Here is a 515,198-nt window from a genome sequence, read left to right as displayed (position 1 = left end):
AAGGAGGTGTGTGGAGAGCATTTTAAACACTCAGACGCATGCTTGCATAGTACATCCTTCTCTCTCACACCTCAGTCATCTGACAGGCCGGGTCATCAGACATCATCGCCATAATCCAATCATCATTTGTACCATCCAATCACATCGTGTTCCAATGTCATAACGGCAACAAACCAACCCACCAGACCCCTTCATGCTCCCCGCCGCCGCCGGGAGCTTGAATTATGCAACGACCCCAGTAGAATGTTGTTCTGATGTGTGAACTAATTTCCTACACTGTATGACTTTTGAACTCTTACGATGCGTGCCTGTGTTCCACCTAGACCCTGTGTGCACATGTGTTTGTGTGTGTGCGCGTGCATGTTTTGTGTGCATGTCCCTTTCTGTAACTGAGTGTGCGTGTCGTGCATCTGTCCTTATCTGTTTGTTAAGCGTGGAGTACATCCAGATGTATGTTCAGTATATACCTATGTTCAGTGTTTGTTATTATGTGAGTGAATGTGTGTGTGTGTGTGTGTGTGTGTGTGTTTGAGACTGTGCATTTGGGTCTGTTTAGTGTACATATATACAAACGTATGCGTGTGTCTCCCCGAGTGCATGTGCGTGTGTGTGTGTGACAAAGACAGCGAGCACGTGCAGTTGTTGAAAATGGGTGAGTGTGTGTGTGTGTGGACGAATGTGTGTGCATGTCAGGGTGTTTCAAACATGGGGCTGTGTCACCTCGCTCTATGCCCAACCCCTATGGCTCCCACCATCCCCTGTAGCGCCTTATAGTGGCAGCCTGCCAGTAGGAACAATGCAGCCAGTAGTGGAGGAGGGAAGGTGAACAGAGGAACTAGGCTCTTCTTGTCAGTTTTCATTTTCCTCCTGAGACGTGTTTGTTTACTATCTGAAAAATCTATAAACAAAATCTTTAAAGACAAAAAAGACGAAAAAATGTTCATAGGGCCCCATGACCGCGGCTCTCTCTACTCTCTCCTGCTTATGTTATTACTTAACAATTATCAATGATTATTATGATTAATATGATTATTATTATTATGATTAGTATTCTTATTCTTATTATTAATCCAATTACTGCGATGAATGACTTCATGTTATCCTTGCTAGTTTAGGTCATTTCTGAAACTGGAAACAAAATAAAAATCTTGCTGTAAATGTTTGTTTTTTCTTTTTCATAAAACTGTTGTGTTTGAATTATTTGTACTTTTGAATGTTGGGACAATAAAATGAGGTGTTAAGAGCTTGGATGTTTCTTGTCGTGATGGATGGGACATGAACAAATATTCCACTCTTCACACACTGCACACAATAATGAACGTGTTTCTGATAAGCCTGAGAAGTTGTTTGCTTCTCTTTATCTACCTCTCTTTTGTAATGCTGTCAAAAACATAAACATGAACGTTCTGATGGCTGAAAAGCACTGAGGGTTTCAGCGAGAGTATAAAATAAGGAGTGATGACAGATGAAACAGGTGCAACAGAAAACTGGTTGGAAAATGCACAAAGACAGGAGGTAAAATCACAATAGACACAAGAGCAGCAGTTTCAAAATAAAACAGGGGGTCCACTCAGACACAACAGTAGACTACATGGATACCAATAATCCTACTACTGACCTTAACCTGAATAAGACATCACTATGATTATGGTGTTTACATGAGTCCCTAGCAGAATATTCCAGTGTTTCATGAAGAGTTTATTAAATATATGGGGGGGGGGGGGGGTTGCACATGCACAGTCCATAGACAGGTACACAGACCAAAGATGGAAGATAAGTTCTTGTGTAACAGAGAACTGCATCATAATATATACAAGTTAAGATATCTCACGTTATTTTACTTAAGAGTTTTTTATACGGTAGCGTGCAGCAGTCAACATAATCAAATGAAAACACTGCATTCCATTAATTTTACCCTTTCAGTGTTACAGAACTTAGTATAATAATGACTCATTAATTCCGTATGTCGCAAAATACTGTAAAACTCTGATAAGATGTTTTAATGCGATTAGAACTTTGTATGTCTAGACTGACTAAGATAGCAATACTACAAGTTTTACTGTTCTTTTTCTAATTCTGTGTATGACTTTAATCAGGTCAAGGTAATAAGAGAATACTGTTGACTAATGTTATTCAGAGTATTGTCAGGTTCATACCAGAATTTACACTTTCCACTATGATTGTGTCAGTAGTGTTATTAAAGAAAAGCTATCTTCTATATTCAGTTTACACTGCAGGGGCGTAAATTGTAGATTTACTAATAAGTCAATTCAGTTGACAGAAAATTGGCAGTTATTTTAGCAAGAGATCAATAGTTTGAGTCATTTATCAGGGACGACCTGGAGGATCTGACTGTTCCAGCTCCTCAAACATGATGACTCACTGCTTCCACACTTTTTTAATCATTGAAATGTGATTAATTGGAGTTTTGAAGAAACAATTTGAAGTTTTCATCTTGGCCTCTGAGATCTGTTATTTTAGTCGTGATGTGATGATCAAGATAATGAAATCACATGTTTAAAAAAACTAAAAAGAAAGTAGTCTTCAGTTGCCTTGTTTGTACATCTGTCTCTGAATATGAAGCAATGATCTCACACTCATAATACAAAATAACAGGTTTAATCTGCAGTCGTCATCACACTGACATGCAGTGTTGATCTCATTCAACGTTCTGAACGGGACGGAAGAGACGAATGTATCTAGGTCATCTTCGGCAAAACATCGCAAACCTTTGTGGCAAAACACTGCCTCTCACTGAATATCTGTGTTTCATGCATGCTTTTATCTGGTCTCTGGTCTCTACGCTTCACAATGAAAAGTCAGTCAAACCACAAAAAAAAGAAAAAAGAAAGTCCAAGATCCTAGAAGAGGGAGAAATGCCCCTGCACATCAGTAACTACTGTACTCAGTAATGTCCAGTGGTGTGAGCCCAGCTTTACGCCGTCGCAGTCAAAATCCCACCAGAGAGAATTACAGCAGTTATGGAGGAGATGATAGCTGTTAGACTGTGATATGTCCAGCCACTCTTGTCTTTCCTCTTCCATTGTTAGCAACTTAATGACCCTCCACTATCATCAAGGCCAAAGTGGATAGGGGGGGTGGGGGGGGTCTGAGTCAGACTGTGCTTTCAAGTCCCTCTTGCACAGTTTCCCTGGAGGTTTAAAGTCGTAGCTTGTTCGATAAACACTTTAATGTGATGATGTTAATGGAGTCACAGCACTTTAGTGCAAACAAAAAAACAGCACGACTAAAAACATGTGACGCAAACACGATGTTTGAAATCCAAGAAGACGCAGAAGAGCTCTCTTCGCAGGGAGCTGTTGTGTTTAATGTGGCTCCGTTCTCACCATATTCTCTCACCAGGTGCAACCATATGATACTCCCTCTCAGTTTCTATATAAACCACTTCTCATCTGCCTGGGTGAGAGCTGATCACACTCGCTCCATGGTGTGAATGTCAGCATCCCGCCGCGCTGTGATGTAGAAGGCAGCTCTGCCAAACGACGAGCACGAGCCTCACAGTCGGAAGCGTATGATTTCATAAGGAGCTGCTTGTCTTTGACAAATCTTCCTTAGTCAAATGGGTGCAGCAGGGGAGCCGTAGTTGCCCTCCAGCCCTTCACGGAGCACACAATGACATTAATGGGATACCTCTCCTCACCTCTTTGTCCCCTTCTATGACACCGCCTGATCAAAACACACTCAGCCCTACTGCGTGTTATTCATTAACGGAGTTGCACTCAGAGAGGCCGTGCGGTCCACTTCAATTTCTGTTTTGGCACCAACCCACCGATCACACTGACTGGAGCTGTCTGCTCATTTCTAATGTCTGTTTTCTGTGATATTTTGTCAAATGTAATGTGCACTGTTTGTCTGAGTTAGTCTTTGAAACCAAATTCCTGCATCATCAAAGAGTAACTTCTAATAAGTGATCACGCCTTCAGAGATCATGCATCAAGACGACAGCTACTTGTTCTCCCCTATCCACAAGTTCCTTAGACAGTTATGAGAATGTAATGAAGCCTTGTTTTGGAATTACATTGGGGGTAGTCGCAACTACACATTTTTTAATGTGAGGTCTCCCCTCTGGTGTGAGGTGTACTGGATATAATCACAAATACATGCTGGAAAATCTATAATAGCTCTTATAGATCTCTTAATGCCCCTCATAAACGTTGAGTGTACTAATTGTAAGTCGCTTTGGACAAAAGCGTCAGCCAAATGACATGTAATGTTATTTCCTTTAACTTTGCTTAACTAAAGGACAATGCAGTTTGGTCAAGTTTTTTTTGACTGGGTATCTTCTCTTCCTGTTTGTATGTTCTTTTTTCGGGTACTCCCACTTTCTCCCTCTGTTCACAGACATAGATTTATTGGAGCCTCTAAATTGACAGAAGATGTGTATATATATATATATGTATTTAAAATATATAATTTGCAGAATGAAAAGTTCCAAACACGTTCCCCCTGCAGTTGATTATAAGTCAATACTCAGGGTTCCCTTATTCCAAACAGGAAAACTGTTGGTTGCCTGTTTAAGAGGTTTCTACTCTGCAGGTCACTTGATGCTGGGCTCGGATGCCAAACAAATGAGTTAGAATCATTTGTATCTCTCAGCTTAACAGGTTTCTTTGTGCCAAGTTTGTGAATAGTGCTGCTACTCCCTCGGAGCAGTGTGACATTCACAAGGGCCTAATAAAGGGCTGGATCTCATTCAGGAAGTTTCGGTCCCCGAGGGCCCAGCTTGCAATCTGCTCCCCTGCGAAGTCTCTTAATTCCAACGCAATATTTCCAGCACCATGGGATCACATTGACTTGGGGGCAGAGTTTTCTTGTACACACAAGCTGTCGCCATGTTGAGACGTATGTCATGGCATCATAGCAGTGCACAACTCAGCAGTCTGATGCTATATTGAGATGCACGGCTATGGCTGACCACAGTGGGAACCAAAGACATGATTTAACAATGCAAACCAATATGAGAAGAGTTGGAACACAAAGCTTCCAAACAGTGTCCAGTTTCTTATAACTAATTTCGAGAATGATAGTTAGTAGAGCGCATACCTCCGCCAAAGCCCAATGGTTCCCTCGACTTCAATCAAGCCACATCAAAAATTCACAGATTTCGTTTTTTTTTTTTATAAAGATCCGTGAATTATTCCCGATGAAAAGGTTTAAAAATAAAATCTGAAAAACCTTAACCCATAATAAAGAAATGGACCTGCAAGTTTCTTTGAAATGCATTCAGTAGTTCTTGCATAATTCTGCTGACAAATAAACAAACCTTCCAACAAATGCGAAAACATTACCTCCTTAGTGGGGGTAAATATTCTTATGTAAAGGTTTTCTATACATAAGCCTCAGCTGTTCATACCCGAAGAGAGTGTCTCGACCCGGGAAATGTTCTCGACTTTAGCACCATACAGAAGCTGCAGCAGGGGGGCCTGGCCAAGCTTTACGCTAGGATCGAGTGTTAGTGTCAAGGCAGAGAAGGCTCCTTCCTTCTGTAAAGCATCATAAAGAGGTGAGGAAAAAATTCAAGATTTATTAAAAGTACTCGGTGAGGCTCTTGAGCTTTCGATCATTCTGATATATTGAGTGGAAACTGGCTTGCTGGTCAAAATATTTTTAAGTTCAAGTTCCAGTCCAAGATGAAGCGCAGAAACTAAAGTCAGTGTACACATCACACATAACTATTTTATCCCTGTGATTTGTAAATATTAAGCTGCAAGACGAATGCAAATCTTAGGTCAGGGTGCTTGAAAACAAGGAAGCAAATACCAATGAATACCCATGGAACAAACAAAGCTATTATTTTAAGCCAGCCTTAATTGCTCTCCTGATTTGCATTCACAAAACGGTAACATCAAATTAACTAAGCTGTTTTATACATTATGCAAAAGAGACAAACAGGACAGGACTTCAGCTGCTGATGACTGGACCAGCAGATGCTGTGTAAATAATGTACGTGGTCTCGCGGGAACATCCAAGTCTGACTCAGTTGGTTTGATGCACCAACCTCCTCACATAAAGTGAACCCTGTCACGGCAAAGACTGAACCATAATGTCCATTTAACCAAAGGACCGATTGATAGGAAAGCATCATTTCTAAAAAGAAATGGGTATCACACAGTCAATGTTTATTCCCCCAGATTATTTTTACCCTGCACATGAATAAACACGCCCTATACATTGACTGTGTATAAGATGAACAACACATCTCCACCACCTCTGGAACTGCCGAACTGAGGTCCCGCCGATACACAAGTTCGACCAATCGAAAGTCAGTCTAAGCTGGCGATCATGACGTTTAAAAAATGTATTTAAACCAAACTATCTGAAAAAATTATAATAATTTAGACAGGTTAGTGATCAGAATTTGACTTTTTACCGTAGCCCATGTCCCATCTGCTAACATGGAGGAGGCTGGATTTATTACCTACAATGTAACCACCCAGCAGCCTTGGCTTAAATTTTGGGGAGCCGTCCTGTCATCGATCCAGTCTGTTACAAACACGAGAACACCTCACATCTATTGGTATTGATCTTTGTTAGTTTTGTGTTCAGAGAGCATTTCAGTTGGTGCTTTCCTGGCACTGCATTCATATTTCAGCTCTCCTTCCGTTGTGTTGTTTTATTTACACACAACAGCACATGATAGAAAAATTCCCTGTTTGCTCGCCACACTCCAAAAGTTGAGTCAGGGAACCAGCTCACAGTATCAGAAAAGCCCCCCCGCTGCCTGAGGCTGGCGGGGATTAGATGTCTTTCTCAAGGGCACTTCGTCTGGGTAGAGTCTCCTCTGCGTGAGGGCGTTCTCCAGTCACAGCAGGGTTTCCCAATAAAGCAAACATACAGGAAAGACACTAGGAGTAGTAATGGCATCCTCAGCCCTTTTTTTCTGCTCAGCTCTCCTTATCCCAGTAACTAGACACCACCACATCTCACTAGGGACCATGGCTACAGTGATTCCTTTTTGATTGGCCGTAGCAAAGGCTCATGTGGATGTTAAGACCCTGAATTCAGCAAACCCAGCATCCTTTCAACGACAAGCAGCTTTCATAGTTTAGATGTCTGAGGAGCGAAATGTTCAACAGTTTCCAGATCAGTAATGATGATTGCACTTGCTAGCAGTGTGCAAATACAAAGGTGTTGGTCGGGGGGAGTTTGTTGATTGTTCTGGAAAATGCAGCGTCGTTTCTGCTGTAACGATAATGGCTGTGATAAAAGTGGCGATGGCAGCGGCTTCAAAGATTAGATGATGACACATTGGCCACTTTTCTGAGGCAAGAGGAGCCATATTGTCTTCAGCGGAGACGGTGATTGGCAAAAAGGGCTAAATTACACTTAATAGCAGGCTTACTGACTGGAAGCAGACAGAGGAGCATAAAGAGCAAGAGTGCAATACGAAGGAACAACTGGGCACAAATTATGTTTTGATATATGCATATTTCCCTGAAAGCAGGCAGTGTAGCAAATAGTCCGTGTGTTGGCTCAAGCCACCGCTCCTTTAAAGGCTTAGTTGCCCCTTCGGAGCAATTCATAAATAATTCAGATATAATTAACGATAGTTTATTGCTGTTACCATTGCTGCTGCTGTTCCAATCAGCTTAAGAAAACTTGTAAAGCTTCAGTTCAACAAGCATTCAAATCGTTTTTTACTGTCAAAAAAAGAAAAGTTCTGTAGCAGGTTAAGGTTAAAAAAACAGAAAATTTAGTTTTTAAAAACCCATCGTTTTTCCAATCATTAATTTTATGAAAGTGTCATCACCATTCATAGAAAATTCTGTGGAGCTAAGTCAGGAATGCTCAGACAACATCAAACCCCTAGGCTTCCCCCGACTATTTGTGATATGAGCAGCCTTCATTATTGCAGAGAGGCCGCTCCTCAGCCGGAGTGTACTCCTGTGTAGTAGGCCCCCTTCCTGTCTTCTTCACTTCATTTTTTTTCCTTTCGGCTCCAGCAATGTCACAGCCATATTCACTGAGCTTTAGTGAACCAATATTCTCCTACAACAGAGACTGATAGAAGCACTAAAACCATGTCCTTCTGGATATGAAAGTAAGTGTATACTTACAGTTTTATGTATTACTGACATAGCTGAAAGAATAAGGCTAAAGATGTAATACACACCATTAGAATACATCTAGGCAACACGTTCATAGTGGAATACACATTTACCCATTGTGTGATATTTTGCCAGTTCTTCCTGCATTGGCAGCTGCTTAGCCTGGATTAACGTCCCCACACTTGTCTGATATTATAGCTCGCTCCTCGTCCCCAGCCAGATACTGTGTGTACACAGTATATACAGATATATGTATTTGCCCCTCATGAGTTGAGCCGGATTTAAAAATAGGTTGATCTGAGCCTTTTACAGACTTTTCAGTATCTGTGTTTCTGTTTGCAGTAGGGATGTCACGAGAACCGATACCTCGGTACCAAGTTGATGCCAAAATTCAAAAAATGTCATGGTATTCTTTTTTTTACAGTACTGCAGGTTCCTAACAACACCCAACCGCTGCTGCCACTGCTTCGGCATCAGGGCAGGCGCACATTGCATGTCCGGTGTCCCTGTACCGTATTAACCTGCTGCTGTCCTCCCTCCTCGCTCCCCGCTGACAAATACAGAGCAGTTTCATTAGAGATCAAGCCGCATTTACATTTCTTTGTCATAAATGTTTGATAGATGGAGTTCGGAAATCTACTTCCCAATACCGTTACCTGCCCCAGAAGATATTCATCAGTAGGGCTCAACTCACGACTACACACGTCTGCTTTTGTGCAGTCTCCCTCTGACCAATTCACCAGTGTCTGCCTGGATGTTTGGTTTTGGCAGTGGTAATGGTGCGCGCTCCTATGGCAGGCACAGTGGTGTTATTTGTTGCTACCACGCTGATGGCTGTGATGATGGTGGCGGTGACAGTGAGAGCAGTATTGGCTAGCACAAGCAGCAGGCACCAGATCCCCTCCTGTTTGTTCAGAGAGACACGCAGCAAAGCTTCACTGTGTTCAACCCAAGGCTGCAAACACCCAGTAAAACCAAAACACTGGCACTGAGTAGAGCACATTACATTCACGCCATTTTCCAAATTCATGCACGTCTGCCTGAGTGTTTGTCCGTGCATCTGTCTTGCTGTCAGGCCGTGTGTTTGTTTAATGCCAGCCTCTTTGAGTGTCATTATTATGTGCTTACTTATTTGAAGGCTTTTGTAAATACGCAATGTCCCTGGTTGGCTTTTTTGGTGTTATCACAGAGATATCTGTATGAATAAAGACCACAAACTCTTTGTGTATTCACATGCATACATGTAGTTCAGTGCATGCATTGACATTTTGCATGCCTTCCTGACTGTGTGTCTGTGTGTTCAGGCTTGTGCGAGCCCACATACGTGAGAGTGGGCGATTTCAGCTCTGCAAGCCCAGCACCCAACCATCTGTCACAAAGGGGCCACCGCGTTTTGAAGCCAATCATCTTCTTCCAACAGCTTCTAGGATTCTCGCTCTGCTTTCCAACGATGGTCCGGCGCGCCAAATACACATTCACACACATACAAAGACAACGTCTGCCACATGCTCCTATCAGCAGGCACACAAATATACATACACGCAGACACACAGACACACACACACAAACTTAACAATCAAACAGACGATAGCCTTGAAAACTGATAAGGCCTTTTTTTCCTCATTGGAGAAAATTAGGTTTGCATCACAGATCCAAATCGTCACTTGTTCGGTCGTTCACAGTCAGTCTGATTGGTCACTGCTGTTAGCTAAGTTTAGAGCAGAGCTAACAGGATTTATACTGTTTGTATTCCATGTAACTGTATTTATCAACATCAGAAATCTGTCTGCTAATACCTCTGACGTCCACTAATTGCCACATTATGGTGCTTATCTATACTGCTGCTGTCTTTAGGCAGAACCATGGTAGCCATTTCCATTTGCTTCCAGTCTGTATCCTTTATAAACTAACCAGCTGCTGGCTGTAGTCAAATAGGACGGAGGAATCAATCTCCTCATCACTCTGGGTGTTTTATTATCTGTCGCTTTGGCCATCAGTTAGTTTTATGAGTTAGACTGTAACACCTTTTGAAACAAATCTGTGATTCTGGCCAAAAGTCTTAACTTTCTGAGTGGTTGAAACTCAATGACCTTAGAAAAAAAGGCTCAATAGGAGAGATAATCATGAGTGGTAAAAACTCAAGTCTTATCTAAATTCTTTTGGGGGCAATCAAGTCGGCCATGTTTATTCAAGATTTCAAGATTTTTTTTATTGTCAAATGCACAACAATAACATTAAGCAGTCGCTGGCAATGAAATGCTTGAGTCACAGGCTCTCTTCTAGCAATGCTCAAGTTATTACAACCCAAAAAAATAAAATAGAAATAGTATAAAATAGAATAAAATACAATATTATTCTATTTGATATACAATATCGGCTGTATCTTTACAGGTGTTTCAGGCGGCTGTGGCTGAGGGGTAGAGTGGTCGTCCTCCAACCTGAAGGTTGGCGGTTCCATCCCCCGTCTGACCCATCTGCATGCCGAAGTGTCCTTGGGCAAGATGCTAAACCCTGAATGGCCCCCCATAGAATAACAAAGTTCTGTGAATAGATGCACTGTATGAATGTGTGTGTGAATGGGTTAATGTAGAACTGTACTGTAAAGCGCTCTGTGTGGTCATCAAGACTACAAGAGACTATAAAACTGCTATATAAATACAAAACCATTTACCATTTATATACAGCCGATGATGAGATCACCACTCATACAGCTACCAACACAGATACGAGTCTGATTCTGTATGAACCACTGCAGATACTATATTTCCTTGAGATGATTGTTTATTTGCCATGCATGCAATGTTGGCTCTACTCAGAGCACTGGCTCAAACACAGACCAATGCAATGTTTCCATAATTTGTCATTCAGGGAAAATGTTTTTGAAAGGTTTATCGAGTTCTGACTGATTGGGATTTCTTTTTATTTGTCTTGGCTAGTAGAAACAATAGACTGAACTTTTCAGAAGCTTGTGTGTTTTTTAAAATATCCTCTTGTGCACCTTTCCACAGATGCCGTCTGAACCAGCAAAGATATTTGCGTTTTGGGACAACTGAGAATTGTGTCATGATCGACTATCGGCTTCTCACCGTGATAGCCGAACCATTTATAAAAAATGGGTTCTGATCATTTGGTTAGCAGCATCAGAGCAGCTCAGACTTGGAGGGCCTTCGCTCCATGAAGCCCTCATGTGCTGCTACGCTCAGCATCCATTCCCTTCTGCAGCCTCAACCTCTCAGTTTTGTCGATCCTCCCCGCACAATCTTCATCATTTCCCCCTCATAGTAACCACAGCGTCCTATTGAATAATGTATCCCTCTCTCCACAGAGCCTTAAGATGTTGACAGAAAAATGTGAATATTACACGCTGTGTCTCTAAAGTCCTGAATATCCTAACATGACTTCTAGAGGCTAGACCTGCACATGCTGTCAGAGCCACAACACTTTACCTTCTTCTAGGTGGGGAGGAAACACAGGGAAATGAATTCATAAAGTTTTCAGACCCCCCTCACGCGTTTCATATTTTGTTATAATCCAGTCTTTTACGTTTTGGCTCAGCAACCATCAGTCAATACCGCATGACAAGATGGAAAGGAAAAGCAGAAATTATTATTCAGACCCTTTCCTAAGACACTTGAAATTGATCAGGTATCTCCAATGTCTTCTGATCATATTTTAGATGTTCCCACGTCTTGCGTTATTTATTTTCGAGCATCTTCTACACATTTATTTGATAGTCACAGCAAGGGAAAGACAGGAAATGACGAGAGAGAGCATAGGGGAGTTACAGTAAATTGTCTGGCCCTGCAGAGTTGAACCAGGGACCTGCTGCTCAAGGCGCATGCATCCAGATGGTATACGCTCGGGTCATCCATCAAGTGCATATTTCTCTTAAGGGAGAACTGCTTGCTTTCCCGGTGAGCGGGCAGGTTACTCGTGTCACTGTTTCTATCACAAGGACACTGAATAGCACAGAATGAGACACAGTATAGAAGTGACATGACACCATGAACCGGGTGATGCTCAAAATCACATTATAGATCAAATGTACTCAAAGTAATGGTGTGCCCACTGGTATTTCCACTAAGGCAATTCAATTTCAAATTAAAATTGGTTATTCCCGACATCCCTACAGCAGATACAATTATACCATACGTCATTTATAAATGGAAAAAAACGCCTAAAGAAAAAGCCCCAAACTCAAGAAACTGCCAAAGTTGTTTTATACGTAACAGGAGCTTTACTGAGGCAGAAGTAAATATATGTGCCAGCTCAAGGGGCCTTTGGGCTGGTCACTCCAAGATTCCATTTTTGGAAAAAGTTTTTTGAGTTAACAATGACATTGATCTTTTAGATCTAATTGTTCAAGTGAATTTCTTTAAATTCCCTCAAAACTAAAGATTTTCTTCCCGAGTATGGGACAGACAGATATGTAGAGAGATGGAGGGACAACTTGAAAACATAATGCCACTAACCCGTGGCCGGCTTGTGATTTTCACATTACTTGAAACATGATATTTTGAATAATAATGACTCCAGCAGGGAGTTCACTAAGCTACTAAATGTGCAACACCGATGGACCCTTGAACAGCAAATGAAGCCCTCAACCTGAAGTGTTCCTGAAGTTTAATAACAGATGAGCAACTGAATGAAAGGGTTCGGTCCATTGAAAGAAGTGAAGTGTTTCCAAATGTCTGAAAATCCTGGCATTGCTCTGAACTGACTGATGAATGAAAATGCTTGATGAAAAGGAAAATGAGCAACGGCATTAGTCCTTGAAGGAAAGTGATGGAGATACCAAAGGAGTTATACTAAGCAATAAATAAGACAGTATTTCAGGTTGATAGTGATACGTGTGTAATCTTAATATTGTGTGAAATGTATTGCACCATTATTCTCTGTCTGATATCACTTGATTTCATAATCTGTCCAATTTTAACCTGAGACTGTTGATCAATAAACACCTAAATATGATTTTACATTTCAGAGCTTTGAATTGGTTAGTAAAATATTAGCATAGCTGAGAGAACTGGTGAGCAAATATATGTAAACCAGACGCAAGTTGCAAAAAACAACTTTTCTTAGTATAAACTTCGGTATATTTTCTAAGTGAAATGGTCCAATGCTCAGACTGTGGCCTGCCAAGCAATAACAGAGGGAAAGTTTTATGTTCATCCTTCACTCTGTTCTCAACATGCAGGAAATTGGGGGAGGGTGAATTTTCTTCGCATGGTTTATGCCCACTGCTTCACTTAAAGGACAAGGAAGATGCGACTAAATACAAAACTAATTTGAGTGGTCACAGTGCTGCGATCTGCAGGGCATGAGAGCTCACTGAACAGTGTGATGAGCATCAACCTCCCCTGAGATTTGAAGGTCCAGACACTTTACAATCTACAGAGGCGTACTAAAGCTAATCCAGTGAACTCTGGTGGAACCCTCTCATCTCCTCTACTGTGTCATCGTAAAAAAAGTTTCCAAATCGCTTTTGTGGAAATGGACTATTTCTCTTCTGACTATTTTACATGAAGAAGAGAACTTTCATACTTTATCAGATCTTCTAGTGAAATAAAATTCTTAAAAGCCGTTTCCAGAAAACACAATGTCACGGAGGCAGCAGCTGTAACCTGTAAAATGTTTGAATTTGATTTTTAACCCAGCCACACCCACTGACTTTAAATGGCAAAGCAAGTGACATGCACAGTGATATGTGTTGGACAATATAGCAACATATGAGATCGGTGAAAGACACCATAGTTGCGTCTCAATTCAGGGGCTGCATCCTTCGGAGGCTGCATTTGAAGAGCGATGTCGTAGTAACGGTGCAAGTAACTGGCTGTGCCATTTCAAAGGCTCCTGCAAATGCAGCCGACAAATGCGTCCTTCCTTTCTACACCAACAATGGATCCAACAGGTGGATCGCCCTTTGGTGAACCCATCCCAGAATCGATTGTGTGCTGGTGATGAGGCCAATGAGCTTCTTGCCTGGGTCTTACCAATGCATGCATCTTCAGAATTATTAGTGCAGCATTAAAGACATTATCCCTCACTGGTTTCCCAGCCAGCTTGGGTTGACCAATAATTCAAGATACATTTTCAGCGCATTCATATCCACTGATGTTATGAACAGACTGTCTTACTTAACCAAATTCAGTTTCCAAATTAACAACCACAAATTGGAATGGCAAACTACCAACATGATCTGATTAACATGTGGAGAATCCTGTCTGATGTAATAACAGTGCTGTTCATTGTATTACACATTCATTTCATTACTCTCTATGTAATTTGAAATTTGTAATGACCCTAGTGGAAATGCATATTAATCACCTTACAAAGTTCAACAAGGAACTATGAAGGCTCACATCCAGGGCTTTAAACCAAAAACTATCAGGTTTTGTGTCATTGAGTTTCTTTCAAAATATTTATCAACGTCAATGACATTTTTTTTAACAATGTCACATTCCCGGTGTTCCTTTCCTCACACACACTGTGCATATCCCTTTGTTTGAATGGCTGTAGCAGGTCTCCAACGCTGGAGATTGAGTATATCGGGAAAACAACAACATACAGGTCAGGCCCGAATTAAGAATTCAGAGGCCCCAGGGCTCAAAATCCCTCTCCGCTCTCCACACACACGCAATACAGGGTTTTAAATCAGGTTCTCAGCAGAGGCTACAATCTGCTGGAAACACCTGTAGCTTATGCAGGATTTATACTGACAGGCTAAAGCCTCTGTTCGCAACCTGAAGGACAACATCAACACCTGTAGCTCCATTCTGTCATACACGGGTTTAACACCACATGATTGCAACAATACTTTCCTGGACCAGCGGGATCAATAAAATAGCCTACAGTGTGCAGCAGAATAACATACACCTTTTCATACTGGGGGAATGGTGTGTGGACAAATACGGGGCGGGAAAAGATATGAGAACCATTACTCTTAAGTAATTAGGGGATATTAAGGGATATATAAAACTCAAAATCACAAAAAGTCCAAACTTGGTTAGCTCATGTCTCACTTTATAGTGATGACAGACACATGTCGGTTCTGGGGATTCATCATATATCCAAATCAGCAGGAAAGATGTATGTTTTAAAGGTCTAACAGGATATAAACAGACAGGTATCATGCTATCATGGGAGTACTCTCATAATAGTAGATGTACTCTTTGGTTAAGAAATAAGCTGAATGGAATAAAGACTGGGCAAAAGCTCCTGCTTGTTATTTAAACTTTTTTTTCATGGAAGAAAAACTTGACAATAACCATTTGAACCACGAAATAACACTTCACTCTAAAGTAAAGTCAGACCCTGGAGCTGTTAAACCTACCAGTTCTCTGCTGTCCTCGTGGGGAGGGGCTGTGAGCAGGTGGTAGCTTCACCCTCCTCTTCCTTCAGATCAGATTCACACTAAACTAAGAAAAGTCGAAGCAGGTGGATCGTTTTCTGAATTTCCCTCTGATGATATTTTCTTTCTTGCGGCTCCAGCGTGTTTTAAGATTTCACCTCTGAACTCACCCCCTGACCTGAGCTCACCTGACGTCACCTCCCCTGTCATCACCGTGATTGATGCTGCGTTCACGTGCTGTGGAATAATTTGAATGATCAGTCTATAACTGGGGCGATTCACCTGAACGCCTCCTCAAGTCAGAACAACAACTGTGAAAGTCTATGAAAATGTGACAAGGTGTTGGTTCAAAGGCTCTGAACACATTTGGTTCATGGGGTCCAATTGATGAAGGAGTGACACACCAATTATAAAATGTTCGTTATCTGCAAATAGAATAACTCATCTGCTCATATCTCAATACACACGTGTGCACTCAATTAAAACTTTTTTGTATTTTGATTATTATTTTCTAATCAAATAAGTGAGGCCACAGAGACAGAGGCTAGAGCGCCACCTGGAGGTCAGAGTCCAGATGGATAAACCAATATTGATGAAGATTATGTACATTTTGTTTTTCTGTATATTAATGAGCCTTAATGTCTCAAAGTGAAGTGTTGAAACAACCATTACACCAATGGCAGGATGATACCACCCTATCAGATTGTATTTTTACATGGCTCTTGTCCATCAGTGACTTGAGGGTGCAAAACTTTTCAAACGTTACTTTAAGTTTTGTATGTTAAAATCAAACTCAGAGAACAGCATCTATTTTAATCTTTTAGAAATAATTAAAAAACTATTTCACTATTCAATCTTTATTTTTTGGTGTTTTGTACAAATGATAATCAATTAAACATGGTAATATTTCTCCATTATAAATTCATGTTTTACTTACGTTTCTGCTGTTCATACTTGACATATGTAAAACAGTTCCCCCCTGGTGGCATGTTTGACAATTAGCGCTCATCACTTTTCACTCTGAGAGTTCAATGCCCGTCCGCTCCTTTTACAGCGGGTCAGTGTGAATACAACTGAGTGGTGCACTTCACTGATGGAGAACACTAAAGTCTTTGACCCTCCTGATTGCCCTGTGTGTCCACTAACAGTATAATGGGCTAAGAGTGCTGAACTGCTCATCTGGTGTAAGTGTCGGCCATTAAAAGTTAGAGGGACCATATCGAAGTCAATATGATCAATGAGAGACTTAATAGCCACTCAGAATTTAGAATCATTCACAACATGGCTCTCGGGTATATGTAGTGGTAATTGATTTTCATAAATTGTAGTAGAGCAAAAAAAAAAAGAATGTGCAGGATAAACTGTAGGTAGCATTCTGCTCTGATAATCCATCAAATGTGAGCAGGTCATGTTTTTGCATGAAGGCGATATGCATCTTACAAGTTCAGCAAAACACTGCAAACAGTCTGCAGATTCACAGAGATCCAGACAGATAGGATTTGTTTTATGTAAAAAAACAAAAGAAAAGACAAAACAACAGCTCCTCTTCGGCTTTGTCAATACACATCTACTCAGCAACAAAGTTCCTCCGCCCTAATGCGAAGAAATGGACGCGCCGCCATTGTCAGGAGTCAGCTCTTCTGTCTGCTCCCAGCATGGTCAAATTCCTTAAACGCATTTTAGCAAACACAAGGCTTCCTCAGCAGTCCGCTTGGATCGCACCGCGGCTCAGCTCCTGCCCTCTGAGTTGTGCTGCCATATTGAACCGGTATCTGATTCACTGACCTTCTCGCTGCCTCATGCCTTGCTAATGTAATCTAGTTCTGCTGCTGCGGCTGCTGCTGCTGCTGGCTCATGTCTCTGTGCCTGCAGCTTCCTTTCATTCTCTCGCTTTGTGTTTTTCTTCTCACGCATGTAAGCACAGCCGGGCACACGCTCTCACACACTGACACACACTCACTCACACACACACTAACATACACACACACACACACACACACACACAGTTGGTGATATTCAGCTGTTCTCAGATTGCCTGATGTGCCTCTCTTTTGTTTTGTTGTTTTAACCTTAAATCTCTCTCTCACACACACACACACACACACACACCCCACTATGGTGAGTTACTGTTGGAAATATTCCTGGACTAGTGGCAAGCAGGGCAAAAATGATCAGTTGATAGACAGAATAATTATCAACACATTTGGCCGGTGCTAGAACCTGAGGAGTAAAGACCTGTATGTTGTTGCTTCTTTTTATTATAAACAGATAAGTTTCTCTTGTGTTGCATTGGAAAATAACACAAATATGCTGCTTCTAACAGAGGGGTAGCTGTTTGTCTGCTTTGTATATAATTGTAAACTGAACACCTGGATTGAGGAATTTTTTGGAGGATTATTTTGGGCTCTAGGAAACTGATGACAAGCAGCCGAAAAATAATGAATTGATTGATCATAACATTTTATGAAAAACAAAAATAACTGTTTAAACACTGGTTATCCTTGGTACAAAAATTAAACAAACCGTTACTTTCTTCTTACACAAACAACTTTCATTCCTATAAAAATATAGAAAATAATCTCCAAATATATTGCACCTACCTGCACTTACCTGATTTACCTGCTTGTGCTGTTACCAGATCCTTGTCTGAACCCTGACTCCACAAAGAGCTGTTCACCTGTTTATTTAAAGTTCAGGGAGGCTTGACTCAGTATGCAGAACCCTGAACTGAAGAATCAGTTGCCGTGAAGGTGCTGTTGTCATAATCAATAACATAACTTCTGTTGACTCGTCCAAGCCGGTACTGCCACACCAAATGTGACACTATACTTTTTTTAAGGCTGAATCTCTCTCTGTCCTGCTCCTTCTCATTCCTGATTCATTGTGCTGTTCGGAAAATACGAATCACCGTTTTCCTCCAGCTATCCTGCAGGCCAGTCCATTTCAGGCTACCATAGACTGTAATGGGGCCAAAAAGCAGAGGTCCAAACCGTGGAGGCCAGAGAGTGTTTGCTGCCCGACCACAAAGCACCAAGCCAAGACTCCTTGGAGAGCCATGCTTAAGGTGAAGGAGCGAGAGAAGAGAGAGCGGGCTCGCTAATGATGATGGAGTCGAGGTCCATGAGAAGGAAGTAAAAGACGCCCAAGCTTTTATTTGCCATATACAGTGTAAGACCATGTCAGTTTCAAAACATCACATTGGAAAGGTGCTCGCACAATCAGACACACAATAATTCACATGCCCATCATTTGATAGTGTCATAAATTACACGCTCTCATACAAAATATATAGGCACGGGCGCAGACGCACTCTCACGTGCACTCTCACAGCGCGCACACTCACACACCTAAGCAGGTGGAACTTTACATGCATGGCCGCGCTTCCCTAAGCTGTGGCCACGGTTGCTAGGCTACGGGTGATTCCAGCCTTTGGTGGGGACCTGACATTAGGGAGAGCAAATTGACCACAGGAGGCTTTAATGTGCCGTGAAACAGCGGCTGGAGTGTGTGTGCATACATCGTCCTATAGGTAACTTCTGCAGGCGTTACATAGACTTGCATTCTTTTTCTAAAGACTTACCCCAACACAAACTATAAGCAGTGATGTAAAAGATCTGCTTTTTACCAATTAGGGGCTCGGCTTTTGTCCCCAATGTAAAAACGGAGCCCTGTCCCTACTTAACCTGTAGTCAGTCTGAAATGTGTCCCTGAAGGTTGCCTAACAACACACACACACACACACACACACACACACATTAGTAGTACTGTATTGCAACATTTGCTCTCCCCAAGGGAAAAGATTTCAGATATATCATCACACCTAAGTTTGTATTTCTACACACCTGCACAACCAGACATACACACACACCCATGCACACACTAACTGTTACCTAACAGGCTTCCTCTTTGGCTGGTAGTGTGACCACATTAGGACACACTAAAGTATATTATTACTAAAGAATTTCCTGTACGTTTGTTAGTGTGTGTGTGTGTGTGTGTGTGTTTGTGCATGTGGGTTAAGGAAATTATCCGTGTTTGTTTAGCTGCCAGCATAGATAAGATGTGGATCAAACAATTCAGTAAAACCTTTTGAAATACAGCCCCCCCTAGAATTCAAAGTGTCTACCAGTGAGCAGAATACATTACACAACACTGGAATTAGCTATTCTGATGTTGTGCAAAGTGTCTAGGATCACCTCACTCCTCTTAATATGACTCTAATTAAAATTGATGAAATGTCATAAAAGTTGCCGGGGTCTATCTTGCTCCGCACAGACACATCACTCTGATAATCTCTTTAACGTATTCTCGCTCAAACTCTTAAATTTGCTGCAATTACCCCATGTTTGACCATTTTCTCGATGGCTGCATTATCCACAAGTCTCTTAAAGGAACCTGTAATGCTGTCTGATTTAATTGCCAATGCGGATGATTCTACTTTATGAGCAATATCCCATTCACACTGCTGAACCAGTGTATCAATCCTAATGCATCTATTACAGTCTGCCTTTGACATTAGGATTAGTCACTTTGTTGTTTTTCTTCCAGGTCTGGAACAGTATTCTTCTATTCTCAATTAGAATAGAAGAATATTGACATGATTATCTTCTGTCACCGCACATTAATCACCACTAATCTCTGTGACTGTGATATTTAATGTATTCATGTGTCCCTTTTGGATTTTCTCACCTTGTGTTTTGAGGAGCAGATGGTATCAAGCCACTTTAAATAATTAGCCCTGAGAGGATGTCGCAGTTGGTCCGTTGATGCAAAAAGCCCTAATATACATAAACTATGAAAAAAATTGGCACTTGTGTCTGTGGATTGGCTGTGACAAAACACTCGAAAAGTGAAAGTCGGCATGTCGGCTGTGGCACGCCGTTGTCGTCTCCCCCCAGTGTTGAGGACGGTCATTGTTTGGTTACATACAGATTCAATTAACATCAGTTTATCTTCCTTAACTGCATCCATTTTCTTTTCACACACTTGACAGCCACTATCGAAAACACCCATGGTGCCCTTTCACCTGCCAAATGATAGCTGGACTAACAACCCCACCAAGTGGTCAGGTGTGTGATATCAATATCCAGACTATATCTGCTTGTGCCTCATTTAATCTCCAAATAAATCTGCAACAAACATAATATATACAGCATGAAATATCTGTGATTAATGACGTGTATAATGGCCAGGGAACTGGAAATAGAAAGAAAAAGTAATGGGTAGTTAACAACAGAAAGTTTTGGCACTGAAACTGACTCATCTCATCCTATCTCTAGTGAGTCAGTAACTCTTGTTAAAGACGAAACCATAATAATAATAATAATAATAATAATAATAATAGATAATATAAAAAGATATTCTGTTATGGTGGATTTAAAAACAAAACTTACTTTACACCTTACAGATCTCTAACAAAGTTTGTGAACTCACCTGAAAGTACCACAGCGACAGTGAGTATGACAAAAACACCATGTTTCAGGTCCTTGGGGGAAAAGAGGAAGATTTTCACCTGAATCACATTCCCATTTTAATCTCTTGCATCTTCTCTCACAAAGAGTAATAGAGTTTGATGTGTTCCCATGAATTATTCATTCAGGTGGTTGTTCTGTTCACTTATATTTTGTGATTTACTTTAGATGCTCATCTTACGATGGATCCTAACTCCCAGCAGACTGGAGCACAGCCGCACTGTCTTTGGAAGCATCCAGGTGATTTACTGTACCAGCACAGAACTGAGGGCTCTGTCAGTGGCATTATGGAGGCAAAGAGGAGGTAAATTATTGGTTGCACTGCATCACAGAATGATTAATGACACGGCGCACACATGAGGAGTAATGCACATATCCAGAAACGGTGTGTATGAGTGACACATGATCGTCACATTATGTTGTTTTGCAAAATGTGCTTTAAACATGTGAAGTTTAAAGCTGCAGGCCCTTTTATGATTATTTATGTTAAATAACAGAAGTACATCAAGGTTTTACAACAGTACTTACCAAATATGAAATTATGTTTTACAAAAAAAGCTGCTGAGCTCATTCTAGCTCTACACCAGGGTTACGGTCAGAAAGTCCAAAAGATCTTCTTTCCAAACCACTGTTCCTTGACCCACGATGGAGGAGGTCACACAGTCAAGGTTAGATGTGAAGGAGAAAATGCAGGAAGGGAGATCAGATTCCACTGACACTTAGTGTTTTGAAGTGCTTCCGGGTCATTTTACTAAGGAAGGAACCTTCCTAAGTAAATTGGAGTATTTAAACCCACCCCAGATGGAACTGGTATTACCTGACCATGGCCTACCGAGCTTTACTCACCACAACTCCGTTCAAAATCAATGACAAATGACTGTTGATAAGCTGACACACAAATGTTCTTAAAAGTTGTATTTCCGTTCTCTGTAGACGAGCGGTCCACAGCACAGCAGCAGAAATAACCTTGTACTGAATTTTAGTCCTTTGAGTGGCTGAAGCCTCTGAAGTGCCAGAGCCTTCATTTCTCAAATTGCATCTAATGGCATATTTTCACTGGACCCTTGTTGCCTGGCAAACATCCACCCTTCAGTTTGTACTGAAGGTATTTTGCTGAGAAGCTGCTGTTCCCAAAGCCCAGATCGTGACAATTTTGAGATAATCAGCAGTTACCTTTTGCAGACTTCCGAAAAATCTTGCTTCAGTCAGTGCCACAGAACGAAGTGTACAACTGTCCAAGCTGAGGAGTGCACAAGAATAAAAAGGTGAATTCGAAAGTGAAAAACTATACAGACTTTAAAGTGCCTAATATTTGGCCTAATATTTTGCGAAATATTAGTGCCTAATATTTCGCAAAGATTTATGGTTTACCATTTTGAGCCAAACTAGGTGGTTGGTGGGGATGTGTGTGATGCAGGCACTTTGCAGAAATAGAACCAAAGGTAGTCAAACAAAGGAGAGTGTCTTAGTAAAGTATCAGAATAGAGTATAGCTCACACTTTGCTGCAGTCTTGGGCCGATGTAACTTAGCAGACCTTTTATGTGCCCGAACAAAATAGCAATCTGACAAAGCAAAGGTCAAATCTAAAAAGCATCATATGGGAACTTTAAGAAGTTGTTTCAGGACCTTTTGGAGGAAGCTGCCTAAAATCCATCATCTCTTCTCTTTCTTGTTAGCAAGTCCCCGCTCTCTCTTCTCTCAAGACTTTTCATGAAGCACAAAGATCAATCCAACATTATCCACTCTTTAGAATCAAAAAAGGACACTTTCAAATTTTTCTGTCAAAAAACAGTTCTAGATTTCCACAGTATTGTACAACATGAATAAATAAATTCATATTAAACGGCCAGTGATGACATTGTGTACCACAGCACAACATGGTTTACACACAACAAAGAAACACGGTCATGTTAAATGCTACAGTCTATTCCCACTGTACCCCCAGATGAAAATAATTGGTCTAACAATAAACCACACTGACATTATGGCTCATGCTAGTGCTAATGTGAAATGGCCACTGAGGCAGATGAGGAAGATATAAGTTCTGCAGCAGCTCACCTTGAACGGTGCAGCTCCACTCAGCAACTCAGACACAAGAGCAATCGGACCAATCACGGAGAGCGACAGAACACAACAGTGGGATGACGTGGTGTAAACGGCGGTTTATGAAAAGACGAGAACGTACAACAGAAAAGATGTCACAAGCTGTGAGATGAGGCAAAACAAGAACACAGTCGCCAAACAAGCTGCACATGTCACAGGAGTGGATGTTTACTTCAATTTTGAAGTCGGTCAACGTGCTTCAGAGAGGCTCAAATTGTAGGTTTAGTATGGATTTGAGACATGTCTGGAGTCTCTGCACTTTACAGGTATGCTTGATTTATGCCTTAATCAGTCAACTACTGTAAAAAACAGAAGCGGTCATTAAGAAAAATTTATTTGACGTGTACTTTGAATTAGTTTGGTCATTGCCCAATCCGCTAACATCGGGGAGACGCGGTTTATGAGCAGTCAGCCACCAGGGGGCAGTTTACACGCTTCTCTGTTGGGCAGCTGTCTTATCTTACATCCTCATGTACAGTCAGTGGTCTATGCTGATCGCAGATTAACACAGGAGCAGCTACATTGACATGATACAGGAAGAGCTGAGATATCAAATCAATCATTAGTTTAAACCACCACAACCAAACCATCACACAATGACGCATTAATCCCACTGTTTGCCTCCCGGCGATGTCACTGGACGCCCAGTGTGCAGGCTGCTGTGGAGATGCTGCAGGTTCCTGACCCACCTCCTGTGACACAGCGAGTTCAGTCCACCTCCTCTGGCACGCTTCTCCTCGGCTGGTTCCTCCATCTGAACGAGACCGGCATCTTTGTGACCTTATCACGGGCGCAGAGGAGAAACAGTTTGTGTTTGTATTTTGACCATATGGCCCCATTAGTACGGTAACGACCCCGCAGTCCCTCCAGGACACACACTCATTTCTGAATTTCTGTGTGCGTACGTGTGTGTGTATAATGACCTTGGGACCCTGCAACACATTTAACACTGCCCCCGGTGGCTACTTATACACAGCTGAAGCCGCTGCATGTGCCATTTGGACTGCGAGCGCTTCTTGGGTTTGCATAGCTCACACCACATGCACACACACACACACAGATTTACTACTGTGTATAACAGTAATTGTTTGCAAAAATAACGGATAGTTAGCTCGGGTAGCAAAAGCCACCACGGAGGAGCAAAGAGAAGAGCGCCCCCTGCCAAAGCACAAGGTTAAAACATGCTCTAATACTGTTCTCTAATTGAGTGACATGCTCTTTCACAGGAACACCACAGACATATCCAATTATCACTGAGAATTTCACAAAATGAAAGTGGAAATAGACGATTTTCGCATCAATTTATCATTACGGAGTAAATTATGACTGCACAATGAATTGACCATAAAATAATAACACTATCAGCATATAGACTGATTGCCTATAAGCCTGGCGCTCACTATGGCAGTTCTGTCGGCCAGCGGAAATGAAATCTCATGGTGAAAATTAAGGCTTGATTTGGAGCACAAAGGAAGTGGGTCCGCCACTGCAAAACCAAAACAGGAAAAGGACGGTACTTTGAGTTTAATCAGTGGCCGAGGTGAAGGAAATATTGAACAGAGGAACAACTGGAGAAACTGTGGAAACTAACCTGCAAAAACAGTGAGCGCCATTGTTGGAGGAAGAAAAAAGGGAGAGAAAGAAAATGTATATATATTAAATAGTTCTTGTAGGGGCTGAACATTGAATATTTAGAAAAAATGTATCATATTGTATAGTATTGTGAAAATATATGGTTATGTGTCGTATACTACCATGAGGTTATACCCAGTGATATCTAGAAACATACACCAATACCATTTTAAACTCATATTTATATTATATACTATACCTGCCTTATATCAGTCTAATTATGCATATATATTGAATATATTGCAATATGTCCTTATGTATAATGCAAAAATAAAGTTAACATTCTCTCAAGCCAGCCTCACGTGCCACTGCACTTTACTCAATTACATTTCTCTGCTAATATGATTCTGTCTGAAGTGAAGTATTTTCCTCATTTAGTCTGTATTCCATCTAGATTTTATTTTATACTTTCACATGTTTCTTGTTTACCTCATTTTGTCGTCCAGCTGCTTTGACAAGTGAATTTCCCTGATGTGGGATCCATAAAATGAATAATGTTAAATGTTATTAAATTATCTTATTATTACTTTCTTTTTTCATTACTGTGATGAAAAATATTTTAAAAGAGAGAGTTCCACAAACAATCACACACAAGCATCAGCTATTATTTCATCGAGCAATTCACACGTTTGCTGACTTGATTAATTTCCTTTTCTCAATCTTTCATTCAGTAAAATTCCACATTAAACAGGATTTCAGTGCTTTGGAGGTAAATAGTTGACCAGCTGGTCTGTGTTTTTGATCTTCATTTCATCTTTCATACTCCATCTTTCTGTCTCTCTCCATCAAACCCTTCTGGGTACCAATTAGGACTCAAAGCTGCTGCAGCCTGTGTGCGCATAGGTGTGTGTGTGTGTGTTTCTGTGTGCGTTCCGCTGCGATGTGTGTGATAACGCCAGAGAAGACAACAAGCTATAGGCTACCTGTCAACAGCTACTTCAATGCTCACCATCTGCTCGCACTGTAAAATGCTCTTTATTTATCCCCCACACACAAACAAAAACTATACCCTGCACAAGAAAAAGGAACGAAAGAGCACAGAGCTGATTAAAACAATGTTATAATCGCCTAGTGATCATCACTGTGCATGTGTGTGTGTGTGTGTGTGTGTGTGTGTTTGTGTGTGAGAGAGAGAGAGAGAGGTGTCGAGGTAAGCTGAGATACTGATGTACATAATGAAAATGATAAACTGGAGTCCATCTTGTGGTAATCCTGCTAAACACCTGCGCTATAGATATAATATTATTATTATTATTACTAATAGTAATAATAGTAGTATTCCACCTCTAGCATTTCAATTACCATAATTACTCTATATATGGAATTCCAACCACATTGTGCCATGTGCTCCATCCTTTTGCTCTCTTGTGTTGTACTTTCTATTAGTTTGGTCTATGTCCCATCCACAAACATGGAGGTGGCAGAGTTGATGGCTGCGTCCAGCCACCAGAGGGAGATTGAGGCTCCTGGGCTTCACTTTTGGGGAGTATGAAACCAATTTTCAACAATAGTTTATAGGTTGTATTGACTTCTGAGATCTTCTGCCATCCCTGTACTTCTCAATGAATTATTATTCGGCAACAGCACACATTAATCAACACTGACACTTTGAAATGTGAGCCCAGATTACTCAACAGCTAATTTAGTTTCCAAAAATACTGTAATCAATAATCAATTGTCCGGCCGAGCAATTTTTTTTTTTTAATTAGAAATTGATCAAATGAACAATAACCTTGAATATTAATTCATCCTGCCCAAAGTGTAATTGTAGGAAGGTCAAGTGTGCGTATTTGCCTTTTATTTTCCAGCTGAATTTAGAATAATGTGTCCAAAGCTAAATGTAGAAAAATATGCACCAAACAAACTAAACTATAATTTTCTACTGGGGCTAAGCATTAATTGTATCCCTCATGCATACTCCCACACACACACACATTTTCTACCCCCCCCCCCCCCTGCTCTCTTTCTGTATAATGTCATGCAGACATACATTGCCGCGAGCCTTCAGGCCATGGGGATTCAATACAGCCTATATTTATAGAGGGGGCGATCTGTTCAAACATATGTTCCCCTTAACAAAGTCATCAATGTCAAAGCCTGCTCTCTGGGGCTCCGCTAATGCTGCATTTAGCTTTGCATGCATAACATTAAAGTCAGCTGGACAGAAAGTCTCCGAGTCGGAGTGAGAGCTAATAAGCTACTGGGTCGACCTTCCCGGGTCCCAACAATTACTACAGGTAGAGGTGAAATGGGAGAAGTAGGAGAACATCTATTTGTGCCGATGTGGGGATCGAGACAGAAGGAAACAATGGTAACTTGGACACAAAATATCTCTTCATCATTTATGTTGATTTTATTTTGATAATAAACTGGTTTATCAGATGTAGTTATGGGAAATGTGCAAAGAGCAGTTGTCTCATTCCAGAACCATTTTTATGTACAGTTTTTGTCCTTAGGTAGTGTGGCCAAGTTAAAGCAAAAAATATTCAGGTATAGGTCATTGAACTGGTAGAATGAAATATATATAATTTATAGTATAGACTTTATAGCTGGTTTACGGTAAAGCCAGCAGTCAGAGCCCTGAAATTACCTGGAAAGAGGAGAAACTCATGGCACCGTGAGAAGAAGAGCATCGACACCGCGGCGCCGCTCAAGGCAGAGGAGTTGGAAAAACTCCTAATCCTCGTAAAAAAAAACTGGGAAACTCTCTGAAGTCCGACAAGGTGCAGGGGGAATTTTCCCAGATGGCTCAGAAGAGGGGGGATATTGCTGAAAAGGGCAGGATCAAGGCTGCCCTGAGCCATACTGAACAGCAAGTGAGCAGAGGGGCCTTTAACATTAGTTCCTCCTGAACATTGAGGGGTCCTGGCCTGGAAACACCGTCTGCAGGTCCAACCACCAACCCCACATAACTTCTGTTGCAGAAAGGTCCAGTATAAATCAGATAAGATGGCAGACAGCTACTAAACCCCTGCATATATTTTCCTTACAGAGCACTTGAAGGTGTCTTCTTTTTGCCTGATGTTTTTATTAGACAACACCAGGGAAGCCGCACCACGCTGAGCTGAATCATCACAACCCTGTCACAGCCCTGACAAGGAGGGAGGAATACAGAAAAAAAGAAATGAAGAAAAGATGCAAAAGAGGACGAGGGTGTCCAAGACCAACTGTGATTCAGTTTCCTGGATGAAACGGAGGCTGTTACTGCCGGCTCCGTCTGTAATCCAGCATCCGAACTGATCAAATTCTTTCACTTTCACTCATCGTCTGGATTACACATATACTCAGATGTCCTGATACTTCCAGGACATAAAATACCTTCAAATACTTAATTGTAAGAGGCACTACAGGAATCAAAAGAACAACAGAAGAATATTCACAATTGTAAGTGTTGCAGGAAGTGGTTTCAAAGTGGATCAGCCATCACAGTGGATTTTAAATAATAATAGTCAAATAAATACAAAGAATTTGTGAATTCATTTTTTATAAAAGGAAGCTTTAAATATCTTTAAATGACAGGTTAAGATGATGGAGGAAATCTGTACTTTAGCTGCACAGTTATTTACCAGCACACACACACACCTTGTTCCCTGCTAATAGAGCTCTGACTCTTCTGACTTTCACTTTTAGTTCAAGCACTTTAGTGAAATTATTTATATTTCCCCATGGGAGGACTCCTCTGTTAAATACCTGATGCTTTTCACTCCGTCTAAACCGTTGCTCCATCTTTGGTCCCTTAATACAGCTTCCTTCGCCTTTGCATGAAAAAGTACGAGGTAAATTATTCCTGCTCCCTTTTGCAGTCAGCGCCCGCTGCTTCGACTACAGAGTGCGGACACAGGCTGCGACTGCAAAGGATTTAGAGAAAGTTTGGGGCTTTTACATCCTCCTTCATCTTTCTCCGAGGCCACGCCGAGACATAATATGAAACCTCACGACTTTGAAAGCTCTGTATATCAACATGACATCTACAGCCCACAGGCCTTGCTCAAACTTATGGAACAGCATCCCAACACTTGATGACCAGATTCTCTCCAAGGACTCTTTCGCTCCAGCTCTCGCTCTTTATTCCGAGCCGTGGTTCAGCTACACACGGCACAATCACGCTGAGCGGGGGCCACTTTCTGCCTCACGTGCCCCATGGCGGCGCTATGCATTATGTACGCATCGCTCTGTGGATAATGGGCTCAAAAATGCCCCCTGCCTGACCTTGTTATTGGAAACCCTCTCACAATGAATAATGACAGGCATCAGGGTGCCAAATGTCCCGTGCAGGACATTGTAGGCATTTTTCTGTTAACAGGAGGGGAAGAACATCTGTTTGGCTGCTGAAAGCAACGCTGATTCATCTGTCTCACAAACACACCTCGTCGTAAAGTCACAGTCAGACATCTCAGAGATGCACCGAGGGGGTTGAGTTTAATTCAATGTCAAGTTCCATAACCGCCGGCACAAACGGGTGATCCAATCAGAAATAATCAGAAATAACAGCAAAGATGTGATGCTAAGAGACAGGAGGACAAGATCTTGTTGGTCTCATGCTGCTCGAATGATGACTGCATCTTTAATCGTGATTTGGCTCTGAAGCAGAAAGCTGCTCCATGACGACTCTGAAGGACACTCAGCCTGATGCAAATTCACCACCAGGAGGAAAAATTGCAGCCATTTCATTTCAATGCCTCAACATTCAAAACTTAAAACTCGCTGAAGGTTTTCTGTGCCGCTCGGTGGAGAGGGTGCATGTGACCTTTAACAGAGGAACATCAGACGCTGCTTTCAGACAAGCACTGAAATAATGAAACACACATTTTCCTGAAGTTTTCCGGAGGGGCCCGTACTTTGTATAAATACGATAAGCAGTATTTTGCACGCTGAGACTACATACAAAGCCAATGCAATGCCTTAAATAAATATTAATTTTTGTCATTCGCCTATCTTGCTCAAGTTTAAGTATTTGAACTCAAATACTTGAGTGATGCAATGTCGAGAAACCAATCAGTGTTGAAAAGTACTTAGCGTTTGACCCCAGATGTCCCTTGCTCTGGACATTTTCCAATATTGATTTTGCCAGCCCCTTGGTAACATGTACAGAAAATGTCTAAGTGAACCGATGTGAGAATGTTGGTCTGAGCATGTCGATGACATGTCTAAGACATATTGAATGCAAAAGTTAAACAAACTAAAACAATCCAAACATCTTTGGATGAACCAGAGGGGTCTACATGCAGAGGACGCCGACAAAGACGTCAACTTGGAAATACAACGAGATCCAGGAAGTTCTGGAGACAAGGGCCCTGAAATGTATGCAGGGGTTAGTAGCTGTCTGCCATCTTATCTGATTTCTACTGGACCTTTCTGCACCAGTAGTTGTGTTGGTGGTTGGAGCTGCAGACGGTGTTTCCAGGCCAGGACCCTCAATTTTCAGGAGGAACTAGTGTTGAAGGCCCCTCTGCTCACTTGCTGTGATGCAGTGGTGCAAGCTCTACCCAGGCACCACTCCTTGCCTGACTGTTCCGAGTTTTTCCTCTGGTAATGAACTCGTCTGACCCACTGACAAACTCCTGCTGCACTCTTCATATGAGAAAGGAAAACTCCGGAACAAATGTCGACTCCCAGTTTTCCTGATATTTGGTGTCAGAAAGCAGCTAGCTGGTCTTTGCTTAACCGGCCTCTTTGTGTCGTCTTGAAGGGGCCGTGAGGATTAATATCAGCCTCTCGTCTGTAACCTCCTCTGCTCTCTTCATTTTGTTTACCCTGCTGCCTGACAGGTCAGGTCATATCACATGCGTGTGTGAGAGAGCGAGGGGCTAAGTCGACTGTACAGGCTGCATGTTAACAGACTCCGTCTCCTGACACCTCCTCAGTGAAAGTCCTCCTCACAAGCCTCGTTTTGAATGAAAGGGTTTAATACGAGTCAAAAGTGTGAGAGGATTTCATTTCGTATTCCTGAATAAATCTGCGGGGGAAGGATTGTGAAGGGAGGAACTGACATGTGAATGGAGAGGAGGAAGTGTGCGCCTGGAGGAAGGAGACAGTAGGAGAGAGAGTGGGAGCAGAGAAAGCGACAGAGGGAGTGTGAAGGTGCAAGTAAGCACAGGTCGTTCGGAGTAGCCTTCTCTGTTTCAAAAGAACCATCTCCTCCATCTGACAGGTAATGATAGTTCTGCTTTCATTTCCCTCTCACCAGAGAAATAACTTTCTCTTCCTCTTTCTTTTCTTTTCAACCAGCGTTCACTACAATGGAAACCAGTAATGTTATTAATGAGAGAGAGAAACAGAACTCTTCAAGTTAACTCCAAAAAGTAGAAAACTGTTTAAAATAATACATTTAACCATATAATATTAGTAAAATATTAATAGTAAAAATTGTCCTGACTGTAGATATTAACAGGCCAGAGGACGTTATATTTGAGCTTCTTCCTGGTTGTCGGGTGCCCCCAGTGACAATTCACCATTTAGAAACTAAGTCAACATCTTAGTTCAAAGCCCAAATCCCTTGTATACTATTTTTCTAGCTTTCTTTGTTGATTTAGGTCCTTAGGAACCAACATCTCTATCATTCTGTGCTAAACATCACTTGGTCCAGCAGCATGTTTGTGAAACTTGAAACTAAACTGGGTTATCAACTTAGAATCGGTTCAATGATACAGGCCGACCTCTGGAAGAGTCTTTTCAAGCAACCTCTCAGACTTTCTAACAGAATCTTTGTGGACTCCTCTTTTGACTTAGAGAAAAACAACTCCTGCCTCCCAGCAGGGGATGGACAGTCCTGTAGTTGAATGTCATATCCCACTATACTGTTGTTTGAACAGAGGATAGGCTTTGTTATGTATGACTGGAGAAAATGTCATGTGTGTAACTGTACATTAAATCTGTGGAAAGCCATAGGATGTTAAATGAATTTGAATTTGAGTAATATGACAAAGTTTCATAACCATGTTCCTGATTATCACAACGGTAGATTAAGTCTTGTTGGAGTGAAAACATGGATACACTGTTGGCTGCAATCGTTGCAGGTATCGTTCTGAGGCCAATCAACCGCAGTGATGCCGTGTTAACCTCTTAAGAGGCGGGTGAGATTCACCTAAAACGCCTGTCTGAGGAATGCCCAAATTAAATTGAAAGCTGTTCTTGAACCATTGGCTGCGCTGACATTATGCAACAGCTATTCTTTGATGTAATAGTGTGTTTTGGACTGATTATGTTACTGGATTGGATCGTCTGGACCTTTGGCAATGTACCAACACCGTTTTTGTTGGAATGTTATCGATCTGTGGATTAATATGAAGCTTCTTAGGTGAGTCGCGTCAACTTTCTGATCGTATTTTTTTCTACTTCCGGTCTGACTGAGACGTTGATTGTACCGGCTGTGGTGATCGGATATTGAAATGGTTTACATCAGTGGAATCAGAAGAGTCTTAGCGTACGAACGATATGTTGCATTAGTACCTAGCTGTACGACGCAGTTCTGTAAATAACAATGTTTGACACTGACCGGTAAAACAGCGCACTGGACGGCACCCCCGGGGGGGTGTTTGTGATGAGGTTAAAAAGCAAACGTCACACATAAGTGAAAGTATCAGTGGCGAACCTTCGCCTCACATTAATGTCCAATCTCTTTCAAGGAGGTTAATAAATAACATTCGGTTCCTTCCCTAAAAACAAGCCTCCATCTCTTTATATATATATATTCAAGAAGCTTTGAAAATATGAGGAATTCTAAGCAGAGTATTTGTTACAGCCGGGGATCGAGACAGTGGGACTACACAGTTATGAAGTGTTGCTTTAAATTCCCATTTACTGTATTTGCAAGGTGTCAATCATTGGAGCTCACAGTGAAAAGAGCTTCTGAAAGTGGCTAATATGTCTTTATGTCAAATTGCTGAGCTGCAGTACAGAGATACTTGGCCTAAAACGATGGCTCTTTATTCTCAAACCACAGAGATGAAGCTCAGCTAATGAATCTCTGGAGGTCGCCGTACTTGTGAGAGATATTTCTATGAAGGGCTGCGGCGGCCTCTCTTGCTCATTTAATCCCAGCAAACCCTTTGACGACAGACACGGAGAAGATGATCAGCAGCAAATTGGAAGTCCTGCATAACTACTTTGTGTTCTTCTTTTAGTCTCTATCTCTTTCAGTCTTAAAGTCATGATGCTCCATTTCTCTTCTTTGTCTGCGTTTCCGTCTGCCTCCCCTCCTCAGGCCCAGATGCCTCTGTCCAGGAACAGGCTGTTTATGAGCATCCCCACTGGAAGCCCACTGATAAATGTCACTGTCTGCAGCGAAATTAAACATTTTGTGAGAGTCCTTGGAAAGGGCTCAGGGAGAGAACAGTGAGCTAGCGTATCCTCGGGTTCTCTGCTTTCTTGTTGTCCTTTCAAGACGTTTTAATTAAGACGGGCTTCAACAGAACGCCGGAGTCCACCAGTGCTGGCTTGCATTTCCTCCTCCTCCTCCTCCTCCTCCTCCTCCTCTCCCTCCTCCTCCTCCTCCTCCTGAGCTTTGCCACGTTCAAGGAGAGAGCGTGAAGGAGAGCTGCGACCTGCCCGCTTCCTGCTCTAGAACAAAACTGGTTAATGATGCTCTGTTAGTTATTTCGGCTTCGTGCTTTTCCCCCCATTCATCCCGAGAAATAGCTTTGTGTTGAGTGTCTCTCACCCACGCCCTTTCATTTACCGTATTTGCATCACAAAAGAATAAAACACATTTTCATCGCCGGCTCCTTTTAGAAAAAAATCGTCTACAGATCTGAGTGTTAGTCTAATGGTCTGGGAACGTTCCCTTGCAGATGCATCCCAGCAGCCGTGGCAGCCATTTAACGGCTCAGTCTACACCGAGCTTTTTATGGCGGCGAATCTTAAAGAGACCCCCTTTTCCCAGAATCACTGCACAGCGAGGTGTGGTGGAGAGGCAGGATGAGAGCTCATGGGCGTTTTAGGGGACAGGTGTTTTATGTCCATGTGCACGAGCGTGAGGAGTGTGTGCGTGGACGTGGCTGTTTGTGTGCGTCTCGCTGGTCTGTTGAAGGCCTGACAGAGGTAATCACTCAGTGAGATGGAGGGACGAGGCAGCTTTAAGCGCACACTCGGTTTTAGGCTTCACTGCATAACCAAATAACGCTCTGTGTGTCGCAGAGGCTAATAAGGCGTATTCCTTTTACCGAGCAGCTCAAGGGGAAAATAGCCTTCCTGCTTTGAAAAAAAACCTACATTTTTAAGAGAAATGGACTTTCTCTTTTTTTTCTTTCTAAGCTGACAAATAAATTGCATGCAATTTTAATGGTTTTTCTTCCATTGCGTGCTGTTGCGAGTGGAATTGACACATTTCACTGCCCCTGCAATGTCTTCATATGGGTATTTATCAGCCCCAGTGACTCCTGGCTGTGTTAATAATCCCACAGCACTGGTGTAATGGATTCAGCCAAACCCCTGCTTTATCCCAGGTATCCTTCCTTTCTCCTGCTAAATCCAAAGATTATTAATGAAAATACCTTTTTTTTCTCTTATACTTGTTCTGTCAAATTAGCTCTTTTAGCATCCTGGCCCTTTGGAGGAATTACAAGACTTATTTGGGTTTTGCTGAGTGAGGGATAACCCCCAGTTCACTGTGGGGTTTTTAGACTTTTTTTTTTTGGACTGAAGCTCAATCTATCTCCCTTCTTTTTCTTCTTTAGTCTATTCCACCAAGCTTAAGGTCTCAAATATTCACAGATAGATCCGATGACTAAAAGCAGTAAAATTCATCATATGGCTAAAGAACGATTTATATCATTATTGCATGTTTAAACCATAGACTGTGGTTTAAACCTACAATTTATTCAGTGAGAAAGAATTCTGGCATATACATTATATTGCAGCATTTCCCACAGTATTCATTCAATCTATGGCGGGAGCGGGGGTGCACATGCACGCCCTCGAATGCCACTCGTACACACAACCGATTCTGAGTGACAGGTACACAAACTAAAGAGTGAAAGAGAAGTTCACGCGAGAGAGAGAGAACTGCATTATAGCCAGCTGCAGTTGAAGGTATAATTCGACTTTCTGTGTGGACCGTAACAACTTGGACGATAGCAAGCACGTTGCCAATTATGCTGCAAACAGCTGCACAATACAGCAATGGAGCATAACGCCAAGTTAGAGAGATCTCGTGTTATTATGAAATGTGTAAAAAAAATTTTGGTTCATTATGAAACCGTTGCAGGACAAATTCGAAGATGGTGGGCCACCAGAGTCTAGATAACGTTGTATTGTATAATGTACTGCAGGTCGTGGACAGCAATGTGTAATGTTTCAAACAGAGAGATGTGTTTGACATAACAGAAGAGTTAAGGATATTTCTTCTTATAGCAAAAGTTCATTATTCATAATCAGTAATATCAACATACCTTCTTCTGTTTTGACATTTTTATCATCTATTTTTGTGTATAATTTATTTATTTTATTTTGATATTTTTCCCCCTTTCTGTTGTTGCTCCTTTACTGGTCTAACCTGTGTCTTTCTGCCTAGTTCCATTGTTTCTAAATCAACTTTCTATAAAACACTAAACTCTCCAAACTTTCTTCTCACATTGTCATATTATTACTTTAACTTTACTTTATATTGGATTCTCATGGTTCTCCAGATACTGTAAACAGGGCAATCTGTCTGTCTCCTTCTTTGTCTGTCCATATATCTTCCCACTCACTTTCACATAAACTTGCTCGTTTTTTCTCGGTCCCCTTCTATCTTTTCCTCCGTCCTATCTATCCATCAATGCATTCATTTATCTCTGTATTGCGGTTTCTGATGACTAGCATCCAGCACAATGCCTTGCTCAGGCAGGCAAGGTCCATGGATGCGTGATGGAGTGCTCTGCTCAGCAACCTGGCAGCGACGTGAACAAATTGATTTTCTGACAGATTAAAAAAGATTAAACCAACCATAAAAACAAGCAGGAAAGTGCTTAATGGACCATATGTGCACAATAAGCTTTCATATGTATTCTTTTCCGGCTTCTCCTCGGGCCATTCATCTTCTTTACACTGACAGGTCTCAGGCCATGCTAACGTGACTGTCACGACTGTTGGACTGTGTCCTTCATAATATTTTGTTTTTAAAAAAAAAGGCATATTCTCCAAAACCAACGTTACACAGAGCCGCAGGTGAATTCATATCTCATGTGTCTTTTTCCACCCTGAGATTACAGGGGAATTTCTGTACCCGTTTTAAATGAATCAATCAATATGCTGCTCCTGTAAAGCGCAACCAAGCTGCTGTGCCAGTTCTTTCATACACAAAGATATCTCCTTAGTTACTGTATGCAGGTTTTAACTAACAAATCTTTAACACAGCCTCTTCCTACTGAACCACCAACGTCCCTGACAGAATCAGCGGAGCGCCACCTCCTTTGGAGGGCGAGCACCATTGTAAGCTCAGCTATGATACACAGTGGGTTACTTTCTTTTCAAAACAACATCAAAAGACTGTTTGAGCTTCAGATACATTGACAATAAATGGTTGCTGAACAATTTACCCCATGGTGCTTCCTAGGCCTGATTTTGTACTGAACAAATCAACGTCTACTGACTCTGAACCATAGACTGTGACATGTCAGTTCTCCAAAAGTGAAGCCAAATCATCTTGATCGCCCCCTTGTGCCTTGCTGCAATATGAACCTGCCTCCCCCATGTAAGTGGATCGGACACAGACCAAACTATAAAAACATATATGTTGAATATGATCTCAAACATGTTTTGTCATGTTTTTGACAAAGTTTTTTTTTTGTATAGTTATTTGATGCTTTACAAATGGGATGAAACCTCATGATTTACAGACTAACTCTGATTGGTCAAGTGTGTGCATGGGGAGGACCTTGATACTGCAGCTCCACACCCTGCACACTATTGTGAGGACGCTGATGATGATTTAAAAAAACAAGATGTCAGCTCCCATATCCAGATCTCTAAATCTAAATCTAGATTTAGTACAATGAGAGCTGGTGGAGACACGTCGTTCTTCTCTAAATACAGTCTATGGTCTGATTGTACTGTGCCCCTCGATAGAACACAATCCCCAGTCAGCGCCATACTTACTGAAGTGCATTGAGTCCACACAGACACACACACAGACACACACAAACACAACCCTTCCTTACAGTGCTATAAAATAAATGCGCTCTCTTAAATGTTTTTGCAGTTAGGAAGCACTCAGTTTGTCAGTAGCTTAACATGTTAAATTACTTTTAACGGCTCTGATTACATTGCAAAAGGCGGGATCATCCATTCATTGATAGAACCTTTACAGGTCTCCAGCATGTCACAGGGCTAACACACCAAGACAAACAACCATTCACAGCTAAAAGCGACTCAGAGTCTCCAGTTCACCTAGTGCAGCTTGAAGTGCATGTGTTTGTGCTGTCATTGAACACCCACACAGACACAAGGAGAACGTGCAGGCCCAACCCTGAGAGGCCCCGGCCGTCTGCTTCAGACCCAGAACTTTCTTGCTGTTAGGCAACAGCTCTAACCGCTGCACCACCGAGCTGCCCAATACAGGATCATGTCGCATGTTACATGAAAGATTATTATTAATCTTGCTCTCTTGGTGAGGCTGGATATGGTTGTAATGCAGTGATATAGGTGAACATTTAATCATATTTTAGGATGTGAAAACCATAAATATGTCATAAAACCCTGTAACTCAAAAGGCTTTGATAAAGTTTAACAAAGTAGTCGAGTCATGTTTGGGTTCACTTCCTGTCAGCAAATGCAAGCTAACGTTAATATTTGGCTGCGGCTCTGAGTATGACCTGTCTCTGAAAATGTAATTAACCAGTATTTAGCCAGGCCCAGAGTCACAGTCCCTGATTGGGTTCAGAGTGAGTTTAGAGAAGTCAGAGGGATTCTGGAGTTCGGCTTGAATAATGGTCACTTTGGGGGTCAGATGAAAAATAAAAGGCAGACTTTTCCTTTTCAAAACAAATGTCTTCAAATTCCCCAGTTTCCTTTGTCGCTGCTAGTTAAATGCATCAGACTCAGAGACAGCACGCGGATTATAGCTAAGTTTTCCTCCTGAATGGAAAATGATGCTTCATATTCGGTGATCTCTTCAAGCTCTGAGCCGATCTGGACAGAACGAACACAAATATCAGCAGGAAGTTTGAAAGCTCACAATTCCTGTATTATTATCTGAGGCGGTTTAGCGTCTGGATTTACTCTGGAAAAACTCTGGATGAACAGCTCTCTTGTCTCTCGGCCATTTTCTGTAATTGGACCATCAAACATCAGCACTGCAACAACAACAGAGGCAGACACATGAAGCACACTTTCTTTGACAAAGTAAGCTGAGTGGCACAGTGTGTGACTGTTGGCCTCAGAGCTGAGGCTGATGAGCACTTTGGGAGGAACTGTCTCCTCCCATGTTATGTCTCCGAGAGACTTTCCAGTAAATGCACAAAGACAAACAGGATGAAAGCGGAAAGGGAACATTGTTTTTTTCTGGTCATTATACAGCTTCTTTTGAGCAAAAGCCAAAACCTCAACATCATGTATCTGTACCCAGACGATATACACTGGGTTTCTTGCTAACACTTGTGTTGCGTGATTAGCTTGAGCAGAAAGTATGAACATTCAGCAGCTCTACAGTTAAACAGCAACAAATCATCCTTTCTATAATTAATTCCTGTGAGATGACAGTGCTCTTTATCTGAACACTCATTCACTGAGAGGTGATCATATTGCCACAGATGATCTGAAAAAAGTTTGACAAGTTTTTATTTTGTTATAATATAAAGGGAGAGTAGAAAAGCGCTCCATCGAACAGGGTAAACTCTGTGTTGTTCGATTTTCTGCCCGATGCCTAAAACTTTCCTAAAGTTTTTGTGTAGAAAGCATTATAATGTTGATTACCTTAAAACTTCAACTCTGACTCAATACAATATTCCCAAGTGAGTTTGTGTAGTCAAATGCAAAAAAACAAAGGCAAAATAATTGCTAACAATTAGAATCAACATTACAATATTAACAAATTCTCAATTTTGCCTAGTGGTCATGTGGCACCCAGACTGGTGTAACTGCTGTACTGGAGGTTTGGATTATTCCTGAGGAGACCTCTATTTAATCAAATGCTCTAACCACAAATTATTTGTGTGAAAGAAATGAATAAGACATTGTTTTCAATGCCCTGAACATGAGAGGGAGTACTTGTAAGAGTAGTCGATGTAAGAAAATATTTTGAACTTTAACATATAAAATAGGAGTGATGTATGAAAATTATCCAATTTTTTTAAATACTATTTTTGTTTTATGACCGAAAGGACGAGATCGCGGGTACAAGCGGCCGAGATGAGTTTTCTCAGAAGGGTGGCTGGCGTCTCCCTTAGGGATAGGGTGAGAAGCTCAGCCATCCGTGAGGAACTCGGATTAGAGCCGCTGCTCCTTTACTTAGAAAGGAGTCAGCTGAGGTGGTTCGGGCATCTGGTAAGGATGCCCACTGGGCGCCTTCCTTGGGAGGTGTTTCAGGCACGTCCAGTGGGGAGGAGACCTCGGGGAAGACCCAGGACTAGGTGGAGAGATTATATCTCAACACTGGCCTGGGAACGCCTCGGGATCCCCCCGTCAGAGTTGGTCAATGTGGCCCGGGAAAGGGAAGTCTGGGGCCCCCTGCTTGGGCTGCTCCCCCCGCGACCCGATCCCGGATAAGCGGATGAAAATGAGATGAGATGATGAGAGAGATTTTTGTTTTATCATGAAAATATAAATTTTGCTCTTCTAACTGTATCTGTAGTCCACCTAGGCTTCGCTGGGTCGTAGGGTTTAAATCATTACATCTCATCTACAGTAGCTTTCACATATAATGAGATGATTGTCCACACCTTCAGCTTGGAGCGGCTCTGCAGACTGGACAGGAGGCACAACTGATTCGAAGTTATGAGAGTAGAGACATGGCCTGCAGCCTCAGGATGATCTTTCAGCCAGTCTTCCTCTCAGCCTTTTTTTGGCTTTTCACAGTCTTTTGCTTTTCTACCCCGCCACCTCCCACTCCCGTCCTCTCTCTCTCTCTCTCTCTCTCTCTCTCTCTCTCTCTCTCTCTCTCTCTCTCTCTCTCTCCCTCTCCTTTCTGGGACCTTCTTCCTGACACAACCCCCGGCGGCTTCAGCCGGCGGAGCGGCCCGCCTGAAACTCTTCTCGATTCAGTCGCATCTCCAGAGATCACTCCCTGGAACGCTGCAATCGGCTATTACATATAAGCTAAGTGACTTACAGGCAAATCCTCTCTACCCCCAAAACTGCCAGAGCTTACTGCCAAACCAGTGGGGGGTGGGGGGGAGAGAGAGAGAGCGAGATGGTGTATTTCTCGGCCCTGGGAACTGCTGCCTCCTTTTTTTTCTTTTGCTTCTTTCTCTTTCCCTAGTCAGTCCTCAACACCCCCCCCCCTCCCCCCTCACTCCCAATAACACACACATGCACGCACAGTTGACAGAGGACATTACATTGACTTAGGTTGATTTCCCAGGGACTTACTCTAACCTCGATTACAGTACCTGCCTAACCTTAACCCTAACCAAGCACATAACATGTCTTCACCTTAACATTTAATGATTTATATTAGGGGGACTTTTTTTCTGTCCCTATAAGGAAGACAAGATCCCATAATGTGTAAACATACACACACACACACACACACACACTTTACACAATGCAGGAAAAAGCAGTTTGTCAGAACCACTTCATCTCTTCACTCAAACAAGGAATGTAAACCCATCATAAAAGGCAGGTGTGTGTGTGTGTGTGTATATATGCGTGTGTGCAGTGGCGACTACCGGCCTGTTTTAAAATCTGGCTCCCCTACAGACACCAAATCTGCATTTGCTGCTTCTGCTCCTGTGTTTTTCTGCATCTCCCTCCAATTCTCACCAGTTCTGGGCAAGCAGCTAAAAGTGCAACATTTAAGTATGAAGTTGTTTTTGAGCTACATCAGATTTGTTTTGTGCGTGTGTGTGTTTTTGTGTGTGTGTCTTTCCTGTGGAGATATACTGGAATAAGAACACACAGATTCACAAGGATGAAACTATCAATGACAAATCTTTCACTTGTTTACACACAGAAAAATGGACATGGCCAACACACACAGATAGTGTAGGTACACAAATATGAAAAACCTCTAGAGACATCCGAAAAGGAGCACACGCGCACACACACACACACACACACACACACAGACACTCACATATATTCCCATAAATTTATGCAGACATTTTTGTATTAACACCCCCACCATATGCACAAAACGTAACCTGTGAGAGCACACAAACACACATACACACACACACACACACACGCACACACACACGCCCACACCGTGTCAGTGATCCCACAGCATCTTTGGCTGGGCGACAGTGTCACCACAGTGTGTGAGCGCCACACTCTGTCACTCTGCTTCGCTGGCAACCAGCCTATCAGAACGCAGCAGCCCACACTTCCTGGTGTGATGGAATTGAGCCTGTTCCTCTCCTCTTTTTTTTGTGCTTGCTTCCAAACCATCCAGCAGTTATACTGGAGTCAGGCATATCTTCTCCGACAGAAGATGCTAATATTCCTCAACACCTCGGTGGCTATTGACTCAGATGGATTAAAAGTCATTAGTGCATGTGGGCTTTTGTGCGCTTTAAAGTGTTAATTAAAGTGTTAGGTAAATAGAATCCATATCATCTGCAGTACATGGAGCTAGAACAATTTCAAACACTCTGTCATTCAGTCTCTTATTTTGTATTGTACGTTGTATTTTGTATTTTATCAACTGATATGACACATTTGACTGGGAGTTCCAAATCATTTGTATATACAGACCATGGACTAAAGATGGATGACATGTCGCAAAAATCATCTCGGTCGCCCCCTGGTGGCTGACTGCAGTACAGGTCATAAACCCTGCCTCTTCAATGTAAGTAGATGGAACACCAAGCACAGTAAGAGTCAAAGTGGATGTTAAAAAATGTTTTCTCAAAGACAGTTTCTAGCAACTAGCCAATAGTGAGGCCGAAGGATCTAGATTGCCCCCTGGTGGATGGATGCAGTAATGGTCATAAACACAATTGATTGGGACCTGCGCCTAAAAACATTCTTACCACACTTTTTTATCGTATACGTAAATATTTTTTTCTGAACCATATGCTGGATATTGTAGCTTAATTTGTGGACGGGACAAAGTGGAGACACGTCATCCATCTTTATAAACAATCTGTGATTCAGACCAGAAATCTGTCGTTGATGATGTGGAAGAGAATTCCAATAAAACAATAGGTTGCAGTTTAATGCCTGAAGTTCAATCTGCCCAGTATCAGCTGTTTGTCCAGATGTGGGACAAAGAGTACAGTAAACCACTGTGGATAGTAACATCAGCACTGCCAAATAATATAAAACACAATTTCTCTCTGATGATTTCATTAATTTCTTAGTGCTGGAGATGAAATTGAATTAAGTTCCCGGGATCCAGATAAAAGACAGGTGCTGGATTTTACTGTAAGTGGTCCCTGAAGGTAACAAGGCCATTACCAGCTCATTCTGCTGGGACAAAATACTGTTTACCTCCGTCCTGGTTTGGCCCACAAGTCCCAAAAAACTAGAAGGAACGCTGATGTCTTTGTCCTTCACTCTTAGATTTGATCACTCCCGGGTGTTTCCAGCTTGTCTTGGAGCTGCACTGAAGACAGGGAGCAGTGTAGTTGTGAAGCCACTGAGGGATCGTTTTCTCTTAACTGCAGTAGTAGCTTCTAAAATAACGATCCTATCTTTAATGATCTGACCGAATGAAAACATTTAGCGTGTGAGTGCAACAGGCTCCACTATGTACTCCTACAGGGGGCTTTCAGAAACTTCAGAAAGTGTTGCTCTGAACAGTTGCAACCCTGTCAACATGCATGGACATGAATGAACGTTCACAAAGCATTTGACATTTCACACGTGGAACCATTTCGTTTTTCCATCCATATTGGATTGAGGTTTTGTGGTTTAGGGCGAGGCTGCTTTAAAAATGTAAAAGGTGAGATGAGAACGACACCTCAACTCCGATTATATCTAAACTACAACAGTTATATTTTTAAGGATATCTTCCCCTCCCCTTTTTAAAATATATCTCTGTCAAAATGAGAACATGGAAACGACTACGAACGCATGCCGGGTCAGTAGGTGGTGATAAAGTCTTCATCAATGATCTGTCAAAAACCAGAGAAGAACATTGTGAGCATGCTCAGCTCAGGTCCAAGTAATACTGGGCGAGGCCGGCGGCAGTAAATGCCGGTAGAGTGATGCAGTGATGCTAAAAAAACGGTTTAAGTCGCCATGGTCGTTCTTGAGTCTGTTTATTACACAAAGTAACAGTGGGCTTTCACAAAGTAAACTGCGACATCGTCGTTTTCCAACGCTCCGTTTTTTCATGTACACACATGGTGACACAGAAATTTTGAAAATCAAGACTTTGAAAGGCTAAACCATGCAGAGCATTGAGCATTGAAACTGTAGGAGGAGTTACATAAATACCGATAATGGATGTAATCTGGGGTTTTCTACAGATGGTTTGGAAGTTTTTATTCAAAAGGGAAAGAAATCCAGAAAGGGTATGTGACAGTTTCAGCTCACACACTAAATGGCAGACATATACTGTACACACACACACACACACACACATACAAACATAGTTACAGGCATGCATTCCCAATCACCGACACTGTCAGATGCACATAGGCACAAACAGACACACACACACACCAGGCGATCGGCAGTCATGCCTTTCTGTAGGATTCTCCTCTGGGTGCTGCATCCAAGGTGAGTGCAATGGCTGGCAGCTCCTGAGGAGTTGGTAGGAAGAGATAGCTGAGCGAAGCTATTAAAATACGGGCAGGAATTTCCCTTATCTCTCCCACCGAGGCAGCTCGCGCCGCTTTGTGCTATTATGGAGATAAAATGCACAGAGGCTTGGAATGAAGGAGGGAAGGAGGGAGAATGGGGAGGGGAGCGTGGGGGTTGGGGGAGGCCGGGGAGGGAAGGCGCAAGAACGTCAGATTTATGGAGCTAGGGAAGCTTAAGGTTATTAAATCGGAAGATTACTCGACTGCGAAATTGTTGAAGTTTTTACGAGAAGTTGAGGGATTTAGGCCGGTATTAAACAGCAAAGCATTAGGAGGCCGGCAATATGCATTATTCACAATTTATTTTTACCCCTTTTCTTCTTTTCTGCTCACCCTTTTCTTCATCCCTCCCCGTCTTTCTTCTCCCTTCTTTCATCAAGCTCACTGACAATATCGAGCTCCTCCTAAATTCTTATTCAGAGGAGCATCTGTACCTCCCGTTTCTCCCCACCACAAGGCAGTGGTGTGTAGATGGGAGGAAGGGAAAGGAAAAAGAGAAAGAAGGGGATGCAGCTAGAAATAGAGAGAGAGAAGGGGGAGACAGTGATGCTCTGCCTGAGGGAATCGGCTTGTGTTTCAGTTCTTCTCACATCGTCAGGCAGTAGAAACTTCTACCGAGGACATTCATCACTGCCAACGTTTTGGAGATGAGGTGTGAGGGAGAGGTGCCGGTGGAAGCAGCCGAGGTGTGAATGGTGTCAGCTGAACTTCACCCACTCCTACATGTTTGCAAAGACTGAGGAGTCAGTAATGCATTGAGCGGCCCAGGCAAATTGCTTTCATGGTGATGTGAACATTAACTGTTGTAACACTGGGTGTATCTCTGGGGCCGGCAAACAGCAACACTCCTCCAACTATTTGCCGTGAAGGGCAGTGCCAAACGGAACTCTGTTGGAAATATTCATCAGAAATGGAGAGAAAAGGGAGGAAGACTCCTACACTCTCACAACGTAATACATCTTAATACGTCTGGTTTTGTTTGGTGTTTACTGTTCACTCTTATAAATGATCGCATTAACCCGAGTCCTTGGTTTGCAAAACAAAACAGTTTTGACTGAAGGGATCGTCTATATTCTGAATGATGAAATACAAGGTGATTTCCCCCCCCCAGAATGGATGGATTGAGTTTTGCATTAGGACACTGCAATTTGTTTGTGAATCACTTTTTGTGGTCCTGACAGTGTTTGTTTATGTGTGTGCGTGTGTGTGTGTGTGTGTCCCTCGTGTTCTTCCTGAGAAGAGAAAGAAACCTTGTCTTTGTCAGATGGGGAGTTACACTTACACTTAAACAACACACACACAAACAAACACATCAAACAAGGGTGAGAAACACACACACGCAGGATTGCAAAGCTTGCTTATTAGGACATTGCATTCTGATCGAACCAACCAAAAATGTATCGCTAACCTTGACCAGGACCAATATGTGGCTGATCTTAACCTAACCACATTTCACATCGTACTCCTATCCATAACCAGGTCCTTAGAAATAAAGTTTAGTCCCATAGTACCTGGCTTTGGTCCCCACGAGGTCTAATGGTTCTGACAAGATGAGCACTTAAATTTGAAAAAGTCAGCAAGACAGAACAAAAACGACAAAAACACCCACATAAGACCACAGTTATTCCTTGTTGTCTATCATCATGTGCTCGCTTCAGGTTCACCTCTCTCTCACTATTTGTCTCATTCAGATCAGGCTTGTTGTTTCTCAGAAACAAAATAAAACATTTATCTCAGAACAAACTCTTCATAGCAAACCCGTACACAGACATGGAAGAGCACCTTCCCTCTTGCAACATGCTATCCATGACATTTAAACATATTCAATATTCACTTGCACTTAAATCAACATAAATATGATCTATCCACGGTTCAGCAGAGAGATCTTCAATGGTTGTGGAAGGTAGCTTTTCATGTGTGTAAGAGTATATGTGTATCGTTGATGCCAGTAAACACACATGTGGCCAGGCTCTTTGATACACCAGGAGGCCTTGAGGGTATTTAACTTTTTTTTTAATACTTGTATTCTGCAGCACATATTCTCATCCTCCTCTTCTCTTCACATAATTTGCACAATTTCCCTTCATCCTCCGCTGACTGCCATGACTTGGGGAGAATCTACAAACCCCCAACTGTGATCTGAGGGATGGGGAAGGTTTTCATGAGCCGGCCAGCATTTGTCTGCATTTATGAATGTGTTTGCACATGTGCAGGGATGCACGTGTGAGTATGCCGGTGGAACTCTTTCATGGGTGTGTGTTTCTGTCAGTGTTTTTGCACACAGTCCTTCTTGTTTTCCGCACTCATTGTCTTGTCTGGTGAAGCTGATTTCCTCTTCCCCCAAATACCGGTGAGACAGAAGCATAATATGGCTAAATATGGTTGTCTACGTCTATCTTTAATGGAGGACTCCCCCGCTCTTTGTCGACACTCAGAAGGAGAGCCAGCTATCTCCTGCTTGACTAGATAATTCTCTTCTGTGGCGTAGCGGATAGAAACTTCATTAACCTCACTGCCACACAGCCCAATCCTGGAGATGTGCATGTGTAATGTGGCTGAAAGCCGCCTCTTAACGCTGTAAACACTAACCTGCTAAACGTCAGTATAAGTTACACACTCCAGCTAAATCATAAAGAGCTGGTCTACCAGCTTGTGTTTCATGGGACGTGGATACATGCAACAGTTATGCAATAAATCCTATATTTCATAACAGATAGCGGCACAGTGGTCCAGTGGTTAGCACCATTACCTCATAGCACAAAGCTTCTGGGGTTGAACACAGGTTTCTTCAGGTACTTCGGCTTCCTCGCACAGTCTTGAACAAGCAAGTCAACTCCACCTTCAAATGATAAGTGGTAGAGGTGAATGGATGATCAGCAACAATGCATTCAGATTATATCTTGACACGTCCACAACATCTTGCAACCCTGGGGTTGTCTTTCTCTGATCAGTTCAGATGATTCTGTCATGCTGCTCTCAGACCTGCTCTGAAATCTGGACATTCTCCTGGAATCAGGAAGAGTCTGTGGGTGAGAACGCAAATGTTCGAGTCAGTTGCTCCTGACATTCTTCTGAGTTTTTCTTGCCAGCATCCTGGCAAAATGTCCGGAGAATGCCCCAGTGGGCCCATGTGAGAATGCAGCAGGATAAAGTCTGAAGGGGTGAGTGGGTGTATGACGACATTTCTAATAGGTGTCATTCACCCTGAAGAGGGTGTCATTCTGGAAAGACCATGATATTTTAGAGCTGTGATAAGAAACAACACCGGCATTGATGTGCTTTAAAAAATGACATGATTTCCACTGTGCTATTTAAACATCATGTCCTGCCACCTGCATGTTCTACCTAGGCTCCACCCCCCTCGTGTGAACGCTGCATTTTCTTGTTACTGTGAACCCATCTGACCCTGACAATCTCCTGCTGTGTTCTTCACATGTGTGAAAGACAAAGTTCGAGCATATCCAGGCAATTGGGTCCGGAGATTTTCTGGATTCATGTCTAAGAATTGGCTTAAATCTGTTATAAACTGTTTTTTGGCCACTTGGGGACAGCATAAACAAACTGATCTGGCATGCAGTATATCACAACTTGTTAGAGGAACATTACAATTCATTATTCACCATGGGAATACAAATTCAATATATCCCATTTAACCCCTGTTTTTGGTCTCCAACTACTGAAATAAATATGTGGCTTTATAAATGCTAACCGCTCCACTAGCTAGTCGCCAACTTTGCCTGTTGGCAGTTATAGCATATAGAGTTTTGTAATGTTTATATACTGAAAAAGACTAGTGTTTGAGGGCCATGAGACTGAATGATCATTGTTTGGTCCAAAAACATTCAGCTAAAAATGCTCAAATGCTCCAGTGAGCTGGACAATCGATGTTAGGTGATCATGCTGCAAAAAATTGGGCTTGTTTCGCAGATACAATATTTGTTGCAATCAAAACATCTTACACAAAAAAATACATGTACACATAGAATTCCCAATTTAGCAGTTTTCCTTCAGGCTGTAAAGTCTCCGGAGGCAAACTGAGCCACTCCGTCCTGCAGCCACTCCGCCCTCCCTCTCCCTGCAGCCCGCGGAGAGGCCTCCTCCTGAGACACTACTCTCACACTGCCTGGGGGCGGGGGCACATATGGAAGTGACGCACCTGGAGTATCCGCACAGACGAAGACCAAAGTTGACGAGACAAACACGGTTAAAACAAGAGTAAGTACATTCAAAATCACGAGCTTCCCCAGTGTTTGTGAGTGCTTTGGTAATTATTGGAAGATGAATCGAATGATTTTAAGTTGAATAATGAATTGCGGGGGGACACACAGTCAGGAACTGCCATCAGTGATGGCATCCAGTGTAAACTCTGGGCTGGGCAGCTGCCTGCATGTTGTTTATTTCCTCCATTATCTGCCTCCAGCACACTCGCTCGCACCAGCCAACAGGCTCCTTCTGTTCCTTTATCACGCACACTGATATTCACACATAGGACTGCAAAAGGGAGTAAATGAGCACACATGTGCACGCTCACACACACACACACACACACACACACACACACCAACCACAAACACACTGAAGATGAAATGAACAGCAAGAGAGGGAAAAAATAAGAGAGAGACAGTGGAGATTGCAGCTTAACCTCTTGGCTCCACTGTAAAGCAGCACTCACTCTCTGGAGCCTTGCTGATAGCCATCTGTCTGGCAAGCAGAGACAGCTTCACCTTCCCCAACACATCAGCATGCTCACAAACACTTTATCCCACAAACACAAGGGCAGGCACTCACACACAACAAGCAGACACTCAGAGGTGCTACGCAGACAATGGAAGAACATTTAAAAAGAGCAATTTTGAGTGTGACTTTGTTGCTTTAGTTTTCATTTATCCAAGAGAAATGAATTCTTTATCAGCTAAATGAATTCTCTGGCCCCTTAAATTCAAACTGCGTGGCCCTTAGTCCCAGCAGAAAGCTTTTCTTAATTTATTAAAACTTTTTTAGATATGCAGCGTGTGGAGCCGCTGCACTGATTAACATCTACTTAAAGTGGGAATGGGACATTCATTGACAAAGAATGAGCTATCAATTGGGGATCCTGAAGAGAATCCAAAACACTTTAGATTTTGGCTATAAATCTGTAGCTCAGTCGATAGCTCTCTCTCTCCCTCTCTCGGTGATGGCTGAGCTAAAGAAAACCTTTGCCGTGCCAACATCCCCCCACCCCCCACCCCTTTATTTCTCCTCCTGCTATCCTGCACTTTTAAAACATAAATTCCTTGAAATCCTCCCACTTCTCCACCTCCGCGGCCCCCTCTCCGCTCCTCGGTATCCTCTCCACCCCTCGATCCATCTCTGTCCTCCTGATCAATAATCAATCTGCAGGGGCCGAGGCCAAGGGCCCCGCGCCATCTGTCTCCATCGGCAAACCTGAGAGAGAGAGAGAGAAGGAAAGAGAGGGAAGAGGAAAGACATGGAGTTCAATCCATCTCCATCCCTGGTCAGGTCCAGTCTGCCGGTATAGATCATAATTTGGAGAGGTGTAATTGCTGTTCAGAGACTGGAGGTGGACACTGGAGGGGGGAGAAGGGGGGAGGAAAGCGAGTGTCAATAATGTTTCTACAGTCCAGTCTCCCCCTGTGCTCCACCTCCCCACTCTGCCTGCCCCAGTTTCTCTCTTTCATCCCGCCCTCTCCGTCTTTGTCTTCTCCCGCTGTCCTCACTTTTCTCAATTCAATTTAAAAAGATCCACGGACCAAAACAACAGCGCTCTCCTTTTACTGTTTGTTTGTCTGTTTATGTGTGTGCAGTTCTGTAGTGTGCACGTATAAAGTTGTCCTCATCCTGTAGGGCGAGCACCAGCATCGCCCCCCCCCCCCCCCCCCCTCAGCGTCTGAGATGCACCTGACATCGGTTCGAGTCTTTCTGCATCAGAGGAGAAGGTCACCACTTTGATTACAGTCTCACCTGGAAACACCTGCTGCGGAAAAATAAATCTTGGATCCACAAACGAGTCGTCAAATACACTTCACAACGTTGCCAAGACCCCGAGGAGATTAGACTTCCTAATTTGATCACACAGATACCTCCACGTAAAGCCATGTGATAGCAGCTGTGAAGCCCTTCCAGCAGTATACAGTCCTCTTCTCATCATGATTGTTTTAACCCGGCATAAAATTCTTTCTATGTAATTTTCTTTGATCGACATTAGTATGTATGAAGAAGAAAATCCATACATTTTGTTTTCATTTTTTGCAGGATATCAAGTTTCCTCATTTGTAACTCTAGGAGATTTTCACCGAGCCAGAAAAGGTGTTTTTCTGTGATAAATGTCATGATTCATTTAGATGAATGAGCCCAAGCTCCCTTCCACACTAACTTTGTTTGGTCTGGGTCTTTGGACTTTTCAATTCAGTCTGAACCAAATAAACAGGTGTGAAAAGGTGCCTCGGCCCACAGTCCAGAGCAAAGCACCAAAATTGAGTCTGACCAAAGGAGGCGGTCTCACTGAACCGTGGTTGGTTCTGTCTGCAGCGTGAAAACAGTTTACAGTGGTAACTAAATTAACAAAGTGAACTGCTTCATTTTCTCAATTCAAAAGGAAAAATTGCTTTTTTCCCCCAATGGTAAAGGTAGATGATGATGACAGGACATTTCAGACAAAGGTCATAAGTCGGCTCCGTAAATTACAACGTGAAACCACACGACTCGGATTTCCAGGAGTGACAGGGAAACTGCAGCCCTGCCAACAGCTCTGAGGCTGCACAACAACTCATTAACATACTCAGAATTACAATGCTGAAAACGTATGTGAATATGTAACTTCTGCTGCTATAGGGGTCTCTCACTCCAAACGTTAAGAAAAGGACCTGGTTAAATAACATTGAGAAGCAGCGTTGGATCATGGGAGACCTAACCACCACTGCTGACCGGGTTAGAGACGGGTAAAGCCACAGGTTAAGCATATGACCTAATTTAAAAAGGTGACAGAAATCAAACCTTTACATTTCCTTGAATAAAACTGGAGATTTCTCGGGGTTTCTTTGTAAATATTTTGGATGTAACAAAATATATATAACATAGGTCTAGTTGTTTTTAAACATTTTGATGAATTGTTGGATATTATATCTTCAAGCAGGTACTTTGCTGGACACATTCAACATTTTTAGCATGTTAGCATTCTATCATTAGCACCAAACACAGTACAGCTGAGGCCGTCTCATCAGTTTTCATGGTTTAGGTTAAAAATCACATTATTGGACAAAGAGATTTTGACCAGATGATGGCACAAGAGGAAAAGTGAAGGGATCATCCAAAGTTATTACAGTTCACATGAATGTGTGCACCAGAGTCGTCCACCCTGTATGTAGAGACATCTCATTCGATTTCATCGGAATTAAAAACCGTTGTAGTTCCTGTTTTGCCCACTTGAGGGATGTGTAAACAACATAATTCAAACCACAGCTCGACGATCAGTTCATTAGTAACTGACACAGGGTGATAAATACTAAACTTGCGTAAAAGCCTCTCCTGTGGTCCTAGTTATCTGGATGAAGCGTTTAAAATGTGTGTGTCTGTATTCGATTTCCCTTGAAGTGCATCATCATGTGTCTAAAGCCGGGGTCGGCAGTATAAATCAATGTAAATCCCCAGTGCGGGCTTCAAGGTCCAGTCAGGTTCTGCAGGTCTGACACTAAGTGGGTGTTACAGGTAAAACACGATGCATGCAATCGCTCCTTGGTCCCCGCTGAGCTGTACAACATGAATTCTTTCACCTGCTCGAGAGAAAAGGCTCCCCATGTTCTCCAGCACGCTGCGCTAACAACGCAGTTAACCTGCCCCACCTTCCATCCTGAATTAAAAACAGCAGTAAGAAAGGATGTGCTAATTTGAGACTCATCAGCGTGGCTCCTTGCACGGAGAAGACATTTACAGTTTTTTTTTTTTTTATTTGACTCCTGAACAGTATAATCAGCTGAAACTAGAAACTGATGCACGACTCAAATACAGGGGGATTTAAGAATGTGTGTGTGCGAGTGTCGCGAATATTTGTTTGCGTCTTATGACACACCCTGCTTTGCAGAGCAGAAATTTGTCTGACACTCTCCCAACAAACACACACACACACTCTCACTCACACACAGATGCGTGGGCACTGGCTGAGCTCCTGTGAGTCAGAGTTACTGGTCTGTGAAGGATAACCCAAAGGGGAAACAAAGAGCCAATGAAACTTTAATGAGCCGGTCACGTATCAGCTGAAGCCGGCTGCAGCTGCACCGCTGCACCACAAACTTCTCTCCCCGGTGAAACCCAACCGGTGAACAAAGTCGAAACCTCTCAACCGAGATCACAGAGAGAAAGGCACCTGATGATGAAGATGCATTCGGCTTGTCCTCTTCAGGTTCCGTCTTGGTAACTGCTCTCGCGAGATTTAGCAATTGTTGTGTGAAAGCCAAGGACGCCTGAATAACAATATTTACTTCACAGGCAGGCGTTCTGAGGCTGCGGAGTTCGGAACTAATGTCATTGTTTCGGTCGCCTTCTTAATCCTCACGTTGGTGCAGTTCGCCTGAAAAAATCAGCACCAGAAAGTTTCGACACATGCGTTTAATTATAATCTATATAAGCTTTTTAAATGTATGTCTATTTCATGCCTTTATTACATTCCTTTATTACGTGCTGCGTGAATTTGTATTTAACAGCTAAGAGGGATTTCCCGCTGATTATTTTAAAAGGCTTAACATTTTCACATGTGACCTTTAACGTTTAATTCCAACCATTCCAGACCTTTCCCTTCATGTATAGTATACATACAGAGCGCTTTGTGATGTGCTTATGAATTCCGAACACACGTTAAAATGATGCCTGCCTCTCCCAAAGCCCCCGTCCTCGCTGTTCCTCATCAATGCTTTCTGCTGAAACGTACGATTTGCAATATGCAGCTAATGAGCTGTTGAAGGCTGAGAATGAATCTCATTCTAACCATAATTGTGTAAGGTTTCCAGAAGGGTGTGTGTGTATGTGTGTGTGTGTGTGAGTGTGTGTATGTGCCTAGTGCCTGACTGTGAGTGTTCCAATCTGTGTGTCCAAGTGCAGTTTTCCAAGTGTGTGTATGTGTGCGACTCTTGTCAATGAGAGGCCATATGAGAAATAATTCATACTTGGGCTCACACACAGCCTCATAATCTCTCATTCATGCACTATCATACTTTCACACGCACGTCACTATAGTGCACACACTACTTTACCCTCTGTGTGAGAGAGAGGGTAGGATAAAAAGGAAGTGAGCTTGACCAAACAGGAAGACAGGAAGTTTAAATTCTCATTCCTTGATTGGCTTACAGTCTGCACCCGCTGGGAGTGCTGCTAGTTAAATTAGCATTTAAATCAAGCAGCAGCACTTTTGAGGAGGACTTTACAGCTTTGTTAGAACGGCAGGGGGATAACTATGGTAATTCTACTTGTTTACCTTCTTTTTCAAGGTCAGTCATTTGTTTGTAGTAAATGGTAATGAGTGCGTTTAGAGACAGAGAGAAGTAAGTATGATGGTAGAGCGTAAAGTAGTGTTTTTGTACGAGTATACCGGCGTGTGTGTGAGATTCTGATGCAGTGTGTGAGATCAGGTATGAATTATCTCTCAAGGGGGCCTCTGATATGTGCCAGTGACAACAGAAGGCATCTTTAATGTTCAATCTCCACTTCATGACTTGAAAGAAAGAAAGAAAACGAAAGGAAAGACGGAACTGAGTGAAAGGTAAAGAAGTGGAAAAGCACTCGAGGAGGAAGGCGATGTTGAGGAGGAGATTTCACCAGGAACCGAGCCAGAGAGGGACGAGCGCTTCTCACACAGACCTACTTCTGTCAGTCAGTCGCATGTTGCTGAAGAATCAGCACAGAGCTGCTGAGAAACATATCGGCACACAAACACACACACACACACACCTCCGTCATACCTGCACAACTCAACAATAAACAACAAATAAAGGAAGACAGAAAAACTTGTCAAAATTGTCAGCTGTGAGTGAAGGAGTGAAAATCAAACAACAATAGCCAAGGAAAATATTTTACAGCTTTACACTTTAACGACAAAGTGAATGTGTGTGTGGGTGTGTGTGTGTGTGCCTGTCTATGTGTGTGTTTGTGTGTAGAGGTTTTTGAGCTCATCATGCATAACAGGATAGACATACTACATCCCCTGTAGGATTTTGTCCATGCACGCGCTCGCACACACACACACACACACACACACGCGTGCACACATAAAAAATACAGTATGTTCTCAAAACATGCAAATAGAACTCTCAGACAACCCAATGCACAAACACACACGCACACACACACACACACACACACACACACACACACACACCTCCATATTCCAACACACCTTATCTGCCCTGGCAGTGTTGACTGACACTCTCCACTTGAGGAGATTAAGTGAGCTCATGCTGTGTCGGCACAGCTTGAAGCCCATTTATCCTTAAAACTCATACGAAGTGTCTCTGTGAGTTCCGTGTGCCAAGGACGTCCACGCACACACCACGTGCACGTTCCCAATTTTACCGTACACACCTGCTACTTTATTGTCACATGCAGTCGCTGGAGAAAATATTAAAAACTAGGCAGTTGCAATTCTGCTGTTTACATGGTCACTCGTAATTTCCGGGACCACTGGGACTGTGAAACTGGGTTTAAAAAAAAAAGAGAAGAAAACCCCAGTTGTTGATTTGCCCATTTCCTTTGCTCTTAAAAACGTTTTGTAGGTATGTGTTTTTTATCCAGCATCAGCTTTGTGCTGTTTAATTGCCACGCAGAGAGACGCAGCCTGTGGTGTTTGTGGTTTCAACAGCAGCAGATTTAACCAAGACTCTATAAATACACACAGGCCATCTGGGTACTTGCCGGGTACAGATAATTCGCTGGCAACTGCTGCTGCGCTCTCGTAATGCCTCCTAATATTAGTATACTTTGAACCAGTGTTGCTCCACTTTTATGTTTATCTGAGGACAAAATGTTGCCCGGGCTGGAATGCTACCTGGGCAGAGATAACAACTTTCTGGGGTTCACAGTTGGCCATTTAGTTTTTGGGAGATTTGATAACCTGCCAACAGGAGCGGACCTAAAAGGTGTGGCCAGAGGGGCACTGGCCCCAGCTGAAATCTGAAATGAAGAAATATGAGCTTCTTTAAAGTTCACAATGTGCTTGAGTAAGGATTGACTTGATGTGCACCCTACTGAAGGAAGTTGGCTATACAACGGGCCCCTCTGTGTAAATTTCCGGAAACACCCGAATTAGAAAAGCTCTAGATTGGCCACTTATTTGTGAATTTCCAGGATCAATAATCAGTTAGGTTTGGATTTATTAAATGCTCTTGTGATTCTGCTCGATCTTGAGTCAAGAAGAGTTTCTGAAATCTTCCTAATTTCAGTTTGTGCATAATCTTAAATATCAATGTGTTAATTCCACTCATACAGTGCGACTAGCTGCTGCACACAAAGTGCAATTTACTGTTCAGTGTCTTGTTCAAGGACACTGCAGAATGCCGACTGGAGGAACCGGGGATCGAACCACTGACCCTGTGGTTAGTGAACAACCCGCAATAACTGCTGAGCCACAGCCGCTCATGTGTTGGCTCATTTTGCTGGCTTGGTTTCTGAGTATCTGGGCAAATGACAAATGAAGCTGCCTTTTCTATTGTGCTGTGTGCTCCGTGTATGATGAGAACATGAAGGCAACTGGGTCACAACAGCAAATTGTTTGCAGCAAAGTCCCTAAACTAGTTAATCCAACAATAGAACAGGCTGATATACAGCAGGACCACCAGATTTCACTGGGAATAACAGCAACTAAATTCAGCCAGTTTGAGCTAATAATCAGCTCCAGTGAGCAGAAGGGCCGGTGTCATTCATTACAAGTCGCTGCTGGGCTGAACATATTCTGCTACCTGGGATTTTTTTCCCAGTTGCCAACAGTGTTCTGGTTTCTTCAGACCCGTGGACAGGTTTTCCTTCCTCTTCTGCATCACTGAAACATCCCCGTGGAGAGGAACGTTGCATCATGTCCCTTCAAGACTTAAGAATATGTTCATCTAACAACATGAACACACGTTTTTTAAATGCAATTAGAATTGACTTGATGAGATGTCATTGTTGTCTTTTCCAGTTTGAATACCCTGTGTTAGTACATGCTCTTGACATAAAGGTAAGTCAGCCTCAGCTGTCAATAATGAATAGGTTTCAGCCAGCATCAAATAATTAAAACCAAAGTTAAAGTAAAAATGAAACACTTGAACAAACATCAGTGAGATAAGAATGACCTGAAAGGACTGGAACCAACCTTGAGAAAAATGAGGGGGGTAAAGTGCACTCCCAGGCCAGGATGATGAAGGGACCCTTCCAAGGACAGATGGGAATGAGATTCCCGAATCAATACCATCCAAGGGTGTTTTGTTATTAATGCATACAGAGGGAATCCAATGACCGATACTCTTCAGACTCAAGACCCTTCACACATTCACCCTTCTTCCCCAGTCCCACTTTTTGACAGTGAGGAACATCTTACTTCTCAGATGAAAACTGCCAAACACCCATAAGCTTGACACAGTATTATCTGAAATGTCAGGGATCTAGTATAGATCTTGTATTTTGATTTAAACTAGAAAAACCCAACGGTCATAGACTCTTTACCTGCATGTGGTGCATGATACTCAAAATACAATGTTATGGCAAAACAGCAGGTAAAGTATTGAAAGTAACTGACCAAAACTTTGATTTTAAAGCTGCTCTCAAACATACACAGAGCTTAGCACAATTTCCTGAGATTCTCCAGAAGTGAGGGTGCAACTGTCCTGAAAATTCCCAACGACTGGGCGAGCTGATGACGTTTCAAACAAGTTTTATAACAAGATGAAACCGGATGTAATGTTCACGTAGAAGACTCAGATGATGATGGTGACTTGGAAACGCAGTAAGACTCGAGATCTTTTGGCGATAAGGGCAGACGCTGGTGTTGATGTGCTGCAAACAAAAAAGACATGCAGAGTTGTCCTTCCTCCTGCAAGCTTGACCCAGGCGCTACCCAACACCTGAAGGGAATTGTTCCTGTTGATGTGAACGCATCTGACGCAGACAATCTCCAGCTGCCCTCTTCCCATGTTTATGTTGAACCGCAGAAGATGTCAGGATCCAATATTCTGCACATTTTCCAGAGTTCATGTTCGAAACAGCTTAGGAGCAGGCTGCATTTGAAGGTTAAGGATAGACCTCTGAAAAAATAATGATGTATTCTCAAGATAAGGATGAGAAAATGTTGGTGCAGATACAAACTGCTCTTTTTTATAATTGAGACAACACAGCAGTAAAATGCACGAGACTTGTGTGTTTCCCTGTGACTTTACTGAGCTCTAAGAGACAAGACTCTCAGTCCGGAATGTGCTCAATTGTTTTCGTCTGCGCGTTTGTTTTGTTTTGCTGTTATCTATTTGTTATTCTGACAGTAAACCAAACAGCGCCTCTGAAAATGAAAATGGGTTTTATGTATGGAGTAATAACCTAAATGGATTTCTCTCTCTCGCTCTCTCTCTCTCTCTCTCTGTCTGCAGCGCTCTGGGAGCCTGTGGCTATTTATCTGCCTGTGTCTAATTATTCATTAGTGAACACAGAGAAAAGGAGCATGGAAAACATAGTTGTGCATTCACTGTAGCAGAGCAGCGTTCCTACTGCTGCCTCCTCCTCCTCCTCCATATTCCCCCAGACTCTGTTTCTTCTGTTTCAACTTCATTTCAAACACAGAGGTCACAGAGGTCAAGGACCGAACATCTGTTATCGTGCTGCATGTTTTGGATTCAATGTGACCATATACATAAACACACACACACACACAATGGTAAAGGGTTTTGTATTTATATAGGGCTTTTCTAGTCTTGATGACCACTCAAAGCGTGGTCCAGTGGCAGTTTTGGGCACGAGCGAATCGGGCAGCTGCCCGGGGCGGCACCTTCCCATGTCATGTGGGGGGCAGCACGAGCACCTAAAAAAATGTATAAAATCTTCTGGCCCGCGAAGCGGTTTTCTATTATCTATCATTTCACTGTGTGGGGAATTGACAAATTGGCGCCCGCTGCTTGATGCTGTGTGAGAAGGAACGGGGAAGGGGAGGGGGCGCGGGGGACAGTCCACCGCTGGGTCTCCCAAACGGAACGGACAAGGGGGGGAACGGGGGATCCACTGTGTTGAGCAGTGATTCTCAAACTGTGTGGCGCACCCGCGGAGGCATAAACTAATATTATAGCCGAACCAATGTTTTAACGTCTGCATCTCTTTAACGGCGGAGCAGTAAACAAATCGCTCTTTCGCTGTAGACAGGGGTCTGCAACCTGAGGCTCAGCTCCTCAGCAGCGGCTCCCTGAACACTGTTGTGCAGGTAGCACACACACACAGTCCCCGGGGCTCCGCCTCCCGCCCCGCTCACTCTCTCAGAGACACACATTGTAATTGAGAAATGTAAGTTTCTCTTTCACTTATATTGTTATAATTATGGAAAAAAAAATAAGATTTATTTTTCGTTGGGGGGGGGGTACTCGGAGGAGGTGTCGCCCGGGGCGCAATTCCATGTAGAACCGCCTCTGGCGTGGTCATCCATTTAGGGTTCAGCATCTTGCCAAAGGACACTACGGTCGAACTAGGGTTAGGTTTACTGACGACCCTCAGGATGGAGGACGACTATCTACCCCAGATGCAGCAGTATAATGAGGGTGCAGCAGGATATTCGTGTTCACGTTTGGCAGCTGACGCTCTGACTCGCTGCACTGCACACAAATGGCCAGCAGAGGGCACCACAGTATAACAAGTTAAATCCAATATGAGGTGTGTTGTGAACACGTTGCTGAGGCTCTTCACTCAAATAAAGAGGGAAACACCTGAAAACAAGTGGTACATGTTTAACGCAGTTCATCTTACAACCATTAATTCATAATAAACTTTATCGTTATGTAGCCATATATAAATAACCCTTTTTAACAATGGATTATATTTGACTGTTAAAATCTAAATCAAATATGTTTGCTTACAGAGTATACAAACATCCCATTTGCTCTAACTTGATTTGAAGCATTGGTTGTACTTATATTATTACTGTGTATATATATGATGCATTGTTATCTAATTCACTATTAACTAGTATTGGGTTATGTGTAGTGTGTTTTAAAGTGTCTATATATATCTTAATCTGATTTTAAATCTTGTTACTTTCAAATATTCGTGTGTTTATAATATATTGTAATAATTGTTATAGGTCACACAATTTAAATCAGTTTATCAAAATGTTTTGAAAACATTTACAAACATAAAACACATCATTATGTCATACCTTAAATTCATTAAAATTAAGCAGGGACCCACGCCGTCCTTATTGTCATGATGATAATTACTAAAACAGGAAAAGACCACTTAACTAAATTTCACGGACACAATAGTGGTAATATGGTAAATGTTCCGGCGCATTACTTACAAGTATTATTCTTATGACTGGAGATTACAGCGTCCAGTCATGGCGACGCTGACACTGTATCACCCACACAGACACACACAGCTGTACACTGGCTCAATGGAACGAATTGCGGTTAATGTTTGCGGAACGTTTTCTGGGTGATCTCCATTAACATTAAAGTGACTTACAGCAAATTTACCGCATCAAACAATTTGCGTCCACACCTAAGCTACACTTCCACACACACACACAGGACCGGAAGTGGGGAGACGGGGGAGAGAAAGAGAGAGAGAGAGAGGGAGAGGGGGAGAGCGGTGTCCCTTAATAGACTTAAACGAGTCCCCGCAGCCTATAGGCATCGCCGTTCTGTCAGGTAAATTAAAACATCAGCCGAACAGGGAAAATAACACTGCTAAAAGTATAACACTTTATTAAGAATTGACCCCGTTACACATATGTAATGATATACAAACACAAATATATCTATATGTACTTTTATGTGTTATAGTTGGACAATCAGTGATACTGACCATGTTCCCTCTTGTATCTAAACACCAGCTCCTCTAAACGGCCCCTGACACCGGGGCCGTGGTGTACGTGCCAGACCCGACGGAACTACATGCTGCCGGCCACGTCCTCCAGACTCTCTCTGGGGCCGCCGAGAGGCCGGAGCCACGGCGTCGAGGGGGGGCCGCCCCTTCAGCAGGGACAGCTTCGTCTGAGTCCCTCACAGAGACATTAAGCAGTTTCTGGCATGCAATGCTAATGCTCACGAATTAAAAAACAAAAAAATGACATTTGAATAAAATAGTATAAAATAAAATATCAAAATTTAAAATAGAAAATAAAATATATATTTTAATATATATATATATATATATACAGCTGAAGAAAAAAACAGAAGTGCAATTATGTGCAATGATGCAAATATGCCACGCCGCTTGTTTAGTGGAGTTATTGCAGTTCGGAGGAGTTTAAAAGGCCTGGGGGATGAAGCAGTCTCTGAGCCTGGTGGTGTGGGCCCGGATGCTGCGGCACCGTCGGCCATATGGCAGCAGGCAAATTTTTTTATTGCTGGGATGAAAGGGATCTTTAATAATCCGGTTGCTCTTCTTCCTGCACCGCTGGGTGTAGAGGTCCTCCATGGATGGTAGCGCCGTCCTGGTGATGTGCTGGGCAGAATTCACTACCCTCTGTAAAGCCTTACGGTTCAGGGCGGTGCAGTTGCCATACCAGGCGGTGATGCAGCCAGTCAGGATGCGCTCTATGGTGCACCTGTAGAAGTTGCAGAGAATCCTGTCATCTATGTGGAGCTTCCGCCTGCGGAGGAAGAAGAGCCGCTGTCTGGCCGTCTTCCTGATGGAGTCTGTGTGATGGGTCCAGGTGAGGTCATCACTGATGTGGACCCCGAGGAACCTGAAGCTGCTCCACCGTGGTCCCGTTGATGGAGAGGGGGGCTTGTTCCTCTCCTTGTCTCTTCCTGTTCACTGCTCTTCGAGGAGCTTTCTGTCCCGGACTCACTCTTCTGTTCTTTCTTCTGCCATCTGAACCACTTCTTTGGCAAGGACAGGGATTTTTTTATCTGAAAACAAACAGGCATCATATTGACACACAAGGTGAGTGCATCATATTTAAGACCTAACCTGATTAAAAAAGCTTCATTTAAAAATTACATTTGAGACTTTTAAAATAACTCGTTGACTCCTTGAATATAAACACACAACTTCTGTGACTAACATCGATCAGATGAAGTTTGATGGATGAAGAGAATCATATCTTTTCTCGTATGGTGTGAGTTTGTAGTTCAGGAAACTAAGCACAAACCTTTTTTGAAGTTCCTCTTATCCACTTTGCAAATCTGATCCCCGTTTTCCTGCATTTCAACAGAAACGTTGTGTTTTAAAACCTCATCATCCCATTTTAAACACTTTTGATGTTATCATTTTCAAGACATGTGACTGATTGTGTACGTACATTGTGATACACTGAAATACTTGCAGGAAAGGTGAAATGCATGATGGGAGAAGTAGTTTTTTTGTAAGTGTTCCTCAAACCTACTAGAATTGATTTATCCAGTGGTTAATTTCCTCCTCAGGCAGGACACTGAAGCCCAAATTGCCATGAGAGTGGGATGTATGAGTGATGGTGGTCGAGGAGACTAGAAAATCTCTAAGTAACAAAGTGTGTTTTGTATTTTTACATGAGTTTGCAGGTCCTCGGAGCAGCACTGTTGTCTGGCGTAGATTTCTTGGGTGGGGTGGTGCTCCTTGCCCTCGGCGCTGGCTGGGGAGTCTTGGACTGTCTGCCTGCAGGTACAGACAACAGAGTCACTGACAGGAAAACAAGCTTTTACAGATTAGACTGAGAGTGTTGGATATACACAGTCAAAACCAATTACACTTTATCACAATGAAACTAATATTTCATTTCAAATCAGTCATATAGGGCATGAGTGGAGATATAAAGTCCAGTGAGGTGTGGTTTAAATTGGTCTGTTAGCAGAATAAGAATTAAAAGAGGATTTCTGGGGACGCAGTATGAGGAAATACCTTGAACCGCGTTTCTGGATAGAGCCCGAGTCTCTGGAGGAGCTTCTCTCTTCATTCTCGCGCTCTTCTCGTTCAAGCTGCGGTCGAGCTCCCCCCGACATCGTCCGTATCCAGGCATCTCCTTCGCAGCTTGGTCCTGCCCTGAATGCACTTTGGCCATGATGGAAGTGAACTCCCTGTTCTTCACACCACTTTGATTCTGAGAAGAAGCAGAAGGAAGACAGTCTGGAAAAAGAGTTTCTTCATAGCTTATATGTCTTTTCATAGATCATTTCCACGCAGCCGTGTGTCCGTCTGTCTCATTAAATAACTATTTTGTTCTCCTATATTGGGACTTTATCCTCTTACTCATAGGGTGTAGTCCCTATATGAAACAGAATCACGGACAAAAAAAAAAAAACTGTGTGGAGAGAGGAGGCGTTAATAGTGAGAACATACGGGCTTGACCCCCAGGTCCTCCAGGCTCTTTGAGACGGCCCGCTTGAGCTTTCGTCTCATCTTCTTCTTGGTGCTGGGCCTCCTCTTCCGAGCATTGACCGTCACGCTCGGACTCTGTTCCGGCTCAGAGGCGCTGCTCGAGTCTGTAAAAGAAACCTCACTCGGTCAGTCTTGTGTTTACAATCACACATGTTGGCCGTCATACAGTAAATTCTGAAACTCTAAATCTCAGGCGTTAACAGAGAGGGGTCAGGGACGTGGTAGCAGTCCAGCTGTTAAACTGCATTAAATCCATCATGCAGGGAAGCACATGCTCAGCCTGTCTGGGTGTGACCATGTTTGAATGTTCTCATTTTAGTTTTAGGATTTACTCACCAAGACCAACCCTCTTTGGTTGTGGCTCTGGTGCTTGTGCTCTGACCACCACTGGAAAACACAATGAGATGAATGCATTAGGATCATATGAGCCGTTTCTGTTCTGAAGAAGACACGTGAGATGGATCCATACCTGGTACTTTAACTTTATTGTTTTTAACCTGCTCCCTCAGAGCCTCAATGGATTGCTGCATCTCCTGCCTCTGTTCCATATCCTGCTTCATCTGAGCCTCAATGGAAAGCTGCATCTCCTGCCTCTGTTCCATCTCCTGCTTCCTCTGAGCCTCAATGGATTGCTGCATCTCCTGCCTCTGTTCCATCTCCTGCTTCATCTGAGCCTCAATGGAAAGCTGCATCTCCTGCCTCTGTTCCATCTCCTGCTTCCTCTGAGCCTCAATGGAAAGTTGCATCTCCTGCAGCCTCTGTTCCATCTCCTGCTTCCTCAGAGTCTCAATGGAAAGCTGCATCTCCTGCAGCCTCGGTTCCATCTCCTGCTTCCTCTGAGCCTCAATGGAAAGTTGCATCTCCTGCCTCTGTTCCATCTCCTGCTTCCTCAGAGCCTCAATGGAAAGCTGCATCTCCTGCAGCCTCAGTTCCATTTCCTGCTTCAACTGTTCCATTTCCTGCTTTAGCTGCTGGCTTCGCTCCTGCTCTGCAGACACAGACGACCGAACTCTGCTCAGCTCGTCCAGCAGCTGGAGAACATGAAGAGGATGTGTTTTACAACAGGGCCGTTCTTAGACTGCTTGTTTAATATTTCACATGCGCCAACTCTGACAGAAACTTACCTTATTCATTTCAGACTTGTGGTGGTCCTTGGTCTGTTGCAGCTTGGATTGCCACAATTCTTCCTGGAGAGAAATATTTTAAGCATTTTGTGTTATCACATCACTTCACTCATTTCTAGGTTGTAAAATATCAGCTCCCTGCGCCACTGACCTGCTTCTTCAGCTGCTGCTCAAGGTTCAGCAGGAGTTTTGCCTGTGACTGAGCAGAGTCGGCTTGGATTCGCTCAAAGCGAACCATCTCCTCAGCCTTGAGTTGTTCTCGCTCGCTCTCAAGTCGCTTCTCCTGGAATTGCACAAAAAAACAGTGAAATCACAAGTGCCTGTTATAAGAGTGGAGGCTTCAACAAGATTTCCAGAGAGAACTATTTCCCCAAATCAGTTTTCAAAATCTGATCAACCTCACTTCAAATCAGTTGGCAACTATCGCTGTACATTTTCTGCCAGGAGTCGACAAGCAGCTTCAACTAACATGCAAAATAATTCACTTAATTTGAATAACAGCAGACAGCGTTCACACGAATTTTGTTTGAAAATTTTAAATCAGAGAGAGCGAATGAATGCATCAAGTTTTCCTTAATCGCTCGTTACTACCACGTAACAACAAATCTGTTCGTACGAGGTTCTCCGATGTTCTGCTTTTCTTACCTGAGCTGTTTTGAGCTGCAGGTTCTGCTGCAGCTGAACGTTCATCTCCTTCAATCCGCTGATCTCCGTTTTAAGAATATCGATCTGCGGTTTAATTTCACGATCCGACTGCAGCTCTGGAGGAAAGAATAAGAGTCATATCACTTGTATTAATTAAAAGCTCATCTACAGGTAAAATACAAGACTCTGTTCTGAACCCTTTTCCAAACTGGCGTCCCGCGGGTCGCCCCTCAGTGGCCACGAGATGATGGTGCTCAAATCAATCCAAAACAAACACCATCATAGCTACAACATTCAGTCTTTTAGAAGCAGAAAAACAAGGGCTCCGTCTTCTACCTCCTCATGTTGAGGTAGAAGACGCAACGTTACGTGTATCTGACTTTACTTCTGTCCCTCTCTCTCTCTCTCTCTCTCTCTCTCTCTCTCTCTCTCTCTCTCTCTCTCTCTCTCTCTCTTTGTGTCAGGTGGACTTACGGCTCTCATGGTCCTCAGGATGACGGCGTTGGATGTGACTCTGGAGGAATTGTGGCGTAAGGAAGCCCTTCTTACAAACTTTACACTAAAAGAAAGAAAGAAAGAAAGAGAGAACGTTATTGATTACATTGTACAAGGCAACTCCCATTACTGAGGAAACAGGTCAGTGTAGATCAGTTATTGAGCCTCCTCTGTAAGCTGAGCTGGTAGCGCTCCTAGCAGCTTACCTTATGGCTACAGAGGAGCAGCTGGGACTGCAGGTCGCTCACGACCTTCCCCTTCAGCATAAGTTCTTCGTTCAGAGCCTTCACCTTCTCCTCCTGTTGGCTCTGCTGCTCCAGCAGCTGCTTCTGCTCCATGCGCGCCGCCTCCAGCCTCTCCTCCGCTGCATGCTGGTTGAGGCTGAGGACTTCCTGGCAGTGGAGCAGCCACTCCACGGAGAGCTGCCCCAGCTGCAGGAGCTTGAGCAGACCCGGGTCCACAGGGCTCCGGCACTCCTGGCACCGCTCCCCATCCAGGCTGCACAACGTCACTTCGTTGATGTGAGCCTGCAGAGTGTCTATGTCCAGCTGGCTTTTCACAAGGTTTATGTCCACCTTGTTAATCTGCCGCCAGTCCACCTTCTCCCCGCGATGGCGGAATTTGAAGGGGGGGACAGTGGAGGTGCCACTGGAGGGAGTCATCCCCGCTGCGGGTACAGAGGTGTGGCTGAGCGGGTTGTTCAGGAGGGATTGGATCCCCGCTGATGAGTTGGTCCCTTGTTTCATTGTGTAGTGGTAGTACATTTCGTGTCACTTGTGCCGTGTCACTTGTGTAGGGGTAGTAGTACAACCGTTGTGAAATGGCTGCAACAAACAGAATGACGATAACATGTCATCTATTTCACTACATAACATGGCATCTATTTAATCGAAGGAGCCTATGATGATATAGAATATTATTAAAGGCATATACTGGCAGGAAATGAATACGGGTCCAATGATGTGCTCTAGAAGGGAAGTGATACAAAGACGAAGGTAACAAAGGAAACTGTTAAAGTATCATTATAGAGAACGCTCTTCTCATTGTTTTACGGTAGCAGTATTGCCCGTTTTAGGTGTTACGGTTTCTGTGTTTATGACGTATGTTGTCAGTTCCCTTGTTACCTGTGCATGAGATGGATGAATAGAGCCGGTGCACATGAGAATAAAATACTTAAACAGACGCTACGCTCATACTTTTTACGCCAAGTTACACTGCGCGAGTCAATATAACTTAACAGAAACATTAAAATAAGATTTGTGATGTTCAGATACAAGTGAATTGCTGAATACTGAGTGAAGACATTCATTCACTGCAAAGATATCAACATCATAATCTTCTCCTGAAGATGTATAGCTGGTGAATTAGATCCTTTTTATTTTGAAGTGTCTACACTGTAAATGCAAACATGGTATTTAATCAAAAATAGTAAATTGACTTAAATCAGTTTTATCAAAATGCTATTAACACTAGCTTTTAGTAAGTTATTTGTAATTTGTGGTTGGAAAATCTGACCAGCTCAGTCTGCTTGAGCTGGATTGATTTAGAAAAAGTACGTTTTTGATAATTGTGCTTATTTTCTGTGTTGGAATGTAGCTAAGTACATTTACTCAATACTGCACTTAAGTACAAAGTACTTTAAGTACTTGAGTTTTTTTTCACATTAATTTCTACTTTTACTCCACTACATTTCAGAGGGAAACATTAAATGTTTTACGTCACTGCATATGTAATGATATACGTGATATATAATAATAATCATAAGAGCCATTTTCCTCTATTGAGTATGCTACTTTTTACTTTTTATATTTATTTAATATTTATTTTGCAGTCATATGTTTTTACTTAATTGAAATTTTCACTCCAGGACATGTACTTGTTTTGTAACAGAATAATTTCACGGAGTAGTATTAGTACTTTTGCTTTGTTATGGTTTTGAAAACTTCGCCCGCTTTTTATTTTTTTTTCGACCTATCGGCATGCGCAAATCCGTCCTCTCTACCATTGACGGTACATGCCCGCAACGGACGACGTGTACCTGAGCTGTACTGAGCTGGACCGTATTGAGCTGCAACGGCACTCGTGCTTTATCGCGTACTGACTCACGATGAGAGAATGATTCCGGCGGTTTGTGAGTTTCCATGAACAGGAGGGCATTCACATGGCAGAACATCAGAGCAAGTCTTGATGTATAATTTTAGTTTAAGCTAGGCTGCTAAGTTTGGTACTATGCTAACTTAGCTAAATTTAGCCACCAACAATAACAGTCTGTGCTTGTCAAAGACAGGTGTGTGACTGGGGATATCACCGCAGTCAACTAACTTAATTTTATTTCATTTAACCCTGCTCACTTAACACTAGTTAATATTTATAGCTGTGCCGTTTCCATGGTTACCACGTGTAGCGCGCTCACTGTCAGTCGCTCAGTCTGATTCCACGAGGGAACGCAGTGAGAGCCCACAGATCAGACTTGGTACAGACAAAAGTGTCTCCCTATCTGAAAAGATCTTAACACCCAGTTTATCATAGGCAAACTATTTGCTGGCATACTCAGTGGCCTAAGTTATTCTTTATGTACATTATAATACAGTCTTTGTGGGTAATAGGCCGATAATACAGTTTTTACTTGTACTGCACTCAAGATGTTTGTGAGTTGTGGTGAGCTTTGGTTGTGTTTAATTGTTGTATTCTTTTTAACTGTCCCCTTACAGGCTCAGGCAGATAGTGGTCAATCCACAGTTCCCTTGATGTCTAGCCACATAAGTGAGTTGTTTATCATTTACCTTTTGTACTGGAGTGTTCGTTCTTGTCTTAAAGAAGTTCAATGATTAAAAGCTTGACAATTAGATACATTTTTTGCAAGGATTTTTTTTCTATAGCTCTGGTATTTCAAATCTGATACTGCATGTTAGTGTTTTTTTCTTTCTATTTTGCTGGCCTTAATGCTAAACTTATCTTTTCTTCCCTTTCAGATTTTTAAGAAGACAAAAAAACTTCCTATGCAGTGGACGTGTAAGTACTGCACATTCATCTCACAAATGATGGACCAATCATTCCCACTACGCAGACAAGAAATTGTAAAAAAGGAGCCGGCTGTACACAACATGGTTGAACGATGGCCAGCACTCTTCATAGAGAGACAGGTAAGATATTTTTGTTCTCAACCAATAAAATAATGCCAGTCAAAAAGAAATGTAAGGTGTGTGGCTAGAACTCCAAACACACTTGTTGGAATGTTAACACCTCTGCCGTCTCTCCATCTCTCTACTTTTTAAGGTGTTTGCCGAGTTTAATAGAATCGGCAGTAAGAATCTTGAGGGAGACTTCTTTGAGGCTCTGGACCAGTACACCCTGCGGTTCATCGAAATTTTCAGAACAAAAAAGGGAACTGTTGGCCGGAAACTCAGTGAGCTGATGCAGCACATGAGCTGGATGGTAAGTAGGTTCATTTTGCTTTTGATCTGTATGATAGTTTATCAATCAAGTTCTAAATGAGATGATCCAGACCAACCTGTTCTATTTTCTGTCTGACCTGTGCTTGTGCCAAATAACTCTGTTAACTGGTCTTTTCTCTCTCTCTGTATCATTAGACATCAGACGTGACAGTACTTCGCTCTGTTGTCCTCAAAGGCATTCCGACTTTACTTGGTGACGACTCCAGTGAATTCTTCAAGACATGCTCTGTAAGTACTTGCACATAAGTAAAAGTTTGGTGTGCATTAATATAAAACTATACCTGTGCTGACAGAAGATGTAATCCTATCTGCACAATATACAACATACATTTTGTACTCCACAGCTAATATGAGAGGTATTTAAATAGCCTGTACATAAAAATGTACATTAATTCATTTTAAATCTAAGGAGCAGAAGTCTAGGTTGAAAGGTCGGTGTCACTGTTCAAGAATATATGGACCTTGTGGACCATAGCTTCAGTTTAACCATACCAAATTTATTTTGTTGGACAATCCATGTGAACACATATTTAAAACCATATTCTCTAACAAATGCTTTCAACACTAAAAATTTATGTTTTAGAAAAGCATAAATTGCCAATACTGAAGAATGTGTGTTTGTGTGTGTGTGTGTGTGTGTGTGTAGGATACAGCAAGAGACGAGGCCCTAGAATGCATCACTGTTGGTGTGCTGACAGTTGTCAGTGAAGATAGTCCTCACGAGGGTCTAAGTTCAGTGGACCTCCAGCCCATCTCCACTGCCATCATTCTGGAGGGAGGTATCGTCATGGATCGTATTAAAAACTTGCCTCAGGCAGTTTGTCTGTTATTTGGGCTTACATTTGCTTTGCATTTGGATTACCCAAAATGCATGGCAAATACACTCAACTTCATTCAGACTGTGATGCTTGGACTGGGAAAGAAAAACCTCCCACCGAAACTGTTAACTCTGAAGAACAGTCTCCTGGATTAGACTAGTAAAGAGCCATCAGCTGTCAGCAATTTGCAAGTTATAATAATGTTCTCATGTTATCAGATAATGTTTGATGCTTTCATGCAACTGAGCTGGCTTGATTACAATCTAAATAAAAAAAAAAAATCCATTCAAGTCTGTACCATGTGATGCTGGTATGCTAATAGTGGAAATAGTGCCAAGTTGTGTTACAAAGAGTTGTTGTTAGATAATGTAGTCAACAGTGAACCTAGCAAGGTTGACCTGTTTAAATTTGTGTTTTGGGAAAAGTTTTAATACTTGTTATGTAGTAAAATACAAACCCCAAGGAGTGATGTTTTTAACCTTGTTTAAACAGGTGTTTACCTGTTTAATATTGTGAGACTGTTACATGCAAAATTAGTTCACAAAAATGTGGGTTTATTTTTGACTCGTCCATGTCATGGTGCACAGTCCGATCAAACCACAAGTTTGTTGTTTAGCTGCTGTTTTGTATTTGAATGTACAAGAAAGTGATACTTGGGAACAGAACACTTGAGGCTGAATAATAGATGTAATGCACATTGTTATTACAGTAGCTTAACATAGATCACACTATGAGCAATTTTACAATTAGCTTTAATATACATTGAATATGACAAGAGGATGGAGAACAGTAATTTTATTGATTACTGTAAGGTTATTACATGAGTAATAAAACTTTTATATTGGAGAATTGGAATCAAAAGTAATAACAGTATCAAATGTTTATTGTTCAGCCTAGATCTGTAAATGATGCAATTTATTTTTATTTTTAATAAATGTTGTAATGCAGCTGAATCAACCCAGTGAGTGTTCTTTTAAAGTATATTTTTGTGGTGTTTTTGCCTTTATTAGGTAACAACAGCTAAAAATAGATAAGAAATAGGGGTGAGAGAGAGAAAAAGGACAAAGACCCATTCAAGGTAATTAGTTTGTTTAATTTAAGTGAACTTGAAAAATTAGTGAGTAGTAAGTTGTAGGTATTTAGTAATTCTAAGTGGGGTTAAATTTGTATCAAGCAGTCCACACAAAATGAAAAAATTAACTTAACACTAAGCATGGTTATTAAGTTACATGAACTTAATTTTTTTGTTTCTGTTTTACTACTTGATTTAGTACTGCACACTTAAAATAAACAAGCTTTTGTAACTCACTCATCTTAAGATTACTTTGCTTAATTTTTTTGAGGCAACGAGTTTGCATACTTTTTTTAAGTAAGGTCAACTAATTAGACTTTACAGTGTAGAATAGAATAGTTTAGAGCATTATAGGATATAACAAGATATAATAGGATAGGTTAGAGCATTATAGAATAGAATAAGATAGAATGGGATAGAATAGAGTATTATAGAATAGAATAGCACAATATAGAATAGGATAGTTTAGATCATTATAGAATTTAACAAGATAGAATGAGAAAGAAAAGAGTATTATAGAATAGCACACGGTAGAATAGGATAGTTTTGAGCATTATAGAATAGAACTATATAGAATAGAGTATTATAGGATAGAACAAGATAGAATAGGATATTCTATAATGCTCTTAACTATCTAATTCTATCTTGTTATATTCTATTCTATTCTATGTAGTAAATGCCGTAATCTATCCAAGATCGATTAGGATAAAACAGAATAGAATAGAATAGAATTGAATTGATTATAGAAAAGAGTATAAAAGAATAAAATAAGTTGAACTGTTAGATGAGTATTATAAAATAGAGTAGAATAGAATAGAATTGAACAAAATAGAATAGAATAGATTAAAAAACAGAAAATAATAGGCTAGCATCTATTCTGTCCTATCCTATTCTATTCATGTATATTCTGTCACATTGGACCATAATGCATCTCTCTCTGTCCAGGGTGATCAACATTCAACCAATTTGACTCCAGGGAGTCAAATTGTATCTGAGTGTGGCAGTGAAACGTACCAAACAGTAGAATTTATCGATTATTGTCTCAATCCATTGTCAATAAAACACCCATCACATATTAAAGATACATATCACTCAACAGACATTGTTAAAAACCAACAAATCCCTCCAAATTCATTATTCTTCACAATGGATGTAGAAAGCTTTTATACCAATATTGATACCAAAGCCGGACTATTGGCTGTGAAAAACAAAATTAAGTAATATCCTAATATAAAAATGCTGGATCCGGCACTATTACAATTATTGGAAATCATCTCACATTGAGTTTAATGGACAATTTAATGTACAAATCAAAGGGGCGGCGATGGGTACAAAATTTGTACCTGCCTGTGGCAACATTTTCACGGTAGATTGGAAAGAAAAAGCCCGTGCAAATTGCCCCAATAGCCACTTCATTATTATAAATATTTAGATGACATGTGGGGGATTTGGGCGCACTCCAAGGAGGAGTTTGATGAATTTGTTAATATAATGAACACACAATGCTACCATCACTCTTAAGTACTCTTTAAACCAGTGATTTTCAACCTTTTTTGAGCAGCGGCACATTTTTTACATTTGCAAAATCCTGGGGCACACCACCAACCAAAATGACACAAAATGACACTCTATGGCCTAACACAGTACATATAATACATATAGTTAGTTACATAGTTTATAAATGTATTAAAAAGCACTATTTTAAATTATTTCAGACCTTTATCACTCTGATCTTTTAATGAGCACAAATTTAATCAGCTTTATAAAATAATCTTTGATTTAATGAAACTTTATTTAACAGAGACATATTATGCCCATTTTACCACAGTTGATATGGCTCCTTGGGGTCTTAATGAAATGTCTGTAACATTTTTTGGTCAAAATACCACAAGGATCATTTAAAACAGGACCTTTTTACCCTGTCTAAAACAGACCTCCTCAGATTGACCTGTTTTGAGTGCCAATAGTTACTCCAGCCGTCTCCAGCCGTTTACCCGTGCTTCATTGAATTTCTTCACTTTGACATTCAGAGCACTGGATAGAAATCACATCGCGGGAACACCCACCGTGGGCCTCCGCGATACTTTGTTTTGATTAAACAGTCGGATTCCCCTGGTCCGCACCATTTCTAACGTTCACACGGACGCGGAAGCGCCGCTGTTATCAGCCTGCAGTAAAAACGGCATTTCTTTTTTTTTTTCAAGCATATACTTACTTTTTGCTCCAAAATTAACTGCAACAGCATCCCAACATGTTCCGAGGATCATACAACTCACTGTACTTCTCCACTTCAATTATTATTTTAATGTCATCCATGTTCAGCCTATGTGGAGAATACGTAGCCCCCTCTCTCTCTCTTTTTATCTGTATCACTGCTTGTGTGGCTGTAGTGCATGGGCAGAGGGGGACATTTAATAATGTGGTCGGTAAAAATGGTAAAATTAAAACTCCAGGACAACAGAGGGTGAATACAAAGTATGGGATGCATATTTGATAATTTATATCATATAAAATATGTCGCCAATATCGTTTAAAATCATTTTTCAGTGTGTTTCCTGGTGAGATACGCTCGCGTCAAGCGATGTGAACCCGGCGTCAGTCAACTGTTGGGCGCCAGCCGAGGCATATTGCCGGAGGGGGCCCCCCGCGCGAACGGAGGGTTGCCCCAGCGGGCGCCATAGCTGAGGTGATCCGCGAGAAGGGACCGATACGCGGTCCCCTCCAACCGGTCCCCGCCTTCCGCACCGGCGACAGACACCGCCCCGCGGCCCCAGAGAAAGAAAGCCCCCACACCAGCGACGGCGTGAGGCGCCCCGGACAAGGACCTCCCCCCCGAGGCGTGCAGCACACCGAGCCTCCGGTGGCCTGGAGAGGAGGGCGACACTACATGTTAGATAATTTCCCACGGCACACCTGATGATCTCTCACGCGGCACACTGGTTGAAAATCACTGCTTTACACGACCAGTCTGTGGACTTTCTGGACACCACGGTATTCAAGGGACCGACATTCACACAATCGCATAAATTGGACATCAAGGTTTATTTTAAGGACACTGATACACGCAATTCAATTTCACAGCGGCATTCAAAATACTGTTTAATTCTCTACGAAATAGGGGAATTTCAAGATCATTTTTAAGATACTCTAAAGAACAAAAAACACAAACAGATGGAGAAATGATTCCTCTTATTACAACATTCTCCACTATGAGTGGAGTAATGAACAACAAACTTAGGAACAATATTCAAACAATGACACAAGATCAAGGATTACTGGACAGATTCCAAGTAATTTCGGGTTTACAGGATGAATACGAACTTAAAAGAGCTGCTAGTTAAGGCAACACTCACACTAATGGATCACGAGAAAAACAATGTTATTACAAGTGTTTTGTAAACTTAAACTCTTAAGAGACACACACACCAAGATCAATTTAATAATTTCACAGCATTTCACACACCAGACGTCCAATTGCGTATTGTACATAATATTCTGTGACAATGCGGAAAACCGTTTGTAGGAGAAACAAAAAATTCAATAGCCACAAGAATGTTACAACACAGGTATAAATTTAGACACAAGAAAATCACAAATACTCCTCTAGTCAAACATTTCATATTACATGGAACACAATTACATAGAGTAGCAGGCCTCCAATTCAATTTGTTATTGACCGATATAGAAAGAAGGAAAATGGAGAGAAGATGGAAGAATCATTTGGCCTGAATGTTAAAATAAATTCAACATTTTGTGAATATTTCATGACTTCTAAACAGCATGGGGCATTTAATTAGAATGAAGATAATATTCAGCACCCAAGAGACCCAATTCATAGAGTGTACAGTGGGTTTAGAATCCTGGACTTGGACTAGGGCCCTAATCCTAACCATTTTCTACCCGAGCCTAAACCTAAAACTACTCTATTATTGCCTAAACCTGACTCACACACTCTCTCTTCCTAAACCTAAACTTAGAATGGCCTATTGCCCTTATCCTAACCCTTTTAACCCATGTCTAAACCCAAGTCTCCTCTACTATTGCCTAAACCTAGCCCATGTTCTCTCTGCTTAAAACGTAACCATGGATCCTGGCCCTAACCCTATCCACTATGGACCTTTGCCTAAACCCAAACCTAAAACCTTCTACCTTCAGAATAACAGTGTTAATCTAAGTCCAGATATTCTATACAACATATTATCCAAAGTATACTAATCAAAAAGAATAAATAGACACATATTTATTGATTTACTCACAAGAACAAGAAAGAAACTCACAAATCACAAAGACTATTGGAAAAAAAGACAATTCGTGGATGTTACGAAGTAGTAATAACAACATGATGATCACAAAAAGAATACATGGATGTAGACAACTCAAATAAATAACATGTAATTTGATATTTGAGTTAAAACAATCAGTTTATCGATACGAAATTTGTTTAAAGTCACAAGTCACAATTTTATTTTAAATAGAATATAAATAAATAAATATATCACTTAAGTCCATAAAATATAATACATTTATAGATACACGGTATCATGAATGATAATATATATAAATACGTTTATTTTTATTCACAGTTATAGAATTCAAGGATCACAGTGGAATAGACAAGGGGGAGGAGTCTGTGAGAGGCAGCCTATAAACAGAGGAGCCCTCGGTCACCACACTCACTCTTGCTCTGAACATTGTAGTTGAAGGACCTCACAGCTCAGACAGAAATATTTTGCTTTGTCACAAGCCAATAAGACCTTAAGAAGAGCCTAGAGGTTTGAAATCGTCAAAATCGTGTTTTTTTTTGTCAGTTATTGCGTATTTGATTTAATTTAATGCAAAAAAAAACATGGTTCCAAGCTGCATTCTGTGCTTTCTCAAGGATTCTCCTCACATCTCTCGAGTTTGTTACTGTCATGCAGGCCGCGCCATTAGTTGTGATACCGACACACATGTCCCAGCTTATACATGCTACTCCATTTTGACGAACACAGACACATGGGAACGATTTGCCGCCGTAGAAAGCCCTCGGAGAGCGTTTCTGCGAGCCTAGGTATAGCCCTTGGCTGTGATTGGTCCGCTAACTACGTAATTTCCCGGAATCTCACATTTCCGGACTGAATACTTCCTGTTTCATTCCCTATATCACAATACCCAAACACGACCACGATTCTGTGATCAATGTGACAAGTGTGTTAAGCCAGCAGAGTTGTACGGCTGATGGCGGCTGGTTAGAGCAGCGGTCCCTAACCCTTTTTGCGCTACGGACCGATCTTTAAGGTGTGGCTACAGAGCCTCACTACGTAGACCCTCTGGTACGGCCTTTGGTGACATCGTTAGATTTTTTTTATTTAACAAATTGTTAATACGCGGCCTTAAATAAATTATTGCGTGGTAAGTTACCAGCAAGACGGAGACGAAAGGATACCAAAGCTCCGTCACACATACGCTGCGATTCTGCGCGCTTTGGAGAGTTTTTTGTTATTTAAAAATGTTAGAGGCAGTAATTTGGTTTGGTTGTTGGAAGCTGGGGGGGAAGCTAGCTGCCTCTGTTTAGCTATAAACCCTCGGTGACTTCAGAGACTCAGAGGAAACAATCAGCAATAATCAAAAAAATTATGTTGTGTTTCTTTTTTATTTCAACTGGCGCATGTGAGGACATCCCTGTGAGAAGAGCCTTCGCACTTTCTGCAGAGTCACTGAGAGAATGGAAACAAAAGAAGGACCAGTTCTTAAGGAAACCACTTTGTTTTAATCAGTAAAAACACAAAACCAAAGCAGACACTGTCCAAAGAAAAGCTAAATGTCATAATGAGACGAGGAAAATGTGGCTCACAATGAAAGTAATAACAGCTTCACAAATCTCAGCCATGGAGGAAAAGCGTCAAATCAAAGAACATTAGCATTTTGTAAGATCTAAAGATCCATCCAGTTTCTTCTTCTTCTGACCCCCAGGTCCTCCAGGCTCTTTGAGACGGCCCGCTTGAGCTTTCGTCTCATCTTCTTCTTGGTGCTGGGCTTCCTCTTCCGAGCATTGACCATCACGCTCGGACTCTGTTCCGGCTCAGAGGCGCTGCTCGAGTCTGTAAAAGAAACCTCACTCGGTCAGTCTTGTGTTTACAATGACACATGTTGGCCGTCAGACAGTAAATTCTGAAACTCTAAATCTAAGGCGTTAGCAGAGAGGGGTCAGGGACGTGGTAGCAGTCCAGCTGTTAAACTGCATTAAATCCATCATGCAGGGAAGCACATGCTCAGCCTGTCTGGGTGTGACCATGTTTGAATGTTCTCATTTTAGTTTTAGGATTTACTCACCAAGACCAACCCTCTTTGGTTGTGGCTCTGGTGCTGGTGAGCTGACCACCACTGGAAAACACAATGAGATGAATGCATTAGGATCATATGAGCCGTTTCTGTTCTGAAGAAGACACGTGAGATGGATCCATACCTGGTACTTTCACTTTATTTTTTTTAACCTAATCCCTCAGAGCCTCAATGGAATGCTGCATCTCCTGCCTCTGTTCCATCTCCTGCTTCCTCTGAGCCTCAATGGAAAGCTGCATCTCCTGCAGCCTCTGTTCCATCTCCTGCTTCCTCTGAGCCTCAATGGAAAGCTGCATCTCCTGCCTCTGTTCCATCTCCTGCTTCCTCTGAGCCTCAATGGAGAGTTGCATCTCCTGCCTCTGTTCCATCTCCTGCTTCCTCTGAGCCTCAATGGAAAGCTGCATCTCCTGCAGCCTCCGTTCCATTTCCTGCTTCAACTGTTCCATTTCCTGCTTTAGCTGCTGGCTTCGCTCCTGCTCTGCAGACACAGACGACCGAACTCTGCTCAGCTCGTCCAGCAGCTGGAGAACATGAAGAGGATGTGTTTTACAACAGGGCCGTTCTTAGACTGCTTGTTTAATATTTCACATGCGCCAACTCTGACAGAAACTTACCTTATTCATTTCAGACTCGTGGTGGTCCTTGGTCTGTTGCAGCTTGGATTTCCACAATTCTTCCTGGAGAGAAATATTTTAGGCATTTTGTGTTATCACATCACTTCACTCATTTCTAGGTTGTAAAATATCAGCTCCCTGCGCCACTGACCTGCTTCTTCAGCTGCTGCTCAAGGTTCAGGAGGAGTTGTGCCTGTGACTGAGCAGAGTCGGCTTGGATTCGCTCAAAGCGAACCATCTCCTCAGCCTTGAGTTTTTCTCGCTCGCTCTCAAGTCGCTTCTCCGGGAATTACACAAAAAAACAGTGAAATCAAAAGTGCCTGTTATAAGAGTGGAGGCTTCAACAAGATTTCCAGAGAGAACTATTTCCCCAAATCAGTTTTTCAAAATCTTATCAACCTCACTTCAAATCAGTTGGCAACTATCTCTGTACATTTTCTGCCAGGAGTCAACAAGCAACTTCAACTAACATGCAAAATAATTCACTTAATTTGAATAACAGCAGAAAGTGTTCACATGAATTGTGCTTGAAAATTTAAAATCAGAGAAAGTTAATGAATGCATCAAGTTTTTCTTAATCGCTCGTTACTACCACGTAACAGCAAATCTGTTCGTACGAGGTTCTCCGATGTTCTTCTTTTCTTACCTGAGCTGTTTTGAGCTGCAGGTTCTGCTGCAGCTGAACGTTCATCTCCTTCAATCCGCTGATCTCCATCTTAAGAATATCGATCTGCGATTTCATTTCACGATCCGACTGCAGCTCTGGAGGAAAGAATAAGAGTCATATCACTTGCATTCATTTACATTTCTTTGACATCACTGAGCAAGGTGTTGTTACTTGCTGCTATGACTAACTCATCTACCCATACTAACAGAATCACCTTCTCATTCGCAGATTTTCTGCTGTAGACATAATGATCAGCATCATTTTGCACAAAACCATTCACTGTAAGGTGATCATGTAGTAACATATTCCAGTATTGCCTGGACTGTTTTAAACCATACAATGACTTGTTGAGTTTACACACTAAGTGTTCCCCTGTTTTTGACTTGATCTCAAAACCTTCCGGTTGCTCCATATATACCTCACAGTCCATTGGAGCATGGAGGTAAGCAGTTTTCACATCCATTTGGTGTAGGGTGAGATCCTACTGTACAGCGACCTGCATTAATGATCGTACAGAGGGCATGTTGGCTGTTGGTGAAAATATCTCTTTATAGTCGATCCCTTCCACTTAACCATATCGCTTTGCGACATATCTGGCTTTACAGTCTCAGATCCATCTGGGCTCTCTTTCACTGCAGTGACCTCCCACTGCTTATTTGCCTCTTGGCAGTGGGGTCAGAGTAGAGTTCATCTCCTCTTTCATCACGTCAGCCCACATTTTTGACTTCTTAGAGTCCATTGCCTCTTTATGTGTTTTAGGTACATTATAAGGCAATAATAGAAAATAATCTACTGTGGTAGAAAATTAACTAGACATGGTTGACAAACTATTTTGTATTTAGATAGTAAGGGATTGAAGCCTTGTCAAGAGACTTTTATGACTTGTATTAACATACACCAAATGTTTAAGACTTGAGCTGTTATATGGTAGGAACTGTTTATGACGTGAATACAGTGAGACCTTTTGCGACTTAATTACCCTTTGGCACAAAAAGGAAGAACAAGGAGCTTGCTATTGAGAAAACTGCTCTAAAGAAGGAGGCGACTGAAAATGCTAAACTGAGCAGCCAGGCAGCAGAACAATCTTTTCTGGCTGCAACTAACATTGGTCTGAAAAAACAGGAGAACTCAGCTCTGGCAAATGAAAACACAGCTCTGAAGCAATAGGCGGAAGAAAAACGCAGCTCTGGCTGCAGTGAAAAGTAATCTAGAGAAGCAGCTGACTGATGAAAACTCAGCTCTGGCAAAATAAAACACAGCTCTGAAGCAGCAGGCGGCACAAAAGGCTACTTTGGTTGCAGAAAACACTGCTCTAAAGAAACTGACTGCTAAGATTGCAGTTGTAAAGGAGCATGTGGCAGAGAAAGCTGCTCTGAAAAAACAGGCTGCAGAAAGCGTTGCTCTAGCTCCAGTAAACGTGCTCTGAAGAGGCGGCTGAATGCTGAAAACACTACTCTGAAGAAGCACATGGACTCTACTGCCTCACATCTGTATCAGGCCAGAAGTGACTGTGTCAACATGATGATGTCTGTTAACACAGCAAGAGCCAGAGGAAGAGTTGTAGAGGGAGCTTGAAGATTTGAAGATATGAAGACAACAATAAAAGTGAAGCTTAAACATCTCCTTGACAACTGATCTTCATCTCCAGAACTGCCATACCTGTCTATTGACATATACCACTGTACAATACACAAACCATGTCCTATGTGCGCACTCTGTTTAAGCGCCTTTTTTTCCAGTGTAACCTGCTGTGTAGCATTAGAGGCCCATACATGTTCAATTGCTCGACACTGCGTTTTCCTGACCTGTGACCTCTGAATAAACTTGTTTAATTTCAACTTGAGAATGACGACATGTCCCTCACATCCTTTTAAATGATTTACACAAGAATGAATATATTAATAAACAAAAATAATATTTAAACGAGGACTAGGAGATTTGACATGCTCCCGAAAATCCGTAAGGATGCAGAAATATGGACTGTACCATTTGAAGTGACTCCAGGGAGTCCAATTGTATCTGAGTGTGGAAGTGAAACGTACCAAACAGTAGAATTTATCGATTATTGTCTCAATCCATTGTCAATAAAACACCCATCACATATTAAAGATAAACATCACTTAACAGACATTGTTAAAAACTAACAAATCCCTCCAAATTCATTATTCTTCACAATGGATATAGACAGCTTATATACGAATATTATAATTATTGGAAATCATCTCACATTGAGTTTAATAGACAATTTTATGTACAAATCAAAACACCGGCAGTCAAAATACTGTTTAATTCTCTACGAAATAGGGGATTTTCAAGATCATTTTTAAGACACTATAAAGAACAAAAAACACAAACATATGGAGAAATGATTCCTCTTATTACAACATTCTCTACTATGAGTGGAGTAATGAACAACAAACTTAAGAACAATTTTCAAACAATGACACAAGATCAAGGATTACTGGACAGATTCCAAATAATTTTGGTTCAAAGGATGAATACAAACTTAAAAGAGCTGCTAGTTAAGGCAACACTCACACTAATGGATTACGAGAAAAACAATGTTATTGCAAGTGTTTTGTAAACTTAAACTCTTGAGAGACACACACACACCAAGATCAATTTAATAATTTCACAGCATTTCACACACCAGACGTCCAATTGCGTATTGTACATAATATTCTGTGACAATGCGGAAAACCGTTTGTAGGAGAAACAAAAAATTCAATAGCCACAAGAATGTTACAACACAGGTATACATTTAGACACAAGAAAATCACAAATACTCCTCTAGTCAAACATTTAATATTACATGGAACACAATCACATAGAGTAGCAGGCCTCCAATTCAATTTGTCATGGACCGATATAGAAAGAAGGAAAATGGAGAGAAGATGGAAGAACCATTTGGCCTGAATGTTAAAATAAATTCAACATTTTGTGAATATTTCATGACTTCTAAACAGCATGGGGCATTTAATTAGAATGAAGATAATATTCAGCAACCAAGATACCCAATTCATAGAGTGTACAGTGGGTTTAGAATCTGGACTTGGACTAGGCCCTAATCCTAACCATTTTCTACCCGAGCCTAAACCTAAAACGACTCTATTATTGCCTAAACCTGACTCACACCCTCTCTCTTCCTAAACCTAAACTTAGAATCTTGCCCTAACCCTAACCACTATGGACCCTTGCCTAAACCTAACCTCCAAAATTAACTAAATAAGACTTGCAGTGGCCTATTGCCCTAATCCTAACCCTTTTAACCCATGTCTAAACCCAAATCTCCTCTACTATTGCCTAAACCTAGCCCATGTTCTCTCTGCTTAAAACCTAACCATAGATCCTGGCCCTAACCCTAAACACTATAGACCTTTGCCTGAACCTTAACCTAAAACCTTCTAACTTCAGAATAACAGTGTTAATCTAAATCCAGATATTCTGTACAACATATTCTCCAAACTAATACTAATACTAATACTAATCAAAAAGAATAAATAGACACATAATTATTTATTTACTCACAAGAACAAGAAAGAAACTCACAAATCACAAAGACTATTGGAAAAAAAGACAATTCGTGGATGTTACGAAGTAGTAATAACAACATGATGGATCACAAAAAGTATACATGGATGTAGACAACTAAAATAAATAACATGTTACTTGATATTTGAGTTAAAACAATCAGTTTATCGATACGAAATTTGTTTAAAGTCACAAGTCACAATTTTATTTTAAATAGAATATAAATAAATAAATATATCACTTAAGTCCAATCAAATATAAAACATTTATAGATACACGGTATCATGAATGATAATATATATAAATACGTTTATTTTTATTCACAATTATAGAATTCAAGGATCACAGTGGAATAGACAAGGGGGAGGAGTCTGTGAGAGGCAGCCTATAAACAGAGGAGCCCTCGGTCACCACACTCACTCTTGCTCTGAACATTGTAGTTGAAGGACCTCACAGCTCAGACAGAAATATTTTGCTTTGTCACAAGCCAATAAGACCTTTAGAAGAGCCAAGAAGTTTGAAACCCCGTCAGGAGGCAACACAGTGACATGTTTTTTTTTTTTTTCATTTTTTTTTTGTCAGTTATTGCGTATTTGATTTAATTTCATGCAAAAAAAACATGGTTCCAAGCTGCATTCTGTGTATTTTCTCAAGTATTCTCCTCACATCTCTTGAGTTTGTTCCTGTCATGCAGGGAGCACCATTAGTTGTGATACCGACACACATGTCCCTGGCTTATACATGCTACTCCATTTTGACGAACACAGACACATGGGAACGATTTGCCGCCGTAGAAAGCCCTCGGAGAGCGTTTCTGCGAGCCTAGGTATAGCCCTTGGCTGTGATTGGTCCACTAACTACGTAATTTTCCGGAATCTCACATTTCCGGACTGAATACTTCCTGTTTCATTCCCTATATCACAATACCCAAACACGACCACGATTCTGTGATTAATGTGACAAGTGTGTTAAGCCAGCGGAGTTGTACAGCTGATGGCGGCTGGTTAGAGCAGCGGTCCCTAACCCTTTTTGGGCTACGGACCGGTCTTTAAGGTGTGGCTACAGAGCCTCACTACATAGACCCTCAGGTACGGCCTTTGGTGACATCGTTAGATTTTTTTATTATTTAACGAATTTGTTAATACGCTGCCTCAAATTAATTATTGCGTGGTAAGTTACCAGCAAGACGGAGACGAAAAGGATACCAATGTCCGTGCTGCAGAGTAAGCAGTACAGTTATCAGTTTGATATGACGGGGGCCAGCTGTCCTCCTGGGCCTCTTCGATCTCCACAGCCGGGGGGCTTCTCTCAAAGCGGGCGTAAAAAGTGTTCAGATCCTCTGGGAGAGATGCAGACACATCATCAGCACTTCTGGTCTTAGCTTCGTAGTCTGTGATGGTTCTCAGTCCGGCACACATGCTCCTAGTATTGGAGCCCTTGTAATGGGACTCCACTTTGTCCCTGTACAGTCTCTTAGCACTGCTAATAGCACTCCGTAGCGCGTACCTGGACGTCCTGTAGTCCTCCAGATCACCTGAGATGTAGGCAACAGTCCGTGCCTTGAGTTTAGCATGGACGTCACCATTAATCCAGGGCTTGTGTTTGGAAATGGTCGTACAGAAATCCTGGGTACGACGTCATCGATTAATTTGCTGATGTAGAAAATGACCGCGTCCGTGTACGTGTTGATGTCAGGACTTCCTGAGGGACTCAGACATACCTGAAGGACTTTACATGAACAGTTTGACCGTCTTGGAGATTTTATGACTGGTTCTGTGAACGAGACGAGGAGATCAAATCCTCATCAGACCACAAACAGCAGTGATGAGAGCAGGTCTTCAGTCGGGTGGAGTTTGTTAATGTCCCACAGAAGCTGCTGCAGCTCCTCATGCTCAGCTACCAGCTGATTACTCATATTCACCACAGTTATAAGTGTATTTTCCCTGAATGTCAAAGTTTTCCTCGTGTTGAAATATATTCAGAAGAAGAAGAAACTGGATGGATTTTTTTTTAAATCGTACAAAATGTTAATGTTCTTTGAATTGACGCTTTTCCTCCATGGCTGAGATTTGTGAAGCTGTTGTTACTTTCATTGTGAGCCACATTTTCCTTGTCTCATTATGACTGTTAGCTTTACTTTGGACAGTTTCTGCTTTGGTTTTGTGTTTTTAATGATTAAAACAAAGTCGTTTCCTTAAGAATGGGTCCTCGTGGTGGTCCTTGGTCTGTTGCAGCTTAGATTGACACAATTCTTCCTGGAGAGAAATATTTTAAGCATTTTGTGTTATCACATCACTTCACTCATTTCTAGGTTGCATCAAGTTTTCCTTAATCGCTCGTTACTACGTAACAACAAATCTGTTCGTACGAGGTTCTCCGATGTTCTGCTTTTCTTACCTGAGCTGTTTTGAGCTGCAGGTTCTGCTGCAGCTGAACGTTCCTCTCCTTCAATCCGCTGATCTCCGTCTTATGAATATCGATCTGCGATTTCATTTCACGATCCGACTGCAGCTCTGGAGGAAAGAATAAGAGTCATATCACTTGCATTAATTAAAAGCTCATCTACAGGTAAAAGACAAGACTCTGTTCTGAACCCTTTTCCAAACTGGCGTCCTGCGGGTCGCCCCTCAGTGGCCACGAGAGATCGTTGTTTGCTTGATCCTGTTTAAATCCATCTTAAATAAGAACTTTAACAGCTAAAACTTTTATTATTGTTGCACCAGAAAGCGAAGACGTCTTTTACCTCATTACACTCAAGATCACATCATTACGCTACATGCAGTGGAAGACGTAGCAACAACAGGTGGTGGCACCGAGAGAATTTCCCTCATCTGCCCACAAGGGATTGTTGTTTACATGATGGTGCTCAAATCAATCCAAAACAAACACCATCATAGCTACAACATTCAGTCTTTTAGAAGCAGAAAAACAAGGGCTCCGTCTTCTACCTCCTCATGTTGAGGTAGAAGACGCAACGTTACGTGTATCTGACTTTACTTATGTCTCTCTCTCTCTCTCTTTCTCTCTGTGTCAGGTGGACTTACGGCTCTCATGGTCCTCAGGATGACGGCGTTGCATGTGACTTTGGAGGAATTGTGGCGTAAGGAAGCCCTTCTTACAAATTTTACACTAAAAGAAAGAAATAGAACGTTATTGATTACATTGTATAAGGCAACTCCCATTACTGAGGAAACGGGTCAGTGTAGATCAGTAATTGAGCCTCTGTTAGCTGAGCTGGTAGCGCTCCTGGCAGCTTACCTTATGGCTACAGAGGAGCAGCTGGGACTGCAGGTCGCTCACGACCTTCCCCTTCAGCATAAGTTATTCGTTCAGAGCCTTCACCTTCTCCTCCTGCTGGCTCTGCTGCTCCAGGAGCTGCTTCTGCTCCATGCGCGCGGCATAATAATATCATTCTTAATGTTATTATTATTATTATTATTATAGATGTCAGTCACAAAATAGCCGTAACGCATGTGCCATTTGTTGGACAAGACTGCCATCTGGCGGTGATGTCTGAGTTACACACAACAAAGCTACAGTGCAATGCATAGTTTCACGTGGTGTGAGCGGGTGCGGAAGAGACATGCAAGAGGAAGAGGAGGAAACGGAAACAGGAAATAAACACGCTCAGGAGGAAAAACGTGACTTAAAAACTCATGCAGGTAAGAAGGTAATCACCGAGGCGGGAAGTACGGTAGAACCGGAAGTAAAGACAACATAACACATGAGAAAGGAAATTACTAAATAAAACAGGAAACAAGATCAAATCCAGAAATAATCTAAACTATTATAAATCCGTTTTTGTGCATTAGTCTGAATTATTTTCCACCCAATTCAACTGTATTTAATCTGGACCCTGAATCATAAATGTTTTATATATTTACACTAGAAGAATCTGATTGCTGTCTATATTATAATCTATTCAGCCTAATGGTCCTGTCAACATACACAGAGGGACCTGGGAGTCCAACGAACTTCATATTATTCATATTATAAACCTTCAACAGATCTTACAAGAAAAATATAAACAGAGGGGAGGAACTGCAAACACGCATTGTTGTGTGCTCACTCCATATGTATACTGCATGTGTATTCAATTCAAAACGAAAGCAGTTATCCCAAAAAGAATATAAAGATTTTAAAAATCTAATACAAGCAATATAACTAATGAGAAATCGTGTTTCCAACAGCAGGCCTTAACTTAGTTTCTACTGCGTAACGCCAGTGGAAAGCAAACTCTGACGTTTACCTTGTGACGTCACATCTTCCGCACAACAAATCAGCATTAAACAATTAACTGAATCTGGTCTTCGTGGTAACACTGAGAGGTACTGGCAAATGTTGACCTGCAGGCGGCGTCATTGCTCTGTGGAGAGACTCAGCAGTTTTATGGCATCAGAGGATTTCCTGAGAGGATGAAGAATGTGTCTGCACAGGTTCAACATGGTGGATCGTTTGTTCAAGTCCCCTCAGATATTATAAATTAATATTAACACAATAATGTTATTTTGAAATGTAATTGATTGAGGATTCACATTAAAGGATTTCTGTCTCCTCTCTGTAAAAACTGTTTATGTTTTTCTCCATTATAACCTTTTCTAACATCTGGATGTTTACAGACCGTTCAGATTTTCACTGTTAAGATTATTATTCTTACCATTAGTTCTATATTCGTTATAAAAAATTAGCCTCATTTTAAATTCCCTCACCAATCTAATTGTCTTCTCTACCTCACATGCTTTACTGACTTCTTTTGTTTTTTTTACAGGATTGTCATTGCAATTATAGTAATTGTATTTTATTTGTACATTTAACCACTTAATAAATAGGTTAGTTTATCTAATGGGACAATTAAGAGTTAATCTATTGCATATAATGTCAGAAACTGATGTACAAACCAGAAATGGTGCGCCCATCAGAGGGATGTGTTCTGCTGCATAGTGTAGACCTTTATACCCTTACACTAAAAGGTAAATATTCTTCACGCCTGTCACTGTGTATCTGTAAATCAGGTTTATGTAACTTGAGGGGGGGGAAGGAAAACAGAATTTGTCCCTGTGCCTGTCCAGCCTTAAAAAGACATTTTGAAAGAACAATTAAGTCCATTCCGGAGTCAAATCCCACGAGGACCGTTCTTTTATGAAAGGTTTTAGAGCCAAGACAAACACACTTTGTGAAATCTGTGTAATGTGCTGCCTCACTGCAGCTTCATGTCATACATGTGTGTGTGCGTGCGTGCATAGGCCTACAAGTTGATTTAGACTTTATTACAAAAAATTATAATATATCAGTACATTTTCTTTAAGTATATTTTGTCTATGGATTGTTTAGCTTCTATCTATCTATCTTTCTATATATCTATCTACCTGTCCATCTATCTATCTATCTATCTATCTGTCTATCTGTCTATCTATCTGTCTATCATGTCTATCGATCTATCTTCCAGCAGAAGGCCTCACTGGTTAGATTTGATGTGTTCATGTGTAAAAACCTGTCTAAGCTTCAAATATCTGACCCATCTGGAGGATTTTTAAATGTGTGTGATATTTACTTAATTCAATTCCAGCATTTAATAATTATAGGCTTGAAGTTTTTCTTTAAAATAACATTTATTTCCAGCATATTCATACAATGTGACAGCACAGTTTGTAACTTCTGAAGAGGAACTGACTCCATCCAGCACGTTGTCACAAAATATCAGAGCTGACTAGAACAGAGAAATGAAAAGTCAAATATAGCATATAGCATTTCATATTATCAAAGGCAATATATAATACAGGCAATTGGAAACGAACTAAAACAACAGAAGAAGGTGGGATAAGTGAAATAATACAAAAGGAAAAAGGGATGGCATTTACAAAACATTAGTTCAACTTTTACAGGGTTAACATCCGTAAACTACGTGTTTTAATAACTTAATTTGTCCCATTTATTTAGTCGATGAGTGTCAGAGGAATGCATATTTTCATTTTAATTTGGTGTGCTTTAAAAAAATTCTAATAATAATATCAATAATAGCAACTCTAATAAAATATTTATTGGTTACCTCAATTTATTTTCCTGCAGAACTGACAAATAAATCAGTGATAATAAAAGCATGTAAGTGGTTTCAGCCTTTTGTGCGTCTTGGTTTACTTTACATTTAATTCCCAGTTTTCATGATTTGTTTTGGAATGTATAGAATATCCTTTGCAGTTTCACATTAATTTGTATTGATGGCACAATGAGGCTTATAAATGGGGACTGTCATCCTATCTTTTAAAGTGTAACACATAAAATTATTTTTGAAGATTACACATGAGTGAATTTAGATTCTCCCCCGCTGACTACAGGTCAGATAATCCCATCATGTACAGTTTGCCTGCAGCCAAACACACATCACAAGATTTTTTTTTCGCCAGAACATTCAACACTTGTGGCTGCAAATACAATGGATCGTGTCTGTGTGGTCAGGCCGCCCGCCTCACTGTTTGTCCGGCGTGTTGTTGACCAAGGGCCCGTACAGGCCGCTGGCGTAGGCCTGCTCCTTGTGCAACATTGTCCTGTCCCTGATCAGGTCGCTGAATGCGTAGTCCATCGGGGGTCTGAAGCCCAGAGTGGGCATCAGGCCGGTGGTGGAGTAGGGCGTCATGAAAGCCAGTCCGCGACTGTGCGCAGAGTAGGCCAACCGCAGCGGGTTCAGTCCCAGGTGGGTACCCAGAGAATAAGTGCTGGGGTCGGCGCCGAAGTGCGGGGCGTTGGGCTGGAGAGGGGAGAACGCGGAGCGGTTACTCAGCGTCATGGCGCCGGGTAACAAGGGCCTCGTCGGGGCGGCTGTGGATGCGGAGGACGGCGGCGGCTGCGCGCTTTGGAGCATCCTCTCGGCCGTCCACGTCTCCTCGGGCCCGACCTTGTTGGATCCCTGGGCGCCGCTGTTGTTGAGGATCTGCTCTATGGCCTGCACCACGTCTTTGCCGCAGCCCTGCAGCACGAGCTCCAGGACGCTGCGCTTGTGGCTGGGGAACACCCGGGTCAGGATGTCGATGGCGTTCATGTGCCGTGAGGCCGCGGAGGAAGGGGAGGGCTCCTGCTCGTCCTTGTCGGTCTCGGAGCCGGAATCGGAGCCCAGAGAACTCACGGACCCTGGAGTCTCCCCTCCGTCCTTTAGAGGCTTGGACACGGGTGAGCCGATGAAAGACTCGCTGTCTCCGTTCTCCGAACCTGAGCCTCCGTGCCGGCCGTCTGGAGACGAGATGCCCGGGGCCGAGTCGCTCTCGGTGGATGCTGGTTTGCCCAGGGACTGCTGAGGGGTGGCGGAGCCGGAGTGATGGCTCTTTGCAAACAGCTCATACTTCTGGATACTGGAGTCTGATGACACAAATCACAGCTGATTAGATGAATGTTACCACAACATTACATACAACACTGTTAGATGAGCGCGTTTAACCTGACTGTAATATACCTCTGACAGGTTCATGTAAACGGAGCATAATATAGACACCTTTTATTATTGAAATAAATAACTAAGTTCAACTTCATTACTTTCGCCGCTCTCTTGCGCACGTGTTACTGAACATACAGACAACTGGCCTCTTCTTGTGTATCTACACCTGCTGCCCTCACCTGAGTCTCTCTCGCTGCTGACAGAACCGTACACCTCGTAGTTGGGCCGCGGTGGGATGATGCCATTGGCGGCGGCCAGGGCGAGTCCCTCCGCGGTGCCATAGAGCAGCTGCAGCTCCCGGGCCTCGTTCTCCTCCTGCGCCTGCTGCCGCCGCAGTGCCACCTGCGCCGCCATCACCCGCTGTCTCTCGGCGATCAGCGTGCACTTGGCGCACATGCAGTCCTTCCAGCGGCAGTAGCGCTTGTGGCCCTTCAGCGCGGACACGACGCCGTGGTTCCTGCAGCGGGCGCACTTCGGGGTGCGCGGGTACTTGTCCGAGGTGCGCAGGATCAGCTGAGGGCCGCGCATCATGCTGCTGGCCATGGACACCGGGATGGAGCCTGCCGCGGCCGCTGCTGCCGCCGCCGCCGCCAGTCCCGGGTGGACCTGCGAGGCAGAGGAGACTGAGGGATGCTCCGGTCTCAGATCCATGCCCGTGTTCCTCACTGGTGTTAAACAAACTATGACAAACAGAACTAGGTGGCTCTGAACTTTGTGCGTAAATGAAACGGATGTTGAGACGATCACATCTGCTCTGGGCTTCTCAACATCTGCGGGCAACAGGTGAAGTCAACGATCCTCGTCTATAGAGAGATTAACCGCGCAAGGCGAATATATAAATATAAATCTATCAGCGAAAGTCTGGCGGACACTGAGAGTCAGTGGCAGAAACAGACTTTAAATCCGTGAAGCGCAGGAGCGAAGAGCAGCGACCGTTCCTCCCCGTGCTCAGCTCAGAGTGTCCGGGAGGAGCCGAGCTTGTTACTCGCTGCAGCCTGAGACACTAACTTCCTCCAGAGATCGTCAGTGGATACAGATCCCTCTCTCCCCCTCTCTATTGTTGCTCCTACGTTTTCATTAGACAAATTTGACAACAATGTGGCGTCTGTCATTGGCCAAAGGGGGAAGGAGCACTCTGATTGGCCTGCCTCTTTTTCTTTTTTTTTTCAACTGTGTCCACCTGAGTTCTTTTTCCAAATATCAAGTGTTGAGAATCTGAAGGGAGTTTCCCGGAAAGCTCTAATCGATGCAGTGTATTTCCAGAATAGACAAAGTTTAAATAGATTTGAAACAATAGCATATTATATTAATTCAATTTATGGAGGTAAGTCCGATTCATCGTAGACTTGCATGTTGCCGTGCAGGACATTAAAAGGCCATAAAATGAACAGAAACCTGCATCATTTCTCAGTATTATTCTTCAGAAACAGTCTGTATCATTGTCAGGACATGACATCGTGTTAATTACAGACTCATGTTTCCCCCCAAAATAAAGATGGTGCGTGACTGTAGTGACGTCAGCCGGGCGGGTAAGTAGCCTCATTTATTTGATTGATTCGAGAAGAAGTTCATTTTACTCTGTGGGATAAACGGTCTATATTTGCAGCAGGTTATTTTCGGCACAAAGATAGCGATGATGTTAAATGGTTCACATGGAGCGATACAGGAAAACAAGTGGAGATTAAATGTTTAGATTTCTAAACAATTTATGGTGTCGTCTGGGAATTTATTGGATATTTTAATATATGTTATTTGATGTCGTATGTTTCATGCAGCCTGTTACAAAGCACAATATATTTTATCAGACATCGTTACACTTTGAAAACGAAATGAAAGAACGAAATCCTCTTGGTCGTTGTTCGGAGCCAAACTATGAACACCATTTCTTATGTGTCTTTATTTGATATTTTTTCAACTGTATTTATTTCTTGTCACATCAAGCTAAAAACTGCGATACACAAATATCAAATGATTTCAAATTATGATTATTTACTTTTTATTTCGATCGTTTCGGTGCTGAAAAAAAATTATTTTAATGATCTTAATTATTTTCCTCTCATCAGTCCAACGCTCCGCGTCGCTTTACGAGAAAATATGTTGATGCGCTTTTGTGCGTAATTATAAACGGCACGCTTACTTATTCAATTGATCACAGTTTTAAAATAATTTCAGAAATAGTAATCCTTATTGTGAAGTTTGTATTATTTCTATTTAGAAGAACATTTAGAAATTATAATTCTTATTTCAACGTGTTTTCTTTATCGAGCTTTAACCAAAGGCTACATAACCAATAGATAGATATATGGAATAAATAGAACATTTGAATTAAGCAATTAAATTACAAATATTAATAAAATTAATACAAATATGTTTTAAGATAGGCACAGTTTGATTAATTAAACAGACTGTAATTAATCACCTTTAACAGAATATGAATAATAATATAGATATAATAATCATATTTATATGTAGCCTACTGAAGACAATTATAGGACGTATTTGGGCTCCAGTTTCTTCTTCATTCTAAATTTGACCTTTATTTGTTAATAATTTTATTAGACATAGAGGAACCACAGGATTTAATGGTTAGTATCCGCAGTAAATCCTCTCAGTAAACTGAACTGATCGGAGGTGACTCGTCGCTCCATCGCCTCTGTAATAAACTGACTGAACAATGACAGTAATTAGAAAGTCCACACAGAAATACAAAAGGGCAGCGCGCGCTCACACCACCTGCTTCCTCACCTGTTCCCCGCGCCCACGATTCCTGCACATATTTGAATTCAGATTAAAAAGTTATACGTGTTTTTTTTCTTTTTTTTCTCCTTGAATCAACAATTGTCAGCGCCTCCCTGGCGGACCACAACAATATGGGCATAAATAAAAAGAACCAGGCGACCACTCCGACTTGAGGCTGATGTTGGAGAGAGAAATGGTTGAGAGTGTGTGTGTGTGTGTGTGTGTGTGTGTGTGTGTGTGTGTGTGTGCACGCGCGCGTGTGCGTGCGTGTGATGCAGCCCTGCCTCTCTCCCCTCCCAGCCTCATTGTTTACTTTCTGAATCACTGTAAGCAAATGCCATCTGTTTCCCTCGCCGCTGTCATCTGCACCTTAATTACCTAGCCAACAGGCTAATAGAGACGATATTAAAACTACATCTTTTTGACATTCAAAGTAATTATCTGCGCGGGCGACGCATGGAGAATTTGCTCGCGTCGCTGCTTCGGTAAAGTGATAGTAGCGAATAAAAAAAGTGCGGAGAAAAGGCCCCGTGCGCTGCACGGCAGAGATTAGGGCCCAGGCTGTCACCTGCAGCACGGATGGCTTTAAAAATAAACCAGCCTGCTTCTCTTCATTAGTTTGGTTTCTTATTGTGTTGGCCAAGATAACACAGGGGAAGAAGAAGTGGAAGAGGAGGTCGAGGAGGAGGAGAGGAGAACAATTGGATGATCCAAGTTTCCCCTTTACGCACGGTTACGCACAGTTTCCACTGTTTATAGGAGTGGATATTAAGTGACGGTTACTTTGATTGAACGCGTTTATCGAGCTACATTAGTCCACAGAGAGCCGATGAGGCTGATTAATATTATCACAAGTGAGTTTGATTGAAATCAACACCAGCTCTAGCGAAATTAGTTACACCGATTTCCTCCAAGGCGCGTAAACGTCTATGTTCTGGGTTATATTATCCCATTTAGCTGGGGGCCATAACGGAAAGTCCGTTTTATTTTCAAAGATATGCATTATGATAGGGATTAAATTCACTATTATTCCTCCTGGTCCAATTAAAAATGCCCCCCGCGCAATTAAAAGTGACTGTGCAGCACTTAGAAAAACCCCAGCATTCTTTTAACCACTTCATTAGGCCTATGCATGAAAAAAAAACCATGCGATGCTTTCATTTCTTTGAGGAAGGCTACAGACGAGTGGGTTTTTAACACCCTTTTAAGATCACAACAAAGGCCATGCTTGACCCAACATATGTAGCAGCATGTTTCCGCTGCCCCCTGCACCCCAGCGCGGCTTTCTAGCGGCCTCTCCCACCGCCGCTGCCCCGCCTGCAGCCCGGCTGGGCCCGGATCCCCTCCCGCGCTCTCCCGCTGCAGCGGCCGGGCTGAGTCCCACAGAGGCAGAGGTTAGAGTAGCAGTTAGACAAGGGCCCGCGGAGAAAAGAGACGCACGGGGAGTGCTTTTTTCCACAGAAGTATTTACACGCTTGACGGGCGCACCGAGTGTAGGCCCGGGCTTATGGACAAGAGGCTGTTAACCTGCCACTTCACACCAGCTCCACTGCGCCGGGGACGTGGATCAGGCTTAGCGCATTCCTTTATAGGACAGAGTCAGGGGAGCGGAGAGGGCTGGACACACGTTCCAAACAATGCAGGACAAGTTTAGAGCCTGATTTTTTTTACACCCATACAACAATGACATGTAAATTCATAAATACAAGGATTAGATGAGGACATCTGGGGATTGTGTGGCTCTCTAATATCGGTATTAGCCCCAAAAACCCACTCCGGTGGGGCTCTAATTTTAAACACATGGTCAGAGACTTATTAAGACATCAAAGTTTGACTAAGATGTCACAGACCAGCTGATGACCCACACTGATGGTTTATAAGTCAACAAAATATTTCAGATATTTCTGTTATAGTGTGCATTGTAAAGGGGACCTCACTAAAAGTATCTCAATATTAATTAACGTTTGAATAATTTTTGAATAATTTTTTTGTATATAAATGCCAAGAACCCAAAGATGTTCAGTCAACACATATTTTCCCATCCTGCATGTTTCTTTACCTTCAAAAACTTGTTTGATCTTTTTTAGAGTGATAAAAACCTACATTTTATTAAGAAGCACAGTTATCAAGTGGGTTTTTCTTCATCCTTTCATTTTAAATAATTTTTTTTTTAGTGATAACACATTAAAGGGCTCGTGGCTTTGTAGAAGAAAAATAACATTTTGATTTGTGGGGTTACTTTTTATAAAGACACCACTGTTAAGCATGGAAATATAGCAGTGATAGTAAAAACAAATCAGCACAATTACCTTAAAAAAGACTTTAATGTTGGTCCCACATGTTTAGTTTAGCTCACTTCACTCCTTTGAGAGGCATCCAAAGACAAAACACTTATACATGAAGCATGAAGAGAGCAGGAAGATTAAATCTGCTTTTACTATATTTACATAATGCTACTGAAGTTGTATTAGCACACATAAGTATTCGCAGCAAAATGTATGTTTCAAGCATCGAGTAAAAGTACTATAATAAAAATGTCGTTTCTTGGTTGAAACTGAGCGAACTTTAAATGTTATTGTCCAATCTGATCTATAATAATCTATCATTTTATATAAAATCCATCACAACAAGCTGTCGAATGCAGCGGAGTAACAAGCACAATGTTTCATAGTAGCAGCATAAACGGGATCAGTCAAGTCAAGTGTATAAGTCAGATGAGAGTGCACTTGTAGAGTACTTCACTTAATTACATACCAGCACTGAAGAATAAACGAAAGTGTGACTGCTGAGCTTGCAGCCACACACACACACACACACACACACACACACACACACACACAGACACACAAAGACAAACATACATATGGGCTAAATTTGAGCAGGGCAGGCTGAGGAGGGCCCTGTGCTGAAGAGGTACTTGATCTGAAGAGCCTGAGAGAGTCGCTCCCTCAAGCATCAGCCTGCTAGAATAACACTGATTTGTTAATGGGGGGGGGGGGATAACCCTGCCGTGGCGTATGAATATTTCAAAGATGTGAAGGGTCCCTCTCTGCCAGAGCTGTTGGCCAGCACCACTCAGGCAAGCTCTCTCTCTCTCTCTGTCTCTCTCTGTCTCTCTCTCTCACTCTCTGTCTCACACACACACACACACACACACACACACAATCCGCCGTTTCTGTGCCCCCGAGGTAGTTTGGCAGGGATTATCTTTGTTTAATGAATGGGCTACAAGTATTCATCAACACGGCGAGATTATTGGTCTCTCTCCCGTCTGCAAGGCCCATATATAACTCCAATGTGTGTGTGTGTGTGTGTGTGTGTGTGTGTGTGTGTGTGTGTGAGAGAGACGGACACACACACACACACACACACAAACTGCTGCAGCCAATTAAAATGCACTCTCCCCTGCTCTATCCCTCCACATCTGCCTCCTTTTCTCCACCGACGAATGGCTCAGAAAAGAAGGAAGCTCATGAATAGGCGCTCATTGAGATCACAGATGGAGTATGGCTTTCTCTTTGCAAGAAATTTGAGAAACACCATTGTCCCCAATCAAAACTCAATGTGTTGGCCTACAATGGGGCCTGCTTTGAGCCGCGCCGCTTCAATTGGCCTTGTTTTTGAAACTTGAAGTGTTGGGCACAAAGGCCCGGTCCTCCTAGATGTCACCACCGCCTCGCTTCAGTGTGACTGCTCAGAAAGAAGAAGAAGAAGAAAAAAACACAATTAATATGAAGCTGTAATTACTCCCCTCCCAGCCACTGCAGCCATTCAGGATCCCACTGGCCCATTTATTGCTTTATCCCATGCGGCTGATAATCCGAATACCTCAGCTTTTTATTATGAAGGCCTCTGTGGTGTTTAAAGGAGACAGGACTATAAATAAACTGAGCAACAAGCCGGCACTGATAACGCTGTAATATCCAAGAGTCCTGAACGCACCACATCAGTCCTGAATTAGAAAGGAGTCTTCTTTCGGTTCTATTTGTTTTAATAGGTCTGTTAATTAATACTTGTGTTTTGTAACCTGGAGATCACCCATTTAATTAAAGGTAATGTAAGATTGAATTAACAGGCTGTATAAACAATTAGCCTTTAATTGTATATTAAATAAATTATTATATTTTCACACTCAAAAAGTGACAAATTTAAATAGCACCTTTCTTATAAACAAAACTCTTACTATAAACTGGGTCAGTTAATCAATAGGTTAACCTATTTATTTATTTTTATTTTATGGCTACAATAACATTTGAAATGGTCTAATGAAATATTTTATGATAAACATAATTTTATTTTTGACATCGCTACCTTTATTTTATTCTTATTATTCTCTATCTTACATCACTTCTATACAGTCACATTTAAATACAAAATTATATGGTTGTTATGGGACAGTTAGTAAGAGCGCCCCCTGGTGCAGTCAACGCCACTACAACCTGTTATGAAATTACTCAATATATTTATATAACCAATGCATCTTCTAATAAAATGACATGATAAAAACTTTTAATTACTGTACAACCAAATCATTACTTGTATCAACCGGAATAGACTTCTTTTACTGATGTGTTGAACGCCTGAAAAGGAAAGACTACTTAATGGCAGCATTTCGCCGTTTTATCAAAAAACTAATCAAGACCTTTTTTACCTATTTTTTTGTCATTGAAAAAATAGTAAAAACCTTTTTGTCGTGGCTTGTTTTTGAATGAACACAGGGAGCAGACGGCATAAGGAAGAATCCACAGGTCTGTTGTGTAGGAGGTTACATCAGTGATGACATCTCTTGTGAAAAATAGTTAAAACTGCACAATAAACATAATGAGACGCCTGGCTCTGCTTTAACTTGCATGTTTATAAGTTTATATAAAAAAAAGACTATAGAACAAGTTTATAAAAGCAAGTAATCAGCTCAGATCCATAATATTTCACTCTGGTTGAGTGCCTATATTTATTCCCCTGGATTAACAGTTGATTTATAAAATTATAGACCATTATATTTCCTAAAGCCGCGGATTAACTGCAATTTCATTTATCATTGCAGCCTATTCAGCTGTTTGCATGAAAACATCTCTCATGAATTAGGTGAAAAATCAGTGAAAAAAGGCCCCGGAGCAACACTTCTTATCCTTTTAAGAATTTTAGAGCTATTTCAAAGACAGATTTATTTCTATAATCAGATTTGTAACATGGTTGCAAGGACTATGTGTTTTGTTTTTCCTGATAAGAATCAAAGTCTTCTCCGTGTCCATTGTGTGGTTAACAAACAGTAGTGTGAATGCAGGGAGACAGAGAGGCAGAGGTGACCCTCCCTTTGTGCACATCCAACAGTTTAAGCTGCATAGATTCTGTTTCTTTGGGCAGGGCCGGCGTCTGAGAAAGTAAACTCGGGGTGACCCTGTGGGTTAGGCCGGTCTGGGAGACGGGCTGAGACTGAGCTGGGATCCAGGGAGCCAGCCGCAGCTTCGAGATCTCGGTGGGTCCCACTTCAAAAGGAGGGAGGAGAGATCGCTTGTGTCAGGAATTTAGTTCCCCCCCCCTCCCTCACCGAGCCGGCTGCATTCTTGACCCCAGAGGAGCTGGTTAAACACCACGGACGCTTTGCCTCTTTTGTCGCCGGAGAATCAAGACAGCAACCTGATGCTGCCACCAGTGAATCTGTGGCCGGCAGAGTAAGCTCATTACCACACGAGACACCTTCTCGTCCCCCCCCCCAACCATCACTCCTGGGTCAGAGTCAAAGGGAGCTGCTGAACAGGCTGATTAAGACATCCCACCAAAGTTCAACTGACACGTCACAGCACGGCTGATGATACTGATGTTCAAACACACTGATAAATACACTGATGAACACACATCAGCTGTAGAGATATTCTAAGTTATTCTTTGTTGGAGTGTGCGGTGTAGAAGGAATATAAATAACAATATCTCATAGTAGACTCGTTTCTCAAATATTTTTCGTTTGTTCATTATTTATTCTTCAAAGGTCCAAAGCAGTTTTCACACACGCACACAAACACAAGTTGCAGGTTCAGTATCTCGCCCAAGGTCATTTCACTCAATCACACTGAACAAGGCAGACTGGGATCGAACCGTTGACCCTCTGGTTAGTGGAGGATCCGCTCTACCTCCTGAGCCACAACAGCCCACAGTCTTACATGAGAAAGAAAAGCAGCAAAACATCACATGTGAGCAGGTGCATCCAGAGATTATCTGGCTTTTTTATTCTGGGTATGACTTTTTTACAATAACCTGATTGTCAAAATAGTTGCTGATTAACTTAACTTAACTTAACTGTAACTAACTGTGGACAAACTGACTGACTAATGGTTGCAGCTCATAATTGCTCAGGCAGCGAGGAACATCCCTATGTCTCATTGGCACTTCCGAAGAAAACATGCCTGTGCACATTGAATAAAAAAATTAAAAAGCTGCCGTGATAGAAACTGTAATGTCACAGTTGAGTGGAGCTGCACAGGGGCAGGAGGAAGCCGACGCACTCTGACAGACGAGCGGAGGTGCACCTGTCTGTCTCTTTGCATAAACACACACCTGGTTCTTTACGCTCACTGAGCCCCTGCCCCGACCTCTCCCTCGCCCCGAGCTGCAGGTGCCGTTTTCAGACCCGTGCAGATACCAGACGTCTACATAACACAAATATCATTCTTGGATTTTTAACATTTGACCTTCAGAGCTACGACAAAGGTCAACATCATTCTCAAAGGAAGTATTTCTTACTTACCCAGTTATCTGACTGCGACTGGTCATATTCAAACACTCCTCACTGACTTTTAAAATGAGTCCAAACTAAAGAGTCAAGAGAAACATGCACATAGATGAGGATTAGACTGAAGTTCTTTCCTCACCAAAACGGAAACAGACTCACTGGGTTTCCACAGTTCTCAGCTTGTCCACTCCTCTGGTTTGGGTCTTTGGGACAGAAAGGGTCTTCAGACTGTAAAAATGTAAGATATAAGCAAATACAAGGCCTTGTCCAGCTTCAGTCTTTTTCTCAGAATCATACACTCCACTCTTCATCGTAAGGGCCCTTATTACAGCTCCCTTCTGGGTCATGGCCCCCGGCCTTCACCATTTGAAAGACCGCCAGGTTAAAGGCCTGAATCGGATCTCCGGAGGCCCACAGCGCCCCCGGATCCTATCATCAGCATCAACATCTTTCTGTTCTGTTTGACAGATGTTTGCAAATATTCTCTGTGAGCCAATGAACAGTGAAATTTCACTTAAGGACATTTGAACTTTCTGTTACCTGCAGCTCACACGTCCGCTAGCTGCTCAGCCGAGGCCACGTGCACAGTGACTCATGAGGCTGATCTCTCACAAGGCTGCTGCACAACCGACATCCTGGACTGGGTCAGTGGCAGGGAACTTTGATGAGAATAAGCCGACGCAGGCCTCTCATAGACCTCTTGGTATCTGTGTTTGTATTTGAATATATGCACCAATATGAAAATTCTTATCATACAGAATAATAAATGCAGGGAAGATGTGCATTTTTGTTCATAGTTAGCTTAAACATTTTTTTTCCCAATCATACTTTTTGTATTTGCTTGTATGTTATTATTTAGAGCCATTTTAGGTTTATGGTTACACAGTGTGATAATCACAATTTTTTTTTTTTAGTATAAGTCGAATTTTATGGTTGATATATCTGTATCTTTTACTCCTTAATATCAGTTCCATACCAGCCTGGCTCTACATTTAAACATTTTGATGAAAATGTATTTTTCTCTTCACTGAGGTTCTTTCAAAAACCTTCACTGCCACGTTTAGGTTTGATTTCTCTTGAACCTTTCAATTGAACACATTTTAAATAAGTAGTGACAAATGTCAATGATTGAAAAATCTCGATGTTCTTGTCGGAAGCTTTTGTCGAGTCTTGTTTATCGTGTCGACATCTGACTACCTGAATAGTTTTGACTCAAGAAGGTGTGTCACGCCATGTTTCTTTCTCAACCTTTCCCTCGGTGCCTTCAGCAACTTCTCTCCTGTCTGGTCAGACCTGGGGAAGTGTGGCTGGCTGAGCGTGTTAGGTCGACTCATTCCTCGCGTGAGAAACAAGACAGCAACTTCAGGAACCGACAAAAGTACACACTCGCACACCAGGAATCTTGTGTAACACACTCGCACAGGCAGCCCCAGTTGGTAAAAGTGTAACTTACGTAAGCAGATGGTTCAGAATGAACTTTGGAGGCATATATACACACAGTAAGATTCACCAGGTGATCGTCTGTTCAACCCAAAAGGATTAAGTTGAATCCTGCTTAATTCCCATTAGAAAACATCAGACTTAGTTTCCCTCCACTAATTTAGACTTGATTAATCTAATTCAGCTTAAAAAGAAGATTTAAACCACTAGGAACTCAACAGGGTTTTCACGTTTGTGGTTTTGTCAAATGTTTTGTTCACTATTAGTGTGACATACACCTATTTAAGAGATCACAGATTTACAGTAATATTGCAGACACACTGAATAATTTCACTGTATTAAATGTTTGTGATTAATTATAAATCAAAAATATTTTCTGACATTAACTTTGTTCTGTAAGTAGATATTTTTGGATCACAGCGGCGAGCAATGTTGGTAAACAACTTTCATCAGTACATTATCTAGATTTTAATTTTATTTATTACAAATAACTTAACAACAGCGGTCATCCTTAAAGTAAACTTCTGAAATGTCAAATCAGTATTTAGGATGTCAGCATTATTCCTATTTTAGGAAATTCCCCAACAACATGATAACCATTGTAAGGAAACTTTATACCTTTGTTGAGTGAACATTCCAATGTTACGATTTCCAGCATTGACACTGTGTCCCTGAACGCAGCAGCAGACACTTAAAAGAAGATGGGAGAATTCAGACCTCAAACTCTGACGGTCTCGTTCATAAATACTTTAAGTGTTTATGAAATCATTACATTTGCAGTACTTGTTTTTTAAAATGACTCGGCGACATCTCTTTCAAACAGCACCTTGACACAACAGCAGCTAAAGGAAACTTCTGTCTGTCATCCTCCTTCAAACTGACGAGTTCACGTTTAACACGAGACGCCAAGTATTTCACTGAGAAGTCTGGAACTCAAAGTATTACATGCATCTTCTCGCCTCCTGCCAGGTCCACTGTCAACGCAAAAAGAAATAAATGAAATCTATTTTCATAATAATCAGGGCAATGTCCGAGTCCCCTCTCGTCCCATCACACTGCGTCTGGGTCGGCCCGGTCGGTCCAGGCCCGCTGCACGTGACCCCGCCTGCCTGTTAGTCGTAAATTGATGAGGGAGTAGCAGTTGGTTGTGGCGCGTCGCTCTGCTGGGGTTCTCAAACTTTGCCTTTAGCCGACAGAGGAGCCCTGCTACAGATGGAGGGCTAAGCCTGCGTAAACTCTCCCCGATGAAGGCACGAAATTAGCTGCGGTGAGGCTGATATTACCAGGTGGCACGGGAGTGAGAATATTCAATCATTTGTATGTATGCAAAAGGTCTGCCATGGCAACAGAGATGAGACGAGGCTCAGATAAACTTCGATATGTTTAAAAAAACTGAAACTGGCCCATCGGAGCAGGACTGACACTGTGTGAGGAATCCATCAACGGTCATCAGATGAGGGTGTCTCTCCAGCTAGAGTTTCATGATATATTGATTTAAAAGTTGATTATTTACTCTGGACTCCCTATTATAAAGATGTATATGTCTTTCATAACCAACCTTTACAAATGAGAATCTAAGTCAAACAGATTCCACCTTAAAATCCTTGGATTCAAAGACCTTTGTGCGATTGTCGTAACATCTTTAAAACAGATTTGCGGGTGAGACAAGTGGATGTTCATATTCATATATTTTATATAATGTATATCAAACTAAAACTAATACAGCATCAAACTTAAAAAGGATCAAGAGGAAAAAAAAAAAAGAAAAGAAAAAAACCCTGAAAACTGAGCAATCCATTGGCTTGTGGAGCAGTGGATATTAAAACAAGGGGTAGGGGACACTTGGGGGCAGAGCAGAGGCCACATCAGGACTCCGGCGGTGGACATCAGGTGGCGGGGGGGGTGCAAGGGAAAGGAAAGGATGGGGCCAAAGGAGAAGGAGTTGGGTAGGGGGGGGGGGAGAAGGGGGTCAGTACAGGTGGAGATGAGATTTCTGCAGGGCAACATCTTTTCTTGCTGTTATTTCACTTTTTTAATACTTTTTTATTTTATTTTTTAAATTTCAAACACAAAAACCATGTTCTAAAAAAAGCAGCCTTGGTGCGTTGAATGTGTAAAACAAAGGGGGGGCCAAGTCCTTGTTTTTTTTTAGGGGGGCGGGGCGGGGGGGTTTCTTGTGTCTCTCAACAATGTTATTTTACTGTGTATGTGTGTGTGTGTGTGTGTGTGTGTGTGTGTGTGTGTGTGTGTGTGTGTTGTGAGAGAAAAGCATGACTGCAGTCTGGAAGATGAATTTGTGTAGTGTGTCAAAGGAGTTTGGGGGGCGGGGGGAGGGAGTGAGAGAGAGAGAGAGAGAGAGAGAGAGAAAAGAGAGAAAAAGAGAGAGAGAGAGAGATGTGGGGAGGGGGGGGGGTTATGGTGAATATTTGGCTGTGTGCTTGTGATGCTTTCTATGCTCCTCTGTGCAACACGTGTACACCAGGTTATCACGACCAGGCCGAGGGCAGGGAGGCTTACTTGCACTTGTGTGTCACTGGATGTGCATGCCAGTGTATTTGTGTATGTGTCATCATTGTGTAATAGTGTGTGTGTGTGTGTGTGTATGTGTGTGTACTGTAGGCCGAGACTGGGGGGAGAGAGGGTGGGGGTCATGCTCGGTGACTACTGTGTGTCCAGCCAGTTCATCAGTCAGTCAATGAGTGGGTCCTCTCAGTGGGCAGAGGGACAGTTCCTATTCTTTAGCCTCAAGGAAGAGCGTCTCCTGTGGAAACAACTTGGCCTCCAGCAGAGTTGAGCCCGGCTCCAGTTGGGTGATCTGAGAGGAGACAAAAGTAAAGTACAGACACAACGTTAGACCGTCACAGAAGATGTGGTTTGAGGGTCCAACCGCAACGGATGGTTATTTTCATTATCGATGAGTCTGACATGTTATTTTACTGTCAATTTCAAAACTCTTTTAGTTCAACCAACACACAAAGATCTAACGCATAACGATATTAAGCAGAGAATTATTATATTCTCACATTTGAGAAGATGCAACCAGTAAATGTTTTGAATGCAGAGAGCACATACCTTCGCCGGGCACATCAACACCATATTGCATATTGAGATACATGTTCAGCAAACGGCTCTCATTACAAGTTACATTCTCTGATACAGTGGTAAGGAGTATTACTATAGTATTTACTGTATTCAGTAACTGAATAAGCATCATATACAGGAAAAACTTCTCATAGGTAAAAGCTTTTTACACATGCCTGAATTTGACAAAGAAGACATTGACAAAGAAGACTTCCTATCACCCGATGATAAAGAGACTGAATAAAACATCCCTGAATCCACAGATTTATTTGGATCTGCTCCAAAATATAATGGGTCCATCCTGCTAGTGGATCGATTTAAAAACTATAGTTGAAGCAGCAGCGACTCTGGTAGACAACAGGTTATGGAAGATTTCACAAGAAAAAACAAACGTTACAGAGTCAGCTGAATCATATTTTTCTGAACTTTTTCAATTACATTTACAGATTTATTCCTGTTAGTGTGAACAAGGGACGGAAAAACCAGACGGTGTAAGAGAGTGTGTATTATTCTAACATTGTTTTTAAAATCAACATATAGGCAGTAATCTGAGCAGCTGGAGCTTCGTTTCCCTTAGAGGAACAGCAGCTCCGTTTTCATGAAGAGGCTCCGATCCAGAACAAACTGATGAAGGATACATGACAGGAGAGAGTTTGTGTGTGAGTGTGTGCTACAAAAACTCTTCAGTGTGTGCGTGTGTGTGTGTGTGTGTGTGTGTGTGAGAGAGAGAGAGAGAGAGAGAGATATTTCCGAGGACTAATAGTGACTGATTTCATCTGTGACACAGGTCAAACAGAAACATGGCTGATTGTGCAGAGGAGAGAACCATTGATCTGTTTTCAACACTCGGAACAGCAGCGATTGTCTAAGAGCAGAGGAATAATTCAGTACCACCCACAACGGAGCTGATTGAGTTAACCGACACGAAGGAGGTCTGACCTGCGGTTTTCTTCTTTTTTTATAAAACAGGACAATCTGACTCGCTCCCTGACACCAGCCACCCCTGTGGGCCTCTTAGCTTATGTGAGCTAATCACCGGCAGGGTTGTGTTACATCGGGCCAATCTAACACCTGGGCTGAATGGGCGAGGTGGTGTGACACCGAGATGTGTCCAGGGCTTATCTGGTGACTGCTGCGTCAACCCCTCTGATTAGGGATCCTATTCTAACCTCATGGTGGGATAATTAACCAGCTCGCTGTACCTGACATAGAAGGTCGGAGGGCAAGCTGGGCACACTAAAGGTCGACCTCACAACAAGCGCAGTGAGAAGTCTGAACTCTGAACATGAAGCAAAACAACAGCTTCACTTATATTCTCCTTTTGTGTCTTATCAGTCTTTTTGGTGTCAGAACAATCGGGTATGAAAAAAGTGTAAATCTCGCTCGATACCCAAGACCTCTAATTTAGTTATTAGTTTAACTTGAGCTTCCACAGCAACATTTAAGAAATGTCATCTGAACTTTGAACAAACAATAAATGGTAATAATAGTCCATGTTAGCTCCAGAAAAACTGTTATTTAGGAGAAAAGTGTGATACCAGCAAACGTTTAAAATAATCAAAACAATCAACAAATAGAAGCTTGTGTTAGGGTGAAACAAGAGGGGGTTCAAAGACTGTGAGACAAGGGTGACAAAAAAAAAAATTGAATAAAGGAAAGGTGCGGAGGATATATCAGCATCCGGCAAACTATCCATCTCCCAAGGGTGTTTGGAAATGTCACCGCGCGTGCACTTTGAGTACACGTCTTCTCCTGATCCTCATTTCAACGTGTCATTTAGACTCTTGACTTCCCAGCGGGGTCCTGGGGAGCCCCGTGCTGGCAGGGAGGGGCTGCCTCATCAACCTCATGCCCATCACCTAGTCAACTGCCTCATAGCACAGCAGGGAGCGAGACGCCATGAAGAGAGGCAAAATGGTGCGTGTGTGTTTTGATGAGTGTGTGTGTGTGTGTGTGTGTGTGTTTGCTGCAAACATATTCCATCCTGACGGAGGGGAAAACGACCAACGGGGCTGCTGGGTTCCTTTTCCCACCTCAGGAGCAGCGCGTCGCAAATGGCTGCCATGCTAATGAACCCGACAGGCTGTTATGACACCACAGCATCAGGTAGGCGTAAATGAGGCTTTGGGGTGGAGCAGGTGTGTGTATGTGGACGACATATAAGCGTGCGTGTGCTGTGCTGAAATTGGGACGAGAGATTATGCTCGCCGTGCACCAGGGAGAGACGACGGAGGGAGAGCAGCATCTGACTCTGAAGAAGAAAGTAGGGAAACAAGATGCCACACTGACACAGGAGACGGGCGCCATCGGTGATTGTTTACATTGTTATCCAATTAACAGACCATAAGCATGGAGGCATCTGTCAACAAACAAAGCTGTTGTTTTTCCTCTGCTCTGCCTAAGCCATATTCTCTCCTCCTGTGCATAACAGCCATGCATACATACATACATACATACATAAGACAGACACAATCTAGCTCTCTGCTTGCAGTTTGTCTTTAACCTTGAGTCAATATAATTTCCATCAGCCAATTTAAATCAAATCAATCAGCAGAATTAGGGAAGTGTCTAACTGATTTAGAAGATGAAATTCATTTCAAGAGATTTTCATCTGACGAAATAGCATTTGTGGAAAAATGAAAGGTTTGCTGGTTAATTAAAAACACATAAATGAACAGAAAAAAACAAAAAAACTCGGCCTTATTTATGTCGACACCGCGTCACGACACACATTGTCTTACGCCACTTAAAAAATTGTATGGTGGAGACTTATTATAGAGTGAGCACTTGACGAGAGGTAAAACTTCCCTTTAACAGGAAGAAACCTCGAGCAGAACCCAACTCGGGGTCGGCCTCCATCTTGAGAGGAGAGAGAAAACGATGAGGAGAGGCAGTAATTTTAAAATTGGAATGAATAAAAAAAGACAGATGGCAGTTCTCAGCAATCTTAAATAATTTATCTTTTTCTATTTATGAAAAATTGTACGACATAAAATAATCAGCCTTGTGTGTTTGGCGTTATTAAATTTCATCACGGTTAAAAAAACACACCATTAGCACTTAAGGTGAAGTTTGAGAATTAATACCACAATTGTAAAGCCACTTGATTCAAATGAATAAAACACACTGATATAACAGAGGAGGCGACACTAAGCAACGCTCGGCCGTGAAAGAAAAGAAAGGGAAAATAAACACAGGGCCCTCGAGATGTCCGCTTCCAATATAATCAAACGTGCAGCTGAAATAACGCATTTTTAATGAAGCCATTACAGGCCCTACTATGTTAATTAAAACCAAATAACTTGTCTGTTTTAAACTAGTGTTGTCAAGTGTTTATTTGGCCAATTACAAAAGCAGTGGGAGATCATTATCTGCTGCCAGGAGCGTTGACAGCACGTAGCGCCGGGGCGTGAACAGAACAGAAAAGAACAGAGCCGAATACGGTACTTCAAAGACAGAAAGGCACCGCACAGCTTTGAGGAGAGGAGGTGGGGGGGCGGAGGGAGGGAAGGAATGGGAAAAAACAGAAAAATGGGGAATGGAGAGGAAAAGTAAATGAGAGAGCAAGTGAAGTGAGAGAAACTAAAGAGAGGGTAGTTTATGCTTAAATATATTTAAATGTGGTGTAAGTGGAGAAAAAATGAGGATGCACAAAGACTGTGCAACAAAAAGAAAGTATAAGTGGAAGGGACGGGTACTGTGTAAGCAGGGAGGTGCAGAGGCAGCAAGAGACGGAAAGAGGAGGGAAAAAGGAGACAGAGGGAGGGAAAGCTGCAGGGAAGAGGGCTGAGGGTGAGGAGGGGGCTGGGACCCTCAGGGGAAAACTCAAACAAGCAGCTTTTAACATTGAAAGATTCAAAGCTCTGAATATGTCATTTAAAAAAGCATTGCTTTGATTGATCATCTGTGAAAAGTCCAGTCTTGAGGGAAAGTTTCACATTTCTAACTCTAACTTGAGTAAGTTGCTTCAGAACTGGTTTCACAAAACCCTGCTTGTACCCTGCTAGGTGTTCAAATTCAACACTTCAGCAGAGTAGATTGTAAAAAAAAGCCTCCTGGTGTCAAACTGTGCACATACAAAGAAATCCGACCAACAAAAAAAACTCTTTTGCTGGATGCTGGATCAACAAGACATCACAAAATGTTAGAAAAGATACGCACATTTGATGCTGCCATTTAACAATAACATTTTCACTGACTGCTTTTCTCTTGATAAGGATTCTAGATTTGTCACTTTACATCCCCCTGATAGAAGATCCATGGTGTTACAGACTCTCCCCATAGAACAGACAATTGGACAGAGACACCTCAAATATTTAGGGTATATTTAAGCTATTTAGCCAGAACCTGTTATGGAATACCAACTATTGATGTGACATGAATTTGCAATTTTTGTATGACATCTACAATGTAATCTTTGTTACTGGAACATTACAGGATTTGTTCAACATGGATGGTGGGTATGTAAGTTGGTGACTCAATAAATCATTAATTGGATCTTTAGGTGTGTGGATCTTTACACATTTATGCAGCAAAAATAATCAAAAAACGTTTTTGAGTGCAGGGAGGATTTAAACCGAGTGAGACACTGGTCTGTGTAGGTGGCCTAAGACGAATCCAGCTTCAGAGATGAAGTGTGGGGTCACACATCTTTCTGATGGAGTGGGTTTATCATTAGAACTGTCCTCCGGAGCCTCTGAAAGAAACTGCTTTCAAAATAAACTACCTTCCTTCTTCCTGTGAAAACTACTTGTCAGATAGTGGGAGAAGAAAAGCAAAACACGCCAGTGCAACAGATGTAAAATCTATTTCGGCTTCTTCTGTGCCACTGTTTATTTTTGTTGCATCTCAGGTTTTGTCTAAGAATCAATTTTGCATCTCGCTCGTGGAGCTGGAAGAAGGATTAAGTGAAGGTGAAATAGAGTACAGTATCACTGTAAAGGGAAAATAATATGCCGGGTTGACAGTGTTTGGGTGTCTACGAGCAGCCGGGCAGGAAGAGCCCATTGCCGATTATTATAACGGCAGTCTAAACATTTTCACCGCGAGCTGAAGGAAGAAGAAGACCCTCAGGCCTTTGAGCGGTGGTTTGAGCGTGACACGTTTCAGAGAGAAAGGAGGACATTCTTCAATGAAAAGCTGAAAACTGAAACACTAGACGCCCCCCCCCCCCCCCTCAAAGTCGCTGACAATCATAGAAACGGAGAAAGGGTTAGTTCCCTGAGCACGGCTAAGCCTAGTACAAATGATGCCAGTGTAAGGCCTGCTGTAGTGCTGAAGAGATAAGCCACTGATACCAAATGTTGAGGAAACGACGGAGTCCAAATTTTAGAGACTAATCGACACTTTTTGGCTAAACTATAGGAAGATGGGGAAAGGCACAAATCACAAATAGGAGAACTGCTTCTGATATTTTACCTTTAATGAGAATTAACTCATGTTTCCAGATGTACAGATTCACAATGCATCCTTTTTTTCCTGGTTAATAATGTTGTAGTTTTAGACCAGAGTATTTTAATAAACTTCGTATGATGTTCTCAGGCTGGATTGTGAAGATCCACTGATCTGTGTTCCTGTTGAACCAGAAGGAATGAAATAAAGCGGGCTGACGAGGAGGGAAATCACAAAAGAAAGAGTGACACTCCACAAAGCCACAGAAAACTCGAAAAGGGAAAGAAGGTTTCAACAGTTGTGCAGTATTACAAATGCAATAGTGGTCTATCCTCTATCCTCTGATCCTGGCAGAGCAACAGTGAGAGCGTCTGGACGGGATGGAGGCTTTCTATGCTCCCTCTCTTTTAATTACAACACAGAGCTGGGGGATTAGACAGGGGCCTGTGTTCATAGCCTCATACTGGCACTTCCATTGAGCTGCTTCACTTCTCTCTTCCCCCCAAATCTCTCGCCTTTCTGTTTTCTGGAATTATCTCCCATCATCTTCTTTTTTAATATCTTCTCCACTTGTCTTCTCTATCCCTTTCTCTTTCAGACTGTTTCTCTGATTAAATCTTATCTTTGTTTAAGCTTCTGTCTTCTCTGTTCTCTTTTCCACAATAGTTCTGAAGTCGCCATCCTTCTTCCCTCTCCTCTCCTCCTCTAATCCTCCCATCCTGTTTTTGCTGGAATTTCATCTGCGATGCAGACACAATCTTTATCTCTGTCTCCAACACATGTTTACTCTTGATTATAAAGAGACAACTGTGAATCCTTTAAGTGACAAAGTTGTGAGCGGGGCATTTGTTTGCTTGAAAATATTTGTGCATGTGTTGAAGTGTGTGATTGTGACGAAATGAAGAGTGTGAGCTACGTGTTAATGTGTGTGTTAGTTTGAGGTGTTTGTGCCCCAGCGGTCTCTACAGACTGCGATGGCACAGTGCCTGGGCAAGCCTACACACACACACACCACTATACAACCACCAGCACCCACTCCTCCACATGCACTCTTATCTTGATTAATGGAAATCCCATTTTTGTTTCCAGCAGCATGGCTAATTAAACTGCTAGTTAAAACAGTGCTCATTAGGTCGTTACCACCGAGCGCGCCGACCAACCCTCAAATGACGGGCTGTAGCTGAGTGAGTGCTGCTGCGCGTCAGCTGAAGAGCCACAGAGAATACTACTGTCAGTGCTGACAACTGTATCCTCACACAGTCACAGTGTACTGTATTCACCACGGACTGATTCCTAATTAATATTCACTGAATATTACGTGTGCGCAGGTGGATGGATCAAAAGGCAGCTTAACTTGCCCCATCACAGGTACGAGTAAACAAAGGCAGTGATCCTCAGGGGCTGCTGTAGCGCACGAACACGGCAAACAAGACTGATGAAAAGGCAAGAAAAACTCAATCGCCAAATCAACACGACATATCGTCTTAACTGTTGTCTCTGCTTGTCTCCACTCACAGCTGCCACCCGAGTTGCAGCACAGGCCCATTTACAGCTACAGGCCAATTACAGCTGTGGATCTCTCCAGCAGAGAGTTTATAACCTGCCGCTGCTCCTCTCTGCCAAGGATGAGGTATAGAGCTTGTGTGTGGGGGCACAAAATTAACAACTGGAAAATTCAACTGCCATCTTGGTTAAAAAAAACTAATAAAAAAAACTCTTTGTACAATAAAAAAATATTTGTTGGTCTTTGCAGCCGTTTCACTGCTGGTATGAATGTATATGAGCATAAGAGGCTGATTTTAGGGCCCGTGTGCATCTGATACTCCACTTACATTTCTACGAGGGAAGGTGGTGAGGAGCTTGAACTCATCGAAGGGAAACCCCTTGGACGCGACGAAGTCAAAAAGGACCTGGAGCCGACAGCTGCCCAGGAAACGCCTTTCCAGAAACTCGCCGCTTGGTGTGCGAATTCGCAGTTTGCTGATTTGCTCTCCAGACTCATCGATGGGCTCTGGCGGTAGCGTCTTCTCCAATGACAAGCGGATTGCCTGGAAGAAAGGGTGGGACACATCCAGTATAGTGGTCAGTACAGCAGATTGATAATTTTGGATACTCATTACTGTTAATAACATAATTATTATCTCACTCGAGTTGGCCAGATTTCTATTATGTTCATCACAAGAAATCTGTTGAAATTCCTCCAACTGTCGGAGTGGTGTTTTTTCACTTCACAACATGATCCATATTCTACTCACTGCATAGTAACAATACACAACAGAACAAATGCTCTATACATAGAGCCTCTCATTGTTGACTGAATGTTTACATACAGGTGCCGGTGAGGTGCAGCTGTCATCACTGGAGCTGCAGTACTTTTTGTTAAAGCCTATTTGCGATACAAAAGTTCTTAATAGTTTTTTAATCTTTTGTTCACAGGAGACTATGAATAATAATGTGATATATACCTTAAATTAATAACATTTAGATTAATCGAATTAATAAATGATAATTAGTTTTAGGGTTAGGGTTTTTAATGTAGACTTTTTATTAATTGAGTAATAGAAATTAAATGGAATAAATGATAATCAAACCAATAATATTAGTGAGACATTGATGAATACAAGAACAAATTCCAACTTAATAAATACATTATTCTAATTCAGCTTTACACAACAGCACCTCTCTACAACCCATTTCTCTGTGTTGGTTTTACATCACATTTGTTCCCTATAATAGACACATTAGAATAAAACTAAATGGATTAGTGCAGGAGGGGAGAGAAGCCAGGAAGCTTATACACAGTCCTGCAAGAAAAAAAAAATCAAGAGATTTCGTGAAGTGAAGCCCTGTCTCTCTCTCTTGTTTATAGAAAATTTAAACCAAAGACTCGACGGTTACACTGGCAGCGATGAAGATGATGACACACTATCCAAATAAGTACGAATGAGAAGCCAACGAGTTGCTCCCAGAGTTTGATTGCAGCACTGTTGCCTCACGTTAATTAAAGCAACTTCGTGTCCAGAGAATATTATTAAATTAGTTGTCCTGTGTCTCACCCTGTTCCCTGAAGCCTGGTGTCACCCAGAAGGTTGCCAAGTAGCATTTCAATACGTTAAAAACAGCCAAGTGTGCTCCTCGCTCTCTTTCTCATGCTGCCTTATACTGCTGCTCAGTGAGGGGGAATCTGAGACTGAGCCTGCTGATTATCTCAGATACATTCTAGTCTTGTATCATAAGAGCTAATACATTATCTTACGGACCCTAAAATTGGTTATAGTGTTTACAACCAATCATGAGGGTGGTTTACGTGGCACAAAGACAACCATCAACTGTCATCCAACACAGAAAAGCTAATCAGCTCTCCTGTGTTCTGAAAATCCGAGCCTCAGCGACTCCCCAGAGCCTTTCCTCCTCGCTCTGCTCCTGCCCCTCGCCTCCTCCTCCCCCCATCTTGTTGTTCCTGTTTGGCCAGCCTGGGAGCATATGCTGTGACAACACGCCCCGGCTTTATTTACACACCATAATGCAATTATATTTCATAAGAGTGTACAACAGTAGCTCATTAGCAGCTTCGGGTGTTGGGGTGGGCAGGGTAGGGCGCGTGCCACTCCGCCATCAGCTCCCTCAGGTGTAAGAGCTGATGCTGACTTGAGTTAAAGGCACCCCCAGGGACAAAGTCATGCGCACACACACACACACACACACACAAACACACACACACACACACACATAACAGGAAGGAGTGTGTGTGGTGGTGGACCTATAAATGCAGACGGACTGTTAACCACAGACGCCAGCATATACACCCACACAAGTGAGAGGTAGCGTCCCTAAAGAAACAACAGGACACACGTCTTGTTGAGCCCTGGGGCCCGGCTGCTCCGCGCAAACAATCAGATGCATCTATCCGTCCATTTATATGCCTCTCCGGCTCCACGCCACTAACCACAGAAAGCAAACAGATGATAGGGACAGGTTGGGGGGAGGAGGTGCACCTGACAGTCACACAACTGTATGCTAAGACCCCCCTGAAGGAGGTAAATAGTAAAGTCAACCCACACAGGTACATGAAACACACGCGCACCCCACCCACCGCCGCTCATTCCCTCTAGCATAGTTTTCTCTCTGGTGGCAACTAGTGTTTGGTTTTCTGTAGTTTTCTTTTCTTTTTTTTTTCATATTCACTACCAGCTTACTACCTCGAAGGGAAACTATAAACAACAAATAAGTATTATGATAGGTTCAAAGAAGAAGCATTGTGTTGAAGTTTTCAGATTCAGTCCAACAACAATTGGGATTGGATACTTAAAAACATTAAATTAAAGCAACAAAATGTCTGTGGCCTTTAAATGGATCTGTCTGCTCATCACAAGTGAATCTGTCCAAAATAAAAAAAAGTATGTAATATAAAAGATGGATTAAAAAGGCAGTAACCTTTTAAATGTTTTGATGGAAGAGCTGCAGTTTAATCTCATATAATAATATCACACATTATCAGGTTTCTACCTCGTGCAAATAAAGATAAATAGATTCAAGCAGTAAATATTGTAATTTTTTTGGGATTCCTATATGGATTATATTATTTTGCAATTAAATGCCTTTATTGTGATGCACCAAAATGTATATCAAAAACAATAATCCAAACAGAAATACTTTCCTTTGATTTTCTGTCTGTCTATCTATGAACCTGTGGAGATACTTGTGTACACAGGTAAAGTTGTATTCACGTCCTGTTTCAAGTTTAAAAAAATTCAGTTGCTATTGTGACATATTAATGAATATCCCAGCAGATGACACCATAAAAACGATGGTTCTTGTGCAGAGAAAACTGATATAAGTAGGCCATGGTGGCCTTTCTTCAGTGGAATAAACCAGCCTGCACATAGTTTGGTTAATGGACAACAGTGATATAATTAAGACAGACCCTGGTCCGAGACTCTTTTGTTGTTGTTTAACGAAAAAGAGACAAATCACCTGAGTGAGCCGGGTCACCCAATACCTCTCAGTGCCCGAGGCTCTGTGCTGTTGAGTAAACAACCATCAGCCAGGACTACACTGTATTACTATAGACTGTATAACAACAATGGTGCTGTCCACACAGACGATTATTGTTTTCCTGCATGCGTGACAGTGTGTCAGTCTGTGTGTGTGTGTGTGTGTGTGTGTGTGTGTGTCTGTATTCACCCCCTCTTCCCACACAATAGTTGTTTTCCAGTTAATGTGTGTGTTTGCTTGGGTTGTGCACGTTGTGTACATGAACTGCCTCAGTCTTTTGTTTGGCTAGGTTTCAATATGCGAATACGTGCTATACCAATGTACAGCAGTTAAATAGAACAATAACTGTGTGTATGTCAGGTGACACTGGCAGGGATGGGCCTCACTGTAATTAGGATATTTCATTCTTGTTCGATGGCTGTGAGCCTGTTCATCCACTCTGCACACGCTCCACTGACTGGCAGGCTGCACCAAAACCATGATCTAATTGACTCATTATTGTGAAGTGACAGCAAGGCAGATAAATAATGACAGAACGATGGCACATCCACTGTGCGCTGGCAAAAATTAATCAGCCTGAGCCACTGATCACGATGTAAAATTGATTTGACAAATTTGAAAACTGTGAGTGTGATGTGTGTGGCTGTGTTCTCACCTCCTTCTCATCCTCCTCCTCCTTTCTCATCTGTTCCAGACGAACTTGCTCAGCCTCTTCTCGTTCTTGGGCTTCTCTCTAAAAATAACGACAGAACCAGAATCAGAATGAAAGCTAAAACGAGCAGCTTTGTAGATACACAAATAATGGTCTTAGATTTTGAATCAATATGATTTTGGCACTCAATGGCATTAAAACCAGAAGTAATGCCAGAATGGCGCACTAACCTCTGCCAAAGCCAAACAGTTCCCTTATGATGCACTTTTACATTCGCTAGACATGCAGGATATTTCATTAATATCTATGAATTCTGTGAGAAATGAATGGAAATTCCACTAAACCTCGTTGTTGGAGGCAACAAGAGCTAACTCAGAGCCTGATATAACCTAAAATTACAGGAAAAGTATATTTTTTTGTTAAACCCCAAAGTTCTTGTTGAACTTAGATTGTGTACATATGCCATTAAATATAATGCATCTAACTCAAGAGCACAGAAATACTGTCAACTTTTGGTTTTACTTGAAAATTTGCATTGCCGGGTGCTGAAAGAGATGTTGGGAAACGAAGATATTATTTAAAAACAGTAATCCGGACAGATATCATCTTTGTTATTTTTTAAAGTACCTTCTTGCGGTCTGCCTCTAAAGACAGTTGGTAGGCCTCATCCTGCTCCCTCTTCACCATCTCCCTCGCCTCGCGCTCGTCCTGAGTGGAGGGAGGAGAAAAAAAAGAAAGTGGGTCCATTAACTAACAAAATAATAAAGGATATACATTGGTACAAAACATCTAAGCTGAGGTGATGGGTGTGGGAGCCAAAAAGAACCAGCAAAGGAAAATGCAGCATGGAGCGTGTGGTTACGTACAAACACCAGGTATGAAAGAGTAGCACCAGAGGGGAATTCATTGTGACCGGGCGGTCATTTACCAGACCACAAGCCTCTTTTATGTTTCCTCATCTCAGTTTCACCGTCCCTTTCTCTCTCATTCACTCTGCCTCTCTCTTCCTGTTTGTACAGAGGGACGGGGACAGGCGGCCTTTCTCTCTCTACCTGCTGTGGCTACAAAGTGTTTTATAAAGACTGGGGACCAAATACAAGTGGCCATTGTGCTAACAGTGCAGAGCCATTACTTTTCTATTTTCTGAGGGCCCATGCTGTGTGCCACTCCGGATATGGCAAAGGAAGCTTATTGTGATGATCAGTGGACTAGTGTGCGGCTAAGCAGTGGCTAAGCAAAAGAACAGTGTGTATTGTTGCATTCAAAAGTAAAAATGCAAAGGATACATTTGGGCTTTTGGTCTGCATAATGGACGAACATTGAAAGGAAACTGTAAAAGAATGGTGGACATGGACAAAAGGATCAAAAGTGGTGCCCTTCAATGGACTGGCCCAGAGTCACGCAAACAAGCTGCACAGAAACTTATATATTACTCTTTTTTCCCTGATGAAAAATCCTTTTCTGCACCAGAGGTATGCAGCATATTATAAATCTACCATGTAGCTTCTCAATAGACAGCAGATCATGCATGTAAAAAAAAACACAGATTTTCCACTTCTGTATCTCGGCAACTGATAGAGGTGCTGAGACGTACGCTCATCATGTCATACAGGTAAGCTGTAATTTCAGAGGGTCAGAAGTAAGAAATTAATTTAAGGTTTGTTCACAAACAACAAAATAGTGTTCAGAGTTGTGTTTAAATTTAGGAATCAATGGTTTTCAGGGTTGACCATCCTGGCATTCAGTCAGTAAGGTCACAAGCTCTGGGCTGCATGTGACATCGGCACAGGGGTCAGTGCGTACTTCAGTGGACATGGATGGAAGTACTTCAAAGGGACCAACTATGAATTCGAATTCAGAGCTATTATTACCTGAAGCGGATTTTATATGTTAATATTTCATTTTGGGCACAACTATCGCTCAGTGTCTCGCTATCACTTTACTGTGGACTGTGCATGCTCCCTGATGCAGGTTAATGTATGTTTGGTGCCCTTGACTGAGGTGCTAGCCTCAACACCACAACATGTCTCATTCACACTATTTTCCTAAAACCAGCTGTTCCCAAAAAGGGACATGGGGCAGTTTAGGCAATTCTTCACGTGAAATGAAAGTCAAATATCCTGGGAATGGCCCTAGACGCTGACAGATACAAACCATAAAACCTGCTGTGAGTAGTCAGTAGGTGAGTTAGTACTAAGCTATAACACAGACAACCATTGGAATGACTGGCGAGTCAGTGACGGTTGGTTGAAGACACAATGTGGCCGTCCAGCTGCTCCGTTTCCAGACAGACACAAAAGTCAGTGTCAAAGTGGAATGTCTGGGTTGGGTGGGCGTCTGCGTTTTGTGTCTGACTTCCCCTTTGAAGAGGTGGTGGAGGTGGAAGAAAGGAGAAGAGAAAGAAGAGAGAGGGAAGGGAGCATGGAAAGGAAGGAAATTCTCCAACTTTCGAGAGTTGTTACTCATTGTAACAACTCACGATGGGATTATTGCAGTGTCAATGTTGAGTTTAATAATCATGAATCCCTTTGAACTTTATGCTTTCATTGTCATTTCTTGGTCCTTATCCCACTTTATTCCACAGGGACTCAAATGATATCCAGTCTCAAATCTGAACCTACAGCCAGCTTCATGACTCACACAGCCTGACCCGAAACATGCACATAACCATACCCTAAATACTTCTCGTTTCTTCCTGTCATTACTGATCATTTCATGTTACAAGAGCAGTGAATCCAAAACAATGCTAGAGAACTGTAGCAATAATAACAACACTGAGACAAAAACTGTCACTCAATGGTGAGTAACCAACTGAGGATGTTTAACCCCCAAGGTGTGTGAGTGTATGAGTGACTAAGATTAATTACTTAGTAGTGTTCCCATAACTGAGATGCTATGACTCTCAAATCAGTATTGTTTAAGAGCTCATTTGGTTGACTGATTGTAAAGTGCCTAATACGGTGTGACATCTGTCATCTACAGATACAGTGGTGATACAGTGGTCATACAGAGGTCATACAGAGGTCAAAGAGGACATGGTGACCTCTTTGAATCTTATTCTGAGGAGGCTGTTTATTATACACCAAGTTAAATCCCTAAATCTTTGACCTACAGTTAATTAATTTATAACAAAAAAGAGAACATTGTTGTATTATGTGAACACAGATAGAAAACCTGCCTGTACAAAAGTACTTATTGTTTCGTAAACCCTCTTGTGTGTTGTGCTGTGTAAACACATGGGTAAGGGGTTTAGGTGAAAGACTTTGACAGTGTTGAGAGCTGTCTGTGATTCTGGCACACATTCATGTCCATGTCATGAAACAACATCACCACCCTTCGCTCAGTATTTTTGGGAGGATGTATCCTTCAGTGGTGTTTGTCCACTTTCTGTTGGAGTCAAAGAGGCAGTCGACAGACATAGAGCAGACCTGTGTTACCTTTTCACAGCAGTGAATAGGAAACTTGTACCTTTTCAAAATCAAAGACTGTAGTACACACAGTGAACTACAGATAAATGCAAAAGAGGTGGAGTGATTAAGTACTTTGCTTGTCATTACACGTGTGACCCAGTCTAACAATGTAGTCTGATCTGTTCCAACATGTTGTTTTATTACTTAAGCAGGATGTTAAGGACTGGCTCAACTGACTGCAGCTTCAGTCATCAAGCTGAGGATATATTGAGTTGTTACTACATGTCTTCTTGTGTCCAAAGCTAGACCTATCCTAAACCAAAGGAATAAATTACATACTTTTTAAGAGATCCTATTTAAAAGTCAATCAAAACAAATGTCTACATCTTGAAGAATCACATTTGTATTTGGCTGCTGTCAACAATTTCCAGATTGAGTTCAGACTTCACCTCATCTTTGATGTCCTCTTGCTGTTGTGCTGTGAAGATCTCCATGGCTCCCATCAACCTCATCATCAGCTCGTCCACTGTCGTATTACCTAACGATAACAAATTATCATCACAATCTACAGAGTGTAATTTTATCTTTTTGTTCCAATAATTACAGACAAATATATCTACACATATTGACAGACTTTTTATAAAGTAGGAATTACCTTGAATAACATTTAGAACTTCATTGGACGTTCGTTTTCCCATTACTACCAGGAGCAGGGGGAACTGGTCTGTCTTGTATGTCCGTATAGTTTGTGTCACCACACTTCCAAAGTGCCTCGTGCACATGGTGAGTAGTCTGGAAGAATAAGAAATCCAGTTATAATGTAAAAAAAAAAATTCTGTTGTAGAAGCGAACATATATTTGACAGCTTGCAATTAAAAAAAAATACAGAAAATAAAAGACATTCATACAAATATGTAAACACACTTCAAAGACACATTCATATTTTTTGGGACGACGTATGGAAATGATCGTCATCTTTTCAGCAGAAAAGAGAAATATACACAACTTGTGGCGTTGGACTTATAAACCAATATCTCCTTCTTATCGTATTCCATCAGAGTGACATGCTAGCTCAATTTGAACCTCAGATGAATTAGTATTCCTCACCAGACACCCAGAATTGATAGGGCAAGAGAGGATTTCTTATTCCATTACAAAGACAGAACTTTTTAAATTAACATTTCAGAGAGGGAAAAGGGTAGCAGGCAGCCGGGGCACTGCCAAGCTCCCTGTAAATGTCATAATATTAATGAATTGCTATAGACTGAATGCAAATATAGATTAGCTTTTTCTCACGCCTTTTAATAAGATCTACTTTAATAACTGGCTGGTAAAATAGAGAGGTAATGGAATGGATGGAGGGACAGCAGGTCAGAGGAAGAAGATAGATGGAAGGGATGCTATCTGAGAGAGGGGGTGGTGTAACTCATTAAAACACGTGGCCAAAACCGCAGCAGCTACTTTCAGACTTTTCAAACTGTGAAATTGCGTATTTGAGCTCATTGTGGTACTTTTTTAAGTTATAATTACACTGGTAGAGACGAAAATAGGTGGATGGTAGACTGAAAGATTGTGAAAACAGGGGAAAGGTCTGCACCTGAACAGAATTTAAGATGCTGTAGGAATATGATTCAAACTTCTCCGAATGTTGAACACTGAATGACCCACGTTTCAATGAAAAACTTGGGTACCCTAAATCCTACCGATCATTCTGTCCTGACATTTGTCCCCGTTCAGACCTTGACCGAGGCCGACCATAACAATAGCCCACTGGGAAACTCTAACCTGTAATGAAAGGCCAGGGAACAATGGGTGCCAACTTAAAGGGTAACCCGATCCTAAATCTCCCATCAAGCACAAACCGACCCGCTTTAGTTTCAAACTCAAAATAAAGGAAGTCACTCCACCATAGTAAAAAAATCATCACAACATTAAAAACTCAGCCTGAATCTTTTACATATCTGCCGTCAATCAAGTGGTATCAGTTTATGAAACCCTTGTGAATCTGCCTTTAGAACAAGTAGGGACACAACACACTGAGAGCAGGAGGAAGTCAAGCTATTCAAGGAACTGAGGTGAAGAGTTCATCACAGTCTCATCCAGCCAAGACTTAACACGGTAAAGAATGTAGCCTTGTCCGTACCAGACCTGTGGCCTTTTAAAAACCTTCAGGGGGTAACTGCATGTAGAGTAAACACCTGCGTGGAACTTGCAACTAATGTGAGTTAAAGACTCCGCTCCGCTGGTAAATGTGATTGACAGCTTCTAATTTGTCACCCATCCCATCTCCCAACCACTCGCTGCACATCCAGACAGCAAAAACAGTTAATGTTTCCCTGTCACATAACATTTCTTCACATCAAGGCCGTGTGAGAAGATGTGAGTGGACTGGTTAGACCTGACAGCTGCTTGACTGAGCAGCTGATGAGTCCAACCACTACAGTAGCACTGCAGGGAATTTTTTCAGCAGCCACCTGTATGGGAGGGAGTATGGGAACTGGATGCTTTGAAAACGCACTGTGTCTTATACAGTTTGTTTAAGAGCAAACGCGGACGTCTTTGGATTTGAAAATAAAAAATATAGTTCTCTAAAACCAGTTAAGAGGTTAAAACACAAACTGACCCCTTATGAATAACATGTATACGTGCATTACAGTGCAGTTGGTCAGTAGAGCGAGGATACCCAAGCGAGACAGGCCGGGTTCAGACAAAATATCTGAAATTATATTCTGGTTTGGTTATCAGGCTACATGATTTTTTACAGTGCACTTGCCTGAAACTGGGTAAAACATCAGGTTTAGACCTGATGTTGGGTTCAGGGGGAGCTTGGTCAATTTACTGTTGAGCTCAGTAGGGTTTGGACAGAAATTTGCAGTCAGGGCAGCAGTCTATTTTACAGGTGTTCATGTTAGTTATACATAAATCCACTTTTTAGTGCTGTTAGAGACGTTGGCACTAAATAAGCATTAACAGAAGAATGACACCCTTATAAAATGATCCACTTTCAGGGCATTTATCTGATGATTTCAATATTTGCCATGTGCCACGACAGCACAATGCTTTTTCAAACTATCAGATTAATTTCCCATGGATGACAATTACACTGAAATCCAATCAGTGGAACTGTATTTATGCATAATTAATCATTTAACTGGAAGGCCTGAGAAAATACCAACGAAAAGCAACAGGCACATTCCAATATCAGCAGGTTCGTCAAACACACTCAGGATACCTCTCTAACAGCCTGTGTGATTGCTGCCAATCACCAGTCACTTTGGATCAACCAGAGAGCGTGAGAATGCGGCGAGGCAGTGTTGTGTGTGAGTGAGTGAGCGTGCACATGTGCATGCATGCGTTAGCGACGAAGCTGTGACTAGCTGTGTGCAATGAAAAGCTCCAGATGTTGCCTGCCTTTTAATGTGCAATAAAAAGGCTCAGCTGGGGCAAAAAGCAAAGGAGGCTAATGGGAGAGAAGGGAGAGTGGAATGAGGGAAAGAGGGAATTTCCTTAAAAGAAATAATAGAGGAGGTGAGGTCAAGGTGCGAGTCCTTTCTTAAATGGCTCCTACCCGAGGGCAGGCTTAAATCTGGAGGTTCTGGGGAGAGGGAAGGAGGGAAAGAGGAGGGAAAACAAAGAAAAATTGACAAGGGGATGGGGAGAGTGAAAAGATGTAGCATAAAGATGAGAGGAAGTAGGAGAGGACTTAGTTTGTCAGGGGCACAATGTAATGAGTAAACCCAATCAAGCACTCAGCAGGTCCACATTTACCACCACTGCCCACAACTTGTACCTGCAGGGGATCTAGTTGTCTATCACAAAGCGCAGACCACAATTATTTTTAACTTAATAAAGAATATTTCCCCCAAAAAATTGCAAATCCAATGAAAGATATTAATGCCAATAATAGAATCTGTGTGATTAAACGGTGTTGCACAGAACTGTCAGGCCGATGGAGGCACAATGACTTTTGAGAATAAATTGCGTGATAGAGATGTTTGGATGCCAGGGGAGTTCTTCATCTCCCACTGACCCTCTTTTCAGACAGCTTAGTCAAGATTGCCCAATCAGGGGCCTCACCATGCAAACACAACGCCTTTTGTTAGCATGCAACCTCGGAGCCTCAGAAAGAGAATAAAGCTGAAGCGAGAGAAAGAGAAGACAGAGATGCAGGGTGTGAGCGATAGAGTGAGAAGTGAATGCCAGCAATTAAGGACATGTCTACTTTAATGCGAATAGCTGTGAAAACGCTGTTTGTATGTCAAACGGGCTTTAGTTCAAAATGGCAATTTTATGTTATTTTCTAATAGCGTCCCATACAGCGATATGACATGGAAGAAGATTTAATTTACAGTCTTTTGACTTTAAGGTCCACTGACTTTCAATTTAAAAGACAATATGGAGCAGCAGGTATTAATGAACACATCAACAATGACACGGACAAGAGACAGTAACAAGTTCCAAACAGCTTTCTTCACAGGGCTTCCTGGTGGTTTGCAGAAGCTTCTGCACACACTCGAAGCAGCTCTCCTGCTGAAAACATTTAATATCCTCTTTAATATCCTCTTTATTAGATACACCTCAGTATTTATGCAAACAGTCCGCTCCTCCACACAGCGAGTCACATATAAATAAAACATAAGGATTAAGAATGTAGTCCGGGCTTAGACGTTCAGTTATTGCTCCAGTAAACTTTACAGCTGGGTAAATGCAATACTTAATACAGGTGCCATGATTTCTGAGAGGGACTGAGAATTAATTCAGTCTTTAAAGGGCCCTTCAATTACTTTAAATAACCTGGGTCTGAGAGTTTTTGCCTCTTTTCTAATTTCTCAACAAAACTGGATGTGGAACGTCCAGGTTTGCTCTTAAACAAACTGTATAAGACACAGTGTGTTATCAAAGCATCCGGTTCCCATACTCTCTCCCATACAGGTGACTGCTGAAAAAATTCCCTGCAGTGCTACTGTACTAGTTGGACTCATCAGCTGCTCAGTCAAGCATCTGTCAGGTCTAACCAGTCCACAATTCACATTGAGTAAATGAGGTAGTTTAAGGTGCTGTTACAAATTATAATATTACTACTATTAGTACTACTACTACTAATAATAATAATAATAATAGCAATAACTTTATATAGCAGCTTTACAGAGTTGGAAAAAAAATAGGGGGGCATGGAGGGATTACCTTATTTATCAATTAGTATATCAAGATTACCTATATTTTTTTTTATTAAGTTTGTTATAAAGGTGTTCCTAATACTGTGTCCAGCCCATGTAGAAAAAAAACGAATTACTGCCTTAATTTATTCCACAGGCTCCAATAATGAGTAAAGGCAGTAAGATACACAGAGATCAGGGGGGGAAATACATCATCATGCCAAGAGTGATACATTTTGCAACTCAATGACCAGCAGGTTACCTGATGAAAACACCCCATCCCTCTGACTAGCTTCAGTACAGTACCTGGCTTTGTTAGCTTCTTTAGTGACATCCCATGCCCATGTGATGAAGTTCTGGCTCAGGTATGAAACAATGGAGTCAGCGCACATCATTTGGGAGCAGAAGACATTGCTGAGAACACTGTCGTCATTGTGGAGGTAGATGGCCAGCAGCTTTCTCTATGGAGGAGAACAGAAAATATATAAAAGGAAAGTTATGAGCATTATGTACAATTGATTTTCTAGGGACACTTTTCAAGCCAGGGAAAATAAAGGTCATCGCAACAGATTCATTTTTATCAGGAGGTGACTTACTGTGCAAGTTATAGAATGAATTGTTGGCTGTTAACTAATTTTTTTGAGCAATCTCCCAGAAGATTACAAGTTTGAGGACGAGCTAGAGCACAAGCATGATGGAAAATTCTGAATCATGCAATCTTTGCCTGAAATGAAAACACCCACTCCTCTGATGATCGGTCTCAATCTCTCTGCAGAGACCAGTGTCTCATCACTGGAGAGATATTTCCACAATTTATGACTATAAAATGACACGAACAACCACCGGGTGCAGAGCCAACATGACTTCTTAAGACCACAGCAGGGCCACAACTGGCAAAAAAAGCAAATACCACACAAAATCAAATGCGGAGAGGTGTAAATAAAACTTCTCTTGGAGGCGACCAAGATATGGAGAAAACAAAACAGACAAATCACTCTATTTATTTTACACCAAATGCCAGCAGCCTGTTCAGGTTAGTAGCTGCAGGGCCAGACAATATTGACGAAGCTCCAAATCCAAGGATATTGACACCATCATATAAGCCGGGCAGATTCTCCCTACTGACAATCTAATTAAAAAACAAACACACCCACAAACATAAAAGGTTCCAGGGGACAATGTTGGAAATAATGCTCTCTAAATTACATGTCACTTCGCTTACTATAGAAGAACAAATAAAATAAATAATAAACTCTCAGTATCTGCTTGGATCATTTTTCCAACATGGCTGTGACGGTGGGAGTCAAGGGATCTGTTTCTCAGGAGCAGTAATCTAGGCTACACGGGCCAAAAAGCAAAAAATCTACACAGGGCGTAAAACGTGGAGAGAAATGAAAGACGAAGTTGTGCTATACTGTGGCCTGTGTAGAATAGGAATGGGAGAACACTGCTGTGTTTGCTCAACGATTAGTGCTTTAGAATAATCTCCAGGGCTACTAGAGAGAAGGACCAGGGGACTCATTCATTGGGCCGATTCAACAGCCTGAAAAGATTAAACACTCATGCTGAGAAGACAAGCAAATTCAGTCTTGAGAGAGGAATGAGGGTGAGGGGAGGGAGAGTTTTACTACATGAAAAAAAAAAAAAAACACACAGACGTCCTGATACATATGCACAGATGCTCAAACTTCACTGTCTGCTTCGCACGAGTGGAGGACTCACACTCACACACATGCATGCTCAATTAGAGCAAGTGTAAAGACTAATCAAAGTGGGCATTTTGGCCAACTGAACCCCTTCATCTTAGTTAAACTATCCATTCCCCTCTATTCCCTCTCCACTTTCAAGTTGGCTCTTTTGTCTTGCCTGTCGTAGCAGGGAGGAGAAAATCCCTCAGTTCAGCTAAATTACTAGGTCCAACCTGAGCGAGATAGTGACCCCATAGTCCTTCCTCACACCTGTTCACATGAATCTGAGCCTGCTTTGTGTGCATGAAAGAGAATAGAGATTTCACAGAGCAGAACTGTGTGCATGTAGCGAGGCTTCAGCAATCAATCTTTTTTTACACAGGAGAGACAGTTTGAGTAAGTTTTCAATGTTAATTTTCATAAATCCTTTCTGTAAAATATTGATGGATCAATGCAGGCCGAAAAACAATGCTTTAAAATGACAGTTATCATGTTTGCTCTTTTACAATAAAATGTACAGCTATAAACAGGTTTTTTTAAACTGAAAAAGACAATTGAATAATGTATTTTTGCCAGTAGAGGATTTTGTCTTTTGAGTAGATCTTGAATAATTAATAGATCTTGATAACAAAATCAGGCATATTTAGGGGGCTGATATGTATGAGTAGATTTAACTGACGGGGCCTGGGCCTTTTGGGCCTTGGCGGAGGTATACACTCTACTGAGTGCCCTTCTTGTGTTTCAATTACTTAACTATGTAATTTGTGGGACTTAGAAAGGGAAATATGCATGTTTTTTCCTGACTGTGTCCTAGTTTATGGTGTCAATTTCAATCACATGTATAATTTATTTAACAGAGTCAAAAATTACCATTGAATAAGATACAGGTATAAGCAATTACAAACAGAGTGAAAGAAGAACAGAGAGGTGCAGATAGTGGTTGTTCTACAGATGGCAGGCTCAGTCTAGAAAAACAAATACGTAAAAATGAAGAGCTCATATGACTGATCTAATGACCTTAATCACATGGTGGGAAAAACACATTTAGATTGACCACAAGCCACACAGGATATTATCCACGTGCTGTGGAAAACACATTAACTCTTTATGACAGAAATAGCATATTTTTCTAATTGTGATTAAACAAATCAAATTAAGTGTCAGCTTGAAATTACATTCTAAAGGTAAGTAGGAGTCTTTTGGCTATGCAAGCTTCTGATCACCCACTGATTGGTCGGTGAGGTTTTCTGCATTTTTCACTTCCACTCTACACTCATTTCATTCAAAGTCCATCTATTTATGCATGAGTCGAAATCTTTATGCCATTTGCCATTTGATATGATGGTGCTCTTTTCTGCACGGCTATTTCTGGGTTTTAAAGCAGACACTTGGCGGTGATAAATCCCTGAACTCTCCTCTCAAGCAAGGCTATGAATTTTGATGTGGCTTTGTGTGTGGCAGACAGGAGAGCAGAGTCGAGAGTGGAGGAGAGTGGGGTTAGAGTGATTAACCACTGCGTTGATGGGGATTTAGTGAGGATCGTGGCTAGTGATGGGTGGCCTATCTCTCTGTACACTCTGACTAACCACTGATCCCCAAGGGGGTTCAGCTCAGCTCAGCTCGGCAGCCCAAAGCATTTTCATTAAGGATGGATTGAGTCAATCTCAACAGTCCTAACACACCTTCAGAAACACTTCATCAAATTTAGTGTTGTGCTTAGTGATTAGCCTCTCCCAGGCTTTGAGAGAGTGAGACTGATTCCTCTGTTTATAAACCCACTGAGAAACCCCCTTCAGTGAAATCTGCCCTATTCCAATATCCCCTTAATGAAGTGGACCTTTTCTACGACGAGGACACAAAAACTAGATCTCTTTTTCGAATGGAGCCAAAGAGCAAAGGATGCGATGACTCGATTGACAGAAGGGGGGGAGCAGTGCTCATATGCTACTGTGTAATGAAACCGTCAAAAGGGGCATGTTTTGGCCTGTCATCTAGGATGCTCATGATAAAACAAGACAAACACAGAACAGCTCAAATAGCTTCTGTTTTCACGCAAAACTCTTTGCACATATTCAGCTTCCCTAAAGCCACGCTAACCACGGCACAGTTGGCAGGCTAAATGTAGCTCGCCCAGAATAAAAACTAAATACAGTGAAAATGAATACTATTTCGCCCCTGCGCCGTTTGGAGCTCAGTTGTACAGCACTGAGTGTGTGAACACAGGGGAGACCTCAGCCATATTGTGCTGGCTTAGACGAGGAGATCAGCTGGGAAGTAGGCGAGGCGCCAGGCACCACTTTAGATTTTTTTTCCATCTCTGTTTATTTCACACACTCCACATGCCTTGCTCTCGGGCTGCAACCTCTCCTGCTCTTTCTCCTCTCTTCACGTCTTCCTTTAGCTTTAACTTTTTTAACACTCCTCTCCTTCCCAACTGTGTTATCTGCACTGTGCCTCTACTGTCATCCGGCTCTGTGAGCTGGGTGATCTGAGCCCCCCTCACATCTTGTGGTGTCCTCACAGTCTTATAAGGCTGTAATCCACACAAGCTGTCAATTGATACAAGCATCCCTAAAAGGACAAAAGCTGAAAAACGAGGTGACATCTGTCAGTGTGAAAAATTGATGAAATTATATAAATGTCTTCTCTGCACAGCAAAACATGTAGAGAAGACAAATAATAGTAAACACTGACTGAAAAGTATTTATAATTTGGATTAAATAAATTGACAGTGCCAACACACCATAAATGCAACTTATTACAACTTCCTCTTGTTCTAAATTCTAAACGACAGACAGAAGAAGAATAATATCCTGCTCAGTCTGTTTCTTCTCAGTGCTGTCTTAAACTGCTATAAAAACAACGACTAGACAAAATGACATCAGTGTTAAAGTAAAAGCCAACACTGGTAAGGTAAGTATCGTTTAACTCACCCATTGTCAGAACTAGATAGTTTTATACATAAGGGTAACATGATAAGTATGATTTTATCAACCATTACAGTGTCTCTGTAAATTATTTCTTTCCATTAGGCCCATTAGCTTACTTACATCTCTGGCTTTGCCGTAGAAGGCCTCTTGAGACGCTGCCTCCAAAGACCCAATGAAGAACATTGGGTGGGTCTCTCCATACCTTAAAACACACAACAAAAGAACAGTCCATAAAAACATATTGTTACGTTCCAGCATGTCACTCAAAGTCCACTGGGTCAATATGAGAAGTATGTGACGCTTGGCTCACCTTGAGGAAAATTCGGCAGTAAAGTGCAGTAAGGCATCAGCTTCATTCTCACTGTTCTCTGGCACTGTAATGACCACAAAATACTGCATGGTCAAGTTTTGAATGTGCAGTCACTGGAGCAAGAAAAGGTCCCATTTTATACACTTCTCTATCACTTTCCCAGTTTTGATGGACATGAGAAGAATTATTTGGGTTTTAAGTACAAGAAGTCAACTAAATATAGTTTTAAAATCTCTTCTCTCACGCTTCTCACTGAAGGTAAAGTGATTAATTCCACCCTATGACTGCAGCTTGGTAAAACTCACAGGTAAATGAACATTGTCATTCAGCTCTGAAATTAGCTTATGTCAAATCTGGCTTCCTGGAAGAAGGAGTCCTGCCATCTCATCTTAAGGCACAGTTTCTGAAAACATGTACATTTGTATAAGGATTGATTGATACTTTCCAGTATATATATAGCAACTAGAACCATTTGATAATCAATTTTTTTGGGGAAATATCAAGTTCTCTTTGTAGTGTATGGGACCTTTAAGAGCTTAAACCTATCATCATTATGCTGCTCCACTGTACGTACTCATGGGTGTTTTCCGACAGGTTGAGGAGCCCATTCCAAACATCTCTGAATCGTCCACACCAAACTCTGACGCATCCTCAAAATCATCCCCTTCACTGTCACTGATCATGTGGACATCTGCGCACTGTAAAGAGAATTTATTAGTTAACTTCACGATAGAGGTAATTAACAGAAGCACTTGTGTTTACCATGCTGTATTAGTCAGCATGTATACACAGAGCCTGGGGGGGGGAAGTAATGCACATATCCCTGTATATACCTCTTCTGTGGGCTCTTGGGTATTTGCTGTGGAGGATCTGCGACAGACACTGAGGTGATGGCAGGGATAGCTGATTCCAGAGACAGCTAGCGTCATCTAAAAACAGGAAACATAATGATAGAGTCATATTTAGAGTCAAGTAAATCAGTTAATGATCCTAGAAATGTATGTGAATGGCCGAGTAGGCTACTAAAAGTTGGGATCAAATTGAACTCTGTGATACTTGTTCATCAAGGGATGGATTGATGATAAATGCAAATCGTGACTGGACCATACCAAAGACTGAATGTAGGACTTTATTACCTATGTATTAGGGCTGGGCGATACGATTTGAAATTAATAACAGGATTATTTCAAGATATTACCTCCATTACGATTAATGTCCCGATCGTAAACAGACAGCCCCCCCCCACACCGAGGCCCTTCACTCAGTGCTATTCTACAAGTGCCTCTGTTCCTCTGCTCTTTTCTAATCACTCACATGTAGAACTGATCTTTATAAAAACCTGCTGAATTCATATTTATGTGTGGCATCATAATCTGTGGGATGAACTTCTCTCCTGTCTGCAGGAGTGTGTGTGAGCACAAAGCAAACGTCAGTACTGTTCAAGTCCAAATAACTTCTGCTTAGGTTTGGTGTTTATTGTATAACTGTAAAGTGAGTGCAGATCAGAGGGGGAGTGAGGAGGGAGGACATGTAGTACGGTAATACAGCTCGGTACAGGGTACCCGGGCCGCTTCTGCAAAATTAACATAGAGTTAATCCAAGAGTTTGTGGAAAGTATTAATGAATTAAACGACATTAGCAATATTAGGTTGGTTATAGGTTAATCAATTTCAGTTGCCATACATTTTCGGTTAATTGCTCAGCCCAGCCCTAGCATGTATCATGACATATTTCATGACTTTTGAACAAAGACCTGCTTGTCGCTCTAATAAGGGGAGACCTTGATGAGGTATCTGTACACCTGCAGTATAGCCAACAGCGTGATGGTGGTTTGCAGAGAACACCTGACTAATGAGCTCCCGAAATCTGTAGCCAGGGCTGAAAATGTCAGCATTCAGCAGGGACTCATTACAGTTCATGACTCCAAGCTCAGATCTCGAGGGACATCAACAGTACATGCAAGGCTGTTGCAGGACGTAGTGTGAAATGGAGATACCTCACTTTTAAAGAGCGCTGTACCGAATTTTAGATCGATTCCTAACATATAATATATGCAGAGCCACTTTAAAACACCAAAACTTAGGGTTATTTTACTCAACACACCTTGTTAATTCCTTCAACAGTGACTTGTAAAAGCAGGACTGGTTAAATTATAACCAAGACTTTAAGCCTGAATACACTGATACTTGTCACAGTAACACAACAATATATGAATTCACATTTTAATTGTCAGGAGCAGAGCAGAAAGGCCAGATGCAGATACTTTTCTGGGAGAGTGAACTTCTAAACTACAGGACAGAGGCCGGGCAGCCATGCAGGCAGGGTGTGATAAGGGGCAGCGAAGCTGCTCGTCCCCTGCAGAGGTCCTGTGATCTGTTCTATTGTCAGGTGCCACGGAACACAAAGAGCAGCTGGACGCAGTTGAATTGGGAGACGATTACATGCAACGCCAATTGAGTCTGAAAAGAGCTACACAGTGTGCAGGGAGTTTCTCTCTCTGTAGAGCAGTCCCTCATGCTGGCCTCTGGAACAGCAGAGAATAGTGTAACCACTCGACCTTGTCAGCAACATGGACTCACTTGTGGGTGCCGCTGTGTACCTGCCACTGATAAGAAGTAAAGTATCTGACAAAGTACTGTGTCTACGATTTTTTACCTTTTCACACCATCTCATCCTTGAAGCAATAGAAAGTAAGTCAGTTGCCGCCATGAGACCAAAATATTTGGACAAAAAAAAAAAATTGTGACTAAGACGAAGGCTGTCTGATCTATTTTTCTACTACCAGAGGTTTTGTTCAAATGAGTATACCATAGTATTTAAACAAAACAATGGAGTATTATAATGTATCAGGTGATTCATTTGCTGGAATTTTTTGTCAGGCTCCCGAAAAATAAAAATATATAAATATATAGATATGATGGAGGAGTTTATGCAACATTAGAATCCCAGATTACCATGTTCATTATCCCTGATATGACCTATGTTAATTCACATTAGTGCCAGGATAACCAACCTTAGCCCGAGGGGACCTATTGGGAACCAACAGGTTGGGTCGAATGTGACAAAAATTTGGTAATTAAAAAAATGCCTATTGGATTCGGGGCAGGCTCAGTAAGTTTTTTCTCTCAGTCTCTGTCTTAATTCTCATACATGGTATAGCCAAAAATGTTATTGTTTACAGGGGTTTATTTAATAAACTGTGTAAGTGATTGCCAGGAGAGGAACAAACATTTTATAAATTAAAAAAATTGTTAAGTAGGTATATAACGAAACTGGTTATAATACTGACCATAATGTCTTAAATTCCCATAAGCTCAGTAACCAAGAGGACACATGAGAAAGGCAGTATCTCCCCTGAAGGTTGGAGAATGAATAATATCCTGATGAGTACTCCTCTTCCATGTTGTCTTAAGCAAAGGAAATTCCTAAAAACACAGTGGCTAGACTGATGTGCAATGTGGAAATTAAACAAACCAAGAGTGACATCACCTCTAAAGGATCTGACAGCATCTCACAACTTACTCATTGTAAAGGTTAAATGTGTTGGGAATAAAAACAGACTAAGAAAACACAACTCTTGTTTCTCACTGAATTAAAACCATTCCTATAGGCCAGGAACCGTCAGTTACACCAGACACAATGACATAGGTGTGCACACTGATAATAGAAGAGAGATAGTGTTTCTTGTATATTACCAATTAGTAGCAGAGGTGCTTTTGACCATGAGAATTATGCAAGTGTCACGGCGAGGGCAGCTCAGTGTCCCAGGGACACCTATGAATAACACTTAACTCCAAACTCAACTCTAACGAATTTAGTGCTCTGGTCCCACGGTATTCATTTCTCTCTTTTCTCTCCATTATAAAGTAATGGAGCAACAACTACATAAGAGTATTGGGACCACTTTAAGGGGGAAAATCTGATATTTCTAGAATAAAGTCATAATACTACGAGAATTAAGTCATAATAAAGTCAGGACTTTAAAAAGATTGTGTTAGAAACTGTCTCTAATCCGAGGAAAAAAACACAGAATTTGTGGAGGAGAAAATGTTTGGTAGTAGTCAATGGTTACATCTGCGTGATATGCAAAGGCGTTTTGAGATTGGTTCAACATTTTGGATCCAGGAGTGGAACTCTGGTGCGCACAAGTTCTCTGTTGCTGCTTATTTCCTAAAAATGTAAAAAAAATGTCTCTAAGTATAAGGACTTCTTTCAAATACATTTTTGACTTTATTCTCGTAAAATAATGAATTATTTCTCATAAAATTATTACATTATTTATGAAATATGACTTTCTTCTCGATAACGACTTTCTTATACAATTTAAATAAAAAAAACTTTAATCTTAAAATATTTAATATGGATCTAATACTAAATTTTATTAACTGAAGTTTTTCGACAAGAGGAAAACAAACATCTGGGACTTAATCAAAGTTAAGGTACCTGAGGATATGATGGGATCCAGCTCTGAAAGAGAAAGCCTGGATAGAGTCGGGGTACTGAGCCGGAAAAAGATTAACTGAGCCTGAAGCATGTGAAGGAATGGCCCTAAATAAATTCTGCCTATTCCCCGATCGAGTGGCAATCAAACGTGAGGGTCTTAACAGCGGCTGCAGAGAGGATCCCCATAAACCCTTTACCCCCCCACTCCTCACAATGAGTGGCTTTCATTTGAGGGTCTAATAAGTGTATAAATAAAGTTGATAGCTTCCCCTGTCAAAGACGGCGTGGAGGGTTTGGGCTGACATGGATTCAAGGAGGGGAGGTGAAAGGAAAAAAATGAGTTGAGTGCCTCTCAATCCTCTTCCTCGCTTTGACCCGACGGCTTCTCCCGATGTTGAGGTACACACGTGCAGCTTGGTGGCTCAGTGGTAAAACGTGGAAACAAGGCTAAAGCGCCGCAGGGCACGGGGTAAAGGGGGGTAGGGGAGGGAGTGAGGTTAACCCCCTAAGTGACCCTCTCCCCCATCTCCACACAAAGGGACTGGCTCTTCTTTTTTGGATTCTTTTAATTAACACTTGCATTGAGGCTCGAAGCATTCAGAGGCCGATACAGGGAAAGAATTCTCTCTCGCTTAACCCCCCCTCCCTTCTTTGCCTCTCTCCCCTTCAACCCTTTCTTCCCCTTCTCTACCTTTCTTTTCCTCCCATTCCCTCCCTTCATTCTCTCTGTGTTTCAGTTTTTTCTTTTCTTTTCTAGTGTAGGCAGTGTTTGGATTAGGTGTCTGGCTGTGAGTGTGAGATAATTACTACTGACAGCTGCACTGACGGCAATCACAACCACACTACCACCTTAGCCCACTTTCTCTTTGATGGAGCAGGAGAAGAACAGTGAGAAGAGAGAGGCCAAAAAGGAGGCAGAGAGCAGCCCACCCTAAACACCTGTTGGTCACCTTGTCCAAGCTGAGCCTAGCTGAAGATGAAACTCTCCTTATTAGTATGTAGGGAAGGTTTTCAAGAACATGTCCTAAATTGGTACCAGTTACTTATTGGTTGGTACTGAAATATTGATTAAATTCTGAGCAAATAGTGTTGCTATTAGTATTTATGTTATGTTCTTGATTTTGCTATGCGGCCTGCCATTACAAAATAATTACCGCCGCTACTCAAGGATTATGGGAGATGCACATTTGGCCCAGATGCCTTGTACCATGCAGGAGTATCCTGTTGGAGCGTCCTTCCTCACCGCTCTCCCGTTGGCCCGCGATCACTTTGCACTTCAGCAATACACACCAATACTAATCAGAGATTGTTAGGACCCATACCCAGGCACTTGAGTATAAAGGTCTATGTGTTTGTTAGTAAAGCGTGTGCAGTCTCTGCTGTTTTCTTAGAGTCATTGAGCTATACCTGATATTGCCATTATGCTAATTTTCTGTTATATAATGTGAATAGTCTTTTCTTTATATTTATTACGGGAAGCCTACATAATCACAGTTTATTTTGGTATATTAAAATACTTTTAAGGTGTGTGTGTGCTGAAGTGAATGGGATTTATTTTTTTGTTTTTGTTATTTGCTGTGGTATCCAAATGGTTATCGAGAATCATGGATATGTCATGTTATCGGTATTGAGTACAATTTGGAAATCGTGACATCCCTAAACCCAGCAAGATGGGGGCTTCACATAAAGAATAAATAACTTAGAAAATTAGATAGATAGACTAACTCAGTGCAGCCTGAATGTCACCTGAAGGCAGCCAGTTACACGAGGGAGAGGGGGGGGGGCTCTGCCTGAGCTTACAGCTGAGCCCTGTTGCTAAGGAAACAACCAAGCCGCCCTCAATAAACCCTCGGTTGCATAGGCCCCTCTCAGGTAGAGGAGTATTCCATTAATGCCAGATGGGAAGCAGAGGGAGGTGCTGGCCTACAAGGCAAGGCACCTCTCCGAGGATCCACAGCATTAATACATTAGCAAACACCATGAAACACTGCATAAATGTCAGCAATTACTGGCCAGAGGGAAGGAAGGGTGGTGGAGGTGGGCTCGGAGATGAGAGGGGGTGTAATAAGGATGTCCCACCGGCTGTCAATCACTCCAACAGGTGTGGAGGACAGACTGCCAATCAAAACAACTCCAATGAGTTGAGGCCTTCCGAGAAATTCTCCTTTGCTTTGTTTAGGCAAAGGAGCAAAAGGAGGAGCAGAGGAGAAAAGAAGAGACTCAGTCAATACAGGCAGTTGACGTCTTAGGACGGCGGCCTCTCAAACAGATTCTGCCACGACCTCTGTCATCATCTTCAGCACAGCTATGAAGAGCTTTATCACAGACACAACAGTCTGGTGGAACATGGAGGCAGAACTACATCATATTTTTTTTTTTAAACCATGCCAGAGTAATTGTCGGTTCACCTCATCGATGGGAATTACTTCCATTAAATTGTGGCAAAAGCCACCATGTTTAATTTTTTATCACAAAACAAATAAGCACAAAAAAAACATATACAAGTGCTAGTTATTTCCGACACTGTGATTCTTTATTATCGTAAAATTAGGATTTTTTTTTAAATAAAAATGTCACTTTATCCTCTCAACATTATGACTTTATTTTCAATTAAATTACAATTATATTCTTTTTGTCATTTATAATTAAATTACCACTATTTTTGTAATAGTACTTGAATTTTAATAAAATGATGACTATATTCTTGCAATATTACGAGTTTATTTGTTATTAAATTACCACTTTATTCTTGTATTATAATAACTTCATATTTAATTAATTATGACTTTATTCTTGTCATATTAATACTTTATTTTTCATTAAATGACAACTTTATTCTCCTTATATTGTTTCTTTAAATTACAACTTTAACCATAATACAATGACTTTATTTCCCATTAAATTACATCTCTGTTTCTGTAATATTACATTATACTCAAAATAAATCAAGAAAAAATCTTTAATATGGCCCTTTTGTGTTTTCACAGAGAACTGGCAAGACTGTTGTGATGCAGAAACAACAAAGCAAGCAACCAAAAATATAGTGAGTCACCACATGATTCTCTACACTGCTAAATAGTGCAAACTAATAACCTGTAATTAATCTGAGAGGAACACTGGAATTACAGCACCTACAAATGTGCTCAAGAAAAATCCTAATTGCTAACAAATGAGTCACAGATGTAATTTCATGTGTCAGGTCAGCCTTGGGTAAATGTTCCACCAGCATCACACATAATGAAAAGAAAAAGATGAAACTGGGACAATGCATACTCTTTAGAATCCACAACGTAGAAGTTCATGGGAATTAAAAATGTGTTGTAACAGAGGTAACTGATTGTTGTAGTTCATGTTTTTACAGTGTTGTGACTCATCTTCACTACATAAACACTAAGGAAATTATATTTGACCAAGGTCAACAAATCTACCAGGCGAGAAATGAGCAACAGCTCCCATCGCCTCCTGCTTTAATTACACTTCCTTTTACATTGCTTAGTGCAACACCACTTACAATAGCACGGTGCTCTGAATAAACTGTTGTGTCGCTTACTGCTATTTGAGCATTATCCATCCTGATCCAATTTCAACTCTCCATAAGGCCTTGAATAATTCAGAGCACAATAAACAATGAAAACCACTGAGTGGACTGTATAAGGGAGGGGGATGCAACACATGGCTGCTTGTTTCCCTGAAAGGTGAGAATGTCTTTAAAACACACTCGTTTCCAGAACGCTCTAATAACGCAGGACATGATTTAACCAACGATTAAACAACTGAAATAACCTAAAAAAAACTAAAACAACTGACGGAAGAGTCTAAAATGGTTTGGGTCTTCTCATCCTACTTAGAAGCAACCAATCATGTCATAGATCTGAACATGCATCCAAAAAAATTCTTAAATACTCAGTTAAGAGGTATGAACCATTATTCCCAACTGTTAAAATAGCCAAAAACTCGGTGTGAACAATAAGACAAGCACATTCACAAACACACAAATGAAAATATACACACACAAATTAAAATGAAAGCGGACAAACACAGTTATATCACACACTCAAAGGCAAAACAAAGTTAAGTAGTAATCGATTCCACTGCAAGGGGGCTAGTGTGCAGGGCTAAGCGTAATCTGGGGCCTCTGGCTGCCATGTTTATTGGCCCAAACCTCAGGAGATGAGACAGGGCTAATGAGCTAGACACTAATACTGGCTCCCTACCCGCCTGCTAGGCCGGCCAAGCCCTTGGCTTTCTCTGCTAATACCTTTAGACGTTTCAATAAGAGAGCGGTGGCTAGAGCAGAGGCCATTATTACACTTCTGTCCCTGTGCTTTTTAATATCTCCTCATCCAGGAAACACAGGTCCTGCAGATGTGTGTTAGCCAGGTGCTGACTGGGCCTGTGATGCCACAATGAGCTGCAATCTATTCATGATATCCATAGCTACCTATGGGGACGGACTGAGATTCACTGATGACAAGGACACAAAAATACAAAGATATCGACCAGAACTATTGATATTATTCAAAGCTTTTTAGTGGTTAGCTTACATGTTTGTACAAAAGCAATACACCACAATAGTCTATCGCCACCTATAAATATATCAAATAATGTAATGTAAGTAAGTATTTATTCCATCGGGAAAATATACATCTACTGAGCACTTATTATGAACACTAAATAATATCTTTAGCCTCCCATTACTCCGAAAACGAACTCAGCTCTTCATGGCAAAGATTCCAGTCTATACTGATGCATTGCATCACTTCAGCAGATTTGTCAGCTGCACATTCATGATGCAAACCTCTCATTCTACCACATCCCAAATGTCTTCGACTGGACTCAGATTTGGTGTCTGCGTTGGGGGGCCATTTAAATTCACTCAACTGCTTTTCATGTTCATGAAACCAGTTCGAGACGACTGTTACTTTGTGACACAGTAAATAATTGTCCTGGAAGTGACCATTAGAAAATGGTCAATTTGGGTCATAAAAGGAGGCACATGCTAACAAAAAATCATAGGTTGTTGCATTTAAACTTTGAATTATTAGTTATTAAGGGGGTCAAAGTGTGTGGGGTCATGACGCCACCACCATTAGTCTGGACTTTTGGTAGACAGCAGGATCGGTGCATGAATTCATACTGGTGATGCTCTGCCACCTGCAGTCTCAGCAGAAATACAGATTAATTAAACCAGGCTACATCACAGGTTCATCAGTGATGATGAACCTGTGACCACAGCAGCTTCAGATTTCTGTTCTTAACATTGCCTGTTAGCCTGAACCAGTCAGGTCATTCTCCTTTGACCGCTGTTGCTGTGAAACTTGTGTCTGTTTAATCAAAACTGGGCCTTTACTTAAATAACAGATGACACATAGAATAGACTGGATAAATACGGATAAACTGTGTATAGAAAATGGGTCATCATTAATAACCACATTATGCACTGCCACTTAAAATATAAATAGAAACACTGTGGTCTAGTCGTTAAGCCAAGTCTGACTTAATTTACACCTCCCATTAACATGTGTCTCACTAGATATTTTTTTAACCTTATTACATTTACACCTGGGTTAATATGTGTCTCCAGTGTCTACATTGAGATCAGAGTGTTCCGTCTAGCTCATGTCACATCTTCTCATTTGCAAGAGAGGAGGAAAAAAAATGGGTGCTTTTACACCTGTAATTTCAAGTGGTCAAGCTTTAACAGACTGCAAGCTAATCACCCAAAATCCATTTTAATTCCAGGTATGAAATTGGTATCTGGAATAGGACGTGTATTATAACACTTGGAAAAAAGAAACAAAGTCAATACTCCAACCAAACAGCAATCACATAGATCTAAAAGGAAAACGTTAGCTATGGGTTAACAGAAGAATGTGTGCACAACAGCTCCTCAATGTAGCATGATAAACCATCCTCTACAATTAGCATGGGAACACATATGCTGTCAAAGAAGGGGCGAGACAAAGGGGGTCAGAGGTTCCTCAAGGTTCTGTATGAGGGCCACTTCTGATCAGCTTGACTGTGGGCAGAGTGAATAGTTGGGAAGAGCGACCCTGGGATGGGAGAGGTCAGCGGGACTCAATGATGTGAGCTTTAATGTCCACAGATAGAGGACACAGGATGGGAACCGTCTTTGACATCTTAATTAGCTTCAACATCTTACTCTCATGCTTCTGACAGATGGTTTTGGCATGGATTACAAAGACACAGACAGAGTGTCAAACTGTTTCCACTGCTCTTTGAAATTATCATCAAAATAATGTACGTAGACCGTCATTTGTACTGTACTAAGTATCTCTAATATCAGTGAGAGCAACATACCGACTTTACTGGTCCTAGTCAAAATTTTTGAATGTTTTTTTATGTTTGTGTGTCTCTTACAGAGTCATCAGTTGCTGATGCAGGCCATCCCTCCCATTGTTGATGCCGGACTGGGATGTTTGTCAAGTCTGAAATGTTCCTCTTCACCTGCAAACAACGAAAAAGTATAACAGTGTAGTCAGCATACATGAATAAGATAAGCACCACATCAGAAGGAAAAGGTAAAAAAGAAAGAAAAAAAAACATCAACTCAGACTCTGACGTCATTCTTTACTGTCCATAAAAGAAACTGTCTTTCTATCATTATAATTAAAAAATATTTCATCTAAATCAAAGTACTCTACATTCAGACGCATGTAGAAAAACTGGGATGGAGGCAAAGAACTAAGGAGGAGATGAGTCAAAAGGAGAGTGGAGGAGAAAAAAAAGACAGCCATTGTTATCAGCATTCTTCAGATGCCACTGCTAATGCCCAGCAACAACAGCCCCACGCTCTGAAATGAACAGTATTTCTCTTCTCCCATTGAAGTGTGGACGCTGTATCTGCATCATTTAATAACATTCCTTGCTTTTAAACAGTTAGCAGCCAGCAGCGCCTGTCCCCTTGAGCGCTGTGTTACACCGTCCAGTTGGTTGTTGGTTTAAAGCCCAAACGCCAGCCTGATGTGCGCCAGCTGAAGCTGATCAAAGCCCCGTCGGCGTCTGAGCGCTGGCGGCCATGGATTGTGTGCATTTGTTCGGCAGGATTTTGCCATTTGGGCCCGCAGGGCTGGACATGGATGCTGAGAAAACTATCTATTGTTGAACAAAGATCCCTCCGCACACGGACCAAATCCTGTCTTTGTAAAAAGCACTGAGGAGAGATGGATCCTTGGGCATATGCAGGGCTGCTGATCATGGAGGTGGAAACTTAAAGAATGCTACAAACACAAAGTCAAACCCAATGTCAGGAAAGCGGCAGCAAAACACTGAACTATGAAGACTGCCGGAGCAGACTTTGCTCTGGCACTTGCACCTTGACACTCTTCTATTAAGTCTATTTGTACGTGCATATCTAGTGATGTGGGTGTAAGAGAGTACAGAAGAAATATTTCAATTTTAATCTGAATTCATCAGTTTATCGAGGCAACAGAACATTTTCTGTCCAAGTTATAAATCTTTCAAAGAAAGTAGATGCCCACTTTTCTGGTTTTGTTCTGGGACTGGAGAAGCCAAAGCAATCTGAAGTACAAACAAGTTGGGAAAAAAATAAAAGAACACTAATAAATGAGTGGCACAGTCCATCCTTTGTCTTTCTATCTCAAATCCCACACTGCTCAGTACCTATCCTTATGAAGAGAAGCTATGACCATGATAGCAGTCTGGGGTCAGAGCGGGTGGCCAGTGTTATTACAGAGTGTAATATCTATGTTTGACCAGCCGGACTACAGGGATTTGAGTGACCGGCTGGCCGGCCGATGAATAGAGGGGAAAAGGGAGGAAAGGAGAGGCATAAACACTAGTAATGAAGAGGCTGCTGTCAAAGGTTAAAGCAGCATCAGAGAAACAACAAACTAACGCCAACCACAGGGAGAGTTGAGGTAAGAGGTGGAGGAGGAGGCTGGGTAGGAGGAGGAGAGGAGATGGACAGCAAAACACACCTGGCAGAAGTTAACCTGATCTCACCACAGAAAGAAAACACAGCTACACAGCAGCGCCTGCCACCTGAAACTACACCACAGAAATTTACACTGGTCTGCTCGTCATATGAAAACGATGGTGCTGCCATGAAAATGACGCAACCATATCAGAGAAAAACAGGGTATGACATTTATAGCTGCTAAATAACAGGATAACATGCCTTGCTCTAGCACCTCCAGGTAGCCAAAGTATTTTTTGTAGTCCCCAACTACACTTCAATGCATGTGTTATCCACAGCATCCATCTCAGAGGAAGCAATACTGTCTAATGCTGCCCCCTGTCTGCCGAAACAGTCATTTCATTGGTTACATACACAGCAACAAATTTAAACAGTTATATTAAAACCTTGACTCCAAGTAATTCATTTTTACATCGAAAATTCCGATTTACAATTACCGGTTAAAACTTGTTTGAGCTGAGTCATGTTATAATGTGTATAAATGATACTCGGTAGTTAAAAAAGTAGAACATGATCCGGAAGGTAAAAGACTCCAGTGAAAAGCATCCATCAACCTGACTTGTACATAAAGATACTCAAATGTAAAGGGGAACATCTTTACCACAGCAGAGGACAATTTAAATAAATGTCTTCATGACAAATAACAGTTCTGCTTGCTTGTCTGCTGCTGTACATTTTGAGATGAGGCTGAGGTGTAGAAGCCAGTATTATTCACAACATTAACTACACTGGCTGTGAAGCTGAGCTCCTGGCAATGCACCTCACAGCAAAATTAATGATCCAATCATTGTAAATGCCAATTGCCTGTAATCCCTGGCTGGAAGCAAATCAAAGAGAAGGAAAGGTTTCCATTAAACAGTCACAAGCGCTCTCTCTCTCCCTCTCTTTCTTCATCTCCCCTAGGCACCAGATGCCTTTCTTTCATTGCTTTTTCGATCCAGCCCTCTATTTTTCAGCTCTGCGTCTCTGTCTGCATTTGGTTCCTATGAGTTTCCCAGCTGCAGGGCAGGGATGGGGGCCCAGGACCAGCCTTGGGGGGGAGTAGAGGAGGGAAATCCCTAGGACAACTGGTCTGGTCACGGACAGCTCAGGACCCAGAAGCCATCCCTATTCTACCCTCTACTTCCCTGGCAAACATTTGCTCTCCAGCTTAGCTCAGCAGCTAGCCAGAAACTTATCCCTGCACTCTTGTCTGGTAATGCCAATCAGAGTCTACGCATCTCTGCGTACCAGAGATGGGAGAAGAAAAGGTTGAGAAGGGACACTGGGAGAGAGATGGAGAATGGAGGGATAGAAAGGGAGGGGCAAGGGCAGTTCCCTGAGAGCCACAAGGCAAAGCCAGAGCCTTTGGGGAAGACAAACAAGAAGACAGGACTCTATCCCTATTGATATGCACAAGCAGGGACCATCGGCAAGTCTTCATCTAAGACAAAAGGGAGAATGGGGAGAAAAAGGCGCTGTGTAGTGGAGTCCATATGTGTCTGTGAGTGGACACAGTATGAGGAGAAAGGGGAGTTGGTCACGCTGAATATGCTGCTACTTCTTTGTTGCATTCTCAAGTCTTCCACTGATGACATAAATACACAACTCTACCTCCTATGTGTGTCTTATTCTAGCTTGTATCTCAGATTTTTAAAGCCCAACTCCAACATCACAAAGGTCGCCCAAATGACTTGCACATGTAGCATCTCTTTCCGCCCTTGCATTTCCGAAAACATAATAAGCCTGTTCCAGAGCTAAAGAGTAAATATATAAAGAGCATGATCAACATGGGGCAAACAGAATCCAGATCTATGCAGGTTAAAGTTCTGGGCCTCATTTTCACTGCAGGGGGCTTGAGATGCCTAAAGACAAGCATGCGTAAGGAAAAGACCACAACATGGAGGCCTGTTTAAGCCCATATTGTCCCTTCTCTATCCCCAATGTCCTCTTACAGCACCCCCACCAAGCCAACAGTCCTTTGCCTCCTTTCTGCGTCCACAGTCCCCCCCTCCCACACTGCAGGGTCCCCTCCCCAGTGTTTGTAATCCCAGCAGAAACACTTAAGGTTCACAGTGGGTGCTCATCAAAACCATCTGCCTGAGAAGAGAGTGGGAGAGAGGATGGAGGGAGGAGAAGAAGCAAAGAGCGAGGGAGGAGAAGTAAAAAACCAGGGGAGGCAAACTGCCTCCTCTGGTTCAGATGTTGGTTGTATTAATCTGCTTAATTATCACAATTACAAGCCCGGCTAGTAGCCTGATTATTATTATCAGTGTAATCTTCACTTTCACTTACACTGAGTCGGACACCTCTCAATGCTGCATGGGAGTTAGTAAACTCAATGTAAAATGTATACACCAAAATTAGCATGTATAAACAGTTTTTTTCAAATGAGGGTAAACCCACAAAAAAAAGGCAATCAACTCCTTTCCCATTGCCAGCAGAGGAGTTTTTCTCATGCGTAATGTTCTACGTCACCAACATGATGAAAACTGAGGCACTCTCTCACCTCGCTGTCTAGCCAATTTAGTACATTCACCGGGATTTATCACCTCTATATCAGTGCCGATCAGAGCCAATAAAAACCTGTGTCTGCTGCAAAGTAATTTAACCTTGTAGTAAATTCTGTTTTTAATCCATTCCCATTCCTGACAAAAGCGGGATGTTAATGGGCATAACTTCATTAACACTGAAAGAATTTCAACCTGATATTTACAATTGCATATACGGTATTAGGTGAAAATTATGACTACTTCATTTACATGTGAGTTAAAATCAAGAGTGGCTATGATCAGTCTTTGGGGAGCTTATTTCCTGTCACCTGTGACAGAAGGCTACCTGCAGTGAATAATAAATGATGCCTGGTCAGGTCTGCCTCAGCCTGGGGGGGTGGGGGCTCAACTCACATGAGCACAAACATATACACATTCTTACCTATCTACCTTTTATGGTCTTCATTCTTAAATACATTTCCAGCTGTGTTAGCACTAACCACCGGACGGAGAGGTGTACTGGCTTCACACTGGGTCAACTACAAGCAACTATAAATATTTCATACGCTGCCAAATCTACTGTTTAGTTTCAGATGAGGGAAATGAATGGACTGTCTCTTTCCATTGCTCCTGCATGCCTAGATCAAACAATGTTCAGTCATTTAAGCTGCCTCCTAGACTGCTGAGACTGCTGAGAGAGAGCGAGAGAAAGACGCAGTGTAGGGGGAATGGGGAGAAAAAGAGGGGGTTGTACCAGACCGCAGCTGTGAGAGTAATTATGTGCTCGGAAATGTGATCATTTGTGATGAATAATGAATCGATGGCTGAGATAGACTAGCAATGCTTGGCGAATGGAATGAAAGCTGTGGTATGAGAAACCAGAATGAGGTACAATAATATTATGTATGTGAGAGTCTGTGGGTGAGTTACTGAGAGCTTTCATGAGTGTGTGTGTGTGTGTCGTTGTAACTGATTTTCTGATGTCCTGTGTGGTATGTGTCTGTGTGAGTGCTGTTGTCATACTTCCTGTATGGTTCTGGAGCCGGGGAAGTTGAGGCTGTAGTCCCTCTGGGCCTCGCTGTGGCTGATGACCAGCAGAAAGTTCTGGTTTAACGAGTCTTCGAGAGCACTGGATGAGGAGAAAGAAATATAAAATGGTGAGAAACAGGGATGAACGTGATAAAACAAATAAAACAATAAAAAAGTTATTCAGGAAAAGGGGCATGTTAAAGAGGAGAGGCAGAAGTATGGCACAACAGAAAGAAAGGAAGGCGGCAAAGAAAAACAAACATTATTACTAAGAGCGACTGAGTCGAGTAAAGGGCAAGCTGAAACTTGTCAACTAGTGGCAGCCTTCTGGCCCACAGGGAGGTGGGTGCCTTCTCAGGGGGCTTGTCGCCCACTTCAGTGGTTATGTCTTAACAAGCCTGGCCAGAGCTGCGCTCAGCACAGCAGGCTACCACAGCTATGACCACCTGCACAGTAAACACAGGGAGGGCCAGTAATCTGCCTTACTGAGATAACAAACAAAGATTTAACCGTAAAAAACCCATAAAGGAATAACACAATTCATCACATAAGCATAGTTTGATTGGGTTGTTGATCTTTACCAGTTACTCCTCAGGAACTTAGTCAAATTTCTGGTGCTAGATTGTTTTGGGAAACACTTTTCAGTTGTTCCTGGAATGTGGACAATGCTGCAATTAATTCAGCTATTTTCATTCTGAAGCAAATTATAGAGATGCTGATTATTGGATCAGATACAGACGTCATGTACACCGTCATTTTCTGCAAACTGCTTTCACCTGTACATAGATATAAGCATTCTAGATATGTCTGCATTATTCCTTGTGAAATTTAAAAAATATCGATGAACCCCCTATGTTAAAGAAAGTGAAAGAATAACTTGGATGCACCCCTGTGAATGAATCCACTCCGAAAGTTAATGTTTTCTTCTTTAGCTTATACCCCAACCCTCTACCATATTACAAAAAAACTGGGTCAGTGCTTTTGCATAATCCCGTTGATAGACAGACAACAGAAAACAAAACCTCCTTGGTGGAGGTGATGTAGCCGATGTGGCACACCATAGCAGCCTGAATGAAAAAGTGGATGACTAAACAAAATCTTATCAGTCTGTTAAATCAAAACAAATGTTTCCTAATGGTAATATTTCCTATATTTAATTTGAACTCAAAGTATAAGCAACATGCCACACTGGTGGGCCGAGAAAGCACACACTTGCAAGCAATGGTCTGAGATGTCAGCCATCTCACAGTGGAGGCCATGTACACCGTTTGTGATCCTTGCTCCCAAATGGTGGAACGAGTTCCCCAATGACATCAGGACAGCAGAAAGTCCACACATCTTCCGCCGAAGACTAATGACACATCTCTTCTGACTATAAAATGGTTAAGAAGACTACACCATGGTTAAGAAGATGTCTTATAACCATCGTCAACTCTTGTGGTTTGGCTTTTTTTCGAAGCAAATTGTACTTATTTGATTCTTGATGTTGATGGTTTGTACCCTCAAAGTTGAATGCCCTTATTGTAAATCGCTTTGCATAAAAGCCTAAAAAAACAACTAGAAAAAGACCTCACTGCGGAGACCTGACCTGTCCATGAGGCCTACTCAGTACCATACCGCAGTGACAGAGACACTGTCTGTGAATGATGCAAACGTAGACACTTTGTGTGCTTCACGTAGAGAGGAGGAGGTGGGGGAATCCACTTTTGGAAGCTTCATTTACAATAAGCTGTGAGGTTAAGTAGCGTTTTGAGCAAACGCTGGGTCTGTGAGGCTGAATATCAATGGGAGGCTTAAGGGCCGAAGCAGCCACTTAATCAGGGCTCAGAACCCAAGGAGAGACGGAAGAGTTGAGAGAAAGAGAGGGATGGGGGAATTAATATGTAGCGCACACATTAATTATGCAATCACACCCTTAATCTGTGCAGATCTGGACGAGCTTATGTTAACAGAAGCTCAAATTTACTGTAATGACAGCATATTTACATTGACTAAAACTGCGAAATCAATATGTAAATGTAATGTTTGTTGTAGCTAACTGGGGAAGATTGGAAATGTGTGGAGTGCAGGATGGATGCATATGTAATAGGGCTGAGCAGAAGGATGAGAGAAGTGTTTGTGCATGCTTGTGTGAGAGCGAGAGAAAGAGGGAGAGAGAGAAAATGGAAGGGGTAGGGACACATAAATAAGGATCTAGCTAATATCATGATTATGTTTGGACACAGTCCCGAGCTACTGCTGGCAGGCAGCTCGACTCCTAAATAGACAGGGATAGAGGGTAAACTGAATGGAAGTGTTACTCTGTCCTTCCAAGCATAGAGGGACCATCTTATCAGTCAGTTCTGGCAGACCGACGGGCCATTTGCTTTGTGTGTGGAAAGGTATCTGCAAGAGATTGACTTTTAAAAATTGAAAAAATATCTTATTGCGCTTTATGGTACAAATATAGTAACTCATAACATCAAATGAATTCAGAAAAATCTGCCATACACAGTGAGTCATTTCCCATCTGTCTGATGAGGCCTGCTAGTTGACATATAAACAAAGCACCCCATGTTTCCAGTGTAATATCCCTGTCTGGACTGATGCTGTCAAAGCTGCTGTCTTCTGATAAAAGCAGGCCCCTGAAGCAGTGCAGGGTTGACATGTGTATATCTCAGTGTTTGCCTCTGCCTTCAGAGGTCTCTTTCTCACTCAGCACGCACACACTGTGACATCAAGGTCGGCCTGTGACATCTCTGGAGGTACTTGACATGGCATAAGGGTGCTGGGAGGGAAATGTCATTTAACTTTATGGGCGGAGGAAATGGAGCGTTTTGCAGGGGGAGAAGAGCAGGCTAAACAGATTGGTTTCATTCTGAGGTAAGCCTATCGCCTAAGCAGCAAGTCCCCATGGCACAGAGCAGACTCTTATTAAACTAGCACTGCCAGACACAGGGACTCATGTGCACACACAATGCGACGTGCCTGTAAAACAAAAATACCCACACACATTCTCGGCAGTCTAACACACACACACCCATGTATACTTATTGCCATAATGCAAGTTTTAACTGCAGACACATAAACACACACAGGAGAGGACATTCTAACTTATCCCATTGAATCGTCTACATACAGACGAGGTCATGAAGCACACACACACCTTACCTCCTCCCCATTTTGCATCCACAACAGAGCAGGAGGATGCGAAACCGCTCGGCTCGGTTTTGGTCAGCCATCTCGTCCCAAAGTTAATCAGCATGATAACCCTGACATACTTCCCATCAGGGTTGCTTTAGCTAACCAGTTAGCATGCTCCCTGAAGCATCTGTGTGTCTGCTATTGCACAGCTGACACATAGAGGGAGAGAGGTGCAGGAGGGACAGGAGGCCCCGATAAAAAACACAGCAAACCTAACGAATCCTTTTTGCAAATTTGAATTTGAAATTTCTTTGGGAGAGTTCAAATTAAAATAACCTTTCATTGGCAAACATGCTTGCCGAGAGCCGAAGCGAAGAATAAACGAGGAAGGGAACCGATTCCATTGAAATATTCATCAGGCCATCATCATTTATGCAAGAGATTAGCTCCTCCTCAACACCCTCTTGTATTCACAAACAGACATCAACATAGCCACAGAGAAAAAACCTTCTTCAGACCGGGCTTTAACACCGCAGTCCTATAACTGCAAGTCACATCGCTAACTAAATAACTACGTGAGATGGATCGGTGCTCGGAGGAAAATATCCCAAAGCTCTGAGATTTATTTCTTATCAAACAAGAAAACTAGGAGAGGTTTAATCAGCAGGATCATAATGACAGAGCAGCACTATTTAATCAGTCGGTTTGGTTTAGGTGTGTGTGTGTGCTGCAAGAGCCAAGCTCCACAAAGTAATTGCCAGGGATATTACCATTTATGGCACATTTGCATTTTTACTCAGCAACAATTTGAACCAGATAAACATTGTGAAATAAAAAAAGTTATTTGGATCATGGTTGTTTCACGATACAGCTACAAACTTGAAATTAAGGTTGAGAAGAAAGGGATCGTTTCATTGGACCCAATTCAAAATTAAAGATGGGACTTTTGGTAAATTGTTGGACAAGAGCAGCAGTGACCAAAGCTTTTTTACTGAGAAAAATAAAAAGTATATCCACATGTTCCTTCCATGTTATATGTTAATCTTGGTGTCATAATACAGAATGACAGTCATGTTCCAGTCATTTAACATCTAAAAACGAAAAACCCTATAATCTCTGAATTGTTAAATAAAACTGAGTTACAATCAATACAGCATCATTCAGACTGTCTATTGATCCTGCCCCTGCTATGGGTAGTATCAATGTACAAGTTGGACATTTACAAATTCTACAAAAAAAAAAAAGGGTTATAGTACAAAGAAGTGTTTTCGAGAAGACTATTTGTGAGAAAAAAACATTTAAGTTCATTTGGTGACATAAATTACTACTTTTACTATTATGGCTGTAATATTACGCAAGATAATTTGGTTCATCAGTATGTAGAGGTTCCAGATCACATGTGATTAACTTCATCATAACAAAGTTGATATGGTGTTGATAATGTGTACTTCCCAACCTGCGAACTTTAGGTTGTGGCCTTTACTGGCACTGAGCTCTACCTACTGCAACAAATTAGCACACACTGCATGTTCATAGCATGTACTGTGGATATACGGTGTGACCACAGTTTATTTTTTCTGCAGGCTAACAGCTTGTCTGGTCCCGCTACAGGGGATTTTCCCCCCTCATGTTCTGTGATATGTCACCTATCGTCTCCCGGTATGACAGCAGGGTGACCGCGAACACACACACACTCATACACAAATGCATGAGCGTACACACTGGAGCCGACCCACTCCATTCAGCCTCGACTGAAAATAGCCGACACAAAATAATGAGCTCCTGACACCCAAAATTATATCGATAACACTTGGCAATGGTGCTGCTAAAAAGACAGCAGTTAGCGGGGGAGTGAACACACAAGGACAAGATGAGGAGAGGCAGAGGAGTGGGAGCGAGGGAGGAGGGATGACTGGGGAGATGTGGGCCATTAGCTGCCAACACAATATAACTACCACTTAGCATGACTAGCGGACGAAGCGGCAAACTGCCAAATGACTTCTTTTGCAAGTGCGCTGTTGACATGCGGATGCTTGCTTGGCTGCGAACACAAGGAAATATGAGGAGAGCTACAGTGTACTGATTATTGATTACAAACAAACGTGGACCATTGAGACTATAAACAACTCTCACTAAAAAAGGCCATGGATCTGAGAGAGGTAAAACTGAAAATAGTCCTTAAAAAAAACCATCTAATTAATTTGGATAAGAGGCTAATTTATTAACCTTAAATGATTATTAGCTAAACTGACAATCCTCAAATTATTTTCTAACAAATATTATGAAACAGCCTTTTACATTGCTAAACAGAAGCAGGTTTTAAAAATGAAAGATTGTTTCTTTTATTTAGGATTTTAATTGACAACTGTCACTTTAATAATCATGTTGCTGCCAAATAACTACAGACATCCCTAATGTCCGGAATTTTAAAAGGCTGATCATAATGATCACACTTTACTTGAACAGTAGGCAGAAGGCTGTAGTTAGCCTCTTATTCTCTAAACTTTCTCATGAAATATTAGTTTATTTACCTCAGCTGTTTAACAACCCTGTTTGTGATTAAAAATAAAAAATAATGAATAAAATAAAATAATATGATATTATTCAGGCCGATCAGTTATGAGAGGCATAGGATTCTTGAATGAATCATTCCCTTAATAACTACAGAGGTGGAAACGTACATCCTCCCTTGTCTTCCTCAAACACACACACACACTCGTCAAATTGGACAATAAAAATGTCTTCTCACAAATATAAAATAGCTCAGGCCCTGAAGTATGACCACTCTCATATTTATTTCTACTCTTCCAATTCCATTATCTTCAAATTAAAAATAAAAAGGTTTGTGGTCAGCCAACAATAGGCCGGTGAAATGAAGGGAGAAATATGACTTTCTTTGGATGTTTTCCTGACACAGATGAAAGGACACTCACACATTCAGCTGCCACCTATGATTGTATTACCGCTCTGACTCGACATTGAGCTGCCTGACATTTCACTAGAAAAGGTTGCTAATACTGCCCCTCATTCACCGAGATGAACAGAACAACCTTTGGATGGCAAACACTGGCTTAATAACGCTTTCTCAGAAAACCTCTGCTGTCACTGGGTACTATCAATAATGTGACAGATGGTGGGTTTTAACAGAAAAGCACAAATAATAATGGATATGATGTGGCTATTATGCATAGAAAGAAATAAAGAAGAAGAATATGCAAAAGAACCTTCAGCAAGCAACAATGCTGGGCTTAATGATACAAAGATGGGAGAGAAAATTATTATTTACACAACACACAGAGATTGAGCCGGCAGACTCCTCTCAAAATGTCACAATGGATGTGAGCAAATGAATGTGCAGCGGCAGGTCAAATGTCTCTTAATATATCAATGAAGATTACATTTGCTGGTTGGATTCCCTAGGCAACTTCTGCATAACTGGATATAGATCGCCACCTGGTGTTCGCTAGTGCATACTACACTTATGTCCATGCCAGTAATATTTAGTAGTGAAGGTACGTGCAGAAAGGGGAAAAAGGTTTACTGTGAGATTACACATAAAAAAAGGGAAGAAAGAAAGCAGCTTTCAGACATGCAATGAACTCCAGATTTCATCTGGGTATATCCTTAAACTATCCGGAGGGGCTGAATGTGAGAACGCAAATGTCAGAGTCACTACACATTTTGTCTGAATGTGTCCATGAGAGACATACAGCAGGATATCGTAGTTACTGTGAGCAAGTGAATGCGTTGATGATGTTTCTGACACGGGACAGACACCAAACTGGGGGGAGTACAAATACCTCAAGATGAAAAAAAGGAGCCATACATAGAGAAGATACCAGAGAAGATGTCAATTTATAATACAAAGAGAGCTTTTGGTGATACAGTTCGATGCCAGTGTCGATGTGCAAACGAAAACGTCCGCAGCTGAGTTTTTAAGTTGAGACCTGCCTCCTGCATGCTGAGCCATCCCTCGCCTGAATGTTTATGAGATTTTTATTTAGTTGTGAACGTGTCTGACTGAAGAATCTCCTGCTGTGTGTTCTTCATATATGAAAGGCAATCTCTGGTGAAGTCCAGACCCCATTGTGCGGACATTCTCCAGAGTATGTGTCTTAAAGAGAGTGCTGGGCTGAGTACCTGTTTTTGCTGGTGCTGGCAGTAGGGGCGATGTCTGGGGTGAGGACATAGAGGCTGTTGTTCTTGGGCAGGTGTAAACTCCTCATCACCGTCTGTTCACACACAAACATATAAACATCTTCAAAAAGGTGAAGTTTAATGGAAATATTGACAGCTGCGAAAGTAATAATTTGTTAGAAAGATCTGTGTTCAAGACATCTGAATGGAAACTATATTTTATTACCCAATGTTACGAGTGCTTCTTACTCTGCATTACTTGGGCAGAATTGGGGAATTTGTTTTCAGGAAGATCAAATTGTTTAACTGGATTGTAGGATGGTAGTTTACAGGCCTGTGGGCAAGACAGCCTCGTATACCGAGCAAAGCCAGATAAAATCATGCATCCTGTGGTGCCATGTTCAGATTCGTCAAAGACTTAGTTCTACATCTCCGAGTAGGAACAAACAGCGTAACATGTTAACTGTGCACAGGCGGGGCACATTGTAGTTTGCAAATGTTAGGATAAATGCAGGTAAAATTTGAAATGTTAAAATAATCACATTTCTTTCGATTAGTCAAACTGCAAAAGAGAGAATATAAAAACTTTAAAAAAAAAGTTTAGCTAAGATCAACAATGATGTTTTTCTTTTCTTCGTGGTCCACTGCTTTATGTTTGGTGAGGAAGATTATTAAGGGCTTTTAACTCACACTATCAGATACATCTCCACTCTTCCATCCCTTCAGCTGCATTTTTGACACTGGAACCCCAAGCTCTGTCTCGAGGATTTTTTTGATTTCTCCTGTAAAGTTATGCAGAGGAAAACGTCAATTTCAGCTTGACATCTAATCAGAAAAGGCAGTGTATTATGATGAGTGTTACACATAGTTTGTCGGTCAGTGTGAATGTGTGCATTGCTCACCGACTGTGCTGCCTTCCTCCAGTACCAAGTCTACGGTGCGCTGCCGGTACTCCACCTTGAAGTTGAGCATCCGGGGCTGACGCTCTACCATGTGTCGCGAGGAGGAGTTGTAAGGGCAAAAAGCTGAAGCAGAGGACGACGGGGGAGAGGAGGAAGAGGACGAAGATGAGGGGGGAGGAGCTGCGCCTCCTGCTGCTGCTGCTGCTGTTGATGCTGTTGCAGCATCAGCTGCTTCTGATTGACTAGGAGGTCCAAACATGCTGGCCTGGCTTGACTCGCTGGAAAAGTTACTGTCACACAAGGAAATAAAAAAAGATTTGAAAGATGATTGAGCTTTCAGTATTTGTAAAATACCTCAAAATAAGCAAAGAAAGGACAGAGGAAAGCAAGAAAAAGCAACTGACACATAAAGGATGTTCTCATTAACCAGACAGAAATCAGAGTCTTTCCCTTTCCGGTAAATAATGTATTTTCTGGTCTTGAAAAATTCAATTTTCTTCTTACTAAAGAAGGACTGGAAGGGAGACGGAAATGTACTTTAGACAAGAGCATTGGCCTCCAACTGGCCCGAGCTCAGGTCACATCATCAGTCTGTTTATTGTGCAACCCCAGCTCACTCCTACCAGTGCCAGCCACTTCAAAAATGTGCCGGCTACTGGTTCCACTGCCAGCTATCCTCCATTCACAGCAATGTTTGCCTCTACGGAAAGACCAGCAATATTCTCATGGCCCAATAGCCCGGGCCATACTAAAGCACATGCATGCGCACACACGCACACAAGTGTGTACACAAAATAAAGTGGTTTAACAGAACATCTACAGTTTGAGTGGGCTAAGATCAGCTCCCTGCATTCATGAGTGTCAACTAACCGTTGGAGGGGAGAGCTGGGCACAAAGCCTCTTAAAGAAACCGTTTCTATTCAGACAGATACTGTGTTCTACTCCATAGTTGGCAGAAAGTTTCATTGTAGTTGCAGTGTTTATTATCTTGTTCCTCTCTTAAACAGCAGGATGGAAACCAGGGCAGTTGCAATAACCTCCAACTCAGTACTATCTAATTTAGTGTTATTAGCTGGCTATGTTTACACAAAAATGTTATTTCATCATGGAAGTGGGTGATTGACAATGTGTTCAAATAATTTTCGACCTATTCAAGTAATGCACAAGGTATACCCACTGTTAGGAAAGAGTTAAAACAGACACTGAACCTGCAGGCTCACATCTGCTGGTCAACACTGAGGTGAGGAGTTCAATTTCCAACTTTTAACTGCAAAAACTATCAGGCTTTGGTCTCAAGTTTTCTGTGTCCTTTGAATGTTTCTACGTCTTTCACATGTCGTGTCCCCACTCCCTCTCTTCCTATTTCTACTTGGTAGTCTCCCATACTTTTGTTCATTTGACAACCTAAAGAACCTAACTGGGCTGAAAAGTCATAAATAACCTGAATTATCAGAGACAGCATTCGTTCAGTGTTGTACGGTAAAATGACGCATGTCCTCTGTTTTATTGTAAACATTTGATAACATGGTTATTACCTTTGTAGGATCCCATTCTCCTGTGGTATCACTCCATTGATGGCTGCCTGTAATACAAATTGAATTAATATACATCACATTTTAATACAATTCAGTTTTAGTTGCATTGCATCAATGACCAGCTCTTTGCTACTGAGACTAGCCAACTCTGCTCTGTACAGTTCAACAAAACACTGTTAATAAATAAAAAATAAAACAATATTAATTTTTGTGTATACAAAGACATATCTCAATAAACTGTTTATCAACATTTCTGTTGAAACATAATTCAAAAGTATTTATGTTTAAGGTTAATGCCAACAACTTATACATCATGTGCTATAAACAAGACAAGGCATATGTCCTACATTTGCCACATACTGCTTCATACAAAAATAATGGTGCGATATAACATAACACAATTACAAAACTAGGGCTAGGTTGTATCACTGACGGGCCCGAGCACACGCATTTTGAAGCCTGTTGCGGTTAATGGAGAGAGCGTTCAATGACCAACCGCACGTCTCTGCGTTGCATGCGTTTTGCGCACAGCGGCAAGGATAAACGCTTCACTTCCTGTGTTCGTCACGCAATGCTGATCCTTGCCTGCTAATTGCTCATTAAGGTCCACACTATCAATTGCACATCACATGGTGAAAATGGTAAGATTTAGATGTAAATCAAATAATAGTTGAAAACAAAGCTTATGTCATGATGCCCAGTAGGTGGCGCCATCACTATTATTGTTTTTAATAAAGGTGCCTCTACATGGTGGCTTATTCCCTATAATATTCCCAGTTGACCTATAACCTAGCAAAATTCATGAATGTTATTTCGTTTGATTCTGTTAGATTCTGTTAGTCAAACTGACAAAGTGTGTGCTATTACAGGATTGGGAACCTGATCGGGGAAAAAAGTAGAAAGAAGTTTTTGTAGGAATAAAATAATTTTTTCTTTCACTCACTGACTATTCTTCACAGTTTGTGCTTCGCTCTTATCTTGTCACATTTTACTTTTGTATGGAGTGAACTAGCAATTTAATGGCAAAACAAAAAAATTAGGGTCTCACATTAACACTGAAAGTGTTCATACTCTGTAACTAATGAGATACTGGATTAATATCTTAAAAAAGACATTATTGTGATTTTGCAAGAATTGTTCAGAAAAGTTCAAGAAACATTAAGGTCAAAATTAAGTAATTTTAGTTGGGACCTCTAAATGGAGCTCGCAGTCATTATCTTTAGCCCCATTTGTTGACGTGGTGTGTGATGGTGGTTATCAGGACAAAACAGAGTCCAGTGTCCTGTACAGGAGTCTTGTGACTGTAGACTTCATGTATCGATTTTGTGGTTGTGTGTATTAAAAATTGCTTTCATGGTTTCTATCCCATTGCTTCAATTGACTATCAATGTTAAGTATTATATGTACATTTAAAAAAGGAAAAAGATCAGACATCTTCATGAATAACATTCTCACATATAACATCAGGGGTGTACACAATCAAATAATGATGGTTGAATTTTATTTAGCTTCCTCAGTTTCTGGGTATTGGTATCATACATGCTACCCCGCTGTCACAGCTAAATGGGGAGAGTGAATATCACAAAGAGACTATTGTTTTTATCTGTAACAGTTCTTGTTCTTTTCTTACTGAGAAAAAATTTGAACATTTGAGTATAAAACCCTCACTTTAAACATGTAAGAAGTTAAGAGTTGTTTCTTAACCAGATAAAAATACAACAATAATTCACACCAAAGACGACAATTGTGTTCATTGAGACTGCTAATAATAAAAGCTAGAATAGCATAGTGTGTACTGAAATGTATGTAGCCATATTGTGGCAAACAAATGACTTGACAGAGGAGTATATTATACTGCTGAAGGGTTATCAGAAGTTCTTCTGTTTCTGTTACTTATGCTTTGCATATTTTTACCTTGTGGCCATCCCACCTAGAATAAAAAAAATGTTTCCCAATCAGCATTAATTGATAAAGAGCTAAAGTGATAAATGTTACAATCAATGAATGTGTCTATTGTTTTACACCCTACCATTCCACTCCCCACCCACACCCAGCATACACTCGCACACAGAGCAGCAGATTTGTTTTGTCAATGTTTACAAAAACTACAAGCTACTGCAAAGGAACTGCAAGTCATCAGATTTACAGGTGCAGTGAGTCCAGGCCACACCATCTGTCCTGCCACTGCTTGGACTGCTGCTGATGCTGCTGCTGCTGCTGCTGCTGCTGCTCCCTCTTTGGGCTGCTGCCAGCATCCGTCTAATTATAGACTGACCTCTTACAGTATGCTCTTTGCTGAAACGGGCTGCTTGTTTTACAGACTCATCAGGACGTCATACAAACTTGGCGGGACTCATACTTTCTCATAGTCTATCAAATTCTACATGAACTCAGGACGCCTCTTACTCTCACAGTGACTGCAGTGCTGCCTGTTTCATAAAACACACCAGGTAAAATGAAGAAATTATTATGCCAGTACAAAAAAAATACAGTGTATGTTATTGAATGTCCAGTGCCCTCTTGAACTTGCACTCGAGCTGGGCTAAGCCTTACTAAGATGTTAAAGAGCAAGGTCAAAGCCTCCAGATAACAAACTTACCACTAAATCCCAGTTATTAAGCTCTAACAGAGTGATAGCCTCTGCAATGTTGTCGATTCCAGTGCATGCCTGTGAGAGGAAGACAAGAAATTAAACTCAATTACTACAGAAAAGGGCACTGTATGAGATTTTGATCTACATTAAAAGATACATTTCACCACAAAAGAATAAAACCAAAAGTAACATTTCAACATTTATCACTATGCTACTACCCATAACAATGGGGGAAAATAGGGCAAAGGATCCAAAGCCAATGGCATCATGTCCTTTTTTGAACTGGTCCCTTTGTTAGAGTAACTGACACTGAATGAAAACATGTGATCCCAGGTACCAAAACCAGCATGAGAATAAATTGAACATTTATTGGGCATTGACAACAGTGTCGAAAAACTGTTATTCCATATAAATGAAACAAGTTGAAATGTTGCGCAGAGCAGCTGAGCTCCATCTCCTGCAATCTGGATCCCAACTTGTTAGGGCAATACTTAGTGGCACTGGTTCCAAAGCAGATTAATGAATTTAGAAAGGATAATTTCTTTATTCATGAAATCACTTGAGAGGCTTGGCAATAACACTAAGGGGCAGGTTCAGGAGGTGATGATGCCACTGCTTTGCTAATATTATTAGATGGACTGTGGGTAGTTTTCCAGGGAGAACACAGAGTGGTTGAGTCTCTGGTAATTTTTAGAGACTTGCTCCTGTTCCACTGGTTTTTTCCTGAGCTGCTGAGGGCAACAGACAAACAACCAAGATAATTATTGTGTGTTACAGGTCGAAAGAATCAGCGCTGTTGCTGTCTTTAATCTGTTGCAATCTCTTCTTTGTAAAACAGAGCAGTATCATACTCATGTTGCCTTTGAGCAAATATGTGATTACAAAAAAAACAGGACCATTTTGTAGATTGTATATCACCTTTTACGTTGTTATCTTTAAAGTGATGATGACTTTAACTGTCTATTAAATGGAAACATTAAAATGGCACCCATTTCTTTCAACACAGGTATATTGATCTGTATTTATGATCAACCTCTTTATCTGTGTCTTGCTTATTTGTTTCTTTGTTGTGTCCTCTACTACTACATGCTGGATGTTTTCAGGTGTTTTATAGGCGGCTAAAGCAAAAAATAACTAACTAGGTGGCTCACCTAACAAATTAAAGGCCATGTAATGGAACTTTAGTCACTGTGATGGTTTAGGAGAAATCTCCTTTAGATTTAATTAAGTTTTGGCTGTGTGCTTTGATCCACTTCATGGGGCATAACTGTGGCACATTGCTAAACCAGACGTCCACTTCTAGACAAAATACTTTCATCACACAGTATCTGATCTCATGTGTCTGCAACACAATCGCAAAGACATGACACTCACTGCAGATGTAGTGAGCATGATAAGGTCAACCATTACAACAATTCAAAGTAGTATCCTGATGAATGAGACAATACAGTGCACGCCGCTCACAATATTATAAAGGCTGTTTATATCCTTCAGGAATTTAGCCCAAAATGTTTCCAATGAGTTGTAAATAGAGTTCTGAATCTAAATTTGAGCCCTATGAACTGACCATGCAGAGTGTAATTCAGTGGAGGTTTTAAAGGGCCAGTGTGGAAGATTTAGTTGAAAGGGATCCATTGTCAGAAATTGAATATCAAATAATCCTTGTAATGTTTTCACTAGTGTGTTTCATCTAAATTGTACAAATTGTTGTTTTCTTTACCCTAGAATTGGCCCTTTATATTTAGATACCTAATATTTACACTGGGAGCTGGCCCTCACGAAGGCCGCCATTTTTGTTTACAGTAGTCTACACTGGACAAGCAAAACACCGTTTGAGTTTTTAAGACAACTGAAGGCTACCATGGGTTCTTCTTCATGTTTGAAGGGGGAGGGTGAGGTGAGTTGTTTACAGCTGCAACTTCACCACTAGATTCTACACAATGAAGCTTAAAAGATCTAATTTAACAACAAATGTATTGTGGCCTGTCGACACGGGAATAGATTTCACATCAACACTCATTCTAAGACCCAGAGCAACTATGCAGGACTTTACTGCCGTTGATGGTGTCCTGGATTTCCCCCCACTATCAAAACACACTTTGGTGCATGCACGTCGGGGTTAAAAACGTGTTATCATGGAGCGACACCGTTTGTGACGGGGATTGAAAAACAACAACAACAGACGAATTGTAAACAAGTTGACAGTTAACATGAGCGCAGTGGATCCCGTTAACATCACCGTTATCTGAGGAGCGAGCACACGTGGAAACCCAGCTGCAACACACAGATCATGCCTTTGTTTACACCGACAGCTGAGGAGTAGCGTTACCCAGCGAGCGAGCTTTCATCTAATGACTGCTCTGAGACTCAGTTAGCAAGCTGTCAGTGAGTTAGCTCGGGAAGCTAGCTCGGCTCAGCTCTGCTGTTTACGGCTGCGGTCAGCTCTCGTGGACGGTTGTTGACACCGTCTCGGGCTTCGTCCACAGCAGCGGACACATTCACCAACCGCTGAACACGACATGCGGGACACACAAAGCAGACACACCTGAAAGTCGGCCAGAATCATCTCTCTGTCCATGTTGCTCTCGCCGCTCTCGGAGGCCATGGCAATGACTGGCTAAAAGCAATTCTTCTCCCACTGGCTCTCGTCGCTCTCTCGCCTCACCGAGGGACACTGAATACGGATATAACTCTTTGGCTCAGACGTGGCTACGACTGAGGAGTTGGCGAACCAGAGGGGTTGAACTTTGTCGGGATTTAACAGCTTCAGGCGGACAATAATGCGTGAAGTAACGCAGCACTGCTCAGTTATCTCGTATCATTATTGTTAGTCCATCGCTTTACGGCTGTCGTAAAGCGGCCGCAGATGTTGAAAACTGGAGGCGACGAGGACCTGAGACTCGGTTGATCCTCGCCGCAGATAGGACACTTGTGGGAAAACTACAGGCGATGGTGTGGCAACTCTGGCCTGGGTAAAATGGATGTGAGCCTAAAGGGGCACCCAAAAACCCCTGAACAAATATGGGCCCTTTTGGCAAACATGGGGTGCTCTAGGTAAAGTGTAATCTGGAAGTGAAGCTAAAGTGGCCCTTGTGGTAAATGGTGAATATGGCCCAAATAGAAGAAAAAAAACTAATTTGGGCCAACATTGGTTGACATGTAGTATTGCTGTGGCTTACTTCTGGCTTAAGTCTGGCAAACAGGAGCTGAGGGCACAAGTGCCATCACGCCACGCACTATGTGTTCAGTGAGGGCCTAATCTGGGCCATATCAATGTTGCTTATATGGCTGCAGCATTACAAACATGGACAACTCTTTATAATGCTGCTAACACGAAAACATGTCACAAGAAAACTCGTTTCACTCAGTACTTACCCTAACAATGGTTTAAGATTAAGATTAAGATGCATTTATTACTCCCAAACACATGCACAGGCACACTCATGCAGGTAGGGAAATTGAATCTCTGCTTTTGACCCATCTGGTGCAGGACACACAGAGCAGTGAGCGACCATGTATGGCGCTCGATGAGAGCAGATGTTGGGGGAGTAAGGTGCCTTGCTCAGGGGGCACTAGACAGGGTAGGGAGATTCTTGGATTTTTGGACAGATCAATCCAGGTTCGTCTTTTGTTGTCTCTCCGTGGAGTCGAACCAGAAACGAACCAGAGACCTTCTCTGCCCTTAGTCCAAGTTTCTGCCACTAGACCACCGCCGCTCTAGTTCTCTATTCAGATAGTTTGAAGATTCAACATGCCGTGAATATTGAGCACAAAAATAGAGACCCTATGGCTTACAGAATAATAACTATAGTATACCAGTAGCAAAACTGGCATTTTTCTTAATCAGGGAGCCATGCAGGGGGCACAATTTACGAAGAGAGGCAAATTATATATCCTACATCTATGCACAATTCCTGATTCAGTAAGGTGCACATTTGTCATTTCTTGTTAATGGTTACAAAGCGCTTGATTCAGTCACAAACAGTTCATACACAAGTTGTGCATAGTTGTCAGGGGCATTTTGGTTCAGTTGTTTTGCCCAAGGACACTTCAGAATGCAGACTGGAGGAGGAGACCATCTTGTTAGTAGACGACCTTCTTAGCATCCTGCCTTTAGAGATAAGATAAGATAAGATAATCCTTCATTCGCCCACAATGGGTAAATTTGCTGTGTTGCAGCAGTAAAAAAAGAACAGTCAAAATATAGACTTATGTAAAAGTAAAACCTATGTAAACATGTAATGTAAACGCAAGGAAATGTAAAAAGATGTATAGAATATAACTTAAACATACACAGAGTATATATATATATATAAAGTATGAGCAGAGGATAAGATAAGATAATTCTGTATTGATCATGCAGGAATTTCACTTGTTGCAGCAGCAGATATTCAGAACGAGGTAGACAAGGGCGTAAGCAAATGCAATACACAAAAAATACAGAGAATATGCACATCATATACACCTTTCACTATGGAAATATTGTTAATAGAGAAATATTCTTGAGTACAGCGCAGTGGCGTACAATTATTGAATGAGGATGTAATCTTTATGTTTGCATAATGGAGTTATTAATGTTGATATATTAAACTGCTATAAGTATTATGTCAGTGTGTAGTATATGCAGTGTAACAGGATTGCACATTAGCTATTGAATTGCACATTGAAAATAAGTTCAACCTGACTGGGTTGATAGCACTATCCCTGAGTGGGAGCAGAGCTGGTTGTACAGTGAGACAGCTACAGGAAGGAACTACAGGCCTTGCATGCATGGGGACTGTAGGAAGACACGAGAAGAGCACGCAAACTCCACACAGGCCTTGAACCAAAAACTTCTTCATCGTGTTCAGTTTTTATTGGCAGCAAACCAGCTTAGAGGTGCATAACCGCCACCAGCTGAACCTGAGTGTGGAACAAGAGATCAGGTAGAAACATAACAAAATGTATATCCTTTCAGCCAAATCCGTGTACCCGTGAATTTAATAATCTCATGGTAAATCTTGCCTGCGTTTTTTTCTAAAACACCAGACAATGAAAAGTCATGGTGTTTTTCCCTCCGTAGAGACTTTCCAGTTGGGTGCTTGCCAATTCTATACAATGTTCAGACCTGTATGTCAGTCAAATGAATGATGACACCTTTTCCTCCCATCGTTTACAGTCCATATTTTGAAGAGAAGCTCCACCTGCTCCCCACTCCTGCCCTGCCAAACAATAAAGTACTGTTCCTATAGTTTCAAAGAAATGGGTGTGATTTTCTGCCGTCTTGAAAAATGAATTACTTGGTTACTTTTACTACAGAGAGTGTAAATCCCCATTTACTTGCCGTTTTTTCTACTGCTATTGTAGCTTGCATTTTCTTATTTATATATGATACATTACGACCTCTTATCCACAGAGCCCCGTCGCCCGGATACAAAGATTTTGTCCTTCACCTACTCTTATTGGTATTTTTCGTGCCAAGTAAGACACAATTATATGGTCTACCATCAATTACAAAAGATTACATGTAATAAATAGCCCTTCTTTCCAGAGTATGTCATATGCCTTTTCCACAAGACAGCTGTCACTACCTCCTTGTTGGTCTGTGCTTTTCTAACATGTGATTCTTTGCACAATTCAGAGTCTATTGTATTACGGGCCCTATAGAACCCATACTCCCCCCAGCAGCCTCCGCTCCTGATGCCAACCTACTGTCTCCATCACACTAAGCAGCAAACCTGGAGTGGCAGAACCTTCTCCATAGCTTCCACCTTTCTCTGGAGCCCCCCTTCCCCAAACACATCCGAGAATGCAGAGAACTGTCCACTTTCAAATCACTAATTACATTTTTTTTCATTTACATTTTTTCATTTAGCTGACGCTTTTATCCAAAGCGACTTACAATAAGTGCATTCAAACCCGAGGGTACATACCAAGGACGACAAGAATCAAGAAAATACAATTTCGGAAGATGTGTAGACTTTCTGATGTCCGGATGTCAATGGGGAGCTCATTCCACCATTTAGGAGCCAGGACGAAAACAGTCGTGTTTTTGATGATTGTTTAGCTCGCAGTGAGGGAGCAACGAGCTGATTGGCTGAAGCAGAGCGGAGTGAACGGGGTGGGGTGTAACGTTTGACCATGTCCTGGATGTAGACTGGACCGGATCCGTTCACAGCATGGTACGCAAGTACTAGTGTTTTGAACCGGATGCGAGCAGCCACTGGTAACCAGTGAAGGGAGCGGAGGAGAGGAGTAGTGTGAGTGAATTTAGGTTGGTTAAAAACCAGTCAAGCTGCTGCATTCTGGATGAGCTGCAAAGGTCGGATGGCAGTAGCAGGTAGACCTGCCAGGAGCGAGTTACAGTAATCTAGACGTGAGATGACCAAAGCCTGGACCAGAACCTGCACCGCCTTCTGAGTGAGAAGGGGGCGTATTCTCCTGATGTTGTACAGCATGAATCTACAGGACCGTGTTGTTGCAGAAATGTTGGCAGTAAGGGAGAGTTGGCTGTCGAGTGTTACGCCCAGGTTCCTAGCCGTCTGAGTGGGGGTTAACACAGAGTTGTCAAAGTTAATAGTCAGGTCGTGGATGGGAGAGTCTTTCCCTGGAAGGAAAAGAAGTTCAGTTTTGTCAAGGTTAATCTTCAGGTGGTGTTGAGACATCCACTGAGAGATGTCGGTCAGACAGGCAGTGATTCGTGCTGCTACCTGTGTTTCTGATCGGGGAAAAGACAGGATTAGTTGGGTGTCATCGGCATAGCTATGGTAGGAAAAGCCGTGCGAGTGAATGACAGAGCCGAGGGAGTTGGTGTACAAAGAGAAGAGGAGAGGACCTAGGACAGAACCTTGAGGGACCCCAGTAGTGAGGGGACAAGGTTCAGACACAGACCCTCTCCAAGTTACCCTATAAGTGCGTTCATTGAGGTAGGAAGAGAGCAGGGAGAGAGCAGAGCCTGAGACACCGAGGTCCTGAAGGGAGGAAATAAGGATCTGGTGGTTCACTGTGTCGAATCCAGCAGAGAGGTCTAGAAGGATGAGGACAGAGGAGAGAGAGGCTGCTCTAGCAGTGTGAAGCTGCTGAGAGACAGCAAGGAGGGCAGTCTCAGTTGAGTGACCTGCCTTGAAACCAGACTGGTGAGGGTCAAGAAGATTATTGTGGTTAAGATAGGAGGAAAGTTGATTAAAGATAGCACGCTCAAGAATTTTGGAAACAAAGGGAAGGAGAGAGACAGGTCTGTAGTTATTTACTTCAGACGGGTCCAGGGTGGGTTTCTTCAGGAGAGGATTTACTCTTGCCTCCTTCAGAGAATTAGGAAAACAGCCAGTTGACAGGGAAGTGTTGATTAGATGGGTAAGAAAAGGAAGAAGGTCAGGGGCAATAGACTGGAGAATGTGAGAAGGGATGGGGTCAAGGGGGCAGGTGGTCGGGCGGGCGGAGGTTACCAAGGTCAGAACTTGATTGGGAGACAGGGGGGTGAAAGAGGAGAGCGAAGGGGATGAAGATGAAGTTGTTGGAAGTGTGGTTATAGAAGGAGGATCAGAAAATGAAGAGCGTATGTCATCTATCTTTTTGGTAAAGTAGTTGACAAAGTGGCTAATTAAAACTCAGAGCTAGCGATCTATGTTGTGTTCTTATAGTTGTTGTGTTTTTTGTTGTATAAAGGGACTTCTTGTATCTTAAAGTGCTTTAAAGGACCCATCGTATGCCCATTTTACCACAGTTGATATGGTTCCTTGGGGTCTTAATGAATGTCTGTAGCATATTTAGGTCAAAATACCACAAGGGTCTTTTAAAACAGCAACCTTTTTACCCTGTCTAAAACAGCCCTCCTCAATTGACCTGTTTTGAGTGCCCCTCCCCCCTCTCCCCCTCACACCTCCTTCAAGAGATACAAGCGCCCAGGTTTTTAGCTATCTATTACCTCTGTAGAAATATGGCTACTGGAGACGAAGATACAATCTTGCAACCATATAGTTTTGAACAAAAGTCAGGTGGGCCGAAGCCTGGCTGCGTGAGCCCCAGCGCAGCCCCGCAGTGGGAGCAGTGGGAGCTGGAGATGGCACAGCAGCAGCATCCTTCCACACTGTTGAGTCAACGTTTAGAGGTGTCCTGGGGTCTCCGCCCTCGACGATCGGCATGTTTATGCGGCAACTTAGATGTCTGAGGGGTAGCAGCAGCGAGCTGTCTCCCCGGGGAGAGGGTGGAGCGCGTTAGCTAGCGTTAGTTTGCGAGCTTACGCTAGCCGGGGAGCCGGGCCATCTCTCCCCGGAGCCGCTGAGATGATGGTGGGGGGTGGTCCAAGGCTATAGACTCCCTACATGGGCATGGTTGGAACATGACGCATTTTTCGGTCGTAATCCCTTTCTACGCCATCTAGCGTATCGTTTCTGACATAGAGGAACCACAACAAATCTCGGGAGTTGTTTTTTTCCACAGTTTTAGGGACGGTAGACATGCCAGATACCCAAATTAACATGCAGAAGCGCTACAAAACTGGTATTTTCATAATATGTCACCTTTAAATGTTTCTCATTTTTATTTTGCTCCACTATTGTTGTACTTTTTAAACTTTTCTTTGCATGAGAATTGTTGCTCATATAATTTCCAGCAACTGCCTTAATGTAATTTTTGTGCATAATTAATGACATTGATCATAACATATTGGGAGTTCCTTGCACGTCTACACCATGTTATCGGTAGATAAGATAATGATTGAATGAATGCAGTGGATGCTTTGCTATAAGCGAAATAAACACACAAGGGGATTCAATGGATTTGAAGTATAATGGGAACATTACATTCTATAGTATAGATAGAGAGTACTCAGAAAATAACTTTCTTCTTCATCCAAGGTTTCAGTCGTTTATTGTCACAGCAAAGCACACAGCTCTGGTTGTCTAAGTGGCTATATCATAGTGTTTAAAACTCATGAACATCACATTTAAGCATAGATCAAATAAGCTTGTGTGGATGTATTTTATCAATATATATTACAAATAAAACAGCCACCCATCAGCCAACTGACCACTTCTCCTCTCAACCAACCCTTCACCAGTCCTGACATGCAGCCTCCCAGTGCTATGTTGAATCAGGGTATGTTGTTGTGACATCTTTAGATAACAAACACATCCAGATCCAGAGTTGTGTATGATGTATTTTTTGTAAGGTGTTATACAAGTTATTAATACATAGGTCAGAGTAACAAACCTAGGAAATCTTCCATAAAGATGATCGATGTTTGTGAACTTTGTTTCCACAATTTTCATGACAGTACATTACATTATGTAATTGAAATATTTGTTTTTAGAGTTGTGGTATTAAATTGTAGTATTATACATAGACTACTTGAATGTTGCGATGACGATATGAATTTCGTTAAATAAACAATTGCTTTGGTTTCACTGCTAAATTAGACCCCACACAGTGAGTAGCCTATGCAGACACTGGCATTTGTATTTTTTGATTTTGAGATGATCAGTGTTGATATTCTGGTGTCAATTCAAACTAATCAATGTTTAAACTGCAGAAAATCTGAGACGTCAGCTGAAATTTTATGTTCTAAAGCCAAATAAGGTTTGCTGCCATGTAGTGGTTATTTCTTCCAACCAGCTGACTAGTAGATAGGTTTGAAGTCAAGCAGAAGAGATGAAATGTTGCTGGTTAAAATTACAATAATCAGGTCATTTACATCAACCAGATTACTGTGTGTTTTCAGGTAATGAGTTTGCCCACCAGAGGGAGCAAGTGTTAGCCTGAGATGCAACAAACACCGTTTAGGTTGTTGAAATCCTTCCCCTCCAAAAAGCATTGCTTACTGTAGTGTTCTTTCACACACTCAATATGCTTACACCTGTTATTGAACTGGATCAAAATTATTTGTTCACACGGTCAAAGCTATGTATTTGTTGTATCTCGCCCCCAATTTGCAGCTGGGATAGTAGAGAAAATACAGAATGTTTCCCACAAGGCAGATGTCAAAATGTGGAAATGAGTATACGCGCAGAGGAGCACGTGTTCGAGAAGTGGCTCTCGAACCTTTTCTCTCATGCCTCACTTCGGAGATCGAATAATTTTCATGCCCTACCCGCCCCCCTGCCCCAACAAAATGATGAGAAAATGGGCCAAGTTTAACTTGTATATTTACCTAACATACACATGAACATTTAATCCACATTACTTCCAGGAATTTCTGATGTACAAATAAAAAACCTTTTTCAAACAACTTGTTGTGAAATTTGTCACTTTTTTCCAAAAAATAGTGCCATAACTTTGCTTAAATTTAACGCAATTGAAGTACTTTTGTTGAATTGTATCACTACATTCCTCCCTCAGTCTGTACTTTTTCAATAGAGAAAAAATAAATTCAATTATAATCACTTTGTTACTAAGATGATAAAGTTCACTTGACATCTATTGCACTTCTGTCCCCCCTGGGAGAGGGATTTAGAGTGGAGTAATTTTGTCTTTAAAATACTCAGAATACTTTCTGTACGAATCGAAAAACAGTTCACGAGTATGCGTCAATTAACAAAATGCAGTGAATGAACAGAAGAGAAATCAATATTTGGTGTGACCACCCTTTGCCTTCAAAACAGCATAAATTCGTCTAGGTAGACTTGCACACAGTTTTTGAAGGAACTCGGTTGGTAGGTTGTTCCAAACATCTTGGACATTAACCACAGATGTTCTGTGGATGTAGGCTTCCTCAAATTCATATGTCTCTTCATGTAATCCCAGACAGACTTGATGATGTTGAGATCAGGGCTCTGTGAGGGCCATCCCATCACTTCCAGGACTTCTTGTTCCTCTTTGCGCTGAAGATAGTTCTTAATGACATTGGCTGTATGTTTGGGGTCGTTGTCCTGCTGCAGAATACATTTGGTGCCAATCATAAGCCTCCCTGATGGTATTGCATGATGGATAAGTATCTGCCTGTATTTCTCAGCTTTGAGGATACCTTTAATCCTGACCAAATATCCAACTCCATTTGCAGAAATGCAGCCCAAAACTTGCAAGGAACCTCCATGCTTCACTGTTGCCTGCAGACACTGATTATTGTACCGCTCTCCAGCCCTTCGGTGAACAAACTCCTTTCTTTTACAGCCAAATATTTAAACTTTTGACTCATCAGTCCAGAGCACCTGCTGCCATTTGTCTGATCCCCAGGTCCTATGTTTTCATGCATAGTTGAGTCGCTTGGCCTTGTTTCCATGTCGGAGGTATGGCTTTTGGGCTGCAACTCTTCCATGAAGACCACTTCTGATCAGACTTCTCCGGACAGTAGTTGGTTGTACATGGGTCCCACTGGTCTATGCCAGTTCTGAGTTGATGGCACTGCTGGACATCTTCTGATTTCGTAGGGAAATAAGCTTGATGTATTTTTCATCTGCTGAACTAAGTTTCCTTGGCCGACCACTGCGTATATGATTCTCAATGTTGCCCGTTTCTTTGTTGTTCTCCTTAAAAGAGCTTGAACAGCACATCTGGAAACCCCAGTCTGCTTTGAAATCTTTGTGTGGGAGATACCTTGCTGATGCAGTATAACGACTTTGTGTCTTGGTGCTGTGCTCAGTCTTGCCAGAGTGTATGACCTGTGACATCAAACTGTCTTTCACAACCTCACATTTGAAGCAGAGTTTGGCTGTTCCTCACCCAGTTTGAAGCCTCCTACACAGCTGTTCTTCCTTTTTGTGGGGTTCACCAGAGCTTTGTGTTAATTATATAGCCCAAACCTGAATGCTCTACTATACCAAATTGTGAGAAAATGGAAAATCCAGAAAAAGTAATTTCTATATTTTAAATACAAAATACATGTATTGTATTTTGTTACATTTTCTGGCACCAGTATTTTGAATACTATTTTGATACATTTATTTGAGGGGTATTTTGTACGGAGCCCCAAAGGGGACACGGGAAAAAAAAAAAGCTGGGTAAAAAAAAAAAAAGCGGACAGAGTTTTGCGAGATCTCGCAAAACTTGTGCGAGATCCCGAGAAACTTTTTGCGAGATCCCGAGATAGTTTTGAGATCCCGAGAAACTTTTGCGAGATGGCATAGATATATATAAAGTCTAGATGTCTCGGCCAACGGAGTCGAATGTCCGCACATGGCGGCCATCTTGCCACAGGCAGCTCGCCCATCCATAACATTGTGTTGTAGTGGTACGTACTTTTTAAATAACCACAACTTGCTAAATTCTCAACCGATTTTTTTTTCACCCAGTTCTTTTTTTTTTCACCCAGCTTTTTTTTTTAAACCAGCTTTTTTTTTTTCACCCAGCCTTTTTTTTTTTACCCAGCTCTTTTTTTTCAACCAGCTCTTTTTTTCACCCAGCTCTTTTTTTTCAACCAGCTTTTTTTTTCACCCAGTTCTTTTTTTTTTCACCCAGCTTTTTTTTTTAAACCAGCTTTTTTTTTTTACCCAGCTCTTTTTTTTCAACCAGCTTTTTTTTTCACCCAGCTCTTTTTTTCCACCCAGCTCTTTTTTTTCAACCAACTTTTTTTTTCACCCAGCTCTTTTTTTTTTAAACCAGCTTTTTTTCTTTTTTTTTTACCCAGCTTTTTTTTTTTCGTGCTATTAAAAAGCATTGGCTTCTGTCAGTTGCTTCATTCAGCAACAATGACCGACCAGTGTCTGACTGACGAGCTCTGCGATGCTTGTGCCGTTGGAAATCTACCCAAAGTTTTTTCTTTGCTGCAAAGTGGAGCAGAAGTCAATGGATTAAATACATTTAACAAAACTGCTCTCCAGGTGGGTACAGACTTCCATCACGCTGCATCTAGTTTGACTTCTTTAATTTACTTGTCATATGTTTCCAGGAGACTTTGATAATTGATACGTATAAGATTGATAATTAATCACCGAATCTGTGAAATAGAGGAAATTGAACAATGTGGCCTATCTGGTCTAAGCGAGACATATAGCTAACACAAGAACAAAAGGAACTAGCCGTTTGGTTTTGTTTGTTTAGAGCAGATTCAAGCAATAAGATCTTTCTTTTATTTTCCTTTCTCAAGTGAATCTGCAGGCAACAGCATATATTATACACTTCATCCTGAGAAAGTTGCTAAATAGTAATGTTAAAAATAATAGAAAATAATAGTAATAGTTTTTTTATATGGTGCCACTCATAACATACATTATCTTATAAAACCTAAAAAAATGATATTCCTAGACTATAATGTGTTGCTGTATAGTTGAGACTATGAATTAGATTTGATTGTGTGAACTGCTGAAACCATTTGCTGCTGGAATCTTTTTGCTGAATTTTAGACATATTTATATATTTTTTGTTTTAAGAAGTATTTAGCCCTTGCCATATGCAGTATGTCTATCATCTCTATACAGTTAAAACAGAAAATTTCAAAGAAAAGTCACAGCAGATTTTCGCTTGTCAACTGTGATGTCAACAGTATGTAATCAGGGCTATTACAGAGCACATGAAGGTGAACAGTATGTACAAACAAATCTGTACATTGCAGAAATACAAATACAAAGTTATAAGAAAAAAGTAAAGAGAAAATTCTATCACATGATCAGAGTCCAGGCCTGAACTTCTCATATGGAACAAAAAACTGTATTTTAAGTATTTCATTTTCTTGTTCCAACATTTGAACAATAGTTCTTAATCTTAATCTCATAAAGCAAAGTAGAAAGACTCTTATTAATGTTGAGGAATTTTCTAGTTTATTCATCCTGATTTATTAATTGATGTGTTGCTGTATAGCTGGGACTATTATGAGTTAGCTCTGTGACAGACTATTTCTTCTTGATTATCTCTCTCTCTTTCTCTCTCTCTCTCTATCTCAGGTGGTGAAGCTGAGCAGCACCGCCGTGGTCCAAACTCTTATCGATGGGGGGGCGAGCCCTGACGTGCGCGACCCGGACAGCGGTCGCACCGTGACCCATGACGCTGCGCGTGAAGGGTCTCTGTATACCGTGCGCGTGCTGATGCGTGCAGAGGCGAACGTGAACCTCGTGGACGACCAGGGCAACCTGCCGCTGCACCTGGCCTCCAGGGGGGGCCATCTGCAGGTGGTGCAGCTGCTGATCCCACGCACCGCGTACCCCCGCGCGACAAACGGCCTGGGATACACCGCCGCGCAGCTCGCGCACTTCCACCGCAGGGTGGACACCGCCAAATACATCGACAAGTATCTGAGCGCAAGTGAGTCGACCTGATATCAGAACATTTTGATTTCAAGATGTCTTGAAGGTGGCACTGGTACATTGAGAAGTGCTGGGAAATAATCTGGGTCAGCTAACTCCTTGGATTAAATCAGAAGTGACAAGTCAGGGGGTTGTGTTAGACTCTGAGTTTCAAGTTTCAAGTACCCCATTAAAAACGTAACCAAAACTGAATTTTCCAACTTATGACCATATAAGGTATCCGAATTGAAGGCAACCAATCAGAAACAGGTACAGTACAAAGCAAACACTATTTAAAAGCAATTCGGGGATCACAAAGCAGCAGACCACATATTCAATAAGATCAGAACTATAGGAGAGAGCTCACCTATAAAAATGTGTCTTTAAGGGAGATTTATTATTTATATATACATATTATTGTTTAAATATAAATATATCACATTTAACTCATATGTTTCACCTCAGATAATAATTCCTTTCTTCGTTTTTTTGCTTTTTCAACAAGAGAGACACTTTTAGAATAAAATTAATATTTATTTTAGTGTGTTGTTTTTTCACTTATCTCTCTGTATCAGGAGCCTTATGTCAAAGTACTCTGCCATAAAACATGTACAGCGATGTCCCACTGCACGATAATAAAGCGAGTGGAGATGGTGGTGAGGAGCTTTAGGTGATTTTAAACGAGCAGCTTTTGGTGCGTAAAGACACGTTTACGCAGTCGCGGCCTCGTCGGTGTCACCGTGCGCAAAGCTGTGAACGTATTTATTGGTTGTCTATTGGATAATGATCAATCATCTGATCGGTTTCGTTACTCAGTCGGTGGTGTTTATTTATTAGAGATAACGAGACAAAATTAACACACGCGCGAACTATAAAAAGGCCCCAATGTATTTTACCGGCTTCACTCGCTTTATTATCGTGCAGTGGGCTTCATTATACATTTGTTTTATTTGTGTATATTTGCTCAGCTGCTCAGTGATCCTCGAATTGCTCTTAAATAGTTTCTTAGTGTTTGCTCTGTACTGTCACTATAACTGTTACATTTTCATTTTCTTTCATATTTAAAATCATCTTCCTTTTTTATTTTACTTCGATGGATCCCTGTGCCATAATAAGATAAGCACTATTGTATCGCTTCTGATGTTGTTTCATATTGTCCGTCTATAATTGCTTTTATTTAGTTTCATTATTATTACTTAAGATAAATAAGACAAATTCTCATTCTTTGTTTTCTCTTTAACAGACTAAATGATGAAGACACCCACTTCAATAGGCTGAAACCATCTTATGATTCTACTACTTTGCTCTTTCCTTTTCCTTTTACTTGGACTTTAACATTATATTATATTTTATTCAAAAAATACCCCCAGTTAATTGATGATATAATACTTGTAACTTAAACCCTGTGTTAATCTGGCACATACCTTCTAGTGCAAGTACAAAGCTAAATTCTACACAAGGTATTGGTCCTTTTTTGTTAAAAATTTCAGGGTCACTGGTGTATTGGAATTCACTATATTGGAATGTGGCAAACAATACCTTATATCCTCTGAGATGCTTGTAAATGAGGATCACCTCATCTCAATATGGAACAGTCCAGGTAAACTGTTTGGCTGATCTTTTGTTTATAATTTTTGTAATTCTTCTTTTTAATTTTTGCTTCTCTCGCGTGTTAGAAACGTTATCAACATCCCCACACACTTGCAGTAAAATCCTGTGGAGGATCTCCTGCTGTTTTCTCACATCGACTACTCTGGACTATTGCGGACTTTATGGGGCCAGACTGAGAAAGTCCGCACAAAGTCTGGAGGCTCTAACTCGGACATTTACAGTCCCTGTGGAGAATGACCGGTGGATCTCATGGAGTTCAGTGGATGTCTGAAAGTAGCTAATGTCGAATTTTGAGATTTCCATGACACTGTGAAAGAGGCATTCATTCAACCCTAACTGTACCTTTTAAGGACAGAGCCTCCTTCTGCTTACCCTGAATGAGAAAGATCGAAGAAGAAATGTGTAATGAACGAACTCCCTTCTCTCTGCTCGCTCTCTTTGTATGAAATCTGCTATAAAAAATATACAATAAAAGACAGCAATGAATCAATGTGTGTTTGTGTGTGTGTGTGTGTGTGTGTGTGTGTGTGTGTGTGTGTGTTCTAAAAAAGATGAGAAGTTCTCATTGAGACCAGGGTAACGTTGACATCTAGTGGTGAAGTTGTAAGTTGCAGCTGAATACAGCTTTGTGGATTCGGCCCTCATTTCTCCTCTTTCTGCACCGTCATTAACAGCCATGGCGTTTTGACAGCCAGCAGGGGGATCTCCTCCATTTTGTTCATTTTGTTCAAACATGCCCCTAGAAGCAAGGATTATGTTTTAATGTGTGAGGACCTTATCTCTTCCGTTTTCGAAATTATAGTGCAATGCCCCTATAGAGGCCAGGTAAAATACCTATTGAAAGCTCAGTGAAATAAAAGGCCATTTTTTTAGTGCCTGGCCCTTGGTTCTTCATGACATTATTTCTGGACATAAGTTTTTTCCTTGGATCTTTTGGCATTTATTCCCTTCCATGAGCAGCAGTGGTTTAAGGGGACACCAGTAGCGCTCCTGCCTGTGTAGGAAGAAGGCCAACCGGATAATCAAAGACCCCTTTCACCCCAGCCGTAAACTGTTCTGCCTGCTGCCGTCTGGGCGACGGTACCTTTTAAACTCCTCCACTCTGTCATCTTAGCATATTTGCACTACTGTTTTTTCTTTAGGTGTATATATATATATATATATTATATGTATAAAATAAATTGTAAATTTTAAAGTCGATATATTTTTGCTTGTAATATTCTGAGCATTGCTATAAGAGAGCATGTGACCCAAGCAATTAATTGGCAGCGACTGCTTAACGTAATGGTTGTGGATATGACAAAACTCTTGAATCTTGAATCTTGAATGTTCTAAAACCACAAATCATTCTAAGAACGGTGTAGTCTTAAAACTCCTTCCCCAGATAAAACTTTTAAAAGCATTTTTTATCAGGCTAGTTCAAAAACCAAATAAATAAACCAATAAATACAGTTTTTGAGAAATTAATCCTTAAATATCACTTATTGATAGTATAACTATTGTACACGTTTTTATCACGTAACAATGAAGCAATACAATCTAAATTCTTTCACAGAGAAATTGATAACACCTACTATTAGGTATTGTCTCTTGCAATGTATATTTATTATTTGCCTGTAGTACATAGCATATGCATATTTATGCTTACAAAAGCATCCATAACACTCACACCCAATAAAAATAAGAGCAAACCTTGCTCTTCAATCCTGTAAATAAACGACAAAACAAACAAAAAAGAGTGGTCACTTACCCTCCCTGTGTGGGTAGTGGATCTTTTCAATCAATAAGTCTCTGGTTCAAAGTCACAGCCAAAGTAGTGTACAAATTACAGGGAATCGCTTTATGTATCTGTGAAGACGTCACTTTGGGGTTTGTCTTCCCTAGGAGAAGTTGGGAAACTTTTTCTTTTACTTTTTTGAGGAACTATGGAAGATATAGAAACTATCACAGAGACAGGATTTAACTAGTTTTATCACCACAATCCAATCACTTGCTCAGCTTCGATTAGATCCAGGTCATCCACCAGTGGGACCACAGGACTGTTGCAGGTGAAAGAAGTGGGCAGCGGCTAACCTCCTGATGAAGAGAGCCAGGTGATAGGAGACAGAAACCCAATCCAAACACCACGATACACTGACAATTTATTAGTTTTGTGACAATGAAAGACACGTCCTACGTTTTTTTCCACATCACACGTACAATGACTTCCAGAACGACTGCAGCATCTGCAGCCTTGACTGACTGTATCATATGACCCCCACCCCTTGTTTTCTTGAAGTTAACAGGACTCTGCTTCACGTTTTAGCAGCTGATAGGCCATGAGACTCCACCTCACTGATGGCGAACAAAGTACAACATAAAAAGTTAAGTAGATTAAAGTACTGTGCAAAAACTAAGGTGCTGAATTATCACCTCATACAAAGGCCAGAAAGCCATGTACGGACATAGACCCACACATACGTACACATACAACCTTCACTAAAAGGCATGTTTTCAAACTCTTTTTTCTATCATGCCTGCAAAGTAGGGGGCACTCAAATTATTAAACATGACCTGCATAATTCAAAAGTCTCACTGACTGAGGAAAATAAAACAGAACGGTTGTCATTTCTTTGTGCTTTCATCAACTGAGTGACCCAAGGCAACAGATGTAAAATGTGAAATGTAGCGAGGAGATAGTTTAGATTGAGACATCGAATTCATGTGAAGAAAATGAAGACATAACAGCATGAAGCCATCATTTATATATATAAATATGCGTGTGTAAAGACATATGTGATGATCGTAACCTTGTGTAAATAAGTTCTTTACTTGTCCTTAAAATTACAAGACTAGGACAGTATAGGGGGAATCGCTATTAGAAGTAATTTAGTAGTTTGGTTATTGTTACCGGTAATAAATTACACTCCTGGTTCACAGAGTCGAATCAATGCTAATGAAGATGTAGGTCAAACAAATCACATTCTTCACTTTGACATAATTACTGAATGCGTATGGTCAACTCCTGTCACAAATTCTGATTAAGAAGTGCAAATATCTCTGATGTCTATTAATGGTTCGTTAACTGATCTACTCGTGCTTTAACCAATAATCTGAGATCTCCCCGTCACACAGAGAGTCACAGGAAGTGGAAAGCTTGATGGCATTAGTTCTTCGTCACATTAATGGCTAAAGCACGTGACTGTATTTTCCTCTGCCATGTCTGTGTTGTTAATAAACACTGGTTCAACTAAGCCCTTATGCTGACTGACCAAACAAACACAAGACACTGGACAATCGACAGAACCACCGACCTATCTTAATTTCTCGTGAGAGCTCTGTACAGACGGACAGCTAGAGGCCTCTGCAGAGTCCATCAGATGTTCTTACGCTGATAGAAGTCTTTGCATAATGCATCTTCAGCTGTGTTGCGTTTCTCCTTGACTTCTTTTTTTTCAATTGTCCACTTTTAATTTCTCGTCTACTCCTTCCCCTCGATCCAGCCCCGTCCTGCTTGTCCAGAACATCATTACTCTGTTCATTCCTCCAATCCTTTCTCAAATGCAGTCCTGTCCAGCAGGCCAAGTGAGGAACTTGTGTTTGTGCAGGTACGTACACAAACACATATACAGACACACACGCAAGCACACACAAATGCGTGCTTATGTGTGCACACGCTCAAACATTAGAGATCACAATAAATCTTTTACAGTCACAGCTTTGATACTGCCACCTTACTAATCCAGGATACAGTGTGTGCATACTGTATGTGTGTGTCCAGTTTGGTCCACAGGCATCTGTGGGCATATGTGCGTGTGTGTGTGTGTGTGTGTGTGTGCGTGTCAGTTGGTCTCATAGGAGGAAAGCAGCGCGGCGTCCACAGGCTCCATGCAGGAGGGGCAGGTGAAGGACCTCATCAGCCAGTCGTCTATACAATCCATGTGGTAGATGTGCATGCAGGGCAGGAACCGGATTGGGTCTCCGTACACAAAGTCCATCATACAGATGACGCACCTGCAGAGGAAACAATGACAATGACTACTTCCTTTAAATTTGCAATCTTCTTTGATTGGAATGGCAATGCAGAAACCAAAACGAAGAGAACAATAAAATACTGTTTTAACTTGTGAAAATGTCTGGTTTGGACATTTGAAAGTCTCTGACTTTTACATATGAAGAATGCAGCAGGAGATTGTCCTAATCAGATGTGTTCACAACAACAGGTAAATGTCCGGAATGTCCGGCATGGGAATCCTGCTGCAGAGAGCACAGTGTTTTTGTTTACAGCACATTAAAGATGGTGGGAGAAGAAGCTACTGACCCTGCCGTAGTGTTTATTATTGCATTAATAACATACAAGCATTTGGACATATCTATTAAATCTACCAAAGAGTCCAAAGCAATATACAGGGAGAAAAGAAGAGGTACAAAGCAGCTACACTCTTTGGAAATATCTGGACATTTTACTCTGGGCCTGGCAGGAAATGTTCCTGGAAAATTAGCAAGACTTGGAAATTTGCATTCTCGGATACAGCCCCTTCTGAAATATTAAGAAAAAAATATATTTTGATCTTTCACATGACACTTCATTTTATTTGATTGACTTGGAAAACACTAGTTACAATGTTTTTGCCTGTTAAAATGTGCCTATTGGGGCATGACATAGTGTATAGACATAGCCGGATGGGGTTGATGGGTCCTATTGACAAAGAGAGCAACATTCTGTGTTATCACTGGGATGCTGTCACATCGTCATAGGGATTACTCAATAAAGAATGAACGTGATTTGAATGAAACGTATTCAGAAACAACACCAGGCATTAGCATTTCGATCCTGATTCCATACATTCTACCTAAAGCATTTTAAAAGGCCTGCAGAACCCCTGCTTATACACAGATCCCTTTGATGGAGTAGTATTTCTCTTGATGGTGCCACCATGTTGCTCTGAACAAAGATAACTTCCTCTGCCTCTTCTGACAAGTTTCTACTCACTCTCTGATCTTCTTCTCTGAGCCGTCCCGCCCCAGGTCATACACGCCCTTCGGGAGGTGCTGTATGAGCCCGATACGCTGAGCGATGCGGACCTGCTCCTCCTCCGTCAGCTGAGTGGCCAGTCTGGCTTGACTGGGTGTTGGGTGATAGACGGGTACATGGATCTGCTCCTACAGAAAATGAGACAGGGCCACATTAAAAAAAAAAAAGAAAGACAAATTTGAATATATCTATGCTAAGGAACAGAAGAGTGAAAGTAGGTTGAGAGGGGAGGGTTGGAAGAAATACAAATAAATCATAAGTCAGGATCAAGTACAATGGCTTCACAGTTTTTATGGCCTCAAATTCAGATAATGAACATTCAGATTAAATATTTTGTCTTTTAAAGAACCCATGGAAACTCTGTATGAAGGGAATAAATGACAATATGGAAGTTTCAGGCTGGCCTGCAACAAACTACAAAGCAGCCAAAGCCAACTGTCAGTTTTTGTACATGTCTGTCTCAATGTCTTATCCACCCATCTGTCTGTCCCTCGGTCTGTCTGCCTGTATATTTGCCCGTCCGTCTCTCTCTCTGTCCATCGGTCTGTCTGTATGTCGAAACTTTGGTCAACAGGCAGGACAGGTCATTTTCTACTTCTACATAAGTGCATCCATCTTTATATCTGTGGACAACCATGGTCTCCAAGTGTCTTCCTCCCCTGTAAAAAGCATTTCACTATTCACTCAACTCCTTCAATTTGTGGTATATGTCTCGTGTCCGTTCTCATATATTCCCTACAATGAATGTATGCGCACCAGTTTCTCTTCTTCATTTTCTCTTCGTCAACCACATACTTCTGCCTCTGACTCTTTCCTCTCGTCCTCCTCCAATGTGCCAGACCTTTATGTCACGCAACTGAAGGATCCCACAGCCAGGTCATGTATCAGTCCACTCTAGTCTAATGCTGTTAAGCGAGCTCTCTCGTTAACCACCTGTATACCGACACTGTAGCCACGACCTTTGGACACAAAGTGCCACAAACCTGAATAAAGCTGCAGATCAGAGGGATGAAACCAAAATAAAGAGCCATCAGAGAATGTGCTTACTCATTGCCTGCACAAAGGTCTACAACCAAAGTGTCTTCTTTTAAAAGCAGTATAAAGACACGTCTTACTCACAAGCTTTTTTAATTAGCACGTGTTTAAACAGAACCACCCCCCAATTGATTCATTTCTGAATCAATAGTTTTGTCACTTTCCTTTTTAAAAACTGTAATATATTTTTTATCATTCAATGACTTGTATTACGGAAGTATGAATTCTTGAACAAGCTTGAAGGTTTGTGTAAAAATACAATGTCACTTTTGCTGATTATTTGTTACTACAACAAATATGTTTCTGTTGACTGTTAAGAGTCCTCCAACCGAACTGAAGTGACGGTGACAAAAGATTATAATAGGAACTCATGTCATGATAAATCCACTGTTGAAAACAATTGTTTGAATTCCTCTTTGGCTCTCCTAATAGCCATCACTGCCGTGTTCTTCAGAGATATGATATATTATTTATGCATTATTAGCCATAATGGGCACTGAAACCTTTTTTTTTATTTCTTCATAGAAAAAATGCAGTACAACAATTACAATGTTAGCTGGCGATAAGCCTCACAGCATTTTAAGCCATGAGTCAGCGTAACTTTAGCAGCTGAGGCAGTCCTCTCCTGCCCTGACAGACACTCCCATTTCCCATGTCAAAAAGAGAAGGCAGCCACGCAGCGGGAATAAAAGCTACAGAAAGGGCCTGAGAGGGGGCAGCTGCTGTACAATGTGTGTGTTTGCATTTGTGTTTTAGGATGGTCAACTACACAGTGTTCAGCAGTGTCATTGTTGTCATATGCCTCTCCTTTCTTTTACAGCTAGTGTGCCAACTGGCCTGTCACAACTGTTCCATCATGTGACCTCAGACCGTCCAGGAGCACGAGAGAGATAGAGAGCGAGACAGAGAGAGACGGCAGGGGTGAGAGGGCAACTAGGGAAGGGGAGACGGAGGGTGCAGGGCAGAGCGAGCCAAATTACAGAGCTTGGTTTCCTTTGCCAAGCATGCTGTAGGTTGCTCCTGGGCCGGGCACACAGCAGCAGGACCTGTCAGCGAGCCAGGCCAGCGCTGCTCATAGTGAGGGGGGAGGGAGGCAGGAGTGAGTGCAGAAAGAAAGACAAGTAATGTGGAGAGTATTTACCCTCTGTCTTCCATCATCCATCCCTAAAGAAGATTCTAGATTCTCCCTGCAGCAAGAGGCCTGATATTAGGCGTGACATGTGAGAGATGGACCGACGGGTTAGAGTAGGGGTCCAAATCAAAAGAGGTTTTACTCCTGAACCTGACTCTTGTTATATATAAAAAAAAAATATATATATATAAACCGCGGCCTTGTTTGAAATTTTAGACTTTGAATTAGGCATAATGGCGCCAGCCCAGGGCGGCCGTCTGGGTCCTATGTGTTGCTATCATGTGTAGGTTGCTGGGTAAAGAGAAGCACGCAGATGGAGACCCACAGAATCTGAGTCTTCCAAGCAGAGTTGACAGAAAAGTATGCGTTTATTCATCCTGCAGTGAGCTCAACAAGAACGGTGTGTGCTCATATGCTCTGCTGCGGTTGTCAAAAGTGGCAATTCCAGTTTGAGCAATGAGCACTTCCTGTTTTAAAGACAAATGCCCCTTTCATTAGTGACAATGCCAGTATGTAAACTGAAGGAGCTGAAAGGTTTTGTCTGAGGGGAAGCCCACAGTCTCTGACTTTGAAAACTCCTGCTGTATCGAATACATGCTATAAGACAGCATAGTGGGAAGTAGGAAGTTGTAGTATTGTTAAAGGGGCTCAAACAAAGCCTTTCCCAGGAGCCACATAAAAACCATGGAGGATGAACATAATACCCCTTCTAGGTGGAATAAAGAAAAGGTAAAAATATAGTTCAGTTTTGCGTCCGTCACATCACAAAGTTGTGAACACGCTCACTTGCATGCGCTGAATCCCCCACAGAATCACCTGCTGTTTTACACATGGGCTCACACAGACGCAAGTTTTTACTTCGGGGCTTGCAGGAAAAAACTCAGAAAAGCGTCCACAACTAATGACTCTGTCATTGTCGATTCCACATACTGTCCCTCCAGATAATTTCTTTTTCCAGAGTTCAAGATCTGAAAGCATCTATAGTGACCAAACCCACCCTGACTTCTGATCACATGGGGCCAGAATGGCAGCTATCGGAAAATGAGAAGTTGACTGTGAGAACCATTCGTGAAGAGGATAAAGGAATTTAGGTCCAAGCCTCTGTGGTCAGCCAAAGCCCACAGACTGTGTCACTTACTCAGTACAATGGCTTGCATGTCAGCAAACAGACAGACAGACACACACACAGTGGGTCCATTCTCCTCTCATGTCTTTGTTGCACCTTCAAGTGTAGTTTTGAAGAGAATTTCCTCGTATCTTTAAAACTTTATGAAGATGTCTTATTGGCCTTCTATTTTTTTTTATGGATGTTTTTACTCTCACAGCAACCGAGCAAAAAGAGAAAAAGCTTGTGTGTCACATCTTTTCTCACATTTTTCCTCTTTTGCTCTTCCAAATGTCCACTCCAGGTTAGAAAGCTAATTAGAAACCAACACAAAACTAAACCTGCTTTCCCTGTTTCTTCTGACTAAGTTAGCTGAGCTCAAAGCAAACCGCTGACTGCGAGCCTTCTCATCTCGACTCTCCGCTCTCCACCTCTTTGTGTACCATGAACTTTATATAAAGATGGACGATATTATGGGTCTTGAGGGAGATTGGGCTTTGACTTTGACCAGAGAAGTAGATGCTACTTTAGCATGTTGACACAGAAGTAACGGCAACAGTCAGAAAGTGTATTAAGGACAGACCATGTAGCTGACAGCAGAATAGAGACCTTTGAGCCAAACGGAATGTGATCAGAAAACTTAGCAGGGAGACTGGGGCATTAAAAGTCCTACCAGAGTGCATAATATGCACAAGAGGGCTCTCATACCCACTCACACACAGTCAAACACACGTAAAAGCTCCCTCCCATAGCCCGGTCCCACAGCGATGACTCAGCACTCCTCTCACCAGCTGCTTTCAAAATCCCCACACAACGTGCTGTTTGCAACACATAACACACACGTCTGCACACACACACAGGGGAAAAGGCCACATAAGCCTTCACAATACTGCCTCCCTTTGAAAACATTTTGACGACACATTACATGGCGATGGTCCACTAGCCTAAATGGTCGGCTCAGTGGTCTGCTCTCATCCACTTCGTTTTCAGCATCAATTCATCCAGTCCTCCATTAATCCTGGACTATACAAATTAAACAAAGTTCATTTTGTAACACAAAATGACAGGTAAATGATCCAGTTTAAGGCAACTTTACAATCGGGTAGTCATGTTCGATATGCGTTTGAATTTTAAAGTATTAGAATATATGGTGGTCACAATAAAAACGGCCATAAAGGCAGTTAGAAATGTGACTATTTGTTGCTCATGTGGACTAGGAAGAATGAACTTGATCAAAATATTGTTTTAGAATAAACAGTCTGTTTATGTGAAGAGTTTCCATATACTTCCCTGTCTGTCCATCATAGGACTTGGCCTTGAGCCCTGCAGATGCCAGTCCACGCACTGCCTCATTTCAGCCAGGAAATTATTCATCACTACCATTGTGCAGCCCTGGGCCAGACAGTGGACACACCCATCTGCAGGGGCTGGAATTCACACTCCTGGAATTCACTGCTGACTCTGGATTCTCAGGGAACCTGGTCTGATCAGAAACGACCTGACAAACTCAGGATGAGTAAGTCTCATGATGAGTTGTCAGAAGAGTGACAAACTGCAAGTTGGATACAACTTTGACCTGTTTGATGTAGTTTTAAACACGAACATCAAAATTTACTTAAATATAAATAACTAGAGACTAAATAACTAATGCAGGAACATTTTTTTTCTGTACTTAATAATTAAATTTAGATGTTCGGGTTAAAATGTAGTCAGTGTTAGTGGTGTTACATGGTGCTCAGGAAAACAGAGATAACCACTCCATTTTTTATAGACTCTATAACTATCACCAATCACTGGTACCACCCACGTTATTAAATCCAAATAAATAAATTTGGTACTAAATACTTAAGTCAGATGCTACAATTATAAACTGAAGAGTCAGCAGCGGAGCAAAGTCACATCGGAGAGTCCTCTGACAAGACAGGGAGGAGGATTTGGTGTCAAATGAAGAGTAAAACGTTTAATTGGCAGGATTTCAGATATAACCTGAATGCCAAAATGTAACCTGATAACAAAAACATCTTTAATGTATTTTGTTTTGATGTCTTCTGGAGCCTAGTTTTGAACTCTGGGAAGCTCAAACCCCTGTCTGAACACCAAATGTACCTTTGGGTACTAAGAAGGAAACCTTGAGCCTTAAATATTAATAAGACACTGTAAACTTTGTGTGATGATGATTACTTTCACAAGAAAAGACGCTGTGTGTCCAAAGTTATTACCTAGTGGGAAAATTTCTATACTGTGGAATCTGTGGCGCTTAAGGTTGAAATTAAATCAAAACTGGCAAGTTCGCACAAGGAAACCACGTTATATGCGGAAATGCATGCACGCCTCCAGTCACAACTTGTTGAGACAGACTTAAAGTCTCATTCACTGCTCCCCAATGTACTCTCTCATACAATTTGTCAGTGGTGTGATTAGTTGCATGTTTTTTCCAATCGGCCTGGAGCACTGGAGCCGGTTTAGCTGTTACATAAATTACAGTTCGGAATAATAGTTACACAATGAGTCAATTGCTTGCAACTCATCTGGACCAACTCCCCCGAGGCTACAGGATCTAACTCATGATCTATCGTCTTTCTTTCCTTAGAATCACAACAGAAACCTGCTAATAGCCCACGTTAACACCTGATTCATGAGCCATATATCAAATTCAGCACTTCCAATACAATTCTACTTGAGTAAATAATGTCAGGTTTATATGGTATTATTATAATATAATAGTATTTTTCCAACATAGATGTTTTTTTTTTAAAATACAATGAATGGCTAGGAGAATGGATTAGAAAATTCTTATTTTCATTTGCTACCAGACAATTTGACAAAATAACAAATCCACCCTTTCCTGTGTTTTTGGCTGTTATAACAAAATTGTTACATATTGCCATTTTTCTTCTGTTTTCATTTCCAGAAAATTAAGTCGAGCTGGAGCTTTTTATCGTCTTTGTTTTGGATTTCACTGGTATGGAAAGAGACTATGCAGTGTTTGTGTTGTTTATTACACCATCTCTGCACTGTGAGACCAGAGCTGGCGGCTTTGACCTAATTACTGTTGTAGTGCTGCACACCAGACATGACACACTTGCATCAACCCGGACACGGATGCATGTCAAGGACTTCTTGCTATGTTCAGTCTTAGATGTTATCTTTTACTGACTCATGATGCAAGTCTTCTGTGAAAAACACAGCTTCGATAATAAATAAAAACATGGATTATGACCTTGACCCTGTCTTGCCTTGTTAATGTTTCTCAATTTTTTTTTTAATCTGTTTCTCTAAAAGAAAAAAACTTAAGTTTCAACTGATAAGCTGTAGCAAAAGTTTACACCATAAAAACCAACTGGGACATGGAAATTGTATAAAAACTAAAGATCAGATCATATAAAAAACATTTTCATGTTGATCAGTATCTAGACACAACACTGTTATAGATTCTCCTTCGATTTAGGATTGTAAGTACTACAAATTCATTGTCGGCAGTTGCCTTTTCAGGGACAGCGCTGATAATAATATCACAAAGACTGTAATGGCACTCAGTCAAGTGGCTTATGACTGTCCCCTCAGCAAATCAAGATGCAACAAATTTCACACACTCATTGATATCGGTTCGCTAAATGTACCTGAATTATTTCATCGACGGCCATGAATAATTCTTAGGGAAATCAGTGCAAATGCTGAAAAATACCATATCTCCCAATGCCAAGGAATGCAAACAAATAAATACTGGATCCGCAGGACCGCCACACTGAAGTTTAAAGGGCTCTTCCCAGACTCATACACAACAGGTTTTGTGACAAGCCTTTGAGTAGTTTTAGTGTAATCTTGCTCACAGACAAACAAATACACCAACTGCCAGAGGACAGTGGTGTAAACATAACCTCCATAGCAGAGGGGATGAAGAAAGACCGCAATGAAATGTGAGATCTACAAATGGGAAACCAATTATCTGTATTTATGATCTTTCAATATTCTATGAGTATTAAAATCAAGTATGGTTTCAGAATTATCAAAATCAAATGATGACAAGAAGCACCTTTCAACGTTATGCTTCTATCTCTGATGTTAAGAGTTTACGAGGCTTGGTCCGAGTATAAGTATGTAGTTCTTCTGTAATGACAGCTCTTATGCTGCACTGACCTGAGATCGCCTTCAGTTTGCCATTCGTTTAAAAGCACCTATCTTAAATCTACAGATAAGACATGGCTTAACCTAGTAAAAAGCCAACTCTGTGCCAAGGCCTTACATAACACATAGCTTCCGCCTCTTACCATAGAAAAACAGACAGGAGGAATGATAACACCCCACATCATATTTGCAGCTACAACATGACCTGGTGTGTTTGTGGATGATCTAATTCGGGAAATAAGGACACTAGACAAACAAGGCAGCTGCAGGTGTACCTCGAGGAGATCAGGGAAGGGAAGCAGCAGTATAAGTTGTTTTCAAAAAAACTCCAAACACTCCCCTCTCTAATAGAGAAGGGGGGGGGGGGGCGTCTCAAATCCATTGGGATTACAGATCATGCTGTTAAAGTGAACCACCGGCCATAACAGAGAGTCCCTGTGTCTTAGTTCAGCTCCACTGAACGGGAGCCAAAATAGCATGGCTCAGTGCAGAGCTGGAAATACAGCAAGCCGTAATACTGTCACTTTAAGTAGACGTATAAATGATAATAATAATAACTTCAGGGAAATGGCAGGCACAGTCAGGACCTGGGGATAAAACAAAAGAGGATTAGTGTCCAGGCCGGGACAGGGTCAGGGTCAGTGGGCAGGGTGATGCTGGATCTGGGAACAGCTGATGGCGCCTCACATACTGCTGAGACCAACAGATTCCTGGATAATGCACCTGCCAAAATAAAAGACTGCCACACTGGGTCGCACGGGACTTCAGGTGTTTAATAGATAGTTTCAGATCATGAGACAAACACATTGGCCTGATGGGTTTACAAGTTACCTGATATGGGGGCGGCGGCTCCTGGTCGGGGTCAGCACCGTCTGCGTAGCTGGCCCGGTCCGACTGAGACTCATGTAGCAAAGAAATATCATCCGAGGTCGGAGATTTCAGACAGTTTCCCATCTCCTTCCTCTTCGGTCAAACTCTTCTCTCTTTCCTTCCCTGTCGCTTACACTAACAGGCGGTTTCTGGAGGCTAATGTCGGCGGAGGAGGTGTTGTTGTCTAGTTTTCGTCTCCCATACACAGCTGACGAAGCTCCGCTCCCCAGACGACGGGAGGGCTGCTCGGTCTCAATAACAACAAAACATCCCTCAGCTATCGAGCTAGCCACACAAAGAGCTAGCCCGCTAACGCAAGCTAGCACTGGCAGGGGAGCATTGGGCTCTCGGTTAGCTTAAAAACTAAATACTGAAAAAACGACTAGTGCAGCGACCTCAGGGGAGTTAACACCCGCGGAGGCAGCGGAGCGGAGGAGCTGTCCGTGTCGCTGTGTGCACGGAGCGGAGCGCGGAGGTCTCGGCTGAAGCTGTCAGACACTTTCCAGCTCGCAGCTGCTGCCCGACAACGACAAAAGGTGGTGACGTAGCCAGGCGAAGCACGGCCCCCCGTCGGGCGAATGCACCAATCGGGTCCCACTACATCAGAGGAGCTCTCGGCCTCAGCCAATCGGATTCGCGATCACATTGTCCTTCGCTAAAAACATAAACACAGAGTTCAAATCTATGAATCCGAGGCTTTATTTGCGAGTTCGACTCATTATTTGTCATTTTTTAAACTAGCGGCGTGATCAGCGACTCTTTCTCTTGCTGATGAACTTATCATGATGTGCCCACTCCTCTGTGTTTCCTCTGGCTGCAATCGCCTTGCATGTCATCAGAAGGAGCTGACTTCCTTTCCTATGAATTAGATCACAGAGGTTTTGCAGGCTCATGCAGGCGCGGTCCCTCTTGATCTGTACATTTTAAATCTAAACAGTGCACATTGTGTTTTTGTTTGTGGTGCACACATGACCCAAATCAAAACAGATAACACAGAGTGAGATGTGCTTTTTAGTTGCTCACCAACATTTCATGTTAAATTACAATAGAAACATTCAGTATGTACAGGAATGTCATTCTGCTCAGTGGCAGCTGAGCCCAGTGGATTATGCTGATCGTCAGCTTCCTTTTTCCCACTCAACTAAGATTGTTTCTTACAGCAACACAAGTAAAACCAAAGACAGGAAAAGGACTCAAAAGCTTGATTATTAGTAGAAAATACACTATGTTATTTGAAGATTAAAGAGATCAACTGAATACATTTCCTCCACCTCCACGTCTACCTCCTAAAAATATTGAAACTTACTCCTAGTCAGAGTCTTGAATCCCAAACCTTGCACTGATCATGAATAAATCAGACATGGTGAGTTACTGGGTTTTTCTCGCCCTTCAAATAACCTCAGCACCAGCACATTCAGATGTCATCTGTCTTTGTTTTATCATTTAAATCATTACAAGTATTTGTTCCTAAACAGATTATTATTATTATTATTATTTGACAGAGAACTGTGGTTGTGATGTCCAAGTCTTTCAATTGGTGGTTCTGGCCCAGCATGGCAGATACATGAGCAGCGGAGGGGGTTCACAAAGCAGGACAACTGTGGTCATTGCCATTCAGAGCTTCTTCACCCACTGAAGGGATGCTACAGGCAGACAAGCACGCAGTCCCTCGTCACTCGGGGTGAATGGCCCGTTTGTTCGAGCTCAAGTGCTGTTGGAATCTGTCCCACACACCAGGAGGAGAAAAGGAGGGAGTCTGCCTTTTTAAAAGACACATTCATCTGTCCTCTTAAAACAGGACAATTTTTGTAAACGATGCCATATACAGTGTATAAATGTAAAGAACAACTCTCCGCTTCAAGTCTGATAGGCATTGTTTTACAACTATGGAGAGATTGTACAGCCTGCTGATTTACAAAGCTTTTTGCAAGAACCATTACATGTGATTGTAAATACAACAGGATTGTAGAGTTGATCAATTCTTCAAAATGAGTCTAAAAGTCCCACATTAAAAGAATCCCACATTAAAATTTTCTTTAACTTAGTTTCGAGGAAAAAGGAGGAAACTTGGAATAAACAATACAATTTCCATTTGCTGTGAGAAACACAAAGAACCTAAGAATATGTAGTGTGAATGAAGGTCATCAAAAATCGGAACCCTGACAACAAACATTTATCAAATGTACAAAACAGTCTCGTAGTTTCCACGGAATATTTGGCGAGTAACATAATATGATAACTGGTGTCAACAAATAATGATGTGTCATCTCCCATCTAGTCAGGTCAATTGATCAATAATCACTCATTTACATTAAATTAAAAAAGTAGGATTTCTTTGGAGCAGCCAAATGGTGCTGCTGTCCAGTTGGAGTTAGTGTCAGTAATTTAAAGTGGGCTCTCTGTTAATCTGGCTCCATTAGGGTCCACACCAACATCACCCTGAATTTGGCACATTCTTATCCAGGGGTACGAGTGGAGGCCCTCTGCAGCACGTACTACACAAATACAGCCTTGTTTTCTACCCTAGAGCACTCCTGATGGTTGGCCACAGTGCTGGACTAATAAGCCTGCTGGAAGCAATGTTTCTTAAATATAGGCACATTTCTCAACTTGTTTCTATTTAAAATCAGACGAGGAAATTAGTTTCATCATAATATACAGAGCTCTGGAAGAGAGCACATCAAACTCAACTAAACCAGTTAGGGCCACACAGAGCTGCAGTCGCCCCTGAGGGTGGCACACACAAGAAAACATAAGCATGTCCTCCTGATGAAAAACACAAATGGCCTGCCTAGATGGGCAGGGGTATGTGTCGCATTGTGGGACTGCAGAGACAGAGAGTTGCTCTTGTGTGCCCTCATCTGTCTGTTATGGACTGGAGGGAACGTTGATGCCGTTTTCCGCGGCCCCCTTGGCCTTGTGCAGAGCGGCCTGAATACGGAAGTGTGTCCGAGATTCCATCGAGTAGTTTTTGTAATTTTGCCTGAAACAGAGCAAGAAGAGTCAATGACAAGTTTTGTGAGAAATAAAGTGATGATGTAAGATGTATTGAAAACCACGAACAGGATTGGGTGTGGCATGTTAATGACTTGAATATGTGTGTTAAAAGACTTACTTTGCTGCTTCTAGCAGTTTGATTGCTTCATCTGTTCTGCCTTGCTCCAGTAACAGCAGGCCGTGCTCCAGCAGGGCATTGGGAACAAGGTAGTGGTCATATTTGATCTGAGTCTCACTGCAAACAATGTCAAAACTCAGTGGTTACATTATGTGTGGCTCATAAAATCAGGGTCAACGATTCAGCTCCTGTGCTTCACGTTAATCACAACAGAAGTGCCGTTACTAATCAGAGGATGCACAGTGACTATGATCACGCTAATTGGAAGTGGCACCTTGCAGAAACTGGAGCATATGTGTGTTTCTGGTTGGATTATGTTTCTACATATTGTCTGTAAATGTCTGTGTATGAAATTGAGAGACGCGTACTTGCAAAGGACCAGGGTAAAGTAGTGTTCGGCCTCCTCCTGGTGCCCCAGGTGTTTGAGACACAAACCCCTCAGTAGGCTGAGCAGACACTGATCGTCCATGGAGAACTCACTCCCTGACAAACACACAACAGGACAGTGAGGAGATAACAACAGTTGTGGAAAAAGCAGCTACAATGAATGAAATCCACCTTAGCATATTAGTGTTAAAGAAGAGAAAATGATAAATGACTATGACATTTTTATTTGTTAGAGAGATCTTTGAGAATGTGGTAAATCATTCTGCATACTTTGGCTGTTCTCGAGTTGAGCTTGTGCCTCATCCAGTGTTTTCAGCATGCCCTCCGTCAGGTCTTTGTGTTTTCCAATGACCGTGTAGCCATTCCATATGTACATCATCTCCTACACAACACAAAAATACATAAAAATCCGGATAAATATAAGAATTGATTATTATATTATTGCTGACTTTCTAGGCCTTTTCTGGACTCACACCTATGTACACTTGAGAGCTTTTGACACCTTATGCCCCCGGTTGTAACCTGAGGTCCATCGGGAAGGCCACTCCACAGTGGCCGGCTGAGGACCAGAGGTGATTGGGCCTTTTCTGTCAGGACTACCACTCTGTGTACAATCTGCCTGAGGACATCCGTCTGACAAACTCCTTATCCTTCTAAAAATGTCTCTTACAGACGCATTCCTATAGGTGTGTTTTTTCTTAGGTCTGATCTAACCATGTATTTATAAATATTTTATAATGTCTTATTTTAGCTAGTTTGTACTCTTTTCTCATCTGTAACAATGTTTTATATCTGTACTTGTGCTCTATTACTGTGTGATCTTTATATCGGTTTGCTCGTTTAACTTGTAAAGCATGTGGTTACTGTGTTTTGAAAGGTTTATTATTATTATTATTTAAAAAAACAATGTTATTATAGAAATAGTGTACATTTATATATATATTTTATATCATATAACTTCCCACAGTACTTTAACCTATTGGTCACAATGACAGCAACTCAAACTGTGGCAGAATGATAAGGTCAGAAAGCTGTGCCTCTCAGCACCAATCCAATAGATTGTTGGTGGTTCGATCCCCGGTCCCCCCCGGCCCACATGCTGAGTCCCAGATGCTGCTCCTGACAGCTGTGCCGTCCATATGTATAGAATAAATAAGCATGTGAATAAATCTTTGAATGTGACCTGTACTGCCAAGCACTTCGAAAGCTATATAAACCCCGTCCATTGCCATGTAAAAACTGTGGAATTTTTTTTTAAAGCAGGCATCACCCAGTACTGACCAATGGAGGGGCAGGGAGAGGAATGGGATTATCTACGAGGTAGCGACGGGCTTTCCTGATCGCAAACTTCTCCGTTGGCAAAGACTTGCCGGCTATTTTCTGCTTTAGTTCTGGAACTTGCCTGAAAAATAAAACAATATACAATTAAATTCCCACACATGACTAACTGAAAACAAGAGATAACACGTGACACATTATGTCTGTTCGCATCTTCACTTTATATCGTCAAATTCTGATTTACTAGAGGTCTTGTGCAGCAATTCACCATCAATTAAAAAGCTTGCTTGGCACCAGCATAAGACATGTGAAAATCCATTATTAGATTATTTCTTTCATACAAAATAGGCTTTTTTTCTCATTTTTATATGAACTCATGTTACTTCCAAAAGACAAAATTATCTTCCTACAAGAAGCGATGTTGACATTATAGAAATGTAACCCTCACAATGAATCATCTCTGTTTGCTTATGGATTCTGTGACCAGCTCCAGGCGTGTCTTAGCTCTCAGTTCGTACCTGAACAGAGTCAACGCAGTTTCCCCGAAGGTTAGACAATCATCCTCCGTCATCATGCTAAGGTAGGCTGCTTTCATATACGCATAGGTAGCCTTAGGAATGGAAAAAAAGGTGATTACTACTGCAAAGCTGTCTTTCCTTTTCAAATGAGATGAACAGAGAAAGATAAAACAACAACTGTGTGGAATTTGGTGTCAGAGCCAGAACCCAAATTCACTCTCATTATTGAGTTTCATGATGCAAGTTATTTTCGGTCACTAGAAGCTGAAATATAATTTATTTATCATTAACAGACATTTAACAGAATCCTCCTTGAGTGCTGTTGTTGCCAGTTTAGACAGAGAGGGACTAACTTACAGAAAAGGGGCCAAACTGGAAATACTGTATAGCTGCTTTCAGGCATGCACTGAAACCCAGATAATGGTCGGAGGGACTATATGTGAGAAAACATATATCCGAGTGACAGGCTCCGGACTTTCTCCAGATATTTTCCCTGCCAGCCCCCTAGTAAAAACTTCAGATAAGAGCTGGAAATCAGGTTGTTGCTCTTATTTTGTGAGGGGCTGACAAAAGGAAACCAAAATCAGTCATTACTAACTCAGCATTAGCCTGAACATCTACCGTCGCCCACCTTAGACCACGAGTTCTCCTTGCTGAGCAGGTCAGCGTAGAAGTAAGCCATCTTCCAGTTCCTCTTGTACGTGTAGCACCACATCAGCTCCCAGTAGCACATGTGGTGAAACTGCTTCCACTGCTGCTGAGCCTCACAGCACTCCTGGAAACGGTCAACAGCCTGGAAACACACATGAAACCGTCTGGATAATGATTCACTGTTCATATGGTGACACAATGAATAATCATAGATTTTTGCACACGACTTAGCGTAATACCACCTGTGTTATAAATGAATGAATGTAAGTTCTGTCTGTGTTTGTGTGGGTCTTCTACGATTCCCTCCCACACTCCAACGACATGCAGGTTTGGGTTGAGTTTATTGGAGACTCTAAATTGACAGTAGTTTTGAATGTAAGAGTGACTGGGTGTTTGTCTCTGTATGGTGGCCCTGTGATTTGCTGCCAACCTGTCGCCCCATAGCAGCTGGGATTGGCTCCATCTCCCTGTGACCCCCAAAGGATAAACAATATAGATGACGGGGGTATCCATAAGTGATGATTGACAACCTAAACTCAGGGTTTATAAACCAATATGTTGATGAAATAAATGCAGATGTACATTATTAGAATGTAGTCTTTTTAATTTGGTAATAACACTATATGCCCATCTAACAAATCTTGTGATGACTTGGTTGTGATTCTTGAAAAGTATCGATGCAAAAATATCAATACATCCCTTTTTACAAAATATCGCATTGGTATCGTCAAACTAACACCACTTGGTTTTACTTTGTATCGGATAGTAACGGAAATCTGTGATATGGCAAATCACTAATAAAGATTCACACACATTACACTTGGTTTTAAACAACTGGTTTGTTGTAAAGCCATTTCGTTCTACTAAAAGTAGTTAAATTGTTTTACAGAACCCTACTTTCAAATTTAAATAAAAAAAAAAAAATGAACTGCCCACAGATATAAGATACTCTGACAACGTTCTAATAACATGAAGTATAAAAACAATCAGTTTTCACAGGAAGGATTCATGACGGTGGTGATGTGTGTGTATGTGTTGGTGGACTCACAGCATCCAGGTTCCCCTTGATCTCTTCTATTCGGCCAGCGAAGAACAAGAAGATGGATCCCTGTGAGAAAGAAGGTCAACAATGCGTTGAGAAACATGATACTTCAAATCATGTGGTAAGGTAAAAAAAACAACTCTCTAACAAACCGTGGGATATTTTTTGAGATATGGCTGTAGCAGTTTCTCAGCATCTTCAACATCTCCTTCTCCAGTTCCTGCACGAGAAACACAGAACTGTGGTTAGCCGCAGCTGTGTATGTGTGTGTGGGCCTGTGTGTGTACATGTGTGTGTGTCACTGCTCACCAAGTATGAAGCTCATGAAGGTGTGATAACAGAGCAGCAGCATGTTACAGAGGAAGGACCTGAATGTGCTCTCAGCGCAGCCGTCCTGAAGCTCCTGCAGACCGAACTCCTGCATGAATACAAACACACACACACACACATTGTTCTATGCAGCCTAAGCAAGATATTTAAGTTCTCCATGTCGAGATCATGTCAGACGACCTCTTGAGACTGTACAAATCAAAAACCTACTGTCTGTATATGATGTCTGATTTCGTGACTATAAAATAAATCTGTTGGGGAAATAATTTCTCACATTTATATCAGGTTTCTCAGCTTATTTTGTAAAGCGATTGCACAAACTAAATGTGTCAAAATCTTGAATCGTACTTAGGGCTGCAAAGGGGCGGAACATATCCGGAAAACTTTCCATGGGAATATTCAGCTCTGGAATTTAAAAAAATAATATATACGTAAATTAAACGCTGAGCAATAAAAACATCATTCAAAACTCTATTTTAAAGATGTATGGAATGTATTACACGCTGCACGTTGAATTTCAACCCTGCACTGTGTATTTCTCCATCACTTTTGCAGATAATTCCCAGCATCCTGCACACTACAGCGGGGCTATTGAGGCCTGCTTTAGTGTGCAGGACTAGTCAGGTAAGTTTCTATGAAATTACTGGGGGAAATATATTAACCTGCTGATTGAGGATGGTTCATCTGTTCATCTAGCCTCTTTATATTCATTTATCCATCAATTGTAAAATATTTCTAAAGACGATTCCAATTGTTTGGCTAACTATTTATATCTCTGGCATTGCTTTTTTCTCATCTTATTCTACAGAACAATTCCACGTGCACTGTCTCATGTGTGGAGACATTTCACCCCAGCCAATGTAGAAGGAAAGGCTGTTTACATTTGTAAATACTGTGCAAAGACCTATGTTAAGAATGACACAGATCCAGAAGCATATAGTCAAGAGCCCAAAGTTTCCTCAGGGCTCAAATCAGCCTATGACAAAACAAATGTTTATGTTTATGTCTGTATATGACAAGGTAAATAAAGACACCGGTCTCTGTCTCTCATCCTTCTACAGAACCCACCTTGTTACCAGAGACACCCACAAACTCCAGTAGCTTCAGTGTCCGAGCGGGCAACATGGAAATCATCTGCAGGGAGAGGAAGTGACAGTTTAGCTGCAGGCAAACAGGATCCTTTCTTTATCATTACAACACCAAGTGTTTCTAAAAAAATTTACGTTGAATTTCCTGTATGTACTGTACAAAGGCTATGGGTTGTAATGTAGAGGAACAGAGGAAATAAGTAGAAGAGGCCCATAATATGGCAATAATCAAAAAATGTATCATTAAGTGCCACATAAAAAGAAGCTCAAACCACACTTCTATCTATCTATCTATCTATCTATCTATCTATCTATCTATCTATCTATCTATCTATCTATCTATCTATCTATCTATCTATCTATCTATCTATCTATCTATCCATCTTTTGCTCTGGATGTGTTTCTGTTTAATTATGAGCAGCTTTAACATCACACAAAAATGCAATGCAAACAATTCGCTTTCAAAACACACTGGTACATTATTCCATTAATCCGTCAGTGACCCATAAAGCTTTCTACTTACTAGATTAAAGGCTCCCACTCCCAGTTTAACACCACCCTCAAAATGGCTGTGGTTGTCACCATGGGTGTAGCCAGCGGACTGGAGGACTGTGTGAAGCTCTCTGTAAGGTAGAGGTGAAGAAAGGGAGAAAAGTGTTTAGCGACGTATCCGCGAAGATAGAAATTTGGATTAGAAAATGTGAATAAAAAATCTGGAGTTTAGTTTCTCACTTGTAAGTCTGGTAGCTGTTCCTCACTTTGATCCCTCCTTTAATGAAACTGATCATGTTTTCATCCTGTAGAACAGGGGGAGGGGGGGGGGAGAGACAGTGAGTTGCATGGTGGCTGTTTTCAGTGCAGTGGTGGTTGGTCTGTGTCAAGAGCTTTTCCTGACCTGTAGGAAAGTGAGTGCTGCCCTCTGCAGGAGACACTCGGCGTAGCACACTTCCGCATGGAGTTCCTCTGAGGTGAAAATGACAAGTTACCCACGTGAAGCACAATGGAAATGGCGGCATTAAGGTTGTAACTGATTGCAGCACATTTCCTTTACTGACCTTCCGTAAAGGTTTTGGAGAAGCTCGACTTCTTGCGTTGCCTGAAAGCACAAAACAGAAAACCATCAGCGAGTGTCAGTGGCTCTGAAAAAGTCTTAAGGATTCTCAGCAGTGACGCTCTGCTCTCGTTTCCTGGGCACATCAGTGACTCAGCCTTTTTCCAGGGAAGACAGGATGCTGAGCTGCTGTAGGATGAAGTTCCCATAAGGTGCTGAGTCTGCTGACTGGGCATTAACAGTCACAACATTGAAAATAAAACTGCAGAGAAAGAGTCGAGTGCAGGTTTTGTCCCGTCGGAGCTTATTAGATCTCCTGTGGGTCCAGACTCTCACAGTGGCACAAAGACAAACTGTGACAGGCAGGTGTGACATTCTGTAGGTCAGCAGCTGTGTCTGTGTCTCTTCTGTGCTTTTGTATGCTTGCTGTGTTCTAGTTTTTTTTGTGTTATCTGTCCCTGATTGCATTTGAATATGAAACTTGTCCTATTTTATTTGCTGTTCATCTTGACTGGCAGAAGAGATGTTGCATCTCAATGGGATCTTCCTGGTTAAATAAAGGATCAACGGTTTGATTTTATGAATGCATGTTCAAAAGATAAAGCAGATCAATCACCTTTTATCACCTAAAAGAAACTGTACTTTGTGATTGCTTTATTAAAGCTCGTCCACAGCTTTTACAAGACAAACCTCTCGTCTGCAGCTAATGAATGAACTGATACTGAGAGGACCTGTACATCTGGACATTATTTCACTGTGGTGCTGAAGGGAAGTCTCACCGCTGACAGATAGCCTGGGCCTCCTTCATGGTGTTTCCTGCTGTCAGGATGTGTTGGGGGTCAAAGGTCATCATGGCCTGCATCTCTAGGATCGTGGCGTAGGTCAGAGCGTGGTACATGCTGTCTTTGGTTCTGCGACAAATGATAAAGCACAATATTTATATTTCAAAAATTCAGTAAAGGAAACAGGGTGTGATAGATTTTAAAACACACACTGATTCAGAAAGATGCTCCGACGTTGTTATGAGAGAAATGATGACGACGGGAGAAGAACATCTGGTGAAACAAGGAAGTGTTTTGTATATATATTTTCATATTAACGTTGCACAAACACACCCTAGCAAAAACCTTGTAGGTGTAAACCTACTTGGCAATAAACTCAGATACTGATTCTGATTTAAGATTCACACAGTAGAAGTCATTTAACCAGAGATCGAGAGATGGAACAACATGATCATAAAGTGTAGTAGACGTAAACATCACATGAGAAATAAACAGGTGCTGAACTAAAGATAGTGTTAAGAAATAAACATAAATGCAGAGGCGGGATGTAATAGAGTACATTAACTTCTTATCTGTGCTTAAGTACATTTTTTATTTTACTTAAGTCGATGTACTTTCAGGTAGTCCTGTCTGTACATTCTGTACATTCTACTGCATTACAGTTTAACATTGCATTGAGTTACACCTCCAACTATTTGGAAGAGGCCACAGCTGAGACTCAGCCATTCATTTATATGCAGCATTCTTTATTAATATTAGTGTGTATTATTGTTATTGTTAAAGAAAATATACAGCAGATACAGTTAATGATGTATTTAGAACATAACATTAGATCATTGCTTTACGTACAGATAAAGTAGACCAATACATCAGTGATTAAGCTGCTCTCTGCAAGTAGTTTTACTTAAGTATTTCATAGAAAAGTTAATGTACTTTTATGTTTATTTGTACTTTAACTGAAGTATCGTGAGTATTGTCTGACATGTCGAGCCAAGTGCTCTCCAGAAAGACGGAACAACGTGGGCACAGAACATGATAAGTTTTATTTTCTTATAATCAACCTACTAATGAAAGCACTAAAGCCACGCCACTGCAGAGATAACAGCTAAAGCTATTTATACCTATGGTTGTCATGTGTGTCACGTCACACCCTTTGCTTAACAAGAGCCGGGTACAAAGTGATTGAGTAAAAGTGTGTCTGATGACAGCCGCATTTTTCCACTAGTTGTACTTGCTGTTCCAGTTAGAGGAGCTGTCGCTCCAGTTCTAAACCATTATGAGATCTAATCACTTAAATACCATCGTGTCAAACTCTAAAATTACAAAAAACGTTGGCATTGATTTACAATGGACGACATAAACTGCCTTGTTGGCGTAAAAGCAGATTTTGTATATTTTATATTGAGCTGTTTACTGTACACACCCTCCAGTACAAGACAGAGTAATTTTAGCATGAACATAAAGGTGGAGGTGTGTGGAGAGGAATGTAGTTTGTCGGCATAGCTGTCATTTCTTTGTTCTTCGCCACACATGACTCATGTGACCAGCTCTCTCATGGAAACAAACCCTTCTACAACCCACAAAGACACGACACCAAATCTAAATCATGATGTAGTTATTATAAAAGATTTTTAAATTGAATATGTGCATTATAGATGTGCACGTGACTTTTAGACAAATGCAATCAATCCAGTATGATTGAGGAATCAAGTTATTTTTTTTCTGGCAGACAGGGTTTGAACTCTAAACCTAATATAACTGATATAATTCCACCAGGCGATTATTATGCATCTGCGTTTGTTGGATGAGGATTATGCAAAAACAGCTCAACCGAGTTCCATGAAAGTTTGTTGCGGGCTTGGCATGAGCCGAAGAAGAACCCAATGCATTTTGGTGGGGCTACAGCTCAGGGGGCAGATCCAGTTTTTGCAGAAACAATGTGAGAAGGAGTCTTGATGAAAGAAATCAGGCATGTTTAGGGGACTGATATTTATAAACGGGTTCTACTGAATTAAAATGTGGTTTCATAAGGAGACTGTTGGCCCTTGGCAGTGACAGGCTGGTTAGCAAGATTCACTTCAGTAACAACCAGGAAGCAACAGACGACAGTCCGAGAAGACAGAGGTACAGATTCGCCGACTGCTGTGATGTCAATTGAAACGCTCGTAGATGTTCTGAACTTGGTTGGGAATTCCAAATATTCCGCGGCAGCATTCAGATGTGTTTGATCACACGTCTCCCTCATGTTTTCACCACAATGAAAACTCGCACATAATTTATAACTATATATTATTGGCGCTATCACCAGAATCAGAATCAGAATCAGAATTCTTTTTATTGCCTTGTATATTTTCACATACAGGAAATTGCCTTGGTGTGGTTGGTGCACTTTACAAACAACAATATAAAAACAACAATATAGAGCAATATAAACATCAATATAAAAAACAACAATATCGAAAAAATAATATATACAGTAAATGTGTTGTGTGCGGTTTTAAGGTGCAAAGATTGGTGGTAGTGCCAATAATGTAGTGTTATAAATTATGTGCGAGGGTGGGGGGGGGGGGGTCAGCAGCACCAATCTCTGCACCTTAGAACCGCACATGCCCATAACTCTCCTACTGTATATATTGTTGTTCTATATTGTTGTTTTTATATTGTTGTTTGTACAGTGCACCAACCACACCAAGGCAATTTCCTGTGTGTGCAAATATACATGGCAATAAAAAGAATTCTGATTCTGATGAGGAGGAACAGTGTTGGGTTTTCCCAGAAACATGTCTGTGCACGCCTTGTGTTCAGTTCTGCACGTGTTAGTAACAATAAGGGTGCGCAACAATGGCAGGAACAATAAACCAAACAAATAATTATATCCTTGTGGTTTTGATTGTAATAAATGACACAGAATTAAAGTAAAAGAAGCAGCTCCATTTTGAAATCAGATAAAAAATTGAAAAAAAAGTGTTGGAAAATTGAACCTTTGAGTGTTTGCGTATCACGTCATATTATTTGACCAAGAATCTGCTCAGTTCCTGTATCTTAGGTCATACAGCTATTCATCTAGCAAACACCTCCAGTGCCCACTCCCTGCTGCGGCTGTGTGTAATACCTCCAGAAAGCGTGATTGAAGAATAAGATTGCGCTGTCTTGGCTGTACTTTGTCTGGTGACATGTTTAAACAGAGAGCTGGCAAATAAAGCTAAGCTGGCTGTTGGACCCCTCAGGATTTGAGAGAAAAAGAAACACCTAAAACCACTTAACTGGTTACTTAGCAGACATGTTTCTACAATGTTGGAGAGGAGGAGAAATGCAATTATGTGAATCCTATAATTCCGCAGAAGTTTAAAGAGACAAGTCAGGTAATAGATTTATTTATCGCTGGCTGATACTCATGCACGCACAGTTTCTCAGTCTACAGATCATCTAGTCAGAAATATCAAAGTGCGTCAGCAGCTTGTAAAACAGAAATGAAGCATGACAAGGCCAGTTGAAAACAAGCATTTAAAACTGCGACACATCCCTCAAAGAATGTCCCTACAAGAGAGCACAGCACCCCTGGTGTATTTCCAATGCTCAATTGCCATAAGAGTCTGACATGCTGTACTCTCTGGGTCACAGTTTCACCTCAGCTTCTTCTTCTTATCAATAACCTGACAACGTTACACGGTTCTGAAAGTGTAGACTAATAATTCAGTGTTAAATCAGTGGAAAACTGAAAGATGTTCCCAGCGCCACACCTCCTGTGGGAAAAATGTACATTGCCTGTCTCTTCCTGCAGTCACACTGCTCAGGTGAGGCTAGACTAACGCATTAACCCTGCATTAGCTGACCCTGGCTTCATTCAAGTGCCTGCTGGGATATGCATCAGTTGTCTTTGACATAAATAAGAAACAGAGAACATAAAACGAAAACGAGTGAAGTTGATACTCCAGGTCATCAGCTGCAAAGTATGAGCTAAGACAATAATAATATATCTGGACAGATATCCTAGATAGACATGCCTTTTGTTTGAATTCGCACCAATTTTTGACCGTGTCCCACAGAATGTATCAAATCCAAACATCTGGACTCATAACAGCTACAAATATGTACAGAATAGCAACTACTGTCTGTTCAAGTGCAGACAGAAACCAGGACCCACTGCACTGACAGAGCAGCTGGAGGGAAAGGTACATTTGGATGGATGGATGGATTGATGGATGAATGGGAATGTAGGTGGGTGGATTGATAGAAGAATTGACGGACAATGCAAAAACATAGTTCCTCCGGCTACTGGCATCGCAGGCATTGAGGCTTAAACTAAGACATTATAATAATAACAGGACATAAATACAATGACATACTGTGGTAGTCATCAATTTGAAAAAGTTATGAAATAAAAAAGTCTCTCCTCTAGCCAAGTAATCCTAGGATTCCTTGCGCTTCGTTGGCAAACAGTTTTTTTAACTGACTCAACTCGACTGACCAGTTAATGTTAAAAAAAACAGTTTAGTAAACTTAGTAAGTTTAGCATGTCGCTACGATAACATTAACAATCACTGCGGCCTCCAGCAAAGCCATAGTCTGCCACTGACAACAGTACCAGGGTTGTGGAGCTGACGCAGCGGAATGGAATTCAGCCATCATTGATTTGAATGTTGTGTGTGTGTGTGAATGCAGCTTCCTGCTGAAACTCCTCTCACATCCATTGTGTTTGTGCATAGAGGCCCAGTTCGATCGGAGCTCCACCCCAGGTAAGACACAGCAGCTGACAAGACATTAGAGCAGACAGTTCAGTTCGGGTTTCTTTACCTGCTTCGGAGCCGGGTCTGCGCCTCCTCAAACTCATTTCTGAGAAACAGGTCCAAGGCGGCCGTACAGTCCTCCAGAGCCAGAGACAGGTCCGACTTCGAGCCCCTGCAGAACCAAAACAAACAGGACATGGATGAGGAGGGTGGAACCTGGCGAAGGTGTTGGCCGATTAGTTTAGCATGAGCTCATTTCTGATCTTAGACATTATGATGCATCTGTCTTATCACCTCTGCCAGGGGGGCTAGGTTTTGTCTGGGTTGGCTTATTTTTCAGCAGGATTGTGCAAAATTGTATTTTTCTAGGAAGGGTAGAGCCCGACCCAGGGAATAACCTGATGAGTATTTGCTTTGGATCTAGATCAGGAGGTGGAGGCCAAGAATTTGAATGATATTGGGTGTCTTTCAGCATTTCATAGATCTTAATCAGACATATTTAGATCCAGAAACCCCCCAGATCTAGTGAATTTAGATGTGGCTTCATAAGGGGACTGTTGGGCCATGGTGCAAGTATGTGCTCTACTGAGTGCCATTCTAGTTATAATCAATAGAGAGAAGATACTCATGTATTAGAAAAACATATTCAACTGGGTTTTCTCTCGTGTTAAAAGCCTCAGTACTGAGCCCAAATCTCTTTATTCAGCTTTGCTCTGTTTCTACTGTAGTGACCCTGTTCTCATTGGCAGCCTCCAAACACTGACCCTCAACAGAGGGAAGGAATCTTCATTTCCAACTCACTTAATGTATTTAGTCTTTATTAAATCCTCTCCAATCCGCTGCTACTTCCCTGGAGAGGCAGAGTGGGTCAGACAGGGACCTCTGCTCCCGATAGTGTTTTGCTCTCAGTGTTGTTGCTGCTTGCATTACACTGCATGTTTTCAGCCTCGTTTTCTGTACTTACACAACCATAGACTTCTCTAAAAAACACATTTATTAAAAGGTGAAGAACAGATGCTGCTGCTGATATGAATAATGTGCACCGTCTTTATGTAAGCTGCTGATAATTGATGATAAGTGGAAGCAGTATTCTGACTTCCTTCCACGGTGCACAGGACCCTCACGTGACAAAGTGTATAGTGTGGCCAAACCGAGCACAAGACATGACTGAGAATTATGCACTGTTCCCCCGTCACAAGGCTAACGCACTGCTCCTGACACTGGGTCTAAATGTGTTGTTTTTATTCTTCGTTTCAGGCTGCAAATACCAGAACTAGCGTAAATGGTCAATCTGAGTCGCTGACTGCTGACAGCACTAATGTTCTTCAGCATTACGCCGACATACTTCTTTGATATGAATAATGACTGATCTGTGATGTACTAATGCTTCATTTTCATACATTCATTCTTCGCTATTTATGTTATTATTCAAATGGAACCATTGCATCTTGTTGTTGTAACGTTGTTGTTCACGTCTTCAAAGATGTGTTTCTGTGCGAAGGGAAGCAGGTTTCTATTTGGTTTCATGCTGAAAGTCGAGTGTAGTGTTCCAGGGAACAAGCATGACAAATCCGTTAACTTTACGATGTTGGCCCCAAAACATCAGATTAATAATCAGGAATATGAGCAAACACAACTTCAGCTAATGTATGTAACAGCAGTGACTAAACCACATCATTGACATTAACTTCCTGCCAGAGAGGAGCTATCAAATCTCATACGCCATCAGCTTGGCTGTCTGCCACCATAAAGGAGCACACACTCGCTGCCGAGCTCTGCTTAATGACATGCAGGTGACTGCTGTGTTCACAATATGACTGGCAACAAGCTGAGCTTCCTGACTACAGCACAGCAACAAGCTGTCAGAGCAACATGTGTGTTCGGTGTACGTCTGTCTTTAGCTGAACAAACAGTGTACTGACCATTTCCCCTCCAAAGAATTAATAGTAATTTTATGATAGTAAATTTGATTCACCATAGCTGTTTTGTAATTGACTGCCTACAGACAATAAAAACGGCATAAATAACATGACCTATAATAATGGCAGGAGGAAATAAAGGTAACACAGAGTAAATCATTGATTTTAAGGATGATGCTGTAGAGTTACATGTCTTCCCCCAATGGCCACTGGCTTAATCCAACCAGAACTTCCTCTGTTTCCTCTCTGTGAAGGTGCAGCCTTCTGCCACGTTAACCTCAAATAACAAGTTTACTAAGAAAAGACAAACAGCCATGTGCGTTTGGTCTTTGGATACTCAACCCATATTTATCATTGAACGCATTCATGCTCTGCACCGATGAGTTCATACCAAGGACCAACCGTCTTCTTGTGTCACCACATTTAAATTCACTAGATCCAGATTTTCATTTGCAACTGAACTGTATTGGACACACACTCATACATATCAGTTTCCTTAACATTTCGGATTTTGGATTTTGTTTTTTGTAAATCAAGATCAATTGATTATTCTCTGAGAAATCAAGGAAACATTTTGATAAACAAAAAAAAAATGGTGTAATAAACCAATCCTGGATCCGTCTCTTGTGTGGATCTGGAACAACGTTGGGTTCTTCTCTGACCCACACCACATCCCTCCAATACGTTTCAAGATAATCCTTTTAAATAAACACCCTATAACGCCATGTAGCAGTAAGTGAAAAAATAAAATCCTCGCTTTTCTGATTCGCTCCAAATTAGAATGAGGTCTTCCTCGCTTCCTGCTCCACCCCTCCACAAGATTCCATTGAAAGCAATCCTGCTTACAGACTAACAAACAAAAGTAAAAACAAATGTGAAACCTTGAATCTAACTCTTATCTTAACCAAAGCTTTACTGTAACCACAAGCTTACAACCAACCAAGTCGTGACCTCACACAAGTCAATTTTCAGTCCTATTTAAAAGATCATTGCCGCAGGAGTCTAATCACTTCTTACATTGAGCAAACAAGTACAACCTAATACATAATAAATTACTCTAACCTTCTCTAATGATGTCGTTTTGGAGCTCGTCCAACAAAGACCAACTTGTGCATATTACCTAGAGAAATATCTGAGATGGTGTTCAAATTACGTATACTCAGAAGGGAGCAATAATCAGACTGGTAAATTCATAGTAGTAACTACAGTATGCTGACGTGGTCTTTCTTTGAGCTGACAACCAACTAAACTGGTCCCGTCTGACAAGATTTACTGACACCTTCAAAACAATTGAAGGCCTGAAGACAGGGGACATTGTCATTTGCATCCAGGCAATAATACAACACTATGAAAGAGAGATGAGGCATGACCACCGGGACAATGAGGAGAGTCTGTGAGGGTTCGGACGGTTTGCCACTCATTGTCCCCATAATTTAATTCAATTTTCCGTCAGCGAGTCTGAAATTCTGGGTTTATTTCTCCAGAGAGTGACTTGCACAGGGTAAATCATTATCAGGCAAATGCACATGAGCACACACACACACACACACACACACACACATACACACACACACACACACACACACACACACAGATAACACCACTTAGCACCCACACACGCACTATTCATAAACACACCCCTGCATGCGTTCACACAAGCCTACGTGCAAGCACAGCACACACACACGGAGAGAGAGAGAGAGTGTGTTCCAGAGTGACGATGCATTAGTTGATCGACGCTGTTATTATTATGGCCCAAGCAAGTTCATCCACATGCCTGAGTGTCACAGCTGCAGACACAGACACACACACGCACACACACACACAGTCCCTTTACATCATTGGACCCTGACAGAAACAAACAGAGGATCTTAGGGAGGCTGACAAAACACACGTCATCCCAAAACGCAGCAGTAACAAAGTGTCTTACCCGTTCGAGAGAGTCTCATCCTCTTCTGACATTTTCATCCGGCAAAGTGTGTGTTTGTCTGTGTGTGTCTGTGTGTGTGTGCGCACAAGAAAAAATGTCAAACTGAATGTGAGCGCAGGGCCTTCGCAGCAGAGAAGGGTAACGGTCTGTGTGTGTGTCTCTCTCTGTGGCAGCAGCAACAAGGGCAGAAAGCAGGCGTGAGAGAGAGAGAGAGAGAGAGAGAGGAGGAGAGAAAGAGGAAATAGTGAGAGACTGGACAGAATGAAGGAGAGAAAGCGAGAGAGGGGGGAGGAGGAGGAGGAGGAAGGGCACAGTAGCAAAAGCAGCCCTTAATAAGACTGGGATGACTACCACACATGGGAGGAGAATACACAGGCTATCTGTGCTGCAGCTAACACACACACACACAAACACACACACAAACACACACCTCTTCCGATCATCACCCTCGCGCTACACACACTGCAGCCTCTGCTCTCATTGGTTCACACTAAATCTGAGGAGGGGCTACATGTCCACAACTCATATTTGGGGATTTTTTGTTTAACGAGAAACTACCAAAAAAAAAAAAAAAAGGGAGTAAGGGAAAAAACGAAAAGCTGAAAGATATGTAACTCGTTGTCGTGTGATAATTACGAGACCGTCCTTCGTTTCTGACACAACGACCACCACGTGCTTCTCTTCTGCTTAAGGTGAATCCCGGAGAAAGCAGATGGAGAGGAGAAGAGAGAGAGCTGCTGTGTGGAGGGGATCACAGGTGGTCCGGTCTGCTCCAGTGGCAGAGACAGAGCCCTGCAGCGAGCAGAGGGAGCAGAGGCAGAACACATAGACACAGCCGAGCAGAAACTGTGGATACAACCAGAACTGATCTGAAAGCATGAATGAATTATGAAGTCAGAGCCAGTGTGGCTGTCCTAGGTAACACTCAGTCAGCCCTCTGCATTCGGCTGTGTGTGTGTTCGCAGCACGCACACTTGAAAACAGAGGTTTCAGTTCAGCTGCAGATCAGAATGACCTCAAGCGAAACTCCTCGTCAGAAAAGTGCTCGAAGGGATAATTCCCTATAGCCCCTCACCCTAAGCTTAACCATCACAACTAAATGCCTAACCCTAACCCTTGTTCTAACCTTAACCCTACAAACCATCTCTAAACCCTGAGACAAGCCTTTGAAATTGAGAGGCCCAGCCAAAATGTCCCAACAATGAAGCAAATTTGCCCCCCCATAACTACAGATAGACATGTGCACACACACACACTCGATTAGTGACACTGCTAGCCTCTGGAAAACATAAAGCTCACACTCATGTGACCGTGTCTAAGTGCTTGTCTCGTCCTTTTCTCCCCCATGGTATTCCATGGACACACAATTGTAACCACAGAAACATGAGGGGAAATCCATCCGTCTCTACACAAAAAAACATGCGGTCGTTGCCTCCATCTCTCACGTGCAGGAGGAGATGTTTCAGGTGGAGATAACTAGAGCTGATATGTGGCCGTCCTCATGGCAGGAAATTCGATTAAGCGACCAAACAAACTCGGGCGGCACGATCATTCAGAATTCTGACGTTGGCTTCTTTCTTCTAAACTTAATCTAATAATATGTAAATCTCTGAAGCTTCCATGTCGAGCGAAACCCTTCAGCAGTGCCCTCAGTTCACACTCACATAATACCATGTTCAGTTTGTAGTGGGGGACAAATTAAATAGGTTCAAATACTGAAATGTCTTAAATGCAGCTTATTGAGGATTTTTTGTTCTGAAGTACAGATGCTAGATATACAGCAGCAACTCTAACCTCTATTTAGTTTTTCCTGCCTCAGATCAAAACAGTCACAACTAGAGTAGATTAAGACCAATATGGATTTAACTGATATTAATAATTGGAACTCCTGATACCGATATACTGTATAAGCTGATGTACTTATTTAGGAAATAAATTGATGATGATTCCTAAAATTTCCCATTCGAACCCTTTTGATAAAGAAAGTGTAGAGGCTTAATATTTTACTGTTTGACCACCAAATGTGTATAAAAATAACTATAATAAATAAAAAAACAATCATACGACCAAATAAATATTGAATTTGAGTTAGGAAAAACATTTTTTTAAATAAAGTTTGAATATAAATGCCCATATTCTCTTTTATTCTTTAGAAGTTGTCTTATCGGCAAATGTCAACGTCGTCGGCGACATGTCTGTGATAGGCTCACATCCGACGGATTTCATTGGCTAACAGATAAATTGGTCGAACTCTGCCAATGAATTCTCTACATGCCTTGAAACCCAATGCAACGGCAGACAATTGAACGAGAGACAGTTTGGGGTTCACGGTTGCTGAGAAACGAGTTGACAGAGAGAGAGAGTCGGGAGATGATTACATGCTGTGTGAATTATTCATGAGGTGAACCACAGGGAGAAGCTGCGTTGAGGTGCGGTGACCTTCTCGTGACCTTTAGCTCAACGTGTCACTAATATGTCAAGTAAAGTTCACACCGACTCACAGAGGAGCTGGATTACACAACGACGAGGGAACAGACGTATCGTGACAAGATTATTTAGAAGAATTGATGGAGGAGTTTTTACTTTGCGATCAGTGGGATTTCGTACGAGGGATGTTCAACATCTTGTCCTATATTCTAAATCACTCCTACCCATCAGAGGGATTTGCAGGTTCCGGAGCATCTCTGTTGTTCGGCAGCTGTAACCTGAAACAGAGGAACACAAAACCATCGAGGCTGTTAAGAGAAAAGAGGGAGATCTCCAGGGGTGAAATCCATCTGAAAGGAGAGCTTTTGTTTAAGCAACACGATAGTGAGAGCCATAGAAACTCAGACTGTACGTGAACACTCCCAGGCTACTTCCTTCTCAGCATTGATTATTGACGATCTGTCTCCAGATAAGACCTGAAACATTCTGATGGTTGTGGTGGCTTTGAAAAATGGGGTCATCATTTAAACTTTACCTATGATTAGATCTGTTTTATTTATTTACTTCAATGACGGCTCCTCCAGTGGTTTACAGCCACTTACCTGAAGTCTGTGAGGATGGGATCCAGGTCTGGACTGTTGATGACGGACAACCTGATAATAAATAAAATTCAGTGAGCATAACAAATTTAAAGACTTCACAAGTGTTATTATTGTCACGTTATATAATCTGTAATTGAATACGACAGGGTTGCAGTTTTCTTTGTGACACAGTTGACTGTTCCCGACTGCAAAGAAAGAAAGAATGAATGTGTGTGTGTGTGTGTGTGTAATGTGAACATACTGGTTCAGGGAGTCTGGGCTGTCCGGGATGTCCTGTGCCTTCTGAGTATCCCTGTGAAGAGGTCAGAGGTCAATTTAGAGAGAATGTATGAATGGATCTCATGATGGTGAGAAGAGGAGGAGGACGTTAGCTGGGACACCTGAAGTCTGGTCTGAAGATTCAAGGAGGACTCAAAGGGCCTGGTACAGATACTACTACTACTACTACTACACTGCTACTACCAGTACAGACAACGATACAAATAAGTGGAGGCTAATAATAAAGATACAATGTGATAGGATATGATGGAATATGATATGATAAGTTAAGATACGATACAACACAATATGATTAGATCTGTTAATCCTACATTGGCCCTGATATATGAAGATGTGCTATGTTACAGCAGCAAAGGGGAGAGTAAATGTCTTGTATGAAACTAATATTGCAAAGATATAAAAGTGTCATTGCACAATTGAATTAGGTAAAAACCCAATAAAGATTATTAGTATATTTTCTACATAATATTATTTCATAACAAGTCCAACTTGAGTTCCTATTTTCATGACACATGACTTTGAGCACTGACCTGTATTTTGACTCAGAAGTTGGAGACTTCCCTTCTATTGTTAGTTTTTTATAAGGAGTTATTAATTAGGTGTGTGATATGCAGGGCTACATTATCACAGTCACATTCTTCATGTTTGTTCACCAGTTGCATGTCATCAGTAACAGTTCAAGTTAAGATGACTTGAGAGGCTGAAGCGTGCGCTTTGCTTTTCTCTATAAATGTCATGACTTGGAACTGAGGACTGGAAGCAGACTGGAATCAGACTCCATTCTTCCCGGACTGTGACTTGAACTGTGGAGACTCGAGACTCAACTCGGACTCGAAGCAAGAGTGAATGAGGCATTGAACTTTAAAGTGGAGTCTATATCGTCCAAAACGCTGCAGTTCAAATTGTGATGTCTAATGACGCCATTGAACAATTAAAGAGACAACAACATCAACCTGATAGATTAAAACCAGACAGACAGGAAGAACATCATTTTCAAAAGACCCTGATTTTCTTATGGTGAGGCTTTTATACTTTGTAATTACACATATTAGATTCTGAGGCTGTATAAAATAATGAAAACTTAACAATAGATTATCTAAGCTCAGCGGCTGATGCCACATCACTGTATTCCTGCTTTACCACACTGGGACTGTAATGTTGTCTAACAGGCTTCACACAACAACAGCACGCGTCATGGAAGCACTTACATGAAAACACAATCCTGAACTCACACAGGTGAGAAGCTGCACAGGTGAGAACAGAAACTGAGGCCTGTCACACACGACTTCTACCTTCTGATAGATGAAAGTAAAACGTTGACATGTGTTGTTTCAGTGACATGGACGGACGCATCTGATCCGTGGACACCACAGAAACAGGAATCAACTCCACAGGTCAGGTTTCAGACACGGAACCTGCCCAGTGTGTGTGTGTGTGTGTTTGTGTGTCCTGGACACGTTGTGCTCTACACATCAGCACAAGTCTCCTCCACCCCCTCACTGCTGAAATCAAACATGTACTGACAGGGACTCACGTCTTTCCGTCATGTTTCTTCCCGCTGCGTCTCCAGTTGGTGATAAAACTCATTCCACCGCGGTGCAACAGCTGAGTATCCCGGACAGAGGAGGCCTACACCCGGACAGAGGAGGCCTACACAGCGGGCATGGATGGAAGCACTGACCGGAGGAGGAGGAGGTCCTACTGATACTGGTGAAGGAGGAAGAGGAAGAGGAGCTGCTGCTGGTGCTGTAAAGGTGAGTCGTTCTGATCATCAGGGTTCAATGAGCCTCCTATTTAAATGCAGGGAATGAAGCGGCAGGCTCCAAGGTCCTAACACCCTCCATGTTCTCACAACTCATAGACATTAGTTACACGTGTCTTGAAAACAAAACAAGTAAATCAAAACATTGAACACGTAAATAATAATGACAATAACAATCCCTCAAATTATGTATTTATTAGTTTTTGTATTAGTTGATAGTTTTCTTTAAAGGTTGTATTGTGTCTTTCTTTTTCTAAGCAGGAAATATCAGTGAACAGATGAAAGGATTTGACATGTTCATGACATCTGGGCAAATTCCATTCACTGATGAAGATCATGTGACAGGACTGAAAGCGCCAGCAGCCACTCAATGGACAGACTCGTGGTAGAAGACATTACCTCAGCTGCTGCCTCCAAGGTCAAGAATACGCTTCCACTTATTTCAACCAATTTTGGAAAAGTCAAGGGATAATAGTGGGCCAGGGGCATTACCTGTATTCCGGGTGACTTTCCACTGATTACAAATGATTTGTTTTTGCATGCAAATATATCATTATGATATATAGACTGAATATGATATAATTATTATATAATAATGATATGATCTCCAAACACTGTCAACACGTGATCGTCAACATTATAATTTGAATTGTTCTACACAAGGAGCACTTGTTTTGTTGGTAAGTATTTCAACTTTAAGAGTCGAGCGATTAACACTGTATTACACTTCCGTGTGGAGGGACTTTCAACGGACAGATTTCCCAAAAATAAGTAAAGAACTGAACCCTGCATTACCCACAATGCATCTCAACTGGACCTTCCCTGGGAAAAGTACATAGTATGTAAATGTAAGAAAAGCAAGAAATATGATCAAATTATTTTCTCTGACGAGAACGCCAACGTTGATGTGTAAAATCAGTGAAGTCCTCTTTTGAATTAAGTTTAAAGTCAATTCTACAGTTAAAAGCACATTTGAAATGACAGTGTTTTCATAATGTGGCATCATTAGTGTTAGAACATCATCCACCATCGTCTTTTGAAAATAAAAGTACAAATGTAAAACAATAATCACACACAAACTGCAAAACTATATGTTTTTATATTTATTCTGTTTCAATTAAATGCATTATATATTCTGGTCAAACTCCCAATGATTATTATTACACGTTAGAAAATACAAAATAAAATACAATGTGGATCAGCCTAGAAACATCAGTGGTTCTTAATTTGTAAAATTCAAGGAGCCTGTACAAACGACTGTCATGTGTCTGGAGGTGTTTAAATGCGAGAGAATTAAACAATCAGATGTGTTAAGCCGAGGCTACGATAAGCAGAGACGAGAGGCAGCTCTGGTTCTCCTGTATAAACGTAGATTCCAATATGAGAGGCCGCAGGGCTGCATCAACCAGACACTGAACTGGTTACACACAAATAAGAGGAAACAACATGATGCTGATCACAAAAAAAGTAAACAGACAATTAAGAGATGTTCAAAGTGTTAAGCTCTGTTTGGTCGAAAAATAAGCAAAGAAAAGAAACAAAATCATCATGCGCTCAGTCGAGCTTTCCCTTGTCAGAAACCCTCACAGTTTAATGATTAGTGTGAAGTCACAGGGTTTATTTTCTGGGAGAAACATTCAATTTAACCAGAAAGATGAGGGAAAGGAGGAAGAAGACGAGGACGTAGCATCTCTGACTGACCACCTGCTATGGCGCTCTTATCCATAGACTGTCAAAAGTCTATTGTCAAAACATCTTTGTCGCCCTCTGGTGGCTGGCCGCGGTATTAGTCATGAACCCTGCCTCCTCCCAAACAGTGAAAATCACATAAAATAAATGTCATTTTAGGTGTATCACAGAGATGTTTGTCCAAGTGTTTCTCCATTGGTCCAGTGTATGGATATCGCGGCTCCACCAGATTGACACACACACACACAGAGAAGTGCTCCACAACAAAAGACAGACTTTGACTGACTTTGTGTAAGGCTGTGATTCCTCTCAGATAGGAAGCGTTTCCTGGAAAACTAATCCGTAGAAACATGCTCATGAGAGAAACACCAGCAGAGGCACATCAAGATTTCTAACATGGAGATTTACCACTTGAAGATTTTTGATACACAAGCTACTCAACCAGCATCCACGCTGCTGGGCCTTCATTGAGTAAAGACATGGGGAGGCTGCTCTGTGCCTGACCCTGACCCCTGACCCTGCAGCTGGTTCTCTGTGCAGATGATTCAGGATTAACACTGCTATTAACACCATTCATTTAGTGTGAGAGTAGAGGGAGCAGGTGAAGGAAGTATTGACCCAATCTATTCCAAACAAATCATTCCCATTTTTCTGTTAATGTCCAAACTCTGCTATTTAGATAATGTCCAAACTCTGCTATTTAGATAATGTCCAGAGCTGAAAGTTTCAAACTTGATAAAGGGAAACCATTCATCAGGACCCCTAATAACAGTTTTTGAAAAATGCATTTCATCGTTGTAGTGTGCCTTGAAAATGAATGAACATGTAGTTAATATGAAATAGATGAAACTTCACTCCAACTTTAGTTTCTCCCAGAAAATAAACTTCCTGTAACACAGACAGAACAGACGCAGGGCAAAAGCTTTGCACTTCTTCCATTCAAAAGACATAAGAGCTGTAATGGATTTGTTCATTTGTATTTTTAGTATCAATTTGTTTTTCACATATCAGAGGATGAATAACTTCCAGTTAAACACGTAGAAATGTTGTCATTAATAATAATAAAAAAAAGAAGACCTAACAGGCCCTCTGCCATCGTTACTCTACTCACACTGGAGGTTATTAAAGATAAATGCCAAGAGTGTTACAGCTGCTCCAAAACCTCCCATTTCACAACCACAAAATTTAGCATTTTGTCATGTCCACCATTCACTTATATTTGAAATCCTCAACACAGTTTGAGAGGCTATAGATCGCTGCGAGTTATTAAAGGGTAGTGAGTTTACTTAGTGGATAAAGATGTCTTTTGACGAGGCTGTTTCAGTCTGATCTTTAAATAAATTACATTCTGCAGAGTTAATGTGGCCGTTTTGTCGCCGAGTGATGAGGTCAACAGAGTGTGACGATCCTAACACCTGACAATATTCACTGCATTTCATTTAAAACCATCCACACGCGTCGCTTGTCCTTGGTCGTCTCCTCCCGACGACAACCACAGAGGCCGACAGGATGGAGAGAGAGACAGGATACTGCGATGCCAGTGCACAGTGAACAGTCTCAAGGGGGGAGTGGGAGAGAGAGGGGGGGGGGGGGGAGGCTGAGGCTGCTGAATGATGCAGAGATGGATTCATTCAGAAAGAAACTCTCCTCATGGGGTCAGCGGGTGTTGCTGAATCAGTCCTATACAGTCCCCACTTTTGCTTTGGTGCTTTCTGGGCTGGGCCAGGCTGTGCTGTGCCGTGCCGTGCCGGGCCAGGAGGATGGGAAGGGAGGAGAGAGGAAAGGGAGGGAGGGAAGAAAGAAGGGAAGAGAGAAGGGAAGAGAGGAGCTTCTCAGGAGAGTTCAGACTTGCTGAGAGCGATGGCGAGCTCCAGGTCCTCTTGTTCCTGCTGGGTGAGCCTTGCAAGTCGCTCCTTTTCCTCCCGTTCGCTCTCGCGCTTTGCCCACTCTATCATGTCTTCCTCTGTTGGATACTGCTCCGTGCACACAGGGACACACACAGAGAGAGAGAGAAGGAAAGAACGCAGAGATGCAAAGAAAGAAGACGCACAAACACAAACAAATGTACGTAGTTAACAAATTCTTAATGATGAAAATCGCTCTTAGAGCCTGTTGAGAACACACAACTCTTAATAACAACACACAATCATAACACATCATCATGAGCTCCATAGGGAATATCTAAGGTGCTGTTGTTGTGTTAAGTCATGTACGTTTAACTAGCAAGTGAAAACTACCGTAAATATAGGGAACAGTTTTCTGTCATTAAGGGAACAATGATGTAGAGTGCAACAGACTCTGTATTTCTTAAGCTTAGGATTTTTAATATTCGATTTATATCTCCTTTTTTAATTAAATCTTTAAATAAAAATGTAGCCTATTACAACAATTATGATTCACCAGTGCAACCATCATCCTGTGGTAGTGGTATGTTCTACAGATCTACAATTAACCTCTCAGAGCTCAAACTAAATAACCAGAAACAAAACCTTGTAATTTATGTCCTGAAGTTTATTTGTATTGTATTTGTAATTATTTGCCAGAAACTCCTGACAGAGAAGCCCCCCCCCCCCCCCCCCCCCCCCATCCTGACACATCAGTGAAAGGCTTAAATCTCTGCGTTGGTGTGGCTCACAGTGAAAGGCATCCTCAACGCTATTATAATTGTAATTTATAACAAGTTCTGGCTTTTGGCCAAAATATTTCTATTGACTTTACTGAAATTGTAAAGTGGCCATAGCAGATTTTGTGGGATTTAATAAACAGTCATTTCAGTTTCACATCCTCAAAGAGTTTGAACACTTTGAAAAACCCACTGACAGAGCTCTCCTTTTGAAATATGACATGTGTATGTGCCACTGCAGGAGAAACAATGCTGGGATTAACACTAGTTCAGAGTTTATTTACAAGTAAGTAAGTCATGGCAGTGACCAGCCCCATGACTGAATCTTTAAAAAGCTAAATCTATTTGAGGCAAAGTAACCAAGAAAATAAGTAAAAAAAGAATGACATTAAAGAGTTGGCAGTCGACCCCCGGGCCTCCGTCCATACAAAGTATTTAGAGACATGTGACAAAAGCACGAGATCTGGTGCCTTCACTGAAGATAATTCAGTCATGTGACTGATATCATATCCTTCTTAAATGGTTCACGATAGCTACAAGAGGGAGCTCACACTATTGTGGGAACACAACAGACACATTATACGCAATGAACGGCAGACAGAGGCATGGCAGGTCATCCAGTGTGTATTCGACCATGCAGGAGGAAACAATGACAACATCGCGATAGCCAATGATTTCAGGGCGCAGAAGGCAGAACATGCATGATGACGACTAAAGAGACACGTGATGGATTTTGTGGACAACATGCAGTTGCGAGAAAATGTGATGAAATCAGACATTAATGATGCATTCAGCAAGAAACGTGATGCATTGTGTTCCTTAAAGAAAAACAAAAAAAGCCTGCATGTTTGTTATCTCTTTTTTTTCCTCTTTGCTGTCAATGACTGAACCGATTTGACAGGATTCAGACAAACTGTCAATACCTTTAAAACTCTAAAATTAAATTATATTAAGACAAATTGTAGATCATTGGAACATTCTTTTAGGGTTCCTGCAGGTTTTAAGTCCTTAAAGAATGAAACATGAAGGATTGTCAGAGCCTGAGAATATTTTACACTACCCCTCCGATTGAAAATGTTTGGGTAGTGTAGTAGCCGAGTAGAGAATCACTCTGGAAACGGCATATTATCTGGCAAACTAAAGAAAGTGACAGTATCCACATTTCCCACGGCAGAGCCAGGTGTACCGGGAAATATTCTGCCTGGGGAGTTTGTAAACGACAGCTGTCAGTTCTACGTTGGTCTGGTTTTTTGTTTTACTAAAGTGTGTAAATATCTGTATTGTTGAGAAAGAACAACAACTCACAGACATCGTAAACTAAAACCGTGCATACTGCCAAAAAAAAATTGTTTAAAAAATACTATATATACACTACAGTACATGTAAATTGCAGACATGAAAGTTGTTTGCTATGAATCTATGACGATTAATAACATGTGTCATTGTCAAAGCTGCAGAGATGAAAGTGAAGGTGGGCAGCTTGAAATGTGGGAGATTCTTTAAATTCAAAGCAGGCTTTGTAAAAGTGTCAGCGATGGTCTAAGTTATGGCCACGATTTCATAATGAACAAACTGAAAATAAGAAACTTCGGTCCATCAAAGCTCAAGCATTTGCAGAAAGTGATGTCAGGGATGCACATAGAAGCCAGAGATGATGCCCTTGATTCAACTGTTTATTTAACTTGTTTGACAGAGGTGTAAAGACTCTGACACTCGCACACTCACTCACACACACACACACACACACATAGAGAATACAGGCGATCTGTTTCTCCACAACACACTGATAACCAGACAAGGGCTGAGCGAACTGGTAAATGAAGGGATGAACAGAGGGATGATAAGAGGGGTGCTATCGAGGAGCGGCAGGGTGGGTGAACAAGAGGCAGCCGATCAAACACACAGTTGGTGCATGCAGGTCAGAGCTCAACAGGAACATGCTGGTGAGGTCATGTTAAAGAAGAAGCGCAAAAATCAACACCGTCTTAACATTGGTCGTCCATCCCAGATCCACAGTGTGACTGGGAATCTCTGTGCAGTATTTAAAACAGCTACCGTTATATTCCTTTTATATTTTAAATGCACAACTTTGAATGAGTGCACAACAACAGTAAACTTTTGTCTCCTACTTCCTCTGGATTACAAGGTAGTGTTATAGCCTTGGTTGAGGTTTGCGCTCCTCTAGCTTGTCAATGAGTTTGTGAAATGATGACAGCTTCACAAAACTTCAACTTTAAAGCTGAAACAGTCTCTGAATCTCTCGAGGGCTGGAGAGAGATTTCCTCTTTGGCCACTCATTCGTACCAGATGCATCGTGACATAAGTGTTCACATACTTCCTGTGTACCACGTGCGTACTACGCATGTTGAGTATTCCACTAGAGGTCACATCACAGATATAGAACCTCCAGATATGAATTCTGTAAATAAAAGACACGGCGGGGAGAGAAGAAACACTGGAGGTGGTTAGCCTATGGTTACTTCTGAGATCATGGCAGCAGCGATCACAACGTCAATGCAGACAATGGTGAGTACACTGCCACTATCACTGCGTATTTCATCTTGCCGATGTATCTATATGCAATATCAGAGGACGTGCACGGCTAATGTGTGGTCACAGGATACGCGAGGAAATGAAATGTTAAAATGTCAGTGTCAAAAGCTGCACGAAAAGACAAACTTTTCAATCGGTTAATATTTTTGGGAAAAACCCTTTTCACATGCACAGGATTGAGTGTAAGTCTGCTGAGTTGGGATGGTGAATAAAAGCCAAATACAAGCAGCCTCTCATCTCTCCATTCACTGTCAACCAGTACAAGGGACTTGGTATGATTATGTGTAGAATTAAATTACACCACAACGTGTCTGTAACTACAGATAAGTTACAGAGTTTATATATTTATCTTTCTATAATTACTATGCTGACATTTCTTTACATTTCTTCATAAATTAAGACAGCCCAACCTGATGGGCTTAAATTAAGTGCAACCCAAATAAAAATCAATAACAAAAAATAACTTCACGTATAAAGAGTTATTACAAGGCCAGGAAATATATCATTCATTATAAAGAGTTACTATATACAACAGCAGTAGTCAGTATGCAATAAAACAAACTCAAAAGTAGAAGTTTTAATAGTTTGTGTCAACTTTGTTTCGGAAAAATTAAGTAATCAAATAAACAGATTCATGAAACTGCGCTACTATATGAAACCTTACTTCGGCTCAATAGTTCACTTCTTCAGGACGTTTGAGTGGCAGTGGATGGAGGGATTTCTAAAGCTGGCCTGATTTGCTTGGTGGTTGTTACCTTACTGAACAACTTGATGTGATGTGTTAGCAGGAAAACAAAGAGAAGAGGGGATGTCTACTGAGAGTCAGGCGGAGGTGAGGGAGAGGGCGAGAGGGAGGTGCTCACTTTGTCAAAGCTGGCAAATCGGTCAGCTTCCCGTACGTGGTGACGAGGAGGGGAGGAGGGGGCGAAGGGGTCGGCTAAAGGATCCTTGGCAGGCAGGGAGGGCGAGGAGGAAGAGGAGGAGAAGTCCCCTGAAGGCTGTGGGAGGAAGTGCCCTCGTCGATGGAAGGAGTCAGAGGAGTCTGTTCTGGAGATGGAGGATTTCTTACCTGGACAAGTGAGATACAGTCGGTCAGATGTACACAGGAAGCTTTTATTTCTAATAACCATCACACACTATTAATATAGCCCCCATATGTCCGAGAGCAACACAGCTCCAAGACTTGTGCAGGGTGAAATAAACCAGTGCTGACCTGGAGGTGGAGGGGGAGGTCTCGTTGGCGTACCCGTTTTCGGGGGCAGAGCAGGGGGCACGTCGGGGCTGGCAGACGGACTGTCTTCCTCGAACAGGTTCTTGTTGTTGATGCCGAACTGGTCGCCCCCGTTTGACTGAAACAGGTGAACACAGAATCAAACCGATACTTTCCAAATCAGACACATTACATGAAGATTTGACACTGTAGGCTGGAAGTGGAATTACAGCAGTGGTCATCATACGGTGTCATTTGGATGAGATGTTCACAAAACATTAAAGTAACATCACTGCATATTTACAGAGGATTTGTGGTTTAGAAATGTAATGCAAAACTAATCTGATATGACGGTTTTAAAATTTAAAGAATACCGCATTTTGTGGAATTCAGTCACACTCTGGAAGCATTTTCCTTTTAAATATTAAACATGACATGCTGCTGCACATTGTCTTAATTGTCCTAAATGAACGGTGAGTTGAGAGGCACAAATATCCATCATCTCCCAGCTGTTTCCTCCAAAAAACCACAACACACTCACCAACATTCTTCCAGCTTGAGTCAATTCACATTTACTTTTATAAGTTAATTTCTATTTGCACTGATGGCCTGACTGGCACTTGCTATTCACTGTGTTTCACCATATACTGAGTCATTTCTGCATGATGTACATGCAGCAGAGGTCATGATCTGAATATTACCTTCGTCAAGGCACTGAAATCTGCAAAGCCCCCTCCGAACGACTCATTACCAAACACAGCAGCAAACGGATCTGAAACCAATGAGATTGAGTTCATGAAACTGAGACACACAGAAACAGTTGATACTGTTATGTTGTATAATATAACAAAATCTATTTTTATTTTGAAGAGCTGCAGTTTCCTCTAGTCACCACAGGGTGGTACCATACCACACATCATACCTGCATCTACGGTGGAGCTCACTGTTGTACCACCTGGAGCGAAAGGGTCATTGGCTGCTGCAGTGTCCTTCTAGAAACAGAGCATTAAAAAAAAAATGTCATTGACAGAAATAAAATAATACTACTGCGACTCACATTTCCTTCTCATTACAGTCACATTTAGGAGAAACAAGAAACACACACGTGTTATTTGTCTTGTTTTACAGTCTATACTGACCAGATATCACTAACTAATTCAAACCTCTTTTTAATTTGTTCCTTTTTCATTCTTTCTTTGTTCGGGAGATTTGAAACAACAGCTTAAGAAGTTGAAGGCAAATCCATACAATATCAAACAGACAGGTTAAACCATACTCTGTTATTTTACTACATCTGCAATAATAATATGTATACCTGGACAACTTGAAACTCAATGATGTACCAGTGTGTAGGATTTAGTGGCAGTGAAGTTAAAAATTGAAACAAAAGAATAACTATCCCTGAAAATTATGATTATACAATAATGAAAACATATTTTTATTCCATAAATCCAACTAAATCCAAACCCTACACATTCAGCCAACATTCTGCTTTTCATTCAGAAGTTTTACACATTATAAATTGCTAGGATTTATTGGCATAAATCAAATGTGTTTAATTCAGTCATGAAAATAAAAATATAACTGTATAACTGCTGAGATCATAATATTGGACTGTTAACAGCCATGTTTAAAACAAACCTTTATGGCATTGCAAGAATGCGTCATTCGCCAATGACCTCCTAATGTGAGAGCACTGAGAGCAGGTTTTACAGAACTACTCACCACTGCCAGATCACAGCTGACTGGCGAGTAGCTGAACGGATCGGTCTCTACGTCCTGAGAACCAAATGGATCTGCCTCTGTGGTGGCATTGACTTTGCCACCGAACGGGTCAGACTCAGCCATGTTGTTCTCTGTGGTGGTGAAAGTTCCCTTGGATGCTGACGCTAGATTGGTCGGTTTGGAGGTGAAGGGGTCGGAGCCTGCTGCAGGAGCGGGTGCTGCATTGTTCAGCTTGGCGGCAAACAGGTTTGGCTCTGGCGCATCAGTGGTGGCACAGAACGGGTCAACTGGGGCTGAGAAAGGGTCTTCTGAGGAGAAGGGGGCGCTGGAGGTCTGTGTGAAGAAAGTGTCTGCAGCAAAGGGGTCGGTCCCTTTGAATGGATCCCCTCCAAATGGATCTGATGAAACCAAATAGCGACAGATACAGAATGTTTAAATACTTAAAAACATTATTGTATGTTCATCTCCTTCCAGATGGGGTTAGATTTAGAGAATGTACCTGCAACATCTGCTTTTCCAAATGGATCATCTTTAAATGGATCATCTATGAAGGAAGAAACATTGAAATCTATTTGAAGGGGTTGTTCTTTACCAGTTAACGTTTAAGCCGTTACATACAGCTAATACGTTTGTTGGGACTTACGGTCAGTAAAGGGGTCTGAATGAAAGAAGTCCATCTCAGGCAAGGTTGGTGGGCTGGTCTGTGGTGGCATGGGGCCTACTGGTAACGAGGAGGAGGTGGTGGTGGTTGTGGTGACTTCAGGCGTCTCTGCTTGCTCCTCTTTGTTCTCTTGTTCTGATGATGCCACCTGCTGAACAGGAACAGTGCTCTGATGATTATGTTGCACACCACAGTGCATGACGTGAAGGTTGCATCCACGCTGCATGTATGAATTTATGTGTTTTTAAAAACCTGTGAAGGATCAGGTCGGATCCCCTTGCAACCATAATGTGTTTTTGAGGGAACTAAAACATACTGACTACAATTTGCAAAAGTCCTTGGTCAAATGACCATTCACAGAAACTCTGGAATGTAAGAACTGACATTTAAACTTCAGTGAGTCAGGGTCTCTACCTTTGGTGAGCTCTCATTAGATGATTTGTCTTCATCATCTACAACATCTGTTGAAACTTCGTGGGTACCGAATTCCTGGACGCGGAAAAAGAGAGGACAGCAAAAACAAATACAATTTTAAATATTGAAGTCCACCAGTTGAGGAACTGGTGTTTTCATAATAATGATGTCAACACAGTGTACAACTGTACTAAAAAGTTGCACTGATTTCTTTCCATTTGTTTAATGACTGATAGCTGAAGCAGACATGTATTATTACCCTGACAGTGTTCAGAGGCTTGGGGAAGGTTGACAGACTATTGTACATATCAGAAGGGGCGAGACTAGCATAAAGATCATCCAACGCATCAGATCTTGGTTTTTCCTCCTCTGGATTAATTGGATTTTCATCTTCCTTGTCCTGCATCTCCTCTTCTTCATTCTCATTTGCGTCTATCTCTTTTTGATCGGAATGGTCTTTCTGAGGACTGAAGAAAGCAGTTGGTTCTTCGAACTTCAGCTCTCTAGGCTGGTCCTCCTGAAAGAGGTCCTGTTGGAAGGGGTCCCCCTGGTGCAGCTCTGCTGCAGTACCTGCTGATCCATTGACCATGACAGGAGAGCTGTCCTCCAGGGCTCTCTTCCAGCTGAGCTGGGCAGTCACTGACCTTTCCTCCACTTGAAGGTTGTTCAGTTTCTGTTGAACCTTATGAGCAGAGAGATGGAGGGATTCATAGAAAAATGAAACAAAAATAAAACCTTCTGTGGAGAAGGGAATATTCATGAGCATGACACATGCACACAACACAAACCAACCTGTGCAACTTGTTTGAATGAGTCTCGCACAGACTCTTGGAGAGGTGTGAGCTGCTCCTGTGCAGCCTGGACTTTCTCCTGCAGCTTCCGACTCTCCTCCTGCAGAGCAAGCAGCTCCTCTCGGGCCTGGACAAGCTCCTCCTCATACTGACATATCATCTGTTCCTGCTCCTCATGCTCCGACTGCAGCGATGTGATCTATTATACATGTAACCATCATGAACTCTCTTTGCCAGTTATCAGCCATTTCTTTAATGACATAGCTATCCTGTATTGACTTAAGTGAGTGCGCCATCGCAAACAAAGCCAACAACACTTACCAGATGTGTCTCCTGGGTGGTCTGTTGGCGGATGTGAGCCAGCTGCTCCTCCAGGGATCCCTTCTGTTGGTCCAGCTCGTCCAACGTATCTTGGACCTTTTGACGCTGAGACTGGAGCCGCTGCAGCTCCTCACTCTCCCTCCCCACTTCTTCTTGTAAGTCCTGTTCCGGTAAAAGCAAAGAAAACATAATCAGAATCAGAATCAGAATCAGAATTCTTTTTATTGCCTTGTATATTTTCACATACAGGAAATTGCCTTGGTGTGGTTGGTGCACTTTACAAACAACAATATAAAAACAACAATATAGAGCAATATAAACATCAATATAAAAAACAACAATATCGAAAAAATAATATATACAGTAAATGTGTTGTGTGCGGTTTTAAGGTGCAAAGATTGGTGGTAGTGCCAATAATGTAGTGTTATAAATTATGTGCGAGGGTGGGGGGGGGGGGGGGTCAGCAGAGTCAGTGTGATGGGGGGGGCTTGTTTGTGAGCCCCACTGCCATGGGGAAAAAGCTGTTCAGGTGACGCGAGGTTTTAGTCCTGACGGCCCGGAACCTTTTCCCAGATGGAAGTCTCTGGAACAGGTGGTGACCGGGATGGGAAGGATCAGCGATGATCTTGCCTGCTCTCTTTCTGGTCCTGGAGTGGAACAGGTCTAGGAGAGCCGGCAGGTCACAGCCGATGACCTTCTCAGCTGACCGAATGATCCGCTGCAGTCTGCCCTTGTCCTTGGCAGTGGAGGCAGCAAACCAAACGGTGATGGATGAGGTGAGGATGGACTCAATGATGGCTGTGTAGAACTCAACCATCACTTTCCGCGGCATGCTGAATTTCCTCAGTTGCCGCAGGAAGAACATCCTCTGCTGGGCCTTCTTGGTGATGGAGGTGATGTTCTCCGTCCACCTCAGGTCCTGTGCTATGATCGTCCCCAGGAATCTGAATGACTCCACTGTTTTAACTGGGGAGTCGCACATGGTGAGGGGGGCGGTTTGGGCTGGGCTCCTCCTGAAGTCTGCCACCATCTCTACAGTTTTTGAAGCGTTCAGCTCCAGGTGGTTCTGGCTGCACCAGGAAGCCAGGCTGTTAACTTCCTCTCTGTAGGCGGCCTCGTCCCCATTGGAAATTAATCCAATAAGGGTGGTGTCGTCGGCAAACTTCAGGAGTTTGACAGAGGGATGGCTGGAGGTGCAGTTGTTGGTGTAGAGGGAGAAGAGGAGAGGAGAGAGCACACAACCTTGAGGGGCTCCAGTGCTGATGGTCCGGGTGTCAGAGACAAGCTTCCCCAGCCTCACGCGCTGCTTCCTGTCGGTCAGGAAGTTGGTGATCCACCTGCAGGTGGGGTCAGGCACGCTCAGCTGGGTCAGCTTGTCCCGGAGAAGAGCTGGAGAGATGGTGTTGAATGCGGAGCTGAAGTCCACAAACAAGATCCTGGCGTAGGTGCTGGGGGAGTCGAGGTGCTGGAGGATGAAGTGGAGTCCCATGTTGACTGCATCGTCTACGGACCTGTTGGCTCTGTAGGCAAACTGCAGCGGGTCGAGGAGGTGGTTGGTTATAGTTTTGAGGTGGGTCAGCACGAGTCGCTCGAAGGTCTTCATTACTACAGAGGTCAGGGCGACTGGTCTGTAGTCATTAAGGCCTGTGATCCTCTGCTTCTTGGGAACGGGGATGATGGTGGATGTTTTCAGGCAGGCGGGTACAACACATTCAGCCAGTGAGGTGTTGAAAATGTCCGTGAACAATGGAGAAAGCTGATCCGCACAGTGCCTCAGTGTAGAGGGGGAGACAGCGTCTGGTCCAGCTGCCTTGCGGGGGTTCAGTTTCTTCAGGAGCTTATTTACATCTCTCTCCTGAATTGAGAGAGGTGTGAAGGGGGGGATGGAGGTGATGGGGCAGTCTGGGGCCATTTTGTGGGGGGGGCTAGTGTCTTTGTCCAGGCTGGGGAGAAGAGGTGTGATAGATGCGGGGGGGGTTTGAGAGGGTCTATCGAATCTACAATAAAAGTCATTCAGATCGTTGGCAAGTCTCAAGTCTTCCACAGAGTGGGGGGATTTGGTCTTGCAGCCGGTGATCACCCGAAGGCCTTTCCAGACTGACGAGGAGTCGTGTGCTGCAAACTGTTGTTCCAGCTTCTTTGAATACAGTCGTTTGGCCTCCTTAATCTCCTTGCCAAACGAGTATTTAATTAGTCTGAACCTATCCATGTCCCCACTCTTGAAGGCCACCTCTTTCTCCAAACGAAGCTGTTTGAGTTTTGCTGTGAACCAGGGCTTGTCGTTGTTATAACACACCCTGGTGCGTGTTGGAATACATCGGTCTTCACAGAAGCTGATGTAGGACGTCACAGCATCTGTATATTCGTCCAGGCTGTAAGTGGCAGTTCTAAAAATGTCCCAGTCTGTGTTTTCAAGGCAGTCACGCAGCTCCTCCACAGCTTCTCTGCTGCTCCAGTTCTTTGATCTCAGCACAGCAGGTTTAGAAATCTTGAGTTTCTGTCTGTAAGCCGGGATCAGGTGAATGAGAGCGTGGTCGGACAGACCCAGGGCAGCGCGGGAGACTGCATGATAAGCCTTGCTGATGGTGCTGTAGCAGTGATCCAGGGTGTTCTCCCCCCTGGTCGGGCATTTAATTAACTGTTTATATTTTGGGAGCTCCTGAGATAAGTTCCCCTTATTAAAGTCCCCAAGGACAATAACGGGGGAATATGTGTTCTCTCTCCTTCTCTCCACTCCCAGTATCTGCTCAGCGAGTTGTCGTTGAGCCTCGCGCACGTCAGCTTGCGGGGGGATGTAGACTCCAGCCAGGATGAAAGAGGTGAATTCCCGGGGAGAGTAGAACGGTCTGCAGGTGATGAAAAAAGTTTCCAGGTCCGGAGAACAGGACTGTAAAATGACTTTCACGTCGCTGCACCAGCCCTGGTTTATATAAAAACAAATCCCTCCGCCTTTTGCCTTGCGTGAGAGGATCGGGTCGCGGTCCGCGCGTAACAGCTGAAAGCCGGTCAGCTGTGCGGCGGAGTCCGGTGTGGCTTCGGTCAGCCACGATTCAGTAAAACAGAATACAGAAGAGAGGGAGAAGTCTCTATTTGTCCGGATGAGAAGGCGCAGTTCGTCCATCTTATTGCACAGCGAGCGGACATTAGAGAGGAGAATGCACGGGAGTGATGAGCGAAATCCTCTCTCCCTGAAGCGCACCAGAGCCCCAGCGCGCTTTCCTCTCCGTCTCCGTCTCAGTCTCGCTGCGTGGCCGAGGAGCACCGCACCTTTGACCAGTAAATCAACTAAATCCACGGAAGATGCGAGAAAGTTGGGACATAAATCAGATGGTGTTGTGTCCCTGATGTTAAGAAGCTCGTCCATCGTGAAAGTAATCCGAGTTGGGTCGCAATTAACAGAATTAAATACTAAAAACAAACACAGAAGTGCGCACCAACACACCGTGGCAGCCGTTCGTGGCGCCATCATGTTAAATCAGACAAACAGAAAAAAGCAAAAGAGAAAATTCAAGACCATGCTTAAGGATTTGGCTTTGGTTCCAGGTGAAATTGTAAAAGGCACTGATGAATTCAGTAATGTATCAGAGTGGCTTTACTGAGAGCTAATGTAAGCCAGATGATTAACTAATAACTAATGTGATACCACATTGTTACAAAGCTAAACTTCATACAGAAGCAATGGCTTAAAAGTTTGAATTCAGTTTGAATAGTGTACAAAATATTTACAGTAAGGGCAAGGAAGGACCTGTCCTGAGAAATGCATCAGTTTGACTCCACCATGAATTAACCAGTAGATCTGACTACACTTTGCAATGAAGGTCCACACAGATGTAAAGGGGTGTGGGAGAGTCTGTGTGTGGAAGATATGAGGTTAGAGTTGGATCCTGAAAAGATGGATGACATTGGACTGAACAATGATGGCCATTGCGTCCTGTCACGCACAAAATCTCCCAGAAATCCACTGTAAGTGAGAGGCAAATGTAACAATAAACATTATATATTCATAGAAAAAAATACTCAAGCTAATGTTAATTTCTATCTGAGATCTATGATATAAGTTATATTAGACTGAGCATGTGTATAAGAACAGAATAAGGGTGATCCATCAGGGACATGATTATACCCAAAATTGAAAGTTTACTCCTTATCTACCATTACCTGCCGATGGAGGGATGTGGAAGTTAATGCAGCAGAAACTGTTACGTGCCCCTTGGGCGAGAGAATAGAGGCGCAAGCTTTGCGCTGTGTGGGCGTGAACGCAGGGCCGGGCTGAGGATACCAGCGGACATTTAGGGTAACAACATGGTGTAGATTACACCGTTTGATGTCGAATTTGAATGTCGGGGCTTACAGACACTTGGATGACACCACAGGAGCAGTTTTTCTGCTGTTTTTCTTTTACGTCCAAGAAGGTCCCCAGTTACTTCTACTGGATTTGGCTGCAATGCCGTTTACCCCTGGAAATCCTACTGTGTCAAACAGAATATATCTTCTATTCGACTTTTAATTGATCAGTGTTCATTGTTGGAAATACTGCAGATAAGTCAAAATATCTTCTGGACCTAAAAGAACTACAAAAGGCCCCGCTGTGTGGAGGAACTGACAGACTGACAAAAGAAATCTGGTCCTGTTCATAAATCATCAATAATATCTAATTTCCAGGGGTAAAGTTAAAAAACATCATATATACATAGCCAAAATTGATTGAGGCTACCCTGCAGTGCAGCTAAGGAAATTCAGCTAAATCAGCAAGACACTTAGACACACACATCGAATTCCCATAAGCAGAGCAGTCTGACTCCTCCCAAAATAGACTCCATTTATCAGGCTCAGACGAGTCAGACACACCAACACAAGAACAGCCTCTCTGTCTCTGAGAAACAGTAACTGTGTTTCTGAGCAAGTGTCTAGGAATGCTGGCTACATGTATTATTGATCTCCACCTCCTGTGTATTCAAAATGTTTGTCCTATCCAATATATTCATCACAACAAAACTGATCAATTGCTTTAGCGCCTACAGACTGTCTGATGTTTATTTTTGTTTCAGGAAACGAGAGCAGGGGTGTTCCTATCAAACATTTGTGAGAAGGAGAGACGGTTATAGTCTTTATCTTAAACATACAGCCATGCAATCAAATGTATCTGTCTGTAAAAAACCTCTCTCTCTCTGTGTCCACCGGGTTGGGAACAGAAACAAACTCATAGACAGTGTAAGTGGTCACTCCTTACCTGCACTTCAGTGCTGCGCTGTCTGATGGCCTCCTCTTTCTCCTTGATCTCCTCTTCCACAGTGCACTTCTCTCTGGGGGTCCAGCACAACAGACAGGAGTATTTAGCCACCAAGGACAGAGTCGGGAGACCCATCCCACCCAGCCCCATCCAGCTCTCTGCTGAGCCTTCTTCACACTGCCCCTGAACCACCATCACCTCTTCTCCCTGAACAACCATGATGTCCTGAACTCCTGATTCCACTGTACGGACAGCCACAGCAGGTGTGTGTGTGTGTGTGTGTGTGTGTGAGATAGACGCAATGTGAAGAGAGCCTGCGTGTTGAGACTAGGCTGCTGTACAGCACTGTGAGCGCTTTAAGGGTGGGTGTTGGAAAAACTGAGAATTTGCCTGCTCAGTCACATGTGTGGGAGATGCGAAGTAAGAAGCAGGTGGCTGCCTGGAGGATGGATATAGGAAAGAGTGATGATGAGCCAAAAATACCACACTGATGGTTCCTGCTGCCTGTGCGCTCATCCTCTCTACCACACTGTTTCATCCACTCAGCCAGAGACAGAGCAAAGCCGTCTGACAAAAAGCACCAACCCCAAAATGTTCTTCCAAACAACAAAAATATAAACACTAAAGCATAATAAATGTACAACAGCATAAACTTTAGAGGTACAGCACCAAAAACATTGAGGAAATCATTACAAATACCTCATGACAGACATTAGGATTTATTTGTGATTTTCAGTAAAACTGAATGTAAGTGGGAAACACTAACACTAAATCTTTTTTTTTTTCATTTTGTAAAGAGAGAGACTCTTATTGTTCTCTATCGACTTTATCGACCGATCCCTTGAAATCTGTACTACAGTCTATATATCTATCTATCAATGTGATGTTAATGGTTTTGTGCATATAGCAGAATGCTAGGATATATAAAACATATATTTTGTATTTCTGTTCTGAAAAACAGTATCTGTCCAATGACCATTTTAGTATTTTCTTTCTTTAAAAACAATAAATACCACTTTCATTCTATGGCAAAAGATAACAAATAGATCAGCCTTAAAACTCCTTTCCAATCCACTTCAATGCTGAATATAAATAACAATAAAAAGCTTCAAATATCTATTTTAAGATTCTCTTGCTCTCCTCTCACATCAAAATGCATGATTCCCTTTGTAACATAACATCCTCCTCGGACAAATCTACAGTCAATCACTCCTGAGCCCTTCTTACCCATCTTCATCCTCACCAACCTCCTCAGCTCGAGCAGAGGGTTGCTGCCCCAGTTTGAAGCAATAACAAAAGTGCATCATCTTTCTTCTTGATCTATTCACTGTGTCTACTCTCTTAGTATCATTAGTTTCAACTTCTATCAGTGTCTCTCATCTCTGATTTCTACCTCAGAACAGCTGTCATCTGGCATGTGTGAGTGTGTGAGTGTGTATGTGTGTGAGAAAGTGTGTCAGAGATGTACAGACATCTGTGTGTGTATAACTGTAAGTAGAGGGGGGAGTTTGAAAGATATATTCTCACTTCTCACTTGTATCTTTCAGGAATAGGGAAGTTACATTTTGTTTAGTTATCAACATCAAATCCATAAAAACAAAAGGTGACAGTGAGATTACAATTGAAATATATGCAACATATATTGACAATTATTATTACTCTTATGTTATGTAAATTAGAAAACCAGATTAAACTCTAACCATCTTCCTCATCATATAGGTGGGACGAGCAGTCGGTATAAATCATTCATTGTGTTTGAATATATTGAATTTATCAGGGCATTTCAACCAAAGAGTCTCTATATATTGATTAATACTCCATATTAATGCAGCTACGTTAAAGATAATAGTTAAATGTGAGTGTGATGTCAGTTTTTCAGTTGACCACTGGATGTCAGCTTTTTTCCAATAGCTCATCAGCAACCCCCTATCTATACGCAAAGCCATTACAAATAAATAATCAGTTGGGGAAAACTCTGCCTCATGTTCGTCAGTATGGGATACAGGGATACAGGGATACAGCGATCACTTGCTGTAAGAGCTTTCATGAGGGAGTCCTGGGTTTTTATAAAAAACATTGATACATGATACAAATTTTAGATATACACAGAGATATTTTTGAGAATAGATACAAAAAATAGTCCTTACTAGCCAAAATGTCTTATAGTCTCTTAGGTAGGATGATCAGATCAATTTATCATAAGTTTAAGTGGAAATTTCAGACAAAAACAGGCCTTTCGTCACCACCAATGCTGTAACCTCCACCAATATGGTTTCAGCAACAATGTGTGTACTGTTTCCAGTTTACTATGATTATGATAATAAAATATTACCGTTGTAGTTCAACAATCTCGTTACTGAGAGAGTCAAGCTCCTTGATGGCTGAGAAGTCGGCTGCCAAGTTAAGCATGTTGTTCTGGAGAGAAAGGAAGTGAGAGGAAATCAAGAGGTAGAATAAACTCACTACTACAGATAAATGGTGAACTACCTCTAACATACGCTAAGAATGAACTCTCAACAGATACGGAAAGTATAGACATGATTTATCACACAAAGCAGAACAGCAAAATCACTTATAATGATAACAAAATTCTCCATACTAAGGACATTTACATTGTGTGTGAAATAAAAGAAAGTCACGGCACAGACTAAAGAACAAAAGCACTACACTGATTGTTACCATTACTAAAACTACATGTGAAGCCACAAAAGGAGACACAGCTGGCAGAAACCGGATGTACAGTGGCTTAAGGGATGTGATAGTGGGTAGATGCAAATTTTTCTACATTTCATAAACATGAATAAAACAAACCCAAAGCTTTTTTAAAACTACAGACAAGTCAGTGCAGTCCTTAATACTTGAAACAGCCACCTCTGCTCTTGTCAGCTTTCCCATGAGCATAAATATTTAGACATTTAATAATGATTAGCTCAGGGACAAATACTCATGTACCACATTATCTACATTTGTGTTTAAAAGCCCCCAAAAAGAAACAGCTTTGGAGAATATTTTTAAACATCAACAAACAACCAGAGGCCTCCTGTTAAAAGTAATGAGATGCACAGAGTCAGTAAACTAACACACACTCACTCAGGATTGTCCCACCGCACATGTGAAAGGGGCAAAATGTAAAAAATGTGAAGAGCAACAAAGCATCAAACAGAGAGGAAAAGAAAGACACACAGCTGCAAGCTATAAAACAAAACAAAACACAACAGGAAAAGGGAGAAATTAAGATGTCAGAAAAACATCCACCAAGTTAGAAGTCAATCTGATGAGCAGAAATTTGAAATACAGGCAAACAGATTCTTCAATTTCTAGTTAGATTGATAATATAAATAATATGTCTGTCACGATAATCTATAGTAAATAGTATAAAAGAAAGAAATAGACAGCAGTGTTTGTTGTTCTTAAGAATAGGAAATTAATGCAAAATTATTTTAGATTTTGTACAGCAATTTCATATATGAATGATTTTTTATCAGTTTACAACATATCAATTCGATTTTCTAGCATCGTATTAAATGTTAACAATTGAATTCTTGAATATAAATACGTACATTATAATATATATACAATATTAAGTAATATCACGTTACAGTGTTAAGACAATCAGTGATTTGTAAATGTAATAACCTGACCATGACTCTCTCTTAAATCACTATTATCACTTTATCATCATGACTGTCGTCACTACTACTGCGTTTTTTTTAGTTTTGGTCTAATGAGTATCATCAATTCTACTTTCAGAATAAAAAATGTAATTCAGGAAATACACCAGTTTTCTGTATCATCAGGAGCATCATCATGTTTATCGGGGAAAAGGATCGACCCATCCTCAACTTTCACGAACTGAAACGCTCAGAGCGACTCACCTGTTTGATGTTTTGTCTGTCAGAGGGAGGGATCATCTCTGGGGTCAGGCTCTGCGGAGGGTCCAGTCCCTTCGTCAGCTTCTGATTGATGAGATGGAGCGCCAGGGCAAACTGCTCTCGAGTCAGTTTCCCGATGTCTCCAATGTCACAAACCTCCCTGTTAACAACGCACATAGGTTACATAAGAGAATAACGATAAACCCCTCAGGCAAAGAGTGCTTTTGATAGCTTGGCTGATCATCATGTCCTGCAGTTATGGAAGTCAATACACAGGACGGTCACAACAGGACAGCAGCTAATCAGTCGTGTGAGGATAAAAATCTATTTGATGGGAAATTCTACTGGTCGCATCGGACAACACACACTGTGGTGCTATAAAAAACTGCAGCTATTTTTTATCTATCACTTAGTACTGTGTAGTTGTAGATTAAAAATCTGTATTTGAGCCGTACATTATTTTTAGATCATTGATCTCAGGCTTTGGGATCAAAAGCGGCACAGATCATGTACCAACATCCCCCAATGACAGGATTGTTAGTGATAAAGTTTTAAATCCATGGATGGATTATAAAGACTTTATAGATTAAATAATTATACTATACTACAGAATACAGTTAATCAAAAGAGACCAAGTCACAATGTTATAAGTAAATAAGCAAAAAAAGCCACACGGTGTCTTACAGATCAGTCAGTCATAGGCAGGGGATTGTACAGGGAGCTTTACAATCATTTCTTACCAGATACGTGCAAGTGTGGCGGAGGGCAGCCCAGTCTTCAGAAAGATATCTCTGACCTCAGGTCCAGACACAAGCCCGTCCATGTCCCCGTCTGTCTTGTTGAAGTGCTCATCGTATTTGGCTTTGTCTGCTGGAGACACCACCCACTGCAAAGTCCACATGACCCACTTAACTACCACTTTCTTTACTTCATTACTACAGGTAGGATTTAATACAACCTATGACATTGGCATATTAACTCAAACTAAAAATGGACTTACCTTCACACCCTCTCTCACCTGGTTCTTTTGAAAAACACACTGAACTAGCCAGTTTGAAATCATTTCAAATGGTTGATGTTGCAGCTAACTTGGCTACGCTAAGGTAGTGAAAAGTTTTTTTTCAGGTACTGCATGCACAGGAGAGATGGGTCCTGTACTCACAGAAGCAGCTGCTGGTGCTGGTGCTGGGACAGGAGCTGGGACAGGAGCTGGGACAGGAGCTGGGGTGGGTTTAGGAGGGGGGGGTATGGTCTTAGAGCCAGCGTGGGAGGAGCGACTTTCTTTGGCAGAGGGGGGCGAGGGTAACAGGGGCATCACAGGAGGCACCAAGGGTTTTTTCCTCTTGGAGGGTGGAACCAGGGGAGGTGGTAGGGACATGGGAACAGGCTCCCCCTCCAACGCTCTGTACACCAAATACATGGCCTGGGATAGGGCAACAAAATGCAGTGATAAAAGTAAAACAATCCTGTGAATTATCAATCTTTACACTTCATCCACATGTCTTACATTTTTTTTATCTAGATCCATTGAAGCAATTTTCACAGCCTTAATGAGATTCCAAGATTGTACTTACAATTTAAGAAACAGATATTTACACCATCAGAAAATAGATGAAGAGACTTCCAGATGCACCATTATTCAAATTGTATAGACAAAACAAAACAACTTATTGTGCTATAACTTGTGGTTTCTTTTCTACTCATATTATGAACTCATATCTTACCACAGAAAATTCATCTTTGTCCAACATGCCATCTCTGTCGATGTCACTGAGCTCCCATACCTTCGACACAGAGATACATTATTTATAAGAATCATAGCAACGCTGTGATATATTATATACAGCAACACAGATCCCCTAAAGCCCCGATTCCAAACCGACTCTCACTTCCTCTCTGATTTGCGAGTTCACCGCCCTTTTTTCGCATTGTGTTGTTTGTCCTCATTTAGACTCTTACATGTGAAAAATGTAACAGTCCATGCATTTTTTGATTTTCCTATTGAGTTTTGCCACTTTTAGAATGATAAAAACATATTATTATGCTATTTCAAAATAGTTCTGTTAAAGGATCATACCCTGCCGAGGATGTCCACTGGAAGTTTGGAGTTTAGCAGGACAGGCTTAACCTTGTCTCCTGTTAGGATGCCACCTGCTGGACCTAGACTCTCAAAGATGGAATCAAACTTCATCTTCTCTTCAGGCTGAAAAGAAAAACAAACAAACCCCACAGATGTAGAACGATTAGAGGGTGAGGAATAACACTAATAAAAACATGAAAAGATGCGTTTGTTGAAGAACAAGAGGTATCCACAAAGTTCAACAAACAAGAGGGAGATTCAGCCCGGGTCAGCTGTGAAAATAAATAATTTTGCCTCATTTACAGTGTGTGTGTGTGGGGGGGGGGGGGGTGCACTTGTGTGAATGTTTCTCAAATAGCACTCTAACCCTTAAAATCCCACCAGAATTTCTGGTAACTTTTTATGAACCAACAATACTAACACTGAATGACTGTTAAAATCTGAGTTATATTTCAGCATTTGTTTGACATTTTACATAACCACAATTGTATAGACCCCTATGTGATAATTACACTGAATTAACTCTGTATTGTTGTGGTTGTCTCTTATGAGAAAAGAAAAACACATCTAGGCAAATTACAATTGAACTATACATTTTCCAGACTTTGCCTTTCTCATAGGAAGAACCCACTAGAAGATGGTCTGGTTATAGCATTCCTGACAAAAGGAAAATGTCCAGAACATTCAGGTGAGTCACTGGCGCCAAATAATGAATAAATTCTGCTGCAGAAATCATGTGTTGTTGTTTACAGCACATCAGTATAACTTTTGTTGGGTGTTGTTTTTTCAGTTGTGTGTGGTAGAAATGTCATGTCATCAACTTGCTCTTTGTGACTTTTACAGACATTTTCCAGCTAAACTTTCACTGGCTCTGTCTAAGACTTTTGCCTTCTCGCATACAGCCACTCCCTAAAATTTCAGGGAAATATCCGGAGTTCAGTGAAGGTCGGAAGGCAGCTGAAGACAAACAGATTACAAACTTGTTTGTGCTTTACCTTGACAACCCAGGGTGTGTCACCAGGCGCTCCTCCCGCTAACTGCGGGCTGCTATTGTCATGCTGTTGAACGACAAACCTCAGTTAACCTTAGTTTGTGGTAAACATGTACAATGTTAAGTTGAAGCATTAACAGCATGGACAGAGACTGTGCTGAGGTCTATAGGCGCAAACTTACAAATTTGGGGGGAGGAACAGCCACATTAAGGCTCTTGAGTGCCACCTCCAGGCCATTTTGAGCACAGGCTACCAACCGCAAAGCTACAAAGAATTGCTGAGGGGAAAACAAGTACAGTGTATGACATGAACCTGGTGATCAGAAACAGAGCATGTGTATAAAAAAAAGCATGTTATTGTCCACAGGGCAGTCCTTACCTGTTTGCTCAGAGAGCCTTTACGTTCAGAGTCTGCCAAATCCCAGATCTATGGAGACACACATATTGACATCAAAATATAAATACATGGCAGAGACAACAGAGAGAAATGTTTCCTCTCTTGATAATGCAAAAGTTTCACCTTCCCCAGGACCAGGTCAGCCAAGCCCGACCTTTTCAGGAACAGAGCTGCATCTGCTGCCGTCACCCGCCCACTGCCAGTTGGATCAACCTTGACACAATCACATAAGTTAACACACAAACCCAAAATATAAACACACACAAGAACACAGAGTCAAGAGGTTACTCCATCTCAGAACATCAGTGAGTCAGCTGTGTCAAAGGTTGCACATCATTGCACAGACTGACGAAAGAAGTGTTTGGATTGGTGAGTGATGTAAAGGGAGAGAGGCTGTGAATCAATACTGATAATAAACCAAAGCCATTTCTCCAGCAGTGTTAGTACCCTTTCATGGCCTCACTGTGAGCTCCCCTGACACATCGGGCAAAGTGAAGCATTATTAATTCATAGAGGTACTTCCTTTACTGGACACAGAGCCGGGAACTGATATTAGAGAAGAGGGATCACTCTACACAGCAATAGTACATTTAGGTAAAGCTGGTGTTATAGTTTAAAGTAGAGATGTTTCAATACCAGTGAGAACGCAAATGTATGTACTGGTCCAATACCATGTCATTAAAGCCAGATACCAGATAAATACTGAGCTGAATCCCAAAGTCTGGTTATTGGAATCGGGAGAGGGAAAAGGGAAAATCCAGTCCAATAAGCACAATATGGTGGGAGGTAAAAAAAATCTAATCATCTTGAAGTGACTATTTCACACAACAAAAACAGGCTCACTAGTTAAGGATATACTGTAAACTACAACTGAAAATCTATTAATGGTCTCAGGTAAATAAACAATTATTTTTAATTTGTAGAGACATATATTTACATACCTGTCGATAGTATTTGTCATAAATGGGATTTCCACTGGAGAGCTGTTGAGGAAGAGAAAAAATCCACATCAAAAACAGTTGGATTGAAATGATTGGACAATTTTAAACAAATATATATACATTTCACTTTGTTAAAACTAAAAACACAGTTGACGCTGCCTGCTAAGGTTTGTGCATGAAAGTGATAAACTCCCTCTACTTACACTCAAATAACTTGTGACAGGACAAATTTAGAATTAATAAGGTATTTCTCAGATCTGAAGATTCAGTAAAGACAAAATAATCAGCAAGTGTTTGCTGGCGACAGTGAGTGTTTTGTCCACTGGCCCAAGGAGGCTGGCAAAAACAAGCAAGCACAAAGATTATAACCAATATGTTAAAATTCTGAATCAATTTAATGAACAAATGCAAAGACAGAAACAGCTGAACTCTCCAAATGTCTGCTGGCTAGAAATAAACACAGCGATTGATAACTGCTCAGACAGGTGGAACAAATGAAACACTGGATTCAGCTCAGTGTGGCAAAAAAAAAGCTCTGAAAAGAACGGTTTCACCTTCAACAGAAAAACAGCGTCTTACTTTTTCCCAGAACAGAATTATCTTACCCTAACCCTACAGTGCAGGTATGTTATTTTTATAATCATCTATTAATCATTAGGTCTACCTGTGAATGGAAAGCAGAAAAAGCTAATTGAAGGTGGAATCAGGATGTACATGTATCTTTCATTGAGGTTTGATAAATCATATAAATCATTTTCAAATCAAAAATTGAAAAAGTTGGTTTTAAATCTTGCGTTAATCAAAGTTCTATTTAGATAGATCCACCAATGACTGTATCAAAGACATTGCTCTTCATCTGGACATTATATAGGCTACATCTTTCCAAGGCTACAGATGATACTGATCATCACAGGCAACAGCTAATCTGATTCTTTTAGTCTCAGGCAAAATGTCTTCATAAGCTTCTTTATCTTTGCAAATATAATCAAGAGAAAGATTAACCATCGGAAAACAAATTCATTATTTACTTCCCATGACTGACACAGATGTGTTGTCTGCTTTAAATTTACACTGCTCTTCCTCTAGATCTCTCTGATCTCACGTCAACAGTTTCTTCATCTGAACAACCAACTTGTTTTTTCAACTCTATTCCAATGTGGCTGTTTTACATTTAATTAACACTTCCATATTAGAGCTAACTAATTTATCTTTACTAACAGGCTCTGTATCACAGGGTTTTAAGGTTGCAGTAATTAAACCTCTGCTTAAAAAAAAACTCGTGACCCAGATGTTCTAGCCAACTATCGACCTCTCTCAAACCTCCCCTTTGTTTCAGAAATCCTGGAAAAAGCTTTACCAAACAAATTATACAATTATTTGCTTAATTAATTAAACCATAGAATGATTTTAAGTTTTCCAATGAGGATTTAGAGAGCTTCATTGCACAGACTCAGCACCAATGAGCGTTACTAACCATCTTATCTATCTACTGATGTCCTCAGGAAATCCACTTTTATCTTTACCTGTCCTGCTAGATCTTAGCACGGCATTTTACACCATCAGTCACAAGACTTTATTTTAAAACCTGTCTGAAAGTGATCGAATATACAACTGTTTCTCGTCTATCTTTCTCACCCTTCCCTCCCCCCATTTCTCTTTAACAGATGGCCGCCTGGTTTTGCTTGGGATTTCGTCCTGTTCAAAGGGAGGTTTTTTTTTCTCTGTGGCAACTTTTGGGTTTCTCTCTATAATGCTGTAATGGCTGAACTTGCAATAATGTATATATGATTGTGGATGTTTGCTCTTGTCATAATCTTCCTCAACACCTCCCCCCTTTCCTGTATAAGTACAAATGTCTACTGCTTGACTGAACAGGAAAAGACTCAGCATTTCCTGTTTCGGACAGCTGAAACTGACAACTGATGGTTTTGCCTTTAAGCATCAGTGGCGGCGAAGGAAGAAAGGAGTTGACCCAGTGAATCTACTGGGGAGTGGCCTTTTAACAGTAAAAGCTGAATCTGAATTCCTCTAGAGACATGCAAATATATGTACTGTAAAATGAAAAAAAGCAAGAAGAGTGTAAAGATCTGGTTGTGGGTGTCTGCCATTACAGCCTTGGAAGAACAAGACGACTCACAAGACAAATACAGCCTGTGATCTGTCAGCTCCGTCAACTGCCAATTTACAGGGAGATAACTGTGAGCAGACACTTATCTCTCTCTGACCAGTGCAACTCTTTTTCTCTGCGAGACACAATAGTGTGCCTGGAACTGTTGGAAGCTGTAACACTGTGCTCATTGTACTGGTGACCCTTTAATTGAGCACTGGAAAAGAAAAACACCCATCAACCATTCCCCTGCAATAGCCCATATAAAACTGAAGCACATAGGGACATACATTACAGAGCAGGAGGTGTCAGGCCTGTCTAGTTTGCTCAGGAAACTTCACTACCTATTCCAGCCATGGCAATTAATACTGATGGATCATTCCCCATTAAATCATCACACTTTGGAGTCACAGATCTTAGTAAAATTTGGCATCATAATTTAAAGAAACTTGTGGAAGTGAAATTGTACATGTTTATGGTCACAATTAAGTGCGATATGGGCGAGCCAATGTTAAACTTTTCGGGGGGTGCGATTAGACGGATGCAGGTATTTCCACATATACATATAAAGCCGCTTCCAAACATGAACACCAGAGAATGTTTGCTGGATAGGTACTGGTGTTTTTCCGCAGATAGTCTTTAGCACATGATAAAACACAGCAGGAGATTCTCCGGTCCAAGGCGTTCACATCATCACAGAAATCTCCAGAAATCTATCTTTGTCTGTCATCTACTATATGGCTGCCCTTTTTCATCCTATATTTGGATTTTTTTTTGTTTTGTCAGTTCTACGTTTGCTGCGTCTTTGGAACGTCATCAACTCACTCCGAGACTCCGCAGCATCTAACACGGACATTTGTGTTCTCACAAACAGCCCCTCCAGATAATGTCAGGAGATGATCTGTCTGGAGTTCATTTAAACGTCATAACTTAGAAACCTCAGAAACAGTTGACTGTGCTTAATTTAAGCATTGGCCCTACAAGGTCCAAGAGGGTTTGAAACACTAGGCAGGGGGGAATAAGCCACTTATTAGAACCAGAATTCATATGTTTCATCAATGAAAAGTCATATTACTTTGTTTGCACAGTTAAGTGTGAAGTTGTCGTTAATGTCACTGCCAACACCAACCAGTGGGTCAGTGTGAGGATGATCAGGTGGGAATACTGACAGCAACTAGAACAAGGACGGTTGTCAATGTCGCAACTTTTTGAGCTCATGTTAGAGAGGTGGAGCTGTCAGTGCTGCTGGTGGCAGACAGCTCCTGTCTGTTGTCTGGAGGCTGCAGTGGCTCAGGTAACAAGTCACACACGGTAACCTACTTATTAGATGTGGTGCCCATTTACTCTGCAAAACAAAACACATCGTCTGTGGGTTTCAATGCAGCAGCACTGGCATTTAGTGACAGTAGATGCTGCCACTAGCTGCTCAAGTTCACTTCCCCTAACTGGTTGCAAAACAGCTGTCAACAGCATTTTTTGTTTTCTTTATTCCCTTGGTGCCATGGAACCCTAACTCCCACAGCAGCTAACATGCTAACAGTTAAACGTTCACCTCACAAAGGTCACAGGCAAGACACTGACCCAGTCCTGGAGCCTGTTTACCTCTGGTTACAGCCTCTCACACACTGGTTCCTCAGTGTAAACACATAGCAAGAGGAGGACAGTCGCAGCCTAGGCCACAGCGTGAATGTGTGGAACTTGCTTAGTTGTTTTTAGAGGAAAAACAATGTTAGCGTTAAGGTTGAACCGGCAGAAACATGACAGCAGAGCCACAACATAGCCACACATGGGTTCCTCTCGTATCAACACCTCTCCTACCAACAACAATTAGCCTGCAGCCAAACGAGGAAGCACAAACCGTAGCTACACACTGTGAGAGACGAGAAGGAACCAATGTGACGCTTAAATGTCTAACTCAAGTCTGATATAGCGACTCGAAAACAGCCCAGCACTGCACACTAACTAGCTGGTGGCTAGCATGCTAGCTTACTAGCTACGCCCTTACGCAGTCCCCAAAGAGATTAGGCAGAAACTTTTCCCAGTCACAGCAGGACCACACGAAACCCGAAAAAGAGCCACCGGGGTCGGGGAGAGCGCGCATTATCTGCCCGGCCCGGTTCCGCTAACACCGCAGGAATGTCCCCGGGCAGGGCAGACATGGCTCGGAGAAGGTTTTGCGCTCGTAATGTTTGAGTTGTGAGACTGTGTTACCTGAGTAAGAGACAGAGAGGCAGCCATAGTGTTTCTGTTTCCCACCGCTTTCACCCTGCGCCGCTGCCACACTCACACAGAGAGAGGCCGCTGCAAAACACGGAACTGGACCCGCACCTCCGGCCTCAGGCCCGAACTCAGAGCCGGGAGCCAGCGAGAGGAGGGTTTAATCATCCAGAGTCATGGGGGATCCACTTCACTAACATGCTGTTGCTTTCTCGCCTTTATAATAATATAATATAATATAGTTGGAAAAAAGACAATGTGAAATAAATTCAAAAAATGCCTATATTTAAATGTATTTGATTTCAACCAAAACATCCTCAAAAATTCAATACAAAATTGTTTAAATGTTAAATAAATACATAATGTTTTTAAGTCTTAGTTAAAACTGTACTTTTTCCAGTATCCAGTGTATCTCTGAATACACTTCAGGTGCCAGGTTATTGTTTATTTATCTCTATTATTATTATTACCATTACTATCTATGTACGTATCTGTATTTTAACCATCAGTGTTCTTGCTGTGCAGCACTGTGTACTTTGTGTTGAAAAGTGCTCAATAAATAAAGTTTTTATAATCATTATTAGAAGTTGTATTATTTTAACTATTAAAACCCCCAGCTCCTTTTCTTTTCATGCTTGGATGATGACGTACCTTAGAGTTTAGTCTGTTCAAGTCCACGAAGCTAAGAACCGGTGACAGAGGCTTAGTACTCTCTCTTCAATAAACCCGAGAAACATCTTACAGTGATATTCTGTAAGAGGCAGTGGCCTGGGTTGTTGGGGAGTGTCTGTTGTTGTTGTTTTTTGTTGCTTTCCTTTCTTTTTAGTGATTTTTAAGATGTATGTTAAGTATCTATCTATATTTTGTGTGCATATGTGTTTGCATTTCCAAATATATTATAGTTTTGAATGACACATTTGAATTTGCAAAGTAGCTGGTGACTTCAGCTGTCCGATCAATGTAGTGGAATAAAATAGTATGTTCCTACTCAAAGGTGGCAGAGTACAAGTAAAACATATTTATATAAATTACAGTATAGGTAGAGTATATAATGCAGAAAAATGCCACCAAAACAATTAACTACAATTATTGCCTCTGACAGTTGACCATCGTAATCAAACCAGTTCATCTGTGTCAAACTAGTCATTTGAAGAAATGTTCCGAAAGGTATTCTTGAGATATTGCGTAAACAAGAATGGGACACACTCACAACCCCAAACTTGCCTATGTTCAAGTAAAGGTTCAACAGGCCTCTAACATCCATGCACCGTTTGGCCCTCAAATTCAACTGAGACGTTTATATATGATACAGAATAACATTTTAATAATAATTTATTAAAGACATGAAACAAAGAAGCACATCTGCTTATTTTCTTCCAGTTGTTTTTATTGGACAGTTCACCTTCCTATCATTTTAGTTTTTTACACAGCAACATGAAAACCTTCCCACTTCAGTTACTACCATTAGTACAAAATGTATCTTTTACAAAAGGATAATTTCTCAGACTGTTTGTGACAGTGTGTATGTGTGTGTGTGTGTGAGTTGGGGAACAGCAGTGCAGAGATAGCGACATCAGAAATGAGGAACCAGGCTGTGTGCGATAACAATGAGTAAACCTAAAGAGAGTGTGTACCAAGTGAGCGGAAGCTTTGCTGCTACTGGAATGCTCTTAATGTAGATCAGAGTTTAAGAATAGTTGATTTAAATATTATCACAGTATGTGCAATGAAGTGACAAAAAAATTTAAAGGATTTTATCATGAAGCACCCCATGTTACCATCCTATGAACAAGTATATATCGGAAAAGTTGTCAAACATCTGGTGTTGGTTTTTATGTCCCGAACCCTTGTTTGAAACAGTAGGTTTTAAATAAGCACAGACTGTATAACCTGCACCATGAAGTCTAACCCTGTTGACTCCTGTGAGATCTGGATAAAGGAAGAGGCAGACGAACAGGCGTGACGACAAAAGATTAACAAAAACAAGTGACACAGATTAATGAGACAAAACACATGAGGTAAACAAAACATGTACATGGTACCATCCATATAGCAAATATAGCTTTTCATATCACCACAACATTAAACTTCATTAAAACCCAAATTTTTGCAGAAACAGAAATTACAATGGACATGTTTCTGCTGTGAAACAAATTCCCGGTCCTGACAGACATCTTCATTCTTTTCTATTACTATTCCTCATTTAATAACAATAATAATAGTAGTAGCACAAGGAAACAGGGAACAGAACTGTCATTTTCACACATTCCCTTGCTTTGTAAACAAACAATTGAGCAAACCCCTTCCCACCCAACCCCAACCTACGGTATCAGTCACGAGGGTCGATCATCTCAGTCACCAGCCGCGTTCTGATTGGCTTACTGACTCACACAGTCAGGTTCTTTTCTCAGCAGTTTATAACTCATCCTTGAGTTTAGAGTCTGTGCCATCATCCTCCTCTTCCTCCTCTTCCTCCTGCTCTTCCCCCTCCTCCTCTTCTTCCTCCTCCTCCTCTTCATCCTCATCTTTCTCTTCTTCCTCCTCCTCCTCTTCCTTTGCCTCTTCTGTCTTCTTCATGTCGTCCTCCTCACGATTCTTTCTGTCCTCCTCCTCTTGGCTTTCCTTCATCTTCTTTTCTGCATCCTGGAGTACACAAAGAAGCAGTTTAAAATAAATAATTATTTAATGTGTCAACTTTCTTTATGCATTCACCTCAAGGCACTGAACTTAAAAAGTTAGTACACACATACAAACTAAAGCTATATGGGCAGCACATATGGCTACATGCAGTTGAAAAACTAGTAAAAGATGTATGATTTTTGACTTGCCTTGGTTTTTCCCCATGTGTCGTTGCCTACTTCCTCTGCCAGGTTTGGGTCATTGGTGATCAGGAAGTTGTCGAAGATCGTACCAGACTTGACCTTCATAAAATAAAAAACAAATGTTACTTTCAGGTAGTTCAGGCAACTTAAAAATATAGATACATGATTAAACCAAAAGTCCTATGCTAGTTTGTTGTTCTTAATCTCTTACCTGCCACAAGTCCAGTCCAATCACACCAATGCTGTCATATTTATAGATCTCAGAATCGGCTGTGTATTCCGGGTTGTCAATCTCAGGATGGATCCACTTGCCCTTGTAGGCAGGATTGCTGATTTCTCTGGGCTTCCATTCTCCCTATGGACAGCACACAGACAGGGAGGAACCTGTCATTATATTGACTATCGATGATTCCTCTTCAGAGGGATTACATTTCTTGGTTTGCTTCTCTTTAATATATTTATTCCTCTATTGAATGCATGAATCTGTAGCTCAAATGTGGGGTTGATTCCAAAATATTTGTTTCTAAATATCTAATTCTATTTTTATTCTAGTTATTTCTCTCTTATTTTTCCCTCACACTATTTTTTAAGGAATACTTGGACATTTCCAATTGTAGTTATTTTTTCATTTAATGTAAAAAAAAATGCAAAAAAAAACAAACAAAATGTTTCCATTTTCTGTCACAGAGGGGCCCACACTTGGGATTTGGCGCCCTCTATTGGCGCTGCTTTAGGCCACAGAAGTTGAGCATTACCAGTCTCAACTTCCTACTGATGAGTTGTCAGACCTTGATGGAGACCTATAGAGTCGATACGCATTGGTCTGTATATTTGCCTACATGCTCAAGGAATAAACTAATTCTACCATCTCATAAAGCGTACTGGGATCTCATTTTCTCTCAGAGCGCAACACAGGACCAAAAAAAAACTATGATTCTATTAAAAAAAAACATTATTTTACTAACATATATTTGATTGTATTTCATTTGCATGTGTCACGTGGAGTGACCATGTCTGCAGATAAAGTTAGTGAGGGAACAATTCAACTTTTGTTATTGCATTTTCTGTATGTATTGTTACATTTTATAACAATACTATTACAATTAAGTTTTGCTGATATTTAAAACACAGGTGGTGTCCATAATCACATTTATAGTAGTAGTAGTGTTACATAAATCCAATTTTCCGATCAGTCTAATGAAGATGAACGATTTTAGGGAATCTTTGAAGGCACCATATAGAACATATGTTGTAGTAGGTGTATTCATTATTTGCTGCTCACCTTGTAATCAGGGTTAGTGACCATAGGTGGCTCCCATTCTCCATCCATCTCTTCGTCCCAGTCATCGGGCTTCTTTGCATCAGGATCAGGGATGTTCTCAGGTTGGTCCCAGTCCTAAAAAATGAAATGGTTTTATTCAAAGTAAATTACAAGCGAAGGACAACACTACAGCTTCAGTAGGAATGTGGAAAGTACTGTTAAATCTGTTAGATAAGAAAGAGTGTAGGAAATCAGCTTAAGTTTGCACCCAGTGCTAGTTAGGTGTGTTAAGGTGTTAAGTGTTTGGACAGGATGTGATCTCAAAAGAGTTGGGATGACTCCAGAAAGCCGTTTAAACAAAATTATATTTGTTATAAGGGTCTTTGTTTCATAGAAATAAACTGAATTCTGTTCTGTCAAGATTAAAATTAAAGGGTTAGAAGTAGAAGAAAAAATTGCATAAGGATGAAAAATGTATGAAAAAAAAAGACAAAGAGATCCTTGAATGGCGCAAAAATTACTGACCTCTGTTTTCTTGTCTTCAGGGTCGGGAATCTGCTCCCTGTCGTCCCAGTCCTCTGGCTTTTTGGCCTCTGGGTCCTTAACTTTTTTAGGGGGCAGGAAGTCCCAATCTTCCTCCAGATTGCCAGACTCAACCTTCTTATTGTCGATTTTGACTTCGTAGGTGTTGTCAGGGTTGACGATCAACGTGTACAAGTGGCTGTACTCATCATCCTGCAGGGCAGAAGGGAAAAGTTAGCAGCTATTGGGATTGTGTCTTAGTGATTAGCATTTAATGTGTTAGCAATGCAAAAAAACTCCCACTTTTGACATGTCTTTGCTTTATTTGGATGAAGCATCATGCATGATAAATAGTAATCACTTTTGCCTTGTCCCAGTTAAATATTGACACAAAATCATTTACTGAGGTCTCACCTTGCATCGGATGTCCTTGTTGATCAAATGGTTCTTGCCTTGGTAGTTGAAGATAACATGAACCTTCTTTGTTCCAGGGCCACAAATATCAGGACCTAAAGAAAACCGACAAATAAAAGTGAAAATGTCAAATCTGCTACTTTAGTTAGGAGCCGAAACTAAGCAGAGATAAATTCAATCATATAATCAATACAGACATGTGTTTAAATTATGACTTGTGTGGGTAAAATATATCAAGAGCCGTAAAACTGATGAAACAAAATGAGATCTTCCAAACCTATCAAGGTGTCTGCTCTTACAGATAGGTTATACTGTTCACTGAGGAATAATCATATTATACAGAGTCTAACAGAGGGAAGTGTCCAAACCTACCAAACATGATGTTGTAGACAGAGTCCCCATGCATGGCCTCCTGGTTGAGGGAGGAGGGGAACAGTTTAATGTAGCCTCCACCGCAGTCAATGCTCTGCTCATGTTTAACCGTGAACTGGATGACCAGAGACTGGCCCTTGTTGCTGAAGTCATCAAAACGGGTTGACACGGCGTAGAAGCGGGCGTCCTGACTCGTCTGCAGACCTGCAGCAGAAACAGTGTCACTGCAATGTGTCCGTCGTGAGTAAAAGTCCAACATACGGCACGATACATCCATGTTGTTTCCGTAGAAGTGTACGGGTTAGTTTGAATTTGTGAATTTAAACTAGCCGATTCACAAGCTGCACAAAAAGAGAGACAGTCTGGGATGACGTCATGTAGAGACAGCTACTGGTGCTGCTCTAGAGAGAGTGAGGAATGGAACCACCCTCAAACTCACTGACTACACCCCCTGGAGATTTCACTGGGACATGGGCTCATTTTCCGAATCACAGCTAGAAGCCCTACATGCACAATAGACACATTCGCACAGAACATCTCAAACGATAACGACATGTGAGCCTACAGACTGAATAAACTACAGCACCAAAAACTGTCCATTGAGTCATTCCTTTTATTTTGCGCAGATGTCTGACTCAGTAAATGTACATTGCCTGTAGTGTCACTGGAATAGCATTATCATGTGCAGCATAGTGGTCCAGTGGTTAGCACCGGTAGTTGACCAGGACCTTTCTGTGTGGAGTTTTGTATGTTCTCCATAAAAAGTAATTGGAGACTGTACATTGAGCGTCGGTGTGAATATGAGGATGAATGTTTGTTTGTCTGTCGGCCCTGGGTTACGCGACCTGTCCAGTACCCGCCTCTCGCCCAATGTCAATGACATACATCACGAGATGTAATGTCACCTCCGTGTTGTTCATGCTAATCGTGCTAATGTTGTTAGTGCTAATCAGATCTGACCATGGGCGGGGCCAGGGGAAGCTTTTTTATTTGAAGTACACAATATACTTGACAAAGGAACAATTTTCTAAATATATACCAGCTACAGAGGTAACAGTCAATAAATCTGATCCAGAAATTGTGGATGTAATTGGAGATATAATTGGCCCCTCTGTTTAAATTGTGGCCCCTATTTGGCCCCAGATTTAGAAAAGTCCTAGATCCGCAACCGGTTGTGACAAGATTTAACATTCTTTACATGGGCTTTGGCCTAATGATAAATAAAATACTTAATGGCACCTAAGATTTAAACATGTTGATTGTCTTACACGTGATCCGACCTGTAGCTTAAGGTTATCATTATCACCTTTATCTTTCTCTGCATCTCCATAGAACTTTCCTGCCGTCAGGACAAACGCGCCGTAGTCTGACTTGTGCTTGGATTCCACCCAGCGACTCGTCCAAGAATCTGCACAGACAAGTTTAGGGTCAGGTTTAAGAAAAAAAAAGACTCACAAGTAGCTGCACATCCTCCACTGATGGTGCATCGGTGCAGGTGCTATGGGGATGTGCATGGATTGTGGGGCTGATTTCACAATCCACAACGTGTTGGGACAATGAAAGTGGTGGCGATAGAAAGGAGGAGGACTGCTGGGTGAAGGAGGGTGAATGAATGAATGACTGACCAGGGCAGAGATGAGGAGGAGGGGGATGGGGGAGGAGAGAAGTGAGCGTGTGATGATGGCTGGGGAGGACGGGAGGGAGGGAGAGGGGTCAAAGATGAACGGCAGTGATGTAGATTCGAGATGTAAGAAAATAAGAAATTAGGGAAGCAATGCATCATTAAAAAAAATACAGGTGAAATCCTTGACATAACATTTAAATCAATCATTCATTCAGTGAGGCCAACACAGGAGGGGTCCGCAGGTTCACCACGCACTCACGACAGTAACGTGTCACATATTCATTTAAAACAAAGCACGGGTGAAAGATAGACCATTTTCTTCAGGGTCAAAGATCTCACCTCCATCTTCAAATTGCTCTCGGAGATACACAGAGGACTCGGCCAGGACGGACGCGGCCGAAACGGACAGCAGCAGCAGCAGCGACAGGGCGGTCATACTGACGAGCTGACACCCCGACGAATACAAACAAGCTACAAACCTCAGCTACGAACACCAAGCGAGTGCGTGTGGCGTGTGAGCGGCGAGTGTGTCGCGGCTCCGCTCCGTCAGACAGTGATGCAGCAGCGGGGAGAAGAAGCGCAGGGATCGGCAGCCGCTCGCCTCTCGCTTCGGAACAGATGTCTGCACCTGATTGGACGTCGCCTCCCAGCCTCAACCAGGAAACGCGGAGGCTCGCGGCCAATGGGAGGAGACCACGCGTTTGCTTGACACACACCCAGGGAAGTGATGATGATGCGCTGCGTGACAATCAGGAGAATAGACATCACACAATAAACACGAATATACCACAATAACACGTTAAATGTGAGTCTTTAAAATGAATATGGAGTCAAAGTCCTTCACCGTTAATTGCCCAATCGGGACTAGATTTAACTGGATGAACTAAATACTGTGTAAAACAGAAACATTAATCCCATTCAGGGCACACAATTTACACTCAGATGTTATAGCATCCTCTTATTGATTTATTTGTATTGTTTAGGTGTATTTAGTTAATTAGGGCCCGAGCACTGTAAGGCACTGACAGACACTGAGGCCCTATTGAAATTGTAGGGATTATTATTATTTTTATTATTATTATTCAGGCAAATGAATTGGCTTTTTGAGGGCTTTAACAATGCTCAAATTCTTGACAAAAAATGCAGCAAATTAGAAAGTGGTGAAAATGTACATATTCTGGAGGAATTTTCAAAGGGCGTGGCAAAATGGCTCAACGGTGCCTACCGATTGGCAGGACTTCAACCACCTTATGTAAATTCACATAAATAAGTTAAAAATATATATATATAAAAAAAAAATATAAAAATGAATTCAAATAAATTAAATGAATCATTCTTTAATTTTGTTTTATATATATGTTTGCAACAGGCTGCATTTCTGAGTAACTACACAGGAGTTCCTCAGGGCAGTCGTCTCAGCCCCCATCTTTTCTCATTACCAATTTAATGATCTATGGTCATCTTGTTTTTGCAGGTTTATAACATGCCCTTTAGGACAGCTATGTGATAGCAATTTAACTGTTAACTGGTTAACGTCTCTGCGGCTCATCAGCCTGGTCTCCCTGATGCACACGGTAGAGAACAAATACCTCTGCTTAAGACATCATTTGTTTCCAGAAAAAAACATTATTCCTTTACTTAGATATCCTTTCCTGATGCCAGCTCTGCAGTGGATGAGCACTTAAATACACCTGTTGGGCAGCAGTTATCAATTATTTTTATCGTTGACTAATTTCCGGATTAATGTCCTTTTTTTTTATTGCAGAGAACCCTTTCCTAGTGCCCAAGCTGTCATGTCACAGTCAGAATGTAAGTTATTCTATTGACTTTCAATGAAAACAGCAAATAGTCACATTTGAGAACTTGAAATCCATTAATTAAAATAACAAGTCATCAATCAATAATAATCAATTACTAAAATTGTAGCAAACATTGTTCATCTGTTGATTAGCGTATACGTTTTGTGCCAACCTTGGCATGAGGCATGAAGATAGCAGGCACCATGAAGAAGAATAAGAACAACAAATGAATCACATTAATCCATTAACTAAATGAAGAAACAGTTTTGTTGGCTTACTCTTGTTTATTTTCTTAAAACAATTTCCATGATCATTTCTCTCCATGTTCTTCTCTTGATCTGAACCTTTGAGTTTTAGATTCAAATCTCTAAAACAGATCAACTCACACCAGTGTGTGTGTATAGACAGTCAATAAATAAACTATGCCACAAGGTGAAATTCTGCGTATCAAGCATTGTTGATGACAATAATAAAAGATGTATCAGGTTCAGATAAACCTCCGTAAAATGACTCAGATAAAAAGTAAATTAACGATATGTCTGAATTTAGAAAGCTTATATTGAAATGGTCGTATCAACCACTCTAAACATTTCAAGTAACATTTCCATCACCCCTGTTACACACTGTTCACAAAGCCACATAATGTTCCTGACAAGCCAAATTAAAGGCTTATTGAGACATTAAGTGTGCATTGAAAAAACTCCACAAAAATCATCATATGCAGTAAAATGTAAAAAAATGGCACATAATAAATCTGTGCTGAAACAAGTGTAACTTCTGACATGCAAATACTAACACGTGACGTATGACCTTTATAAACATTGAAAAAACAATTCAGGACAGCAGACATGAGAAATGTGAAATCCAGGATGACATACACTGCACAACCACTGATACCGTGTTCTACACTTTTTCATCTCAACACTGTGAGGACTGAAACCATGCAGGTGGAGAAGAGCAGCCACACTGAACATGATATCCGTCTCAGTCTGGCATGAACACGTCTCCTGCGACGCCACAGACGTCCGCAAGGTGAGCCTCGCCGATTTTTTCTATTAGTGCTGTACCTGCTCTGATGTCTGGCCTCTTCTGAGACACCTTGACAGACACATGTATCTGAGTGTGTGTGTGTGTGTGCATGTGTGTGTAGGGAGGAGGGGAGGTCTCTCTCTCTGTCTGTCTCTCCTTCTAGGGGAGAAAGAAGTTGATCCTCTGGGGTATGGACTTGCATCCCTGGGCTGAGAACAGTCTCTCCTCTTTAGGGAGATATAGCATTGCCTTGGCCACCTCGTCCAGCGTAGCTTCGTCTGTCTCCAGACCTCGGGCTGCGTAGGCGTCCCGTGCACAGAGCTTCACGTGGCGGTACTCCAGAGGCATGAAGGGCACGTAGAAGTCGATCAGGTGGCCGGACATCATCTCGCTCTGTGCAAACCCACCTAAAAGAGAACCGCACAGAAGAAACTTATCACAAAGCTCCACCAATCCATATTTTGTATTAGGTAGAATTGACTAATGCTAAAGCATAACTACTAACACTGATCCCACAAAGAAACATCACCCCTGTGTGCAGCTCTTTGCAGCTTCCAGCTATTTGTTTTGGTCCAGCACAACAGTTGAGTGAATTTAATTCTAACTCCCTCCCCCATCGCTCATGTCATAGAGAAATGCAGCTTACAGAGCTGAAGTAAAAAAACTGCTGCTCACCTTGAGATTCCATCGTTTCAGTTCGTAGTCGATGCTCCAGGTCTTCCATACCAATGTCTTCTCGATTTTGACCTGAGTGCCAGAAGTCCAGTGCTACATCATTGATCGTTGCCCCACCAATATTACTGTAGAAAGAACAGAAACAGCAAAAAACATGAAGGGGAGGGGAGTTTAGTATGTAATTTATTACTACTGTTGGTTTATTTGTTTGTTTATCAGCCAGATTATTCAATTACTACTTAGCATTTTTCGAAAAAAACTTAGTAGAAGGATGGCAAAGAGGTGAGTCCAGTTTTTTTTCTGTTATTTCACTGGGGAATTGGGAGAGAGAATGGGGAAGACACACAGCAAAGGGCCTGGTCAGAACCAATCTCGCAGCTGCTGCAGGAGGAAAGGTTGCTTGATATATTTTCACAAATTGGATCTTGATAAAAAAAATCTGCAACATTTGGGGAACTGCTGTCTATGAGTGTGTGAAAGTTGGTTCAGTTTGAATGGATTTAAGGGGGAATACTTGGCCCAGGCAGGTTTTCCTCTGAAAGCTAGCACTTACTTCAGGGAACTCTAGTTAACAAATAAATAATACAAATTCAATATGAGTGTTACCATTAGAGTTGTAATGATCCTGAGCCTCTCCTTAATCATATCACTAAAGTGAAAAATGGATTTCTGTGTTTGATTTAAAAGATTATCCATCAGCATAAATTAGACATGAGTAATGAAAATATGAAAAGTCTATAAAGAGAGCGAATTGAGACAGAGGAGGAAACATCCTTCAGCACAGATGAGCTCTCATAATATCTGGGCCAGAGGCAGGATACACTGTGGGTGTCTGTCCCAGCTTCAACAGCAGTAAAGGACCAACCTGAGGAAGAGGAAGATGGCTCTGCGGTAGGTAACCCCATCCACGTTGTCATAGTGATCCATGTAGGGCTTGATGGCATCGATGAGGCCTGGGTGAAGCTTCTCAGCCTCGTCGAAGATGAACAGGGTCTGAGCGCAACGCAGCACCATGTCCCTGATGGCTTCTCGAAGCTGTCCCTGAATACAAAGAGAACGACAAAACTACGGCATGAAGCTCTCCAACATCTCTAAACATTACCAAAGAACATGAAGACAAAAGAGATTTTGAATTTGTGTGTTTTTAGTTCATTTATGGGGGAAATTTTATTTCAAACACTACATTTTTAATTAAAGCTGCTATAGTCGCCAGATCATCTAAAAAATAATAATTAATGCTAAATAAAATTCTGGTGAAAGGTTTAACAAAAAAAAAGCAAAACAGGATTTTAATTATAAAAATCTGACTGTCTTTGCATTCTGCTACTTAACGTAAGAATTATGTTCCGTTGCATTTCCCTGATTAGGGACAAAACTACAACACTGGTTTTAATTTTTTATCATTTATGATGGAGACTTTCTCGAGAATTCAGAGTTCATATTTACAAATTTGGCCAATTCTGATAAAAGTGTGGCAACATCATTTTGAACTCTAATGCAGCGATTGTGTAAGAATGTGTCTGGATGGGACCGTTTTTGGCACCGATGACCTGGTTGGGTAAAATGCCAGGGTCCAAAATAGTAGTTAGAACACGTAGGATCAATGTCTGATTACGGTGGCTATTTTTCATACGCTGAATTACAAAACTTAAACTAAACATTAAACTAAGTGAGCGGGCTTCCAGCATGTTCCTGGCACAGAAGTGGGGCTCTGTATGTCTCACCTTGTACGTGTCCACCAGTCTGGCGTGTGGGAAGTGGAACGGGGCAATGAACAGTCGGACACACTCACTCTTCACCCCGTCACGATACAGGTTATCAGCAATGATCCGGGCCACGAAGTTCTTGCCTGTGCCAGACCAGCCATGGAAGGAGAGGGTGAGCGGCTTGTTGGACTCTGGGTTGTTGATAAAACCCTGGATGGCTTTCAGGACCACGGACTGAGCCAGGTGCTGCCCGTGGAGCTTCGTCTGAAGGTCCCATGCCAGACCTGCGCCATGTGTGCACAAAAAGATAAGAGGAAGCTTCTGACTGACAGTGACGGGGGAAAAGAAATCTAAGCAATGGAGCAGTGTTCAGACAATAATTTTCAGACAAAAATCAGGGCTGAAGTTTCTGATGGGTTGCTGCTGGAGAATTAGATTTAAATGTACTACTACTACTACTTTCTCCAGTTGTTTCATTTTTGGACATTTGTATTCTTTTATTGCAGTGACACTGTGACCCAAGAGTACTCAGCAGTCATTACTACATTATTACACGTGCACTCTGTAATCTTTACAACACAATTAAGAGAGTATTCAATACCCATTGGTTAGATGTCAACCGACTTAAATTTCGAACCTCATCTTGATCCCAACTACACTCGTTTTGATCCCAACGACACAAGTCTAGTGAGTGTATCCTGTGTGGTTGTTACTCTATAGCACAGACAGACAGACAGACAGTTGTTGAACTTGTTGTTTAACATATTTGAAATTAATAATATTTAAGAGCAGTCTAGATCCGGTCCTGGCTGCAGAGAGCACTACCTGTAATGTTGTTGGTTATCCTGCAGTCTCCAGAATCACAGCACTGGCCCAGGCTACAGTACCACTGGTGCAGCAGGCTGGTGTAGTCCTGAGGAAAACCTGCCCACAGGTCCCGGCTGGGAACTGTTCACACAAACAGAACAACACAATATATCAGCTTTTACTCCTGACGAGCTGATGGAGTCCGACGAGCAGAAATACTGTCGTTATGTGGCAGCTACAGATACGCTCCTGCCTCCCCTGTGCCTGTGTCCTACCCGTAGGTCCTACCTTGCTGTGTAGCATCTTCCTGGTTGGGCTGACACTCCCCCTCCCAGATGTTACAGTAAATGTAATTGAAGTAGTAGCTGGACACGTTGGAGATGCTGTCGAGGTGGAAGAAGTGGGCCTGTGCGGACAGAGCCCCGAGCAGAGGCAGCAGCCACCGCACCAACATCGGGGAAGAGGCAGGTCGCACCGGAAGCCTCCTCGGTGTCTCCGCTCGTCATCAGCGGGGATGTGTTGGTCTGCAGGCGGCCTCATGCAGCCTGATCTGATAGGGGGGGGGCTGCTTCCTCCTCCCCCAGCTGGACCAGGGAGCGGGGGAGGGGCGCTCGCTTAATCAATGTGTGCGGCGCTTGCGGGCGGGAGCTCTCCAAACATATAAAACAGCACTTTACCACCCGCCCTCACGGGTTTATTGAAGTGTAATGCGCATGTTCGGCAGGAAGGCAACTTGCCTGAATGGTTCTGTTTTAGAGAGTAGAGCTCAAACAGCCTGGTTCCGGAAGTAAAAATCCCATTCTGATTGAATAGTGTGGTACGGTGGCCGAGAGAGCGTAACACACTGCAAATTAACAAAACAGATGTCGAAAAAACGACTTCATTAATTTGTTGAGGCTGCAAAGGAAAGTCCCAAAGCACGTAAATATAGAAAAGCGTGGCAAGTAACGAAAACGACAACGGAAATGTTTCCAGGGGGCCCAAAAAAGTGATGAACCTGAATGTAGTTCGGTGATGTGTGAAGTTATTGAAGTGTGCTACTCTTCATTGGTGATGGGACTTCACAAAGAATAATCATATACATTATTTGATAACAACTAGAAATATTGTCTTATTTAGGATATAGATTTATATCGTTAGCATTAATCTATTGCCATTTGCCCCGCCCATTTCTGGTATCCCCCCCTTGTCAATGTGATTTGACAAGACACAATGTCAAGATACACCTGACTAAGAGAAATCACAAACTAAATGTGGCTATAACGGTATAAGGAAGGAACAAGAAGGGAGCACTTAGGTGAAAGCAAATTAAGTATAATTCAGAAATATTTTTAAGAAAACTGAAATAAAACACAGAACATTTGGAGGGGTAGTATGGTTCTCAGCAAGATCAAGCTCTTCTATTAAGTTGGCTGAAGTTTCCAGATGTGGAAAATCCCCACATCAGACAAATTCTTTATTTCAGATGTATTAATTCACAATCAAGCTGTTAAAACGTTAATAAGCGGACATTTAAAAAAAGAACACATCAATTAAAAAGAGCAGACAAAACACAAATTAAGATCTTGAGAAACCAGTTTGGTCTCCTCAGTCTAGTCTTTAGTTCATAAGCCTCTTTTAAACTGTCGATTTTATAAGAGGCAAGTTCTATCCTCTTTCGCATGAACCGGTGTTGTCCAACACTGTCTTCTCTCTCTCTCATCCTCTTGAGCAGGATTGGGCCCGTTTGCCCAATTGCACCTTTTCGAGTGGTTGCAAGAAGTTCCCTCCCTCTGACCGTGGCTTGGGAGTCTTTTGGCCTGTGAATTGGATAAGGAAATGATTTAACTCTTTATCTTAAAGCAGTTTTTTAATATTTATTTAAATGCACATTCTGATCTGCACATAGCTGCAGATCCATATGGGACGGCTCTGTTCTTCCCTCTGCTTCACCCCTTCTAATCCTGAGGACATCACACAGGGGTATACAATGCCAAAGACTATATCATTCACATTACTTCTGTGCACTTGTCAAATAAACACTGTAACAGTATACAATGATCAAGACATGGCATAATGCCTGTCTCTCATCCTCCTGCACCTGTTTGGGCCTGTTGTCCCACTTGTGCCTCTTTGATAGGCTGCCCGTCGTTCATTCCTTCTGACCTTGGGAGTGTTGTTTTCTGAAATGTGGATAAGAAAATAATTTAACTCTTGATCTTGAAGCAGTTATTGGACATTTCTAAAAATTCACATTCTAAAATGCACTTGGCTCCAGAACTATAGTTAATGAGAGTTGTATCATTTTTGCCCAATTGAACTCTTCACAAAAAAACTGAATATTTACCAAAATATTGAGTTTGGGTTATGAAGACGTTGTGCTGTTATAAATTCATCCAGGCTGGTGATCTCAAACTAGAATTGAACCTATTGACTGAAATGAAGAATTGTTTAATCAGATAGATGCTCAAAAAGCAGTGGATGGCACAGGGGAAAGAAACACAGACTGAATGAAAGACTCCATAATTAGTGAGATAGTGGACCCAGCTAAATGGTTGTAAACTAGTATGATACCATAAATCTGCCTTCCATCCAATATCTTGGCCAGAACGCATGTGGTAGGAGGTTTCCTTCATGCTGTGGATCTCTAATTGCATATTCAATTCAAGGCTTGTTTATAAAACACAAAACTAAAGCTGTCATGAAGTGAGGATTTTGCCCAGCAACCATCAGAGGAGGAGCGAAACAGAGCAGCTCCTGGTCACTTCCTGATTCCAGTACCAAGAGGGTGGACTACGCCTGCGCACCATCGAGAAAGAACCAAGTCTCGACTCCCCTTCATTATTGACCAATCAAATGATACCTACTGTTAAAAAATATTAGGAAAACGCCGTCTGTTCATGCTTTGGCTGCCAAATGCTTTGCTGTAACTTTTCATACCTTTTCATTTATTTTTAATAAATACTTGATTGAACTGAACCGAGACCGGCTCTTCTCATATTTAGGATAAAAGAACACAATACCTAGGTGTTAAAACTGCCCCTGGACACAACTTTCAACCTCTATTGGTCACTGTGTACCCCATCACCCATGAGAAGTGTTAAGAGTGAGTGTTCACATGTGTCCTCAGTTGTTACAGAAGGATTGTGTCAAGCTGTACGGTTCTATAGATAACAGATCTGATGGATACATTTGTTTAAATTTAATTTCGCTTGTCTATCTTGCTCCCTGAGAATCTAACAGTACAGTGAAATCATATGTGTTATCTTTTATCAGAAGAGACATCACATCTTCATTTCTTTGATGTGAAAAAAAGGTTGAGAGCCACTTCTTTAAGCTGCTGCTAGATCAAATGAAAATTAGGTGAGCTCATCATTGCGAGCTCGTAAAACACATCATATCAAAACACCATGAGTACATGTTGTTCCCTTCCTGGCCTACATGTCCCTGCTCTAATCATAGCAGGTTGGCCTTAATCTCATTGACAGTTTGCATGGCCAAGTTGAATCCTTGTTGAAAACATTAGACTTGTCTCTGAAGTGTACCTGTGACCTCATACAATGCAGTGAAATCAAGGAATCATTCAGGAAAACACATTTATCAAATATATATTGACTTGTGCTGTTGAGAAGTCTGATTTCCTTTCATAGAGACCTCTAGGTGAAGCTATGTTTAGCGTTGAAATGTATTCCCAGAAGAACAATTTGGGAGTGTCTGAATGACCTGATAAACTGGAAGTGTTGCTTTATCTGAAAGCAGCATTGTTGTTTGTGAAGTTGCATCTGTGGACTTACTTCGGAGTATCATGGAGCGACCGCTGTCTGTGCTTGTAGCTCTTGTCCTGGTGTCATTCTGCGAAGGCTGGGACGCTCCAGCATTTTGTCATGGCCAAACATGTCCCGAGTACCAATTGGTTCAAAAAACCCAGGTAGGTTTTGGAGCTGTTCACACACATCATCAGAATGCTTATTTTCTTTTCATTTCTGGAGTACGTATTGAAAAACACTTTATGCTTCTGTTTTGCACAGGATTTCGAGGAGCGCCGATATGTTGCCACAAACTGGATTACCACCACAATCAAGACAAACGACAGTTTTGGTGTAATGGCTGCCAACTCGAAGCTGACAAATTACTGCAAGAAACACAACCATCCAGGCCAAGGTTTGATACAAATGTTTTCACTCACACTATGGTTTTGTGTTGTTAAATGCCCATTTGAATATCCAATAGTCCAGTTAGTCTGCTGCGATGAAAGTAAAACAACGCTTTTATATTGAATGCTCCTGTCAGTATTTAAAAGTCACTTCTACAACCATAAAGGTTTTGCAACTGTTGACAAGATGACACTTTTTGTTTTGGGTAGTGTAGAAAATCTGTTTGCCTTCTTCAAGGTTTTTAGAGTTGTGTTTGTCACTTGTAGATGTTCAGATCCATGTAGACACCTGGCCTCGACTGGTCACCATTAATCAGGAGGGTTCCCTGTCCTGGTTTATTCCTCCTGGTACCATGCCTGACATCACTGATGAATCCATCAGACTGGAAACAAGACCCGAGGCCACTGTCTACGTCAGGTGAGCAGAGGCTACATTTATCTATCAACTCACTACTTTCTGCTTTGAGGGGATTTCACTCATTTTAAATTATTCCAGAGAACCCACTCCCAGCCATCTACCCACCCCAGACACCAATGCTACCCCACAGAAACCAGACTGTGGTTGTAAGAAAACTAACAAAAACAAACAAACCTCAAAGTAAATGAATAGATGTAAATAAAAAAGAGAGTTCAATTGAGAGCAATGGTGTGTGGGTGGGGCCAGTGTGTTGCATCAGGCACCAATGTCAGAAAATGAAAAGTGTCATTACAAAATTGACTTAGTTAAATAACTTTCGTTGAGCCTGTATTACGTACCGAGTTTGACATCCCAGGAGATATTACTGTCATCTGTTTTCACCGAACACAGGGGACAGAAGGAATGTACACAGGCCTAAGCCTTGAAGTGTGTCGATGTAATCTCAAACTAACAATGATTCTAATGCCCTGTCATTGTTGTCCTGTCATTCAAAAGGGTGTTTGGCGGAACTCCAGGACTTAAGATCGGTAATGATACTGCAAAGGAGCTGCGTGATGCCTTGACCAAAGCGGAGAAAACATATAATCTCCTTACTTTCTCTGGGGCTGCCTATGATCCATACATCACTGTTGTCCACCACAATGAGATCTGGATCTATGCTGTCTGATGACCACATGCATCATCAACTGAACCCAGTAAACTATACATCATATAATAACATGTGTTCTCCAATCTTATCTTCTAAATAAATCTACTCCACTCTGAAGTTAAATGCCAAACAAAATTTATTTTTCTTCTCTACACTGTCAAGAGTTTGCTGTACTGTAAGGTCTTCAGATCGTATATTGTTATTTGGTACTATAGAAGTCCAATTTAATTTAAACGAAGTTTCACAGGTATGTAATGGTAAATTCTACAGACCACAGAATTCTTCTGTTGGATGACAAAAAAATGTATTCAGGAATATTGTAGTATTTACGTACAGCCACCTTTTGTTAAAAAGTGACGATATTTATTGTCTGCTAATGCTTATTTCTCGAAAACCTTTGGTGTTGATAATATCTCTATTCATATACCATTGGCTTTTCACAATAAACTGTTGACAAGTGTGTCTTTGCTGCCAAGTGTTGTTATTCTCACAGGCTCATTTCTTTCTCCCTGTTGAATAGGTCAATGCAAGTTGAGTTTGCACAACTCGCAGTATCTTCCTCCTCACTGGTTAGACTTGTTTGTGCAAAACCACTAAACAGCGTTGAGGGCAACAGCCAGATTGTGTTTGACACTGTAAAGAATGACACCCTTTTTACTAACGAGATAAAGTTTGGGCTTTGGTCGAGATCTGAATAGCCAAATCTAACTGATTCACATGTGTTTCAGACAGACATAACTCTTGAAAAACTGTGCTTCTGTAATTTTGTAAATATTTTTTCTGCATTGATAACGCCCCCAGAGAGCCAGATAATATTCAAAAACACAGAAAGGTTAAATTAACGTAACAATTCACCTTCAAGAATGAATATCCTGAGACATTTCACCTCAAACACATTCATTATATGTAATTTCACTGGGCTGCAGTATCAATATTTTGCCACTGTGAGGCGCTATGGACGCAGGCTTGTGTCATCACTGTTTGTGAAGAAGTGTCTGTCTACCTGATGTGCAGGTGCTAAGACTATAATCAAAGCCACGGGCTAAACAGTTCAAGTGTTTTCTCTCCAGGTGCAACGCAGAAGAAGCTGCCATCATTAAATCAACAACAACAGCAGGCCAATAAAATCCCAGTTCCCCCTGTTTTCTTCCTCTTTACTCCTCCCTTGTCCTTGGGAAGATGTGGGAATCTCTTTTTTACCGACTTATCCGGGAGGAGAGGTGTATCTCTCCTCAGGCACGAGCACAGACAGACCCCTAGTGGTGCTCAAGCACTGGCCCTTTTGCCCTGGATGAGAAAAGTGCCCTTCTGCTGGAGCCCAATTTTTTCTTCATTCATCAATATTTAAGAATAAAAATTACTCTCTCTGTCATCAATTGATGATTGCTGGTTGTACATCAAATTGTCCTTGAAGGATATTAAAGATTTTCTTTTATGGACAAATTGGTTAATCACAATCTGCACAAACCAAGCTAGAGCAGCAGAGGAACCCAGCAGCCAGCAGGGGGCAGCCTCAGGACATCACAGCAGACTGTGATTCTTGTAAGGCGTCTGAAGACAAGGTTGGAAAAGTACAGGGTTATTCTTTAACGATAGGTTTTTAAAGTATGTTAAATAATCCAGTATCTAAAAGCCAAAAATATAAAAGTAACTTTTAAATAAGGCTCTCAAATATATGTAGTAAAGTAGAAAATATTTTCTCTGAAGTTTAAGTGATATCTTGTCTCGCTGTCTGGCCGGTAACCAGCCGTCCGGACCGCCCCGTGAATAAGGAGGAGGAGATATTTCTTTACTTGGAATGCGGCCACTTCATTTCTCGAATATACAGCAGGAGCGACACTCGCATCACCTCTAGGTGGTCCGTCACTTCTCTTTATAAACACACTTTTAGCGTCTTTTCCCACAATACCCTGGTGCACTACGTCACACACTACAAACTTCCATAAAGGGGCAAGCCCTACCTGCAACACAACAGCTCTCCGTCTCATATACAGATAGCAAGAGAAAGCAGAAAGGGATTTTTACACACTGTCTGATAAAGATTCCGACAGTAAAGGCAAGGGGTAGTGATGGATAAGGTTTTCTTTAACAAGTTAAGTCTTTCATTCTCACTTTCCACCTTAAAACTATGACATGAACTGAACTATGATCTAGTTCATGAGAGGTTTGAACTTGCACAACAATGCCCTCAGCATCAGACAAACAGGTAATGACGGTGTTTGTGCAATCCCCCGACGTTGTTTGGTGATAAATGAACCACAACATCAGCGCCGCTGAAAAAGCCTGATTTCAAAGCCTTGTCCAGCTGTTTACTGACGTTTGTCATGTTGAATGAAGAGAGAAAGGGAGAGATACAGACAGACAGACAGACAGGCAGGCAGACTGCCTTAAATGCTCTCAAAGCCACAAATGGAGGTTGTCATACATGATTTTTAGATCAAAACGTAAGAAAACGTGTTTGCTTCGCAGAAATGTCACCATGAGATTTATCCGGGCTAACATGTTGGTTTTATCCATTTTCTTTTCTTTACATCCCTGTTGCCTCGCTCCATTTGGGCTAATGTTCATTTTGAGAGGACATTTCTGGAAGGAGAAAATCATTCAAACTTTTCTAACCTGCTCCTACGGCTGATTTCATATGCTCTAACCAATAAAAAAGATATTTGTTGGTTTCGGCAAAGTCTTGGGATTCTCAGTGTGTTTTTATTTTACCGATAGGACTTCTTTTTTTTGTAAAATCCTTGTTGTTCAAGGGCTTTGCTAGAGTGTAGCTTTCTCTTTTCCAGTGTGTTTAGCCAGGAAAGATTCCTTCGATGTCTCAGATGTTGCGATTCAAGCAGCAGCACATTTTTAGAAGGGGAAGAGGTATTGAGGATGACTACAGAGTGGGCCACTGAAATTCTCAAAACTGCCTTTATGGTAGTTCTCTCTACAGTTGTTTTTCCTGGATAACATTTGTTAAGCTGACACACCCACACATACATACAATCTTCTTCAGAAAATGTCTGTTCATCAATAATATGCGATTTTGTGTTTTTCTGGCCATGTCAAATTTTAATAAATGAAAGCTGAAACCTGATATTATGAGGAACGAGATCTTCAAAACGTTGAATCAAAAATACACATCACTAAAGCCATGCTAATCACCTACAATCAAAACAACCGGTTTATATTGTGTGAACCCGGTGATACTATATCTAAAGGCTTGTTTCCACTCAACTACTGTAGATAACAGCAATAGGATGCAGGCCACAGTATGGGATGGGGGGGGGGGGGGGGGGAATGCACAAGTAACACAAACTCTAATTATATATTTAATGAAATAAACCCCAAGCTTAAACCTTGCCAAAGTAACATTTCCTCCTGAGGCAGTTTCCCTTATGGTCTGTATGGTTCATTCTACGAAACAGTTTCCTCCAGAGCCTCATTTATCCATGTATTTGGAGTGATTTATTTGCCCTTACGTGAATTGTCCGTTCTTTGCTTTTCATCGGGATTCTTTTATTTGAATCTTTGTCAACCAACGGCCCTGTGCACCTTGACGTCGGTAGCCACCCGCATAAAGACCAAGGGTGGGCGAAATGAAACACTACTCATCGAAATGACAAACACCGAATGAAAGTAAAAACTGCCTTTATGGTGGTTCTCAGTTATTTTTCCTGGACCACATTTGTTTAGCTGACACACCCACACATACAATCTTCTTCAGAAAATGTTTGTTCATCAATATAGGATTTTGTGTGTGTACAAATTTGTAAGGTCTTTTCCAGCTAAACAATGAACTTATCAGGAAGAGTAGATACGATTGGACCACGGCTCAGTCCTAATGAGGCCAAACTTAATGTGATTTGCTTGTCAAGGATGAATATCAGATGTGATTTGTCAGCTTAAGGTAGGATTATATAAGGCTGTCCATTATGAATAGAAGTCAAGGTAATAAGCATAGCTGTGTGTGCATGCCTATCTAGTTATGTCCCATCTTGGTCCACACAGTCAATGGGTCGTTTGAGTGTTAGAAGTACATTTAGGTTAGGCACTTAGTTGTAATGGTTATAGAAATCATGACTACCCTCAGAACTCAAGCATTTGTTTAGGAAATGTTTTTAATTGATAATTTCCAGCATAAAAACCAGTTTCTTTTTTCAAATCTGGAACTTGTTGCACATGAAAATTAATGAGAAAAACAAGGCCCAGTCAGAAGAGCTTAAGTTGCAACTTTTTAAAAACTAAGCACAGTTACCATATCACCCCTAATAGCTTAACTAAGAGTCTAAATAAATTCTAATTTATGCAAATACCACAAATGTAATTTTGGACATGTCTGAACCCTCTTTCCTGTATGTCAGCTGAGGGTTTGCATAATCTCTAAAAACTAAAGTAACCTAGGTAAAAATGAGTCTTATTCACACTTGTGAATTTGATCAGGAATGTAATTTTATCATGTATTTATGGCACAAGCATTTTTTCTAGTCACTGACCAGCTCTGTAGTTGAGTCTTACACTTACATTTGCTTCCCAAAAAAAAAATGACATCAAGTTTGAGTTTATTGCAACATTTTTTATTGCGAAAATATATCTAGATTTTCAATTGTCTTCAGGTCAAACTCCAGTTTCCAAAATACCACAGAATCTGAAAAAGAGAATCATTGTTTTAATATTCAGAATAATAAAGTATATTTGTCATCAAGACTATGTATCTCTAGCAGGCTTGTACTTACCTTCAGAGTAAAACATCAGGCTGGCTGAGGGCCAGAGTAGATTAGATCTGCTTTCTGTGGAAAGAAATGAGTCTTTTAAAATAAAACCAGGTATCAACCAACAAAGAGTTTGTTTTAGACCACAACCTCAGAGAAATATGGAACGGTAAGGTATAATCAAGAGATATCATTTGGCAGAATCTTGTCATCAAAGGTAGTGGTCCATTTAAGCAAATATTCATTGAGAATATTTTTGAGCAAACCAACATTGGCACTTAGACTTTGAAATGCTTACCAAGGTCAGCCCAAGAGATCCAGCCATTTCCTGGAGAAGAGACAGAAATATCCTTATTACATGTCAGTGATTGTTCTATTAAGCTTCAAGTTTGCAGGTTACTCAGCAACAATGTTGTCCACATTACATGTTCAGGTCAGACATTTGTTAAAGACATCACTGAACCAGCAAAAGCCAGTTAACGAGTGTCTGAAGTCTCACCTCAAGTCCACCTAGTCTTGGCCGTTCAGCCGGACCTCAGATCAGATCCTGCAGACGACAGAAGAGCATAAGATGAGTATGCACAACATACATTGGGTAACGCCATCTACATTGACCAAATCAGATAGAGCTAATATCACAAGACTCCATGGTTTCAAGTCAGGCTGTGTCTAATCATCACAAGGTCAGACTGCCGGGATCATGAGTTTCACAAAAAACAACCAGGATCCCAAATAATAAACTAGAGCAGCTCACTCAGACCCAGATGAAGTGGAGTTCAACCAGCAAGTGGAGCTGGTGTCAGTTGTAAAACTTTTTACTCAAATTCATGCTTTTTCCAATTTTACTTTTATTTCCACTCAAGATAAGTTCACAATTGGAATAAGTATCCAATTAAATCCTGCAGTTCTAGCCTCACTACAAGCCTTTTATTTTAAATAAACTGAAACATGTCTAGTCTAAAGAGCATGATTGAGACCAGCTCCACTGGGACTGAGTTTGTACAGTTCTTATCATACTCACATTGAGTTTGAGACTGTGCACCAAACAGCCCAGGATCCCATTAGATCTGTAAAGTTAAAACAGCTTCAATTAGGATGATGCAGAAACTAGCAAAGTTAGCTTGTGCAAAAAGTATCAGATCAGAAATGACTTAATTCTTCAACTGGATCAGTGACCTGATTCACATTCATCAGGTCTGAACATTAGCAACATTTGATTTGAATGCGACACTTACCAACAAGGCTGGAAATGTAGTCGGCAGAGCAGTCACATGTCTGAGGAGAACAGAGGGGATGTTAGAGTGCATAATAAGCTGTTTGGGCTAGATGACCATTACAGGTGACACATCAGATAGGAGCGAAAGACAATTGCAAAATTCTTCGTCACTGATCAATCTGCTGAACTATGGGATCATCATTGTGTCGGACTTCATTAAAGGATAAAACTTCAGACTCACCATAGCATTCTGTAGCCAGACAGGTTTCTGAAAATAAACAGGAAATTCAATTAAAACCAAATCCCATTTTAGGAGACATTGGGGTCATAGAAGCCGACACACATCAGATAGGAGCGAAAGACAATTGCAAAATTCTTCGTCACTGATCAATCTGCTGAACTATGGGATCATCATTGTATCGTACCTGTTACAAAACTAAACGGTAAAATCTTAAACTCACCAGTAGCTCATCCATGAGCGTTCAGACCAGATGCGCAAACACGAGACAATCTGCAAGGCAAACACCAGAAGTTGAATAAACATGAAAACTGCAAACAAAAAGCGCCTCCTAAATGAGCACTGCATCAGAAAACAGTTCTCTTTCACCCTTTATCAGAGAGATTCCCAATGTTTAATTACAATCATCATTAACAGTTTGAGCGCATATGTCAAAATAAAAAAGTCTGGTTCTTTACCTCATTGAATGCCGTGAATGAAGAGTGAATTCAGTCAGTGTGATCACACCTGCAGAAACAAGACATACGTGAGCCACGAAAGAATCTCAGGACGTCAGAGGCGGCCTTATCTGTGCCTCAGATAATAAAAATGGTGGTTGCTAGTATCATCATCGTTTGATCAAGAGTAGCAAATAAATGTCATCAGCAGCACAGGGATCACATTCAGACCAATGCTTCTCTGGAGGTGTGGCCAGGGGGGCGCCAAGTCTGCACTTTTCAGATGGTGAGGGCAGTTACGAAAACGTGGCTCTAAAATCAAATACTCAAGTTGAGTTATTACCCTGGTTCAACTTTATTGAATCCGGGATTCAATGAAGTTATAAAATACAGCTGTCAGACTTAACAACTGAGGCCTTGTCTTAAAGCCTGGTGAAATGTTCAATATCTAAATAAAGACTTGCAACCACCTCAAGAGAAACAGAAGCCATCGACATTAAGAAAACGTGAGCTTTACCTCATCATCCACAGCTTCTTCACACCTCTGAATCAAACTCCCACCTGCGGACAAACACTAGAGTGAGCATTGGCCACGTGCCACCGAGAGCATGGTGATCAGCGGAAACGGAAGTCTCAGTCTAAAGCTGCTCAGAAATCACTTCTGTCCACTACTCTTAAAATTGAAATCATCAACGACTTCCACTTTGGATTGGTAGAATTTTAAAAAAGTATAATTACCAGGGATGCATTGGACGGGTCCAAACACCTGGAGACCCATGTTGGAGCCTAAGGAAAGAAGAGCACGTTACTGGAAGGGATCCAGGTCGCCATGTTGAGTAACTGGGACTAATATTTTTTTGTCACTAATATAAACTCAGCTTTTACTTACCACGTGCTGTTCAGCTTCATTTTGATTTGACGTTGATGACGAGTCTGTAAAAAGACGGAAAAACAGATTAAGCACGAAACTGATTCAAATAGATGCAGCCATCTTCTGACTGAAACATGTCCACACCCTAAAGTCTGGCAGCGCAGGAGCGCTGCAGTGAAATCGGCCTCTTTGTGTCTCGGTGTCCCACGCGGTCAGAAAGTTGGCGTTTCCTCACAGTAGTCAGATGTCCCTACCAACATTTGTTTCATCACACTGCGATGAGACTAGGCCGAGCTGAGCCGATTTCAACCCGCGCTAAGCAACACGTGGCAGAGGCCTGCTGCGGCTATACAGGCTAACTGTGATAGCATGAGCGCCTCGCAGGTTAAACCCGTCAGTGCACAGAGCTTAGGCTCAGCAGAGGACGTACACATGAAGACATACCAATGTGGCGACATTAAAATCTAATAGACAAGAGACACGCAGAACGGAGTCAAGTAGCAGAGGAAACATACCAGTTGAAGAGAGCGAGCCGGAGAATGAGACTGGGCAGAGAGTGCGCGGCGCCTTTATAGCAGAGGACGCACTGCATGATGGGAAAAATAGTCCGAGGACTAGCGCCCCCGCTGGACCGATACGGGAAAGTCTACATTCCGAATGATGACGTTCATCACCCCATTGAGAGAAAATAATACACAATAGAATAAAATCCGGAGCATTTATTGCTTATCCTATTGGGGGACTTAAAACGAGATAAGTCCATAATCTATTATGCTTATTCTTTGAGGGGGGGTTAAAATCTTAAAATAACGTTAAATAAAATTCGAAACATCACTTACATTTTGTGAGACAGGTCAGTTTTGGATCATATTGGACGACACATATGCTAAATACAAATATTTTAAGCTGATGCCCAACAGTCTTATACATAACTAACAATACAATATTGTGTTTCAAAGGGTTTGGTATGTGATAATAATTTTGATAATAAGTCACAAAGTGCTTTTCAAGGGCAGCGAAATAAAAAAGGGAGTTATCACAAATATTATAAAACATTATTGCTGTTCTCAGGCAGATGCTTGCAGAGGTTCGGAGCCTTCACAGCAAACGCTCTGTCCCCTTCAGTGATCATTTTGGATTATGTAGATTGTGTTGTTGTGTTGAAGTTTACTGAGGTAGATTCATAATATAAAATAAGTACCTCACTGTAAGAAACCATGCAGCCCAACATCATCAGTGAAACTGTTGGATCACACACAGTCTGATCCAACAGTTTCAACCCAAATAGAACATTAAAGCTTCCTGAATGTGGATTTATTGTGAAGTTGTTGTCATAGGCTGGATTCGTTTTACCTTGGTATACCTAACAAAATGCCAACTGAGGGAATGACAGGTTTGTGATGAAGTGGTTATTGAGCAGAAATGCAATTTTTAGTTTTTACCTTGTTCATTCTCACATCACTGCATGTCAGTGGGAGTAATTCCATGTGTAGTGTCTCATCTTCTCCATGATTAGCTGTGGCAGATGTGCCACTGGATCAATGCTGTTCATTTGTGTCCACTGACACCACAGACTGTCATCATGCTGGGCAGCCACCTCCACCCTTACCCCCACCATTCTGCATTGGACTGAGATGGAAATTGTGCAAACTTAACATATATTCAATGTTACACTGCACTATACCACATACTTTAAAAACGTAATATTGCATTTGTCCTACATTATACACAAGGATCTAAATGCTGTGTTTGTTAGTCTTATATACTTCTATTATATTGCCTCTGCCAAGGAGGTCATGTTTTCACCCTTGTCTGTTTGTTTGTTGCTTTGTTTGTGTTGTTTGTCAACAAGCAAGATTGCAGAAAAACAACTGAACATATTCCCATGAAACTTGGTGGGACGATGTGGTTAAGTCATGAAGGAACTCATTCGATTTTGGTGCAGATCCGGAGGCTGATCCAGGATTTTGTACTGTCTTTGACATTGTGAGATCTGACGTTTTGTAACATTATCCCAGGAAATAATTTATGGATCTTGATGAAATTAATCGGGCACATTTAGGGAAATTATACATACATGTGCGATTGAAAGAATAACAAACAACTTCTGCACTTCTGAGACGGAACCTTCACTATCTGAGGTTCCATGTTAGAGAGCAGCTCCGCCTCACTGCTCATTTCTCTAATAAACGACTTTATTATGAGACACGTCTGAGGAATGAACGAAACAGATACAATATTTAACACATTTATTCTTTTTAAAACACAAGATTTCATTGTTTTTTATTCACACGAAACAATCCAGTTGAATTTAAAGCTTCATGAATTGTCCAGTTTTTTTCTCCTCATATAAAAGAGTTTCTGATGAACGGCGTCGTCTCCCTCCTCGCGCTGCTGGACAGAGACGAGACCGTCCGGCTGCTGCTGCTGCTCCTCGACTCGGACAAAGTCAGAATGCTGGACCTCAACGATAGGGCGGACTCTGACCCCGCCCCCGCCCCCTACAACCCCCCCCCCCCTTCAGACTTAATACTTCGGCCTATCTTCGTCGACTGTCCTGATTTGTCTGTGTCTAGACTTGGACCTGCGTTCTGATCTTGAGGAGAAGGCCGACACGTCTATTCTATTCTAGTCTATTTTACAATACTCATCTAACAGTTCAACTTATCTTATTCTTTTATACTCTATAATACTCTATTCTATTCTATCCTAATCTGTCTTGGATAGATCACGGCATCTACTACCCCAACATAGAATAGAACAAGATAGAATATTTTTTAATTACTCTATTCTATCTTGTTCTATTCTATAATGCTCAAAACTATCCTATTCTACCGTGTGCTATACTATAATACTCTATATTCTATCCCTTTCTATCTTGTTCTGTTCTGTATTGCACAGAACTATCCTATTCTATCTTGTTCTTTTCTATAATATTCTTTTCTATCCCATTCTATCTTGTTAAATTCTATAACGATCTAAACTATCCTATTCTATATTGTGCTATTCTATTATATAATACTCTATTCTATCCCATTCTATCTTGTTCTATTCTATAATACTCTATTCTATCCTATTCTATCTTGTTATATCCTATAATGCTCTAAACTATTCTATTGTAGACACTTCAAAATAAAAAGAGTCTAATTCACCTGCTACACATCTTCAGGAGAAGATTATGATGTTGATATCTTTGCAGTGAATGAATTTCCTCATTCAGTATTCAGCAATTCCCTTGTTTCTGAACATCACAGATCTTATTTTAATGTTTCTGTTAAGTTATCTTGACTCGCGCAGTGTAACTTGGCGTAAAAAGTATGAGCGTAGCGTCTGTTTAAGTATTTTATTCTCATGTGCACCTTTCATCCATCTCATGCACAGGTAACAAGGGAACTGACAACATACGTCATAAACACAGGAACCGTAACACCTCTAATAAAACGGGCAATACTGCTACCGTAAAACAATGAGAAGAGCGTTCTCTATAATGATACTTTAACAGTTTCCTTTGTTACCTTCGTCTTTGTATCACTTCCCTTCTAGAGCACATCATTGGACCCGTATTCATTTCCTGCCAGTATATGCCTTTAATAATATTCTATATCATCATAGGCTCCTTCGATTAAATAGATGACATGTTATGTAGTGAAATAGATGACATGTTATCGTCATTCTGTTTGTTGCAGCCATTTCACAACGGTTGTACTACTACCCCTACACAAGTGACACGGCACAAGTGACACGAAATGTACTACCACTACAAAATGAAACAAGGGACCAACTCATCAGCGGGGATCCAATCCCTCCTGAACAACCCGCTCAGCCACTCCTCTGTACCCGCAGCGGGGATGACTCCCTCCAGTGGCACCTCCACTGTCCCCCCCTTCAAATTCCGCCATCGCGGGGAGAAGGTGGACTGGCGGCAGATTAACAAGGTGGACATAAACCTTGTGAAAAGCCAGCTGGACATAGACACTCTGCAGGCTCACATCAACGAAGTGACGTTGTGCAGCCTGGATGGGGAGCGGTGCCAGGAGTGCCGGAGCCCTGTGGACCCGGGTCTGCTCAAGCTCCTGCAGCTGGGGCAGCTCTCCGTGGAGTGGCTGCTCCACTGCCAGGAAGTCCTCAGCCTCAACCAGCATGCAGCGGAGGAGAGGCTGGAGGCGGCGCGCATGGAGCAGAAGCAGCTGCTGGAGCAGCAGAGCAAGCAGGAGGAGAAGGTGAAGGCTCTGAACGAAGAACTTATGCTGAAGGGGAAGGTCGTGAGCGACCTGCAGTCCCAGCTGCTCCTCTGTAGCCATAAGGTAAGCTGCCAGGAGCGCTACCAGCTCAGCTTACAGAGGAGGCTCAATAACTGATCTACACTGACCTGTTTCCTCAGTAATGGGAGTTGCCTTATACAATGTAATCAATAACGTTCTCTCTTTCTTTCTTTCTTTCTTTTAGTGTAAAGTTTGTAAGAAGGGCTTCCTTACGCCACAATTCCTCCAGAGTCACATCCAACGCCGTCATCCTGAGGACCATGAGAGCCGTAAGTCCACCTGACACAAAGAGAGAGAGAGAGAGAGAGAGAGAGAGAGAGAGAGAGAGAGAGAGAGAGAGAGAGAGAGAGAGAGAGAGAGGGACAGAAGTAAAGTCAGATACACGTAACGTTGCGTCTTCTACCTCAACATGAGGAGGTAGAAGACGGAGCCCTTGTTTTTCTGCTTCTAAAAGACTGAATGTTGTAGCTATGATGGTGTTTGTTTTGGATTGATTTGAGCACCATCATCTCGTGGCCACTGAGGGGCGACCCGCGGGACGCCAGTTTGGAAAAGGGTTCAGAACAGAGTCTTGTATTTTACCTGTAGATGAGCTTTTAATTAATACAAGTGATATGACTCTTATTCTTTCCTCCAGAGCTGCAGTCGGATCGTGAAATTAAACCGCAGATCGATATTCTTAAAACGGAGATCAGCGGATTGAAGGAGATGAACGTTCAGCTGCAGCAGAACCTGCAGCTCAAAACAGCTCAGGTAAGAAAAGCAGAACATCGGAGAACCTCGTACGAACAGATTTGTTGTTACGTGGTAGTAACGAGCGATTAAGGAAAACTTGATGCATTCATTCGCTCTCTCTGATTTAAAATTTTCAAACAAAATTCGTGTGAACGCTGTCTGCTGTTATTCAAATTAAGTGAATTATTTTGCATGTTAGTTGAAGCTGCTTGTCGACTCCTGGCAGAAAATGTACAGCGATAGTTGCCAACTGATTTGAAGTGAGGTTGATCAGATTTTGAAAACTGATTTGGGGAAATAGTTCTCTCTGGAAATCTTGTTGAAGCCTCCACTCTTATAACAGGCACTTGTGATTTCACTGTTTTTTTGTGCAATTCCAGGAGAAGCGACTTGAGAGCGAGCGAGAACAACTCAAGGCTGAGGAGATGGTTCGCTTTGAGCGAATCCAAGCCGACTCTGCTCAGTCTCAGGCACAACTCCTCCTGAACCTTGAGCAGCAGCTGAAGAAGCAGGTCAGTGGCGCAGGGAGCTGATATTTTACAACCTAGAAATGAGTGAAGTGATGTGATAACACAAAATGCTTAAAATATTTCTCTCCAGGAAGAATTGTGGCAATCCAAGCTGCAAAAGACCAAGGACAACCACGAGTCTGAAATGAATAAGGTAAGTTTCTGTCAGAGTTGGCGCATGTGAAATATTAAACAAGCAGTCTAAGAACGGCCCTGTTGTAAAACACATCCTCTTCATGTTCTCCAGCTGCTGGACGAGCTGAGCAGAGTTCGGTCGTCTGTGTCTGCAGAGCAGGAGCGAAGCCAGCAGCTAAAGCAGGAAATGGAACAGATGAAGCAGGAAATGGAACGGAGGCTGCAGGAGATGCAGCTTTCCATTGAGGCTCTGAGGAAGCAGGAGATGGAACAGAGGCAGGAGATGCAACTTTCCATTGAGGCTCAGAGGAAGCAGGAGATGGAACCGAGGCTGCAGGAGATGCAGCTTTCCATTGAGACTCTGAGGAAGCAGGAGATGGAACAGAGGCAGGAGATGCAACTTTCCATTGAGGCTCAGAGGAAGCAGGAGATGGAACAGAGGCAGGAGATGCAACTTTCCATTGAGGCTCAGAGGAAGCAGGAGATGGAACAGAGGCAGGAGATGCAGCATTCCATTGAGGCTCTGAGGGAGCAGGTTAAAAACAATAAAGTTAAAGTACCAGGTATGGATCCATCTCACGTGTCTTCTTCAGAACAGAAACGGCTCATATGATCCTAATGCATTCATCTCATTGTGTTTTCCAGTGGTGGTCAGAGCACCAGCACCAGAGCCACAAGCAACGAGGGTTGGTCTTGGTGAGTAAATCCTAAAACTAAAATGAGAACGTTAAAACATGGTCACACCCAGACAGGCTGAGCATGTGCTTACCTGCATGATGGATTTAATGCAGTTTAACAGCTGGACTGCTACCACGTCCCTGACCCCTCTCTGCTAACGCCTTAGATTTAGAGTTTCAGAATTTACTGTATGACGGCCAACATGTGTGATTGTAAACACAAGACTGACCGAGTGAGGTTTCTTTTACAGACTCGAGCAGCGCCTCTGAGCCGGAACAGAGTCCGAGCGTGACGGTCAATGCTCGGAAGAGGAAGCCCAGCACCAAGAAGAAGATGAGACGAAAGCTCAAGCGGGCCGTCTCAAAGAGCCTGGAGGACCTGGGGGTCAAGCCCGTATGTTCTCACTATTAACGCCTCCTCTCTCCACACAGTTTTTTTTTTTTGTCCATGATTCTGTTTCATATAGGGACTACACCCTATGAGTAAGAGGATAAAGTCACAATATAGGAGAACAAAATAGTTATTTAATGAGACAGACCGACACACGGCTGCATGGAAATGATCTATGAAAAGACATATAAGCTATGAAGAAACTCTTTTTCCAGACTGTCTTCCTTCTGCTTCTTCTCAGAATCAAAGTGGTGTGAAGAACAGGGAGTTCACTTCCATCATGGCCAAAGTGCATTCAGGGCAGGACCAAGCTGCGAAGGAGATGCCTGGATACGGACGATGTCGATGGGAGCTCGACCGCAGCTTGAACGAGAAGAGCGCGAGAATGAAGAGAGAAGCTCCTCCAGAGACTCGGGCTCTATCCAGAAACGCGGTTCAAGGTATTTCCTCATACTGCGTCCCCAGAAATCCTCTTTTAATTCTTATTCTGCTAACAGACCAATTTAAACCACACCTCACTGGACTTTATATCTCCACTCATGCCCTATATGACTGATTTGAAATGAAATATTAGTTTCATTGTGATAAAGTGTAATTGGTTTTGACTGTGTATATCCAACACTCTCAGTCTAATCTGTAAAAGCTTGTTTTCCTGTCAGTGACTCTGTTGTCTGTACCTGCAGGCAGACAGTCCAAGACTCCCCAGCCAGCGCAGAGGGCAAGGAGCCCCACCCCACCCAAGAAATCTACGCCAGACAGCAGTGCTGCTCCGAGGACCTGCAAACTCATGTAAAAATACAAAACACACTGTGTTACTTTGAGATTTTCTAGTCTCCTCGACCACCATCACTCATACATCCCACTCTCATGGCAATTTGGGCTTCAGTGTCCTGCCTGAGGAGGAATTTAACTCAATTCTAGTAGGTTTGAGGAACACTTACAAAAAAACGACTTCTCCCATCATGCATTCCACCTTTCCTGCAAGTATTTCAGTGTATCACAATGTACGTACACAATCAGTTACATGTCTTGAAAATGATAACATCAAACGTGTTTAAAATGGGATGATGATGGTTTAAAACACAACGTTTCTGTTGAAATGCAGGAAAACGGGGATCAGATTTGCAAAGTGGATAAGAGGAACTTCAAAAAAGGTTTGTGCTTTGTTTCCTGAACTACAAACTCACACCATACGTGAAAAGATATGATTCTCTTCATCCATCAAACTTCATCTGATCGATGTTAGTCACAGAAGTTGTGTGTTTATATTCAAGGAGTCAACAAGTTATTTTAAAAGTCTCAAATGTAATTTTTAAATGAAGCGTTTTTAATCAGGTTAGGTCTTAAATATGATGCACTCACCTTGTATGTCAATATGATGCCTGTTTGTTTTTAGATAAAAAAATCACTGTCCTTGCCAAAGAAGTGGTTCAGATGGCAGAAGAAAGAACAGAAGAGTGAGTCCGGAACAGAAAGCTCCTCGAAGAGCAGTATGTCCTCCCTCGGTCACTTAAGCGACTGCGAGGAAACAATCAGCAATGATCCCAGTCCAATCTCCAGCCGCTCGAGTGTGGACTGAGTTCACCTGATCAGGTGACGCTCCAACCAGCAGCGACGCAAAGACCTCGGTCGCCTCCTCTGACGTCTACAGCTGATGCCAGAACAGCCAAATGAGACGAGGAAAATGTGGCTCACAATGAAAGTAACAACAGCTTCACAAATCTCAGCCATGGAGGAAAAGCGTCAAATGTACGATTTAAAAAAAGATTTAACATTTTGTACGATTTAAAAAAAGATCCATCCAGTTTCTTCTTCTTCTGAATTTGTCAACACAAGAAAAACTTTGACATTCGGGGAAAATACACGTATAACTGTGGTGAATATGAGTAATCAGCTGGTAGCTGAGCATGAGGAGCTGCAGCAGCTTCTGTCTGACAATAACAGAGAGCAGGTCTGTGATGAGACCTGCTCTCATCACAGCTGTTTGTGGTCTGATGAGGATTTGATCTCCTCGTCTCGTTCAGAGAACCAGTCAGAGAATCTCCCAGAATGTCAAACTGTTCATGTAAAGTCCTTCAGGTCTGTCTGAGTCCCTCAGGAAGTCCTGACATCAACACGTACACGGACGCGGTCATTTTCTACATCAGCAAATGCATCGATGACGTCGTACCCAGGATTTCTGTACGACCATTCCCAAACCAGAAGCCCTGGATTAATGGTGACGTCCATGCTAAACTCAAAGCACGGACTGTAGCCTACATCTCAGGTGATCTAGAGGACTACAGGACGTCCAGGTACGCGCTACATAGTGCTATTAGCAATGCTAAGAGACTGTACAGGGACAAAGTGGAGTCCCATTACAAGGGCTCCAATACTAGGAGCATGTGTGCCGGACTGAGAACCATCACAGACTACGAAGCTAAGACCAGAAGTGCTGATGATGTGTCTGCATCTCTCCCTACAGGTCAAATAGGTCGACTGCAGATGTCATCTCCCTCACCCTCCACACTGCCCTCCCCCACCTGGACCAGAGGGACACATATATGAGAATGATGTTCATCGACTACAGTTCATCATTCAATACCATTGTGCCCCTGAAGCTCGTCACCAAGCTCAGAGACCATTGGCTCAACTTCGCCCTCCATGAGTGGATCCTGAACTTCCTGACGGGCAGACCACAGGTGGTGCGGATCGGCAACACCACATCCTCCACCCTGACTCTCAACACCGGTGCCCCCCAGGGCTGCGTGCTCAGTCCTCTGAGAAGATGAGAAGGCCTACAGTGAGGAGGTCAGGGCCCGGACATCAGGACAACAACCTCCATCTCAACGTCAGCAAAACGAAGGAGCTGATCGTGGACTACAGGAAGAGACAAGGAGACTTCTTTTACCTGTATTAGGACCTGGGTTGCAGTGATATATGAATTTCCCCAACATGGTCAATAAAGTATTATTTTCTTACCCCAGAAATGCCCTTTTATATTGATATACTTTATATTTACATCAGGGGGGATCCTCTCTATGGAGGCCGCCATGTTTCTTGTAGTAGCCCAGACTGGAAAAAGTAAACACCCTTTGAGATTTTATGAAAACTGAAGGTTACCAAAGGTTCTCTGTCATGTTTGGAAGGGGAAGTGGAGGAGACGGGTATTCAGCTGCAACATGCAAATTCACCACTAGATGGCACTAAATTTCACACTGCAACTTCAACTCATTTTACCTTAAACTGAAGTTATATACGGACATGAACATCTGTAAAAAAAGTCTTCCTCACTTAACATGAACTCGCTTTTAGGAAGAACCAAGACAAAGTCACACAGCAGTAAACTCATGGAGATTTAATATTATGCATCAATAAACAGGAGGATCTGATACAATCAATGGTTATGATCAGAAGGAAATAAAAAATACATTTTTCTTGATTACTCTCTATCAGGCGACAATGAGTGAAACTGAAATGTATGGCAAGGCCTCGATTCAATATAATTTACTAAGACAAGAAAAATGGAAGAGAAAATAAACTAAATTTAAGCTTCGTGTTGAGCTTGGACTGGGTTGTTTCAAAAAGCATTTTAGTCAGACTTAAAGGATTCAATTCGAGTGCAGCAAACACAAGTATTTCCCTCCCCAATTTGTATGTCACTGGATACAAATAACGCATAAGGAATGTCATTTTCAACTGCTACTACAGATTAATTGAATTTAGTTACTATTGACGTGATCAGTTTATTAAAAGTTATGACCAAATATCTTGGAGAAACAACACAACGGTTCTAGGGGGTCGTTGCTGCAGCATTAAAAGATGTTCTCAGGCATTTTCAGGTGAATTCTGTCTCTTTTTTCAATTTCTGTATCTCATACAAATATGACAGCATTTAGATCCAGCTTGAAATAAGAGAATGAATGATGAATGGTCCGAGGTGAACAACAGGGGGGAGTAGCGCCCTCTACGTTGTTCTCATGTTGAAAAACCATGGACAAAAAAAACCACAAGATGACAAGGAGACTGAACCAGCAGAATGCAGAACCTCAGGTTCCTCTCTGTATCCCTCTCCTCAGCCTTCGACGACACAGGAGCGGTCAACAAGGTGATCCACTGTGGAGTCAGCGGGTTCGGAGAGGACACAGGGACACGTGATGTGCACAACAGAAAGGGAGACGTCACAGACTAAGTCCAACTGTTACGTCCTCATCACAGACAAGCAATCCAGAAAGACAAAAATATGTAAACAAACAATCGTTCGTAAATGCCTTCAGGTAGCATGGAAACATCTGCTTTTTTGGGGGATCGTTTGTTCTCGTCAACCTTTTCTCCAAATTGTTTTTTTTTGGCATAACAGATGTACAAATGTGTCCAGTGACAGGCAGCGGAAAGTATTTCTATATTGCATATATTCCATTTATCTGTGCTGTGCGTTACGCAGGGCTTTGCTTCTGGGTAACACTCGAGACACAGAACTCAGAGGAGGACCAAATATGTGCAGAGTCAACTTTTAAATGGGAACAGAAGAAAAACAATGGAATGATTCCTAAAGATGTAAAGCCATCAAGTTTATATCCTCAAATATTTTACACTATTGCCAAAAAGAAAAAGAGACGGAAAAAAAAGAGCATCGAAAATAAAAAAGAATATATATTTATATATCCATCATATGTATATCATATCTATATATAAACAACAGTTATAACTATTTGCAGGCAAGCAGAGAATTTCTCCCCTGCCCCTTTAAGATGAATCCGTTCCACCGTACTAAGGCTGTCAGACTCTCAGAGGGGGCAGCAGCTTTATTTGTCCTCAGTCACCAGATTCCCTGAGATGTAGAGAGCTGTTGTATTTGATTTGAACACCAACCACCCCCCCCCCCCCACCCCCCTGTACCCACCCCCTCCCAACAAAAACCATGTGTGTGGAGCAGACGATGGGTGTGGTCATGAAGCTGACAGGCAGAGTGGAGAAAAGCGGAGACGCTCCTGTCCCGTCCCTGTGCACCGACAGGCCTCGTGATGGTGGGTCTCGAGGGCGTTGAAAGCTGAGTTTGCCCAAAATAAGGAGAAGAAGATTCACTAATTTTCAGGTTACATCTTCGTTGCTTTCCCGCTCGAATTCATTCACTTCCATATTGTTGTTTTACAGTCAGACGCAAAGCTGTGTACATAATCAATCATCAGTCATTCCAAGGCTTGGATAAGAAGTGTTTTTTGCAAAAGAGTTCTTATGAAGACTCTGCTGTGTGTGCATTTCTTGATGCATACGTTTGTGTGTTTGTGTCAGAGTGTGCGTCGTCTCCTCATTGCCTGTGAGAGACTAATCTCTTTAAGAGAGGCTCGTCGTAGACCCAGACCTCGCCGTCCTCGTGGAATAGCTGCAGAGAAACACAAGCAGTAACAATTACTGACCCCAGAAAATCCCAAAACTTAAAAAGGTCAATATTACAATGTTCTCTTTCTACCAGGGATATAGAGCAGTTGGATTTGTGTGTACTTAAATTATGGAGAAAGCTTTATGCTATAGTTTAATACATTTTATGGTTAACCCGAAAAACAACAAGCCTAAGTTGCATTTCTTTATTAGAGGGCTTTGATAACGACATCTTAGGAATAATTTTTAAATACATGTATAAATCTCTATCGGAAATGTAATATTTGACACCAGAAAACCTACACCAGTGGGGCTCTGCTTAAAAGTTATTCAAATATTAAGATTAACAATCACTTGATGTTCAAATAAATAGTGATTGTTAAGGGTAAAAGATGTTAACATCACAATATGTCCGGAGTGCATTGTCTGGTATTGAACTGTATCAGAGTTCTTTTATGAAGCTGAAAAACAAATTCCACCAGACTCACTCTCGTCTCCCACTGCTGCTCGTTCTCCTTCCTCTCTCGTGCTTCAGATCGCTGTTTCTCCTCCAACCGGTGTTTGGCGTCTGTCGCTGAATCGATGTCTCTCAGCCTCAGGTTCAGCGTCACATCTCTCCACAATCTGATGCATCAAAGGGTTAAAAGTCAAACACACAAACCCACAGTTGGCTTCTCAGTAAAGCAATTTGTTGGAAAACAGTTTCACGTCCCACCTTCTGGACTCGTAATCAAGCTGGTCTTCCAGCTTTCTCACTTTCTTCTTGATGATACCTATCCTCCTCGTGTCGATGAACACTGTGTTCTCCTAGAAACACAAAAAGCAGCGTATGTAATATAATGTATTATAATGTAATGTATTTACTCACTTTGCAACTTTTTCATTTAGTAGTAATTTCTCTATGCAATGAATACTGATTTTACTAGATTATTTTTCTAGTATGATCCACAATCTCCACTACTTAAAGGGAAATAGGAAATTGGAAGTAAAAGTAAAGGACTCACTCCATTCGCCCACTTGGCGTACATCACTCCATTCCACTCCCCTTCAATGGAGCAGTAAGACTTCTTATCATTAGGTGCACTGCAAGAGACAAAATAAATAAAAGAATCTAAGTATATTTACTCAAATCTATTCCTGGTCTATAAGACCTAACGTGTTGTGCAACTATTTCCATCTTACAAAATCTCAGCAGTGATCCTGTGCTTCTTCCCTCCGTAGAAGGGTTTGGTGTGGAACATTATGTTTGCACTGTAGCCCGACTTGGAGCAGGAGATGTTGCACTCTCCGCCCAGCTCCACCCACGGCACGGTCAGGATCGACCTGGACACACAGGTTCTCGTCAGTGAAGCAGACGGTAATGATCACACAGTTATGATGAGGGAAGCCACAACACACACACACACACACCTGCCGTATCCATTGGGGAAGTTGAGGATGTAATGTTCATCATGCTCCAAACATGACACACAGCCTGAAAAACAGAAAACAATCATTACAAATCCACAAAGTTCTATCAGAGTGTGTCAAAGGTGTGTTGTGGTGTGTGGGACAGTCGTATTGAATACCTTGGCCGATGTTGTGGACACCTATGGACATGCCTAAGAACTTTGACTTAGTCCAGATGTGAGCGTTGAACTGGATCTTCTTATTTAAACACTCTGCGTAAAATGCAGAAACTAAAGAGAGATGAGAAGAAACACTGATGAGTGTGGACAAAAAGAGAAAACATCTCAGTGACAATCCAACAAGCAAGTATCTAAACAAATATCAGGACAGAAATCCTAATACAAAACATGGTCACTGGGATATGTTTGCTGTACCAGTTTTCTGGATTCTAAATCTGAATGATAAATGAGCTAATAGAAAGAATGGCTGTGGGTAACTTTGAAGATAAAAAGTCAGTGTTCAGCTGGATTTCCTTGACCAGACATGTGCAGAGGTTTGGGCAGTGCAGAGTAATCTCTCACAGGAAGGTGGGGCACTCACTGGGGGGGTGGTGAGAGACCTGCTCTGCCACAAAACACACGCTGTTGGATGAAGACCAGGGAACTGGACCCTCTGCTATTGTCTCCTGAAGGGTGGTGTAGAGTAAAAGATTAAAAAACAGATGAATCACTAATTGCTTTTTCCATGTTACAGCTGTACACAATATGAAAAACATATTTTTATGATTATGATTTGTATTTTATCTATAAAATGTGTGGTACCACTTGAAGCAATTAGAGCATCAATAACAAGGCAGCCAGATCTAATGCAAAATGAACATTTTGTTAAATGTCTTGGTAGGTGTTTCTTAGTAGTTCTTGAAATTTGAATTAAGATTACATATACACAATATTAAGGGAGAAATACTTCATTCTCTAAACATCAAAAAATAACTTAGTACCTCCACATTGAAAAATAGATGTTGATTGCCTTATTAATGTGAAATCTAGGACACATAACCTGTAGGTTTATTTGAATAACCACAGATCAAATGTATTATCTCACTGCTTCATGCAGGATCACAAGGTTATGTTGTGGTGTTTCCTACAGATGCATGAGGTCTCACCGTGGGTGGGGGTGGCTCCTCTGCCTCTGTGGGCAGATCCCAGTGGCAGTAGAAAACTTCTCCCAGGATTGGATTGTAAGGTTTCTTGGCCACTGAGCCCTTCCTCCCTGCATGGAAGGCAGACAGGTACCATTTGACCACCTGGACCATGCGGTCCCGAGGCTCCTCCTGCTCAGCGATACTAGTGGAAGACAAATGAAAGACACAGCTCTCAATCTGAAATGAATCTGATTAAAACGATGACTTGAGCAGAACAGAGAAGTTGTTGGAATGGTACGTACCTTACAAATAAGTCGGGATGTGCAAAGAAGTCTGCATACATTTCTAACAAAGATCTCCTCTCTAGGATGAAGGTTGGCAGGACCACCTGTGAAATATAATGAAGATGAACAACTGTTGTGGTTGTTGAAAGGAAAGAGTTCACACAGATGATGTTAGTGAGTAAAAGGAGGATTGACTGCACTGCAGTGGTAGAAAGGCATAAAGAGCAAAGAGACACTCGTACTTCAGTTCACTGCTCTGATCTCTCTACCTTTGTGAGGTCCATGCCCAAACGAACTTGTGACAGCAGATGCATGATGACGCTCTTGTGCTCCTCCACGGACTCGCCCTCTCCGTCATCATCACGGTCGTCATGGCTATCAAACGCATCTGAGGACAACAGCAGAGGACACGTCTTACATGGCTGAAACAACATCAATCACGTCCATTATACCTGTGTCTCTTGCGAGTGGTTCCCTTTTTACCTGCTTCTGTGGTTCCATTGGACATGGACGAGTTGAGGGACTCAGTGGTGTCTGGTCGTTTCAACGCTGTGTCTTTATTAGAGAGGGGCAGGGCGGCTGCAGGCCCTGAGGGACTGAGGGCGAGAGGAGGAGATAGCAGGAGCGGAAAGGAGGCAGGAAGCCGGAGAGATGAGGAGATAAAAGAAGGAGTAGGATTTCACTGACAGTTCTGTGCTGCAGAGTTGCGTTTTGCCAGCTGAGCTGCCAAACACTAAAGTAAACTAAAGGGTTTATTTCAAACTCTGAAGCAAAGGTTCCCTGTGTGCAGTGAAGGCTGCTTGGAGGTGCGGTGGTGCTGCTGTACTCACTCTTTGCAGTGTTTGGGGGAAGTGGTGCTCTGGTAAAACTCGTCAGCGTCGTAGAATTCATCCTCGCTGGAGGAATAGGAGAAATCTGGCACAGAGTGCGAGGGCAGGGGGATGAGACCCGGGGAGGCGCCGCCACTGCTGGGGCCTGATGGACCACTCCCTGACAGAGGAGGGAAACATATCAAGTGTCATCATAAGTCTTCTGCTGCAGTATTTTAAAATAAGGTTGTTTGTTTATTCATACAGAAAAAAGTGCTCTTCTTTAACCGGGGCCCAGTCCTGAACACCATGTACAGTAACCCGTCTTTAACACAGTGAAGACTTACACTGCAGAGCGTATTGACAGCGCTCTCCAGCACACAGGCTGCCTCCTTAATGCACAGCCCAGCGTTTTAATACTGCTGCCTCAGCACAGAAGACAAATAGGCAGGAGCCCCTTGCTTTTGTACTTGGCCTTTTCAATTGACTTTATGTTCATGGACACTCTGGGCTCGAGAAGAACAGTAACAGTGATATAGTATTTCTGCTCTTGTTCATGTGGTGGACTTCTTATTCCATTAGCTTCCTGTAGCTCGTAGAGAGGATCTAAAAAGGAGAAATAGCACCCTGACAAGGACTTGATCCGTTTTCTGTCTAAGTATCCTCCTTCCTGTTGAAACTCTAGTTTTTTGTAAGTACAGAATGAGAAACACAGCCAATAACTACACAAAAAACAGGCATCCGACTTCACACAAGATCCATCCGCTATTAAAGATTATGTGATATGACCTAAAACTGCACAAAATGTACTTAACGGGCATTTAGAATTTTCTTTTTATTATTCTGGTCAGCAGCAAGGAAAACATAATCCTTGTGATGTCACTTTTAGGACAACATAGATTAAAACTCTATAATAAAACCATACCAGGACAAATGAGAAAATTCGATCTGCTAATGAAGATCATGTAAAATAGCTTAAAACACCAGAACAGCTAGTGAATAGATTTATTAAATATTATATTATTAATATTCTATCTCATGGTTTAATGAATCTCAAGCTGTATCTGTGTATCGGCCCTGGAACTCATTTAAATAAGTGACGTTGTCCATCGCGAGGACAACACGTTCACGGTGACGACAACCGATTCTCCAGGTCAGTCGTCTGTGCACCGAGTCGAGCTTTAACGAACTTTGAGAAAACAGGTCTCAGACCAGCAGCTTCAGGGTTCTGTGGACTGAGTTCAGTCGCAGGTCATTTCTTGCTGTGACTCAATTAGTGCAGGTCACTTTTACAGTTTCATGCGAGCAGCATCACCACAGGCCAAACAAATAGCCAATTCCAAACCAGCATGTGTAGAACAGGCACTGCACTAGTTTACCAAACATGCAATGGATGGATGAACGAATGAATACTTGGGGGGGGGGGGGGGGCCCTGTACTAAAGCACAAAACCAGGAAAATGACTAGTTCCTACAGTTGATCATTTTAGTTAAGATCAGTGGAAGTAATAACTCACAGTGAATGACCATTATAACAACTAATACTTTTTCCGAGTAGTGCTTTAGTAGAACTGGCTGCTCGAGTGAAGTGAACTTTCACCTGTGCTGTCGGGAGTTGGGGTTTGCAGACTGCCCATCACCGTGACAACGGGACCAACAGGTAACGTGGAAGGTCGTTGCTCTGATTTACACACCTGAGAAGCGTCTTTGGCAAAAAAGAGAAAGCGGATGAGTTTTTTGAGGCTGAAGCCAAACCACATTAAAAGCAGCAGCTCGTCAAGAGCAGTTCCAAGAGGCTGGCGAAATAACCCGAGACGCTGTAGACACAGGCTTCAGTCCTGAGAGGGATTTTAAAGTTTGTTATCAGACTGAAACCAGACTGGCCTAGTTTGAAGTTTTCATTTTAACAGCAATTGTCAAAAGTCGGAGAACAAAATAACCAAAATCTTTAGAAAGATTGTCCTTAATTGAAGATTTTGTATAACCATAATTTAGTCATGCAACTGAGCACTTGTAATCTTGTGATCAGGAACTTATCTTATATAATTTCACCTTCAAACAATTAAAGCATATTTAGAACATTTATCAAAAACCTGGATAATATTGATATTGTCAGAGTAGAACTCAATTCAGGTTTCATTCCACTGTCTCTACTCTCACTGTGAAATATTTGAATTTCAAATGTTGTTAAGGGACAACAACAAAATAAAAAAATGAAAAAAAGATTTTATAAGCAAGCACTTTATAAACTTGTGACAAAATGACCTGTGTCCAACTGAGTGGGAACATCAGCTTGAGGAGGTTAAACATGCAAACACCAGGGGGAGCCGTTTTCCCCTTTGAGTAAGTTACACAACATTAATAACCTCTGAGTGAAACTGGGTGTGTGTAGTGTATCAAACGTGATAACACATCAGACCCAGGAACCCACATGAGTGTAAGAGATGGTGAGGAGGTGGACGACAGGTACCTGTTGGTAGTGTGTTCTGTGTTGGCATCGTGCTGTTGACTACAGGGTTGTCAAGAGGTGGCTGGAAGATCCCATCCACTGGGTTGATGGTGCTCTGGAGGAAATTAAAATGACATCGCCATCAACAACAGAAACTGCATCCATCAGTTGTGACATCAGACACAAGAATAACACTGCCTGCTTACCAATCTAAAATGACACAAACTGCATATCCAGAGACGACCGAACGCGCCTGCATGTCGCTAACATGTAGAACTAAATATACAATCCACAGGGGAATTGTTTCCTTTCACATCCAAGGCAGAGGTCAATATAAGCTCTCAGCCAAAAACTGGACATCAAGTTCACAGCTGTATTGGTTATAGATCAGCTTAATGCTATATGTACGCAACGAGAGCAGTGAGATATATATGTGCCACCCACCGCTGGCCGATCAATTTCCTTTCACTCCATTTCCTGGAAAGCTGTAACCGGGGTTTCATTCATCTAATCAATGTGAAACTAAAAACAATGTCAGAAAGCCAGACACCAGCCGAACCCTTAAACAATAACTAGCAGCACCTCCTGAACTCGGATCAACCTTCCAGTCTAAAGAGGAGTTAATTAACTCCATTGGGCAGCAACCGAAATGTGTATCATGTCTATCACTCCTGATTTCCCTGTGGTTAAACCCAGCGGGGACACTCTTACCCTCGTCAGTGCAACATTAACACTGTGTCCGACGTATGTGACCCCCAGACACACAAAGCAGCCTGATGACTTTGTGTAATGGGGTCACTGGCCCCACTGACCCAACAGTGACAGGATCACCAAAAACAACACAAGCGAACAGAGTGAAACCCTATCGACTGTCATGTCCCAACAACTTCCCCCCGGGGCTTCTGGTTGCACTGGATCTAGTCGATGTGATGTGATATCTTGTTATTCAAACTTGATTTTCGCTTTTCCACTGACAGAACCATGTGAAACTAGAATGTCTCTATGAGTCACCTGATGAAACCACCTTTATATTCACTAGAGCCCAGTAGTTTGTTTGGATCTGCACCAAACAAATATTTTTCCCTTAAACGTGTGGAATTTTGTTCAAGATCCATGAATTATTATCTGAGAAATCCAGGATTAATGCTGAAAAACGCCCAATCTCACAACGTCAAGACAGTGACATCCTCTTTCTCCCTGCATCGGACCCTTCATCCTAAACTGCACCTAAATACAAGACCTTCTCTATTGTGTCATTCACAAACCCTTCCACAAAATTCAATGGAATAGTTTTAGCGTCACCCTGCTAACTAACAATCAAATGCAGATGGGAAAAAAACAACTTCCTCTGTCAGAGGCAATCAACAGGAACAGGTACAGTGAATCACTTCGTCCGTCCATTGACATGAGGCTGTGAGGCTGAGGAGGAGTAGAAGTAGCAGAGGATAATATTAAGTTTGTATTAGTGTACCAGGACGTGAACAACAAGCCACGACAGGCCTCAACAACTGCAGTATACAGGACTGAGCGTGTTGCATGAAGCATGCCGACCGCAGTGAAAGGAGAAGATTGTTTTTCTGAATTTGTGTCCAGATAATTACCACCAAAAACCTCAATGGTTCCCAGAAAGAATCTCTCTCATCTCCCTGCCTCTTTTCCTTCCTTTCCACCTCCCTTTGCACTGCCCTATGCTTCCTGTCTCCATGTGACTCCATGAGGCAAGAGCTACTAATTATAGCCAATCAGAGAATTATTGGTCTGTCAGGGTGGGACCAGCCTGTGGCTTTGCAAGGCAGCCATAAAACAAAAGCAGGTGGAAGGAAAGAGTTACGGTTAAAAACGACTTTAAAACATAGTGTGTGATATTTTTTGTTTTTTGTTGTGTGTGGATAGAACATTAATAAACCAGGTTGGGTTCCCACGCTTGCCTTGAAAAAAAATTCCATGCTCCCTCCTGATTTTCCAGGTAACATATTAAGTGATGATCTATAGGCCCCTGAAGCTTTCCGCCCCCACCCGCGCCCCCTCCCCTCACAAACACAACCCCCTAGGACACCTGACTACTTACTTGATTTAAAAGATGTGCCAGTCAAGTCTACATTTTAAATGCTTAGAGATTATGTCTTATTGATAATATCAATGCATGAAATAATGCAACAAGCTGTATATGAACAACAATTTATTGAACGGGAACTTTGAGACACATGAGCACTGGGATTGTTATATGTTCTCTCTTCCACTCCTATCTCATCCTGTCCTCTTCTCTCCACACCTCCCCTCTCGTGTCCGCTCCTGTCTTCTCTTCCTACTCTTCTCAACTCCTCTGCCTTTTCCTCTGTCATCCTCTACTCTCGTATCCTCCTCTCTTCTTCTCCTCTTTCATCTTCCCTCTTCTCTTCCTCATCCTGAATCTGCAGCTTGTCATTGTCACTCACTCCTGTAATGCATCACACATTCGAGATTATGAGTCTTACGTAGACAGGGTAGTATGCCTACACTTACTCTGTAAAAGCTTTTGTAAATCAAACTAATAAACCTAAAAGGGAAAACATAAGGCTGGTTCTCCTTCGTTCCTCAGTACAGCAACCTCACCAGTAAGCTTAGCTTAACAGTATAGATGTATAGAATCAGTCTGCTCATGATCAATGATTTTTCAAAAATGTCTCATTGGTGTTTAGCTAGCAATGCAAACTAGCCAACACTAGCTAGGTAGTTAGCAAGCTGAATGTTGGCTAGCAAGATTGCACTGCGTGTTCTTGCTAACCATCATTAATGAATCCAAATTCAAAACAAACTCCCCTAAACGTGGTGAATAACAAGGTTTTAGGAAAAGTCAATGAGTGAAATACATATGGGGATCAAACATAGTTCTAGTATTTTAAAAGCAAGGTAAAAATTACCTCAACAATTCTAGTGTAATCTGCTAGCTAGCAGGTTGCAGCTAGCTAGCTAGCAAGATTGCACTGCTTACTAATTAACGTTGATAAACCCAGGTTTACCACACAGTTAAAACACAGCTACTTACATTTGAGGATAAACTTGCATAAGAAGTTTCACTGTAGATGTCAAGGCTCCGTGTTGGCTGGTAAATAAATGTATTTGACCCTTCTATTGAGATTGCGGGTAATGTTTCTCGGTTATGTTCCCCAAGTCCACAAATCCAAAACTATACTTTTAAAGTCTATATCACCAGGTTGCCTGATCAAATTCCAACAGCCAATAAACCAGATAGGATGCCAAGAGCATGTTCTACAACATGGGATCATCCATTTCTATCTACAGTAAAAGCTGTTCACCTGTAAATGTTTTTTATAAACTCATCGCAATTCTCTGCTCAATAGTTTAATTTTATTACTATTTTACACATCATCCAATACAATTTTCCAGGAAAACTGTTTCAATTTCAATGTAAGTGTTCACTTTTGCTCAGTTTCCATGACTTTTCCAAACCTCTAAAATGACAAAAAAAATTCCATGGTAGCTCTACCGGCAGGGCGAACCTTTAACCAATCACAGGCCATAAATTATTTTGACAGATAAATACTGAACAGGCTTCTGGCTTTCTGCACCAATTTCTCTGGCCGTTCAGAACACAGCAGCGCCTGACGAGGTCAATCCAGTATTTCAAACAAAGGTCAACAGAGCCTTTATCCTTTTCCTCCACATTGCAGGGGCGCAGGCCACGTGACAGACACTTAGATGTTATAAAGCACAAAGCTTATGGCATAAAAAACCAAACATGTGCAGTTAGATGTGTAGACAGAGCTTATATATATATATATGCGGAGCTATTTTTACTGTGTAATGCTGTACTTAATGACTGTGAGATTAAGTCAGCTATAAGAGCAGTGCAGGTCAACAAGCTGGATTGCCCCTGTGGGATTCTTGCTTCAACGATCAGACAAGAGGTGGTACATGTGTTAGTACATTATCAACAACCCATACACATTTCTGTAGCTCACGTTTTCCAAAGCATGAAGGAACATTGATTTTTCCAGTTTCCAGGAAGCTACTAGGTTCTGCACATTGTTTTTGTTGTTATATGTATACAAGTGGCCTTCAGTTGCATGGAAGTAGTTGTGAGCAAAGATCGTTTGGGACCAAAATGATCTCTTCGAGAATTGACAGCTGAAAATACTGCATTTATGAGCTCCTCTCTTTAAAGTTGTTTTCAGACATGATCTCCAGAAAATGGTTGCCTTTCACAGCTAAAGAACGCAGCAGGAGATTGCCTGGGTCAGATTTATCGTAACAACAGGAACATCTACAGAGCATTTGGATGAGGGGTGGCGTCTGGGTAGAAGCGTGCAGGAGGAAGGACAGGATGTATAAATCCTGCTGCGGAAATCATGTGTCTTTGTTTACAGCACATCCATAATGACGTTGGCCCTTATCACCCAAAGCTCTCAAATCTCATCGTCTTTCCAAGTTGACGTCTTCTGTGTCTTGGCTCCTCTTTTTCAGCCCCAGATCGTTTGTATTCTTTTTTGGTGTTTTTCCAGTTTTGTGGCTGAATGTGCCCATGTGACCGCGAGCTAGGGGGCGGGTTCTTGATGTCTCTAACACATGACAGACATTCTCCAGAGGTTTTACTAGGGGCTGACAGAAAATGTTTCACAGAATGTCCGGAGCATTCCAGTATTTGCATTCTCACACAGGCCCTCCAGATAATATCAGGAGACTATATGGCGTTCATCGCATGTGTGCAAGCAGCTCAACAGTGAGTAACATGCAAAGATAGACATGTGTGACAGGGTTATTACACATTTAAAGGTTCAGTCTGTAAGATATAGGATATAGGTTATAGGGATCTAGGGGTAGAAATTTTATATAAAATAATCCTAGTGATGTTTCCACTAGTGTGTTTCATCTAAGTTGTATGAAGTGCTGTACTCTTAATCCTAGAATTGGTCCTTTATATTTAATTACTTTATATTTACAGGGAGCTGGTCCTCTCTTCAGAGACTGCCATGTTTTTTTTTACATTTATACAGACTAGACAAACTATAACCTGAAGGCTGCCACAGGTTCACTTACCTATCAACATTTACTGTGATATATTTTCCAACTAATAAAAAAAATAGCTACCTGGAAAATTAGTAATAGGTCTGAACACCTTAATGCTTTTGGAAAACAATCAACAGTAAATAAACTTGTTGTAGATGAAACATGCAAAAACTGATGACCTCTGACATGAAGACAGAACGACTGCAGAGCGAGTTAAGTGTTCTCTGGAAAGCTTTCCAGTCATTAGTGCACAGTAGATCAATAAATGCATCTTAATCTTAATCAATAAGCAGGCAGTGTGGATTCCATAAATCAATGGTGAATTACTGGGTGGCGTGAAGTGCAACAATCTCTCATATAGAGGCAAACACACATGTGTAGTCCATGTACACATACATATTGTGCATTTTCTCTCAAAAAGTTTCCACACAGACACATACACATATGTACACAATGTTTATCTTGATGAAGGAAAGAATAGTTCCCAACCATCGCAAAAAGAATTTAAAATCCCAGATGAAATCAGGAAATTAGGAGAGGTGGCAAACGTGAGGGAAAAGAGATTGAGATAAAGCTTATCTCCAAATTAGAGAACATGCACTACAGAGAGATCTGATTCATCTGATGTTCTACAGTGGAAAGTTGATTAAGGCAGAAAAGAAGGTTAGCAGTTTGCTTGATTTATGTTTTTGTCATGGACAGAGGACGTCAAACTTACTATAAGTCCGTTTGCGTGTTGCTGTTCGTTACTTTGGTCCTTAAAATTTTGAAAAAACAATGTTAGACTACTGCTGTAGGACGAGTCATTTCATAAAGCATCCTGAGCATCTGTTGGGTCCAGAGCAGTGACAGCAATCCCCTCTTATCACATGGTGCGTCATCAAATTCACCAACTTGCCACATGCAGTAATCCTTTCATCACATGGTAAAATCCTCTGTCGTTTCCTTCAGTATAAGTAAGAGTGGGATTTCTCATTAATTCTTATCTATAAGGTAAACTCCACACAAGACTACGATCTCTGAGCTTCTGCACATTGAAATAAATGATATCAAGTTTCAGTTAAAGGAGGTTTATATATTGATAGTATCCTTTTCACAGCAGATATTTTGACATGTTATGGTTAGGAGGAAAAGCTAGTTTTACTCATAACATTAACAATGGATCTGTTAAAGTGTCCCGATAAGAAAGAGTGTCAGTGCACAGTGAGTCAGCATGTTCAACACCAGGACCCTGAAGGAATGGATTTCAGCAATTGTTCAATTTAATTTTTACAGATCCTTTCTTCTGCGATTGGTCAAAAAGTCTGCTGTGAAAACGGCCTGAAGAGAAAGATCTGTGTGGGAGCAATGGCCCTTTTAACAGTGCCCATGATTTGAGACTGATACATTTGATGTCAAACAAAAATCCCATTTAATAATAAGAAATATGTTATCACCATTACTTTAATTGTTTTGGATTTACCTGAAACTCCTAAAGTGTTTATTGGACTCAAACACTTCACCCACCCGTCCATCGGCATAGTGGTGAGTAAAATAAAGAGGGAATTTTCCTCTTCAACTCAAGACGCATTTAATAGCAAAGTGTCTAATTACTTTTGAACCTCTAAAAATCAGGCACCTTATATCTCCCACAGTGCTTTCTATTTGGTTGTAAACCTACTAAAACTAACCACTTTATTGTTTATCCATTATTTTATTTTAAATTGAATTAGTTGAAGCTCAGAACATAAAAAAAAGGTAACTGTCCAGTGTCCAAATACTTCCACTCTCGTCAGTAAGCGTTTCCTCGACTCTTGTTCCGGAGAAAATTGTTCATAGTTTTACCAACAGCTAAAAGTCTCACCTAACAACCACATGAAGCAGAAATTATTGCTCCATTTCCTTTCAGAAGGGCTGAATGGAACATATGATGAAACAAATACTGCACTACACCCTCCTCAACCACTGGCCCAGACAGAAACCGTAAGCAGGGAACTATCCCACAAACACACACACACACACATAAAGTAACAGTGCAAGCTACTGTGGTCTAACAAACAATGATAACAGTGAGGTGGCAGACCGAGCTGCAGCGTATTGTATTTACCTTTGCGATTTGCAGCAGTACAATGCAGTGCTTGATGGACTCTACCATACTCTGAAAGAGAAAAACTGAATTTATTAACCAAGTGCTCAGACAAAACTGAACGATGGGATTAAACATGTGTTAAAGTTCTGACTTACACAAGTAGTCTCTTTCAAATTTTCAATTTTCTGTAAAAAAAAAAAAGAGAAAGAAAGATAAGAGGGTAGTAAAATAAACAGCAGCGTAAAAACAAATACCAGAAAAAGAGGTGCTGGTTCAGCCAGTTTAACAGCAAATAAACGATTTGAGTAAAACATCAACGTGATAATCCATAACTAGACGAAGCAACACTTCAGTTCATTTTTGTCCTATGAGACAATTTCCCACAGTGAAGAGACTGGTTACAATGAAAAGCCAAAGCAATAAGAAACAGAGCTCATGTCAGAGAGGAAGTGAATCACATTGCTCCTTGTAAAAAAACACACCTTGGCTACCAATACATTCCTGAAACTGAACCGCTTCCTTCAACAGAACTGAAAAGACTCTCTGAAAGGACCTAAACAGCTGAAAAACAAGAATTGCAACTGTTGGGTTTATCCCATTGACAGTAAATAAAGATGGACCAATTGTCTACTTCCTCATAATATTCAGAAATGAAGCTGAAGTATTACGGATGTATCCCATCTCGCACATTTGGAGTCACATCAACAATCAGGAGATTGAGTTGCAGTATCGAGGTCCTGCGATGATAATAATAATAATAATGATAACTTCATTCCCACACTGCAGCCAGTCATCAGGTTGCTTTGGCTTCACTTTTAGGGAACTATGGTATTAAGTATTACATTTACAGAATGCTGATTCTAACAACGATTCCTAACTGGCATATCCTAATTATTTTCAATACAGTACCATTTTAATAATGTGTTATTATTGCTAGCTGTGTCAGAGCTGAAACTAGAAACTGATTGAAAGAGAGTTGTGCATCAACTCAAATTAATCATTTCATTGTGTGGTCGAGCTTCTCAAATGTGGTGATTTGCTGCTCTTCTCAGTTTAATATAATTGTAAATTAAATATCTTTGGGTTTATTGGTTGATCCGACAACATTTTTCATTTTTTGGTCCAGGTAGATTTTTATGAGCATTTTTCATTTTGTATTGACAACATAATGAATTCAGTCCGTCTGTTCAGGACAAATTTTGGTGGAGAAGAATATTTTGAATGATTTTATTTTTTAGGGGGTCTTTAGTCGTTAAACTGACAAACTACACATATCAAAGTGTGTATTTGTATGCTATGATCGCCATCATATTTTCTTTCCAGGTCTGTGTGTCAGCACGGGACCCTGCTGTGAGCCACTGCTCTAATGACAGCGAGAACATGGACGGGAAAGCTAGGGCACAAGGACAGAGCAGCTCTTCTGGTACTCACTCTGCATGATTCATCCTCTTTGCAGTCCTTGATCTTCTCATCAAACAGCTGTGTGAGAGAGGAAAAAAGAGGAATGGAATATGAGCTGAGACGGGTCTATGGTGAAATGAGCACCGGGATTATGAGAAGGTTAATGTGTACGGAGGACATGGCTTCAGCTAATGTGGGGAAGCAGCGAGCTCTTCTCATCAAGAAAGGGCACTCACTCCTTTACATTTTCTGCCTGAGACGACATTCTGCTGCTTCTTTTAATACATGGTTTTGTGCTTTATCACAGTACTACCACAAATCTTACCGAACAAGTCAATGTGAGTGGTGGAAGACCTATATATTTGACATCTTTATGAAGATGTAAATCATCACAAATGAAATGAGAAAGATTGACAGGTGTTTCCACATGGAGTCCTACCTTTAACTGGTCAATCAGAATCTGCAGGTAGGCATCAGCTTCAGCGAGCTTCTTATCAAAGTCTTGAACACTCGGAACGAATCCTGTCTCGGCCTCCTGAGGACGAAGAGACAAACACAGTTGGGAATCAGCGCAACGATAAACATATCCAAGTCAAACAACATGTTGGTATTTTCATATTAACACATATACTATATTTACATGTAATCAATAGATTAATTAATAGAATCCATCCATTGATCAAAAAAAGGCTTGGGTCTGTCACCGCCTGGTCAGGTACGGTTTGTAACTGTTTGTAAAGGTTGGACAGAAACATCAAGAGTTCAGAGAGTTTTCCAGCAATGTACTGTACTGTTGTAGATATGGATACTATTGTTTGAAGCCTTGTTGCCATGAAAGGCCAGCAGGTCTATCTGCCGCTGACTGGAGGCCAGCGAATGTCAGTATTCAACCAAAGCTATATCAGGAAACCTATGGCTGGAATTGACTTGGCTAATGACAGAGAAGTGTGCGTGTGAATGGGTTGAGGCTCACTCAGATACATAGTTTGTTAATTATGTCCCCTTAATAGGCCACATACTCCAACCACACACACTCACACATGGGCCCAGACTATTTCATTACAATATATCCATTAAAAGGTAATTACTCTACTATTGGTAGAGAAGATGTGACCCAGCATCTGCCTATGTGTCTGAGCTCACTCGAGCACCCGGAACAATCTGGTCGGCTGTGAAACAAAAGCAAAAGCAGGAAAATGAAAACGCAAACGCACACAATAAAAGACTTCCTTCAAAAAACAGCCCATATGTAAACCTGTAAAGAGAAAGGACACTCTGGACCAGTGACAACACAATAAAAACTCGATGCCAAACCAGTCAGATGACAAATGTCTTGCAGCAGCGTTAACTGCTGCACAGCTGTAAGTCTGACATGGAAAAATCCGACAGATTAGAATCAAACAGATGTGTTGGTCATAAATCTTTATCTAACCATGTCTGATGCTACCGCTATCGCTGCTTCGGACTTGCTTCGGCACACAGTCCTGTTGTGGTCTGACTTTGAGGGGGCTTTTCCTCCTGCTAAAGACGACCTCACAGGAACGTGAAGAAAAGCCATTAACCGCCAAACTGCTGTTCACAGCTGTCCCAGCCTGAGATCTGTTAAAGTTTAAACTGGAAAAACCTGCTAGCTTTCTAGAGAACAAAGTCTGAGTTAAGTCAGCGCCTGTGAAGTCTGATGGTAACTGGCCAGACTTCCTCAAAGGTTCAAAGGTGATTTCATCACCAGCGTGACCGAGGGAGTAGCTGTCCACATGAGGGCCTGAGCAAAAATCTAAACTGAAAACAATGGATGTGTCAGCAAATTGGGTGTCTGGCTCTTACTCATATTACACTGGAAAAACACTGATATCTTTCTCGGGAAAAAATACATTATGATCACTTTTACCCAAACGAAAGCAACACAGAGCAACACAGGCCCCTTTGAAAATACAGGAAGTAGGTGTTTAAAACACAACTATGCAACAGAACATCTATCTCCTTTAAATTTAAGTGGTACAGTGAATATTAACAACCATCAGGACAACCGCTTCAACATAACAATATTTACAAAGTAGTACACCAGCACCAAAAAAAAGTAAATGTGCAGAAACTCAACTCAACAAAGAACTAAATCAAAACATGCTTATATATTAACTATGTTCAAGCCTATGCAACTGGCATAGGCTTGAACATGGTTAAAAAAGAACAATAAAAGCAGGAATTTTAAGCTGACATCGTGAAAACAAAACTGAGTCCCCGTAATTACCAAGCGCCTCATGTTTTGTCAACATACTTACTGGAGGCGAAGAGTTTGTACAAGCAGAGCCGATAAGTTTAGAAGCCAAAAACCGGAGGCAGGTTTTATAAACAGCCAGCGTACCACCAGGTCAAACTATTCACTGCTCCGCTATTCCTGAAATATTCCCAGACGTCTCCTCTCCCACTCATTCCCGCTGACCGGACTGTGGATCCCTGTGCGTGTGCATTGAGTGTGCGACATAGTGGGAATAATTCAGAGCTGTGTGTGACCCCTCCCACATGAACACTCATAAACCCACACACCCACCCACCCAGCCCAGACTCAACAAACAAAACTGCTCCTGCACCTCCCCCCCCCTCCCCCCTCCATTTCTATTTGTCTTTCCATGCACACAGTGACCCACTTCAACATGCTGTTGCCCCGGCAGGAAGCGCAGTGCAGCCGTTTAACTCCTTGCTATGGTGCAGTGGTGTTGGTGTGTTACTTACTGGGTGCCTCCCTCCAATGGACATGCTGGGTTAAAATCTTGTGCATCTCTCCCACTGGGCCATTTAGCCTAACAAAAGATGGTCCCTCTTTCTCTACTTCTTCTCTTTTTCCTCCCTGTACGGCAACAAAACCATCAGCTTTGGTAAAAAGTTCATATTCTCTCTTCCTACCCCCACTGAGAAAGAGAAAACAGTCTCCTCCTTCTTGTTCCCCCACTGCAGTCTGCCAAGGTAAAGCACAGCAGCCTTCAGACTGCGCTAGGAGGGCAGCCAGTCTGGCTTCAATATATCCTTCGGCAGCAGGAGTGTTTGGTATGAGGCAGAGAGAGCAGTGGTAATCCAGGACCCTCCCCTGGCAGGAAAGGCACACTTCCTCTCATGCAGGCAGAGGAGAAAACACACAAAGCAGCAGCAATTGCTCAGAGGGACAAGCACTAACAGCCCAAACCGATTGGCTGTAGCAGTGAACGATGTTTGGTTGATCCAACAAGCAGTTCGCAGATTGGCCACTGCTGGGTCACATGTCGTCTGACGAAGGATATGTGTGTGTGAGAAAGCAGGCACACGTAGCACATCAGAAGGATTTGCCCCAGAGGGAGGGACACCAGAAAAAGGAAAGAAGGAGGGAGGGTGGGAAGGGAGAGCAAACAAAAAGGCTGGTCATGAGGGGGAAATGGAGGAGATGGGTGGGAACTCCAAATAGGTAATGATGATAAGGAAAAAATTAAAAAAAGACAGGTTTTGAGAAGGTAGGCAGGGAAAAAAGTTGGACATGGAAACAGCTGGAGGGCAGACAAGAGAACTAACTGAGTCACTCAATACTACCACATTCAATAAACATCCCACAATGACAAAACAAAGACAAACATCAGTGTGACAAAACTTTCGCCAGCAAATCAGCAGTTCAATGATCTTTCTTATAAACTAAAAATCATCACTCCTTTATCAGACTTGCTGGTTTCGGACAAGCACTGAGCTCCAGAGGATCTTCAGACGTTATCCAGGGGCTGTATGTGAGAACCCAAATGTTGGAGTGAGAACCTGCAGACTTTCTTGTAAAATCTCTACAGAGTGTCTGAATGAGCCGATGTGAGAACATGGCAGGAGATCCGAACAAACATACGTTCCAAAAAAAACAACACAATTTCTAGATATCTCTGCAAACAATAGAGACAATCTCAAGTGTCTGTTGGTCAGAAAATCATTCCCCATCATATGATATCATGATAAGTGATGTCTTGAAGAGGTCGCAATGACATCAGTAAATTACGTTATGCGTAGTTCATAGGGTTAGCATTATGCATTTTTCCAGTTACCTCTGTATCCTGTAAGACCCAATCTACAGCTTCACTATGAAGTCAGGAAGTTATGTAATATAGTATCATAATGCATGAACTTTAGCAACCAAAAAAACCAAACAAAATCAACATATTATTTCACCAATCAGTCATCCTCATATGGTATAAATGATGTTAACCCTCTGATGCTTTTCATTTCTATTAACAATGACATGACTCATCAATGGCTCACCTTCCCTGATCCGAAGACAAAGAAAAATCAGGTACAAGCATGAGACCCAGCTTCAAGGTGCTGAAAACACTTTAGAAGCAGATCGCCCGGATGTCATCATATGAAAGATGCGATCACAGTAAATGATTCACAGGGTTTTCAAATGAATGGAATCGGAGGTTCAATAAAAATCCCTCAATTAAAAGCTTTTGATATCCAGGTAACATTTACCTTCACTTCAGAGTTTCCCAGTCGTCAGGCTTCACAATATCTATTTCAGTATCCTCTTCTGGTAACTCAAACAAGAACATGTTGGCTTAGAATAAATAGAAACCACACCTACGTTGGCTGATCGCGCCCCACAGCTAAATGACTTACTTGTAAATACACTCAATGGATTGGACTTACAGACTCATATGCATAAACACATACACTTACACAAAAACATGATAATAAAGCTACTTACTCGTAGTTGGTGTGTGTGACGAAGGATAGTTCCCTCTAAGGCGTGGATCCACTTCTCCCGCTCATCTGCATCTCGGGCTAGGAGCAGAGACAAACCAAATAGATTAGTTTTCACACAGACACCATCTGGAGCCTTTACATAAGTTTTACACGCCATTGACTCCACGATACAACAGTGAAATGAGATTAGCACTGGTCCGTCAGACATGGAAACAGTGGATTCTTCTATGAGATGTTGGCTTTTGATAAAAAAAAAACTAGAATTCTGCTCAATAGTGATGGATCATTAATGATTGTGTTTATAGTTTAATAAACAATAAAATAACCATAATCTTTATTTGGAAAAATGTAGCTTTAAAGAATGACTTTGATATTTTGGGTTAATTGCTTATTTTTTGCTGAGAGTCAGGTGACCAGACTGACATCACTCTTATGTCTTTGTCTATTATGTCTTATCCTAGTTGTGGCTTCATATTTATGATACAGTGAATTATCAACCTTCTCATGCAACACAGACAGCAAATAAGTGAGAGGCCCAAAATGTTGAATGTAAATGTATTCCTTTAAATTTATGAATAAAGTTTTTAATGCTGCAATGTGGCAATTTTTTAACTTGGCTTGTGTCCATGAACAAATCTAAATAAAGTAAATTAGTACAAAGCAACTTTCACATAAACATGAAGAATAACCCATAAGTAATGAATAGAATGATAGTAATACTCCTGAGATTAATAAGACTATTGCAAAATAATATAATTGAAACTAATAACAAGATAACTAAAAACATTAATAATAGTAGTAGCAGTCGGTGTTCAGCAAGATCATGGGGGCGATGGATGGGTTGAAATCACAGATTTAGACAGAGAAAGCACAAAACTATGCGAGAGAGTGAGAACAAGCTAACTTACTAACATGCATTAATAGGACATGAATGACGAAAAATGGAGAGACAGAAGAAGAACATCTTGAGAAGTCCAGCATATAAAGCCTACAGCAAGAGGAAGGTTCAGGTCAAGACTCAGACAACCATAACTACGGTCCTTATCAAAAAGGAAAGTACTAAGCCTGAGGTAGAGAGGGTGTCTGCCAACCTGGACACAAAGAGGAAGGATAAACTAGAACCACATGGAAACCTGCAATCAGGCAACACAGTGTTCGAGTGGGTTATGAGTTCTTTACGATATGATGGTGTAGAACCATCTATGGTTTAGGATGTGAGGAGGATTTTAAATTCAATTCTAGACTATACATGACAGGAAACCAACACGTCTTCTCTCCTACATCCTGTCAGTGCTCCAGCATTTTGAATCAACAACAGAATCTTTAGAGACTTTATTTGGCGGTCTGATAATAATTCTTGTCAGGAAGTCACAAGGCGAGGTAAAGTAAATTTTATATATTAAATTATAAAATGAATACCTGGCTCTTTAATACCTACAGACTTGACCACTGTTGATAGAGTCCTCTCTGTCCATCCACTTAAAAAAAAGTTAATTTCAGCTCTATATAGCATGGTTTTGGATCTTGGGCGTGCCTCCACAGATAGGCTTAGAACAGCATGAGAGGAAGACTTGGGTCTCTCTCTATCAGAGGACACTTGGACTTCCATACTTAAACTGGTTAGCTCGACCTCCCTCTGTGCACGTCACAGTTTAATTCAGTTCAAAGTGGTGCACAGGGCTCATATCTCCAAAGCATAACTATCATCTATGTATCCTGATATTAGCCCACATTGTATCAAATGTGGTTTTGCTGAAGGTTCACTCATCCACATGTACTGGTCGTGTTCGAGCCTTACCAACTACTGGAGAGAAATTGTCCATAGACTCTCTCGGGTGTTAGGCATCAGATTGGAAACAAGCCTGTTGATTGTTCTTTTTGGGCTCATGGAGGCGGAGGTCAAGTTGTCCATAGAAAAACAACGTACTATATTCTTTGTCTCCCTGCTAGCTAGGCGACTGATCCTGCTCAGGTGGAGGGATGCCTCCTCCCCCACTCATGCACAATGGCTAGAAGAAATCATGTCCTGCTTAAAATTGGAGAAGGTTAGATACTCGCTTAAGCAATCAAGTGGGAGATTTCCGAAGGCGTGGGGTCCTTTTCTTAATGCATTCCAGTCTTTGTGAAAACCTGGCCATTAGGTGCAGCTTAACAGCACTATGTACTCTTTGCTTATGCTTATTTTTAGCGCAGGCGCTAGATGTGACAATGTGCTCATATTATTGTAGTGTATTGGCAGTGACTGGACAGGGATTATTTTTCATTTGAAGATTCTATTTGAGATATTCTTTCTTTTCTGTATAACGTTGCATTTTTTTTTTTTCTGTTTCATTTTTTCTGTTCTTACCTTGTGTTTTTTTTTCCTGAAGTTATATTGCCCAATTCATGTCTGTCTGGACACATTGGTGTTGATCGTTGCACTCATGTTTACCTCCTGTCTCTGTAATGTCCATTCAGCATTGCACTTACATATACTGAAAATCCTTCAATAAACAGATTTTGATTTAAAAATTATAAAAATAATTCAGAAAAAGACAAGGCAGCAACTAACCATACTTTTTAAGTAATCTATTACAGGTAGTATTTGATTTATTACACAAACTGAACAAGCACTCAAATTTTTGGTGAGTGAACAAAGTACCAAAGAGACAAAACTCTACAGAGATTTTTTTGGGGACAAGGCTGTGACAGCATAGATGGTGATTGCTTGACATATATTCAAGCCCTCCCTCCAATAAGCCGCTGAATGGAAAATACATTAAGCGGAAAGAATGTGTATGAATGGAAGAAATTTCAACCTTTGGAAAGAGCGTATGATTTTAAACTTAATGAAATTGAGCAGGGCAAGGCTGCAGCCTCAAAGCAATGACAGAGAACAAACACACTGCCAGTGACATTAAACAGTGACTCATTATATGCCCCAGAATGTGCAGTACAAAATTGTGCCAATGGCGAAAATGGACACAATATTTTGTCCTGTTCCACGAAATGGAAAAGAAAGTAAACTATATTTTCAAGCATTAAAAGGTTTCCAGTTCACGTGACAAGTGACTCTACATCTGCTTTACTGTGCATGAAGAGGGAGGCAACCACAGACAAAAAAACCATAGCTCTAAAAGCTGTGAAAAAAGAACTTAATAAGATATATGCCCCTGTATCACCTGCCAAACTATATCCTGTGAAGGAGTCATTTTTCATTGAGCTGGAAACAAGAGTGTGCAGCAGATGAATGGCTGTGCTAGCCGAGAGGCTGAGCACTGCCACGGCAGAAAAGCTTTTAAAGACATTAAAAGGTGGCCGATGTTCAGGCCAATCCACTCAGACAGCGCCTCACTGCCCTCTCACGTTCCCCTTCAGCCAGACTCTCCACAGGAACAGATTACTGTTGCTAATGTTGCTTAGCTCGGTTAATGCCAGAAGAGAGGTGATGGTTGCGGGGCCAACCATCACCTCTGTAACTGTATGAACAGATCTTTGTCCTCGTCTGTGGCTAAAATATACCACACAGTTTACTATCCCAGGTAGGTGTGAGTCAGTGGGCAGATCACATGGGAGGACAGAGCGTCTGTGGCTGTCATCTGACAAGAACCTCAAGTGTGAAACTGCATCTTAACATTCAAACAACTAGTACGTTAACCTGGAACATTACCCTCATACATACATACATGTATTTTTTTATTTCTGTATTAGGGTATTTGGCCCATCCCTTCCTGGATTACCAGACATCCCTAATTAAACACAAACGTCTTCTTCTAGGGCAACATTGAGAAAACATATGGGGGAAAAAGGAGAAGACACATCTCTTTCTCCAGATAACTTGTTTATAAATTTCCTATTACAGCTTACTCTGTCTTTGTGCAACATTAATACAAAATTAATATCTTTTATAATATCTTACAAAACAGAGCATTGTGCAGTTCACCATAAAAAAAGAAAACCAAAACACGTTATTTACGTCATCATTTTGACAGACTGTTGGACAAATTCACCACTACTATAATGACTATAAGTTATAATAATAATATATTTTATTGGTAAGCACCTTTTTAAAAATAAAGAGCATTCAAGAGGATAGGACCACCTACCCTTGATTTGGCATCAATAATGTGGCGCCTGAAGGGGAGAGTGAAGAGGAGATACTTGCACTAGTAGTAGTGCTTGTCTTGAAGGGGGGGGGGGGGGGGGGGGGGATGTATAGAAGTAGTCCTGCTATCCAATGATAGACATATATAAAAGACCCTGGAGCAATAGAGAATGTTAGTTGTATCTAGAATACTCTGTCTTTCAATCATTTTCTTTGTGGACAGATAAGAAATGGAGATTAGTCCTTTATTGTGAAAGGGGTTAAAGGGTTGTTATATGCTGTTTAGCAGCTATTATGAAATTTAATGGGAAGGAGGGACAAAAAAAAGGGACAAAAGTCCAAAAGTCACTAAGTAAAAACCATTTCATTTACTACTGCACAAAGCTGACGTTAACAACAAATGACGCTGTTTCAACGCTGTCAGAGTGCAACAGTCTCACAGGCCAACTTTTAAGTGTCCTACCTACGGGCGGGACATTTACATTACATGTAATTTGTCCAAAGCGACTTACAATTCTTACACTCAACATTTATGAGGGGCCATTTAGGTATTTAGGTTCATCTTGCCAAGGACACTTCGGCATGCAGATGGGGAAGAGTGGGATTTGAACCGGCAACCTTCTTGTTGAAGAACCACCACTCTACCACCTAGGCCACACCGCAATGACAATAATATTCAGGCTACATTAATAAACCAACAGAATGATAGCCTATTAGATAGCTATGCTGCATTTCTATGCGCCTTGATGCCCCTTAGTGGCTGGCAGCAATAAAGGTCATAAACCCTGCCTCCTCCATGTTGTTGGATCGGACATTGACCAAGCAAAAAAGTCAAAGTAGAAGTCAAATACATATTTCTCGGTTTAAGTCATTTAGGTAGTTATTATCACACTGATTTAGCTTGGTTTTAACCTAATTGATGCTATAAAAACTGGGTAAAACTTCAGGATTAACAGCTGAGACGACTCAGGATTGGTGGAGCGTGTGTATTGGGGAGACCATGATACAGCACAGACTCTGACTTCAATGTCATCGGTGCAGGATGGCTGCATTCATATCTGGGATACTTTGACTTTTTCTGTGTTTTCTATCATGTGTGACGAATTTGTAAAACAACAGATGAGGAACTGGTACCGAAAAAGTGTTTTCTGTATACCTTGTGCGGAAACAGTGGGAAAATCTATTCATCCACTCCAAAGGGAAGCATCTGAAGAAACAAGCGTTTAACTCAGCTTAGGACGACTCATCTGTATCTCACAAGTCCCTGAAACATGAACAGGTCTCACCGACTGATGCATTAGAGCAGTAGAAAAATCCAATAAATCTAGCAAAGATGTCCAAAGCTGTGAATAACTTCGCAATTGATACAATGATCAATGATGCATGTTTTAGATACAGAGTATGAAATGGCTGTGTTTTTAATGCAGTATATACAACTATACTGCCAACATATTGCTGTCTTCATCTTATATCCATATGTAATTTCAGTGTCGGTCCAGTATGCTGATACTCCGTCGACCATGAATGCCTGACATCTGGCAGACTGTATTGGAGGTCAGATTGATTAAGGGAACTAAGAATAAATAAATAAGTTAATTAAGTAGTTATAGTCCCCTAGACTGCAGAACCCATTATAAAATTCAAGTAAACAAAAAAGAGATCCCAACAGTACAGTTACCACCCACAGACAAATGCTGTGTCCAGATAAAGTAACAAATAAACCTAAAAGCACCAGTGGTGTTTTCCTCGAGGAATCCATCTCTGAGTTTTCCCATTACGACACTCAGCCTCTCCCCATGGTGATGCTCCTACCTTCTCCAAAAGGCTTCTCTGTCAATTATTCATTCCTTCCCTCTTGTTCTTGCAATCGTCAGACAAGCTGATGAAATATTGCAATACATGGTCCGGTGGGAGGTCCGAAGGTCTAATGCTCTGAACAACTACCTATCAATACTGTGACCTTGTAGTTAGCCAAGAACATTTTAATATGAATATAATCTGAGGTCAATGAAGTCATGATGCATTGGTGGAAAAGGTAAGTATCTGTTAAAACCTTTTTCCATTCAAACTCTGTTTTATCTCCAACTCTGTGGCAAAAAAGGAAAATGAACACATCTTAATACTTTGGAGGTGGGATCTGCACCTGACAACGTTTTTATAAATATACAGGTGCGGATTTCAGCCCCTAGTAGAGCAGAGTTATTCAGAGGTAAGGAAGAACCCTGGAGCGAGGAGACTAGGAAGAAGGCATGGGGGGGGGGTCTTTGATCCTGGACTGTCAAAATGACAAAGAAGGAGAAGACAAGAGATTGATAGCTACTGTAGATAAGAGGGGTGAGTGAGAGGGCTCTCAAACAACTCTGATGCACTGCCGGGGGAAGAGGGTCTGATAAATAATGAATGCTTCTCTAAATAGAAAGACAGCACAGAGCTGCACTCCAGGCGAGCCAATTGGGCAGTCAACTCAGAATTACACATCAACATGTCCTGTCAAGAAGATCATTTTTGTTATACCATAACACAAGCACACTTTGATAATTGTGTGTATCAGCAGATGTTTTGGTCCTGTAAACTTAAAACACTGGTAAATTATCAGTTCATTCACTGTGACTTTTTTCTTTAACCCCTCTTAGTCTTGGCAGTGATGCTCAACCAGTCCCACAATAGAAATCTTGAACATGCCCCAGCCCACAGCAGCGAAGAGTTTTTTATACCATAATAAGGCGTAGGCACAGTACTATGCTGCGAGTTCTCATTGATCTGGAGAGGAAGGATACCTATTGGCACTAATATAAAAAAATATGTATGTGGGACCAGACTATCAAACAGCTGTTCTATTATTACAACAGATTATTTTCTTTTTTTCTGTGGTCATTGTTGCATTATGGGTTATTTGTAGCCGCAATGTTGCTGGTCCCGTAAGTCTGTTTATAGTAAGTCTTTAGTTAATCAGCAGCAGTTTCTGAAGGCTGCTCCAACATATTCTGCTGTGACAGGACATAAATTCACAAAGAGTTGACATGACTTAACGTCTTACGACGTCTATACTGCAGAAATAAACCAGGAAGAAAATCTGTCAAACTGCCAAGAATTAAATAACAGAAAATGAGCTTGAATGGACTGAAGTCTGAAGAATGCAGGATTGAGATATAGAGAGAAATCTATTCACTACAGTAACTCGTGAGCAGTTTACTCACGCCAAACCAAACCAAACTTCTGACTAGCAGGCAAACACAGTTGCATTGTCGGATGGGAGTTATGGAAGGATGAGAAAATTGCCGTTCAAATTCATTCACTCGAAGGCCTGTTTTACCATGACTTTTGTGCTTGTGTAAACAGACACATTCAGACGTTGCCGTGAATGGGACACTGACTGCATAACATGCTTAGATCAGGATCCTTTTACAACAACAGAGAAATGTCCTCCTGCCCAACATCCTGTGAGTCTCTTGATGTCCAAGCTATCTGCTGATGTATCCAGAATCTCATGCTCAGTATACAGTAAGTGTTAATGTGTTGCCCGTTTGTCCTTGGGGAATATCTGAAGAGCAGATGTGTCTGGATATGCTGCTTGAACTGATAAAAAAATAGCACTTAGCAATTATGTGTCTTTGGGTAAAAAGAAATGATGTGTTTTCTAATTTTATTGGGTAATAGTTTGGACAGCTGTTTTTTTGTCTTTGGTGTCTGTGTTGCCTCATTAGGAAACATCCTGCCAGCAATTAATTCCCTCTTGACAGATTTAAATAATGCTTTCAAATTTGGACTCTGATCAGAATAGCATTAGCATACACTGCTGATGTTATCCTGCTCTCTCTCTCACGTAGAAGTCTCTCAGAATCAGCTAATTTAGATAACATTCAACCAGCGCACCATCAGCAAAATACAGGTACAAACTACGACCTTATTGAGGGGAAAAAAAGACATAATTGTTTAGCTAAAGCACTTGTAAAGCAGGACAAACAGTCAGAGCACATAACCTTTTCTAAAATAATACACAGTCTGTACAAACATATGACTAATATGGGAGACTGATCACACTCTTCCCTCTGTGATACTTCCCGGCTGCCTGAAGGATACTAAACTGTTTGCATTCGCACAGCTCTGAACTGTCCTTGAACCTCCATCACAAACCAATTCAGCAGAATGTTACGAAGTATTCTGTTCCATCCTAACTGTACATCCCAGAAGACAAACAAACACAACGCCTCGATCCTTTCGTTCTGCACTGGCATGCATGCGGACCATGAGACGTGCATGGTTTTCTCCTTACCCTTGCGTTTGTAGAACCACAGCATACAGCTTCGGAACACAGACATGGAAGAGGGCATGGAGGAAGTGGTAGGGGAGGGGGGCACATGGACTGTGGCTGGTGACCCTCAAGAAGAAGGTGAAGGGTGCTGGTGGTGATTTGTGAGAGGGTTTGGTGAGGTCAAGACGGATACAAATGGATAGATGGGAGGACAGAGATGGAGGAGATTTGTTAAAGACCTGGTGGCGTGATAGAGCAAAAAAAAGATGTCTGTGGGACACTGGACTGGACAGCTCCCTGACAGAAAGAGGGGAAGGGTCGGCAGGACGGGACGAGGGGGGGACACAGATCCTGTAGCTGGGAGTCAATCCTGTCCCTATGGAGCGACTGGTTGTTAGAGTGAGCGGTGTCGGCAGCGCACCAAAGGGCGAACAGCGGCAGCAACAAGAAGAGACCCGAGCTTAGCTTCCAGCTCAGCAGTATTCCCTTATTACTCCCAGAGGCTCAGCTGCACACAAGCAGCAATCTTCTTCCTCAGCCACAGTCAAGCGTAGGGGGGGGAAAGCCTTACTTGCTTGTTGTGTTCCAGAGGAATCTGTCAAGCTTGCAGTTGAGCGGATCTTGTTTATCTAACGAAAAATATGCATCAGTCCAACTTCATGGCGCTTGGAGAGGTTCCACAGGAGGGGAGAAAAGACCTGACTGCGCGTGGCATACTTTGACATTGTGTGGATGCCTGTGTGCATGTGTTTCCTGGCATTGGAGCAGACCAATCCAAGTCTTTAAAAGGCGGGGAGGGAGAGAGGCATGAGAGAGAGAGAGAAAGTGAGAGAGCAAATGGACAGCAGGGATGGACGGGGAGAGATCACAGAGAGCGAAAGCTAGTGATGGAAAGAAAACAGTAGAGAGAGGGGAGAGGCAAAAAAGAAAAGAGAAAATTTAAAGCAGGATAGCTCACCTTGGAAATGGAAAGTCTTCTGGTCCACAGTGATGGTGAATGTGCTGTCGTCCTCGTCATCGATGCCGATCACAGCTCCCTGGGCAAATAGTGAGAGAGAGGGAGGGAGAGACAGAGACAGAGACAGTGGGACACGTCATTCTCTACTTTCCATTTCTTTCCTCATACCCTTCATATGTTCCTGCAGCCCCCTTGATCGGATTTTGTTTGTGAAATACCCTTGATGCATCTCAGCACCGCACTCTCTCCTTTAAAAACTCCATCTCTTTCTGCCTCACCTCTTTCTCATTACCACTGTTCCTTTCACACACACAGCACATGCACGTGAACCTTGTGGAGTATGGCAGAGAAGGGAGGGGAGGTGGAGGTGGGATATTGGAGAGCGAAGGAGGAGAAAGGCAGGGCAGGGTGGAGAGAGACAGACACAGGGGACAGGCAGCGAGCAGCCAACTGGATCCATGGCCTGCTGACTAGCTAGGGCATTAGCTCCTAGCAACAGAAACAGGGCGTGTGACCCAAGAGCTCCCTTATAAAAACAAACCAATGAATAATTATACAAATTATAAATTATATAAAGATGTTATTACATCTTATTGGTTTGGAGAATAGATTTCTGACACAATCATAACAAGCTGGATGTTGTCTCTGCTGTTCTAAAGAAAGTCCAAAAGAATAGAGGGTTACCTCAAGCCAACAAGAGCTCTGATGTTGGTATCTTGTGATGTGTTGTTGAGGCTCAACTAATTAATAACACATCATAACCTCAGAAATTAACTAGTGTGTTATAACTTATCTTACAAGAGAGCCCATTCTATTAGAGACAAGCTAGTTTAAAGTTAAGAGAGGGAAAATGAATGAGTAACCAAATTATAATTAACGTGTGAGATGAGACCCAAAACACTAACCTTATAAAGAATTGTTAAAGGCAAATAAATGGGTTGGGTTCAATTTACTGGATTCCATTTCTAAGCTAATGTTAGCTGGTGTGAAACAATTGTTTGCAATGTAAGAGAGGCACTAAGACAAGGGACTCAGGAGTGAGAACCAATCTCACGTCCTTGGATTTTCCCCCCAAAATATATTCTGACTTCTTAGACACAGGCTACTAGAGGCACCCGGGAAAACTGGAGAAGGTCTAACAAAAAGATATTTTGATCTGACGGAAAACCGTGCCATCCTGATGCCATTCAGTGTTTAAACTATTAATACGACCAACTGTTTTCCTTACTGTGCCTGAAAGGACCTCAAAGATGTTTATTTTCACTGACTACAAAGCATGGCCTCATAAATTACATGAAAGGTCATCATTTCCTGACAGAGGGTCAACAAAAAACTGTTGTCATGTAATGACTGATGACAGAGCTTAGACATTTGAGAAGGGACATGAGTTAAATCATTTGACTCAGTGAAAAACCTCAGTTACGTTGTGGCATGTGGAAATGAATCCAAGGACAAACAGCATGACATTACATTAGAGGTTATGGCTTACTGTTATTTCTAACAAGACCAAGCATGCCTGTTATAAGCAGGGCCACAGAGCCTGTTGGGAAACTACTTCGTTGGAAACTGACAATCAGAGTGTTTGGCACGACATGTGACACATGTATCAGGGTTGACTACAAGTCTCTTCTCAAAAAACTGACCATGAAAATGAGAATCCTTTAAATTGGCAAAAGGTTTTTGTAAGTTTAACAATTTATTATTCTTAATTTTCCATGATGCATCTCATCACTTTACTTGAATGTAGTCTTATGTATCACAATAATCCATCCCTTACTGAAACCTCTGACCTCTGGCTGTTAACGCTGGATCCTCTATTCAGGTAGTTTCAGTAGCTACTTCCTCTCTGCAGTGAGAACAGGTGGAGAACAACAATGCATTTAGGCCTGAAACAGGTTTGGTGGTAGAAAATGTGGCTTTCACCTCTGCTTCTGTTAAAACTCATGAGAAACTCTTGTCATGCACCATAATCACAAATAATATCTTAGTGTTTGTGTTAAGATACCAATAACATGCATGTAAATAGGAAGAGGGTGGTTGTGTTAAGACTCTTTCATGGTTTAACACATCAAAACACATGCATGTACCCTGTCTAATTGTGGCCATTGAGAGATCATGAATAGAGGCACTCACATATTCATAAGAAGGGCTGCATCAATGATGTCAAAAAACCACCCACATTTAGAAAAAGATTATATGGTGTACAAATACACTCTTAAAAGGAAACTACAGTTGAGTCAAAGTGTCTACATTCCTTTTCACTTCAACTTGAATGTTAAATGACATTCACTACTGAGTGACATCTACTGACTGAAAGAGTAGAGAGGAACAAGAGAGGCTCCACAGTGTTCAAAGCAGAAGGAAGAAAAACACACTGAAGCTGCCCTCAGGCGTGCACTGAACTCTGCTACTCCGTATTTTATCTGGAGAAACAAAAGGAAAACAAATATCTCTGTGTCATACACGTAGAGGACACAGACGAAGGTGTCTACAGAGGTTGTGGTGATAAGAGCCGACGCCTGTGTGTTGTCGAGAAAATTACGTGATCTACGCAGTGGAGTTAATAGATCACTTCCTACCTCTGTCTGCTGCACCCGGCTGCTCCACCTCTCGCCTGAATAATGCAGAGGATTTGCTGCTGTTGTGAACCTCTGTGTTGTGCATGTGTTAGAGGCTAACTCTTGGTAAACTCCGTACCCAATTCTCTGGACTTTACCCACAGGTCATGTCTGAAAAGGCTTAAACTCACCTCACAACTGCCTCAATAAGGAAAGAGTGATGACATTCTGACTGTGTTACAGTCTACTAACAATTGATAACAACAGAAGAGAGGAGTTTAGAATTTCAGCTTTGATTTCCTGGTATTTACACCCAGATGCGTCAGAGACATTGCACTTTTTGTACCCAACTAAAACACTAAATCTTTGTCTCATTCAGTTTTTGAATTCAAATCCAACTATCTTTAGTGTACAGCAGTAACACAGGAGTTGGCCTTGCTGTTTTGATTAGAGTTATTTGTGGGATTGTGTAAGAAAAGAGGTCAAGCCACACGGGTCTTCCACTGCTCCTACACTTTAGATCCAGCCATGTGGTGAATCTTTTAAGGACAAAACAACAGCTTTGATTGAGTAATCAAAGCTTCTTCTTTCAGTTATAATGTCAGAGCAGTTGATGAAAAAACTAACACGCATTAGCAATCTGATCTGACGCGTAGGACGAGTGCTGCCCCCTAGTGGATATTACTCAGTACTGAAAACATATTGCAAAGACAACTGCACTGGTAATCCTAAACCAGTGAAGCAAAGGAGCTGCAGGAAGCTGTTCAAATAAGACAGGTGCAAAGTTTATGTCTTCCAGAAAATATACTGGAGGTTGCACCACAGTGGTTTTAGTTCACAGGGGTTTCACTGAGAAAGCCAATCTTGACAGAAGGTCAAACATGGGGGCTGTTGAAACCACACGCAGGACTACGACTGTTTGAAACATGGGAGCTCTTCTAATTAACTAGCAATGCGGAAAAAGCAACAAAGCTCAGCATGCAGAGTATTCGTCTCATGAATCAAAGTCAAGGGGTCAGGGCGGCATTGAGCCTGAGAATCTTACCCTGAGTCGCACACAGCCTCTTCTGGATCCTCGCATCATCTTGTCCTTTGACTGTAAACACACACCAGAACAGATAAGGATTAAAGGTCAGTACACATTATTAACTTATACTGGATGGTGCACACAGGAAATTATTTTAACAGGCATTTTTGGCTGAAGATGTTTTGACATAGCACAGTAGTTTCCATTGAGCTGCTTCGGTCTGAAAGTGCCGGTGTTGTGTCTCACCTTCCCTTAAACTGCCTCAGGTGGAAACTTGAAAGAGACAGAGCCATCGTTCTTTTTCTACTGTGACAAGTCAACATGTCTGCATTAGAAATGTGTCACAAACGCACTGAGCACATCTGTGGAAAGATGTTGCTCTCGCTAAGACCAGCTCCATATTATGTACAAGGCTGCAATATATCCACTGTACAGATAGTTTCGATTCGAACCAACTATATTCTTTAAGTCTCCCACTTTTAGTTGGAACATATAAAAGTTACGACGGAATACTCCTCCCTCTTGACTTGTGCTTGTATTTGAATGTAATTGTAAAATAAATGTTATGGAAGAAGATTGTTAGTGTTCACATTCACAATATCCAATAACGGAATATGACCTCTGATTTTCTTTATTTAAATCTCAAACTCGCCCATAACAGGTAAGTTATGTTTAATTCTAAGGAGCTCTCTTAAAATAAGATAAGATAAGATAAGGTAAGGTATTTATTCCATGTTGGGGATATTCACTTTTTAAACGTATGTACATAGTAATATATACATAACATACACATTTCTCTATAGAATAAAATATAATTTTCTGGGAAACATTCTTGAATAAAGTGTTGTGACCCTTTACTCAAATTACTCAGCAAACCTTTGGCGAATTGAACTGTATATAAACAACATGTTTTCAATATAAAGTCTTCAACAGAGAAGCTGCAAACAATGACCATGATTCCAATATTTGCTCATCTACAAAATATAGTTGGTCATTTTCTGTCAATACTTTTAACAACTTGTAGTTTCAGATGTAAATGAGAGTCTGTATCAAACTGTTTACAGATTCTGCTTCAACTTGACAATCGACACATCCCTGTGAGTGTTGAGCTACAGTTAGATTATCTCATCTGACATTCAAACCGGGTGTTACTTCAGTTAGGGCTCAGGCTTCTAGCTGGAGTAGTTGTTCACAGTTTGAGACAATAGAGTCACTGAGCAACTCCTGATCACATCACGTGTCAACTAACGATTAGTAAATGTCCTGACGAGTCAGTAAGTCAGCTTCTTTGTTTACTTCTGGTGACAGTGACAGCTTGTTGTCCGCAGTGAGCCAAACACCAAGCTAACACGGGCTTCCTGCTGCGGTGTTTCGTTAGCTCCTCGGCTAACAGTCCAGCTAGTGTTCACTTGTCACCACCTCACCGGGGACGAGAGTTTCCTCGCCGACCTTAAGAATCACAACCCTTTTCACCTTAACGCGGAGAAACATTCACAACGACGTTTGAACGCGTTAGCTCATCTCTGCTTTTAGCTTCGCGGTGCTAGCTTCATCACGCGGAAGTAGGGCGAAGACGGCGAGCGTTGATTGGCCGCTTATTGCGAGAGGAGCGACGCTATTGGTCGAACGTGGGGTCTATCAGAGGGGAGACCCTCCTCTGTGAGCCAGCTGAGACTCCTGACAAACACAAGGCCCCGCTCCCGACGGGCAGCGGCACGTTTAACCGCCTGCAGCCCGGGGAGCGGACCTCTCCGGCGGGCACGAACCCCGGGGAGCGACGTACCGTGTAGTAGGATAGCAAACCGGCGTTGTAGTCCAGCACGAACCAGCGGTACTGCCAGCCTTTCATGACGTTAGTCCACTTGCTTAGCGGCCCCTCCATGATGGACGCCATCTTTACAACAGGCTACGGCCGGGGAGGAGTCGGATATGGTGTCAGTGGGCCGGCGTCACGGCCGCGAAGCTGCCGAGGGAGAGGATGGTGCTGGTGATGAAGAGGACTCTGAGTGGAAAAGACTATCATCAGTGTTTCCATCAGTTAAACATCATCACCTCAGTTTAACACGAGGGGAAATCCCCGCTTTCAGAGTTCCACTGGAATAATAATGTAGTAAAATAAAATATACTCCCCAGTCTTATACTATGATACAAATCAATACTCTTCAGTGATGCATAAACAAGCTTTACTTTCATGTTATAGCTTGTCAGGATGTGAAGTTTATAGTTCATGTAGTTCATGAGAACTGTTTCTCTATAGATTTTAAGATCTTTGACTTATAATGTTATGACATGGCGCCTTAAAATGGAACAGAATTTAAAACATTTTTATACCAGTTCATTCATTTAATAGCATCACATTTAAATATTCATGAAAAAGTACTTCACCTATATATAGGTAGAGTACTTGTGAAAATGCACTACTTAAATTTACCAACATGTATGAGCTACAGTCAGCAACCCCATCCATTATGAAGTGGCATGTATTTTCAAACATATTGTAAGTTGAGGGTTTGCATAAAAATGTTAAAATCACTCAAGACTGCTTTAACTATGTAGCTTTAAGACACCTCAAGAAGTACATTTTTTTTGTGTGAATTAGTTGAATGCAGAAAAATGTATTTGATAATTCCATTAATTAGGGCCAGAGGACTGACAGACAGTGAGGCCCTATCGAAATTTTAAGGATTATTATTATTATTTTTCAGGCAAATGAATTGGCTTTGAGAGGGGAAAATGTACGTATTCTGGAGGAATTCTCAAGGGGCGTGGCAAAATGGCTCAACGGTGCCTCCGGAGACCCTTAGAACTCGTTCACATGACCGATCTTCAAAAAAATTGATGCACAGGTGTATCATGACCAGATATATAAACAAGTCTAGATTCGCAATAACAAAAACGTCACAGGAAGCCTGCTATATTGCATTTAGTGGCAATTTTGGCCATATTCCACATTCTTACTTATTATTATTTTTTGTTTGTTTTCTTAAAATCATCTTAACTTCCTTTTTAGTAAGTTTTTTAAAAATTGTTAATGAATCCATGTTTTTCTTTCTCCTTCTCTTTCCATTAATTTAAAAGCAGCTTAAATGAATCCCATTAGAGGCCAGTCACCTTCTGACCATACGGCACAGTGACTCCTATTCTCTGAACCACACACAGCCTCTCCTCTTCTCTACCTCTCCTTTGTCTCTAGACAACATTTCTCCTCTACTATGCTGGCTCCCAGTTCATTTTCGGTCTTTATTAAAAAAATTCTGTTAGGTTTTTAAAGCTCTGAAGAGTTTTTTTCGGATTAAAAATATTAGGCTTTTCATTGATTCATGCAGCCTACATATTAAATCTCATTTGATATTTGTTTCCGATAACTTTTTACAATGTCCATATGTATGATTTCAAAGACAGCGCTCATAAATGTAAGACTTGTAAGCGTTGTGCCGACTCCTCACACATAACTAACCCTACAAATTGTGAGGCCAAAGAGGATAATGTGCAACAGTCTAAACACAAATTAAAATCCTGAATATTCATCTGAAATAAATAAAACAGTAAAAGGCATCTCAACAACATACATCGAAACAGTATTTATCAATATCTTTATTATTTACAATAGGCTTAACACTGATAAGCAGAACTTCACAGTAATATAACGTGAGCTTTAAATAAAAAAAAAAAACACAAAATATACTTTTGTACAATAAAAAAGTTAATGTTAACATCTCTGCCATTTTTTTCATCCCTGTTTAGATTCACATATTCCATTATGGTGTGTGTGTATATGTGTGTGTGTGGATTTACATTGCACTTGTACAACTGAAGAAGTGGCCTTTGGTATAATGATGTGTAGACACATTCTCCAGAGCTGCTCACCAGAACAGGGAGACAGAAGGAAAAAACAACAGATATACAGGATAAATGCAGGCATCGTAAAGAAAGACAATGCATGAGACTGGCAATGAGAATGTGGTCAGTTCAAAAAATTTAACAGCATCGGTTCAGATAACAGATATGAGGGGGGAATCCATTGGCTCCCAATCAATTTATTGACACTGTAATCATTGATTGAATCTTTACATGTTTATTAAAAAAAACACAACCCAAAAAATCTAAATAAAAAAAAACACATCCAGGCTGGAAATGTGTCTGAGTCGAAATGGTCACATATTTTTTTTATTTCACTTTTTCACGAGGCTTTGATGAGGAAACGTGTTTCACAGAGATGCACTGAAACCAGTACAAACCTAACAGGCAAACAGGCCAGAGTGGTGCAAGGCAATTAAGGAAAGCATTTCTGTGAAATTAAGAGGATAATAAAGCAATAGGCTCAAGCGACCAAACGGGTGTTATAGTTTGAAAGACCTGTAACTGAATAAGTGTCCAAATACAAAAAATCTGAAGAGTAGAAAATGCACCTTTTGGTTTCATTTTGCATCTGATCTTTAACCTCTGAATTACAGAAACACATCCTGTAGTGACAACAACCACAATCCCATGGCAAAATGAAAGACAGCACATGAATGTTTTAATGATGGACTTCAACATTCCCATCCTTGATTTCTTGCAGTGACAGTGTAACTGTTCATATTTGTTCATACAAAAGGCACAAGAATCATGAAAATAAATGATGGCCATGGCGTTTGAAATGCACAGTGAGTAGACGTTAATTACACTTCTCAAAGCTTTCTGTTTGGCAAGAAATTAGGCATTTTACAGACACACATTAAAGTGAAATGATGTTATGAAATGCACCACGAAAAAGAGGACCAGTTTTACTTGGAAAAGCATCATTAACAGACGTTATGGACCTGCAGTGTTTATAGATTAGTTGAAATATTCAGATGCAATGTGTCGATAAACCAATGTGTCTTATCCAGTGTAAATTAAGATGTGAGCCTAAGAAAAAGGTAAAGAAAGATAATATGTGAGTTGTGTGTGTTCTGTACACAGTTTTGTTTGTGCTCAAAAAAACAGAGCAGCTGATTTTGGACTTTAATGATTTTGTGTCACCCAAAAATTAGACATACAGGCCAATAAAAGGTGTCAAATAATAAATAAAGAAATGACACCATAAGAGTTTAAAGAGTTGTGCAGATGGACATTCGGCCGGGTTCAAAACTGAAGAATAATACATTCATAAAGCAGGTATTCAGATCTTGGTGAATGGGCCTCCATACATCTCTACAGTCAAAAAAACATTGCTCTTTTTGCTGTGACCCCCACATAAACCATTTCGTTTCCTGGATATGAAATAAATCAAATATTTACACTCTTTTTTTTCTTTTCTCAAAATAGGTCTGTGCTTTTAATTAAAAAAACAGAATAATTTAAAATTCAAGTTCATACATAACATTCGAAAAATCATCTTTTCCTCTTTTAAACCAAAATAATGTACAAATCGTTCATGTGCTGAAGACATACTGCAGTTTGTTTGTTGAGAGATCAGTACTGTGTGACTCGTGTAGAGCAGGTCTCGGAGTTTGCTTAGTGTTGATTACTTTGAAGTATTTGAGGCACTGAGGCCATGACAAGGCTACAGGGAATCCAGCACTGTCCATACGCAGAAGGACACTTATAGAAACACTGTCCCAGTTAACCCTGCTCATGTGCTACCCTGTGCTCGCCCTCTCCTCACTCCACACTTTTAATGCTTCATAATACATGAAGAGAAATGTAGTGCTCAACGACAACTGGACCAAAATATTGAAATGCTTTAGGGGATCTGCCCCCGTTTATGTGGCACTGTGTTAACGTGTGGACATCGGTCACGTCACTGAAGCGAAGACAAATGCTGTGCGTACGATAGGACACCCCACATTCATTCGTTAATGTGTCAGTCTTGTGGAAAAAAAAAACAACAAAATCTTTTCTGTTCTCGTTAGATTTGATAATGTACCAAACCATAAACTTAGTGTTTTTATTTGAGCCTACTTAGCTAGATGCTTGTAAAATGAACACGCTGCTGTAAGTGATCCCTTCAATAGCTTTCAATGGTCTCACTTTCCGGGAATGTCACCGTCTAAACACCTGATCATTCTCTAAAGATTATTCTCGAAAACAAGACTTTATTCAAATATCTAAAACAAGCGATTCTGGAGAGATTTGTCTTCTCCTCTTTTGTCACAATTGTCCAACTCCTGAAAAATACTGACTGTCAGGTGCAATCTCTGAAATAAAACCTAAATATAAAATAAAAAAAGCCACATCTGCACACAAACACAAATGACAAGTTGAGACCCCGAATGGCTTTAAAAATGGCTTATGGTCACTACATTTCCCAGACACTGTGCAGAGGCCTCATGATTCACATATTTGTGAAACGCCGCTTAAGCTTCTCAGGGAAAAGCAGTTGTCTAGTGTTCTCAGTGAGGCCGGAAACAACCGCCATCGTTCCCGCTCGGTAATGTGACAGACAGAGACAAGCAGAGGGAGCGTTCACCTACTCTCCGGGCTGGCTACACACAGCTGATACACTCGACATTCATTTAACAAAGAGGCCGTTATTATCGCGGCCGCGTGGAGACCCGCGGCAAAACATTTGCGACGTAAAACCACATTTAGTTCAGTATAAACATTCTCAATATGTACAGGTCAGAGCAAAGTTAGTGTCCACACTGGCATTTTTGATGAAACTGTCGTTTGTAAACATTGAAGATTACACTGTCGAGATTTCTCTGAGGTACTTTAGAGATTCATCTCATTTTGTCCCTCGATAAGCTGTCGATAGAACCAGAAACATAAAAAGGCAATATATGCGATCTGTCGGGTAGTTGGGGTTTGACGTTTACGGTTGGTGTTGTCACAGTGGCTACCTCTGCACTACGTCACTAATCTCTTTAATACAGCCGTGCAGGTTGTCCAGTACAGTGTTGGGCCCCACGCTGCCCAGTCCCCCTCCTGAAGACGAGGCCCTCAGCTCCTGCAGGCTGAGCTCGAGCTTCCCCACCGCCTCTCGGAAGGCAAATTTGTTCCTCATCTGAGGGATGCAGTCCACGTAACCTGAGCAGTAGTCCAGCAGCTGGTGGCCGGCGTCCAACACCTGGCTGCTGGAGGGGCTTTCGGAGCTGGCGTGGAGGGCGCTGCTCAGGCCCTCGGCGCACACCAGCAGGGCCTCGCGGCTGGCCCGTTCCAGGGGCACCCTGTCCACCTGCTGCCTGTGTCGCCGCAGGGCCACTTTGGAACCGGCTGTGTGTGAGGATGAAGCGGTGGGGGCGGCTCCGTTGGCCATTTTGGTGGGAGTCGTGTTGGTGGTTGCAGGAGATGATGAGGAAAAGGAGGAGGAAGATGCAGGCGGCACTTGTGGCGGTGGCACAGACGGTCGCCCTGACCTGTGACCTTTTAACGTGTCTCCATTCACTTCCACGGGTGCACCTCCTACCTGCTCCTCTCCGTCTCCGCTGTAGGAGTGTTGCAGGCTCCGTACAGTGGGAGGTGGAGGAGGAGCACACTTGGGTTTTACAAGTCGCGGCCTGTCCCGGTCTGCTTGGTGCTCAGACAGCAGTTTGAAGCGGTTCCCCTGAGAGTCGAGACCGACCAGGTGCACGTCAGCCGGGCTGTGCTTCAGTGTAGGGGAGATCAGGACTGGAACTTTGTGGTTGTGAGTCGGTGCGCCTGCTGCAACTGGGGAAGCACTGGAACTAGAACTCTTTGAGGGAGATGACCAACTCTGCTGCCTGTCCAGTCCCGCCCCACTCTCCTCTCTACCCTCTCTGACCCGGGAGAGACTGTCTGATTCCCCAACCTCCCCCCCTACTCCCGGTGCCCTCACCCCTACAGCAGTGCCCCGGGGCAGGAGCTTGGCTTTGGGCCTTTCCCTGATTTGTGCGGTCCCCTCATCCATCCTCCGCAGCAGAGTTTCTGAGGGCCGCGCAGCCCCGTTCTCTGGCTGGGAGGTTGTGGAGGCAGTTCTCTCCAGAGGGGGCTTAGCACTGCGGTTCCTGGGCAAAGTCAGAGCCATGCGCTCCAGGTCTGGCAGCCCAGCTGACATGGAGGAGGTAGAATTGGACCTAGGGAAGGGTTTAGGCCCTCCAACTATACTCCCCGCCTCCTCTGAAGAGGTTGTCTTTCCTGTCCGTAGCCCCAGGGTCTTTTTGATGAGTCTAGGGGTAAAAAAACCAGCCAACCCACTCCAACTGCTCCCGCTCGTCACCTGTGCAAGGCTAGAGGGTTTCTGTCCGAACGCTGCCCCACAGCAGCGCGACTGAGTCTGGGTGGGTTCCCCGTGGGAGTGGGAAGGAGAGGCGGAGAAGCCTCCTAAACTGTCTGACTGGGGCAGAGGAGGAGGAGCGCAGAAATCAGCAGTGGGCTCATATTTCTTGTGAGGCTGCGTCTCCATTTCCCGGAAAGAACTGCTCCTCTTGGGCGGCGTCGGAAGGTTCTGGTGGAGCTGGGAGGATGGCGAAGATGAAGAGGAGGAGGAAGATTTCTTTTTGATGAAGGAGCTGAAGAAGCCTGTCTTGCGGTCTCGTGTAAATGTGCCCATATCCTGTGTGTCCTCTAGAAGGCTGCCGGGAGACTTGTCTCGTGGCTGCTGTTTTCTGGGCAGAGCTGGGGAGCCACCGGATCGGCTGTCACCTCCCAGCAATGAAGCCCAACCTGGGAAGACAAGAGGGACGCGGATTAATGAAACAAAGCTTTCAAGGGTTGCTTATTATCTTACAAAACACAATTTAAAAACAGATATTGTTCTGCATTGCCACATGTCTGTACATTCTATCACAGATGCATGTTCCCTTTCTCTCTAAAAGATGTTCTCTCCTCCTGGGGGACTTATAAGGAAGGAAAAGAGATTTCAGCAAAATGGAATGGAAAGTTTTCCATCCATGCCACTCACGCTCGTGCAAACACGATTCAACGATTTACAAGTTGCTCTTGTAAAAGATGGGATGACAAATACACCTCTGGGACCTGACGATAACAAAGGGTAAAGAGAAACTGCCCAATCCCGGATACGAGAAAAGCTGCTGTGCTACTTTGCGCAAGTATAATTGATTTTCACAGCCTTTAAATAAATAAATAGATGCTGCTGCATCAATTCGACCACAGACAGTAAATTCGAGTAAATGGAAAAAGAGCAGTTGGTTGTTTTTTTGTACAAATGTTGTGTGAAGTGAAAAAGGTTAACAAAACTGTGTTAATAAGAACACATTTTTATCAGTAGCATGGGCATTAAAAATATAAGTGTATACAATCAAATATTTAGAATGCATTGTGGTAAATGGTAATGGCTGCATTTCTATAGCACTCTATCCAAAGAGGCTTAAATCACCTTAACTCTCTCTAATACACACACACACACACACACAGAGAGAAGTGTTCAGGGTCCTAATCTGACCATTGGGTGCAAACTATGGAAACCTCTACGTGTGTAAAGCCGGAGCTGGAACCCCCAACCCTGACATTAGTTTACAACCTGCTCCACAACCACCTGATCATACAGGAAAAATCTAAAATAATATATAGGCTGTGGTTTTAATCTTTCATTTTCATGTATAATTCAGGATCACTGGTGCAGAAAGTGTTTCTCTATTTCTGTTTTGTGACAACTCATGTTTTATGCCTTTGTGAAAGGTCCTGAATGTGTAAAGTTTTACTGGATTTGTTTTTTTATAACGTTGCTGTTCCTTTTATTCGTGAATGCTTGTGTTTTTTGGACAAAAACATACAAAATAAACTAAATGGCCACAATGACAACAAACAGGACACAGACAAAGTGTAACGTCTTCTTTACATAAACATACACACACCAAGATCCCTCCGCAAACCCACTAATGAACAACGTTTTATTTTCAACATTAATTAAATAGGTTAGTAACAACTCAAACAAAACAAGACAAACAAAGGAAAATGTAATTATAATTTAATATTAGGGTTAGAAAATATTAATACATAAGGATTAATTCCTTAGATTTGATTTACATTACAGTAATGGCAATGTTATTCATATCATATATAGTAAGAGTGTCTATCTCTGGTAATTTACCCCAGTGCTTTGAAACATTGGCATAGATGGGAAAACTTTCTTTTCTTTTAATAGGAAAAAAGGATTTTTTTCAAAATTGTATTAAACTTTTATATTTTAGTGTTCAGTTATATTTGAGTGTTACTTTTATGTTTCAAAACTTTCAGTTGGTGTTGGATGACATGAAGATGAGTGCTTAGATTTCATGGATGAAGTACGTGATGAACCTTGAACTTCAAATCAGAAAACAGATTAGTGCTGGGAACTCTGTCAGGCTCTACTTGAAAAATCGTTTCTTAGTTGTTGAGGAAAATGACGGCTCTCCTCTTCAGGCGTCTGGCTCGGCGTCGCTGCATTCGACCCTCTGCATCGGAGTCCTCTTGCATACCTGCAGAATCATAATGTTTTGCATCTGACTGGTGGGTAGTAAGGCGGGGATGCCTGGTTGTACCTGAGTGGCTGTGTGTGCCTTGGTCGCTGCGCCCATCCAGTCCACCCTCAATGTTTTCCTTGTTTTCTGTATGCTTGTGGAGTGTGCGAGATTTGGAAGGTAACAAGGGCATGTCGTGACTGAATGAGTGCAGTGGTCCGCAGTGACCAGAGGAGGCCGTCTTACAGAGCTCCTCCGCCACCTCTGTAATGCACAAAGAAGAAAATACTGGGTTCAGAGGCAGCGTTGACTTCAATCAACACAGTGCATCTTCTGTGCCGATGCTGAACAAATACAACAAAATGAAAAGTGTTAACATTCATCGTGCTTTGTGAGGGAAACCCTCCTTTTAATATTAATTAGAGCTGTGAATATAAAAAATGTCAACCATCCTATCAAAAGAAGGGCTAAGAAGCTCAAATAATTTCTGTTTGATTTAAAAAGAAAATAAAAAAGTTTTATTCAACCATACAATGGCTAAGAATCCCGAATTATGTTTAGGATGAAGATTATATTAATGTTCCATATGGAATAGCAAAGACAACTGCTAATGAACTGCTGAGTTGCAGAACCATTGTTTTCTTTATTTATGAATATAAAAAGAAAATATGTTAAATGTATATATCCATCATTTGTCATAAAATTTTTGTTTTCACAAAAATATACAGAGAAAATCGGTAGTGTGATTAATCATGATTAATCCATAGAAACCTGTGATTAATTTGATTAAAAATTGTAATCTTTTCACAGCCCTAATATTAATTCATGCCTACTTTGAAAAAGCAGTAGTCTACATAAGATCCAATTTGCATGCTCAGCCTAATAACTGCACTCTGAGAGTCGGATTTCAACATTTCTAACCCTAACCAACTATTACACTTAATTTGAACTGAGATCAAGCTACATGTGATTGTACCTTCAGAGATGCTGGAGTCATGGAACATTGTTTCAAAGGCTTGGTGAATCTCGGCAAACGAAGGTCTGTCTAATGGGCTCCACTGCCAGCCTGGTGGAAAGACACACAAAAGGCACATTACTACAAGGAATCGCAGTATTTGTCAAATACATGAGACTTAAAATGGGTTTTTAAGTGATTCAATTGTACATACCAGAGATATTGTGAAATAAATCAGAGTATATATGGCTATAAACATGTTGGCCTGCTGTCAGTCCATGTCTTCCCAGTGCAGTGTGAGAACTGGGTGAATATGTCAAATGAAGGCTAGACTGCTACTACTTACATGCTCTCATGAGTTCATAGACTTTGGGTGGACATCCCTCAGGCTGCTCCATGCGGTATCCTTTCTCCAGGAGGTCATAGACCTGAGAAAGGTCGATGCCAGGGTATGGAGACATGCCATATGTGGCAATTTCCCACAGCAGCACCCCAAATGCTGTAAGGACGAAAGTTTCAGAAGATCAAACATCAGGACAATGGAAATTAAGTACAGGGTAGAAAATAATCCAGACTCAGTATGACTGCATGCACATGTGCTGCTCACCCCAGACGTCAGACTTGATGGAGAAGGTGTTGTAAGCGAGGCTTTCGGGTGCAGTCCATTTGATGGGGAATTTGGCCCCAGCGTGGGCAGTGTATGTGTCGCCAGTCATCAACCGGCTTAAGCCGAAGTCTGCAACCTTCACGACATGATTCTCACCGACCAGGCAGTTCCTCGCAGCAAGATCCCTAAGGGGTGAGGGGAGAGGGAGATGCAGGAAAATGAGGAAGAGAGAGAGAGAAAAAATTAGTTTTACATGTGTTGAAAAATGCAAGAAGTGAGAACAAACACACAGCGCCGTACTCTAAATATCCCCTTACCTGTGTATGAAGTTCTTCTTCTCCAGGTATTCCATGGCAGAGGAGATCTGTGTGGCCATGTAGAGCAGCACAACAGCATTCACCTCCTCTTTATCACACTCTCTCAAGTAGTCCAGCAGGTTGCCATGTGGCATGTACTCAGTTACGATGTAAAACGGGGGCTCCAGGGTACACACACCTATAAAGAATACAGATGCCACCAAAAAAAATTTTAACATAAGTGCGTCAAAGCCAGCAACGGTGTTTATTCAGGAGGCAAGAAAGTAGGTTTCATAGTGGCACATGAAATTAAAAAAAGGTTTAACAGTAGAATATTTTCATTAATACTGACCTAGTAGCTGAACGAGGTTTGGATGTTTAACCTCCTTCATGACTGCTGCCTCTTTTAGAAATTCTTCCACCTCCATGGTGTCCTCCTGTTATTTTGGAAACAGAAAGAGAGACAAAGAAAAGAATGAGGCTTTTTACAGACATGTTGTAAAAGTTAGAATGGTTTTTACATCGTGTCTTCAGTGATAATGACATGTAATACCAAAACCTGCCTGCAGGTGGTGATCTAAAACCATTGTCATGCCCATGCCACAGTGCTGTGCAAATATCCTAGGATAACGATCGGATATTTTACAACTCATCTTTCTACAGTAGCTTTCAGAGAAATCTACCGACCAACCTTGAGCGTCTTGACAGCCACCGTGAGGCTGTACTTCTTCCACACTCCCACGTACACTTCCCCATACTGGCCCCCTCCCAGCTTGTGCTTCATGGTGATGTCTGTGCGCTCCATTTCCCACTTGTCATGGATGGGTGACACACCGTACACTGTGGGCTTGTTGCATTTGGGTGCTGGGTAGTGCAATGTGGTGACCAGGCCGTCGGCTACAGTGGAGTGGTGGTGGACCAGCTCGGCCAGGGTGGCGAAACGGCTCTCGGATGTCACATACACCTGAGGAGGAGGAACATGCATGAAGGTGGACAATGACACAACCAAAGGTAAACCCTGGTGAAGTCCATACACAAAACTTAAGCCACCAAATTTTAAGTGGGCCCCAATTGTTCATGTGCCTGTTTACCTTTCCATCGGAGGAGGTGTTGATGCGGTAGTGGTAGACTCTCCCTTCGTAGCGCAGAGATATGGACAGCTGCCCGGGGCTGCTCTCGCTTTCCCGGACCAGAAAACTCCCGTTGATGAGGGATGAGAGCAGGTACTCTGCGGCGCTGCGAGACACGGGCCCGTGGTACCAGCTGTGCTTCTCCAGACTGTTGACTGGTGTGATGTAGTTGGAGGGCACCCAACCCTGGCCATTCTTTGAGCGCACTTCGCTCCACTCTCCATTCTGGTTGTAGCCGAGCACGCGCAGCTTCTCACCTGGAAATGGGAGGGAGTGGCAGAAACGGCCTGATGGTTACTGAGTGTCTCGATAAACAGCGAAGCCAAAGCACAAACTCGTAAAAGTTAAATATTTGAATAATCAATGAAAACTCAGCAGGTTCTGGTTAGAAGACTCTGTTTGTTTTATGTTTAATAACAACATGGGAACTTTTTAATGAGGTCACCGGAATGTTCAAAATACCTTAACACTCACTGAATGTGATAGATTTAAGAGGAGCCACGTATACAAACAGGCTCCTTGTTGAAACTACATGAGAGGTATGGAACAATGATAGGGTTGGGTGAACTGCGGATCAGTCATAGAAGGCTCAGCAAAACCAGGCATGTAACGACTTGGTCGGAGCTGTCTCTGACGTCAGTGCGCGAGAGATGAGGGAGTGGAGAGGCTGATGTGTTGGGAGACTGGAGAAGGGAGGGAGCCGTTGGTACAACAAACAACACAGAAGGTACTGGTAAGACTGGTAGCGTGATGAGTCCTGAAGGTAGGACGGGGGATTAGATGGAGGAAAAAGGGTGTGAGAGGATAAGGAGGGCTGACAGTGGCGGACTGGGATTGATCATCTGCCAGTGGAGGCATCACTGTAGTTCTACCGCTCATCCTCTAGACTGCCTTTTATTCCTGGATGTAAACAGTAGAAATAAACTATTCATATAACAATACTAGCACTCAGTGGAGTGCGTACCTCTGCCAAGGTCTCCTTATGAAGGAACATTGAAATACACTATATCTGGATTTTTATTTAAATCTGTACCATATTGCAAAGACTCATAAATATCAATCTCCTAAACATGAAGTATTCTATAAGAAATCAATGAAGAAGTTGATACTGCCTATATCACAATGTTAAAGAAATTGACCACATCCTTCCACTACGTTTCATGGCAATCTACCCAATAGTTTTTGCATTATTCTGCTTACCAACAAGCAAAAAAAGCAGATGAAAATGTAATCACCTTGCCAGATGATGCTTCATTGTTTCAGCGGGACGCCTGATTCAAACCAGACAACCCTGCAATTTTGAAAATGGAGCCCCCCTAAGTCAGCAGCCACGCTGTGATGTTTTGTTGAAGTGAATGAGAGGGCTGTTCACTACATTGCTGAAGTCGATCTGAGCGTGGCCTCATGAGTCAGTCGCTTTATGCCCTAAACTGTGAAAAATGGTATCAACAAAGATTGCGTAGCAGACAGACGCTAATAAGTCCAATACAGTAGAGTTAACATTAACATTAACAAGTACAGACCGCCAGTCTGCTCTGTAAGATGAACATGGCCAGCCAACATGTGACCACTAACCAAAGCTGCAGGTTGAGCTATTAGAGCTAAAGAGGCTACGCCAGCAAATCCACAGAGCGACATTAAACAGAGCCGGTTGTCCACATCCAGCCCACCAATCCACCAGTCTCCTCTGTGTCTGTCTCCTGTGTCTCTAGGTTTTGTGGGAGTGGAAACAGTGACTGCCTCCCTCTCTCACACACCATGTGTGCCTGAAGCTGGGTTCTGCTCAGGCCTAGCCTGGTTTGGCCTAGTTAGGTTTGGCCTGGCACGGAGAGGAGACAGTGATCAGCCCCAGACGAGAGCCGGCTAAATCCTTCTCTGTGATCAGCCTCTTTCTGCTGTGCACATCCTCCACCTGTTATTATTACAGTTGAACGAATTCCATATTAACGCAGCACTGGAGGCTGGGGTTGTTTCCATGCGACACAGAAAGGAAAAGTGGAGTGAAGCCTGTGTGAGTGCACATGTGGAGAGGAATCTTAGATTCACTCCATGAGTCAGGGTCTAAACTTCATTTCCATCCCGGGCAGTGACTGGGCTGTAAAGCCCTAAAACGATGGGTAATTAACACACTGCCACGTTTAATGTTTTAGATCAGTTCGGGACACAAGCCTGAAGCTTCTGGATCATACCATGAGGATATTTTAAGCTCAGGGGAAAAGCTTGTTAACTGCTGCTGGTTAAGAGAGGAAGTTTGAACAAAGAGCGTTTGTGACAGATAGGAGAATAAAGATTAGGAAAATGGTGAAATGACTTACACATCGTTGAAGAATTAAAGCTTTTTAGTCATGCTATCTGCATGTTTGTCAGATAACAAGCTCCTGTTACAAGCTTTAATATTAACTTTAATCTATGCTGTAGTTTATAGTAACACACTTGGCTCACAGGTGGTGAAAAAATAATTAAAATATAGTTTGCTTGTGTTTATGTGTGCCTGCTGCTGTCATGAAAAGTTATATTTACCGTTACTATGAGGTGAGCTCGAGTGACACACAACATTCCTATGTCATAACTACACTTCACAACACAAAAACTGTTTCTGGGAGTCGCTGACCTGTCAATCATCAGCCTTGCCCTGAGGATAATACCGATGACTCTTTGCTTCACGTGAGGGAATCACTCTGCTCTGTTGCTACATATGTCAACAGTGGTGTTGCTTAAGGATGATATGGAAAAAGATCTCTCCCTGGATTAACACCACATTCCTAGACAATAACCTCAAGTGATGATGCATGGAATCAGCAGACTTGAACACAGGTCTTTCAAGGCTTGTGTCATCACACTGACACGACAGGATAAATCTTGTTTTGAGGCAGCTGATGAATTAAAGATTTGTGGTCAATAAAATTATTCTCCTGTCCTGTGTCATTGTTTACCTTTGGTTATGCTGAGCGTGTTGTCTCCACTGGCGACGAAGTCATAAAGTGCAACGAAGAGGTTGGGGTCGCTCTCGGCCGCTCCCAGTAGGTTCTCCTTGGAGCTCCAGCGCACCGCCTCCGTCAGTGCCGCAGAGTCCAGACCGAACGGCCGGTGGAGGGCTTCTGGAGGGAGAGGGGGACAAAGGGTCGGAGAGAAAGGAGATACATTATTAGACTTGTAAACAAGCAACATGGTTCACACAGGTCAAGAGGGACTGTCTTGTTGCTGTTCTATCTCTCCATCCCATGCCCTCCCTGGGCATGTTTCAGGGCGGCCCAGTGACAAGGCTGATACCTTCCAAACAAATGGTACAGATTTAAACCCAGGTGTCCATTTTACAGGTTGTCTACCTGTCTGTCCAGGCCAAGTCTCTTGCTTGAACCCAGTATGCCGATGACGGTTGCTCAGAGCTGTCCATTCCTCCTCGAAACTGTTGCTTGCCTGCAGGCACCTCAGAAGCATAACTTTAACCAGTCCACTCACTGCAGAACACTGTTATCACTGACTAAACAAACCTGCCGTGTCTCGTCCCGGCTAGGTAAGATCTGAGGTGGGAGTGCTGTTTTACACCAGTATATACAGAGAGCAGGAGGGAGGAGCAACTTGGATAGGAAAGATTCTCCAACTACACAGGATGCAGGGATCGCCATAGCTGCGTAACACACGCCCCCGCAAACACACAATTACGAACATGTACATGCGTAGCTAATGTGTACAACACTCGACAGCTGCTGCCAAAGTCACTGCATGCCTGGACAGCTGGTGAGCGAGTGGGAGAGGAGGGTGGGGAAACGGAGGGACGGGGAGTGGAGAAGAAGTGACTTTTAAAACACAAAAGCTGTTGCCCGTAATTGTTTTTTCCCTTGTTTAACATAGAGCAACTTTATACATAAATACAAACCAAAACAACAAACCCTACATTTAAAAAGTATTTCGTTTTTCTGGCACCAGCGATGCTTATTTAACTCTGTTGTTTTGGAGAATGTTGTTTATAGTACGGTTGTATAGGGTTGTATTTTACAGTGTAATGTTTATATTTTGACCATGTGAACATATTTTAAAATACAAGGAGGTAATACAAACTCCTAAATGACCATAAACAAGGGTGATGTGGCAATATGATTTGGATCATATGGATATGGCAATAAACTACATTACTATAGAACATTATTTCTGTATAATGGTGGGGTCTTGAATCATCTGGGCCTCTTTTTATCTTTGTCAAAATGCAACTTAAAAGTTTATATAAAAGAAAAACACTGAGAAAAAAATCCCATGGGTATGTTTTGTATTTTAAAGAGAAACGGACAACAAATTCATTGACGATTATGGTCATTTCAGTTTTATGCATCTGCCACAGACTCATAACTGTTTCTTTCCCCTGCAGCATTTCTTTGGACTGTCGGACCAGATACGATTATCACCAACTTGGTCAGACTTTGGTAAAAGTGGAAAAGAAACCAACACATATTTCCTTTTTTAAGAACTAGTCCAATACAATGCTGAATTGCATCAAAATAAAACAATTATGTAATATAGATGTAAACACATTCTGTTTTTTGATTCACAGCTGTAATGCATTCCTCAATATAGGAAAATATTTAGCCTAATATGGTAAATGGTGGGCATTCAGAGCTTTTACTCATCTTGATGAACACAGAAAGCGCTTTACAGTACAGTTTTGCTTTTCACTCATTCATATAGTGCATCTGCGGGCAGCACACATCACTCACACACTGCCAGCACAGCCATCAGGGGTTTTGTGTGGTTCAGTATCTTGCCCAAAGACACTTCAGCCAGTGAAATAGGGGTGACAGGGATCAAACCGCTGACTCCTGCTCTACCGCCTGAGCCACAGCCACCCGCATCCATATAGATATAAATATGTCATAGGTCTAGTAATAAAAGAGACAATCAAACTAACAAGAAAACAGCATAAAACTCAACAGAACAAAAGCTGGTGTGAAATGTCAATTTATGGTGAGATAATGGGCGAACAATCACAACTCGACAAGTTAACAATACTCGATTTTTGATTTGAGAATTCAGAATGACACCTTGATTAACTACTAAATTAGCATGAGGCCACAATAAGCAAGTTTCATTCATTGATGCAGGATTTTCAATCTAACTTCTGACACACTGACATTATGTAGATAAACAAATTTGTCCCTTTAGAAGTTTCAATTGGGACAATCAAATTCAAAGAATTTAGTAAGAACAGTTTGCCACTGCAGTAATCTTGCAAAGTTGGCAGAAATTCATTCAGAAATTAAACCTTTTCCATTGTTACTCTGCACCATGTGGCCAGCACATGCCACACACACACAGGAGCAGAGCGATTTTCCAAGCTGTTTGATCGACCCACTGAAATATAGGATTAAATAAATACAACGATCTTTCTCATATCCCATAATAAGTAGCTCTATAATATCAATAGCGCCATCTGTGCCCCAAAATCTACACACAAGGCTTGCTCACCTTTGTTTTGGACCAGCATGCATTGTAGCGCAGCACTGGCCGTGACCTGGCTCAGCCACAGTTCCCAGTACATCTTCCGGTCTGTTACCGGTCCTAGTATCCAAAGAAACACAGAGGTTTTCTTGATTCCACTGTGTTGATTCCGAACAACAGTTTTAAAGCTTTCGACTTAAGACGATGGAGGCTTGAAAGAACAAGAATTCATTCTCCTGGCAAAGAATACGAAGCCTAAGCTCGTCCTCTAAACCATCACCTTCACTGTGGAACTACAAATGCTGAATGAGAGGCAGTCTGAGAGAGACTGAGACCCCCCGGACAATACATTTACCCACGCCGTCCTTGAATCAAACCCACCTAACTTCAGAAGTTACAGTGTTAAACTGCAGACTCCACTACTCGCTTTGATGTGGCCAAGAGGAGTCAAGATTTCCAAGGTCCTTCTGGAGAGCACACACATGACTGATATTCGCTGTGGTTTAACGCAGTGTACGGGATGGCAAAACATGGCAGAGAGTGGGAGAGAGAAAGGCGTGTGGATAAGTTGGATGGGGGGGGGGGGGGGGGCATATGGATACAGAGGTTGGGGGTAGGGCAGGGTGTAGGGTATGGAGGAAAGTTGAGCTGAATTTGACGTGTGTGCACGGCAGATGGCCTGTCTTGTTCCCCAGGGGGAGGAGAGGTCCTATTGCCCCCCACACTGTGAGTGTGTGAGCCTGTGTGTAAATGTGCATGACTGCAACTGGCGTAGCCCGGCTGAGCCAACTGTCCGAGCTGCTCCTCTTACATACGTGGCCACATATCTCATCACAGCTCCTCAAGAATGTTTTTAATGAAAGAGTGATTTTATGGCATGCATGTCTGCCAAAGGTCTCAATTCGATTAATCTCAATTTCAGACTGAAACAAACTGGAAGACGCAAAAAGAAACTCAATCACTTATTATTCAAGCTTTTTATGGATCAAATTAAATAACGTTATTACATTAAATGGTTTTAGTAGCATGATCAACTTTCATTGAGTGGATATTTCTTAAATCTCTAATTTCAGGCCAACTGCAAGAGGCTGGTCTCCTCTGCCAAGCTAAAACGCAGAAGTGTTTGATTGAGGGAGCAGTTGGCCTGCGTGGGGTTTGTCGTGTGCCCGTCCGGGTGCCTCAGAGTGTGTGTGTTGTCAAGTGTAGCACATGTGCACTGTGAAGAAACTATGGCTTTTGTGTGAGGCTGAGCACAGAGGGTATTTGCAAGTCGGAGGGGCATGCCAAGCCTGCTACCCCTAAGACAGCTGGGACAGGGGTGACCCTGGACCCAGAGCACACTTGACGTGTAGACACTCCGATCCACATCACATGCATGCACACACACATTAATGGGGACACCATCTCCTTGGCTGCCCCTGCACCTCTTTGTGTCTCCATGTATCGCCATGTTTCCGTAAAGCTTTCACTCAACAAACCAACAACTTTGTGCCAAACAAATAAACAATAACATAATTTACACGCCCGATTCAAACACAATACAGTTCATATCTGAAGCCCACGACCAGCGAGGTAAGGGTTTATTTTTAGCCGCTGGAGAACAAAACATAGCAACATGACATCCAGAAATAACAGAGCACATAGTGATGGTGGTGCGGAGATAGACGGCTTGCTGCTTGCAGGAAGCCCAAACAAAAACCTGAGACAATGACTCAGATGAGACACAGATATACAAGACATTACATAAGCTAATAGGACAGGCCTGATCGGATCCTGTGACGACATTGTACAGAAAGGTGAAGACAGAAATCAGGGGACTGGAGACAGAGAGACTGGTTAACAGTAATCTAGTGTATGTTGTAATATAGTAACAGAATACAACTCTCTTCTAATAGTCACTGAATCACACTGAGCCACAATGATTTAAGAACAACTGTCTCATAGGTATAATAATGGACGTACTGTTTGTGCTATCATCACAGTAAACATTTTAACATATAAAACATGTAAATATGCAGCCAGGTACTGATAGAAATGTTCAGGGAAACGCAAGGACTGAAGTCAACAGAGTTTAGTTTAAACAGTGCCAAATCCCTGCATGTTGGGCGGCTTTGAAATCTCTATAAGATTCATCGCAATCCTTCCGTGCCTCTCACTTTAAAAAGAAAAACACACATTAAACATGTTGACGTGGAAAAACATAGGAGAAACTTTAGGAAGAGCAACAAACAAGAGAGCACCTCTGTCATTCATTCAATGACGCACATTAAGGCTGCTCGATTATGTAAAAAAAAAAATCATAATCACGATTATTTTGGACAATATCAAAATCATGATTATTTAAACGCTTATTAATATGTGCCCTTATTCTGAAGTCTATGCTTTATTTTTTTAATCACTTCCGGTTCCGGTAAACACCAAGGACGGCTTTGTGTCTTATTCCTCCGTGAAACCAGGAGATCGGTGCCTGGTTATTCAAACCCTTAATGATGGCAACCCTAACACTCTATGACTGACGTCGAGAAATGTTCGACGTCAGACATACTCCCGCTGTTTTATTCGCCGCCGATCACCACACACACACAACTCGCCACCTTCACTTTACCGCTGTTTGAGAGTGAGAGCCAGTCAGCTGTGCCACTGAATGCTTTGGGGGAAGGACTGAATTGCGCATGCGCGTCTCTTTCGAAAAAATGCCAAATTATCGTTTCAACTCGATTATAGTAGTTTGGAGTTCGTTTGACCCCATAATCGTAATCGCAATTAAATTTCGATTAACCGAGAAGCAGTAATGCACATCCAACAGAAGATCAGAATATAATGGTAGCAGCTTTCTAACTGTCTCCGATTTCTCTGTTTTATGTCTATGAAGTATTTTTACATCAGCCAAGAATGTTATGTTTTGGCCCGTGTTCATAGATTTGTTTGTCGGCAAGATTACACAAGAAGTACTGAGATGAAGCCCAAGAAAGAAAGGGCAGGTCTAGGATTTTTTTATCAGGCAATAATATTTTGATATGAATGATATTACGCCACTGATACTTGTAAGGTGTGTGCAATTTGTTGCAGATCCATGGACTAACATGTGGGTTAATAAGGGTGTGTAGAGCTTACGAGTGGGATTCTAGTTAGGTGTTGTACTATTGGTAAACAAGACACTTAAATACATCCAATAGTGTTGTAGGCCATTGTGATGGACAATATTCATAGCTGTCACATGTTTCGCAGACAATATATTTAAAGAAGAAAATAAACTACAGATTAATCTCTAATGAAAATAATAATTTATAGATTCAATATTTTTAGGAAAAATTAATCAATAGTGGATGATGGTTTTTGTCACTAACTCTGTTTTTAAGCAATCCATCTCTAGTTTGAGAAGCAGTCCAGAGAGAATCCTCAGCTGGAGAGGAGACATGAGTCAGTTGTTGTTCAAGAGGACAGGACAAAAGACAACAGCCTCATTAATGCCACATCACAAGGGCGTGTGTGTGTGTGTGTGTTCAGGAAGATATGAGGACTTGAAATGTATTGTCTGAAAACACAGCTCTTCTGTTTACTGATATCAGTCTGAAGCATAAATAAGCTCATCAGCCGTGTTATTCAACACAGCGGGGTCCAAACGCCTGAGAGCATCTTCCCATTCGCTTGCACCGGAAAGTGGTCTCAGACGTTTGTACACCACTCACTGCATTCTTCACTACAAAATACATGAATGCACTTGCCTCATGCCCACGGTTTCCTCATGTCCACACAGGCACGTCTGCCTCAAGCAGACCCCCCAGACACAAATCCTGGTGAGGCAAACACCTCAGAGTGAGTAATTCCACAAACACAAATGCTGGAAACGCCTGTGAATGTTCTCCATTCATCTCTGTCCATACAACCATGGTGTCTGCTGTCTACACGGAAATGCACCAATTAGGGAGTGGACAGACATCGGTCTGGGCCTAAGGGCCAGCAGATCATCTTGGAATGGAGAAGAATGGAGCCTTAACCCACAACTCACCCTGCCTTGCCCCTCTCAGGACTTGTTATGAGTTAATAATGGGCTCTAAGTGCTTCCCTATAGGTGTGCTGGCAAAAAAATAAATAAGCTAAGTGCTTCTTTATGTGACAGCGGAGAGGATTCGCAGCAGTCGTCTGTTTCACACATTAGGCAAATATATATTTTTTATATATTCAAAACACAGAATTAGCCTGAAGTCACTCGGGCTCTCTGGCCTGTTCAGAACAGAGAAGAGATAATCATTTAGTCCCTGTTATATAAAATTCGAATAGCAAAAAAACAGGCCTTTGGAATTGTTAAGCATTTTGACTTCAGCCAACATTGGTCCATCCCAGCCAAACAGAAAGTTTAATAGAAGTCAATAGAAGTCATAAAGGCACAATAAATAGACAGAATGGAAATGTTAAGTGGACATGACTGCAGTTGATCAGGGCTGCAAATGTATGTTGCATGTGCTACAAAACAAACTGTCCCTGTAGCACGTGTGTGTGAGGACATGTGTGATATGAGGGTCAATATAATTGCTCATGTATGAGGTGATTTGATGATGCATTGCTAATCTACTAGGTATTTGTAGTCTGGCAAGTGAGTAAAAACCAAGTCCCCTCCTGCAGAGAATTCATGCATCGAACTCTAGAATCCAACAGTTCAGTAATCCCTTGCGTGCACCCACACTCACAATTGATCATTTAAAATAAAGGGTATAGTATAGTGCATTACTGCAACAGGCTTGCAATGCACTATACCTGTGATAGGTTTCAGAGATGGTGCTCGTACGCTGTGGCAAATGCTACAAAATCATCCATCTCCGTAGCACCAGTGCTATGTGCAAAACAAAAGTTAACATTCGGCCCTGTAGATGTTAGCCCCGCTGTCCTCACTGCAGAGTTGCCCAAGCTCGTTACAAACATGTGCTGCGTGTGGATGATGTAAAACGTCTGGTGTGTGTTTATGTGCCCCGCAGGTAAAGGGGGCGTGTCAACCGCAGCAAATCTCTCCAAAGCCTGCAAAGCACACTCTCCTTGTTGCCGCCTCCTGGTGTTTCTCCTCTCTGTCTAATGAGGGTTTACAGTAGAAGCCAGAGTTATTTGGTGTCTGAACAGCTAATCTGTGTGTGGTGCGGTTAAGCTGTGTTAGTTGTAGGTTTAAGCCACTTTACAATGACTCAGTTTAATGAACAGACTGGAGTCCAGGGGGAAGATTTGAATTTCACTGTGCTCTTAATCGGAGAGCTGGGAGGCCCTGGGTTGCAAACACCAACCTCGAGGAGTAACTGTTTACTATGTACACACAACAGATTTGTATTATAAGGTTTATCGGCTCATCTAACACAAAACTGTCTCAAAATTCTCACTTGACTATCTACACTATTCGAATTTTTATCATTATATTCAATGATAACATGTCAGTGCGGCAACAGGGACGCACGGTTTTTGAAGGAACAGAGGGTGAAATGTAAGGAGCAATCCCTTCTTCAAACAAATCACTAAAGGTCTTATCAAAGCAACAACTTCTCTCTATTCTCAGAATAATCACACACATCACATGGCATATTTGAGTACAGCAGTGCCACAGGGCGCCCAGATTAAAGTTTCTGACTGACTGGTCAGCTGGTGGGCGATTACACTGACAGCAGAAGACGTGCTGAATAATCCTCTGAAAGAGTTGCACCACATTACAACCTCGCCGACAAGGATGTAAAGAAAAGAAAGAGAGCGAGTGTGTGTGTGTGCTTACAGTAAGTGTGTGGGTGAATATGTTAGTGCGCATTTCTAGCCAAGTCTCTACCCTGCAACCCGGTAGATAAGCAGCAGTGATAATGCCAGCAACAGAGGACTGCTCCTGGAAGCAAATCAATTCTTCACAGGCTTGGCACAGCGACTGGCCCCCTTTTCCTTCCCCCATATCTCATCTTTTTCTCTGCTGCACCATTGCAGCGAAAGAGTGAAAACTCTGGATTTAACCATGGGCCACTGCAACAAATTGGCATGAGCTCTGCACAAAGCTGAAAACATTTGGTGTTTTGCAGCGGACAGATTCAAGGGATGGTTTCGCCATCTGTACAGCAAATCACTCAGTGTTCAGATTAATCCTCGCCCTTTAATAATATAAGCTGCAAGAGAACTAAAGCCAATGACTAAACTCTAGGACTGTGGTTTTGGGAGCTACACGAGGATGACTGGTAGCAGATGCAAAGGCTCAAGGCAGGGACTGAACATTGGAACGCACAAACAGACAATACGACTCTTAAAGTTTGGTGACATTACATCTTTATAAATCTTTGTATTGTGTATTGTATATAATAACATAAGCTCACGTGCAGTTGTGATGCATTTTAAGGGATATTTACATTTTAAATATCATTCAGTTTTTGAAGGTTGAAATAGGAATGAGGCTGATCACAACAGCCCGGGCTCAACAGAGACAAATCAAGAAGAGCTGGTCGACTGCAGGGATGACCAGGGCAGTCTTGGGATGAAGACGAATGCACAGATAAACATGAAACATAAAACATACAACTATTAGAGTGCACAATGGTACATGCAGTCCTCAGTCAGAAGACCATGATTGTGTTTAAACGCTTCATGCTTCTAAAACACAGCTACCGGATCACACTTACTGTCACTTCTGAACCAATCAGCCAAACTCATCAGTTTTCTCCCAATTTCGCCCCAGTTTCACCCAGAGAAGGTGTGGCCATGGCTCCTCCTAGTGGTTAATGGTAGCTACAAGGACTAACTGACTAGATTTCAATCCACAAATAAGCTTTACTCCAGGCTACTGTATTTCAAAAAGCCTCTTTTGAAATCTCACTCATAGCCATAGAAGTGTCTGAAACTTGATTTCCCCAGATAGATACAGCAGAAGCTGCAGTGTGACTTATCCCGGTCGTCTGGGTATTAGCGCATAGAGTCCATAGAAAAGTGGATTTGCTGCTAATCTAATTTCACCCACGATACAAATCAGCTTAGGTCCTTGAAAGGATCCAGGCAACTCTTCTCTCCTATGGGCAGCTTTAACAGCGCTCAATTTGGGTGAAGCTTGCTCTGCATTCACAGCCCTGCTGCCAAGAAATGCTCCAATCCACTCGTCTGCCCCAATTTCTATGATCTGGATAGCATAAAAATAGATAAACCAATCGCTTTGTTGATTTTCTTTTCATGAGGAACTTTCAGAAGTGTTGTTGCTGCTTATTCGCACAGTCAGTACAGCAAACAGGTTAACCCACAAGCACGATAAAGAATAATCTTAAAGTGACAAATCCTGTCAAAATAAAAACCTATTTAAGAGTCTGTTCTCTCAACAGATTCACATCTCTGTGTCAGTCCAACAGCAGAGGACTCTTCTCCTGCAGTGTCTGTATCAATTCAACCCACAGCAGGGACGGAAATCTCTGAACTCCTGACGGGGCTATAAAGGGTAGAAACCATCAATATGTTGCAGCCACCCATTCACCAATTCTGCACTCCGACCAATACGCACAGAGCTGGCTGTCTGCACGGCTCCCTTTGATTCAGCACAGTGGCGGTCTGCGCTTGTTAAGGTCAGGACTTTGTCGCTGGCCTGTCTGTCTGGTCGGATGCTGCTCAGAGACAGGGGTGCTTAATTAATGATGAGCTAAAGAGAGCTGCTGCACACCTGAGCAGGGGCACATTCTGCTGACTCGCCTTGTGAGACCAAGAGCAGCCCCCGACAGGAATCTATAGAAGTCGGGAAAACACACCAACACTGAGGCGACATGAAGGAGAGGGATGCTCTACTCAGTGGTTTCACATATACGGACAGAATCTGTGGAAAGTCAGGTAGCAACACACATACGTGGTTTCAACACACAGACATGCATTCCTCAAAGCCACCTTTTTATTTCTGGAGGTTCTTTCCTATATGTGCGAGCATTATTTCTTCTTTTCACGGTCAGATTTTCGAATGCTTTGCCTCCAGCACCTGCTTGTGTGCAAATTTGCTCTACTCTAGCTCAAAACCAAAACTCAGCTTTACTGTCTTCGCTCAGATTTCTGCGCTCGCTCTTGACATTTTTGGGAAACAAGCCTGTCAAAACTCCCTAACTAGTAGAATACCAAGTACCATGTTGAGCTATGAAATCCTCACTGCCTTATAGTATTAGCTTCATTTCTTAGTGTACCCTTGGTTGCTGTTTATCCAGGTCCATGGAATCACTTGCCAGCCTGGATCACTCATCTGTCAATTGTACTGTTCTGATGTAAAGTTTCTATGATGCTGGATTAATAAAACCACTGTAACGTGTTGATCTCTTATAGATTTCAACAGGAATAGTATTGTTATCATGCAGCCTTTGAAAAAACAATCAATATGAACATTAAATCTCATTACCACAACCCACTGGTTAGCTTACAACTACACATCTGTTATTGAACTTCCTTTTTCTGCTCTGACAATTCAACTTCCTTGAAAGGGATCAATATCTTCTTATCTCAATTCTTGGTCAAGATCTGTCGACGTAACGTCATTGTCAAATAAACACAAAACAAATCTAGAAACTTCATCAAGTGGTCGATTCAGTTTGGTCAGAAATGACAACTGTTATGTGATTATAAATTCATGGAGCTGCTTGCTTCATTTCTTGTCAGTAACTGGGATTTGTTGACATTTTACAAACGGAAAGATTCTGTAGCCCTAATGAACATCAACTTCTTTCTTGACAATCTCAACAGCCTCCATACAAAGCACAAGGACGAAATTTTACCCACAATGACACGGAAGACAATGCTGCGTCATTATCACTTTCACTGACTGACTAACAGAAAAAAGGTCCTTTGATCGCCAGTGGAGGAGCAAGTGCACAGTCCCAAGCTTCCTCACTTAGGAGTCTTTGTTCTATTATTGTGTACTTTGAGGAGGCGAAGTCTTTCTGCAGAGCGGCTATGTGACTGCATCCTGGCTGCTATAAAAAGGCCACTCCAGGCCTGACATCGGGGAGAACCGAGCAGCGCCGACAGTGAGAGGTGTTGCACTTAGTGGGTCCGTCTGTCTATCTTGTGTATATACTTCCAACTGGGGCGGCTTGCTTTTCATATGTGACGGCCAGGAATTCAAAAAGGCTTTCCATTCCCAAAAAGCTTGCACCTCGCTGCCATGCAGTGAGGAGGTTGGGTCTTGGACATCTGCGGAAACTAAGCAAGCTGCGTCAGTAGTTTTACATTCTAAACAACACATGAGAAGTGCTGCGTAAACGGTCCGTCCACTGGAGGAGCGACACGAGTGAGGAACCAGGCGGACTGAAGGTAGACAGACGTCGAGTACAACACTGGGCATACACCCAGGGAGAGCACAATCAAGCCGAGTATTTTCATAAATCTTGACATCTTGTCATCTTCATTACTTATTAAAGCTCAGATCAGCCTCTGTGAGAAGGCGCCTGAGGGGAGAAGGCTGGGAGGGAGGAGGAAGGCCATTTAGGGCACGGAGGAGTTACCGCTGGGCTGTTTCTCCACAGCTCAAAGGAGAGAGTTAGTGTAGATCTGCATTGTTCTCCGTGACTCACAGATAACAATACCAATGCACAGATATGGTCCTGAGGCAGGAACATGGTGGCTGCAGGGGTGACTGCTACCAGCTCTCTTCTCTGTGTCCATCTTTCATACAAGCCGCATTGTGCCCGCAGCGCATGAACTCACTGATCGTGTGAGATGCTGGTATGTTAAATTATGATCACACGCATGTAGCTTTAAACTCCGATCAGGGTCGAGTTAAATAATTCACACAGGCTTACCACGGGATCAAACGGTGCAATGTGCTGCTTGGCTGCGTTGGAACAGCGGAGATGATGAGACAGGGGATGTAAGCGAGCATGTGAAAGCCACTAGGTATTGTAATGTGAGCCGGTGGTGGCTGCCACAGCGAGTTAATGGAGTGGAATTGCTGCAAAACCTCCGGAGGCAAGAATCACTCTTTACCAGTCCAAGTGAAGCACAGAGAAGGGCAACTTAACCAAGTGACCTGCAGCAGTGAATCCTACACACCGGGACCACATGATATTTCCTCTTCCTCCAAAAAACACTCTCTCCTCTTGATTTTGGTGAACACGCTCCAACATAACGATATAGTGATCAAGAGAGAAATCCCTTCACTGAATAAACTGCCCCATGTCTGCACACAGACAACAGAGGAATAAACCCTCACTCAGAGAGAAAGAGGGAGACATGGATGCGATGGAAAGCTAATGTTCATTGGCATGGCTATTTCCGCTAACGCGTCGTTGTCAAACTAGCATGGACTCGGCTAGCAATCGCCAGTCAGCAGCGAACACATCAAACTTCACTCCTCTATATTCTCCCCTGTTAATAGCGTGTTTCTCCATTTACCTGAATGCAGCGTGAATATGTTGATCCCCGGATCGGGCACGTTGACTGCAGCAGTCCTGCCCGGGGGTGTCCCGGTGCTACTGCCGGGTTCCCGGGGTCTCCTCCCGGCGCCGCTCCCCCGGATCCCCTTCCCTTGGTGCGGTTGGGACGCGTGGGGCTGTGGCGGCTGGAGTGCGGTCGATGTGCCCTCACCGACGCGGCCTACCTGCTGTCCCATCCTGGTAGACTTTTGTACGGACGTTTGGGACGAAGCGAGCGAACCCCCCCTGCCGCACCTCTGGCTTACATTCCCCCCCGAGCTGCAGCGGCCTGGCCGGAATAGTCTTCCTCAATCCCCTCCCTGCTGTTCTTCACCGTTAGCTAGCGTTGACTAGCCCGTGTTAGCTAGCCAGTTAGCCACCGTTAGCAGCTATCAGTGAAACCCACCCACCCTGCCTTTAACAATAAAACCGCGGCCCAGGCCCGTGACAGCAATTGGTCCCACTCCGGCTATCCGGGCGGTATCCGAGTAGAAACCGACGGTAACCGAGGCGCGGGATTCGGTCAAATGTGGAGCTTTTTCAGAATCGCCTTGTCCGGCAGCTGCGCGCCCCCTCTGACGCCGCCATCTTTACCGCAGAACAGAAGATGTGTTGCACAAGGCGGGGGGTTCACACACATCCCCTGTCACCGTGATCCTCCTCCTGCTGCCGCTGCTCTCCTGCACCGACTCTGACCCGGTCCCAACCCGCACCTAACCTGCACCCAACCCGGTCCCAACAAGCCCGAGCACCGGGCCTGACTTCTGGAGAAATTAACATCGCCACCAACTTCTGTCAAGCAAACACTTTGTTGTGATTGTCATGATTGTGATGATACAATAAGGAAAACTACTATGTTCTGACCAACTATATCTAAGATGACATGGCCTATATACATGTGTTTTCATTATAAACTTTCACAGGGAAGCATGAAATACCTGATTAGAAACAGACCCTTCTCTGCAAATGGTAAAATGGCCCGATACTCATATGGGCGAACGTCTGTCCATATAGATTATGAGCAAGCTATTGCTAGAGAATAAAATCCTTGTGATTCGTAAATTTTATAACGATTTAACAGATCTTGGTTCACAGTATACATCTATATATATATATATATATATATATCAGCTGAGGGGCTCAACAGTTCATGTTTTCTGAGTTTAAGCATCTCAATTTCAACACTTTGTTACTGGTGCCCTTTCACATTCATTCATCATCAAAGAGGAGGAGGCGAAGTGAACATAAAGTTCGTAATTTGTTTTTATTCTTCATAGTTCTCATACTTTGATGTGTTTTTAGGCCATATGACTGACATCCAAAAATAGAACAACATACTGATTCATAAAATTGTCACCTGACACAATAAGATAGTCAAGGCCAGAATAAAAAGAATGATCCCAATCAACACGAATATGACAGTAAGCTCACAAAAATAGATAAACAGCATCTTGGCGTCTTTCACTACTAATTAACAATAATAACCGTATGAATAAAATCTTCAAACCATAAAGAAAGATTAAAGGTCAAACTCAGCACTAAGTACCACAGGACATTCCAATATCTCAACTAGTATCAGTACATGATATAAATAAGTTGCTGGTATTCGTGTTTGTTAATAATTAATTTTATAAAGAACTAAATGGAAGTTTCTCTTGCAGAATGAGCCGAGGAAACGTCACAAATAAAAGCTTTTAATACAGTGCCACCTTGTGGCCATAGCGTGTTTAGAAGTGCTTAGTTTCCTAGATGGTTTTACGTTGCATTGTGCATCTCATTATTCACATGAATAAATACATTGAAATATGTAAAAATTTGCAATATCAACTGTGCAATGGTTGGATTCCTTAAAATAATGCACATGTATATAAACTATTTAGGACAAGAACAAAAAGCACACTGAGCAAAAACAAATCCTTTTTAGTTTGACATGAAAATTACTGTCCTGGAAAACACATAATTGTCTTATTTTATTTACTAAGTATTTGACAAAACAAACTGTAGCCCTTTATATCACCAGTATCTCAGTGTTGTAATATTCTAGCAGCCAGCTGCACCAGATTTACAATGGGAGGCATTATGTGGTGATATCCACTTGCAGTTGGAATTACTGTACATAATTCACATATCATCGGCCATTAACAAAATACATTTTCATTTAGGTCAATGGGGGAACCTGACAGTAGGTGCATATTCAAACCAGGTGGATTCAGTAATAAGGAAAACATTCAGCAGTCACAGAGTACCTTAAGTCCACACATTACAACGGTCATCTTTTCTAAACAGCTTCTTCTTCAAACCAGTGTTAAAGGATAAAAAAATCGTATGGGCAGTGAATATAAATAATAATAAATATTTTTCCAAACAGCATACTGAATGCACTTTGCTTTCATTACTGCATATGTAAACAGCGTTTGTAGCGTGTAATGTTTGTTTTCAGCTGCTATGTCATTGTGTCAATGTGGCAATCACTATTTCTATTGGCACAGTGTTTCACAGTCAATAGTACCTTAAAATAAGAGTTCACATGAGGTTCTATGTGAACTTGTAATTGTTTTGTGGGGTTGCCTTTGAAAGACATAAAACAGACTAAGGCATCAGTGTAACTTAGCTGCTGGAGTAAAGAACATTTTGGCAGATACTTATTGGTCCTCTTCCCTGCAACCATTCACAGACTCAGTTGTGACCTTAGTGCAATAAAACAAAACAATATTTTATGAAAGAAACCGGAAGTCTGGTAAAATATATACAGATCAGCGATAGTCCTCTGCAGTAATTCAAACACAGGTCACAGTCGGTCAGATTCCACCATCAAGCCTCTCTGACAGCTCCAGGAGCGAGGCTTCAGTAACTCAAGGAACGAAGGCTGAAACACCAAAATATAAAAAGCTGAAGATATATAAACTAAAACTTTCAGATGAATTCAACTGTATCCATAAAGAAAAATAACATCAGGACAACATATCGACTGTTTGGTCAGAACAAGGTTAATGCTGAAGTTGTTACCTCTTGCAGGGGGCAGTAGAGCTGGGCATACCACTCATGGGAGTACAGGCAGATGATGACACCCTGACCCAAGAAGAGGGATGTCCACATGATTATGTTCCAGATGGGACCTTTCCTTTGGTCGTGCAGAATGAAGTTGAACATCACTGTGAGAGGATGAAGAAGGGAGTTGAGGGCGGAAGCATTATGAACAGATAAATGATGTGAGTGTCATGATAATACAGGAAAATTATATTATTAGATACAGCCTTCAAGCAATTTTGGGGTTAAATTAAGCGTACAGACAACTACTTGGGTCACATATCTTTAAGGCTCCTCAAAAATATATGTGTGATAACATTGAGGTGTGTAGTGGCTTTTTGTTCTTACTTCCAAAGCACATAAAAAGGCAGAAGAGCACGGGATAAAAAAAGCCAAAGCAGATTGCAAGAATGTACTCGTGGACCACTGCAGACACTGTAAACACAAACAGCATGGCTGCTGCTCTGAAACGCTTCCGAGACATCTGGAATGACAACAGCAGACAAGTCAAGTCAAAACACCACTGGCAAACAGCTTTCATTTAATCCATGCATTTTTTTTTAATCAGCATTGTGTTAATTAGACTACATTTAACATAGGCCTCCATGCATGAATCAGTCAATTTGCAAGTAATAAGGTCACTAATTCCCCCTTCTGCTCCTGAGATACAGTGTTTAATAATGGCTGGGAAACATGTTTTGCATATCATTGTGATGCAACAATGAAGTTAACCTTTGTCCTCTTGGATATTAAATGCAATCACTTCATAATTTAAATCTAACTCGACATTTGTGTTAGATTGTGTCATAAATAGTATTTAAGATAAGCGTCAAAATATAAATGAAAACCGCAAATAAAAAAACAACAATAAAGATAAAGACATTTGCATACTGCTGCGGTAAAGATAGAAAAAATGAAAAACACATACCCACAGGAAGTCCCTGTACACATAGAAGTACAGCCAGTCATGGACCACAACATTCCAGGTGCGATAGTAATTGGCAAAAGAGGTTGAATTCCACCAATCCTATTATGAATCAAATTTAACTGAGTCAAACATTAAGTGCAACATTATTAAAAATGTATAAGGTTTACACATCAATCTAAATTTTGCAGAAGAAAAAACGCACCTTGTAAAACATCCTATCAGCAAAACAAAGCATCTCAGCAAATGCGTTGAGCCAACAGTGGAGGAAGGCAAAGAATCCCAGGAAGAGAACCAACACTCCTGTGAAGAAGGAAACAGACGATTCACAAATGATATTGTATTGTTACAGCAAAAATAGTTAATGCAAGGATCCACAAATCAGCAGCTGATTTACCTGGGAGGATGGAGTTGAAGACACAGAGGACCATGGCCTTCAGGTCAAACAGCTGTAGACTGATGCTGCGAAACTGAGGGATGCACAGCCGCACAAATACGTAATAGGCGTAAAACAGGCTACCAAGTACCTGTGGGGTAGGAACGGTTGGAATCAAAAAGAAAATGAGCCATTTTTGTTTGCTTGTAATTTTGAGCAAAGTCAGCAGTGAAATGTAAAAGAAGATTGTACCTGAAGTAACTTTGTGGCCACGTAGCCCCATCTGATCCCTGGGTTCCTGCATTACGTTAAAAACAAGGTTTGATCAGTTCTCAAGAGGACATTTAAAACGCAATCTGTCAGATAAAGAGTCTGTTTACCTGGGGTACTTGTCTCTGTAGATGAGTGTGGGTGCAAACAGGAAGTAGATATACTGTAAAACCTCAGGGCCCACTGGGCTGGGAGCTATAGATGACAGGAGAAACTGTGTGTCAACATAAGATCATAAGAAAAATGGAACACAGAAACAAACTTTATGAATTGTATGAGCTGTACATGGATACACAGGAGAGAAAGAAGATTAAAAACCTTTAGTTGTGAGAACTTTACGTACTGGTTTTGTCTTTCTTCCAGGCCAGAACTCTTGGTACATTCTCCCTGATGAAGGAGTGTACTTTCATCATCAGACGCACCTGGAATTACACAAATAATAAAAATGATTGAATGAAAATAACTGACCACATATTTGATTTAAGATGGAAGGGTGAATTAATATAATTCATTTGAAGGTAATGACATAATCCAAGTAATATGGTATAATACAACAGTCCAGTCGTGACACACTGATCAAGCTACAGTCATTCATACTGGTCATGTACCTGTTCCAGGATGATGATGAAGCAGGAGGCCGGTGGCATACTGTTGATCACCACCACATATGTGGGGAGGAATCCCAGACCCAGAGCTTGGTAGAGCAGGAATACAGAGCCAAACAGCAAAGTGTACAACCTGGGGTTAGACCCGGACTGGCTCTGTGACCACAGGTGGAACAGGGTGAAGGGAACCACCAACACAGACAGGAACATGCAGATCCACGTAAACACCACCAGAGGGAACTGTCCAAAAGCATAGACCAGCAGGTCAAAGTCCAACACAAGTCTGAGGCAGAGAAGAAAATGTAGACATGAGAAACTTTATGGTTCATGACAGATGATCTAAATTCAGTTATATTTGTGAGGCACCATATCACAACATACATTATATCAATACATTTTACACAGTTAGGCTGAGACAATAATATTTTTCAATTATCAAAATTATACATTGAAATTCAACAGCTCCCACAATGAGCAAGGAACACTTCCTTTAACAGGAATAAATTATATACATTTCAAAAGTTCAAAAGTTATATACATTTTAGGAAATACATAAAAGTAAATGTAGCAGTCTTATATTACCTTCCTTCATCAAGGAAATCCACCACAAGTGTACTGAGGATAAAGAGAATGAGCAGGGCAATAAACATGTGGTAGATGGTCCTGATGTGGTTCACCTCAAACAGCTCACTACAGGAGAACAAACAAAAGACAATTGACACGCACTCTTTAAGTTCTGCTAAAACTGTTCACCATATCGAAGACATATTTAAATGTACCTCTGTATTGTTTAAAAAATATTTGTATGCCTTTAACATCCAGTTAGTTTCAGCTTACTCTAGGAGGGACCTGCGATCCACAAACTCTTTCCCCTGGCCATGAGGAGGCCGGAAATGCCTGAAAGAAAACGGAGTGAATTCAGGTACCAGCAGCTTCATTGTTTTCGTAGGAAGAAGAGTAAGTGTATGTCCATGAGAGAAGGGGACAGTTTGGGGCTGCAACACCCTATTGGAAGCAACCTAAAGCAACGTTTGATCTGATAGAGAAGGTGTAGGTCAATACCCGAGTTTGTTACGCTCCTTGTCCAACATTGGCGATGAGAAGGCCGCAGACACAGGTGCAGGCTCCAGACTGGCTGACTCTTCAATGAGACTGTCCATTAAGTCATTGACCTGATTGTCAAACTGACGCATCAGGGCACTCTTGAGGAACTGCACAACAAAGAGAAGAGATTTTTTTTTCCATTCACAGCATTTGGGTGGAAGCAAATGTTTTGATTCTTGAGTATACAAACTTGGCTTTACATTGTGAAGCTCCACTGTTTTAATTACCAAAAAACCCACAAAACTGCTAAAGAAACTACAGGTATTGTGTAATCCACTGCAAAACATTTATGCAGTAAACACAAGTCCTTCTGAATACATACAATATAGTTTCAATAATTAATATTTTCCCAACTCCCATATAAACCCTTAATATTAAGAGTATATTTGTAGAGCTATTGAATGCATTATGAATTTGTCAAGGGTCAACACCAAGCCAAAGTTCTATAAGCCAAATGCAGTTCTGTGTTCATTATGACTGTTTAAAAATAAATCATAAACCTACAGTAGGTGTCACAGACTGCTTGAATTACATAGAATAATAATGTTGTGATATCATGTTTGATTAGCCCAAATGCAAACTCAGCTTTTTTATCCTGGATTACAGATTTACCAACCTCTGCTTTTCTTTTCAGTTGTAGCTTTTTGCTGATCACCCGTTCCACTTCAATTTCCCCTGAAATCAAAAAAGAGAACTGTGGCATCACAGGAGGGCAGGTGGTAGAGGGGAAGTATGTGCCTCTCCGGGAGTGGCTACCACGTCAGAAGATGGCTGTCTGGAGCACTACATCTCCCAGAATGCACCACTCGTGGAGGTGCCATGGCCTCAGCCCTCTCATTAAAGCTTGAGCTCAGGTGTGGGAGAGCGAGAGCACTAAGGACTGGAGACACACCAGAAGCAGCCTGTATGAGACGTGGCAGAAACTAAGTTGGGAAGGATCCACCTGAGGAGGAAGTTTATGGAACCTAAGTTTTCCTTTTGATGAACCCTTATGTTTTGTTTCTTGGAAGACTTTTATTTGTTAACTAAATAAACCGGATTCTTTGTTTAAAAGCTTATTTGCCTGCTCTGTCCTTCTATGACGCACTGCCCTACACCCTGCTTGGTGGTGCAACCTCTGGTGATACCACAGAACACAAAATATAACTGTCAACATGCTGCTTTGTCCCCTCCCATTATCAAAAATAGAGCTCTACACAAAAGGCACACTGAAAACAGAGTTGCCAGGTCACCTCGCCCAGCAGGACTTTGAATTGGTAAATGCAAACATCAATTCAAGCCAATTCAAATATGTTATTAAATGACCAGGAGAGAATATACAGGTGGCTATTTCAGGAGATGTAACACAAAATGCAATCTCTCCGTTTTTTGCTAGTAGACTTTAATAGTAGATGTCTGTAGGTTTTAGTCATCGTATTGTGTATAAGTGAAACCGTTGGAAATAGCAGAAGTCCACTAACATTAGATCCAATGTTGCAATATCCAAATGGAGACACACCAAATTCATTCTGTACAGATTGCAACCTAGCCTCTATATGGCTGAGTTTGAATGCTTATGATTAAAGTTATGCAACTCATCTGCTTTGATAGCCATCTGTTGTCAAACAAGTTTGCTCAGCTACTGACATCAGTCACAGGAACAACAATAAGCGACAACTCCACCCTGTAACAAAGCCAGGAGGACAATAAATTATACTTTATTTGGCAAATTTCCAAATTCTTCACCTAGATACATCAATAAGGATTTTGATGAGTTCATAGCTTCTCATCTGCGTAGTAGTGAGCAGGAGTTCAGCAGCAAGCAGCCTCAGTCACTCTCTACCCTGGTTAACCAAACTAAATGTACCATAGGTCAAAAACATCTCCTAAGATGAAGATATCATCACATGACAAGGTTTCAGTAAGTAACAAATCCAGGGGAATTTACTGACATTTGGAAAAAGGGAGGACAGGATTGAGTCAACACGCACAGTTCATCTTACATGTCACTGTCTTCTTACTGACAAGGGAGAGCTTCTCACCATTGCTTGTGATGAGGGTCTCGCCGTTCCCTGGCCGGTGGTCTTCAGGACTACACTCCCCGTCCAAAGAGCTGGCCAAGTCAGAGAGGGGGGGCGTCGAGGGGATGGGTCGCAGGCGGGACCTGAGGACGGCGTCATTGCCACTCTCCATCCTGAAGAAGGATTGAATTCAAGATGAAGAAATAAACAGTCGTAACCACCAAAATAAAGATAAAAATAAAGCTTTTATGTCTCAACAAGCTTTATGTCTCAACAAGCTTTATGTCTCAACAATGGCTGTACAATACAAAAATCATCTCAACATAAATGACAGCAACTGGAATTTATTTGTATATTTACTGTATAAATCCTAAATCACAGGCACAATTTGATTTGAGAAGGACAGTTTCGTAATTTCGCTGTACTTGCACAATGATAAGACAGGTCTTGAATCTTGAACAGTCCAGTATTCTAATGGATTGAGTGAGGGGGTTTAACATATAAGTGATCAACCTCAGATATGTAAAAGAATTGGCTGTTTATCAAGTATTTGTCATTCTCTGAGCATGGAGAGTGTAAAACCACAACTTTCAATCAGGAGCGACAAATCTAATAATAACAAGGCATACTGTATATCACAATAAATATTGTTATTGGCCGATGTGAAGATTCCTATTGTAATAATAATGGGTCACATCACAGAGCCCCGAGGGAAACTTAACAAATCAGTGTTCAAACCCCCCCAGGTAGATGGGAAACGCTCAGGATTTGACTAAGTGACAGAGCAACCAAATGAGAATCAAATCAGCCTCACCTGACACAGACACACGGCTAACAGCTGAGCTAGCTGCGGTGGAGCTAACTCCAGGAGTCAGTGGGATGAGGAGATTCAGAAGGAGCTAACACGACAGCTAACGACGAACCCCTATCATCACTGTCGCGTCAAAAGCTGGGACCCCGTCACTCAGGACCGCTAGCGAGCTAATAGCCTGTTGACGTGCGTGTTGAGCCCCGGACGGAGCCGCGGGTCGCCCGGTGATAAAAGCTCCAGGTTACTCACTTGACTTCAGGGCCCGGCTCTTCCAGGGGACCTCAGGCCGAGCAGAGTCCACACTCAGCCGAGGAAAGTCCTGTGATGACAGCGACCTGTGGCGCTGCTCACCTTCCCCATGGTAAACACAGCGAGCAGGCGAGGAGCCCCACGGCCGCCGCTGATTGGCCCAAAGTCTCTCCTCCTTTCCACGTCACCGCATTGGCCACGCCGGTCATCAGATCAGCGATCGGTGAGATTCATGAGTGAAGAGAAACACTCTCACTTCCTACTTTCTCTTGACTGTAAGACTGAGATCTGGACAGTGTTGTGCAAGTTCACATTTCTCATGAACTAGTTTAAAGTTCAGTTCACGCAAGTAAACATGAATAGTTCACGTTCATAGTTCACCATTTTAATTCTGAACTAGATCATAGTTCAGTTCATGTCATAGTTTTAAGGTGGAAAGTGAGAATGAAAGACTTAACTTGTTAAAGAAAACCGTATCCATCACTACCCCTTGCCTTTACTGTCGGAATCTTTATCAGACAGTGTGTAAAAATCCCTCTCTGCTTTCTCTTGCCATCTATATATGAGACTGAGAGCTGTTGCGTTGCAGGTAGGGCTTGCCCCTTTAAGGAAAGTTTGTAGTGTGTGACATAGTGCACCTTGGTATTGTGGGAAAAGATACTAAAAGTGTGTGTATAACGAGAAGTGACGGACCACCTAGAGGTGATTCGAGTGTTGCTCCTGCTGTATATCCGAGGAATAAAGTGGCCTCATTCCAAGTGGGGAGAGCGTGGCCTAGGCCCTAGGGGATAGAGCGGGTGTTCTTCAACAAGAAGGTTGCCGGTTCGAATCCCACTCTTTCCCATCTGCATGCCTAAGTGTCCTTGGCAAGATACTGAACCCCTAAAATGGCCCCTCATAAATGCTGAGTGTTCTAAAAATGTAAGTCGCTTTGGACAAAAGCGTCAGCTAAATGACATGTAATGTAATGTAAAGTAAAGAAACAACTCCTCCTCCTTATTCACGGAGCGGTCCGGACAGCTGTTTACCCTAACCCAACATTTAATTTCCTGTTGTGTTTCTGATAATTATTAATGTTGATGACATTTCCTTGACAAATGGCTGGAGGTTTTATTACCTCTGCTAAGGAGGTTATGTTTTCATGATTTGTCAGTCAGCAGGTTTATGTAATAATGGACCAATAACCACACAACTTGGTAGAAAGAAGCTGCATGGATCAGAGATGAACCTAACCCCCCCAATAGTGTTTGTAGTGTGAAGCTAATGAGGTGTTTTATAAAGATGTGATCAAAAAACGTCAGACCAAGTGAATCCACTTTATTTCAGCATGAACAGAAAAAAAAGAAGGGAGTTTCATTTCACCTCACAACAGTTCCTCATAACAGCATGATGCATACAAAGAGAAGTATAAAAACCTACTCATTTTGGCCGCATAGTAGGGACATTTGCTGATGTCACCACCCGTGGCTCCATGGACAGGCAAGCCAGCATCTAAAACATCCTCCTGGATGGCTCCCTGTGTGAACAGTCAGCCGGTAGCTTGCACAGAATTTATGCTCTCGCCTCAGGTGTGTCCCTGACGTACACGCTGCGGTGATAGAATGCGGTTAGAGTCAAAGATGAATCAATAAAAGATTAAATTATCAGGTGCACAACTCAGAAAGCACCGCAAAGTAGAGGAGGAGAAGAAAGAACAATATAGAGGTAAGAATCACCCTGATTGTGGACATCTGTTTACAGTCCAGATTCCCGATGTCCAGAGACAGTTAAAAGTCAGTGGGATAGTAAAATTATAAAGTGAGAGCCGTGTATATGGATGTAAAAGGAAGGTGAACAGGATGACAGCTGTTGAAAACTGATCACACGTGGGCCACTTTTTTCTTCACTTCTTTGCCTGAAGTGTCCCAAATCCATATGCATACAGTACCTACCAGGGCGGGTGTGGCTCAGGGGGGAGAGTGGTCATTCTCTGTGTAAGGGGTTGCAGTTCGATCCCAGTCTTCCCCATCTGCATGCCGAAGTGTCCTTGGGCAAGATACTGAATTAACCTTCATAAGAAAAGTGCTGCCCATAGATGCGCTGTATGAATGTGTGTGTGATGGGTGAAGGGCAATAAACTGCACTTTGAGTGATCTATATAGATACACACCCCTCTAGTTAGCACTTCTGACCTCCTTACATGCGTCATGTGAGTCATGTTTAACATGAGTGATGGAATGTAAGATGAGATGTGCCCTGTTTGGTCATGAGTAGTTCAGGTGTCCTACACTGGAGACTCAGACATGTCTGTGTATGAAGTTAAAAGGAAGAACATGCCATCATTTTCTGACTTAATTTTGACTTCTTCATGACATCACTTATCAAATGAATCATATGAGGGGGATTCAGTTCTCCCAATGAGGTTGGTCAACACATTACACATAACTAAAATATGTTCATAAATGTTACACCAGTAAAATGGTCCTAATGAAGGCAATGTGATCTGAAATGTTTTTAAATGAGTCTGATGTAGTCAACAGTGAACTCTGTGTTTCTAAATGAGACACTGTGCTGTTTCAGTAAAGCATGATGGCTTTCAAATTAAAACCGGTCTCATGAGATGAATGTGGAAAATACAACACTTAGACACTGGGACCATAGTTTTATAATAACGGTTCTAGCTTACTACATACAGTTACTGACAGCCTTTGCTTCAGGACTGTCTTATATATGATCAAGGGGGAAAAAATAACCATGATTGAATACGTGAGGGTTTGAGGTCTCCACGTGTTTTTGGTAGGAGACTGTGATATCATCCTTTGATGATTTGCTATAGTCTCTTGGAGAGGACCCTGTGACTCGGGCTATTTCAGCCCAATGGCTGCAGGCTTTTTCTGTCACAACCAGGATTCTCTGTTTGCTGGTCATGGAAAATCAATATAACCCCTTAATGTTCAAAACGTTCCAATGCTCATGGAAATTCCAAAGGAGATGTCCCCCCACTTTGTGTGGTCTCTGGAAATGTCAGAACTTGATAATCTGGTCAGTGGCAGGCTTAACAAACTTGGGGATTAGTTCAGGGCTTATACAAACGACTCAGTTTTATTCCAAATTCTAAATTATACTTTTATTTTGATAGTACTGCACATCAATCCCCTGCAGGGAGGATTAGAAACAGAATTTTATCCAAACATTAACATTTGAGAGCAATTTATAAAATGCGTATATGATGAATTAAATAAATATACACAAAATACAGTAAATTTGTAAATTATTCCTATGAACATTATTCATGTCAAATATGTAGATACATAGGGTATATAGCTGCTTTCTATATGAAAATTATATTTACAATGTTTAATTACACAAACCAATAAACACACACATCATTAATTGGTCACAGGAAGCAGAGAGGTCCCATGATCACAGTTATCTCAGGGGCGTGGGCAGTCGGTTCCGTCATCGCTATACCCAGATCTCTGAGAGGAAGCAACTCCATATCTCCTCGATGCAGCTCAGTGCTCCCCTGAACCCTCACAACCACGTGCTCCTGCAAAATAACCAGGACAGCAGAATAGACATTACGAGAACTGACAAAGTTTGTCCCATCAGAAATTATATTATGTCCAGGGATGAAATCTTTTATGGGTCAGACAATAGCAAACAGGGAACTATTTTTCACGTAGCCTCAAACATCTGCTCACGATTGAAAATGTATCGATCAAATCAAATAATCACATCTCTGTAGCTTTATTGCTGAGGTGATATATTCGGTAACATTTGTTGCCAATGCAGGAAGAATATGCAATGTCAGAAATGTTTTCATTAATTTGCATTAGTCTTACTGAAAATAACGGGTTTGATCTACAGTCCAAAGCCAATATTTCTATGTCTTTTCTGGCAATGCTGTCTGCACATTGTCGTATCACTACAGAGCTACTTACAATAAAACATTTTTTACAATAATAAGGACCCTGCTAAACTGTTATAAAGTGTGTTTTGGAGAATGACAAAACAGTTTAGTCTTACCTCACAGTCTTTACTGCTCCCTCTAATTAAGTGAGAATCTATTTCTTTGCCGGAATCTCCCAGGATGTTGATACTCCAATTTGTTGAATTAGTTGCAGTGGCAGCACAGGAGGGTTCCACTTCCCAGCTGACAGTCATGTGCTGGAAAGATGCATGGCTGTGTAACCGCAGAAACCTAAGCTGGACAACATCCACACCAGCATACTCAAACTAATGGAGACAGAAATTATTAATTTTTACGGTGGAGGGAATAACTCAGTTATTGTTAGTTGTAATACATTCTCCTCATTCAGTCCATAAATGAGTTAGACTTACCTTGTTTCCATCATGTTGTTGACTAAACCACTGGAGGGATCTTCTTGATTTCTGCTTTTCTGGCTCCCACCTGAGCTTAATCTACACAACAGAACATTATTACAGGACAAGCATCACCTTATTTATAACACAAGAAAATTGTTATTCCCTTTCTTCACAAAATTATTTTTTAATTGTCCCCAAAACCCACAAATATTGGATACAGAGATAGATTTTTGAACTTCACATGACATAGTTTTCTGACTTCCTTGTACTTCATCATTATATTACCTCTTGAATGTTATCATATGATAGGTAATTATTTTCTGATTAATATAAGATTTAGATTTGAGATGTTTTTCCAGTCTTATTCACAGATGTATCTTTTAAAATCGACTATTGGAGTATATTGTTGTTGACCCTGACCAGTGCTCCAAAAGTTAAACATCAGGAGATTCCCTCCTAAGTAACATTCCCACCAAATCTAGTGAAAATCCCTGCTGTTGTTGTCGAGTCATCTTGTCAACACACACACTCACACACATGCACACAGACACATGTATTCACACACACGCACACACAGTCCCGGTTGAAGACAATTCCCTGCTTGTGCTACGCCAGTGCAGACATGGTAATGGGAAAAGGAATGTTTTAAAAGTTCTTCTAACTGTGCTCTGACCTCCCTAAATAAAGTGAGGCCACTCTCCTCACAGCAGCCAACCCTCTCATGGTTTAAACCATGTGAGAATGAGAGTACCTGTGACTGTAAAGGGTCTATACAGGTTGTTCCCCCTGCTGTGAAGTTACAGGAAACCTTCACAGCATCACAGACACAGCCCTGGTTGGGGTCCATGTAAAAGTAACCTGAAAGATAATCAAGTCTAGTGTTTGTCCATCATTCAGGAGAATGTATTTTACAACATAAAGTCAATGACTGATTTACAACATTATGAGTCTATTGACAGATGCTCACCATCAGTCAGATGTGGGTGTATGAGTCCCAGCTCATGGCAGGTGGTGCCGGGGTCGTCCTGTGTTCCCAAGGGCCAAATGAATGATTCCTCTGCCTCATCACTTCGAGGCAATCTCGTGTTCACCAGCCTGGGCCTCTATAAGATTTCATCATTAACCAGAATCATGATGCCAATCCTTGAATATGACTAAATGCAAAGCAAAATTAAGACAGACAGGTTGTACCAACTTTTTCTTGTCCTCCCTTTTCATTCAGGTGTTTGGGTGTTTGTCTGGAGCTTGTCAGCTTTGATCTTGTACTCGTTGTTGTTTTGGGCTCATTTCTTTGACCTGGGCTTGGCTTTGATCGTCCTCTTTGTGTCAAGCCATGTTTGCCTGGAGCTCCTGGTTTCCCCTGTGAAAGACATGAGTATGACTCCAAGACCATGGCGTGAAGCTACTGGCCATTACACAGTATTCAATGCTGCTAAGCTTCAACTTCCTATGAGACGTTTTTTTCAGTGTGTTGCTGCAACACTAAGTTTGTTAATCAGGCTAGACATTTTTTCATCAGTTTAATTTTTTTTTGCATGTGCAAAATGTCTTACTGGAGGTCCAGGCTTTCCTGTCAGTCCCTTAGGTCCTCTCCTGCCTTGGAGACCTTTCACTCCCTGTAAAGATCCAAACACAGTCATTCTGTCTTGCATCAAGAGGAGAGGAGACTACAATTATCCATAAACCAAGATCTTGATTCATTTTATATAAGCCTTGGAAAACACATTGAGGAATAAGACCCTCATTTACAATGGTGCCAAGGGTACAATGAAGTGTTAATACATTGAAAGAAAAAAAAACCAAAACATAAGAATGAAATAAATAAATATGCATTTATATACAGTAATACAAGGAAAAAGGTCGTAAACTATCATTTTTGATGATTCAATAAAATACTATGGTTAAAATACTATGGTTAAGTCAACTAACAGTTACAATCACTGCAGGAGAAGTCAGTTCACACAAACGCTCACCTTTTTTCCATGCTTGCCCTTTAAAAGACAAATATAAATGTCTTTAGTTACCAATTTGAGTAAACAATATTTTTAAATAGCAGAGTAATATCAAAACAACATACAAGAAGTCCATGGAAGCCTCTTAGCCCAGGTGGACCACGAGGACCGGTGCTTCCCTGTGAAAATGATGATTGATCAATAATTTGCTATTCCTATAGAAAGAAGAAATAAAAGAAAGTGCGAAATAGAAAGTAAAATATAACTTACCTGTTTTCCTTTACGACCTATTTGTCCTTTGTTCCCCTGCAAACCGGGATTCCCCTGAGATAAAAATGATATATGTGATCAACATTAATTGATGTTTGTGCTGTTAAATTACTTTGTATGAAAATCATTTCAACCAACCTTCAGCCCCAGGGGACCAATCGGTCCAAATATCCCTGTTTCTCCTGGGAGACCCTGTACATGAAGAACAGACGACCAAAGACAAATTGTTCTCTGAAAAGACGTGTGATTCTGAGACAATGCATTATTTTTTGTGTCACGTTTTATCTATGAATGATGTTGCACATATCTATTAGGATACATTTTATTGTGGGTTGAGGACCTTTTACCTTGGTACCAATTCTTCTAGATTCCCCCTTCTCTCCTGTCAGTCCTTGAATACCCTGTATCCACACACAGATGATGCAGATGTTGACATGAACAGGAATATGATGCTATGTTTATGAATTTAATAATATACTGAAAAAATGTATAAACCTTTGGCCCAATTGGTCCAGGAGGTCCACGTGGTCCTTTTTGTCCAGTTTTACCCTGAGTGATGCAATAAGACACATTGAGACACAATAAGACACATTTCACAGTGAATTGTGTTAAACTGTCTGATAAGAAGCCAAATCTCTAACTATATTTAAGGCGAACATTATATAGTGATAATATATATCTGACTTTTAAATTAATGACGTAATATTGTACCTTAAACCCTCCTGCTCCAGTGTTTCCCCTGATCCCAAGAGGCCCCGGGTTGCCCTGAAATATTATACGTATGTAATACCACAAAATAGACATGTAAACCACAGTAGAACTGATATTTATGAATGAGACGCCACATTTTTTAAAAGTACCATCTTGCCGGACCAGCCGGGTGCTCCAGGAGCTCCTCTGAAACCAACGCCCCCCTTTGGTGTGAGCACAGGAGAGATTTATTTTTAGTAAAATGGTTGAACAACAATGATAAATTGCAGCATGGTACATTTTTCCTACCGTATATCCTTCATTACCCTCAACCCCCAGTAACCCGTCCAGTCCACTCAAGCCCTGACAACAAAATCACAAAACAAGAAACCAGTTATCATCGACACATTCCTCTCTTTAACTTTTTAATGTGTTCAAATATCTAATATCTATAATAATCTGTATATGTCCCAATGTAAAATATATATGTTTTAGGTTTATTGTCCTTTTAATGTTAAAGGTTCAGTGTGTAGAATTTAGTGACAATTAGTGGTGAAGTTGCATGTTGCAGCTGAAGACCCCTCATCTCACCCTCCCCTTCCAAACATTAAAGTGAACATGTGGTAGCCTTCAGTTGAAAAACCTGACAGCCTCCGTAGAGAGAGCCAGCTCCCGATGTAAATATAAAGTATTTAGATATACAGGTCCCATTCTAGGGTAAAGAAAACAACAATTTGTACAATTTAGATGAAACACCCAAGAGAAAACATCACTAGGATTATAATACATCCAATTTCTGCCAATAGATCCATTTCACCTAAATCTTACACATTGAACCTTTAATACTTGAGATGAGCTGTGGTTTACCAGTAATGGATTGTCAGTATATTTAAAGGTATTTATTGAACAGTATCTGTCAGAAGGGATACTTGCTGGTTTTCCAGGTGTTCCAGCAGGTCCTGTTCTCCCCGGGTCTCCATGAGCTCCCTAAAAACCAGACTTCATTAGAACGTCCAAGATTTGACTTTGACAAGATAATTGTATAAATAATCATAAAACTCACAGTTTTCCCAGGGGTCCCTTTATTCCCTTTCCTTCCAGGTTGGGGCCTTTTTCCCTTTAAAAAGACAATAATAGGTAATAAAAATCAGATTTCAGCTGATCATGAGTATCAAAAACTTCAAACATAATGAAGGTGAATACTCAATTATGATGACTTAATTTTAATAGGACAAATACACTGGCTTCCTTTTACCTTTGGCCCTTGATTTCCTTTAGCTCCTGGAATTCCACGAGGACCAGCAGGTCCAGGTCGACCTTTCGCACCAGCAGAGCCGAGGAAACCGATCTTCCCCAGTTCCCCCTAAAAAAATACAGCGACGTACTTAAAATTGTGAGCAAAACTTGCACGTTTAGCAACTTTGATTTGTAAATCCATTTCTTAAGAGTTCAAATAATCAATCTCACAGCAATGCCTCGTGCTCCAGGTTCTCCTTTTGCACCGATTTCACCTCCTATGCCCTGGGAAATAAAGAGGGTTATATAAACACACTGTGTCACTGTGGTAACATCTTCATACAGACCATTATATATGCTTGACCTGATTAATGATGCCTGAAGGGAAACAGAAAATAAAATCCCACCATGTCTCCTGTGACGCCTGGAAGACCGAGTTTGCCCTTTTCACCGTGACTGCCCTGAATTTAACCAGTACACATCAGAGACAGAATTAAATCTCAATAAACCCCTTTAACAGATCAGTGAGAGAGTCAGAATGAATGAATGGTACATTACACCTTTATCCCAGGGCCTCCAGTTTTGCCATCAAAGCCCCTGTTGCCTGGTAAACCCTGAAAAACACAGGAATTAGCCATAACATTGAAACAACAGGTGAACAATTTCAATGTTGTCAGCTGATCTTTGTTTTTTTTATGGATAAATACAATAAAATAGTCATGGTCAAGATCAAGTTAAGTTACATTTGTTTTGTATGTGACAGATCACCAACCTTGAAGGGCTTATAACATAAAAAAAAACTGTTTCCTACAAAGAGGCCACAAATTTCAAGGTGGAGATTTCCAATGATTGAAAACATGTAAATTCAATTTTAAGTCAAACATACTGCTGTTGATGGTCCAATTTGTCCATGGGGACCCATACTCCCAGGAGGGCCCTGAAGGAGAATAAATAAACCTTCAGTGTTTTTTCCAGCTATGTAATAGTCAAACATGTTCACACGTATCTTATACATCACATAAACATCAAATTACCCTGACAGAGACTTTACAGAATTTAACATAATTGTAAGTTCAACAGTGGTACTAACAGCTGGTCCCTGGAGCCCCTTCTGGCCTTTGCGTCCTGTCATCCCAGTGTTGCCCCCCAGGCCAAACCGTCCAGGCATGCCTGATGGGCCTTTCAGGCCTGGATCACCCTGCAATAGCATAGTTAATCAGGACTTTCATTAACATCAATCCTTAGCTAATGTTCTCTGTCATTGTTCTTGTATGACTGACCTTGAGACCCAGAACCCCCTGTTTTCCTCTGACTCCCTGCACTCCCATGTATCCCTACAAAAAAATGTACAGACATTATAGCAGATAGCATTGTCATGAGTAGATTCCCTTGTAAAATACAAATCAAAAGTATTTTTATTTAAATATGACTCACCTGTTTTCCTGGCATACCCTTGGTTCCATTTAGCCCTTGATTGCCAGTGTCCCCATTAGCTCCCTTCGGCCCTTTATCTCCAAGAGGTCCAGTGTCCCCCTTATCACCCTGTAAGGTATGTTAAATAACATCCAATTATTCAGAGCTTCTATGATCTCAAATTGTCTAACTTTTGTTATTTAGAATCACACATTGACTCACAGATATTCCTTTTTGTCCAATTGAGCCCTCTGGTCCCCTCAGTCCAACTGGGCCCTTAACACAAGAACAGCATTGTTATGGACATCTTCTCCTACAGTCAAATCAACAGATGCATAATCCTGTTTTTAAATCTTGGATTTGAATGACTTTGCATCAAGTTAGTTAGTTAAAAAAAGGAAAGGTAAAAAATCAAAGCTGTGAGCAACTCAGTCTAATCAATATACCTCCTCACCATCGAGACCAGCAACTCCCTCTTGCCCCAAAGCCCCTGTAGATCCCTGAAGATACAACATGGAGAGAAAGAATCCTTAAACAGCTTCACTCCAAATTACCTGCGCATCAAAGAGACAAAAGTGCTGTGTAGAGGAGAAACTTAACCTTCTCTCCTTTGAAACCAGCCAATCCAGTTGGTCCTTGGGATCCATCTTTACCCTGAATACAAAGAGAATAAAGGAACGATTGGCCCCAAAAAATTCACAATGACACCGATGGGGTTGAAGTGCTGGCGTAATCTATGACAACGCATCATCACTGTGAAACCAGAAGTGACGAGAAAACCCAAGAGGAGACACAAGAGGTTTGCTGTTAGTCAATAAATCAGCTAAATTCAAAACTGGTGTTCAAAGAAACAAAATGTCAAGGCTGACACTGGACTTGACCCATGGTAGAGCACGCTGACTCATTGACATGGTCTTCTGTGACAGATGACTGTAATGCAGCCATTATTGATGGTTTCAGTGTGCGCGCACCCTGTGAACCCCAAGGGTTAAGTCTTGACGTAGGCAGTCGAGGTGGAGTTGACCATAACAAATTAGTGCATAATCTTTTTTGGTTAGTATCAATCTTTGATTTTTGTTTGCTTTCAGCCTGAAGCATTGATCAGGCTTTTAAGTCTTCTGGTAGTTAAGTAGCTGGTGACCACGAGCACTGAGTCCATTTTAATTTATTTTTACTTAATACGACAGTGAACTGGGATATGTAACACCAAATCTACCAAACAGTCAGAAAATAAAGGTACACATTGACAAGAGCACAAAATTAAACTTACTGAGTAACCTGTAACTCCTTGAGGACCCACAGGACCTTGTGGTCCTTGGTCACCTGGGAGGCCACGGGGCCCAACCTCACCCCACGGTCCTATGTTGCCCTGAATACCCTGGAGGGGTAAAAACATGCAAAAACTAAAATAAGAAAGAACGACAATAGATGGACTAAACATAGTCTGACCAACTGAAGAATGCAAAGGCATGACGTAATGGAAGTTATTGGTCTATAAAGACATCTCAACATCTGTCTCGCCTGAAACAACATTTTAAACCTTAAAATATGCAATCATGTGATCTGTGTTGGATTAGCTTGGAAATAATAGGACAGGCAGTAAGCACATCTACTGTAGGAGAGGACTTTCACCCAATGTCCATACAAAATGTATTAAGAGACTCGCAGGTCATAGTAGGACAGCATGTCATAATTCACAGAGGGAAACTTAAGGACACAGTAAAGGACTGGTTGGATGGAAATGCTTGGAAGGAATGAATCACTGAAATTAACTTACAGGAGCTCCTCTGTATCCTCGTGGTCCAGACATGCCCATCTCACCCTGAAGGACAGGGAGATACTGTTAGTAATTGAGCTCAGAGAAAGAAATTCCAGAGTACTTACACTTAAAAGTAAGTAAAATGATGGTGTAGAGTGGCATGGATATTGTTATGGCAGTTGATTACAGAAAATAATAATGACTACTACTACTTCCTCTACAACTACTACTGTTAATAATAATAATTTGAAATATAACATACTGGGGGGCCTGGTTTTCCGTTTGGTCCTTCCTCGCCTCTCTTACCCTTCATAACAAGGTTAACATATTAAATTGAAACATAAAATCGACATCACGTAAACGTACACAGACTTAACACAAGGTTTTGAAATGACTCGTACCTTTAATCCTTCATCCGCTGGATGTCCACTGAGGCCTACTTTACCTTTAACACCCTAAAGGAAACCAACAGATCTCAACATCATTAGGACACCGGTTTAGATATCATAGGAATCCATGTAATGAATGTTGGTAACTTACTCTGTCTCCTGGTTTTCCTGGTGTTCCCTCCAATCCACTACTGCCAGCTTCACCCTTTGAATGGCACAGGCAATTTAAAGGTGTTAACATTCTCTCAATCACATCATATCCTAGAACTCTTACCTTCCCTGAAACTACTCTTACTTTGTCTAAATCTGTTTGTCTCTCGTTAAATCAGTTTAAGAGCTGTAAAACTTAAGGATGGTAAATAACTCACACTCTTTCCTACATGTCCTTGGAGGCCAGGTGCTCCCGTCTTTCCAGGTGATCCCTGTGGCAGATGTTTATCAGACAGTAGATATACAATTTGTGTGAAAATTGACTTGTGTCATTTATGATAATAGAGTTAAAAGCTCACCTTTGGGCCTGGTGTTCCTGGGTCGCCAATCATTCCATTTGCCCCAATGAGGCCCTGATAGAAAGATGTATTGTTTTGATTATAATCACATATCTTGACTTTTTTACTCATCTGTGTAAAAGAACATAACATCTTTTCATGAAATTGGAAAAATCAAATCAAATAAAACATTGGTTTGTGTGGTGATAAGTCTTTGGAAAAAGTTAGAAACATTAGTATTAACTTATTGTTTTAGTTTGGCCTTACCAGGACTCCATGAGGTCCATCCTGTCCTCTGTTTCCCAAATGACCTTGAAAACCCTAAGATGGGACAGAGATCATGTGAAGGTGATCATTTGACAGTCTTTTATTTAGTGGTAGTGGATGAAATATAAACAAGTAAATTCCCAAATTCTTCCAAACTACGCTGGACAGAAAAGTCACATGGTAACGTGGTTCTAATTGTAGATATTTTAAAATGTTCTCTACTGTGTGTAAATATGAGGGTTCAAGTGTGATCACCTTCTGGCCTTTAAGTCCAGGATCCCCTGTGAATCCAGGCCTTCCCTACACAAACAGTTTACACACAAACAAACAGAGTGTTTTATTAACGTTTTATAAGAAGTTTTAGTAGTTTGTCTGCTTTTCACAAATTGACGCATAAAAGTCAACAATCTACAAATGTAATCATGCAAATACAGTGTATATAATATATATATATAACTATAATAATATCTGAACACAGCAGTCACATAAGCTCAGTACAAGAAGTGTAATCACATAGGAACCTTAATACCAGGTTCTCCTTCACGTCCTCTCTCCCCAGATTTTCCCATCTCTCCCTGAAAATTGACACTGGGTTTAGAACGAGCAGCATCCAGAATTTATATTTTACTTGTTTATTCTATGTTTCATTCTTCAGCGATATAAATAACACTAGCATACTCACAATGGGACCAGGTACTCCTGAAAATCCTGCTTGGCTTTTTCGACCCTCCAGTAGGAAAAGTGATAATAATAATTGATTAGGATTTAACATTAGGTGAAAAAAACATTAATCCGAGTATTTTTTATATTAGACCAAAATTAAATCTCTCCTGATGTGAGTACAATGTACTTTTAATTTAACCTGACTCGTTCAGTATCCACACTTGTACCCACCTTGTCACCTCGAGGCCCAGCGGCTCCTTGAATACCAGTTGGCCCTCGATCTCCCTACATAAACATACACACACACAAAATTACACAAAATACTCAAAAGAAAAAGACATGATTCCAACAGTTTTCTCAAACCCACCTTTGGACCATCTTTTCCCTGCTTTCCTTGCTCCCCCATGATGCCATCAAACCCCTATAATAATAGAAGCATATGCAAAATAAAACGTGGGAATTTCAGTTGCTGTTCAGTAGCATCTTGTGAAAAATATTTGTCCATTAAGTTTATTTCACTCACGCTCGAACCAGGAGGTCCTGATGGCCCTGTTGGTCCTTCAAGTCCCTCTAACCCCAATGGGCCTCGACGGCCCTTTGAGCCCTGTTTACCTGGAGGCCCTGGAGGCCCCTGTACACAAACATAACAAGACAATGTTCACTGTTCTGATCAAAGAACAGATTAAAATCATCTGAACTGATTGACACGAAGGATCAAACTCACTATGTCTCCCTGAAACCCTGAATCGCCCTTGTCTCCTCGCTTGGATTTATTCCCCTGTTAGAGAAACAGTAACAGTATAATGACATAGAAAGTTAAGATAATTAAATACTGTCATAGATAACATCTTTATAAATAATTTTTATGGATGGAGTCAATATTGAAATTGCTTTAAGTAATCTTACAGGATCACCTGAGGGTCCAGGCTTTCCTGGATTCCCATTGGCTGCCTGTAATGAGAAAATTAAATCTAAATACATATCTGTGGTAGTGAGTGTCACCTCTGTAGAGGATTTGGACTCATAGCCTTACATTAAGTCCAGGTGGTCCAGGTTCTCCTATATCTCCTTCATCTCCCAGATCACCCTGGTCAAAATGAACAGAAGACAGAGGAGACTCTCATGCAATAATTATAACTGCAATCCAATGTTGCATGATCTTTTATTCTCATGTTTTAAATGTGTACTCACAGGGTCTCCTTTAGGACCCACTGGTCCAGCTGGTCCTGGATTCCCCTAAGAGAAGAAAATATAACATTTATTTTGTAATATTGTCACGTAATAAAAATTATCTAATTCAAGTGTGGCTGCTGTGTTTTTGTATGATGAGTGAGGTATGCATATATAAGGACACACATATAATAAAATACCTGTAGCTCAAGAAACAGGAGTAAATCTGCAGTGACTCTAAATACACATCACAACACCACAACATTTCTGACCAAATGCGCTCATTGTACCTGAGGACCACGAACACCTGGAAATCCAACTGTGCCCTCAGGACCTGGTTCTCCCTGAAGCAAACCGTGTACACACAGATTAGACTTGTATTTAGGTATTAAGATAATGTGATTATTATTATTCATTGTCCGTGAATCTGCATGTGCACCTGTGGTCCAGCTGCTCCTCTGACACCCAATGCACCGTGATGACCCTGATAACATAAAACGTATTGTATTTCACAAATATTGTTTAATGACTCACTCCACAACTTGATGCGCTGGCTGTTTACTTACCGGAGGTCCTTTCACTCCTAAAACACCTTTCAGTCCTCCGGAGCCAATTTTGCCCTGAGGAGCAGACAAATGAATTGCTGCTGTCCTTACTTCAACAGTGGCTATTTGTTTAATTCCAAATTAATTATAGTATTATCTCTATATTATGTTATTTAACTCACAGGTGGGCCTGGCGGTCCACTGAATCCTTGAGCTCCAATCGCTCCCTGGAAACAATAAAAAGCAAAGACGGCTGTGATCAAGATCTATCATATTTACAGAGTTATTTTAATTTAGAAGCGATGGATAACTGTCACCCAGTGAGCTGCATTGACACTTACTAGAGTTCCTGATGGTCCTGGAAAACCAGGAGGACCCCTGGCTCCGGGCATTCCCTGTAAACAACAAATGTAAAGACATTTCTGATGCTGCATTGCTGAGGGAAAAGTTCTCATTGATTTGAAGTCAGACTACTTGAAAATGATTTTAAAGCAATCAAAATGACCATAATTAAAAAGTAAAGTCACTTACTATGTAGCCAGGGAGCCCCACAAAGCCTCTAACTCCATCATTTCCCTGTGAGACAGAAAAAATACAATAACGTAGTTCAGCCATCTTCCCCTCGTAAAGACTGGGTGTGTATTGTATCCTGAATCTTACCTTGTCTCCGGTTCGTCCTCTGTCTCCTTGTGGTCCAGCTTCTCCTTCATAACCCTACAGGCAGAAATTTTATCACAGACATAAGAAATTATAAGGTAGCTGCAGAAAATAGAACTTAGACATTTAGACAAAGAGACCGACACACATGCACTTGGGCCTCTATAATTGAAATCCCCATAACATTAGAAGTCCAGGCCACTCTTACCCACTCACCCAGCTCCCCTTTACTGCCATCCTCTCCTCTGTAGCCCATGGGACCCTGGTAGGACAGGCACACAATATATTTATCAAGCTGCAACAACTGCGCCAAGTGACATTCCAAACAATACAAATATGTTTCCAAATGGATTTACCTGTTCTCCAGGTAGGCCTGGAGGGCCCGGGTCAGCGCCTACTCCTGGGGTCCCCTCTCTTCCGGGTCGGCCCTGGGGCCCCGGCAGACCCCTTGGCCCTGGACTACCCTGCGGTTCAATACAACATGGAAAGTGAAGAAGTCAACACATTTTGCTCAGAAAATATCGTTGTCGACTCTGATGAGATGCAAATAAAGTAGAGATACCTACCATTGTCCCTTGAGCTCCCCTTGGTCCTTGTTTCCCAGTAATTCCAGGCGGCCCCTAGAATATAGAATCAGACACTGGAGTCTTTTTACCATCATTTATATTTAATATTGTCATGGCCCGAAAAAGTTTACCCCTACAGCTGTTTAACCTCTTCCTCTCACGTTCCAATTACTTACAATTGGTCCGGCATCTCCAGGAGGTCCAGGAGGCCCCATACGCCCTTTAACTTTCTAAAATACAAAAACCACAATGTTTGATATTTTAATCACAATACAACTTCATAGTTTACATTCAAAAATGTGTCACTCACTGTAAATAAGGTAACAATGTACGTAACAACTTTATTAATTCAGTAATGACAAAACACGGATCAATAGTTGCTTCAACACCATTTTTTCTTTAACACAAAAACCTACTGGCCAGGAGGACACCAGCTTTTTGTAGATCTTCTTTTTCTACGAAGGAGCAACATAAAAAATATTACAGCACAGACCTTCAATTCAAATAATGTAATTTGAGAATAAATACATTTATACGGAATAACACATGTAATGTATCTCTAAATCTGCAACAATCACGTTCTTAAACCTTTATTTAGTTGGCAGGTTTTTTAATGTAAAAAATTTGATTTATACATCAGAGGCAATGGTTGTCCAACAACTACCAACAATGCTTTTGACTTTAATCGCCTTTAATACTTACTCATATAATATTAGCATGTAACGTGTTGCAGATGGACAGATTCCCTAAATGTTTATCAGAAAACTAGCCAAACATTAGCGAACACTTCCTACTCCATTAACCCATGCATATTTTTGTCCATTGCTGTATTTTCAGTCAGTTGCAGTGGCTTTAAACTCTCATAATGTTTTTTAACATCAATATTCATACTCTCAACATAAATTCAAGTACCGAAGCAGCACAGATGGTTCATGGCCAACAACCATTAGATTCACAACCGTTTACCTTGAAAGCCACCCATCCTTCCTCAGAGGTTTTGAATACAACAATGGCCGGCATCCCTGGAGGACCAATGGGGCCTCTGTATCCTGTCCGCCCAGTCCTGCCCATAACACCTTGATATCCCTGAAGGGAAGGGAGATGAGATAATCTGTATGATTTGCAAATCAGACATTGGAATCACAGAGTTCACAGGTTTGATCAGCTCTGCCCAAAACAGGAATATCTCATCTCAGTTAGACGCAAAGTGAAAAGGTACACAAAGACGTGCTGAGCGATGTTTCAACAAGAATCTCACAAACACAACCCTGACAGTATAAACTGATTCTCAGGTCTGTTAGAAGAAAATAAGCCGAGCCTTACATGTTACACAACAGGCATTGCATTTGAGATGGTTTGATTTGCGTTCAGTAAAGCAGGTCAGGACAATAGGATGAGTCATAGTTTATATGTGTTTTGTATACAAATAATTAATTGATTAGTGGATAGAGGTTATATACGGGTTGTGCAGAGTCAGAATTCAAAGATATGTTTAATGTTTTATAGTTGGATGGAATTTAGGATGTGCTCTTAATTTGTTGTGAATGCGAAGCCTTATTTATGTACAGTTAAAGTTACTGATGACAAAGTAACATGGAGGTTGATGAAGGTTTTCTTAAGTCTTGGAATAAGAGACTGACTTGTGGCGTGGTGTGGAGTTTAGCCGAAGTTTGACAGTTTTTTTCGAGGTTCCTACTGAACTTAACATTACACTGCTTGTTAAATCCATGTGGAAACTGGTTTAACTGGCCCATTTGCTTTGTATCAAAAAACTGTAAAAACTTACCAACATATCTAACAGACATGAGACAGAGGGAGCAAATCCTTTTAATGACTGTATATTTCTTATTGGCTGCCTGGCAAATGTTTGATTTACATCTACTTTTTAAAATACTAACGTTCTGATTTCTAGAAGCTTTTATATTTAAACTTTCTTTACCAGCTAAGGCTCAAAGAGGCTAATGGCTGCAACTGGCAGAGTTGTGCAGTTTGTTGTTGTTGATGTTTGTGAGCAGTACTTTCCCTACACACTGAGCCATTTGTTTCATTGTGCAAAATAACTAAATAAAGTCTAGATTTGCATATATACTTTGTCTCCTTTAGGTCCTGATGGCCCTGTTAGTCCAGGTGGTCCCTGTAGTCCCTGAGGAAAGAGGAACATAGAACAATTAGGCAACAGCCCACCTGTCAGAAATGGCAAAATAAATAAACAAATGAATAAACCAACAAAAAAATAATTATACTAATGAACAGAAATATTCCATATAACATATTGACAAAAGCAGAATGAGATATTGCAAAACATCAACAGCCCTGGTTTAACATGATCTCCTGGACAGAGGTTAATTATGTCTTGATTCTGGTGAGTTTAGCACTTTTCTTTGATTATGTTTAATAAAAGTACAAGGGTTTGTAAATGCTTGTTATTAAAACACTGTGCATGGTTTTTGGTCTGAGATAATGTGGAAATGGTGTATTTCATGGGAGAGTTAAACCTCAATCCCTCCCTTTTACCACAAGCACACACGCACACACACACACACACACACACACACACACACACACACACACACACACACACACACACACACACACACACACACACACACACACACACACACACACACACACACCCACACACATCTTTTGAATTGACTATGTCACCATCTTGGTAATCAACAAGGCTCCACTCAAACTTAATTTCATACCAATTCGTGACAGAAAATTAGATTAGAATATTTCCCTTATTTATGAAATGTCATCTGTGGTTTGTTCATTTACTTATAACATCATTGATCATCATTAATACTCACATTTATAAGCTTGCCCTGTAATGACACAAAATGTCTTCCAATCAATTAATTCCAGGTCTTAATAAACATTTACGCAGATACAGGTAAATATAAACAATGTCTTACCCTTTGACCTCTGACCCAAGGTTTTAGTCCTGCCCCGTGATGTCTGACTGAGGATGCAGGCTGCCGATTGGCTGCTTTAACATTCTGCTCTGGTGACTCAGTCTCTGATTGGACTATGAAGTCTTCATGGGGGAGCTTGGAGATCGACTCAAGTAAAGTTTGATTATTTTCCTCAAAGATGCCGGTGTCATTATCATGAATTGCTTTTTCCATCTCTGCTTCTCTTTCCTCCTCCTCCTCCTCCTCCTCCTCCATCACTAAATCTGTCTCTTCTTCATCTCTGCCGCTCCCCTCTTCTCCACTTGGAAGTCGTTTTGGTGGTGATGTAGCCGAAACGCTACCTCCCTCAGCTGTGATGTTACTCAGTGCTGCTGAGCTTTGTTGTGTCGGACCTGAAAGTGTCAGATTTGGAGCCTGCACTTTCTGAGGAGCAGCAAAGTCTTGTGTCACCTCTCCCTCCGCTGATGTGTCCTCTTCTGCTGCCACAACCTTCAGGGAGGGATGAGTGACTGCAGAAGCTGGAGGTGTAATCATTGCTGGTGAAGTATCCTGTTTGGCCTCCTCTGTTCCTCCGTCAGGTGAAGCGTCCACACTGGAAGCATCAAACCCTGATTCTGTGGTGGAGCCTGAGATCAGAGTGATGAGAAACTCATGAGTCCCATCAGAGAAACGTCTCTCTGCAGCTTCTGTCGCTCCCCCTGCCGATGGTGAAGTGTCACCTTGAGCTGTTGGGTTCTCAGGTTGGATGTTTGGACTTGAAATAGACGTCTCCACTCGCTGCCCCACAGATGCATCATTACTTGTGAAGCCCTCTGTTGCTTCACCCGATGGCTGATGAACTTGAGCAGTGTGAGCTGTGTGGTTGGAAGCGACTGTCAAACTCCCTTCTGTTCTCTGTGTCTCCTTCAGTGTCCCTGATACTTGTGATGTCTGTGGCTCCTTAGCTCCAGCTAGAACTGTCTCCTCTCCCACAGTCTTTGGTCTCTCTCCTTTGGTTGTGCCTGTAGTCTGAGTTTCTGCACCAGTCTGAGCAGTGTGTGTCTTCAGAGCGGAGGTGCTGCTCTCTGGATTCAGTCTTCCTGTCAGCACAGGGAGTCCGGCCTTCACAGCTGTGTCCTGAGGGGAACCGTCTGGTCTGGATGATTCTCTGAGGCCAGGATGAGAAGTCACCTCATCTGCTGCTGTAACCTCCTGGGAGAGATTTAAATGAGAATTTAAACCTCATCATGTTCAGTCTCCTGCTAAGCTTTTTCTATTTTATAATATTTGGTGAGAATAACATAAGTGGAGCAAGATCTCCTTTAAACTTTTAACAGGTAAAGGATTTGTTATTGTCATATTCCTTACGTACATTATAAAGGATCTCAAAAATAGATTAATTAATTCTACGACATACAGTCAGTTAATTGACAGAAATAATGGCAAAATAATTTAAAAAAACTGCACACAATAACGAAAACAATCAAACTATCTAACATGCAGTATAATATAATATAATATGACATAAATTATGATATAAGATGGTATAATATTTAAATATAATGCAAATTTCTTAATGCGAATAAGAATAAGAATCAGAATCAGAATTAGAATCGATCGTTATGTTTGCAGGAACTTGTCAGGTTGTTAAATTAATACATTCAATCAAAAAAGAACAAAAATGTTTTCAGGACAAACATTTTGTGAGTGGAACCCTGCACTTTAGACCAGTGTATGCTAGTTGTGTGTTATTTGTACCTGTGTGTCAGTCAGTGTTGAACAAGTGTTGTTGTAATGTTGACAGTCCTGCTCGGCTGCTGCAGGATCTCCCAGGACAAAGCTCATCTGCTGGATGGTTCCCTGAACATCACAAACACAAAAACACCAGTTGTAGCTTCAGTGAATTTTATTTTTCAGTGTGTGATGATGACTGATACAGTGTCTGTTCTGCCGCAAGACCACAAGAGGACACTAGAGTCAAAATATTGCAGAGGCAATTTGAAAGTTGCAAAACATTTCGGCAATTTTCTACAGAAAACTACAATTTGTGAAACATCTAAATGTAATCTGCCGTAATTAGGATAACTAATAAGGCTTGTTTTTGGTCTAACTGTAATGACATGATACTACAATGGAAAACTGTTTTTTAAAATCCCTTTTCATCCAGAGAAAGTGGAGGGAAAAGACCTGGAAGGAGGAAATTAAGAAAATCGGGCAGAGTTCTGTCCCTTTACTTTTATAATTGTACAAGGACATGTCATGAAAGATGAACTTACAATCTAAACAAGTAAATAATAAACGAATAAAACAGCAAATAACTTCTTAAATAGTTCTGCTGGCAGCGAAATTGTGCAAAAAGACTCAAAGACTGGGCCTTTAAACCGGTTGTATAAGTCAGTTGTAACAAGAAAACTCAATATGAGGCACTCAGTACGCAGCCAGGTCTGCACACTGCTTTAAGAGGTGTGAGTTTTATTGTCAGGCCTCTCACTGTAACATCGAGCAGCCAAACCTGCAGAGGTACTGTGGTGAAATACTTCTTTCTGCTGTGCCACCATTGTGATCTAATGCTGAACACATTAAAAAGATAGTGAAATTTCCTGCACATATTCCATGAGGGTTTACAGGTCGAAGGAAACCTCTTTGCCCGCGTCTCTCATCCTCTCACATGTAAGAATCCATTTAAACCTTCAACAAATATATTTGAGCTATGACGTAGGCTAGTGATCAACCATGTATAAAACACATGAAGACAACAGGGATGCCTCCATTCACAGGAAAACCTCTTAAACCACTGAAGGAATAAAGCTGGTTGAACACATTAGAGTTAAGTGTAATTTCCAGTGTAATGAGACAATCTCTCTTCATTGTATTTTAACTTTTTACTCTATAACAGACAGTCTAAGGAGCAGACAATAGACAATTCCATGAAATTGCGGAAGAAATATTAAAAAATTTAAATAAGATCAGAAACTCTAGTCAGTGTTTAAAATTTGAAGCAATTTTAAAATCTTTTCCTAATATTTAAATACAATTCTTTGAGTTCTTTCAGTGATCATGAAATAAATCCAACGTTTTTAACATCTATCCGCTAACAACATTTTAACAGACCCATATGATAGAAGCAGACTTACGCAGCTCAGTAGCAGCAGCAGCAGCACATCAGCCCCCTGCATGGTTTCTGACAAAGACAAACTGTGGTCTGCTCTGACTGTTGGTGTCTGTAAGTCCTCACACACTCCTGCAGGGGCTGCACTTGAAAAAACACACACACCCCTCCAGCTCTGTGGAGGATTCACGCCTGTGCTGGAAAGACCACACAGCTCCAGCCGAGAGGGACGATCAACTCAACAGACAAACAAAGACTCTCACCCACTCACTTATACCGTACACATGTGGCTTTGCTTCCTAATCCTCAGTGGATCCCATCAGACACTGTGGTGTGGTGTGCTGGGCCTGTTTCCTGTAAATCCTGACACTGATGTGTGCCCGAGATGAGCAGGGAGATTTTGCTGACCTCTCAGTTTTTATGAATGTTTTCATTCCAATTTAATCAACAAAAAGAAACCAAATGTGAGCTCAAGGTTTACAAGTAAGACTCTTTTTAACTTGACTCACATTTATGCCTTCTGGAGCTTGATATATGACATATTGCACTGGAATCGCTACTTTCAACTAATCATATTGTTGAAGGAGATCCAACGATATTCTCCTTAGAATCTTAGAATAATTGAATTTTAATCTCTTATATTACAATAGATGCTCGATAAACATATACCTCAATAGACGTCATCAAATGTGATTTATTTTACCATTATGACTCCATTCTGCCCAAGTTGCCTTTGAACTTCACATTGATCCCTGCACCTCCACCTCTGTTGTCAGGGGTCGGGAGGGGAGGACTGTGGCCCAGGTGAGGAATGTGACACTGGGATCAGAAGAGCGAGGCAGGGGCGGCTGCCCGATGACGGTTGGTGTAGGATGAGGTTGGTGCTTACCGTAAACGGTGTGTGGTGAGGACTGGGAGCTCCTCCCAGCAGCGTCAGGCCCAAAGTGCTGATCCGCGGTCCCAAGCCGTGACGCCAGGAGGTGCTCTCCTGCCGACTGCAGTCCAGGTACAAGCTGAGTGTGGATAGAGAGAAGGCCAGGGAGAGCCTGTGCCACAGGCCGTCCCACAGAGCAGCAGCAGGAAACCTTTCAGACATGTGTGGGAGAATTTTACACACATTTAAGCAAAAGCTGGTGTGCTACTTCAGATAGTTATTCTGCCTTCATTGGAAAGTTCAGTTTGACAACTTGTTTCTGGCTAAAGTCTATATTGATCATATTCTCCGACTAATTACATTTAGTCAACAAATTAATATCTTTTTCACCTCGTGGAGGCTGTGCGTTTTTATCTGCGTTTGTTTGTCTGTTATCCGGATTACGCTACAACTACAGGATGTATCACAATGAACCTTGGTGGGAGGATGCAGAATGGGTCATGGAAGAACCATAGACTGGGAAGAACCTATTAAATGTTAATGCAGATCTGTGTGGGTGCCTGGATGCAGCGATTTTCTTTTTCCATTTTCTTTTTCATCATTGAGACCTATAAGGCGTAAGCATGGATTTGAATAATTATCTTTTTTATGAGGAATGTTATCTCAACTCAGTCACAAAATGTATTTTGTAATTTTGGCCTGCGTTCATTGTAAACAGTTTGCTCAATCTTTCTGTGTACATAGTAAACGTGCCTGATCTCAATACACATGTGCAGTATGGCGGCTGTGGCAGAACTTCTAGTTTCAACTGCAGTGATTCAATATAACTCAAAGTAAATCCTGCTGCTCACCTACAGGAGATGACAATGTGACATTTATACTTCAATAAAAATAAAACACTGTTTCCTGTCATAGCCTCGGAAAACTTGTTTTAACTGATTAGTGTTTGTAACACGGAAAAATCCATCATTACTTATTAAGAGTTAATTATTCAAAAACTGCTAATCTGCTGTGGATCTCATTCCATTGGTGGGGACCATTTTAAGCACAAACCTACAGAGTGAGGACATTTTTGGAAAGTGAGGACATTTTGACCGGTACTCTCTTTTTCAATGTACTGTTTGAGGATAAAGACTTAGTTGTAGGGTTTGGGTTAGAATTTGGTTTAGGTAAGGGTTAGGCATTTAGTTTTGATGATTAAGGTTAGGGTAAGGAGCCAACGAGTGTGTGTGTGTGTGTGTGTGTGTGTTTGTTGTTTCTCACTCATAGTGTTGTTGCCAAACACTGACGACAGTGAGGAGTCGTGGGCCAAGCCTCAGCTGGAAAAGCTCCTCCCCCTCCTGGCCTAAAACAACCAATAGCGTCCTCTGCTCTGACCAGCGTTGACCCAGACGCAGACGCATCAGCACACTCAGCTCATCTGGAAACCTGTCATGTAAACGTTAGCGCGCTCACACACAGATGTATACATGCACTCATTCATGTGCCACAAGGACACACACATTCATTATAACCTAATCGGTCACTGGACATGGACAGTTGTGAGACGTGTGTATGGGACAGTATGGAGCTTAGGTTGTGGTGTCACAGAGAGACTGTCCTCACTGAGAGACGCTTCACATGTTAATGTAAACTCTATCACAAAGCTGCCAGATTCAGGCGGCATCTGCAGCCTGTGCGTAAACAGTCAAGGTCAAGTTTAACACCGGGCGCTTGAACTCCATCCTTTCAACCTGCACATCATGGAAATAAAATCCCCTCTGGACAAACAGCCCCCCTCGAAGTCTTACACTCCGCTGGTCAGTTTTCGACAGTATGTCAGTGTGACTGAGCTCCAACACATAAGCCTTTATTTCAAGATGTCTGTGTTTTGCAAAATGGAAATATCACATTTAGAATTAGTGTTTAACATAAGACGACCTTGAAGTAATACATTGTGAACTGCTCTTGGTAAAAAGCTTTTCTTATCTGCACTCGCTGGTATTAGTTAGTTCACAATTGTTGATTCTTACACGGGTCCAAAGACTGAAGCCGTTGGCAGGACGAGTGTGGAATACTGTCCAATCTGATAGGCTGGACATCCTCCCCCATCGTCTGTTGCTGAGACATTGTAATGAGAGGCCGACTGCATGTCCAGAAGCTGCAGCAGATCAACTTCAGAAAGACACAGTTTAAAATCAAAAACCAGACAGCTGTGGAGAGACTTTGATTTCTTTTTAGACAACTTGATCATCAACATAGAGTTTAACGTTCAGATTCTCACATGAAATTTAGAGGGTGTAAACATGAAGGAACATTTTAAAGATCACTATTCAAAAGATTTTGCTGGTGTACATCAACGTAACAAAACAACATCCCAACACACCTCTTCTGACTCAGTCACTCAGCAGAAAAGTGGAAAACAACATTTCTATCTCAAGTGGGTGGGTGTATTGTGTTAATGTGGTGTAAACAGCTGGATTAACCCCAAATTTCCTTTGTAAGAGCTTTCTATCCAACTCTAAGTCAGTGTACCTTTCCCCGCTGCTGATTCCATGATCCCTCTGCTCCTCCCATGATCCTTTGCCTCAGGATGAAGGTAACGCAGCAGCGGCGTGCCCTCTCCCTGTGGTCGCCTGTTAGGACTCACCACACACAGACAAGCTTGAACCCACAGCGCCGAGAGCAAAGGGGAGCTCTGCATCGTGTCCTCAGGACAAATGATGCTGGAAGAACATCTCTGCTGCTTTTACACATGGACCGGAGGGCCGGGCCTGACCGGCATCTCACTACGTCCTGATCTCTCAACAACAAACCAGATCTCTCACCTAGGTCTCTGCTCAGCTCCCAGTCCAAGGACTCTTTCCCACTGGGCTATTTTAGGATTATTTGAACATCCACAAACATGGAAAAACACTTGTTTCCGAGGGAGATTTACAAAAATATTGTAAATAGCTTGGTCTCTTCTTCTTTTCATCCTGTCTTTCATGCATATTTGGGCAATTTCAACCTTGAATCCCAGATAGTATTAATTGTGTGGGCATACACATGTTCCACTAGAATGAAATATAAATGCTAGGTCTGAGTGCTCCCTTTCCAAGATGTATAATATTTATGTATGTACTAGTTTGCAAGAAACAGCACAACATAAAGTATATTTACAGTTTAAAGTTAAATTTCTAAATTATTATTTTTACAATGCATTGTGTTACATGTTCAGATCATTTTCTATATTTGTATATGTGATCTACAATGATGCAGCAGCAGCATCACTGGTGAAGACGAAACGGCTCAAGTAGCTCTAGTAGGTTTAAGTAGAGAAGTTAAGGTTGTGCTTTTACTTAAGTAAAATGTTATTCATACACTACTGCACAAGTGTGTTGGTATCCCTCCCTGACTTAAAGGACTTAAAATCATTGATGTTGCTATTAAGCTTATGGACAGATAAGTCAGCAGCACTTTTGCCAAAACTATTTTGATTTTAATAATTACACTAAGTTATATTTGGGAGCTTGGCTCTGTTTTGGAACATCCCTACCCTTCCATGAGCCTTCATGGAGAGTGAGGCCAGGAGAGCAGATGCTAAAAGACCCAGGCACAGAACAGAACAGACATCGATGACGATGATATTTATATTGATTGAGTCAGCATGAAAAGGAGGCACTGGGGTGGAAGCAGGAGGAGCAGGCAGCCAAAGCAACTAAAATAAAGCGCACAACATGAGCAATTGAAAGCAAAGAAGTATCGATGTACTACACCAATAAACTTGTAATATCAAATGCAGTAAAATCAGCCGCAGGAGAGAAAAGACAAGTGATCTCTCTTTAATGGTCCTTTGAACAGATATGTAAACACTTATTTTTCCTAGAGTCATAGTCATTCTTTGAAATTAAATAAAAACAGTGCGATAAATTAAACATTGATTTATTTTTGTACAGTTTATTCATTCATTATTTACCAGAAAGCATCTCTATCTAGGAAATCCAGGCTTGATGGGGAAACTCTTTGGGCGAGCGTCCCCAGGCACAGAATAGGCTGTTCTGTACAATCGAGTTCAAGTCCTATAGGCTGCGAACTACAGGCGTAAGCCTTAACCCCAACCTGTTTACTGAACCTGGAAACTGTATAAATCCACCCACACTTGAACAGAGGTTTATCCTCTAATATTACGTCTTATTAGTCCAGGAGTATCTGTTTCAGGCTTCAGCAGGTCGGTGTGATCTATTCTGACCCGTCCACATGTGTCCTGTGTTCACATTTCAGAAAACATGTCAAACTCAACATTTCATTACAACTCAACAGCACATGATATAAATATACATTTTACTCAGGGGCAACAACAAATGTGAGAAAGTGTTTGAGGATAATGACAGTGAATGCTGGGAATGAGGAAGCATTTCTCTGCCGGATGTTTCTGAATCACTAAATTAGCCTAAATAAATCCTATTGAACATAATGGATACACAAAAAACAACAACACACCTCTCACACATCTTCCATTATCAAATCACCATGATCATGCATGTTGCAATTTACTATAACACTGGAGCACAGGAAAATACCATTATGCTTGTTTCTACTAACCAAAACATAGACTCCAATGTGACAGAAACAGAGTGGCAGTTAACAAAGACACAAACAGTACTGTGCCTGTGATTCCTCTTTTCCAGTTCCTTGAAATCATTTGCATCACATGTAGAAAAGACATTTCATTTCTCACTGTTTTCATCGTCACGTGACAGAAACACTTCTGAAGAGGTTGAGTCCTCGGCTCTGTATGTACAGGAAGTAAATGGCTTTAGTCACATCTCCACAAAACATCGACAGGGGTAATCCAGCACATTGATCATTTGTGTTTTTTGTCCTACAGGGCCAGAGCTATTATAGTCCGTGATCCCATCAGATGTGTTTGAAATCTCGACTGGTCCTTGTGACGGCGTTATCCTTGAATATCATGCTAATTGATGTATAGTTCATTTTAGGTCCAAGAAAAACATCTTCAGGTTTCAGATGAGAATATGTTACGAAACCACAGTTACAGTATCCTGAGACAAAGCATCTCTTATTCTTTTCTTTTTCACGCCACAGAGCCAACACATAAACTGCCAATGAATGAACACTCCACAGACATGACAGCTCCCTAGAAGTGAAGCCAAAGCATCTTTGGCTGCAGTGTGGGTCATAAATCCCGCCTCCTCCCTGTTAGCAGTTGGGACCAAATTAAAAAGTCACATCAAATAAAGTTTAGAGATGGTCATTTTAGGTAGTTTTTGTCACATCGATGCAAGTTTGAAGGTTCACCTTTCTGGTAAGTTTGGTTTTGATTAGTTATTTGATATATAAATATAAAAACAGGATGAAGCATGATTGACAGCTGAGGCTGACTCTTGATTGGTCGAGAATGTACCTCAATAAGCAGCTTCACGCCACAATCACTCGTACGCAAACTCCCAATTATGTCAAAGGTGCAAGATGGCGGCACATGTGTCCGGGATATCTTCATGTTTGTACAAGAAATATGGGCTACAGTCTGTAGCTGTGTCTCAATTCAGAGGCTGCATCCCACGGAGGCTGCGTTTGAAGACCGATTGAGTCACAGCGCATCGACCAGGCTGTCGCGTTTTGAAGAGTCCTCCTAATGCGTCGTCCATTCCAGAGAAATTAATCCTCAACCATTCGGATCCTCAGGTCAACCTATCCCAGGATTCATTGCACCTCAGTGACAAACCTTTTTCCGAAGAGGTAATGGCGCAGGCAAGAGAAGTCTGATGCTTGAATATCAGGCCTCAGCTCAACCTAACAGCTGACGGTACACATGTTAGAAAAACAAGAGGCATTAAAACATTCTCGTTATGTCCAACAGCAGCTCTGTTGCTAGGTGACAGCAGGACAAGCTGGAGACGCCGATGTCAGAAATCCTCTGTGGACAAGACCGTCTCATTTCGGGTCTTCACGGTCTGTGTGGCCCTTGAATTGGGACACAGCTCCAGTTGCACTCACTTACTCTCTTACTGTTTCACATAAGGACTAAAAAAAGCACTTGACCTTCATTTAAAAGGTCTGCAAATCGATTTCCTGTTTTGACTCCTCATGGATTAATGACGATGTATAATGCCCACAAACCATGTGGATGTAGGTTTTGTAAACATGAACTGGTGGGAATGGCCGCTTATTATCCGGCAACTATTTGGCTGAACCTTGTTTCATTGCTACAGTTACAACTATGCACAGCAAAGACTGACAGCTACCTTCTCAAATGACCTGGACTTATGAACCGAGACCTAAAATACATTCAATGTATTACATTTTTACATGCTATGTTCACCTACAAAAATTCAGTTAAATCCGATTCTACAAGAGTGTCTTTGTTGTCTTTGTTGACATGTACAAGAGCATTGGACACCTCAGATCAACATCTCACCACATTTGATCAAACTATCAAAACACTAACCCGTGTGGGAAGTTCTCGGCCACACATGGGTTTGCCTGCAGCGAGCTACTCGTGTTAGCGGAGGTCTCTGCTATTCTTTTGATTTGGCAATCTTTTATGTTCTCTTCTGAGAGCGCACACACACACACACACACACACACAAACATAGCCTCCCTGCAACTACAAGAGACACACGGGGAAGGACACGTTGCACACAGACACCCAAGTATCCAGATAAAGAGCGGTGGCGTTCAGTCCTGCCCATTATGCTACTGAGAATACAAGGTCTCAGAGCCACAGACGAGCTACAACCGTGTAGCTCTGAGGCGCCCGGTCGCCCCGCGCCTTCTCTTCGTCTTAGCAGCGGTCATCCTCGTCCGTGTCACTTAGCAACTCGCTGGCTCCAGCCGGACTCGTATTGCCCAAGGGCTTGCGGAAATGCCCGTTAGGAACCTGCCACGAGTGTCTAAGCTGAGGGGCGGAGCTTATAGCGTTGGCCCGTCCCAGGCTGGTTGCCATGGCAGTCTCAAAGGTAAGGGTATGCTGCCTGTCGCCCGCCTCGCCACCGCCGAGGTCCGCATGGTACGGGAGGTAGGGCTCTGAGATGTAGCGGTGAGGAGATGGGTGATTCTGTGCTAACACCTGACCTCCGGATGACCCCTGATTCGCAGCGGGGGGCCCGGCCTCCTTGTCGGCCTTCCACGAGGGCTCTGCGGAGCCAACAGGGGCGTCCTGGGCCTGGGTCTGTCCCTCAGAGGGGTTTGCTGGTGAGGGAGAGGTCTGTGCTTGGCAAACCAGAGGAGAATAGGAGATGTAAGGCCGCGGGCGAGAGGGCGTCTGGGGCAGCTGCCGTCGATTACGTGGAGTGCTGGACTCTGAGGCTGAGTGGGCAGGGCTGTCTGAGGTGTTGACCTATAAATAATACAAACACAAAAGGGAGGAGGTCACTCTTACATCCTTCAACTGTATTCAAAGACAACAAAGACTGTTAGTGGTGTGGAGGTCGATCATTTAACACCCCTGAACATCCACCTGTCTCTGTGCGCGTCCTTCGCTGGGTGAGCGGGACCGTCTCCTCTCACACGAGGCGTCCTGGCTCCGCTCCTCAGAGTTGCAGCGGGACACGTCCGGGGACAGTAGGTGGCGCCGTTCCTTAGATCTCCCTCTCTCATGACTACTTGCTTCTCTGTGATTGACTCTTGCACCTAGTTGAGACAAAACATTTGGAAAGAGAATGAAACAACATCTACTTTGAGGTCAAAATGGAGAGAAATACCTTTTTTTTCCTTCATCATTTAAATGACAGGTAAAATTATGCAATTGAGGAAAACTGTTGGAATTACACTAAGTCCTATACTTGAATCATCAGTAAAAACTAATATTCATTGAGCATTTATCAGTTAGTAAGAGATTAAATTGATCAAACCAGTAAATGGTTTAACTATTGGTCAATACTTGATGACATTTACCAATTTAAAATGTGCAATTTCCATTTAAAACTGGGCACAGCCATTTAAAATTGCACAATATAAATAAATGCATATATTTTTTTATTTCAGTGTGTGACTCTATCTGTAATGTAACTGCAATCATTTGTTACTCAAAGCAGCTGAATTATTGCACAATATGTTGAGTTTTGTATAAAGGTATTTAGCTAATTCCCGTATTCTTTTCCAAGTTTATGTTTTTTCAGTGATCAAGCTTTTCTCTTCAGGATGAAACACGACTATGAATATGAATCAGACTGTGGGAAGTGAAGTGATACGTGTCAGGTGACCTCTGTAGCTCCTCTGTCGGGGTCGGTACGTGTCGTCAGGACTGACTCTCTCCAGAGAGTGTTGTTCCTGCCACAGTCCGTTCACACACTGGTCTCCGATGGTGGAGAAGGAGCGCTTCATCAGCTTACTGTCTGCTGACAAGCCAGGCTACACACGCTCCCACACACACAGACACACAGACACACACACAAACAAACAACCACAGGAGGAATCCGTTAGGCAACCATGAAATACAGATCACATCATGTGCCGAGGAACTTCAACAAACTACATAGGATGAAAACAAATAGTTTCAATCCAGTGTAGTAAGGCAGCAAGTTCTCTACCTTCTAATTCTTAAAGTACTGAATACTGGTTTAAATGAAGGTAATTATTACCTGCGGATCGACAGCCAGTCTGGGCATGGAGGACGCTCGGATCGATGCTGTTCGCTGAGGTGATTTAACAACTGTTGGGTCCTGCCTGGCCTGCTGTATCACTTGGTTATACTCCACTACGTCCTGCACCTACAATAATACCACAGAGAGGAGGACTGAGTGGGATTTATTCACATCGTATACCTAGACTCTGGAATCAAACCATGGACACAGCTCTAGTGCGAAAAAAGCCTTTAAAAAAAACAACATATTTGGGCATTTTGTAGTCGGAACCTGAAACTGGGGCCACTGGAGAGGATTTAAGCCTCAGTACATTGGGCTTCCCAAATATATAAAAAACTTTTGTCTAAAAAGACAACTTACTTGTATCATGGAGTTTTTTTTACTCAATTAATATTATTTGTAATTTAGTGTATGAGTTTAGGGTTGACCAACTGGCATCAAGGTACCAAGGGTGACTTGGTAATGGGTAATCTCTGGAAACATTTCGTTAAATTGTTACCAGTGTGTTTAAATGGTGGTGGTGGTGATGATGTGGATGCAGGTAAGGGAGGTAGGGTGAACGGTAGTCATCTTCGCCCTCCTCCCCCTCCTTCTCGTCCCGAGAACGAGACAGCGGCTGCAGGAACATCTCGTGGGGGGACATGGGGCTGAGCGTCACAAAACCTCCTCTGCTGAAAGGACACAAAGACTCAGGGCAACTGCGGCAGACACATACAGATAAATCTTTATCTCCACAAACCAGTACTGTGTGAAGAGAGTAAAATGTGAGTATTTACAGAGCAGATCCGGCACCATGTTGGAGAAATGAAAGGGATTTGGCATTGCATAGGATTTCTTGAGGCAGAGAGGAAGCATCCATACGCTGGAACATAGGAGCGTGTTTCTGTGGGGACACAATGCTTTTGTTTAAGTTAAAACTCTGTGTTTAGTGGTAGCAATATATTCTGCAGTCTCAGGCTTTCAATTAGTTTAAATGTCTTAATAGTGGCCAAGATAAATAATCAGAAACTCCATCAGTGGATGCTTTGTGGAAATTAAACAACCCCAAATTGATCGCAAGGAAAATAAATAAAGCAAGAAAAGTAACACAAGGGACCTGCTCCTCCAGTTGCTGTCGGAGCTTCTTGGCCTTGCTCTGCTTGTAGTAGTCCATGATCATCATGGCAGCATAGATCTTCCCTATGGTCATGTCACTGGCTGAGGAGGAGAAAGTAAAAGCAATCAGACCACTTAACAGCAGCATGTGAGTTGTCTTGTGAGGTTGCAGGTGTAACGCTGACGTCACCTTTGTGAATGGGAACCAGCAGGTCCAGCGACTTCTGAGCGAGATGAGGCCAGATGACGCTGATCTCCTTCTGCAGGTCCAGGTCCATCTGGTTTCTGTCCTCTCCACCTGGAAACGCACAGCAGAGACAATGGGGAACAAAATGCCTCATAGTTTAAGCTCATTTCATTTCGGGTCACAGTGGATGTGTGTGTGGATATTCGGTCTAACCTCTGGCTATCTTGACTTCCAGCGCGGTGCGGATGAGGGCCATGAGGGTGGAGGTGAAGTGGACGGACATGTCATCGTCCACAGGCATGTTCATTAGGACGAGTCTCTGATGGCAGCAGAGGAAGAGTAAAAGTCAGTCCCAACCCAGGACAACAACAAACTATAAAGAAAGAATAATAGATCTGAAATAATAGAAATCCCAGAACGGCTGTGGTGGCTCATGATACTTTTTTGGATCAGCTGCCACGACCGAATCCCTTTCAAATTAGATTTAAACAGATTTTTACAATTGGCAAAGGTCAGACCCAGACATTTAAATCAGTTTTATCATTGTGAGCGTTTTTCAACATTTTCATTGATTTCTCCAAGAATTATTCATGGTTCTTGATATCTGACTAATACATAAGAGCGTGTGACATTTGGTGCAGATCCAAGAACAAATCGTGATCTAGTGAATTCAAATGAGGTGTTATAAGAGGACCGTTGGGCCTTGACAGAGGTATGAACTCTACTTAGTTCCATTCTTGTTCCTTCATGATTTCAAAGCAACTAGCTTGAAAAAAAAGAAGAGCATGTGAGCCACCATGGTCTTTCCGGGCATCTGTACAAATTTGACAAGAGCAGTTCCATTTCACCCACAATTTCACAAAGCTGTACAACTTAAACCAAACTACCCCAATAGATACATGAGTACAGGGAGGGCAGGCGTGTCATTATTTCCTGTGTCTTCTGTTTAGATGGAAGACAAATATTCTCAGCAAATACCCAACAAAGGAATCTTTACGCATGTCCTCTCCTGTCCTCCTGCTCAGAATCTGCAGATAATGTAAGTTTTTATAAAAAAGGACAGACTCACACAAAACACTGTGCACTAAGAGCATGGCGTTCTTCTGTGATGGAACATGCTTGCAAGCTCACAAACTCACGCAAACAACACACACATGTGGCAGGAGGCACATGCAAACAGATACATGTCAGAAAAGGAGAAGTATGAGGGACGTGAGAAAATCCGGCAATCTCCTACAAGTGACAAGAACTGAGCAATTAGATGGTCTGCGCTCTCGTTAAACTACACTGTCGGAAAAATAAAGTCCACCGAGACTCTGTCATCAGGTCACAGCAAACAGAAAGCGATGACTTATTTCTGTGCCAAGATGCAAAGCAAAACAAGCCAACTCATTACTGCAGCGATATACATGTATATCGGATAAACTGACAAATACTGGAGCTGGAACATCATGTGATCAACAGAAAAAAGGCTTTGCCTTTCCAACATAAGACACAGACAGTGTTTTTCCTCATCGGTTAACACATGAAGTGCCTGTTACTCTCCAGCGTTTAGTCTACCTTATATGCCACCTTGGAGGGGCATTTCTTGCCCAGGCCTAGAGGTGGCGACATGTGGGTCAACATCTCATACATGTCTGTGTAATGGATTCGACCACTGGGGGCGCCAGGTAGCCATGAAGATGGGGGATGAGAGAGGGAAGAGAGAAGGAGGGGAGGAGAGGAAGGGAGAGGGGTGATGTTGGAGGTGGAGCAGAAATTGAATAACGGTGGAGGAGTCACGCAGGAAGGGGGTGGGAGGGTAAAAGAGAGGAAGAAGAAGAATGGAGGAGATACAAAAGAAAGGATTATTCCAAGGCAGCACACAGGAGGAGAGAGCAAACGTAGGAGAAACAAAACAGGTTCTATTCTTTCTATGCCGCCAACCGCACATAGAAATCTGGGAAAGGAGAAGACCTCGGACAGGATGAGCCAAGGAATGACAGCCTGGATCTGGTACGACTGTCTAATACTCACGTTCTGTAGTGCTATAGGAGTTCCCGAGGGTTATAACACATTTTAAAACCAGATCCAAAAGATAGAAAGAGACCGGCTTCCATCAAGTTCATCCAAAATCCAAGCTTTAATCATTCAAAAAGTATGTTTTTTTCATAATTCTGGATGAATGAGGGAAACCCTGTGCCTTAGTATCCTGAGGCTGGAGTCATCCTTTGACCTGAGTAACAAACTCCTAAGGATTTATTACTTCCTGAGGTAACGGTTAGTGAAGGGAAGGAGAGCAAGGACAGGAGGGAGTGGTTCTTGACGTTGGGGGGGAACCAAACCTTGCACGCCACCCTGTGGGGGCAGTTCTTTCCAAAGCCCAGGGGAGGTGAGATAGTGCGTACAACTTTGTACATCTCCTTATAGTGCATCCTACCACTGGAAAGAACATACATGTCTTTAGTTGTTTGTCATTGGAGCCTCTTAGTTCACAAGAAGAGTGAAGTGACCTAAACGGAGTCAGTTCTCCGGTGTAAAGATCATAACACATAAAGGCAGCAGTTTTAAGAAATCTTATCATAAACAATATTAATCAAACTTGTTTCACTCTTTGGTGCACACATGAAAATGATTCATAACAAAAATGAAATTTTAAGCTCACGCTGACATTTTCAAACTTTTACTCAGGGCTGGCAGGAAAAGTTCCAGAAAATGTCCGGTGCCCATGGCTGATATTTGCATTCTCATAATCAACCCTTCCAAAAAATGGCATATTTCAGTGGATGTCTGAAAACAGCCTGAGAGCAACTTCTCCAATTATTAGAAAAGATGTTCTAGCCTGTGTCAGCACTGTGATATACTCCTGTCTAGCGAAGATATGCATTTATTCATATCGACAATATACAGTCGCCATAACTTTATTTACAGGGATAAAGTCTTTCTTAATTGTACCACAGTATCCATTTGACATGAGCATACGGTGTATGAACCATGTGTATCACTACTTATAAAGGACCTATTGGCTCTTTGTCTAGTGTCAGTGAGATAAATTCATGTTTTTCAGTGTCCTTGGTGAATAAAGCTACAACAAGTTTGTCCAGGTTTTTTAAGTGACGGTTTCTGTCAAGTTCAGTGCGTTGCCTCCTGTATCAACTACAGCGTGTCTGTATCATATTAGAACTTGACATATGAAAATTGTGCGTGCTCAGACTGCCCTGTTGTTGGAAACACTGACCAGGCAGCACGATCATACTCCCCCCAGATCCTGACGAACTCATCCAGGTGGTGAGGGCCCAGGATGGACGAGTCTCTGGTCAGATACTCAAAGTTATCCATGATCACAGCCACAAAGAGGTTCAGCATCTGGACAGAAGACAAACAGCAGTGGCAAAGAGGCCTTGATGTTTATATGAACATATAATCAAGAAAATGTAAGTGCAGTTCAGCATCCCTTGACAGATGGTTTGGCGCCAGGTGAAAACATTTGCTAAAACATAAGTTATCCTTATTTGAAGTAAAAAATTTAATAGTATTCACTTTTAGTGCCTTTCTTACCAGGAAGGAACTGAAGAAGATAAAGGAGACAAAGTAGAAGTAGGCAAAGTCAGAGCCGCAGCCGCCCTCCTGCTCTGACGTGAGAGAAGGGTCCGTCTCGCACTGCTGCCCCCCCAGACACGACAACATGATCTCCTGCCATGATTCCCCTGTGGCACTCCTGCACACACACACACACACACACACACACACACACAAAGATGCACAACATGAGGAGTTTGAGTCGTCCAGTTCTCCAGTGTATCCACAGTTACGTCTGGTTTGGCAGGAGCAATCAAAGCACGAGGACTCGCACCTCCAGCTCAGAGTCCGTTTTAAGAACCAGCTCTGAACCTGAGATGTGGTTGTGTAGTTAGACACACACATGTACACTACACACTGTATGTCACAATTCTGATCAGATTTAATGTCACTGTTGCTTTTTTATTTTGAGCTCTACTGCAGCCAAAACTGATGGGGTGCGATCTTATGTAAAGGTTTTTTATCCTTCATGTCATATGAGAACAAAATTACACCTTCAATGTGGGAAAATAAACACAATATCAACACTTCATCATAACAATAACTGATCATTCTACCTTTATTTGCTTTAAGGGTAAATGGTAGACTGCAGCATGTATCTCCTCTCGACACTGAGTCGCCCCTTGGGGACTGGGAGAGCAAAGTCTTTCTAATGTAACCTAGCAACGCGATTCAGACAAGATTAAAAAAACGTGTTACTTAGTGAACCAAGTGTAACTAATCAAGAGGAGCACTGGATCACAGCCGGGTCTCAATTTAACACTAAGATACTAACTTGTCGAAAGCACTGAAACAGAGCCGCTGGATTAGGAGGAGAATTCAGTGTGTAGAGTTTCCGACGGGGACAGATGCCACAGTTTCCTACCTGAAGAGCAGCATCAGAGCACAACTGAAGGACTTGAAGTTGTTGTGCTGGTTGATGTGAGTCTCCTCGTTCAGCTTAATGTTCCCAAACACCTGATGCACATAAACACACATTGCAAAACCATTGGAAGCCTACAGAATTTAAGATGGAATTTTCACCATGAAACAAGGTAACTTGTGATGCTTAAGGAGGGAGGATTTTATTCTAGAGTGTGGTCTTCCAGGTTGAGAGTAAGAGTTTTTTCATGTTTAGATTTTGTGATTTCACCTGAATCCCTGTGGTTGCACTCAAATTGCTGCTGTTGGTGTTTAGACTTGCTCTGCTTGTGTTCAAAATGTGCACTCATATATTTAGTAACTTGGCTAAAATTCCAGCATTGAGCTCTTCTTCCACTGCTCACGCTGCTTCTGTGCGCATGTGTAAAACTGCGCTGCTTCTCATGCCAAATTTTGTGTTGAAAAATGACAAAGAAAAAATGTCTGAGTGCAAGCAGTTTGAGCACAAGCAGAGCAAATCTAGGCACAAGTACAAGGGCCTTTGCAGTGCAATTGCAGGGTTTGGAGTGAAAGCAGTTAGACATGCTCTCAACCCGAAAGACCACACTCTTGAATAGAGACAGGAAAAGATAACCCAAAATAAAGCAAGGTGAACACCATCTCTGCAGAGAGACAGAGACTGATCGTGTCTCCTTCTTTACTCCCTCTGACCTGCATGCCAATTATGGCGTAGATGAAGAAGAGCATGGCGATGAGCAGGCAGACGTAGGGCAGGGCTTTGAAGGACTGGACGAAGGTCCACAGAAGAATCCGAATGGTGTAGCCTTGTCTCAGCAGCTTGATCAGACGAGCAGCTCGGAACAGCTTGAGGAAACTCATGTTGAACGTGTCAATAGACTGGTAAAAGGACAAAAACACAGTCAATGTATATATTTAAAGATAAGGTAAAACTGTGCTGGGAAGTGAACAGAATATTAATCGGAATTTCACCCAATGTTCCAGTCTGTCGATGTATTACTTATTACCTGCAGGTCCACCACAATCTCAGTGATGCTGCCCAAGACGGTGATAAAGTCAAAGATGTTCCACGTGTCTCGAAAGTAGTTCTGTAGAAATATGAAGGAGACACTTGGAGTCATTTCCTAAGAGGAACTTTAAGTCACATTCACGTTGCATTTCCGCCTTTTTGCTCTCACCAGAAAGCCGAAAGCCATGATCTTGAGGACACACTCGACAGAGAAGAGAACAGTGAAGGCTGTGTTCAGGTGCTTCAGCACGGCCTCGTACGCCGGCGGTGCAGAGTAATACTGGAAAGAGAAAGGGGACAGAAATGAAACCACAGGAAATTTGTGCTACAAATGAGATAAAAATGGAACTTCCCTAAACAGTTCACTGCAGCTCCGCCTCATGATAACAGGCTGATACCAGTGAGAACCTCAGCCCTGCACCCAGCAGATCTCCGGGTTGATGGAAGATTCCTCCAGACCCATAAATCCTGCCTCAGTCTCTGCACCTCTCATCAGTCGCACTATAAAAGGAGTCATTCCTCTGGGGGCGGCAGCCACCGTTAATGAGGTCATGCTAAATAGCAGCCCCTGGACATTATAGATCAATATTTAATACAGGCTGAGTCACCCTGTGTCTTTCTGTCCGTCTGTCTTAACGAGCAGCGCAGCCCGAGAAAAGGCAAGTTCGGGGAATAAATTGTGAAGCGTGAGCTGTGGAAAAAACCTGAAAACATCAACCGATCCAAAAGCAAACATCACATTGTGTTGAGGTGGTGCTTCCAAAACAAGGACACTTCAGGGTCTGCAACGTGAGGAGTGACACATCTGGGCTTATTTTAAACCCAAAGTGTTAACAGTCGCAGGTTCATAACAGAAGATGTTGCCGAGAAGCGACACAAGGTGAGTTATTTCCTCTTAGCAAACAGGGATGTGTGAAAAAAGTATGTGTCATGTTCAGGAGTGGGGGCAGACAGAGAACATCTTATTAGAGTTCAGTTATTTAGGTCTTTGCTTCATCTTCCTCACCTTCATCATCAGCACAATGGTGTTGAGAGCGATCATGGCCAGGACAGTGTACTCAAAGGAGGGGGACACCACAAAATGCCAGAGACGGTACTGGAACGTGTGACGGTTCTGCGGCATATAACGGGTCAGGGGCTTGGCACTGATTGCAAAGTCTATGCACGCCCTCTGAAATACAGGAGAGAGAGAGAGAGAGAGAGAATGAAAGAGAAATAAATAGAAGACATGGCAGCTATCCTGGACAGGAAGAATCTTTCCTCACCTCGTTCTTCTCCAGGCTGCACTCCTCCATCATCTTATCCCCCTGCTCCTGGAAGGTGATGATGATGAGAGCCACGAAGATGTTGACGAAGAAGAAAGGGAAGACGACAAAGTAAATGACGTAGAAGATTGACATCTCCATCCTGTTGCCGTGGCTTGGCCCTCTGTCCTCCTCGGTCACGTCCACTGAATGCTGCAGGACCCTGAGAGACACAGAGACACCAGGGCAACAGTCAAATGTTTACCAGTTTATCAGTCAGTTATTAGTAAATAACATTCTAAATAATAATTGTAAATCAATTTGACTGAAATTACACCAGACTCATTCATTTCCCATAATGTACTTTGATGAAGAATAAAAAAGTATAATCTAATTACTAAAATAAAACTATTAAATAAAGGTTTAAACTGTTTTTTTTCTTTCTTTCATGTAAAAACAAAAGATGTGCTCTGACAGCTATCACATGGTTGAAAGTATCTGTGCATGTATATGTATATATAAATAACTTGACTCACTGAGGCCATCCCTCCCCAGTGGAAACAGTGAAGAGGGTGAGCAGAGCCCAGATGACGTTGTCGTAGTGAAACTCGTGTCTCTTCCAGTCTCTTCTCTTCACCTCCTTCTTGTCCTTCCCATAGTCGATGTAGTAACCCCTGCAGCAGCACACAGCAGAGGTGTATCAGACTATAAACACATTACAAGTGCAGATTATTTATAGAGAGCCTAAAATGGTTTATTCTATTTATTCTCCAAAAACAAATACAGTTAAACAATATCAACCCAAAAAAGAATGAATTGATTAAATTAATAAAGAAAGAAAGACAGCAATAGTTAGGGAAATTAGAAGTAAGTGAGGGAGAGGAAATGAATAAAGAACAAATTGAAGAAAGTAAGTATAACATCTTTTTTAATTAAATGTGAACAAAAAATAAAGAAAGGTAAATACAGGAAGTGACAAACATAAAAATGAAGACAGATGGAAGTAAATAAACGACAAAGTAGGGAGGAAGTACTGAAAGAAGTAAAGGAGTATTACTGGCAGTCCTTCTCCGTGTCCTTCGAACTGTCAGTACAGTAGAAAAACTTCCCTTTAAAGAGCTGCACAGCGATGACGGCAAAGATGAACATAAAGAGTTTGTAGACAATGAGAATGTTGAAGACGTTCTTCAGAGACGTCACCACGCAGTCAAAGACCGCCTGGAGGAGGAAGAGAAATGGGATAAGAGGAAATAAAAGGTGCAGGGCTTCAGATATTTCATTTTCACATCTTTTCCACATAAAACTTTCAAGATCAGCAGTGATCCATGTTTTCATTCATTTTATCAAATTTATGTTATCCTCCAGTCGGGACTTTGCTTGGTGTTTTTATAATCCAATTTTCAGACAACCAGGCGGTAAAATTAAGATCATTTGCCGACAATATATGTTGAAGAATAGTAAAAATGGAAACTGGCTGCTGGCGTGTAGCCTGTAGCTTTGAGTAATTCTCTCCAGTCATATATAAAGAATATGCAAGTTTTAGTTTATGGATATAGAACACGTAAAAGCATGAAATTGAAATTTGACATGTACATTTGTTTTATATATTTCTGAGCGATTGGTATTAGTCTTCCACCTCCATATCAAATCCCACTTTCACTTCTAAGCCTCTCCTCTCCTTTCTAACTACCAAATTTCTTTAGCTTCTTTATATTTGCTCACCTCCCCGCTCTCTTCCCTCTCTCTCCTCTGCCCTCTCTCTGCCCTCTCTCTCATCTCCCCTCTCTCTTCCCTCTCTCTCCTCTGCCCTCTCCTCTCCCTGTACACAGTCCACGTGTGACGTAAGGCCCCTGATAACACATCTTCATGGTCTAATGATCCCAGCTTGTTACCTCATGGTTTATCACCTTGTCTGACTACTTGTCCTGTCCCTGCTCTGAAGGAGGTCATAGGGTTGGTTCCTGTCGGTGTGTGTGTATGTGTGTGTGAGTGTGGACACTGTGGTAAGAAGGACCACCAATATGTTAACATATACACTTGAGGCCTGCTCATTTTATAAATCAAAATACATTATCAGAGAAGAAAGACTGATTTGGGTACTATACAAATACTAGTATATACTGTACATATGCATTCAGGTGCACTTGGTAACACCTGTTTGACATTTGTATTGCTTTGATCGCCTAGAGTAGTATTTCTGAAAATCTTTTTATCAAGTAGCTCATAATGGTAAATGCTGTCAGAATGATACAAACAACACAAATAGAGATGGGACATGTCTGACCTTGAGCTTGGGAAGTCTCTTGATGGTCTTCAGTGGTCTGAGGACACGCAACACTCGCAGAGATTTGATGGTTTTAATGTCCCGTCCTTTGTTATTTCTAGGCGGCACAACAGAGAGTGTATCACACATAGGAGCCCTTTAAGTTTTTAAAAACTCCCGTGCAGAACTGTGTTTATTCATTATTTTTATATTAAGTTTAATCTGACTTATTCTACACAAGCGATGCTCGGAATATTGCAGGTTTACAGATGCTAAAATCTCTAAGCGGCGGCTTTTACCCCAACACATTGCTGCTCGTCAGTCCAACAGGGGGCGCCATCCACAGATGAAGGAACAACAGAAGAGAGGAACACATATATCAACAGTTAGAAACAGAATGGAAGAGGAGACTACACCTGATTTAAAGACAATTTGATGATTACAGATATGATGAGTGATTGTGAGTAGTTAAAATAAGCCATGTGACTGACGTGAGGGCGAACGCCACCAGTGCTCCCACCACAACGATGAAGTCCAGGATGTTCCACAGATCTCTGAAGTAGGAGCCGTCATGGAGGATCAGACCCTGGTCGATCATCTGAGGACCACACAACAGTATGCAATGGTTTCATGGAACTTTAAATTCTGATCTTTTTAGGTGTTTCTGGTTAAAGTAATAGCTACACAAATCATTACTTATTGTGTCATATTTGAAAATATGTCTATCAAAAACAATCTTTGATGGACAAATGATTTTCATTTTCATGGGGTTTTTCACTTTGGTAAAGGAGCCAACATCTACACACAAAAGGAACTTTGAGTCCCTGAGAGAGTTTCTGTTGCTCCATAGCTTTTTACAATCATCTCATTAAATGACATCATTGGCGCACCATCTTTACACAGTAACTCACCTTAATTATCATTTCAAATGTGAAGACTCCAGTAAAAACATAATCAAAATAACGCAGGACCTGCAAAATGAAAGAGACAGAGAAACAGTCAAAGAGAAAAATTTGAAAATAAAATAATTTGTAGATTTAACAGAAAAAATAGAAATCAGTTATCCAGCAAAACTAGAATCGTCCCCTTAAGCGCAAGTGAATGTTTGTGCCAAATTTCAAGACATTTCTAAAATGTTGCAGTCAAAAGACCAAAGATGGGTTTTGTGAGGTCACGGAGACCTTGACCTTTGACAAGCAAAATCTAATCGGTTCATGGGTTGACCTGAGCGTTTGTTACAATTTGGAATTTCTACTGGTTGATATCATGAAGTCTGAGTCGTTACTTCAGACTCTCAGCTTGAGGTTTAGTAAGAAACACTTGTATAATAATACAACACAAGATAATTAACATCCAATAAACAAGCAGGCTCAGAGTGCCTCACACCTCATTCACCTCACTCATCACCGATCTAATTGCCTCCCAACAACTCACTTTTGGCAACCTTTTCCAAAGCAATTTAAGGAATGTTTTTTGGAATAATTTTATTTTTTTCTTTGTGGCACTTTCTTTGGATGTTTAGCACTGATGAAAACAGAAATGAGGCCAGAGGCACAGATAAAGTGTGATTGAAATCAATCCCAGGAGTTAGTATTGATTTGGTTGATGGTCGTCGCTGAACCAGCAGAAATATTCCAGCTCATATTAGGTTATTAATGTAACAGCTGTCCCTGTGTCAGACACTTACTAAACAGATAAATGAGAGCATATACCTTATTCCAGTCAGAGGAGGTAGCCACAGGGTCCTCAGCAGCCAGAGCTATACTACTGGCAGCTATAACCAGCAGGATGGACATTTCAAAGTACCTGAGGTTCACCACGTAGTGACATGCTCGACGCACCCTGGGGGAGCAGATGGCAGAGTGAGGTCAGGTACCACATGAGACTGTGCAGGCTAAGGCTGGCTGAAAGTTAATGGCAGCAGGAATAAACAGCATGGAGAGGGTGCAGCAAATATAAACTAAATAGACAAAACTCTGAACACCACGTTTGAATTGCCATCGCTCTACATCACAACAATGTTCTCTTGAAACGATTATCCCTTAGGACGCTGCACTGCTGTGAGGATGTCTGTGAAAAGTCTGCTCCATTAAGACAAACTGTAAAACACAGTTTCCTGTGAGAGGCGGGAGTGAAAAGCCACTTACGGGTTGTCAGGTTTGAAGATGAACATGCTGTTTGGCGTCACAGTGTTGACAGGATTTGTGGCCTCGGCCTCCTCCTTCTCTGACTTACAGATTTCAGGATCCTTGCTGTTCACTAGAGGGGGCCAGGAGAAGTCATATTATACATAGTTCGGTTCTGGGATATACTGTGAACTGCATCAGTGGACAAAATGGGGACCGGCTCAGATGGTGATGTGACTCACTGCTTCTCAAAGAGCTTGAACTCTGGGTGTTACAATTTCAAACTAAGTGCGATAGATATAAAGTCAACAAGACCCTGATGTATTCCTTTTGTTCAGATTCTTTCAGTAACAACATTTTTGTCAAATGTGACATTTCTTCAAAAAGCGAATGTGTTTTTGCCAGGTTGAGAATGAAACATGGCTGACAGCTCAGAAAGAATTATGTTCATCCACAGATATGTGAGATGTGGGAAAGGCTTGGATTGAGGATCCCTCCAATTAAATGAATCCTGTCCCATGTAAGAGTAAGAGAGTCGAGCCTGCACCATGTTGGGAACCTGAGAAAAAGTTGTGCAAGGGTGAAAAATATATTTGCATATATCTACGGGTCTGGGCACAGGTCAAATTTAACTAGACGTGGATAGGATGCAGTGTAGTATGTTTTTCATCTGGAGATATAAGAAATTTAAATGATTGTTCTGTTTTTTTAACATCTTAATCAGATTATATGAAGCCTGCAAGGATATGTTTTATTTTGAAAACCTATGTCACCACCTCTGACCCCTTTACTTCCACTCAAATAACTGTCAGTACTGACATCAAAATTGCTCATACATCAAAATGACGATGATGACAAAAAAAGCCGACGGTGAAGAGCTTAAAAAGAGATAAAAAGTAATAGATGTTTGTCACTAAGGAAACAACCTGTCAGTTACAGGTGCAGCAGCAATTTACATATTCATATTCAACGAGGTGTCATGTTAGCAGGTCCGAATTCCACTTATCCTAGGTGACAGGGCTGCAGTGAAGAAAAGGCAGTAATGTCACAAATCCCTTACTAATGTTACCAGAAAGCAACTGAAATCCCCCAACTGCACCAGCACCTGTGATTGTAGAGAGCTCCATACATGAAGTTGCATTGGGCATCTCGAGGACGACACTGGAGCTGAGCTGAGATTTGTCCTCATCCTGCTCCGCCTCCTTCTCTTCTTTGTCGTCCTCTGGTTTGGCCGGGGGGGAAGGGTCTGATTGCTGGAGGAGCATGTCTTGCTTCTGAGGACACGGGTCACTGGTGTTGCTCTGCTGGTCATCTGGTGGGTTTATGTCTCCTTCTTCCCCTTCAACCTTTCTGCAAATACAGAAAAAAATAACGTTGGTTTCATAAAGCAACATACAATAAAGTACGGTTGTAGGGTGATGAATCTAGAGGCTTGAAAAGAAGAGAAAGATTGTGTGTTTGTTTTCAGGTCACATCACAAAAAGTCACTGGTAATAAACATAGAAAAATGATGTCCAGGTATTAATCTGACTCAGAAACCTTTCTGTATCTTATCCTTCACTCTACTTGAAATCATATCCGTTTCTCTTGACCTTATTTGATCTGATTATTAAGGATGAAACTTCCTGCTAAACCATAGATTCTCTATAAAGATGGACGACAAGGCAGCTCCCCAAAAGTAGAGACAAACCATATTGTGCGCCACCTGGTGTCTGGCTACGGTACAGGTCACAAACCGCCACCATGTTTACTGATCAGGCAAATTAAAGTTAAAGAAGCCTATACATGTCAAATACTTTTCTCTCTCAAGGTCATTAAGGTAGTTGATATCACTCGGATGATTGGTTACGTGTTGATTTTCACAGCCAGTTTGGTTTTAATTAGTTATTTCTATACAAAAGGAGGAAGTGGAGACGTGTCGTCCATTTTATTTACAGCCTATTTGCCAAACAAACATGTTTGTCATGTCTCACCTGCTCTCCTCAGGTTCGGAGACCACCTCCTCCTTTTTGGTTTCCACCTCCTTCTCCTCTACTTTCCCGGGGTTTCTCTTTCTCTCTCTGCTGACCGAGCGACTTGCCAAATGGCGTTCGTTCTCGGGCGACGACACCTGACTTTTGGCTCCACTCTTACGGTCACAGTGATGCGCCGCCCTCCTGGCTCTGATCCCACTAAGACCTCCCATCTCAGGAGTCAGCATGTCAATGTTTTCTGGTGGTCTGAACTTCTTCACTGCCCTGTGCTGGCGATCACCATTCAGTCTGGGGCTCCTGCGCTCGCTGATGCTGTTGTGACCCTGATTAACACCCAGTGTTTTACTCTCAGAGACGGTCTCTGATTCTGAAGGCTCTTGTATGGTCAAAGACACAGAGGACTCAGGCAGAGGCTCATTTGTGGGGTCCAGTGACTCAGGGCCAGTAATAGGGGCTTCAGATATGTCACCAGAGAGAACGGCGCCCAGAGGCTTATCCTCAGACATGGGGGAATCCTGGTTCTTTGCTGGGGATCCCAAGAGATCTGCCGGGCGTTTCAAACTCCCAGACGGCGTGTTCTGCATGGCCTTGCGGTGCAGCGACAGTGGGTGTCCTGGCTGGGCCTGGGCTGAGGCCGGAGGCCCGTCCTTCTCCTCGCTGGGGTTGCTGAACAGGATCTCTCGGCTGGACATCTGCCGGTGTCTCCGCAGCTGGCTGGTCCTCTGCTCCCAAACTGACATGGTCATCCTTTTTCTCCTCTCTCCCCTGGACATGAAAGAGTTAGAGGGATTGAGTGGTGGGGGTGGGCGGCCCTCCCTGATGCTGCCCTGCGCCTCCTCCAGGGAGCAGGAGTAGGTGGGGCGGCTGCGGTGGATTGCTCTTTTCCTGTACAGGTAGGGCCGCCTCCTACGGCTTCCGCTGAGAAGAGAAAGACAAGACATGACGTCAGATGCAGATCATTTATTACATTCAGTGTCAAGTTTCGTATACTCGGTTGATTAAGACTTTATTCATCCAGATTTGAAATTAGTTTGTTTGGTGTCAGACTTAAAATTCTACAATAAAAAGTTGTAATTAAATTATCAATCAAAACACTTGCATTAAAAACTTCACATCACAGTACAGAGCAGGTGCTTTGGTCTGACGTTTGAGTGGTTTATCAACAACAGTAAAAAAAAAAGAAGAAGCATATTCATCTTAATATGAAGTAATTTACTGGATCAATGGGGATGTTGGGTGATACATTAACACAGCCTGGGACTGTTTTGTGACTTTTATAACAACAAAAGTATGAAGCAGGATGAAATCAGTGGAAAAGATATAAGAAATGTGTAGATGTGAGAGTTGGGAGGTACAGGACAGAGCGTGAACAGAGCATGACGACACAGGATGAGTCGGGGACATTTGACCCCATTTACGAGGGCAGACAGTGTTACTTACTGGAGTCGAGGACTCTTGTGTGGTCCGTGTTATCAATGAGCGATTGGTTGAAAACAAGACATTAGTGCTTTTGTGGGCAGAGACAAAACAGGGCCAGGAGACACACACAGCAAACGGTCCTCAGAGATCGTAACCTGGCCTTACACACAAAGACCACGTCACGAGAACGACTACGCGCAATGTTTATGGCATTTACTAGATGTTCTCCATTTGTTATTCATCGCTGAAGGCTAGAGCTGCTCTTTTAGAAGGCTACACGCACACATTAAATATTAATTTTATACTTAACTACAACATGATACATTCGGTTTGCAACTGAAATACTGAAAAGTGGACTTTCTTTGCCTCGGTGTGTGTCTCCATTGGAGCCAAGCGGCACATTAACAAACAAGATGGTAACAGTGTTAGAAACAGTTAAAAAACATTCATAAACATAACAGTCAGTACGACATGGATAGAAGACATCATTAAAAGACAGTCAGGGTAACAGTATGGGTAGAAAACATTGAGATGGGTGGGGGGGTAAGAGAACATGTTTAAATACCCTTTGTACAAAAGCCATCACATTGGGATGCAGCTCTGAACACCACTGCCACCTCACTCACACACTTGCATTCCTTCAGGACATGCTCGTCAAGCCAAGGTCAGGAAATCCATGTGCGCAGCTTCAGAAAATAATGTGCTAAAATATTCAAAATGCTCAAGAGCTTTTGAGGCGAGCGATCGAAGACTTCACAGCGGAAGAAAAACTGCACACACACTGAAAACACCATCCAGATATAACAGTTTTCGTATGATTTGATCCATTCTCCATGAGCATGTGTGCAACTTCGGTTTTTCTTCCCGTTATCATGCTGACCAGATACATGCAATCCCTGGGTGAAATGATCATCAGCCCCCGACATGCAGCATCTGTCTCTCTCTCTCTCTCCGTCTCTTTTTTTTTTACTGAGCAAATGCTGTCATGCAAGTTGCTTCAAGGTCACCAGGGCAGGTACTTGTGGGGTTTCACAGCTGACATCAGAGTTGAGACCAGGAGCCCTTAAAGTTCACAGTGTCCTCTCTGAATACAGATGCCGGCCCAGACGACCCTGAGGTATTCCAGTCTCCTCCATGGGCTCTGACAAGGGCCTGACCCCTCAGCTCGCTCAACTGACACTGAACCACTGCTACACTTTCACTTTCTGCCCTGGTTCTTCTCCTGGTTCGGCCTGAGCCTTCAGTTCATTTATGTGCAGGAAGTTTCGAGAAAATAGCAACAAAGGCCTTGAGGATTGAGGGCAGGAGGAAAGGTTAGGAAGGAAGGGAGGGAGGGAGGGAGGGAGAAAGTAAGAAACGAAGGAACGAACAAAAATAAAGATCTAGGGTAATAAAAACAGAAAGAAAGAAAGAGAGGAACAAGAGAGAGACATAATGTCTCTGTGTGACAAATTGTTAACTTCTGAGATCTTCCACATGCACATGCAACAAAGTGCTTGTTTTCTTGAACCAGACGTCCCCACTCGTGTGCATGCACATGCACGTCCAGCAGCTATAGCGATGCACTGAGTAATGAAGCAATCCACCGGGCAGGAAGCCGGACACTGAGAAAACAAGGTCACGTTACCTGAGGAATCAAACCTTCCACAAGTGAGACCACAGATCAGAGCCTGCACACTTAGTCTTACTTCTCCTATACAGCCGTGACATCCACTTTACTGTTTTACTGTAACGGACACACCGCGCTAATTTGGACACTGAGTAACCCTGTCTCCATGACAACACTACAGGCACCTCCCACCCCTGGTACGGAACCGGTAACCATGGAGACATAGACTTCAATTAGGGGAAGATTGCAGCGCTGCGAGCAGGCAGAGGTTTGACAGGAGGCCTTTCAGTCTATCAATAAGTCTCCGGCGGGACAGACACAAATACTGATTAAGCTTCAAGTGACGTGTTACGTGACGAGCCTTAGCCTTCCTCTACAACTGCTCTGCGTTATTATTAACCCTAACCTACTGCACCAAATGATAGGACTGGTCATTTGCCGGAGGACACAGCAGCCCGTGCACAGTGTTGCACCGGGGGTCGGACCCATAGAGGCTCTCTCTGGAGGGAGCGAGGGCGAGGAGAGGTGCAGGTCAGGCAGGGAGAGCGGTTTCTTACTTACTCTGAGGACATAAAGGAGGACAACGGCCCGACCTCCTTGGCTTTCTGGAGAGCGTGCTTCTGGTTGAACGCTCTCTCTGCTTCCTCTTCATCCTGATCAAGAGAGGAAAAGGCGGCTGAGCGACTTAAGCATCTGCGAGTTTAAATAATTAAACAGAAGCGAAGTGAAAAGTAGGAGAGAGCAGAACTGGACTCGACAGAGTGAAGAGATTATCATCCAGCAGAAAGCTAAATGTTCCATCAAGAATCAAAGCAGATATCAGAGCAGTCTTACTCTTTACAGTTAGATCTCTGTTTAGTACCTTGGTGAGTTCTTGTGCATTGGCAAGATTATCCACAGCGATGGCCAAGAAGACATTCAGCAGAGTGTCTGGTCACAGCTGAGTTAAGGACTGACACCGACTCCTTGTTAAGAGACTGATAACTGTACTCGCCTGGGATTCAACCATCCAGTCAGTCTGTGTGATCCAATCCAGACAATGGACCACACGTCACCTCTCACATGCAGACTGTATGCTCTGTTACTTGAACTGGTGCAAGGGAAGGAAGAGGGAAAATGTGCGTGTCTTAAAAATGTAGCAAAAAAAAGTTTCATAAAATAAAAATAGAGTGATAAATTATGAAGTGATTTGATTAATGTAAAGCTGATTTGATTAAAACAGTCAAACTCAGTCTTACATTCATCATTCACACAGCAAGGAAAGGAAAGTGGCCTCGAGGGTGGAAGTAACAGAAAAGAATTGGAAGTGGGAGTGACAATCCCCCCCCGAATTAATAATGGGAATTAATAAATGTGTGTGAATTGAACAAAAAGAGTCACATTGTATTTATCTTATGTCTGGAGTTGGTGATTGAAACCTGGACTAAAAGATGAGAAACGAATACGACTGAATTCAACAGGTGTCCAGAAATGTAACTAGTGTACGACACACATGTAAGCAGGGTTTTGGTGACATGTTAGCCAGAGGACGTTGGTAAGGGAATGGCAAATCATTTAGATGCTCTGAGTTGAGTTTTCCAGGTGATGCTTCAACTGTAAAGTGAATAAACCCTTCCACATCTGTCAGAGGAGTCACGAAGGATACAGTTTCCAAACAAAGTGAGCACAATAAAGTAGATGGAGGACCACATGCCAGACTTCACTCCTCCTTGAGAGCGAATACCGTTGTACATAACCTCGTTCCAGTCCTCTCCAGTCAGGATCTGAGAAAACACACACACACAGTCACACAGGATATCGTCCACAGACGTTGTGCTTCGCAAGCATCAACGATGTAAATAATAACAAATGAGCTTGCATTGTGATTTGCTGTAGTCAAGGTGTGTGAGGCAGAGAGCAGTAAATCGTCACATTTCCAGACCTGAAAGACGGTCATGATGGCGGCGGGAAAGGTGTCAAAGTTCGTCGGGGTGTAGTCCTCAAAGATGAACCTTCGAAACAAGATGTGACACATATGGTCTTCAAAAAGCACAGTCAGAGAAAAATCAATCTTCCTCCTCTTTGACTGGCTGGCTGATGGTGAAGCAGTTGGATTTTTTTTCTAAACTCTGTATTCTGGAGGCCAGTTAATGCCAAGCTTATCTAATTCAGCCGGCCTTTATTGAAATGACAGCATGTGGGAAACAGCCTTGGACACGAGGGAAATAACTCTATAATGAGAACAACTGTGAACAGGACAATCTGTTCGCTTCTCACTTCTGTGTCTGTTCAATACAGAGAAATCAACTGAACCAAGTGGCTACATCAGACCTCAATCTACCTCGGGCAACGTGCCTCTTAACACATGATACCCAGCTACATGCACTAGTGTTTTGCACAGATCGATAACACCCATGAAATGCTGCAGTGGAAGTGTGAGTTGTAATTGGGGGCATTTGTCTGTTCGTCACAACGATGACTCGGGCAGTTTTAATCCAATTTGGATTAGGTGGCAAATTGTTTAAGGGGAAGGGTCAGGACCTGTAACTGCAGCCAGCCACAGTTGGTGGTGATGGAGTGACGTCACATTTGGGGAGCCATCTGTTGTCAGCATTTATATACACTTCATTACATGACAAAAATATAAATAAATGATGCTCCTCGGCTCCTGTGATCACATATATTTTTTCAATTTAACAAGGCAACCCTCTTTAAATCGACAGATTATAACAGTTTGATAATTTTGTCAATCAATAAAGGGTAGCAGCTATTGAATATTTAAGACTTCATCAGCGCGGTTGTTGTGTCTCTCTGAGTGCTTTTCTAGCTGCTGATGACTTTTTACTGTTACCTGCCACCGAAGAGCTGCATGCCCAGGAGCGCAAATACAAGGATGAAGAGGAAGAGAAGAAAAATGAGGGAGATGATGGACTTCATGGAGTTCATCAGAGAGACCACCAGGTTTCTCAGAGACGCCCAATACCTTGACAGCAACAAAAGGCCTTGTTAGTGGGGAAAAAGACAACAAAGTGCATAATTCTAGTACTGAAATTAATTAGTATATAAGTGAGCTCCAACACTAAAGTAAGAGTTTTACTTTGTAAGATCTTACAATACAAAGACGGTGGAAGTGACTAACTTGGTGATCTTGAAGATCCTCAGCAGACGGAGAGCACGCAGGACACTGATGCCGAATGAAGTTCCAGGCCTGAAGAAACCCCAGAGCACCTCAAAGATGCTGCCAACAATTACCTGAACAAATAAACATTCTTAAGGAACTGCAGCTTTAATAAAAAACACATCAATAAACTGATGTATAGGGACAATTATGACATGATGACAAGAGAGGAGAGACAGAGCGTGACACACAAATGATGCAGAAAGAAGGAGATATATGGTGTGAGAGAGGATGCTGCATCAAAAATAAACACAAGCAGTTGAATTTTGGGAGAAATAAATATGAGGAGAGGGAGACAGAGTACTGACGCTGCAGTCAAAGCGATTAAAGGAGGAGTGGAAGTAGAGACGTGGTCCCAGGCTGTACATCTTCAAGAACATCTCAGTCAGGAACAGAGCTAGGAACAGGAACTCTGCATAGTCTGGAACAGAGACAGTCATTACTATTCTGAAACTGACTTATTGCAAAAACGTGACAAAAATTTGAATTTTAGATTCCTGCAGCCGCCTAAATGAAGTGTGACTCACAGAGGAAGGTGGACAGCCAGAGAGGCTGGTTGTGGTGAACTATAGCCACACAAAGTGTGTTGAGGGCCACTAGGCCAAGCACCGTCCAATAGAAAGTTTGTGTCTTCACCACGCGGCGGATGGAGATGCGAAGGAGACGCTCCTTCCGCCGAAAATAGGCTGTCGGACCTCGCTTGACGCTCCTGATACTCGGCCTGGCCATGGGGACGCCTGGGGGGAAACAAGAGTCAGAGAGAGACAGTACTTGTACAACATGTTCCCACTCGAATCCAGAGCCCTGAGTCTGAGCTAAACATCCTCATCAAGTATGCACCAAGTATGCACTGCAGTATGTACACAATATATGCCCATATTTACGAGCCTGTCCAGACTCCCACTCACCCACAGAGGAGATGTCACCATATTGCTCTTCCCCTGGTTGCCCTCGATGCCCCACATCCATGCCTCTCCTCTTGATGGTGGTGGCTCTCTTCAGCACTGCTGACAAAGCATGATGAGAATTAAAAAGTTCTACACGCTGCACAGACAGTAATGCATTCTATGAAAGTAGAGGGAGCAGACTGTCAGGGCAGTGACACAAGGCCGACGTCTGGGCAACACCATTGTAGCAGTTTTTCCTTGATGATGTCATTTTGAATCACTGATTTGATTTTAGAAGACAAGAAAGATCTGCACACCACAATCTTTAAAAAAATCTACAAGGTAACCTGAAGGGCCTGAAGAAGGACCTGTTCCTGAAACGTTACCTGGGAGGTCAGTAAAAACTTAGGGGAGCATTAAATAGTGCGCGGACATTTCTTGTCTTCAGGTTTTCATCGCTTCTGTCCAGCACTGTGTCCTTATCAAGTTTGGAAGTGAGCACTTTCGTATACTCGCTGTACATCAACATGGCCCAATCAGCACTTTGTATGACCACCCCTTCATTATAAAGACATCAATAAATAGACAATATGACAAAGCAGTGAAAAGGAGCATCGGCATGACAAGCTCATGCCTGTGAAGCTTCAGCTGAAAGGCAAAGCTAAGCTCATTATGAAGGAGATAAAAACGATGATTTAATGTTTGTGTAATGATCCAAACAACTGAATGGAAACCTTCAGCTTCTATTTTGAGATCTCCATCAAGGCAAACCATGCTCTGAGGCGATTTGACGGTCCATGCATCTTCAAGTGCTACAGCCACACAATGTCGGGGGGGACACGCCGTGCAGTGCACACATGCCGAGCCGAGTGGGATGAGTGTTCACGGATGTGGTTATGGTTACCTTTAAGCCTACACCACTAACACCTTCCCGCCACCTTGTGCCGAATCTACTTGAGGTCAATATTTGCTTGAGGACTTTTATTTAAATAAGCCGCTGTTCAAACATATATATACGCACAAACACACACACACATATTGCCACCATTTCACACATACATGAGTGTTTACAAAAGGCAGGGATGATCCTGTCAACACACACAAACACGCACACAGAGGTTGCTAAGGCAACTACAGTGTGGCAACGCTATCAGAGCCTCTGCATTCATTTCCATCCCAGCAGCCTGCGACCTGTTTACACTCAATATTTGCATCATTTCGTTGATGTTGTACTTCTGTGAACTTCAAGTCAAAGAAACACACTGAAGGAGAAACACTCCTCACTTTTCTATGAGTAAGTGTTTGCATGTGCACATTTCAGTGACAGCGTGTGAGTGTGTGTGTGTGTGTGTGTGTGCGTGTGTGTGTGTGCGGTGGGAGAGCAGAACAGAGGAAGGTTCTCACCATAGGCACCACCTGTACTCCACTCTGGGAGACTCCTGAGAGCTGCCAATCAATCAACATTTAATAAAAGCCCGCTGGTTTAGCGAGGAGGAAAGGTCACAGAGGAGCTGAGAGGGTCAGAGCAGGAACTCAGCCCTCTGTGGAGCCCTGTGTCTAGCGGCAGGTTTGACACCATCACTGGTAATGCTCTCTCTATGTGGCAGTCAGAGTTGCAGAGTGAGATGTGCAAGTGCAAGCTCAAATAGTAAATTGATATAGATAATGATATGGATTATTTGCTAGTGGTTCCATTATATTTTACTTGGGTTAAATGCTAACATCAGCATACTAGCATGGTCACAAGTTTAATTCATGAAAGCATGGTCTGTGGCGGTTAATGTTAAAATCCAACATATTTTTATCTTGGTATAGTATTTATCATGTTCAACATATTTGCTCTGCGTGTTAACATTCGCTTATTAGAGTAAGTTGGCTAAGTAGAGCTACTGAGGGGAATGTTATATGTTTAGCACACAAACCAATGTGTTATCCTATAGTTTTGACCTGAAGATGGCGCTATATCAGGTCAGGGGACAACCTAAATCTTGGCTGTCCGTAAGCGTCGTGGTGGCTGAAGGGAACCTCCTTAATTGGTAATATACAGAAGCAATGGTTTCATTTTGACCTGATGATGGCGCTAGACAAAAATTCCAAGGATCACAAAAGATACTAGGATTCATCCTCTGGTGATTTTTTTTTTTTTAGGGGGGGGGGAAATCAAAATGTATAATATAGATAGAGTTTATATAGAATATATTTCAAAAATGTATAAACCGGACCAAACATGTTGAAAACAATTTGATGTCTATATTTGTATTTTAAGAAAATTTGTGTTTAACCTAAAATCATAAAAATAAACAACAAAAATTATAACAGCATATGACTGAATAGCCTTTACAAAGCACACTGGCCAGCTTAAAATAGAAACAGAATGTAAAGCAATGTGAGAGCGTCAAAGAAACCAGAAACACAAGTTCTTACCATCGAGAGCAGAGGGTCCTGTATTCTTATTCTCCTCCGCAAGCATCACTTCCTCTGGAAAGCACAAAGTCACAGTATATTCAGAAATGAGGAGCTGATGATGGCTCAGATGCAGATATACTGGAATCTTCTTCTTTGCAACTATATTTGCTGCTCAATTGTGGCACAACAAAAAGCCGACATGCAGGCAACAGGTTGCATAAGTTAGTTCCACAATTAAAAGGATTAGTCTGAGCCTAAAGTGAAATATTGATTTTCCTTTTTGTCATCAGGAGCCAAATTACTGGGTCTCCTCTCGGCTGTGACTGGGAATAAAGCCACCTGCTCTGTCGATCCAGGCCCGGTAACCATTGAGCTCTCTCTCAATCTGCTGCTGGCGTCTCAGTTTCATGAAGGCCCTGCGGTTTTCCACCCGCTCTCTCTCCTTGGCAAATTCCCTGCAGAGACCACAGAAACATGTATTTACTCTTTCAGGGTACAAGGATTTATGGTCAAGGGGGTAAATAATTACTGGGAGAAACTGCTGTTGTTGTCGGGAACTAGGCTCTTTCATTTTTTATTCAACCACAAAAGGAGAGAAAAGAGGAGAGGAGAGGAGAGGAGAGGAGAGGAGAGGAGAGGAGAGGAGAGGAGAGGAGAGCAGAGGAAAAGATGGGGGAGGAGAAGAGAAGAGAAGATGGGGGAGGGGAGGTCTCTTCTCTTTACCAAGGAGATAATGGCAATGGAACCCCAATTAACCTTTTGTAAAACTAATTAACTTGAACAGAATCTGACACCAAATACTGAGACACAGTTGACAGTATAGTTTCTCCACAATCCACACAACATACCAGGGAAACAGAAACTCCCATTAACTAAACAAAGTAGACCTGCAGCTCATTTGATAAATTCCTCAAAGGATGATGTGAAGGACCTGGAGACCAGGCTGAACCTGTGCACACTCTTGAGATATCTTCATAGAGACCAAAACAAACAGAGCATTTCAGCAGTCGTCAGTTAATCCTCTTAGTCATCTGATGGGCATAAGGCATCTTTGACAGATTTTTGTTTTACAAGGAATAATTTATAGCTCCACGTCGAACCCCCTAACCTTGAGGGTTGGTGTGCTTTTTCTTTGCCCCTCATCTGAGACCAATCTAGTCAGTAGAAGCTTTTCTCAAGCCTCTCCACCAGAGAGGTAAAAGCACCAGGATAAGCAGTGATACACAACATGACCTCTTGAACATGATATCTCAAGTTTGCCTTTGGGGAATTTTTTCAACTTTGGATCATTTGTCACTTGGACTCAAAGATGTACTGATTAGATTCCACTTCTCAAAGGTCTAGAATATTTAAATAAAAATATATGCATACAACCACAGTTGTACTAGTTTTTATTGATTCAGATCCTGCAGTGACTTTAACAATGACTGACACATTTAACAATGACTGACAAGACTACCTGAATGCAACATTTAACCACGGACCAACACGCAATGGACTGGAAAGCTCAAATAAAGGGCTATGACACAGGCTAAATTACTGAGACACAAATAGGCCGACCCTTAACTGGGACACTCTGTCTGGCCGTCAGACACTGAAAACTCAATATGCTTAAACTGGAAGCTGAGGAATAAAGGGCGAACCTACCCAGAGAGGACTCCTAGCACCAGGTTAAGGACAAAAAAAGAGCCGATGATGATGAGAGGGACGAAGTAGATCCAGTTCCAGCTGGGGCCCAAGGCATCGTCAGTCTGAGACATAAAAAAAAAAAAAAGTTAAATCTTTATAAAAGACACATGCTGCCATTGCAACACAAGACAGAAACACAAAGAAAGTTTAGGTATTTGTGTGGCTGCTGAAGGTTTGAGCCCGGGAGAAGGCTGGGCTCCGAACAGAGACATCAGGTGTATATCGATCTGCTTCAGCCTCACAGAGAGAGTGTGTGGAGGTTTTCTGTGGCTGTATAAAGATGATATGTTGCTTCTCTGCTTTAAAGAAAACCTCGACCTGAGAAAGTTATATGGTTTTCTGAGAACACTGGTGTCAGTAGTAAGCAGTCCTGTTAGAGCAACATGTCATCTGTCTCTTTCCTCTGTCTGTCCTCGTTCGGCGTCACTTAGTAAACAAAAGACAATATTTTTCTAAATTGGTGTGAATATAGAAAAAAGCTCAATTGTATGGCTGTGACACATTTGGGAAAAACTCTGTCATCTACCTCTGACTAAATCAGAATCGAATCTGAATCAAAAAGCTATTTATTTCTTTTGTAAAAATACAGTGTATAAAGGTTTTACAAAATAGTGGGTACACCATAGTAATCCCAGGAAGATCGTAAATTGTGGTCATAAAGGGAGGACCATGGTCAAGACCAATACTCAGACAGACTGTGACATTCAAACAATGCCTGGTTGTTAATAAGGGGCCATACCATGACATGAAAACATTCCCCACACCATTTAACCACCGACAATCACAGTCTGGCTTGTTAACACAAGGCTGGGTTCATAGAATTATGCTATTATTGCCAAATTCTGACTCTGCCATCTGCAGCCTCAGTACAAGTTCATATTCATTGGACCAGACTACATTTCCCAGTTTTCTATTGTCCAGTTTTGTTGAGACTGTGCCCATGGAAGCTCGAAATACTGTTTTTTTGGCTGAACGGAGACGAACCCGACATGTGTTGTTCTGAGAAACTCTACAGACTGTTGGAAGTGAAAATCCAAGGACATCGGCACTTTCAGAAATATTCAAACCAACAATCATGCCAAGCTTCTGTTATGCTGCTGACAAGTAGCTGAATGATTTTCTGCATTACACTGCCGCTGCATGATTGGCTGATTGAATGATCGCACAGATAAACATGAGTAGAGGTGGTCTTACTATAGTTCATCATATCCACTTATACAGAGACTTTGCAAACGTCAAAGCTAAGCCGCCCCACGTGATGGCAATGATAATTATTTTGCAATGTGTTATTCTAATGACTTGTTATAATGACATGATTTCATACAGTGAACAAGGTATTGTAATTGTGGTCCTGCTGCGAGCAGATGTGAGCATGATGAGACGTGATTGGTCTGATGGTCACACAGGCAACAGTTTCATCAAACTCCCAAATGGTTCCACTGGCTGCCTCTCTGTGTGCACACTGTGTCCGCCTGCTCTTCTCACTGTGACATAGATGCTTGTGAATCCCAGTGCAGCGGCACAATCCCTGTCTGACACTTAAATTATTACTGGTTCCAGTGCTCATTACTTCAACACATGTCACCGGGAGATGCAGCATTATAAGTTCTCCGGATCACTTTTGTAAAGCTTTCAAAACACCGTCTCTAAAAGCAAGGCTGGTGGATCTTGAGAAGTCTCTTCAGGACTTCTAAAAGACTTTGATCCAAGCTTTCAGCTTTTTTTGTTGGTCTTAGAGCAATAGAAAGTCCAGCTCAGATCAAATATCAAGTCACATTTTAAATAAGCTCACGAATTTAGCACAAAATGGAAGAATAAATGGAGTTCAGACAACCGACTGGAACTGTGGCGCTCTTTTCATGTGATGTGTCTCACTCTCAACAATTTTCTATCATATACAAACTCCTGGTGGTATATTTCCTGTCTTTCGCTTTGCTTGTCAATGCCTCTGCTGCCCTGCTTGTTGATTCATTATACTGAAGTCAGCCATATTTCATACGTGGGCAGTCTAATCTCTATTCAGGCCTTGCAGCATACGCCGGCTAATAGAAAAACAGGAATCGACAAAGCACTCTGCAGTTTCAACACTAAGATCAGAACCCAGTAAACTTCCTCCACATGCGCTCTATCCACAGGCAAACAGTATGAGAGGCGAAGATACAAGCTGAGGCCCATTCTCTTCATTATGGTTAAAAGAGTCTAAACCCTCATTCAATCAGTGAGTGTCACACGTCTGAGTGCATGTGTGTGTTCGCTATCTTACATTGTAGAGGACAGTGGTCCATCCCTCCATGGTGATGCACTGGAAGACAGTGAGGACGGCAAACAGGATGTTGTCAAACTGGGTGATGCCGTCATTGGGGCCGATCCAGGTGCCGTGGCAGGCGTATTTGGACGGACACTGACGCACACCACACGGGAACTCGTACTCAGAGGAGTCCACTGTCTCGTTTTCTGAACAGGAAGGTATTGAGGGTTATTTTCAATTCAAGTTAAATTATATTTGCATCGCGCCAAATCACAATATACATAATCTCAAGGCTCTTTACATAGAAGGCCGAGACCTTAGTGTATATATAAGGAGTATAAATATTTCACTGAGGTCTAATGATATTTAAGCTTGAGTAAATTAAGTTTGAAATATTAGTTTTTAATCTACGTACCAAGTGAACACCATTGACCTATATAATTAATTACCCAAGATTTAACTTGTGTGACATTCAAGTTTCAACCTGAAACACTTCTTATTGGCTAAACAGTCAGTAAAGTAATCAGTAAAGTGTAGTGTACAAATAAAGACAAATCTCTCTCCATCACCCAGAGTACCTGTCTGCTCTGTGATATGACTGTGATGTGACTACTCAATGACATAAAACGCTCCCTTCCGTGTGTCTGTGTTATCTCGCTGTTCATTCAGCTTCAGTGTGACAGTGACAGGAGCGGCTCGGTGGTTAATGGCAGCTGTGGACGTACAATAAACCATTGTGGTGCGCAGCTTTTGTTGGATTTAATTATACAGGACAACAGCGTCGGTTCGGTTTTATCAAGTCTCCAGGTGCAGCCTGCCGTCACATCGTGTGCACGCATGTGTTTCGGGAGTTGTGGTTATAACAACAGAGCCGCTGCCTTCTCTGTGAATACACATGACATAAAGCCACACATACACACTTGACATGAACAATAACAACGGTGTAACCCCGACTCAGTTTGTTGTTAAAAATAGCTGTAAACTGAATCTTTTATTTGTTCATATTTGTTTCAGAATAATTAAGATCCTTTCTACATGCTACTCTCCTTTGTGTCATTCCTGCCATCAGTGTTTGCTAGCTGTGTTTAGGACGCTCCCCTGTTATATAATGAAATTCAAATCAGATCTTAGCTTGAGATGAACAACAATATCTGAATGATGGTACAGGATGTTACTATTGGCTACTATCACAAACATCCCATTACCATCTCCTCACCTTGTTATCTGTGCGAAACTAATGGATGGGAAATTATGTGTGTGTGTGTGTGTGTGTGTGTGTGTGTGTGTGTGTGTGTATGCTGTAGAGAGTGGATACTCAAACTGATCCTGTCAGGACCTGTCGGGCCTCTTGGGCCGGGTCCGGACAAAGATTTTGAAATATTTGGGTTTGGTCTGGATTTCTGTGACATTGGCTGGCCGTCTACTTGATTTTTTACAGTGCACATGTTTCTAATTGTGGAAAACATTTGGCTTGATCTGTTGGGCTCATGTCGGGCTCAGCTAGAGTTCTCTTTTACTCTGTCAGGGTTGAAAAGAAGATTACAGTCCGATCACTCTAGTGGACAGGGTTAGTATTTAGTATTTAGAGTATAGAAAGCAGCTGTTGTCAAAGCTGTCATTTAAAAATGTCCATTTTGTTTTAAGATACATGCTGTGCAAACTGAATAAAAAAGTAACACTATACTTATATACTGACTTTAATATATTGGGAGCAGATGTGTATAACTATGTGAACCTGTATACGACGGAGATAAACCACAAGTGTATCTGTACCCAGTATCCCAGGCTGTGGTTTGCAGGTGTAGTGCAGTTTGCCGCTGTAAAACTCCAGGCCTATGATGGCGAACATGAGTATGGCAAAAAACAGAAGCAGGCCGATCTGCAGCAGAGGGACCATGGCCTTCATTATTGACTTCAGGACAATCTGCAGACCTGGAGGTGAAGCACACGACAGCATGATTCATGTGAGATCACATTTTATACAAACCTATGATGCACTCATGATAAACATGTTAAGATTGATCCCTTATGCTTCACAGTACATTTTCAAAAAATTATATCCAGCAGACATTAAATGGTGAATCAAATGATCCAATTTTCCAACAACTAACAAAATCAATTCATCATTCTAGAGTATTTTTAGCAAAATACGAATATAAATATGTGTTTCCACTGTCTCAAATGAGATTATTTATTTTGTCTTGTCTTGAAAGAACGTTTCTTTTGAATTTCTTTTGAATTTCCAAGGAGCAAATAATGGAAAATGTAAGGGAAACACCATTAGCAGAATAATCAATTGTAAAAATAATCAGTAGCTCCAGCAAGTTTATTAGTTATCATAGCAGCAAGTTATACTGGACTGCATTATTTTGAAGTATTCAATGTATATATATATCTGTATTTATCCGTTGATATAAGTGTGGCACTTACTGGGGATGCCTGAAACCAGCTTGAGGGGTCGAAGCACTCGCACCGCCCTCAGCGTCCTCAGGTCCACTGAGATGTTCATATGTGCCCCTGCTGCAGCCAGTATCCTATAGAGGTAAACACATACACCTGACCATTTACAAACACACACAGAAAGAATACACAGACACAGCTACCTTTGTGTTGTAGATGCTTTTAAATGCCACAGTTTCTTGGTTTATGGAGCTGTGTAAAAAAAAAAAAAAGACCCAGTCACACTAAGGCCATCATACATGGTGAGGGAGGTTTGCTCAGATATGGAGTGCATGAGGACGTGAGGGTCTCCAGCAGGCAGAGGAAGCAGAAAATAACGAGGATGCTTTTGGGGCTTTTGGCTGTTTCTCTGTGTGTGGGAGGACGACTGTGACAACTACTATTTAGGAGGAGAACAAAGAAAGCAGCTCCATCCAGGGGGGGGGGGGGCAGGACACCCTCCGGCTGGAGAGACGCGTATAGCTCGCGGAAAAATGTGCACACAAACACACACGCACAGACGCAAAAACCCTGTGCCTTTATCCCTCATCTGCTACACAAAGCCAGAGTCTTTCAGAAATTCAATTTTTTACTTTGTTTGTTTTCTTTTGTGTCCTCCGTTACCCCACCCTGTAAACACACCTTTGTGGCCTTCAAACCCTCAAACTGATGAGGAAAAGAAAAGCAGTGTCTGGTGACCCCCCCCCCCCCCCCCCCCTCGCATGCTTCCTAATTAGTCAGCCTCCCTCTCTCTCTATCTACACCTTTCTGTTGCTCTTCCCGTCGCTCTTCACCTGTTTTTCAAGCCTTCCCCCAATTATAATTGCACCTCTGACACTTTCTCTTGTTTGTCCATTTTCCACTGACCTGAACACACATTTCATCTGGATGCCGGCTGAGTGAGAGACGGAGGCAGCTGGAGAGGGGGGGTAAAGGCAGAAGGAAAATAGCAAAAAGGGGAGTTGAGGATTATGTTTTTTGTTTAAGAGAGAATTGGACAACATTCTATTTCAGGAGTCTGAAGTCAGAGAGTCATGAGATTTACCTTTCTCCCTGACTCCAACTTTCACTGTCCTGATTATGATTATGATTGCTGTGGTGTCATGCTTAATCATAACTATATTAATCAAGTGCAGTTTTCATATGATGATGTAAATCTAAAAGCTAAATGTCAAACGCCTAATCTGGACCTTTAAAGGTTCAGTATGTAGAATTAAGTGACATCTAGTGGTGAAGTTGCATGATGCAGCTGAATGCAGGTCACCTTCAGCTGTCAAAAAAATGCCTTCTCCATGTTAATGTATAGGGAATTGTTCAAAATAAAAAGCAAAAGTACACGTCAAATACACTGCTTATTTTTTCACAAATATGGTTTATATTAATTACTTGAGATTAAGATTAAGATATGTTTATTTATACCAAACACGTTTATAATAATGGCGGGAAAAGTCATGATAGTCGGCTGAGACTGACTTGTGATTGGTCGAGTGTGTGTATGGACCTTTATACCGCAACTCAATCTGCTACTGCTGCACAGATTGTGGCTACAAATGCTCAAGATTGCAGGGTTCATATCCGGGATATTTGGCTTTGGATGGAGGGAGGAGGGGCAGACGCATCATCCATCTTTATATAAAGTCTGATCTAGCGCTATATAAAGCTCAACAGATAGGAATTATTATAATCTCTGTTACAAGATGTAGTTTGAGGACATTTGTTACCAAGCGCGGAAGTAGAATAAACCATATGAGAAGACAAAGATGGAGGCAAGAGTTACAGCTCTTTAAGAACATGATGTACACGCCATCTTGGTTCAGTCATTTGCTCTATGATGATTGCAGGCTTGATCATCACACAGCTGAAAAAGAACTAGCAGCATAGACCCAATTATATGACTGTGATAAGCGGTGGTGAGAATTAGTCCTGTCTATAGCCGACACAAAGCGTCATGTGATTTAATTAAGAGGAGCGAGAGGAGGAGAGACAGGATTAAAATAGCTCAACACCATCATCCACACAAATATAGAAATGAAATTATCCTCATGAGATTCACACCTCTAACTATACCCCTTCAGATGTATTACCCCCCCCCCCTTCTCACTCCAGTCTCAACAACTAGTTTCCTTCACGCGATCTTCTTTCCCCTTCTTTCACTCCAATCACTCCATCCACCATCTCCTGCCACCTCTGTCATTTCATCCCCCACTTCCTCCGTATCTGTCATTCAACAGACCATTAGTCAGTCCTGGCTGCCCTTTAGTTGTTATGGAGACGATGGGATGGAGGGTCTAAAAATGGCTGCCTCATTAAGTCTGCTGTTATTCAGTGGATGTCCTGGGCCCAGTTTTCTAATAATGACCATTTGTCGAGGTGAAGCTGGATGCTCTCAAAGTACAACTTAATTTACAACACTCATCCTTTTTTTTGCAATCAGAAAAATTGAAGAGCCAGTTTTCATTTTGAAATCTTGTTTGTAAGATTTTTTAAGCCAAGGTAAAAGTGAAAATCCTCATCATGTGTTCATACTTGCAGATAATAAAGATATTATAGCAAAAAAAAGGTTGGTGCTGTCTCCTGGTCTGGAATAGTTTTGTGTCTGTGTCCTGGTCTGCGGTAGTTGTGTGTCTTTGTCCTGGGCTGCAGTCTGGAGGTCAGAATCTGTGTCATGCTAATAATAATAATAATACAGTGCCAGTTAAAGCTTAAGGAGATGATCTGCCTGATTGGATTAGATACAAAGAAGTTATCTACATACAGGATGAACACTGGAATACACACAGTGTATTGTACAATGTACATACAATATATATAGCATGCACATTTAGCTGTTTTTGGTCCTCTAAAGAACACACACATCTGTGATGCTGCAAAAATTCATTTTGGATAAAACCTGGGAATTGCAGTGATGTATGATTGCACCTGCATGATTATTAAAAACTATCTATGGTGTTGAAAAAAGTGGAAAAATCATATGATGGTAAACTTACTTGTTTATCTTCTATTTATGTGTAAATAAGCAAAATACAAGTCAAAGAAGCATAAGATATAGACAATTAGATCAAAGTAACTGAGCTGAACTGTTCTCGTGTTTTTCTTGACCTTGTGTTTTTATGACAAATGACCTGAATTTTTTTTTCATCACACTGTAAAACATGACAGATAGTGGAAATATAACCTGATTTTCATTACAAGCTGCCAGCGGGCTGAACTCCTCAGAACTATCTCCTCTGCTCTGATATCCGATCTACAGACCAACGTGCTCGGCTTTCTGCTTGCTTCTCCTCCTCTCTTCCAGTGGGAGCTTTCAGTTTTGGAGTCTCTCACACACATTCATAGAATCTACAAGCTGGCTCTGGTTGAATTACTCTCTTAGTTTAAAGCCTCTTCTTAATAACTATTCCTTTCATAAACTGCAGCTTTCTACCTCAAGAAGAGTTACTAATTAAAGGGAGTTCAAATGCAGTGATACTATGCATTTCAGAAAAAAAATAATCTTCGCCCTGATGTGCTTTGTTGAATCCGATCCTATGTTTCTCATGTTCTCCCTCTTTAATACTCCGTCAATAACAGTGTGCACAATAAATGCAACAGTTTGGAACCTAGCTTGAGGAGAAGAAGTTTGGATTGATTGATTGAGCCCCGGCAGGGACACCTTTATTGATCCAAGAAGATGACACACATCCGACAGGTGCCCGGGGCATCAACAGGTTAATAGAGTCCCCTTTTAGTCACCAGGAGCCGACACACCATCCACACATATGTGCAGTTATGTGAGACGCTCGGTGTGGTGAACCGAGCTGATGTCCTGGTCGGAGTTGTCAGCCATGATAAGTGAGTAACAGTGACGTGCCCTGCGGATGTGACAGCTCCCTGCAGCGTGACAAATCTGCTGTGACAAGCGTCAGGCTGTGATACTGATAACGTTGTGACTTATGCTCCATGTCACCGTCAAGCGGCAAACTCATATGACACGAGCGCACCTGACTATTGTCAAGATATTAATAAATGAGCATGTGGCTTACAGCTCCGAGAGGCACAGGAATAAATCTGTAGTGTTAAAATTAACTGCTCATCTCATCCGTGTCACATGTTTAAGGGATGGTTCACCGAAAAATGAAAATTCACTCATTATCTACTCCCCACTGTGCCGATAAAGGGGTGGGGGAAGTGTTTGAGTCCACAAAGCATTGCAGTATGGCGGCATGTTGTTTATTCTGTTGTTTTATAACGTATGATGAAGCAATCGCGATTTGAGTAGATAATGGGTGAATTTACATTTTTCGCATTTTCAAAACAAACAGCCCATTCCAGTCAGGCAGGTTTAGGACAGGCAGTAAACTAGTCTTGTCGAACACATGTTAAAAAATATGAAGAGCAGCTTGGGTTCAATCAGTAAAAACTCATCTTTCCGAATCATTTATTCAATATTATTTTTTCCAGCTCACTGGACTTCGGGTGTTTTCAGTTATCCAATCAAATTGCACCAAAATCTCAATCCGCCAATTGCGTTGTTGCAGTCAAACTTTAAAATCTTTTTTTCCTCTCTCACTCTCAGCTTTCACATCAGTAACTCGCTGTGACACTCTTTCCCAAGGCGTTCACATCGAGTCCTCTCATCATCACATCCAGATCCTCAGTTTTCTCTCCATCAAAGCTCAAACACCACTGGTGACTAGACCCCGAGTGAGGCATTCCTATACTACATTTCCATTCAATCATGATGACATCATCAGGGGGTTGTTATTGCCATAAACCCAATTATAACCCATCACTTTCTCCTCTTCCCTGAATAGCACAATATTATGAGGCTGGTTTATCATTGTTACAGGGACAGAGAGGTTGGTAGCATCATGACATTCCCAGCAGAGCTTTGTCTAACTACAACCTGACCTGATCTGATAGTCAACAAACTGGACCAATGTCACATTTAAGTGAAATGCAGTTGTTAGTTATACCCAGAGACTGAATAGAATGATGGACGACATGGCAGCTCCCCAAAAGTGAAGTGAAATCATCTGGATTTCCCCCCTGGTGGCTGGCTGCAGTATTGGTTATAAACCCTGGCGCCTCCATGTTAATGGATAGGACATGAGCAAAAATAAAGGGTCAACACACACTTCAAATACATTTTACTCAAAGATGGTTTCTGTCATTTTAGTTCATATCATGCTGGTGTTTGTTAGTTTTTCTGGTGAGTTTGGTTTTAATGCAGCATTTGATGCTATAAATATGGGATGAAATGTCATGATTGATCGCTGAGTCTGACTCGTGATTATTCAAGAGCTTGTATCAGCAGGACCTCGATATCGTGTCTCCACATCAAGATCACTGCAGCTCAGACTCTGGCTCCAAACGACATGGAAATGGTCATTTATGGTCCATCTTAATATACAAGAATGAATGACAAGTCAAAACACCTGCTGAGAAAAGGAGATATCTATTTCTTAGGGTTAGGGTTAGAGTTTATTTTGGTCAAACCATTTTCCTCACTTCCTAGAAATGTCCGGGAGGTTTTTCCAGCAAGCAAAGAGTAATTCGCCAAACAATATATCATCCTTAGTGTTTCAGTAAGTATCCGAGAGCAAGGTTTGCAGGAGATTGAATCCGGAGGGAAAAACTCCTGCAGCAACAAGCACCACGAGGAAACACACTGTGAGATGATGAAGATGCTGGAATCATAAGCACATGGGCTAAGGTCAGCCTTGACAAATATTTCTATCCTCCTAAACTCTCCACCCAACTATTGAGGGGAGGTTTTTTATATGTTTTTTCTTCTGATCATAAAAAACCCTTGAATCTGCCAGTCAGAGGCTCCCATGAATGCCAAGCACTGGCTCAGCTTTTGCAGTCACAGCATTCAGACCAATCTCAAAGAAGAGGCAAGTCCAATAGAAATCCCCTATGAGGATTTAAAAAAAAACAAAAACAGGTCTTCTTTATGAAGACCTGTGATTCTGCAGCACAATCAATTAAAAGAACTGTTCTGGTGGCCCACGGTGAGGTGGGTGGTGTGTGTGAGTGTGTGAGTGTATGTGTATGTGTGTGTGTGTGTGTGTGTGTGTGAACAGCAGATTGTCTTGACACAAAGAATTGTGTGGAGCAACTCCTACAGTGATGCTCTGGTTGGTTTAGTTAATATAAGCCTCTTTGCCTCCCACAGTGTTCTCCCTCTCATTTTAACCACCTCCCTATCTGTCTTCTCTGAAACACACACACATAACTGCACGCACACACACACACACACACACACACACACACACACACACACACACACACACACACACACACACACACACACACACACACACACACACACACACACACACACACACACACACACACACACACACACACACACACACACACACACACACACACACATCAAATGTTATTCCTCCTTATATCAACAGCGTCAGTAATGGCCTGGCTATATATATGAATCAGCTATCAGTTGACTATCGCCCTGCATATTGGTTTATTTGTCAGTTTGCTAAATGTTTGCTCTTTGGCAGGACTGAATAATTGATTTGGCTAAATGATTTATTAGCCATCTGTTGGAAGAGAGTGAGCAAGGGAGGGAGAGACAGATAGAGAGATGAGGGGAGAGAGAGAGAGAGCAAGTGAGAGACCTGATGATTTAGTTCAGTGCAGAGATGATTTGTTGGCAGATCGTCTCGTTCTAGGTCAAAAAAGTTCACATACAGGTCAAAGCCAAAGTGGCTCGCTACAGTACATTTTGAATAAACACTAAGAGTTTTGATCGGTGATAATATTTCAGCTTTTTCCAACTCTTTAATATGTTTACACTGTGAGATATAAACACTGATAGGAATTTCACAATATCTCAAAACAAAATATAAATAATCCAGATGTCTTGTGCATCATTTTATGTCATATCCTTAATCTTTGGAAGTGAGCTTTTAAAATGTGATGCTGTGGGCTTTTCCACTGGAGCTCTTCCATGGGGTAATAATTAGAAAAACATATTTCACACGATTCCATTGATAATTTTCATCATCATGCGGTATTATGTTTGGAATGTATAGGAACAGAGGAGAATATATTTTGGCTCACGGCTGTTTTGTGCCTTGTGGACAATCACAGCCAAATGTGACACATGGCTTCCTGGCAAAGATTCTACTCTGACAGTTACACTGCTCCAGGAGGCTGCTTCAGCAATGACAAACCTGGTGTCATCAGAAAACCCTGTGCACTGATTAATGTCTGTCACCTACACTTATAGGCAAATTGAACTTTTGAACTATTGCACTGTATTGTTTTGACCAATCCCACTGAAGAGCAGGCACTGATTATAAACTGTACCTTATTTAGCAAATCTATGTTTGAATGACCATAATGGTCTGTTGCTCCACTCATGCAGAGCACAAACAGGATTGTGTCTAGGTCCAAGTGTCTAAAGGTACATTCTGTATATATAATTCCCCATCTATCTTTCTGAAATCAGGTTTGGGGCTTGGTTTGACCAATCAATGCAACTTTAACCCAATATAGTGAGATTTTATGGTTCGTTTGGATATAAAAGAACAGTTTGTGCTCCACTCATCTAAAATGAAAGTTCACTTTAGATGAAATCTTCGCCTTTTAACATTTCTTCATCAAACCTTACACGAAACGAAACAATATATTTTAGCACCCGATGACCATTTATAGTTCCAAAACCAACCTGAGGCCCTTTATGTCCTCAGGGTCGTGGCTATAACAGGTATTGTTGTATTCTGACCCCAACATGACAAATCTGCTTTCTCAAAATGTATCTGTCTTGATCCGGGAAACAGCTTTTCTGTAAATACAGGTGGGTGGGTCAGATTAGGCCAAGAGTTAGACAGAGATAGGTGGTGTACAGGGAGAGAAAGTGGGCTTGTATTTTCAGTGCACACACGCACATAGGCAGGCACACACACACACACACACGCACACACACACACACACACACGCACACACACACACACAAAGAGCATTTCCACATCGAACTATAATAAAAGACGGACAAATCTTTTCCTGTTCTGGTCTAATTGTAGAGACATTGACCAGAAGCAGCGGGACACGAAGACAGTGACAGCCTGACCAGGGGTGGGGTCCTCAGTCACCACAGCAACTGCTCAGGGGGACACATCCACTCCCGCTGTGTCTGAACTCATCAATCGATCAGACAACAGATGGAAAATAAGACAAGAGAGGACAGATCCGTCTGTGTGTCTACATACGAGTGTGTGTGTGTGTGTGTGTATGTGCGTCAGACAGTTCTAACAGGTGTATGACTGCCAAACAGACATGAGGTGCTGTTGGCTAAAAGACATGCAGTAGTGGCACATTTGGTTCATAGACATGAATGCACGCACACACACACACACACACACACACACACACACACACACACACACACACACACACACACACACACACACACACACACACACACACACACACACACACACACACACACACACACACACACACACACACACACACACACACACACACACACATATCACATCAACAGCAGAGCTCAACTTCAGCAACTCTGACAAAACTTTAAGGTGAAGAAAAGACACAGGAAGAAAAGAAAGGACAAAATAATAGAAAGGAATGTGTAAATTGGGAAAATGTAAATACTTAAATGTAAATTTCTTACTGAAATAGAACATAAATTGAGAAACTCAAAATATCGTCACTGCCTATCATGAAAGCTGGTGCTTGTGCTCTCACTCCTGGCAACAAATAAGCCAGTTCTGACACCCGTGAGGAATAAGGACTGTGGCTGCAGCATCTGTTCTCACAGCAAAGGAAGGCGGTGTCTATTTAAACCATGGTGTTTTCGGATCTGAGATAAACCACTACACCATCCCTATTTCAGCAACATTACAAGTCATAAAACACAAGACATCCTTTTTTAATGTAAAAACTTAAAAAATCTAAGATCATGAAATCCCTCTTTTTCTCTCCCCTCTCAAAACATGTCCTAACTTCACACTTGCTGATGAAAAAATACAAAAAAGAATAGATAGATAACTATAGGATTTTAAATGAAAATAGGGACAGCCATTTCAAGATGTTAAATCAACAATAAAATGTTCTTATTTGGACCAAAAGAGCCATTTTAATTTCATGTCACAAATTCCTTATGCAAAAAAAATTTGTGTGTGTTGTTGTTGATGTCATATCTGTCAAAACTGTAAGCGTCCTGATGATATAGAAGGTATGTATATATATATATGTATATATAGATGTATATGTGTATAGATGTAGACATATATATATATATATGTCTATATATATATGTCTACATCTAAGCCTTATTGTGTCATGCAATCTTCTAAGCATCCTTTTCTCTTCTCTCTGTTTCCCACTTTGCTATCTTACAAGCTTTTTCTGAAGGAGACATAAACAACTCCTCCTTCTCCTCTCGTCTAAAGCGATCCTGCTCTTTGAAGTCAAAGTTGAAATGCTCTTTTCTCGGGTCTCCACAGCTTTACTCTCATTATTCCCTCCACCCCCACCACTCCAAGTGTCTGGCACAAAGTGATGACACAAACCCTTGGTGGGCGGCCCCCTCTGCCAACTGTTGCCAGTCTAATGGAGGCCTTGCTAGCGAGTGAGACAGTGAAGGTGCCAATTAATGCGTACGATTACGCATAGAGGCATCCCTCTTATTTCCTCCAGTCTCATCTCCTTCTCTCCTTTTGTCTTTGCTCCTCATTATCCATTTTTCTTTTCTCTCCGCTCATCTTTTTCTCAGTTCTTGCCTTCTCAGCAGCAGTAGTTTGCCCCCCCCCCCCCCCATATTTGAATTTCAATCACAACAGTTCTCAACTACACCACAACAGCCTTCGAGGAAGCAGCCAGTGCCATCTGTTTTTTTCATAGCTCCCTCCCACTCTCTCTGTGTAAAACCATCCTGAAACACCATGGCATCTTGCTGAGGTAATCATGGCCTCCAGTGTTGACACCTTTAGCAAATGCTTCCGTAATTACACATGTTTACACATAATGCGGCGTGAGTCAGTGGTATCAGTGGAGGGAAGGTTAGCAGGTTTTTTGGTCTGAGCTTTAACAGGCAAGTGTTATTCCTCAATGGAAAAAAAAAATCTGCAACACAGTAGGGTTGAAATTAAGGCTTCTGCCAGTATGAATCTGGAAGAGGGCTCTTTGCCGGAGGTAAATTACCTTGTTTCTGATTTAATGGTTCATTTTTTAGCTTTACCTAATCACAAACCAAATCTATTTGTAAAGCCTATATTCACAAGCCAGAATTTGCCTCATTGGGCTCAACCTTCCGAACATGGTGTGGCATCCTCTGTCCTTAACCCCATCGACAGGGGTGAAGAAAAAACGACCCCCCAAATAAACTTGTTTATCAGAGGGAGAAAAATCCCCAAAATCACATGTCACAAGTGAAGGATCCTTTTCCCAGGATGGACAGGGGTGCAGTAAAAGTTTGTGTGTAACAGATCACGTCAACAAAATAACAATATTTAAATATTCATGAGAAAAGAGTGTCTGAGGTGTATCTGAATCAGTGATGCTCTGTGTGGATATAGGGTGCCACATATTTTGCCGATTGTGTGTATACCATTGAGTCAGGGATCACTGAGTTAGAAGTAAGTTGATTTTTACAAGATTTGTGATAAAGGCTTTCAAAAACCCAAACTTTGTTTAAGACTGTCTAGACTACTGTGTATTTTATCCTCTTGCTGTGACTTACAGCTAGAACGGCACTGGAGCTCACTCCTCCGCCAACGACTGACAGATCCCTCAACTTCAATCAAACCGCACAAAATTGCGAACATTCCAATGTATCTGTCTCCTATTCATCATATAAGAACAGCTATTCAGTGTTTTACAGAGTAAATATAAAACGGACAATCTATATGACTGTAAATGAATAGGAAGATTGATCATAACCGAAATTTTAATTTTGCTTATTTTTGTTGATCATTGTTAAACCATATTTGTATGACTTTGTGTGCATACTGCCTGTGGAGGTTGTGGGGGTCTTTAGTGCATTTGTTACACAGTGTGACTTCCTAATTACTAACTGATAGACAGCACTGGTGACTCATCTAATATCAGCAGATCTCATAAGCTTCATTCACTCTCTAATAGGGTTGCAATCTCAAGCGATGGCCTGTAGGTGAGTGAGCGTGTGTTTGTGTGTGTGTGTGTGTGTGTGTGTGTCTGTGTCTGTGTGTATGCGGTGTGTGTGTGTGTGTGGTGTGTGTAAGTGTGTGTCAGACAGAGCGAGAACATTTTCATTAATTTATCTTTGCTGTGGCCAGAATGATAATTTAGAGAGGAATCTTTCCGCAGCTCACTCCATCATCCTGAATATTAATATAATCAGACCTGGGAGCCAATTTCATCCAGATCGAATCCGTCTCCTTACTTACTCACAATCAGTGACTCAAATTCAATCCACGGCACAGAAGATGGGAATAAATGCCTTTGCTGTTCTATGTTTTATTTTGTACCTTCATCTTACTTCCAAATCATTGTTCAGGAAATTGCAGAGAAAGCTTGATGAGAATTTGTTGATTCAGATTATATGTAAATGCATTTTTGAATATACAGCAACAGGAAAAGCAGGGGAGAGAGTGGATGACAAATGGCATCAGGGCCCAGACTGGATCAAACCTCACCACAAGCTGACCCCTGTACCAGAGACAACAAACCTCATCAATAAGTGCTGTCTCATCCATACAAAGAGCTCAGTTAAAGGTGAAGTCTGATTACAGCATCTGTCCCCATTGGGAGAGTCACTGGAGTCTCGTCCTCTCTGTCACTATTGAGGCAAGTGAAATTAGAACATCCATTAGCATGTGTCTGTCTCCCTGTTTTTTAATTAAGTTTCTAATTTTGGTCGTATAGTAATTTACCGAGGGGCTGAGTCCTCACGCCTGCCGAATATCAGCTGATCAACATGCTGGAGAGTCAGCAGCCACTCCCCTTCACTACAATCGCTCATTCTCTTATCCCCTCCTTTTTTCTACTCCTTACAACCTTGCATCCTTCCTCTCTCCAACAGCGGCACTTTGTTAAGAAGCCTGAGCTCAGGTCATCAATAATTGAACAGCAAGAATCAGGTAGAATTCAGAGCCCTGTCTGCCACCCTTTGTATTACTCTGCTGTGATTCATATTTAATTTGTGTGTGTGTGTGTACGTGTAAAAGAAGCAGATAGAGAGGTCTTAGCATTAATCTGATGTCTCATCAAGGTCCTCCTCTTAAACCATAAACATTTATGCACTGAAGTGGAAGGACCTCTCTTGGGAAGGGAACTGGTTTGAAATGCCCTTTAATATAACAACTCCCCACTGAACTGACTAACTGGTCAATATAAACCCCCTTGGTTCATTTACTGCAGTATAAATGATGAACTTTAAGTACATAGACAGGGGTGATGGTTTATGAGCTTTAACCACCTCACAACAGTCAACAGTTGCTCATGATATGAGATCAGTTCACAACATCCTCTGCCCTCCGATTAATCCAATATGATGTTCAGAGGTTTAAATTGAATTTGGCGTTTTCTTGTTATAAACAAAAGTTATGTTAACATTAAGTCGTACTTAAATTCCAATATGTTAATGTTAACAGTGACACCTCCACGCACATTAAAGTAAGTCATGGAGTTCCACAAGGTTCTGTACTGGGACCGATACACTTCACTTCATATTTGCTTCCTGTGGGTGGTACTATCAGAGAGCGCCACATACATTTCCATTGCTTCACAGATTACAGCCAGCTGTAATTATCTTTGAGGCCAGATAAAACCAATCAGGTAGTTTAACATTAAGAGGACATGGAGACAAACTGCGGGGTGCTTTTGAAGGGAATGAGAACCAACTACAAAAAGAAACAATCTCCAGTGACACGAGTTACCATCACCAAACTCTCTTACCTCCAAAAGATCCAACTAATCTTAATCAAACAAGCCTTGGCAATAAATTAAAAACAAAATTAAATAAAGATTTCCTGTGTAGGTGTTGTAGAGCGGCAAGCGAAAAGGAAGCAGACAGACAAACTAGAACAAACCAGCCAGGAATAACTGAACTGTATATAAAAAACCCAAACAAATAGAAAGAGTCCAAGAACATACTGTGCATTTGGAATCCAACAAATCCCACAGAATCACCATCGCTTTGAATTCATAATCCTGTTTCACAGATCTGCCTGTACAAAGACACACACAGACACACAGACACACACAGTTCAACTCACCCACTGAGAACCACGATGAAGTCCATGACGTTCCATCCGTTCCTGAGGTAGGAACCTTTATGAAATACAAAGCCCAGGGCGATGATCTTTATTCCGGCCTCAAAACAGAACATCCCGATGAAGTAGGGCTCTGTCTTCTCCTGTTAATGCAAAGCAAGAGAGCAATCAGATAACTGGTTTGAATTAGTTCAATCTGACCTGAAATGGAAGCATGAAGGGTGCATCTTTGTTTATTGAAGCATTTTAGAACTATTTGTTTAATTGTAACAACTCAACGGAAGATTAAGAAGTGTGTGTGTGTGTCCGTGGTAAATGCAGATGTTTCCAGGTGTGAATATCTCACCAATCTCTTGGACATGGGTGTTTTGTCCTCTCCAGGGAGGTGCTGCTCCAGAGCCAGGACGATACAGTTGGCGATTATGGTGGCGAGGATCATGTACTCGAATGGAGTAGAAGGCTCAAGTTAAGGAACTTAGCAAACTTATAAGTGACTTACATCACTGAATACAGCTGTTTATTATATATATATATATCCTCAGGTGAGAGGTGGGTTTACATGCAGGAGCGATCACAAGCGAATCGCAGGGTCAACATACAGAGACAAAAATCCATTCACAGACAGACGACATACAATTTTGAATCTCCAATGACCTAACCAATCTGAATGTCTTATGACTGTCGGAGGCTCCAGAGTTACTAAAGAAAACCCTCACCGACTCATTAAAACATGTAAACTCCACACAGAGAAACCTTGGCTTAGGATTCGAACCAGGAACCTCCTTGCTGTGAGGCAATGGAACTACCCACTGCATCACATCTTATTGATGGGATTTATTGACAATAACAAAAGTGCACATGGGACAGATACAGAGAAAGCTCAAAGATTCTAGGTCACACTCATGTGCTGGTAGTCGTCGGAGCTCAGCATTATTTCTGATGTGTGTAGTGTAATAAAAAGCTTTAGAAATCACAGTACATTTATACAGCACATAGAACATCTGTTTTAGGGACGTTCATTTCAGATACAGAAGAGGCCTTGACATTTTTTTTTAATTTAATTGAAATACATCAGGCCCAGCAGTGTGTCGCGTAAGCAAAGGTCGACAAGCTTCAACAATCATTCCTCTATATGGAACAGAATTAATGTGGAATGTAATAAGCCCTGCGACTCCAGACTCAACCAGACACTGGCTTCACCTTATCAGAGGTCAGCTGCAACAGACAGCAACACAAGGACACACACACACACACTCACAAACACAATGACAACAGAAGGTTTATCAAGGAGGGGTGAGTGGGTGGGCCTGAGTTGCGCTCCTATAAACAGGGCGACTCTTTCTACAATCTTTACAGTCTGTTCTGTAGGACCTGTATTGTTGTCAGTCAAACTCTGGCTGCTCTGGGGTTGAGCTTAGAGCATCAATGTGCACCGTATCTAATGCTCTGCGTGGGTGGTCCCCTCTTTCCCGGTTGTGTGGAGGAGAGGTATAGGAAGGAAGGGAGCTTAAATCTGCAGCGATGACACAGGAAGGGAGAGCGGAAGACTGAAAATGATGTGGGCAATAAAGGGTGATCGGCGGAGGAGAAGAAGATGGTTATATCCAGAGTGAGAAGCTTGTGAAATAGGTGGGTGAGGAGGAGGCAATGGGAGACTGACACCGGACAGGTCGATGCTGCGCTGGCAGTCGTATCCAGCAGGGTTATTCAGGGACGTGTGAGCAATGAGAAGCTAAACAAGCAGAGCAAATACCATAATCTCCCACATGCCCAGGGGAGTTCTGACTTAAACCAAGGCTGTGGCACACACCGACTCAGTGGATGCAAGCAATTGCTGAGAACTTAAAAAAAAAAAAGATAAAATAAAATAAAAGCCGGCAGACGATGAACACAAAAACAAATCGTAAAAAGAGTTGGTCTATCTCAAGCGCGGGGGCTTTTTTCAAGTTTGTTTTGAGATTTTCAAGAAGTAGCCTCTAGCTGGCCCCAACGCCCGAATCCTATTTATATACAGTCTATGGTTCCCACACAGTAAACAGGAATGGGTGGGAAAAGGGTGAAAAGAGAGAAAAAGAAGATAGAAACAGAGGAGGGGAGGTATCCACGGCAACAGGCTTCTCATCCGTCCAAAAGTCAATGCTACAAGACGGCAGCTGAGCTCGCGCACACGCATGCACGCCCGCACACACTTCATGATGTACTAATTATAACCACTACATGGTGGATCTTGAAGTAAACCAAGCCTGTATCAATCAAATAAATCACCTAACTGTCTTGACAAAAAAATCTGATATATCAAGACATTCATACGAGCCTGGATGTCGGCTGGTGCGTGTGACGTGGATCAAAGACCGTCTTCCAGCTTTAGCAACAAGGTGTCTCGTGAGCAATCCTGTGAGTCACAGTGACGCTGGCACTCAGCCTTGATTCCTCAAACAATTGTGTAAAAATAGAAACGGAGACAGAGTGTGATGCCACGTTCATCTGTGAGCGCGCTCCAGCCCAGATTGGGCCTGCGCCCCTCCGATTATTATTGCATAGAGTTGAAAATAAAAATGAATCATGGGCATCTGAGTCGGGCTTATTGGAAACCTGTGAATTATCTGCAGCATGTGGGTTTATGTGTTTGAGCCACAGGTGGAGAACAGTATCAAATATAAAAAGATTTAGAGAAAGGACAGGGGTGTAATCTTCATTTTGGAGGGAAATCATGCCAGACTCTGTTTGTGTCTCAAAAATGAAGAGACTGATAGACTACAAATTAAATCTCTATTTATTCAAGTTATTCAAACTGTGCTGTTATTAAAATATGGCTAAGATAATAAAGATATTATCAACTGAACAGATTTGGCTAACAAACTATATGCGAATATCATTACACATTACAGTGGCCTGCTTTAAGTGATCAACCCTGATAACAAATGCTGCCCAATAGTCCAGTTTAGCTTATTTATACTAGTTTCATATTCTACAGATACACTTCAAAAGCAGGTAATAAGCAAGAAAACTGTTTTTATGATTAGAAATAATGAAAGTATTGAAATCCAAATTTGAATGCAAAACTTTAGTTCAAGGGAAATGAATGGACTTTTTCAAATCTAAGTTGAGTCTATTGAAATCAGAGCCTATGTAATTTAAATCATGATAGAAGGCCTCAGAGGGAGCCCTACACACTCAGACCAAGTTCTCTTTCCACTGGATTGGAATGTGGACTCTTTGTCCCATATGTGTCTGAAACAGGTTTGATTTTTAATAAAGTGACAACAGAAAAACTATGTCTGTCATACGGTAAGCAGGTCTTGGTTATTCATGTGTGCCCTGATGAAACAAACTCTATTAAATCAAGCAATCAATTATTTACAGGTGTACCTTCTCAATGGGAAACTTCCCGCTGTGGGGGATCCCAGTGGGGATCAGAGAGGAGGAGCAGCTGCCAGTTCTCACCAGGCCCTTCTCACTAAACTCAGGTCATTTGCTTCATTATCTCTGCCTCTTCACAGCCGGGCCTCGACCTGCCTTCATTGAATTCAACCTCAATCGACTGACGTCAGACTAGCACACCTATAAAATCACCTATAAACCAGCACAAAGGGACATAAAAAAAATATGTACTCAAAAAAATATGTACTCAAACTAATATCAAAATAAAGAGCAACACGCTCTCACAAGCCAACACACACGTCTCGCTGGCTCCAGTACAAACACAAACCCCAGAAGCCTCTGGATATTTCCTGCATTGATCATCTGCTGTTAATTGAGAAAGAAGAGCCTCTCATGGCGCAGTGACAGCAGCAAGTAGTGTTCCAAATGCAAGGCTGACCTTTAGGAGACGTCCTGCGGAGACTGTGTGCATGTGAATGTGCACTTGTGCTTCTATTTGCGTTGGGACGGCTTTGAGTTTTAGACAATGGGAACAAGGCAGCAAGTAACCATTCAATTCACAATCGATGACTCCAGCAAGTACTTCCTTAAACGAATCAATTTGCCTAGAAAATGTCAGAACAAAGTGAAAAATATCCAGGGTGACGTCTTCAGATGTCTTTTGTCGGCAACCAATAATACTTCATGTTCTATTGCATAAGGCCTCATGAAATGAAATCCTGATATTCGATGCGCTGACCCCTGTAAGTTGAAATCAAAACAGTTTGTGGGAGAATAAACTGGTTTGCACACATTTCTCTTCTTTTGGTTAAAGTAGTGTTCATGATTCAAGCGAGTAGTCTGTACTTGCAGGACTACGTGGGTTAAGCTTCAGGCTAAGGAATACACACTGTTATTAAGGGTCCTCAGAGGTATGTTTATATAATTTATATATGTGTACAGTATGTGTACAAACTAATAGGATCCACATAAACATAGTGAAGTGATCCACTCATCACAGCCACAGTGGGCATTGACCGGAATATGACATCAGTCAGCTCAGCCTCACTCCCTTTGAAACCATATTAGCAAACAATATAATATAGTCTGACTCAGTGAGTAATGACTAGTTGTAATAGCACACGACACAGGGATCAGACATCATTACATATAATTCCTGTTAATGTCTGTTAATCAGATACAGTAGAGCTCATTAGATGTAATGAGACACTCCCTCCATAACAGCACATTAACCTGGAGGTGGTTCAGTCTGGCTCCTTTTCTTCTGGTCACTACAGCACAGACAATGCTTTCATTTACCACGCCCCAGTATGTACATGTATGTGCATGGAGGCAAGGTTGAATTATTTGTTAGTAATGACCCAACCACTTAATTATCTATATTGTGATGACACACATACAGCATGTGCACACACACAGACACACACTTCAACCCTTTCACCTCAGCTGATGATTGAAATTCATCCTGTCTCTATTTTTAATCAGCTCAATGAACGGGGCCCACCGGGAAAAAAAGGCAACCACAAGCTGCAATCAACAAAAGAAGCACACTCATTCTGTTTACTGGGGTTTTCAAAAATCAGCAGTGGGGCCAGTAAGTCAGTCAGGAAGCTGCTGAATGGAGCAGAACAATGGAAGTGAGGAGGCCACACCTGGCCCAGACACCTGGTGAGCTGAAGCACAAACACGCCACTAAGTGCACATTCACGTGTGGTCGTTCCTCCTCAACAAAGCAGAGGAAAAACTTTCACTTGATAGAAGAGTGAGTCAATATGCGAAAACCAGACAAATAATATGTAACAGCACTACTGAAAACTAAGTGACTTAGGGCTTTAACCTAACGTACAATAGTGCAAAACATCAATGATATGTCTTTAAATGTCATCTTTTCTTTGATCAGTTGCAGAAAAAACAAAGATATTTAGTTTACAGTGAAATAAAACAGAAAAACACACAAATCATCATATTGGAGAAGAATGTTTGACATTTTTGCTAACAAATGACTTATTAACCATGAAAATGGATGCTATTTGAGTCTGACACAATGAGTCTGATGGCAACAGCCGGCCTTCAAAGTGTTTTGTTGACACAAAATATATGAGCCATACATGGAGAACCTCCTCTCTGTTCCAATAATCCACTTTCCACTGACAACTCCTCCTCCTCTGCAGTGGTTCCTGTCTAAATAAAGCTATTTATATAACCTGTGTCAAACTGATACATAATTTCACCCACTTGTGGGTTTCCGTTGTATCAGAATAACAATACAAACACTGGTGCTTATTCTGTCTTTTCCCTTTCTAATAGTACTGCATTCTATTGCATTATATTCCAATGAATCTAGCTCATATGAACCAAAGAAGTGGGCTGTACTATCTGGTGGTTTCTCATGCGTCGTGCTGTGTGTGCTGTCCATGGTGCTGAAATTCCCCACAGATTCTCCCCAACTTGTGTGAATATGAGGGGATGTGCTATTTGTGGGCCTGTCATAACTTATGAAAAATATACCGCATGTAAGTAATTTGTTTACAGACCAACAGGAAGACCATGACTCCTTAATGTAATTCACACCTTACCCACTTCATTTTCACCATGAAGCAGAAAAAAAGGATATGGCCACTCAATGATTTTTTTGGCGTACTTCCTGACCACGTTGTCCTCGCCAAAGATGAACAGGGACCTGTTGACGGTGAAGCAGTTCTCCCTGACCGGGATGGGGTTGTACAAGGCCATGGTGCGGGCGCGCTGCGCTTTGGTCTGCTTGAAGGCTGGGGAGATGCCACCTGTGGACACCGCCGCGCCATCGCGGTTCCGGTTGCGCTCGGACCCTCCATCCCCTGAGCTCAACAAGCCCGGAACGTCGTCTCCAAATCTGGCCATTCTGTCAAAAGCAAACACCAACACGGGAGGAGACAGAGAGAGAGTGAGACGGGAGAGGAGAGATCAAGGGGAAGGAGGTTATGTCCTCCTGGAGGGCAGGGCGCGGTGCTGCGCTCGGTGTGGCGAGATCCTGTCCAGTTTCAGTCCATCGCCCAAAACAAAGAAACTTCAAACCAGATCAAAACATGAACGGATATTTCATCCGATGAGGAGCCGTGTAGAGCAGCACGTCGATCCACCTTATTGGTGCGCTGTGTGTAAAAAAGGCATCAACAGAATAAAAAAAGTAATTATATCCCGTTTCTTTTACCGAACCCGTGGTCTTATTAGATGAAGTTGTGGAATTGGTTTCATTTTGCTGCGTTTTATCCATTCAAACCGCAAAGAGAGCGAAGAGAGAGGAAGCTGCAACAGGTCACGTCTCCAGCCATCCTCAGTCCCCGGAGCGAGGAGGAGAGGAGCAGGTTAATCCATGGATTTTTAAATAAACTGGCAACAGTCCACTAACTAATTCAGAGCACATCAGTCCTGTCTCCTCTCTCTTTGTCTCCTTTGACCACCTACGGCAAGAGCACTATCCTGCTGCATGTGTAAGCGCAGGACGGAAAAAAAAATGAAATAATAAGAGGAAAAAAAACTTTTGCGTCTTTCAGCCCCCTCGAAACAACGCGAAGAAAATTACGCGTCACTCGCAAAAAGAGAGAATCCTGAATCCGTCTCCTCTGCAGCGGGATAGTGAAGGAAGCATCTCCCCCGGTTCCCCCTGCGCTCTGGAAGAGGAGAGAAGACAACAGGGTCTCCTCATGCAAAGCGACAGGATCAGCACACCTCTGCTATAACCTCTGTCCAACCCTGTACCCACGCTGCTTAACATGCGCATATAAACCGCGAGGAGAGGCAACAGAGCGCATTGCAAGGAATTATTAAAAACCTCAGTGAAATGAAAACAATAATTAGACGCAACTGCCTCCACCAGGAGATCATGATTAACTGTAATTATCCGAACTATTAAAAGGCAGCCACACAGCGGTTTTGTGCGGTTTGCTGAACATGTGCGTAAAATTTCTCTCTCCAATCGACTGTGACGAGTGACAACAGGCGTTTCTTGTTCGTGACTGGTCAACAGCAATTTGAAGATAAACCACGCTGCGATATTCGGCTTTGACTTGTGTTGTTCACCTTGCATGGTCACGCCTCAGGGCGAGCGCAGTGGATGCTGGTCACGTATCAGATCCGGAGGAGTGTGTGTGTGTGTGTGTGTGTGTGTGTGTGTGTGTGTGTGTGTGTGTGTGTGTGTGTTTGTGTGTGTGTGTGTGTGTATGTGTGTGGAGAGGAGGAATAAACAAACACCTGTTGTGAAATGAGCGCAGCAGCTCACTCAAGAGGACGACAGCAAGCTTCTCTGGCTAATTACAGGGTTTGGAACCTACTATTGCAAGAGGCATGATACAGTGAGGGGGGGGGGGTCATGCTGCTGTGTGCTGCTGATGGGAAGTGATCATATCTACAGTCTCATGAGGGTTTGGTTGTTGCAATCAAGGAGTGAAGGGCAGGGACCAATGCAAGGCTGACAGACTGCACAGGGAGCAGTAACAGGATGATTCTGGTATCATTTTTTTGTCTTTTATTGTCAACAAATCATGTAAAGTTATTACACTAAAAAGTATCGTGTTGAAGCCTGTATTCCATTGCTCTGTGTCACAGATGTAAAAGAGCAAGACAATTAAACACACTTAAGGTATATCAATATGTCACATAAATGCTCACCTATATGCCGTGGACATGATGGATACAGTTAAACGCTTGCACCTGCACACAGTCAGGCAGCCTATCATACACACAACCAGTCTGTTTTGGGTTATTTCCTGCACTAAGGAGGTTGTTTTTTCACCCCTGTCCATTTGGATTAGGTTTTGTTTGTTTGTTTATTTGTTTATTAGCAACATTACACATAAAACTACTGGGCAGATTAACACTAAACCTGGTGGAAGGATGTTTTATCGTAGGGGGAAAAATCCAATAAACAAGGTGTCGATCTGAATCAGAGGCCTGACATTTTCATGGATTTCTTAAAGAAGAAATTGATGGATCGTGAAGAAAATAATTCTGGCATGTTCAGGGGAGTAGTATTTGGTGCTAATCCAAATAAAAAAATACTGGATCCAGTGAATTTAAGTGTGGTTTCATCAAGAGAGTGTTTGGCCTTGGCAGATGCATTCACAATTTACAGTGCCCGGATGAAATTAGGTTTGTAAAGGTTGTCTGTTATTTTTTAGATTTACTCTGATTGAAAACGGTGGGCTTGGGGGTGAGACAAACGTATTGTTGGTTTTTGGTCATTTAATGCATTTTAATGTCACTAATACAAATGTTAAATAACTCTGGTCTTAACAAACGGCCACCACCACAAAGCAAACGCAAGATATATGACAATGCCTGAATAAAAACCATGTTCTTACAGAGCATTAAACTTGAGAGTAAAGTCAAATTCACCAGCCATCATCTGAAATAGTGAAGTAGTAGTGATTGAGGTAGAAGACAAGGAGAAGAACCGCAGGAGATTAACCACAACGCTGACACTGATGGGTATTTAGTGATGGTGGTGTGACGGAGGCAGTGTTCAATGGTGTGTGGCCTCTGACTCATTAGTGCTCCATCACAGTATGGACAATTAAAAATAGAACAGACAACAGACAAACTGCTTCTTGTTCTATACAGGCAGGAGAAATATACAGCTTCCCCTCCAGTTATAAAGCAAAAAAAAAAAAAAAAAAAAAAACTGCTTTAGAAAAATCACATTTCATTCGTTTTTTAGAGGTTTCAGCTGTGTGTGATTGAAATGTCACTTCCTCCACCCTCTCGGCGCCGCAGTGCACAAACAATATCATTTCATTGTTTTCTGCCGTGATGAGAGAGTGCCGCAGCAGTCACAGCTTTCTTGGCTGAGAGGGGAGGGGTGAATTATGATAATTGTGTGTTAGCAACAGAGATGACGGCGGGATGATGGATCTTTCCTGTAGAGAGGCAGAGTGCGAGCAGTTACAGTCTTTGATGTAGTGATGATTTGAATACCCTTTTTTTCTCACATTAAAAATCACCTTTTGATATCAGCCTTATCAGATATAAACTTATTCACAAATTGGGATATTCATTGCATTGTTTGAGTACTACCAACACAACGTGATTGACATCAGTGGCCCTGAGGTGAGTTGGTGCCACATGCTTTATAAATCAGCTGTTAGGCATTAATGTGAACACCTTTCTGGATGACTGGTTGCAAGTCTGCAGTTGTGGATGGATTTTGGTACTGAGGTGGTCAAACAGTTCATTGTTAGATACCTACAAGATACATGAAGTGATTACTTTGCACCTTTATACCTGATCAATGGAGCATTTGGGAAATTGAATTTGTCTTCCTTCATTATTTCAGCTTTTTCAGGGTTAAATGGCTACAACTGAGACACTGGAGGAAACACTGACCACGCCCTCATGTAGCAAGGGCTACCCCTTAACACCCCCTTCCCAATTTGTGAATAAGTTTATATCTGATAAGGCTGATATTAAATTAATCGATCTTTATTTGGATTTTCTCCCTTGTATAGACAGTAATCAAGTAAAGAGACAGGTTACAAATGGTACTTAAAAAGAATAGAAAACATATTTTAAAAGTTTCAAAAACTGTAAGATTCAACAAAGTAAACTGATGCTCCGAACCAAGAAAACAGGGATAAATATTATGGAATTCAAGATCTGAAATTGAGTCTTTTACTGAACCTCTACTGAAATACTGAACTGAAATATTTTATTGTAAAGCTAAAAGAGCTTGAACTGTATTAAAACACCAGAATATGATGGAAAACAACCACCAATTTGTATATGGTAGACACAACTGAAGAACTGATGTCTAATTGGACATTGTAGACATTGTGTAAATGTTGGAGGACCATCACTTGGCATTAAAAGTTGTCTATTTTGCAAAACTAGCCGAGAAATGCGGGGGTTTCTAAGGTAACCAGCTGTCACGACAGCAGGTTGACAGTCCCTGCTCTGGTAATGGGACGTAGTGCCACAGAACTGAGGTGGGAATAAAGATTTGAAGTCAAAATAGAACGTGGGGATGGCGATACCTGGTGGGCTTGGATTTGAAACCTGGTCATTATCAACCGCTTCCATTTATAGTTGTGTAACTAGAGCTACCCTGAGGGAAAATAACGACGTTAAAAACTCAGCGCCCGTTCACCCCAGCATGTTTGGTTTCTGAACGCAAACACACAAGCTGCATCGGCATAATTCCAACAAGTTTCTGTGTGCTGAGTTCTCGTGGCTTTTCTCAAACCTTATTCTACTTGTTGATCTCTATTCATGAGATAGTGCTTTGTTCAACCCACATGAATCCAGAAATAGGAGACATTTTAGTAGCCTGCACCTTTTTCTCTATAAACAAATAAATGCTAGACAGATTTGAGCTCATTTTGGATTTGATGGGTATTTTGTATGATTTGGGAAATGGATTTGGAGCCAGAGACAATGACACATTAATGAGGGATTGTGCAGCTCAGTCAGTGTTCTGTGTTTCTGCTAAAAATATCACGTACAGAAATATTATGACAACTTCAGCTTCATGCCATGGGATGAACTCAGCAAGAACCACATATGACCAGTCAATTTAGAAAGGCACTTACTTATGATACACTTTAGGTAAATCAACATATACCTCTGGCTATTTCTGTTTCTTTCATTCTTCCTTTAATTTGAAACCAAGCGCAGGTCAGTGAAACATAATAAAGAAAGAAACAGGCCAGATCAATCATTGACTAAATGAGAGGTAGTGTAATTGGAATAGCACAGAGTAAGTGCTGGCAGCCACTGTAGTGAGTTACACTGAGAAGTCACATGATTCACACAGCGCGGTGTGACAGACAGAGAGACGTCAGATAAGGAATCTGTGTGTCCGTCTGATGCAGACGTGTCAACACATTTTCATCAGTGTGGATAAGTGATGGCAGCTGTGGGAGGAGCTTTTATTGTGAAGGTATAAGAGAGCAGATCAAAACACACACTGAGACAGTGCCATCAAAACACGTGACATCCAGGAAGAGTTTCGGATCTGTGCATATTTGGCATTTTCTTTTAACTCAATCACCCTCCGTTGTAAATACATGACTACTTGTTTTAATATTTATAGTTAAAAAAACCTTGAACTAACTAAAAATGACAGAAACCAGGTTTTTTTGGTGTGTTCTTCTGACTTCTTTGTTGTGTCCATGTCCCATCCAATAACATGGACAAAGCAGAACTAATTACCTATACTGCAGCCAGCCACCAGAGGGCGACAGAGACACTTTGGCACCTTTAGTGAGGTGTCATGTTGTCCATCTTCATATTGTCTAAGGTTTATGAGTTCAACATCTTAATTAAGCTTAGTTAACATTTGTAACCAAGTACAGATACTGAGGAGAATAAGTCAAAAACCAATGTGTTATCATATTATTTGGCCTGAGGATGGCGCTAAATCAAACATGGAGGATAACCTAAGTCCTTATGCATTACAGCACTTTGAGAGGCTGTTGTGATCAATGCTATGGTTTTAACACAGAGAAGCATCCTGCTCGTGCTCCACGCTTCACAGTCCCGAAGTATTAGGACTTTGATTGCACACAAGAATCTCATTTATTTCATTTTAAGCTTAAAACTGTGCATTTGAGGAGGAAAAGTTTCCTTGTAAGTTGCTGTGACTGTTGACAGGGTAATCTATCATGAAATTGTTTTTCAGCTGTCATTGCCAAAACAGTTTCTATGGCAACAAGAGATCCTCGGAGAGACGATGCTGTCCAGCTTTCACGTACTGGTAAAAATGTGATCAGCAAAGTGGTGTTACTCCTATTTGCTGCAACAAGTAAAAACAGACAATAAACAAAAGAGTGGGAACTAAAAACTAAGGGAACTTCAGCAGATTGTTTGGAAGTGAGTATCAATCAAAATAAAATCTACATAATATCTCACAGTTTTGTCAAACCAAGACAGATTGTTGTTTTGTAGTGATTCAAGTAAAGTTGTCATCCTTGAGGGAGCGATACACTGCGACCGTGGAGAGGCAGCAGCTCAATGAACATCAGATTCAACTTCAAGTTGAGAATTAATGACCACGGAGGCGTACCTCCCTGTCTGGTCTTTGTTTGTCTGCTCTAACTCAGTTGGATATGGTGTTCATTTACTAGGATCTACTGTTCCCTCCTTCTCACTCCTGGTCTCTGAAGAACACACTGGATGATTACATTTTTCTTCCTCTCCACACGCTCGACTCCTACCTGTGCACATTTGAACCTGGTCTTTAACACACACACGCACAGACAAACACATGCAAGCTTAACTTAAACTAACGTTACCTAAAAACAAGTCTCTACTTTGGAGTGTAATGATTTATGTTATGTGGTATTGCTGTTCGTTCCCATTAGATAGAATTGCGCCCTGAATGGGACTTTTTCTACTTGAAAAGATAGTCATATTTTTGTAGTCCAAATGTGGTATGGTGGAGATCACAGAACTGCATCAGCACGAAAACAATCTGTTCACACAGTCTGTTCACACAGCTGACGTATTCAGCTGAATGTGGGACAAATTCATTAATATTGGTTAAAGCATAAACAGACTGGCAAATAAAATGATACAATGTTTAAAATTGAGGGACTGCTTTTCCACTGCCTTACGGAAATGCGTATGTTCCACAGTTGGAGACTTGAAAGAACATATGTTTGAGCCACTGCTACTGTTGGTTTGAGACAATGACATATGATGAAAATATGTAGCAGTAATGAACCTAAACACACTTTTACGACCAAAGATGTGTTATTTTGGATATTGTTCTCTTATAAACACCCGCTTCACATACTGTCAATTTTTGTCAGAAGTTCTCACCAATTATCTTTCATATTGGTTCATGCTCAAACTTACAAAAAAACTAACCGCTGGGCCGTCAGTGTGCCATCGGCCTGAGCCAAGATTTAAACGACAAAGAAAAGCTCGGGTCAAACACATGAAGGACAGACTGACGGCCAAGCCAGACCTATTGATGTGGTGAGATGAAGGGGCCCGGAGATTGTGCTATATTTAGCTTCATTGACATGGTAATGCTTAGGACATGAGAGGACCTCCGTGTCTGTGTGTGTGTGTGTGTGTGTGTGTGTGTGTGTGTGTGTGTGTGTGTGTGTGTGTGTCTGTGTGTATGTGCGTGTGTGTACGTGTGTGTGTTTGTGTCAACAATGATCTCAACCACCATTTCAATTTCTGGGCTTTAAACTGGCAAAGTGTTTTTGATCACAGAAACAGGAATAATAACAAGAGGGTTTGACTGAATCAATAGTCATCTCCCTGTTATACAGCATGGAAATAGCAGCACTGTTGATTTCTCTCCATGGCCTTGATCAGCGCCTGAAGGAAAATGTGATGAAACACATTTACCCGGCGGCACAATTCGTCTGTCTCTCTCTCTCCCACCTCAATTTCTCCAGCTGTCTTACCCTCTCTCTCCCCCTCCCTCTCTCCTTGGCTCTACCCAGCCCAGATTTCTGCCTTCCACTGTTGTCTTCCTCCTACTTGTTTCCTAGCAACTGAACTGACATGGCCCCTATTCTCAGCCCTGTGAATCAGTCGCCATAACCCTAGACATTAAGGAATAACCTATATAAATCATCGGCCCCCATGGGGAGCTGAGTTATGACCATCGTCCACGAGCATTTTAACCTGGTTTCTGCATAAAGCCAGTTTAGACTGGTCCAATTAAATACCAATAGGTCACTGAATGATCTGCTGCAGTTATCAACCAGATAACAAGAAACAAACACAGACATTTAGACAGCTGTTTGAGATGCTAAAAGCCTGATTCACCACTTGTAATACTAATGAAACAACTTTTTAAAGCTATAACTTGGACTGGTTGCAAAAGAATATGAGAGATTTTAAGTGATTTTCTTAATTTTCTTAGCTTGTGGGGAAGTCATCAGGAGCCACATCAGACCATTGGCGAAATCTAGAAAACGTTACAGACTCTAACCAGAGCTTTAATTCATTAATTTTTCATTTAAACAGTTAATCGAGGAATCAACTGTGCAAAAACAATTGGATGTCATGGCAGGTTTGTCTCAAGTGTTTGCCTACATATAGCAACTAGATGACAATTCCAGATTTTGTCTAATATTCAAATGGTATGATCAAATTAGCTTTTTTATTTAACATGAAATCATGTCACTAACATCCCTGTCACATCATGTTTTTTTTCTTAAATCTGCCTCATTCGGGAATAACCATCTACCATAGAGGAAATTGTAGATGTGGGCAGTAAGATCGCTGAGAGATTATCTCCACCTAGTGACAAATGATGGCACTACATTATTCAATGTGCCAGACAATAATCAGTTTTAATATCGTGTTTAGATATTGTTCAGTCACTGTAATTGTGTCAACAATATGTATGCAGTGTATTCCCTCATTTAAATATGACAAACAGAAAAATGTAAGAATTGAACAAAAACCGATGCTGTTGTACATCGAGACTATCCGGTCATTAAAGGTTAATTCCCTATGGAAAAGTGTCTTCTTTTTGTGCACTTTTATTCACTTTGTGACATCGTTCATGGCCATACTTGCAAAATAAAAAACAAAAATGTTGTTTGCTTGTACAGGGAGAGTGAGACACATATATGTGCTTTGGAGAATTCGATTATACTGCAGGTTAATAGAGACGTTGAGAGACATTTCTTAGAAAACATGGTGCAAAACCAAAAGGAGAATAAAGAAAAGCATCAAATCCAGACAATGGAAGTCCATCATAATAAACAATGAGCAGAAGGCAGGTGGTGGGCTAATAATAAAAAAAAGTCATGAATAAGGTATTTGCAGCGATTGCTTGCTGCTGCAGCCATTTACCTTTATAAATTAAACCTTACTGTTGTCCATATATCTTTCTGGCTCAAAACTATGAGTGAATGAGAAGAATGTTAATAATCATACTGGCAGCCAAACAGATCAATATTGTTAACAGGCTGCAGTAAATTTACCAGGCATCTGCAAGGGCTGGAAACAGGCATGAGCAGACTGCCGGTGTAGGCTGGTGAATTGGCGAAGGACCCCTAAGGCCTGGAAAAGCTATGTATTGCACAGCGCACACGAATGGAGCATAGAGAGGAATGTAGCGGACTGGAGACGAGAGTCTGGGAGAAAAGATTTAGGACCTCTGGATTTAACCCAAAACTCTCCTTCCTGGCCTCTGCCCGCCTCTGATTAAACCAAAACCTGGACTGAATGCGAGGTAGCACATCATCCATCCAAGGCAGGACATATCCTGGACAGGTCCTGAGGTACATGAGTTTTCCTCTTTTAGCTCTGGGATTTAACCATTGCCAAATAAACCCCCAAAACTCAAGAATTCTACAATCTAATCATAAAGTCCCAGCCTAAGGGTTTCTGCCAAATAGTTTCGACTTATTCAGATTATTAAGACTTTCCCAGCAGCTGCAGATCAGATTTGCTTGATTTCCCCTCCACACGACAGCCTTTCTCACAACATCATTATCCAACAGCTTCTACCGCGGCATCTGCTCCGATCTGGAAAACATACTGTGCCGACAAGCTTGGCCGAAGCTGCGATGAATCACAAAGAGTGTGGATTTTGAATGCCCTCTGCTGGGCAACAAGGGGCTAATTTAATACACACACAGGATCAAATCAAACTTTGTCCCAATACGATAAAGATGTTAACATGATTGATCCCTTCTCGGTCCCAGGTTTTTCGACATGCAAGGAGGGATCCGGTGTGAGGAGGACGGAGCTGAATTACAACTAATTAAAGCTTTAAAACTTAAAACTATGCTCGGTGTCACTTTCTTCTTCTCATTGTGCCTCTGCGTGAATCATTCTCCGGAAATTCTATTCTCATCATTCCCCTGCTCCGTGAACCCCTCCAGCTCATGCCTCTTTCACCTGCTGGTTCCAGATGACATCACCACCACAGGCCAAGCAGCACCCATTTGTCTCGTGAATGCATGCATGCGCCCGAACAGCTCTCAGAGGCTCCACTAGAGGTCACAGACATGGCGCTGGAGTCTCACTTTGCTGCTGCCGTGCTGGATATTGATGAAGACTCACTTTGCTTGCACAGCATCCTTCCTCACCCATTTGTCAGAACTACACCTTCCCGGGGAAACATAAGTCACACAGCTGCAGTGAGAGATGGATGTGAAGAATAACCCCCCCCCCACACACACACACTCCAGGCATGTCTTTGGCTCATTCCCTCAAACAAAACTGTAGCTAATGTGGGGATCTTGATGCTACCCACACACATTAAAATCTGACCCATCACTGAATTGTAATCTCAAATTAAGGGTCCAAAATAGACAATTTCGATAAAGATTCTGCTCGTTCTGCATTCTGAGCCCGTTCGGCTCAAAAGCGTCAGCGATAGAAAGAAATCATGTGGCACTACAAAGGTATTATTTGCTCCAATGACTCTAAACAGCATTGAACTCTCAGAACACACAGCACAATCATCTTTGATATTCAAATCCGAGGCTTTGAACGAAAGGACGGGGAGAGATTACAAGGTCTACGACAGGGTGCACATGATGGCTATAATTTTAGCATGTGTGAATATAACACACAAACGCACAGCTATGAAATGGTAAATTGAGTATTAAAGCTGTCATTTCAAATTGTGAAATCAATACAGCTCACAGGCAAAAAGAGAAAGACGCATGTTTGGTAGATATATTTCATTTATATCTTGCCATATAGTAATATTATAATGATGTTGCTAAAGCAACCATTCATTTCACCTTTTTGTTTGGTTGAATTTCTCATTTACAACTTGACATTTTACAACCTGTTAACCAACAGGCAGGTTCAGTAGCCACATCACCTCCTCCCTCCTGTTAGCTCGAAGCCTACTCCTATTGTAAGAAGGGGGTGGGTTAAATGTGTGTGGAAAACAAACATCATTACAGCAGGTTGTTTTATTTATCTGTGGGAGCGAGCACACACACGCACACGCACACACACACACACACACAATCAAACACACACACACACAGACACACAGACACACAGACAGACAGGTGGAGCAGGTCATATTGCTTCCTGTGCTAACTGGTGTCGTATCACAGGGCTGTACGGGAGGTCAACACAAAGTGCTGTATTTCTATTTTCACCTCCAGCAGAACCTGTACAGCAAATAAGCTGCTCAGAGCCCTGCTTTTCAAAGTGGGGGTCCCCAGGGGGTGCCGGGGGGGGGGGGGGGGGGGGTGCAAAGAAACTGTAAGGGAAATGGGGGGGACAATAAAAATAAAATTATTAAATGAAATATGTTGTTTATCACTGCATATCGAAATCGAAGTGTGCTTGGTTGCCAATCTTTTTTTTCTTCTAATGCCAAAGTTTTAATTATAAAAAAACAGACAGCGCTCAAGCCAATCAGAATCGAGAGGCCCCTGCATCAGCAAGTTGCTGTGTGCCTGAGATGTAGCTTGCTGCCTCCTGCTAACGTATTTAAAAAAAGAAAAAGACCATCAGACCACCAGACTGAAGATGACTCAGCTGCAAAAACTGCCACAACCACGGAATACCTCCTTGGTACCACCTATATTAAGGGAAATAGATTAAGAAACTGTAAGTTTGATTTTGGATTTTTGCCTTCATATTGCACACGTAATTTAAAAAAGTTTAAAAATGGGGGGTCCCCTCCAGAGGCTTATTCTAGATGCAGGTCCTTGGCATAGAAACTATTGGGAACCCCTTTGGTTCAGAGGAGCTGAGGATGAATCCCATCTTCAAATAAACCTTTAAAGTGCGAATTCATGAAGTTGAAATATCAAATTATCTATTCATATTTAAGATAATTTGTTTAACGACTAAAACGTTTATGTTTAGACAAACACTGATGGAAGATGGACTTGTTTCTCACTTTATGATGCTTCGGTGGTTTTCTGAATTATTTCACCAAAGCAGAGGAAACACAATTAGACCTTTACCACACATTCTTCTAAAATAAAGACATAAATTAAATAAATCAATTGGACATTTTCCTTCAAGCACACAGCCTGAAGCATTATCTCAGAGATTCCTCAAAGCATGGGAGTTATCAGCACAATAAAGGTCTTTTTTTATTAAACAGTTAATAAAAGTTGATCTACACCAGTGCCTGCAAACCATATTCATTGTGTGAGTCTCAGTGTGTGTGCAAGTTAGTGTAAGCCCATCTGAATGTGAATATGCAATAGTAAATGAGTCACGTGGTGGTGCTCGGGAGGACCAGGGGCCATATTTCATAAAGTTCCCTCAGGAGACGTAGCTGGTGTCAGTGAAGCAGGGCAAGAGCATACAGATGCATAATAGTAACATGTAATGTAATACTGAAAGAATCAGGGAATGAGGACACCCAGGTGTTCCTCTGTGGGGAGACACAATATAGGCCATATGATGGTGTTCTGCTCTGAACTAACACAAAAGGGCAAATACTGGTCTGTTAGTCCACTGCTGAGAGTTTGAATGTTTTTCCTGTGTCTGCATGGGATTTTCTGCAGATTGAGTCACTAAACGTCAGCTGGGATTGGCTCCAGCTTCCCTTAAAAGGATCAGCTCTATGTATGGATGGATGCATGGATGGCATTGGTACAGACTGAATGGACAATGACCATGAAATTTAGTTCATACATTCTGTCATGGTGCCCGTTTTAAATGTATGTAAAACTATGAATTGAAGTTTGGTACATTCCCGTTCTTGTCAAGCTGCTAACATACAAAACTAAAATGGTGAAAATTATATCTATATTTACCAGCTCATATATAAAAAAAAAACGACTACAAGTAGGGGGCAACGTGAGACCATGCAAACATTTTCTTTTTTTAAATGTTGATACCCCTTCACTCTGCAGCTATCTTTATTATGTTTGTTGCACTGCTTCACTCTTTCCCATCCCTTCACTGTCTGCATATTACACCCCGGGGCTACATTTAGTTTTGATGGACGCTGCCATCGCCCGACAGATCACACATCACAGCAACTCATGATCACTTTCAATCTCTGTGATGTCAACAGTAGTTTCAGTTTGCCACATTTGTCCATTCAGACAGAGAAAGAGAGAGAGAGATGGAGAGAGAGAAAGAGAGAGAGCACAAAGACAAACCAAAACATAGAGGGCGAGCGAGTGAATGAGTGCAGCCGTATATCAATTTATCAGTTAATGAGAATCTCTGTACGCTGAGTGCAGCGAAACCAAATACATCCTTGTCATAAAACAAATAAGCCAGTTCGAATTAAATGAAAACCCCATCTAAGCGTTGTGTGTGTGTGCGTGCGAGCCAACCAACATTTCAACAATTGTCCCTCGATGCACATTCTCTCTCTCCCTCTCAATAATGCTGCCTCTTCCATTCGGCATATCGTTTGACACACACAGGGTTTTGTGGTGGGGAAAATGTATTTTCAGCGTGTCGTCATTAATAATTCACTTATGACAAACAGCTCTGACATTTACACTGCACTTGGTGTCTGTCTGACTCTTACAGGAAGACAATTATGAAGGAGAAGGACACCGATATGGAGGGAAGGCAGATTCTCTCTCTCTCGGTTCTATACTGATGAAATTAGAAAGGGTCAGGCCTAATTAAGCGTCAAAGCTTCAGGAGTAAAGCACTGATGAAAGAGGCTGTGATGCCCTTAATAGAACCTGTACATTGACCCTGAATTAAGTTTAAAATGGCTACAGTAAGTCTGACAACAAGAGGGAGAGTAAATTAAACCTGGCTGGGGCATAAGAAGTCTACTTAAGCAAATCTTTTAAAATTGGTAGGAACAAAAAGGTTCCCCCGAGATTTAGATTACCTTTTTGTCCAATTACGCCTCTGTGCAAAACATCCATCCACTCGCTTGGTTTCTCGTGAGACAAATGAGAATGAGAAAGTGTGAATAAACAGACTCAGTAGCAAACTTTGTAAATCCCTTTGACTTCCCTCCTGAATCTCTGTCTGACTAACGGCTCAACAGGTTGTGAACAAACCGACATGCGAGGTCCTCTGAGGCCGGCAGAGTGCAAGCGCTCTTTCAGAGCTAATGGCTTGTGGGAAGACAAACACTGAAGAGAAGCAGACAGATTGAAGCCAGTGGTGGTGTCACTGTTTCCAGTGACTACATTATTGCCTTTTCCATCCCATAGTGCAGCTTCACCGAACACTTCAGTTTGATCAAATACAACAGATTACAGGGGATCAAATCGAGTGGATGTTTTCTCTTGGAAAAAAAGGCTCAGCCAGAGGAAGAGGACAGAGAGTTATGGATGTTCTACAAAGGTGAAATATATATTCATTCAAAGTTATTTTCATGAAAGAAAAAATACAGACATAACAAAATAACTTGATAAGAGAGAATAATATCAACTTTAAAAGTAACCTGTGTTTCTAGGGGATTATCAACACAGTTGGAACACAGCTTGCCTGATTGGCCACTTTATCTAAATATTGCATGTATTGAGATCAGGTCCCCCATTAGATATACAAGCACTTTCTGAATTGTTCACAAATCTCAGTTTTTGTACTTAAGCAAGCTAAAATTATTTATTTATTTACTTATTTGCACTTTTTACACGTAATCACAAACCAAAGACACTAGATGAATCTTTACCTGATGAACTTCACATTTGACTGCAAACCACATAATATCTATTCAATATGATTCATCCTCTGAAGATCATGAATGTCTGTACAAATAAATTCAATGCCAGTTCATCCATTAGTTTAAAGTCAGGAGCTAAGTGGTGTCAGACAAAATAGACCAGTGTTGCTCACAGGGCTAAAAAAACAAATTGATCAGTCATGTCCCTGCTGGACTCAGAATGCGTCATAGAGACTTCAATCAAAACAAAAACCCTGAATTGAAAGGCAAAGAAACTCAAAGAATCAAAACACTGACTCGACTGCACACGGCCAATTTGACAACCGCAGCAATGATCCGAAGAGATGAGGACCAAACACTGTGTCCGAATCTGTAAACACCCCTGCAGAGGATAGGACCAACACGGCCCAGCAAAGATAACTAATGATAACACAAAGCATGCACACACTCACCCTCACGCACGCATATATGCACACACACGTGATGTGCCAATGTCCTCGCCTGCCATCTGTAACCACTGACACCTGCAGCATTTCCAGATTTTATCGCCTATAAATTATTGAAGGAATCGTTGATGTTTGATGTCCGTCACTATGACTTCACTGTGCACAGTTATATCGATGTGCATGTGTGTGCTGCCTGCACGTCAGCCAAGGATCGGTGGCAAAACATAAACAGTTTGTCAGGCCATTATCAATATGAGAAACTCTTGAGTGTTGGTGCACAGTCATTAGTTTGAGGACAAAATGTTGAGTGATATTTTCACTAAAAACCTTAATGCAGCTCTAATATGAAGAGGACAAACCTGAGCACAGGAACAAATATATACCCTCAGGTACACAATTGGCTTTAACAGGGGACCATTATCCCAACAAATTCAATGATGTGTGACATTGCTGAAAGATACAGAGCTAACATTAGACAAGTAATGTCTTAAAAGTGCACCATGCAAAATAAGGAATTGTGCAAAGATGTTGGATATATAATTGGCCACTCTGTGTATATTGTGGACCCTGGCCCCTGTTTAGAATAATCCTCGATCCGGCACTGTACTTAATTTTACTTAAGAGTTATTAGCAGTTCCCCATTGCAGTGATTTTTCCCTCAGACGTCATTAGAGACTTGGTCGAGGTCAAGTTATTTAATACTTTCCAAAAACGGTGGGGGCAGTTTGGAATATATTGTAAAACCCACAGCATTTAGTGGATATACTGAGGTTTCAGGAGACACAAGATTGTTTGTGAGATAATTTGTGAAATGTGTATAAAAACTATGCAAAAACTTTTCCAAATGATTGTTTTGGTGCAAACATAAAACGCATGCTGCCTTTGGCTTGGATGAAAAAACACAAATTAAACTCCAAAACACACAAACAGCTCCCAATTCCAGCAGAGACCACATCAATCTGGTGATCTTCTCTGTTTGTGACCAACCGCTCTTGCAGTTGAAATGTCAGATTGATTCAGTCTGATCACCGTCATTATTGCCACGTTAACACAACCTCTAAATACCGTTATTTCATCAAGCACTTCCGAAAGAAAGTCTTCACCCTGAATGCCATGTTTCAAACACACACACTCACAAACACACACACAGCTAGAAGCAGAACAAAATGCCAGGATTACAGACTTAATAGCTTCATTTAAAAAGCAGTGTTTGCTGTTTCAACATGATCGAGATCCGAATGTCATGTACTAATCCTTCAGAAGATCCTCAATGGACGCACATGAAAAAAACACCACTTAAAGAAATTGACAGCCTCATAGAGGTTTCATTGCTCTTAATCCACAATACAGAAGGGTCAGAGGGAAAGCAGCACACACTTGTTGATTGTTTGTGGACAAACATGTGCGGTCTGACCTCAGAATGGGCCTCAAGACCAGGTAATGGAAACTATAGAAGGGTTCTTCCTCTGGGGAGCATGACAATTCTGTATTGAGTTGCTCAGTATCTTAGAGATTGAGTGTAGAACACAGGGTCACTGGAGTAGACAGAATATCAGAGTTAATCCTCTATGGAGCATGAATGTCCACAGCCAAGTTCACCAAATTGAAACACTGACTATTTTTCACACGGGTCTGTTAGAGTGGGATAGGTAATAGCCAAATATGACTATTTTCTTGGGAGGATTAAATCATTTTTTATGGAATAAAGACAAATTTTGACAAATGATCAAGAAACTAGAATGGTGGTCAGAGAGCCTGACCGATACTGCATCCTTCCACCAAGGTTCATGAAAATCAGACCATTTTTTTGCGTTGTCCTGCCAACTGAAAAACAAATCTATGCCACAGAAAACATCATCTCCTTAGTTGAGTTAATTATGAAAATATTAAAAGTCATCTTCTGTGAGACACCATGAACCTCAGAACATTTTATGGGAATCGTCCCATTACTTAAAGACATTATTAAGACAAATTTTCACCTGATGGTGGGTCAGTGGGTCGTCACAGTTTTAGGGCTAGTTCTCTGGGGACAATGAATACCCATCCTATATTTCATGAAAATCTGGATGGCTAATTTTTTTAAGCAGCCAAACAAGGAACAGGGGGAGAAATTGAGTGATGGCACCATTGGTATAATAAACTAAAATAACCTTGTCTTTTTCATTTAATATTTCTCCCATTTCATCTGAATCCAAACCAATTTCCTTTGAAAAACAAAAGCAGGTGCACACTTTGGCTCAGGTGCAACATCCCATGTTCCATCCTGCTGTCAGGTGGATGTGGGTTTGCTGATAAGTGGCCTTGAGAGGTGGATGTTCATGGTTGTAACAGAACCTGACTCACTCTGGTCTTTGCTCTCTCCGCAGCACAAGTGTAGATCTGTCATGTGCGATTGTAATAATCATATTAGGCAGGCCAGAGAAAAATGATCTAGTCCGTGACAGAGCCTCTCTACAGGCCTGGTTACTCAGTAATTGACCACATCAACTATTGTCAGGTGGACTTAAATGATCATATTATAAATATCTTATTTTTAGTCCTCATTTATTCACTCCCCCCACATGTATCTACCCATCTACCCTCCAATCCCCAATTCCTCCGTCACACTCCCAAAGGCTTTGTCCCTCCAGCTATAGACATAGCTCAGCATCGGATGTGGCATCCTGTCCCTGTGGCGAGAAGGGGGTGGGGGGGCACCGAGGGGGCCAACGCCACTAGAGGTGAAGCCCCAGCTTCAGCAGGGAAGCAGAGGCGGGGGGCTCACCGCTATAATCCACAGCGCTGCAGGGCAGGAAACCAGTAACTACATGTACACACTCAAAGGGCATAAGCATGGTATAAGGGACATGGTATAAGCGCTGCCTCTCATATACAATTAATGGGCAACTGGTGTTGATCGAATGAGCATTAGACTGGTTCTTCAACTATTATCTGAAAGTCTTTTTGGCGCTGAAATACAACATCCTGCTGAATATTCTCACCATGTTAAGACGTTTCTCAAAACCCGACATAACCTCAATAACAAGCTGCTAATATGAAACATTTAGACCGACATGCTTGTATATCTTTTTCAACAAAACATTCACTAAGGTTGGAAATTGTGAGAATTATTAGCTTTTGTCTAAAAGTTCAATGAGATATTTTATACCAAGCCCTAAATCTGTAAGGTAAATATGAAGCGACAGCATGAATCTGATTAACTCAGCTCACAGCTCAGCATCTTAAAACAGTGGACAACAGCTGGTCTGGCTCTGTGCTCTGCCACCTACCAGCTGAAAAAGTGTAAAGCGATAATAGACATACCATACAAAATGTGGACTGTTGAGCCTCAGCCTGCAGGTAGTTATGGATAGACAGAGCAAGGTTAGCCTTTTCCTGATTCTACTTCTCATGCTAAGCTAACTGCATACTGGACATACACAGACATGAAAACTTAGGAATAAATACTTTTCTCAAAATGCTGAGCGATATAAACACTGCAGGTAACACACAGTACATACACCAACCCCTGCACTACATGTTTTTGAGCGGCTACACAGGTCGAATTCCTGTCATTATATACCGGAAAACAAACTTGCATTTTAAATCCATCTTTCTCACTGTACCCTAAAGACATACGTTTGATGGCAGGTGTTGACAGTAGATTTAAATGACTGAGAAGTTTTGCTAAGTCACAGTATATTTACAGTAGATTCATCACTAACCACTCAGGAAACCACTATCCACTAACCCCTGAATATGATGAATGTCATCAAACTGCACAAATGAAGGGTTAGAGTTAGAGGAGTGTGGCCATAACAAATCTGAACTTTACATCACTTTCAGCTCCATCTTCATAGACTTTACATATATGTGGTCTCTGCTCACAGGGAGTGCTGAATAGTTTAGATTAAAGAAGAAAAAGCAGCTCATATAACAGTTAGATCTGATTTATAGCCACTGTATCTTTGAATTTCTTCTAGTATAAACTGGAAGTGCGTCATAGAAATCGATGGTAACATCATAAATGTGCAACACTATTTGCACAATTTCAATAACAAGCAGATGGATGGCTGAAGATATTATCGTAATTATCATTATTATATTATATTTGATATTATTACAGCTACTATTAGTATATATAATGTGTAAATCCCAACTCTAAGGTTACCTGCTTCCGGAGCATAGCCCTAAGCAAACTTTGCCGATGTACAGATAATAACTATACTTCATGTATTTAAAAGATAGAGCATGTCAGGGTGCTATATTAGCCTCATACTCACTCCCACTCCTTGCGTCGTGCCTGTGGTGTGCTGTGGATCTTATGAGCCTGGTGGGCTTTTACAATGTCCCTCTGCTCGATCAGGCCGCCCCGACGTCTCTTGTTCAGGTTGGGACTCACCGCCAAATCTCCATCCATCCCCAGCATCCCCCCTCCAACGTCAAATGTCGAGGCCACATCAAGACAGAGGCCCAGACGGTTTGGGTGCAGAGGGGGAGCGTGTCCAGACATATGTGGGAGGTAAAGCGTGTCATAGCTGGTTGAGAGACTTTGGGGCTCCAGGAGAGAGTGGGACTCAGAATACAGATTTGACCCTCTGTCCAGTCCGGCACGATGCTTCTGCCAGCCCTCACAGTCCGATGGGGACGGGTGGAGGAAATGGTGTCTCGGGGTACTGCTACCACAAATCGCCCCCATGCCCACACCCCCCACTGTACAGTCGGGCCCTCCTGGCACTCTGGGTAGCCCTAAAGCATTGTGGTCCCCTGTCAGAGACTGGGAGCCGGCCGGATAGGAGCCCAGTTCCAGCATTGTTGGAAGGCTGCCCGGGACCTCAGCATAGTGCTGCAGGAAGGAAAGGGAGAAGAGAAGGAACAGAAAGGAAGGAAGGAAAATGAGAGAGACAGAAGAGATTAATGAACAAATCCTCAATCATTATTTCAATAAACATCAAAAGCATATTTTCGTATAATTTACAGATAGAGAATTTTCTCAAATAGAGAGATGAATAAATATAATTTTTAATTACTGGCAAAGACTCTTTGTATAAACCAAAATACAGGACTCAAATTATCTTCAAAAAGAAAAAAATTCAATTTGATGTATTAATTTATATAATCGATGCTTATATTTTAGACACATTAGTATCCTTCCCAAGATTTATTTTAATATTATATATGTTAATATCAAAGGCAGTCATGAAAATTTAAAATAAATAAAAATGATATTTAGAGTCTTTAACATTTTAGTTTGGTCTATGACCCATTAACATGGAGCAGGTGGGATTTATAATGCAGTTGAGACACTTTGGCTTCACATTTGGGGAGCAAGCATGTTGTCCATCTTTACAAACAGTCTATGAAGCTCGACAAAGAGTGATGGTCTTGCATTCGTCGGGTTCATTACAAATGCAGTCAAACATTATAATGAGAAGAAATATTCTGGAAAAGCCTTTCAGTTTAAAAAATGATGTTGCAGGGGAAATGGTTTACTTCATTTATTTTTCTCCAACTATTTTCCGTGCTAATCTCAGTGCTCATATATATATTAATGAGAGAAATATAAATAATGAAACTGTCAGACGGCAGTGGTTATAACTACAAAAAGGTCACACTTAGATCACAGGCCCTCTGCTGCAGGAGGACCACTCCTGACACCTTTTTGACTGCATCTCTGCGCCGACTGATTGGATCGACTAACTCAACCAGAAATTGACGCATCACAGATCAATTCTCGAAGCACACTTAGACAGTTGGTCTTTTTAACAATCAGTGATGGTTCTATAGGTTCTGATTGCCTATTACCTCTGACACCCCCTTGTTCTCATGGGGGTTTAATAGAGTTTAATCCAGAGAGCTGTGGTACCATAGGTAAAGTGGCTTTAATTGCGGCTGCCAAATGCATATGAGCTGAGCTTCCAGCAGACAAACCAGAAAACACCTAGTGTTGCCAGGTCATGTTCTAATTCTTTTCTCCTGGAGCTTTACTGAGCATGTGAATGAAATATACAGGCATGAATATACAAGTATTTGAATGCACACTTGTCCATTGTGTTGTTCCTGGCTCAGGGGGAACCTCTGTCTATGGAATTGATCCGCTGCTTACTGAATCCATTTCGCAAATTATCTTTACAAACTGGCTGCATAGGAATGCCAGCACAATTATCTGATATACTATTTGAGTTCGGACAGTTGGACATATTGAGCATCAGCCACATCAGAGGAAAATAAAACAAGACCCACAGAGGTGCAACAACATTTAAACCCAAAACCTATTTACAAGACTTGAAAAGTAGAACAAGTGCTTGCAGGTGACATGGTGAAAGCTCCCACAAGCTACTAAAATAGACACGGACACGTAAACTGGGAAGTGTATTTGATTTCATAGAAACATGAGCACACTTTTTTAAGCTGCTTTTAGTCATGCACTGAACTCTTTCTAGCGGGGCTCTGTGTGAGAGGGCAAATGTCAGTTCACATTTTCTGCATTTTATTCTGCCAAATTTCTTGATAATGTCTGAGTGAGCCCATGTGAGAACACAGCAGGGAAAATCCAAAGCCAGCGAGTGGAAGTGTTGATTCAGTTCTAACATGCAATTTAAAAACATTTAAATAAAACTAATATCTCAGGAAGACGCTTAGAAGGATGTCGATTTGGAAAGACGAGATTTGAGGTTTTTACGATGCCAGTCTACCCAGGTGCCATTACTGTTTGTGATTTCCCTCTTGTTGTGGACATGTCAGTCCCTGATAAACTCCTGCTACATTCTTCATATGTGAAAGAAAAAATGCCCAAACCAATTTTCTGCCCATTATCCGGAGAATGTGTCTGAAAATGGATTAGTCACTCCAGTAAACAACGATTACATATCTGCTCCTCCATGGTGCATTTATGTAAAGCGCCTATGTGGTTACCACTACATACCATATGCTACCTGCACGATATTCAATATTGAGGCACTTAAGTCTCTTGTTTATGGCCATGTACCATCTGCTTAAGAGATCAATACAGTGAGATAAAAACAGAGGCAACTAAACACTGCTAATGTGATGTCTCTTTTTTTTATGAACAGTTCACCATTTTGGGAAATAATTTGATTTCATACTAAGATTAGACCTCTTTTTTATCTTTATGGTAATATGACTTGGAAGTCAGTGGCCTGTAAACTTCACTGGGCACAAAGCCTAGAAACGGGGGGGAAAACTCACGCCTTACATCATTGGACAAAGCTTTGATTTTATGAAACTTTTATGGCTAATTCCCTCATGAACCATTATCAGGACCCACACTGCCAGACCAGCAACAGACTCTGACCACAGAGCTCTGAACTCCACACTGCAAAGCACAGACTGAAACTTCAAAGAGCAGCTGCTGTGGTTTGATAAAATTCACCCAATTAGCTTTTAAGAGTTTGGCCGTTGATTACACTTGGTCCCTGTAGCTTTCTGTCTACCATTATCTCAAATCACACACCTCTAATGTGTTGCTCACAACGGCGCGGTGACAGTCACTTAGGGTCACATTAAAAGGGCCTGAAGGATACGACGAAAACTGGATCACAATAGCAGAGGGGCCAAAGTGTTTCAGTGCTCTTTGTTGGACAACCTGCGAGGTCACTAATGAGGAGTGAAGGAGCGGCTCAGACAGGCGAGGAACCTTCTCACACCTGATGCCCCCTTGACGGCCCATGATGCCTGATACACATTATATTCACCACATCCTACCCTCAACCTGAATGTCAGCCCCCATGAGTGGCCAAATGTGTGTCAGGAAGTGTCACATCACCTGAGACTACACTACCGGGGGATGTGTTGGAAAAGGAAATCAGCCAGCTGAAAATAACCATCTTGTTTGTAGCACGGTGCAGGTGGTTGTTAGAGAAATTTTAGGGCAAGTGCTTAGAGGGAATCGATAAAATACATTTCAGGCTATAGAAATCGAATCATGGAAGTCACAAAAATATCTGGCCATACAGACCAATTTATTGTCCTTTATCTGGTTGCAAATATCATTTTATATTACTTAGGTTATTCTACATATGTTTCTTCATCACACAAGACTGGCACTCAGTACAGTGTATCTGCAAAGGCCCAACAGCCCCCTTAGGAAACCATGTTTTAAATTCACTAGATCCAGATTTTGGATCTGCATCAGGATCCATGAATTATTCTCTGAGAAATAAACAAAAGCGTGGAAATACCACCACTGTCACTGAAAAAGACTGTAAAAAAAAGTAATAATAATATAATAATCCTGGATCGGCCCCCCCTGATCTCAATCTGCACCCAAACCGAATGAGTCCGTCCTTGGGTTACCCCCTCAACAAAATGTCATGGAAATCTGTTGAATAGTTTTTGCTTTATCCTGCTCACAAGCATGAAATGAAATGTTACACAGGCACTAAATAGAGACTGTACGAGAAACATATTGTATGTGTGATGCATTTAAATTCAGAATAGGAGTGATTAGACCAGGACCCTTAGGAGTTATTAATCACAATGCAGAGGGAGCACGGGGCACAGAACAATATTCTGTAAGCACATTATGACTCAGCTGTGTCAGTTATTGCATTTCCTCATATGTTTGGATGGTACTCATGCTGTATAGGTTACCTTATAGCTCTGGACAAACCAAATGACATCAATAAATGTAACTGAATGGCAGCTCTGTCGAGAATAAGGAACACAGACGCTTATAAATACTGTAGAAGCCTTGGAGGGAGAGTAAATTAATGTGTTATTATGGGATGTCTAATTGCAGCTATAGCCTCTAACTTTGATCAATGACTCTCTAAAATACAGCCCCTGCATATTATACTGTTCTGTATGATACCGAGTGCATTAGCTTACATATTTAATTTACAACTTTCTATTACACAAAACGGCAAACAGAAGCAGCACATGGGCAGATGTATTGCGGGTGTGATGTTACACTTTCATGGATGTAGCATCAAGAAACGCAGACAAAGGCAAAACACCAAAAACTTATAGAAGCAAGTTCTTAAATCGCCTACATTAAAAAAATATCAACGTGAGAAGAGAGAAGCATCATTTTAGACGCCTTCTGTTCCGCTCAGGCTGCATAATAATAAATTGTATCTCATTTTAATTATCCCCTGACCATCAATCACATTGAGCAAGATGCTCTTCTTATTCTGAAACGTATGCTGTTAATTCACACTCAGGAGTGTTTACCAAAGGGCATCCACTCACTGAGACAATAAGAAATGATTAAGGATGCAATAACTAAACAGGCAAAACTTTTTCACTGCACTTCACCAGCTTATCCCACGTCCCTCTGCATCTATTGTTGTTTCTATGTTATTTATATTTAGCTCCTGTCTATCTGGAAATTGAATGTATTTAATGACAACGTTTTTTACCTATAGAACCCACAGATTCTACTGCATTTTATAGATGCTTTAATGCTAACACTGCATGTTTCACATATCTAGCATGTAAGCAGTAAATTCCCACATTTCATTTATTTCACATTTCATTTATTTCATTCTGTCATCCATATTTCATTCATATATCCACACTAACAGTTATTGCTCCCAGAGTGCAGTGTTGTGCCGTACTTCATTTAATGCATCCATTCACTTTAAATTCATTTTTAATTCTATGATTCTCTGAACGATAAATGGTAAATGGACTGGAAATGCCTCAGTGTCTTGACATCGACCTTCCGATTAGATAGAGGACCCGCTCAACCTCCTCCTGAGCCGCAGCCGCCACAGCTGTATGTCCCTGCTGACTTTATTAAAGTTTCATATTTTCAGTATGCAACCGTTGTGCAATAAACACAGAGGGACCTCCGTTTGAACAGCTCAATTAGCTGCTAGCCTGTTTGAGGTTTTGCGTTATAGTGGAAGTATGTCTGACAGAGTGCTGAACCTAAAAGGCAAAACATTATCAAACATTATAGTATCACATTTAATTTATGGTATGTTTGCGTTTAATTGCAGCCAGGTTAGACATGTAGACTTCAGATGATGAAAAGACGCTTCTCAAAGGGATCCTACTGCTGTGATGACCTTCCAGGAAATACCAGTACACGTCAGTAATGATGAGCTCTACTAATAGAACCAACACACTGCTGTGGTCCAATCCATGGAAGGTGAGGCAACCCTAATGGATAACTTGGGCCAAGAGGTGATGCATTATCTCAGCTCTACGATGTAATTATAAAATCTTGACAATTTGATTGAGAATGTAGACGTGCACAAGTCATAAACAGAAGTAGAAATATCCAGTACCTGTTCGGAGCAGAGCGAAAAAAACACTGTAATGAAAAAACATCATTCATTCTAAGAGTTTTGTTGATTAGTCCTGACATCTGTAAAGAGGTGATGGTCTATTTTTCAAATAAGAAATACTCCTTTACGTTTAGGGCACAAGGGGGAGAAAATGTACTGTGTGCAAGTGCACCATGGGAAATGTCTCATAAAAAGTCAATGATGTTTCGATGTTGTGTAAACAGACAGTGTCATGGATGTCAATGAAACTACTCTTGAAATTGTTCAGGAAAAGTATATTATCACGTTCTTCATTGGGACAACTTTAAAAACCCCAGTGCCATAACATATTTTGTTTGCAGTTTAACAATGTGATGCGGTGACACTGCTTAACATTTTTAACAAGATGGCCTCCTGAACCATTAGATGTGAATCATATTTTACAGCTTGCAGCAGGTACTGTTAGTAAAAGCACTAGTTTGTTTTCTCCAAACACGACTCTGAGTTTGTATGTTTGACAAAAAGCTGGAAAAAGCCTAACAGCTTATTTCACAGTATGAGACATTCTGCATTTACTGTATTGCTGTGTATACTGTATAGTGCCACTAAACTACAGTATATCAACACTACACCTGCTGTATACATGCCCTCAACTCTTAAAGCAGATCTACAGTGCTGTTCTGAATGATGTCTTTAAATGTGTTTGAGGTAATTCAAAAGGTATAAATCGCAAGCAGCTACTTATTTCCACTAGCTCACCAGGTGCGATATATAAAACCTACTTCACTGCTAATTTTAGGATTTTTTTTGTAAATTGAATATCACATTGATACACTGACATACTTATTGATCATTACATTCAATCGAATCATTCTTCCTAATTACTTTGGAGCATACAATCACTAAATACCTTTTGTATATAGTGTCTGTTCATTTACTCTACCTACATCCTTTGAACATATAAACAATATTGCTGTGTATTCACTTTACAATAAGGAAACAATTTATACAAGCAACCAACATTTACATTTTGACAGAAGTATCCACAAAGCTAGAAGGAACCAATGTTCCATTTGAAATATAGACCCATTCCAAACAGAATTGCTAACTGAACTGTCATTTACAATCATTCCTATTTTCATTGCTCAAATTCAGCACTTTCTGCACAATGTTGTGAAATTAAATATTAACCGGTAAATGGATTTATCACCTGACACATAAATCAATGTTTGCTGAATGAGGCTTAACTTTTCCTGATGTAAATTAAAGGACCACCAGTCTGTCCTCTCAACATCCACAACGATGGAGTCTGCTGTCCTTGGACAAGAGTACGTCCATTATCTATAATTCAATTGGTTGGCTTCTTAATAGAATGACTGAGACAGGAATACTATGTTGTCTGTGCTTTGTGATCTAAAAAACATGTTTTGTCCTCGATGAAAGACCACATTGATGGACCTCAGTCGATCTGAAACAAACTTTGACAAGTACAAAGTGTGTGAGTGTTTGGAATAGTAATAGAAAATGGTACATTTGATCCCAGCTCCACCCATGTAGTCTATAAGGCCTCTAAACGTGTTCTACATATCAGCAATTCAACAGTGAGACAATGTACATGCAATAATGCATTTGCTTAAACTGTCAGACTCAAATCTGCTCGTATTAATTAGAAACACTACAAGACTTTGTTGAGATACCAATTGCAAACATAATGAAAACTTAAATGCGTCCACTTCTAAACAAACTAACTTGTTACAGTCACCACCAGTATAGTGACAGGAGGTAGAACCTGATTCTACATTCTGACACTGTAAATTGGTCTAATTTCTTCCTCTTGTGACATATAGACTGAGTTTGTTCTTGGTGAATTGATGTTTGATTGGTCTGTATCTAACGTTTCACATTAACCGGGGACAGGAGGCTTTTAATAAAGTAGGAACCTATAGCATTAAAGATCATTGATCATATTTTCCAAATCAGTCTGATTCCAAACAATAGAGCTGATTTTCCAAAAAGAATCGGTTAATGAGCTACAGTCAGGTTCAGCTTTGTCCTGAACAAAGCCAATTAATAATAAAGCATTAAAACCAATTTACTGCCATCCCAATGACTGTTATTATTAATCAGTGAACTTAAAAAGAATAGATCAACGAACGATAATAGCCTCAGATTAAAATGTAGAAAAACCTAGATCAATAAATTGATTAATATTGATTAACAAATAATTAACAAGACATTCAAGCGTGATTGATCCAAGCAATGGTCAATTCTCTCTCACACAAAAAGTTAATTTGATCAATTTTAGCACAAAGCCGAGCAGTAAAGGGGATAGTAGGAGATTGCATGGCTATAATTTAAGCCTGTACTTCGGAGAAAAGAAAACAGAAATGTAAAATGATGAAGTCAACTGGCAACACAGTGTTTGCCTCCAGCCGCCTGTCATCTCCAACACAAACACTGATTGTTCAAACTGCCGCTTTCCTTTTGTTGTCAAAATCCAATGACTTGAGAAAACAGGCTGCTGTGCCACCGTTCTGATGGATTAGTTATCTGAATGCATCACCACAGGCCTTAAAGTGAGGCCATTTGTCAGGAAAATAAAGAATGTCCCACTTCACAGAAGCACAAGAGCAGACACAAACACAGATGGGCAACACAAGCAAGTCTTGACATTTTAGCATCAGAAACCTCCATCAATACTTCGTCTCACACACACACACTTCCTGCAAATCAAGTCTGCAAATGCAGCCTTGATTTGCTTTTCTTAATTAAATCCTCCCTCGTTAAGGTAACGATCGCTGCCTCTCCCGGCATCTGAGCCCGAGCAGGGGAAGGATTTATATTCCCGACACTTGAGAGTTGATCATTATCTGCTTTATGCCTATTTAGTAATTAGAAGAATCTCATTCAAGTGTGCCTGCATGTGGCCCCTTGTAGTGACACCTGCTCTGCCACTGGCTCTGCAGCACTTTGAATGGGAATGTTTGAAATCAACTTGTAGGAGTCTGACTCTAATCAGTTCCTCTCCTGTTCCCTCATCATGTTGCTCCTGTAATATTGGTATCATTTCCTGATGATTTGGAGGCTGGTGAGTGGAGCTGAGAAACAACCTCCACGTCAGGACCAAACATTGAGGGGGGGGGGGGAAACATGGATGTGCTCAGGAAGAGTCTATTTGTTCCAACTAAATCAAACATGCGAAAACTTTGAATTGAGAAATGCAGAATCAGAGCCCTTCACAGCTGATGAGCTGTTTGGTTCCAAGTCGCACAAAAGCTTCCCAACCCTCCTCTTCCTCCTTCATCAGCATTATCCCCATCCAGGCTGACTGCACCCTGCTCCTTCAGGGTGGCACACAAATATTAGCCTCTGCCAAAATAACGCCTCAGCTGTCGGATTGAGGCGACACAGATCAATGCAGAAGAAAAAACTGCTGCGGAGCTCAGGGTTATTGTTTTATGTTTTTAAACTAACACCTGTTAGACAACGCGCACGCATCCTACCTGCAAATGGAGGGCTCCTTTCCATGTCGCTCACCTCTCCGCGGACAAACATGTAAAATGTGGCAGCAGACTACACGAGCACGTCCGCCACTTCTTCCCCCCAGCCACTACTGAGAGAGAGAGAGAGAGAGAGAGAGAGAGAGAGAGAGAGAGAGAGAGAGAGAGAGTGGGAGGTGGGTAGGGGGGTGGGGGGACAAATTCGGGGAATTGGAGCACCCCTTTGATTCAAGACACCAGAAAACCTACAATAAAAGCTGCTGTTGTTGTTGTGTTGTTGTCGTGTTGTTGTGTCAAACATTCGTGTAACCATGTATTAGTAAATCTCCACTACAGGTGACCTACTTGTTGCCTCCTCCTGGATGGTCAAACAAGCACCCATCACCTGGAAACCTTCATCCTGGTAATAACAGACTGCTGCACTTTATAATTTTATGACTCACCTGTTGTAACAGTGAGCACACACACACACAAAAACACACACACACACACACGCACACACACTTACGCACGCACGCAAACACTGTCATCAAAAGTGTGCGCACTCAATCTGGTGCTAATAAAAAAAATGGATCCAGGCTCAACCAATGAGGGGATATGAATTACGATACATAACACAATATCATTACAAATTGAAAAATAACTTACTCACGTCATACAGTGAATGAATGGAGATTTTAAAGTTAATGTGTGTGGTTCATGAATAAGCGTGTGTGCGTCTGTGTGTAATAATCACTAAGTGCCGCTAGGTGGAAGTAGACGCAAGTGAAATGTATTGCTAGAATATATTATAGAGTCACTTCTGCGTTTCTCATTAACTGTGTGTTTATGGTTAATGGCTTTGACAAATCAATGATCTTCAATTTAGCACTGCTTTAACATTTAAGAAATGACATTCCCAATCAAAATCTATTATTTCTTTAAACAAAGAAAAAAAAAGGGTTGTCCTGGAACCTAAATGCAGAGCCCTCAAATTTTCTTATATGTTACCTTTTGTATGCTATTTTTATTTTTTATAGTAATTATTTTTTCATAAATAGCGTCAATCATTATATTTCCCATTAACTTATGTCAACTATTCATTGTGCTTTGTAATTGTCTCTATTTCAGTATTTCATGATTTCGTGATGTTAGATAAAAATAAAACAAATGTTTGACATCATCCTGTACATATTATATTGCCAATCTTATTTTTAAACATTATACTAATGAAGCAAATACAGGAAAAAGTGCCTCCAGGCAAATTTAATGTTTAATGAACAGTTCATACAGTCTTTAGGCAATTCAATACACGTACTGTAAGTATAACATTATTAAACAGTCAAATAGCCAATTCTATACTATTATACCCTTATCATAGACGCACATTGGAACGTTACTTAATTAAGTGTACGATTATAATGACGATAATAACAATAAAATGGTAATAAAATAATTTACGACATGTGTGGATCCATATATATTTATAACACATATAATTATTACTAATATTATAATTATAATTATTATGGGGAGGGGGGAGGGGGCTTCCCAATATTTGACGTGGTCCAACTCTCGCGAGATCTCGGTGTCTCAGTGACTACCCCGTCCTGGATACTCCAGTTCCTCTGTTGAGAAACATCAACAGTAACCCGGGAAAGGTAACCTCAGAGGCGGGTAGCAACACCTCCTTCTCGGCGTGTGTCGGCTGAGCTGTGGACCCGATCACCTGGACCCTCGGCGGGACGACCACAATGGCTGCATGTCGCTAGAAAAAGTTGCTAGCTTAGTTGGCAAAACTGCGAGCTAGCATTGGTTTGCTAACGTTAGCCGGCTAACGCTAACGTTAGCAAACATACAGCTGATCGAAACCGAAGCAGCCCGGAGAAGTTCGGATCTTATCATGAGGACGTCGGCATGAATGTGGACATTTAGACGCCTGGGATCACTTCACTACAGGTACGTGTTATGTCTCCTAAAAGCGTGTTTCTGACTAGTTGACAAACTCCCGAGTTGGCGGCGGCCCCGACTATTCCCTGGATCGAAAGCATTTTGAAACAAGTCATCTCGAATTCAGATGTTAAAACGAGTGGGAGACACAGTCTTTTGACATGCGGCGATTGTGCCAGATAAGCAAACATGGTTATAAAAAAAGTGGAGGTGGTGTCAAATAATAATCAGTTATTTAAAAGATAAGAGCACAGTGGTTGTCAGTTCCACACCCGAAAGTAGATAAGCGATTGTTTGTGTTGTGAGTATTTCCTGGACACGGGGTTTCAGTGGCAGCCCTTCACAGGTCGTTTTTCTCTGATATGAGTTGCATGGACTTTACTTTCTGTTTAACTAAGTCTTATAATAGATGAACGTGCTTAATATTAATAGCACCGATGACAGATTCCCCCCTTTTACATACCCATATGCGTGATCAGGGGTTAAACTACATAAGTCAGCTCTGTGTGAAATGTTGAAAATACTAAATGACTGAATGAGAGTTTAACTTGTCAGCGACGTATACGGGGACCTAAGTGTGACGTGAGGGCGATGTAAAGTTGTATAAACGTGATTTATTACGCTGGGGAGGTGATCGGAGTGGATGTCAATAGAAGCCGTGTTAAGTCAAAGATGTCACATGTCTCCTCACTGCCCGACCTGTGTGTAGAGCAGCTGTTTGCACTGTGATGACTCCGGGGATCCGCAGCTTTTACACAAGTCTCGGTTCCTACATTCATGGTTTTTGAGATGCGGCGCCCACACATAGGTGGCGGCACTGAGCCACTCCTGCTGCTATTGCAGCAGAGAAGTAGGTTGCGCCATCTTGGATGTACATATTCGTTTTTGATGGCTATAACTCGCACCGCACCGGCAAAACTTTTCGGGGTTTTTTTGTGTCCCTCAACGCTCTCCTGCCTTCGTCTTTCTGTCACCTGACATGTCGCTGGTGGCTTCACCTCCCTCTCTACAAGTTTGTAAATTCAACATACTTTTTTTTGTTATTGAACTTGACCAAAACGAAAGCAATAGAGGACCGGTGTGCAGTGCTACGGTGTCAAGCTTGCCGCTTGTAGACTCTTTGGTTGGTGATCAGCTGACGACTGGGCATAACATCAGGGCATTTGTCGGCATCAATATGATGTACTGACGATTAGTTTGCTTTTTACATGGAAGTCTAATGGCGTCTGCTATCTAAAGCTCAACTGGTGTCAGCTTAAATCCAATGTCTTGATGACAGTTTGACCCCTTGGTTCCTTTTAATAACATTCGTTTAACGGTACATCGTGTCGGTATCGGATTGTATTGCCAAGCATGTTAACACAAACAAGGAATTTGCTGTGGCGTATGTGTCAAGTATACAAAATAGAAACAGATTTAATGTAAAAAAGTACCAGGGGAGACGTAGTAGACACCAGAAACTAGATTGTGCAAGGTACAGTTGGATGTAAACTCTCACTAAATGTTTAGTATGTCTCCTGTAAGATTTAGTAAACATAATTCAATTGGTGTATGTAGCAGTCATTGGTGTACACCTATGAGTTAACACAGAGGGCTGTTGATGAAGAAACATTAGTTTCCTTCCTGTTTGCTCTCGTTGTGACGTGACCACCTCAGGGCTGTGTCATGTGTTTGTTATATGAGTAAGTTTGCCTTATAAAGAACTTCTGTGAAACTACTTCACAGATTGCGAAAGAGGCCTTATAGATTGTACTTGTTTAGATCCATGGTATGATTAACTAACACACTGTTTTCTCAGGGAGAGTTTTTCCTAATTAGAACGAAACACTTGTTTCTGGCTTTAGGAGAGCAGTAACTAGGTGGCACCAGACTCTTGTACTCAGCTTTGCAGGTGTTTTAAGTAAACATCACCTGACTGACGTGTCTACAGTTCTGCTTACCTTCGCTCATAGAAATCTATTCAGGAATGTTGGGCTGTAGAACCTGTTTGAAATGGCAGGGTGACATTAATCTGCTGTCAATGGTTTGTCATCAGAGGCAACTCTTCTGTCGCTTTTGTTTATTGTCTCTAACGCTGGTTTCTGTCAGGGTCAATTTTTTTTTGTTAAACCTTGTTTGGATTTTACCTTATTGTGATCCACCACTGCGATTTTCTGCAGATTGTGCATATGATATAGAATAATACAACAGTGAATACATTTTATGACTTGCTGTGTTGATCTTATTTGTCTTTACCTTAATTCTTTTTTTTTTCAATTTTATGCCTGTTGAATTTTTGGTACAGGTGAGTGGGAGAGATGAAGAGCAGCAGGAGGACTGAGGTGTCTGTCAAAAGCTCTGCTCAGCAGCTCACCGATCATAGTATTGGGACAGGTGTGTAATACATTATAATAAAATTGTAGTAATGTTTATTCACAGTTATTATAATTACTTTATTTGAAATTCACAATTTAGATGTATCATGTTTTTTTTCATAGCAGGAGATTCTCACATGTCATAATGGATTTTTATGCTCTTCCTCTTTGTCAGAGCTGACAACTGCATGGAAAAGTTTGGCTCAGCCCAAAGCTGCTGTAAGTATCATAAGAAGAGTGTTCTGCTGAATGACTGTTCAGAGAGAAATACAATCCCTACTCTAATTGAGGGTTAACGACAGGGGATGTCACACCTTGTTAAACCCAATGAGACCAATTGTGAATTGTAAATATGGGCTATACAAATAAAATTGTATTTTCTCTGGGTAGTTGCGGCATATAGAAAACCATATAGAGGCAGTTCCAGGGACCGGGGTTCTCTTGCACTCAGTCATGGACCCACCCAAGGACAAATCGTCCAGGACTGTCCGCTGCAGGGGTGAGTAATTCCAAAATGTAAAGCTGCATGCTGCAAAATAGCATTATAAATAGTTAAATCACATTCTTATCTCTGCAACAATTTTAACTTTGTCCTCTCTGTTCTAAGATGGGCAGCAAGCTAACAGAGGGTCTTCAAAGCGCAGGGGGCGAAGTCAGCAGAGTCCAGAAAAGAGCAGCTCACGCAGCCCACTGCGAAATACCACCCAGGACAGCAATGTCTGCAGGAACAACTGTGTGGAGTTCAGGGAACCGCTGGCATCATACAGGTATAAATACTGCACTATACTGCATTAATGAAACACACTGAGTCACCGCTTTCTATCTCTCCTCATTGTTAATAGTCCCTTTCTACAGATCTTCTAGTGAAATATAGCATAAAGCACTACAATTTATGCATACTTATACTATTATTATCATATCAGTATATGAAATGATATGGAAATGAATGATACCACTGCAGTCATCTAGAATTGTGTGGTTGTTCTCTACAGTGACAGTGAATGAGACAGTGTTTATTGCCCACCTGGCATGTGATATTTTCATTAGCATCATGTGTCGGGTGCTTGTTTAAATGTGACACATCAGAAGAGCTCTTTCACCTAAATAAGTGTCAGTCACCAATGCTCTTGGATTTTCTAGACTTGTATTCACAGACCATATGTTCCTGACATCTCCGCTTAACTACCTGCAGCTGAATAGCTTACAGATACTTAGGTAGCTCAAGGCTTTAAAACACTTTGAAACCTTGATGTTTTGTTACTCGGGGTAACAGAATGATTTTAAATGCACATATGTTGCACATTCAAACTAAATTATATTAGTTGAAATGTTTTTATTTGCTCCCAATTTGTGTTATTGAATTTTAGTTATAAGATTAGGCAAGGATTTGAAATGAAATGTCAGAATTGTTTATGTTTGACTATTTCGTGCATATGACAAATGAGTCCATGACATTCAGCCCCCCTTTCAATGTTATTGTTCTTGGAGAATCACTAGTAATATTCTACAATCCAGTCTGTCAGTGAGGGTGTGTAAGATTTGCATTACTAAAATTTATAAATTAAACATTAAACTCACTGCTTAAAAATATTATTAATCATTAAAGTAAAGTGACATCTTGACTGAATGTCTTTTCCTCCTCCTACACCCTTTGACTACTCATGAATGTTTTATTCAGTACTCTCAGTAAATTAAGAGTAAATCTTGATCCTCTTGCTGATCCCTTGTAATCTGGTTTGTCTCCAGAGGGGCCACCCCTCCACCACATCCATCCTCTCAGCTGGAGTCCTTCAGCGGGCAGTCAGTGCCAGGGTCTTCATACCCATCCTCAGATCCTCTGCTCAGCCAGCTGGTCTACCAGAGGGACACTAGAGACAAGCAGACGGACAGGGACCTAGACATCCCACACTCCTCAGCTCTGGAGAGCACCAAGGTCCGCTACCTCAATGATCAGCCAGCCCTGGACACCCTGAAAACGAATGGAATCCATTCACATCTCACAGGTGTAAGAGCTCCTTTATGGGAGGGGTCTGAGGAGGATAGCACTCCCAAAGCACAGCTGGGTATGGACAGCCAACAGTCAAGTCCGTGTCTAGCTCCAACCCCGGGCTCTGTACCCCGAGGGGAAAGCACTTCCTCCACCAGCCCTGGCTCAGCTTCTCAGAGGCTGGAAAACCTAAGGCGACATCAGCCTGATGATAAACTGGAGAAGCTCAAAGAGCGTATTCGAAGGCAGAGGCAACATATGGAGGAGGCTGCAGAGAAAGAGAGGCTGCTGGGTTTTCTGGAGCAGCCTATTATGGCAGCTGTGGGGACTAACAAAGCTGATACCAACAACATACCCACAGCCAAAATAAGGAAAGTAGCAGCTGCACCCCCTGCTCCTATATACAAAGGTAAGTTCACTATAAGATTCAACCCCTTAATTTCTCAACTAGTTAAGTGTTTTGGGGATGTAGATTTGAGCCATAAAGTGGGAAACCGTGGGCTGCAGGTTGAATCTTCTATCCTTTCGCGCTCAGGTTTCAACAGTACTGAGACAAAGATTCGGACCCCTGATGGGAAAGTGTGGAAGGAGGAGGAGTTTCTTAACCTCAGCAGGGACGTATACAGGGACCTGTCAAGACAGTTTGCTGGTAAGCACACATCAAAAACATTTCTTCTCATAGCTGTTAGTACTTTTTGGCCCGATGCCACAGCTCTCGTTGGTAACAGCATCTCTGAATTTGACTGTATGTGGGAAATGACAGTGATTGGTGATCTTTGAAATGTTTGGATCTTGGCTCGTTCCCTTTGGTATTGAGTAAAGAGAGCTGTCTGAAATTGGTATGAATGAACCATTCTGACAATCTTCATGGAAAAATCTATTTGGATAGACTGCACACAAAAAGTCTACAGTATATGGAAAACATAGATTTGTATTGACCTGCTCAGCATCTTTGAAACAGTATCAGATTTTGTTTTGTTTTCAGCAATATGTTTTCAGTGGTTAATTCTCTGCATGTGTCTACTATGTACAGAGAGCCCCAGATCGCGGCATCAGCAGCAGAGGGAAGAGGGAGCAGACAGGTCCAGAGAGAGGAGGCCCCCCAAACCAACCAGGAAGGTCCACAGAGCTGCCCCTGCCTCTGACCTAAATGCAAAACCAGGTATAATTATCCTATTTTATGTATGAGCGCTAGCCCGCCTTCTGATCTATTTTTAATTAGTAACTGGAGGAAAGCTGATCATGTGTGACAGTATGGCAGGATTTTGTTTTCCGGGTCAGTGAATTTGCCTGAAAACTAAGAACCCCAAGTGTTGAACCGTCTACTATATTAGAAGCTTTTCTCAACTGGCTTTGCTGTGTAAATGTCTGTGACTGCTGCATTCTGATTGTTATCTTAAACCTTTTTTTATAGATTATATCTTTTGTTAAAATGTTACCCTGAACTCATGTTCTTGCTGATTTCAACTCATCATAGTCTTTAGGTGATTGTTAACACACTGACTGTAGCAAAGTCTTTAATAATAATAATGTGGTCATTCTTTTGCGTTTGAATTTTTGCATAAATGCCTCAAACAGACAGCAAAGGCCAGTTTTTGGACTCCAGTATTTGGTGTGTTCTTTCCTTGGACTCAGTTGTACCATGTGTGTGTTCTAGTACATGAACTAGAGCTGTTTCTGGCCGATGAGGTTGTGTTAAGACTCTAATCCCTGAAAAAATGCCCAGTATGTATGACATGCTGTTTGTGACCAGCAAGTAGCTACAGAGGCCCACATAGAAGATATATTGCAACGTACTGTGCTAACACAGTCTTCCTCTGACAGCTGAAAAAACAAACTTCTCCTCATTTACACAGATTCTTATTCTTCTGAAGGCACACATGTAAACATGATCAGTAGCTATTTTGACCTCTGTGTCTGTGCAGACCTTGGCATAAACCAAGGCTTTGTTTGGTACATAAAGATGTGAGCATGGTGTGATCATCTCGCATAAAATACTGTAACAACATCCTGTGCTCCAGCTCCATTTCACTCTGTGCTTAGTGTTTTCATGAGTTTCTTCCAACTTTGGTTTCTCCTCGTGTCTCTGGCTGGGTTCTGTTTCATGCTGGCCCGATGCTATAAATAGCTCCCTGAAATCTGTGGCCAGGTTCAGTTGGCTCATCCACCCAGGAAAAACAGCTGCTTAGTTAGTGGATGTGCAGTTTCATTACCAGGAACTGCTCGTTAGAATAATCCAGTCAAAGTGAAAGGAGAAACTCCTGTTTTGCGAAATGTAATTTTCCTGTTAATACTCATTGTACTGGGTAGGGAGATAGCAAAGCTGTGTGGAATAAAAGCAAATGTTTATGACTCTTATTAGGAGCAAGGAGGAATATATACTCTGCATGTTCCTCTTGTTAAATCACCTCTCCCACACAGCACCGTCAGTAACTTGATAAAGGAAAGTGATTCAAAGTCTCATGTTCTTTTTCCTATTATTAGGTTTGGGTTAAGTGACCATTTGACTTTGTCCTGCTCAATCTCTGCACCTTGTTGATCAAATGCTTTTCTCCACATCTCTTGCTCTCTCCAGTATTACTTGGTGACATGTCTTGTTATCTACATTATATGCAAACTAATATTCCATAAGGTCAGCGTGAGCTATAATGAACTGCGATGCTATTCATCAACGACATCATGTGTGTTTCTCCTCCTCTGCAGTGATCAGCCCTGCATCGTGGCGGGACGGCCAGAAGCTGGTGAAGATGGTACTGGGTCCAGTTTCGCGGCTGCCGAGAGAAGATGACAGATCCCATCCAGTTGATGGATTGAGCCGAACAGGTGGGTACCGGAGACTCAAGCTCTTACCCTCATAAACATACTGCTACAGCCCTGTCCTATTTTGCTATGTAAGCAAATCTTATGATACTAACAGCTGACTCAGCTGACGTAAAATCCATTTATCTCTGCTGGGATCCTTTGTCCAATGGTCTTCTTGGAGTAGAAAGAAAAAAAGGACCTAGACAGCAAAGGCGGTTAACTTTCCACTAGGATTTGAAGAGCTACTGAAACGTCTCAGCTTTGTGTCAAAAATGTCTTCTCTGCATTATTTATGTCCCATGGTGTATTGGGTTAGATTCACTGAGGTGAAAATTAGGATTTACTCCCGATTTTCAATCTTCAGTCTCCTCAGTCTGTTAGACTTGTGTCCTCATTTTTACTTAAATCTGTTTTGTAAAGTTTTTAATATAAGAGTTTTGACATGAAGACTGACAATAGAGCCAGACAAAATAATATCAATAATTGTCTGTAGCTGTTGCGGCACTCACACTATTAAATTCTATCTCACATACACACACACAAACACACATCTCCGTCTATTTCTATGTCTGTATTTTCTAAGTAAATGTTTACTGGGTGACATTGACCAGAAGTAATAGAGATCGACTGGTTGTTCTGGTTGGATGCACAATTAGAAATGGCCTGATATTTCTTTTTTTTTTACAGTGGTGACTCCCAGGGGAGTGTGTGTACTTTGGGGAATTGCAGAGTGGGCAGGGAGATGCAATGAGCCTCACTATGACCATGTTTTTAGAACACAGTGTGGGATTAGATCCTGTAAAATCTAGATGTACTCTTCAATTTGGCCCAGATTAGAGTCGCCATGGCAAGCCAGCCCCCCAAGCCTTATTTAGTCTCATTCTGTCTGAGTCTAGCGCTTTAGTTGTGAAGGATTTGTTTTATTTGCTGCAGTCACATGTTGGGGCTTCCAGTTTTTTTTTAACTATGACAACCCTGTTTATTATAGATATTGATCGTAGATAAAAAGCAAAGTAGTTCTTACATTTTTTGTTAAAAATGTAAAAACTATTTGACACACTTGTACATCTGATTAAATATTCATCATGATGCTAAATTATCTAACTATTTTTACTCTGTTTAGCATCATACTCTGCTACCTGTGTGTATGTTTCTTTCTATTATCGAATTGATTACCAGGTAGAACTGTAACATCTTGCCTTTCTGTAAATGTCCGCCAGCTTCCCATCCCCACTCCAGTTCAGAGCCACGCTCAAAATCCAGCCGACGATCTCGACCCAACAGCAGAGAGAGGCCTCGCAGTGGTTTCCAGGAGCAGTCAAAAATCCCCTCTGCAACCACATCTTGCCCCTTCACTGCAGCTCAGGAGAAAGAGCCGGGGGCTGTAAGCACAGACCTTTTGTCAGCAGACATTCAGGGAATACTTAATGACCTTCAGCTGGAGTGTAAAGCAGCCGAGAAGGAGGAGAGGGCCAGGCAAAGGTCCCGAGGAGGGAGCAATGTTAGGAGAGGGAGAGGGGGATCAGGGTCACGAACAAGAACTCCGATGTCTGCGTGGGGAACTACAGCGGCCACGGTTAGCTCCTCGAGGGGATGCCGCAGTGCCAGCCCCACTACACACAGACCGGAGTCTGCCAACACGACTGATACGGGGCACAAAAATCGCCACTATGATGCGGATGCCGTTCGCCACTACATCATCCGGCAACAAGAGGAGAGAAAGAGGCGTCTGGCGGAGGACAAGAGGGCACTGAGGGAGGAGACGGAGAGGAGAAACCAGAGACTGCAGGAGCTCTACAGGAAGCAAAGAGAAGTCGCTAGAACAGTGGCCATTCCCATCGACCCACCTGTGGCTCCTGTACAAAAGCGACTTCAGGAGACCTACAACAAACTGCTGTTGGAGGAGGCCGAGCTCGGCGAGGACGTCACACAGATGCACCCTGCAGCTCCTTCTAGTCAAATGGTATTCTACTTAAAAAACATTTCATAAATAAGCATTCACTGTAACAATATATGAATCCTGGGCAGAATTACTAACTTTTTTAAATCTGTCAATGAACTCTAAAAGAAGGGAAAGAAAATCTGTGTTTTAATGTTTGTTTATGTGTTCTTCCACAGAGACCAATGTACCAGCCCTCTGGGGAGTCTGACAAAGAGAACAAAAGATTAGATGCCCCTCAAAGCCCCTCGAGCAGCGACAGGTCTTTAAACGATCAGCCACCTCCATTGTACAGGTACAAAGATACACACACACATACTCACAAACCTCTCTGTTCTGCTCACTAACTCACCAGAACAACAACTTCACCACACTCAGATTATACATAGAGATGAAAAACAAACAACTCTCTGCAAGTGAACAAATTTGTTCTATCTCTTGGAATTAAAGCTTGTGGGGGATCACCTGACTCTGTTAAACAGAACAGCGGCTTGTTCTCAGATGCTTGTTTCTTATGAAAATCCCCCAGAAGCCTTTTCCCCTCAATTTTAGTAAATGATTTAACAGAAACACCACAGGGCACTATTAATATTATGAAATCTATGTATAATACAGTGAAGATTACAGTATATAATGATGCTACACATAACAGTCTTTGCACTCTAAGTATTTGGAGAAATTATGTTTGCTTTGATTTATCGTTTTCCATCTGTTTTACTGTCAAGATTTTGCAAGCCTCATTGTGCTCTGAGTAACAGTTACTGTTTGTATCAGACTTAACATTATAGCTAAAAGACACATTATATTTAACTGGTTATTGCTGTGGAATGTAGACATGAATGTCAAGGAAATACCAAGAATAGCCAGTAAAATGAAGGTTCTCCAGTTGTCTTTTGATTTAAACATTTGTCTTCAATTTGGTCATCGATTTAAGTTGTTTATACCCTTTTTCTTTCTTTCTTTCATTGTTGCAGGGACGATCTGGATGTTGGAGTTTCCTCTTTTCTTCAACCTGATCGTTTGAGCCCTGCTGTGCGACCCACAGCTCGACACAGCGGCAGTACGCTAGCTCCTTATGGTGACCATCTTCTCTCTCAGCTTCTCCGGCTGGAGACGGAAGTGGCTGCCAGTAACATCAACCACACCCAGCGGCTGGCTACAGCACCTACCAACAGGTCACCATTCAAGATGTCCCGCATTGAGGCCCTCAAGGCCAAGGCCGCATCCCTTTCCAATCGTATAGAGAGTGAGGCACGGAAGATTGCTGGGGAAGGAGTCAACTATGGTACGGCAGCTTCAGCTGACATGGATACTATTTTGGCTCCTCTGTCCTCTCAGGCTTATCTTGACGATGGACGCTGGGCAGAAACGGCTGCCACGGAAAACAATGATGAGGCATTTGGTGTCAAGAGGATTTGGCTGAGCACAGGTCAAAGTTCATATGATTGCACAGCTCTTCCAGGAGTGGGCAATCTGCACACCTTTAGTAGACAGAAAGAAAGGAGGAGTATACAAACCAATTTGACCAGTCCACAAATAAGTAATGGCGACAGAACAGGGCCCATTCACAAAAGTTATATACAAGAAAGGGGAAATTTGGTCAACGGCTTTGAAAAGGTAGAAATAATAGATAAAATGGCCCAAAGGAGCAGCTTTGACAAGATGGATAATCAGACAGGTCCCCTTGACTCAAGTACCAGTTCAATCAGTGAGGGTCCCATACTGAGTGAAGGGAGTTTCTCAGAGGATGAGGCCAGCCCTCCCCGCCCCTCCCACAATCGTGTTTCTCGACCAGCAGGCCACCTGGAGGCAGCAGAGTACTGTGCAGGTCGGAGAGGGGATTACCAGCGGCTGACTGAGTTCCAGAGGGAGGCAGCAAAGTGCTCTGCTCTTAGCCCCCCCTTTGCTCAGCAGGACTGCAGTAAAATGGCCTGGGAAGAGCTGAACAAAGGAAGCCCTTTAAGCGTTATCAACATTTTCACCAAGAACCTTCATGGGCATGTTAAAGGTCAGTTTACTTGTGAGAAAATATTCAAGTGGAGTTTTCTTTCTTTTAAATGATGAGATGGAAAGAAAGAAACTGCAGTATTGGATGTAAAATTACAAATATAACTTAAAGAGCTACACAGAATATTTGTCATATAAACATTGTTTGCAGAAAAACCAACCAACTCACTGTCAGGCTAGACAATGTCATAAATATATATATATTTTTTTTTGTTTCCACCTTGATACAATAGCGAGTGAGAGAAACTCTCCCTCTCCCCAATCCTATCACCCTGGAAATGGCCTCGGAGATGCAGCGATCTATGAAGATGACTTTGTGTCATCATCACAAAGCAGCAAAACCACCGGCCAATTAAAGAGAGGCTCAAAATCGCCAAGGTAAAAGGAAAGACTGGATGTGAACACTAGATGGCGTTCATGTCACACAGATAAAAATCTAATGCATGTTTGTTTTTTAAGAGGGAGGGTAATTATATCATAACAGTGAGGATATGCAAACATGACTTTTTTTGGTGTTATATCAAAGATCCTAAATGTTTTAAATAATAATAAAATTCACCCTTTTGTCTTCCTTCTCTTTCAGTGTGAACAGTCACTTTGAGGAGCTGATCAGAAGGTCTCCTTATGAGCCAAATAGAGGAAGCATCAACTCCCATCATTCATCTGCCCACTCACCACTTGTTTCCTCTGGTTCAACATCTGGCTCCTCACCCCTCTCAAAGTACTCCAGCAGAAGAACAGGTGAGAATTCGTATCTTTGCACGATGTCCTGCTACGAGTCTGAATTTTATATATAATTATTTTTTAATTTAAATTGCCACTGTACAGCCATTTGCGGTGTCAAATCTTTCTGCAGCACTTTCTAACTCTGTTTCTCTACAGGCACATCAGACCAGAGCGATGCCACTTTAGTAGAAGAGCAGAGAAGCCCCTGCTCACCCCGGTCAGAGGTTTTATCCTCCGACTCCAGGAAGAAGGGCTCAGACAAAAGCTCTGGCCACAGCGAGGCTAGGAGTGTCCTCTCCAGTGAACTCTTAGGGCATCCTCACCAAAGGTAATGATCCTCGGGAGACTACATCAGGGAGGGAGGTTTTTTTTTCTGGTTTATATGAGTGGTTTAAAATTGGAAAAAACGTTTTCAGTAAATGGCATCAAACTGAATCATGTAAACTGTGATCCCCTGTTGCGCACACATGCACACATGCACACACACCAAGTGCATAAATGTTGAGTAGTGTACCCACAAGTATAAATTATCCTCTCACTCACTTGGCTTATTTGTATTTTATTTTCTGCTGCTTTTTTTATTTCTTGCTCTTAAATTATTTAATTTAACTTAAATTTTTCATTAAATACAGATGAATGGGTGTAAAGTAAAATTGAAATGAACTTGTAAAACCACACAAGTCACACTGTTTCTCCTCCTAAGTGTTTCCAAGCTAGTCTGAAAAGGAGTGTTAAAATCTATTAGCACTCAGGGATGAATGAGATATTTTCATCATTGGCACTTTTCAGTTGCTGCTGTTCCAACCTCTGAAAACTTCCACTTGGGATATACTGTAATCAGCCAAAGGTTAATTGATCTGGGCATGACCTATAACCAAACAACATTAAGAGAGCCCGAGTTTAGACTGCCAGTCCAAACAGTCTTGTGGCTTGCTGCTCTGTTGAGGACTCACAGGTTTAAGCAGCCGTGCAGTGCCCGGCAACTGGAGGAGGCTGCAATTCGACCCAAGACAGAAAACAGTGGTTATTTTGTTTTGGAGGCCAGCAGGGTGGTTGGTCGGGTCAGCCAGCTTCACCGCAGCTTGGGCCGGCTGACATAGGAAAAGGAGAGAGAGTTTTTTTCTTTTAATCTCAGTCCCCAGTTGAAACATTTGGGCCGTCCAATGGTTCACTAAAGCCCTGGTGGCAGATTCCTGCTATTCTGTGGAGCCTACATGTAAGAGGGCAAGACATTCAGACAGACAGTGTCTCCTTACTACCATTTAAATAGTGAATTGTTGTTGGTGGTGACTTAAAAAAATAAAACAAACAGTTTTCATGGACAGCTTATGTGTAGCAGTAAGAGGTCTGTAGGTTTTTAAAATCTGATTTTCAAACTGTCTTAAAATCCATATGGTAGCATTTGTGACATCAGCTTTGTCAGTCCGTACCACTGTTATGGAATGTCTATATTATCAGATATATACTGATCCCCCCACAACCTGAACATGCATCGAATCAACCCAAAGAACAAAAGCATACACATTTAGAAGAAAATCTGTTTTGGTTAAAATTTCAAACCACTTACATGTCATAACTTTTTCATTGCATTTGTAGTTCGGCGCTGGATGGAAAGAGGTCAGCTTCAGTGGTGACTCCCAAGCATGCTTCTCCTTCTGGCTCTCCAGACCCTGGTTCTCCTCCAGGACTAGACTCTTTCAGTGAGCCTGTACGAGGTGGCTCAGATTACATCGGCACTGGCAACCCAGCTGGCAGTGGGAGACTAGAGAACAGGACCACAGGTAAATAACTCATATTGATATAATAACAGATAATATGTCGGTAGAAAGGATGTCCCTGTTAAAATAACAAAGAAACGGTTGGTTGTTTCTTTTGATGCTCATCGGGCTTATTTGTGTATCATGCTGCTCTCATTGGGCTGCTCTCCACCAGCAAATGGCTTCATTACTTTCGCTCACCTTGACCGCCCTTGTCTTTCTCCCAGGTGAACTACAGTATTCACCTGCTGTTCTGCAGCAGCGAATGGCAGCAGAGCTCCACTACCTGGAGTCTGTTGAAGAGTCGGTCCGGCAGCTGGGCGACGTGGAGAGGCTGATAGGTGTTTCCATGGCGCAGCAGGACAGTGCCAATTTGGCACAAATGCTAAAGGTAAACAGGGGTGTAGATGATGACGTTAGTAATAAGAAGTAGTGGTAGTAGTTATTCTAGTTGTTTTAGTAGTATCTGGACAATGGTGATGGTGTGTATTTTGCTGCATCCTAAGTATTTTCATATCAGAAGTTGAATTATTGTAAGTAAAACTGTAAATTATACTCAAATTCATAATTAACCTTTCTTCTGGATGATAACGTACCATTAACTGTAACTGTGGTATACGTAAAAAATTAGCTGCTCGCAGTTGATAATATTTCTGTATTTACCATATTCACATAGAATACAAAATATTAACAATGTAGACCGATTAATCATGTAAAACAACTAGGGCTGTATTTTGTCACTGGCACCACTTTAGTCTTGGATTGTTCAGTATCTGCCTCTAGTGTAATGAGCCTCATCAATGGAAATGCACTTAAGCAATTTCCTCTGGTTTTTGCTTTTTAGAAACCTGATTTGAATTATTGTGTCCGCAATACATGATAAACTGATTTACTGCCCCACTGTAACGATTCTGTATTGATGTTCTTAATGAGCTGCAATATGAACTTTGACCCTGCAGGCCAAGGAGCAGCGCCATGAGTGTGACCTCTACGAACTGAAGATCAAGACTGAAAGAGAAGCCCTGGGGACGCAGCTACAGATGGAGGAAAATCGGCAGAGAGTGGCCAGGGTATGAACATGAAGACCTCTCTCTCTCTTACACACATATATCCATATAGTTAAATACATGCACATTTGTTGAAGACCAATTCTGTGTTCTTTCCCTCACGTTTCCAAGTCCATGTTATGACAAATATTATTTTATTTTTGGTTTCATCCAGGCTCATACAGAACTGCAGGAGACTTTGGCAGCGAACCAAAAAGAGACTTTGGAAGGCCTCCAGGAGGCAACTACTAAGATGATGAGTCAACAGGCTGAGGCAGCACGGTACACAGCTGATGCTGCCCGACACATCAAGGAGGTTAGCAATCAATGCCTTCCCCTCTGCCTGGAAAACAGCCCATGTCTTGATTTTATAACAAAAGCTGATAGATTTTTGACCTACAGCAAGGAAATAACAATAAATATGAATATTTGTTCTCTATATATTCCCGTCGGTCAGATGACAGAATTGGCACGGTCGCAGATAGCGGGGGCTTTGGTTGTTGCTCCTGTTGCTGCAGATTCCTCCATGTTGGACCAGCGGGTAGAACATGAGAGCTCCTACACGAAACAGCAACAAGATCAAGCTGACTCTGATAGGTAACGTAAACTGTACTGTTTGTCTAGTATGAGATAACTAGTTATAGATTATACCCTGGCACCTACATAAGGGTTGGAAATGTTTAAAATGTGTCCTCTCTGTTCTGTCTTACAGCTTCCAAAGTGAGGTGTCGAGCAGAAGGGCCAAGCCAGAGGAATCTCTGTCTTCACTGAACAGCCAATCTGACTCGCTTTCTTTCAGAAGACCCAACATGAGGTACCACTCAGGCCTCTCTTGTAGCATTAGTTTCATTAGTTTTGCGTTTGGATTTGAGGAAGCAAATACAAAAGAGACACTCAATGTTTTGTTTTCTTCTTTCCTCAGTGGAGAAAATTCGAGCAGCCTCAATACCCCATCGTACGTCTCCTCGGACCACAGAGAACCACCAAAGAAAGAAGCAGGAGAGGGCAAATGGCGGAACGGGGGAGCCGAGGGGAGGAAAGAGAGGGAAGTGAGAAGCAGCTCCATAGAGGAGGAAGTTCTTACAGCAGCAAATGACTCCCTCTGCAGTGACAGCATCCCCTCTATAGTGGATGAGAAAGGTGCTGGATGACGAGCATGAAACAGTGTTTAAAAAGCTGGCCTGCATTTCTTTGTGTCTTCACACTCAATTTGGCCAATATTGTGTAGTTGCAATTTGAATGCGTTCACTTAACCGTTGCTATTTCTGACCCCCCAGGAGACAGTACATCAGTGGCAACTGAGTATTCCCTCAAGTTTGATGAATCCATGACAGAGGACGAGATAGAAGAGCGATCATTCCGCTCTTTGCTGCCGTCTGAGGCGCATCGCCGAGGAACCATAGAGAAAAAGTCTCGACACCATGAGGAATCGGAGGATGATGGCGCCAATCACAACACAACTTTGGTTTCAGGGGCACACAACATATTTAAGGTGAGAGGGCAGTGCAGTCACACAAACTTATTACCACCTATGGTGTGTTTTATCCCCTTAAATGTGATATTTGATTATTTTTCTCCCTCCTGCCAGTTATACTTCTCACTCGCTTTTAGGTTGTCTCCCTCCTACCTATCACTTGCAGTGGATATTAACCATTTCCTCTTTTTTCCTTTTAGTCTCAAGATGGAAAGATGGCCTTCTCTGGTGGTCAGGACAGCTTTTCTCAGTTCACCATGGACATGGTGCGTCAGTACATGAAGGACGAGGAAGTTAGGCTACAGCACCAGAGCTCTCTGTTGCATCTTCGCCAGAAGGCACTTAAAGAGAAGACCAGAACTGAGCTGGCCTGGCTAGAGCACCAGAAGAATAGGCTGAGGGACAAGGGAGAGGATGACAAAATGCCACCGCTCAGGAAGAAGCAGAGGGGCCTTCTGATGAAACTACAACAGGAGCAGGTATTTGGGGGGGGGGGGGGGTAGATGCAAAGCTAGATGCAAAGTACCATAGTTGCATGCAGTCATTCATTCAGTCCCTCCTGACTCTGCTTGTTCTCTTTCTCTCTCTCTCAATCTCTCTCTTGCACCAGCACACAGACACGCGCACAAACACAGTGACATCGGACACATTCATAACATCAGACTTGTAAAACAACATAATTTGGTTTTAGCAAACACATATTATAGTCCCAAACACTCATATGTAACGTGTACCACTCTCTTAGGACGTATTTTAATATCAGGTCTGACTTAACAAAACTTCTCTCCCATGTTATTCATGTTCCCATAGGCTGAGATCAAGAGGCTTCAGGAGGCCAACAAAGCAGCGAGGAAGGAAAGGCAGCTGTTGCTGAAGCAGCAGGAGGAGATTGAACGGATGAGAAACTCGACACTCAGACTGAAGGAGCGTCTCAAATGTGCTGGGGTTGAAGCACCACCTGTAAGTAGTGCAGTCACTAACCACCTCCACAAACTATATAAAGGATGTTCAGTTCAATATTGTTTGTTATACAAAATTCTAACTTATTTAATAAAGGTTAGAAAACAGACATGTCTTTTTATGAAATTGCCTGTGTGTGTCTGTTTGTTCATCCTCCAGGAGACTCCTGTGTCAGAAGCACCACTGTCGGAGACAGCCTCCCCCAACATGAGACATGCTGATAACCGCAGCCCCTCTCCCTCGCTTTCCATCTCTGGAAGTGAGACGAGCAGCATCATGCAGAAGCTTAAGAAGATGCGCACTCACACGGATGAGAAGTAAACACCTTCATTTAATTTCTTCCGGCTGTCATTTATTCTTCCTATTTGTTTTGCTTATTTCATTCCTCTTATTTTGTCAAAAAAAATCCGAAGGATCACCCTGCTCCAATTATGTCATTTTTGTCCTCTGATCTCAATCAGGGGCCAAACATACTGGTACATAGAGCCTGGGCTGACATAGTTCACACTTGGCCTATAGCTTTGCATATACAAGATATAAATTGAATTTAAATGAGTTGAGTTGCCTTGCATTAGGTGCTACACTGTGCTGTTTTATTATTCATATTTACCATGATTAATTAAAAAATTACATTAACAAAAATGCACTTACTAAAATAATGGAAACTAACAGGAATACCAGTCCATGCCATCTTTGCTTGCTGTCTAAACTGCTGTGAATGTGTGGATGTGAACATAAGCATGCTCCATCTTCTCCTCCATCTAGACTAGACAAGCATTCCCTCTAACCTTTTAAACCTATAAGCACACAACAGGACAATCTGTACTAATGAACTAATATCTGATGCACTCTTAAACAGATGTTGGAAAGCAATAACATCTGACAATGTGAGGCCTTAAAAAAATCTAACATTAAGCAATCTTACCAATGAAACCTTCAATAATCAAATCCTGATTCTTTCACAGATAACACCAACACTAGTTGTGCATTCCATTACCTTTATTCCATCAATTTCCTCTTGTGTTGGCCAGTCACTAACTGTACTTGGAGTTCCTGTTGGTACCAGGTTCAGTCAGGTGATTTTTAGAGCCTCTTGTGATCGGGTAGCTCCAACAACTAGGTTAATTATTCTGGGGTTTAGGATTTATGAACACTGGCCAGTTATCAATCAATAGTATCACTTTTTAGATCTAGATTTGTTTAGATTAATACTGGATACATTAGGCAAAACAATTTAGATTGTCTGTTATTTTAGAATGTTTAAAATCATCACAGTTATCTTTAAATTAAGCAATGAAGAGGATCTTAGAAAACAGTACTTATGAGCCTTCTTGCTCGCTTAATTGCCATGATCCTTTAAAAAATCCATCTGTTTATTTCCATTTTTCACTCTCTAACACCACTGTCGGGTTTGATGGGCATTACTAAATCATTATATATATTCAACCTGACATAACACACTAACAAAGTTGTACTCACTTTACCTAAAGCTGTAACTGTACACTCACTCTTTTGTCTGTTTTTACTGGTGAAGCAATTATTTAAGCCCTTTTATAAGTGGTGCAGCACTGGTCTCCTCACACCCCCATTCTTATACTGAATTTTACCCCATGTCCTAATACCAGTTTAAATGTTTATGTTTATCAAATTACACCTCCTTTAAAATCACTATTTTCTACCAGAAGCCAGACAGACTGACACCATGGGTTCAATAAAACCACATTTGCTCATATTACTCTTTTTTCTCCCTTTCTCTCTATCTGTCTTATCCCTCTCTATCTCGTGTTTTCAATGGTCCCCCTCTTATATTTCGTGTGTGTGTGCGTCTATCTGTGTGTGTGTGTGCGTGTGTCTGTGTTTTCATGTCCACACCCACTTTCGTGTGACTCTCTTGACTTTGTCTGTTGCGTGCTTGTTGTGTTGTAGACACTGCTCTCCTGTCCACTACTTCCTCTCTGTGTTCACTGCCCACCACTGGGCCTCCCTCAGTGTCTGTCTTCCCAAACTCCAACCTAAATTCCAGCTCTTTATCTACAACCAGTTGGTCAGGTACTGTACAGTGATCTCTACCTCTCCCCCCCCAGCACCTCCACCTATATAGCTCTGCCCCCGCCTCACCTCCCACCCCATCTGGAACATGCTTGTGTTCATCCACTGGCACGGGGACCCTGAGTGGGTGGGATGGTGAATGACGAGTGATTTGACGGGTTGTGGTTTGGTCTTTTCAGAGAACTTCCAGGATGGAATTTGTGGGGCGAGGAATTTGAGTGAAAGCTTTCGCTAAGTGCCCAAGGAAAGCTGCTTGGTTGAAATGATCTAACCTTCTGACAACTTCACTTTGAATTTAAGATGTTTTTTTAACTCTTCCTTTCAACCAAAAGAGGTTGAGATAATTGGAAATTAGAAAGAAGGTCAAAGGTTATGGTTATTCAAAAAAAGGAGCCTTCCTTGTTCGATGGGAATCTCAGACTTGAAGCTGGGATTTCACTAATGTCTGTGGTGTTTGATTTGCAACTCTTCCCCTCTTTATTTCTTGCCTCTTGGAATGAATGAATGAAAAATAAGCTGCTGTGCATCTCCCTTCTCGGCCTTAGACCAGTTATTGATACAAAATGTTTTCGGATTGAACCGCACAATGACTTTAAAGTACCAGACTTTTTTCCTAGCGCAGACCAGAGATAGAGTGGTCTATCTCTTTAATGAGCCTAGTAAATCTTAACTATCCCTCTTTATTAGGTAGCTGTTGCAGAGGATGGGATAATAAGTACAGATGGCCATTGGCTTTAATACAGTTTGGGAAAGCACTAAGAGAACCCCACCCCACCCCGGTCTGGGTCTCCAGTATCTGACTTGTCATCAGTTTACATTAGGTCAGGGGAAAGGCTCTGAATTAGATTAGGGCTAAATAATACTGCACTGTAATGGCACCCATAGCTGTGGGAGACCCCATTACATGACAGCTATACCTGACTGCACTTTGTTTTGATAGGCATCTGCAGAGATATGTACCCATAAGTGAGCCAGTGTGAGTTGAATGTAACAAATTACTTTGCAGAACAGAACCATTGTTTATTCATTATCCTTATTGGCAAGAGGAGTGCGCTAAATGGAGGAGGTCATACTGAAGAGATGTAACCGTCTGTGCTTACGTTTTTCTCCTCTTTCTATTCTAAGAGTGTGTGTGGGGGGTGTGGGGTGTATATGTGCATATGTGTGTGTGTGTGTGTGTGTGTGAGTGAGAGAGAGACTACACCACAATCAAACTGATGCATGTATTTGACATTTTTGCTGTTGTTTTTCTTTTCTTCTCTTGAGCTGACATGTCATATTTTTTTAATGGGTGCTTGTACACATCAATAATTGGATGATTATTCTCAGCATGTGTCAGATGTGTGTGTGCTTGCGTCTCTGAGTGTTGGACAGATGTTTGAGGTGGTTTTGCTGTGAAAACTAGATGTCCAGGTGATCTGGGTCTGTTTGCTTCTGCAGGGGCCATGTTAAACATCTCTTATGCTAAATTTCTACTTCTCTTCTCTCCTCTCATTGCTGCCACCTCATCCTCTTTCTCACCCACCATCTTCCTCGATCTCCCATTCTTTTCTCTCTCCTTTCTTTTTTTCCCTTCAACTTTACCACAGGTTCCTTACCAAGCGAGAGCAGCAGCTGATGCACAGGCGCCGCCATGCTGAGGAGCTGCTGCAGTGGAAACAGCGGCTGGACCAGGAAGAGGCAGAGGTCCGTAGGATGGAGAGGGAAGCCCTGGCTGTCTGGGACAAGACGAGATCTCAACCTAAGGATCGTGAGGCGCCAGAGAGTCAGAAAGAGGAGATCTCTGACACGAGTCCCAGTAAACATCAAAGCTCAGAACCCAGGACTGACAGCGAGAGAGGTGAAGAAACAGGATTCTTAATTTGCTAGCTGTTGATGAGTTAAACGAAATAAAAAGAAATTGCATTTGCAAATTCAATTGGATAACACATCCTGTGGTTTGGAAAATATTAACAAATAAAATTATGTGTTTTAATGTTTAGATTATGTGAGTGAGGGCGACTGTTCCTCAGCAGCACCGGAGTCAAGTATTCACACGGAGGGATTGGGGTCCCAGCAACCAGGAAGCCCCTCCTCGGCAAAACCTGTGTCAGTCCGTGAAACACCTCTGGCCTCCGTCCACAGCAGCCCTGCAAACTACACCAACGACTTCTCTTCAGCTTCTCCATCACCTGGCAGACAAGTAAGCACTAATGCAGTCCTGTTTCTCTGTTTAGTCCCACGTCTTTGAAGGTAGTGTTTAATTTTGAACATATGTATTGCTTCAATTTCAAAGACTGACCTTATTTGTTGAAGAAAGTAAAGATTATCCTTGTGAACAGGTTTCAGGCAACTTTAAATGTCATGATTAGTGTGTGAGTTGAAAGATGAAAAACAACCATCACATTATGGGTAATGGGTAACTTTTAGATTACTGGTCATTTAAATTATTCATCCAAGCATCTCTTTCCGTCCATCTGACTTTGTTTTCATATCCTGAAGTATATTCCCTTCTCTTCCCCTCCTCCTGTTTAGTCCGTCCAGTCGTCTATAGTCAAAGGCAGCCACAGCCCTGCTGCCTCTCCGTCCGACGGCAGCAGCAAGACCAAGATGCAGCTTCACTCCTCTCGGACCATCATCCAGGCCCGCACTCAGCCCACTGACTCCCCTATGGCCGCACCGACTGGTGAGTAACCCAATGACTCGATACACACTTACTGAAACACACATTTTGGAAGTATGCTTCCTGATTGTTCTCAGAGACGACCAATGAAAGTGGACATAATGCAGCTATATTGCTGGCACCGTGTAGCCAGGCATAATGTGATGCTGCCAGGAATACATTATTCAAGCACTTCCCTGATACCGGACCTGCTTAGCTGTGTGATAGAACACTGTGCATTGCGCTTAGTTATCGCAAAAGCAACGACAGTTTTGCAGGCCTGGTGTTGAAGCTGAAATGTGTTTCATTCAGTTTCAGGCTGCTGTTAAAACCTTTCATACTTTACTGTTTGTTCATTGTGAACAAGCCAAAGAAACATACACAATAACACATTTGACCTTTCTTAATGAAGGAAATGTACAGTAATCCTCATACACTGGGTGGGGATTGAGTTCGATTGGGCACAAAGTTGGATTACCCGTTGCTAATCAGAGGTCTGGCACTTGTTTCACATTCTAACTGTGATTTTTCATCTGACTTTGCCTAGAACCCATTTCAGACCAGAGTGACATAGAGACCCGTATCAAGGCCCTGAAGGAGGAACTCAGAAAACGAAAGTCTATGGCCTGCCAGCTGAAAAAAGAGCAGAAGAAGAGAAACAAGGAGCGACTCAAGGCAAAGGAGGCCAGCCTGCTGAAGCAGCTGGAGGTAAATGTGTTGTTGTTTTTAGATGTTTCAACAAAATTGTCTGCTTGCGTGTGTGTGTGTGTGTGTGTGTATATTTGTCCATCTATAAGTAAATTCATGATACCTTTTTCATTTTATTGTTTCAGACCTATAACGACTTCATTGAGAAAACTAAGGCAGAACTTGATGAGGAACCAGACTCAACTCCTGATACAAAGTCCCAGATTCAAGATTCCATATCAGTCGCTAAACAGTCAAGCATCAATCCACCTTCTCACAGGTACCAAAATCGGCTTCAATCACAATACTCTGTTGTTTGTGTAGCTTTTACAGAAATAGGAATTTCCGTTTACCTTTAGTTCCCTCTTTCAATCCCTCTTTCTTAGGTCTGAAAAGAGCCAAGATTCTGAAAGGACAAAAATTGATGCTTCATTTGACCGTTGTGAGTGATTCATACTCATTTTAAATAATATGACGTACAGCATTTTTTAAAGTTGATATTAAAAGACAATGTATTAATGTTACTTTCCCTTATATTTTAGATGCCCCTCTTGAAGTTGATCATAGTAGATCCACCTCGGTGCCTGAAGTGTTATCTGATGAAGACCCACCAACCGTCACTCCGACTCCAGTATACGGCAGCCCAGACTGTCCGAGGGGCCGCCAGTCCTCTCTGGATCTTTTAAGACCCACCTCCAAAGAAACCAAGACACAGATAATTGAGTCTGGTGATGAGAACATTCTGTCTGATCTAAGATCTGAAATTCAGGAAGAGCTGGAGGTGGAAGTAAGCTCCAGTTCAGAGGATCAACATTCTGAACTTTATCATAAACTAGAAAAAGAAGACAGACCCGACTCCCGGGAGAAGCAGTCTACACATAAACATGATTCCTCTTCAATGAGTGAAAATCATCGATCATATCCATCTGAAGCAGAGGTTGTTGTGAAACCTACAACTAAGTCACTATCACCTGCAATGGACTTCGAAAGCCAGGAGGCACCAAAGAAGGATGCTGAAGCCTTTGCTTCCTTGCCAGATGACTATCATGATGACTTTGAGTCATCACGCGATTCCTCACCCAGAGAAAAACATCCCATCTCCAAGTCAGAGTCTCAAATCTCAGTTTCCCCGACGGAAGTCAAAGTTTCGAGAAAGGACTCCCCAGGCCGAACCACACCAAATGACAGCCAAGATGAAGAAGTAGAGGAGGAAATAGAGGATGAGCTGAGTCCCCATTCTGGCATGAGTGAACCCAGCGAGCACTCTGGAAGACTGCTGGAGCTCTATAAGCAGACGGAAGATTTCAAACATGACCAAAAGAGCATCAACTCCAGCCACTCGGCACCCCTCTCTCCTGTGCTGAGCCCTCTCCCTCCTGCTCAGGATGAGATGCCAAGTTTTAAAGTGGGAGATCGGGTTCTTGTGGGTAGCGTTCAGCCTGGCACTCTGATGTTCAAAGGCCCAACCAGCTTTGCCAATGGCTTCTGGGCCGGCGTGGAGCTGGATAAGTCTGAAGGGAGCAACAACGGCACTTATGATGGAGTGGTGTACTTTGAGTGTAATGAGTGCCACGGTATCTTTGCTCCTCCGGACAAAATCACACACCTCCCAGATAAGTTTGGGCTCTACACAGACACCACAGAGGATGAAGACTCGTTCTCTGAAGATCTGTTAGACAAAGGTGGGGATAAATGTGAAAGAGATGAGGACGGAAATGATAAACGAGGAAAACTACAGAGTAAAAATGAGCAAACATCTGAGGACTTTGGGGCTGGAGATAAAAAGATCACAGATGATTCTCTTGGCAAGAACCAGACCTCACTGAAGCCCACATCCCACCTCAATACACAGCATCACAAAGACTCTCATCATCAACTCTCTAATGGCAACAGTCAGGACATCATTTTGGAGTTTGACGATGCGCCGACCACTCTCCTCATCTCTGACATGGCCAAGATTGACCTGGAGAAGAAGCCGAGTCCGAAGGAGATCACAACCCTTGTCGAGAACGAAGATGTGGACTCACAACACCAGTTTACTCCTGCTGATCTTTCCACAGACATCTGGGAAGTCGAGGGAAAAGAGATGGAAACAGACAAACTGGACAAATTCACGGACACGCTCTTCAACAACTTCCTGAGAGACACTGTGAAGCAGTTTACTGAACTTAAAAGGGCTAAAGAGCAGAAGATCAAAGATGCCAACCAGATGAATGGAGAGCTGTTGGGTGAAAATGTTGAAGAGGAGTGGATCCCTATAGTGGAACAAAAAGATGGCCTACCTTTCTTCCCAACCATAGAAAAAGAGGAGCTGTCTTCACCGGAGCTGTGCAACCGACCGGTGAGTGAATATTTCTGAAGCCTATGTTGTCATTAAAAAATAGATACAGTTAAGCGGGTTCCTTGCTGTGATCAATGAGGTCATTTTGTGACTTTTATTCATTCTTGAACCAAAAAGCAAAACATGAGTTTTAACAGAAAATATCAGAGACCTACTTTAAGGTTGAACAGGTTAAAAAGGAAAAAAAGGGAGATGCACCCCTTACCGCCCTTTACCCTGAATTTATAATAAAACACCAAATATCTGAAGTCTAAATAAACAATTACAGGCTGAATTTCCACTTTGACTTCTTCAGTGTTTTGTTTTTCGTTGTGTTTCGTCATTTCTATCTAAAATTTTAAAGCGAGATAGTGCTGGTCTTTGATGTGATTGAACTGTGGTGTTTTGATAATCAAGTTACTAGCAAACAGTGGTTATTGATTTGACCTGGAGAACCCTCATGTTTTTGGGATGTGTGCAGCCAAAGTCCAACTGTGTCTGTTAACCGTCTTTAGCTCTTTGCTGAAAACCTTTTTGCGTCTGAAACATCAGTAACGAGAAAAACTCTCAAAGATGTAATGCTGAAGTTAAATATTCAAATGAATTAACATTTTTATTTTCTAAACGTCTAAAACATTTTTTGTTTTTCTTCGCAGGAGAGTCCAATGTTAGGGGCCAGTGGTCAAGAGGAGCTTGCCAAGCGACTAGCTGAGCTGGAACTGAGCCGTGAACTGCTGGAAGACCTCGGTGACGATGAGGACTGGTTTGATGAGGACTATGGCCTCAGCTCCCGCAGGGAACAGCAGAGGCTTAAGCAGAGGCAGATAGAGGAAGAGGAAGAGCTCAGGCTAGGAGGCCTGGGGAGGTCTGGCTCATCCACTCCTATGGGTGGAGAAGGGCAGGTCAAGTCTCCACCTAGACCCGAGCTTCCTCTCCCTCTACCTCCCAAACTACCTGAGCAGCCGGCCATGGTGGTGCCCCACTCGGCTGCAGAGGTGGAGAAGATGGTCCACGCTGCCGCTCAGGAGATCTGGGAGAGCTGTGGCCTGGGGAGGGGGGGAGGAGTGACCCTTTCACAGCTGCCAAAGCCCAACCCTTCGCATGAGTATCTGGGTACAGAGGCGAGCTGCCAGGATCAAGAAGCCCTGTCCATCCGCAGCTACAAAAAGGTGAAAAAAAACTATGTGACAAAAACTACAACACACACATCCTAGGTGGATTTTTATTGTAAAACTGAAATCCGAACAACAGAACAGGCAGACACCCAAGGCAGCTGGGCTCGCACTTTATCTAAATGGGTCTACTGAGGTTAGATGCCAGACAAGTTCCGATTATTCAGCGGATTCCTCTCGCCTGAGCATCCAAATGTTTCCAAAACGATACACAACAATTTGAGTTGCCTTTGGTTACAACTGTGAGACGTCCATGTGCTCATCGCAATGGAAAACATCCGACTCAGACGTTGCCTCAGTCCCCCTGATGCTTTTCATTGAATTCAAATACCCGTGCTGTTGAGCAGTAATCATTGCTGAGTCATCCTTGTCGCAATTTATTTTAGTGTAATATATATTTTTGGTTTTACCTCTAGTATCTCATCGCTCTCTGTTGTTCCGCAGGGTGTGTATGACCTGACATGGGAGATCCTGCAGGAGATCCATGCGGACGATCCCAATGCTGATCAGCCTCAGTGGGTCAAAGCACGACGGGGGAAGGCCTCTTACCACAGAGTCAAGTCCCCAGGAGACATCACCAAACTCCAGGTACAGTGCTTCACTCTTTAATTCAGTTACTAGCATTTAACTGTGTACAATTTGTGTTTTAATTATGGGGGTTTATATTCTCAGGTCTTTACAGTCACCCAGATTAAAAAGCAGTCTGATGTCTCCTACACATGTGATGACCGACGTTGTTTTCTCACCTTGTTGAACAGGAATTCCTCGCAGCAGAGGTGCTGAAACTCTACGGTCTGGCCAAGGACCAGAGCCAGAAGACTGACTGGCAGAAGATGCTTAAATTTGGCAAAAAGAAACGGGACAGAGTCGATCACATACTGGTAGGTCCCAATGTTACATGTTTGAGTTATTCCCTCCACCGAGGAGGTTGTTTTCCCCCCTTTCACCCTGTTGGCAAGATTACACAAAAACAATTGAATGGATTTTCATGAAATTTGGTGGAAGGATGAAGTATGGTCCAGGAAAGAGCTCATTGAATTTTGGAGTGGATCAGGGGCAGATTCAGGAATTTTCCTTCACTTTCTTGAACCTTATGAGAGTATGTTTCTAAATATTTTCACCATTCTCTCGCAGAATAATTGATGGATCTTGATGAGAGAAATCATGTATTGATATTTAATATCAATACATGTGTATGTGAAATTTAGCGTTAACTGTTGGAACCGTGGCAGAGATATGTGTTCTCCCTTAGTGCCATTCTAGTTTGTGCGATATTTTAAAGAGCAGCATTTTCATAGAATGTCCACCATGTCTATCTCTGTAAATTGACATGCAAACTTTCAGTTGAGACATTTTTGCCACTTTACTCACAGTGATATGAACTGATGTCAGTAAGTTGTGTGAGAGGTGACCCCTGTGTTTCTCTCAGGTCCAGGAACTCCACGAGGAGGAGGCCCAGTGGGTCAACTACGACGAGGACGAGCTGTTTGTCAAGATGCAGCTGGCAGACAGCATCTTCGACGCGTTGCTTAAAGACACCGCCAACACGCTGACACAAATTTGTGACACAAGGGCCAAGCGAGATGGCCCCTCTTGACGGCTTTCCTGCTTAGATTTTTCGAACTACAAACCTCTAGCTCAACCGCAGTTTATCCTCAGCCCTGTGAGCTCCAGCCAACCTGTCGCTGCCCGGTCTTCCACCAGCTGATGTGCCAACTGCAACCCTCAGATGCCTTCAATCCCAGCATTACCTCTCGGCTCAACTACTCCTACTTGTTTCATCGACGTTAATTTGCTGAATTTGCTTCAGCTAACTGTCGTGGTTGTACAATTTGTTGTCACACACAAAATGCCTCCTGAGCGATCCTGGAACTTTTAACACCGTCTAGTCTCAGTTCTCCTGTTCTCATTTCTCACCTCCTGCACTGGTCATTTTGTAAATGCCAGTGGGAGAGTGAGCAGATTTTTATAGAGTACAATGGACTGTGCCATTTGTTTGCATTTAAAGTCCATTAATGCTGCTAAGATGATTGTTCCACAGGGGACTAAAATATAAAACCTGGCAGGACAAAAGTAGGTTGTCTTTTTTTTTATCTTAAATATATATTCCGATTAAAAAATGTAATAGAATCGCAGAAAAATTATACAGTGTAGTCTGTCAGTGATTTGACTGTGACACATGATTGTTTTGACTTTGTAAACCAGCACATTAAATTAAACAGTGACAATGAGTTGAGCTGTCAACTTGAAGCTTTAATCTGGAGGGATTTACTCCCCTATTGGGTGAAGAGTGATGGGATTGCAGCCTTTTATACACAGCCCCTCATTTTAGGCGACTGTTGGCTTGCCTTAAAACAAAAAATCTTTACAGGGACCTCTGGAACATAACTGACTGATTTAGACTGTAATGAATATTGAACTGTAATGCCTGTGTGGACCTACAAAGCTGCTAGTTTGTTTTAACTGTATGTTGAGCTTCATTATCCTGCTGCGTTGCCTAATTTAGAGGGGCGATGTATAGGAAGAAAGTCGAGCCCTTCACCCAATAAGGAGATGTACTCTGTTAAAGCTGAGAGTCAGCACTTTAACTTCATAATTATTGTCGACTGTGTGTTGTAAAACAATGAAAGTGTCACTTACATTACAAAAATACTTTCAGACTGCACTGGGATGGAACATCACTGAGTTCAAATATATGAAATTTGTTTGCCTCTTTAGATATATTATTTATTATGTGGCAAATGTTACTCAGAGGAAACGCTCACAGAGAAAAGAACGTTGAAAATTGTAAATGATCTCGTCAACATATAGATACACAGATAATTTTAACATTGTGTAAAGACAATTTAATTAAACTGTAAAAGCACAAATGCAAATGTGAATGTGAACGTGGCAATAACATTATGTCAAAGGTTTAAAAAGCGCTATTGATACAGAAAATTAACATGGGGAAAATTGTTTTAATATTTAAAAGTTGTACTGTTGAGAACTAATTGATATTGTTTGTATGATTTATTGGTGTCCACACAACTGTCCATTTGGTCAACACAATCACTGTGTCCCACTTTTGTGTTACATTTTCAACTCGCACTATGTACCGGTGATAACAGATTGAAAACAAGTATAACTTATTGAATGATGTGTTTGTGCAAACACACCACACACTCAAGACACAGTTTGGTCTATAAGTGGGACAAGACAGACTGGCAATTGGCTTGACCTGATAGATTTAGAATCAAAGCATAGGACGGTACTGAAATGCTGGATTTGAACCTTACTTCTTCTCCAGTCCTTTTTCTGTCTGGGATCTCAGATGACAACTGTGGCTCTTTCCACCACCATTTACCCTGGAACAAGTTACTGTAGCTGAACTTTTTTTTTTTACTCAACCCCAAAAACCACTTTGTCGTGCAGCAGCGTGGCTCGACTCTCTGATTTCTGACGTGAAACATTAGGTTTCACGGCGATCAACAAGTTGAGATCAGTCATCACCGTGTTGCCCAGACGGCAGAGGTGGTCTTTCTCAAAGTTCGGTTTAAGTGCCTCGCTAAGTTGGTTAATGTCTCAGCATCCTATGGACCTGTTTTCTTTGAATGTCTCCTTCAACTGCTGTAAACTACAGTTTTTTTTTTATAAACAATCCTGCTCTTCCTACCGATTCTTCCATTTCTGCCTTATGTCTCTGCATCAAAGCGTAGTGTAGTAGAGGTTGATTTTATACCTACTCATTTCCCTGTGCCTGAGGAAACGTCTGTAAGACAAACACAAATAACAGACTCGCTCTAAAGGTCACCTGCTTCTTCTTCCTGTCACTCTCCACCTCTGTGCATATAGACACAGTTGAGTCATCGTATTGATAACGGTATCCGGACCTAGTTTGTGGACAGTCCACGGACATGGAACAACTCCAGGCCCTGAGCTGCTCAGAGTGAGTCACTGAGCTGATGAGACTGAGCACGTAGGACTTTATCTCAGGGCTTTTTCTGGCCCTCGCTGTCAGCGCGGCTTTGTTCCAACCAACTGTACAAACTCACTGTGGCGTGTGTGTGATGGAGCGTCATCCTCCTCACCGACTGTTTGGAGCTAAAGTGACCTTAAACTGAGTACTCCATGTTTTTTTTTTATATTCTACTGTCAGTGTTTTAACAGTTGCTAATGTGTATTGTTCAAACTGTAAATATTCTAATGTAGAAAAAGACCAAAAAACATTTGGATACTGATTGGTCCACGATATACAACTTGTACGTTTGGTCTGTAGGCAGATGTAAATGTGATGCTGACTCCATTAGTACCTTTTAGGAAACATTTTCTACACACCCCTCTAGGATTGTCCTCTTGAATTGATTGTATGTGCGAGGAAGTGAAGTTCTCCTCTGTAACTATGCAGTACTTGGTCTTATGCATTGTTTTATATGTATGTATCCACAACTCATGCTGTTAGTCTCTAAGTTCAAATTCTTGAGAAGCTTTAAGCCGTTTGCTTTAGGACAGAGTTTTAGATAAAGTGTGTGGTCTGATCCTGATAACCCAATTAAACTAGGCTGAAAATATTTGATTATCAAATGAACGCAGTCCACCATGACTTCCCTTCTTCGTCTTAAGAAATGTTTATGGATATTTATAATAATGTGCTGTGAGTGTGCGGTAAGTGCACTTGAAGGCTTGTACAATTCTTTTATGGTTGTAAATATACTGTCTTTCCAATCTGACCCGCTGTAACTGTAACCCGAACGATTGTTGTAAAATAAACACTGTTTACTTTGCAAATATGTACATAGTATATATTTGTTAACAAAAACGAACTTTGAATTTGTAAATAAAGCTTTGGCTGTTTCTAAAGGAATCTGCTCTCTGCGCGTGTTGCCGTTCCAGTGTTGACAACAACCTCTCCTCACACTGATGTTTATATAATCCGATGTTTAGGTCCGTCACTGGGTTTCTACACAAATGCAGCAGCATAATGTGTGTTTGAGTTGTGGGTGTAAGACTGACACATTGTCACATCACAGCACAAAACCAACAGATAAAGAAAAGAGTGTACATAGTCAAAATGCCTGTTGGGAGAACAGAGCTGTAGCCACTTCACCACCAAGGAGCCAGGGACACATGTTATATTGCATGGCTTCCAGAGGAATTACAAACTAAACATGGGATATTAAGGCTCAAGTATCAAAATATCTAGGATTTTGTCCATTTCAGTAAAAGAGAATTAAATGACAATCCAATAATGTAGAGAGGGGTGCAATTTGCAGAGCATAAATCAGAAATTCTATGAATAAGATGTCATACCTTAGGATTTTGTAAATACCTTTTATATTCTTTTGGCGGCCAGTCTAAATTGACTTAATTTCACTTAATTGAATTGACTTAATTCATTTAACTGCAATTATTTAACTTAATTCAATGCAAAAAGGACAAATTATTATTATTTGTATTTATTATGTGTGTGTTTGTGTGTGTGTGTAGAAAGAAAATTAAACCAACATTTTTGTAGTTTTTGGAATTTCTTTGGAACAGAAACACGAACACTGAGCTGTCCATTTTAGTTTATATTTTCATTATGTAGAAGTTTAAGGGAAGTTATTTACCATCAGTAACTTCCTGTCTGAGAGCCGTGGAGGTATAAAAATAGAAATGTACTTTCTGTTCTTCTCCAGTCACTTGACACCATTATCCTCACTTCATCAGGTCTATGGAGAGTTTACCAGAAGGGCTCGTGTGGATGGAGCTGGTGACTGAACCTGGCTGTGGGTGTTTCTTTTAGTCTGGAGGAACTCTGGTCATCAGTAGTGGGAGGACCCAGGCAGCAGCAGGAGGAGGAGGAGGAGGAGGGAGAAGTTGTGTGAAGTTTAGTGACATTGAAGCGGAAACTTGCCGAGTTCAAACCCGCGGGTTAAACCCCAGCTCCTCCACCACCTCCACCTCCAGCGGCGGCAGCAGCAGCTCGCACTTGGGGGGAAGATGGCGCGGAGCTACGGCCGTGCCACGTCTCGGTTTCCTCTGCGTCCCAGAGAAGCGGCCACCCTCGCCGCCTGGCTCTGCGTGTGTCTCCTTGCACCCCGGGCTGCGGAGGCCGGGCTGTACACCTCCTCCGACCAGATCATCCTGTTGACTCCGGAGAATGTGGAGGCGGTGCTGGTGAACTCCACCGCCGCCACGGTGGTGGAGTTCTACGCGTCGTGGTGCGGCCACTGCAGGATGTTCTCTCCGGTGTACAGAGGGCTGGCCATTGACATTAAAGGTTGGTGTGTAGGCCTCCTGCTGCAAGTAGCCAATCATAACTAGTGTTCATATAGTTTCTGTTCAGGTTGTAAAGATTTGTACTATATGCACTCGTATCCGTTTACAAGCCATAACAAGTATCACATTCATCTGTAGTTGTCATGTCAGGCTGAGGAATAAACTTAACAATCAAAATTTGTAAAATGCTTTGAGTTGAAAAAAACACAACCTTCACTACAAGACTGAATATCAGTATTTAAATACTAAAAGAAACAATAATCGGACATTTATCGACTGATTTGATCTTGATGTCATTTTGCCCATTATTTTATAAATGTATCGTCCAGCTCCACTGTAATGTTACTGTCGGTGGAGGTCAAAGTATCAACTTACTGTACCTCACCGAAGTATTATTATCAAAATGTACTCGTAGTGAAGTAAAAAGTCCCCTGTCAGTGTTTACGACATTAAATGGTGTTTTTTCGATTAATATTACTGCTGCATTAATTTTCTAGAAGGTGTTGGATTCTAGTACTGGTCATATTCAAGGTTGGGCTCCTTTGAACCACTTTACATACTGTGGGCTAGTTTAATGCATCATATTTTGGATGATCATCGAATGCCTGCAGAGTGGCTTTTTTGCGAGAACCACCTTTCTCTAAAAAGTAAACTTTTCAAGAGTCAATCGAAGAGTCTTTTTAAAGAGTTGATTCATATTGAGAAGGGTGGAGAACACTTTAACACTTAAAGTCACATTAACCATCATAACATTTTGTGATACAGGATTTTCACTGCAGGGAGGGTATTCAAATTTTAAAGATTAATATGGTGGAGGGAAAACTGCAAGATTGTAATCTTTGATAAAGTAGAGTAGAAGTATAAAATTGCTTCAGATGCTGAAGCAATTAAGTTACTACTCAAGTTAAGTACATGCACATCAAATTTGTATTTAAGTACACTTCTTGAGTTATTGTCCTCTACCGGGTACGGTTAAGTTACACCTCCCTGATGTTTTCATCACGTGCATGTAAACAGTGAGCGAGCTGTTGCTTGTGTCTGTTAATCAGAGCATGAGATCTAATGAGTGTTTTTATTCTTCTTGACACCGTCGGTTCAAAAACTCCCCATCGCGTCCTCTTGAGTTCGGTTTCTGGAGCTCGTGCACCGAGAGAAACATCACATCGCAGTGAGAATCAATATAATTAGGATGAGAGTCAGCGGCAAAGAGTCTGAGGATGGCAGAGGGCCTGACACAGTCATGGGGTATTTCGGTCTCACACACAGTCAACAATGGTGACTTGGCAGGCGATGGAAATGCCTTGGAGCTGGGAGAGAGATCCTGCTGATGTTTTATGGGAGAAATGAGGTGTAGGTGCTCAAGTCAACCGTGAACCTGTGGGAGTGTATCAGCAAAAATTACTTCCTGATGGGGCATGATGTGAATTCATAGGCCTGTCAGAGATGCAAATATGAAAACACAACAGCATGAACTTCTAATGAAAATACCTGCTATAGACGAGGCTTATTGCTGATTGGATTGACCCACTGTTCGTCTTTTAACAGGATGATGATGCTGGAAAAATGTGTTTTGGTGATTTTGGTATTGGGTCCTCCTATTTGCAATTGTTGGGTTTCTCTATTTGCACGTCAGGGCCACCATACCTCAACAATCAAAACACAGATCATTCAATGTACAGCATGCATGTCTTTAGCAAGGCATCTAATGTCAGATGGTAGCTATGATAATACTATTCACAGCTGGTTTGACACGTCAGTCTTGAATGAGTTTTTGCAAGAGTGAGTTTTGAAGCTTGGCGATGACTTTAAAAAAAAAACTAAAAAAAACGATTAATTTTACTTCGATAACGATTATTTTTATGCACGCTTTGTTGTTGCAGATCTGTGATTTTGAGTTGCAGGTTGTCAGGAACATCAGCTGATCAACAGTTACCAGCTTAACAAACATGTTCTTTTCCTTTTGTTTGCTTAACGTCCTGAAACCTTTCACCAAATGAGTGAAAAGCTGAGTCACTTTGCAAACTCGCCAAACACGTATCAAGCCATTGATCTGGCAGAGTAGGAACAATGCACCGTTTTACTTTGTCCGGTTGCACCAGGTCTGTATCAGCAACAAAGCTCCTTCACAAATTCTCCCTCTGATTGAAGTTTTAGCTTCTTAGCTATTAGCTATTAGCCCGCTAAAGCTTTTTCTTGACCACAAACAAAAGAGACCTAACTGTTTCCAACTCATCTAGTTTGCTATATTTCAAGCTGCAGACTTGCTTGCTATTGGCTTCTTTCATTTCTGCCGGCACTTCCCCAAAAATTAACACACACTATGTTGCTTTGTACAAAAAATATTCTCCATTTGTCTCGTAATATCTGCGTCTTGATAGTTTCCATGATGCTTATCAGCGATGACACGTAGATGGAGATGTGACAGGTCAGAACCAACTAATCAGAGAGGACGTCTAGTCTATCATTTAATGTTTTCTTTTTTTATGGGAGAAATAAAAATCAATTGAGAGTGTTTGTATGAATGAGTTGTCTCACAGGTCATATATGGCCTGGAGGCCGGAGTAGACTAAACATTTCCCTTTATTTGATGTCTTTTCTTCAGAGTGGAAGCCAGCTGTGGACCTGGCAGCGATTGACTGCGCTGAACCTGTGAACAGGAAGGTCTGCATCGACTTCGGCATCTCAGGGTATCCCACCATCAAGGTAACAGTGAGCTGTCTGCTAATGCTCATCTTTATCGGCATTGCTTGCATTATTGTGAAGGCTCAAATTCATGCTTCAAGATTCAAAATTCAAGATTTTTATTATCAAATGAACAACAGTAACATTAAGCAGTCGCTGGCAATGAAGTGCTTGAGTCACAGGCTCTCTTCTAGCTATACAATATTCCATTCATTTACACATCTCATTGCTTGACTGAATGTGTTCCTACCACTGTTTCTGTATGATACACCATATATTTTCTGAATTGGTCACAAAAACTTTATGCTGTGGAGCATGTAATTTACATTTTACATTTACTTTCAAAACTTGACAGTTAAATAATCTTAAATATAAATAATAAATATTTGTCTAGTTTCAGCCTCTGACGAGCAAGGCTTTCCTACTCTTCTCTGTTTTACAACATTTAAATTGAACGTCTTTTATACAAACAGGCCATTAAACATTTTAATTCATTTTGCAGGGAGGATTTCCATTGATTAGATTCCACAGGGACCATGTATGAGATCAAGGTAGATAGAAATGGGATCTTCATATTTGAGGACGTATTTCATTTCTTTGTCATGCTTGGTTATTAAGTTATAAAGAAATGTGGCAGACGCTGTGTTTTCCCTTCCGAGATGAAATAATGAGTTGTTAAATTATAATTTGCTGCTCAGATTGTTCGTCTCAGGTCATGGTATGCATTTGTCAGTAGGTGGCAGTAATAATCTGAACTGAGTCAACTAGGAATTACTCTGCTTGTGTTAGTAGTTTTCTGTGAGTGTATTTATTTTACGTAAATATTCATTGTAGAAGCTCTGGATGACATATGTGACTGTAGATACTATCATGTGTTCCCAGTGAGTAGAGTTGACCTTTGCCTGATCTGCAGCTACTCTGCAGAAAAGCCCCAGTTTCCAACATCTGTGTTTCTGTCTTATCTGATTCGTCAGCGGCAGTGTGTGCTCAGGCCTCTCATTTCTCATTTCTGCTTCCGCTCTCTGCCGTCGAGCGAGAGCGACAGAAACAAAGATCTCATTCTGTTTGAACCCACACCCGAGCGCTAACATCTGCAAATCATTTCCACCAGGAAGGATTGGGGGGTCAAGGCGGGCAGAGAGGAGCGCTGCCCAGCCACCACCAAACATGACTCCCCTCGTGGTCGTGTGAGGCCCGTCTGAGCTGATCCCCCTCTCTCTCTTTTTCTATCTCTCTGACTTAAACTCTCTCTCTTCTTGCATTTCACAGTTCTTCCATGCCTACACCAAGGCTGACTCCAATGGCCTGCCTTTCAAAGGTACACACAAGCAGACTCCACCTTAAACTGTCCTGCCTTGGCGGACGTGCAGTTTCAGCAGCAGGCGTCCCGTCAGATTAGGAACATGCACATCGATCATTTTCCTATCAGACATGTAGGAAATCATTCAAACTGACCTGGTCCAGCTCAGGCATGTGACTGTGCACCATTCATTTCATACTTAGCTAATGTTCTGAGAGTAGATTGTATACATACCGATGCAGTCATGCATGTATTTCAGCCAACATAGGAGCAATCAGTGAACTGTGTTGCCCTTTGACCTCCAGGGTATATTCGCGATGTTCGAGGCCTCCGTCACAAGATCATCGACAAACTAGAAGCCCACGTGCCCTGGCCCCCCGCCTGTCCCCCGCTGGAGCCCACCAGGTACAGATACACAAACGTGTTCAGTTAGGTTCTATAAAGTGACAGGATGTTGAAGGTTTACATTTTGTCCAGTCATTATACATATTTAGCCCTGTTATCAAATCAATGACAATAAACTGTAACTTAGGGCAGTGTCTGTTCTTAACCTGCCTGTTTGGAATGAGCTGTTTCTTTGTCCTGTGTTAATGCTCAGCAACTACTTCACTTGTCCTCGTCATTAGTGAGTCCTCCTCAAACAGTTTTACAATATACTGTCACTTTTCATTGTCTGTGTTCTTTGACGTTGTGAACAGAGCTTTTTATAAACAGTCTATGGTGAAGACTGAAGCCAGATAACTTGTTCATCCGGCCTGGTTTATCTGCAAGGAAGAATTTAAACTCTTCCTTGCAGAAGTGAAACTTCTTCGTTATCGTTCACGCGTGTGCTTTTTATATTAGTTTGGATGTTAAACTTGTAGAACTTGTTGGCCATTTCAAAGGTGTGTTAAGCAATCCACACATTCTTCTTTCTTCTTGCAACTTTTCAAAAACAAAAGCTTGATATCTATATGATTGCAGCAACAAGACAAGCATTGTGCTTCTATTTTGAAGACAAATTGCTAAAGACTGTCGTTGCCATGACAGAGGTCAGTACCCGTGAATGTCCGATTTGGTTAATAAAAAAAAATGGTGGCATTTTTACAGACAGTGTGTCCCGGTTTCCCAGCTGTTGTTTATTTGATGCCGTATTTGTTTTTTTAATTTTTTATTTACCATCTGAATAACTAGTAAACCCGAAGATTTAATCAATGATTGGTCTGTTTATTCAATGAATTCAAGTATTCAAGTATATTATTTGGAAGCTGTGAGGTTCCTGACAGACCAACATGTTTCCACTAGCAAGAATCTTGTTGGCTCATAACTCTGCTCGGCTCACATACATAACCACACACATGCATGATAGGTGCAGTTTATCATCATGATGGTGTAGCAGAAAGAGGAAGTCGTGAGTCAAGTTTATTTCTCCTTTTAGATTTAAAGGGGAAGTATCATTGCTCCTCTCAGATTCAACTTTCTCCTGTTCTTTTTCTTCTTCTTATGATGAAAATAATGGAAATGAGGTTCCCAGAAGAAAAAACAAATCCAAAAGTACAGTTACATGAAAGCAGATCTCTCACTGGAAAACATCTTAGCTGGAATTTTAGTTTGGGGATTAAGGAAAGAGCCACATTGACTCATATATCAGAAAGAGGCTCATACTAAGGAAGTTGTTCAATTCAATTTCAGCATGTGCTTTTTTTAAGATAAAGTACGTCCATTCAATTCTGTAGTTACTTCATTCTTCCTTTGGATCTCTATTAGATCAATATTTAATCCCTTAAAGCTTTACTGGTGATGAACTGAACTCCAGTTACAGTATAAATGATGTGTCTTACATGGTTTGTCTGCTCCTCTCTCTGCAGCGAAGCCGAGCTCGACAGCTTCTTTGAGACAAACAATGTTCAACACCTGGCCCTGGTCTTTGAAGAGGCCAGCTCCTACATTGGCCGAGAGGTAACAGCTTGTGTGTTCATCAGTCCGAGCTGTGTGGGTCTCTAGGACATCAAATCCTTTTGGGGCAGGAGGAGAAATGTGCTTTGAAAACAGCTGAATAAAGCTAACCAGTCCACTTTAGATCCACAAGTAACTGAACCAGTAACCTTGTAAAGTTATCCACAGGGAGAGAAAAGCTTAACTATACAAATGCTAATATACTATAATACACAACAGAGAAGGTCAGTGTGTTTAAATGTGTGTGCGTGTGTGTGTGTCTTCAGCTTACCCTGGACCTGTTGCAGTTTGACAACATTGCCGTGCGGAGGGTCCTGAGCACCGAGGAAGGACTGGTGACCAAACTGGGAGTGACTGAGTTCCCATCGTGTTTCCTCTATTATCCTGGAGGCAACTTCAGCAGACTCAAAGTGTGAGTAGCTGCAGCGTTTGTGCTTTAAACCTTGAATGAAAAATACATGCTTTATATTTTCATGCCGACCACAGTAACCTCTAAAAAATGTATAAGAAGTATAAAAGGGCGAAACACTTTTCAATTAGATGTTGTTATAAATGGATTTATGATCATAGTATGAAATACATCACACATTTATTATACATGTATACATTTTTTTTTTAATATTTATCTTTACCTACAATTAGTGTCTGGTAGGTTTGTGTTAGATTTGCATATATTTTTTATTCATTCTTGAAAAACATAAGAACTAGATTGTCGTCCATGTCTCTTCACTACAGAAGATAAAGTCAAGGACAGTCACCATGGATACGTCTTGCTTGTTCCAGCTTTTATGTGCATAGATAATATTTCCTGTAAATGTAAATGTAACCATAACAACAATGACTTGGAGTGACTGCAGTCAAATCCGCATGTGAGGATTGTGTGAGTGTGATTGTGAGTGGGAACACACTCTGCTTGACTGGCATCTGTTGACCTTCCCATGAGTTGTGTCGCAGCTGTGGCAAATCACCAACATTTGGGGCGATGTTAAGCTCATGAATTGAGTGTGTGAGTGCCAGGACAGAATTTGAACTTGCACAGTGTTTCCATTGCTCTTTTTACATTGAACTACTAATGAAGGCAACGTGAGAATGCGGTCAGCACTGGTGGAGACTCACTGCCTGTAGGTTTTTGTATGGTCCGCTTGCTCTTAAGAAGACAAACCTACTATGTAAACACACAAATGGAGGAAGACAGATTAGAATCGAGTTGAGCTATAACCATAACCAAAGACAAACGGTATGATCAACCTCAGGATGTGCGTCATCTTCACTTTACATTCTCAGCTATTGCCTATTGGTGTCTGTGGTGTACATGACAGTTCACTGGTACAAATGGGGGGGGGGGGGGGGCAATGTTGTTGCTGTTAACACACATTTGTTCAGTTTTCCAGTAGTGCAACATGCTGCTTTCGTAAATTCTACAAAAAACTTTATGTACGACTTTATTGTTAACCTAAAGGCACATGTTGCAAGTCTAGCAAACAAAATGTATCCATTCTAATAGGAAGCATGTATAATAGAGACTAGTACGATTTCAAACAGGTCGCAATATAAGACAATATAATATATCAAAGTTTCTGCTATTCTTAGCACTAGCAACAACAGCTGTATTGAGGTGAGTATGCACCCGCAAATGAGCGCTTCTTCTGCATCCTCTCCATAGATTATATAAAGATGGTACACTTCCTCCCACTATTAAGAAATGAAGCCATGCCAGTGCCATCTTGGGCATCGGGAGTCTTCACCTTTCAGCTGCTGTCATGATGCCCATATTTATATACAGGATATCTTGGGCTCAGAGGAGACTGGACGCTTCAGAGACTCACTATCGCAAACTGGTATTGTAAGACAGGATGGGACATGGCTAGCTGGTTAGCTTGCTCATTTGAGTAGAAGAGGAGGAGTGATCGAAACAGAAGCAAAACCAGATTTGACACTAGGGCTCCTGTCCACCGACAGCTGTTGGCGTAGAAAAGGTTTGACGCTAGACAACCAAAATTTCAGCTAAATTGAAACTGATGCCAAAGTTGCATATAGGATCTTTTAATAAATCTGAGGAACTAACACCTTTTAAAAGCAAATGGGCGGAGGTGTGAGGCCGGGGAACAGCGGTAAGGTTTATTTTGTATTTGTATTTTTCTCCGTACCAGTTACCCTTGAATATAAATTCTGTTAAGCTCGATGTGAAACGTACGAACACCAAAGTTTACTCCCTTTCTCTCTCTATTGTTCCACGTGCAACAACTTTGCTTTCTCCTCAAAAGCGCCTTGGTGTGTGCTCATTATCTGAACCCTATTCATGAGAATACTTTTAAACATCTGGCCTCTTAATGGGATCAGAGCATCAAAATCACTCCCATTATTCACCATCATAAAGCGGCGCTGATCATTCCTCACCCTGCAAATTCATCTGCTGTTTCTGCCTCTTTGTTTGGCCGTTTCAATAACTTGGCATGCAAAGAGGACTCTTTTTAGTTGACAAATGCAAAAAGGAAATGATTTATTGCCGATTTATTTATTCACCCTCCATCTCTCCCCTTCCAACCCCCCTCATCTCCATCACTGTACAGAGGGGAGGTTTTTTAATTTCTTGCATGAAAACAATGCCATTGCTTTCCTGGCTTCACCTGCCAAACAAGCCCCAGCCGCACACGGCGACAGATGGCCTCCCATCATCACTGAATGTCTGATTGGTCCTGGGAGAGCGTGTGCAGCGCGTGTCTGCGTATGAGTGTGTGTGTGTGAGAGAGAGAGAGAGAGAGAGAGAGAGGGGGAGAGAGAGAGAGAGAGCGTGCAGGGGCGTCTCACATCCGTCATGCATGTAATGTGTACTGGTCCCAGGTGAATGCATTCCCTCCCAGCCCACCCTGACGCCTGCCTGCCCGACAGCCCTGGGGGACTGCTGGATGAATGGTTCTCCCCTCACATCTGTACACTCCCACCAGACACGCAGGTGTAATTGAGTCCCGGGCTGGTGTGAGTGAGCGCGGGCCCGGAGTATCCATCCTGCTTATTACCATCCTGTTGCAGTTTTACGATGCTCTCTCTCTCTCTTACTCTCTCTTGTGGCGTGCGTGACAAGGGGAGAAAGCAAATGAGAGGAGGATGTGAGGGTTGGAGGGAGAATGCAAGGGAGAGGTAGGGGGGCAGGAAGAGAGAAGGCATTATTGGCCTTGGTTCCAGTTGTAGGGTTATCACATGGCTAAACTAAATGACCAGCCCTCTCTCACTCTCTCTCTCTCTCTCTCTCTCTCTCTCTCTCTCTCTCTCTCTCTCTCTCTCTCTCTCTCTCTCTCTCTCTCTCTCTCTCGCTACCTTGGCACCATCTGCTCGGTATTCAAAATGCAATCCCATAAGTGTGTTAAATATATGGCCACAAAAAATACAGGTCATAAAATATTTTTCCATGGCAGGCGACGGCTGAAACAAAAGACTGAAAATAAGAAAATGGTGCGTTTTGTTTAGGTTCCTTGCAGGAGAACGTTCTGAACACAAAGCTGTTCATTCTTAGTTACCTGCACACTATATTGTCACACGTGTTTGGAAATCTGAACATTACACTTACAGGTAATTGTATAGACAATACAGGATGAGCGCTCTTGGGCCGTCAACACTCCTATGACTTCTCTTCTGGGAAGGTTTTTGTGTAATTTTGGAATTTGGCTCAAGCTACTTTTGGTGGCTGATGTCAGGCACTGTCCTACAGGTGTTCGATGGGATAAGGTCGGGGGAGGTTTTCTCATCTCACAGTGGAAACAGGAAAGGTTTCAAATAATAAAAAAGCACCTTTTGAAATATTATTTTATTCTGTAACATTCAGTCTTTCCTCAGTTGATACCAAGGGGCCTGGCACCAAAAAACCTACTACTTAAGGTCTGATAGTAAATGTTGAGTGACCTAAGGGTCAGTCTCATCTGTGCTTCTCTCTCACAGCAACGAAGAGGCTCGTACTTTCTACTCTTACGCCCTCCAGAGGCTGCCGGGGGTGGTGCGGTCAGGAAAGCCTCCACCAGTCGCCACAGATGTCCTCAGCAACAGCACAGAGGATCCCTGGAGACCATTCAACAGGTAGGATAAGAAACATAAATGATCTTTGTCAGCTTTTCTTATTGTGTATATAATATTTATATATATTTATACGAGTTTGATTGTGTGTCCAGTTCCAGGGTGTACATGTTGGACCTGGAGTCGACGCTGCACTACTCCCTACGTGTGGAGGTAGCAGCTCACACCATCATTCGAGGAGAAACCCTGATTTCTCTCAAGAAGTATGTTGCTGTCTTGGCTAAGGTAAAGTTCCCAGTGAGAGCACTGCACGCACAAGAACAGTACACAGACACATGGTGCACAAGTCATTGTTTCAGTTATAGGTTAATCAGGGACCCTAACTTGAGCATTGGTGTTAATAGAGTAGGAATGACTCAGCCTGACTCCTAAAAAAAGATAAATAATGAAATGGGTGGATTGTTAACCCTAACCCAATTATAAATATTAAAATAGGAGAACATTTTAAGGTAGAATGGCACTGATGCCCTCATGCCATCCACCCCCCGCCTACACGCTTTGCACAGATGCATTCGTATCATGCACTAGAAAATCCGGCTGCGATGCCCTGACCACTACTCCTCCTCCTCGTCGTCCTCCTCCTCCTCCTCCTCTTTCCTCTGCTCAGGCCGTATCCTCGCTTCTGGTGTCAAACATTGCATTTCTGTAAATACTGCCAATACCAAAACACCCGTTCTCCCCCCCCGGATCTTCCCTCCCCCATTTCTCCTTTCCTTTCCCATCCTCTTTTCAATATCACTGTCTCTTACTTGCTTACTAATTTCTACTCCGCCCTTTTGGATTCCATTTTTATAAGATTTCTTTCATTTCATCTGAATTTAAATATCAAGCATGAACAATCAATTATATTCTTATTTGTAAGATTCGTGGGCATCATTTTCATGAGCAGTGTGTTTACATTCATTCCCCCATTTTAATTATTAATGCTTTTTATTAGAAACATTATCTGTCTCACCAAAGGATTTTGTTAACTAGAACTCAGTAGAGCGCATACCTCCGCCGAGGCCCAGCAGGCCCATTACATTTAAATTTCACGCACTCATAAATATTACTTACCTAAATGTCCCTGATTTATTTCATCAAGATCCAATAATTATTCACTGAAAATAATTTGAAAATCTAAACAAATCTTCCAATGTTAAGGAAAGTATAACAATTCCTGGATCCACCCCCCTGATCTGGATGTGCACAAAAAATGTAAGGGATTGCTGCCTGGTCCATATTCTATCCTTCCAGCGTTTTGTGTAAATACGCTTAGTTGTTTTTTGTGTAATCTTGCTACAAACATAAAAACCAACCAATACAAAATTTAAGCTTTAAAATTGTGTAGCCTGGAAGTGTTAATGTGTTAATTTTGGAAGCTTCCAGGACACCATGGAGGAGATTCACGGCCAACAGAAAAAATGTAGTTACAGCAGGTCACCACTGGGTGGAGAGTGAGACAGAGGAATACTTGTTCACTGTAGATTTGAGTTGATGTTTATTCAGCATCAGGTTCCCTCTTTCAAACATGTTGTTTTATTCATTAAGCATCCATTAGATTATTCCGCAAATTTACCCCGGCTGATTGTTTTGGTGTTTTTCACCACGCGTTCACATTTAGACATATTACTGAAAAGCCCAAGTGATGGACTGGAGCCGCATCACAAGGACTCTCCTGGGTATAGTTGACCCTCTTGATGTTGGCTCGCTGTGGGAACCTCCCGGGGGGATTGGAGCGTGGCTGCCACCAAGCGCCCACACGCTTCACACAGATGCATTTGTATCATGCACTAGAAAACCTGGCTACGGTGCCCTGACCACTACTCCTCCTCCTCCTCCTCCTCCTCCTCCTCCTCCTCCTCCTCCTCCTCCTTCCTCTGCTCAGGCCGTGTCTTTGCTTTTGGCGTCACGCATGCATTTCTGTAAATACTTGTGAACGTGCCAATCCAAAATCACCCGCTCTCCCGCCCTGGATCCTCTTTTCAATATCACCCTCTTACTTGTTTACTAATTACTACTTCGCCCTCTTGGATTCGATTTTGGTTCGATTTAAAATAATTGAATAATGTCTTTCTATCTTTTCCTCACTCTCTTCAATCTTTTTTCGTTGCTGATCACACGCTCCCTCGTCCCCCCCCCTCCTTCCTCGCTGAAGTGTGCCACCCAAGCAAACATGTTGTGATGATGAGGCCTGACCTGCTAGCCCTGTCCCTATTGGCTGCGCACCAGGCTGTCTCCCTGGCCTAGTCTGCCACCAATCTCTCTGATTATATCTCACTCTCTAGGGAGGTGTTGTAGCAAGCTGGTGTGTATCCATGAATGTGGGTGTATGCCGGGTGTGTGTGTGTGTGTGTGTGTGTGTGTGTGTGTGTGTGTGTGTGTGTGTGTGTGTGTGTGTGTGTGTGTGTGTGTGTGTGTGTGTGTGTGTGTGTGTGTGTGTGTGTGTGTGTGTGTGTGTGTGTGTGTGTGTGTGTGTGTGTGTGTGTGTGTGTGTGTGGCGGCGCAGCATTGTGGCCTCCCATTAGCTTCCGTTTGTTTAGTCAATAGCGGCAGGTCCCAGTGGTATTTTTAGCCTGTCCCCCCCACCAGAATGGGGCAGCCACTCAGCGGGGCTTTGTGCAGCTGAGGAGAGAGGCCATCATTGTGTTTCAGCGGTTTGGGACTGGTGACGTTTCCTTATTGACGTTTGACCGAGCACACGTGCTGCAAAGAGGCTGAGTCCTTCAAGCCGGCTGCCTGTTAGGAGCAGTTGACGTAAGATGAGCAGGAAGTTTGTGGAACAGGGAGGAAAGTGAAATAAAGAGAATTTGTATGAGTGTGGCTGATAAATTTAAAGTTTGCTGTAATTTAGTTTTTCACGTTTGCAAACGATGCAGTTTCTGGATTTTTGAAAATGTTATGTATTTCTCGTATAGAATCCTTCTTCCCTTTGGCTCTTATTTTCCTCTGTATTCAAATGACTGTTTTCAGAAATGAGCTCATTGTTTTTGATTTCTACAATATGTAAAAGCTAACACCTGGACCACCCCCCCCCCACATGAGTCATGTGATAAGATGAGAGTGAGAGTGACTCAAGAGGTTCGAACGTCAGTGTGGTGTCACCGCCTCACACCTGTGACGCATTCACTGAACCTTATTGTGCTTTTTAAAATATAACAATTATTCGAAAGTGCATTTGCATGCGATGATGCATGTGTGCAGGGCTGCAGCTTACCATTATTTCAGTTAGCGGATAAATTGCCAATTATTTTCTTGATAAATCCTGTTTTCAATGAAAAACAGGAAATGTAGCAGTTTAAATAGTTGACATTTTTGTGTGAAGGTGACTTGAATATCAAAATTTCTCACAAATAACTAATTGATTAATCGCTTAAAACTGTTCTGGCTCTAAATGTGTATGTAATGCATTTTCAGGAGTAGGTCTGTGTAACTGTTTATGTATTTGTCTCCTTTGTTTTTTAATCTTCTTAGCCTGACCCCCCCAAAAAATTACAATCTTGTCTGTCCAAGAATTATAATTCCATGAATCGCTTGTTTCTCTATGATCCTCAATCAATGCGTCTCCTCATTGCGTCTCCGTCCAAACATGTAAACATGAGGGTTGTTATTTTTTCTTTTTTTTCTTTGCACCCGGTCACAATATTAGTAGATTTGCTGTCTTGTCAGGCTGAAGCCGGATTTATGAATCCTCTACATGTATATGAGGATTAAAAAAGTGGATCCTTGGAAGCATGAGAGCATTACAGCGAGATTTTTAAGGATTAGACCTCTATCCTGCTTTTCTTGAAAGAAGCCTTTCAGCCCGGAGGGGACATCGGGGCAGGGGAATAAAACAAAGAATTAAGAGGGGGGGGGGTGTTTTGGCCTAAAGGGACAGAGGCATCACCCTTTCTAATGCCGGGCTCAGAACAGGATGTTCAGAATGGTCTCTCATAACAAATATTCTTTAAAATCAGCTCTCTTTATTTATGGGTCATATTACTTAATACGTAATTAACTGACTTAACAAATTTTCTAATTAGTCGACAGTAGAAAACAAGTAAACGTGTGCTGGTAAACATGAGTTGTTCTCGGTTTGTGACACGTGCTTGCGGCGCACCCCCCTGGTGCATCCTTGGGTGGATTGAAGTTGGATTAATACCAAGGGGCTTCACCTCTGTCTTCCTCCCCCGGCCATGGCCTGGCCTGTGCTGCAGCCAACAGATGCCTCCCTCATGGGACCCTCACCACAAGGAGCTTGCGGTTTCTCAAGTGCTGCTGATACTAATCGGATCAGGGATGACATATTGCCGGGGTGAAGGGGATTGTCATGGTCCAACTGGGATGGGGGCCAGAGGGGCTACAGGGTTAGAGGAGGGGACACGTGTTTGTGAATGTGTTTCTGTGTGTGTGTGTGTGTGTGTGTGTGTGTGTTTTTCTCAAGACAGAAATGGACGAAGTGTAAAGATGGTCAAATTAAAACTCTTTGTAGAAAGATGAAACTAAAGTTAAGTTGACCATTACTGATCATTGGGGTTCAATATAATTTATATAATTTATATTATAAAAAATAATTGGCCATGTTACCTGATACAAATATATTTTGTGTAATTTTCACACCACCATGCGTTGAGTTTCTGATTCTGCATCACTTGGTGTTACCCCTGCGTCTTAACTCTAATGATTCATTATACTTCACGGTGACATTGTCAGGGTTTACAGAACATAAATACATAGAATTTCCTCTGAAAACTTAATAACATGCAGCATGTATTTTAAGCCTGTATGATTTTCTTGTATTATTTCCTTGGTGAGTCATCCAGTAAATAAATTCAGATTGTCGTACTGTTGCTCGAAAAGATTCCCCATAATGCAGCATTTTAAAATCATCCCTGGGAGGTAAAACATTTTAAACTCAAGATGGATGATTGTAAGAGAATACAAAAAGGGATGAACAGAATTACACCGACGACTCTGTGCACCAATGATCATACATTTTAAAAGTTGAACCTGAGCCTTGAGTTTTTTGTTGTGGATCAACAGAGAACCAGAGGGCTCATGAATAGTGTTGCTCCGGTGATGCTGAGCTAAGTCCATTAGCTGGAAACACCTGCGTTTTCTCTTCTGGTTAAATTCATATGGCTCCTTAATGAGCTTTTCTGACGAGTCGACGTTCAGACCCCAGATCCAAACCTAAACCCATTATATCACACTCCCAGTAGTGAGAGGCTGACATCACCAGCCTTTGTCTGCTCCATACATCCCACCTTTAGTACTTTGTTTGTACTAGACACACACACACACACACACCCACACACACTGCGTTTACTGATGCTTGGATATAAAATCTTTTATTTCAGAGTGTAAACAATTCAGAAAAGATGTTTATTTGTTATATTGTATTTATAGTGTTTCCTTTTCATCTATAATAAGATATATGGAAAAGCTGTCAAATATCCTACCTGTATTACATTTCTTTGTTAGAAGGGTTCGATGGCAACAAGTAAGAAAACCTTCAAAATGTTTCCATTTAATATTGGATGATTCATCAATATCTGATATATACATATAAATATAATATTTACTCCTAATATTGTTGTTGGCATCAGCATCAGCAAATATATACACTTTAGGGGTCAAACGTTTGACAGTTCAAATACGTACATTTTTTCTATTTGTAACTAAGGGTTTTTGTGTCTCTGAAATTACAATTAAAGAACAAGTGAAAGAGTAAAGATTTAAAGTCATTATTAAATCTGAAATTGTTCCTAAATGTATGAATCATTCAGCAGCCTAACTCACTCATGGTGTCTTTCACACAATAGGAATGAAGTTGCAGAGCATTTGACAGTGATGTGTGTTTAGTATCATTTGACAAGTAACTTCTGACAATGCAAAACAAATGGAATTCTTCAAACTGTCTGATTCCAGCTTCTGTCTGTGGCTGGAGAGAAAGATCACTTCCTGCAGGCTGAGCGGATGAAGGGGTTAAAGGTTCTGTGGTGCTCTGGTGTGAGGGTAAAGACGGGGGACAGGGCAGCGCTGTGTTCACCTTGGACAAGGAGGTTTAAGCAAATCGCTGGGGGTCTGGTTAAGTGGTCAGGGTGGAACACACAGATCCTGTTAGAGGAGCCCTGAATGGGCGGCTGAGCCACAGACTGAAAGGCGTGTGTGTGTGTGTGTGTGTGTGTGTGTGTGTGTGTGTGTGTGAACGCCAGAGTGTGCAGGTGTGTTTGGTGAACAGATGGCGGAGGCCGAGTCAAGTAGACCCAACAAAGCAAATCAGGTCCGCTCCACGTATTGCTTGACTCCAGCTCTGTCTGTCTTCTGCTTTCTCAGTTTATCGTAGATTATGTACATTTTCTCTTTTGTCTTTTAAGGAAGCTAAATATTACAACTCAAGTTACCATGGGAGCCGTCCTGTTGTGTCAGTTTTGGAAAAAGCCTGATCCCTGTAATGTGTCTATGTCCTGGAGACAGGGCCATTATCTCCAACTGTTCCACAAAGAGGCTTACTGTAAATGAGAGGAAGCACATTTAGCTGAAATGTCTTCAGCCGCTCTACTGTCGGCCCACTTGAGACGTCAGCGGTGTCTTTTGTCGGCGTCTCGTGTGTAAAGACATGTTTTGCTCCGTCCGTCCCCGCCCTGTCATCACTGGTCTCAAACGCACATCAGCTGGATTTCCTCTGCAAGTTGCGGTATCACGTTTCCCCTCAGCTGTGGAGTTGCCATGGCTGTGCAGGTTTGAAAAGAAGTAAATACTCAACAGGACAAAGCCAAGAGTCGACGGCGGCTAAGTGGTGTTAGCGGCTTAGGAAATGGATCTTAATGAAGGAAAAGGCTTAAGCTCGATTGTTGTTGTCACATTTGGGGAGATTGTTGAACGGTGCTGGGGAGGAAAAACACTCCGACCACAACTTTTTACGTAGAGCATCAACACTTTTGAGGATGAGCTGGTGACTCCTCAGCAGACACTGTGTGTTTGTTAAGGCAAGGCAAGTCAAAGATTATTTATATATCACATTTGAAACCACCACAGTTTACCAAAGTGCAAGACGGCCTAAAATATGAAAATAAAAGATATATATGTATAAAAGAGCCATCTCAACTTGAATCGAGAGCCAGTGAGAAGAAGTGGGTCTTAACAATAATTGAAATGTCCCGAGGGTCTGAGCTCAACTGATATGAATAGTCAAACTGTAGCAGAGAGAAGAGGCAGCTACTGCAAAGGTCCCCCTTTTTTAGCTCAGGACATCCCAGTGATGCTAAATATACTCAGGATCAACCTTTATAATGTGACTTCATGCTCTTTTCTAGTCTTCTTCAATTGTACCTTATCTGAATTTGGGTTTTGGATTGCTTGTTCATTAACAACATGCAGTTGTTTTTTATAGATTTTATTGTCCAAAGTTCTAATCTGATACTCAACTCACTTGGGGATGGATTGATAATGACAGTAACTCTCAAAACCTTGTTTGCACCATAACGAAGTAATCATTTGTTTCCACTGTGCTCTGCTGTTTTGTGCCTGCAGTTCTTTCCGGGCCGTCCTGTGGTGATGAACCTGTTGAAGAGTTTGAGCTCCTGGCTACAGAACCAGTCCGGAGATGAGATTTCCTACGAGGCCTTTAAAGAGTTAGTGGATAACTCAGCACAGGTAAGTCAAGACAGAGAAATTAGCTGTTTTCAGACATGAAGTTTGCTTTTCAACATATAGAGAACGCAGAAGGAGATTGTCCGGGTCAGACCGGTTCAGGGGAGGGGGCACCACCAGGGGGTCGATAGTGTTGGAGGCAGGACATGATCTATAAATCCTGCGGCAGAAAACATATGTTTTTTGTATCAGCATGTCGACATCCTGCTGTATTTTCACATTAGAGCTCATATTTTCCAGATTTTTTTTCAGTAGGACTGGCATGAAAAGTTCAGGAAATGTCCCGAGCAACTGACACGGATATTTGCCTTCTTACCTACGGACAATTTTCCTGAAAATGTCCAGACTTCAGTGCATGAGAGCAGCTATGCAGGCAGCCATCAAATATGTTTTGACTGATGAATCCTCTTTGCAATGAAGTTGGAGCTCCTTGTCTGTTCTTGTCCAAAGGTTTCACTGTTTTTGTCTGTCCTCCATCTTTGGTTCATTCATTGGTTTCAGAAGTGGCCTCTGTACGAGATACAGCAATGAGAAAGTGCATGAACCGGAAAGTTTAAGCCTGAGTAGGTAGAAATAAAATAAAGTGCGCACCAGAGAGATAAGCCTCTGCAGGGAGAAGAGAGGACAGGTCATCACAAAATAAACCTACAGCACAAGTAGTAGTCTTGTGCTGAGGTACGAGTTGACATGTCAGTCTGGACACTTCATCAGATCAACACCACCTCAGAGACGCCGTCGAAGAAACATCCAAACACACGGTACAAATACATAAAAAGAGATAAACATGGAGGCGTTTCAATATGTACTTTGCCCTTGTGTCGGTGCCAGCACATACGGCTGAAAATCTATGTGCTGTTGTCTTTGGAATGAAGCCTGCATGCCTCCGGTATACGGCCCCTCGCAAATTGAAAGAGTCACTTACTTACATCATTAGCTTTTAGCAGGCAAATCAATGGATCAATGAATCAATGGGAAGGTATGAATAGACTTCGCCTCAGAGGAAATGGACTCTGTGTACACCCACGCACACACACACACCAAATCTTTACTATTGACATGTGAGTAACCCTGTCAATCACGCCAGCAGTGGCAACGCGGCGTGGTGAGAGAAACGACTTTATGTCAGAGAAAATATGTCGTTGGATTCAGCCGAGGCTCATGGTTGGAGATCTGTATGGTTTCTGTTCATTAGCGGAGGGCTGAGCCATTAACCTGAGATTGACTTCTCATTGATCAGGGAAACTACACAGAGAGCGGCTTTCATTAAGTTGAACAGGTTGGGGAAAGCTGGGGAGGCTCCACTTTTTAGAAGATCTTTGTCATTTTCAAAGGAGAAGCATGGCGAGTTTCGTTGTTTTTCAAATCCCAAGAAAAGACTTAAACCAACAATCTGTATGTCTGTTTTTCTAACATTGTTTTTCTATAACTATCTGTCGCACTATGACTTAATCCCACTGTATTAAAACACAAGAAATGGCTGTTAGCAGGATCACTCTGTCATTGGTTTTTGCCTTTTTATTGGATTTATCCACAATAAGAAAAATATATAACATTATCCTTCTGAGCTCCTTCTAATTTGTGTTTTTCTGTTCCTGGTCTCTCCTTCTTTAAGTCTCCAGACACGGCTTTGCCCGAGGGAGAGAGGTGGGTGGGCTGTCAGGGTTCACAGCCTCATTTCAGACGTTTCCCTTGTGGGTTGTGGACTCTGTTCCATGTTCTCACTGTCCAGGCCAAGAAGGTCGGAAGTTCAGGTACACACACACACACACACACACACACACACACACACACACACACACACACACACACACACACACAATCCTCACCTCTTATATTGAAGGGGAACCCTTTCTGTTTGTTAATTTATTTATTTATTTAAATTTTTTCATCAATGTTTCTTTATTTTCTCAGAGTTAGACCTACTTCCCTGCCCACTTCTCTTACCCCAACATGTTCTAATTTAAAACTAATTAAATGTAATTTTACTCTAATCTTGCCTATAACCCTAACAGCCCCTTATGCATCAATGTTCTCCTTTTAAACATTTTATTTCAAATTATCTATTGGGAGGGGGGCTTAAAATATGCACGATAACTCTGTGACCATGTCCCTCTTAGCAGTCACTTAAACCTCTCTAAATGACATCACAATTAGCAGGTATGCGTATACTGAATTTTTAAACACAAGCAATCCCGCTACAAATAGACGACCCCCCCCCGTGTGTCATGTTCAATATCACAAACACACTGAAAACTGAGGGACTCTCTCACTTCGCTGTCTTTCAAAATTAGCGCGTCCAGTCACGTGTCATGTTTCCATCACTGCTGATCTGAGCTGATTCCAACTTGTGTGTACTGCGGAGTCATTTGACCTGGGAGTGAACGCAGGTTGTATCCACTCCCATTGCAGACAAAGCCCAGATGTTATTGTTTTTTTTGACCAGTGGAAAAGGGAGTTTCAAGTGCTTCATTTGAAACCCAAACCTAACCCCTTGGTCTTGCTCGTACCCTAACCTAAAACTATTTCTAATCCTAGAACACAGTCTTAACCCTTTTATAGCCATTTGAAAAAATTAGGAACAGCCTGTCCGCACTTTCCCAAAATGCCTTTGTTGTATCTCTGGGTAAGAAAAGGGCACTGAGAGGTCACAGACACAGGGGTGAGGTGAGGGCTTTGTGAACAAATTAGCCCAAGAATTTGGGGTGGGCTACTTCTTTTCACACGGACCTGATTTTACATCAAAACTGGTAAAAGTCTGGCACAGAGAAACACAGACGTGTGTCTCGATGACGTTTCGACCAGAACAATTTTCCATCCTGTGCTTTGTGTCTTCTGGTCGCTGCTAAAATTGAGCCTATTTGTGACTGTGTGAAAAGGGATTACGTTAGATTAGTGGAATGTGAGTGGTTAATAAAACAGACAGATGACCGGAGGCTCCGCTCCTGGTAGGGACGTTAATCTCCCTTCAACGGACACACACATACATTCATACACACACACACACACACACACACACACAGACACAGATTAATCCCGAGGTTTACGTGCCGTCATGTGACCTGCAGATGGACTGGCCGAAAGGGGGTGTCCATCTGGCCCCCCACAGATCACCATCTTAATGGGTGGAAACACACCCGCACAGGACAATATTGACCATAACATGAAACTCAGTTCTTCCATATACACAAGCTGCCTACTTTATTAAAGGGGGAAACACAAGTGAAGGTTGAACATCTTGAGCCCAAGCTTGTCCCTATTATCACACTCACACACACACACACACAAACACATACACACACACACACATACACACATGCTCCCAGACACACTTCTACTGCTCATCTCACCTTCCTGCTAAGCCGAGCACAAAACCGAACAGCTCTGTGGAAATATGTTTGCGTACTGTTCAGGTCCTGAGACAACGGCCTGGCCACCATTCACACAGTGGGTTAACTGTGTTTAATCTCCACGTCGGGTTATCCCATTGGCATAGATTATTCATCTCAATATGGGGTTAACCCAGCTCTCTCTGACTCCTGGCCCACATAACCGTGGGAATCCTGGAGGCTGTGGACCTGCTCTGCCATTAGCGAGCTCTCAGGTTGCAGTGCACGTTCACTGTACTTTTGAATGGGTGGCTTTACAAGGGGCAGGTGCACATGCTTTACACTAGAGATAATGTCTGATTGTTGCAATGAGGTAATCTGTGCATTTGCATATTAACATTTACTCCTGTGTGTTTCAACTTCCATCCGCTGTGTGTTCAGAATAACAAATAACTGTGTGTAGTGATAGTTTCAATATATCAGTGGCTGAATTCCATTTAGCTGCTTCAGTTTCAGGGTCCTGGTGTTTTGCATGTTGACACCTGAGCTAAACATCTTAATGTTAGTATCTGAGTCTTTTGCTAATCTTTTGTTAAAAAAACATATTGTGACGCACTCTGCATATTTCTGTTGTTAACTCCTCTGGTGTCTTCTATTCCCCCACCAGATCCTCAGGAGGTGCTGACTGCGTTGAGGAACTACGTCCACAGCTTCTTCGGGTGCAGGCCGTGTGCAGAGCACTTTGAGAACATGGCGAGCGAAGGTCTGGAGATGATGAACACGTCGTCGCTGGCCGTCCTGTGGCTGTGGGCCAAACACAATCGCGTCAACAACAGACTAGCAGGTGGGGGTTAGCACAGTCGAGGTGACATAGTAAGAAAATCTCAAAAATCTCCTTTCATTTTCAGTTAGCAGCTGTGGTTCACTTATAGTGTATCCTTAAATTACAGTGGAAAAGCAGTTATAGAGGATTTTTAGATTCAGTGATTTGAGTTATTTCTTTCTGAAAGTCACAAAATCATGTTGTTCTTTGAATGAAATTGAAGAAGACTCAGGAAGAGCTCACTTTTCAAAGGGCAACTTTAAAAAGCAGAACCGGAGTTGCAGTAAAGTTAATAGTGATGAGTCTAAATGCTTCTGGGATAATGTCCTTTTGACAGATGAAACTAACTTACATTTTTTAATGTCAGAAGGAAAACAAGAATAGCACTCAGTAGAACACATACTGTACCACGCTGCACTAAATCTCACTCACTCATAAATATCAGTCCTTTAAATGTGCATTACTTTTTTCATCAGGATCCAGGATTTATTCTCTGGTAAATCGGCAAAAATGTAAAAAGAAAAAAAAGGCACTATCTCACATTGTTAAAGAAATTCTAAATAACTAACGAACGCAGATGAAAAAATAACCACCTTGATGTAAATAATCAAAAGCAATGTGCTTTTCTGTAAATTACAAACTGGAGAATTCCAGTTACATTTGTCAGTTTCCAATCAGAAAATATTAGTTTCCCGGTTTTAAATGTAGATGATCTAGTGTTTTTTTTAGCGTTCCATTCGGTTTTTGGAACTTTTTCTCTTTTTTTTTTTTATAACTTTCTTTCTGTGATAATAAATGTTATGATTTAAAATCCAATAAATTAGAAAATATAAATAATTTACTCTCTTAGAAACTACCAAGGAAATAGAATAGTTGACAAACTTTGCACAGATGATTTAATTCTTTGTGTGCAAAGCCCTCAGTGCTGTCCATGTCCCCCCATACCCCCCCCCCCCCCCCCACACTCCCTCACATCCTTTCCTTTCTCCTCGCTCCTCTCCTCGATGTGTTCTTCTTACCTTCCTCCATTTTGGGGAATATTTTAACTCCCAGTTTCCCCGCGTGGTCAGTTAGACCCCCATAATACCACTAAGAGGGTGAAGGGATGAGGAAGGGTGGATCCTCAGATCAGACACCAGCTGTCACCTCGTCTTAGCCCCGCAAGTATCATCTGTTTCTACCTCACCCGTTTTCTCCTGACTCCCCCCTCCGTCGTCTTCCATCCCTCTAACACCCTTACCCCAGTGTCCCCCCACCATCACCTCACCAGGCCTCGAACATTTTCTATTCATCCAAAGTCTGCGTCCATACCTTGACTCATGGCCTTGTCCCCCTGAATCCAACCCCCCCACTTTATGGAATCTGGGGCTTTCTTTCCCGGTCATGTTTTTGGACATGAGAGCCAGAAACTTGGGTCCAGACATTTTTTAGGAGTTTGCCTTTCACAAATGAAGTACACAGCAGGAGTTTCTTGGGGTCACACGTGTTCACAACAGCAGGAACATGTCCAGAGCCTTCAGGTGAGGGGTGGTGTGTTAGAAACCGTCGCCTGTTAGTAACGTTATCAACGTTTATTTTTCTACCCTGAAATTTTCGGTGCTGAGCTTCTCTGATCTGCGTTCAGCTCCTCCGAATATTTTCAGAAAGAAGACTCTTCGGATCTTTCATTCTGCATGTTTTCCTCTCATCACCTGTCCAGACATCTGTCTTTTCTCACTCTGTCCAGAAGTTTATAAAGAGTTGTCTCGTTTGTGACCCTGCCCTATCTGCATATTACGCTTCGTCATGTCACTCTTGCTAAACAGCCACTGAGCGTCCCTCCTCCCTCGTCTGTGTCCATGACTTTATGAGGCGCAGGGCTGTCATTAACAGCCCACTTTGTTAAATCACTGCCTTTTGTTTGTGTTGACTTCCCCCTCCCCTTTTTCAGGGACAGCTTGTGTCCTGAACAGCAGGGACTGGAAGGACACTGGTCCCTGCGAGTGTCTGCTCCCCAGACACTTGAGCACTATTCAGCCTTCCCCCCCTTCATCCACAGTGTCTTCCCTCTCTATGCCGTGCCCATCTTTCTCTCTTTCCACTGTCTGTCCCCTGGGACTCATATCCTCTGCTTGACAAGTAATAGTGCAGCATCCCCACAGGATGGGTCCCACAGGAGCCACCCCTCTTTACACACACACACACACACACACACACACACACACACACACACACACACACACACACACACACACACACACACACACACACACACACACACACACACACACACACACACACACACACACACACACACACACACACAATTCCCAAGGTATTGTGTGACAGCAGGTGGCAAACACCACGACACAAGCCACACCCGGTCCCCCCTCGTTTCCTGCCCCTTCCCCACACACGCAGCGTTTCCAAACATGGGTCAAGTTGTGGCGTGTGGCAGGGGGGAGTTAGTCATGGCGGAGGGCGGGCTGGGGTCCACAGGGGATAAGTCGGGTGATTCACAGAGGGAAAGAGAGAGAGGGAGGAGCCGAGGGTTTGGCTGTGTTTGTAGCAATGAGTGGCTGTGTCTCCCTCAGGAGAGCACACTCCATCCCACTCAACCCCTCCTCTCCCTTTTGCCTAAAGTGGAGCTCTTTAGCAGGCCTCCCCGCCCCTCCTTTCAAGAGCAGCCATGCATGAAAGAGCATCTATTTGTAAAGCGGCTGAACAATTCATTTAGCTGGCAACAAAGAGGCCCCAGGGCCCTCGGCCTCCTCGCAGCGGCAGAATGAAGACTGGTGGCAGCTCAGTCCTGTTGCTGCTTGTCAACAGGCTGAGACTGATTCACATTTCTACAGACAAAAAGCTGCTTCTGTGAAATCCTGTGCAGCACTACCCACTGAATGTGAGATTGTGGTAGATAGAAACATCTTGATTATTCCTATGACCTGGCATTTTTTGGAAATTTCCTATGGTATGGCATATGTCATTTAAATTTTTCAATAAATGGTGCATGTTGGCAAATAACAACTCGAACAGCTTGGAGGGTTTCCCTAA

At 41.8% G+C, this 515,198-nt stretch overlaps 17 protein-coding genes, 4 long non-coding RNA genes and 8 other non-coding genes across 47 annotated transcripts in view; 4 read left to right on the top strand and 25 right to left on the bottom strand.

Moving 5' to 3' along the window:
* Window positions 1-61,194: 61,194 nt before the first annotated feature.
* On the bottom strand, window positions 61,195-65,287 carry LOC133960816 (cilium assembly protein DZIP1-like). The gene is made up of 10 exons (XM_062395659.1): window positions 64,495-65,287; window positions 64,268-64,352; window positions 63,740-63,909; window positions 63,300-63,431; window positions 63,149-63,211; window positions 62,494-63,055; window positions 62,361-62,411; window positions 61,986-62,128; window positions 61,548-61,746; window positions 61,195-61,304 (listed from the first exon to the last, which is right to left on the bottom strand). The coding sequence occupies exons 1-10, from the start codon at window positions 65,050-65,052 to the stop codon at window positions 61,195-61,197; spliced, it is 2,073 nt and encodes a 690-aa protein (XP_062251643.1). The 5' UTR covers window positions 65,053-65,287.
* Window positions 65,288-86,386: 21,099 nt separating this feature from the next.
* Window positions 86,387-89,258, bottom strand: dmrta2 (DMRT-like family A2). Its single transcript, XM_062395728.1, has 2 exons — window positions 88,369-89,258; window positions 86,387-88,113 (listed from the first exon to the last, which is right to left on the bottom strand). The coding sequence occupies exons 1-2, from the start codon at window positions 88,838-88,840 to the stop codon at window positions 87,230-87,232; spliced, it is 1,356 nt and encodes a 451-aa protein (XP_062251712.1). The 5' UTR covers window positions 88,841-89,258; the 3' UTR covers window positions 86,387-87,229.
* An 11,506-nt stretch (window positions 89,259-100,764) lies between these two features.
* On the bottom strand, window positions 100,765-157,740 carry faf1 (Fas (TNFRSF6) associated factor 1). Its single transcript, XM_062395717.1, has 19 exons — window positions 157,447-157,740; window positions 154,908-154,976; window positions 152,309-152,355; window positions 150,774-151,063; window positions 150,562-150,653; window positions 149,875-149,966; window positions 142,606-142,711; window positions 137,533-137,619; window positions 127,542-127,637; window positions 127,283-127,406; window positions 126,709-126,772; window positions 126,519-126,600; window positions 122,087-122,241; window positions 117,280-117,416; window positions 117,074-117,162; window positions 113,842-113,922; window positions 113,218-113,295; window positions 109,400-109,615; window positions 100,765-101,910 (listed from the first exon to the last, which is right to left on the bottom strand). Exons 1-19 carry the CDS (start codon window positions 157,504-157,506, stop codon window positions 101,827-101,829), a joined length of 2,049 nt encoding a protein of 682 aa, XP_062251701.1. The 5' UTR covers window positions 157,507-157,740; the 3' UTR covers window positions 100,765-101,826.
* Window positions 157,741-167,449: 9,709 nt separating this feature from the next.
* Window positions 167,450-169,114, top strand: cdkn2c (cyclin-dependent kinase inhibitor 2C (p18, inhibits CDK4)). The gene is made up of 2 exons (XM_062396084.1): window positions 167,450-167,632; window positions 168,692-169,114. The coding sequence occupies exons 1-2, from the start codon at window positions 167,501-167,503 to the stop codon at window positions 169,061-169,063; spliced, it is 504 nt and encodes a 167-aa protein (XP_062252068.1). The 5' UTR covers window positions 167,450-167,500; the 3' UTR covers window positions 169,064-169,114.
* Window positions 169,115-172,769: 3,655 nt separating this feature from the next.
* Window positions 172,770-184,441, bottom strand: rnf11b (ring finger protein 11b). Its single transcript, XM_062395714.1, has 3 exons — window positions 183,884-184,441; window positions 175,614-175,783; window positions 172,770-174,634 (listed from the first exon to the last, which is right to left on the bottom strand). Exons 1-3 carry the CDS (start codon window positions 184,004-184,006, stop codon window positions 174,463-174,465), a joined length of 465 nt encoding a protein of 154 aa, XP_062251698.1. The 5' UTR covers window positions 184,007-184,441; the 3' UTR covers window positions 172,770-174,462.
* A 474-nt stretch (window positions 184,442-184,915) lies between these two features.
* ttc39a (tetratricopeptide repeat domain 39A) lies at window positions 184,916-207,796 on the bottom strand. Of its 2 annotated transcripts, XM_062396132.1 has the most exons (21): window positions 207,583-207,796; window positions 206,011-206,061; window positions 205,770-205,820; window positions 205,392-205,445; window positions 198,959-199,063; window positions 194,162-194,293; window positions 193,387-193,427; window positions 193,227-193,294; window positions 193,064-193,128; window positions 192,855-192,954; window positions 192,312-192,377; window positions 191,223-191,331; window positions 191,066-191,133; window positions 190,920-190,979; window positions 189,852-190,013; window positions 189,221-189,312; window positions 188,706-188,826; window positions 187,695-187,806; window positions 187,406-187,520; window positions 187,038-187,154; window positions 184,916-186,905 (listed from the first exon to the last, which is right to left on the bottom strand). In XM_062396132.1, exons 1-21 carry the CDS (start codon window positions 207,633-207,635, stop codon window positions 186,791-186,793), a joined length of 1,857 nt encoding a protein of 618 aa, XP_062252116.1. In that variant the 5' UTR covers window positions 207,636-207,796; the 3' UTR covers window positions 184,916-186,790. The 2 variants fall into 2 exon arrangements, with proteins under 2 accessions (XP_062252116.1, XP_062252117.1); XM_062396133.1 differs by lacking the exons at window positions 205,392-205,445; window positions 205,770-205,820; window positions 206,011-206,061; window positions 207,583-207,796 and adding an exon at window positions 202,741-202,896.
* Window positions 207,797-208,898: 1,102 nt separating this feature from the next.
* eps15 (epidermal growth factor receptor pathway substrate 15) lies at window positions 208,899-237,752 on the bottom strand. 6 transcript variants are annotated; one of them, XM_062396124.1, is made up of 25 exons: window positions 237,627-237,751; window positions 233,309-233,350; window positions 232,491-232,580; window positions 232,350-232,397; window positions 232,153-232,248; window positions 231,975-232,037; window positions 230,977-231,102; window positions 230,624-230,683; window positions 230,062-230,322; window positions 229,640-229,785; window positions 228,903-229,059; window positions 227,360-227,442; window positions 225,028-225,100; window positions 219,798-219,959; window positions 219,478-219,675; window positions 218,945-219,367; window positions 218,686-218,760; window positions 218,254-218,422; window positions 218,110-218,154; window positions 217,611-218,008; window positions 216,808-216,877; window positions 216,587-216,657; window positions 215,889-216,024; window positions 215,539-215,744; window positions 208,899-211,472 (listed from the first exon to the last, which is right to left on the bottom strand). In XM_062396124.1, the coding sequence occupies exons 1-25, from the start codon at window positions 237,651-237,653 to the stop codon at window positions 211,332-211,334; spliced, it is 3,366 nt and encodes a 1,121-aa protein (XP_062252108.1). In that variant the 5' UTR covers window positions 237,654-237,751; the 3' UTR covers window positions 208,899-211,331. The 6 variants fall into 6 exon arrangements, with proteins under 6 accessions (XP_062252108.1, XP_062252109.1, XP_062252112.1 ...); XM_062396125.1 differs by having other exon boundaries at window positions 218,254-218,419; XM_062396128.1 differs by lacking the exon at window positions 215,539-215,744 and having other exon boundaries at window positions 237,627-237,752.
* A 1,243-nt stretch (window positions 237,753-238,995) lies between these two features.
* calr (calreticulin) lies at window positions 238,996-245,278 on the bottom strand. The gene is made up of 9 exons (XM_062395417.1): window positions 244,987-245,278; window positions 244,330-244,431; window positions 243,024-243,227; window positions 242,652-242,746; window positions 242,241-242,450; window positions 241,737-241,850; window positions 240,666-240,809; window positions 240,461-240,553; window positions 238,996-240,275 (listed from the first exon to the last, which is right to left on the bottom strand). Exons 1-9 carry the CDS (start codon window positions 245,081-245,083, stop codon window positions 240,048-240,050), a joined length of 1,287 nt encoding a protein of 428 aa, XP_062251401.1. The 5' UTR covers window positions 245,084-245,278; the 3' UTR covers window positions 238,996-240,047.
* A 1,432-nt stretch (window positions 245,279-246,710) lies between these two features.
* tor3a (torsin family 3, member A) lies at window positions 246,711-251,283 on the bottom strand. The gene is made up of 6 exons (XM_062395541.1): window positions 250,952-251,283; window positions 250,682-250,804; window positions 249,875-250,140; window positions 249,016-249,191; window positions 248,151-248,275; window positions 246,711-247,882 (listed from the first exon to the last, which is right to left on the bottom strand). Exons 1-6 carry the CDS (start codon window positions 251,115-251,117, stop codon window positions 247,635-247,637), a joined length of 1,104 nt encoding a protein of 367 aa, XP_062251525.1. The 5' UTR covers window positions 251,118-251,283; the 3' UTR covers window positions 246,711-247,634.
* Window positions 251,284-260,399: 9,116 nt separating this feature from the next.
* On the bottom strand, window positions 260,400-263,898 carry LOC133961094 (uncharacterized). Of its 2 annotated transcripts, none has more exons than XR_009921964.1 (13): window positions 263,834-263,898; window positions 263,337-263,380; window positions 263,186-263,233; window positions 262,965-263,008; window positions 262,469-262,517; window positions 262,234-262,283; window positions 262,014-262,040; window positions 261,792-261,831; window positions 261,578-261,623; window positions 261,056-261,103; window positions 260,855-260,884; window positions 260,581-260,634; window positions 260,400-260,492 (listed from the first exon to the last, which is right to left on the bottom strand). It is a non-coding gene; the product is annotated as an uncharacterized LOC133961094 (long non-coding RNA). The 2 variants fall into 2 exon arrangements; XR_009921965.1 differs by lacking the exon at window positions 263,834-263,898 and adding an exon at window positions 263,463-263,802.
* LOC133961352 (small nucleolar RNA SNORD47) lies at window positions 260,704-260,776 on the bottom strand. The gene has a single exon (XR_009921988.1). It is a non-coding gene; the product is annotated as a small nucleolar RNA SNORD47 (small nucleolar RNA).
* Window positions 260,953-261,019, bottom strand: LOC133961357 (small nucleolar RNA SNORD78). Its single transcript, XR_009921993.1, has one exon. It is a non-coding gene; the product is annotated as a small nucleolar RNA SNORD78 (small nucleolar RNA).
* On the bottom strand, window positions 261,896-261,982 carry LOC133961354 (small nucleolar RNA snR60/Z15/Z230/Z193/J17). Its single transcript, XR_009921990.1, has one exon. It is a non-coding gene; the product is annotated as a small nucleolar RNA snR60/Z15/Z230/Z193/J17 (small nucleolar RNA).
* Window positions 262,109-262,195, bottom strand: LOC133961355 (small nucleolar RNA snR60/Z15/Z230/Z193/J17). Its single transcript, XR_009921991.1, has one exon. It is a non-coding gene; the product is annotated as a small nucleolar RNA snR60/Z15/Z230/Z193/J17 (small nucleolar RNA).
* On the bottom strand, window positions 262,351-262,429 carry LOC133961362 (small nucleolar RNA SNORD79). Its single transcript, XR_009921996.1, has one exon. It is a non-coding gene; the product is annotated as a small nucleolar RNA SNORD79 (small nucleolar RNA).
* Window positions 262,582-262,660, bottom strand: LOC133961361 (small nucleolar RNA SNORD24). The gene has a single exon (XR_009921995.1). It is a non-coding gene; the product is annotated as a small nucleolar RNA SNORD24 (small nucleolar RNA).
* LOC133961358 (small nucleolar RNA SNORD75) lies at window positions 263,077-263,145 on the bottom strand. The gene has a single exon (XR_009921994.1). It is a non-coding gene; the product is annotated as a small nucleolar RNA SNORD75 (small nucleolar RNA).
* On the bottom strand, window positions 263,522-263,601 carry LOC133961353 (small nucleolar RNA SNORD74). The gene has a single exon (XR_009921989.1). It is a non-coding gene; the product is annotated as a small nucleolar RNA SNORD74 (small nucleolar RNA).
* Window positions 263,899-266,679: 2,781 nt separating the features above from the next.
* Window positions 266,680-270,048, top strand: LOC133960815 (cilium assembly protein DZIP1-like). The gene is made up of 8 exons (XM_062395658.1): window positions 266,680-267,622; window positions 267,765-267,849; window positions 268,218-268,333; window positions 268,696-268,827; window positions 268,916-268,978; window positions 269,072-269,522; window positions 269,605-269,655; window positions 269,888-270,048. The coding sequence occupies exons 1-8, from the start codon at window positions 267,065-267,067 to the stop codon at window positions 270,046-270,048; spliced, it is 1,617 nt and encodes a 538-aa protein (XP_062251642.1). The 5' UTR covers window positions 266,680-267,064.
* A 232-nt stretch (window positions 270,049-270,280) lies between these two features.
* On the bottom strand, window positions 270,281-271,567 carry LOC133961153 (uncharacterized). Of its 2 annotated transcripts, none has more exons than XR_009921970.1 (3): window positions 271,390-271,567; window positions 270,705-270,811; window positions 270,281-270,390 (listed from the first exon to the last, which is right to left on the bottom strand). It is a non-coding gene; the product is annotated as an uncharacterized LOC133961153 (long non-coding RNA). The 2 variants fall into 2 exon arrangements; XR_009921969.1 differs by having other exon boundaries at window positions 270,705-270,804.
* A 1,782-nt stretch (window positions 271,568-273,349) lies between these two features.
* On the bottom strand, window positions 273,350-309,424 carry osbpl9 (oxysterol binding protein-like 9). Of its 7 annotated transcripts, XM_062394979.1 has the most exons (24): window positions 309,302-309,424; window positions 307,537-307,587; window positions 303,934-304,012; window positions 294,641-294,717; window positions 290,375-290,470; window positions 289,966-290,013; window positions 288,690-288,719; window positions 288,553-288,603; window positions 287,185-287,223; window positions 281,481-281,574; window positions 280,611-280,715; window positions 279,033-279,192; window positions 278,686-278,798; window positions 278,472-278,590; window positions 278,221-278,306; window positions 277,940-278,120; window positions 277,375-277,459; window positions 276,954-277,064; window positions 276,796-276,859; window positions 276,568-276,708; window positions 276,390-276,468; window positions 276,101-276,192; window positions 275,874-276,009; window positions 273,350-275,389 (listed from the first exon to the last, which is right to left on the bottom strand). In XM_062394979.1, the coding sequence occupies exons 1-24, from the start codon at window positions 309,410-309,412 to the stop codon at window positions 275,315-275,317; spliced, it is 2,223 nt and encodes a 740-aa protein (XP_062250963.1). In that variant the 5' UTR covers window positions 309,413-309,424; the 3' UTR covers window positions 273,350-275,314. The 7 variants fall into 7 exon arrangements, with proteins under 7 accessions (XP_062250963.1, XP_062250965.1, XP_062250964.1 ...); XM_062394981.1 differs by lacking the exon at window positions 280,611-280,715; XM_062394980.1 differs by lacking the exon at window positions 287,185-287,223.
* Window positions 309,425-311,088: 1,664 nt separating this feature from the next.
* On the bottom strand, window positions 311,089-337,227 carry abl2 (c-abl oncogene 2, non-receptor tyrosine kinase). 4 transcript variants are annotated; one of them, XM_062395347.1, is made up of 11 exons: window positions 336,615-337,227; window positions 323,765-323,929; window positions 320,793-321,088; window positions 320,393-320,665; window positions 320,054-320,138; window positions 319,723-319,900; window positions 319,406-319,590; window positions 319,145-319,297; window positions 318,820-318,909; window positions 317,925-318,107; window positions 311,089-316,107 (listed from the first exon to the last, which is right to left on the bottom strand). In XM_062395347.1, the coding sequence occupies exons 1-11, from the start codon at window positions 336,829-336,831 to the stop codon at window positions 314,321-314,323; spliced, it is 3,612 nt and encodes a 1,203-aa protein (XP_062251331.1). In that variant the 5' UTR covers window positions 336,832-337,227; the 3' UTR covers window positions 311,089-314,320. The 4 variants fall into 4 exon arrangements, with proteins under 4 accessions (XP_062251331.1, XP_062251332.1, XP_062251333.1 ...); XM_062395348.1 differs by having other exon boundaries at window positions 323,765-323,926; XM_062395349.1 differs by lacking the exon at window positions 336,615-337,227 and adding an exon at window positions 324,158-324,349.
* Window positions 337,228-337,879: 652 nt separating this feature from the next.
* Window positions 337,880-346,146, bottom strand: soat1 (sterol O-acyltransferase 1). Its single transcript, XM_062395381.1, has 16 exons — window positions 346,002-346,146; window positions 344,963-345,114; window positions 343,558-343,616; window positions 342,900-343,048; window positions 342,675-342,734; window positions 342,420-342,527; window positions 341,841-342,120; window positions 341,576-341,654; window positions 341,343-341,427; window positions 341,215-341,260; window positions 340,984-341,113; window positions 340,792-340,889; window positions 340,590-340,688; window positions 340,010-340,145; window positions 339,641-339,786; window positions 337,880-339,500 (listed from the first exon to the last, which is right to left on the bottom strand). The coding sequence occupies exons 2-16, from the start codon at window positions 345,111-345,113 to the stop codon at window positions 339,423-339,425; spliced, it is 1,704 nt and encodes a 567-aa protein (XP_062251365.1). The 5' UTR covers window position 345,114; window positions 346,002-346,146; the 3' UTR covers window positions 337,880-339,422.
* Window positions 346,147-349,309: 3,163 nt separating this feature from the next.
* On the bottom strand, window positions 349,310-350,538 carry LOC133960320 (uncharacterized). The gene is made up of 3 exons (XR_009921910.1): window positions 350,325-350,538; window positions 350,010-350,219; window positions 349,310-349,530 (listed from the first exon to the last, which is right to left on the bottom strand). It is a non-coding gene; the product is annotated as an uncharacterized LOC133960320 (long non-coding RNA).
* A 530-nt stretch (window positions 350,539-351,068) lies between these two features.
* LOC133960419 (uncharacterized) lies at window positions 351,069-351,663 on the bottom strand. The gene is made up of 3 exons (XR_009921921.1): window positions 351,505-351,663; window positions 351,277-351,412; window positions 351,069-351,167 (listed from the first exon to the last, which is right to left on the bottom strand). It is a non-coding gene; the product is annotated as an uncharacterized LOC133960419 (long non-coding RNA).
* Window positions 351,664-352,470: 807 nt separating this feature from the next.
* On the bottom strand, window positions 352,471-371,937 carry si:dkey-21p1.3 (collagen alpha-1(I) chain). Its single transcript, XM_062395657.1, has 43 exons — window positions 371,769-371,937; window positions 371,267-371,408; window positions 369,270-369,465; window positions 367,030-367,131; window positions 366,012-366,483; window positions 365,743-365,918; window positions 364,464-364,517; window positions 363,341-363,460; window positions 362,791-362,829; window positions 362,551-362,604; window positions 362,375-362,428; window positions 362,165-362,272; window positions 362,017-362,070; window positions 361,812-361,865; window positions 361,683-361,727; window positions 361,493-361,546; window positions 361,334-361,378; window positions 361,173-361,226; window positions 360,897-360,950; window positions 360,628-360,672; window positions 360,470-360,523; window positions 360,161-360,214; window positions 359,960-360,067; window positions 359,804-359,857; window positions 359,668-359,721; window positions 358,170-358,223; window positions 358,031-358,084; window positions 357,648-357,692; window positions 357,141-357,248; window positions 356,317-356,370; window positions 355,892-355,999; window positions 355,738-355,791; window positions 355,548-355,655; window positions 354,865-354,918; window positions 354,689-354,742; window positions 354,477-354,584; window positions 353,531-353,584; window positions 353,392-353,445; window positions 353,027-353,080; window positions 352,879-352,932; window positions 352,670-352,723; window positions 352,532-352,585; window positions 352,471-352,476 (listed from the first exon to the last, which is right to left on the bottom strand). Exons 1-43 carry the CDS (start codon window positions 371,935-371,937, stop codon window positions 352,471-352,473), a joined length of 3,546 nt encoding a protein of 1,181 aa, XP_062251641.1.
* A 1,104-nt stretch (window positions 371,938-373,041) lies between these two features.
* On the bottom strand, window positions 373,042-447,429 carry LOC133961072 (voltage-dependent R-type calcium channel subunit alpha-1E). The gene is made up of 48 exons (XM_062396018.1): window positions 446,873-447,429; window positions 427,240-427,506; window positions 421,591-421,696; window positions 421,248-421,387; window positions 408,001-408,104; window positions 407,344-407,502; window positions 405,586-405,776; window positions 403,281-403,384; window positions 401,973-402,088; window positions 401,652-401,705; window positions 400,632-400,673; window positions 399,249-399,344; window positions 398,868-399,077; window positions 398,649-398,761; window positions 398,302-398,414; window positions 398,014-398,145; window positions 397,105-397,174; window positions 396,829-396,946; window positions 396,046-396,113; window positions 395,745-395,836; window positions 392,156-393,073; window positions 391,288-391,532; window positions 390,204-390,315; window positions 389,769-389,898; window positions 388,968-389,027; window positions 388,548-388,654; window positions 388,356-388,367; window positions 388,078-388,174; window positions 386,851-387,011; window positions 386,330-386,467; window positions 385,815-386,016; window positions 385,556-385,720; window positions 384,719-384,829; window positions 384,548-384,628; window positions 384,234-384,419; window positions 383,527-383,618; window positions 382,641-382,800; window positions 382,321-382,448; window positions 381,428-381,524; window positions 379,317-379,422; window positions 379,107-379,214; window positions 378,918-379,018; window positions 378,598-378,704; window positions 378,321-378,492; window positions 377,819-377,947; window positions 377,441-377,588; window positions 376,696-376,868; window positions 373,042-376,575 (listed from the first exon to the last, which is right to left on the bottom strand). Exons 1-48 carry the CDS (start codon window positions 447,400-447,402, stop codon window positions 376,021-376,023), a joined length of 7,626 nt encoding a protein of 2,541 aa, XP_062252002.1. The 5' UTR covers window positions 447,403-447,429; the 3' UTR covers window positions 373,042-376,020.
* Window positions 447,430-457,931: 10,502 nt separating this feature from the next.
* Window positions 457,932-489,020, top strand: cep350 (centrosomal protein 350). Of its 2 annotated transcripts, XM_062394949.1 has the most exons (38): window positions 457,932-458,265; window positions 460,541-460,629; window positions 460,786-460,829; window positions 461,001-461,109; window positions 461,218-461,377; window positions 462,357-463,006; window positions 463,133-463,246; window positions 463,631-463,759; window positions 465,301-465,420; window positions 466,620-467,362; window positions 467,518-467,633; window positions 468,313-469,346; window positions 469,579-469,723; window positions 469,929-470,086; window positions 470,228-470,399; window positions 471,668-471,852; window positions 472,056-472,219; window positions 472,788-472,898; window positions 473,050-473,190; window positions 473,332-473,471; window positions 473,587-473,688; window positions 473,797-474,014; window positions 474,152-474,366; window positions 474,549-474,827; window positions 475,159-475,308; window positions 475,468-475,625; window positions 477,235-477,357; window positions 478,947-479,197; window positions 479,340-479,539; window positions 479,872-480,022; window positions 480,546-480,706; window positions 480,832-480,965; window positions 481,072-481,127; window positions 481,228-483,026; window positions 483,662-484,174; window positions 484,622-484,765; window positions 484,936-485,058; window positions 485,607-489,020. In XM_062394949.1, exons 2-38 carry the CDS (start codon window positions 460,554-460,556, stop codon window positions 485,772-485,774), a joined length of 9,456 nt encoding a protein of 3,151 aa, XP_062250933.1. In that variant the 5' UTR covers window positions 457,932-458,265; window positions 460,541-460,553; the 3' UTR covers window positions 485,775-489,020. The 2 variants fall into 2 exon arrangements, with proteins under 2 accessions (XP_062250933.1, XP_062250934.1); XM_062394950.1 differs by lacking the exon at window positions 477,235-477,357.
* A 972-nt stretch (window positions 489,021-489,992) lies between these two features.
* The window catches only part of qsox1 (quiescin Q6 sulfhydryl oxidase 1), a 30,386-nt gene continuing 5,180 nt past the window's right edge, over window positions 489,993-515,198 (top strand). Inside the window, exons 1-11 of the mRNA XM_062394946.1 lie at window positions 489,993-490,418; window positions 493,020-493,120; window positions 494,369-494,417; window positions 494,705-494,804; window positions 496,247-496,337; window positions 496,601-496,746; window positions 500,268-500,402; window positions 500,495-500,624; window positions 507,897-508,019; window positions 509,629-509,767; window positions 512,010-512,186. Coding sequence (XP_062250930.1) covers window positions 490,139-490,418; window positions 493,020-493,120; window positions 494,369-494,417; window positions 494,705-494,804; window positions 496,247-496,337; window positions 496,601-496,746; window positions 500,268-500,402; window positions 500,495-500,624; window positions 507,897-508,019; window positions 509,629-509,767; window positions 512,010-512,186 — 1,471 coding nt within the window. The 5' untranslated portion in view covers window positions 489,993-490,138. The remainder of the gene's footprint in view (window positions 490,419-493,019; window positions 493,121-494,368; window positions 494,418-494,704; window positions 494,805-496,246; window positions 496,338-496,600; window positions 496,747-500,267; window positions 500,403-500,494; window positions 500,625-507,896; window positions 508,020-509,628; window positions 509,768-512,009; window positions 512,187-515,198) is intronic.

Source organism: Platichthys flesus, chromosome 9 (assembly GCF_949316205.1).
Source record: "Platichthys flesus chromosome 9, fPlaFle2.1, whole genome shotgun sequence".
NCBI lineage: Eukaryota > Metazoa > Chordata > Actinopteri > Pleuronectiformes > Pleuronectidae > Platichthys > Platichthys flesus.
The sequence above is the reverse complement of the archived record's forward strand: the minus strand, read 5'-3'. Positions and strand labels throughout refer to the sequence as shown.

What these genes read in the sequence shown, in the direction of transcription:
- LOC133960816 (XM_062395659.1), bottom strand. Translation starts at nt 65,052, where the DNA reads ATGTACTACCACTACACAATGAAACAAGGGACCAACTCATCAGCGGGG. An exon ending in AGCAGCAGCTGAAGAAGCAG is followed by an intron (nt 63,212 to 63,299) that starts GTCAGTGGCGCA and finishes ATTTCTCTCCAG; the next exon opens with GAAGAATTGTGGCAATCCAA. An exon ending in ATCCAGAAACGCGGTTCAAG is followed by an intron (nt 61,305 to 61,547) that starts GTATTTCCTCAT and finishes CTGTACCTGCAG; the next exon opens with GCAGACAGTCCAAGACTCCC.
- dmrta2 (XM_062395728.1), bottom strand. Translation starts at nt 88,840, where the DNA reads ATGGATCTGAGACCGGAGCATCCCTCAGTCTCCTCTGCCTCGCAGGTC. An exon ending in CAGCAGCGAGAGAGACTCAG is followed by an intron (nt 88,114 to 88,368) that starts GTGAGGGCAGCA and finishes TTGTGTCATCAG; the next exon opens with ACTCCAGTATCCAGAAGTAT.
- faf1 (XM_062395717.1), bottom strand. Translation starts at nt 157,506, where the DNA reads ATGGCCTCCGAGAGCGGCGAGAGCAACATGGACAGAGAGATGATTCTG. An exon ending in GTGGAGATGTATCTGATAGT is followed by an intron (nt 149,967 to 150,561) that starts GTGAGTTAAAAG and finishes GTGTGTGAACAG; the next exon opens with ACGGTGATGAGGAGTTTACA. An exon ending in AAAGAAGCTAACAAAGCCAG is followed by an intron (nt 117,417 to 122,086) that starts GTACTGTACTGA and finishes TTATTCTTCCAG; the next exon opens with ACTACTCACCATGTGCACGA.
- cdkn2c (XM_062396084.1), top strand. Translation starts at nt 167,501, where the DNA reads ATGACCGACCAGTGTCTGACTGACGAGCTCTGCGATGCTTGTGCCGTT. An exon ending in TTAACAAAACTGCTCTCCAG is followed by an intron (nt 167,633 to 168,691) that starts GTGGGTACAGAC and finishes TCTCTATCTCAG; the next exon opens with GTGGTGAAGCTGAGCAGCAC.
- rnf11b (XM_062395714.1), bottom strand. Translation starts at nt 184,006, where the DNA reads ATGGGAAACTGTCTGAAATCTCCGACCTCGGATGATATTTCTTTGCTA. An exon ending in AGCCGCCGCCCCCATATCAG is followed by an intron (nt 175,784 to 183,883) that starts GTAACTTGTAAA and finishes CATTTTCTGTAG; the next exon opens with GAGCAGATCCATGTACCCGT. An exon ending in TCAGAGAAGAAGATCAGAGA is followed by an intron (nt 174,635 to 175,613) that starts GTGAGTAGAAAC and finishes TTTCCTCTGCAG; the next exon opens with GTGCGTCATCTGTATGATGG.
- ttc39a (XM_062396132.1), bottom strand. Translation starts at nt 207,635, where the DNA reads ATGAGTTTTATCACCAACTGGAGACGCAGCGGGAAGAAACATGACGGA. An exon ending in GCCCAGGCTATCTGTCAGCG is followed by an intron (nt 193,428 to 194,161) that starts GTGAGACTTCCC and finishes TTGTGCTTTCAG; the next exon opens with GCAACGCAAGAAGTCGAGCT. An exon ending in AGGAGAACTCGTGGTCTAAG is followed by an intron (nt 189,313 to 189,851) that starts GTGGGCGACGGT and finishes TCCATTCCTAAG; the next exon opens with GCTACCTATGCGTATATGAA.
- eps15 (XM_062396124.1), bottom strand. Translation starts at nt 237,653, where the DNA reads ATGGCTGCCTCTCTGTCTCTTACTCAG. An exon ending in CTGTTCCTCCCCCCAAATTT is followed by an intron (nt 232,038 to 232,152) that starts GTAAGTTTGCGC and finishes GTCGTTCAACAG; the next exon opens with CATGACAATAGCAGCCCGCA. An exon ending in ATTTCAGTGCCTTGACGAAG is followed by an intron (nt 216,025 to 216,586) that starts GTAATATTCAGA and finishes CACCTGTTTCAG; the next exon opens with TCAAACGGGGGCGACCAGTT.
- calr (XM_062395417.1), bottom strand. Translation starts at nt 245,083, where the DNA reads ATGACCGCCCTGTCGCTGCTGCTGCTGCTGTCCGTTTCGGCCGCGTCC. An exon ending in AGAGCAATTTGAAGATGGAG is followed by an intron (nt 244,432 to 244,986) that starts GTGAGATCTTTG and finishes TTGTCTGTGCAG; the next exon opens with ATTCTTGGACGAGTCGCTGG. An exon ending in ACACATGGGGAAAAACCAAG is followed by an intron (nt 240,276 to 240,460) that starts GCAAGTCAAAAA and finishes TGTGTACTCCAG; the next exon opens with GATGCAGAAAAGAAGATGAA.
- tor3a (XM_062395541.1), bottom strand. Translation starts at nt 251,117, where the DNA reads ATGTTGGTGCGGTGGCTGCTGCCTCTGCTCGGGGCTCTGTCCGCACAG. An exon ending in GACTGGTGGACACGTACAAG is followed by an intron (nt 249,192 to 249,874) that starts GTGAGACATACA and finishes CTTTGTATTCAG; the next exon opens with GGACAGCTTCGAGAAGCCAT. An exon ending in TGAAACGATGGAATCTCAAG is followed by an intron (nt 247,883 to 248,150) that starts GTGAGCAGCAGT and finishes GTTCTCTTTTAG; the next exon opens with GTGGGTTTGCACAGAGCGAG.
- LOC133960815 (XM_062395658.1), top strand. Translation starts at nt 267,065, where the DNA reads ATGTACTACCACTACAAAATGAAACAAGGGACCAACTCATCAGCGGGG. An exon ending in TCCTGAGGACCATGAGAGCC is followed by an intron (nt 267,850 to 268,217) that starts GTAAGTCCACCT and finishes TCTTTCCTCCAG; the next exon opens with AGCTGCAGTCGGATCGTGAA. An exon ending in ACGAGTCTGAAATGAATAAG is followed by an intron (nt 268,979 to 269,071) that starts GTAAGTTTCTGT and finishes CATGTTCTCCAG; the next exon opens with CTGCTGGACGAGCTGAGCAG.
- osbpl9 (XM_062394979.1), bottom strand. Translation starts at nt 309,412, where the DNA reads ATGGCGTCCATCATGGAGGGGCCGCTAAGCAAGTGGACTAACGTCATG. An exon ending in AAGAGGATGAATCATGCAGA is followed by an intron (nt 288,720 to 289,965) that starts GTGAGTACCAGA and finishes TTTTTTTTACAG; the next exon opens with AAAATTGAAAATTTGAAAGA. An exon ending in ACAGAACACACTACCAACAG is followed by an intron (nt 280,716 to 281,480) that starts GTACCTGTCGTC and finishes TTTTTGCCAAAG; the next exon opens with ACGCTTCTCAGGTGTGTAAA.
- abl2 (XM_062395347.1), bottom strand. Translation starts at nt 336,831, where the DNA reads ATGGGACAGCAGGTAGGCCGCGTCGGTGAGGGCACATCGACCGCACTC. An exon ending in CATATTCACGCTGCATTCAG is followed by an intron (nt 323,930 to 336,614) that starts GTAAATGGAGAA and finishes CTCTCCCTCCAG; the next exon opens with AAGCCCTCCACCGGCCGTTC. An exon ending in CACGCTCAGCATAACCAAAG is followed by an intron (nt 321,089 to 323,764) that starts GTAAACAATGAC and finishes TCCCATTTCCAG; the next exon opens with GTGAGAAGCTGCGCGTGCTC.
- soat1 (XM_062395381.1), bottom strand. Translation starts at nt 345,113, where the DNA reads ATGGAGAGTGGCAATGACGCCGTCCTCAGGTCCCGCCTGCGACCCATC. An exon ending in AACTGAAAAGAAAAGCAGAG is followed by an intron (nt 343,049 to 343,557) that starts GTTGGTAAATCT and finishes TTTGTTGTGCAG; the next exon opens with TTCCTCAAGAGTGCCCTGAT. An exon ending in CTGGAAGAAAGACAAAACCA is followed by an intron (nt 341,428 to 341,575) that starts GTACGTAAAGTT and finishes TGTCATCTATAG; the next exon opens with CTCCCAGCCCAGTGGGCCCT.
- si:dkey-21p1.3 (XM_062395657.1), bottom strand. Translation starts at nt 371,937, where the DNA reads ATGCAGAGCTCCCCTTTGCTCTCGGCGCTGTGGGTTCAAGCTTGTCTG. An exon ending in CAGGCCTACCTGGAGAACAG is followed by an intron (nt 362,071 to 362,164) that starts GTAAATCCATTT and finishes CTGTCCTACCAG; the next exon opens with GGTCCCATGGGCTACAGAGG. An exon ending in CCGGCTGGTCCGGCAAGATG is followed by an intron (nt 353,081 to 353,391) that starts GTACTTTTAAAA and finishes TGCATCACTCAG; the next exon opens with GGTAAAACTGGACAAAAAGG.
- LOC133961072 (XM_062396018.1), bottom strand. Translation starts at nt 447,402, where the DNA reads ATGCTGGAACTGGGCTCCTATCCGGCCGGCTCCCAGTCTCTGACAGGG. An exon ending in CCTCCTCTGACTGGAATAAG is followed by an intron (nt 389,028 to 389,768) that starts GTATATGCTCTC and finishes TTCATTTTGCAG; the next exon opens with GTCCTGCGTTATTTTGATTA. An exon ending in GCTCTGATGCTGCTCTTCAG is followed by an intron (nt 382,801 to 383,526) that starts GTAGGAAACTGT and finishes GTGTGTGTGCAG; the next exon opens with GAGTGCCACAGGGGAATCAT.
- cep350 (XM_062394949.1), top strand. Translation starts at nt 460,554, where the DNA reads ATGAAGAGCAGCAGGAGGACTGAGGTGTCTGTCAAAAGCTCTGCTCAG. An exon ending in CGATCATAGTATTGGGACAG is followed by an intron (nt 460,630 to 460,785) that starts GTGTGTAATACA and finishes CCTCTTTGTCAG; the next exon opens with AGCTGACAACTGCATGGAAA. An exon ending in CTGCCCGACACATCAAGGAG is followed by an intron (nt 473,191 to 473,331) that starts GTTAGCAATCAA and finishes CCCGTCGGTCAG; the next exon opens with ATGACAGAATTGGCACGGTC.